General features: G+C 46.2%; 1 protein-coding gene across 1 annotated transcript; it reads right to left on the minus strand.

Annotated features, from left to right (window-relative positions):
• Positions 1-43,021: 43,021 nt before the first annotated feature.
• LOC146816636 (opsin-5-like) lies at positions 43,022-351,913 on the minus strand. The gene is made up of 4 exons (XM_085609148.1): positions 351,778-351,913; positions 170,234-170,527; positions 92,316-92,647; positions 43,022-45,064 (listed from the first exon to the last, which is right to left on the minus strand). Exons 1-4 carry the CDS (start codon positions 351,854-351,856, stop codon positions 44,705-44,707), a joined length of 1,065 nt encoding a protein of 354 aa, XP_085465274.1. The 5' UTR covers positions 351,857-351,913; the 3' UTR covers positions 43,022-44,704.
• Between the last annotated feature and the right edge of the window lie 224,803 nt (positions 351,914-576,716).

Raw genomic sequence — 576,716 nt, forward strand, 5'->3', positions numbered from 1 at the left:
TGTTTTCACGCTCATTGATGTTTTTTAGGTCTGGCTTCACAACGCAGGAGCCTTTTGTTACCAGTTTTTTAAAATACACATAGAGTGCCATTTGGCATCTCTCAGAACAATAGGTATTTCTCACTTCATGCTGTTAGCTAATAGGTATATCTTTCCGTGATCAAGAAACCGGGAGAACTGGTGTGTCACCTAGCTTGATTTCTATGCTGTTCCTCAAGACTGAAAATTTGGGCAGATTGTAATGCTTTCATATGGGTTTGGGTCAATGTCTGCCGGGGAAGCAATTTTCAATTCAAAAAGCTTTATTCAACAGTATGTCTTAAAAGCACATTGGTACATAAAATGCAACACAATAAATATCATAAAACTATTTACAAACTTTCAGAAATCCAATTAATTTCTGTCGAAAATGTGATAAAAACAATAAAATTAGCTAATATTTCACTGAACATAAAAGGAATCTAATCTCATAAAAGATACTAGTTGACAGCATATTGGATAAGCATTCGAGTGCGTATTATCCAGGACCAGCTTAGGAACTTTGCCACTGCCACCGCTATATAAGGTGAACAATCAGAGCTCAATATCCTTAGTGCCTCTTTACAATTTCGAGTTGCCAGCCTAAGACAAATGGATCTAAGCCACCTACGACGAGGGGCAGCATAGAGAGGGCATACAAAAAGGACATGGGCTACAGATTCACACAAATCTAAACAGTTATGGCATCTGTCATCTTTAGTTAGAGACCAGTTACTTGTAAATGCCTTAACTGGAAGGGAGCCAGCTCTAAATTGAAAATATAACTTCCGATCTAACGGCCTCTCAATGATGTCCCAATATAGTTCACATTTTGGGCGTGATTTATGATCCAGAAAACGACCAGTTAGATTCGTTGAGAAGTTTAATTCTATGAGACTCGGTCTGGATCATTTCCCAATATTTTTCTTCTATATGTTTTTTTGATGGGAAATTTGATACGTCCGGCTTGTTCCATAGGATACTCAGGTCTAACTTTAGCAATAGAGACCTAATTTCTTTTAACCACTGGATTTTGTGGAATTGGTCGGCCAGGATCACATCCTTAAGGCCCCGAGCATAATGTGTTAATTCTGGGGTCGTCCAAATGCGTCTCCAATACAGTAATGGACGCAGTCTGGCCAGGTCAGATATGTTCTTTCTACCCAAGTCCAACAAAAGCGGGACTGTTGGAGTACTTTGAGGCACGCCTACCAATTTACGCAGAAAATAATTCTCTGCTCTTACCAGGCTGTTCAAATTGGTAAAACCCCAAAGTTCCGATCCCTAGAGAGCTGTGTTGACAACTTTCATTTTATACACCTCAAGGGCGGGAGTGATTGGCCTAGTTAAGGAAGACCTATGTTCAAGGGATAGGGCTCCTGCAAGTTGATGAAATTTTAGTAAGGCCATATCCAAATGTCGATTCCATCCCATATTCGTTTGTAATAAAAGGCCAAGATAAACAAAGGAATCAACCCGCTCAAGAGGTAGACCATTGAGCAAGATTTTACCCTTAAAAGAGTTAGTCTGGTTCAATGACATGAACTTTGTCTTTGAGATGTTAATCTCCAGACCGCGCTGGTGGCAGAACTCCCCAAATGCATTAACGGCCTTCTGTAGGCCGCTCGAGGTCCGTGAAACAATTAAGGTGTCGTCCGCGAACATGAGAACAGGCACGCGGACTCCAGCCAATATAGGGGCGTCAGTGGGGGAGCTACCAAGATGTTCCACTATTCCATTTATGTATAAGGAAAACAGGGTGGGGGCCAGAACACACCCCTGGCGAACACCACGCTCAACCGGGAATGGTTCTGTGACCTCGCCCTGAGCCCCCCATCTGACTCTCGCGTAGTTGTTCTCATGCAGGCGGACAAGCAAAGTCAGAAGATCAGATGGCATCCCCTGGTTGGTAAGAACAGTCCAAAGTTTGCAGCGTGGGACTAAATCAAAGGCCGTTTTTAAATCGACAAACACTGCGTAAAGTGTCCACTTAGAAATCAGCACATTTCTCCAATATAACCAAATAAAGAAAAGAACTTGGTCAATTGAGCTAGTGCATGGACGAAATCCAGCCTGGAAAGGAGATAAAATAGCTTGATCATCAATCCACATTTGTATTTTACTCTGAATCAAACGACCAACCAGTTTTTGGGCTGAGTCTATGAGGCTAATAGGCCTATTATTATTTGGTAATTATTTGTCCCCCTTTTTGAAAACAGGGATGATCTCGGCTCCCTTCCATGAAGGTGGAATGGGGGCTCCCCTAGCCACTGAATTTGCTAGCAGTGCAAAATACTGGCACCATGAGGGCCTGTCACTCAGGAAGATGTCGGCTGGAATACCATCCATTCCTGGGGCTCTGCCTCTGGTGACAGTCTAATGCCCTGTCTACATCGTCAGCTGTAAACAAATTATGTTGAAAAAAGATAGTAGGTGGGGGATTGCGAACTAGTAACTGCTGATTTCGGGCATATTGTGGTCTGAAGAATTCCAACCATGAGTGCTGGGTGACATTATTTTGTGGGGGGTCCCCTTGTCCATCCCTATCTCATTTTATGATGTTCCAAAATTGTTTGGAATCCTTAAAAGCACATGCCGATTTCAGATCCTGCCATCTGTCCTCATCCCACTGCCTTTTTGCCGCCTTTTGGGCTGATCTATATAAACCCCTTGCCTCACGGACTCTCGTGGGGTTCTTAGCCTTAACTTCTTTACACAATAGTGACCTTGCATCCTTGCAGGCTTTATTGTACCATTTAGCTGTTATTGGTTTGAGATTTCTGTTTCCCCTGGGAAAGGCCTTCTGAAAGAATGTCTTTAGTCTAGAGAAAAGATTTTCATGGACCTTTAACATGAAGCTAGGGAAATCCTGTCTGTCAGTTTGGGCATTTATTTCCGTTAGTGCCTTATTGACTTCATTCTTAAGTGAGGCCAACTCGACAGGGTTCACTGCTATTTTATCCCATTTAACGTGGCGCAGGTTATTAGTAGCTACAATATTCAAAGTGGTAGTAACTCCGACTTTGGGCTCTACTTTTTCCCCAGTTGGGACATTAAAAAGTGAGCAAAGAGGGTTGTGGTCACTTTCTAACCGTGGTTTAATGACCATATCAACCAATCTATGCCAGAATCTAATGTCCACAAGTAAGTAGTCAATCCGACTGCTATTCCGCCCGTTATCAAAGGTACATGCACCCTGTTGATCAGAGGGGGTTCTCCCATTAGCTGCTCGAAGTCCTCTTTCAAGGCACATAGATTTTAACTGAATTGCTGCAGCTGACCATCTTTTGATGGGCGGGAGATCTAACTTAGGGATCGCCCATCTATTGTCCTGTTCGGCAGAGATGTCCTGATCTTCTTGGCAGAGTGGTTCATAGGTGGTGTTAAAGTCTCCACCCACTATCGGGACAAACTGTGCTGGGAGATCCTCTAATTGAATATCAAGAGCTGTAACCACCTCTGAGGCACGCCCTCCTTGTTGGCCTCTGGCATAAACATTAAAAACGGCCAATTTGGTGCCGTCAGGCCACTCGAGTCTAACAACCAAAATGTCATTTGTCAGGGCTCTGACCTTCTGTGCTTTACAACTGAGAGTCTGGCGAATCCAGATCACCAGGCCTCCCGAAGGTCGTCCTTTTAGGCTTTTTTCTGCAGGGATATAGAAATTAAGGTAGCCTACTCGATAAACCGCCTCTGTCGACCAGGATTCCTGGAAAAGGATAATGTCATATTGGTCAATGAATGCGCACCATTCTGGGGATAGGATCTTGTTGCCAATTCCAGCAAGATTCCATGAGATGAGGGATAATCCATCCTTACCAGGTTGGGGGATGTTCAATTTAATAGGATTATTTTTTGGGCCTTGCAAAACCGCATCTTGTCCCTCCATACAATGCTCTACCTCTAGTTCAGATAAGGGGTTAGGGATTTGGATTTCGCTATGGGTTACAGGGGAGCTTTCTGCGCTCCATGGATCCACGCCCCTGGTGGTCATTAAGTGATTATTATAGGAATACCCTATGTTCTTTTTTGGATTCTCCGGATTATGTGTGGGTAGGGTTAGGCCAGAGTGGTCACCCTCACTGGGTGGGGGGTGATTGTTCGGATGAGTGTCCCTTTGTGGGCTGCTAAGTACATTATAACCTGGGCTCAATAGTCAGTCACAGTCCTCCATGTCGGTCAGTGCCCCAAAGCGATTCCTCAAGTTAATTCCATCAAGGGGAGATGGTAAACCCCCTTCCATTAGTGGTCGAGGGTGGGTAGGCAATAGACGGGGCCTTAAACTACGCCCTTTACACCATGATCGATCATAGAAAAATTCTAGAGTCAGTGGAATTATGGCCGAACTCCTAAGTTGAGGGGGGAATAGATTCGCTAAAACTGTCGGCAATGTTTGGGGGTTAGAAAAATTTACAACTATACAGCCCCCCCCAAATCTCTTTTTACTCGTACCCAGCCATGGTACCCTTCTGGCCATTATAATATCCTTGGCTAGTTGTTGTTTTCCCCTGTCCGGGGTCCACATATTATTGGATAACCAATGAAGAACTTTATCAATTAGATTACTTGCATATTCATCTTTACCTGGGCTTAAACATGGAACATTTGCTAAAACGAGTACTAGGGGAGTGGCCTCGGGAATAAGTTGGAATGCTTCCCTAACTGAAGGGGCCAGAGAATGAACACACCTAGCATCCGAACTACTATTAGGGTTGGAAGGTGTAACCCCCTTACTTGATTTTGCTGGAGCCCTGGTATTCGAAGGACCTTTTAAAGCCTAGTGTTTTTTCCTTCAATGTGGAATCAGCATCCCCGATTAAAGTGTCAATCTGACTCAGGGGTTGAGGGTGGTGTATGACAGCGGTTCTTGAGGTAGATAACTGGGACAATGGGACATGGGGCGGTAATTCACAATGAACTAAGGGGGGGTTGGGTGGGCCATTCATTCCACAGCTCTTTTCTATACCGGACGTTTTTTCCTCAAGAGAGGATATCCTATCTCTAATCGGGGCCAAGATATGGTCTAATTTCTCTTTAAATACAGCCCAGAGGCGATCCATTTGGTCTTCCAAAGGGGTGTTCGGTTTGGCTTTTTTATGCCTGGGCTTTTGTAACCCTAGCCCCTTAGGGGGGGGCAGCCTTACTTGTTAACCCCACCCCTCCAGCCCTAGTACAGCGTCTTTTCTTTTGGGAGGGAGTGGGAGTAACGCTGGGAGTAGAGTCATCTGTCACATCTATTGTGGGGGGTCTGGGCGACTGATCGTAAGTAGACATAACATTTCCTATTAAATCCCTTGGGATATCAGGCACTGTGGGGTCCAACTGGGACTCTAGTCCCTCAGGTTCTGCATGAACTGACGCAATAGTAGTTGACCCTATATCCAGAGACAATCTTCTCTCAGTTCTTTCAATTTCATCATTCAGCATACTGGATACTTTCACCAGATAGGAGTCGAATGTAGCTACGCCGCCTCCTTTGCCATTGGCAGCTCTTGTTTTCCTTTTCACCATCCTCCCGACAACGATTCCAAATACAAATGTTACAGTACCTTTAGTTGATGGATCTTAGGGGGGTGGCCCAGCCCAGCCGCCTTCAGCCCCTGACGGCCACAGACGGCCCCGCCCTTGTCCCGAGCTTCTCCCGGCGCGTCCCGCGACGCGGAGGGAGCCTCTCCTTTTTGAATGCCTCCGTGCGCGCTGCAGCAGGATGATGACGTGGTGCCGCTAGGCTCCCTGGGAGGTGTAATCAGCCTCAACTGCGGCCGATAAGCACTGTTCGGCAGCAGGGCAAACAATCCTCAAACACGCCCCAGGTTCGACAGCACTGGCCACGCAGGTATGCTCACTCTTGACCAAATGAATAACAGCCCCCCGGGGAAGCATATCCATGAGGGCGTTAATAGTTGAATGAACTTCAGCAGTTGGCTTTGGAACAGAAAGGTGGTTGAGATTAGGTGAGCCCAGCACTTGATTTAGGGAGTAGCAGGAGTTAGTGGAGAGATGAGAATGCAGTACCGATTAGTGCACAGTTGAGCTCTTCAAAGAGTGACGTTTGCATTTTGCTAAACTGAAAGATTGGTAGTAGAAAGGAGAAATAGGTGTATACCTCCAGAGGTTGGAAATAGTGAAGTTAGCAAAGTTGACTATATTGTCAAGAGGGGAGGAGAATTGCCCAAGGATGACTAGGGGAGGTAACAGTAATTGAACTTTTTCATAAGACCAAGACTTTGCTGAGAAGAGCCACGCTTTCTGGGGCTGGATGGGAACTGAAAAACAGGCCCTGAGATAACGCTGGGCTGTCTTCCCTGGCACCTTGTCTGAAAGAACGGAGCACAGTGAGCGTTGTTTCATGCAGCTATAATACTCTCAGACACACTTGCATAGAAGAAGCCACAATATCTGTCATCAAATTGTACTTTTTTCAGTTGAAAGAAGACACAGGGTCAATACCAACACACCTTTATTCCTACCCCAGTGAAAGAGGCGTACTCAGCTGAAGTGTGTGTCGAAAATCCACTTCTGGTGTGGTGTCCACTGTGCTTGCATTTTGCAGGTTATAGTACAGCTCTGTGTCTGGCATTGAGCAAAGCAGTATGTTGTCAGACTATGAATTCTCCCTCTCTCCTCCAAACTCCAGAACTTCAAAATCTAAGCCAAAAAGTCCCTCAAATCTTTGGTATTTTCAGTAGGCACCCTCTACCCGCTCCTGATCTGGGAAGACCAGCTGGTTTAATTTTTAATATATTTAAGATCGGATCTGTGAATAGAGTTGGTACCAACACCAGCATCACATGCACCTCTGCCCATGCATTACCATGTGCCAGTCTCACTCATCTTTGAGAGACACTCTTCCTTCTGCAATTCCAAACTGTAAAACTCTGAAGCTTGTAATTTCCGGTGGCTGTGTTTCCCTTCAAAGCTTTCATACCATTCTACTTGAAACCTTAAATCAAAAAAGATCACTTAAGTAGTCCCTCTCTGGATGTCCTCCAAAGTCGTGTAACTGCCCCATCAGTCTTGGCTTGCTTCATCCTCACTCATACCTGTGATGCACCTCTGGACCACAGTTTCTCTTAACTGAATGCATTGTACTTAGCAAGTTATGTAATACAAATGGGTTTTATGTTGCTGTTTTAACTTAAAGCTCTTAGTCTGGCCTAACTGCAAATCACACATTGAAATTATATTGTTTTCTTTTTCATTTTTATATTTTGTATTTTATTCTTTTTTTCTCGTTTCTCATGTAACAGGATCCTCTATAAGTTAGTTCATTCTTCACAATGTTTTGCTCACACAATTTAAAACCACAAATAAATACATTGATCGAAAAGGAGTGATTCAAGGTTTGGCCCCTGGGCGCCCAGGACCTGCCAGCACTTAATCGGGAGCAAGCTTAAGTTTGGAATTATTTATTACAGTTTTCTAAACAGTGATTGACTCCAGCTTAATGTCCCCACGCTGTTCACTCTCATTGGATGTATGTTGAAATACACAAATTGATGAATAATCAGCATAGTGTTGAGACCTTATTTAACTTTGTTTTTCCTAACATGTTTGTTAATTAAGTGATCTCATGATTTGTGCTGTATCCAAGTACAACTCCAAATACAAACCATAAGCAGTTGTGCCTCCATTTATCTCTTCCCCCCCTTCCACGCACATCTCAAAGACACCACTCTTGTTCTGCTTTCATCCATCTTGTTCATGGACAGGAGTTTTAGTGTTCCTGTGGAAGTTTAGGTTCTGAAATATTTTGGAATCCAGTCTTTCTTATTGAGTCCAATAAATCTACACTCAAATGTCTCTTCAATGTCACCTCTTTGATCATGTAGATGATTGTTTTACTATGCTGTGTTTAGTAAAGTCCTACCTTGATGTGAGCTGCGACCAAACTCCTACAAAGCCGAAACTTCATTCCGTGACGAGCGCCTAGCTCAAGTAGTAAGGCTTTACTTAGTTAAACACATGTAGTACATATCCGGTACCTGCCCTAAACAGAATATAATGAATGGGACAGGTCTAAACTGAGTTAGTTGATAAGCGCTTTTTAAATGAAATGTCACAAAAAGAAATGAATGATGTATGTGATCATAATTAAAGCGACAACAATTTTTTAAAAAAAATCTAAATTTAAGATATGTGCCAGAAGTAGTTTTCAAAAAATGGACACAAGGGGGCAGCTGTGAATTTGTTTTTGGCACCGAAAGAAAGCAGTGCCCCAAAGGAATTTGTACTACGAAACATGTTTTTGTTTCAGGGTACCTACAGTTAGGACCACATATTCAGATCTGGTCTCAGACACTACTTTATACTCTCCGCTACTCCACTTTAGGCGCACGGCAAAAATGTCCAGTTCCAGCTGTTCCTCTGAATTTCACTACAATGGCTCCAACTCATTTGTGTTCCGGGGCCTGCTACATTCCCCAAGCACAAGAGAAATGTTCTTCAGGGAGCAGGCAGCACAAATGTCAAGTTTCCACTGATCTTGTTTTTTTTCCCCCAGGATAAGTCAGCTTCCATATCTCAGGAGCAAGAGTCACTTCACGCAACCTCCATGTCATTGAGGGTCTACAAGAGGCTGTATCACTTAGTCCTAGAGTAGTGTTCCAGAACTAGTTGTTCGAGACCTGGCTAGAAACACACTTAGCTCCACGTCCTCTACCCGGCAATAGGAGTGTTTCCAGCAGCATTAGAAAAGTCGTCCTTCTTTTGTAGTACCCAAAGAGTGACCTCAAAGAGTGTTTAAGCAAGGACTTTTAAAAGGCTAAACTAGTCTGTAATTGCAAGAGAAATCCTTAAGAAAGTAACCCTTGCAGTTAGACTGCCTCATATTTTCTGCTGTGTGATTAATTTCCTTTCCACAGCTGACCCAGTTTTTATGGTCTGGCTTGACAGCACAGATGTCGCCATACAATTATGTGAGAATCACCAGGAGAAGGGCTTTGGCTCCATCCACATGTTGGGAACCAGGAGTACATTTTTTTAATTGGGCATAAGTTGTGTGCTTCCACGAAAAAGTGTTTTCTCTCCACGCAGCTGCAAAGGGTTTGTTTATTTATCCAGCTTCCTGAGCTTGAATCTTCAGGGACACACACATGCTATTAAAGTGTCTTAGATGACTAGATCAGTTATGATGTTGTTCTCTGGCAGTAGCCCAGATGGGTGGAGGACAGACCTTAACCTACATGGATTTTTAGGTCTGGCTTGACAGGGCATTTGTCACGTGACCACTAAACCTACATCAATGGTATTCTAAAGTTCTTTGCTTCTGCATCCTTTCCCATGCTGTCTATTTGTAATAATTCACATTATCATACGTTACAATTACAAAATAATCCCTGACAGGGGAGATTCACACAGAAAACAATGAATATAGGCCTGAAATCAGTGCTATATTAAAGCTGTCCAGCCTGACAGAAAATGTAATAATGTATCAAATCACATAAAACACAAGAATAAAGTGGGACACAATCCTGCGTCCAACGCAACATATATAACAAAGACACAAATGAACAGAAATTCACAAATTCAGAAAAAGGCTCAGGCAGGACAAAAAATGCTTGTAACTTGTATAAAGAAATGCAACAAGCAAACAATACGTAGAGACACCATTACACATCAGTAATTAATTTAGTTGTGTTTACGGTGCATATAAGGTCGATGAAGTTTCAATCCCGTAGAAACAATATTGGGATCATCATCAGGACGTAAAAATTACATGCCTGAGGGAATTTTAGCCAAGTGTAATAGCAGGGGGCAAGCAATGAGGCAATTGCGATAATGCCAGGAAGAGATTACTGCGTTTGCACAGAGGTACATTAGATCACTCGAGCGTCTTGGCCCATAGCAAAGGAAGTATGGTGGGATTCGGGCAATTCCCAATTGAGGGTACTGGTATGGAGAGGCACGGTAACCTTAATTACATGAATAGCGCAACCAATCCAATTTGGAAATGTATGAAAGGTGCTGTAAGTCAAGCAACAATGATGCGAGTTCTCCTGAACCGATGCACTGACCTATGTATCCTTCAGTATTCCGGTGTGCTCGGGGAATGTTACCATACAACATTCATTTAAAGTCAGCCCTATTGGCATTGCAAAAACCATAACAAAACAAGAATTGACAAAAGGTTGGTTGCCAGTGCCAGACCTTTTGGCTTTACCAATATGTGTTTAACATGTAAAGTGTCACAGATGTTGCATCTTTTCTAATGTTTATTTGATATACATAACCTTTGACACATCCACGTGTCACTATTAATGTATTTATACTTGGCCAAAATTTCTGTTGAACTAGTTGAAGCAAACACTGGCTATTCAATCAAAGGACTAAATTGGAGCATTTTTATTGAATTGAATTCAATTTATCAAGGCTGTCATCAAAGCTGTGTCTATTAAAAACAACATTGGCAATCGCAATAGATCTCTTCTTTTGTTTTACTATGCTTTTTGTCTATGCTTTTTAGCTCTAGCAAAATAATGAATGGTTATTGAGTATGCTGAACACCATTGTGAACAAAAATATATATACCTACTGACTGCCTCCAGTAGTTAGTTATAGTTAGGACCATGTTTTTATTGGAAAATCGTTTTTTGAAATTTTCAGAGAAAGTGTGCCTGTTAGTCTTATTGTGCATGGAAGGTTTTGGCACGATACGTGAAGCAGGGGCAGAGAAAAAGGGGGGATGTCAAAAAAAGTGTTTCCCATGTTAATTCCAGTAGGGATTTTAAACACGACTAGAGCCCGAACCGCCTAACAGAATGAAACCAAATTTGGCAGAAAGCTAGCTCTTTGTTACTTGGTGTAAATCCATTCAGTAGTTTGAGTTATTAAAAGAAAACCAAATGTGTGTATATAGGAATGTGAACCCCCCCCCGATCTCCTGCAAACACTTTAGCCCCAGAGTGGGCCAGGTCCCGGATGCATGAGTGCATTTCACAAGAAAAGAGGAGGGCACGAGCCCCCCTTTTAGGGCTCTTTCTAGCCCTGGGACCACCATCTCCCCGTCTCTTTATTGAAATTTTGGAGGGGGGCCATACGGACCCCACTCGTTTGGGCTCTTAAATCCCCTGTGACCACCACCTCGCAAGGGCTTTATGTGGTGGGTGCCACGCATGCCCCTCTCCTGGCAGTTTAATATGCCCCGGGGACCACCACCTCGCTGGGGCTAAATTGATAAATATGCCGGAGGGGACAAGCAGACCCTCCCCGCGGGCCACCATCTCTCTGGTGCCAAATACCATTTTAAAAACTGGAGGGGGCCGCTGGCCATGTACGGTCCCGGGAAACCCCACCTCACGGGGACGGCCTGTGCATACTAATGAAGGAGCTGTTAATGGCCCTACAGACCGACGCCTCCTAAGAAGATAGCTGTTTGCTTTTGGTTTTCGTGAAATGAGAGAGCAAACACTTAACTCCGATTCCAGCAAGCTTGAGCTGTCAAACTCCTCCTGCTTGCTGGGAGCGGAGTTTTCATCTGTTACCCTGCCCACTGTCATGTGGGCAAGGAAACCAATGAAAGATTGCTCCTGCACGCAGGGAGCTGCATATTCAGCTGCCCCCTGTAGGCTGGAACAATGTTGGCTCCCCAGGGAGGCAGGAAGCTTGCTGGGACCTCTGGGGCATTGAGGCCGCGATTATACCAAAAGTAAAGAAATAGAAAAAAAATCTATTTCTTTACTTTTGATATAATCGCGGCACCCGCGCTTTACTTTTAATGTTAAAAGTAAAGCGCGGGTGCCGCGATTATAGCAAAAGTAAAGAAAACAAGAGGCACTGAAAGCAATCACGTCGCGATCGCTAGTGTCAACAACTAGTGGTGCGCGTGCACCACAGAAGAGGGGGGATGGAGCGTGGCAGCGACAGCAAGGCGAACACGCGCTGCTGCATGTGCTAGCCACGGTTGGGAATGGGCGTAGCAATGGCAGGACGTGCGCCCGCCTTTGCCCAATCGCGAGCCCTAAAAAGGCAAAACTCTGGTTACACGAGTGATGTACATTACTCCATAACATAACACACACCCAGTGAGACACTTATGCAGCAACTTCCAGACCCACTCACTCACCAATTGAGACACTTACGCACCCACTGAGGCAATCCTTCAGTCACTCACATGCTCACTCTCAAAGGTTACAGGTTACAGTAATTTCAAAAACCTTAGAAATCCACTAAAAACCAAGGGTTGCAGGGATGTTATAGTTAGGAAATAACATTAAAAACCTTAGAAATGTACACAAAAAAATCCATAGGTTACAGGGACGTTAGAGTTAGGCAATAGTATTAAAAAAACTCGAAGAAGTTCCCTGTAAAGACCAAAGGTTACAAGGACGTTATAGTTAGACTCAGATTTAACTCCTACATTTTGTACGCTTGAAATCTGAGTCTTTGTTTTTCTCCAGTGAGATGTGTGTGTGTGTGACTCGTGCTCTCAAGTAACAATAACTTGTGCACCCACCATGCACAGTGTAGTCATCAATGTCATTTCAGATGTTGCAGCCATGTTATCAGTAATGATATAGAACATGTCATGAGTGATGCAAAATGGGAGGTATTTCGCTGTGCATGTTGAGTTATAGTTACTATAGAGCACATGTTATAGTTACTTGATATAACTATAATTGGTGAATTTTAGTGGTTTTGTTTGTTTAAAATGGTATGTTTTTACTGACATTTTCACCTAACTATAGCGCCCCTTTAACCTTCGTTTTTTTTCAATGAATTTCTAAGGTTCTTTTTTATGTAAGGATATTATTACAATTCCTATCTGTAACATTACTTTAACCTTTATTTTTTTCAGTGAATTTCTGTGGTTGTTTTAAGTAATATGTCCATGTGTCCATCGCCATGCGCAGTGTGCCAAGTCCTGCACCCAACCCCTGGATTGTGCCCTACCCCTGCAGTGCGCAGCCTTCACCGTGGTGTCCATCACAATGCTGAGCATGTGGTTGGGTGCAGGGCTTGGCACAGGCGTGCCCTAACCCACGTACTTTAGCCGTGTGTGCCATTGGGCATAGCACAGAACGTGCTTTCAACCGCCTCGGGTGTGCACAAATGACTATGTGATGTTACAATATAAAGGTGTAATTTTGGGGAAGGCAGATCTACTGACTTAGTCAAAAGTTCAGAACACCAAAAAATAAAAAGTGGACCATTTGACTTTATCAAAGGGTCAGCAATAACCATAATCAAATGTATATTTTACAAATTCACACATTGCAATGTTTAAAATGTAATAATGTGTTTAAAAAGAAAACATCAACATGTCTTTGAATCTTTCTTTTAAAAACTTTCAGGCCACAAAGTGCAGCCATAGAACCAGCACAAGAGTTCCCCACACTCCAGTTGAAGAGCATACAACTTGGAGTGCTTATCTAGAGTAAGGATTCCTAGGACAATTAAATCAATGGCTCACGACAATTACTGTGTGCTTTTTTTTAATGACGCCCCCAGAAGCTACCTATGACATTAAAAACAAATGCTTTGTGTGGTTCCCCTTCTAGGGGCACCACCATGGTCCAAAAATATAAGCAGAACGCCCTCGCCGGGCATTATGGAGTGCTTATTGAATTAAGCAGTGAATACTAAATGAGTGACTCCTTCTGCTTATTTATTGTTCCATATATTGTTTTTGCTTTGTTGAGTGTCCCGATGCTCACCCTAATAACTATCACCTTTTTTTAATGTAAGGGGACCATGAGGAGCCTTCTCAGCTGTTACCCACATTTTAAATATTTTTAAAAGTGGGTGCCCCAGGAAAACTACATGTAGCAAGTTGTTGGGAATTGTGGGGGAGCTCCAGAGCCACCGCGACCCCTGCCAGCCTCCCAGTCAGTACCCAATGAGGTTCTGGCAGGAGCTGGCTCTCTAACTTTGCTCCCTCCTGGGCAGGAGCATTATTTTTCTCTGTGCCTTGCAAAGTCGTGTTTCCTGCCCGGTAGAGTGCCGCCAGGTTACATTTGGTGGCCTCAGTTGTGCAATTTGGTTTGCATCAAACTGTCTGCACTTTTTCTCTACAGGACTGCTCAGGTTGGATACCTCAAACCAAGGTAATCGCTCCTAGAAGACAGTTCAGTCAAGGTGAATCTGCATCATTTGTTTGGTAGGAGATAGGTGGTCCCTTCTTCCTGGTTCCTAGTTGGTGTGAGCCTAAATAATTAGTCTGGATTGTGTCACTTTCCTTTCTGAAGCCCAGGCTATCTTTACTATTTCCTATCTTTGCTAGGAGTGAATTCATAATTTTGAAGCTTGCATGCAGAAGGAGGTTCCTCCTGTGGGTTCTGGTAAACGTGCTAGGTTTGAGTGGAGTGTTCTGTGAAAATGTTTGGAATTCTGGATGCTCAAACTTTGACTGGTCCCGTGAGCAATGCAAACTGTCTTGAAAGCGGAGGCTCTGGCTATTGGAAGTCAGTGAAGAGAACCGGTGTTATGCGTTCCCTTAGGTAAATGTTCTGGATCTGCCAAATTGTGAATTCTTTGCATCTGTCAGAGAAGAGCACGAAGTGAAAGACCATTTGTGAAGTCTGAAGTGTGACAATGCCCTGCAACATGTAATTGCAGCATAAATTAGTTAAGTTGTTTCAAAAAGGTTGCATGGTTAAAAGGCACTTCATGTGATTTAGTTCACTTGAGGGATAATGGAAGGGCTGCAGTTCATGATGACTCCCAGATTTCTTACTTCATCTCCTGTCATTGGCAGGGGTTGAGTTCATAGCGCTAACAGATTTAGTGTGGTAGTTCTTCAGTTTGTTACAGGTTACGATCTCGCTTTTGGCAGAATTAATTCAAAGTTGTTACTGAGCTTCCAATGGCCCGGGGGCAGTGATCAAGTCCTGTTGAATCTAGCTTTTTCGGGCTTTAGAGTGTTTGAAATGATCTCTGTGTCATAATCATTGTTGTAGCAGATTACATTGCAAGACTTGAGGATGTCCAATAGCGGCTGATATAAAGGTTGAAAAGCAGTGTGAGATAATTGAGCATTCTGGTTTGCCAGCAGCAGTGGTGAAAGGAGCCAAGAGGAATAGGAGCATCAAGAAGGCGACTGACCCATAGCTAATATAGGGAGGGCACTCTTTCTAAGAAACTACCTGGAAATACACCGCTCACTGGTCTCAGTAGTAGGTTTTTGTTAGTGAACATACATCCTTTAGTAGTAGCACAGCCACTCCATTTCTGTTCACTGTCATTTTCAGAAAAGTCCCAGATGGACATCCAGGTGAATTCAGTATCACTGCCAGGACATAAGTTCATTTGATAGTCACATAGTAGGATGAAAGTTTCATGAAATCGGAGATGTTGCATCAAGGTTGGCCCTTTTAGTTGGGAATTTACCTTTTCACATCATTCCATGTGCATCAAATCATAATTATCACATGGTGGTGTGCATTCAACTCACTGACACATGTTCTTTGCATTTACTAAAAAAACAATTCTTTTAGAGATTAACCCACTTTAAAATTATTTTTTGATACAAACGTTACTTCTCTCAACACTAATTTTGGGTGAAATGCATATCCTTTTTTAGTCCTCATTATACGATCTTTATGATTATGGCAACCGGGTCGTCTCATAATCGTGCACGGAGTTGAACGCCCAGGGAGACCAGATAAAGCCATGTCATAAAAGAAAACCATCAAGTTCCATTGAGTATTGAAACGACAGTGTACCGTCATGAATAATAAGAACTCAGGAGCTTGCTTGATCATGTTGTTTTAAATCATTGGACTTCCCTCCCTACCCTACCACTACCGTTATTAGTTTTTTCCGTTAAAACGTCCCAGTGTTTGGGGCGTGGCTTGCGCGCCGCTGCGAGATGGCGCATCGCGCTTGAGCTCCGTAAAGAGCGGGGGCCGACGGAGACATTTCTGCCGCTGAGGAATGCCCTGTTCAGCGCAGAGGATGACCTCCTGCCTGGGAAACTGCCGTGTACGCCACGAGGGTCTTTTCTGGTGATGAAGAGTGCCCAGACTCCATATTTCGGCATTTTGAGGTGGCGCTTCATGTTTGCACGAGCGGCCGCCATTTTGTTTCTTCTGTGAGGGAGTTTGTACTATCACCTCTTCACGACGACGCTACTGGTCTGTCCTGTCAGGAATGGAGGCATACAGGAGCTGGTGACGTTTTTTCACTTTTCTTGAGTTTATTTTGTTTTTTTTTTTCTGCCGCCTATTGTAGAGCTGCCCACTGCGTGTTTTTTTTGTGGGTTCTGCTACTTTATTTTTCATCAGACGCACTGCCACTTCCCTATGTGAGACTTCTTTGCTCTTGGCCTGATTTTGGTTGTTTTCAGGTGTCGGTGTGTGCCTACTGGCGCCTGCAGCACGTGAGTTTTTTTTGTGTGGTGTTTTTTTTTCTGACGGGGATCGCCTGCCATAATCTCTGCTCGGCTCTTTTGATGCAAGTACATTATTCCTTCCTGTTCATTTTTCCTCTCGCACATTGAGTGTTTTACAGCCCCTGACATTTCTTGCTCTCGCTCTATCTGAGGAGGTGTATTTTGTTCCTGTGGAGGTGGTTTGCCCTATGGCTGAGAATATGGCCCCTTCACCGAATGCTAAAGACGTTAAGGACTCTAAAGCATCTCTTAAGAGGTCCAAACAGGTATCCCCAACTCCTGAGTCTGCTTCTAAAGACACTAATTCGACTCTTGAGTCCATCCTGACGCGCCTTAATGAGGTCTATGAAATTGCGCAGTCTACTAAGACAAATACAGATTTACTGCAGGTGGAGGTATTAGCCATCAGGAATGATTTCAAGGCCCTTTCCCTTCGTGTCTCAGGTACAGAAGCACGGATTAGTGGCGCAGAGGATACCATGCAAAAGCACTCTAGTTCTCTCACGCAGATAGAGCGTTCCATGGCAGCATTGAGGAAAGACCTCACTGAACAAGAGGATCGTAATCGTAGATCTAACCTGCGTATTTTTGGTCTTCCAGAGGAGGTTGAGAAAGATTCATCTTCCATGACTGAGTTTCTTTATCAATGGATTCCATCTACACTACAAATTTCTTTCCATAAAGATTTTGAACTGGAACGGGCACACCGTGTCCCCTCCTTTCGCCCCAAGTCTGCTACGCAACCAAGGGCGATAATTTTTAAACCGCTGCGTCATCAACATACAGAGCAGATTTTGGCTCATATGCGGAAGGTTAGAGCTGTCTCTTGGAATGGCCATCGTATCTCAATTTCTCAAGACTTTGCCAGGGACACGGTGATAAGGAGAAAGGGCTTTCTTAATCTCCGAAAACGTTTGTCTGAGATGAATATCCCCTTCTCTTTTGCTGGTCCCTCAAAATTCCGCATTACTTTCAAAGGTCGTGTCAGAATTTTTGACGAACCTGCGGATTTGGCCTCGTTTTTGGATAATCAGATGGAGTTGCAGATGGATCTTCAAACAGGGGCTTCACATGTTCCTGGTTCTTCTGGCACCTGATGTGGCTATATATATTGCGTTGTTTTTTGTCTTTGTCAGATCTATTAAGTCTAGCTGCTTTTAGATCTGCGCGGTGGTCTTTATGCCCATTGGGTTTGACGTATTTTTGTCGTCTCTTGGTGTTTCCCTATTATCGGTATGATGTGTTGGTCTTTAGTGTTGTTAGTTTTACTGTATAAACCTTTTAATTTTTTGTGGTAGCTTTTCTTGTTGGCTTGACTTCACTCCTGTTCGCGTGTCGTCTTGTTACTCCTTGCCTCCCCAGTTTGTCTCTCGACGTATTAGGTCATGGTCCTTTTCCTCTCCCGTTGCATGTCTTCGATAGGTGCGTCGATTTTTGTGGTAAAGTTGGTTTATCTTATCCCTTTGTGGTCGGTCTTTTTGCTTCATGTTTGTTTCCTGTTATTCCGTATTTTACGGAGTAGGTCATTGTGTTTTCCGTTGCGTTATCAACGTGTTGTTGTATGGTGTGTCTAGGTGTTTTAAGCATATATGTTTACTAGGTGTTTATTTATGGCTATATTTAGAGTCAATATGTGATGTTCATATAGTTGCTAGTTATACCTACTTTATTGATTTTTTCATTGAGTGTTTTGATTACATTGTGTTATTAATTGTCTTTTTCGAGTAGATTAGTTTTTTATAGATGCCTTGTACTTGATAGATTTATGCCTCTCTTATCTACATGTTCTCTTTCTTAGGCAAGCATACTTATTCTGCTAATTTGTGTGTATATGGCTTTATTTACTCATGGTCAGTTATTTATAAGATTGCATATAGATTTTACACATTTATATATAGTATTAGGTCTCTTATTTAACTGCCATAGGGATTCATTGACTGTAATATTGATAGAAGGTTATATACCGTTTTTTATTATGTTTCACTTATTTTTCTCATATTGTATCATATAGTATGCTTTAGATTGTATTTCTTCTTTTTTCTTCATTATGTTCCTTTTTCTCTTGATGAAGTCTGCTTTGGTATGGTTCTACCTATAATAATGTTATTTTTTAGTTCACTTTCCATCAGCTCTTATTGCCTGAAAGTGCTTTCTTTCTCTCTCTTTCCTGCTCTTACCGTTCTTTATGATTCATTTTAGTTGTTATTTATATATTAATTTGGTCAAACGTGTTGCCTTTATAGTCTCTCATTTCGCTTTGTTTTCTAAATAGCTATCATTAATTCCAGTTCTTAGCTTTTAGATAGTCTTCCCTTTTAATGTATAATCAGTTATGCACTGTTCTGGGGCTTTTTATGCCATTGTTGTTATTCCTCCTGTTGGCCCTCGCTCTTTTTCCCATGTCCCCCCTTGTATGAATTTGGTCTCTTCCAGACCTGCCGGATGGGCTCTTCTCTCTCTCTTTCTGTGTATTCTCTTGCTGTCCTTTTCCTCTTCTTTCCTTTTTTCTCTTCGGATTTCCTCTTTGGTCTCACCCTGTTGTGTGTTGGCTGTTGATGTCTGCTGGCTAGCTCTCCTGGTTGTTGCGCTTCATATGTCACATATGGAATATCTTTTTTTCCTAATATTGGTTCTATGTCTGGACTAAATATACTTTCCCTTAATGTTAAAGGGTTAAATCATCCAGTAAAAAGGTCAAAGATTTTGGACTACTGTAAGTCTCTTTCTTCGGATCTCGTCCTTTTTCAGGAGACAAAGCTCTCTGCCAAGGAGGCGTTGTTTCTGAAGAAAGAGTGGGTCTCTGATGTTGCTTGTTCGGATGCTTGTGGTAAAAGGAATGGGGTAATTACCTTAGTTTCTAAACACTCTGGGTTATCTATCGTTTCCTCTGAACAGGATACAGAGGGACGTTGGTTACTATCTAAGGTGTCCAATGGTAATGCTGACTTATTTGTCATGAATATTTATGCCCCCAACAAGGATGACCCGTCCTTTTGGAATGCTATCACCAAAAAGCTCGAGGATACCCCTCACTCTGGCAATCTTATTGTAGGTGGTGACTTTAACTTGCCAATGGACCCTATCTTGGATAGGAATTCTGCCTTTAACTTTCGTCCCCCTAAAGCACACAAACAAATGACTAATATGTGTTCTCTTACCCATCTTCAGGATGTTTGGCGTCTTCATAATCCCACTGGTAGTGACTTATCCTTTTTTTCTTCCCCTCATTCGTCCTTTTCACGCATTGACTATCTTTTGGTTCACTCTTCTTTGGTTCAATCTTCTTCTTCTCCGCTTATCCACCCTATTTTAGTTTCTGATCACGCCGCAGTGACATTTACTCTTACGTCCTTTGTCCCTAGGGCACGTGCTCGTTCGTGGAGACTCAACACAGAAATCTTACATGATGAGTCCTTGGTGCGAGAGTTTTCTAATGACATTGAGACTTTTTTTACTGAGAATGTTGGGTCGGTCAGTTCCCCTGTTGTTCTTTGGGACTCTTTCAAATGTACTTTCCGTGGTCAGGTCATTAAATGTATGTCAAGGAGAAACGCAGCCATTAAAAAGGAACTCACGGACTTAGCAGATGAGATCAAACGTCAGGAATCCCTTTTTCGACATTCTCAGGACAAGACCTGCCTCCAATCTATTAAGAATTTAAAGTATTCGTACAATACTATAGTCACTAAGAGAGCTCATATTGGCCTGCAGGCTCAGAAATCTAAGAGACTGTTGTTAAAAAATCGTGCGGGCAAGATTCTTGCAGCCACTTTAAAGTTTCAGGACTCTTCTTGTAATACTTTCCAAATTCCTTCTATTACTGACCAGCTTGGTAAGAAAAAATTTCAAACTGCAGAAATCCTTGATGTTTTCCGCGATTTTTATAATAACTTATATACCCCGTCGGCTCAAGCTTCTTTTGAACAATGTCAGGAGTTCTTGAAGTCGGTTCCTTTGAAAGTTGTTTCGGAGGCAGATAATCAATCATTAAATTGCCCGATTACTTCTGATGAAATCATTTCCGCGATCAAAGCTACTCGGTCTGGTAAAGCTCCTGGTCCTGATGGATATCCTATTGCGTTTTATAAAACCTTTATTCCCGTGCTTGTCCCGAAACTCCAATCCGTTTTTGATGCTTTTATTAAGGATGGTTCTGTGTCTGGTTCCGCGGCTGATGCTACTATTGTAGTTATCCCCAAAGAAGGGAAGGATCACGCAGATCCCAAAAATTTTCGTCCCATTTCCCTTCTTAACATGGAAGCCAAGATTTTTGCTAAAATTCTAGCTAAACGATTAGAGTCCTTTATTCCCCAATTGGTTCATCCTTCACAAACAGGTTTCGTAAAGGGGCGTCTTGCACGGGATAATATTCGTACTTTTTGTCATATTCTTGGTGCCGCTAAGCGATCTAATCTTCCGGCGGCAGCCTTGGCCCTTGACGCTGAAAAGGCCTTTGATAAGGTCTCTTGGCCTTTTTTAAGAGCTGTTCTATGTGCACATAATCTTGGTGAGTCCTTTATTCGTATGGTTATGTCTCTTTACTCCCGACCTAGGGCTAATATACGGGTGAATGGTGCTACGTCTTCCTTTTTTAACCTGTGTCAGGGCACTAGACAAGGGTGTCCTTTGTCCCCTCTCTTATTTTTGTTATCCATTGATCCTCTCCTCAGAATGATTGACTCGCATCCAGATATTAAGGGGTTCTCTTTTGGGTCTCATCAAATAAAAACAGCTGCATACGCAGATGATGTTCTCATTTTTTCTGATGATATTGCACTGGCCATTCCTGCTATTTCGGATACGATTGCTCTTTTTTCAAAAGTCTCAGGATACACTCTGAACAAAGATAAGACAGAGATGTTTCCTTTAAATGCTTATTGCTTCTCCTCTCATATGGGTTCGGCGGGCTTTAAATGGCAATCTAAACAGCTAAAATATCTGGGTATCCATTTCTGTTCCACCCTATATGCTACGGCTATTTACAATGAATCCCAAACTATTCTTAAGGTGAGACGTCTCTTAGAAAATTGGTCTCCGAAGCATATTTCTTGGTGGGGCCGTATGCAGACCCTTAAAATGATGATCACTCCTATTAATAATTTTGTTTCCTCTATGCTTCCAGTAAGGCTTTCTGATTCCTTCTTTCATGAACTTGATTTGCTTACTTCTAAATTTTTATGGAATGATAGAAGGGCTAGGATTGCTTATAAATTTTTACGGAAATCTTATGATATGGGCGGCTGTAATTTTCCTGATTGGGGGAAGTATCAAACTGCTTTTCTGGCGTCCCAGGGTGCCCTTTGGTTTTCTTCTACATCTATTCATGCTCCAGCATGGTTGACAATAGAACAGGAATTGGCCTCCCCACTGCCGACTGCATCCTTTTTAACCACAAACACCCTTTCTATTCCATTCTCTCGCTCTATTATTTTAGACACTATTGCTGCGGTTCGTAAGGTTGATAAGAGAGTAGCAATTCCATTACATAAAACTAGATGGTCGTCTATTTGGCGCAATTCTAAAATCAAAATTAATATTGACCCTGAGTTGATGTCTTACTGGGCTGGGAAGGGTGTTTCACTTGTTAAACATCTCTATGATTCCAATAACGATCCTTCCCCTTTCTCATCCCTTGCTCAACAATTCTCTTTATCTAATTTAGATTTTTATACTTTTCTTAAGATTAAGGTTGCACTTGCTAAATTACACCTTCATCCTTCTTCCCCTACGATTACGCTTTTTCAGCTTTGGATTAGGACTGGTCACGTTGCGTCTCGGATTTACAAATTTTTATCGTCCTCTACACTCCCCTCACAAACTGTCACACAGCAAAAATGGGTACATCATTTTGATCAGAGTGTTACTGCTCATATCTCTCCTGATACCTGGCAAAATATTGGTAAATTTTCTCTTCGTAACAAAATTGCCCCTTCCCTAACGCAGTCTAAGTTTTTCTCTATTAATCTTCTTCACTGGACTCCCATTCGTCTGCATTCACTTAATCTTAAAGAAGAAAATTTGTGCTGGAGCTGCGGGCTTTTACCAGGTGATTTTCAACATATGTTCCTTGATTGTTCCCTTCTCCAATCCTTTTGGGATTTAGTTCACAAACACCTCATGCTCATCTTTAACATCAAATTCCAGCTGTCTTTTCCATTAATTCTTTTGGGTCCGTTGGCGTCCCCAGTCCCTCTGCCTTTAGATCCCATGGAGTTACAGTTGTTGGACCTCTTGTTAACTATTGCAGTCAAAGTAATTCTCATGGAGTGGAAATCCTTTTCGTCGTCTCTTATCATACTTGGTGGGCTTGGGTTTCCTTTCTACGTAGTGCTCATACGTCAGTGGACCATGCTCATCTTTCTCCTTCTATTTCCTCTGGTGTTTGGAAAGCCTTAGATTCATACATGGAGTTGGCCTCTGAAGGGTTGGTGGCGCAATTTCCCTTTGATTTGTCTGGTTAGTGTTGTCTTGTGTTGTGTGATTCCTTTGGAAATCCTCTCCTCTTCCGTTTCTCCTCTCTGTCTCTCTTTTTCTTTCTTCTTCTCTTTCCTACTCTTTCCGCCTTTTCTTTCTTCCTTTCTTCTCTTCCCTCTTTTCCCTAATTTGCCATCTGTGGGTGATACTTTTGATATATTTCTTTGCCAGATATCATTTTGGGTCTTCCCTCCTTAAGTAATTTATTTATCTGATGTCTGCAGATTAATGAATGACATTGATTTGTTTCCCTATTAATTAGTTTTATCATAATGTATTTATTACCTTAGTGTCCGATATCAATTGTATCACTTTGGCCTGTATCTTATGTTTCATATTGCTCTTTTAAAATAATAAAATTCTTTTGAAATGAAAAAAAAAACTGATGTACAAACCTATTTTGTGGTCACAAAAGCTATGACTCACAAAATAGGTGTGCTTGTAACCACAAAATAGGTTTTTACTATGTACTAATCCAATTTTAGGAGTCAGTCCATTTTTTACCTAATATTAAAATGGGATTGCGAATGGATACCGATTCTAAATTTGGATGTGGAGTGTTGTAGGGTTCCCTTCTAAATTGCAAATTAGTATGAGATTTAGCAATGTATGAGATTTGTCAATGTTTTACAACTGTAATCCAGTCGCAAACATTGACCAATTACTGACTCCCGAGGTGGGGTGGTAGGCCATTCGCAAATGGAAAGCGATCCCTGAGGGACTCAGTCTTTTTTGTGTGGATTTCCAAAACAAAACCATTTGTTGGCGATGAGGCAGTGGCCCGGGTATCACTGCCAACTCTCAAACAGACATTTTATAAAGCGTAAACTTTTTTTTTATTCGCTCCTGTTTTTTTTTTAGGAAAATAGTCTTTAATAAAAAAATGTTTTAAAAAGCGGTTACTTTAGGTAAATGTGATGACAGAAATGGTGGTCTAATTATCCCTATGATGAGATCTAATTGGAGAGCATCACAATTTGCAACCAAACTCATTAATATTCATAAGATAGTCCAGACTGCGACACATTCCAAATGGGAATTTTGCAAACTGCTCTATTAGTACATAGATTGGTTCATAAAATTCCATGCTGGTCACAATTTGCAAGCAGTATTTTGTCACCAGTGTCTTGCAAATCAGGCATTATGTAATGTACTGTATCATTGTGAAGACTGAAAAAATATGTATATGCCATCAGCATTTTAAACTGGACAAAATGTGCATTATTATATTTCAGTATTGCATTGTATTTTGGTTGCATTTATACAGCGCTTTCTACCTCTGGCGAGCAGTTGGCATGCGCTTGCTGGTCTGTAGCACTCTACTCCATGGGAGTTCTATGACTGAAAAAGTGGGTTTCTGTGTTTTTAATGTTTCATTGTCGGGCCTGAGGACCAGTGTTCAGCTCTTATTTGTACTTTGCTACTGCACCTGTGTGTATCAGATACAACTGTGGGCTCAGGCCCCCAACTGTACATGAAATGTATGATTGGACAACCCAGTGCAGTACCCAGCTAAGCAAGCTGTAATCAAAAGAAATATCTAAAAGGGGCCTGCCAGCGTACTGAAAAAACATAAATGGGCTTCTGTGTCTCTCACAACTCATCCTCCACCAGATTGCTATGTTCTGCATCCCATAACTCGCTAACCACATCATGGTGGTCAGAACGCACAACATGAAAACACTTCCCATATCACAGAACAAATACAACACCATTCCAACCACACACCACCTCTTATGGCGTAGCTTGCTGCCCATGTATGTAAGCGCTTCTGTGCCACAGATGTTGGTAGTAAGTGCTATATAAGTGCTGCAATACAATACGGTACAAAACGATATTCATTGTTTGTGCATCCATAAGATTTGCTTTCATCCTTTTAAAATATTTGTTTCCACCACACTTCAGAAACAAAAACCAAAATCTGCTTCATTTGTGCTTTTATAACTGCTGATATATGTTGAAATATTTATACAGTTCATTTACAAATATTTACATGTGTTTGCAAATTAAAAACCAAATTAACATTAAAAAAAAAAACAAAAAAAAAAAACGTCCCAGTGTTTAAGATTTCCATTTTCGAGAAGGTCGCCCCATTTCTCTAATCCTGCTTTTTTCAGAGGGGCTGCTAGGGAGTCTTTCAGACATTCTGGTGTACCCGGCGAATTCCATATCGAAGGCAGAGGACTATAATACGGAAACTTCCATATTTTCCTTATCTCAAACCAGGTTTTATATGCTGATCTTAAAACCTTCAATCTGATCTTTTTGAAGTATTTAGGGTGGCCGAACTTGTAAAGACATTGGTCGCGGTCAGTTACAGCTTACCAGTAGGCGGGATAGAATTAATGGGCGCGAAAGAGAATACTAATATTTTTTAGTTGAAAGGCTTTGTAGTACATGGTTAAGTCAGGGCTAGCGATCCCCCCCCCCCCCTCCCCGGTTCTTCTTTTGGCAGAGCTTTCTCCAAGCTATTCTTACCCCTTTAGGTGCCCAAATAAAGGTATTGATTTTGCTTTGTATCTTTCTTATACACATTGAATTGAACTCTAGGGGAATAGCATTAATTATGAATGTGAATTTTGGTAAAATGGTCATTTTGATAACATTTGCTCTCCCCATGAAGCTAAGATGTAGGCAGCTCCATGATTTTAACAGTTTCCTCATTTCTTTAGTTTTAAGGTCGAGATTAACTTGGGCAGTTTTTTCGATATTTCTTGGGATTTCTATCCCCAAGTATTTTATTTTATTTTTAGATTCTATCAGAGGGGTTGTTATATTCCAATGCATGACTTCAGTTTTTTGATGGTTTATCTGATAGTCGGAAATCCTCCCAAATGTTGATAGTAAGCTGTTTATGCTAGCAAGAGATTCATTCGGGCTACTCGTGTAGATCATTAAATCGTCGGCATATAACGCCACTTTCAAGACCCAACCATTAAAACTAAAAGGTATAATATCTTTGGAAGACCTTATCATGTTGGCTAAGGGTTCTATGTATGGACTGAAAAGGTGTGGGGAGAGTGGGCAACCTTGCCTAGTGCCTCGTCTAATTTGAAAACCTTTTGAAACTCTACCATTTACAAGTATTTTCCCTATCGGGGCTGCTTATATATTCGCGATGACCCTTAAGAAATTTCTCCCTAGATCAAGATGATGAATAACCTTCTGCAGGTATGACCAGTTTACGCGGTCAAACGTTTTTGCCTCGTCGAATGTAAAGGCCGCAAGGGGGACTTTTTCTTGAGTTGCAATATCAATGGCTCCAATGAGTTGGTGCTTGTGTAAGTGTCTCCCTCTCATGAAACCCTTTTGATCTTGGTGAATTAGATTTTTAGAGAGAGACCCAAGCCTTTGTGCCAAAATCTGAGTGAATATTTTATAATCGTTGTTAAGGAGTGATTTGGGTCTGTAAGATTCGCGTTCTAAAGGGTCTTTCCCAGGTTTTAAAATCAGACTGATGGTTGCCTCATTCCACTTTTTAGGGATCGGAGATCCCTCTAGGTAAATAGAATTAAAAAGGTCTGCTAATTTAGGGGCCAGTGCTTCCTTCAAAACTATGTAGATCTCATTTGGAATTGCATCAGGCCCGGACGCTTTTCCCTTTTTCAGGCACTTAATTACTTGCAAGACCTCCTCCACTGCGATTGCAGCGTGTAATGATTCTTGAGAATCGAAGTCCAGCTGCGGAGGTTGTGACTTTTTTAGATATGAGTCTACCAGGGAAGGTGGAGGGGAGACATCTTCGTCATACAAAAGTTGAAAGAAGTCAACGAAAGCTTCTTCTATGTCAGCCCTATCTTCTACCTTTTCCTTCCCGTTAGCCTTGTATATTGCCGTAATGTTGTTTCTGTTGAACTCTGTTTTGAGCTTCCACGCTAAAAGCTTACCGCTATTTTCTCTAAATTCGTAATTCGATAGGGAACTTGCCTGCCATCTCTTCCATACCCTATCCTCCAGATAAGAAGCTAATTCTTGTTTCTTTTTTAATAGATCTTCCTTTATTTTATTCTGATCTTGCTCATTATGAGTGGCCTCCAACCTCCCTTGTTTCCCTAATATGTCAGCCTCTAGCTGTGCTAGTTTAAGTTTTTTTATCTTTGTTCTTAAATGCTACGAGGCTAATTAAGGCTCCTCTAAGAACGGTTTTAAATGCGTCCCAAATTACCGTCTTAGAGAGTTCCCCATCGATATTATCTATAAAATAATTTAGCGTGATGGCACTTAACTCATCTATTACTTGGTGGTCCAGTAATAATGTACGGTCCAAGGTCCATCTTTTCTCTCCCTGCGTGTGGTTTGTGACTAATTCAAGATATACTAGGGAGTGGTCTGAGAGATAAGCAGGCGTATGAGATACCTTTTTAACGTTATTACTTAAGGTCTTATCAATTAGAAAGAAGTCAATCCTCGATGCATGACCGTATTTGTAGTTTCTATAAGTAAAATTATTAATCATGTCTCCTTTAACTCTCCAGATGTCAGTTAACCCCAGGTCATCCTTGAGTCTATTCAGACATTCTCTCCTTTTAGGTAGGTTTAGGGCCCTACCAAGGGGATATCTATCCTTTTTGGGGTCTATTAAAATATTAAAATCTCCACCTAGTATAATTGGGTAAGACAAAGTTATCAAGCTACCATAGAGGGATTGAAGGGGCGCTGGGTCATCTATGTTAGGACCATAGTACCCAACCACCGATAGAGATGTCGGCCGACTTTATGTTGGCTATGGCCCACCTACCTTTTGAGTCTTCACTTTCCCCTAATAATGTTAAGTTTGCGGTCTTTTTTTAAATAATTGCTACTCCTTTGATGTTACATGTTTGGTTTGTACAAACACTCTCTCCAACCCATTTTTCTTGTTTTATAATTTCGAGCCACTCTTCTTTAGGGAGATGAGTTAATTGTAATATAATTATGTCGCAGTTTTTTAACTTTAGGTACTCAAAAATCTTTTGTCACCTAGCCTTTGTTCTTAGCCCATTTACATTCCATGTTACTAATTTGAGATTACTTATCTAGCTGAATGGTTTATCGCTCTGCCTTACACCTTGACCCTGGTTGCTAATAGTTTTGTATATCGGACTATTATTTTTTTTAATTTTTTTTCCCGAATGCTCCCCACCCAAAAAAGTGTTTAGAGTGCACAAGATAAAAAATGAAACCCCTAAAACCACCCCTTCCCCTACCCCTTCCCTGGGGAACCCTCCCTAACTTCATTGGGCAAGATTGGTTGCCCTATTTGGGATCCGCAGTTTGGGACTATTTTCCTTCAATTTATCCGTTTTGGCTCAATGATTTTTTTCCATTTTGTGACTTTTCACTATGTATTCTCATTTGCTCTAAGAGCGACTCTACTTCCATTGGTTCTCTGATGTTATAAGTTTTGTTGTTCCACATTATTCATAAGAGAACTGGAAATTTCAATTGGACAGTTGCACCTTCCGCCCTCAGGTCTTGCATGTATTTACCTAGGGCCCATTGTCTGTCGGCCGTGACTTTAGAAATATCCAAACGGATTTTATAGTTGGAATCATCTTTTGAAAGAGTTCCAGATTTCAGGGCCTTATTCAAGATTTGTTCTTTTAAGGAATAGGATTAAAAGTTAACAAGCACTCTTCAAGGGTTTTTCCTATCCTTATTAAGCCTAAAAGGGTCTCTATGTACCCTTTGTATATCTTCGTTCAGTGCTTTTTCGTCTAGGCCTGGGGTAAACTCCTTTAGCAAATTTACTATGAAGCACCTTGTATTCTGTTCTTGTTTTTCAGTGATGTTCAGAAGACGTAAATTATTTCTTCTGGAGTTATTTTCTAGGGATTCAACTTTGTCCCTAAGTTCTTTTTCAGCTTGCGAAAGCTTGTCCATGCCTATCTGACACAGTTTCACTTCTTCCCTGGTCTGTTCCAGAGCGGTTTCAACTGCCACGACACTATCGACTAGAGCGTTAACCTTGGATTCCAGGGCTTCGCAGGTGGCCTGAATTTTTTATTGGTTCTTTTCAGATTTAGCGAAACTGAGCTTCATTTCCTTAAACAATGACCATACCAGATCGCTGACTCCTGCCTGCGTGGATGCTTCTTGGTCTTACTTCTTCGTTTTAGTGGCCTGTAACTGGTATCCTACTCTCTCTGGCGTCTCTTCGACTTCGGTAACTCCAGTGTAGTTTTCCTCATTGGGTCCTGTATCTAAGTTCATGAGTACCTGGTATCTATTGGGGGATTCCATTATTGCTGGTGTTAGAAGGGATGTTCTCAATCTTTTGTCACCTAGCCTTTGTTCTTAGCCCATTTACATTTCATGTTACTAATTTGAGATTACTTATCTAGCTGAATGGTTTATCGCTCTGCCTTACACCTTGACCCTGGTTGCTAATAGTTTTGTATATCGGACTATTATTTTTTTTTATTTTTTTTCCCGAATGCTCCCCACCCAAAAAAGTGTTTAGAGTGCACAAGATAAAAAATGAAACCCCTAAAACCACCCCTTCCCCTACCCCTTCCCTGGGGAACCCTCCCTAACTTCATTGGGCAAGATTGGTTGCCCTATTTGGGATCCGCAGTTTGGGACTATTTTCCTTCAATTTATCCGTTTTGGCTCAATGATTTTTTTCCATTTTGTGACTTTTCACTATGTATTCTCATTTGCTCTAAGAGCGACTCTACTTCCATCGGTTCTCTGATGTTATAAGTTTTGTTGTTCCACATTATTCATAAGAGAACTGGAAATTTCAATTGGACAGTTGCACCTTCCGCCCTCAGGTCTTGCATGTATTTACCTAGGGCCCATTGTCTGTTGGCCGTGACTTTAGAAATATCCAAACGGATTTTATAGTTGGAATCATCTTTTGAAAGAGTTCCAGATTTCAGGGCCTTATTCAAGATTTGTTCTTTTAAGGAATAGGATTAAAAGTTAACAAGCACTCTTCAAGGGTTTTTCCTATCCTTATTAAGCCTAAAAGGGTCTCTATGTACCCTTTGTATATCTTCGTTCAGTGCTTTTTCGTCTAGGCCTGGGGTAAACTCCTTTAGCAAATTTACTATGAAGCACCTTGTATTCTGTTCTTGTTTTTCAGTGATGTTCAGAAGACGTAAATTATTTCTTCTGGAGTTATTTTCTAGGGATTCAACTTTGTCCCTAAGTTCTTTTTCAGCTTGCGAAAGCTTGTCCATGCCTATCTGACACAGTTTCACTTCTTCCCTGGTCTGTTCCAGAGCGGTTTCAACTGCCACGACACTTCGACTAGAGCGTTAACCTTGGATTCCAGGGCTTCGCAGGTGGCCTGAATTTTTTATTGGTTCTTTTCAGATTTAGCGAAACTGAGCTTCATTTCCTTAAACAATGACCATACCAGATCGCTGACTCCTGCCTGCGTGGATGCTTCTTGGTCTTGCTTCTTCGTTTTAGTGGCCTGTAACTGGTATCCTACTCTCTCTGGCGTCTCTTCGACTTCGGTAACTCCAGTGTAGTTTTCCTCATTGGGTCCTGTATCTAAGTTCATGAGTACCTGGTATCTATTGGGGGATTCCATTATTGCTGGTGTTAGAAGGGATGTTCTCAGTTGACTACTTACTGTCCCGCTCTCGTTCTCTATGACTCTCCCAGGTTCAGATGACCGTATCTCAGGGCTGGTTTCTCCTGCACTTTAAAAAAAGAGCGTAGTGAAGGAGTCACTTTCAGATAAGATCCTTTCTTTAGCTGTTCTTTTTCGGCCGTCTTGGGTGCTCTTTTTGAGACTACTGCTGTCTTTTTCCCTTTGATTTTCTGACCTCTCTGTCTCCTGTTCGTGGGTCTCCTGTTCGTGGGTCTATTCGTGGGTCTTTCTGTGCCACTGACCTGTGTCGGAATTTCCTTCCCATCCAACTCACTCAGCTCGCCCAGCTCCTGTTTTTTATGGGTATAGTTTCTGATGGGAGGTAAATGCAGGACGGGGGGGTCCCCGATCAGACGCATATTTCTTAAAGCGCTTACTGGTTCTTTGGGATCAATGGTACTATCCTCAATTATCTTAACGCCTGTACAGACGTGAGACAGTGGTGCCGATGGTACAAAGTCTTCTTGGCAGGGTACCCCTAAGGCTATACCTGAAGTAGAGGCTCTCCTACGCCTACCTCTGCTCTCTTTCCTTGTCGAATTCATATAGATGACATCAAAATCCGTTAATCCTGCGCAAACCTTACAGTTTATATCATTTCTAGCATGAGAACCACCTCCCAATGCTTGGCCCCCCCTTACTGGTCTTACTGATCTTCCTCTGCGAGTGTGAGTGTGTGTCTCCCTTAACTCTCCCGGATAGTTCCAATGTAGAGAGCAGTTCCAAAGAAGAGAGAGGGGAGTCACAGAGGGGGCCTCTAAAACTTACTTACAGGATGACTCCACACTGGTGTTGGAACTCTGCGGCGGCCTCCCAAAAGCCTCCTGTCCTCCTCTGTATCCTCCTCTGTGTCTCCAGCGCTGCGCGATCCTCCAGCCGCTGCCCCCAGTCCAAACACGAACACGCCAGACACAACGCCGCGCGTTGCAACCAGCAGCTTCGAACGCCGCCTCTCTCTCCGTCTGCGCCGACGCCGTCCCCGCGAGCGCTCAGCTGAGGGAAAGTCTCGGGCCTCCGGGGACCAGAACGGGCCAGAGACCGCTCCTCGTAAGTGCCTTTTTCACAAAAAGATTTGTTACCAGCGATTTAACTGGTGGAAGTAGCTGTTCATTGTTTTCCTCCGGTGAGCCGTTTCAGCGTTCCTTTTAAGGTCCCAACTGCGGAGCTCGCGACCTAGGCTGTCAACCGGCCGCCATGTTCCCTCTCCTTTTCTCCCATGAAAGGCATATTCTTATCATTGAATGTCGGGTCACCATTTCATTTAATCATCATTTTTGGTCTCCTATGGTAAATTAGTGTATTCATTTGACTTCAGTTTTTCAGAAATTCGGATAAATTACTCCCCTGATTAAGAACACATGTCCGAATTGCATTGGGTTTTATTGACATCATGGAATGTGAAATAAGGAATGATCAACATACATTTTACAAGCTTGCATTCTCAATTATAAAATGAAGTCGCTTTTATACAATATTAAACTTGTGACAACAAATGTTGTCCAAATGTTGTTAGACTTTGACAAAACTCCAATCTTGTCACTGACAGTGCACAAGGGGACTGCACTCTGATTAGGTGCAGCAAGTTAGTATTTGTTTTTCTAAGTATCGTTAGACAGAGGGCACACCCCAGTTGCACACTGCTAACAGATCTACATTTGGAGTAAAAGATTACTGCAGCTGAATTATACCAGTAGTCGATAAAACGGATCAAAGTTGCTAAAAAGTGTGGCTTGTGTTGCTGCGAGGTCGAGTGCCCTTTGCAAAGGATGACTGGTCACCTTTGTCACTGCTGCATTTGTATGTTACACTGGAACTGAGGCAAAATGTTTGCAGAGACTGTTAGCATGTGTAAAAATTTACAAAATAATAAAGTTTCAGAAATGTACCACATTACGCTGCAGTCTTTTCTTTGCCGCATAAATTAGTCAACACTGCAACATAAATTTGTCCTCCATTGCTGCACAATTCCAGTGGCCCAAATTCAGGCAGCACATCTTAAAAGTGCTTGTGCATGAAGCTGCGAGACCGTGAAATTTGCGGACTTAGTTTGGTGTGCGGGCAGATCCTGAATTGCTTATCCATGGTGAGTTGCACTACTTCTGCTGAAACAAGGCCAATGGAGGTACCAATGGGTAAGTGGACTGGCCTCAAGGGACCTGTGACCTCAGGGACCGTCACTGTTGCTCTACGTTGTGCTGCTTCTTATGCCTGCTTGCAAGATTAGAGGTGAACTTTAGTATAGCTTGTGGTGGACAGGTCTTCAAGATTAACCTACACTTGCCACCGCTAGGGCCCACCTGCTGGTGCTAAGACACCAGGGCTTCTGAGGTCTAGCGGGGCCTTCTAAGGTCTAGCATGGGAATGTGCTCCCTCAGGAGAGTGGTCTGGTGGACTGGTGAGCCTGATTTCCCTGTTCCAAATTTGACAGCTCTGGCCATAGTGCCACATCCTCTCCCTCACTGAACACCATACTGTCCCACTGAGAGAAACTCACACTGTCTTCAGTGCCCCGCTATAAACACCTGGATGCAACTCAATTCAAATTATGCACTAGACAAGAGTAATATACTGCCTAATTAAACAAGCATAGGCATAGCCAATAGGTCTCGCCTTTGGGACCTTATAAGTGTTTAGCCATGCAACAGTTGATGTTATTGCACCAAGGATATTGTGCTGCATGAGTAAATACTTAAAAGGTCCCAAAAGCGAGACCTAAAAATACGCCCCCACGGGGCAAGGGACCGTAGTTGCCTATGAATGTTTTTAGCACAAGGACGACTGAGCTGTCGGATACCAAACATGATGGCACCATTTGCTGTGCTCTGCTAAAGTACCGATTTTAGTGCTGGAGGAATATCTGGAGGTGAGTTACTGTGCGCACCCCCTCACTTGGAGAGCCTCGGTCCTGCTACTGTGGAGTGAACTGAGCATGACGCCTTCCAAGGAACATTGCTGATTCAAGCATCTCTGGGTGTCAGTGCTGGACACAAACTGATCTGTTCGAAAGGGAGGCAGAACCAGCCATCGCACCCCTTGGCACAGATCCTTTTCCTGCATTTATATGACCTTTGACCCCTCGTCTACTCTACAGCATATCTCCAAGATGCTGAATTTAGGCGTTTAGCAAATTCGAGGAGAAACAAATATATTTTATTTTCTGCAGCCTGAGGCAAGCAAGGATTCATTCCTTGGCGATCACGATCATAGGACGAACTCCCATGCTCTGAATTTCTGCTCCAGTTCTCCGCCTCCTCCTGCGATTTGAACATTAAACTTAAACGTCCAATCTTTGCTGATTCACAATTTGACGCTTGTAAGTGGTGCCTCGCTGCAGAGCACGGTTCTAGCAGAGGCCTGTCTGTCTGTCTGGGCGATGCTTAGAATCATTATACCTGATATACCAGATATAAATGAGTAATAAAGACATGCTTCATTAATGTACTCACCTTCAGACACAAAACTCAGCTTCGTATCTCGCCCTGATGTCTTCTCCAACAGTGAAGCCGGGGCCGTTTAAATACACAGACTCCCCCGTGAGACTTGCTCAGGCAGTGATAGGACCTGCCCTTTCATTAGAGAAACAGAGACCCAAATCAGCAATTACCAGCTAGGTGTTTTCATTGCATTAAAAAAACAAGCACAAGCGCGCGTGCCTCGCGCGGCAGCAGGGGGAGAGAGGAGGGGGCCTGCGGCATTCACTTGCGGGAGCAATCAGCTGGCGCCGCGATAATTGATAACATATGGCTCCAGCCGCTCGCTCCCACAAGTGAATCTCCAGACGTGCACACGTTGCCATTGGAAGCAATGCAACGCGTGCATGTTTTTGGCCGCAAAGCTGTGCCGATGACTAAAGGTCTCTCCTATGCAGCGCATGCACGCTGCATAGGCGAGACCTAAAAATGGCACGGGTGCCATTGTTAAACATGAATCAAAGCGTGATGCGCTGCTTTGCTCGGAGATAGTAAGAAAAAAAAAGTTGTGCACCCGCCATGAAGATTGAGCTTGGCGTGCTACACTGCATAAAAGAATATAAATTTTTTAAAAAGGATTTGGGCCAGCCGTGCTTTAAAAAAGTTGCATGCTATTATTCAAGCTCAAATGCAGTGTGCTTCAAAACGTTTGGCGAGCCGCGAATAAGAAAACAAAGATAAGTCGCGGCCGCCTTTGTTAAAGGTGAAGCACGGCATGGCCCGCTGCTTTGCTCGGATGAAGTAACTAGCAAAATAATGCTCACAAACAGTTAATAACAGATCCTGAGTAACAACACATGTAACAGGGGCAGTCCTTATGGAAGGGTACAAAAGGAGAAAAGGCGGTACTAATGAGGGACTAGAAAAGAGATTAACCAAAAAAACAAAAGCATTTGGAAAAGACAGTCAAAGGAGCCAATTAAAAACATGGGTGGAACATGGGCAGAGCTTAATGCCGATTATCCTGAATAGAGAATGTCTCGGAGAGACCGCGCAAATGCTGCCTAGGCGAGACCTAAAATGATGATGACTGGCCTAACATCATTGATCCATTCTCTCTGGGGGCAGGCCAGCTACATGAACCAGGGCCGTCATAAGTAGCACGTTTGTGCTATGAATGATTGACAGCCCTGATTTGAAACCATGGGCTTTGTAGGGCCTAAGGAGTCTGCATGAAATTGCAGAGCATATGCGAATGCCACCAATACTACAAATATTGGGTACACAAGTGCAAATGTCGCCCAAATTTACACAACCCACCACAGGTATTTTTTTCCTGCACAAATGGGTAACATGTTGCCTATTTGTGCAGGAAACAGCCCAATCTGGCAACCATGTGGCAACGTCTACTTCACATCAACGCAAGGATGCTGCTTAAGTAGGGAATTGGAGTATGGGGCTCGAGAGACTACAATGCCAACCGTGACAAAATGGCAGTCACAGTTGTCCCAGGGAATGTCAAGTTTGTTCCCTCCGCTCAAACGGCAAAGCTGGGGCAGACCGGGAAACAAATGAAAGTACAATGTACAATCAAATGATAATAACTGATACTCAGCATCAAGCGAGCAATACGGCACATGGATGAAAAGTGGAATGTGCAAAGCGCAATTTTAAATTGAGCTAAAATGATTCAAAGAATCTCTGCAATGCAGGGTTTAAGTTAAAAATACTTAAACTGCGTAAAGAGAGTAAACTGTAAAATAAGCTGCCCGTCCCCGCAAGGATGCTGCTTAAGTAGGGAATCGGAGTACAAGGCTCGAGAGACTAGACTGCCAACCGTGACAAAATGACTCCTTGTCAGGAGTTGGAGGTCCTCCTCCACCCACAGGCTCCCACCTGCACTTCATTCCTGGTGGTCTACTGGTAGAGCGTCACTGCTCTGCTGTTGGACAGCCCTTTGGTTTCTCTTTCTTTCAGCTTTTCTCTGCTTTTCTGCCCTTTTGCCTTTCTGCTGCTGCTGCCTTTTTGTCTGCCTTTAGCCTTTTTCCTTGTCCCTTTCTGGACTTTTTCTCATGCTTCGCCACCCTTGCCACTGTGTCCCCTGCGGCTCGCCTCATAGTGACTCTTTCCCGATCCCAACGTTTCCTACCTCTCAGCTGTCCAGCCCCCCTTGCACACTATTTAATGGTGGCTGCTGCGGGGTGAAGGTGCAGTCCACTGACCCTTCAAGTGGATTGCTACCTTCACTGCACAGCTCTGTCTGGTAACTTCTGCTGCCCCCGTTGTTGCTGCTGACCCCCTGGTCAGACGTTGGAGGCTCTCCTCCAACCACAGGCACCCACCTGCCCCTCAACGCTGGTGATCTAGTGGTAGATCGTCACTGCTCTGATTCTGGACTGCCCTTCTGTCTCTCTTTTGTGTGCTTTTTTCTGCCCTTTTGCCTTTCTTCTGCTGCTTGCTTTTTTTTTTATCTGCCATTAGTCTTGTCCCTTCCTGCACTTTTCCTCATGCTTTGCCGCCCTTGCTGCTGCGACCCCCCATGGCCCCATCCCCCTCCAATGACCCTTTCCCGCTCCCTCCGTTTCCTGCCTCTCGCCGTCCAGTTTTCCTCAACACACTACTTAATGGCGGCCGATGCGCCTGGACCGCTGCCATGGACCCTAGTTCTCAGACCTCTACTGATACAACACCAGCACCCTCCTCGCCCTCAATACAGGATGTCATACAGCTTGCCACCTCACCTGACCAAAGGACACCCAAGGACCCTTCTCCTGCCAGAAATGCAGCTACACCCTCACCCACACCAACACACCAGCTTCTCTCGCCCCCCCAGTCGACCCACCGTGCACCCGACTGGGACAACTGCATCCTCCTCAACACGCGTTTCCTCCACAAACATGCCACGGAAATCAGGGACTTCTTCAATGCCACCTTTCCAGACGTCGCCTTCTTCTCAGAAACCTGGACCAACCCCTGGTCTGGACAAAATTACCTGCAAGGACTGCGCCAACCGACCAGGGGATACTCCACTTCTGGCAGGAGAGCTAATGTGATGTAATGTAATGTAATGTAATGTGTAAGGAGAGCTGCATTCATGTTACCACAGGGTACAAATCAGTCACAGGGTTTATGTGGAACAAATAACTGTGTCTGAAAAGCTGCCATCAGGACCACAGTGGCATGTGGATCAGCAGTAAATGAATGAAAAAGGAAAATCAATATTAACAGAAATCAGGAAATTTTGACATTGAATAACTTAATTCACACACTAAAAGAATAGAAACATTTTTGCAATGGTTTTATTGACATTTTACCCTGTTTTATATTGATATGAAGGTCTTGCATCCATCCGATTCACATATGCTTCATGTTTAATATAGTCCATCAGTCTATAAAGACACATCATATCATTTTGTATCAAAACCGTCTTGCAGTGAAGGGCAAAAATAGTTTCCGATGACCTATACCTCAAATACCACTTAGCTTTTAACATAAATGTAGCCATCTAGTAACCTTAGAGTCTGGGAATTTCTTTAGTGTATATAAGGACTGGGCTAGGTACAGTCTTCATAGAGGATGGTCTGTGATGTTATTGGGCATTAAATGACACAAAGCTTAGTTCCTACAGTGGAAACAGCCATTTACAACTTTAGGCGAGCTTGGACTTGGAAACCTACTGTGTTTATGTGCGTAAGTTATAGGTCTACAGGGTGGGTGGGTGAGTGAGTATTTAAAACTGGTTAGGGGATACCTGAACGTTTTTTTAATATGTCGGCTCCCCCATCAGATTAAAAAACCTGTAGGTTATTATTACTAATACGGTAATGATGTACCCTAGTAACTATATGGACCGTAACCTACAGGTTTTTTAGTCTGACAGGGGAGCCAACATATTCAAAAACCTTTAAGGTATCCCCTAGCCAGTTTTAAATACTCACTCACTCACCCACCTTTCACAACCCCTCTATGAATAAATCTCACACCCTCACTCATCATACAGCGTCATAAAAAGATCTCTGCCAAAGAGACCCTCCAAGGGACCCGTAGGGCATTGCAGCGCCGGCTCTATGAGGAGCAATGACCAATGATGAAGCATGACATCCCTTGGGATGTTTGAGGGCAACAAGAGACAAAATATGCTGTCTCTATTTGTGTGAACAGAACCTAAACTCCCCACTTTATCTTTTCTCTCTGGACACTAGTCGTGTCCCCATAGGAACAGTAACCCATTTCATGGATTTATATGGCTACATGGAGCACGGGTACTGAACCTCAACTAGCTCCTAGTCTTCCCCTGTCTCCTTTTTGTTTGATAGACTGCCTATGTGATCCCTGGTCTAATAGGTGGCAAAAGTAGTTCCAGGAGCAGAAGGTAAATAGTCTACCAATGAACACTATTTACTTTCTGTTGCTCAAACTGATATCAACTTCTGTAAGATAAATTCAGTAGAGCAATGACCACTTTCCTGAATAAACAAAAAAGTAAAATAAAAACACATTATGTTAAACAATGTATCATGTGTTGTTTCTGTGAATACTTGAAAAATCTGCTTGAACAAAACTTTCACCTTTTTGCTTAGCAGGTCTGGCAGTGCCTTTCCACTGATCTTAAAGCAAAAGGTTTCAACAATGGTAAGGAATACAGAAAGCTAATAACAAAGTTCACAGTCAATACATGACCCATATGAATTAATAAAGGTTGATGTAACAATTATGTTTAAATCTTTTTAAAAGTGTTTCCGTGCGATGTACCAATACATTGTCAGCATTTTGTGTCGATCAGCAGATCTTATCCCATTGACATCTGTGGACCCCCACTGGAACATTTCTGTAATCTGAGGAGCCCCACTGGGTCATTATAGGAAGCCAGTAACCCCAACCTAAGCATTTTCTATTATTTACACAAAAATACAAAAAATGTATACACCAAAGAAACTCACAAATATTTGAATATTTTGGTTAATTTACAATCAAATAAAGAGAAAGTTTTCAAATGTTCAGTGTAGCTTCTCTATTTGTATATACTTCATTATTTTTAATTGATTAATTTTAATATTTATTTTAGTAAAACTGTCAGGGACCTTTGAGTAGCTGTTGCAGACCCCTCGCACCACAGGTTAAGAGCCGCTGGTGTAGACTAAGAGAATTGTTACATCATGACCGTGGTAGCCATCTTCACGGTCTCTCTTAAAACGCACAGACTTTCATGACAGTGACTCTGGTAAAATTGAGAGTCCTAGCAAACATAATGCAAAATAAATGTTTTATAAATGCAAACGTTGGGTGCCTTTCTGCAATAAACATGTTATTTTTTCCAGTCCCATTGGAGGCTCCCGCCAAGCATACAATTTCAGTCCGCTCCTTTTCCAGGTAAAAAACATGGGGTGTTTTCAAATGGCAGGGGTCGCATCCAGTCTAGTTCTCCTTTGCCTCTGTTAAGAGCAGCTGCAGTTTCTCCATAAGGGTGGGGAAGTGTCACACCCCCACCCCCTGTGAGCTGCATGTGAAAACATAAAATGCCAATGAAATTATTTTATTGCCATTTCATTTTTTAGCAATGTGAACGCCGCAGTGCCCCCGAGCCAAGAGACATGCGTGGCATTTCCTCTGCTACCGATTGGCAGAATGGAGGACTGAAGCTGTGACTGGACAGACTCTCCAAGGTGCGCATGTCAGTTTGGCCAGCTTTCTTGTGATGGCCAGCCTGACATGCATAATTTGAAACTCTCCATCCCAAGCTGTCTTAGACAGCGATGGTGGAGATCAAGCACAGACCTCCAGGGCTTGAAGAAGCTTCCGGCCAACCCGCTCCATCCAATTCTGGTGCTTCTCCCATGCTGGTTAATAGCATGAGAGCAGCGGCTAGATTGGTAAGGGGAGTTTTAAAGCAGACTGCAGTTTCAGAACACTGAGGAGGATATGCAGCAATGGCTAACTGCCATTTATTTTAATGTTAATTATTTTTAATGTGAGTGTAGTTTTATTTTGGACTTTGGGAGAGGGGTTGTTTTTTGTGTGCTTTTGGATGGAGGGGGTGTTTTATTTGGGGCTTGTAGGGGGAGGGGGTGTTTTGTTATGAGGTTTTGGAGGGAGTGGTGTTTTATTTTGTTTTTTGGGAAGTAGTTTTATTTATTTTATTTTATTTGAAAAGTTTTCTAAAGTGCAAACAAGACCCATACGAATATCAGAGTGCTGTACAGAATTGGCGAAAACAGGGGTAGCAAACACTATGGGACAGTAAGTGAAGTTACAACAAAGGCGGAAACAGATCTGGTCGTGAGTTGGGGTATCAGCGGTGCCCTAGAGCACGAGAACAATTTAACATAAAAGCATACAATTAAAAAGGCATCTGCACAGTTTCGGTCGTGAGTTGGGGTATCAGCAGTGCCCTAGAGCACGAAAACAATTTGACATAGAAGCATACAATAAAACGCACCAGTGTAGTACAATAAGAATCAGAATATTAACAAAGCAAGAGCATGAAAACAAGTTGAGGATGTTAAAGTTCGTTCAAGAGTAGCCGTTTGACAAGTTTGTTGAAAGATGCAGTGGAAGGATTGGATCTGATCTCGGGAGGCAGGGCGTTCCAGATTCTTGGAGCGTGACTGGTGAAAGCGTAATTGTAAGATCTTTCCTTTTTGAATTTTGGTGGTTTCAAAAGTAGAGTGGACGTACTTCTATGGTTCCAGCCAGAGCCAATACGTTCAAGCTTTTTTGCCAGGTAGATCGGGGTGTTGTAATGTATGGCTTTATCGGTAAGGCAAGCTATCCTGAATCGGGTTCGGGCTTCAATAGATATCCAGTTTAGTTGCAAAAGATCGGGGGAGATGTGGTCATGCTATCTAGAGCCCTTGATGAGTCTAGCCGATGCGTTCAGGGTAGCTCTGAGTGGAGCCAAGCTAGCTTTGGGAAGTCCAGCACGTGTCACCAGATCATATTCCAGTCTAGAGATAACCAAGGATTGAACCGCCTGCCTGATGTCTTCGGGGGGAGGAAAGGCTGGATTTTCTTAAGGGTGTTAAGTTGAGAGTTGGCTCCCCTGATAGCTGAACTGATGTGTGCTTGCATGTTCAAGTGTTTATCCAAGGTGATGTCTAAAGATTTGGCGGAGTCTACAACATGAGGGGTGCAGTTCAGAGCAGTGAGTTGTTTAAGCCAGTCCATGGTAGGAGCCAAGTGAGTGGGGGGGAATCAAAAGAAATTCAGTTTTGAGACTATTTAACAGCAAATGGTTCTGAGCTAACCATTGTTGTGTTTGTGCAAGTGCAGCATTTAGCGTTTTTATGTCCTCTTGAGAGGAGATCTTCAGGTACAATTGCGTGTCATCAGCATACATGTGATATGAATGTTAGCAAGGTTCAGATTGACAAAAAGTGGTTCCATAAAAAGTTTGAAGAGAGTGGGCGAGAACGCAGATCCTTGAGGCACCCCGGTCATGATAGGGGTACTGGAAGCAAGGGAATGGTTAACTTTGATCCTTTGTGTGCGGTTATGCAGGAAAGAGGCAAACCAATTTAGGACCGGGCATGTGAGACCCATCCTGTGTTTAAGAAGATCAATCAGGTTTTCATGTTTGCTGGTATCAAAGACTGAGGACAGGCCCAGAAGGATCAGGAGACAAGGGACATTTTGGTCAAGGGATCTCAAGCCGATATCTGGTGCACTTTGCTAACCCCACCACTTTCAAAGGTTACCAGACGTCCCTGGTTAAAAGCATCAATTGAAGCCATTGCAAACCGAAACTATTTTGTTGACCTCAGTCTCTCGGCCATTAGTGAAATTAATGATCATTCAGTTCACTATTCTTCAATTCCAGGACCACAGAGCTCAACAGCTCTCTTCTGAGCTCCACTGAGTCCATTACATGTGCAGGTACTATGACCTGCACTGCTTCACTTTGAAAAGGAGTGGGCCAACACTTCTCAGCAGAGGTGCAATACTTTTAAGGGATGAATACTGACACTTTTCCGTAATACACTGAAACTCTGGGATAGTATGTTCCTATTTCTATTTCAAGCACTGGATCTAGTCGTCATTTCTCTGTCTTTTTTTGCTCCCGCTGAGTCAGCTTTACCTTTCTTATGAGGCCGCTACCTTCTAAGTGACCCTACCTTTTCACTGCCCTCTAGGAAAAAACGCATCCTTTTTAAATACATGTGAGTAATCTCTGATTTTTTTTAAAGCATGTAATTAAACATTAATACATAAAATGTAAAATAGTTTGCTGTTTTCCTGTTTTCGTACTGGCTGTAAATTTCACTGATGTTCCCCCAGCTCATTTGTTGTAAGGAACCCAAACCCCATATACTTGGTGGGGGGTGAGGCAGGGAGGGTGTGTGTCATAGAACACAAAATTTAACTAAATGAATAATGCACTGCAGAAAGGTATACCATTTTTTTATTTTTATTTAGTGTGCCACATGGAAACTTTCCAACAATTCCCACAGAAAATTAGGGGCATATTCACAAGCCCCTATTGCTACCGGAATGTCCCTTTTCGGGATATTCCTGTGGGGATGTGGGCTTCGCCTCATTTACAAGGCAGCGTTAACGCCGCCTTGTGAATCTGGGCCCCTTTCATGCTATACTTAGCGTGAAAGGGGCGAGCAATGGGTGTTGTGGTTGGCTTTCGTTTGATGCTGCTCCATATTTACAAGGGTGGCGTAAATATGGGGCAGCGGCAAAATTAAGACCAGGGAAAACCTGGTATTACCATGGCGAACGAAGAGAAATGCTTTATTCCTCCTAGTTTTTGCTGTTTCTATGTGTGCTGCACTGTGCAGCACACATAGAAATAGCAAAACACCATTAATTGTTTATGTGCAGAAAGGAACACCTTCCTGCACATAAACAATCAATTTGCAACTTCTATGTGTATTGCACAAAGATAAACATAAAAGTTACAAAACACCATTTCAGATTGTTTATGTGCAGGAAGGAACACCTTCCCGCTCATAAACAATCCTTCACCTCAACATAGGCACCCTTGCACCGTGGTGCAAGAGTGCCTGTGTTGGACCTAGGCTGCTAAATTTAGCTCCAGCGCAGGGAGAAACGCAGGGCTGCACCGTATTCTTGTAAATACGGTGCAGCCCTGCGTTTCAGAAGTGGCAGAGCACGGCGTTAAGCCAACAAGGCTAACGCCGCGCTCGTTCACTTCTTTTGTAAATATGCCCCTGAGTTTCTTGTGGATTGGCTAAGGTTCACACAGAGCCAGCCTTTGCTAGGAAAGTGCCCTGGCCGGAGAGAAATTTTGCATCCTTGCTGATGCTAGTGAATAAATTGAGCCGCAGGGGTCCCCTTTTATGTTCGCCGGTCAGTCCATGGCTGAGCGGTGAATGACCACTGAACAGAACTTCTCAGGATCTCCCACAGCTCACGTAAATCACCCACAGCTTACCTAAATCACTCACAGCTTACCTATATCACCCACAGCTTACCTAAATCACCCGCAGCTTACCTAAATCACCCACAGCTTACCTAAATCACCCATAGTTTACTTAAATCACCCACAGCTTACCTAAATCACCCACAGCTTACCTAAATCACCCATAGTTTACTTAAATCACCCACAGCTTACCTAAATCACCCACAGCTTACCTAAATCACCCACAGCTTACCTAAATCACCCATAGTTTACTTAAATCACCCACAGCTTACCTAAATCACCCACAGCTTACCTAAATCACCCATAGTTTACTTAAATCACCCACAGCTTACCTAAATCACCCACAGCTTACCTAAATCACCCATAGTTTACTTAAATCACCCACAGCTTACCTAAATCACCCACAGCTTACCTATGTCACGCTGATGAGGGTGTTGTTGATTTGTGTCAGCAGGAGTGAGATGGAGGGGATAAAAGGGCTAAAGGGGTGTTAAAAACATCCTCTACTGCAGGACAATGAAGGAATAAAACCAGTTTAAACTGGCAAATCTGACAGAGAGAGGAGCACGTAGGGACAAGGCCGAAGCAAAGTGAGAGGGGTGCTGCTGTATACATACATAGCTTTAATGCACACAGCTCTTTGTGCCCCTCTGAAGATTGGCACCTGGGCACAGCGCACCCATGCCAAAAGTTGCCCTAGGTTCACAAAATGTGCAGAATTGACAGCCTTCTCTGATCTCGCCTTAGCCAAGACTTTTTATTTTTATTAAAATTGTATGTAATATATTTATTTAAGGAGCTGTCAACCAGGTCTCTGCAACCATAGGGCTGTTGTGTCATTCATATTTTGTGTTGTGCCCAGTACAGCATAGAGCAGCGGGTCAGCAACCTTCCACCATTAGCTAATTTTACTGTGAGTGATGGCATTCTGCTCTTTCCAAAGAGCATATCCATACAAAGTCGTTCCCCTCACTACCAGGGACTGCTATGACAGAGTTTCCTGAGGCCCAAAAATATTTTTGCTTTTAGCCAATGCATATTTTTATACTTGCGAGGACCTGGCAGCTCCTCAAAAATCAAGTTATGCAAAAATCTTGAGAAAACAAAACAAGCCAAAGGGATGTTGGGCAGGCCTATTGTTTTTGCCAATGCTTGCTTAATGTATGCATTAGGAGAATTTAATTATAATAGACGGCTCAGACTGGTGAGTAATGACGAAATTGCTCTCGAAAGATTTTATCATCATAATATGGGCATGCCGTATGGATATTTAGCTGTCATATACCTTTCTCGTTTGATGCTTTTATCCACGTATCCGTCGTTCTTTCTATTGGATAGGCCAGCAGGCAGTGCGGGTAGTAAAGAGAGATTTCTCTTCTCACGCATCTGTGAGGGTGCGTGTGATGTTACACTTACCCTAGTGAGTACACAAGTAAATACATATCACACATTCATTGGCGGTTAATTTCGTTCATTTGATTTAATGGGTCCCTTGCTCATTGCGAAGACGTCGCTGTGGCATTCCGAACGTTCGATTTCTCAGCAGACGAAATCTGTACGGTGTCCCTTCCGGACCATATCACGGAGGCAGGAGGATTCCCTGCCGTGTTCTCAGAGAGGGAAAAATGAATCCGCCACCCACAACAACATTGGAGCTGTTTAATTTCTTGCCGAAAAGCCTTGCTGAACATGTAGTAAATGAACGGGTTATACGCCGTTGACGACTTGGCGAACAAGCACGGCAGCAGCGCAACCACAGGGGGGATGTACTCGCTGGAATGAAATATCGACCACAAACTGACCACCGCATACGGCGTCCATGCGCTCAGGAATCCAAAACTGACAAATATGGCCATCTGAAAGACAGAGAAAACATCTTTATTAGGTTAATCTGGCCTGATATCAATTTCAAACTATAGTTCTCATCAATAATGGAAAATAATCAGGATGGTGGTAGCAGTGCTTAATTTGTAAAATATGAAGTGCAGGTGCTCACATTTTTTTAGGAGGCCACACCCACTTCCCCGGCTCCTCCAACAACCTCCAGTAGCTCCACCCACTTCCTTTATTGGCTCCAGACACATACACAAGCCTAAACACATTAGAGGTACCTCCTCACTTCTTGAGGTCCTCAAGAAGCTGAAGACCTGGTTCTTCACATAAGCACCTCGAGGACCTCACAACTACACGCCTGCCAAGGGCCTGGGTACCCTCTCGGGTGATTAGTGCGCTATACGAATCAATGTAACATAACATATTATAACATATGCGAAGCCTATGACAACAACTTAAAAGTGAAATTAAATGAGAGAATAGGTGTGAATCTCAAAATGCAGCTTTAGTAGGATCATTTGAGGACCTGAGGCAGCTTTACAAACTAAAGAGAATGTGCTTGTACTGTGCTGCTTAAAAGAAATGAAGGGAGGATGGAATACATTAAAGTAGACAGCAACTAATGCAGGCAGGAAGGTGAGTACTGGAGTGAGGAATTAAATGAGAAATGGATGAAAGGAGGAGGGAATAAGAAAAGAATGTGAAAGGAAGACATGAAGGGATAGAAGGAATGGGAGTGAACGATGTGTGATGGATGAATAGAAAGAAAAAAGGAAATGAGGAAGAAAAGCAGAAGGAAGGGTTGAGGATAAGAAAAGAAGAAGTTAAAGAGGGGATGAAGGAAGGAGCAGGAACAAAATTAAGTAGGGAAAAAAGGAGGAATATGGAAGAAATGTACAAAGGGAGGGAGGAAGGATGGGGAATGAATGAGGGTGTAAGGAAGCAAGAATGGAAAGAGGAAAGGAGGCATGGCTAGAGGTGCTGAGGAAGAGAACAAGGAAAGAAAAATATGGCGCAAAGGAAAGAAAGGAGGTCAGGGGAATGGATACATGTATGAAAGGTACTGAGTCAAGGAGGGACAGAGGGCTAGGCAATACTGCAAAGAAATAGAAAAAAGATTAAAATACATATCTGCGTCCTTAACACACCATTTATGCTAGTAAAGCACATATTAACCAGAGGCGGCCTTGACTCTGAATTAAAATTTTGTTATCCAGCTCAATGGCACTAATTTTATTGACCTCCGAAAGAAAAAAGACCAAGTGGCCACATCAAGATTTAAATTTATGACCCTGATACAAAACAAAGATTCCTGGAGTGGATATAAATATATGCTCAAGATGGAAAAGCATAAAAGAGTTAGTGAGGAAGGAGGAGAGGTCTGAAGGCAAGGATAGATACAGTAGACAAAGAATGTGAAGAGAAGCGGAAAACAGAGATGCAGAGATTGAGAGCGTAAGACTGAATTTGAAAACAATGAGAATGAAAAGTGGAAAGAGGAGAAAGGCAAAGGAAGGAGGGCAGACAGCGGGGAATATGTGAAAGGAAAGTGAAAGGGAAAGAGAGGAAGGTGAATTCGAGGAAAGATGGACAAAGGGCAGATAGTGAAGGAAGAATGGAGAGAAGGGAGTGAGTGAGGTGTGAAGAGGAGAAAGAAAAGCAGATACAGAGGGAGAGCATTACCTATAAAGTAATTCATTATGTAAAGTTGAGGGATGACCGGGCTGAATCATTCTTGGCCTGTCTCACCAATGCATAACTGTGCTGTCCAAGACACACAATAGCAATTCATTTACTGTGTTATGGTTCTATGCCATCAAAAGATGTTTTGTGGCATCACAATTGGTACTCCTGCTAAAAGATAAAAGTGTCAGTTAAAGGCCTGAGCGGTGAGTGGAGAGCCACTGCCCAGCCAGTGAGAGCTACGGTTCAGGGGAGAGCAGCACTGGCAGAGACCTGGGGATACACTGATGCTTTGGAATTAGCAAAATACCTGTGTGGGTTTATTATGCTGTGGCCGTTTGGTAAGAGCTGGAAGCAGGCATGAGGTGCCTCAGAAGAGCTGAGCTCGGCAAGGCCTACCAAAACATTTTCACCAGTGTTGTGTAGGTTCCTAAACTGAGCTGCAGCATTAGGGGCCACTGATGAGACCAGGAGTGCACATCCTGGGCACAGGCACCCTCCGAAATGTCATCACTTGGTGCAGGCCAGACTGGACCACTCTTACCTCTGGGCTCAAGTACATTGCACCAGCCGCACCAATAGTCACTATGCCCCTGCTATCATCCATGATGTCCACCGTGTCTTGCTTCTGTTCCTCACTGTTCTGCATGCTTGCTTCCAGTTCATAATGCTTATTTTGTGAAACGCATGCTCAGTCCTGTGTTTCCCACTCAAGAAAACTCATATTGTTGACCTCGAGGATGAAAGCCTGCATGGCCTTGCCAGGTTTCGAACTTATGACTATGAGGCCAAACACAGATCGATGCAATGAATTCATTACTCCACTGACTCACCAGACCCTGTATCAAGGCACTCTCTCCCTCATCATATAACTTGGAAATTGCTGACTTTCCTGTTATGTTCTCAACAGTGCCTAGAATTATTTTAGGCTAATGGAAATACCACCTCCCTTAGCCACCTATCTGAAGTGTTTAATCGTTTCTATAACTTCCCTGGGTTTTTGAAGTTCACCCTTCCAAAACTTAAAAGAATTGCAGCCTACACTATGTCTCAGTAGCTATGTCTCAAAGATTTTTAAAGTTTTGATTCTAATAGTAGCTCATACTCCTGCGTGGCATATGCCCTGCTTGGGCATCTTCCACTCTGGGCTGATGACAGCCCAGCAGCCATGTAAGACTGTGTGTAGACTGGCATGAAAACAAGGAAAAAAGACCATCTCTACGCGCAGCACACTGACATTAGCTGTTGTTGGACGGACGGTTCCATTGCCCATTTACCACCAAAAAATATCACCACATAAACAACACTATTGACACAGCCCGCCATTCAAAACGTATAGCGCTATGACAATTACATATTTGCCGGGACAGCTTCAAACTTGTGCACTGAAATTGACATCACACCTGGCATGAAATGGTACCCCGATTTGTATAGCTCTTAAGAAGCATGCTGTATAGTCTCAGAAGAACTCTGAGCATGTTTTGGAGGATGGGAGGGGGGTGGTGGAAATAACTCGCGCTCAAAACCTGCATCACGATTATTTCCCTGCAGATTTATTTAGCGCCTTCTCGACTGAAGGTATTGGAGCGCTTTACATGAGTGACCCTGGCTCGGCAAGAATGACCTCCGTGCAGAGGCGGATTCCAAGTGAGCAGCATTTAATGCCAGGTGCGAGTGAACAGTTGTGCTGAATGGTTTCAGTTTCTATTCTCTGCCGTTCTCTTCTCACTGCATGCACTGTCCATGCGCACATAAATAAAAGAATCTCAGACCTGCTGGAGTTTGGGATCTGTGTTGATGCTAAATAAGGTCAGGTGACTGCAAACTTTGGGTGAGTGGAGAGCAGAGCTTGGGAGGCAAGGCATGAACTCACAGCCCAGCCTGTGGGTAGAGCACCTGGCTCTGCGGTCGCACATGTATACATCTGCGAGGTGCATGGTTCTCGGGTGTCTGCTATTTCGCTCTTGTGCCACTTGTATGATTGTTGTTGGCCCTTTCAGTGCATGGCCTCAGCCACTTGGCTGGTCTAGATGTTAGTGCACTGCTCGCAAAGCATGGGTGCTGCCACTCCTCCTACCTCAGTGATCCAGTGTTTCTGTGTTTCTGTGTCCCTAGCTTGAATAAAAGTAAAAACAAGCGCAAGACTTGGCAGAAGAGCCGAAAACAAGACAGGCCCCACATAACGAGGAGACCGAGTTAGACTGGAAGCATTCAGCGTGCATCAAATTGGAATTCCCCTGCTGAATGTTTATGAATGTTTAATTCGGTCTACCCCTACGTAGACCCGGCCCTGAGAAATAAGTGCCGGTGCTCAGCACCGGAAAGCACCGGCACAAATTAAGCACTGGGTGGTAGGCATGAGGGTTTCTAGCAATCTTCACGGACTGAGAACTATTTGGAGCAAATGTACGATCATTGGTCCTGTTTTTACTTCTTTCCCAAAAAACACCTCCACAATCATAACACTGGCTTTGGATTAGGAAATTGAAGTGTTGATATTTAAAATCAAGTTCTCCTTTTGCAAGACAACATGCACTGGTCAATTTTCAGGTACTAAATCATGCTGTTCAGTGCACTGATTTTTTTATCCTCTTATATCCAGCATGCAATATTTAAGGTTTTGATGCAGCCGAAAAATACTTTTTGCTATGGTAGTAGCTAAGACTGTCAAAGGGGTGGCAGATTATTTTCCATTAAACTAGCCAATGAAAGAATCCGACCTAGCAGGTGCTCTTCAATGGCAAGAGATTCCAATAGATGCCAGACACCCATTTAATCAGATTCATACATTTTCCTCCTACTCAACAGTAAATGTGTGGGGTCCTGGTGGACACATCCTTGTTAATGATGATGGCATTGTCACATTATCAAATGTTGCTGAAATATACTTTCATCTCCTCTCCAGTCATCATAGGAAATGTCCTTCACATATCCTTTCTTGACCTATCAGTCACAAAATATACCATGGGGTGTGTGCATTACGTCCAGGTCTAGGGTTATCTCCAAGCCTAGGGTGAGTTTATTTTCATAAATGGCAGCACATACCAAAACCAGATGTAACCATTGCTTGCAGACAGGGACATAAATGACCCCTCATTTTCCAAGGGTAGTTGGGTTCTTTATTGAGTCTAGCCTTTCTTTCAAAGACCAGGTGACAAAGTGGTTGCAACCTGCCTGGTGCCAGCTGAGTGTCCTATGAAAATTAAAGCCATGTCAATCAATGACCAACTTTAATTCCGCAATCTAAGTCATACAATTCTTGCACATCGACAGTGATACCACTTTTTCACTAGTCTCTCTGATTCCACGCACTCTTCTCTAAATACCTCCTTCCATGACATCACTCATGTAATCACAGGAAGCGCGACTACATCAACCCAAACTTAGAGAACAGCAATAAGTTTCCCTTTATGCGTATAAACACGCAGTTCATCGGCTATTCCCCAAAGATATTTCCTCGTGATGGTAAACTCAGGTTGCAGAGGCCCTGGTGATGACCGGAGACTTCTGGTCTTCCCACCATCCTAATAAGCCACTTCACTTATGTTTAGGTCTCGCCTGACCCAGCGCATGTGCTGGTCTGGCAACACTTTTTGTGAGGGCTCAAAAAAATGCTACCATGGCCAGCCTAGAGCTACAGTGCATGTGTGGGGCGCGCAGAGGCTGGCAAACCGCGTCATGCTCATTAGGCGCCCGCTATCACTTTCACTTTCGCCCGCGATCACGTTTTCGCGGCGCCACTTTGATGTTCTCGTTCAAAGAACATTAAATAACATTTTGTGTTAATGCTTTGCTGTGCCCGTTTGACTTACAATGTGCTTTCTCTTTCCACAAACTCGATGTTTATGTTTTTTTATTTTGAGATGCTTTTAGTATTACTGTTTTGTGACTTAAAGAACATTAAGGAAATGTTACTGTGAAACTGGACAACGTTCACAGTGTTTATTTCTGATCGCAGCAGCTGCTTCATGTCCGTTGCACCATTCAGGGAGTCCTTTCGTTGGTGCTTTCATGAGGACATGATGAGGAAGCTGGAAACTTTTGGCACATTCTCTTTAAAAGCACAGCATGTTGGCGACTGGTTAATCGTTTAGACCTCTGTAGCGCTTTAGATCTCAAAGCGCTATGGTGGGTGCAGCAGTTACAACTCATGAAATATGGGGTGCAACTCACAAGGAGGGGGCAGGTTTGAGTGCACATTGGCTGCAATTGAACTTTTAAGATGATGGGCTGTGTGTATCCATTATCAGCACGCAGTGTTCGCTAAGTGATCTTGTTTGTTTTGTTGTTTTGTTAATGCTTTGCTGCACCCGTTTGACTTACAACGTGCTTTCTCTTTCCACAGACTCGATGTTTGTGTTCCTTTATTTTGAGATGCTTTTAGTATTACTGTCACACACACAACCACACACACAACCACAACCACACACAACCACAACCACATGCACAACCACACACACAACCACACAACCACACACACATACAACCACAACCACACACACAACCACACATACAACAACACACACACACACAACCACACACACAACCACACACATACGCACAACCACACACACACCCACAACCACACCCACAACCACACACACACAACCACACACACACAACCACACACAACACCACACACAACCACACACATAAGCACAACCACACACACACACAACCACACACACAACCATACACACAACCACACGTACAACCACACAACCACACCCAGAACCACACACACAACCACACACACACAACCACACACACACAACCACACACAACCACACCCACAACCACACACACAACCACACACACAACCACACACAACACACACACAACCACACACACAACCAAATGTTTAGAGAGATGGACGTTAGATTGAAGAGGCTGGGGTGTAAAGAAGAGACCTAATAAACCATTATACTAATGATACAGTTTCCTGACCATCATTACCGAAAATTCATCCTATGTTGTATTTATGTGTTGTCGTGTCCCTTCTCACCTCTATACCTTTGCCTTATAACCTGATGCCATGTACCCCTTTCTGCATGAATCTTAATAAAATATTAAAGGCTAGATGTTTTGTTTATCTTCTTGAACATTTTCAAATTATATTGAGTTAATGTCATTATTTCAAATGTGACAAGAAGAATATCCTGACAAGTATATTATATGTAAATATTTCTATTGACGATATGATTATATTTACATTTGGATTTATGAATGTCCCATTTGCAAATGTGTATTTTCAGAGAGTGACAAATAATTGTATGGGAAGGAACTGTGCATCGTGTACATAATTATTAATTCATTTATTATTGTTCCTGGGATCCTTTTGAAGACTACGCTTCACTAATTTGACAGAAGTGCGAAAGTCACACGTATTTATGAATATACGTTTGCTTTGCTTTTTTAAGTGGACTGTCATTGCATTGTCAGCTGTCAACATGTTTTCTTGCCCCTGGAGGTTTCTCGGCGTTTCAATTCCCTGTATTCTGCACATGAATTGTATGTTTTGTTTTCGATTTCACAGAAATATAATATAGGATGTCATTGAAGGTCTTGTCGAGAGGAATGCTTTCAAGGATGCTCAAAGCCTCCTTGCTGTGCTCCCATTAATGTATACAATAGATGAAATGCATTTATTCCCTGAAAATGAGCTTTTGTGACCAAAATGTATCTCATAGTTGAATAAAGCGTATTGGCATGCAGAAATGTCTATAGGATGGAACAAAAGTAGCATGTGCGTGGCCCTGTTTCACTGCAGGGCTTTAAGTGGGCTTGGTCTGTCCGGGTCTCAGATCCGGTAGTAATTTAAAATGGACATTGAAACAGGTCCCTATAGGGCCCTATATTCATGCCTTAAAGAAGCTGCAGCTACCCTGTCTCACAGCAATAAGAAACTCATGTGGCATCACCCCCCATGTCCTGGGGAGGGTTTAGCTAGCACTCAGGTGTCTATAGCGTTCACACCAGCTGGAAACCTCTTCTGTGCCAGGGTTTCCAGCTCACCATGTGATTGTGACTCTTCACCACGTGCCTGTGTGATGAGATATGAAATTGTGTCACACAGGCCTGCATAAGACACCTATTTATGGAAGACAGAAACAAGCGGTGGCAAAGCCAATTGACCTTGCTTACTTTATGTGTTTTCCTTGATATGAGCTCTGCCATGACAAATGCAGCAATTACTGATCCTAATCAGGAGATCCCAAAGTTTACCCTTGCATGAAGGTGCAAATACAGCATCCTGTCTCTGTTTTCCCTTTGCATTCTGGTACTTGTAGTCCTTTAATTGCCTTGCCAACAGCAATGCTAGAAGAACCATCAAAAAAAGACAATGGCACTTCCATTAATTTAGTTGTATTGTTAACAAAAAAGTCTTAAGTACTAGAATGCAAAGCAGAATGAATGGCTTATTGGGCCGTGCTCACATAATATGGGGTTGGTAAACTGAAGTGCTCATCAATACTCAGTTAGATACTGTTATGAGTCTTAGCCTGTTCTGTTGGAACCATGGACCTGCAGGTTGCAAGAATAGGCCTACAGAATAGACAATAACATAATGAGATCTTAACAGAGAGCCAGATAGGCACACAACAGTCTTGATGATTCCATTATGGGACATATGCAAACTCCATTTTATATATATGCTTGTCTTTATGTTTTTGCAGAAAATGACTTGTCCTGTTGGCACATTTGTAGAATATTTATGTAATAGTCAGCAACAACCAACTCACTGTGACCAGCAAATGAACTCATGCTTCAGCTCCAGCTTCCATATACTCAAGATGCTAAAGAAGATCTTCAAGTGGCTCCCCACCAACAGTCGGAGAACCATCACCCAAGCCCACATCACTTGCAAGCTGAACTACAGTAACACACTCCATGCCAAAATCAACACTCAACTGACCAGAAGACTGCACACCATACAAAAGTCAGCACCAGGATCACCCTGAACCTCCAACCCAGTACTCACATCACACCACAAAGAGTTCCACTGGCTGCCGGTCCACAAGCAAGCACTCTATAAACCCCTCATAACTAATGCAAAGCCTTACTCAACAGTGGACACACTTATACAACAACTGCATACTACAAAAACCTACCAGATACCTCTTCTCAGTAGTACTCCTACGCACCCGATGCTTACGCAGAACCACATACGGAGATTGTGACTTCTCCTACCTCACTCCTAAAGTCTGAAACGACCTGCCCCTGCACATCAGAGCTACCTCCTTAGTTCTTGAATTTCGCAAGAAACTGAAGATCAGGCTCTTCACTGACCCAGAGCCCTGGCTCGACCAAAGCAGTTTCTGCTTCAGTGCCATAACCCTCCTGTCATGCTAAATGCACCTAACATAAATTAGCAGATGTGGTGTAAAAGACAAATCGTACTTGTAAGTATGGCAGTCTGGACTTCACACAACATTGATTGATATGTATATAGAATTTGAAGGGAACCAAATCCAGGACTGTAACATTTCATAACAGGATGGAGTATCATTATACATGGGGGTATGGATGGTGCTTAATGCTAAATTTTACAGAATAACATGCAGTAAACGTGGTCCAACTTTCCAGTGATAGAAATTGCATGCCATTCCCAGGGGCAGTGCTGTTAAGGCCACAGACGAATACTGCCATTGCACATAACTGCTTGTAGTGACTGCATGGTAAATGTGAGCCTTTATTATGTAGTATGACATCACTTTGGCTCAAGCAGGCTGACTCCCATAAATCAGCATTACAGCTGCAAAGAAGAACAGGCCTCCTAAGTTGCTCACTTTGCTACTGGATTCAAACTAGCCTGGCTGATGAGGGGTGTTACCCCGAAACCGGTCCTAGGATGCTTGTTTCCAGTCCAGGGAAGACCTGGCTTGGCAGTTCGGGCTGGACTGTTCCCATGAGGCCCAGGGTCAAGACTGATTTGCATATGGCTGGGTTCAAACTGGAATGGCATGGTGAGCAAAGAAACGATGGATTTAGGCCCAGATCTCTGTACTGGGGTGAATGTATGACATTGCTCTGCATTCTGTCCATCAATTGTTCTTTTTGCATTTGTCACCCCGAGTGGGACGGGTATGCTCAGACGTGAGTACCGTGCTCTCCATGCCACTGGAATCAAGCTATCCTGGCTGAAGAGGGGTGTTACCCCGAAACCGGTCCCAGGATGCTTGTTTCCAGTCCAGGGAAGACCTGGCTTGGCAGTTCGGGCTGGACTGTTCCCATGAGTAACAGGGTGAAGATGGATTTGCATATGGCTGGATCCGAACTGGGATGGCGAAGTGAGCTAAAGAACGATGATGGATTCAACCTAGATCTGAGACTGGGGGTGAGTGTCTGCAAAGTTTCAGCGCTCTGTCCATCATCTCCTTGTGCCTCCTAAGTTGAACAACCATGTTTAAATTGTTTGTTTGAACATTGTCATGATGCTGAGAAAAAGGCAGGGAAGAATACAAAAAGTGATGGATAGAATACTTAAATTCCAGTCAATCCTTTTTTGCCCACCATGCCACCTCAGATTAGGCCCAGCCATAAGCAAATCATCCTCGGTCCTGCTCTAGTATAACAGTCCAGGCCCAGTTGCAAGGCCAAAGATTGATAAAATGTACTTTTTTAATTCCCCAAATCCCCACATGCAGTGCACTGGTTTAAATGGAGCAGTGGCAAGGTGCTGCGGCGATGAACAGCATGCTCTTCTGCTGTTTATTTCTGTAGTAGCTTAGTGAATAGAAGACACTAGCAGCTGGGAGGTGGTATTGAAATGTAGTTGAGACTGGTGTTAGGACAAGTCTTTCTAATATGCTTGTTTCCTGCACTGCAGGAGCATAGCTTTCAATGGTGCAGCAGGTGCTGCGGCACCAAGGTCTGAAGGGCTTAGGGGACAAATTAACCATGTTTATTGTTGTATTTTTCTAGCTGTCCGCAGTAAGAAAACAAATTTGCCTTTCTTATGCCCAGGCCCAGGGCACCCTTGCTACGCGCCTGTTTTATGAGGTGAAAGCTGAGCGGTGTCCTGCGGAAGCGCTGCGTGAGCAGAGGAGTCCTCAGATTGAGCTCAGTGCCATACTGCATGCAGCAGCAGCAAAGGGAGCAAAGTCTGCAGTGTGGTTGGCTTTTGAAGTGAAAGGCCCCTCACCCCCCAGAAGGCAGGGGTGTAGCTTGGTCAGTATGATTGGGGGGGTGTGAGCTTCTGAGTTCCCAACAATCACGCTGGGACATCTTGTTAAAACACATTATATTAGCAGCAGGACATGAGGGGTTAAGGGACAGTGGAACGAAAGAGGAGTGCACATTTTTAGGGGGACTTTAAACGCAAAATTTAAAAAACATATCAACATTTTTTTAAGGCCTTTAAAACATAGAGCAGAGAGTGTGTGTGTGTTTTTGTCTGTGTGGGCATGTAAAACTCCCAGGTGAAATTCAACAGATACTTCACTTTCCCCGCCTGACAGCACTTGTACCCAACAATTTACTACAGAATACATTTTTTTAGGGGGGTATAACACCCCAAATACCCCCCTTGAGCTATGCCCGTACCAAAAGGTCAGGGAGTGCAGCACTAGTAGCTGCACGACCATGCTTGCTGGGGTCCGAGTGTTGGGGTGGAAGTGCTCAGCGTCTCTGCAACACTCCCCACAAACAGCAGAGAGAAACAGACTGCAGGCTTGGGTAAAGGGGCTTTTGAGAGGAAATTCCAGCTCAGTGGGAGGATCTCACATGAGTGATGCTCCATCTAAGCAATGACTGGAAGGACCCGACACAAAACCCCTCTCTATATGTTATCTTATGCATTATTGGGTAATAAATATCCCCATAGATACAGAGTGGGTAAAACCCTATGATACATCAGGTCCAAAGAGTTTTAATTTTAAGTTTTGTCAAAACAGCTAAAACAGTATTTTATGCAGGTGTAAAACTGTAGAAAGAAACATAAAAGGGGATAGAAGGGGGTGTCCTTTAATAAACAAAAATCTTTGCTGTGTGTGAACCCAAAAAATGGTGCCTGACCGAACACAAATGGTGCCTGCTCACAAACGCCTCATCCTTCAGAAGAACTGCTGCACCAGCGGTTGCTCTGAGGACAACACGCTCCCTCCCAGGCAGGTGGGGCTATCACACTGAGGCAGGCAGTCCTTCATTGATGGGTGAGAGGCTCTGGCCTCCAGCCGTGGCCGCTGCGGGTGAGGGCGGTGGGGCCGGCTGGAGGGATTTCGAGAGACGACCGCAAGGGAAAATTAAACAATTATTTTTTCCTCGTGGACGTCTCTCGAAAACCGCCCCCAGACGGCTCCACCGCTCTTACCTGCAGCGGACGTAGCTGCTGGCCTCTGCTGACTTGACTGGCCGGCTGAAGGACGCCCGCCAGGGTCTTAATGAGACTCCGAGCAATTTTTATCTTTTGCTCCTGAACTGGAAGAATAGCTGGTTAGAGAGTAAATAAATTATTTACAACTGAGACACATTTCTTCACTATTTCTTTTTAAGTTAAATGTGTTTTTAAAATGTTTAATTTCATGTGAAAACGTCTGGGTCTGGAGGATGGCAAATAATTTACTTGACAATAATTTACATTACAGCCCATCTTAGATGTATTTATTTATGCAATTTATAAAGCGTGCAAATACCCATGGGTGTCTCGGCGCTGAGGACTGGACCCAGGGGGGTTAACACGACAGCTTATTGATTAAAGAGCCAGGTCTTTAGTTGCTTCCTGAAGGTGAGCAGGGAAGGGCTGGTCTTGATGTGGAGGGGGAGCCTGTTCCAGAGTTTGGTGCTGGCGAACAGAAAGGATCTGTCGCCCCAGGATGCTTTTTGTGTACGGGGGACGATGAGAAGATTAGCTGTGGAGTCACGTAGTCGTCTGGGGGGGTTGTATAGACAAAGGGATTTTTTGAGGTAGTCTTCCTTGTCAGTCAGGATTCATGACCAACCACAGCAATAATGACATTCACTAAAACTAGTTATCGAGGGCATGTATTGACTCGGGATTGCCTTTCCCTCATCTAGGCCTGGATGTCAATCAGCAATCTATCTTGAAATAGTGCTTAATTTAAGCCAGTGGTTTCCAGTGCTCAGCACCAGCACCTAATTGTCAGCACCAGTACTGATGACAATATGCCACACAGTGGTGTTAATTGTCTAATTTAGAGATGAGCACAGCAACAGCTGTGTATTAATTCAGTATATATTAAAAATGAATAATATCTGCCACTCAGGTCATTATTATAGCTTTGAGTGGCCTGGTAGAGTCTAAATTGTCACACTTGTAGCGATTGATGGTTAGTAATTGTGTTGGCACTGTGAAGCGGGGCAATGGTTGGTGCAAACTGCAGTGGACTCCTGATAAGAGCCCAGGCACTTATTTTTTTCTCCAAATTAACCATTGTCCTGAAAGTGGCCTTAATCTGCCCAAAAGGTGATTTGGCAAACAGTCTCCGATTTAATAGAGAATCCCACATTTGAAGCTGGTGGGATTCCAATCAGAACTTGATGCAGAGGCCTTTTCCTTTTAAATGGTGGAAAACCATGCAGAAGATGAGTGAATACCCACAAATTTAGGGATTTGTGTGTCCCTTGCATTGTGCGTGGTCTGTAATATTCACATTCTCTCCATAAACTCCAGACTAAGAATAGCAGTAAACCTTTCATAGTAGCAAATTTGAGTTTCCTTCGGCATCCAGAACCACAGATCTTTATTCTGTCAATTTATTCATTATTCATTCATTAGCTTTTTTCGGATCATAACAACAAACCATAAAAGCATGAACACAAAACATAAAATGCTTTAAAAAATAATGAAAACAAAGTAGATCATATTAATAAAACAATGCAATAGCAATATAACCCACCCGAGAAAGTGCAAGGTACAAGCTATAGAGCCAAAGCCACAACTGTGAATCAGTTTCTCAGAAACTACACCCGTTCATTACTTGTTTATGCACCTGAGCTGAACCTTGATGAAACAAGTCTATAAATAGGGCTAGTGTGATTTGCCATTGATAGCAGCACCTCCTTCAAACCACACATCACCAAGAAAACCAAGACAGTCTGGTACCTGATTTCATAATTAGACGAGATAAAATCCTGCCTATATGAACTGAGCGGTAGAAACTTAGTCCAACACAATGAAATAGACACTTAAAAGCACCAGTAATTCCCCAATCCTTATCTATATAGTGGCAACAGCTGACTCGCCTGAGCACTTGACTTCACACTAACTCACTCATGTGCATCTTTGAATTTTTTTTTGCAATTTTACATAGCGGGAACTCAACCTGAAGGTCTGAGAGTGTTTTACAGGAGTACCAGTTACATTACAGAAGGACACATTCAGGGACCTATTTATCAATATATGACGCAGCGCAGCAAGCCACCTTGCTGCACTGGGTGACAGGGAACGGGCAGGAATGCGCCGTGCTCAACATAATCCAGCACATTCCTGCCTTTTCCCAGCGTTGCTGCACAATGTGCTGCCTAGCGCCAACACGGGCACTCTTTATAATGGTGCAAGGGTGCCTGCGTGGTAAGCAGGATTGTTTTTGTGTGGGTAGGGACACCTTCCTGCACAAAAACAATCCACTGAGGCATTTTCCTCTTTCACACAGAAAGAGGAACAAACGAGAAGAAATAAACATGGTTTTCCTCATTATGCTGCATCTGGGGAGGCGGAGCAGTTTTCGCGCATTCCCAGGTCTACCACTTATTGTAATTCTGGGAATGCGTCAAAGTCTGTGGGTGTCACATGGGAACACCCACACACTACCCATGGTACACCTCCCTGAGGCACAGTAATGTAGCATCGTGATTTGCACTGTGTTGTGTTACTTTGACTTTAACAAGCCACTCAGGGCCACGCAAGTCAGCCTTGCAGGTTTTGATAAGTAGCAGTTAAGGGTTGCATCATGCATGCACCCCGTTGCATGGTGGAAAAGTGACTCAACCCTTTAATAAATATGGCCCCCATTTTTTTGTAGATGCAAAGAAATTAAGTGATTTGTCCAGACTCACAGAATTTTCAACCGACAACCAGACTCGAACTTTGTTCCCCAGCTCCTAAGTCGGCAGCTGTGCCTGTTAAGCATTATTAATTGGTGCACCTGCCTACCTACGCCAAACAGTAACTTCCTCAATGCTACATAAAAAAACCCAAAAAACTATGGGGCATATTAGCAAGGAAGTGGCGGAGAGAGGCGTTAACTTTCTTGGCTTAATGCCTCTCTCTGCCACTTCGGAAACACGAGGCTGCACCATATTATCAAGGATATGGTGCAGCCTCGCGTTTCCCCCTGCGATGGCGCTAAGTTTTACAGAGTGCAAGAGTGTCTGCGAGCAGGGAGGTTTGTTTGTGTACAGGAAGGTGCCCCTTCCTGCACATAAACAAACCTAACATGCCAGTTTGTAACTTACGTGTGTGCTGCTTCATGCAGCACACATGTAAGTTACAAAATGGAATTTAAAAAAAAGGTTTGTTTATGTACAGGAGGGGACACCTTCCTGTACATAAACAAACCATGGCATTTTGCTTTCTCCATGTGTGCTGCACACATGGAAAAAGCAAAAAAGAGGAGAAATAAAGCATTTCTCCTCTTTTCGCCATCTTAAGACCATGATTTTCCTGGTCTTAAGTCCGGCGCTGCCACCTATTATCGCCACCCTTGATAATAGGTGGCAGCATCTAATTCAATGGGTGTTGCGGCGGAACGCCCTCCGCAACACCCACTGCACGCCCCTTTCACGTTAAGTCTAGCGTGAAAGGGGCACTATTATCAAGGCAGCGTTAAGCCACTTAACGTGGCTTTAAGCCACGTTAAGTGGCTTAACGCTGCCTTGATAATAGGGAGCTGACCCTATCGCCATCACAACATCACAAAAAGTGACGTTGTGGTGGTGATAGGGGCTTGATAATATGCCCCTATGACAGCACCAGATTTGAAATAAAAATTCACGAAGGGAGGGTAAAAGTAAGTAGAATCGGAGTAGAAAGTATGTCGGGAAGTGAGAAAGGTGACGTGGAAAGGACAGAATGAAGGGAGGTTCGTTCCAACTTGAAAAGGTGCCTGCTTCCCAATGAAGTGGAATGGATTTTTGTTTTCTTTCAGGGTATTAAATCCAACTTTAGTGTGTGCATTCCTATTGTGCATGAGATGGTCCCTCGACTAGTGAGAACGGATGATGAAGTGTTATGCCCGTGTGAGTGTTTGTTTTGGGGGTCTGACGGGGATGTTATTACCCCCTTGCAACCTGCAACAGAGAGAGCTCTATTGGGCAGTGTTGTCCTTATGGTACTGCTGATAACTGCTGTAAGAGGACCAGCCCCGTGTCTATTGGCACACAGAGTTTCATGGAATTAGAAGGACTCCAAGGACGGCTAGGGTCCTGCTTAATGTGTCACAATGTGCCCTATTGTGGACATGGTTTTGTATTGAAGTAGTTCCACTTTTAACTGCATTTAAAGTGCGCAGTAAAATGGTTTAGATTTCTACAAAAGAGGATGTATCTTTTTGCAGATTCTGTAATATGTTATTGTGCGAATCTGTCTTTCTCAGCGCCTTCAGACCCTCACGGGTGAGTAGTCGTGCTCTATAAGAACCCTGATTGATTGATAGATTAATTGATTTTTTTTTAGGAAAATGCTTGTGATTTATACTGAAGGTGGAGATTTTATGCTTCAAAAATAAATGTTTCAAAGTCTACAATTTTTCTTTGATATTTGCATGATGATGACTATGATATTGAACATTTATGTACGATAGTTTGTGCAAACTCATGTGATAGGCAAACGCAAACAAACATCTAATGGCTCAGTGCCCTTTCCCTTAGAAGGAAAGCCCACAGTAGCTCTTGGGAAAAATGTGCCCGGTCTAGACAGTTGTAGACTGGAAACTGGTCCATGTTTATATAGTCAAAATCAAGAGGAATAATGAAGATATTGCTAACCCTAAAACCAGTCTCATTTAATTGGAGCCCAACATAACACCCTGGAGGTTTCAAAAGCATCGAGGGAAAATGATACTACATTGGACACAAAAGTTATGGATTAAGGCCTGACCTACTATAGTATCAAGCCTTGATTCAAGGGCTTGATAATGGTTGTATGACCCATATCCAACCCCCCAAACCAGAGCTCAGCCCAACTTACCTATCCACATTTGGAGCTTCCTGTGCCGATGATTTCTCTTTCTCTCAATGTCCACCCGGACACTAGACCACACTATCTGCCTTAAGCACACGTGGTGCTTAAGGCAGATGCGTGATTCAGGCAAGCGTGGTTGTGCTTGAGTTGGAAAGGCACAGGTGGCTCTGCCCGCGTTGTTCCGGCCGCTTCCCCTTAATAATATATAGTCAGTTAGTCCTTTATCAATAACTTGAGACTAGAGGTGGCAGTGGAAGGAAATATCCATGTGGTGCTTGTACTGCTGCCCTGAATGAGTGAAAGCACACTCACACTTGGGAAATGCACCAGAGAATATACCCCACAGTTTCCTCCATCACTTTCCCTCATAAAGAATTTCAAGCAGACGAAATACACCAGTCAGTTTAGGGTTCTCCAAAAATGTGTGTGCACTTACTTCTGGTTGGATGTGTATGATTTCCCTCTGGTTATTTTCAATCGGGTTTGATTAAACTATTGGTATTCACTGAATTAAGATCCGTTCTAATTTTACACAAGAACCTCGTTTCTTCCTGCTTCCCATAAATGTACCCAATGATGAACAACCATCTGGGCCCTCTGAAAGTGACCTCCTTTTTAGCTTTCCTCTTCAACATAACTTCCCTGGTTCTCTGCTACTGAGATGTCCACGTGGCCATGAGCCTTCCCTGATATACCACCTCCTGGCCCTTGCTTTAGATCAAGTCAATTCACTTGTTTCTTCAGAACAAAATTGATCCGCGATGGTGACATAATTTTTTTATATCTCTTCCACAAGGTTCTTCATGTTGTCTTGGTTGTACCACACAGCACTATGGGCATTGTTTATAGTTTGGGGGACGGGGTACCCCATCAAAATGTGATGGGTATCCCGTCCACTGTACTATGAGTAGCATGGACTATGAAGCACCTGTCATATGGTGTACTGGACATCCGCCATGTTTGTGACAGAGTATCACACCTGCTAAACTCGTAATAAGGCCCTTGAAGGTTGGCTTCCTTTACTATGTTCTAGGACACTATCCTGGACTCTGATGAACAGGTCGATGAGGCAGCGCACTCCGGAAATAGTACAAAGGCCTCTTTGGCTTGACCATTCTTCTGTGCCCCCGTCTCTACTGTTGCAAGCTCCCCTCCTAAAGAAGCTCTGGGATGAGCCACTCAGCCAGAGTGCCCAATATGATCAGGATATTTCCTTGCATTTCACAATTGAAATGCACGCACTTCACTTGCTGGAGCAGCACACTCAGGGGATAACTGTTCAAATGGTTTACATTTCATAAGTAAAATGCCTCACAGTTCCTGTTGCCTGCCTGAGTGAGGGGGGCCAAGGCATGGTCAAAACACAAGAGGACTGATTTAGCCAGACTTTGTGCCAGCGACAAGTCACTCAAAATGACACAAATCAGCGCAAGTTCTTGATAGGAGATTCATTTTTCAGCACAAAGGGTGTTTTTCAGAAAATGTGTCATTTTTGTAGTGCAGATAGCACTATGGACGGCTTAGTGCTACATTGTGTCCAAAGGGCGTTACCACCCATAGTTTGTGATGAAAGTCAAATCTACAGAGATTATCAGACATGATTTTTCGTAAAAACAAAAACACATCTTTGAGGGAGGTGTAAAACAGGAAAAAAAATTATTTGTCCTTATATTTCACACTTTGCATATCTTCTGCACTGTACAGCAAGCATCCAATATGTGGCATGCTGAAAAAATAGTCTAATAGCATAGCATTTGCTACTTGAAGGGAATCCAGTACAAAAACTATGTTAGACACTACACACGAGAGAGACATGAGAGAGGAGAGAGAAGAGAAGAGAAACGAGAAACGAGAAATGAGAGAGGAGAGAGGAAAGAGGGAAGACAGAGAGAGCCTGTGTGTGTTGCACTAGGCAGCCAGTGTGTGCAGCCCAGAGAGCAGCAGCAGGCCCGGGTTGTTAAATACAGCTGTGCACTGCTTTACCTCCCTAGTGTAATGCAGCACAGAGACTTTAGTTGTGCTGTGAGGGCCGGTGAATCGGTGGCAGATGCATACCTGCCAACTCACATGGTGCCACAGTGTGACACACGATGCCACAGTGTGACACACGATATCGGCTCTCATGCCATGATCTCCCGGTGAGGAGCCGATATCACACTGTGGCAGGGCAAACGAGCTGAAAACCACTGTAAATAGAGGTTTTCCCGCTCGTTTTCTAGAGGTTTTGAAGGGATCCATTAAGGGGTGAAAACACCCCAGGACATTGGCACCAGCCTCAGCAGGCTTTATTTTCTGGGGGGAGGAGGGGGCTTGGAGGCGAGGTGGGGTTCAAAAGTGCCTCCTAGGTACTTCTGGGCATTAGGCGCCGCCTCCCTCAAGGCCTCCCCTCCTCCCACTGAGATTGTTCTACAAGTTGGCAGGTATGCAGCAGCATTATCATATAATAATGGATTCACTCCATTTGAATCATTTGCAGATTTCATGAAAACATGTTTTATGGATGGAAATTCTGAAACTGAGAATGACAGCAAGAGAACCTTGCTGCATAATTTTGTCCTCGTCGACATAATCTTCGTAGCTCTGACAGCGATAAAGGAAATATTTTACATATTTTATGGTTTACTTTTGTGCGTGTGTCGTGTTGTGCGAGTGTTTGCAAATAATTTCTCAAGAAACTTTAGCCCCTCTGGCACCAAACCTGCCCACATAACTGGGCTCATGAGAGGTCTCACAGCAGTCCAGTGCCTGGAAATGGAATTACTTCAAAACATGCTGTGCAACCAAGACTCCTCTTATCCTCAGCTACTGGATTAGTACTAACTAGCAACGCACAACTAGGTGTAACGAGGTCAAGTGTAAAGTCATATATATAAAATGAATGTAGGATATAAAAAAGTCTCTATGGTGGTTATTTGTATGGCCCCAGAAAGACTTGGGGGCATATTATCAAGAAACGTTGTTAAAATTATTGCCGCTTTAGCGGCAGAAAACTGCCGCTAAAGCGGCGATCATGGGGTTGATAATATGCCCTTGAGAATTCCCATAGAAGCCCATGTTCTGGTGTGAACATGGGCTTCTATTGGAATTCTCTGCAGAATATTATCAAGCCCATTATCGCCACTTTAGCTGCAGTTTTCTGCCGCTAAAGCGGCAACAATTTTAACGCCGTGCTTGATAATATGCCTTTAACACTGTGCTTAATAATATGCCCCCAAGGGGCATATTATCAAGAAACGGTGTTAAAATTATCGCCGCATTAGCGGCATAAAACTGCTGCTAAAGCGGCGATCATGGGGTTGATAATATGCCCTTGAGAATTCCCATAGAAGCCCATGTTCTGGTGTGAACATGGGCTTCTATTGGAATTCTCTGCAGAATATTATCAAGCCCATTATCGCCACTTTAGCGGCAGTTTTCTGCCGCTAAAGCGGCAACAATTTTAACGCCGTGCTTGATAATATGCCTTTAACACCGTGCTTAATAATATGCCCCCAAGGGGCATATTATCAAGAAACGGTGTTAAAATTATCGCCGCATTAGCGGCATAAAACTGCTGCTAAAGCGGCGATCATGGGGTTGATAATATGCCCTTGAGAATTCCCATAGAAGCCCATGTTCTGGTGTGAACATGGGCTTCTATTGGAATTCTCTGCAGAATATTATCAAGCCCATTATCGCCACTTTAGCGGCAGTTTTCTGCCGCTAAAGCGGCAACAATTTTAACGCCGTGCTTGATAATATGCCTTTAACACCGTGCTTAATAATATGCCCCCAAGGGGCATATTATCAAGAAACGGTGTTAAAATTATCGCCGCATTAGCGGCATAAAACTGCTGCTAAAGCGGCGATCATGGGGTTGATAATATGCCCTTGAGAATTCCCATAGAAGCCCATGTTCTGGTGTGAACATGGGCTTCTATTGGAATTCTCTGCAGAATATTATCAAGCCCATTATCGCCACTTTAGCGGCAGTTTTCTGCAGCTAAAGCGGCAACAATTTTAACGCCGTGCTTGATAATATGCCTTTAACACCGTGCTTAATAATATGCCCCCAAGGGGCATATTATCAAGAAACGGTGTTAAAATTATCGCCGCTTTAGCGGCATAAAACTGCTGCTAAAGCGGCGATAATGGGCTTGATAATATGCCCTTGAGAATTCCCATAGAAGCCCATGTTCTGGTGTGAACATGGGCTTCTATTGGAATTCTCTGCTGCATAATTTTAACGCCGTGCTTGATAATATGCCCCAAAGTTTGAGAATGTCTGCAAGGAACCAAATATGTGACCTCTGAAGCAGGTGCATTAATCTACTCAACTGTGTATATATATATATATATATACATATACATATATAATTGCAAGTCTGGGAAATGTGTATTTTGTTTATTTGAGTTCCAGACTAGTACTCACAAATTGCCTCCCAAGTATTTTAAATAGCTAGATGGTGACAAGCATTGTCAAAGTCAATGGGTCTGGTGTTGACTGATTGCCTTGTGCTTTTACAAGGTTTTCAAGTTCTTTTTATTACAAAACATATTTCAAAAAATGGTTGCACATGTGTGCACATACAATCCATGCACAAGTAGCCATTTTTGAATAATGTGGTAGTAAAGTTTCAAGGTAACATTCTGAATGCACACTCAAGTTTGAACATGTATGTTGATTCAGAGTCTACGACTTTGAATATTTTTGCAATAGAGTCGCCATTTTAGGAATGGATTGGAAGACCATTCTTAAACAGATGCCGTTTTCAAGGCCAGGTAGCATGGTCTGGACGCTGCCGGGTCTTAACAAAGGAAAACAAGCACTGGCTAAAACAACGAGTTTTATAAAAGAAGGTCCGTGTTTCAGTATCACAAAGGCGGGTATTTGCAGACAGAAGTGAGAGGTAAGGGGAAGCTCCCAGAGATTGTTTCACCAGTGGTACTATAGTCATCATTTTAAAATTACACTTTTTTTTTCTAAAAAAATAAAAAATAAAATCACAGGGGCAGATTTACAAGCCCCTTGCACCTCCTTGCGTCACTTTTTTTGACGCAATGGCGGCACAAACAATGCAGCCTATTTACAACATGACGCATCTAGGGAGATGCGTCACGTTGTAAAGCCCTGCATCACATTATACCTGCGTCTGGTATAATGTATACAGGTGGGCGTTACCACGCAAGAAGGCCTCGTAAAAGTGAAACAGTGAAATCTACAAGATTTCACTGCGTTACTTTTAGGATGCCACTGCGTCAAAACCTTACGCCTGCTTAAAGCAGGCGTAAGAAGTAACGCAGTACAGTAAGTATAGGCCTCAAAATACATTGCTGAAGTTGCATCGTGCTTGCGACACAACTCCAGCAATGCGTGGCTTTTGGGCCAACAGATGCGTCAGAATTTCTGACGCATCTGTTAATCCTTACATCATGGAGCCCTGTATTGTAAATACAGCGCATCCATGGAGGCGCAAGGACATTTGATTGTGGCGCAAGGAAACTGACGCATTTATGCAGATGCCTCAGTTCCTTGTAAATTTTTAATTGACATTACTGTTTTAGTCATCCAGTGGCTTGAGTCCGTCTTGAATAAAGCCTTTGCTTTTCAGGTGCGCTCCAGTTGCATTCTTGTATTAGGAGTTCTTTCAACCGAAGGAAACACTACTTTTGATTCCAAATTAAAACCGAGTGCAGTGCTTACTCCCATTAAAAAAGAACTACAAATGCCACTTGTTGTCCCTTCCTGTCCTTCTGTTGAGTGAAGGAAACACCAGTGTTGATTGAAAATAGTGCCCAATTTCCCTCAGCACTCTGCAGATGCCTGGAAAGCACACGCATGCTATTTTCAGTTCACAATTGTGTCAATGTATACTTCCTCCCACACACAGAACAAGAGATGATTAATAGGTGCAAGGGGGTTTTACCATCTCTCTACCAACCCGAGAATGCACTTTGCCAAACAACACTTCTATGTGCATGCTCGGAGAGTCTTTAGTGGCCTGCAAGCTAATGAAAACATGTAATACAGTCAATGGTCAAAGTTCATAAAAATAAGGGAACTGCAGTGCTGCATGCAGTGGAGGTGGGGTGAGTGAGCGTGGGGGTGGGGCAAAATGTGTGGCTAAAGAAATAAAAAATGCTGTGCTCCTTTTGGTCTTTCATCGTCAGGTAGCTACATATAAATTTGTGCACAGTTTAAATGAAAAATACCTGTAAAAAGTCGTTACTGTTTGGGAAATGCACTATACTACATTATCAAACCTCTACCAGTTAATGCACTTCAGAGGTCTGTGTGTAACCAGACAACCACAGAATGAAATCTTGGTTGGTGCAGTGGAGAGTAGTGACGTTTATTTTTAGTGCTACAAGGTCACAGATTGTGAAAACACTGTGAATATCTAAGTCATTATTTTAAACGTTCATTAATCACAGTATAAGATACACTGCTACAAAATGCACAAAAAGGTGTAAGATAAAATGGTGCTTCCAAAACTTAGATTTTAGAAATAGCTAGAGTGCACATATGCAGTATATTTACATGAATGTCCCTTCAACACCTCCTGGGGTAGTATGCATTATATAATTACAATTACAAGCATGCACTTTACAGCCCAGTTGTTAACTCTTTGCACTACCACTCAAGTCAAGTCAAGGAAAACTGTATTCGATTGCTTTTTTAGACAATCATAAAAGCACATAAAACACACAATTAATTTACTCATAAATAGACAGGTATAAAAAAAAGAAAAATAGTTTGTTCACAATTATTTGTAAAAGTCAAAGTTGCTTAAAATATGACAATGCGCCCGTAGTCTCAGCACTTAAATTACAATGCATTTCCTTTGATATAATACTTTCTTCAAGAACATCCTCCATGCTATGTGTTCATTCTCCAAGAGCTGCAGAATCATCAGTGTCGGGCGACATTGTCTTATCGCAAGTGATTTTAAAATTGAAGCAATCCATAGCTTCCTTAACTCCCTATAAAATTTACAAAATAAAAAAAATGGATAGTAGATTGGGCTGACTGGTTGTCACATGGACACATTTGCAAGTCTCGGGCCCAGTCGTTCATGTTAAGAAAGGTTCCAAATCTATGAAAGGTCCCCAGCCTAAATCAAGTTAGTAGTAACCTATCGTACCCACCAGTTACAAATATTAAATGAGATTGTATGCTAAAAGTGGTTAAAATCAGCTGATTATGAAGGACACTGGGCATTAAAATCTCTACTGGTATTCTTAATGTATCCAATAGCACTGTCTGGATAGTACTTGGGTCGGTAATGTATTCTAAGTGACCTAAATCGCACATATAATTTGAAACGTACCTTACCCACGGTATCTTTAGTGTCCCTTCCAATTTCAGACTATCCGTTAAAATGTCCCTATTCAATTTTGTCTCTACTTTCGTCCAGATCCTATGCCCTAGGAGAATAGGTTCCAATTTATTACGATCAGAAATATATGGAAGCCCCAGCTCAGCATGGCAAACATACGAGGAAGTACTAGCCGGTACAGACAAATTATATCTTAACAAGGTGTTTTCCACCAGCTGATGTGGGTTAAGATCTGCAAATCCCCTCACCCCTGCCTCATACATAGCAGTGGCAATACATTTTGCTTTGTAAATTTTAATAAGCTCTACAGGAGGTCTCCTGCCTAGTTTTCTTGAAAAGTTTACAAGAGCTGTTGTTGTTCTTAGAAACGCCCGTTTTTTTACCAAACCAGCCTGGGTCCATGAGTCATTTTTATGAAATAACATTCCAAGATATAAGAAGCTCTTTGTTGGCTCTATCTTCTGTCCGTCCACAAAGATGTCCCTGGACCTCTGACCACAGCCACACCTCATTATATAGGACTTCAAAGTGTTCACACTAAGACCAAGATCATTCATAAAATTAGAAAAGCTGTCTAGGACCCTCTGTAGGCCTATTTGCATACGAGACATCAAAAACTGCGTCAACCGCATAAAGGAGCGCAAGTATTGGGCATCCGGTTATTTGAGGAAAATCTCGGCTGTCTTTAAGAAGGGCCTAACCCAGCCCATTTATATATAAATGAAAAATGAAGGGGGCCAAAACACACCCTTGCCTAACCCCCCTCCTAATTGGAAAAGGAGCCGTGCGTTCACCACTCATACCATAACACACTCGTGCCTTAGCTTCATTATAAAAACGCTTAAGAAAGTGGATAATTTGTACATCCACTCCCATGGTCTCGAGGATCTCCCATAGTTTACCGTGGTTCACAGAATCGAAGGCCGCAGTGAGATCCACGAAAGCTAAAAACAGTCTGCTCTTCTTCACCCGGGTATATTTCACAACAAGAATACCTAAATTTAGACTCTGTTCAGTGGTCCCTAAGCCCTCACGGAAACCATATTGTAAGTTAGATAGTACATGGTTGTCCTCAGCCCAGTCATGTAGGCATTCCAGGATTATTCGGCCAACTACTTTGGTCAAGGGATCCAATAATACCAGCCAGAGTCACGGCGGTCCCCCTTTTTAAAAAAATGGGACAATGATGGATTCCACCCAAGTAGTTAGAAAAGGAGTCCGGCAGCTCGCGGTAATTACCTGGGTAATAATTGGTCCCCAAAGGGTCATGTTTGTTTTAAACACATCTACAGGGACCTCGTCTGGCCTAGGTGCCTTGATACCAAGGCTTGCCACAATTGCCCTATTTACTTCCTCATGCGTCAACTGGAGGTCTGAATAGTGCGTTAAGGGATCCCCGTTAGTTTCCTGTTGGTTATTATGTGTTTGTACATTTAGGTTTCCCCGACCATTGTACACTGTAGAGAAATGCTTCATCCATTGGTCCTCCGAAATGGCAATTTCAACTGAAGGACCACCTCCAGGAGATAGAAAGGGTGATTTTACTGCTTTCCAGAATGATGAACTATCTTTCATTAGAGGGATTCCCAGGCTTCATCTCTCAAGACACCTTTTCTAACCTTAAGTGCCATCCTATATTCCATTCTTGCATGTCTCACACCATTTGAGTTCCTTGGTATCTTGTGTAGTTCATGCTTTAAATTGGTGTACATTTTGAGTCAAACCAACCATAAGTCTTTTCTTTATTTTGATTCTAAGCAAATAGTACCCCCTTTACCATTCTTGATATCGATTGAAAGGAGTATAAGATGCTATCTGGAGTAGCTGATTCACTCAGGCAGGTGTCAATGGCCAGTTTACACTTAGTTATTACTTGTTCAGTGACTATTATAGGGTCCACCATTGACCAGCGCAAAGTGTATCCGTTTGTTTTATCAAATGTTATGTTATCTAACACTTGATGAACTTTGCCATACTTGTCACATTTACTTACCGAAAGAGGGACAGAAATACACAAAGGGTAGTGGTCGCTCAAAGAGTCATCATCAACAGAGAAGGAGTGCAACCTACACGCATGACTGTTTGACAGTAAAATACAATCTATGGTAGTACATAAACCTCTGCCATTAAAAATGTGGCACATGGGAACTGGTGTAGGACCTAATTAATTTGCAAAACCCAGGTTAAAAGAGAAAACTATTTTGTTAAACAACTCCCCCAGGAAAGAGTGTCGAAGTGGGTGTTACTTATCTCTTCCTCACCAATGAGGCTGCATAATTTGCCATCATCATTGAAACATAAGGCACAATTAAAATCCCCAGCCAAAATCAACATCGTGTCTTTTACATTATCTCTACACAGAGAGTTCAAATCGTTACCCAATTTTTTCACCACAGACGCACATTTGTCCGGAGGAATGTTATTATGAAAATTTGCCAATGCGGTACAATGATTAGTATTTATATATATTTTAAACAATTGATAAAAAGTTCCCTCTAGGTGTGGCTCTTTCTCATCTTCACCCTACTTGATATATAGGTACTGAGCCCCCCCTTCGCCCTGCTGCTTTGCCCTCCAACTACTCGAGTGTGAAAGGTTTTGAAACCATTGATATGAATAGATTCCTTAGCCCACGTTTCTTGAAGGCATAATATGTCATGCTTTGCTATAAAGTCACAACAAATTGGATTTATCAATTTGGAGCGTAAACCTGACATATTCCACGAAACCAGATTGCAAAGGATTTTATCACTATTACCTATAGAGCTAGGATGTGCAGCCTAACTGGGCAAACATTCCCTGATAATAATAGGTGGCTGGGCTGGGCTTATGGGCACATGAGAGTTAGGGGAGACTGCCGGGGCCGAATTAGTAGTACCCTCGCTCGCCTCCTCCTGCTCACTTGAAGCTGGAAATGACAGTCTATTAGCCGTAGCTGTACAAGCTTGATTAAAAGTGGTTTTCTGCTTAAGAGCCTCATTACCTCGGTATCCATTTAAATTAAGCTTAGAATTTTGAGAATTGAGTCTCGAGTGAGTCAATCAGTCTATGTCTTCTAATGGACGCAGGATATCATAACGGTTACTAACTGGGACTACATATCTAGGCTGTCTAGTCCGTGTATATCTCTCCTCTTCAGAGGTTGGCCATGGGGTTCTAGGTGGTTGGTAAAAATACCCCAGAGGTAGAATATGAATACCCTGTGCCATTACGGTCCAGTTACCAGCCCTATCTAGGATTGACTGGACCAGACCTGGAGACCTAAATGTTAAAACTACGCAGTCACCAGTTAGTGTCTTAGTGGATTTACCTACCCACCCTATTCTTCGTGCCATTTTGAATTCAGAGAAAAGCCTATTAGTTATACCAGTCCATGCACTCAATAGGTGTAGCGACTTGTTCCTCAATGTAGACCAATGTTCTGTGAACTTGGATAACAGAGGGGGAACATTAGCCAACACAAATGTGTACGGGGTTACTTCTGGGGGAAGGTGCAGGTTCAAATTTGGGCTTGTGATATCTCCCTGGTCAAATCTCTGATAACTCTGTATACTTATGCATTTCTCCTCCACACCTTGTGTGGTACTCCTCATACCTGAAGATGCCCCATTTGGGGTTTACAATCTGAGCACGTGTAGAGTTCGAGCCATCTTTATGGTTGTGAGGCCCTAAATGATCTGGTGAAGATAGTGCTTCTATTGGATTTGAAGGCCCAGTCTGAGCTGTACTATTATTGGTTCTAGACTGATGCGCTTGTCCACTTACAGAATTGTTTCCAGGATGATTGACCACTATATCCATCCCTCTACTAGACAGCATGTTCTTATCTCTACATTGGGTACTATCCGGGGGGCTGGAGAAATAATAGTGCAAGCCATTCCAGCTTTATTAATCTCACTTCCATTTGAGGCAGTTTATGTATCAAGGGGTCCAGCAAAGCTGAAACAGTTGACTCTAGCCTCTTCCAAAAAACCTCCTCCTCCAAAAATGGAGGTATCCCAGTCATCACAGCGGTTTTTGGCGCTAAACTGGGCCCCTGGCTACAATCATCAGCTTAGTTTTACGCCCCGTTGTCTTTTGCAGATGATCATTTTGTTTCTGGGGTCCCCGGCCCTTCCTTTTCATTGATGACGGCTCATCGCTGCTGCCTTGACTTGTTTTTGCCTTTTGACCCCGAGTAGTTACGTTAGGCTTGGTGGATCTGTCTTCTGTCTCAGGCAGTTCAGTAAATGCAGGGTCTACTTCTGTAGGTTGCGACAAGTTAAGTTGGATAGAGGAATCTTCGGGGCTAGTTTGCGGAGAAAGTCCAGTGATTGCTGCCTGATTCTTTGGGAGCTGGGGTTCTAAAGACAATCTCCGCTCAGTAAGTTCAATCTCATGTATAAGTGGCGATTCCGCCCTCAGTAGAAAGGCATCCAGTGTCCCTACGACTCCCTGCCCAGTGCCAAGCTTGTGTTTACTCATTTTTATGATCCCTCTGTCCAAGCACAAGAGTAACAGTAGCACTTTTTGCACAGTATGTTTCAGAGCACAGATGACAATGTCCCGGGTTCCAACTTCTCAATAATGTGGTCTAGCCCGGCCTCCTCCGGGCTTTGATGGGCGCAGATGGGCCTGCCCTTGGCCCAGGCTTTACCCGTGCGTGGCCCTGGCACGCCCGCGAGCGTACGCACTGCGGGGTCCCAGGCCCCCTTTTATGCGCCTCCTGTTGCGAAACTGATGCATTGGCAACCTCCCTGGCGCATTGATCTATGGCAATAGTAGTCCCCCTGTCTGGAAATGCTGGCTGGCGGTGCGGGCAAGCAAAGAAGAAGAAACAAACATGGGCTCCCGCCAGCCCCCTTTTATGCGCCTCCTGGTGCGAAAAAATGATACGTTGGCGCCTCCCCTGCGTGTTGATCTATGGGGATTGTAGTCCCCCTGTATGGAAATGCGGGCTGGCGGTGCGAGCAGGCAAAGAAGAAGAAACAAACACGGACTCCCTCCTCAAGAAGGACACATCTTTGTCATCACAAAGTGATTAGATCCATTGAATCCCTACGACTCCCTGCCCAGTGCCAAGCTTGCGTTTACTCATTTTTATGATCCCTCTGTCCAATCACAAGAGTAACAGTAGCACTTTTTGCACAGTATGTTTCAGAGCACGGATGACAATGTCCCGGGTTCCAACTTCTCAATAATGTGGTCTAGCCCAGCCTCCTCCGGGCTTTGATGGGCGCAGATGGGCCTGCCCTTGGCCCAGGCTTTGCCCGTGCGTGGCCCTGGCACGCCCGCGAGCGTCCCGCACTGCGGGGTCCCCGGCTCCCTTTTATGCGCCTCCTGTTGCGAAACTGATGCATTGGCAACCTCCCTGGCGCATTGATCTATGGCAATAGTAGTCCCCCTGTCTGGAAATGCGGGCTGGCGGTGCGGGCAAGCAAAGAAGAAGAAACAAACATGGGCTCCCGCCAGCCCCCTTTTATGCGCCTCCTGGTGCGAAAAAATGATACGTTGGCGCCTCCCCCGCGTGTTGATCTATGGGGATTGTAGTCCCCCTGTATGGAAATGCGGGCTGGCGGTGCAGGCAGGCAGAGAAGAAGAAACAAACACAGGCTCTCGCACTGCGGGAGCCCCGGCCCCATTTTATTCACCTCCTGGCGCAAGAATGATGTGTTGGGGCCTCCCCGCTGCGTTGATCTATGGGGATTGTAGTCCCCTGTCTGGAAATACAGGCTGGCGGTGCAGGCAGGCAAAGAAGAAGAAACAAACACGGACTCCCTTTTATGCACCTCCTGGCACGAGAATGATGCGTTGGTGCCTCCCTGGGCGCGTTGATCTATGGGGATTGTAGTCCCCCTGTCTGGAAATGCGGGCTGGCGGTGCGGGCAGGCAAAGAAGAAGAAACAAACACAGACTCCCCACTCAAGAAGAACACATGTTTGTCATCACAAAGTGATTAGATCCATTGAATCCAGTACCGGCTCTAAAGCATCCCTTACATTTGCAGATTACCCTTTACACTTGCAGATTAACTCATAGCTCACATTTGCGTTTCTTTCAGGCAAGCAGGCACCCTGGCAGGAAGGCTTGTTTATTGTTTACCTATCTGCCCAGCTTCGATTTCAGAGCACAGGAGACTCACTGAACGACACTTCAGCTGAAGCATTTAAAATGTAGGAACTAACCATCCTGAGACAGTTGTCTTTTTACAAAAAAAGAGGGGATTGGTATTTCTTAAATCAAAAAAGTATGGGCACGTCGTGCCCCTCCTATCCCGCCCACTTTGACCAATGGTCGCAGTAGTGTTTTCTACTATGGACTTTCAATTGCATGAAGACCCTGAACCTTAAAATCCCAGCTCCTAGGCTAAGGCTAGAAAAGACCAACCTTTCCAGATGGATTAGTGAGGAGGTGCTTTGTGGCGCTGTCAGCAAAAAAAACCCACTCTGGAACGCTATTTAGATGGGCAAACACAAACTGGTGATTGCCACATTACCTACAAAAGGTTCGCCATGACACTATCAATAACAAGCATTTAAAATGCAATAGGTCTTGCCTTTTATTAAGTTAAAGCCATTTGCTTTGCTATACAATACCATTAGCAAAGCAAATGGCTTTAACTTAATCAAAGGCAAGACCTATTGCATTTTCAATGCTTGTTGCCATAGGCTCCAAATTCCAGAACAATTTGTCATTTGATGAAAAGCCAGGTATGCCTAAAGTTGCCATACATAACAAAAACTCACTTGACTGTGATGGGGAGACCATGTATGAGGGTGAGAAAGTGTGAGTGAATGTATGATAGAGCCAATACATAAAAGGGGACTACGTATGCGAGTGGGGGAGTATGTCTATGGGAGATAACGACTGCTTGTAAGCCTGATTTTGTAATGTATGAATGTGTGTTGCCTAAAATGGGTGCTGGTACATGTGTGCATTATGTTCGTGTGTTTATGGGTGACTGGATGTTTTTTTTGCACCTCTGTGAGCCTTGTGGGTGGAGTATTTGAGAAAATTAAGTCGTGCAAGAACGTATGTAGTGGTATGTGTGTGAATGTCAGTTTGTGGGAAAGATAAAAAAGAGCTTTATGATCGTGTATGCCATTTGAATGTGTCTGGTTTGAGAACAATGACGTGACAGTGTGCGTGTGATACATGTTTATGTGTGTGTAACTGTGTGCATGTGTGTGAGATTGCATGTGTGTGTCTGTTTGTGCGATTTGACAGAGATGTAACAGATATGTGCATTCCTTTTGCTGAAACCATGTGAGTATGTTTGTTTGAATGGAGTTGTCAGTTTACTTTGTACTGACTGTGGAATTACATGATTTAGTCAGTAACATGACTTCTGTATGGAATTGTGGTCCCAAATTATCTGGCACACTAGTCACAGGAGAAGCATGTCCATTGCCACAGAGTGACCTTTCCTCTCCACCTCAGGAGCGCGCGTGTTTAACTGTTTTGGTGCTGTCACTGTGATAAGAACGTGTACTCCTTGTGTTGTTGGATTAATGACTAGCGCTTGCGGTGATGTAGCACCCTTCACAGAGCCCGGTAACACACGTGTCCGCTGGAGCCGAGTACGCTCAGCTTCACCCAGCGCAACCCGTGAGCAGTCATATTTATTATATAATTGGACGACTTCTCCTCGACGAGACCGTGAAAGGAGTACAGATGTGCACCTTGTGACAAAGGCAGGAATCAGTTTTATTGAAAACTTGCGTGATGCTCACTCAGCTGAATAGAATGCAGCTGCAGCCTCCCGCGAGTGGTGCGCGCGGATGACAAGCGAAAGCCCATGCTTTGTTCTCATTTAAGGTAAACAAAGATGGCGTTGGGCTGTCCACATGCGCATGAATTTGCATCTGTAATTGATTCAACATGTTCACGTGTATGGAGGGACACAAAATGCACGCGCATGTGGGCAGCCCGACGCCATCTTTGTCCCTCTGTACGTGTGCACCTGTTGAATCATTACAAAAAGCTCTTGCATGGCGAGAGCAGCGCTGTGCGCTGCTAACGCCAGGCAAGACCTAAAAATGGAAGACCATTATTCTGCATGGCTGTCTTATTGCAACGTCATTACACGTTTGACAGATCAGGCAACATGATGAGAATAAAGTGATACTTGACAACTCTTTTAATGCAATCTGCATAGAGGACGGACTTCGGTGATTGAAATTAAATGGAGATAGGATTTCTCTCCTGCTTCAAGAGGGAGTGTGACAGACTGGGGCAGACTGTGTCAAAAAATAGACCTGGGCATCAAAATAAAAGTGGCCCCTATTAGTAAATTGGAAAGCTAAAAATGTAGCTCATGTTTGGAAGTTGGGGCCCTTTTGAACTTGTGAAAACTTGCTGTATAAGTGCTTTGTAATGTATGGAAGACTGCAGGGTCAGATTGGTAAGGCGGGCACTCGGGCCTTGGGCGAAGAGCCAGTATCTGAGTTGAAGCTGTGGGCTGCTTTATTGCCCAGCGTGGTGGCTGATTAGGGCTGTGTCTGTGTTGTTCAGATGCAGCCAGTGGCCCATTGGGGGCCTGAGCAGCCTTCCTGAGACAGATGTCCTCTATATCTCCCTTTTACCAATGGGGTGGAGGTGTCATTCCCAGTCTCTTTCTGGGCCAGCCCATTAATGAATGCAGATTTAGCCGGGGCAGGGGGCCTGAAAAAAAGAGGCCTCTCTTGTATTCAGGTCTGGTTCACCATTGTGAACTAATCCGTGCTCAATTAGTCCTGGCAACATTTGCTCTTTTTTTTATCTCAATGAAGGAAAGAAAACATGCCTCCTTTAGAGAACCCTTTCCCTTCTTAAAACATTGAAGCAGTGTTTTGCGAAAAGGTGAAATCCGTAAATGTGGGCCACTTTTTTAGGTCGGGCCTGGGCAGCACATGCGCTGCTCTGCGAGGCACGCTGTATCCAGGTTTGGACTTGAAGCTCTGCCTATTTCCCGCCCATCTTTTCAATTAGGCTCCTGTTACTGTCCTTTCTAAATTGTTGCTTTTGATTCATGAATAGGCTTAGTAATCGCTCCTTGGTATTGCCTTGTCAGGATTTGTATCCTCCCATAAGGACTGGACTTTCTACTTTTGTTGTTAGAGAGTCTGCTTTATCTAGTCTGTGAGCACTATTTTCTTTAATGATTTTCCACTATTCCACCCACGACGTGCTTCCTTACAATCCTTTTATTTTTTTATTAGTGATGGCGGCCGGTCTGCTTTAACTATTTTAATTTGCCAGCGGGGTCCACTTTAACTGGCAACACTTCTTTATTTAGTTTTTTTGTCACCGCGGTCTGCTTTAACTTTAACTGTAGTGGCCATGCTACGGAACCTTTGTTTTTTTGTTGTTTTTTTGGGGTGAAAGCGCCCTATACGTTGCTTTGATTTCAATGGTGGCTGCGCCCCTTTCTTTAGACGCTGCTCGCTGTATTCAGGTTACAGGGAGCCGTGTCTAAAGAAAGGGGTGCGGCCACCATTAAAGTGAAAGCACGGTATTGGGCTGTTTTACAAAAAAAAAATCTGTTTGTGAAGTTGACAAACACTTGTTTATCATTTGTAAAATCGTTTTCACAAACTTTTTTTTTTTTGTAAAACGGCCCCACGCCATTCTTTCAATTTCATGGTGGCCGCGTCCCCTTGTTTAGACATGGCTCGCTGTAACTATCCCCGCCTGCTGTGTGCGCAGCAGGCACACACATTAATAAAATGGTAAAAAGTACCATTTTAAGAATGTGTCCAAGGCTTGCGCTGTTACAGCGCGAGGGCAGGGGACGGGGCTGATTGATGCAATTGCACTATTGCTTACAACCAGCCAATCTCACATGCGCACTTCAGAGCCTGCAATTCCAAAGCTGAAAAAAAGCAGAGGGATTGCTGCCGCAGGCCCCCAGCCTCAAAATGAGCACTGGGTTAGCCTGCTCCTGGCTGGTTTCGTGCTGTACAAGAGAGGAAGTCATGCCCCTTCCTCTGTAGTCACCGCCGACAGAGGACAGCACCAGGAGGAGAGAGCGACGGCAGCTAGACCCTCCAGCATTTGGGGGCATATCAACAAGGGCTTTATCTCTGCTTTTTTGGCTTTAAAAGCCAAAAAAGGAGAGATAGAACTAGCGCCCTATCAACAACAGGGTGCTAACATGCAAATATGCATGTTAGCACCCTTTTACTCTACGCTTCCCCTTGCATCTCTAATGAGATGCAAAGGGGGCGTTCCAGAGTAAAATAATAGGAGAAATGTCGCTAAGCGACATTTCTCCTATTATCAAGAATGTCGCTAACCCTGTTAGAGACAAAAAAAGCAGCGCTAACCGCGGTTACCGCTGCTTTTTTACGTCTGGTATTTTTCTGACTTAGCCATGATATCCTATGGAAGGAGGATATCATGGCTAAGTTTGCCTATCCCTATCAACAAGGTAACGTTAAATTATCGCTGGGTTTCCAGCGATAATCTCACGTTAGCCTGTTAGCGTGAGGATTTTTATCGCTATTGAGATAAGCGTTGCTAATAGCACGCTATCTCAGCGATAAAAATTCACGCTAGCCGGTGATAATTATCCTAGCGCTAAGTGCGCTTAGAGATAATTATCGCCGGTTGTTGTTGATATGCCCCATGGTGAGTTTTTGGGGCTTCGAGCCCCGCCATATTTGAATGTTGCCGGGTGCTGCTGGCGCACAGACCTATCAATCTAGGCTGTCGGGTGCTGCTTGATTGTCATATATTCCAGTCCGACCCTGTTGCCATTAGATCGGGAATGGCAACTGAAATAGAAGAGGAACTTCCGTGAGTAGAGCATTCAATGAAAGGATTTTCTGCAGCTCTACTCTTTACTTTACTCGCAAGGTAAAAATGAGGCCTTGGAATGTGATTGGAAGTCGGACGTATTGTGGCATACCTCACGTGCAGGGACTTGATGTGTGCTACCCTCCAAAACCAAGGGCATTGCCATGACAACACACCTATAAACCTACACGTGGAATGGGTAAAGAGCAGACACTGGCGGAGGAGGGCCCTGAACTGAGATGCTGTATGAAAAGATGATTAATTGTGAATTGACATGTTTTAAATAAGCCATCCTTCACGATGGAGCGAGGGAGCCAGACAATGAGAAGCTAGAAGAAAGAGGCAGACTGCACAGAGAAGAACACAGGGACCTGAAACTACTAATGTAACCTTGTACGATTTTTTTAAAGCACTATGACGCACACGTTTTTGGCAGTGAAGAGGACTACTTTCTGTGTGCGTGACAACATTTTGGTTGGAGTTAATGGCCTTCACTCACAGAAAGGAACCAATGGCTGAAGAGGGCGAAGCCTCCTTCCCATGCTGTTTGCTGTTGCAGGTGAACGCAAAATGTGAACAGCACTAGAGCCAGACCTAAGAACCATGGGGCATATAAGCAAGGTGAGGCGATAGAATTATCGCCGCTTTTGCGACCGTTTACGACCGAAAAGCGGCAATAATTTTATCGCCTAATTAGCAAGCTCACGCTAACCCGTGAAACCTTGCCTCAGCGCAGGAATTCCTAACACCCAGCTTCGCATCTCTAATGAGATGCAAAGTAGGTGTTCCTGACCTGACATGACAGGAGAAATGTCGCTAAGCGACATTTCTCCTATCATCAAGCCCCACGCTATGAAGCATAGCGGCAAGAAAAGTAGCGATAACCCCTGTTATCGCTACTTTCCTTACGCCTGCTTCAGGACTGACTTAGCCATGATATCCTATGGAAGGTGGATATCATGGCTAAGTTTGTGGGGCCCTATCAACAAGCTAACGCCACATTACATGAGATTATCGCTGGGTTTCCAACGATAATCTCACGTTAGGCAGTTAGCGCGAAGATTTTTATCGCTTTTGAGATAAGCGTTGCTAATAGCACGCTATCTCACCAATAAAAATCCACGCTAGCCGGCGATAATTATCCTAGCGCTAAGTGCGCTTAGTGATAATTATCGCCGGTTGATGCTGATATGCCCCCAAGAACGCCTGGTCTTCGGCTCCTTTGAAATCATGCTGGCCTACTGTGTTTTGAAAGTAATTCAGAGCAGGGGTCTAGTTTCGGTCAAATGGGAAGCTGTAACATGTCTGCCTTTTCCCTAACAAATTTGTGAATGAAGACATGTGACACCTAAAAACGTCAGTTACAATACATAGGTTTTTGCACATTATCTCTAACACTAAGGTGCTAAGTACCTGCGGCCTGGTTTTGGACGCAATAATTATCTCACTCAATACAATCTGAAAGCCAGGGTGCAGAATTCATGGGGGTGTCATATATAGCCTATTTCGAGTTTGCATGCAAAAATGTGGCATAAAATGGAGACTTTGGTGCTTTCCGCAAGCTTTGGTATTTACCAGCCATTTTTCCCGCGAGTAAGTTTGGGAAGCTTCGATCTGTTGAAATATAGCTTTGGAAAATTGCAGAGGCGCAGTGGTTTGTCTGCAAAACCTGGAACTACGACTTGTGTGGTAACTGGAGTTACTGCACACAACATTGTGGAGGCCGAAGGAGTAATTTCCGGCTCATTCTTGACTCATCCTGGAAACTAGTTGTTAGAGTTGAATGTTACCTATAGTTGTCAATCGGCACCTTTATTACGCAGAATGTGCCTTTTTCAGATGTGTTTTTATAATCCAGTGACCAAAACTCAAAATGCTGCAACGCCATCCAGAAGAAACCACCGGTGTCCTGTCCTCTGAACTTTCCTCAGCATTTGTCTTAAAATAACAAGGTGCACATATATAAAGAGTGCGTGCTGTATGACTTGTGTACTGTACCCATACAGTAAAACTTATTCCGACACAAAACTTAAGTGGCAAAACATTACAATCTGGATACAAAGTTTGTGATCAACAAAGCAGTTTACTAGCCTTTTGTTTCAAAACATGTGTTGTTCAGTGAGCCTGGAATCAATTATTGTGACGTGTCTGTGTTGAGAAACAGCTCAACTGAACTGATCAATATTCATTTGTCTTGTACCTTGTCTGTCATATTTGGTTGCACCTTCGATAGCGAACCCACAAATCACATGTTGATTTGTGGGCGAGCATTTGACACCAGTTTCTTACAATGTTGTGTATCTTGCTCAAGATACCCAGCTTAAGAAATGATTTAATTTGTGCCTTAGTCTTCCCCTCCCTCAAGTACACTGGACATATAATTCATTTTGTGCATCATTCTTTGCTTCATCACTTTACTGCATTCATGTTTTTGGAGTTGTTGGCTAGCGCCTGAAGTAGTACCACAACCTGTGCTCCACTTTCATGAGCCCTAGGTATACTGAAAGGCTGCTATCTCTAGGGTTTTCTCCTAAAAGGACGAAAACCCTCACTCACTAAGGGAACATGCTCCATCATTGGGCCCCTCCTTTATCAAGAAATAGTGAATTTCTTTGATGACGGGTTCACCAAGAAGCTCTTTTTTAAGGAGGTTTATAAGTTAAAAAGTGTGTCTAGGAGTGAGTCAATCAATCTAAATATATTCACATTCCCTATCATACATTGCAAACAATAAAACATGTAGTATTACTGATCCCAAAATTGATTGTCTACATGTTTCTACCCATTTTTAAGATCTAATACAGATGCTGGGCATTCATCGGGGCAGTGACCTATTATATACAAAGTGGACCCTATCCATTAATATGTCTGTTCTTCTGTCGGATCATTCAGTTACCTCACTGGCATACTACTGACCGGGGTGACACCAACATGGTTTGCCCAAAGAACACAAGTCAGTTGACAACCATCTGGTCGTAGTGACCAGAAGTGGCCTCATTAGGTAACACAAATCAGAGACAGGTGTAGAATAAACATTTCTTTCTGATTTTCACAATTGAGGAACACTAGGACAGATATGTTTAAAGTGTGAGAATGAATTAAAACACAGTCTTTTGTCAGACAAAAAAACTACATTAGATCCCCTTTTTAGGTCTTGCCCAGAGACAGATTCAGAGGTCTTCCCAGCTTCATGTAACCAAAAAAGTTAGATAAAAAAATCCATGCAAATAAGCATAGATAGAGGGGCTTTCGGGTCAGCCCCTTTCAACCTTTGGTCTGTTCAATTATTCTCATTTTGTGCCCTCCCACCACTGTATGGGGGCAATGGACAGCTTGCTTTAGCCATTGACTCTCTTGCACTTTGAGTGACATCATTTTGCCTGAGAACACTGGCACATCAGCATAGAAGGAAATGCCCTTCAGTGGCACGGTTGGTAGGCCAATACTTTACATTGCCAGTTATTTTCTTCGCTCTTTATTTTTTATTCATCCATGTGTATTTGAACAGTGTCTTCATTTTATAGTAATCTAAAGCCAATAGTACCTTTACTTTTCGCCAGTAAGAATCACATTTTCCTGCACTGTGCATAAAATAACTGAATAGAGTTTCTATACCTGATCTAAGTGCACCTGTCCGCTTGAAAGCACCACTACTGTTCAATTAAAAGTCATGCAATAAATATTATTTTTTTTTTCTTCTTTTTAAATTTAACAGTATTAATGCAATCATATGCCTGGCACGTTTAGATGTCTCCATGTTTGCTTTTTGTTGTTGTCCTTTTTAGGTCGAGCCTGGGCAGCGCATGCGCTGCTCTGAGAGGCATGTATTGGAGTATGGACTTGAAGCTCTGCCCACTCATATTTTTAGGTCTCGCCTACGCAGTGCGCATGCACTGCATAGGAGACATTTAGCCGTCGTGCACTCTTTTTCCAAGCACATACTCGTGCTTGTGGCGGCATACGCCTTGCGGGAGTGCGCAGCGGTGCGCCACAAGCATGAGTATGTGCTTGGAAAAAGAGTAGACTGCTCTCTCCAGCGCGCGCGCACCACTCGCGGGTGCCGCACTTGTTGACATGGATGCTTCCACGGTGCCCAGCACTGTGCCAAGATGCTGTGATGCACGGAAGGAAGCCCCCGCTGTGTTCCAGCGTGCGCATGTGATGGGAGGCTTGGTTTCTGTCGTCATAGTTATCCCACTTGTTGGAACCCCACCCCTTATACCGTTTGCGTTTTTTGGGAGAGACATGGTTCCAGAATATTCTGTGCTTTTCCTCTTGCCTCATATCCATCTCTTGTCATGCAGTCACTGGGTCCAGCCTCTGACCTCCCTGCACTCTTTTTGTCTGTAAGATTTAAAAGGACACAGATCAGTTATCCAGCAGTCGCAGCTGATCATGTGATGCTAATGTTGCTATCTTTCCTCAACTCTTGTTATTTCTCCATAAAAAAAGGCAAATTTTTGTGTCACGGGCAGCACACTCTCTAATCTGCTGTCATCTCTCTGCCTCCGTCTCTCAGCGGCCTCATTCCCTTGTCTTCTCTTGCACTCTCCCCATTCAGAAGACATTTTAGGTCTCCCTTCTCTGGCTGTACCCACAATGTGCCTCTTAATTTCTTCCTGATCCGCCTTCTCCGTCTCATCATTCTTTTTATTGCACTCCCATTCCTTATCCCGGTATCTCTGGCCCCTCGTTCTTTCTCTCTTCGCCTCCCATCTTTCTCTTTCTCTCTCTCATCACCTCCCCACCTCCACCACCCCTCTCTCGCTTTCTGTCGCTTGCTCTCTCTCTCTCTCACACTTTAGCACTGGCTTGTCATATCGTGCACAATGCTAGAGTCAAGTGACAGATTATCTCCATTGGTGGACCACAGATACTTAAGCTTTCTTTGCACACTTGGTCTGACGTCACATGGTGTGACAAGCTTTACAAGCTCGATCAGCATCCAGCAGCTCAATTCGGCTCAGGCAAAGATGGAATGGCAACTTTTTTCAGCCTTTCTCATACATCAGCGTCGGACAACTTAGAGGAGTCCAAGCAGGGAGAATGTTTTTAACATGATGCCCCCACAGTGACTCAAAAAGGACGGTCTCTTGGCTTCCCCTGTAGAAGTCGCTACTAGATGTCACATTATTATGGGCAATATCAGACCACAGTTTCTATCGCAGTGAGCTATGCTGCACGGCCCCATCTGCACTGTTGCCTCCCAGAGCCCCAAGAGAGCTCCAGGAGGGATTCCCTGGAGCATGGCATACGTCCACCCGGTGATGCGTCCAATGTCCTTTTAACTGGGCGCTCTGGACTGGTGTCCTCGGGTGTCACCACCGTGTCGTTAGTAACTTGAAGAAGCGAACCGTCCGCATCGCTGTGGAAGGAATTCCTACTCAAACCTCTAGATGGCGATCTTCTCATGAGGCAGTATGAAATGCTTTTTTAGAGGTTTCCTCCATTGCCTCAAGAACTTGTCCTGGTGTGATGCGTGCAGTGAAAGCTCAGCACGGATGGGACCTGAGCTGTTCAAATGTGACGTCCTGCCGTGTGGTTAGCTGAGGCTGTTCATACCACGTGTTTTCCTTGATGTCGGTAACGACCCCCCCCCACACATCACCTTACTGCAAACAGCCCTGTGAGTGCCTTTTTATGTCTGAGTTTTACTATAATCTCTGTTGACATCTTTCAATATTGTGGCTGTCTGGACACTTGGTCTGCTCCTGGGGCTGCTCCATTGCTGGCACAGGTACTTTACGATTTGAAATGGTCTACAGCGTTGCAACGTGGCAGCTCCAGAGAAGGTTTGGATCCTCTGACAAGCATTAAAAATGAAATTAAATGACAGAAAATTGCATCATTGTGAATGAAACCACACAATATAAGTGTAAATGAATAGTGAATAAGGAATTGATAAAATGAAGGGTGTCATTTCCTTCAATGCTGTGGGACCACTGTGAAGACAGACACCCGCACCAAGCATTGGCATAGCCAATAGGTCTCGCCTTTGGGATCTTATAAGTATTTAGTTATGCACTCCTCCGCCTCTCTCTCCCGCTGCAGCGCGAGGTTTTTACACTAGAATTTTGTCCACTCCAGTGGCGACCTTGGCGAACACCTGGCTCTAAATTTGGACAGGCCGCCAAGGCAATCTAACTTAAGTGCCTTTCTTTTTCTGCTCTCACACTGTTCCCTTTTCTGTCCGCATTTGTCTTTTCTTCTTCCTTTCATCTCTCTTCCACCTTGATTTTCACTTTTTGTTTCACTCTCTGTCCCTTCTTCGCCTCTGACCCTTTTGTCCTTGCCTTTTTCTGGGGTCTCCCTCTGACCCATTTATCGATATTCTAACCGCTTATTTCTCTGTCTTTCCTTTCGTAACCCTTCCCTCTCGATCCACTTCTTTTTATTTTCTCTTGTGCTCTGCCCAACGTTCACATTTCTCTCTTCTCCTCTTTCTCCCACCCTCCCTCTCTTCCCTTCTCTGCACCTCCTTCACTCATTCCCCTACTCTTTATACTTTCTCACCTCTCTCGCGCACCTATTCTTACACTCTTTCTTTTCTAGCCCTCTCTTCCTCTCTCTCGTCAGAGTGGGCACCCCCCCCAACACTGCTCTCTCTGTCTTTTCCCCTTACTTCCGAAATGACTTATTTTCATGGATAACGGGCTTTCAATGGCAGCCGCAGCAATACGATTTCTCTTCATACTTCACACCAGTGAGGGTCTTGCTGTTTTTCTTCAGCGACATCCAGAGGTCCTAGAGTAGTATTCGTGTACTGAAAGCAAGATTTGTGGCCATATGCATAATAGCTTTAATGTTGACACTGATTAGTTAGTGGTTGGCGTTTGGGATAGGCATTAGGGAGCGCAATATAGGTATCAATTTGACACAGACCATTTGTAATACTAGCCTAAGTGACAGTGTTGCCTATCTGTAGGCCAGCGAAGCGCCTGCTCTGCTCTTCTGGGTGTCTTTTAACCCCTTCCCTGCTCATGACGGAACGACTCCGTCATGAGCCACGGTTGCGCTGTGCTCATGACGGAGTGGTTTCGTCATGCCGCGGCCGTTGGCTGTCGCTCTGCCCACGCGGCGCCTTTTCCCCGCCTGTGCGGGCGTCTAACGTAAGTGGGCGGCGCCGTGACGGAACCACTCCGTCATGAGCACAGCTCAACCGTGGCTCGTGACAGAGTGGTTCCGTCACGAGCACAGCGCCACCGCACCTGCCCCCAAACCCCCCCAGCGGAATTCCTGCCGCGGCGAAGGGGTTAAGGACTCTTTGTATAGCGTGCTTTTAGTACACAGAGATTGTTTTGCCGTTTCTTACACCCTCCTACCACAACATGCTTGAAAGAGTGGGGCTTGCAAAACTGGTGGATTACGGGTCTCTTCACATTTTTATAAAGCGCTGCATGCCGCAAGCATTTCCTCACAGCACTGTTTCTACTTGAACAAGGTCCTCGTAACAGTCCCTGCACAGCACTTATGGGTCTTTCTCCTTTTATTGCTAAGGTGACTGAATAAGCTGCACCCATCCCACTAACTGTGATTTAAAACCATGAAAGGCCCCACTCTGTCATGGCCTACCCTACACCAGATGGAGTCCAGATGTTCATACAATATTTGGAAGTAGGGTTTCCTCTAGGTGGTTATATTCTGCAACTACAGTGGTTATTGCTCAAAGTTTAGTTCTTGCTTGCCTCTCCTTTGTTTTCCATTGTTTATTTTAGCTTCTCCTCCTATTTTTGTTTCTAAGGGCAACATTTAGAGTACAATTTAGTTAAAGACAGCTTATATTTTTATACCCTATCAGTTTTCCGTTTATTTGGCTCCAACTAGTTGCTCTACAACATACATTAAACACATTGGCAAAGCCAATAGCTCTAGCCAAACACTTATAAGGTCCCAAAGGCGAGACCTATTGGCTATGCCAATGCTTGTTTTAATTGGCTTGTGTCATTGTCCTTTGTAAATGCTGGCTTCTGATTCGTTCATAGGCTTATTAGTCCCTCCTTAGTACCGCCTTGTCTTCATTTGTGACCTCCCATGAGGACAGGCCCTTTTACATATGTTGTTACACGGCATGTCTTATTTAGTCTGTAAGCACTGTTCTCTTTAATGAGTTTCTCTTACTGCAGGCATGACATGCTTTCCTGCAACATTCAGTGCGCCATGCGTGTTTGCACTGTCTGAGCTGCCCGTGATAATGGCGGCCGCTTCTTTGAAATGAAATAGGGCTCACATTTACAAGAGTTCGAGCTGGTGGCATTGTAAATGAAAATGCCTTGTATTGATGTGTTAATTATCAAAATAGATAAATAAAAGGCATCGTCATTTACAATGCAAATAGCTTAAACTCTCGCAAATGCAAGACCTATTGCATTGCAAATATTTGGTATTTTTGTGACAAATACTTGCTACTGAAATTTTTTTAAATAAATATCGAAGCCAGCTCACCAGGGGAAACATCCATTACAACGCAGTCATTATAATTACCTACCTTTACAACGCAACTGTTACAACGCCTACACTATCCAACACTTACCCTACTGTTGCACTCACTGGAGTGGGAATAGTAATTTTTACCCCTATACTATCTAACACTTAACCTACTGTTGTCCTAAAGTATTATGCATTGTAATGGTATGCGTTGTAATTGTATGTGTTGTAATGGAATGTGTTGTAATGGTAGTTTTTGAAAATGCGTTGTAATGGTGTGTGTTGTAAAATCATGCAATGTAATGGTAGTTGCCATGTAAAGACTGCGTTGTAAAAGTATGCGTTGCAATTGCATGCGTTGTAACATCATATATTTGCTCACCAGTGTGGGTGAAACTCTGCAACTCATCTTAAAATGATGATTACCCTGTCTGAGGCGAGTATACAGCCGTCTTCTTCATGCAATTCAGTATCTAGTGCAGGCTTTGTGCTGACCATGGGAATCTTTGAACTACCTCAAAGAGGAAGAACATTTAGCAGAGGAATGAGAGCAGACAGCAGCTGGGGTCAATGTGCCAACGCCCACAGTCTGCCATTGGCTCTGAAGTTATTATTCACCATTTATACGGTGAAACACTCAAAATAAGTTTTGCTTTTCCTCTTTTGCAATTAAAATGGACGTTGTAATCCCCCCATTCAATATTGTTAATTTCAATTCAGTGCTTGATTTGTAAAATAAATAAATAGTGGCAGGGCTCTTGTCAGAAGGCCTCTGCAGCTTGCACCACATATTTCCGCTGCCATGCTGCTAATGGCAGTGCCTACACAACTACTAAACATCACATTTCAGGCCCCTAACGCTATAAAAATGGTTTGGGTGGCAGGTCATAGTCATTTTTAATGTATATTGAAATAATAATTAACTGTTATTGTGGTCATCTCTAAATTCGTGAGACAGCGCCGCCTTGTGGCAGACTGTCACAAGCCCCGGTGTTGAGAAACCACCTGCTCAAATTAAGCACAGCAATTTTATCGACCTTAAGAGAGGCATTCTTCACCCCCCTGTGACTGATACATCACTGCACCCCCCTCAGGCTGTCTCGCCATCTGAAGTTAATCACGCCTACTCATTACCTCATTTTCTGTTACTGCTGGAAATATTTTTGGTGACCATTTTTTACTTGAAGCAATAACCTAAAGCCGTCACATGATGTGGCCATTTTAAATATTGCTGTCTCAAAGGAATATTGACATTTCCACATAAGGACACTATGTCAAACCATGTCTCTCTACCAGGTGGGGTTTCGAGTGTAATTCTGCGCTCCTGAACACCAGCTGTTTCTGGTGCAAGACTGGTACTAGTTCCCTTGGACAGCAAAGGGGGTGCTATTTTCTGGTAATAGCACGAGCTGCAAAGTGGGTCGTCTGCCGGCACCTCTGGGGGTTACTGATCTTGTGACAGTTGGTTCTGGTGGCGAACCTCCTTCACATCAGCGTGCGGCTCCACGCATGGCCCAGGGAGGGAGGCATGATGGGCAAATTAGACTCCATGCCCAGCCATTCTTTGGTCTCTCTGCTGATGGCGCTACTCATTTAGGATTGTTATGGTCCTTTTTTGCAAGGGTAGGATACTGACATGTATTAATTTGGAATGTAATATGTGTGTAGCGTGTCATGTCTCTAACAAGACAGTGAGACTAGAAACTTGCTGCACGCATGAGTGCGAGCAGATAGTAAATCAGGCATGGAAACTGGCAGCCTAGAATTGAAAAGAGGGTTTGATCCCAGAAATCGGAGCTACAAAGCCCCCATTAAAGTCATCACCAAGTGAAAAGAAAGTCCTCCTGTTTTCTCTTCCAAGGTCTACATTGCCACCAGTTCCTGTTCCACAGACATAACATTTATTGATGATTTTAGGATTTCTGAAAGAAGCACAACCACCTTTCACCAGCCCTCGCCACGGCCAGCATGGGAACACAGAGCAGCCCTGGCAAGTTTGTTGGACCAGCCCCCCGGGGTGGAGAGGGCAAGTGTGAAGCACTGCAGCTTTTGCTGCAAAACCGACCCCCAGTTACAAAACCGACCCCCACGGCTGCAAAACTGGCCCCCACCCATCCAGCCTCCCAGGGAAATGGCCGATGCCCGCTATGGCCAGTCCGGCCCTGGCCTTCGTAGGCAGCAGACTGGATATTTATGTGCACAATCCTGATAGCTACACAGTCCCTCTAGCAACAAACACAGGGAGGATGCTGGTGAGTGCAATAGGCTTCTGAAAACGTACCTCAATAGCTCCGGTCTGTGATGGGAGTACCCTGACGTATATAATGCATGCGTCTGATCCCTGGAGCTCATTAGCTGCATGTCTGAGAGGACTACTGTAAACAGTTACCACTGCAATGTGGAAATGTCCACATCTACGACATGCCCATGGTTGATCCAAAACACGAAAAGCAGCCCATTGTGCCACTGACTGAAGCAGGCTTGCCTAAACAAATCAACTAATCGAGAGGGCTGATCTACAGACCCTGTCTGTATGGTGAGTGTGCTGTGTCTCTTCCTTTTGTTGTTTGTTGTGTGGTAACATGAAGTCATGCCAACCACTAAAGCTACCTATGGCAAGACCTAATAAAGAGCAGTGTGCTCCATTAGTTCAATGAGGAAATTAAGTCTTACATGAAGGAGTTTGTGTGTGGGATTTGGGCGTAGGACAGTTCAGCAAGGCATCTTGCTGCGCTGCCCTACGCCAAAGTGAAAGGGCAGGAATACAACAAATACACCGTATTTAAGCAATACGGTGCATTCCTGTCCTTTCCCCTAGCACTGGCGCTGTTTTGGCAACCTAGCACCAATGTAGGCTCTCTTGCACCATGGTGCAAGGGTGCCTCCATTGCATGCAGGATTGTTTTTGTGCAGAAAGGGGCACATGAAAAGAGGAAAAAACATAGAGAAATAAACATATTTTTCCTAGTAACGTCTCACCTCAGGAGGCGTACGGATTAGGAGTGCCCCCAGGCTCACATCACATTGTAAATCTGGGGCAGTGACAAATTTCCATGGGTGTTGCATGAGAAAACCCACTGCAGAGCTCACAGGGTGCTTTGTGTGGCTCCATAAATCAAAATGAGAGCCCTGCGTCTTGCATGTACCACTTTACATGGAACCTCTGGCAGCTGGCATGTATTTAGAGTGGTGGGTGGGAAAACTACGGGTGACATTAAAATAATTTAAAAAAAATGCTACTTACCTTTCTGAGTCGCCTTACGACATCCTCCTCCCTGGGGTGTCTTCGCTCCTCGAAGCTTCGGACCCAGGAAACTGCACTATCCAATCCTGGCGCTGCTCTCATGATGTTAAACAGCATGAGAGAAGCGTCAGGATTGGAGGGAGCAACGTCTCTCAGCGCTCTTAAGAGCACTTGAGGCCTGTGATTTTTCTAATTCAGCTGTCTAAGACATCTAGGTTAGAGTAGTTTAAAACGCGCGTGTCTGGCTGGCTGTCCCAGATGGCCGGGAATTGGGGCATGCACACTTTGAACATAAGTGCACGGCTCCCTACTAGCGCTTAGCAGCAATTGCCCTGCCCCTTGATTCAGGATGGGTTGCTGAGAGACGATATGGTAATAAATAAACTTTATTTCCATTTTAGTTTTCGGCTTCTCTGGGGAATTTTTTTATCGGGGCAACTCTCCTTCGCTCTCACTCCTGCATGATGCAAAAGTGACTCAGGACACTCATAAATAAGGCCTTATTTCTTTCCCTGTGCAAGGTGCAGTTATACCTTTCACAAATATTCTACTTATGCACACCACATAAGAACCTAGTGAAAAGAGCACAGCCTCACAGTCTCAGATAAAAGTTTTTTTTCTGTAAAATGAACAAAATGAAGATAACATTTCAGTAAATTTTTACAATAATTGTCATGCACGACGTGGCGATAACCTGCACTCACCAGAGTAAGTTTGCGCTCCATCTTGGCTGAGTTTGTGATCCTCTCACAGTTCTGGATGCCCTGATAGACTTTATGCAGCTTCCAGGCTATGGCGGAGTAACACAGCACAATAGTCCCGGCGGGTAGGATGGTGCAGAGGACGAACAGGCAGCAGATGAATGACGAATCACTGACCGAGTTCTGCGATTCATCCCAAGCTACTGTACAAGAGGTGCCAAAGGGCTCGGGCCCGTAGTGGCCCCAGCCCAGTAGAGGCATGATCGCCCACGCCAATGAATAGAGCCAAATGAAAGTTATCGAAATACAGACGATGCTCTTTTTGATTTTACAATCTGAAAAAACACAAAACCAGAATTAGTAAATGGCATCCAGGAGCAAAACGTTAGCGACTCTAGCATATTAGGCGCAATTAAATAGATCATTTGAACGTATACGTTTAGGTTACATGAGGAAGACCCTCTAAATACACTTTTGCAATTCACAAAAAATGTATTTACACTTGTAATGGGATGCACTCAGACTGAATATTTCACCATTACGCATGAGGCTGTCTCCTACCCAACCAGTAGTAAGAGTTGGCCTCATCAGCGTAGTAGCGCAGAGTGAGGAGGACTGCCTGCGGGTAATATTATCAAGAGTGAGCACAGAGCACTCATAGTCAAAATATTACCTTGGTCGATGAGAATGTCAGCTTGGAAAATACTCACTCAGCCTCTCCCAGAGTGCAGCCTAATACCTGCTCTTCCGCTGCTGAGATGCCGGTTACGGGCAATGTGTGCTTCATCGGTATTTGTATCCGACCTTGCAAGCCGTCCGGAAGGGCCAGTGGTGTGGGAGAGTGTTGCGACGCGTTACTGTGTGTGTGCGTCTGCAACGTGGTGACCATCTTGGGTTTTGTGGGAAAACATTATAGTGCTGGATGGCCATGTATTGGAAGCGGACGAAAAATATGGTTAATGATGAGCGTTAGTCTTACATTTTGGATGGAATCTAGTGAAGGCGCTCCAATAAATGTCACGGTGTGAATGGACCTGCAGATGATTAATTAGGAGATGAGGCTCGACTATGTAGATAGTGTGCATGAGCTGTTATATAAATAATGCATCAGAGCGTGTCATGAAGGCTGTTTTTTGCGAAAACATGGACATAAAGGTATTGATTATAAGCAGAAGCCATGGTATAAGCCTCAAGAGTATCATTTTGAAAACATGGGCTAAACTTTATTGATGACCTGGGCTCAAAGTTGGCTGTTTGTAAGATGCCCCAATGTTTCTTAATCACCTTTTGTATCTTGTTAGAGCTGGGTGTAAATGTGGTGAGCCACGCGAGGGTGACTGTTGCTGTCTTAGCCCTGCTTTCCAAATGGCTCTCCCTGTGATTGTTCCTAGCCCTTTTGTGTGCTTGGCATATCACTTTTTTAGGGTAATGTCAGTCTGTAAGGTTGGCTGTCAAGATCATAACTTGGGTGTCAAACTCTGCCATGGTGTTACAATTCCTGCGGAGGCGGAGGAACTGTTCCACCAGGAGGTTGTCCCTAAGGGCCTTTGGGTGATGGCTATCATAAAGTAGAAGGCTGTTCCTGTTGATGCGTTTTCTATTGTTGGTCGTTAGTAAAACCCCGTTTCGAACAGAGATCAACAAATCATGGAAGGGAATGCTATCCTCTGACTTAGTGCTTCAGAATTGTGGCTGTTACCCCAGTCACAGAAGGCAGGGCATTGTTTAGCATCACCCATCCAAAATAACAGGATATCATTTATGTAGCCGCGCCACACTGATAATTTCTCCTGGTAGGAATTGTTCTTGTGTAGGATTAATTTATTTTCAAAGGCAGCCATGTAGAGGCAGGCCTGGCTGGGAGCAAAGGTGCTACCCATGCTGGTCCCCTGAACTTGATGGTAAAGTTGGGTATGAAATGCAAATAAATTCTCTTTCAGAGCTATAGAAGCACACTCCAAGATAAATGAGATTGGGGTCTTGTATGGCCAAGGCTCTATTTCATGTAGGGTGGTCTCTAGGACCTCAAGAGTGGTATCCTGGGGGATGTTGGTATATAATGCCTCTACATCCAAAGTGACTAGGAAGCTAATCCTATCAGGTTCTGGAACGTTCTCTATCAGGTTTAGGACTTCGGTGGCGTCTCTGAGATTGGTGGGTGTCTTCATCATGATTGGTCTCAGGTAGAAGTCGCAAAATGTGCTTAGAAGTTTGAGCCGGAATTCGATCCCCGAAACTATAGGTCATCCTGCTGGCTGGTTGACACCTTTGTGAATTTTCGGTAAGGCGTAAAAGTATGGGATCCTAGGTTGATCGTTGATAAGGAATGCTGCTTCATGTGAGGAAATCCAATCTTCTGTCAACTTCTGTAACCAAGCCCCTGATCTTCGTGGTGAGGCGTCCAGTAGGGTCTTCCTCAACGGGGAGGTAATACCTGGTGTTGGTGAGCTGGCGCTGACATTCTTCGTTGTATGTGCTAATATCCTGGATAACAATGGCACCGCCTTTATCAGCTGGTTTTATGATGATGGTGCTATCCTCTGTGAGTGCCTTAAGCTGGTCTCTTTCTTGTGTAGACAAGTTACTGGATGCCAGCCATTTGTAATGGCTGGGAAGTCTCTCAGGATCGCTTGTTCGAAAGTGAGGATCTCATGGGGTGTCATAGCCGCAGGCGGCATATACCGTGTCTTCTTTTGGAGACTGTACTTGTTTCTGGGGTCTCTGGTTTATTCTGAAAAAAGGCTTTTAGCCTAACCTTGGGGAAGAACTGGTGTAGTTCTTGGTGAAGACGAAAAGAGTCCTCACGAGGTGTCGGGACAAATCCCAAACCCTTCTCCAAGAGTTTGACTTCACCCTCGGCAAGTGGTCTGAAGGACAGATTAACTACTAACGTTTCTGGCCCGTGGTCTTGCTCCTCAATGTCATCGGTGTGTCTAGTTCCTGCCAGTGGACGTTCTTGTGCCCTCCTCTACTTCTGCCTCGAACTCTACCCCTCCCTTTGTTGAAAGAAGGGGGGTTTGGGAACTGCTGGTACTGTTGGACTTGCAGAGGGTGGCCAGGTGGTCATTGGTGGTGGTATTATCCATTGTCCTGGGAATATCTATGGTTGGTAGGGTTGTGTCGTGAAATTCTGAAAAATGGGCCATGGTTGGTTGTTCAGTGTGCCCCTCGGGTTGAGGTGTGTAGCTGCCGCCCTCATAACTAGAGTCACTAGTCATAGAGCCTGACCTTCCTGAAATTGCTGTTACTCTCATCTGAAGAGGTATCGTTGGTCTGATATTCGTAATCCTCTTTTATGTAGGGTTACATTTTTTCTTGGTCAAATCGCTTGACGTCCTTTTGTAATTTTGTGATCTTCTGTTTTGTTAGGTATTCTTTATGCTCATTCAGCTCTTCGTTGATCTCAGCTAGACGTGATTTGAAAGCTGTGATAGAGATGCCTGCTTTTAGTGCGTTTTCTGCCACAGTAATTTGTATCAGAGGGGTTACTAATAGGCCATTATGGGCTATATTGGCCCAGAGGTACTCTGTCATAATTGACCCGTGAAAGATGGTCTTAATTTGTACCACTCCCCCACGCCACCGGCCCTTCCAGACTGCTTGCCAGGTCGAGTACAAATACGGAAGAAGCACACATTGCCCGTAACCGGGATCCGAGCAGTGGAAGGGCAGGTATTAGGCTGCACTCTGGGAGAGGCTGAGTGAGTATTTTCCAAGCTGACATTCTCATCGACCAAGGTAACATTTTGACTATGAGTGCTCTGTGCTCACTCTCGATAATATTACCCGCACGGAGTCCTCCTCACTCCGCGCTACTACTTCCTGCATGTGACATGCTAGCGCTGTAACGCAATGTCACTAGAAGTCCCTTTTGTGAGACGGGGACCAAGTGACAGGTGGCTACAGTTGTTTACCTTTGGTGTTGCAGGGCTAAAGCATTATTTCATTCAAAGGAATTACTAATCTATTGCCACTTACTTTCAAATTTACCTGGTCAATATTTGTTTACATTTCTTTTGTCCCTGAACAAAGGTTATTTAATAACTGTTAAATAAAATATCTTGCGGATCTGGATTATGCTTTGTCCAATAAGACACTGTTAGAACCGGCGGTCTCTAGTTGGCAGAGGTATACACTTCTGACAAATAGGGACCAACCAACTCTAGTCAGGGCAAGGGGATTACACACTCAGATAACCCCTGCTACCCCCTTGGTAGCTTGGCAGAGCAGACAGGCTTATCTCAGAGGCAGTGTGTTAAGCATTTATGACCACATACAGTAATAAAGTGAATACACTACAGATGGACACGACACCGAAGTTATTATAAAAATAGGATCTTTATATAAGGTTTAGCACAAGACCAAATAACGACAAAAATATACCACAGTCTTAATAAATACTCTTTGGAAGGAAATATAATAGTTCAAGTAAGGTTTCTTCTTGGCAAATAGTTCTTTAGCAAAGTATTCTTCTGAGCACAGTTCTTTTGGCAACAATGTAACCCCCACAGGAGTCACACGACGTCGAGTCTACAAGATTCCCAAGGTTCGGCGTCGACCGCGAGGAGCGCTACGTCGAGCCTGGAGTCGCAACAGACCCCACAAGTACAGTACCTTGAGAAACGAAGAAAACGATGATCCACGGCGTCGAGATCGGCGTCGAGGTCGTGCCTCGGAGTCGGGTCAATCCGCAGCGGCGTCGAGGGATGTCGGGCCGGAGCAGCGCTCACGGCGTCGTGAAGGGCGTCGAGTCGATGCGATCAGCAGCGGCGTCGGGACGGGGTCGCTTGGAGGTAGAGCCGATACTCACTCCTCACTGGCGTCGATACCGGCGTCGAGACGGGGTCACTTGGAGCCGGGGCCGATACCCACTGCTCACTGGCGTTGCTGCTGGCGTCGATCGGGCCCGGCGGCGTCGAGACTGCAGATTTCCCTTGTGTACTGGAAACAACACTTTCCAGCAATTCAGCAATTCAGTAGATGGTGAAGTCCTTTGGCCCTGTGACTTCAACAGGAGACTGGCACTCTTCCAGTCCTTGGAGATTTTCTAGCAAGTGTTCAGAGAGTACACACCAAGTTCCTCTCTCCTTGTTCCTTGGCAAAAATAAAGAAGCAGCTTTCAGGTTCCTCCACAGCAAAACAGCACTCTGGCAGAAAGGGGAGGCAAGTCCTTAGATCAGCAGGCTTCTTGTCCTTGGTACAGGTTTCCTTGTCAGAAGTGATCTGAGTTCTTGGTTCAGGGGTCCTTCTCTTATACCCCTTTTTCCCTTTGTTCCCTTTGTCCAAGCAGGGCGATTCCCACCATCTCAGGTTTGTTGTGGGTGTTGCCAGGCAGAGGCACCTGGCCTATTCACTGGGCAGGGCAGAGTCCTCAGCCGCCCAGCAGGAGGCGGAGCCAGTATTGTCACTGGTAGGAGCAGGGCTATCAGTCGCCCAGCAGGAGGCGGGGCCAGTATTGTGTCAGGCAGGGCAGGCTACTCTTCCCTCACTCTACGTGTAAACGCCCCATTCACCCCACACTGACTCACTCAGACCTCTGGAGCCACTCAGCCCCTGACACACACACCAAACCAGCAGAGACCGGTAGATAGTTGGACAAGAAAATAGCCACTTTCTAAAAGTGCTATTTTCAAACATAGAATTTAAAAACCATCCATCCTAAAGGGTGTGTTATTAAATTCTGAGTTCAGGGATACTAAACTCGACTTGCTACCATGCTCCCTGAGTCAGATAGATTATAATGGAGTTAATAATCAGTCTGCCCAGTCTGGCCTATTGGAGGCAGGTAGCCCTTCAATAGTGAAAAACGAAAATGGCTGTAATTCACTATTAGGTCATGCCACACACATCAGGGCATGACCTACCTTTTACCAACAATGCACCCTGCCCTAGGGCCTACCATAGAGGTGTCTGAAATGTGGCAAAGGGAAGGTCTAGAGACTGGTAAGTAGGTTTCCTTACCAAGTCGACATGGCAGTCAGGGACTGCACGCAGGCGCCGCGGTGGCAGGCCTGAGACACATTTTGCACGCTGCTTCTGTGGGTGGCACAACCAGTGCTGCAAGCCCACCAGCAGCGGTTAACTTACACGCCCTTGGCACGCGCAGTGCACTAGACTAGGGTCTGAACAGTAAGTCAACCAAGCCAATCATGGTAACACCAATCAACGTAACAATTTAGCATAGGGAGCACTTGCACTGTGGCACTGATCAGCAGTGGCACAGTGCCCAAAGCAATAATCCAGCAAAAACATCGTAAACAGAGGAGGCAAACAGAAAAAAATGGAGGAGAGACTCATGCCAATGATGCCAGGTCTAACACGTGTCCCCTCCAGCTGAAATGTGGGGAGAACTACCCTTCACCCAGGGAGTCCTCATCACTAAGGCGGAAAAATCTGGACAGACCATCAGCATTGGCGTGATCTGTACCAGGGCGGTGTTCCACCGTAAAGTCCATCCCCTGTAGGGAAATGGACCACCTCAACAGCTTTGGGTTCTCACCCCTCATCTGCATTAACCATCTGAGGGGCCTGTGGTCCGTCTGAACCCGGAAGTGAGACCCAAACAAGTAGGGTCTTAGCTTCTTCAGCGCCCAGACCACAGCAAATGCCTCACGCTCTATCGCACTCCACCTTTGTTCCCTGGGAAGTAACCTCCGGCTGATGAAGGCTACAGGTAAGTCTCGGCCCTCCTCATTCATCTGTGCTAGAACAGCCCCCACACCATGCTCTGAAGCGTCTGTCTGGACAATGAATTCTTTTGAAAAGTCGGGTGCCTGGAGGACCGGTGCTGTACACATTGCAGTTTTCAGGGTGTCAAAGGCTTTCTGACAGGCGTCAGTCCAGATCACAAGTCTCGGCTGCTTCCGGGAAGTCAGCGAGGTCAAGGGGTGCACGATGTTGCCATACCCCTTGACAAACCTCCTGTAGTAACCCGTGAGACCCAAGAAGGCTCTCACCTGAGTCTGGGTTTTGGGCGGTTCCCAAGCCAGGATGGTATCTATCTTGGGTTGCAGGGGGGCCACCTTGCCGCTCCCTACTTGGTGCCCCAAGTACACCACTGAACCCTGCCCAATCTGGCACTTACTAGCCTTGATTGTGAGGCCTGCTCTGCGCAGGGCCAACAACACTTCCTGGAGGTGGCGCAAGTGTTCCTCCCAGCTGGCGCTGAACACTGCTATATCGTCCAGGTAGGCGGCGCTGAAATCTTCCAGCCCGGCCAATACCTGGTTAACCAACCTCTGGAATGTGGCAGGGGCATTCTTCATCCCAAAGGGCATCACACGGAACTGGTAGTGCCCATCTGGTGTGGAGAATGCAGACCTCTCTTTTGCCCCATCAGTCAAGGCGATCTGCCAGTACCCAGACGTTAGATCAAACGTACTAAGGTACCGGGCAGCCCCCAACCGATCGATGAGCTCATCAGCTCTGGGGATGGGGTGCGCGTCAGTCTTGGTGACCGAATTGAGTCCTCGGTAATCCACACAGAACCGAAGTTCTGGTGAAGCACCAGGCGCTGCAGCCTTTGGGACCAAGACCACTGGGCTGGCCCAAGGACTGCTAGAGGACTCAACCACCCCTAAGGCAAACATCTTGGAGACCTCCTCCTTGATGTATGCTCTGACCTTGTCAGTCACCCTGTAGGCCTTGTGCCTCACAGGAGTGCTGTCCCCAGTGTCCACATCATGGACACACCACTGAGTGACACCAGGGATCAAGGAGAACAGATCAGGGAATTGTACCAACAGATGGCGACAATCTTGCTGCTGCTCAGGGGTCAGTGTGTCAGAGAGGACAACACCATCCACTGACCCATCTTTTTCTTTTGCACACAGGAGGTCAGGAAGAGGCTCACTCTCCTCCTCCATCCCAGCATCTGTGGCAAGGAGCATGCCCACTTCGGACCTTTCTAAGTGGGGCTTTAACCGGTTGACATGCAGGACCCTTAAGGGGTTCCTGGGAGATTTCAAGTCCACCAAGTAGGTGACATCGCTCTTCTTCTCCACAACCTCAAACGGTCCAGTCCACCTGTCCTTGAGCGCACAAGGTTCCACAGGGGCCATGACCCAAACTTTCTGACCAGGTTGAAGCTCAACCAGAGTGGCATTCTGATCGTACCACCGCTTCATCTCTTCCTGGCTGGCCTCCAGATTTGCCTGAGCAAGATCCCTGAAGCGCCGAGTCTGGTTCCTAAAGGCCAGCATGTAACTATATACATCCTGGGGAGGTTTCCTGGGAGATTGCTCCCAGCCTTCTTTGACCAGACTCAAAGGTCCTCTTACCGGGTGACCATACAAAAGCTCAAAGGGGCTGAACCCTAGAGACTTCTGTGGCACCTCACGGTAAGCAAACAGCAGGCATGGCAAGAGGACGTCCCATTTACGCCTCATTGGTTCTTCAAGACCCATGATCATGCCTTTTAGGGTCCGGTTGAATCTCTCAACCAGCCCATTACCTTGAGGGTGGTAAGGAGTGGTAAACTTGTAGGTTACCCCACACTCCTTCCACAGAGACTTCATATAATTCGAAATGAAGTTGGTGCCTCGGTCTGACACCACCTCTCTGGGGAACCCCATGCGGGAGAAAACACCCATCAGTGCCCGTCCCACCACGGGGGCCGTCACTGTTCGGAGAGGGATGGCTTCCGGGTACCGGGTGGCATGGTCCACCAAGACCAGGATAAACCTGTTGCCCATGGCTGTCTTGGGGTCCAGTGGCCCCACAATGTCAATTCCCACTCGCTCAAAGGGGGTACTGACGACGGGAAAAGGTTGGAGGGGAGCCTTCTGCTTCCGCCCGCTTTTCCCACTTGCCTGGCAAGTTTGACAGGTCCTACAATGGATATCTGAATCCCTTCTCATCTGGGGCCAATAAAAATGGGTGACAAGCCTGTCATAGGTCTTGTCCTGCCCCAGATGTCCAGCTAACGGAACGTCATGAGCCAACCCCAGTAGGAAGGCTCTGAAGCGCTGGGGTACCACCAGCACACGGGCTGACCCAGGTTCAGCAGCCTTAGGCTCGCTATACAGGAGGTCGTTCTCCCAGTAGACCCAATGTGATCCTGACTGATCACCTGTCGTTTGGGCTGAGGCCTGCTGCCTCATACCCACAAGAGAAGGGCACACTTTCTGTTCAGCACAAAATTCCTCCCTGGAGGGACCACCATCCTGCTGCCAATGGGTCAGCTCGGGCAGGTCTCCCAGTTCGGCCACTTGTTCTCCTGTCGGTTCCAGGGCATCCCCCTCAGGGTCTGCTCCCTCCTGGACCGCGGGAACGATGGGGGACGGTTTCCCGCGCCCCCTGCCTCTTCTCTTCACGGTTGGGACCTGGGCCATACTTTCAGGCTCCGGGCCCCCATCAACACCCTTACTAACTGACATGGACCGGGTGGTCGCACACACCCACTCAGGCAGACCCAACATTCCCAGATGCGCTTTTCTCTCCACCTTAGCCCAAGGGGAGTCCTCCAAATCATTGCCCAGGAGACAATCAACAGGCATGGCGGGCCTCACAGCAACCTGAAGAGTACCTGAGACCCCCCCCCACTCAAAGGGAACTTGAGCTACCTCACACTGACTCTGTGAGTTGTCAGCAGCTACAACGGGGTAGAATGCATGAGGGACCACCTGCTCTCTGGACACCAAGTGACACTTGACAGCTGTCACACTCGCTCCGGTGTCTCTGAGAGCTTCCACCCTATGGCCATTAATGGTCACCCACTGCCTATATTTCTTAGTGTTACTAGGCAGAGGGGTTGGAGGGACCATTTCCACGTCTCCTAAAGAGACCAGGGACATTTCTGCGGGACCCCACCCACCGGGGGCACCCATCTCCTCCCCTCCCAGGGCTACACTCGCTACCTGACGAGGGGTTGCACGCGGCGGTGCATTTGAATCCTTCATGGGACACTGGGGATCATAATAACGGTGTCCCACCTGCTTACAGGCATAGCAGGTCATGGGGCCCCTGTGAACAGGTTTACCTGTCGGGGCCTCTGGCTTCTTTACAGGGGGAGGCTGGGAACCCTTCCCTTGGTTCCCTTGGGGACTACTTTGGGGCCCTTTCTGAAACTCCCTCTGTTTACCCCTGTCCCCCCCACTCTTCTGCTGGGGACCCTGCCCACCCTTGGCTGAGTCTCCCACTGGACCCTTGTGGACCCTGGTACTGACCCAGCGGTCCGCCTCCTCAGCAAGTTTTCTAGGGTTAGATAGCTTGCTGTCAACAAGGTGCTGGCGTAGCTCTGGAAAACAGTTATTAGACAAGTGCTCCCAAGCAAACAAATCATAAAGAGCATCATAACTATCAACCTTGCTACCCTTTATCCAACCATCCATGGTTCTGCAGAAAAAAGACACATATTCAACCCACGTAGTACCAGGCAACTTCTTACATTCTCTAAAGGTTTGTCTGTACTTTTCTGGAGTTAAGCCATATCTCAGCATTAAAGCATCTTTCATATGAGTATAAGACATCCTATCCTCAGCAGGAAGGCTCAACAAGGTATCTCTCCCCTCGTTTGTAAAGCGGCTCCACAACCCCGTTCCCCAATCCTTCTCAGGGACCCGGTGGGCCAATAATGCTAACTCATACGCTTTAAACCATTGGCTAATATCTTCATTCTTACTGTAATCTTTGATCACATCCTTAGGAAAATAAAACCTACTTTCTGCAGGCACGGATGGAGTGCTGCCACCAGAGGGATTCAACTCTAAACTCTTAGTTTTAAGCTCCATCTCCCTCACCATCTTCTCACGTTCAAACGCTAATTTCTCTCTCTCAAAATCTAATCTTTTGCTCTCCATTTCAGCTTCTCTCTTGCTTCTTGCATTCTCTAATTCCAACTGCCCTCCTAATTTAAGTTTTGCCATTTCTAACTTGTACCCCCTCTCCTTCTCCCTGTCTTCTAATTCTTCGGGGGAAAGGCTCCTAGAGGACGCACTACTGCCTGGAGATGACACTGGCCCACCTGTGGGCTCTTCCTCTTCCTCTTCCTCTTCCGGTACCACCACCGGATCAGAGGGATTTCTGGCCTCTAACCAGGCCTTCAGCGCTTTGAGGAAGCCCTCTTTCTTGGAGACACCTGTGGTAGGAACTTTAAACTGCTTGCAAAATCCTTTTAGATCTTTTAGCGTGTAGGAATCTATCTTCTCCTTATCGAATTCCCCCACAACATTCTCCACAGGTGTAGCAGCTCCGGCATTCTCCATGGTCAAAACTGGCAGTGTTTAAGAAAATAAGCTCCAGGAAAGCGGAGAACAAAAATAGGCAATCCTACCAAACAGACTGTGGCTGCGTTATGGTCTGCTTTCACTATGTAGCGTACACTAATCACTGCACATGAGTCATAAATGCAAAGTTCAAATCCTCACCGCTGACCACCAATGTTAGAACCGGCGGTCTCTAGTTGGCAGAGGTATACACTTCTGACAAATAGGGACCAACCAACTCTAGTCAGGGCAAGGGGATTACACACTCAGATAACCCCTGCTACCCCCTTGGTAGCTTGGCAGAGCAGACAGGCTTATCTCAGAGGCAGTGTGTTAAGCATTTATGACCACATACAGTAATAAAGTGAATACACTACAGATGGACACGACACCGAAGTTATTATAAAAATAGGATCTTTATATAAGGTTTAGCACAAGACCAAATAACGACAAAAATATACCACAGTCTTAATAAATACTCTTTGGAAGGAAATATAATAGTTCAAGTAAGGTTTCTTCTTGGCAAATAGTTCTTTAGCAAAGTATTCTTCTGAGCACAGTTCTTTTGGCAACAATGTAACCCCCACAGGAGTCACACGACGTCGAGTCTACAAGATTCCCAAGGTTCGGCGTCGACCGCGAGGAGCGCTACGTCGAGCCTGGAGTCGCAACAGACCCCACAAGTACAGTACCTTGAGAAACGAAGAAAACGATGATCCACGGCGTCGAGATCGGCGTCGAGGTCGTGCCTCGGAGTCGGGTCAATCCGCAGCGGCGTCGAGGGATGTCGGGCCGGAGCAGCGCTCACGGCGTCGTGAAGGGCGTCGAGTCGATGCGATCAGCAGCGGCGTCGGGACGGGGTCGCTTGGAGGTAGAGCCGATACTCACTCCTCACTGGCGTCGATACCGGCGTCGAGACGGGGTCACTTGGAGCCGGGGCCGATACCCACTGCTCACTGGCGTTGCTGCTGGCGTCGATCGGGCCCGGCGGCGTCGAGACTGCAGATTTCCCTTGTGTACTGGAAACAACACTTTCCAGCAATTCAGCAATTCAGTAGATGGTGAAGTCCTTTGGCCCTGTGACTTCAACAGGAGACTGGCACTCTTCCAGTCCTTGGAGATTTTCTAGCAAGTGTTCAGAGAGTACACACCAAGTTCCTCTCTCCTTGTTCCTTGGCAAAAATAAAGAAGCAGCTTTCAGGTTCCTCCACAGCAAAACAGCACTCTGGCAGAAAGGGGAGGCAAGTCCTTAGATCAGCAGGCTTCTTGTCCTTGGTACAGGTTTCCTTGTCAGAAGTGATCTGAGTTCTTGGTTCAGGGGTCCTTCTCTTATACCCCTTTTTCCCTTTGTTCCCTTTGTCCAAGCAGGGCGATTCCCACCATCTCAGGTTTGTTGTGGGTGTTGCCAGGCAGAGGCACCTGGCCTATTCACTGGGCAGGGCAGAGTCCTCAGCCGCCCAGCAGGAGGCGGAGCCAGTATTGTCACTGGTAGGAGCAGGGCTATCAGTCGCCCAGCAGGAGGCGGGGCCAGTATTGTGTCAGGCAGGGCAGGCTACTCTTCCCTCACTCTACGTGTAAACGCCCCATTCACCCCACACTGACTCACTCAGACCTCTGGAGCCACTCAGCCCCTGACACACACACCAAACCAGCAGAGACCGGTAGATAGTTGGACAAGAAAATAGCCACTTTCTAAAAGTGCTATTTTCAAACATAGAATTTAAAAACCATCCATCCTAAAGGGTGTGTTATTAAATTCTGAGTTCAGGGATACTAAACTCGACTTGCTACCATGCTCCCTGAGTCAGATAGATTATAATGGAGTTAATAATCAGTCTGCCCAGTCTGGCCTATTGGAGGCAGGTAGCCCTTCAATAGTGAAAAACGAAAATGGCTGTAATTCACTATTAGGTCATGCCACACACATCAGGGCATGACCTACCTTTTACCAACAATGCACCCTGCCCTAGGGCCTACCATAGAGGTGTCTGAAATGTGGCAAAGGGAAGGTCTAGAGACTGGTAAGTAGGTTTCCTTACCAAGTCGACATGGCAGTCAGGGACTGCACGCAGGCGCCGCGGTGGCAGGCCTGAGACACATTTTGCACGCTGCTTCTGTGGGTGGCACAACCAGTGCTGCAAGCCCACCAGCAGCGGTTAACTTACACGCCCTTGGCACGCGCAGTGCACTAGACTAGGGTCTGAACAGTAAGTCAACCAAGCCAATCATGGTAACACCAATCAACGTAACAATTTAGCATAGGGAGCACTTGCACTGTGGCACTGATCAGCAGTGGCACAGTGCCCAAAGCAATAATCCAGCAAAAACATCGTAAACAGAGGAGGCAAACAGAAAAAAATGGAGGAGAGACTCATGCCAATGATGCCAGGTCTAACAGACACCATTTATAAATTGGTCAAACACAGGATGCCATATCACAGGTATTAATGACCCAGGCCAGGCCTCACGTAAAGGCTTCTGAAGCCATTCCCCTGTTAGAACCCACCACCTTCTTCATCCTACTTAAAGCATTGACCGCCATGTCTCTCTCCTTTCACACATACCCTCTGTTTCTCGGAGTTGAGAGAAACGAAGGCATGGAAAGAGAGGAGGGACACATCAGGGGAAGTGAGTTAAGGAAGGAATTTTCAGATTTCATCTGACAGAATGATGGAAATCCTCCAAACAGTGTTTTGAGTTTCCCAGTTGCTGCAAGAATGGTAGATGTGAAGGGAAACACATTTGTGGTAAGGAACATCCAACAATTACAGCTACAATTTCAAGCGCTGCATGAATACATCTTTCTTTTTTAATATTACACACTTTTTGGCTAAGCATGTCATCTTTACTGAGGCTGTTCCAACATTTGGAGAGACACGCTGGGCCTGCACTGATGTTCCACATAAACTATTATTGTTGCAAAGCCAAGTATTCTCCATAATTGTTCAAGCTTTCTGTTGGTTCTGTTTGGCAGGTCATTGTCAAGCAGTTTGGGCTCCAGACTTCTTTTCCACGCCCTGTGTCTGATACTTTAACTCTAAGCTATAATTCAACATGGTACCAATAAGGTCTTGAATCAACTGAAAATTGCTAATAAATTCAATGTTATTACGATCAAGTGCCTTAAAATGTACCCATTGCCCAGGGCCTGAAAAATCCTTCGAATGGCACTGCTGGAAGGCTGAGAACCGCCCAGATTCGTGAGTTTGTGCTTTCATATACATTTGTCGAACCCCCAAATCCCATCCTGACAACAGACACAGGTGTACTCATGTGATAGACAGAAGTAAATCCATTTCAAGGGTGGAAATGAGCACAGAACACCCTAATACAGGTGAGGGACTGGGTTTCTACCTCTGGGACCCATACAGATCTGTAAGGTTACGCATAGTTTTACAATACTTAATACAATACATCAATAAATAAATAACTTAATAAGCACTGTGCTGAATCTTCACATGCCAGATGTAGGTTTAGCTTTTCTATTGTTCTATAAAAAGGAGCAAATCATTTGCCCTTAATAAAGAGCTGATGTACAGACGTTTATGTGGAGTAGGGTTATCAAACGTGCTTGTAATTTGTAGCAGTTCCAAGGCCATAATGCAGCACGAGGCCAAGGGCCTTCAGACAATCCTGAATCATCCCCAAGTGCAATAATAAATGTAAGCCATGTGTCATTAAACTGGGTAGGGTAATACAACTGGGTGGTGTGTAAAAAGCCTCACTCACCAGACACGGGATTCCTGTACTCAACAGGGCGTAGCGAATGGTAAAAGGACATGTGAGCTTGAAAGAGCAAACCTGTGGTTATCCTAGATTTCTGAAAATCAAATTCCTAATGCCCAAAAAGGAAATTGTTGCAATTGGCTTTTCAGGTCAAAATATATTATCTTTCTAACATGTATAATGTCAGCATAGGCTATTTACGTTACATCCCTGTTTGCATGGCATGTCAAAACATTTGGTCTAATAATCCCAGACCTTCCGTCATCACACGGAATGTGTTACATCCAATAACGACCAATAATCATTAATTATTTATACTTTTAATCCTAAAACCAGTGTTACAAGTTTCCAGAATGCATATGCGGCAGTGTTACAAGGGAAGAGATTGGTGGCCCTCCCTTTCTCTGCCTAGCCATCGATCCAGGGCACCAGGTGCCCTCTCCACCAAGGACATCATGATACCAGTGGGAAGTCCCACGCACAGCCAGAGATGTCTATATATTTTTGCTTATTTACGCACTCGGATGGGCATTTGTACCGTGGTTATTAAACCATAGACGTTATTATGTGTCCCACCCTCATATGATACCAGACGGGTGTTGTGCCATCATCACTTCTCTGGCGGCATTCATATTCTACATGGTTTCTGAATCCGTGAAATATTGGACGTCTCAGATATACCGAATTATGGACGTTTTTGAACATTAGCCCTGATGAAGTTCAATCAACTTATGAACGAAACGCGTTGGCTGGAGATGCTCCGTTTACATAATCTACATAAAGCTTGATGAATCAAATAGAGCTTTGACTGGACTTGTTATCAGGACACTACCGAATTTTTGTATTGTCTGTAGTGCACAATTTCATTGATTCTACAGCCAGAGATGTCAACTGATACCATGGCGCAAAGAACAAATTGTGGCTACATTAGCTACATAGTAAGCCTAACACTTAAAGGACAGCATCCAGCGCTTTACAAAACACCATGAACCTATCATTTCACACTCACCGGACCTTCCTAAAATTCTGAATGGCAGTTTTTTAGACAACACCCACAAAACTCCTGCTCACTTTAGGATGTGCGAGAGGTGTGGAAAGCCCTACATACAATACAGGACATACAATAACAGCTTGCACACATGCTTAGGGACAGAGCATTATTATTAAGAATAAATACTGAATAAGGTTTCACTAATTAGGAATTCACAGGATCTGTAAATACTGTGTGCCCAATTTGCATACAGTAAGAACATTGAAAACGTGTATATTTATAAAAAATCAGAGATTTCCAAAACGCTTCAGGGTTAAGCATGGGAATCTATCCAAATCCCATTTTTCCTTCTCCACTGCACAAACTCCTGCAGATTGGATGAAAGCTTGGCAATTCATAAGGTTAAATGCTGTGGTATGTGCATTTGCACATTAATAATTCTTCCTGTTTGTCCACAGTGTGAACTTGGAGTGGCTGGTGATCTTTTGTACCCAAAGTACAGACTTGTTATGTCATCTTACAAATCATTTGTAGAGCACACATGCACCAAAAGGGTCTCTGGGCGCCAAGAAGCAGAGAAAAGACAAGTCACGGTATTATGCCTAAGGGAGTATTAGTGAAACACCCAGGTCTTCAGTTGTTTTCAGACTGCAGGCAGATGGGAGATCCTTCTCAGCTCCAAGAGAAGCTATTTCCAGAGTGCTGGAGCAAGGATAAAGAAGGGCCATCCACCAGCTTCTCCAAGCTTTTTCAGAAGTGGTTTGTGCTGTAAATGGAATGGATATAATCAGTGAATATTATATATTCCATCTGCCCGACTCCAGGATGCTCACCTGTGGACACAGATGTTACTGGTCACATCTTTATACGTGGTACTAAATTAATCTGTTAAATTGACAAATATATCTTCGGACACTGATTTTAGTATTCAGAACCTGAATTACGTGTTCAAATCGCGTTTTGTGCACCTCTTTTGAACATAGACGAGCAAAACTTTTAATGGCCACATGTGATTATGCATGTCTGTCAATTGAGGAGTAGACATGTTGTTAGCAGGCAAGGCATTGTCTGGAATGCACACTGCAGCACCGAACAAGCAATATTTCACTATTTTGTACAAAAAAAGAAGCAGCTGAGCCTTGCCTTCTCACAGCATCTTTCACAGATATGCATATAGTGCATGCCTATTACTAATCAAGTAAAGATGGGCATGCTGGGCTCTTCCAGGTTGAGTCTCATATTATAAAGGAGAACAGTTAAAACATCATTTTTTGCTACACGCCCTATTTTCCTAGCAGCCAAGAAGGGTGTGACACCACATTTCTAGAGTTTTTCCCAGTGCAAACTTATTACCACTGAGGACATGTGTAGTGGCCTATAATTACCTGACTGCAGTATTATGCTGAAAAGCATGAATGTTTAACTTGCAGTAATCTTTTACCACCAACCACTTACAAACACCGTAAACTCAATTGCAGACCACTAGGGTGTGTTCACAAAAAAAGAAATCCAAATGGAAATTATCACACACCTAAACTTCAAATGAGTCACAATTGGTGACTCACGTGTCGTGTTTAGCTGGGACCCCCTTTAGTGACGACAGACACCGTTCTCTTAGGGAGGGTTCTTTATTACATCTCTCTTCCTCCGTGTCCCTGCTCTAACTGCCTTTCCCTTTCTCGCTCCTCCTCTTCCCCTGCTCCTCCCACGCTCCGCCCTTCCCGCTACTAGAACGCACATCAGTACATCTCCCCCTTTGTTAACAGAACAAACTTACAAAATATTTACATCTCCTCAATTAGCCGACGTGGCTGGCGAATTGTTTGTCGTGGTCTGAGAGACCTGCTTTCTGGTACTGCAGTGAGGTTGCCTCCACGTCCTCCCTCCGGGTCAGTGACGGTTTCGCATCGCTGCCCAGTCTGTTCAGTTCTCGGTGACTCTAGTCGCGACTCCAGCGCGTCCTGCAGAGCCGGGCTACATCTTTGAAAATGAGACACGTTTCGAGTGATGCGCCTACTGTCCGATTCTGCCGTCAGCATGGTTTCTTTCTGTTGGGTGACTGTCAGAGGCTCCGCTCGAAACCTACTGTCCGTTTTCCTGCATTGCTCCTGCTTAACCATCACACAGTCACCTTCTCGGAAGGAGAGCGACCTAGCTCGTCTCCGGCCATCAGCATACGTTTTCATGCCTTCTTTGCGAGCTCTATCAGTGATCACCATTTCTCGATGGATGCGATTTGGGGACACTGGTCGTAGGGCTCCTTCCCAGGTGGGTATCCGTGTCCGAACGGGGCGCCCCAGCATGAGCGTCGCCAGACATTTGCCTGTGGTGGCATGAGGCGTCGTGCGGTATGAGCGGAGCACGTCATTGAGGGCTGTCTGCATATCTCTTCTGTCAAGCACTGCCTGCTGGAATGTTTTCTTGAGAGTGGCCATGAATCTCTCGACAGTGCCATTGGCCTGTGGCCATAGCGGTGTTATCCGCCGATGTCGAATATCCATTAGCTTCATGAAGTCACTGAACTCCTGCCCATTGAACGGAGGACCATTGTCCGTCTTCACCACTTCGGGTACTCCCCAGGCTGCGAACACTTCGTCCAGGACGGCAAGCGTGGCTGCTGCTCCGGTGGAAGGGACGAATCTGGCAATGGGGAATCTCGAGTACTCATCAACGATCACCAGCACATACTTGCCCGACTGCATGGGGCCGTAGAAATCCATGGCCAGTTCCTGCCACACACCCGATGGGAGTGGTGTCATTTGAAGTGGGGCCGGGGGATCACCGCGTCCCACCACTTGGCACTGCGGACAGTCTTTAAGGGTCAGTTCCACCATTTTGTCAAGAAACGGGAACCAGACACGCTCGCGAAGGGCCCTCTTAGTCGCGACTACGCCCCGATGACTCTCATGAGCCAGATTGATGACTCCCTGGCGCAGATGTTGTGGGATAACGATCCGGTGATCTCTCAGGAGCAGGCCTTCCGCTGTGACGGATAGTTCCTCGCTCACGTTCTTGAACGCCTGCAGTTCTTGACGCTTCAACGGATCACTCTCTTCAGGTGTGTCATCCTGTCGCCACCGATGTGCTTGTACCCTGAGGATCACCTTCTGTAGCAGCTCATCCTGCGAGGTGGCTTGTTGGATGGCCTCTAAAGGAACAGCCGGTGGCCGCGCCTGGTCCACTACGAAGTGGATGTACTCCTCGGCAACAGACGGAGTGGGACGTCGGGGGGCTTCGGGGTGTCTTGACATATAGTCCGCTGGGTTGGCTGACTTCCCCGGTTTGTGGACAATAGTGAATGTGTATTCTTGCAGACGTAATCCCCAGCGTTCGATGCGGGGTGGCATTTTGGAACGCGGGTTCCCGAAAATGGTGATGAGCGCTTGGTGATCCGTCACCATGGTGAAGTGTTTTCCATATATGAACACGTGAAAGTGCTCGCAGGCCCGCACTACCGCAAGACTCTCCTTCTCGGGTTGGGAGTAGGCTTTCTCTGTGTCGGAGAGGCTTCGGCTGGCATGGGCTACTATGTGGCGCTGGTCAGTGTCCTTGTCGTATTGAGCCAGGATGGCACCGAGACCGACGGGGCTTGCGTCCACTGTGATTTCGGTCTTTCGGTCCGGGCTGAAATATGCCAAACTGTCAGCGTTTCCCACAGCCTGTTTAATGTCTTGAAAGGCTCGCTCACACTCTGGGGTCCACTCGAATGTCTGCCCTTGTTTGGTCAGCCTCTGGAGGGGGTGACTGAGAGTGGCGTAGTCCTCAATGTATCGTGAGCAATAGCTCGCCATACCCAGGAAAGACCGCACATCGCTGACATCTCGCGGGCTCTTGGTGTCGTTCAGCGAGCTCACTTTGTCAGGGTCAGGCTTTATCCCCGCACCCGAGAAGATATGCCCAAAAAACTTCAGTTTTGCTTGGTGGAATTCGCATTTCTCTTTGTTGAGTGTTAGATTAGTTTCTAAAAGGGCGTGGCAGACTCGGTCTAGGGCCGTGTCGTGAGCTTGAAGGTTTGCCCCGTACACCAAGATGTCATCGCTGTAATTAAGTGTGTTGGGGATATGATGGATGGTTTGCCGGATAGCTTCTTGGAATATCTCGGCAGCAGATGATATACCAAAGTTCAGTCTTTTATACCTGAATAGCCCCAGGTGCGTTGCAAACGTTGTAATATACCGAGAGCCTTCGTGGAGTTCCAGTTGATGGTACCCTTTGTTAAGGTCCAGCTTGGAGAACACTCGCGCACCATTTAGTGCGGCTATCATGTCACTCAGATGGGGTCCTGGGTGGCGCTCTCTCTCAATAGCTGTGTTGGGCATGCGCATGTCCACACATAGCCGGACTTTCCCTGGAGTTCCTTTCTTCGGGACAATCACCACTGGTGACACCCACGGCGTGGGGCCTTCGGTGCGCTCGATGATGTCGGCAGTCAGGAGGTCTTGCAGTTCATCCTCCACGGCCTGTTGGAGATGAAAAGGAACTTTCCGAGGATGTTGGGCAACAGGTCGGACCTGGTCATCGATGTGAAGGCGGATTTGACCTCTGTTCATTTTCCCCAGTCCTGTGAACAGTTTCGGGAACTTGTGGATGATGTCGCTGTCGTTGGTGACCCGGTAGAGGATTTCTACCAGTCGCAGTCGTTCAGCCGTTGGCAGGCTGAGGAGGCAGTCTGCCTCTGGCCCCTCTATGACATGAATTACTGCTGGGACTGATGTCGTTTGATGTCTCAGCGTGGTCGAAAACTTCCCAAGGCACGGAAGTGGTTCCTTAGACATCCAGGTGTACACGCGGACGTGTGCAGGGCTCAGTCGGGGGCGGGGGTTCATCTTCCTGTATTCTGTCACTGGGATGTAATTCAGCGACGCCCCACTGTCCATCACAAACTTCGTGTTGTGGTCACCGACACTGATGTCCAGCTGGGGATATTTTTTTAGTTGGTCTGGGTCGGCGATCATGTTCGCGTACTCCACCGAGTACTCACGTTCGTCCGACGTTGACCCCGAGTCACGAGACGGAGATCTCCTTGACCATCTTGATGACCGCGACTCCCTGCTGGAATGGGAGGATCTTGAGGATGACTTCTGGCGATCATGTACTGCTCTCACATGATGTCGGCGGGTGTCGCTTCGTGACGACTCCGATGTATGCTTGTCTTTTTCACGGCGATACTCCCCGCACATGGCTTCAAAGTGGTGGCTTCGGCCACATTTGCGGCACTGTTGTCCCATAGCCGGACACACTCCGCTATGTGGAAAGTCAAATCCACATCTGTAGCATTGTCGTGTAGTCGCCTTCTTCGCATGATCATGCCGCCTGTTTCTCCTCCCTGAGTCTGGCCGCCGATGTCCGTGGTGGCGGCGGGGCGATGGAGGTCGGGCGTGTCGCTCGCGCCCTTTCGACCCTCGGCGGGGGCGACTGGTGCGCACTTGACATGCGAGTTCCTTGCGCTCAACACATCCCGATTCCATGGACTTGGCCTGTTCCTCGGCCTGGTCATGCACCCTCGTGAGCTCTTCGATTTCGTCCAGGGTGTGGCTCTTCTTTAGTAATTTCCTTCGGAGGGTCTCCGATTGACAACCGTCAATGACGCGCAAGCGTATGGCGTCGTCCGTCGAAAACGCTTCAAAATTGCAATGGCGCGCCAACCGCCGTAGTCGCGTTATGTATGCTCCCATTATTTCATCTTTCTCCTGACGCGCCCGCTGGAACACATACCTCTCATAGTCCACATTCTTCTTGTGTATGAATTTTTTATCCAGGGCTTCTCGCACTTTGATGTACGTTCCTGCATCCGCAGCGGGGATTTCCTTGATCATTTTGCTGACATCCTTCCCCACGAGGTTGCGGAGCGCAATTAGTTGGTCCTCATCCCCGAGCACCTTGGAGCCTTTGATGTAGTCTTCAAAGTCCTCGATCCATTCTTCACAGCGGGGGCCCATGCTGCTACCGACTACCAGCGTCAGGGGTTCCGGAGGGCGTAGGTGTGATAAACCCATGACGACGGGTTTCGCTTCCTGACGTGTTGGTGATCCGTGGTTTGACATTGTGGGTACGTGCGGTCGGCTCAGCTCACGTGGTTTCACCTGTGCACGTCGCTGGACGTGTCGTGGAGTTGCTCGTGCTTGTTTGTTCCTTTATTCTGGCTTTGCTCGTGCTTGTTGCAGAATTGTCTTGACTTTGCTTGTGCTTGTTTATTCCTTGTTTGCCTTTGCCTGTGCTTGTTGCTACCTTGTCTTGAATTTGCTTGCGCTTGATTGTTTCACACTTGCATTTGCCTGTGCTTGTTGGGAGTTTGTCTTGTACTTGCTCGTGCTTGTTGCAGAATTGTCTTGATTTTGCTCGTGCTTGTTGCAGAATTATCTTGATTTTGCTCGTGCTTGTTTGTTTCTCCCTGGGCGCCTGACTCCAAGATGGCCGCCAACTCACTTTAATAGAGAGGGTCCCTCGGAGGCTGCCTGGTTTCAAGATGGCCGCCGGATTGACACACACCCACAGGGCTTCACACGAGGTTCAGCTGTCACTCACGTTCAGCTTGCTGCCGCGCTGCTATCAGAGCTTCACTCACCAGCTCCGTGAGGCTTCAGCCGGCGCCTGGCAGGTAAGGCTTCACTTTTACTGCTTCTGCTGCTTGGGCCCCACACGCGCGTCTCCCTCTTCATGCGCGGGGTGGGGGGGCTCTCCAGTCACGACGTCACTCCGATGGAGCACTGTTTTATATTTTTTTATTTTTTTTTCGGGGAGAAAGGCTCGAGCGGGGCTTACGTTTCTCCCGCTTCCTTACGCTCCTCTTCCTCCGCCTCCAGGCCTTGGTTTAGGCTCCGGGCACACCGCACACGTGTCGGATCTCCAGCCGTCGTCTTCAACCGTCCACACTTGGGCAGGCTCGATCGTTCGTGGGATTTCGGGAGAGTCTGACGCTCATCCCACCCTCGTCGCCAGCTGTCGTGTTTAGCTGGGACCCCCTTTAGTGACGACAGACACCGTTCTCTTAGGGAGGGTTCTTTATTACATCTCTCTTCCTCCGTGTCCCTGCTCTAACTGCCTTTCCCTTTCTCGCTCCTCCTCTTCCCCTGCTCCTCCCACGCTCCGCCCTTCCCGCTACTAGAACGCACATCAGTACATCACGCAACAGAGAAAAATGCACCTATCACTGTCCCTGTTAGACCTGGCATCTTTTGGCCTGGTCTCCCCTGACATTTTGGCTTCTGACCTCCTGTTTGGACCTTGTTTTGCTGGCTTGGGACTTTTAGTGCTTTGACACTGCCATTCAGTGCCAATGGGGTAGGGTCCTGGCCCTAATAAAGATATTGATCAAGCGTCCCAGGATGGCAGACAGGACTACATTTGGAGGGGGCCTGTGCATGTCAAAGGTGCAATTTTGAACTGATCTCATCTTCAAAGACCATTGTGCATATTAGTACTGCGCTTCTGTCCTCATGAGTTTAGAGACGCGTTTGGGATTGGGACCATTCTACGCTGGTTCGAGTCTGGGACATCAACAAAAAGCCATTGGGGCAGGGGGGACTGCAACAGGATCGTCCGCAGACATGTGTGGCCTGGGGCTTTTTGTGCTCCAGGAAGGGGACTATCACTTGGTGGATTATTGCCTGTATGTTAATGGCCTGCAGTCAATCAACTCCTGTCGTGGCCCTGGACCCTAAGCACTCTCCAGGGGTGGGGTTGGCTAACCTCCTGTCCACGAGATCCCATGGACAGAATGTATCGCCCCATTTTCATGAGATATTAAGGACCGCGCATGGTGGAAGTTATCATTGGTGGAACAAGGACCTTCCTAATGTATGCAGTAATCACACTGTGCAGAGGAGTGTGCTCTTTAAGATCAGAGGACCACCTGGGGTGGAGTTTGAAGAGTGCTGAGGAAGTTTGTCGAGTTCGAGGGATCTGAGCTTGCAACCCGAAACCTGGGCTAGCTCGCACTTTGTAGTGTTTGGTGTCCGAGGGGTGTTGGGGAACGTATGCAGAGTCTGCGGTACTTGAGCCCGAAGCCTGGACTGTCTCCAACCTCCAGATCAGGAGGATGACAGTGCCTGACATTGCGGCCTCAGTATGAGGTCGCCAGCTCCCCCCCCCAGACCCACGCCACAAGGTACTCTGTTGTTGGTAACATCGTCACTTGACCCGAGTGGCTCGTTGTGCCTTCTGTGCACCCACAGCTGGCCTCCTGGACCAACTGCGGATAGCTCCTCCACCTGGGCGGAAACATTTTTCCAATTTGAAGCGCACCAGCTTCCAGCATCACAATCTTTTGCCTACAGGGGAAGGTGGGGGGGATTAGTGATCACGCACTCGTGAAGGTACCGTGGGGTGCCTTGATGGCCTAATACAAGACTGATGAAGCAAAGTAACTGTTTCCTTACGCTTAGGTGGTCCTGACAATCTAATCAAAGTGTTGCCAGCAGGTACAAGTGTATCATTGGCTAGTGTAGTTTGAATGACTGCAGGGCTGGTGCATGAGGCGTAGGGTAGAACTTTGACTTCTTAACCATTACAAGCTGTGAGGGGTATGCGATATTGGGATATGTCATGTTTTATGCTAGTGTGGTAGCAGGAAAGTGGAATTCCTCTGACCAAGTTTATATGTTCTGTTGTTTTGATGTGGGAGGGATAGCTTGGATCGTGACTACCTCTGAAAAGTATACGCATGTGTTTATGTCGCTTTTGAGGCTGAGGTTTTAACGTGGCAAGTGAGTACCTATGACTGGTACATATATGTCCATTCCGTTCTGCTACTAATGGAGGAGATCAACACTTGCATACAACTGTAAAACTTATATAAGATGTGTATGTCGTTTTGATTTCAATGTGTTTGTAATACAAAGACCAGTGTTTTATACATACAGTATGGAGTCTTTTTGTTGTGTACTCTTTGTGTTACTATGGCAGTACTGTGCCAATACTTTACACTTTGACCCTTAGGATAAGCCTCACCGCTCTGTGCCAAGCTACCAAAGGGTGAGCACAGGTTATCTTATGAGTTTATCTTACTCATCCTACCTGGGACAGCAGATTCTGTCTGGCTTCAATGCATCCCAGCCAGCCAGAAACCACCAGGTCTAACAGTCCCCATAAAAACAAAAAGTAATCATACACAATGAAAGAGAGTGCACAAGCATGACAGACCAGTCACCATAGACTCCCCAACAATTTCGGATTTCCAGAACAAATAAAATATTACTCAGCACTCAAATCAATCAAAGAATTTCCAATAGTGCTGAGTAATATTGCATTACACAGCAAAACATCACTGATGCATCTGAAGCAGCGGGTCGTAACTCCCTATGTCCTACATGAGCACAAGAAGTAATGATTAGCTGTAGACCAGGGAGCAAACAGCAAGCCCAGTGTAGTGAAAAGAGAACAAACGGGGAAGACTCGAATTTTACACAAATCCTTCGTGCTACTACCGAGTGCGGTGGAGAGATAGCAGTTAAAAACAGCAACAAACATGTAACAAGTTTCGACGGCAATACAAACAAACTGCTTTTGGTTCCAGAGTATAAAACAAAAGGAAGACATGACATCCTAAATCTGGTTAACATTATCGAGTTACTTCAGATTAAATCGTTGGATCATTTAAGATCTACTGAGATAACATCAGTAGAGTTTCTTGCCCATCGGGAAATTAGCTAAGGGAGCCAACAGTTGCCACATGGTTGTCACCTCAGGTGGCAGAAGTAGTCCTCGCATAAAAGGGAGAATTTAAAAAATGGGGGAGAAACATTTTTTAATATCATATCAATGCTTCTCCATGTGTTTTAATTAAGCATTCCAATAAAGTTTCAAGTGTATACTATCACTAAGGCACATACAGAACCAGCCTATTCATTACTGCGTGCACTATTGGGAAAATAGTGACGGTGTTAAAAAGTGTGTCTGATCACACACAATCACTTTTGCAACTTCTCCAAAATTATCCGCCACAGACAAAATGCTGGAGTTGGCTGCGAGGATCATTGGTCAAACATGAATCCAATTGAATGGCCATAGACCACGGCAATACCACTACCAAACCGCGCCATAGGTTAAAACTATGCTCTGAACATAGGTGGCATAATGAACAAAACTCACAATCTAGAAATAAGGAAGAATATCAGATCCTAACCCTGCAAGAAACAAGGTTTCGATTATAAATACCCTTAATCAGATTCATATAGTTTAGCAAATCAGCCATCAAACTAAGGAAAAAAGGTTGACCTGGGGGAGGTTTAGAAACCTAGATCAGCTCCGATCACGATGTCGTATGTACTTGCCCCCGAAGTGAGGAGCTAAGACCCACAAGAAAGCGACTTTGAAAAGATCTCTGGTAAGCGAACAAACAGCACAAAGATAACTTATGGGCTAAACTCCTTCATGTAAGCATAGCAAAAAACTCAAATAAATTCTAGAAAAGAGCTAATGAAATTGAAAGAGTGCCTTAGACTGCAAACAGTGTGAACATTGTGAAATCAGTGTGGGCTGTGCACCAAAAAGCCCTATACAAGGCAAAGATGGGAGAGGCTGCAGGCATGGGACGCTGGCAGACTATCAGCACCACTAGTCACCAGCTAAGGCCGAAAAACCTTAGCCCTGCAGGCGACAGCAAGAGGCCAAGAAAAATAAAGAAGACTACACTTGCTGAACACCTGTTACACGAATTGTTGCAAACTGCTGACATCATCACACACAGACGCAAAAATGGTGCTCCTGGCCCGAATGGAGTCCCTCAAGCCCTGAATTCTGGGCAAAATAATTTGCTCTGCTGTGTAACTATGGACACACAAATGAGTTGATCCCAGCCTACTGGAGTGGTGCAATTGTTACCAAATCTATAAGACGACAAAGCAGTTCCAGCAAATCATTGACGAATTATACACTCCTGGATAATGACACTAAATATTTTGCAGCCCTCCTGCTAAAAGATCTGAACTAATGGACTCAGTCCCTTAAGCTTATCCTAATACATCACACAGGTTTTTAGCCAAGGTAGAGGCACCATCACTAACCTGCTTACATTATCATTGACTGACAAAACTGTGATGTCAAATTCCTCCTTATATCTGTGTTGCATGGACCTCAAATCCACATTTGATCGAATTCCCAGGGACAGGCTATGGGAGAAATTGGACAACTGGGATATTCTCGCAAGTCTACTTAGAGCTCCTGTTTCATTACACCTGGATGAGAGTGAAGGCCGGCAAGGGTCAGAGGGTTTCTCGTGAAATTCCAACATCCATTGGGTTAAAACAGTGCTGTGCTGGCTCTGCTATTCTTCAACCTATATATTGTCAACCTGTTTAGTGAACTGGAGTCAATCAACTCTCATTCCCCTAAGCTGGGTGGCAAACTAAATTCCCATGTGCTGTACTTTGACAATGCTGTCCTTATCAGTAAAACTCAAATGGGTCCTTAAAGACTCCTCAAGAAACTATACGTTTACACTTTTCCTAACAAATTAAAAGTCAGTCCAAACAAAACCAAAACAATGGAAATAGCCAAAGCAAATTAAAAGAAGGGGATGAGGTACTTAAACAACTCTCAGATCGAGTGGATAAGATAATACAAATGTTTAAGATTAATTATCAATTGTTGAGCATCTTTCTTCACTCACAAGCAGCAAATTCAAGCAAAGGCCAAACCCTCAAGGGCCCACTACTCAACCCAATGCTGAAAATAATTAATGCCAAATTGCTACCTGCTTTCACTTATACACACGAATCCTTGCGTGGGAGAGAATTACTTGTGCTGGATGAAATTGTTACAAGAATGTACAAACCCTTTACCAAAATCCTCATCCCCTGCTCAGGTGTGATTGAAGTTTGCCATTGTTAAACGCGTCATCGCAAGGCAAAGGGCTTTTTTAAAATGTTGCCACAAACTTAGGTCTACAAAGGATTATTCCTCAAACCCCCTCCTTTTTAGGCAGAAAAAGCTATGTCAAATTTCCTGCCAGATTGTACATGAAAAAGGCCCTTTCCAATCTCCAAGTAGGAGAACTGTGGAATGCACTGGTCACTTGACAAGTTTCAGAGACATCTTAACAAAAGCATGAGAATACTGCTGTGCAATCAGGATCAAAGTGCCTCAGCAAAACAATCTCACAATTGGATGGATATAAACAGTTATGCATCATTGTGCAGTGGAGCTTAAGTTTCAGCTGGATATTCAGTTTTCATTACATTAAATTTATGTTGTATCACCTAGGCCACTTGCCGGCCTTCGATCAAGCTTCGAGGCAGCCTGAGGAGAGGGACAATCTGTGCTAACTGTGCAATAAAACCAAATAATCGTTAATCCAGTTTGTCTACAGTTGCCCTCCGAATGGAAAGTCAGACTTTTCTAAGACAGCTGTTTAATATAAGGCGTACCAACATCCAGGCAGGCTAACATCTGCTCATTCAGAAAGCATCGTCAGCTGCCAAATCAGAGTCTCCAGTCGTCCGCCTAGTATCTCTGGGGCCTTGTCCTCTCAGCCTGTCCCTGCCATTTGCTCATTATTCAACTTGTCCATCAGCTTGGGGAACCTCCCCTTGGTTTAGAAAGCAACACAGGTCATTCCAACTAAAAACAAAGCAAACCTGTCACCTATGGACCTTTCTAACTATCAACCTATTTCTCTGCTTCCCTTACTGAGCAAGCTATTCGAAGGACAAATAAATATTCAACTCATAGAGTATCTTGAAACTAACAAGGTTTTTGATCCGTCACAATCGGGTTTTAGACCTATGCATGGTACCGAATCAACTCAAACTGCGGTTAATGACCATATTAGATGCTCTCTTGACATGAATACTCCATCAGTGCTTGTGCTGCTGGACCTATCGGCAGCATTCGACACTGTATACCATCCCAGAATGCTAGTGAGGCTGCAGGAGATAGGAATTCATGGCACAGCATTAAAATGGTTCAAGGATTTTTAAATCAATCGCACCCAGATTTTTAATATGGGCTCTTATAAATCATGAACCTTACACCTAGAAAAGGGGGTGCCACAGAGCTTGTGTCTGAGCCCTACACTTTTTAAAATATTCATAGCCCCCACCTTGCTAAAATTGCCAGAGCCTTTGGTTTTGAACCTTTCTCTTACGCAGACGATACACAGTGTATTGTTAGTCTAGGTAAAGACTTGAATAATGTAAAAGAGCACTCTTCTGTGGTTATGATAGCTATCGCGACCTGGATGACAGATGCTGATTATGCTCTTTGGCAAGGCCCAACAGCTTTGGGCACCTGACTGATGGCCCTCGGAATTAGGCACGGCACCCACTCCTAAATTGGTTGTAAAAAATGTGGGTGTTCATCTAGATCAGGCACTCACTGTGAAAGAGCAGGTTGAGACCACTGCAGGAACTTCTTTTCATATGCTGCGCCAATTACGGACGGTTTTTCCTCTTCTTCCTCATTCTAGGAGGAAGACCTTGATTCAAGCTCTAGTCATCAGCCGCCTAGATTATTGTAATGCCTTATTGGCTTCATCAACGAGACAGTGATTCATAAATTTGTAAGTGGTACAGACTACTACAACATGTCTCATAATCAACGTTCCACCCAGGATGTCTTCTTTGCCTCTTTTGCACTCTCATCATTGGTTGCCAATTCATAAAAGAATAATTTTTAAAATTTGTTGTCTGACACATAAATCCTTATATGGCAAAGGCCCCAGTTATCTACTGGCCAGGTGAATCCCTAAGATCTAGTGATAAAGCCCTGCTTACTGTTCCTCCAATAAGAAAGTCGAGTTCAGAAGGCGGGGCTTTTTCTTATATAGCCCCTTTGTGTTGGAATACGCTTCCGCTCTACTTACGTCATTGTACCGATCATTTTAAATTTAGAAAACTTAAATCTGTTTGTGGCCTAGTAGTTTTGATTCTGTTTATGATCTGGGCTACGCCGAGATACTACTTCCGGGGTGATTTGTGCGTGTTATAAATTAAATAACATAACATTACCCCGATTGTCCTTATATTAAACATGCGTTTTGTGACATTTCTGATAGTAGTGGAAAATATGTAGTTTTTAACTTGTCATGCTCTTTTAATTATATTTTAATGCTTCAGATTTTTCTAGTTTTAAGATATCTTATAACGCATGGTGTACAGTAATTTTTACCATTTTGTATTTGACCATGCAAATGTTTTAAGTAATTAAGCAAGAATAAAGGAAGATTAAACATTAGATACCAACAAAGGAGCAGGAAAAAGCAGATTAAGGCTTCTGCTCCTTCACTAGTGTGAGGGGTAAGGAAGGGAAACTCTACGTATGGATTTAAATTGTGAGTAAAGCCCATAATGTATGTCAGAAAAACATTGAGAGCCAATCACTGCAAGCAAACCATGCACTGGCACGGCCAACCTGTTTCGATTTTCAATAGTGCATGCATGCTGACATACTGCACACTCAATGACATACATCACAGATGTCTGCAGTACAGAAATGCAAAAACCCATGTACACATAGTGGTACACACAAACATTGATACAAATGGATCCCCAGACATTCAGTGATCCATGCACACTGGTTTACAGGGTCCCAGGCCCCCATTCCTGCTAATAACAGTGAGCCCTGACTGCAAGACGTACAGTCGTCTGTGCACTCATACAACAAAGAGGCTCAAACACAGAGAACACACATGCAAATACACATGGTAGTTAACACAAGTGGGCAGGATTACAGATGAACAGACAAGGGAGGCCAATGGACAGATGACTGGCATATGAATGTTGTCTGCATGTGCACTTGGTATTTACCTTCTCTGCTGCAAAATAAAACTCAAGGTGAAGTAGAGTGGAGCGCCAATGGTTAGTCAATGCTGGCCCCTCCTTGCACGGCAAAATACTTTTAAAGTGTAAAGCAGAAAAAAGGAACTGGCCTGTGAGTAGAAAATATCCCTGGCACATGGAAGAGGATAGTGATACCTCAGAGTTACTGTTCCTATCACCTGGATTAGATCTTCACACTCACCTGAGACCCTGGGGCAGATGTACAAATCTTTCACGCAAAGTTACTGCGCTGCATTGCGTGAATGAGGGCAGAATTGCGGGCAAGGTGCAAGTGTGCCGGCATCACGGCACGACTGTTTTGTGAAGGAAGGTGGAAAGGCTTGATAAATATGTGACTATGCTTTTCTGTTGGCTGGAAAATCTGAGAATGACCTCAAGGTTACTGAGTGAAAGGTGATAATTCCGAGCATGTCCCGAAATGACTAAGTATTGGGCAAATCTGGTGTAAAGCTTTTCAGGGGCCCTCTTGTGGCCATTATTGTTGGCTCTGAGACTGGCAAGAGGTGGCAAACAGAGCATTCCTTGAAGATGACTTTGTATGGGGTGGCAGATGTTAGGGACCGCTAATTATTGGGTGCAAATATGTACAGTGGCTGAGGCATGTGCCCATTTTGACACCAAAGCACACAGATCCTGAAACAACGCACACATTCATAGACGCCCACATCATCAGACCTTCTGACAACTATGACAAAGAAGACTTTTGAGCAGAAATTCTACAAGCCTGTCTCTTACCTAAGCTGAGAGCCCATACACCAAGCTTGAGGTCATGTTTCTAAAATGCAAGAAAGTGAACATGCATAGATAAAAGCTCTTTTGTGAAGACTAATAATATATGAGTATCGAAAAGACCTGACCTAACGAGAGCCAACATCAAAAGAGCCACAGAGAGTAGGAAACACAAAAAAAAGTGAATACTTTGTAGAACCAACTGCACTTGAAGACCCTCGCCTAGGAAAAGGATGGTGATGCTGCACATGTGGTAAGAGTTATCATTCAGCAAAAGTGTGATGCTCTAAATCCTATGCGCAAACTTGACAAATCAGCCCTTCTGAAGGTAGCAGGAGAAGCCTAAAAGGACAAACTTGGAGACCTAGATGCTGAGTTTAGTTAAGAAACAAACTTCATCTCCCTAACAACAAACAACAAAATGTAGGTAAAATGAAACAAAAATGAAAGATCAAGATCATAGGTCTTAAGGTGTCTGCCATTGTAGACACAGGTAATGCATTAGCCGCAGTCAATTACCTTCAGCAGTAGCCATGACCCAAGCTAGCACCGACTGACAAGAAAATTTACATATACACCAGCACTCAGACACTACCTCTAGGGGAACCTTTGAAAGTAACGTTTAGCATGGAGATTACAACATGGCTGCATACGTTTTTATCAGTGAAAATAATGTGGAAGCCCTTGCAGGGTTGCACAGCTCCAAATGATTCTGGGCAAATCACTTAATCTCCCAGTGCCTAAAAAAACACAAGCATTTGCATGAGATGATGAGAGTCTGTCATCGAGGCTGCCGGGAAGTGAAAAGGAAGCGTGACTGGGGTGGGGAGGGCGAGGAGGCTGTCGGCTTCAGGTAAGTTCTATTTTTTTTATTAATATTTTATTACTTACCCCACCACTGCGCGATGTGACCCCTCCTGCGTTCTCTCCACCCATCTCACCACCCTTTGCTTGTGTCAGCCGCTACTGCACCTATGTACTGTCACACTAGGGAAATATTCAGGAGCAAGGTTAACCCTATGTTAACCCCAGCAGGTCTTCAATCCAACAAGACACCACCAGGGACCACACTCCAGCTCCTCTAACCAGCCCAATCTAAATATACCCGCGAGCCACACCCCAGTCTGCAGTAATCATTTCCTTTGCCAGCAAAACATAGATGCACATTTGTGGCCCCATCCCAACAATATCATGATTCACTGCTCATCTTCAGCGTTTGTATGCAGGCCATCTAGAGCTATACTCGACGCCCCCTCTCCACTATCCTCCTGGTCTCTGCTCAATGTACCAACCGGTTGTACCAGTACTCTCGGCATGAGGTGCGCTCCCCAGGCATCCCTTCCTGGAGAACCACCATCTCGTCCAAATTGTAGCCTATTTAGTCACAATCCGCCATAGGCAGTCCTCCTTCAGACCCAGTGACCCGATCCAACAACTCAACCAAGTCCACACCTCTGCTGATTTCACCTTGGCAATCACTCGAAGTCTAGCAGGGTACATCAGCATGTATGCAAGGTTCATCGCTCGAAGGATTTTGCTTAACTCCATGAAGGTTTTTCTCTGAGTCTGTACATTTTGTGTATAGTCCGGGAAGATGGTAATCTTGTTGTTTTCAAATTGCAATTCACCCACCCCACAGACAGGTCTCAGGATGTTGTCTCGATCCTAAAAGTTAAAGACCCTTACAATTATTGCTCTAGTGGGCACCCCGGTGGAGGCCATGTTACGAGCACCCTATGGACCCTCTCAATTGTAACATAGGTGATAGGTCCGTTAGTTTCAGATTTGTCTTTAGCCATACCTTAAGTAAGCTTTCAGCTGTGGCTTGTTCCAGAAAACCCAGAAATTTGACTTTATTCCTTCAGGAACGGCCCTTTGCATCCTCCACCCTTTCTCCAGAGTCTCCGTTGTAGCCACCAGGTGGGACACCTGCACATTAAGCACCAGTATCTCCGTCTGAAGGTCTGTTATAGAGTGTTCATCAGTGGTGACTTTATCCGCCACTTTGCGGAGGTCCACACGAAGAAGACCCACATGGGCATCACTTCGATTTTCCCCGGCAGTGCAATATGTGAGCCCTCTACGGCCTCCAGCAGAGCAGTATGTGTTGGCTCCTCCTCTGGCACTCTTGTCCTTGTCCACAGCAGTCTAGTGGCCCTCATGGCAGGGCTCTGCGGCGTGGAGTACTGCACAATGGTGTCACCCTGGGGGGCCCTTGCTGCCTTATCCTTCCCCATTGCCCGAGGCACAGAAAAGGGGGAGACTGGCGACTCTCTATTCTCCACTCCAGTCTCACCATGTCCACCTCCCCATAGCAAGGGGCTCCTCTACAGACCAGCGCAGCTCAACGTCCAGCCTCTTCACACAGTCATGGACTACAGTTCCAAACTCCCGATCATCAGGCCCTGTCCTCGAGGTTCCACTCACCACAATATCACAACCCCAGCATCCCCTGTGGAACGGAAGACAACCACTTCTTCTTGCCCCGGACTATGCCTGCCTCCACTGTTGGGGAGAGAGGGGTCAAGTGCTCACAGTCCCACTGCAATATCACACACCCGGTTCCACCCCTTTTTGGGCTCTCACTGTGCAGTGTTCACTTTCCAAATGTTCCCCCCTCACCCTCACCTAGTTCCTCAGGTGAGGATAAACTGCCAGGAGCCCAGGCAGCACGATCCACACAGCCCCCAGGGGTACAGTTCCTCCATCACCGGGGCTGTCAGCCGTGCTTCTAGCCCCAGGCTGCCGTTAATCCAATGCGGTCCCACCGCCAAGGCAGATTAATGCGTCACACCGACTGTGGCGATCCTCCGCAACACAAAGTCAGGAGCATTGAAAACCTGTGTGCCCTCTGATCATGATTCTCTTGGCCCTTCTGCAAGAGTTTTAACTATTACAGTCCAAACATTCCTTGTTATTAGGTGAAATGTAGGGGGATACAATCACAATGCTGTTATGCACACAGTGCCTCCCTCGGGCAGAGTAATGGTTCTTTAATTTTAGAGCACTGTTTTGTGCAACATTAAGTACCTTGTGTTGATGCTGGACCCAACCAATATGTCAATTTGAATGAAGAGAGAGTGTAGACTCAAATTGATTGCAACAAAGTGACTTTGGTGTGCTCTCAGTGCTTGGTGCCTCTGTCCCTGCTCCCACCGACTCTGCGGTAATCAGCGCACCTCCAGCTCCTCCAGCAGGATACCCCCCATTGGCCTGGATCACAACCAGCCCAAGCCAAATGCAAGCAGTGCCTCAAGGAGTCATCTCCTTCACCGGGGCCACCCAGCAATGCATCATACTCCTCTTCGCCTGCATTATAGGTGACTCTCCGAGCCCTGTGGGCCACTAGCCCTAGGTCGCCTTCTGTCGGTCCAAAGCGGGCTCACTCACACCAGGCTCTGGAGGTTGCAGGATCACACAGCGCCAGCAAGTCGCAGGTAGGCTGCCCCAGAGCACCCAAACACCATTGATCAGGCCACGACTGAAACAGAACAAGACAGCAGGTCATTACAAGTCAGGATTTTCCTCGGGCATTGATCCCCACTCCAGCATTCACTAGGATTTTAGTCCGTGGCAGAGAAGCGCTTCAGCCTCGCATCCAATCAGCCATCTTGGCAGGCCAGGTTCCCTGATGCCCACTTTGAAGTGGGAGAAGCTTTTGGAGTTTCCCACTTCAGAGGTGTCTGGCATTCCCTGCCTTCCAGCCCTGCCCCTAGTCTATTTGTGGGAACAATAGGCTAGTGTGAAGTTTATTTTTGTGTGAGATGAACCAGTGCCTTTGAAGTGCAAGTGTAGTATGTGACAGCTCCGCCCCCCCCCATCCTGCCAATACACAGACAATCTATTGTGATGCTGTAGAGGAGGAATACATAAAGGCCAACTCCAACTGCACCAAGTTACGAGACCCATGAACAATCAGCAGCCACCAAATGGTTAGGACAAGACAATGCCTACTTTGTAAAAGAGTCATTTTTAGAATTGTGACTCAAAATTTGACTTTACCTCAAAAGTGTTTTGTAAATTATAATTTCCCAGACACCAAACATGACTTCATACCTGCTTTCAAGCAAACGTTATTACTTATTAAAGATAATAAGGTAACCCAATGATATCCTATGGGAGAGGTAGGCCTCACAGTAGTGAAAAACACATGTGTGAGTTCTTCACTACTAGGACATGTAAAACTTTACAGTACATGTTTTTAATTACAATGTATCTTGCTTAATGTGCTGTCTAGGGCCTACCCTAGGGGTGGCTTATAAGGAATAAAAGAAGGTTTAAAGATTGGATGGGGAGTTATTTTGCCAAGTCGATTGGCAGTTTAAACCAGCCAACAGGCTGCAATGGCAGACCTAGAACATGTTTTAAGGGCTACATAAGTAGGTGGCATAATAAGTGCTGCAGGTCTACTAGTACCATTTAATTTACCGTCCCTAGGTATATGTATACCACTTTACTAGGGACTTATGAGTAAATTAAATGTGCCAATCCGGTGTAAGCCAATTTAAACATTTTTTATGGAGTAAGCACAAGCACTTACGCACTGGTTAGATGTGATAACGTATAGAAAGATCTAACAAAAACAAATTCACAAAAATAGGAGGGGTGTAGGCACAAATGTTTGGGGGAAGACTACCTTGAGGCTGACAGGTCTAACAAGACCTATATGGAGCCTATTGGATCTCAAAAATTTACCTGAAATCTGTATTCAACCAGTTGGATCTCCATATCAATACATTATAACAATGACTGCACATGGGGTGATTTAAAGACATCGCCAGTTACCGGGCCGGACACACTCGCCGTCGAAACTAGAATACCCATGGGACCAACTTGACTGAAGGTCATTATTATCTCATCCATATTGTGGGATCGTCTACCAGTATTCTACACAGTTGGACCCCTTCGCATTATTCCTTCATTATTCTTGGGATCGTCGACTTTTTTTATACATTTGGATCCTTATTGCTGATCATAATTTGATCTATTTGGCCGGAATCCATTGATACTTAATCCTTATTGTGGGATCGTCTACACTACTCTTTATACAGTTGGATGCTTTTGCTGTAAATATTTTGCACTGAGGAATTTTCTTTAAAAGGAACGAAACGCGTTGGCTGTTGTCCTGTCATCTGTTATATAAAGGAAGGTTAAAAGATACTGAATAGAATGTGATCTCATTCCTGGTGCTCCCTCCGTTTTTCTTCAATCTTTGATTTAAAGACATTGTCTTCCCAAATGTTATATATCTCTGTAAGCAGAATTGTTCCAGAATACATAACTAGAATACCTCATCAGAGTGACATGCGTGCTCAATGTCATTAGTGTAATCTGAATCCATGACACCACCAAACAACAGCACAAAGTTCACATAATGGCAACACAGAAGCAGATCGAAAATTTGTGGTTCTACACTATTCTGCATAATTGTAGGAGCTCATAATAGTTCCTCACACTTTATTTTTTTGAGGGTATCTGTGTTCTGAAGGAAAGGAATGAACCCTGACTGAGACCATCCAAAAATAGATCAGACAGCCCTAGCTGAGGAGCAGGGGCGGCTGGTGGTTTTGGGCGAGTTGGGCGTTGCCCTGCCACCCTGGGGGGGTAACAAAAGGATGAGAAAGAACAACGAACAGCTAGCAATAAATTGTGCTTGCTGCACAGATGTGTGAATCTGTGTTTTATTTTGAGGAATGAGGATGATGGCCCTTGGCCCTGCTCATGCCTTGGCTGGGAGAGGTTTTCCTCGACCTGGATGCATAAATCAGAGCAGTGACGACACATTGGTGGGTGTGGTTAGCGTGATACTGCCAAGAATAGACTTTTCCTCTTCCAACGGGACCCAGCAACTCCTGTTGATTTTGTTATGATGGGTGGTCTGGAGGCTTGGGGAGGAGTCCATCAGCTTCCTTCCAGGTTCTTCTATAATGTGGGTTAATAGTTTGTGCCACGGCAGTCCAGTCAGCAGGCCAGAGGAGAATAAGAACGTAGGTGTGTGAGTTTTGTTTTGACATGCTGCAGTTTATCTAGCTTTCCCTCGCGTGAAGCCCTCTCATTCTCAGTCCTACAGTAGGCACACACATGGCATCTAGCATATGTTATTGTAAAACCTGGCACTCTGGCTCGGCCTCGGGCTCCTTCACCTACTGGCTTTGCCAATGCTTGTTATGTTTAGAAGCGGGGAGATTAAGTGATATATCCTTAATCACAGAAAATATGGAACTGAGGCCTAGGCTAGGGAGATGATATGTCATCCATTCGGGAGAGGATGTGGCGCAAGGGCCAGAGCTGCCAACTAAGGAGCTGGTACGAGTTTCTGTGTCGGCTTAACATCCTTGATTTTGGGAAAATCACTTGATCTCGCAGTGCCTTAAACAATTAATGTGTCCTTATGTAAAGTAACTGATGCTAATGTAAAGCACTCCAATACCTTCGGGTGGTGCTGGCACTATATAAAACTGTACCCCACAAAAATTGAAAAGCAGAGTCGGGCCGGTGGGGTGGGAGGCAGATCTGTACAACAGAGTTCAGCGGGGCGAGCAGCAATGGGAGGGAGGTGGACGGGCAACCAACAGAAAATGAGGGCTGCCACTGGGAGGTTAATTATTTGGCTGTAATCACAAAATGTGGAACTGAGGCCGAGACTAGGCAGATGATGTGGCATCCTCTTGGGAGAGGAGAGGCATAAGGGCCACAGCTGCCGACTGTGGAGCTCGGAAACCAGGTTAGAGCCTTCAGCGTCAGTTTAACATCCTTGATTCTGGCCAAATCTTTTCATCTCCCCTTGCCTTAAAAAAAAATGTGTCCTTATGTAAATGAACTGATGTTTATGTAAAGTACCTTTGGGTGGTGATTGCGCTACATAAAACTGCACACAAAAAACCCAGTAAGAATCACAGTGTTAGGCTGGTTTACGGTAGTGAACATGAGGAAATATGTTGCATCAGCAACCACATTTAAAGGTCTAATGTTGCCATAGGAACTGAGGGGCCTGCAGACTTTGATGACATCAAGACTCAACATAGCTCTTCTGAAGAGAATTCAAGTTAAGTAACAATGGCGCATGGAAACACTTCACCGGTGAATGCTGAAAAAATTAAGAAGGCGTTCTGATGTGAAAAATTTGAAGAAATAGAGTACCACCCTATGAAATGAGAAGCAACATGGTGAGACACGAACAGCTCCATCATTTCACACAGGAGAAACTTGGCTATGCAATTACAACAGAATAGAAGCTCTGACATGCCCTGTGATGAGGCATATCTGATTTACTTGAGGTCTGATTGATTTTCCAGCTATAAACACCTTTGCCAAATGACCACATATGGTGTAAACACATGCACACATACCTAGTACCCACATGTGTGGAAAACAAATAGAGAGCACACGTGTGCCAAGTGTTAGCAGCCGTGCACACATGCTCCAATCAGCACTCCAGCTATACACGAACAGGAAATTAAAAGGCGGAACACCACCCCTCACTAGAAAGAAACAGACTACAATGGGGGTTTAAAGCAGTGTCGGGGGAGGACCTATGTAATGTTCTATGTTTACATTTATGGTATATTATTTATCTTTCAATTTAAAAATGAAACTCGTTTTGTTAAATGTTTTTTTCTATATTGTAACTTTTGAAACACTTTATAAACAGTGTCAGTCACTTTAAGTACATCTGTGCTTTGCACCCAAAAGCTTGTCTGGTTTGTACATTTTGCACCTCTATTTGTTGTTATGTGGATCTTCTGTCTGTGTAAATTTAGAGTACATAAGTGTTATATTTTACAAACTAAACACACTTTGCTGAAATATTACTTCTATTTATTTGCTTAAAACGAAAAATTCAAGGATGAAGTGCAATGGGTGGATCTTTTTTTCGCCATCAAATTGTTAAAGTATTTGCCATGTACGGTGTCACCAAGCCTCTGGGCCTTGATGACTTGATCAACCAATACAGTGAAGAGGCAGAGATGTGTTACAGGTAAGTGCCTATTTCCGGTGGTTGGATATGCTAGGCTATGGGGTCATTTTGTAAGCAGACCAGTTTCAGGATTGGGAAACGATTAGACTTGTTGCTAATGCTTTCTTCACACTTTTGCTTTAAGATGCTATATTTGGATCTTCTATTTTCAGTAAATATGTGGTGAAAAATCCAACATTTGAATCCATTTTTTTCAACATTTTCTTGTGGGGGAGAACCTCCCTGCACTATCCATTTGTGCTTCAGGCTCACTCGCTCATTATACTCGGGTATAAAATTTCCTCCCACCCCTTTGAAAATCCACCAGCCGCCACTGCTGAAGAGAGCATCCAATGTCTGCAATTTTTTAGGAATAGTCTCGTACTGCTGTAGATTCATCCTTAACATGTCTCCCTCGCTGAACCATTTAAACAAAACACATCTTGGGAAGGGGTCCCTTTGTAAAATGAAGTTGACCAGCTATTAACCCATCCAGTGACACAGTTTATTTCCAACAATAAGACATGTTGTTTGCGTGACAGTGTCTATTTTGTGATCTATCTACAGTGCTTAAAACCTATGACACAGGTGTTCATCTCCTCACTACAAAGGTTTAAGTCCTTCCTCCAGAACTGATCTATATCTTTCTTCCATGTGGCATTCTGTGCCCCTCACTCTCTCGTTGTGCTACCTGCTGGGTGACCCTAATATGTGTGATCTCACCAATACTTTTTAAACTCTCTATAGAACACGTGAGGTCCGTGCCTTGTTTGTGCTGATGGTTGCAGATGGTGAGCAACAACACCATTTTGGGGTCCTTCTCTTATTTTTCATCCTTATATTCTCACCAAGTGTGAGCGGGACAAAGGAAAAGGAGTTCAAAGAAGAAAGACAACAATAGGTAAATAGTGACTTGGGGGAAAATCAGGGATCCAAAATAATTTGCAAAAGTGAGTGAGGAAGGAAGTGTAGGGTAGTGGAAAAATGGACCTGAGTTTGATTAAAGAGCTGGTAGCCTGGGTGTTTGACAACCTCGGCATTCGATAGCTCTTGAGGTGGGCTCCTAAGAGGAATTTTGACATTTCCCATCTTTTATTATTTATTATTTTTTTACTAATTAAATGGTGTCTGCGGACCAGCCTGTGACACTCATGAGGTGATTTCCAAATCAACATCCATTATATGCAAAAGTTCAACAATTTATTGATTTTAGCAAATGGTTTGAAACAAAACCCACAAATTCGTGTTCCACATAAAAAATCATAATAACCTTAATATATCACAATTAATACACCCACAATACAGTTAAAATACATTAGACACTGGAGGTTGCCAGTGAGCAGTTAGAGTTAGGTGACTGCTTGCACTGAAAACCCGTTTTTTGTACTTTGGCGACGTTTGATGAATATGTATGAAACTTCGAAAAGAAGTTCATTTAATTTGCCATGGCAGGTTTCATGCAGATCTATGATGAGAGCGTGGTTGACGTGAATACAAACGTGTCAATAAAGTGACTTTTCCCATTTGATTAACTACCATAGGAATATTTTTGCTCCGCTACAGAAATAACGCATGAACTGAATCACACCAAACTTGGCCATCAAGTAGAACTTTCCCAAAATAAATGCCTTTCCTTGGTATGGTGTAAATCAGTTTAGGAATTTTAGAAAAATTAGTGTTAGAAAAATGTGTTGGCTGGGCTTGAAAGAGATATCTATAACATCAGTTCACAAATGGTTCATATACCTGCGTCCGCTGATGATCTGTGGACCAACATTTATACAAGCCTTGGCAAGGCCAATAGGCCTGACTAGCATTTTGAGGTCTGCATAAGACATTGTAAAGCCTGATGCTCTGTAAAAACAAAGGAAAAATTATACTTGTCTTTATAGATTGCATCTATGAGATAAAGAATTTAACATGTAATGATTCAGTAATTTTAAGATGTAATGGTATACCAAACAGCCAGTAGCGTAAGGTGGGGGAGAAATACTCCTCTGGGCTGAGCCAAACCCCACTCCACATATATCTTAGAGAATTGGAAACAATAGGTCTTGCAAAAAAGCGCATGGTCAATCCGGGCCTAAAAATAAATGAATCTGATTGGATGAGGCAGCTTTTCCTCCCATCATGCATTTCAGGTGCATGGTCCCAATGCTGGATCCGTGGTCGCAACGCCTCTGGTTGGTTGACCTCAATTCCGAAAAATATGCAGCGTCACCATTATGTGATGTATGGCTCAGTCCCTGTGTCCTGGAAAAAAAACTGAAGGATGCATAACAGGATTGTGCGGGGATCACCAAGCCCCTTGCTCAAGTTGGAGAGGAGGGGGAGGGGGAAGGACAGGTCCTTAGGTCAAAATTAGAAAACTGGAAGTACTTTTTCACAGACTCTAAGTAGGGGTTCGGAGACCTGCAGCGAGGCTCTGAACTCTGTGAATCCGGCCCCAATGTCCGTGAATCACACTGCAAGGGGCTCCTCCACCCTTGGTGGGGCCTTGTAAGGTTTGCAGATCCAGGACTGGATTTGTGAATCCTGTGCAGGTCCAACATTTGCTTTCTAAGGGTTTGTGAAGCCTCATTTAAGTTTATAAACCCCTTCAAATAATAGATAAAAGTTGCTAAGTAAAGAAACTAAAAGCAAAGAAAAGCGACCAGCCTCTGCTGCCTTGAGGATGTACACAACAGGGCTTGGTTCTGCTGGTGGGTTGGGTGCAGGGTCTTGTGGTAGGCCCGTGGGAGACCCTTGCTGTGCTGCAGAGTAGCCAAAGTTTCAGAGAAGATGGATGTAGCATATCATGAAAAAACCCAGGAAATGTACTGAAAAACTACAGTTAAAGTGATGTTATGTTCAGAATTAGTTAGCGCAGAACTAACCACCTCTTTCTCCGGCTCCACTGGCCGGTGCCCTAATCTGCCTCTTATTCTTCCGTTGCTGTACCATCTGACCCTTAAATGATAGCCGGATTGACAGGGAGGTGAGAGGTGCTGACTGAGCGAAGAGTCCAGCCGCTCCGAAGCCACCATCAACCAAACGGCGTATCCTGATGTGCAACTGCCGCATCCCCAATATGGCGGCAACGGGGCTGCGGCCGAGGCTGTCGCACACCTGTGAGGCTCGTGTGATGGCAGCGGCCGCAAGGACTGAGCCATACAAATCAACCCCCTCCTGGTTGCTCGGGCTGAGTGGTAGCTCCGTTGGGGGCGCTCCCTTTCCCCTATAGTGAAGACCTCCACGGAGACACCGATCAGCAGCAGAGAGCCAGTGCCTGCACACCCCCTGACAAAGAGAACTCCCCGCGGTGAGAACTCACCCGCAATGGGGGTTTGGGGGGCAGCCGAGCACAGCAAGGGGGGGCGGGAGTGGCCAGCGAGCGGCCATTTTGTAGAACTTTGGGCTACTTTGGGGACTAGCCCAATTGTAGCCAAATTTTTGAAAGAGAGCCCAAGGGGTATATATGTGGTTTTCGCGCCTCCCCAGCCACCATTTTAGGTTTGGTGAGCTGGTGGCTGGGGGCGCTGTCATTAACTTAGGTTTTTGTCAGTTAGTTTACATTTACTTAGTTGTTTGGTAGGCTTGGTATTTGACATTTAGTCATGGATGGTGGCGATGTTCGTGTGCAGGAGGCGATGCGTTTACTTCGGGAGGCGGGCGGTGGGATCTTCTGATCCCCGCCGCTGCCGTGCCCCCACGCCCGGTGAGGCGCGCGTCTGCAGGGGTGGCGGCCGCCGTCGCGGCCTGCTCGCCCCCTAAGAAGGCTGAGAACATGAAGGTGAGCGGTGGTGGCTGTGCATTGGCTTGGAGCACGGCCCCGAATCTGAGGTCTGTGTTTGGTGGAGTCACGGGGGAGGGGAGTCAGGCCATGGGTGGGGCTGCCTCTGAAGTGCTTCGGACAGGGAGCGCGTCCTGCGTCTCCCCGCCGGGCCACTCGTATGTTAGAAGAGCGGCCCGGGGGGGGAATCAGGTGCAATGTGACGGGGCAGTGGGCCGCTCGGTTGGAGGAGCGACAGCGGGGCAGCGTGCGGAAGACGCGCGCTGCCCGGGGGATTTTGGAGAGGCGGGGCGGGGGGGAGAAAAGGTTCCGGATTGTTCACGGAGGCAAGGCTGGGAGATCAGAGGAGGAGTCCAGCACGTGGCTCCACTCCGCACACACGACAGGAGAGGGGCCTCTCACGTGTTGGGAGAGCAGCCCCGTTTAGTGAGATTAGCCCACAATTTTTAGAACCCACAGGAAGGGCAGAGGGCCAGGTTGGGGGGGAGAAGCAGGTGGAAGGGGAAGTGTTTTCGGCAGCAGGGGGAGAGAGTAGGGGGTTGGGTATTGGGGGACAGGCTCACTGGGAGGGCGTGGGGGGTAGAGGAGCAGTCAGGACTGGGGGAGGTGTGGGGGCTTCTGGGGGGTTGGATGGGGAGGCTGTAGGAGGGGTTTCCCCATTGCTTATCGACTCAGAAGGGAGCGAAAGTGACTGGGCGGGCTTAGGCATTTTTCCGTCCTGGGCAGAGGGAGTAGCTGGGGCTCATGAGAGGGGGTGGCAGGTCGGGTCTGGCTTGGGGGGACGCCCAGAGTTTGTAGGGGGGTTGGGGATTGTCCGGCGCAGTGGGTGGGGAGTGCATTGGAGGAGGGGGGTGCGGGGCTGAGTTTTCGGGGGGGGGTCTGGGGCAGGGGGGTTGGAGTGGAGTGAGGGGGAGGTGGGTGACACGGAGGAGGTGGTAGATTTGAGCGTGGTGGGGCGGGCTTGGGTTGCGTGCACATTGGGGCGGCAAGTAAGAGGGGTTGGGATGGGAAAGAGAAGAGAGGTAGGCCCAGCACACCAGACCAACCTTTTTTATTGCAGGCGGTGGAACAACGCCCTGATCGGCGCGGGGTGCCAGACTTGGTAGGGCTGGGAGCGGCCCCATGGCACCAAGGAGAAGGGAGGGTGGAGCCTCAGGCGGCATACCCAGTACCGGCAGGGTTTCCCGGCATGGCAGGCACAAGTAGGCCCGGAACGGGCTCGCCGGCCCCGACACCCACGGGGTTGCAGCATCCCGGGGGACAACACAGTCGACGGAGAAACACTGGCGAGGAGCTATGTTTGTCTCGAAGGGTTCATTCTGCGCCACCAGCGTGGAGCGCTGGGGGCGTGAGGCAGGAGGAGTTAGATTATGAGGAGGGATAGTATGGAGGAGGGAGAGGTGCGAGATGTTGACACGGAGGGAGAGGGGGGGCCGAGTAATGTTGTGTCTAGTATTTTCCAGGTGTCACGACGCCCGGCATTGCCCACGGGTCGGACTTCAAGATGGAAGGACAGATCGGACCCGCAGCCAGGACGCAGGGTGGAACGGAGGTCGGAGTCATTGGCGCTAGGTAAACGATCTTTGCTCGGGCGTCCAACGATGGTGTCCGTGGGAGTGGGTGGGGCTGAACGGGGGGAGAGGAGTCAGTTAAACAAAGGTGCTTACGTGGTGGACGTTGGGGTAGGAACTGAGGATTCAGGTAAGGGTGCGGCGGACGGGTCAGGTAAGACGGTCAAAGAGGTGGAGAGCATGACGGACAAGAAGGTGATGGGGATTCAGACAGGGGATGGGGAGACAAAGTTGGAGAGTAAGGAGGTGAAAATAAAATGGTTGCCATACATGGGGGTCACTAAACCTTTGGGCGCACATCTGATGTTCTTCCCCAAAGAAAAGATTTGGAAAGGGGAATATGTGGAGATGCTCAAACTCCTCCATAGGGAGGTGAGGGCAAAGGAGGGTTCCAAAGAGGAGGAATTCGAGTTGGCAAAAAGGCCAAAGGTACCGTTGACAATAGAAAATTGGACGGCGGCTTTTCTCATATATGCTAGCGTATATTGTGAAAAATTTCCGGACCGGTCGGTGGCCATGTTTAAGTACATGGACGTCATCAGGAAGGTGCAAATTACGGGTGGTGGATACGCCTGGCCGCAGTACGATGAGGAATTCCAGGCACGCATGGCATGGGACCCGGAGGCAAAATGGGGGAACTTGATTCTGATTTGTGGCAACATACGATGGGGCTAGCGGGGTCAGGTAAAACTATTTTTACGGCTAGCGGGCTCCCACTCGTGTATCGGCCCTTTCGAGGAGGCCCCACCCGTGGGGGGGTGGGGGGAGCAGGCAGAGGACAGTTGGGGGCAAAAGGGGCGAGCTGGGATTTCAACAAAGGTTTGTGCACCAGTGAGTATTGCCGTTTCCGACACGAGTGCTCAGGGTGTGGAGGAAGACATGCTTTGGTCAACTGTTGGGGTAGCCAGAGGCAGGCGCAGGGCTCACATCAGTGGCAGTCGGGAGGTTTTAAGGCAGGGGGTCAGCAGCAGCAGCAGATGGGAGGGGGGAGAGGGGCTAAGGGGCCTGGGTCCAAGGGCTCATACTCAAGTTAATGTGGAGAACTTGTTGGCAGCCTTGCAGGGGTATCCGAAGGGGGAGGCTGCGGAGCGGTTGTGTATGTGGTTTCAGGAGGGTTTCAGACTTGGGTACGAGGGACCTAGGGTGAGGAGGTGGTCGGACAATCAGAATCGGCAAAAGAGCACTCGCAGGTAGTGCAAGACAAACTTGATAAGGAAGTCCGTGAGGGTCGCATGGCGGGTCCCTTTCATGACTGGCCTTTACCTAATTTGATTGTGTCACCCATTGGTGTGGTGCCTAAAAAAGAGCAAGGTCAGTTTCGGCTCATTTAATACTTGTGGCCTGAAGGAGGGTCAGTGAACGATTTAATTGATGAGCGTGAGGCCGCTGTGTCGTATTCATCTGTTGACGTAGCCATGTCACTGGTGGTGACCGCGGGCTCAACAGTAATGATGGCAAAGTGCGACATAAAGTCGGCTTTCCGGCTGCTTCCAGTTCACCCGGATGATAGGGATCTGTTGGGTATCCAGTTTGGCGGTCACTGGTACGTGGACAAAGCATTGTCGATGGGCTGCTATATGTCATGCGTGCTTTTTGAGTGTTTTAGCACGTTCCTACAATGGTTGTTTACGGAACGCACAGGTCACCAAGGAGTTACGCACTACCTGGATGACTTCTTTTTTGTAGGCACCTCAGGCTCCACTGACTGCCAGACAGCTCTGGACAGTTTCAATGAGATCATGAGGGAACTAGGCGTGCCGTTAGCTCCCAAGAAGACGATGGGACCCAGCATGGCCCTTTCTTTTTTGGGAATTGAATTGGATTCAAGGTTGATGGAGGCACGCCTTCCGGTAGATAAAAAGCAGCAAATGTTGGGGCTGCTGGAAACCATGTTGGCAAAACAAAAGATCATGGTGAAAGACATACAAGTACAGTTGGGCCACCTCAATTTTGCCTGTAGGGTGGTCAGACTAGGGCGGACTTTTTGTAGACGACTGTGTAGGGCACTGGCGGAGCAGAGGCCTCCGCATCATCATGTACGATCGTCAGCAGGAGTGCGGGAGGACTTGAGGATATGGCAGTTTTTCTTGCGACATTTCAATGGCGTGCCTTTGATGAGGGAGGCTGACATTCTGTGGGATGTGCAAATTTTTTCGGATGCGGCAGGGAATACTGGATTTGGCTTGTACTGGCAAGGGAGGTGGTGTGCCGAGCACTGGCCTGAGGAGTGGTTGGAAGGGGGCAGGAACATTGCTTTCTTGGAATTTTTCCCTCTGGTGGTGGCAATCACACTTTGGGGGGAACTCTTGGCACACAAGAAAGTCACTTTCCAAATTGATAATATGGCAGTGGTGCACATTGTGAATCGCCAGTCTGCCCGAGATGAGCAGGTTCTGAAGTTGTTGAGGGTCTTCGTGCTGGGCTGTCTGAAGCATGATATTGCTTTTCGCGAGGTGCATGTGCCAGGAGTGGAAAATGACATTGCGGATGCTTTGTCTCTTTCACAGTGGGGGAGATTCCGTGGGCTCGCTAAGGACGCGGACAGGACCCCGACCAGAATGCCGCACCAGCTGTGGTACGTAGGCAACACAGGATGTTGCAACTGGTTTTAGGTTCCTTAGCCCACTCCACGTGAGCCGCGTATCGAGCAGCATGGGAGGATTTCTTACGTTCTGGGGCACGGCGGCGGGCCTCGTTTGTGGCTAGGCTGGAAGATGTCATTCAGTTTATCTTGGACTTGGTGGGGAAGGGCCTTACGAAAGTGACAATAGCGGGCAAGTTAGCGGGCATTGCTTTCGTCGGGAAGCTATTGTGGGGCTATGCCCCTTCCGCGGGGTAACTTGGGGCACGTATGTTGGAGGGTTGGGCTTGGGAATGTGGGCGCGCACCTCGGGCGCGGAACCCGTTGTCATGGGAGCTCTTGCAGGAGGTCATTGGGGTTTTGCTCGGTTTTTATTATGATGTGAGGGAGGTGCTACTGTTCTCCACACTTATGTCCTGGATGTTTTTCGGGGCTTTTCGGGTATCGGAGTTGTTGGGGGCCAAAGCGGAGCAGGGGTTGTCTTGGAAGGAGGTTTCATTTAGCGCAGACTGCGTACACGTATGGCTGAGGAAGGCTAAGACAGATCAGAGGGGCAGGGGAAATGGGTTCATTTGAAGAAGGGGCTGACTCCGCAGGTTTGTCCTTTTCAATGGGGTTTGAGATGGAGGTCTTTTTCGGGGGTGGTTGGGGGTTTGGTATTTCGACATGGGGATGGGCAAGGTGTCAAGGCGTCGCAGCTTTTAGCGGTATTGCGCAAAGCTTTGGGTAGACTGGGATCGACGGAAAGGATTTTGGGACGCACTCATTTCGGATTGGTGCAGCTTCAGAAGCTCACTCTAGAGGCTGGGAGTGGGAGGACATTATGAGGTAGGGTAGGTAGTCTTCGGGCTTTATCAACGTTATGTGCGCAGCTTACCTGGGGGGTTATAGCGCATTTGTTTTTTCTGTTTTTTCTTGCTGTTCACTCATGTTTCTCGTTGCAGGTTCGTTGATGGGTCCCCTTGCCAGGGAGATGTCCATTTGGATTGTTGGCCATTCGTTTGTGATACGGGCACAGTTCCAGGCCCGCTTAAGTTATTTTGGGGAAAATTTGGGGTTCAATAAAGATTTGTTTTCTGTGGGTTGGCGTGGCAGGGGTGGTATGCGGTGGAATGAGCTTTTGCAGGTGCTGAACGGAATTTTGGTGGCTGGTAGGTGCCCGATGTGCTGGTACTTCACTTAGGTGAAAACGACATGGTCAGGGAGACGGGCTTAGCACTCATGCGTTGCATGAAGAGGGACTTGGCTTTGATTAACGCTTGGTGGGCTGGTTGTTCTGTTGTCTGGACAGAGTTTGTTCCTCGTAGGGTTTGGAGAGGGGCTGTTAATCCAGGTTCGGTGGATAAAGCCAGGCGTAAATTGAACACAGAAATGGTGAGGTTTTGTCGGCAGGCGGGCATCTGCAGGATTGCGCATACAGATATTAGATACGACACACCGGAATTCTTCAGGGATGACAGGGTCCATTTAACCCGGATGGGGATGGATTTGTACTTATTGGAATTAAGAGAGGTATTGGCTAGGCTATTGTGTGTTTATAGGCGTTGAGAGGAGAGTTCAATGTTAGGGGGCAGAAAAAGGGGAAGGCGGCATCTCCGCCTACACTCCCGCCTTTTTCTGGGTGGCGGGGTGGTTGACAGTTGGCCGGGATTGGCTGTAGTTTTTTGTTATATGTTGGGAGTTTGTGAGCAGGAGCAGGGAAAGGGTAACCAGGTAGGATAAGTTTAGATTAGAGGTTGTTTAGTTACAGTAGCACAAAGGCAGGTACGGATTAGGGTCAGGGTTGTTTAGGATTTGGAAATGCTACATTGTGTAGGATTGGGTAAGAGTATGGTTATGGAATGTTATGTTGTATTTCGTGGGGTGGGGAGATCTGAGGTGGGGATTGTAGGGGCGGGGGGAGGAACAAGGGGTCAGGAAATTCTTGTATAGTGAGGTTCTTAGTTTTGGAAGGCAGTTGTCAAGGGTTGAAAGTTGTGATATGCACCTGTTTCAATAAAGCGTCCTTTTTCACACACAGAAAGTGGTCATGTGTCGGCTTGCCCCCCCCTTTATCTCCCAATACCTGCCGCGGAAGGCACCAGAACAGTGGTGCCCCTGAGACAGATAAGGGGAAGAAGCTGGCAAGCGGGAGAGCGGCTTGAACGGCGTGAGCAGTTGAGCCGGGCCACTGATGACCCTGGCTGCGGAGGTGCATCCCGGGACCGGAGGATCTGGGACCAGCCGGCAGCCCCGCCCGGAAGAACAACTTGTTTCACATGAGCACCAATATGCCCTAACATGCTGGTGCTTGGGACCCCGCCCACAATGACCCCCACAAGAGGTACAGCAAGAGAGGGCCTAGTGGTGGGCCAGCTGGGGCAGGGACGGCGAAGGGTGGAAGAAAGCCTTCACAGGGAGAGGCGAGGTGAGCGGCTGAACCGCTCACCTCGCCTCTCGACAAAGGAGCTTGACTTGGCTAAAGAGCCATGTCTTCAAGGTTTTCCTGAACTCACGCTCTGACTCAATCATACTTTTATGGGAGGGCAGAGAGTTCCACAGCCTGGCTGTCCTAACAGTGAAGGACCTGCCTCCCATTCGGGACTTAGCATAGCGAGGTTCACACAGCAAGTTCTGGGAGTTAGATCTCAATGTGCGACTTTGTTGATATAAGCCAAGCCTGTGCTTGAAATAACCCAGACCGCCGTTGTGTAATGCGCGGAAGGCCATGATCAGGGACTTAAACTCTATTGTTTTTGCTACAGGGAGCCAGTGGAGTTGTCTGATGTGGGGGGAGATATGATGAAGGAACGGGACCCGTCGTATTAATCTCGCTGCTGGATTCTGCACCATTTGTAGACTATTGATCAGGTAGGAGGGCAGCCCAAAGTACAGACTGTTGGCGTATTCCAGCTGAGATGTCACAGTAGCATAAACTATGATCCTGCGGCAGTCCTCCCAAAACCTGCGGAGGATATATGGTAGACTTGGGCCACAAAAGAGAGATCAGTATCCCATTTAATGCCTAAATTCCTAGCCGAGTTTACCAGTAATGGTGGTGATCACATTTCTGCTGGCCACCAAAGGCCTGCGGAAGGAGGGGACGTCTGCCTGTAGAACAAGACCTCTGTTTTGTCCGCGTTTAGTTTTAGGCTGTTATTATTCATCCAGCCTACAATGTCCTTCAGACACCACTTAAATCTGGCGAACGAATCAGCCAAGTGATCCTTGAATGAAAACACCAGCTGTGTGTCATCCGCATAGGAGATTGCCTTCACATCCCAAGATGCAATGAGAGTGTAAAGTGGTACCAGATAGATGCTGAAGAGCACAGTACTCAGGACAGAGCCCTGCGGTACTCTGCACCACAGAGGCTTAGGTTAAGATTGATGGGGTTGAAGAGAGACCCTTTGAGAGCGGTCTTTAAGATAGGACCGAAACCAGGAGAATGCTACCTCCGCAATCCCAACTGTTTGAGTCTGTCCGGTAGGATTGAGTGCGCAACCGTGTCGAACGCTGCAGCCAGGTCTAGAAGGATCAGCATTGTTGAGTCCTCTGCATCCATAGTCATCTCACGGATTCAGGTACCTCCACAAGAGCGGTCTCAGTGCTGTATCCCAACTGAAAACCAGACTGAGTATCATGCAAAATATCATGTGCCTCTTTGAAATCAGCAAGCAGGCGCTGCACCAGCTTTTCCAGCATTTTTGCAGGAGCAGGCAATAGTGAGACCGGGCGATAATTCCTAAGCTCTGTAGGGTCAGCGCTTGTTTTTTTTAATATAGGTAATAGAGAAGCATGTTTCCAGATATCAGGGAAAATGCTAGTGGATAGCGAGGTATTCCAAATATGATTCAATACTAGGTTAATCACGTGTGCCAATGACCTAAAGAGCTTTGGGGGGGGGGCAGGTATCCTCAGGGGAGCCAGACTTGCATCTTAGGATTTTGGCCAGAGATTCCTGCAAAGTTATAGGGAGAAATGCTGAGAAGGTTCCATTGGATTTTATGATTACAGATGGTAGAGGCTCCATTGTCCTGGCCCCAGCTGTAAATGAGGCATATACTTCCTGGATTTTTCCCTCAAAAAAGTCAGATAGATATGTGCACAGGGTGGGGGAAGACTGTACATTACCCTCCATCGCTGAAGGATTAATAAAGGATCTGACAATCCTGAAGATTTCCTTTCCAGAGTTCTCCCCACTCTCAATGTGCTTAGCAAAGTATTCCATTCTTGATGCCTTCATAAGTTTGTGGACCGACCTCAAGGCTTCCTTATAAGCTTGTTTGGCAAATGGGCTATGAACTTTTCTCCAGAGGCGCTCAAGCCTTTTACACCTACTCTTTTCCCCTCTGAGGGTTTCCGAGAACCAGGGGGCAGATGGGGATTCTCTCGGGGTCGTAACGGCTCTCATGAGTGCCACAGAATCTAAGGAGGTGGAGATATAAGTTAAGCGTGAACGAGTCGTCATTGGGATTGCTAGTTGACTGAGGCCTATTAGTTAGTAGCACCGGGTCTAGGTTGTCAGCTGCTGCCTTTTTCCAGTTCCTTTTTACCACAGTATGTTTGTTCTCCCTCGGCTCTGTTTTCTCCAGAAAGAATGAAAAGGGGACCGGGAAGTGGACCGTTCAAACCATGCATCGAGGAACCTCTGCTTTCACATGCTGTGTAAGGTTAGCTCCATTGAGTGAAATTATTAGTTGAGAGGCCTGGAGGCAGCTGGGATCATCTAAGTGGAAGTTAAAGATTCCCAGGGCTGAAAAGTTAGCGTATTGCATTGATCTCTGAGCAATGAGAATGCATAGTGCGGGGGTAAAACTGTGAGGACAGTCAGGCGGTCTATATATCCATAGTCCCGCAAAGGAGACATTTGGAGAGATCTTCATACAGAAATTTAAGCCCTCCATATTGCCCATGTTGATAAATTCCATAGTGGCAATCTCCCATGATGTATTCAAAATGATAGCAACTCCACCCCCTCTTTTTTCATTACTCCTGTTGGTACAGACTATTCGTAAACACGGAGGGATGGCCAGGGCAGGGCTGGCTTTAATTCCTCCTCTAACCAGGTTTCAGTCAATAACATTATATCCCAAGAGTTGTCCAACAAGGATAGCCAAATGTCATCTGCGTGTTTGGGAAGAGATCTGCAATTAATCAAACAAGCTCTTACCCTGCCAGTCGTCACCCTCTGACGACCGGGACACTTCTCATTTCCCTGGGTCACCAAGCCCGGTACCCCTAAGGTGAAATTGCATTCATTACAATGGTATGGGATGCATGTGTTCAGTTCTCCAGGATCGCACAATGGTTCCCCCTACATTGGTTATTCCTTAAAGCCAAAAGGGAATCTTGTGGCCAGGTGATGTACTTACCGCTACTCATTTGAGCAGCATGGCTGGCGCTGGCTGAGGTGAGGAGATGGACGGGTACAGACAGGCTTGCCTTTGGCATGCCTGCTGAGTACGTCTGCTGCGCGTCGGCGGTTCAGTGAGCATTAAATAGGCACCGGGCGCCAGTCAGCAGAAGCTAGACCACTCACCCTTCTAAGATGGTGCCTATGAATGTGCCGGCTGAGTGGGGGAAAGATGGCGCTCCGCTCGGTGTGCATAGTGAAAAGTGTGCAGACGTTAAAACAATTGAGGTGTTTAAAACTTTAATATGATACAGTAGATTAGTGTATAGGACATGTTACATAAAAAAGAGGACTACAAGGAACAGGTGTCACGTCATCCATTCTGGTAGACAGTATAGTTTAACAGTGCTTGGTCTGGAGAAGTACAAACTCTGAATTTAAAACTTAACTCCATGGTTGGGGGTTCATTCTAATAATCAGAATTGATTTCTATCCAAATAAACACGTTTTTTCAACATTAGGATAATGAAAGACTGGATAAAATCATAACGCTCTAATCTATGCCTTGCAGTTTTTATGCAGCTCTTTGGTGACAGTTACTAGCTCACTGTTTTATGCTAGGATTATAATTTATAAACTAAGTCACAAAAGGATCTCTCCGGAAAAAAAACACTGACCTATTTGTATTATAAGTGTTTTGTGATCTGAATGGTACATGTTCTTTGCAGCAGGCATATTAACCCTCTGCGCTACCTTACCACGAGTCAAAACTTCCAAAAGACAAACCTCTGCTCTCTCTCTAAGAAGCACATTAATCACTGGAGTTATCTTGACATTTTTATTTTTGCCTGTAAATTTCTGGAGGACAGGAATGCGGCAGCAGATGCTTTTAAAACCATACAATACTTCCAAATACAACACTCTACCCGAAGTCATCGCCCAGTGCGGTCGCACCGCCCTAGAGCCGACCCTCTGCACTGCTTAGATCCCACGCAGAACTGTGGACAGCAACACCACAATCCCAGTGGGCCAAGAAATGACTTGGGTACCTTCCAAATATCGTAGCTGGGGACAGGGGAGACATGGACGAGCGCTGGCTATGGGCGGCATGAGGGAGACAGGAGACCCTGGCTGAGTTTGCGGTACAAGGTAGCCCACCACCGTCACACACCACGGATGAGTGGGGCTGATACACAAGGTGACAAGGGATACTCTCTGATGACGTGGAATGTCAACGGGCTAGGAAGCAAGATCAAAAGGGGTCTGGTACTCTGGTGACAACATATTTTAGGAGATAGAAACCAGATGTGGTGCTATTGCAGGAGACCCACTTACAGGGCATACAGTGTAGGTTTCTGGGCAGGGGGGCATATAAGACATTAGCCCATGTGGGATTTACCATGGGCTCCCGTGTTGTGTTCTTTCTGAATAGGAGGACACCCCCCTTCAAAATAGAAAAATCATGGATCGACCCACAATGGAGCATATGGAGCTGTAAAGTGGATGTGAGGATGTAGGGCCATCACCCCGGTAAAGCATATGCTCCTCATTGACTCCTAAGAAAAACACTGGATAAGGTGGCGAAGATACTGCTGGAGGCTGGCTCCTCTCTGCATATCATTGGGGAGACTTTAATGATGTAGTTGACCCATGCCTAGACCGCACAAGCCAGACCCCGGGGCAACAGGTAGCCACGCAAGTGGCGGGACCTCGGGACTGATGGACCTATGGTGCCTTTAGCATCCGGACTACCGTAAATACTCATATTTCTCAGGTACCTAAAAAGTGTTCTCCGGGCTAGATTATATACTTGTCCCAGCAGGAGAAGTAGAGGAGATAGAGAGGGTAGACTACCTAACTAGGGGTCTGTCAGAACACTTGCTACTCTGGCTCACAGTGGGGGCACAATCTCATAGATCCAAGACGGCATGGAGACTGAATGCCTGTGAGCTAAGAGAAAAGATAGTTGCTCAGAGTTGACACAGAACTGTGCTTTACCAAAAGAAGGATTCAGTGTTGTCAGCTGTCACATTGTGGGAGGCATACACAACTATATTAAGAGACAAGGCACAAAACATTATAGCACACAAAAAGAAGAGAGGTTTGAGAGATAGAGGAATTAGAGAGAAAACTGATGAAGCTAGAAGGCTGACCTGGAAATAAAACAGACCTTTCTATCATGCACAAAATCTTGATAATCCGTAGGGAATATTAGGCATTGGCACGCCAAGAGGCGAAAGCTTTGATTCTATCCACACAACGCTGCCTATAGAATGCAGGCGATAAAGCGGGGTGACTACTGGCATGGCTGGGCAGAAAGGATGTACAGGCATGCTGGGTACATACTATACACACCGATAGTGCAGACACTTATACCTTGGTGTAAGGGATTGCCAATGAATTTTCACCTATACTATGCTGACTTCTATAAGGTCCGTCCACTTGTTGCCATTTGCCATTTACTTTCTAGATGGAGTGGCAATCCCCGTTCTGACGTCAGACGATCAACTAGCGCTGAAGGAAGAAATTACCATAGCGGAAGTAGTGGCTGCCATAGGTAAGCAAAAACCATTAAAACCCCTGAGTCCTAATGAAATACGAGTGGAGCTCTTTAACCATTTCAATGCGCATGACGGAGCGGTTCCGTCATGCGCATCGGTCGCGCTGTGCTGATGACGGAACCGCTCCGTCACGGCCTCGCCCGCGCAATGAACCTTCAGCACGGCGCGGTAATCCGCGCTGAAGGGGTAAAGAGCAATGCCTAACTCCTGGGCCCCTACCTACTCAAAATGTTTGCGGAGGCCAAAGTGGAGGGCGTTCTCCCACTGGATCTCCAAAGTGCCAGGAAAGTGGTGATTCTTAAGTCAGGGAAACCCGCTGCGGAATGCAGCGCCTACAGTTCAATTTCACTCTTGAACATTGAAACGAAAATCTTGGCCACAGTCCTAGCCACGCACCTGCTGGCCATGATAACTTCACTCATCCACAAAGATCAGTCAGGTTTTATGTCAAAGAGGTCAACAAGATTCACATTTCAGCAGGCTCTATAATTGGCTGGAATCAGTAAGATCTAAAAAGAACCCTTATATATTTCTGTCCCTGGGTGCCAAGAAGGCATTTGATGCCATCTATTGGCCCTTCCTACGTCAGGTCTTACTGAATTTCGGGTTTGGACCTAAGTTCTTGGCTTGGATAGAGTTGCTCCATAAGGACCCAATGGCTAGAGTACGGCTGAATGGTGCAATGTCCGTGGAATTCACCATCGAAAGGGGTTCGAGAAAGGGATGCCCCCTGTCCCCCATATTATTTGCTCTCACTCTGGATCCTTTGGCTTGTGTGGTTCGAACATACCCTGACATGGCAGATTTTTAGAGACAGGATGGGGACGAGAGAGGACGAACAGATCTCACTCTACTCCGACGACATCTTCCTGTATGTCATTCGCCTGAGTATGACTCTCTCGGGTGTGCTTCAAATATTTGAACAACATGGTGCATATGCATACTACAAGATTAACTGGGATAAATCGAGCTTGTACTCGGTGGGTGGACATCTAGACATGTGAGACCTCCCAAGACAACTGCGTATAGGCAGTGAGGGGTTCAAATTCTATTTGTGACGATGAATGTCAAGGACAGTCTCGATCATAATATCTGGAAAACACGAGCGAAACATAAAAAGATGGAGATCACTGCCCCTGACACTTTTAGGGCGGGCTGCCATTTCTAGCATGGCCACATTGCCAAAACTCCTTTATTTCCTCCAAAACACTTTCCATAAAATCCCAGAGGACGTCTTTTGCCACAGTAGAGGGAGAAGTCTGAATGCTCCTATGAAATAGGGTAGACCCAAGAGTGGCATTGCAGACACTTATGCGAATTCAATATAATGGGGGCATAACCCTTCCAGACATACGGGCGTCCTTCAGGGCGGCACAATTAATAGTGATCGATGACTGGGGGCACTTACCGGGATACCACCTAACTTAAGCTTCAAAGGGACGCCAATTTCAAACCTGCACATAATTACACTACCTGTATGGTGGCAAAGGGGCAACACAGTTATTACCGGCAACCCAGATGACTATAGAAGTCTGGAAAGGGGCAGAGAGACAGACGGGGTGGCAAAAATGGATCACCCGAAAAACCCCACCATGGGAAGGAACACGCCTGTCAGAGATTGGGAAGCTGTGGAGCTTTCAGACATGGGACACGATTGAGATTTCCAAATTAGGGGACCTCCTAGAGAGCAGAACACTGATCCCCTTCAGCTCCCTCCAGTGGGACTACCAATTCAGTGACGCTCAACAGTACAAATACATGCAACATAAACATGCATGATCGGCGGAGAAACTTGATACAGTTGATATTCCCGAGTATGCACCCCTAGAGGGAAGACTACTCCAGGCAAAAATAGCAGAAAAATCGTCTCTAGGACTTATAAGACACTAATTAACAACATGCCCGACTCATTGACGAGCTTAAGGGCCCGATGGGAAAACGCAGTGGGCGACATGGACGACACTGATTGGGAGGTGGCATTAATGCACCCGAGAGAGGTAGCTATCAAACCAAGATTATGGCTGATTCAATTTAAGATCCTCCATGGGATATATTATGACAAGGCCCACCTCAACAAATTCAGTAGGGTAGAGTCCCCCAATTGTTTGCATTATAGAATAGACAGGGGATCATTCATCCACACATTGTTGAAATGCCCTAATATACACTCATACTGGAGTACCATATTAGAGGAACTGAACAGGATACTAGGGGATAAAATACCGATGGACCTGTGTTGCTTTTCTTCAGAGCACCTGGGCAAGACTTCAAAATACCAAGACAAAACGTGAACACTCTTCAAAATAGGACTCTACTCACTTTAGAGTTCCAAAATACAACATGAACAAAGCTCAACACTTATTTGCCATGTAAAGGGGAATATTTCTTGCAGCAGGTTCCCATATATCAAATGACAATAATACACAAGAATAAAGGTATAGGAAAGTAACTGTAAATACACAAGAATGAGTAATTAGAACTTGAAATATGTCACCGGCTGTCTGTTTAGCATAATCCTTGCCAGCACGACTGGGGAACCTGTTGACAGTCTCAGGCAGGAGGTCTCAACCGGGCACAAAAGCCCTGGGCAGCACTTCCGCTCCTAGGAGAGATCCTGTCAAAGCGCCAGGAGGTCTATGTCTCTATGATCTTTACTAACATTGAGAGACATTTCTATAAGCTCCCCCTCCCTTCATCTGCACTGTAGGCGCTGGCTACACTCTTTGTGTTGAGGTCACTCAAAGGAGCTGGCCAGGGACCGATGAGAGCTGAGGCAGAATTCTTCACAATCCCATCCTTGAAAACTACACGCATCCCACACTGTCTGTTCTAGCACCTTATCTCTCTCGCTCAGTGAAGTGAGAAACATTAACAATCTGTGTGTGCAAGTAACATGGGAATGCCTGCATTTGCAGCTGAAAGGCAGGGTCAGAAAGACACAAGATGAGAGTAAAATGGAGTTAATGATCAAAACACAATCTCACAATGTAGAACTGCCTGTAACATTACAAGACCACAAGTTCATTATGTTAGGTATACTCTCCCTGGATATCCACTGAGCCAAACCCCTCTTTTGCAGCTTGGACCTCATAGTGGCTAAGAGGGATGTAGCCAAGTATTGGGGTACATCGGAACCCCCTTCCCTACGGGAATGGAAAACGGGATGGACCTCCACGTGGGTGCTGAAATAGTACATACAAGGCTAGAGTGTGCCCAAAGAAGTTTTATAAGGTTTGTGGTCCCTGGTTGAAAGACTATGGTATAGAAATGGAAGAAACAGCCCCAATTACCACAACCCCTGTGACGTGCGCAGGTGATTGGTGTAATGTACGGGTCTCATTTATCTACGACTGCGGTGACCTTATTACTGCTTTACTGTGCTATTGCTTATTTGACCAAATGTGCTTCCACTCCTGTGTATTTGTGGTCCTTGATGCGTTGTTGAGCATTGTGTATTGTTCACAGAAAATTCCAATAAAAAAATTAATTGGGTAGCACACCTTAATACCTGTTTAAGAAAAATCTGTGATATTTACTTAAAAACCCACAGGGAAAGTGAAGTTGTGGTTAAAAAACAAAACATGAAAACCATTGAAATGTGCCAGATATGGTTAGCTCTGTAATCCATAACTTGTGCAACAGCCATGCAAATCAGAACTCACTTATCAAATGCAGGGCTTATAGCCTCACAATATGTGTACCAATAAGTAACAATACCTAAAAGTACAGTGTCATAATGAAATAACATCTACTGAAATCAATAAATAATACTGTATTCTTTAATTGTCTAATTGATAGTGTTAGTGGTAATGTGATATATAATTAATATATTAAAAATATTAATAACATTTGGAATTGCATCTGTCTTATTGAGGGCAATGTACTAAGCACTGCACTAGGTGTGTGTGTTATGGTTTGCATGGCTGTTGTGCAAAGTAGTAATTACGCAGAGAACCATAATTTCAGTCGGTTGTAGGTTATGTTTAGCAACCATACTTGCTTCACTTTAACAGTATTTTTTAATTAAATCAAGTAAATTTATGGATCTCAGCTATATACTAAATTTGCTCATAGATAATTATTCTCTCGTATAAAACACTAGTAGGGGTGAGAAGATAGTCTGGAGGAGAGAACACAGAGAGTGGGGTAAAGCAGGGAAGCTGAGGAGAGGGAGGACTGGAGGGGAGTTGAGAGACTGGGACAGAGAGAGGAGAGACTAATGAGAATGTAGGGAAGGGGAACACATAATCTAGGGGCGAGCACGCAAATGGAAAAAGCATAGAGACTGGTGGGGAGAGTAGATGGAGTGAGGAAGAGTGGACCTCCAGAAGCAAAGAGGATGGGGAAAGAGTGGACAAGTAGAGGCAGGAGAAGGCACGCTGGGGAAGGAACTAAGGGTAAAACAGGCAGACTGAGGGGGGAGAGGACAGTCTGGGTGACCATTGAGAGATAGAGGAGTGTAGAGGCTGTCGGTCAGTGGGGAGCCTGGGAAATAGCCGCAATTGTAAGGGAGAGCAGACAGACAAGAAGAGAAAGTGGAAAGACTGGTGGAAGAGTGTGCATGCTGAGATGGGGGAAGGCAAGCTGAGGGAGAGGGGCCAGACCAGGAGAAAGAAAGAACAAACTGAGGAGGGAGAAGGAACTAGGAGTGGGGAAAGTAAAGGAACTGGAAGCCTGAGCAGATAGTCTAGGAGGAGAGATGTTTTGATGGGGAGCAGAGAGACCAGTTGGAGAGCAGCACTGCTTAATTTGAGCCGGTGCTTTTCATGAGCACCAGTTAAGGACACATTAATGTATCGTAGGCACAGGGAGAATAAGTGGTTTGCCCAGAATCACAGAATGTTGAGCTGACGCCAAGACTCGAATCTGGTTCCCCAGTTCCAACATCGGCAGCTCTGGCCATCAGCCACATCCTCTCCCCACTTTCATGGTTAGTAGTTGGTTCTATTTTAGGTGGTGCTAACAGGAGAAATGAACTGGTGCAAGCTGCCTCATGGTGAGAACCCCGGCACCTATTTTTTCTATAACTTAACTACTGGAGACCAGAGAGACTGGCGAGAACAGTGGATTGACAGGGAGAGTGCATAGTCGGGGTGATAGACAGACTGAAGGAAATGCTGAAAAGATGGGGATGAGCAGGAAAACTATGGGGGGGAGAGCAAAAAGGAGAAGATCAGGTGCACTGAGGGTGAAAACAGACAAAATGGAAGTGAGAGTGGAGAGGCTGTGGAGAGTCAAGAGACTGGGAAGGGCAGGAGACAGTGTGGGGCCCAACCAGAGAGGAGTGGAGAGAGGAGGAGGGAGAGGGAACAGACTGGGAGGGAGGAAAGAGAGATGAGGGATGCCAAGAGACTAGAGGACAGCTGACATTTTTTGGGAAGAGCGTGGAGACAGGGGCAGAACAGATAGAGTGGGAGAGTGAAGAGACAGTCTTGTGGGGGAGTGGAGAGAAACTTGGGGTGAGAGTAGAGTCTGAGTAGACAGGTCACACTAGAGAAGAGATCAGAGAGACAAGTGGGGAGAGTGGCAAGTTGAGGCAGAATAGGGCAATCTGGGGCAGGCCAGACAGAGTGGTAGGGAGAGCGGAGAGACTGGATTGGTGAGTGGACAGGCTGTGGAGGAGAGCGAAGAGATGGAGGGAGAGGAGAGACTGGTGTAAAAAGAAGGCTTTTGAGGGTGATAAGAGAGACAGTGAGAGCCGAGAGACTGAGAGAAGAGCGGAAAGTCCACGGGAAGAGCACGGACATTCGGGGAAGTGCAGAGCATAAGTCTAGGGAGTGGAGAGACACCGATTGGGTAGAGAATGGTGAGGCTGGTGAGCGTGGACATACCAGGAGGGAGAGGGGACAGGCTAGCAGAGAACGCAGACAATCAGGAAACAGGAAAGGAGAACAGGGAGGTTGGAGGCACTGGGAGCGAGAGTGCAAAGACTGGCCGCAGAGAGTGGAGAGACTGAGGAGAGTGTAGAGACTGAGGAGAATGGATAGACTGTCAAAAAGACTGGAGGGACTGGCAGGGAAGGAAAACGAACGGGGAGAAAGGACATTGTTTGGGGAATGGATATAGAAATGGGGAGAGTAGAGACACCTGCAAGGAGAGTGGACAGACTGGTGGAGGGTGGCCCAACTGGAAGAGAGAGCAGATGAGAGCTGGAAAGCTGAGGCGGGAGAGGGCAGAGAATCAGGAAATAGTGAGACTGGAAAAAAAGGGCAGACAACCAGGGGGAAAGTGGAGAGATAGGATGAGAGTAAAGCCTGAGGGAGAGAGGTCATTCTGGGGGAGAGTGGAGGCATTGGACAGATCAGAGAGCCTGGGTTGGAGAGCATTGAGACAGGCTGGCAGGGTAGAGAGACTGGAGAGAGGTGAATGGCTGACGGGTGAAGCAGACAGACTGGAACATGAACGGACAGGCTATGAAGGGGAGCAGGCAAAACTGAGAGGGAGAGAAGGGAGTCTGGGAGACTGACAAGGCGTGAAAAGAGAATGTACAATCCAGGCCAAAAGCAGAGAGACGAAGGGAGAGACTTGAAGGAAGAAGGGACAACCTTGAGGTGAACAAAGAGACTTGGGAGAACAGAGAAACTGGCGAGGGCAGTGGAGAGACTAAATGACTGTCAGCTCTTCTTTCAGTCTGTCTGCTCTCTCAGAGGAGAGTGAAGATAGTAGAGGAGAGTGAGGGGTGGCAGCAAGAGTAGAGAGACTGGTGAGGAGAGCAAACCACCTGATGGGGGAGAGTTGTAAGAGCGAATACTGGGGAAGGAAGAGAGGCTGAGGGAGAGTGCAGGGAGTGGGGAGAGTGCAGGGAGTGGGGAGAGTGCAGGGCATTCGGAGAGTGCAGGGCGTGGGGAGAGTGCAGGGTGTGGGGAGAGTGCAGGGCGTGGGGAGAGTGCAGGGCGTGGGGAGAGTGCAGGGTGTGGGGAGAGTGCAGGGCATGGGGAGAGTGCAGGGTGTGGGGAGAGTGCAGGGCGTGGGGAGAGTGCAGGGCATGGGGAGAGTGCAGGGCGTGGGGAGAGTGCAGGGCGTGGGGAGAGTGTAGGGCGTGGGGAGAGTGCAGGGCGTGGGGAGAGTGCAGGGCATGGGGAGAGTGCAGGGCGTGGGGAGAGTGCAGGGTGAGGGGAGAGTGCAGGGCGTGGGGAGAGTGCAGGGCGTGGGGAGAGTGCAGGGCATGGGGAGAGTGCAGGGCATGGGGAGAGTGTAGGGCGTGGGGAGAGTGCAGGGCGTGGGGAGAGTGCAGGGCGTGGGGAGAGTGCAGGGCGTGGGGAGAGTGCAGGGTGTGGGGAGAGTGCAAGGCGTGGGGGGAGTGCAGGGCGTGGGGAGAGTGCAGGGCGTGAGGAGAGTGCAGGGCGTGGGGAGAGTGCAGGGCGTGGGGAGAGTGCAGGGCGTGGGGAGAGTGCAGGGCATGGGGAGAGTGCAGGGCGTGGGGAGAGTGCAGGGCGTGGGGAGAGTGCAGGGCGTGGGGAGTGTGCAGGGCGTGGGGAGAGTGCAGGGTGTGGAAGGAGATCAGATTGTTCGTGGAGAGCAAATAGTCTAAGGGCCTGATTTAGATCTCGGCGGACGGGTTACTCCATCACAGCGGCGACGGATATCCCGTCCGTCGAAATATAAATCCCATTGGAAATAGTGGGATTTATATTTCGACGGACAGGATATCAGTCACCGTAGTGACGCAGTAACCCATTCGCCAAGATCTAAATCAGGCTCTATGTGGAAAGCAGAAAGTCTGGGTTTAAGAGGGGAGAGACATTAAAGGGAAGAAGAAAGATGGAGAGTGTGGAAGGCTGATGGCGGGAGTGGATAGACTGGGACGGGGAAAGGGACAGACTCGAAAGAGACAACTGAGAGACAGGGAGCGCCGCGAGGACGGTCTGAAGAGCAAGCTGTGGGGATTGGAGAGATGCAGGGAGCTATGACACAATGAGAGGGGACAGGCTAGGAAGACTGCAGACAATGGGGAGGAGAACAGAGAGGCTAGCAAAGAGAGAATATAGTCTGATGAGAAGCGGAGGTACTGGGAGAGAGCAGACCGAATAGACGATAATGAGGAGAGACGGGAGGGAGAGTTGGCAAGCTGGAGCCACAAAGAACATGCTGGGGGCGGGGGAGAAACTTGTGGTGAAAGCGGAAAGACTGAGAAGGGTGAATAGGTTGGGGGGGGGAAATGAACCTTCAAAGACAGAAGAAAGACCTGCTTAGAGAGTGGGAGTGGTGGAGACAGCAGATAGATGAGGAGAGTGAAGGACTGGTGGGAATATTGGGTAGAGAGGAGAGGGTGCAGACAGACTGGAGTGAGTTGGCAGACGAGGGTAGAGGGCACAGTCTGGGGAGACAGCAGAGAGACTGGAGAAGAGCAGATGGACTGAGGAAGAGCAGAGAATCTGGATTAAGTGATGAAACTGAAAAGAAGCGGGCAGGCTAGGCTTAGAGTAGAGAGATGAGGTGAAAACAGACAGGCTAGGAAGGAGCCGATAGCCTGTGGGAGAGTGGGCAAACATGCTAACTAAAAAGCAGATAGACTCAGGAGGAGAACAGGCAGACTGGGGAATGTGGGCAGACGTCAGAGTAAATTGGGGAAGACTGGGAGTGGGCAATGGGCAGTTCAAGGGGAAAATGGCCAGACCTGGGGTGAGGGGGTAAAACAAGCAAACTGAGTGGTAGGTAAGCAGACTGGAAGCAAGTGGGCTGCTAATAGGAAACTGGAGAGACTGGGGGAGAGGGGCAGAATTAGGGTAAAGGGGGCAGACTCTGGGAAGAAAGGGCATTCCCTATGAAAATCGGTGGACTTGGGGTTGAGATATCAAGCAGACTGACGGCAAAATGGGTGAGGGCGAATGTTTACAAACATGCAGGAAAGCAGGGAAAATCGGGAGACTGGGGGGAAACAGGTAGACTAAAAGGACCAGAGGACGAGTAACAAACAGGGAATACATTCTGGCTGAGGGAAAATCATGCAAATCGGTTGGAGAACATATAGACTTCGGTGAATGGGGCCCCACTCAGGGGAGAAGATGCAGCTTGGGGGAAAGTGGACAGGCTAAGAGGAACTGGGCAGACTTGAGAGGACAACAATTAAAATGGTGAAAGTGGGTATAGTGGAGAGAAACAAGAAGGCTGAAAGAAACCAGGAAGATTTGTCGGTGAAAATTGATGGACGTGGTGGCAGAAATGGCAGACTTGGGGGTAAGTAAGCACTTTAAGGGAGAGCAGACAGATGGGGAGAACAAGAAAACAGAGATAAAGCAGGTGGACCTGGGAAAACAGGCAGGATGAGAAGAGACCGGGCAGACTGCGGCTAAGCGAGCAAGTTCAGTGCAAAGCGGAATTGAAGAGAATTGAAGAGGAAAATGGGAAGGCTGTGGAGAAAGCTAGGGGACTTTAGGAGAACAGAAAACCTGACTGGAAAGTGGATAGGATAAAGGGAAAGTGAGAAACCTCAAAGGTAAATAATGAAGCTTGTTTGTTAATTGCACGGGCAACCAGCAAATCATGCGTCATCTCTGCTAGTTTTCCAGCGGCTAGGCTAATCTTGATGTTTCTTTGCTACTCGCATAGGCGCCATCCAAAAGTGCCTAGTGTTTGCTATTTATTATCCAGCAGCCGAGTAAATAGTGAAGTTTCTTTGAGCCTGCACTACCGCCGGCCACACAGCGCATAATCTCTACTATTTAACCATTGGAGAAGCAAATAGTGAAGATTCTTTGCTATTTGCACATCCACTGGACAAACAGTAAGTAATCTCTTTAATTTATGCGGTGGCTGGATAAACAGAAGAGAAAATGCACTATCTCTAATTCAATCAGCCACATCAAAAACTCCATCAATGTAAGTATCTGTTTCCCAAAATTCAAACTAGACTTAAAGGAAACACAATTCATGTTAAAAATACAATAATTTCTGTCTTGCAGTTGTAAAATTGACCCAACAATTGTCACACTGCCTATTCCTTCTTGCATTGAAAATATATTTTAGACGTACATATTTCAATCACTGGTTTGTGACAGCCAATGAACATAGCGATATCTTAAATGGCCAGTAGAGGGCATTAAATCTTAAACTATAAGCTTCATGCTACATCTAAAAGACTATCCTACAAATAATATTGCACTCATATTTCACTACTTATTGCATCACAGACAAAATTAATCATCAATATTCAATATTAGTAATATCTGTTCTTTAATACAGCACCCCTGCCTGTCTAAACAATAGACTGTATTTTGCAGTTTTCTTTAGCGCGAACCTGACCTGAGCGTATTGGAGCCTTTTACATGGGTAGCAGTTACATTACACAAGATTGTATTCCTTTATTTTTTTTAGGCACGGGGAGACCGTGCGGTCTATTTACTAAGATTTGACGCCATGATCGCGTCACAAAATTGATGCAGAACGACGTTTAATCTTTTATTACTAATTTACTTTCCAGTGCTAAACTTGCTCAGGGTTGGAAAACACTTGAAAGTGGCACAAAGGAGAGCAAAGCGCTGCTTTGCATTACTTAGCGCCAAGGGGGCGAACCACGAATGGCGCATGGGCGTTCCCACGCAACCACTCAAGGTTTTCGACGCTTAACCCTATTTACTTAAAAAATTAGTTAGGGGTTAGCATGAGAAAATAGCGCCCATTTCAAATAGCCGCTATGAAGCAGAAATGTTTTCTTTTCTCCTTTCTTTTCTGACTTTGTATGTGTGCTGCACTGTACAGCACACATACACAGTGGGAAAAGGGTTCCCTTCCAGTGCAAAACCTATGCTGGCCTCAGGAAGACACCCTTGCAATATAGTGCAAAGGTGTGTCTGTGGTGCGTGGCAGCATATTTCTGTGCCGGCGCTAGGGAGAGGAGAGAGCCATATTTCTGTAAATATAGTGCTTTCCTGCTCTTTCCTTCTCACGCAGTGCAGCATTTGCGGCTGCTGCACAGCGCTGAGTGAGAAACTTGTAAATCTGCCCCTAAGAGATTTGTCGAGAATCACAAGTTGTTGATGCCAAAACTCGAACCTGGGGGCATATCAGCAACAACCGGCGATAATTATTGCTAAGCGCACTTAGCACTAGGATAATTATCGCCGGCTAGCGTGGATTTTTATCGCTGAGATAGCGTGCTGTTAGCAACGCTTATCTCAAAAGCGATAAAAATCCTAGCGCTAACTGCCTAACGTGAGATTATCGCTGGAAACCCACGCAATGTGGTGTTAGCTTGATGATAGGGACTCACAAACTTAGCCATGATATCCACCTTCCATAGGATATCATGGCTAAGTTAGTCCTGAAGCAGGGTTAAGGAAAATAGCGATAACAGGGGTTATCGCTACTTTTCTTGCCGCTATGCTTCATAGCGTGGGGCTTGATGATAGGAGAAATGTCGCTTAGCGACTTTTTTCCTGTCATGTCAGGTCAGGAACGCCCACTTTGCATCTCATTAGAGATGCAAAGCTAGGCGTTAGGAATTCCTATGCTAACGCAAGTTTTCACGCGTCAGCGTGAGCTTGCTAATTAGGCGATAAAATTATTGCCGCTTTTTGTCCGAAAACGGCCGCAAAAGCGGCGATAATTTTATCGCCTTGCCTTGCCTTGCTGATATGCCCCCTAGTTCTCCAGCCCTAAAGTCAGCAGCTCTGATAGCACCGCCATATCTTCTCCTATTACTCAATATAGTGTAACTCAATTTACCATCCTGGTTTGTTTGAGTCGGCCATGTTGGGATTAACCTCTTCTATGCCCATGACGAGATAGTCTCGTCATGGAGCGCGGTTGCGCTGTACCCATGACGAGACTATCTCGTCATGGACCCCGCCCGCTAATACAATGCCCGGCACAGGAGGGGGAAAGGGCGGGGCACTCAAGGGGTTAAAAATTGTGACTTGCAGCTCGCTTTGCAGCGTAACAGTGAATATGTTAACATGTCAGGATACAACAGTACTAGCCACTGTTTTCACACAGTGTCTGCTTCTAGGTGATTAGGACCATGTTAGTGTAATGTGTCAAAAACAAAGTAAAATAATTTGAAACTTGGATGGCTCGTCCACGTTCACAATTAAAGATAAAACTATAACCACTTAGGGTGACCAACCGTCTGTAAATTTCAGAGACTGTCTGTCATTTGGACCTCCTGTCCATTGTCCGTGATAATCCCTTTCATGGACGGCTTTTGTACTTAATTCTGGACATTGCAGCAAGCTGAGCTATCCCCCTGCAAGAAGCCTCAGTGTTCTGTAACTCTCACTACAGGGGTCAGCTCACACTCCTGCTGTGAACTAAAGGGCCTGCAGCAGCCCGTCCCCGACCTGACACAGACTGCTATCAGCACACTGTCATTCTGATTGCCGGCGGATTATCACATACAGAATCCTGATGTGCCTCTCTGTGCAGTTACAGCATTTGCTGGGCCTCCTCCTGCCCCAGTCTGGGGCATGGAATTCTGCTTTAGGTCAGGGGCTGGTGTCACCTCACCACAGGCGGGCCTAGCTCTGGGGAAGCGGGGGGTGCATTTTGACACTTCTTACAGGCCTAAACACTCAGACTTCAGATCCTGTGTGTGCCAGTAATTTACAGGCTAAAAACATCATTTTAACACTGGTGATTAAATGTATCTGTTTGAGAGGCCTGAGTTTTGTCTCTCTGAGTTTTGACTCCTCATAACTTAGCGCAGAGGGATTGTGTGCCTCCAGGGAAGCACAATGTATAACATGCAGATGAAAGAATTGTTTTTTTTCATGGACACAGTGCTGTGGTTTACTGTTCTTGTCACAGGGACTCTTTTGGTAATTGCAGTTCGTAAAATACAATCCTAATATACTACAGTGAGCTATGAACCAGGATCAAATAGCAGCATAGAAACTGCAAGGCACGGGTTTACAGCCTTATTGTATTTCTGTAACCATTCATTATTCTAAGGTTGATAAATAGGATTCCTTTGGATAATAATAAATACGAGTAAACACGTCCCAAGCACTATGTTATGTTTTAAATCCGGAGTTTGTATTTCTGCTGCCAACCAGTATTGATGACATTTCACTCCTACACATTGTAGTCCTCATTGTCTTAAGGAGGGCAACTGGAATTGTGCGTCCGGGGCGCGCCAACTTATGTGGCAGAGTTGAGTGAATTATGCAGCAAGAAAAGGCAAAGGCAAATAATGTGGTGCTATGTCACACATTTTGTAATAGTATTACTTATTTTTTTCATTTTTAAACTTGTTAACACCTTCTGGGCATAGACTGTACCTCATTAGTACCAGCCTAACACCCAAATATAGCGATAAGCAACAGAAGGGTGACTGGTCACTCTTTGCAAAGGGCCTTCCACTGCGCGGAAACATGTTGCTGTGTTTTTGGTAAATTTTGAATCATATTAGCTAAAATCTGCAGCATATGCAGCAGATGATGGATTATGTAGCAAATGCAGTAAATACATAATTATACAAAAATCACAGTTGCTGGACAAGTGAAAATTCCAGTGGCCCTGGTCTCAAGAAACATTTCCTATACATTGGATTACACACTTATACAAGCCACTGTGTCTCTATAATATGTGTGTGACTCACTCCAACACCCTACTCTACTCCACATACTTGGAATGAGTAGCAATGTAAAATAAATTAACTACACATGAGAGCAGTCTATGTAGAGATGAGGTTCACCATTGGAGGATGGTACCGATTGAATCCTTGGGGAAGAAGGTCTGGGGGGGCACACAACAAATATTCTCACACCATCTGGCACCAGCACTAAAGTCAGCCCTGTCAGGGCCATAGCTAACATTCCTGTGGCCTGTGCAGTGCCCTAGGCCTTGATGTATATGCACTTCAGCAGCTGATTGTAGGACGGCTGATAGGAAGGCATAGTCTATGAATGGAGGTGTTGCAAAGTCCGTCTTGTGCCCTGGGCTCCCCATTTTCTGCAGACTGGTACTGGTGGTAACTGACTTTGACTGTGCCTGGAATCTGCTTAACCAGGCCCAGGGCCAGTGCTATGCTGAAAAGACCCTTAGAAAACAGTTAAAACTCTTACATACACCAGAGTACACTGTGGGTTAGGGTACCCCTATGATTGGCGTGACCTCCCCTATAAGGCCCTAGTACATAATAGGACAGGGGGATCAAAACTATCTTAAGTCCCTAGTATATACTAGGGCATGGCAGTTAAGAGGCCAGCAGCCCTTTCTGCACTGCTGAGGCCTGGGGTCATTTTAAAAGCAGCCCTGTGTTGCAGGACTGCTTTTAACTTGTAACTTGTGCCCAAACTCGATGTTGGACTTTGGGACACTTAAAAGTAAATAAACTACAATATTTTGGCATATTGGGTACCCCCAGGGTTTCCCCTAGGTGTTCTAGTGGTGGTGGTGGTGGGGGGGGGGGGTCAGGTACTTATAAGGAGGACCCTTATGAAATAGGTTTTATATGCCTTGAGTTTAGAGAGATTGCATATTTCACTTCCCACTTTGTAGTAAAGTGCTTCTCAAAATTGACGTTTGTGCTTGGAGCACTGTGGAGTGAGATCTGTAATATGTTTACATATTCAGAATTCTGAAAATCTTCCCTAGGTTTTCCAGGGGTGAGGGGTCCGGTAGATATGGGCACAGTCCTTATAAAAGATGTTTTATAAGCCCTAGTGTAGGAAAAAATACTCGTCATTTTCCCCTTTGCAAATCCCTAGCCACATAGGTTAACATGACAAGAAGTTATTCATTAATAATTCCCGCCAGGTAAATCAGTAAAATATAATTCAAGGACTTCCTAGAATGGTATTGATAAATCCAACAATATAGTATTGTTTAATTTATTGTTAAATGTACAGACAAGAAGTTATAAGACTTTGTCAGTAAGCCAGAATTCAACCATTTGATTGGTCAGAGTTAAGTGGATTATCCAGCTTGCCTTGATGAGGTGATAAATAGTCCCTGGGGTTAAAGAGCCATTTGGGGAGGAGAGGGTTCTGCTGAACAATAATGCCAGAGCCAGGGGGAAAGGTCATAGTAAACAATAATATTCAATAGAAGGAGGAGACAGGCAGGAGAGACCAGTTTCATTTACACCCCTACTCTTTGAATCCAGCCAGATGACAGGCTTAAGGAAGGAATGTGCAAATGCAATGGGGAGGGAGAATATGGAAATAAGCCATCCTGGAGGTCGGTTTAACCAACTCTTGCCCCTCTGCTGGAACTTCAGCCATATTGAATTTTGGAGAAATAGTAATTCTGGGAGACCATTGTGTCACACTTTGGTGGAAATGGTCTGGCTCCGGGGTGTTGTCCTGCACCTCATTGGACAGGGGTGCCCTCCTGTGTGAGCCAAGAGAAAACTGAATTTGTATCTGAGAGGGGCAGTCCCTCTTAGATCTGTTGTTTGAAACAAGAGGAAGAAGAAGGGCCCATGCTGAGAAGTTTGATTTGCACCAACCAGGCCCTGCACTCTGACTTACTGTGCCTGCTGCACAATCTGGAACTACAGCCCTGTGTACCTAACTTGCTTCAGAAGGACTAAAGAGGGGACTCCCTGCAAGGTACCAGTTAACAGAGATCACCTGGACCATCACTACCAAGAAGCCCCAGCCTGGAGTACTACCAGTAGATTTGTAAGGGTTTTGTCTAAGTGGAATGTGGGAATCGAAGTCTCAAACTATCAAGGATCATCTTGGAGCTTCCAGACCCTAGGAGGAATATTTGGACATTTTGAGACTCTCAACGGAACTCACAGAAGAAGTTGCAGAAGTTTGAAGAACTTTGGAAAAAAGCTCCATAAGTGGACCGACCCGACCTGGCCAATCAAGCAGGCGACCCTCAACTGCGAGTCGGCCTGCCGTCCAGGTTCGTCCTCTGAAAAGCTCCAGAGGTCAGACTTCCAAAGTTTGATCGGGAGTTGGTTGGAACCCAAGCCAGTGAACCCTCACCAAATCCGGCCTGGCGAGGAGCATTAAGGGACCCTGGGAGAAAAAGCTCAGTAGAAGTTTCTAAGTCCGAACGTAGAAAAGATGACTGGGACCAACCGTGAGAGCCAAGCTTCCCACCTTCAACTGTGAGTCGGCCTGGATCCTTGGGTCACCCCACTGGAAAGCTCAGGAGGTTTGACTTCCATAGGTTTGACCAGGAGCCCATCACAAGGCAAGCCGGCGAACCCTCACCAAATCCCTTTGAGGGACCCCCAAGAAGAAAAGCTCCAGAAAAGTTTCTAAGTTAGAAGGTAAATACTTTGAGACCTACTGCAAATGGCAGCTGCGCATGCTCCATCCTGGTCAGCCTGAAATTTTGACATTGTGCCAGTCTAGCGTGACTGGATATCCCAATAGGTGCTATAGGTTTCTATGTGCTATATAATGCAAAATCTTTAAAAAATCATATCTCTGATTCCCTACATTGGATTTCTTTTCATTTCGGTGCCATTTTAAAGATTAAAATATTTCCATTTTTTATAAATTGGTATTGGAAATGTATTGTGTGCTGTGTCTTAATTATTTACTGAATTGGTATTTTTCAATGCTTTACAGACCTGTCTTTGAAGTTAAGCCTGCCTGCTCGCAGCCAAGCTACCAAGGATTTCTGAGATCTATTCTGAGCCCTATATTGTGTTAGTAGCATTATTGCCAGTGGTAGATGCATATTCACCACTCCTAATAATCCACTTTCCAACAGGAGGGATTTAATTTTATTGTAACATGACCCATAAATGTAAAATCCATGTAAATGCCAGCATTTGTAAAGCGCACAGCTACCTCCGGAGAGGTGTCCCGGCACTGGGGGCCATCAGCAAGAATAAGCAAGCTATTGCCCAGAGTCACATGGTGCTGGGCTAACCTGCCGCCGGAGTCAGGGATCGAACCGTGGACCTTGTGGTCCGGAGTCAGACACCCTGGCTGCTGCGCCACACCTCTTCCATGTGCACTGATCCCAGAATCTTCCAGTGCTACATTGTAACCCGCCAGCCAAATGCTCCAGGCTGGCACCATGGATGGATACCTCTCTCGTTTGTTGAAAAATGTACTTTTCTTAAGTTATTTTCTGCCTTTATGTATGTATATGTCGTTTTAGTAGCGCAACCCTAGCCAAAAGGCAGCAGAGCACTGTACAAGGTTCTAGATCAAATTTAAGTCTGAACACCTGTGCCAAATCTTTGAGGGATCTATTTATTAACATTTCACACAACACAATAAGTGAAGGTGGTTTGCTGCTTTGCGTGCAAAGGGAAGAGTAGAATAGCACCCTATTTTCAAAGATGTGGTGCATTGGAATTGGGATTCAAAGGTCTGCCATGCAAGTTACAAATTGAACCCTCACATCATCTCTCTGTTCACTCACTATTCAACGTCTTCATCTCTCGGTTCGCTTTTCTCTGTCTTTTCCCTCCTCTCCCCTACATAGCCATTCGTCTCTGACTCTCTCCCCCACATGCTTTCTCTCGTTCCCCCACATCGCCTTTTATATGCCCTGCTACCTTTTTTTCCCTTTCTAATCTTCTCTCTCTCAACCTCTGCATCTTTCTGTATCTGTTTTTCACTCTTTTCTCTGCTTAATTTTCTCTGTTGACTTCTTTTCTCTTTTCACCATCTGTTCTTGCTCTCAACTTGCAGGCCCTCGCTTGCTTTCCCCTTCTCTCGAAGTTCACTCTCACTGTTCAAACCTTCTGTCTCGCCGTTTCAGCATATAGCCCTCTCTCCTTTCTCACCATCATTTCCCTTTCTTGTTCACACTCTCTAGGGTGCTACTCGCAGTGAACTCTAAGTCTATGTTCATCTACAGAGTGATGCTTCTAGAACTATCATTCATGTTACGGGTGTAGAATTGTGTAATCTGCCTCTTATGTCAGCTGTCAAATTCTGCTTGGAGTGTATATGTTTACTAGTTTTTTCACTTTTAATTCTGTCCAGCTATTTGGGAAAGTTTGCTCAACACTTCAATGTGTAATACAAACTAAAGAACATAAGCATATTTTGGCTTGTACTTCTGCAGCTGTCAATTTTATAACCGAGCAACATTCTCAGATGTGTCCCTAAAAATGACCTGTTGTCCTGATCTTTTGTCCTGAACTTTTACTGTCACTGTCCAGAATTTGCCTTCTTGCAGTTGGCCACTCTACAACCACTGCATTATCTAAACCCTCTCTATGAAACTCTCAAACCTATTGTTTACTTTGTCAGCATCTCACTCTCAAATGGCACAACCAGCCCCACACTGAATATCAAAAGATCTTGGCACAGATGACTGCTGAATACACCACTGTCTACTGTTACTGCAAAACATATGCGAGAGAGCCCACTGGCCAGCACAATCTACTTCAGGCCTACCAGTCTGGGTTCCAGTCAAATTGTAGAATAGATGTGGCTACCATTAGTACTTCATTACGAGGCCGATGGAGCAGAATTATGTCATGAAATTCAGCTTCATCGGAATAAACACTTTCTAGACCCTTCCCTCTTCTCTCCCTCCACTATCCTTTTCAATCCAACTAACAGACTCACATGCCCGTTGCTCAAATACATTTCATATTTCCCTATATTAGTTCACCACTAATACTTTTTGGGTTCTGAAGTAACGTGCTACTCGCCGAAAAGCACTTTGATGCCTTGGTCTGGTAGTAAGCGCTATATAAATTCATTTACAATTACAAATGTTTTTTTTAACCACACCTGGTTTGTTTTGGTGTGGGAAAACCAGACCAAGTTTAACTGGCTGGTAATTCAGCACAGCAAAAATTGCATGAGGGTTTGGCTTCCACCGTTTCCCTGAACTGGGGGGCACACAGTGTTCTCCCCCTCCCAGATAAAAATCTTTCCTGTTCCTCACCCCTCCCAACTCAGAGGACCGCACCTCCATGCAGGTGGTAAGTGCATGCTTTAAACCCCATTGACTTCGAAATTCCATGTGGTTTCATGACCAGAAAGATTCTGTTCCACAGAGTAATTCCCCGCTCTATGGATTTTTAACCTGTCATTTGTGTGGATTTACCTCTCTGCAACAGTAAGATCACATGCAGTCTCACTGCACCCCCAGTACTGTGCAACTGGAAAGAGGGCCTCAGGGTCTGATGAGGAAAGGAGACACCTGCCTGTGGCTCCCCTAACACTGGCCATCCAAAACCACCCACTACAGGAGAATGCTACACACATCAACATCATTTAACGTCCTAAGATGGTTCTCAGGCTTCCTGAAGGAGACATCCGGATTGTAGAAGTGGACAACCCAGCAAATTAAAAGGGAAAGCTGAGCAAAACGGCCTGTCTCAGCCTGAGAGACAGAGCATGAGCCAAGCCATCCAAATATTTAGCACATGAATCCTAAAACAAATGTCAGTTTTAACAAAAAAAAGTGTATGTGTTTAATATTTGGAATAAAATCACCTAAGCATATTGGATAATATCACGCATTGAGTAGCATTTAATAAAAGGGATACATTTTAAACATGAACTTGAAAACGTAGGTGAACGTCCCCCACACCACCTTCATGATGATGCCATTAGTGACCCCAAAAGCAAGTCAGTTGCCTTCTGCTTCCTGCATATACGGACTATATTGTGTATATAAATGGACTAACATTATAGTCTATTAAACCCTCTGTATACAACAACGTTTTTGTATAGCACACATCCTGAAAAGAATTATTTCAAGGTGCTCAAAAATCTGATAATTAAAGAAAAGGAGGCATAGCGATGTAAAGTAATGCCCTAAGATCACACAGTTTGGTCAAGCTTGGGAGCAGGGATTGAACTCATGTTTCCTATGGTGCAATTAAAAAAAATGAATGAGCATTCCTTTACTCTGTTCAACACCAATGGCCAGTGCTTTTATATTCCATTTTTTGGGGAGCTAAATCAGTAAATATGCTTAGGGGCTTATTCATTGAGGGTTTTGCATCACCCTTGCACCACGCAAGGAGGTGTAGGGTGACACAAAACCTATAATGAGATTTACCGAACCACGCAAGGCCATCGTGTGTGGCCCTGTGTGGCTTGGTAATGCTGAAGTAATGCTTGGAGCTGCTGTGCATTATTCTGCCCCAGGGAGGCGTTCCATGGGTGGCGCGTGGGTGTTCTCATGCAGCCACCCATGGATTCTGAAGCATTCCCTGATTTACCATAAGTGGTAGACCCGGGAATGCAGAAATATATTTATTTCTCCTTGTTTTTTCCTCTTTCTAGGTATGCTGCATTATGCAACACATGTAGAAAGAGGAAAAAGGCTGGCTCAGAGGATTGTTTTCCTGCAGAAAGGTGCACCTTCCTGCACAAAACAATCCTGCCTGTAACGCTGGCACCCTTGCACCATGATGCGAGGGTGCCTGCATGGGTGCCAGGCAGCAGTTTGTGCACTAACTGCAGGCAGAGAGCAGTAATGCTCATATCTTAGTAGATGTGGCACATTCCGGCCCTCCCCGTTTCATGCAGCGCAGCAGGGTTCTTGCTGCGTTGCGTTGCGTGAAAGAAGGATACATATGGCCCTTAGTTTCAAACATTGAATCAAGATAACTCAAGAAGACTTTCTAGAAAAAGAACAAAGTTAAGGGAGTACAGAACGCTGTTTTTTATGAGGATATCTCAATCTTCTCCTCACTTATGAAAGAGACACATAACAGGAGCCTCTCAACACCTCAGTAAAGGCAATTATTTGCATTAGCAAAAGAAAGGGGCCTCTGAGCTCCCACAGGGCTACAGGTCTTCACTCAGACAGAAGCGGAGAGCACGGTTTGTGTGCACACAGGCTTTACAAACGGCTCTCACACACGACTGCAGCTTTATTTCTTGCATTTTGATTACCCTGTGGGGCGAGAGTGCCTGGCAGTTCAGACGGGCTGATCCACAGCGTCTTCCCCTGTACCCCCTGCCGCCCCCCCCCCCCCCCCCCTCAAACAGGGATACTCGGAAATATAAGGAGGCGGCAGTGCAGCTCCGCCCAGCACCTCTTCTGTAGCTCCTTGGAGGTGTTGAGGGGAGGGTGTAGGGCTTGTATGAGATGTGACTGTGGGTGCAGCAGGCACTTGAAGCTCTACTCTGGTTGCGCAAGGGCCCTTGGGCTAAGCTTGAACCAGGATTCCGGTTCTAGCCCTCAGTGGCTCACCCACCCCAGCTGGAGTCTCACCAGCTCTACTGGCCAGCAGCAGCATCCATGCTTCCCCTGTCGCACCAATCATATTAATCTCTGTGTGTACCACTGGGGGCGCTGTTCACAACTCAGGAAATGACCATTTACCAGTTTCTAAGTAAATGATGCACAACGTCTTCTCAAAGTGCTGTTGGCTGAGAACAGCCAAGGTTTAAAACCATGCCATTCTTTTATTGAATCTTGGACATTGGCTGTCTGTATAAAACGGAAGGGCAACAGAACAAACTTTGTACTCAACAGTAGTGGACTTAGTGAAGTCATAACTAAAATGCTGGTGTTTGTAGTGACTTTTATGGTTTTGCTTTGAGTTACTTATGTAGTACTCCTGGCTTACTCCTGAATTGCAGGAATAATCCAGAACTATTCCAGGATTACTAAAAGAGTTTATTATACCTATTGATAGTGAAATCTGTCAGGCTGGGGCCCGCATACATAATGCACTCGCCTGTGAACTGTGCAAATGCTTTGCTTCTATGTTGACTGGCAGTTCACCCCCAGAGAGCCCTTTAGCAACAAGTCGAAAACCCTCTGCCATGGCTTTAGTCTTCTCCATCAGCCCCAACCTTACCTTGCAGGACCCAACCTCTGACTAATAGCCTAGGCTTCTGTCCCTTTCCATGTAGCGGGGGAAATATATTTTTTCCTAGAGTTTCCGCCACCCCATCAGTACTATCCGGATAAGACTGCACTGATGTAGATAGCATAAGATAACATAACATACCATAACATAACATAACATAACATAACATAACATAACATAACATAACATAAACAAACATAACATATGTATTTGTAGAGTGCACGTTCACTCCAGAGGAGCCTCTTGGGACTATTGACAGATAATCGATGTATATTGTTACTCAGCTCATGAAAGGTATCCATTTCAAGGTCTCCCAAGAAACTAGAGTGCTTCACCGTAAGACATTATGCCTCTCGACTCGACCTAAGCACACTGGAAAAAATCTTAGAAAGACTCGAAATTCCAACAAGCCACAAAGCTAGGGCACAAGAAAGCTTTTCATACTAAACAAATCAGTCTCTGGGACAAGCCATTTCCATTATTCCCATACCTACAAGAGCTTACTAGGGCAGTTTATTAGGGAGCCCACCCTTTTCCTTGAATTCCTGCCCCAAACCAACTGAGTTTCTTTTATATTCTCATCTTATCACTTAAAACTTGATTTGTGTTCACACCGTCTACACATCACCCGCGTGACCATGTCCATGCATACTGCTGCCCCTTGTTATGCTCAATTCGCTCCACTGCTATGTACAACACTATGCACAATGCTCTACCCTGCTGCATTCACTGCCTATTGATGAATTATTATTGATCACGCTGTGTGAAATGCTGCTGCCTCTTGCTGGGTCTGATTCACAAAGTGTGTCCTAGCATGGAAGTTTAGGAGGAAGTCACTCCAAAATCAAGAGTAAGACCCAAGAATTTCCAGAAAAAGCGTTGTACTGGTAGGTTCTGATCTCTGACAACCCTCTGGGTTATGACCATAACATAAATTAAAACTTACATTTTTTTTTTTAAATACTTTTGACCCTAATCCTATAAACTTGAGTGATATTAATGATACTTCCTATAAAGTGTTCCCAAGTTAGGGATATAATTGGATTTAATACTTACTATTAGATCTGGGTGAAGCTGTCACCTGATATCGGACAATCGCCATCACAGATAAAGTCATCATGCTGGCCACCCCAAAGAAGAATCCCATCAAGGCGTAGTACATGCAGGAGGCATCTCCACCAATCCAGGAGTGGCTCCATGCAGAAGCAATGGCCAGTGGATACATGCTCACTGCCATTCCCAGGTCCGTCACCGCTAAATTTATTGTCAGAAGTTCCGGCGACTTAAGGTGGGCCGACCGCTTTATTGCAGTAGCAAGCACTGCTAAATTCCCCACAACAGTCATGATTCCTGAAAGATAAAAGGGAAATTAAAACGAAGACATGATTGAAGAAATTCAATAATTATCAGTTAAAGGTGTTTGCTTATAATTGTGAGGTATGGACCTTATAGAAAATATTATTAGTTAGTTAAACAAAGAGGTGAAAATACATCCAGTTTGCAGCAAATATCCCAATTACATCCATAGCACTGACCAATTTAGAACCTAATTATGCCTTTGCTCTCCTCAACGGGTACCTGAATACCAACTGACTTGGAGATGCCAGGAAGATGCCAGAGACAGCTTCTTCTATTCAATTTCTGGTAGTCAAGGCTCTAATCACAATCAAGGACAGAACCAGAACCAGTTTCTCCCTCACAGATGGGATCAGAACTCATCTAACTAGGGGAGTGGCTATGGAGCGGAGAACAGGTTGCCTCTTGGCAGCTGGGTTCTGCCATCTTGAAACAAAAAGTTGTGAGTAAGTCATTTTTCCACCTCTGGAAGACTCGGACAAGGTCAATCAAATGGAAATAAACCCTGGGAAACCCTGGTGGGCATCTACTGTGAGGCCAATATTTGCATGTATCCCGTAAGTCCTTGTCCAGAAGAACTTGTTCAAGGTGGATAACATCTTAGACTCTACCCCAATCTCCACCACCAGACTTTTCAGGATTTTAATGCAGGTTTGATTTAGAGGGTGTTCTTTGCTTGCAAGGTCATCTTGCTGCTTGTTTCTGTGCTTAATTTGTTCTTTAATTGAGTGTTACGGGAGGCCTTTATAGATCACAATGTAGGGTCCCAGATAAGGGGTCTACAGAGTTCCATCTTTATGTTTAGAGGAGTGGTAGATCTTTGCAGCATAGGATGAACTAAGAAATGATTCCTTGTTACCACTGTACATGCCTGGGGAGAGTGTGTGAAGGGTAGTTCAGTGTTACCAACTGTGCACAGAATTGTGAGGATAAGTGGCAGAGTTCCGTTTGTACCAGGCAAGAGAGATCTTTTTGTGTTTTTGTACATGTGAATCAACCAGTGTGTGATGTAGGTTCAGCTACATTTATCCTCCCCAAACAGAGAGAGATCTGAGTGCCATCCGCATAATTGGAAAAATGTAGATGGCTCGGTGAAATGTATTCACCTGGGCATGAGGATGCATGTAATCAATGAATCATAGTGGCAATGCAGATTATCTTTGGTGTACACTTCAAGAGATCCTTTAGAGAACAGATCTTGCTATTACAATTTATGTTATTAAGAGATCTCCCTTACACCGATCCTCAGTCCTGCCCTGACTGCCCTCAGTCCTGCCCCGATTGTATACTGGTATACAATATGAAATAAAACTTTGCACAGTGTTACCATTAAAAACCAGTGCCCACACTCACTAACATTTGGCACAACGCAACACAAAAAAACAACGTGCTGCATTGCGTTGCATCTTTTGGAGAGAGCTGGAATGCACCATATTTACTCAAATATTGCCCATTCCTGCTCTCTCTTGTTGCTGACGCACTGTGTTAGGATGGCATAGCATTTTGATGCATTCCTAGGTTTACTATTCTTAGTAAATCTGAGATTGCACCACAATCCCTGGGTGGATGGGTGAGAATGCCCGCACTCCACCAATGGAACGTCTTCTCAATGCAGAGTAGCTCAAAGCAGTGACTTGTGCTGCCCTGCATTACACTAGGTTTTCTAAGACACGCTGAACCAAAGTGGCTTTGTGTGACGTAGTAAATCTGACTTAAGGGCTGCGTTGCCTTGTGTGATGCAAAGGCAATGCAAACCTTTAGTAAATCTGGGCCCAGATGTTTCCCACCTTAGGTTTCTGAGTGTGTCAAAGCAAATTCAAGCTGTGCTCTCATCGTCCATGACACAGTCGGAAAACCTGGATGGAAAACATCTTTGTTGACGTTGAGGTATCTTTTGTCCAATGTAAATATGTTAAAAAATAAACCTAGGAAGTACATGGCCGAGTTGTACATTTTCCCCAAAACATGAAAACTAGTACTTGTATAAATTTTCCCCAAATTAGAAAAGCTGCTACTCATGTATGTAGCCCCTAAAGAACAGACATTCTTCAAGGAAATTGAATACAAACATATTATGTATAACGATTTAACCGATAATCTTATTTATGCCAAATCCTAATTCTTTTCCTTGTACTTACAAAAACTAGATGCTTTGCACCATAATAAAGGTATGCTGCTCCCAGTTTACCATAAACAGCACATTAGTGGCATCATAGCATCGGAACAGGTTAATGAAGAAAATTACACATCACGGTTATGCAATACGTGTGCATTTATGGAACAGAGATGTGGCCAAAGAAACCTCCTAGTTCACCACAAAAGCTGTCAGCTACCCTCCTTCATCAAGCAAAGCACCATGAACTCATTATTTACACTGCTATATATTAGATTGGCCTATTTATTTCAAGACCTCGTCTCTGAGCAGGTCTGGGATCCATCTTGTCCCTGCACATACTGTTCACTTTCTATCCAGACCACTTCTTGCCATGGCTCTCGTGTCACTTGATGGGCCTCTTTCATGAGCCAGTTGTACTACAGGTGCCCGTCACTAGGATGTGAGACAAACCACCTCATCATAGTAGACTTAAAGTCAGGGGTGGCTCCTCCGCTATGACGGAGGATGGTAGCACCACTTGTTTTAAGCAGTGGGAAGCAGAAACCTAAAATGATAATAACTTTGCGTCATTATCATTTTAGTTCTGCTTCCTGCTGCTTTGTGGGCGGGTGAGTGGGTGCGGTTGCTCTGCTCTTCGAGCAGGGCAGGGCAGGGCAGGGCAGGGGCAGAGTAGATTGCCCACTCAAGTGTACAATGACTGTTTGGGCGGCCCTCTCGAGCCGGCCAAACCAGTCATGCGCACTTTCTCCTTCTCCATGCAGGCTGCGGAGAACAAGCTCAGGCCCCCATTCCCTGGTGGAGCGTCAAACCAGGATGCTCAAAACCATTCACAATTATGCTGCAGCTTTGTGATTGGTCAGGGGAGCCTGGGTGCTCACCAATCAACGCTGCACTGCAGCGTTGTCATTGGTTAATGGGGCCTGTTTCTTGTTCCTCAATGTGCTCGAGGAGAGCAGAAGACCTGGCGGCAAGGTAAGTTTATTTTAATTTTTTTATTTAGAATGTATCCCCCCCATTACTCCCTCCCTGCAAGATCCTCCCACGACCCCCCCCGCGTGTTTTGCCTGCCCCGCCACCCATGCGGGCAACCCCTGCTTAAAGTCCTGGGTTGATATCATTTCCTGCAAAGGTTTTATTAGCAGAAGAAAATTATTTGACAGGCCCTGTAAACAACGCCCCTCTACCTGCTACTGATAGAGGCTATGCCCCTGATGCCTTCATTTTCCTCTTGATCCATTTGACCAATGGAATTACGCTTAGTTCCCAGACCTGTTGTGAGATTTCCATACCAAGATACTTAGAAGGGTGCATGGCTAATTGCAGTCCGGCCAATGCTGGCACAAGCCCACAGTCTCCGGTCACAGGCATTTACAGTGACTGACAGAGAGTCCGGATACCTCCCTGCAAATTTGTAGCATCCGCCCCAGTCGAGGTACCGATGTTGCAGGATCTTCAGAAAAGCAGGAGATGTCATCATTGGCAGATAACGAGATCTAGTGTTCTACAAACGCAACTGAGCGTCTCTAAGGACCCGCCCCTTTGACGAGCACTGTACTGGATCTCATCAGATCTAGAAGTGAATTATCCGCAGATTCCAGTGCTGCCCCCAGGTAGGTCGGACAATAACATACCGTCGCAGAACTAAGAATGTTCACAATAAACTTGGATATGGACTGTTTAACAGCCACATCTCATCCATTGAGGATTATTCTATATATTGTCAGGGTATTCTTTCAGTGTCCAAAGCGCACACAAACTGTGGGAAAGAATCTTTCATTTCACATGTAATTCTTTGGCAATATTCAACAGCAGCACAAGTAAAATGATGAAAAACATATCTTTGTGCCCATGTTTCGCAAATCATATAATATAATTTAATATAAGATGTACTGTAATATAATATATAATATGATATAATATAGCTATGTGTAACCAGCTGCTTTTACAAAGAATCCTTCAATAAATGGGAATATTCTTTGACTTTGGAATGCTAATGCACAGTGTTCGTCTTTTAATAGACGAAAACCTGGTCACAACCTCCTCGTCAGTTGTAAACACCGACTGGCATCATCAGTAGTTCATTGATACAAATTTCACATCAATTATTGTAGCCAGTCATTTCAATGTTCTAGATATTTGCCAGCACAAATGCATATTAATAAGACCCACTAGCCAAAGTCTGTAGGTTGGAGTCAGGCCAACAAATCTGTTCAATCGCTTAAAATTACAAAAAATGTTTTGCGTCGGGCAGATGCTGGAAATGGAAGGAAAAAACCACTCCAGGACACCATAAGCTGGGCGTGACAACAAACCGGAGGAGGAATGTGACAATCAACGTATACATTTTCTGGCACATGCATCAAGCAAAAATCCAGTCGGTAAAATACCGAATCGGTAAAATCACCCGTTAGCGAGTGTCAAAAACCGAATCCCAATGCATCAACCCAAATCGTGAGAAAACAAAGAATCGCAAAAAAAAACTCGGAAAAATAACTAATCGCAAAAAACAAATCCGCAAAAATACCGAATCGCAAATTACCGAACTCGCAATCACCGAAATCACAAATTGCTCCCGGCAAGTGCCAATGGCTAATAACGAATCGCTACGCAATGCAACAAAACTCGCAAATACCGAAAATCCCAAAATTCGCTATTTAGCATGAGCAGATTAAGGGGAATCAGAACCTGGAGGTAAAGTAACAAAAAAAAAAAAAAAAATATTTCCACATGTGCAACAGATCGTACCAATCAGCAAACCCTTAAATGTGGCCCAGGAGACCCTGTTGGCTAGCACAAAATGGCAGCCCTCTACGTGCTTGCAAGGAGGATGCGAATCAATGCAGCAGGACAGCGCAGGAGAAGGGTTCAGGAGAGAGTATTCCGAGTGCGCATCACCTTGCTGGGACAGAATGAGGACGAGGTGTATGACAAGTATCGGCTGAATCGTGCCATGATCATGCACCTCATTGCGAACCTCGAACCACTCCTGCAGCACCAGACACATCGGACCAATGCAATCCCTGCGCACGTCCAGGTCCTATGCAGCCTGCACCTACTGGCCTCAGGAAGTTTCCAGGGGGTAATCGCCATAGCCGGAGGCGTATCGCAAAGCGCACTCTCACACTTCTTCCAGAAATTCATAGATGCCATGCTGACAATGATATACACCCACATCAGCTTCCCCACAACCCCACAGCAGTTGGACCGCAACAAACAGGCATTCTACCAAGTGGCCCATTTCCCCCATGTCATTGGATGCATCGACTGTACGCATATCCCCATCTGTCCTCCCTCTGCCAATAAGTACATATTCCGGAACCGCAAGTCCTACCACTCTATCAACATGCAGGTCGTGTGCGATGCCAAGCACATCATCACGGACCTAGTGGCACAATTTCTGGGGAGCACACACGACTCCTACATATTCCGACACAGTGGCATCCACAGGTGTCTACTCAGCGGAGAACTTGGAGAGGGACTCCTGCTTGGTACGTACACATACATCTTCCACACATGAGCACCACACATGTATGAACATCACGGTTGCTAAGTCTTTGCTTCTATCTTGTAGGTGACAGTGCATACGCCCTGCGGGAATATATACTCACCCCCTACCTCAATCCAGCAACACCACAGGAGCAACGATACAACTCGGCCCACATTAGCACAAGGAATGTCATCGAGAGGACCTTTGGGATTCTGAAGAGTCGCTTTAGAATCCTACATAAAACTGGCGGTGCCTTGCTACACAAACCTGATACCTGCTGCCGGATTGTAGCTGTATGTGCTATGCTGCACAACATTGTGACCAGAAGGGGGATACCCATAGAGGTGGACAGGAATCACGACTACCGGGATGACCAACCACCCGCCCAACACAGACAGGCGCACGTCCCTAACACAGCAGAGGGCCATAGGAGGCGGACATACATCATGCAACATCATTTCTGAACCAGGTAAGAATGAAAGATGACGAATTATTGGTGGTGCTACTGTTTAATGCACAGGAGCACTGAGGCATGTGCGACCAAACAAGCAGTAAAATAATATATCCCCAAATAACTGTTACAACAAAAGGCCGTTTTTGTCACGGCTGTGCAGCGTCAAATAGGGGAGGACCATGGTTGCCCCACCACGGTCAAGTATGACTGTCAGTTAGTCTAGTGGCGCTTGCCACGGACGCCAAGCCTCCTCTCAGGTGTCTCCTCCACCTCACCACGGCCTGTCCCTGTGGAGCAACGGGAACTGCGCCGCCTGGTGCTGGCCTCTGCTACCGAAACACTGCTCACACTTTAGGCAGCCTCACTGCCGTCCTCCCCTCCCAATGCGCTAGCACTGAATGTGCCGCTCTGCAGGTGTTCTACTGCAGCGGTGACCTGTCCTAGAGCCCTGGCTACATCCCCGCAAAAGTGTCCAAGGTCCACCTGCAGTGACACCGTGCGGCGTGCCAACACTGCGGTGCTGTTGCTCATCCTGGTGATGGCCTTTGTAGAGGCTGCGGACCTGACCGAGTTCTGCCGGTGCCTCCTCCTCTCGCTCTCATGACCTTCCCTCATGGCACGGGTGAGCTAATGTATGTCCTCCCTCAGGTACCCATTGCCCTCTGCCACCACAGTGGTCATGTCCCTCACTGCCGCTGTCATGGCACGCATATCTTTGGCAAGGCGCGCTATGTTAGAGCTGATTGTAGCCATGTGTCTCCCCTGCAGGCGCTGGACACGCAGCATCCTTTCCTTAATGCCACCATTTGGGGAGATTGCAACGTCGCCTGAGGATTGTGAACTGCGCAGAGACCTGTGGCGCTGTCGGGGTCTGACACGTGCTGGTGGTGCAGCAGGCGGTGGGATGCTTTGCAGACTTTGGCCCGATGGTGTAGCAGGTGTTTGGCATGTTTCCATCACCTGCATGGGTGGAACTTGTGACCTGCGCCTCCGCTCTTTAGTTGCAGTTGTTGCTGCAGCAGGTGTTGCTGGTGGTGGTGGTGGTGGTGTGGTTGCTGGTGGAGGTGGTGAATGCGTATCTTGCGCGGTATCCACATCCGAATCGGCGGGTGTCTCCGAAATGATCAGCCGCCCGCTGTCGTCGGAATCCCCAGGAGATGCATCTGTGTGTGAAACAGTGCATGGTTAGTGGGATAGTTACACCTACGTAGTATTGTTAACATACATGTCCCTCTGTGATCCACTAAATAAACAGTCTATATCCAGCTTCTACTGATGTGGTGATTTTTAAATCTCTGTTTTTTCCTGTGCATGCACACCGGGCTGACTTGACTACAACTCCCATGATGCACTAGTGTTATGAGTAAAGTTGTGTGGGGCAAAGCTGCATGCACACTCTGATCGTGCTGGGGGCTTGGTTTAACGCAATGCTGGGTATGGGCACAGTCATGCATCTTACCTTGGGCACTCGTGGCTGCGCCGGAGGTATCCATCTGGGTCACTCCCACGACGGCCTCAGGCTCAATGGTCTCTTCCACCAGCTCCTCCAAGGCGTTGTTAGCTTGCACTGTGGAAGGTCCGCCTCCCGTTCTGGATGCCTCCCGGAGCCTCTCCGCAATCCTCTCCTTCGCACGCTTCCTCAGGTCGTACCGCCGCTTTTTAAGATCGTCAATGCTGCGGGGCGTCACTCCAACTGCATTTACCCTTTCTCGGATGCGCAGCCATATGCGCCGCTTCTCAGACTCTGGCACCTTTAGGGACAGCTTACCAAACAGCCGATCGTGCTTGCTGCTCACCCCCTCGATCAGGTGCTCCAGCTCCCGGTCGGAAAACTTGCGTTTCCTCTTGCGTGCAGCTTCTGAGCTGGATGGTGCATCTTTCTCCATCCTGGTGAGGCTGGGGTCACAGTCCTGTTAGTGGTCAATCTTTGGGATCAGGCTTGCTCCTGTTGCTCCTCCTGTGTGCTCCTCTGGTGTGGGAATGAGGGTGGGGCAGCTGTACTTCCTGGTGGTGATGTCATCAGAACCTTCCAGAGCGACCCGTTTTATCCATAAATCGCTATTACCGATTTCGCTATTACCGATTTCGCTATTACCGATTTCGCTATTTCCGATTTCGGTATTTGCGAAATCGCTAATACCGATTTCGGTAATTGCTAATCGGTGTTTTCACTACTCGCAAATGTGTATTTGGTAAATGATAGCGATTTTTAAAGAATCGCTATTTTTTAGCGAATCTGTTGATGCATTCTGAAAAGCGATTCCTTAATCACGATTCCTTATTTATCGCTAATAAGGAATCGCTTTTCTGAATGTTGATGCATGTGCACCTTTGTTTTGAAACAGTAAACCTGTTTTGGTTTACTTAATTGGTCAAAAACCTGCTGCATTTGAAAATATTGTGGGCCAGATGTGCAACACATTTTACTAGTCGTAAATGGCCCTTTAGGCGGTTGACGACCAGTAAAGTGCATTTTCCTATGTACCACCCCTATTTTATGAGTTGTTAACCTATTACTGACTCGCAAAATAGGGTTTGCGAGTCGCTATTAGGTAGGGGTGTGTAAAGGACGTCCCTTCCTAATAGCTAGTCGCACTGATATGTATGAATGTTTTACAACCAGGAACGTGGTCGCAAAACATTTGCATATTACCACCAGTTTTAAATTAGTGGTAAGCCATTCGCAAATGGGAGTGGGTCTCCAAGGGTATGTTTGTATATAATGGTATGTCTTTATTTAACAGGGTTAGAGCATGTCATGCAAAGAACTATGTGTACAAGGCAATTTCGAGGGTACAACAATGGTAAGAGATATGTGTATGGTCCAGTGTTTAATTTGAACCGGTGGTTACCGGTGTACAGCACTGCCACTTATTTTGCAGGGCCCGGTCTACAGATTTTTTTCTTCAGTTAGTGGTGGTCCCGAATCCAAAATGAAATGAAAAATATATCTTGCAGGATGAACTGCTTGGTATATCTTCAGGCTGGCCCGCGTTGATCCAGGAACTAGGCAATGCGTGTGATCCCCCCTGTTCTCATCTTTCTATTGCCTCCTGCATTCGTCACTGCACCTGGTGAACCCTGCCCCTGCCTTTGTTGCAGCCTCCCATTGGATCATTATAGCCGGGGGCTGGGCTGGCTCCTGGCCGAGTTGGAGCGAGGCAGGTTTGGGAAGAGCAGGAGGAATTTGGCAGTTGAGGCTTGTGCAGTAATTCAAACAAGCGGAAATATGGACTTCAAACTTAATTCCAAACCAATCCAGCTGTAACCCACCCTCGACGTACTTGAGGTGGCCACATCCACTGTAACTTTCACTCTTCTCCGACTGATGAAGGGGCATACAACTAACCAACTGGTACAAAGATTCCCGCTTACTGGATGGTGCAAGAGTCGCATCGTCAGTTAATGGTTTATGTCAGTGAAGTGCTGTTTTTGCACTGGTGGTCGTGATCATGGTAAATTGCACTGCTTTTGCACGGTGTTGTCTGCTCCCTGAGGTTTACAATGCTGTTATTTATCAAACAACAGAGGCAAACACAATATGAAAACACACATTATTGCATTTCAAGGGAACTTTTGGAATCTAATTGGTGCTAACCCTTGTGGTGTGATTAGGGTGATCTTTTCTGAATGGGGGTCAAAGCTGCTGGCTTATTTGCGGCCTGTGGAATCAAAAGACGAATCTCGGCTTTCCCACTTCAGCAAAACTGTATGATCCTGAGCACACACGTCTCATTGTGCGTCAGTGCCCATAAGTCACAAGCTTGAGAATAGTCTTAACTGGCCTTAACCTTAATGTTTAAAAAGACACAGCGCTGGAGAGTATGGTGCTGGTAGAAAGAGGCATGAGGTGGAATCGAGACAAGGTAGCCTTGGTATTCTTGGAATTCTGGAACCCAGGCATTCAGAAGCACTGGGTGTGTGACAAAAGTTGGAGACCCGGAACCTTTTCTTCTACAAATTAAGCACTGGTAGGTGTGTTCACTGGTCTGACTCATCATAAAACAGACCAGAGTGTCTCGAAATGCATTGGGCATAATTCATTTATGTTAAAAATTCTTAATTGCAAAAATTGTTTCATTTGTATTTTGCATTGTGGTTTGTGAAGAAACGCAAACTTAATGAATGTGATGAGAATTGAAAGATACAAGTAAAAAAATTGTCTTTGTAAGAACGTGTACATTTTGAATATTTTGGTTACTATGATGTATATCAAATAGAGTTGTGCATGTTATGTTCAAGTTGCCTGTGGGACCTGATCACTTCATATTCATTGTCTTTTATGCTGGGCAGGCATATAATTAACATAGCACACTCATCGGTTAAACACACAAGTACTAGAGAATTGAACATTTAAAATTTTAGTGCACAATCCACGCCACTGTGTTTCCAGACTCCATACTGCCCGAGAATGGATTGTTAGCACCGTTTGGAAAATATGTTGTTCGAAACCATAGCAAATATCACAGACAACCAAGCAACAACAAAAGCATACACTCCAGAGGAAGAAAGTGAAATCTACAACTTAATATGGGAAACAAAATCATTTGATGTGAAAAGTGGTTCTACTTCAGAACAATTACAACAACTGGAGTACTTAACCAGAAGAGAACTTAACCAACGACTCCATGCTGCCAAGTTAATACAATATCACAAAGTCAAACGAATTCCGCGAGGGCTTAGGCTGGCAATAAAACCAATGCTTTTCAGACTTCAGCACAATCACCAATTTATGGAGAAGTGGTTCGACATTTTAAATAAATGTTCGCTTGATTTGATATTGCTTTTAATCAGGAATTATCTAAAACAATCCATGACCTTGAAGAGGAGATTTATACTATCAAAAATGACCTTTTGCAAAGGATGGAGAAAGAACCTTGGCATAAATTCCTAGAACTGAACACCAAGCTTGACAAATATGGTAAAGAACTTCAGGAGACAAATCTAAGGAAATTCAAAAGGGACACAATTGATTATAAGCTTAATGAGGCTTATACATGGGCTGAAGTTTACGCACAAAAAAAGTTTCACCAGAAGAAATACTAAAACATATTCTGAAGAAAGTGTCATCTCCGATAAGGATTTAGACTTAGCGAGAGTACCACTTAAGGCTTCATTAGTAGCCAGGGAAACAGCCAGCAGAACCGTTGAAGATGGAGCACAAAGTAGTACCTCTACGGTGTCTTTTTTAGGTCTCGTATAGGCAGCGCGCATGTGCTGTTTCTCCGAGACATAAAGTAATCTATATCATGAGTAGGCTGTCCAGAATTCGGTTAAAACCGACTCTGCCCGACAGTACCCTACCGGATGAAAATCAGCTGACCCGGTTTAAACCGAGTGTCACTGATTTTCATAGTTGTTGCGCCACTTGGCCACTTGAGGGAGCCAAAGCATTAGAAACCATTGGCCTGCCTGTGGTGGCCTGGCGCAGAGGTGTCAGGGGAAAACACTGCTTCTGCACATGGGGAGCCGAGGTGTTAATGGCCTGAGGGCCAGAGCAACACCAGCCCCCCTGCCTGGCTCACGTGGGGGGGAGAAGAGCTGTTGTGGTCTGCCACCTTCTGTCTTACAACTGCCGCACCCGAGTACTTCACAGGTCTTTAAAAAGACTATTTACTTAATGAGGCTACCTTTGAAATCGCTTGGAAGGCTAATTGCTGTAGGCGCTGCGTAGTGGTTAGATGGCCAGTCTTAGGTTTAGGGTAGCTGAATTCTAATCCTGGCTCCTCGACAACATGTGATCCTGGCCTGTGCCTCGTCCCTCATGCACTGAAACAATAGTCGCCTAAGAGCACGCATGCACTCAGCATCATGAGGCAGAGAAGCGCTGTACAAGGGATGTAAAACGTTATTAATTATAGGGCATACCTGTCTGCGGGTGATGTGGAATCTCCTTGCTGCCCCAGCAGAGAGGCCTCCTCCTGCCCCATACCGTCCGCCATGGTCTTGCCCATCAGTACAATCCTCAGTGAAGGGCGGCTTTAGGGAGCTTTGGACCCTCAGTGCACATTGGCAGCTCTGGGCATCTCTCGCTGCTCCCAGCACTGCCTTCTCTGCGCGCTTCTCTGCTCCTCCCCTCCCACCAGGGATTGCCCCCAAAACACGGCGAGCAGCTGCTCCAGTCTAGGGGTGTCCAATTGTCGAAGGAAGTCACCCCAGGAGTGAGCGTGGGCGGGAGATGTCAGCGAGCACACAGAGGCCGAGTCTGGGAGTCAAAGATGCATTCACCAGCGTGAGTGTAATTGTGAAAAGTGCATTAATCACTTTCTTGGCCATTTTCCATGAGGAGCCGCTGCATTAAACGTGGATCACGTGCGTCTTCCTAGATGTTGCAGTGTGGTGGGAAGGAAGGGAATCCCTTCAAAGGAAGCGGTTTCCAATGGCGTTCCCTTCCTCCTTTGCCTCTGCAGCTGTGAGAGCCCATGCCGCCCAAAAACATATATGCACGTATCTGGCTAAGCCCAGCGAGGGGCATAGAAGAGGATCGTCTTTGTCTCCTGCAGTACCGCAGCAGCCAGATCAGGACCCAGCCAGTGCTAGGAAGGCCATCACAAGGCAGCCTGCATCACATTTGCAGTGGGACCTTCCTTCCATTGAGCGCCAGAGAGGACGGAGACAGAAATACTGGACATCTGTTAACATTTCAAGATTCTGCAAAGTTCTGCTCATGATGTTTAAAAATAAGACTCTATATAAACTCGCCCGTATTCATTTTTAAAATGGCTTTTCTGTCTTTTTTCCGTCTTTACCAGTGAAGGATAGTCAAAACAGTTCGAGCACAAGTTTGAAAACGCTTTCTTTATTTGCTGTTTGAAGTATGTAATGGGAAGGGGGTAAAATACCGACTTAAAGTGATTTTCATAATTTTTGTATTGACTAGGTATTGGCAATGCCAGTGAAAAACCAACAGGTGGCAACCCTAATTTATGCGGCCTTGAACTTTCCATTGCACACAAAGATTCCTCCAAATCCGGTGTGGCAGGGCTTTAAGGGGCTTGAAATGAGTACAATAGCGAGCCCTATATATTCATGTTCACTGGAGTGGCTGCCACTCTGAAGGAGGGCAAGCCTTTTCTCAGATTGCAGGTGAGGAGTGGGGGATAAAGGGTAAATTAAGGGACACAGGGAAGTGAAAAAAAAGACTTATAGAAGGGTCAGGCGATAATAAGCAGAGTAGTGAGATGATAGATTGGCGTGCATCCTCCCGGTGTGATGAGATCAGGAGCATTTGGACTTGATAAAGAAAGTGTGAAAGTCTCATTGTGCCTGTCAGTGGGTCACAAAGGTGTTCAGACAATTTGCACATCCAATCCTTGGCCTCTCAGCAGCATCTACAGACCAATAGCTCCATATGTGCCAGGTTTAATTATGATTCTGTAGGTAAGTGTGTGAAGGAGGTATGCAGCAGATGAAATATTAACAGCAGGAAAAGAAAATGTTGCATATACAGGTGTGAAGAGAGAGTGAACACGTACGTGTTTGTGCATGGGAGAGGACAGGGTGAAGAAGAAATGAAGCAAGATTGTCATGAAGATGGAGATAAAGTGCGAGTTAAATAATTGCCACTAAGGTGGAGATAATGTGAGAGATGAAGGATATCAAAGAGGAGAAAAATGATGCAAGTGTCCCACAATAAAATGGTGTACAGTGGAAAATGGGATTAATTGGCAAACACTAAAAACCACCACCACCCCATCCAGATATTACAATGTCTGATTCACAAACTCATATTTTCAGAATTGAAACATTTTGAATTTGTCTGGATCTTATGAAATATTTTCCTCTATCTCTGCCTCCTAACCACACACTCTGGCCCCGCCCCCACACCAGCAGCCTAATTTGATGAGTACCTACACTTTTTTCCAAGCACTGCAGTAATGTACTCTCCCTCCACCCATCCAATCACGTGGACCACGTACAAGCACGTGGCTATGAGTTAGTGAATGAATGAATGAATGAATGAAGAATGAATGAATGAAGAACATGGCAGACCAACGCTACAAACATGGTCTTCCGCCCACATTAAAATAAGCGCGGCCCGCGGCACTCCGAAATCAAGCAGTCAAAAAACTACACCTATTGGCTATGCCAATGCTTGTTTTCAGTTTGCCATGCAGTGCTCTTCGGGGTTTGGAGTGCCATCCAGTGCATGCAGTGGATTCCCGATGCCAATAGTTTCTAAAAATCGTTTTCCAAGTAAGAAGACCCTTATTACAACTTTAACAGCCATGCTTTTTCCCAGACCCGATACTTAAGTAGCTATTTACTTCACAGATTAGTAGCCCATTTACTGTGGCATGGCTTTATCTGTTGTAGCTATTTGCATAGTGTAAAAGTCAATAGGTTATGATTTTAATATCAAAGGCAAACATGAAGGCATAATTACTAGCAACACGCAGATATCTTATTCTAATTACGTGTCTAGCGATTAAAAGCAAGGAAAGTGAAAAAGAGCCACATTGAAAATTATTAACCGGTCTTAATGCGGCGTGAGTTGTGCTATTAACAGCCCGCATAAAACAAATTGATCTTAAGCAGAGCCAAAGCTGTCAGTGAGAGAGTTGGTACAAATGTTAAAAATAGTGTCGCATTGGTAACCATCGCCAACGAGAGAGGGAGTTTCACAGGCTGTTATGTGCGAGATGAGGCAGACATTCTCATGTATTTGGTTGACTGTGATCACGGAGCTTGGAACTGTCCCAAAAGTTCAGAGCAATGAACGCTGTGTTACTGGGGTCCAGGCTGGCAGCAGCCCCGTCCTGAATAAAGAATCCAGGAGGCAGGTGTGCCTTACAACTAGTCCCTGCAGGCGAGCAGGCGGTAATCAGGTGCACGGTACATATAAGCTGTTTTCACCCATCCGTACATTGCCAGTGTTAGTCATGGGTAGAGGTGATGTACGACCTGACCCTTTCCCAATTCTTTTTCTGCCTTTTACGTGCTTTACACTAATTGTGGCCTCCAACTTCCCTATGGCCTCCACATTCTCTATGTGCACTATATGTGTTCCGTATAACGTGCACGCAGGGTGAACGCTTTGCCTGGGTTTAGAGACCGATTAGCTGGCCGGACAGTTGCCTTTAAGTAAGTTCCGTATTTACAAAGGGATGCACGCACCTCACGCTAAGTTTGGCTATACCAGTAAAGCCCAAAACAGCCCGTCCAGAAGGTGCCGGTGCCCAAGACAGCCAGGGGTCGTGCTATATCTGTACCCGCATGTGTTGCGTCATTCATTAGGTATACTGTTAGACCTGGCACCATTGGCGTGAGTCTCCCTTCCATTTTTTCGCGGTGTCTCCTGTTTTTGCTGGTAATAGATGCTCTGGGCGCTGTGCCACTGCCATTCAGTGCCACAGCGCGAATGCTTCCTGTGTAAAGATGACATGTGAATTGGTATATCCATGATTGGCTTATTTGGTTTACCTGTTAGTCCCTAGTAGCATGGCCTGTGTGTGCTCAGGGCTGGTAAACCAAATGCTGCCGGTGGGCCTGCAGCGCTGGTTTGCGCCACCCACAGAAGCAGCTTCTAAAGTGTGTCTCAGACCTGCCACTGAAGTGTCTGCGTGCAGTCCAGAACTGCCATCTTGACTGTGAAGTGCACCCACTTCCCAGCCCCTGAACCTTCCCTTGGCATCATGTAAGCCACCCCTATGGTAGGGTGCATTGTATGAGTAAGGTAGGACATGTTATGTTATGTTATGTTATAAGGGGTTTTGTTAAGCGCTCAGCTACTCAAGCAGAGTGTCCCGGCGCTGTCAGACCCGAAACCACAGAACTCTAACAGGGGGGGAGAAACTTATTGGCAAAATAGCCATGTTTTGAGCTCTTTTCTAAAGGACATCAAGCTCTCACTCTTTCTTAAAGATAATGGGAGGGCATTCCAAGCCCGGGGCGCGAGATATTTGAAGGAACGTCCACCTATACTGGCGCGCCTGATTGCTGGAACCGTGGTGAGAGATAGAGACGCGGAACGCAAGGCTCTGGCTGGCATATGGAGAGTGATCCTCTTCCTAAGATAGCGAGGGCCCGTGCCTTGAAGGGTCGTAAAAGCCAGTGTGAGCGTCTTGAATTCAATGCGCCTCTGGATAGGCAGCCAGTGAAGAGTTTGCAGCAGGCCGGTCGCATGGGCGCGATGACCAAGACCAAAGATCGCCCGAGCGGCCGAGTTCTGTACAATCTGCAGGCGCGAGAGGAGAAACTTCGGAAGGCCCAGATACAGGACATTGGCGTAATCTAGCCTGGATCCTATCAGGGCCTGCACTGTTGTTTTCCTATGGGCGATGGGGAGAAGGGGAAGACATTTTCTAAGCGATTTCAAAACCCCAAAACACTGACCAACCAGACTCATAATTTGTGGTTTAAAAGTGAGAAGGGTATCCATCTTGACCCCGAGATTTTTTGCCGCCAGTGCCGCATTAGAAGGGGGAGACATATCCGTCGGCCACCAGGATTTCCAACAAGTATCTGGGGGACAGCCAAAAAAGAGAACCTCGGATTTGTCCGAGTTGCATTTGAGTTGATTCTCTTGAAACCAGTTAAAAACTGCCTCCAAGCAGCCTTTAATGAGATCACCATCAAAGTCCATATCTTTCCCACAGGAGAAAAGGAGCTGGGTGTCATCAGCATATGAGACAATCTGGGCACCAAAAGACTCAGCAAGTGCCGCCAGCGGGGAGATATAGATATTAAAAAGAGTTGGGCTCAAGATTGACCCCTGAGGAACTCCCACATCCATGGGCGGCACTTCCGCGGAGTGCGGGGGTGCCCAGACTGTTTGTTGGCGGTTGGTCAGAAAAGATGAAAACCAATTGAACACCGTACCTCCAATACCGATCTCCTCAAGACGCGCCAGTAGGCGGCCATGAGGGACGGTGTCAAATCCCGCCGAGAGATCAAGCAATATCAGCATTGCCTTCCCCCCTGAGTCTAGAACTTCCTTAATGGCCTCAGTCAGGATGTATGTCGTTACAACGCACACTTTTACAACGCATGCACTTACAACGCATTTTTTACAACGCAAAATCCATTACAACGCATTGCATTACAACGCATGACACTACAACGCATTTCTAAAAACTACCTTTACAACGCATTCCATTACAATGCCTACTACCTTTACAACACATACCATTACAACGCAGAATATTAAATTGCATTTAAGGTAAGTATTAGATAGTATAGGGGTAAAAATTACTATTCTAACTCCAGGGGGTGCAACAGTAGGGTAAGTGTTGGATAGTATAGGGGTAAAAATTACTATTCTAACTCCAGGGGGTGCAACAGTAGGGTAAGTGTTGGATAGTATAAAGGTAAAACTTACTATTCTAACTCCAGGGGGTGCAACAGTAGGGTAAGTGTTGGATAGTATAGGGGTAAAAATTACTATTCTAACTCCAGGGGGTGCAACAGTAGGGTAAGTGTTGGATAGTATAGGGGTAAAAATTACTATTCTAACTCCAGGGGGTGCAACAGTAGGGTAAGTGTTGGATAGTATAGGGGTAAAAATTGCTATTCTAACTCCAGGGGGTGCAACAGTAGGGTAAGTGTTGGATAGTATAGGGGTAAAAATTACTATTCTAACTCCAGGGGGTGCAACAGTAGGGTAAGTGTTGGATAGTATAGGGGTAAAAATTACTATTCTAACTCCAGGGGGTGCAACAGTAGGGTAAGTGTTGGATAGTATAGGGGTAAAAATTACTATTCTAACTCCAGGGGGTGCAACAGTAGGGTAAGTGTTGGATAGTATAGGGGTAAAAATTACTATTCTAACTCCAGGGGGTGCAACAGTAGGGTAAGTGTTGGATAGTGTAGTGTAATATTATGCGTTGTAATGGTATGCGTTGTAAAGGTAGTATGCGTTGTAATGGAATGCGTTGTAAAGGTAGTTTTTAAAAATGCGTTGTAGTGTCATGCGTTGTAATGGAATGCGTTGTAATGGATTTTGCGTTGTAAAAAATGCGTTGTAAGTGTAGTGCGTTGTAAAATTTGCGTTGTAAAGGTTGTTCCCCCCTCAGTCACCTCCAACAGGGCCGTCTCCGTGCTCATATTGGTACGGAAGCCGGACTGAGTGTGGTGCAGAATACCATGGGACTCAACAAAGTGCGAGAGGACAGACTGAACGTGCTTTTCTGCCACTTTTGCCAAGGCTGGGAGCAAGGAGATGGGTCGATAGTTGGCATGAATAATGTGATCCAAGGAAGGCTTCTTCAGGAGTGGAATGACCATCGCCCGTTTCCAGATGGACGGTACTATCCCCGTTTCTAAGGAGCAATTTAAGATGGGGTTAACCATCGGGTTGATCACATGGGCCACTTTAGCCAGAAACTTAGCAGGGCAGGGGTCCAGAAGAGCGCCCGATCTCATTTTTAAGAGAATTTCCAGAGAGGCATGAAGTTGGATAGGAGGAAAGCTCGTCAGGCTGGGTTGACTCTGCTCGAGCACCTCAAACGGGATTTTAGCTCTGATGTGTGTAGCATGTCCTGGCAGTGAATTACACCCAATTTCGTTTTTCACTACTGTAAGGCTACCTGTTCTCCATAGGCCAGAATGGGAGGTTTGGCTAGTACATTCTATAGTCCTAACTGACCCACAGAACATGGTAGAAAAACGAATTTAGTATGCTTGAGCTCAGAATATTAAAATACATCTTTTAGTGAAGTTTATTTTTATATTCTGTGTTTGAAAATACCATTTTTAGAAAGCAGGTATTTTCTTGCCTAAGCCTTCCAGTGTGCTCTGCTGTTATGTGTATTGGCTGTCTGGTTTTGGAGGGACAGGGCAGGCTGAGTCAGACCTGGGTTGAATAGAGAGATCTGCATTGGAGTATGGGGAGGGGTAGCTCCTGGACCTGAATAGAGCTGTGCCTGGCAAGGTGAATGCTGGCTCCACCTCCCACTGTGCGTCTGATGGCAGAGCCCCTCTTTCTGAAAGGAAGGATGCAGCCTGGTAAACAAAGTGCTCCAGGGCTGGGCAGAACTGGTTCTGGCTGGGTTCAGTGACTTGTAGCTTCTGAGAACAAAGACTTTTGGGGTATAAATATCTGTGCCCAAACCCCTACAATTTGTATTGCTCCTGGACAACAAGAAGAACCTCTGTCCGTGTAACTGAAGGAATCTGCAGGAGAAGGACTGTCCTTGTGCTTGTGTGCTGTTTATTGGACTGGCCTGCAGTGGTTACTACTGGACTTGGAAGAAGAGGAAAAGGACTTTGAAGGAACTTTTAATTTTGCTACAGCAATCACCCAAGGGCTAGAAGAGAGCTAGCCTCCTGCAGGAGTGTCAGGCACATCAGACTCCACCACCAGCCTCCTGTTTACTCCCAGTGAGGATTTCTATCTGCAGGTGAGGCTCCTGTGAGTTCCAGGGCCTCTATTTCTACTGTGGAGAAGAGAGCGCTGAAAATCGCCCGTTAGCGAGCCGCTGCAGCTGAAGACCATAAGGAAAATCGTCGCTCTGCTGAACTCCTCTTTGCACACCTTGAACTATTATTGCAGCATTTTAAGAGTAACCCTATTTTCTAGTACTGTGGATTTTTACTGTTATTGGTCTTGTGTTAAGTCTATATATAAAGATACTTATTTTTTATAACTCCTTGTGTGGTGTCCCTTTGTAGTGTTCTTCACTGTGTTACTGCGTATGGTCATAAATGCTTCACACACTGCCTCTGAGATAAGCCTAGCTGCTCGTGCTACGTTACAACAGGGTTGAGCAGGGGTTATCAAAGGGTGTAGTCTGCTTACTCTGACTTAGGAAGAAGGGTCCCTACTTGGACAGTGACCCGCCATTGCCAACTAGAGACCCCCATTTCTAACATATACCCTGCGCGAAATTCTGTATTTTCCCTTTTCATCCCCAATTAGAAGTGAGGAAGTGAAACATGCATTTCAAAGTGAATTCTTTTAGGGATCCTCCTCTGACGGGCAACGTCAAGGAAGTGAAACATGCATTTCAAAGTGAATTCTTTTAGGGCTCCTCCTCTGAAGTGCAACGTCATGCCAAACAAAGATGGCGTTGGCCTGTCCACATGGGCCTTCCTAAAAGTGGACAAGGCTGTCACCAAGAAGCCCGATTTCCAATCACGCACCACCGTTTACCATAAACGATGACACGAGCCAATGGGAAACAGGGGCGGGGCTTCAAGTCCCTTCTGAATTCGTATTGATTACTAATCCCTTCAGAATCCCTGTTTAAAGCTAAAGTTAAAGTATGCACCCAGTTCCACGCATGTTGCAGAACTTGTCCCAGAGAATGTCAGCCTTCAGGTGCATCAGTATTGGCATGGAAAGCTACGTCAGTGGCCAGAGTTGGCAAATTGTGTACTGGCTGTTTTGCCGTTGCTAGTCTCAAGTGCCAATGTCGAGAGCGCCTTTTCACAAATAAAAGTTTACATGGGAAGGAAAGAGAGAGCACGAATGACCAAAGACTCACTGAAGAAATATTGTATGGTGTACTACAATAAGTTGCACTTGTAAAAATGTTTTTGGACCCCATATACACTGTACCTACACTGTCTATATACCATGCATCAATGAAGAGAGAAAGCAATAATAAAAGCAAAGCGTTCCATAAAGACCTGTAAAACACTGTTTCAGTTGTTTTTTATGGCGCTAAAATGAGTAACCACTGAAAATCACTGTTTTTTTGAGGTATTGAAATCACTGGAAAACACTGAAAAAACACCACCAGAATTTACCAAAAATAGAAACTGAAAACAGGAAAGCCTAATCATGAGTGAAACTCCGCCTATTGCCGGGTAATTTGTACTGCCACTTGGCATTAGTTAACTCAGCCATTTCTTTTGTTAGCGTGCTTATTATTGCCTGTGCTTCTGATGCGTCATTCCGTTTATTCCGGAAGCAGCATCACCTAAGTTCAGTGTCCTTACGCTTACACAGCGTAATTGTTTTTGAACCTTCCCCTTTCCAGCAGCGTTTGAGGCGGCCGTGGCGATTTCATTGCAGGAATTAAAACTGTTGGTGTATTGTGGGCAGTCTCTGTAGCAGGGTGAGACAAAAACACATGGATTGTGTTTCGATGCCACCCTGCATTTATTAGCGGTTCAATCCCATCCTTTTCTCCGTGCATTTTTGTGCCAAGGGAAATCACATTTTTTGGGGAATAGCGCTCAGTATTTTCACACTTGACTACCCCAGCCAGTCAGGCTTCTAACGCCTGTTCACGCCACTGCAGTCTGGCCTCCAGATAACAGCAATCAGGGGAGGGGGATGTGAGCACATTCCAGCCCTCGATATCTTTTGTTTGTTGGCCTTTGGGCTATCTTTGCACTTACAACTGGAAACGGGGTTATGTGACCCCAAGACATGCTAAATCCAAACAATAATAAACTCTTATAAAACAGCCTGGCGCGAGAGAGAAGTACACTATGGTGCATCATTGTCTTTTGTTTGTTGGCCTTTGGGCTATCTTTGCACTTACAACTGGAAACGTGGACAGCCACCAATCACCAAAGCTCTTAATACACCATAACAGCACTGCAGTGGTACGGGTTTCATTGACCATAGAAGATGGCGAGCTAGGTCGGCTACGCTGGTATTGTCAGTTGCGCCTGGGTGAGGTTATCTCTGCATCTGGTGCATTGAGCCAGCGACATAGCTTATCGGGCACTCTTTGTGTTTGGACGTGTTTTCTCGCCGCGAGCTTCGTTTCTGTGCTGTCTTTGCTTTCGAGTGTCGCCGCGGTCCCAGCAGACGTTTCGCACACCTCCCGCGATGCGCGTGTTTGGCAGCACTACTGAAGATGTTTACCTGCCTCCGGGCTACAGCAAGCCTTCTCCCCTTGGTGAATAATTGTCACATGGTTTATTTTGTGTCATTATGGTTTAGGTGGTGTTGTTTCCCGGCAAGCCAGGAGGTGCACATCTGGCTGAGCCCATTAGAGTAAAATTTGTACGATCAGCTACGGGTTCTGGTGCTTCGGTGGATGTGGACCCGAAACCCCTTCTCTTCATCCAGGTTTGAACCCGAAACTCGCCCCTCTCCGATCACAAGCCACACGTTTCTTTGCATGGGTGGCTGTGAATCACTGGTTTCTTTACATCACGGTGTCAGAACCCGCCCCTTTCTTCGTTTAATGACCTATGTTCCTGGTTCTTACCCCCCGCCCATTTTCTCCCTTTCAAGCCTAGACGTTCCTTTGCATCGATTGATGTGTACCCGTCCCGCCCACATTTAGCAATTCAATCCTTTGCTTTGGGGTATAACCAGATACCCCCCAATTACTCCCCCTTATAGGCCTTAGGTTCCTCTGCATTGGTGGATGTAGATCTGATACCAGCTCCTTCCTTAGCAACCACAGGCTGCTGTGCACACCGATCCCACCCCCACACAATCTTTCTCCCTTTAAAGGCCATACGTTCGCCTGCATTAGTGGCCCTGCACTCGAAACCCCTCGTTTCATCCTCCACAGACTACCTCTGCTCCTAACAAGAGTATATCCTGTAATTCAGGCAGCTGCTTTTGCAGCTGGGCACACGTTTGTTCCTTCCTCAGGCCTCAGAGTGCATGTGAGCTTGTCTGCACACTATTTACTATTTTGACTAAACCGCACAATAGAGGGTTATTAGTTGGGCCGAACTGCACTGCTTTCATCATTTTCGTAAATTTTCTATTTATTTATTTAGTTTTAAAAAATGTCGATGCAGAAATCAGCACATGCCAACGTGTTAGTGTGCCTAGTTGTGGCCGCAATCACAGGGCAGTGTGCGGCGGACCCTATAGGCCTCAGCAAGTGCTCCTTGAGATGTGATGTCTCCAGATGCCCAAGTCCCAGCTGCCCCAGCTGATAGGTGCCCAACCGCTGCAACTGCTGTCTCGTCTGTGCCGCAGGTGAAGGGGAGGCCTGTGGTCACAAAGAGGACCCACCGTGTGGGGATAGTCTTGAGTGCAAGCACCCGGCAGGGAAGCGCATGGCCAAGGGCGTGTGCCAGTGCAAGCTGACGTCCAAGGTGTGTGGCCGCGATGGAAGAACCTATGACCATATGTGCCAACTGAAGGTGGAGACATGCAAGCGCTGCAACAAGGGCTGCCCGCCATCCTCCAGACGCAGAAGGCAGCCTGTGACTCGGGTAAGAGAGTGAAAGCATCACCGGCTTATGTCACCACTGGGCCTTATCTGCAATCTGCTCTTAGTATTGTTGCCAAATGTAAATTCTTTTACCTGGGGACAAGTGGATCCTTTGCAATGCATTAGGTCTCGCATTTGCGAGAGTTTCAGCTATTGGCATTGTAAATGTCAATGCGTTTTATTTAAATGTTTGTTTTAAAACATAAATAAAAGGCATTGTCATTTACAATGCCAATAGCTCAAACTCGCGTAACTGCGAGACCTATTGCATTGCAAATGCTTGTGAGAGGATGTCAGCAATCAGGGAGATCCACCGGACCCATTACCGACAAAATTCAAGCGTTGTTGCACAAAAACTCGGAGAGGAAAAGGAAAAAGACAAAGGGAAGAAAGGATTAAGGAGTCAGATGAGAGCCTTATAATTAATATCTCCACAATTAACCTCACTAAAGCACAGGAATCTGTACTTAACAAGGGAACGTCATTTATTACAACTTACAATGGCACAGCATTGGAGACTGATGTTGCTCTGTTCAAATTCATGCGGATTCTCAGATTGAGAAACTTTTTTACCAACATAGTACCTATGGATTCATGAAAAGAAAATTTGGACACAACGCAGTTCAAGCCCAAGAGTACTTTTATGGCCCCGTGTCCCATAAAACCCTGGACACGTTTGAATTTCTAGTGAAGAAAGATTTGCAACGCATTAATTACAACAAACGGAAGAACATAAAAAACAACTTGAGTCGAGCAGAATACAGCATATTATCCAGCTTAGCTAATAAAACTGAGCTAGTATTTCAGAAGGCTGACAAAGGCGGTGGATTGGTCATGATGAACCGCAACTTTTATGAAAGGAAAGTTTCTGAAAACGTGAATGATGGCAACATTTGTGTTCACCTTGACAGCGATCCTACAATGGATATCACAGCCACCTTGAAATCATTACTTGAGAAAGCTGAGGAAGTACATTGGATTGACAGCAGTACCAGACAATACTTGATGAAACAATACCCCCGACGACCTAAACTGTACATGCTGCTGAAGGTGCATAAAAATCTCATGGATCCTCTTTTCAGACCGATAATTTCGGGATGCGGGTCAATTTTTGATGGTCCAGGAAAATACATCGATGTTCAGTTACAACCTCTAGTACAAAGTTGGACCACATACATACAAGGCACAACTGATTTTTTACACCAATTGACAACTATTTCTGTAGAAGAATCTGATAACTGGTTACTTTGTACAATAGACGTAGTAGTACTCAACATTTCCATTCCTCACATTAGTGGCCTCGAGGCTGCTGAGTGGGCTCTACTCAGACAGCAGAACGTTAACATCGTAGCACGTTTTATGATTGAACTGTTGGAATTTTGTCTAACAAATAGCTATTTTGAATGGAAAAATGAGTACTACATTCAACTCAGTGGAACATCAATGGGATTTTCTGGAGCGCCAGCATACGCGAATACGTTTATGGCCAAATTTGAGCATGACCACATTCTAACTAATCCCATTTGGCAAGACGGGCTGATATTTTTCAAAACATTTATAGATGACATCTTTTTATTTTGGAAAAACTCAGAGGAATCATTGATCGAATGTATACGATCATTGAACGCAAAGGACTCAAGGATACAATTCACACACACTATACAGAAGAACACAGTATCATTTTTAGACGTATGGATTGAACTTAAGTCTAATAAGATCACAACACGGTTGTTCAAAAAACTAACGGATAAAAACAACTCACTGTTGTTTGAGAGTTTTCATCCTCCAGCCCTCATAAGAAATTTACCGGTATCACAATTTCTTAGAACCAGAAGGATTTCCTCTGAGACTACAACATGTATGGAGACCCTTACCACACAAAAAATCAATTACATGGCCAGAGGATATCCTGAAGATTTATTAACACCTCAAGAGAAGAACTATTGTAAAAAAACACTAAAAAAACATCAAGCCGAACTGTATTTTTGTCTCAGTTTTCAACAGCTTCAAGAGAAATCAAAAAAAGTATATGCATACGTTGGGAACTAGTAGAATCAGAACCAGATTTTCATGGCTTATTGCTTACACAAGAGGACGTAATCTAAAGTAAATTCTATCAACCAAGAAAAGGACTAAGTTACCCTCAGGCAAAGCAGGTACTAAAAAATGCTGAAATTGCATACACTGCAACAATGTGACATCAGGAGATGTACTATCACACCCCAGAACAGGGGAACAAATTAGACTAACTAGAATCACAGATTGTAACTCTCAAAATGTGGAGTACTCCATTAAATGTCCCTGCGGGTTACTTTATATTGGGAAGACCGAAAGGAAAATGAAAGTGCGATTAACAGAGCACAAGAGTAAGATTCGACACAAAAATACCAATTCCAGATTAGCAGCAAACTGGGAACAGAGACGACACACCATAGTGCAATTGAAGTTCCAAATCATTGAAGAAGTGCCCACACAAGAAAATACAGACAACTCAAGAAAACTCTTACAGAGAGAGACTTACTGGGTAAAATGGCTCAACACTTAAATTCCTCATGGGCTCAATGACAGATGCGAGATGGCTTGTTTCCTTTAAGAATACCCGCTCAATTAATACATTTGTTATTCAATCAAATAGGTGACTAGTCAAGGAATACACTCACATACCGAAGGAGAATAGGTTGGGAGATTGCACATAGTAATAACCTAAATAAACACATTCTAAAGGACAATAGACTGGGACATCAGCTACAGTAATAATTGAATATAATATGGATGTTGTTGTGTTGTTTTATTTCACATATCATACAGTTGACCTTGCATTGTTCAACTACCTGTCAACTACCTGTCAACTACACATAATCACCAGTAATACCACACATTGGGTTGAGACTGTTTGGCGATTTGTTGTCAGCAATCATTTAGATATTGAACGCCAAACAATCCCTCCGCATAGACTAAGGATTACTACACTATATATGTTGAATGGGAAACACACATGAACATGAGATTTCTCACTACAGGTAACACCATTCCAAGATGGCATCCCTTGAACAGCCGGATAGGTAGTTTTAGCAGTTGGCATTGTATTGTTTCATCGTATTTGTGATTTTCACATTATTTATCATCTATGGAGTAACTTTGATACTTTCCTCGCTTTTTTAGCTCCTGCATCATTAATCAAGCATTTGCACATTCACATTGATAAATATAGCATCTATAGAAATGGCGCTTGAGTACGTGCTATAAGATTCAAGCGTTAGTGGTTGTAGTGCAGCTACAATCGCGTATTACTTCCGTAGGTTCATAAAGAAGCACTTCCGGGTCGGCAATTATTCGCACATTTTCACCATTCTTAAGATTGGGCAGAGTTTGGATACTTGAAAGCGGTGTGACGGAGAAAGGTTGTTTTCTTGACACGGAGGTAAGCGATGTGAAATATCTTTGGCGAAGGTCCTATTTCAGAAGAAGTTGAGCTTTTATGATCGTTGGGTAATTGGCATACGTTCATCGTTACAGGCAGAGGAGTGATTTTTCGACAAGTACGGTCAGTCTACTTCTTAGACTATTGCATGAGTTTGAGCTTTTAGACCCTCCTCCGGTTCCGAGTGCCATTGGATCGTAGAAATGTCTTGAAGAAGGTATGTTTAGTTCTTCTCCATTAGCTCGAGCACAAAGTTCTGTCAAATGATGATGTTAAGAGTGACCTTAACGGTAGCGCTGTTCATCCATTACAACACGGTGGAGTTGGTGCCAATTGGCGACGTTAATTGAAGAGCCAGTGGATTCACAAGGCTAATTCACAGGTAGTGAATGTGACATGAGTCTCAGTATTTGAATGGTTTTGAGTACTTTGCATCAGATTAGTTAATGGCGCATCATTTATGTAACACCAGGTCCTCAAAGGTTGATAGAGATTACACACATCAAATAGATATTTCCCTTATACTAACACACCAACTAATTTGTTTTCCGTTTTACCAACATGTTCGCCCCTGACCAAGAAACCAGAGTGTCTCGAAATGCATTGGGCATAATTAATTTATGTTAAAAATTGTTAATTGCAAAAATTGTTTTGTTTGTATTTTGCATTGTGGTTTGTGAAGAAATGCAAACTTAATGAATGTGATGATAATTGAAGGATACAAGTAAAAAAATTGTCTTTGTAAGATCGTGTACATTTTGAATATTTTGGTTACCATGATGTATATCAAATAGAGTTGTGCATGTTATGTCTAGGTTGCCATTGGGACCTGGCCACTTCATATTCATTGTCTTTTATGCTGGGCTGGCATATAATTAACATAGCACACTGATCGGTTAAACACACAAGTACTAGAGTATTGAACATTTAAATTTGAGTGCACAATCCACGCCACTGTGTTTCCATGATCCTGAACACACACATCTCATTGTGCGTCAGTGCCCATAAGTCACAGGCTTGAGAATTGTCTTAACCGACATTAACCTTAATGTTTAAAAAGATGCAGGGCTCGAGTTTATGGTGCTGGTAGAAAGAGGCATAAGGTGGAGTCGAGATAAGGTAGCCTTTGTATTCTGGAACCAAGGCATTCAGAAGCACCAGGTGTGTGACAATAGTTGGAGGCCCGGTACCTTTTCTTGTACAAATTAAGCACTGGCAGGTGTGTTCACTGGTCCGACTCATCATAAAACAGCATAGAGGCTTAATGTGCCTCCTGTAAAGCACAATGTGTAACATGCATGTCACTGATTTGCATTTAATGTAGATAGCTCAGTCGGTTGCTGGTTTTGTTGCTGAGATCATTATCTTCAGGTCATAAATTATAATACTTGTAATATATATTGTTTAGTGAGTTGTGAACCAGCATTAAGGAGGTACATGTAAAATGCAAGATATACATTTTGAACTTTGTTTTGTTTTATCATTCTTTCTTTATTTGAAGGTTGCTTAAAAGGGTTCTTACGGTCGAAAAAATACTTATTAGTACAGACAATCCCATCCACTGCATTCTGCATGCCACACACATTTTGGTCAACAACGTTCTGGGTCAACTAGGGCAAAAGCAGTACCGAGTTGCTTGTGTTCTGGTTCAGGGAGGGCCTAGTCTGGCATTTGGGCTGGACTTTTCACATTGGAGCATGGTTGATAGTGATTTGCATATGGCTGGGGGCAAACTGAGCTGGCATGATGTGCAAAATATCGATGGATTGAGATCTGCCCCCAGTAATTACTAGTGACTTAGATTAATCCAAGAACTCCGGCCATCACTTTTTTGTATACTTTAATGTGTTGCCCTAAGTGGGACAGGAATGCCCAGACGTGAGTCCCATGCACACATTGTCACTGTAACCAAGCTATACCTCACTGATGAGCCCTAAATAGGACAAAACCGGTCCTGAGTTGCTTGTGTTCCAGTTCAGGGAGGACTTGGTCTGGCAACTCGGACTGGACTGTTCCCATTGGAACAGCATCAAGATTGATTTGCATATGGCTGGGTCCAATCTGAGGTGGCATGGTGTGCAAAATAACGATGGGGCCCAAGCATTCCTTCCATCACTTTTTTGTATACTTTAATAGGCTTCTCTATTACAAAACTTTTACGGTAGGGGTGTCAGGAACACCAGAGATCAAGCTTGTGGTCATTCTTCTGGTTTTAAGCGAGTATTTAAAAAAATATATATATATTGATCCAGATATGGGGTCAGTGGGCTATTAGTCACAGAATACGACTTTACTCTTAGTTTAGGTCTTACCACAGTACAATCACGTCCAGCTTAATAGTATACCTCTACACCAAGAAAATAAGCCGTGGTAGAGAAATTGCATTTTTTCCAATTGGAAACGTGTAATTTTTTCTGAAACTGTGAGTTTTTACATGACATATGGTTCCACAGCAGTCTGCGTAACTTATATACAGTAGACATGTGATATACCTGCTCAGTGTATTTTCCTTGCAGTTTTTAAAGTGACGTGGGGAATGAATGCTTGGGCAGCACATGGTACTTAAGCACAAGTTTAGTTTTACTCCCCATATCCTGAATTGCTCCATTTAGCAATTTCAGCTGGAGAAAAGGAAAAATCCAACAAAGTACTGTATGGCTGTAGCTCATCTCTTGCCTCCATCTGTACCGAATAACGAAATCAAGATACCTTTGTTCTATAGTAAGTAGGCCCAGCTCATTGGTTCAATTTTTCAGCTCCGAGCTTAACATCATTAAATTGTGGATTCAACAGAATAATGCAGAAGGAATCTCTTGCACCATAATCAGGTTAGGCAAGGGGGTACTTTTTGAATAAACAGATGTGTGTCTTTTATGCAGAACCACTTTGCATTCTGGGACCTGGACCAATTTGTCACACACGTCACAGGGTTGCTTGGCAGCTGTGCAAGTAAGTGTCTGGGATTAAAACCCTTGTGCTTTAAATAGCCAGCATCACAAGTTACATGATGAGCACAATTTGCCTTGATTGGTCAGGCGTATAGTATGACTATCAGAATTTACTCATTTTATTGTATTATTATTTGTAATGTACAGATAAATACCAGGGGCTCAGCTAGTAGCCAAAGCAAGGAATAAAAAACAGATCATTCAATTAAAGACTGCAACAACCGATAATGAGATGTAGCTTAAAATTAAGTAAACAACAGGATATACAACAAGATTGAAATTCAAATTAAAAAGGATGCCAAACACAGCTATGTGCATAATTTAGATACAGCAAAGATGAAGGGACAGATCACAGGGAAACTCCCGCTAACGATGATGTATACACAGATGAAGTCATTGTTCTACTCAACCATGTAGCTTAAGTAGTGTAGTATCTTGTAAATAAAAGAACGCTGTAACTCTTTTGGTTCCCACTGTACACCGTAGGCCTGTGATACAAGTGTTGGAGAGATGAGTCAAAGGCATGCTTAGAATGATTAGTTCTGACTTGCACGCAGCAGAATAAAGAAGTGGACAAACTACTTTCTGTGTGTGGTGTGGTTATTGGCGACTACCTGGGCTAGCAGGACTCTGGCAACGAAATAGGGGATACAAACCATGTACACTGAAAACACTCTTCCAGAGAGTTTGCTGTGGTCCGGCAAACTGCTCGTGCATGCCTCGAAGTGAAGAATCGATGCTGGTAATGGTGGAGTCTCAGCACAACACCAGCCCATAAAAAGGTTTTAAGGAAAAGAAAGCAATATTGAAAGTCTACATGGCAGTGGCCAGGAACTGAAGGAAATGGCCGCAAATAAAAGGTACTGCGCCATTATGCAAATTAATGCCACGCACAACAGTAAGAACGCTAAAGGCGGATGCAATCAGGTTACGAAAGCAGCACACAGCCATAGTTCAGCACAAGTCAAACTGAAATTCATGTGCTGTGAAACAGAGTTTATCCAGGTGCTTGTGAAGAAACATCTAAGCACAAAGCAGACCTAATATCTTAATGTTATCTGCTTTCATGGACTAGTAGTGTATAAGGTTCATCTACTTACCAAAACCACTGACCATTCATCGCGCAACGACATGCTGCAAAGATGCCCCAGAAGGAAGGTTGGGGTTGTGTTTAACAGCTGCATGGTCACCACCAAAGCTGCTGCATAGTTGCACAGAACAACTCTGTAGACAGCTGTAAGATAAAGAGCTCCGATGTAGAGCTACGGTGAGATGCTAGCTCCAAAGTCATAAAGGCTGACCCCAAAGCCAGCACTTCACTATTAATTACTTTGGTACTCTTTAGAATGGACATAATCTTCTAGTTATTGTAGATCAATACACTTATTTTCCATTGGTAGCAGGCCTTTCATCCAATACACATGAAAATGTTGTTCAAAGATTAGATGGCATCTTTGCAACATGGGATGTACCTACAATCTTAAAATCTGACAATGACCCATCTTTTAACACCTTCAGCGAGGCGCGGATTACCGCGCTGTGCTGAAGGTTCCGTGCGCGGGCGGGGCCATGACGCGCATGATGGAACCGCTCCGTCATACGCATCGAAGGGGTTAATAGTCAAAAAGTCAAGGGCTTTCTAAATCACCTCAATATAAAGCCTCAAAAAACACTTCTCTTTGGTCCCAGGCCAATGGTGTGGTAGAACGGTTCATGAGTACTCTAAAGAAAGCTGGTCAGCATGGTTCATGGGAGAAGCTTCACCTAAAGTTGTTTTGAACGCTACTCCTTGAGCTTACCATTCGACCCCTCACTCAACGACAGGGGAAAGGCATGCCACTCTTAAGCCATGATGACCAAGCTGCCCCAATGGGCCAACCTCTGATCTAAGAATGAGGAAGATATTTATGCTACAGACTTTGGTATCAAACAGAAGATGAAAATATATACTGACAGACAACGTCATGTAAAACATGTTACCTTTACCAGAGGAGATTGAGTGCTTGTCAGACAAACACAAAAAATGGATGTCTGAAGCTCCTTTTGAGGCTGAACCCTTTACCATTACTAACACCAAAGGACAAATGGTGACAGCCCAGCATCCTCGGAATTCCCTTAGGGGAGATTCGGCTCACTTTCTACATGTGGCCCATCACTCAACAAACATCAATGTCAATGTAGAGACTGGATCCCGACAGATGGTTGATGCTTCTGTGACTGCTGATAATTCCACTGCACCTATGCAGATCACTGATACTTCGACTGCCAGTCCCCGGATTCCAGTGACACAATCAGGATGTGTGAGTCAGGTGACACTACGCTTAATTGAAGAAATGTAATAGCCTGCATTTCTTTGACTGTCCATGTATTTATTCATGTATTTATTTTGTGTATTTATTTATCTATTTTGAAAAGTTATAAATTTTAATTTCACAAAGTGGAAGATGTAGTGTCATGTAAATAAAAGAATGCTGGAACTCATTTGGTTCCCACTGTACACTGTAGGCCTGTGATGTAAGGTTTGGAGAGATGAGTCAAAAGCAGGCATAGAATGTTGAATTTTGACTTACATGCAGCAGAATAAAGACATGTACAAACTACTCTCCATGTGTGGTGTGGTTATTGGTGAGTAACTGGGCTGGCGGGTCGCTACAAGTAGATGTAGTTTTAGTTTACACTTACAGCTGGAGGAAATCTTTGTGGAGATTGTTCCAGTGTTCCACCCACAACTTTTCATGTCCTGCCTCACTATTTAGACAAGTGCAGTTTTGGGATGAATAGCCACTTTTGTGACCAGTTGGTGGGAATGGAGAAGATCTGACAGGTAATCTGGGGCTTTCCCATAGATCTCCTCCCAAGACAAGCATAGAGCTCAGAACCCGATATGCCATGGTCAACAGAAACATGCTTATTTTCCCTCAGACTATGAAAGATGTGGATGGCTCGGTTTGATGTCGTTTTTAGTTTCTAAATAGATTTGTAATCTAGATATCACTAAATTATTATTTTTGTTGTAAACAAAGAGCAGATTTCTCATAGCACTGCCCGACTAGTACGGAATACCCTATAGACTGGACCACCAAACCTGTCAGATATCTGGGCATACAAATACACTCTGACCCAGAGGTGGTTGCAAGGAAAAACTACGGAGCGGTACAACGACTCACAGGGGCCATCGACAAATGGGTCAAAATTCTCCAATCACTGCTAGGACGTGTCGCGATAATGAAAATGATAGTGCTCCCCAGGTTTCTTTTTCTATTTGCAAATGTCCTTATAGCACGACCCAAGTCTTTTTTCTGCAAACTCAAGTCTTAGTTGATCCGCCTCGCATGGCTGGGTAAACAATCCCATGTAAAATGGGAAACATTGAGAAAACCCTATGCAGAGGGCAGGATAAGCACGCCAGATATCGAGACATTATACAGGGCAGCAAAGCTGTTTCACACACATTGTTGGATACACGGTCCTGCCACTCTCCCATACCTCTATATCGAGAAAGTAGAAGCAGACCCCACCCCACTACCCATGCATTTATTGTGTAAACCGCAGCACAGATTCCATATGGTAGATCCCATTGGATGCGCTAGGTCTCAATTGAGGCAGATAGCGGATAATCAACACATACCTCTACTTTATTCCCCAAAACTCCCAATAGAGTGGTGCGCTTGGTTTCAATGAATCAAGGACAAAGCAGTCATCAAGATACTCAACGCCTCAGTCATAGAATGCATGGCACAAACACCCCAATTCAGCATGTTGGACAAATATCAATATCACTGTGTGAGACAATCAATACGGGCCATGTTGGGGGCGGGGCTTGGCGGAACTGCAAGAACTGGCCTCACTGACACACTTACTCTGGACTGCTTCGCCGCAACGCGAGATAACTGTTCTATGCGCACTCTCTAAACCACATCATAATCTGGCATTAAGCAAAATGCAGCAAGAATGGATACATGAGCTGGGCACAGAGATCACGGAGGCACAATGGACATACTGCTGTGCACGCACTAAGACCGTGTCACAAAACGGCAGGCACAGATTAATGCATAAAAAATATCTCCATTGAACCTTTTACACACCCGCCAGGATGCATAAATATGGGATGACAATAGATGTCCACAATATGGGCGGGTAATGCTAGTTTTGTGCATCTGGCATTAGAATGCCCGCGGTGCGGGCGTTTTGGGGGGAAGTGTTCGCCGCACTAAGCGATATATTGGGGGAGCAACTGCCCATCTCCTCAGTGGTCCCACTGCTGGGGTACGACAAAGAGGTGAAAAAGTAGGTCGAAAACTAGTGGCATTAGGCATCCTCCAGGTGAAACGTAGAATCGTTATGCGCTGGATGCAGGGCCCAGTACCTACTCTGCAAGACTGGCACACAGACTTGGCATACTGTTCCACACAAACCGATAACTATAATGCCTTAATAGCAGTACGCTGCAGGTCCAAAAATATCTGGGGACCCTACCAACAATATCTATTACAAAAAGCTGCAGAAGAAGAGGAGACTACAATGTTAGAGGCCACAGGTATAGGATAGGCTACACCCCAGGACAATACATTACACTGATATGGAATCATTGTGCTATGGAGCCAAAATGGCCTAATGTGATTAGGTAAGATTGAAGCATGCACATACGAGGAAGGTATGGGAGGCATAATAGTCGCTACACCTAGACCTGGACAAGTACGCATAATACTGTCTACCACACCTATGACAATGATATGAAAGCAACGGAGTCTCCACTGTGGACGAAGTATACAAAAATGTATAATTTACTGCACACAATGACTATTGTAAAGCCACTCATTTACTGTATGTTATGCTGTTGAAAAGATAAAGTTTTTTTAAAAAACAAAGAGCGGATTTGCAATAAAGAATATAGCTAGGCTTTGGATTTCCCTGTGTCTTCTATCTGTGGGTCCAATGATAGCTGAAAGTTAAAGGTAACCCCCAGATTCCCTGCCTGTGCCACAGGGGCAGGCGTTTGACCTCCGCGCGAGCATCAGCAAGCATCCAGTGGCATTACGGTCTTGGTCTAGTACAAAAATCATTATTTTAGTACTATTTATATATAGGTTATTCATGTTCATGTGAAATACATGCAGAGTTATGAGGAGGTGGCATCTTTTAGCATGTAATGTTAATGTGCCAACAGACTTCCGCCTGATCCTTGGGCAGGTGGCTGGGGAACTGGGGACCCCCCCTACCCAGCAGCCGATATCTGCAACTTAGAATTTTGAATAGACCGTAACTTCTTGCTAACCCCAAGTCAGCAAACATTTATCAGGTTGTTTTCACCGTCTCCAACTTCTTTGGATAAATTTCCTTTCTTACCTTTCACTTCCAGGAGATGAGTAGTCCAATCTTCATTTTTGTCTAGATTGGATTAAGTTAACTCTCTCTATCCGAGCCTATCCCTTAAGTTCCTCTGCTGACTGCAACAAATTGAGAAGATGGCTGGTCAGCTCATCTTCAATCTCACCCGCAGTTCCCCCGTTTCTCACTTCATTGCCCCTCTCCACTGGTTCTGATATTTAAGCGTATCATTTTCAAGACTCTATGTATGGCACGTTGTGTCTTTATAACTCAGGTCTACTGCACCTGCCTGATAAGTTGATTCCTTACAGGCCCACTAAGGCCCTCACACCGACATCTCACCATCATCCCCAGGTTCTTCCCATCTTGCTTCAAAGACTGGATGGACATTCTCTCTCATACCTGATGCCCATACATTGGAACTAACTTCCATCTAATCTTCAACAGATCTCTGACCATCTTGCTAGAGGCAATCAAAATCATTCTCTCTGCTTAATTGTAAGCCTCCTGTCTAGATGTCTTTCTCTCAGAAAACCTTTAGCGCCAAGTTACCTTTATTGCTTCCTCGTTTTAGGTCTAGCTACAGACTTCTTTAGCTGTTTGCTGCAAGAGCTAATGTTATCAACTCTTCAAAAGAAAGCACAAAAATAAGTATATAGAGAGAGTGAGCTTTGGACCAGCCCACTTCAGCCATTGTTAGTGGTTCCTTAAATGAGCTGTTATTGAAGCCCGTGACATTTCGAGAAGTGTACATTAGGCCATTGACCTTACAATGCTGACAATAAAGTCCTTTCTTGCGTTGACAGCAGCTTTTACATCACTTGAGCAGTGATCATGTTTTTTGCCCCGTGGTGTGTCCGCCTAACACTCATTCCTCCCCAAAGCTGGTAGTGGTGCATAGATGCTCACCTTCCGCCATGCTCTGCTCTCCAATGTCTCTCTCTGCACTGAATAGTCTGGCACCAGCATCACTTCAAGCATGTGTCTCAGGGCAGGGGCGGCCCATATTTGCCAACCTGCACTGAGTCCATGCAATAGCTCCTGTCAGTGCTCCCTGTGCTCATAGCAGCATGCTATAGATATAAAATAAGACACGAAAGTAAGCTCAAGATTCACTGAAGTACTCAGCATCTTGGAATGTTACATATATGCCATGCTCCTTCATGTTTACATGTTGTGCCTATATCAGGAGAAACGGCGGGAAAAAGAGTATCTGCTATCAACTTGCCTCAACTCCCGCCTTCACATTCCTTGCTTTACTTAGCCCATCTTGTTGCCACATTTCCCTTGTAATGAACTCATGGCTGCATGCTATTTTCAGGTGCACCACAGCCTGCCCCATCATGTCATTATAATAGCACATAAGCAGAACCTACACTCTGCTGAGTGCCCAGAACCCTGTCCCCATATTCACAGGGCCTTCAAGTTTGCTGTATCTTTGACAGACCTGCCTCATGCTACCTGACGTCACCAGAGCGTCTGAACTAATGGAGGCTGACACTATCTTTATGGCCCACGCTCGCCTGTGTCTTTTTTCAAGCTTGTGGCACAGGGACTATCCTTTTCTGGACCGCGTGGACTGCCATTTTTCCCGCTCTGGAGGATCGCCCTCACTGCCTCATGACAGCTACACGTCATCTAGCTTGGGAGGATGTCAGGAGAGTTAGATCCCACCCTGGCCCAGCCCAGCTTGGGGATGTTGGGAGGAGCCTGGAGATGCTTTCAGTTAAAGGAGAGATGTGAGAGTCGCACTTGCTGTTGCTAATACCACTGGTGCTGTAGCAGTTACTGGTTTAATCGAGGGAAACAGGGAATCAGGGTGGGGTAATTTAACACATGATATTAAACCAGATTGAGGTGGGAGACACCCGATATTGTAAGCCAAATATGAGTTTATTTTGGCTGTCTCACACCTGAAAATGCCTCTGTTTCACTCAGAGTCAATGGGGAAAATACATTCTCCCGATTATTTCTTAGGTCCCAGCCCACCAGACAGCACAGCAGTCTGGTTTGCTAAAGACATCTTGGGGACTTCAGAAAGTTGACCAAGGAATGCATTCCGCCCGATGATTACCATTGGCTTTATGGTTTGTAACTCACTTTTTAGCTTTCTATTTGCTTGCTTTATTTGCTTTAGACTCTCCAGGTTCAGTTTGTCCCTCCAGTTGCCTAAACCATGTTTACTGTATTCTTCTACGAACTCGCTTTCTGAAAGCAGGACTTTAAATCTTGTTCTTATATTGTCACACGTGTGATGCATTTAAAGACAGAAGTCAAATGTCAGGCTCTCTCTTCCAGGGAGCTTGGTGTTTATTTTTCTTTCTCTGTCTTAAAAGTGAGAGAAATTATGTGACAGTTCCCATGTAAGATGAGTAGGAACGTTATTTTTCTTATAGCATCCAACAACAAAAACAATGAACTGATTTGATTTTTCAGAATATATCAGAATTAGAACAAAGGAGGCACATTTTCTTTGGAATTTTGAAGTGTGGTGGAAAGAAGTATTTAAAAACACATCAATGTTATAGGTGATGACATTTGTACACATTATCATTTATGTGCAGTAAAACTGTATTTTGTTGCAAATGTAATGGCCATTTCAATTGAATTGTGTTTCTGTAATGGTAGTGATCTAGCACACCATGCATACTCCACACTAAACCACTCCACTCAATCTAACCCAATCAACCCCACCCCACTCCATTCTACCCCACTACATTACAATCTACGGAACTCCACTCTAATCTACTTCATCTGTGCTGCTATCTACCCCAGTTTACTCCACTCCACTACAATCCACTACAATCTACTACAGTCCAATCTACCCCAGTCCTCCTTACTCCTAGTACCTCAATCCTACCCACTCCACTTCTCTTCAGTCTACCCAAATACACTCCAATCTACCGCACTCCATTCTAGTTTACCGTACTCTATTCCAAACTCCAATGCAATCTATCCAACTCCTCTCCACACTATTCCGCCCCACTCCCTCTCAATCTACCCTACTCCAATCTACCACAATCCAATCTACCACAGTCTACTCCACTCCTATCTACCCCACTCCACTTCACTCCAATCTACTCACTCCAATCTACCACACTCCACTCAAATCTACCCACTCCACTCCAATCTAATACGCTCTACTCCAATCTACCCCACTCTAATCTACCCCACCTCACTCTACCCCATTCTACCCCTCCCCAATCAACATCACCCCAATCTATCCTCAGCTACTCCACTCCAATCTACTCTACTCCACACTACCCCACTTAAATCATCCCTCTTCAATCTACCCCACTCCGATCTACCCCACCCCAATCTATCCCACCCAAATCTACCCCAACCTGATCTACCCCACCTCGAATTACCCCACCCCAATCTACAACACCCCGATCTACAACACACCGATCTACTCCGCCATGATCTTCCCCACCCCGATCTTCCCCACCCTGATCTTCCCCACCCCGATCTTCCATACTCCATTCCAATTTACCCTACTGTAATCCACCCAATCTACCCCACTATACCCCACCCAAATCTACCCCACTACACTTCACTTCAGTCTACACCACCCAACTCCAGTTTATCCTTCTCCACTCTCTCCCAATCCATCACCCTCCACTCCACTCCAATCTATCAAGCTCCCTTCTGACACACTCCATTCCAATCTACCACAGCCCACTTCACCCCAATCTACCCCACTTCGCTTCACTCTAATCTACCACATGCAACTCAAATCTACCCCACTCCAGTCCAACCTATGCCACTCCACACCATTCTGCCCCACTCCAATCTACCCCACTCCACTCCATTCCAATCTGCCCCAATCTGCCCCACCCCACTCCAATATACATTACATTACTCCAAACGATCCCAGTCCTATCTATCTCACTCCAATCTACACCACTCTAGTCCACCCCACTTCACTTGGCTGTAACCCACCATAATTTGCACAATCTATCCCACTCCAATCTACCCCACTCCACCCTAATCAATCCCACTCTACTCCAACCTTCTCCTCTCCACTTCAATCTACCCCATTTTAATATACCCCACTCCAATCCAGTCCACTCCACTCAAATCTACCCCTCTCTAACCTACCCCACTCCAACCTACCCACCACCAACCATACCTCTTGAATCTACCCCGCGAATCAACCACATTCCAATCTACCCCACCCACTCTTCTTCAATCTATCTCACTCCTCTCCAATCTCGACTTCACTCCGATCTATCCAACTCCACTCCATCCCACTTCACTCCATTGTACCCCAAGCTACCCCACTCCATTCTACCCTACTCAAGCTACTCCACTCCACCATATTCCATACTACCACATGCCACTCAAATCTACCCCACTCCAGTCTACCTTCCCGCACTCCATCCCAAATTACCCTACTCCAATCTACCCCATCCAATACACCCCATTCCAATCCACCCAATCTACTCCACTCCATCTACTTCCCTCCACTACAGTCTACCCAACACTAACCCAATCTACCCCATTCCAGTCTACCTCACTCCAGTCTTCCCCACCCCATCCCAATCTACCCCACACCACTCTATCCAACTCCACTCCAACCTACTCACTCCAACCCACCCAGTCCACTTCAATCTACAGCAATCTATCCCACTCCTATCTATCTCACTCCAATATACTCCACTCCACTCTAATCTACCCCACTCCACTCTAATCTACCCCACTCCACTTTAATCTACCCCATTTTAATATACCCCACTCCAATCTACTCCACTTCAATCAATCCCACTCCACTGTAATCCACTCTTTCCCAATTTACCCAACTTCACTCTAATCTACCCTATTCTAATCTACCCACTCCAATCTGCCCCACTCCAATCTATTCCACTCCAATCAACCCCATTCCACTGCGCTCCACTCTTTCCCAATCTACCCCACTCCTCTCCAATCTACCTAAATGTATCCCAGTCCAATCTACCTCCACTACAACTCAATCTACCCCAATTCAATCTACCCCACTCTAATCTACCATGCTAATCTTCCCAACTCCGCACTCGGATCTACCCCAATCCACCGCACTCCATTATATGACACTCTACCCCACTCCACTCTACCTCCAATCTACCCTATTACACTCTACCCCAGTCTACCCGAATCTACCCCACCCCACCTCACTCCATGCCACTAGCTTTTAGTCACGCTGAACAGCAGCCACACTGGTGTACAACATGACTAAAACACAATCACATAGGCAAAATCTATTGGCTTTGCCAATGCTTGTTTAAAATTCCCCACTTTCCCCTTCTAAAATGTTGGCATGCATTAGCCACCAGTGCACTAACTATTATAAAAACAGGTGTGATAGCGATTTTACTTTTTTGAATTAATGCAGGTTTTCTTTCATTTCATTTTTTATGAATTATCTTTATTGTTTCTACCCTACCCCTCTTTCTTGAAAATCAAAGCCCAGGGCCGTGATGAATTAGAGCCGCCTGTGTATAATTGTATGTAATGTGGTACTCTTGGGTAGCCTGGAGACACCCTATCTCTTTGCAATTTTTGCCCTAACTAGACACTCTGCATTGCCATTTCTCTCTGATAGTCAATTAGAGGATCTCACTGTAAACCCTATCATATGTGTATGAAAGTTAAACGTGGTTAATAAGGAGAAATCTGAATTCAATTTTTCTTCTTTCTGATGTAGCAGAAGTACAGTTACGCCCCTTCCTAATAGCGGGAGTCGCAAATGCTATTTTGCGAGTCAGTGACTCGCAAAATAGCATTTGTACATGCTATTACCCTTTGTAGGTCTCGCCTGACCAGCGCTTTAGCGCTGGCTCTGGCGAGACTTATAGTAAGCGCGTTTTGGAAGTGCAAACAGTGGCTTTGCAGGCCTCCAACTACAGTGCATGTGACCCGTCCGGGCGCGCGCACCATTTGGAGTCCTGCAACCACTTGTTTACTTTCACTTTAGCCGTGATTCATCGCACCATTTGGCAGCCTGCGTGCCCGCCCCCACTCCCCCTCCCACTCCGTCAGCTTCAGTGCGCGCTTGTTTAATCCTGCGATGAATACTTGCAAATCACGCCTCGTTCTTTTCTTCAAGGAGTGTGCATTTTCTCTTTTATCAGGAGCTAAAAGATATTTAAACGTGTGGCGCGTTCTGGGTGAAGCGTGCAGCAGTTTGGGATTAACCCTTGCAGGAATGTGATTCTGTCCAGATGGCAGGGATTTGCATGTAACCTTTGACCTCTCCTCCGTACCCCACAGGTCGAGCAATTCACAAACGTTTTCGCAGACAGTGTGACTATCAAACGTGAGGGGTTGCTAAAACCCCTCTCGCCCCCACACACACACACACACACACACACACACACACACACACACACACACACACACACACACCCCGCCCCCCCCCCTCTAAGTGCAAGCAGGCGCTGTAAAGCCTCGCGCGGTAAGCAGCTGCGCCCCAAATTTCATCTTGTCTATGAATGACGGTTCGGCTTTTTTGAAAGACTGAATATGCAATAATTACTCAAGCTGTTCTGCACACAAGCAATGTATACAAAGTCAGTATACAAATATGCTTTTCGTTTCTCCCTGTTTACAAAGTTGGGCAACTTAGCTGATCGACTGTATTCTCCATAGTTTTTGCAACAAAAAAAATCTCTTACAAAAATCTCCTTGTTTTTTTTTATTGAAAAAAACACTGAATGTTTAAAGATTGGAAAGTAAAACAATCCCACTAAATTGTATTTTAATTCCTTCACAAATCCCATGTTTTCCCCGAGCTGCCTCAGCGCTTGTTGCTCATCACATGGGAGAGTGCGGTTTCTACTGCAAAGACTTCGAAGTGGCGCCTCGTTGTTTCTTCAACGTTTTCTCTTTTTCAAACTTTCGTTTTGATTTGTAGTTGTTACTTCAAAGTTGGTGCAACAAATCAGAAAGTGGGCTTCACTGTGCCAGCCATGCCCGGTTTGGCAGTCTCCAGCAGCCTGGGTTTTGTCATATCTGCCTACATTTATTTACCTCACCCCGTCTCCCTCCCCAGCCAGTGTTTGCTTACCCTGTGCCCTATTATTTGCATGTGTTTGACAGGTCTGGCCACACCTCTCAGTCTATAATTACATCGTGAGCTTGGTCGTTATTTGCATCGGTTTACGCATTTCTGCCTGCATTTATTTACATCTCACTCAAGCTGTGCTTGGTGATTATTTGCCAATGTTTGCACAGATATTGCGGAGTATCACTCACTTGTTCACCTTACAAGTACAACATTCTTACATATTGGGGCTCTCAGCGAGACCCTCACCGATTCATTTGACATATTTTGCCCTGGGAAACAAATGAACCGTTTTGTGTTTGTCCGTCACTGTAATCAACACGTGTTGCGATTAGCTCCTCAAATAAAGTATACAGAATGATGAAAGGCTGCCTGGACGTAAAACAGAACTTAAGGCCATCAGAGTGCACGCTGAGTTTGCAAGGTAATCCACCTTCAAGCTGTCTGGCAGAAAATATGTTGGTTTCCCTTTAAATTCTGGCCCACATAAAGCACCTCAGTCTGACGGGGAGATACGACACGCTTCGCTCGAAAAGGAATGTGAAAACAATACCTTTCTAAGGAGCCAGGTGTGCGCTGCATACATTATTAAGTGGCCATCTATGCAATTTAGTAACAGCCGACGGCCCCGGACCCTGCATCCCCCACCACCCACTGGAAAAGTTCCCGCCTTTCATCACAGGGCCTCTCTCGGAACCCCCGCATTTGACACGGTTTCTCCTCACAGGCACTGGAGGAGCATCAAGGGCGTGTGTTTTCCGCCCCAGGGGCTCTCAGAGGTGCATTGTGGGCTGTGGGCGCGCTAACTGGGTAACGCACTACACATGTCCCGCTGCTGCCCTGGGGCTTCCATTCATGAGGAAGCTTTCTCCTACCCCTGCTGTGCTTTTTAACCCTGATCTGCCATGGGTTTGTGGGTACCCCCCTACGATTTCGGTTTCTGAAGACCAGACACTGTTTTACCCGAGCCAGTGGTAGGAATAACTTCTCGCCATGCGCGGTTGGCAGTAAATAGGCCTGGGCACCAACATAAAAGCGGCCTGTGCCACAGCTGACTGAAGAGAGGGCATTCCCGTGCATCCACCTATGGATTTTTGTGAGTTCCCAGATTTACTAAAGCTAGGAAACCTGGAAATAAGTCAACAAGCTATGCCTATATCTTTCTCCTCATTATTTCCCTTTACCATGTGTGCCTTCGTTTGCAGATCGAGGCGGTTTTAACTTGCACAGACTCGCTGCTTAGGTTTGTACAGACTCGCTGTATAGGTTTTTTGCGAGCTGTGGACGGCTATGCATGTGTTCTTGCTGTAGGCAATGTGTGTGGTAATATCAGGGAAATCTACTGTGCAAGCAGACCGGGCCACATACAGACCCATCAGACTACCCCCAACCCTGTCACAATGGGCCGTCAACCAGGGCCTCTGGTGGCGCGGGCGGGGCCGGTTAACAAACATCGTTTTTCACTGGATGGACAGAAATGTGCCACCCTTCTACTGATCAACGAAACGATGCAGCAGGGGTCTTTCCATGGTCCCCAGACGGCATCCTCGATGATCTGCCTTTGAACACAAACATCACCCCCCTCCTCCCCCTTACCAGAATCACCGGCTGGTGCCAAGTTGTTTGTTGGAGTGGGGGCGTGGCAGCAGGGGGTGACCGGTATCTGTGAGGGCAAGGAAAGTGGTTCATAGGGTGTTAACAGCGTCTGCAACACGTTGTGAATGATTGGAGGCGCTTTCGACTGAATCACTGGAGCCAAGGCAGAGGAACTGCTGCTCGCAGGGCCCGACCTTTCTGCAGAGAGCTCCGTGAGGCCCCTGAAGTTTGGCACCCAGGGCCTGGGCCCAGCTCACCTACCAAAAGCCGACCCTGGTCGCATCTCACTTTCATGGAAACAGTGAGAATAGCACCGCCTCTACTACAAGTAAATATGAACAAGCATTTGCAATGCAGTAGGTCTCGCATTTACGCAAGCTTGTTTGCTCTAGCAAACGGGAGGATCTCTAGTTTGCGGCGGCAAAAAAAGGTCGTACATCTGGCCCTAAAAGAATATTGCGCATTGAAAACTGCCAGAGTATCTCCCTAAAAAGTATGGCGTTTTTGTTTTACGAGCTAAGTACAAACATGATTGCCACCTTGTTGCTAGGTTATGTTTTCCTGTTTTTAGATATAAGCAATTATTTCAAATGTATAGAGGCTCTATTGACTATCCAAAATGATCATTAAAGCAAACAGGCAGAAGAATGGTGTTAAAAAATAAAAAACTTTTCACAACTGCGCTTGAATTGCTTTTTCTTCAACTTGCACTACCTTATGAGAAGTGACAATCAATTTTCCAGATTCTACAGTTTATTTCTTAATATGAAAAATACAGGTAATGCTTGATAATTTGAATGTTATGCCTTTGGGGTACATTTGGTCTACTGCTGATCAACTTATTATAGGACAGCGCAGCAGCGACTACGACGTCATCCTTTTCCCACTTGTTTAGTGATTTCGACCCTTTATCCGATTTATTTTAGTTGGTCTTATTGCTATTTTGCAATAAAGACACCAGACTAATTTATAGGTGCTATAAATAGCAGCAGCGGCTGTGGCTCTTATACATTGACAGAAGCACTTTAATTCATGGCAGGCTTCAATTTCCCAGGGAGTACAGCTGCCAAGTTTTCATTTTGCTTACCTGAGACATTTACAGGTTTTCAGTTCATTTTTGAGTGACATTTCACTGTGACACTTTGAGTGAGACTTTATGGGGAGTTCAAGAAAGCAGTACTTGTGATGTAATGAGGTAAATATCTGGAAAGTGTCCATTTTGTGTAAAATGTGACAGCTTGAAGCTGCCTTAAAAGAGATGCAATATTCCTGAGGTTTTGAGGTTACTAACGATCTCTATCTGTACTTGAGGCGGGGCACCTGGCAACTTCAGCGGCAGCTCCTCTGCCAAGGCGGAGGCCCATCGCCCCACTGCTTTTCAGCCGGGCCAAAAAGGAAAAACAACATGATAATAACACGATGTACTGATTCCAGTTTTGGTGCAAGACGGGGCTTGGCTGTCGTCACAGCCAGCAGGGAGAGGAGTGGTTGGCGCAATTAAGTGCGCATGACGGTTTGGCATGCCATCTAAGCCAGCCAAACAGTCCTGTGCGCTTTGCATGTTCTCCACCTGACTGTATTGCACAGCCTGGGTGGAGAATATGCACAGGCTCCGGCTCCTTGTCTGAGCAACGAACCAGGCCACTCAGACCAATCACAACACTGCTGTCAGGCTGGTGACAGCAGCGTCATGATTGGCTAGGCTAGTCTGGGAGCCTGTGTGCTTCCGGTTGACAGAAGAGAACAGAGGAGAGGCGGCGGCCGGCCCGCAGGTAAGTGATATTTTCCTTTTTTGTTTTTACCCCTCCTCTCGCCTCCACACCACTACTGCCCCGAAGCAGCTGTCACTGCCTCTTTTACTCAAATGTACTTTACAGTGTGCTAATCTGGGCCTGTGCTGATGGAGGGCTGTAGTCCACGCTTGATGATTGGTGAAGCCTTGCACACGATAAACACATAAAGCAGCAATCAACATTTGTGGCAGAAACAATTCCTCTTATATTTGTATTGGCTCATTGTTTTTGTGCTGCAAGCGCCTTTGGTGCCTCATCCTTCCATAAGTGAGCTAGGGAAGCTAAGGGGCCTTTTTTGCCTTTGGCCGTGTTTAGACCTACGGCCTTAATTCTCCTCCAGACTCAGCACTTCGTCCAGGAAACAGAAGATGCTGCATCAGTACCCACCACTAAATCAGGTCTCTAGACTGCTGGACCACAAGGGAACTAAGATCCCTTCTCTTTTTATAACACGCCTCATCTCTTCTTACTGCTTAATGTTCCTAAAATCCACAAGTCCCGGTGGGGAAACCGCTCAATGGGCTACCTGGCCCCCAAACTATGGAACTCCCTACTGTTGGAGCTACTCCAACTGGACCAGGACCTGTCCTTCTGCAAGGCCTTGAAGACTCGGCTGCTCAGGATCTAGTTTCCCTTCTGTGCTGTCTAGCGAGTGACATGCAAAGTCTGTTCTAGTGCCGGGGGACCTCCTGGTAGCCGTGAGCTATATAAGAAGTTGAGAATAGAATTAAATACTTGTCTGTTTCACATTCATTCCTCTCTGTCACCTTTTGTTGTCGCCCTCCTCCCGACTTTCTCTCTCATACTTAACCCTTCACTATCGCTCTACCAATCTCTCATTCTCCACCACCTCCCCACTCAATCGGTCTTCTTCCTTCATCTTTTCCCTCTTCTGTCTTCCTCATTCTCTCTCTGTCTCCTTCCACTGACAATCCTTTGTCTAGTCTATCTTTTGTTTCATTCATCTCCTCTCTTCCCTCTCCTATTGTCTGTCCCTCTCTGTTCCTTTTACCATTCGTCTCCCTTTTCATTTTTCCATCTTCTTGCTTCTTTTATCTCTCTCCTCCCATAACATCCTTCTCAGTCCTCCTTGTGTCTCTTAGTCACCTTGCCTCTACCATGGTCCTTTTTGCACTTAGTGTTTCCATGCAGCATATATTTCTCTCCCTCGCAATCTCACACTTTTTTTCTGCTCTCCTCTCACATCCTCTTTTTATGTGTTTTATCTCCCTTCTTACTCCTCTACCTCTTCCATGTGTGTCTCTTTCCCCTTCCTCTCAAGGAAAAAAATGACTTGTATGGTTGCGCATCAACATAGAAACACAGACAAAAAGAAACTAAGGGGCAGATTTATAAGCCCCTTGCGAGACATTTACGCCGCCGTTGCGTCACTTCTGTGACGCAGCGGCGGCGTAAACCATGCGCCATGTTGCGCCTCATTTACAACGTGACGCATCTAAGGAGATGCGTCACGTTGTAAAGCCCTGCACTACATTAAACCTGCGTCAGGTTTAATGTATGCAGGGTAGGCGTTCCATCGGAAAAAGCCTCGGAAAAGTGACGCAGTGAAATCTACAAGATTTCACTGAGTCACTTTTCCGACGCTGCTGCGTCAAAACCCTGCGCATGCTTGAAGCAGGCGTAAGGCATGACGCAGCAGCCCCTAAACATTGCTGGAGTTGCGTCGTGCTTGCGACATGACTCCAGCAATGCGCTGCCCTTACGCAATCAAATGCGTCACGCATCTGTTTATCCTTGCGCCACGGGGTAAACTTGCGTGACGCATCTTTCCTGTCGCATCCCTGCTGATTTGCAGGGATGCGCCAGGAAACATAAATCTGCCCCAATGGAACTAAATAAAATCAACATTTAAATCCAGCCTCATGGGTGTTAATTTAATTGTGTTCTGATAAGAGCTGATAACTCGTCATGCCACATAAAACCCTACCTCCCCGCTTTCAGTCGATCCTCTCTAACACTACGGCACCGGAGCTAAAGTTGTCAAAGTCTGCCGAACGGCTAGTGAAAACCCAGGTTCTGTCCTGCCAAACCCTGGACCCTGCTCACACTAGAATGGCAGCTTGTGAGAGAGGGGTATGTGCTCGGGCGTTGCTCACCTGCAACTGCTTATTATTTGCAGACCAGGCCTCGACAGTCCAACCGGTGCTTTGAGCTGTGTGTCTGGGCTGCTCAAGGAGCTGCCGGTGCAGCACTTGGGTTCGGCTGCTATGGGACCCAGGTGCACAGAAAAATTAACTGAAGAGAATGTGACGTAACAGCCAGAGGGGCCGGCTTTGCAAGTGGGGTACCAGGTTCGAGTCTCAGCATCTGCCCAACATCTTGTGATTCTGGGCTCACTTAATCTCCCCCTGCCTACAAGAAATGAATGTGTCCTTGTGTTACTGGTGCTCATGAAAAATGAAAAGCGCTCCAACCTTTGTGTCGAGTTCACGCTACATAAAACTGCAACAACAACAACAACAAAAAAAATGGTGGAGACTGAAGAAGGAGCGAGTGAGGCCGGAGCTAAGATGCAGCTCCTCAGTGTTATTGTGACCAGAAATAGTAATTACAGCGTAAAAACCTTGCCGGCTCCGGTTGGTTTCCATAGCAACCAGTCACCCTTCCTTGACCTGGGCTCAGCTCATAATTCTGTCTGTACGGTACAGGAAGCGCAAATGATGCATGATGTTGGCATTTCAGTGCGGTGATGCAGACACCAAGCACTAAAATGTGTTACTCTAACCCCTGGCGTAGAGTAAGAACGAGAAGCCGCAAGCAGGACTCTTCCCAGCTCCTAGGGGACGGCGATGCTGAGGCTGAGGGCTCCTGCTCTGCAGCCTTATTTAAATTTAATAGCATCTATCACATGCAACGTCTCACAAAGAAAGTGCAAAGCATTGAGCTTAAACTTGAAAGGTTGTTCATTTGTTGTGTGAATAGGTCACCGCTTTCACTGATGGAATACCAAGACAAATGCGCGCTGTCCAAGGTTAGCTTTACTTCTATGCGCTACAGCATCCTTAAAAGATGATGCTACTGCAATGGAAGGTTCTAAGACTGTGAGGTAGGAGCAGTAAATTATACCATTAGAACAAAGTGGTGAGCTTGCTGATGTCCTGGCCAAACGTGACTTCCAAGTACATCTGCATTCATGTTGCTCAGAGAACATTGCTATATAAGGTTCGTGAGGTTAATTATCTTTTTGTCTAGTCAGCATGGACTTCATTTAGGGGTCACAGCCCCTAGCTTACTCCTTGCTACCCATGGCACTGCTCTTGCGAGCCCTGCCATCAATCACATTGCAAAGGGTGGGTATTTTTGTGAAAAAATAAAAACAACATTGGCACATTCCAACAGCATCAGTAGCTTTAGGCTGTGCTTCCTGGGGAAAGGTCACCCTTTAAACTTGCAACAGTCTCAGTCTGTCCCATCATCTAAGGAGTTGCCTACCAACTCACCCTTTACAGACCCCTCCGTCCTCAGGCTCCACTAAGCAGGAACAAATTTCACCTCCAGGCTGTGGGACCCCAGGCGTAGTGTACGTAGGGGGGCTCCTCGGAGGTCCACAGAGTTGTGAACAAACTCCGTGGAGCTACGCTACGCCACCCACTCCCCCTATATTAACAATTACTTCTACATGTTTTAAAATGAAATTAAAACCACTTACCTGGCATGAGGCATCCCTGGGCTGCCCTCCTCCTCTTCCTCGCCATCTTGCGAGAAATGCGCATTTGCGCACGCGTGGGCGCGCATGTAAGAAATGTGCATGCGCGGGCGTGCGCGCATGCTCAGTTTTCTCAAAGAATTACCGAGACGGCGAGGAAGAGGAGGAGGGCAGCCCGGGGATGCTGCATGCCAGGTAAGTGGTTTTAATTTCATTTTAAAACATGTACAATTAATTGTTAATATAGGGGGGGGGTGGACGCGGGGGCTGGCCAACTCCGCTCCGCTGTGAGTGTGCAGAGATTTGCCTTCTCCGCATTCTCCATTGAACGCGGAGGAGGCAAATCTCTGCACCCTCCGCGGGTGGAGCAGAGGTCTCTGCCCGGGGTTAGTTTTGGGGTGTGTTTCTGGACTGACTCCACTAAGAAGCAGTTGTGAGGACTCGTGGTCTGTACTAGCCTACTAATTCTGCTGCTCTCCAGCTGTACGTTTGGGCATGCAACCTGTGTTACCAATGGCCTTGGAGGCAGTCATAGTAAGGGTTTTCAGTTTTCTCATTTACATATTCACCTACATCCTTTTAACCAGTGTTTCCTAAACTTTTTAGAACCACATCCCACGTTTTAGAACAACACCTAGCTTTCTTTTCCTGCAGGATTATAACATAATTCTCTTTACTGTTTCTGAGATTACCAGTTCTCTTGTATGAAGAGAGCCACACAAGTAAAACATCAGTGATAGAAGTTTAATCCTTAGGAGAAATGTCCCAGCCATCCACCGGACTCCATCTCCACTGCTCTTCACTTCTGTCTAATGCCTCTTGCATCCCTGTCATGGTTTTTCCCCTACATTTCTGCCTCTTACCCTCCTGTTTGTCGACTTCGTTTTTGCTTGTTTTAGAAATCTGTACAATTTACCGCTGCTATCCAGTGCCAAAGTGCTTGTGGTCTCTCCTTAAAACACAGTAGAATTGGCTCACACCCAAGGCATATTTAATTTACTTGTAAGGCCCTAGTAAAGTGGCGCTACCTGTGCCCATTGCCTCTAGAGTAAACACCACTAGTGGGCCTGCAGCATTTATTGTGACACCCACTTAAGTAGCCCTATAAACATATCTCAGGCCTGCTGCTGCAGCCAGTGTGTGCAGTTTTAAGGTCCCATGTTGACCTGGAAAAGTAAACCTTTTGCCAGGCCCAAACATTCTTTTTTAATACATATAAGTCACTCATAGGGTAGGCCCTCGACAGTCCTGAGGGCAGGGTGCTGTGTATTTAAAAAGTAGGACATGATCTTTTAAACTTTACATGTCCTGGCAGTAAAAAACTCTTACATTCATTTTTTACAACTGCAACGCCTACCTCTCCCATAGGCTAACATTGGAGTTACCTTACCGCATCAAATAAGTTGTTATTTCCAAATGGGACGAGATGACCAGTTCATGTTTGGTGTCTTTGGAATTGTAATGAAAAATCCTAAATCATGGTGAAGTCGGTTTTAAATTATAATTTTGAAAATGCCACTTTTAGAAAGTTAATAAATAATAAAATAGGCACGTGGCTTACGCACCCATCAGTCGCACTGCATAGTGCAGGAGTTTTCCCTCACATTAGTGTAGTACTCCAAATTTGGTCCAAATAGTAAACCAATATTCTTGTCAAAAACTTACTTCAGAGATAATCCTTAAGTTCTCAATCACAACGGAGACAGCGTGATTCCACCATGGTTCTTTATATAACATTTTCAAATGCCTTCTGCATGCCCATCCGGGCTTTCAACAGCGACACGTAGGGGTTTTAGAAAGTTCGCATTTTCCTCCCTTAGCCATTTAGTGCCTGGAGCCTGTCTCTGGGTCTCACGAGTGGGTGTAGCTGACAGTTGGGGTTTGTGAATTCCTCGTAGACAGCCACGCGCAAGAACAAGCATAGGTGTGCCTGGATGGGCATAACCGGCAGGATGGGTGGGAGGAGCTGGGCACAGCTCTACTTACACTTGAATAGCTGTTGACTACTTCCACACAAAGGGTTGCATACGCCCTGTAGTTGGTCTGGAGACAAGACAGGGAAGGCAGAGTGCCTGAGGACTTCAAAATGATTTCTAGAAGCGTCCCTTTTCAGAGGAAGGACACCAGGAATAAATATTGGACCTCAGATCCCACCTCTTCAGTTCACTTCTGGACCTGTGGATACTCTGCCAGGAAGGACTGCTATGTTTCTATGAGGTTGTCACTCTGCTGGACTGCTGCTCTAAAGGACTGCTGCCCTACTGGACTTACCTGCTGCCCCCCTTGCCTGGGTGAGAGGGACTAGACCTGAACCTGCTGAATTCAGTACCCCAAAGTGACTCAAAGGGCTAATTGGCTGGTCTCCTGAGTAGAGTTTCAGTGATAGAAGGTTCCAGCAACCTTGAACCGAGCACCTGGACTCTGCCATCTGTAAGACTACCCTGCCAAGTGGTGCCACCCCAGTCCTGGACCCTTGGAAGTGGGTCTAAGGTGCTCTGCCAGCCTCTGTGGACCCGGTGGAACTGAACCATCTCCTCTGTTGTGTGGAGCAGTTTTGAGCAGAACAGATGCATCACTGCCACGTGGATCTCCAACGTCACAAAGACCTGTATAGCATCGCAGCCCACCGTGTCTTCAGAACAGCCACTGTGCAATGTTTCTTGGAACAAGCCCTCCCATTCTTCATCAACTGCAGCCTGGACTCCGCATCACGGCCTCGCAGCTCCTCGAAACCAATGCTTCAGCCCGATTGTGTGACACATTGTCGATGCTGGTCTTTGCACTGCAAGCCCTCATGGATAGGATCATCACACCTGCAAGGATGGAATTTGCACTGGCCAACATGGATGCTTGCACTGGGCCTAGCTCCGGGTTCTGCACAGAGAAGGGACCTATAGCTTAGAGCACCACTAGAAAGGGAATGCTCGAAAAGGTGGCTCTGCACCAAGTCCATAGGAAGGTTTTTGCGGAGAATCACCACAAGTGTGGGCAGGGTCCCCACCAGAAGAAGGAAGGGGAGGCAAACATAAAAACAGGGAGTTCTCTAAAGGTCCCGAACTAGCTCGAAGGGTCAGGACTACCAATCTCCGCCTAAACAGAAGAAGAAACGGATCCCTGACATTAAGTCCTCAGCAAAGGCACCCCTTAAGTGCTATGAGTGTCAACAGATTGGGCACTTCAAGGGGGTTGCCTAGAGTCCCAGGTGAGCACATCCCTCCACTGGTGGGCAGACACTGGGGTTGGTTAATGCAGCGCTTGGGGAGGAGATTGCCCCAGAAAGTGTGTGGGATAGCATAAACATTACCCTAGTGTACATATCTGACGGAGAGATAGTGGAGATAACTCACATGCCTAGTAACACTAAGAAATACATGCTGTGGTTCACCGTCAATGGGCAGAATGTGGAGGCTCTCAGAGACACTGGAGCCAGCATGACAACTGTCATCTGGTAACCTCAGAGCAGGCAGCCCATAATCCATTCCACCAGGTTATTGCAGCCAACAACAATGAGAGTAACATCCCAGTGGATCTGGTTCCTTTACAGTGGGCCAGGGGGTCTCAGGTTTCTAGACAGTAGCTGTGAGTCCATCCATGCTTGTGGATTGTCTGCTTGGCAATGACCTAGAGCACGCCATCTGGATGGAGGTGGAGCTCCGGTCACAGTTGTAGATGTTGGCGTTGCCTGAGTGGGGGTGCCTGACCAAACCATTCATGGCCTCCAAGAGGGTAGTTAGGAGCACTTGGAGCCTGGAAGAATGGCCCACGTACCTACAAAGAGGAGGAAGGGTACGAGACAAAGAAAGGTCACTCCTGAAACTCCCACGCCCAGTGAGGAAACTGTGCCTGAGGGTGACGCCCCAGAGCCTACAGGGAAGGTGTGAGATGTTAGCCTGGTATATGCTGTCCACTAATTAAAGTGGGCACCTTGCACCAGTCCAAACAACCCTTATGGTGTTTTAAGAGGTCAAAGATAACCTTAGAAAGCTATTCAAGTAGTAGCTGTGGAGAGCAGCCTTCAGGCTTAGTCTTGAGGGACTGTTAAGCAGCTTGTTTTACCAGAATGCAACCTTATAGTATTGGTTAGATGAAAGGGGAAACACAAAGTAGTTATAGAAAAATGTATTAATTAATATAACACTATGTAGTACGACACAGTATCTCCTACATGGAGATAATCACAAAGCACACAATACTTAATCACAGAAATGACAGTAAATAGCACTAACACACAGTGGGCTCCAGGGGAGGGCCAAACCATATACTAAGAAAGTGGTATAAGCACCACGACTCGAGTCAAGACAGAGTCGAGAGGACGTAGAATCGCTGGGACCACAAGGAACGCCCCAAGGTGAGTATGTAGGGACCCCATGGAGGAAGGGTGCAGTGTGGGTACACGCCTGCGTGCCCTGTACAATTCTATTGGAAAGTCGCGGTTGAAGTTTTAGAGTTTAAGGACCCTTCCCAGTGGACTTTGAAGAAACCCCGTGGAAGATAGGAGGTTGGAGAGCTACCCCACCCGTGGATACTGAGGTACCCAAGTTACCTATCCCAGGGAAGCCGGATGCATAGGTCTGAAATGGCGTCAGAAACCGCTGTCGAACCCAATGGGGGACTTCGAAGAAGAGCCGTTGCTGGAAGGAAGAAAAGTGTCAGTTGGAATCCAAAGGTGGATTCTTGTCGAAGAGTACCTGAAAGCAGAGGGGACAGATTCTGAATCACTCAGGAGTGACCAGGGGCTCAGTAGACGAATGCCCACCGATGTTGGGTGCTTCAGGTGCATTGATGGAGTTCTTGACTCTGCAGCTACGGGGACCAGGAGATGTCGAGGACAACCAGGAGCTGGATACAAGCTATCCCAAAAAGGATGTTGAGTGCTGAGGGGGCCAGTGCCTGGCAGGAGCAACAACAAGCCTTGGCAATAGCAACCCACGCAGAAGGTCAAGTATGTGTACGGTTTGGACCAGAAAGGTCCAGGAGACTCACCACAGCAAGGGGAGTCAGAGCAGGCCTGGAAAAGCAAAGCTGACCCTCATTTGGACTCGCGAGAGGACCTCGAGCGATTTCACCAAACGACAGCCCATGGAGTACTCAGTGTGAAGAGGCCAGAGTTCTTGGTAGGAAATGGTGCCAGTGGTTGGGGCTACACGGAGCCAAATGCATTTGTTCGGGAAATGCCAACAAGTATATGCACTTGCAAATTTACGTGGTGCACAGGGGTTTAGGTATATCAGCCCCCACGAGGAATTCTGACCTCAAACTTGGTGAGAGGGCAGCTCAGACCTCGAGGGACATAGAAACCCGCCTCCTGTGTTTCTAAAGACTTTGGAGTCCTTTGGAGCTCAGGGTCAGCAGACCGCACAGCAGTGTTGCGGTGCCTGCAAATGCAGGGGAGTGACTCCTTCACTCTAAGGGAGATTTATTCAGTTGCCCTTGATGCTCCACAGGTCCTGCACGGATCATGTATGGATGCTTCAGACTGAGAGGGAGACAAAGTCGGGCCCAAACGAAGTCCAGAGTGTCTAGACGGTCAAAGTTCAGTGGTTTCTGGTTCAGAATTTTGTTCTCGTCAATTCTAAAGTCCTACAGCCAGGTGAGCCCTTAAGTACCCACGGAAGAGGGTTGGCAAGATTCAGGGGACCCTCCCAAGGGAGGGTCTGGACAGTGGGGAGGTTACTCCCATGTCCTCTGTCTAGTTTCACTCCAGCCTGGGAGCTAAAGGTTCCCAGGACAGGTTTGAACTGGACTATGCACAGGGACACCAAATGTGCCCCTCATGCAGACTTTCAGTTGCTTACAAGCACACCCACACAGCCCTAATACACTAAATCCTGGTTGGGAGGTGGTCACACCTCCCTGTGACAGTATGCCTATTGTTCTGCCATCCCCTACTTGAGCTTGGCTCAGCAGCAGGAGGGCAGAACTGTGTCTCTGGTCAGCAGCAACCATTTTGTGCTGCCCGGGACTGGAAGGCTGGTACCGGGAACACCAGAGACCCCACAAAGCTCACTTCTGAGGGGTGGAATCATACCCTCACACCGGTTACCGGTGTGGGGGTATGATTCCAACATGTTTGACACCAAACACGATTGGGTTAGTTTCAGCCGTTTTAGAGTTGGTTGCATGAAGCCACTCTACAAGTCGTAAACGGCTGCCTCACTCACAACCTGGAAGGGGTGTTCTGCTCATGAAGTGGCAACCTCTCACTAAGAACCAAGCACCCTGCCCTCAGGATTGTAAAGGCCTGCTAGAGGGGTGACTTATAGGTTTTAAGTGCAGTGACCCTTAGATATAGTAAACCTATATCTTAAGTAAGTGGTGCATGCACCAACTTACACAGGCTGCAATGGCAGGCCTGTAGGTTCCATTTTGCATGGCCTCTCATGGGTGGCATAATACACGCTTCACCCCAAGGGAGGCCTCTGGTGTACCATATACTAGGGACTGACAAGGGTGCCCCAGCATCCAATCTGGTGTGTACCTAAGTACATAACATGATACTTTAGGGAGAAAGCAGATAGACTGGGGTCCTGATTAGCAGGATTCCAGTCAGACTAGTCAAAAACCAGCTTAGCACCATGCAAAAAGTGGGGGTACACATGCAGAAGGATCCTACCTTCCTACAGAAGGACATTGCCACCTTGGAGAACCTGCCTGAGCTGGCTGGTAGAAGGAAGTGGGTCCCACCAGGGAGAAGTTCTGCAAGGGTCATGTGGAGTGCCCTACTCTTGAGGGCTTGCAGTGGCATGCCGAGGTCCAGGCATCTGTTTAAACCTCTGGTGATCACCTGATTTACTGGGAGAACAGCCTCCTGTATAGTGAGCTTATGGTTCCTGAGCCTGGTGCAACCCATGTTTTGGTGGTCCCTCAGTTCTACAGGGCCTTCCTACTGGAGCTCGCTCATGCTGTACCCCTAGCAGGTCATCTAGGGCAAGACAAGACCTTTGAAAGGCTTGTGACCTACTTTTATTGGCCCCAGATAGGGAGGGCCTCATATGCGTTCTGCAGGTCCTGACCTATATGCCAGGCCAGTGGTAACTCAGGAGGGAAGAGCAAACTCCCCTGCAACCATTCCCTATTGTAGGCACTACCTTTGAATGGGTGGGCATCACCATTGTTGGACCTCTGGAGCCCAAGACAGCACTTAGCAACAGGTAGTCCTTGTCTTGTTGGACTATGCCACTCGGTACCCGGAGGCTATACCTCTGAGGACAGTGACAAGGGCATTGATGGGGATATTTAACTGTGTGGGGTTCCCCAAGGAGTTGGTATCTGACCTTGGTGCCAACTTCATGTTGGAGTACATGAAACCCATGTAGAAGGAGTGTGGGGTAACAGGTTTGCTGAGAGATTTATTAAGACCCTCACAGGTACGATTATCAGCATATCAGAGCCATTGACCGGAAGTGAGATATTCTCCTGTCATGACTTTTTTTCGTTTACATGGAGGTACCACAGAAGGGGGTTGGCTTCATCCCCTTTTTAATTCTGTACAGGCATCCTGTGAGAGGACCTCTCAGACCAGTGAAGAAGGGTTTGGAGCAAGCACCCAAGAAGGCTCCCAGGATGTTGTCAGTTACATGTTGGCACTCCGTGCTCAGATGGAGCACTTCTAGAAGGAAGTCAAAGAAAATTTAAATGCCAGGCAGGAGGTCATGAAACAGTGGTATGACCAGAAGGCCTCTCTGGTTGAGTTTCAGCCTAGCCATAAAGTTTGGGTTATGGAGCCTGTGGAATCCAATGACCGCTGGTCTGGGCTCTATTGGTTGAAAGAGTGCAGGAGTGAGGTCACCGACCTGGTGTACGTTAAGACTCTCAGGAACCCTTTAAGGGTCCTGCATGTCAATTGCCTCAAACCCCACTTCGAGAGGTCTGAGGTAACCATGCTCCTGGCTACGGATGATGGAGTGGAGGAGGAGAGTGAACAATCCCAGACCTCCTTTTGTCCATGTAACAGGATGGATCATTTGAGGGTTTCAGCCTCTCCCCTACCCTGACCCTAGAACAAAGAGACTGCTACCAGTTGTTGGGGCAGTTTGCCTCTCTCTTGACCCTTACCCCAGGACTCACTACTTGGTGCATCCATAATATTGATACTGGGGACAGCACACCTGTGAAGAGTAAGATCTACAGGCTGTCTGACAATGTAGGAACCAACATTAAGGAAGAAGTCTCCAAAATAATAGAGTTAGGGGTTATTGAGCCTTCCAACAGCCCTTGGTCTAGGCAAGTTGTGTTGGTCCTCAAGGCTTTTCCTCCAAGTGTCACCCTAGAACTCAGGTTTGGTGTGCGGTGACCGAGGTCCTGACTTTTGGTAGGCCTTCTCCTGAGTGGTCTTCGACCTGGTGGCCCAGCGAAATGGGCCCCCCTCCCACTCCAGTAACCAAGGTCAGGAATCTCGGTATTATGTTCGATAATAAACTGACTTTTAAGCATCACGTCAACACTGTGGCGACGTCCTCCTTCTATATGCTGAGAAAAATCAAGAAGTTGCTGCCATATCTTCCCTCAACTGCAGGAAAAACCTTAGTTACCACCCTTGTTTTTTCAAAAATGGACTATGGCAATGGCCTTTTCCTCAATGCTCAGGAGCAGGTGCTAGCCAAGCTGCAATCAGTACAAAACGCGGCAGCCAGATTACTGCTGGGCGTTCCATTTCGTCATCCTACTTCTGCAGCTATACACCATCTGCATTGGCTGAGAGTAAAGAGCCGGATAAAGTTCAAGGCTTTATGTATCGCCTATAAAGCCATTCATGATTCAGGACCTAAGTTCCTGAAGGACGCTTTCCGAATCTATGTTCCCAACAGAACTTTACGGTCAGCCTCTACGCACTTGCTCCCGGTGCCACGCACCAGAACTTCTACCTGGGGAGACAGACGCTTTTTGGTAGCAACCCCCAGGCTGTGGAATTCCCTCCCATTGGCTATAAAAACTGCCCCCACCCTCATGATGTTCCGCAAGCTCCTGAAGACCTGGTTATTCAATCAGTAAATGCCCCAGATGTCCTTTGTCATTGGGAAGTCCAATATGCGCCGAGACACCCTCGGGTATTCGTGCGCTATAAAAATCTCAAAAACATAAACATAAACATTACCGGAAACTCAGTGCAGTCACTAAGACTGATGCATACTCATCCCCAGAGCTGATGAGCTAATTTATGGCTTGACAGCTGCCAAGTTCCTGGCATGTTTTAATTAACATCTGGGTACTGGCAGATTGCCTTGACCGAGGTGACCAAAGAGAGGTCCGCATTCTCCACCCCAGAAGGGCACTTCCAGTTCTGGGTAATGCCCTTTGGGTTGAAGAACACCCCTGCCACCTTCCAGAGGTTGGTCAACCAGGTCCTGACTGGGTTAGAGAACTTCAGTTCCATTTATCTAGACGACATTGCAGTCTTCAGCTCCAGCTGGGAGGACCACTTGTGCCACTTCAGGGCAGTGCTTCAGGCTCTGCAGAGGACAGGCCTGACTATCAAGGCCAGTAAGTTCTATTTAGGGCAGCGTTCAGTGGTCTACTTGGGACACCAAGTAGGAGGAGGCAAGGTGAAGTTCCTCCAGGTCAAGATTGAGACCATTCTGGTTTGGGAGCCACAAAAGACCCAGACAGAGTTGAGAGCCTTCTTAAAAGTCACTGGCTGTTGCAGGAGATTTGTCAATGGGTATGGCCAATTGATGCATCCTTGAGAGAGAGCTGACTTCTAGGAAGCCACAAAGACAGGTGATCTGGAAGGAGGCATGCAAGAATGCTTTTGATTTTACTTTCCAGATGGACACCTAAGAGAATGGCATAGAGACTGTGCTCTCACAGCTGAACAAAGAGGGCTTCAATCAACCTGTAGCCTTCATCAGTCGGAAGGTACTTGCCTGGGAACAGAGGTGGGATGCAATAGAAAGGGAAGCCTTTGCAGTGGTCTGAGCAATCAAGAAGCTGAGATCATACCGGTTTGGTGGTAGCTTCCGGGTTCCAACAGACTCCAGAACCTTCAGATGGTTAATGCAGATGAGGGGTGAGAATCCCATACTGCTGACATGGTCCATCTCCCTGCAGGTCATGGACTTTAAGGTGGAACATTGTCGTGGAACAGACCACAGCATTGCTGATGGTCTCTGCAGGTTTTTCCGCCTTAGTGAAGAGAACTGACAAGTGGTGGTTAGTTCTCCCCATTTTCAGCTGGGAAGGTGGTACACATATTAAACTTGGTATCCTTGGCATGGTTTTTATCCTAACTTTTTGCCTTCAACCCATCTGTTTGCTGAATTTATTTCTGCTGGGTTTAGGAATCTGTGCACTTTACCACTGCTAACATGGCTAAAGTGCTTGTGCTCTCTCCTTAAAACATCACAATCTTGGCTTACACCCAATTGGTATATTTATTGTACTTTTAAGTCGCTAGTAAAGTGGCACTACCTGTGCCCAAGGCCTCAAAATTAAATGCTACTAGCAGGTCTTCAACACTGATGGTACCCCCCACTTAAGAAACCCTTTAAACATGTCTCAGGCCTGCCACTTCAGCCTGTGTGTGAAGTTTTAAACTGCTACATCGAACTGGCAACATAAACCTTTTTCCTTGCCCAAACCTTTTTTTTAATACATATAAGTCACCACTAGGGTAGACTCTGGACAGCCTTGAGAGCAGGGTACAGTGTATTTAAAACAAAGCACATGAACTGTTAAGTTTTACATGTCCTGGTAGTTAAACAACTTTTACATGAATTATTTACTACTGCAAGACCTACCTCTCCCATAGGATAACAGGGGAGTTACCTAATAACATTTATTAAGCTGTAATTTCCAAATGGGAACGAGTAACCAGTTAATGTTTGATGTCTTTGGAATTGTAATGAATGAACCCCTAACTTATGGTGAAGTCGGATTTTAAATTACGATTTTGAAAATACCACTTTTAGAAAGTTGGCATTTTCCTGTCTTAGCCATTTATTGCCTGGAACCTGTCTCTGGGTCACATGACTGGCTGTAGCTGACAGCTGGCCTTTGTGTATTCTTCGTAGTCAGCCACACACCAAAGAGAGCTTAGGTGTGCCTGGATGGGCCAACACTGGCAGGATGGGAGTGTGAAACTGGGTGTAGCCCTACGTAAACTTGAATAGGCTGTGTCCTGCCTCCACACAAAGGGTTGCATACACCCGGAGGACTTCAAAGTCGATTTCTGGAAGCTTCTCCCCATTCCAGAGTAAGGGCACCGGGTATAATATTTTGGATGTCAAACACTCTGCCAACATTAAGAACTGCTGTGCTGGTACAAGAAATGCCACTGTGCTGGACATCTGCTCTGAAGGATTGCTGCCATGCAGTGCTGACCTGCTGCTCTCTTGCTTCAGTGAGAAAGGCTGGACCTGCATCTGCTGAATCCAGGTCCCCAAAGGGACTCCAAGGGCTAGTTGGCTGGCCTTCTGACTAGAGCCTCAGGGACAAAAGCTTAAACCCTCAATCTGGACTGTGCCATCTGTGAATCTACCATGCCAAGTGGTGTCACCCTAGTCTTGGACCTTTGGAAGTGGGCCTAAGGTGGTCTCACAGACTCTGTGGACCCAGTAGAACTGGTGTATCTCCTCTGCTGCCCAGCGCAACCTCAAGCATATAATTAACACATCACCGCCTCTTGGATCTCCACAGTCGCAAAGACCCACATTGCATCGCAACCTGCTTCCTCTTCAGAAACCCTGCTGCACGATGCTTTTTGGCCTAGTCCATCATCGACATTAGCCCTGATGACAATGCTGTACTTTGCATCACAACTTCACAGCTCCAGGATCCTTGATGGTGCCCTTGCACCACAGCCTCGCCACATCTCAGAACCAAAGCATTGCTTAAGGTGCTACACATCTTCTACATGGACCCCCGCAATGCACCACAAACCCAAATTTAAGGTACTTTGTTCAGCGGGCCTAACTGGGACCCTGGGACCCTGTAGCTCACCTGCGCTCCATTGCGGTTGGCCTGAACTTCCGTTTTTGTCGCGGTCCGTGCAACCTGATATCCACAGCTGGCGCTTTGTGCTTCTTGGTGCTATTTTCACTAAACCTTTGAAATTGCATACCTCAATGCATGTGGATTTTTGTCATTTTGGGCTTGTACTATTTATTACAAAATAACTCTAACTTGTGTGGGATCCTTTTTGTGTGATGTTTTTTCACTTTGTTACTGTTTGAAGTATTGCTCAAATACTTTACACATTTAAGGTTTGCTTGTGCCTCACCCTCACAAGGATTTTAGGTGCAGCTGGACCATGGATACACCATCCCAGGATGCCACACATCATCCTCTCTAAATTAAATTAAATATCTTATCACTAACAATATGCCAAAATTAAACAACATATATACAATAATACCAGAGTTTATACAAAAGAAAGTCAAAGGAGTTTAACATTCAGCATAAAGATTACATTGAGTAGCTACTAACACAAAGTGAATACACATTATAATACATTGAACGTCACTACAAACCATAATGTGCTCCTCCCACACAAACTATAGTTCACTCACTGACGTCAATTAAATATGTAGGCATTCTTCTCCACCTTTCACTCCTCCTCAGAGTTGTTTTTGTTTGATCCTTACCCCTTTGTGACACTCATCATCACACTCACCTCTTTCTCTCTCCTCCTGTGTTTGACCACAACAATCCTATTGAGATTCCGAATCTGTGAATCTTCAGTCTTCACTGCATTGATGAACAGTCTGATCACTCTCATAGGCTCAGAGTACTTAGAGCCTTGCCTCATACATACTGGTTTTCTGACACAAACAAAATCCTCCACTTTGACCTCAGTTTCCTCACAGCAAACCACTCTTTCCTTTTTCTGTAATTTTACGAGCTCCCTTTTCCTCCAATCACTCCGAACTCCCCCCTTCCTGGGTTTTTTTCACCCAAGATGGAAAAACCACTGTATTGGGCAACATATCTCTAAATATTTCGAATGGTGAGATACCAGTGCAAGAATGTGACGTAAGCCTATATACATCAACCTTTTTCTTGACATATTCCATCCAATCGTTATCCTTACCTTTTGACATATGAATGGATTCTTTAATTACTCTATTGAATTGTTCTACCATCTCATTGGCTTTAGGATGTTTTGTGTTTTATTCCATGTTTTGCCAAAAATGTTTCATCCATCTCTTTGAAGATCAATTGCACATCACTATCTTTCAACAGTGTATCGGGTATGCCCTCCCTGCCAAAGACCAACTCCAAACAATCTCTTTCTTTGTTTCACTTCCACTCAGATGAAACCCTTCCAGTCACCAGAAAACATATCTATAAGAACTACCACATACGCTTGCCTTACTTTACTAATTATGGGTTCAATATTATCTATAGCTACATCTTCTTAGGGCCAGATCGGTAAATTCCTCACCACCATCGGTCGAGTTTTACCAACTTTGCCACTGAGAGCACACTGCATGCAATCTCTGACCCCCCTCAATGATTGAGATTGCTAAACCATTGGGCTGTGCATGTGTGGGTTCTTATCCCATCCTCCTTGCTAGTTTGAAACTAGCAGTTTTCTTGAATGAAGACAGCCACACGAGTATCAGCGATATGAGTTGAATCTTTAGGAGAAATGTCCCAGCTATGGAAATTACTCCCGCTTTACCGCTCTTCACTTCTTTCTAAAGCTCCTCCCCCACCCCCACCCCCCAACATTCCACTTTGAAAATGATAGTCCAGCACATGGGGCACCATCCTGGGATGCCACACATTTCTTTCTCTGACTGCAAAGTCAGAGGAGTTTGTAAACACCAATCGCCATCTTAAACAAACACGCAGCAACTTGTGAGATGACATTGTCTGAAATTTGACCTCTGTCTTTAAAGAGCAGGAAATGTGACAAAGTAAAATACAGATTTTTAAGGTATCTTTATTTATTCCTTGGACTTTTGCGAGCCACCAGTCCCGACTCCTGCTGTAAATAAAAAGAGGCAGGGTTTTTTGCTTTTTAACTATTAGCATGACTATTATACCAAAGGAAGTGGCATATTGCGACGCCGATCATACCATCAAACCAATCGAAATACCCTTTCTGTGAAAAACTCTCTAGTCAGAGTACTGTCCATCAACAATACCAGCCAAGGTACCCTCTCTGTGCAGCCCTGTGCTGCACACTGCAGTCAAAGTACTGACCATGAGCATCAAACAACAGGTTAGCCTTTTTGAATATCACATCCAGTTATGATGCCCTGTGTGCACAACACACACCATACCAGTCAAGGACACATACACCCAGGGGAAGATTTATAAAGAACTTGTTTAACCGCAAAGTCACCGAAAGTGTCACAAAGTGGCGCAAAGTCTTGATGGTATTTACTTTCTAGCGCTTAACTTTTTTTACTGCAGATAGCACTTTGCTTTGCACTACTTTGGCTCAAGGGGGCGGACCATGGGTGACACTTCGGTATGCCACATCCATCCCCCGTGGTTTTCTTGCAACACCTTATCGAATAACATTGTTAGACTGGCCTTTGCATCAAAAAAGAATGTCATCTTGAGGTAGGCACAACGTTGGAGAAATCTTCTTATTTTACCTACCATTTCACATATTGCATGTGTGCTGCACTGCACAGCACACATCTAGGGGCAGATTCCGATCCGGGTCAGAAAGCACCCCGACCGAGCCGGACCCCTACAGTCCGACCGAGCGAGTACGATGCGCACGTATGCTGTCGGACTCGGTTCGGTCGGACTCCCATAGAAGTCAATGGGAGCCGGTCGTACGACGCGTACATGGGCTCCCATTGACTGAATATGTACGTCTCGAACAAGTGTGCCCCCTACAGTGGGTACACGTCGGTGCCATCCACACCGTACATGCCTGTGTTGGGGAGACCCATAGGTCTCCCCCTGTGTCCGAGTCGTAGGGCTGCGGGTGTTAGGGGGTCCGACGCGGACCCCTGAAGTTCGACTCCGGGAGCTTTTGCGAGCCGGACACTCCGGCTCGCACAGGCTGTCCGACGCGTGCATCATACTGGCTCGGTTGTAAATCGCATCCATTGCACGCCACGGTTGGCTTCCGACCGACACGTACAGAGCGGTTTGGACCCGGAAACGACTCGGTCGGTGAATTTCATGTAGCTCGCATCGTAATTGCTCGCTCGTACAGCTGTACGAGTCGGACGGAAAAAACGCGTACGGCTTGTAGTTTTTCCGGCCGTATCGCATTCGGTGCCCTTCCGACCCGGATCGGAATCGGCCCCCTAATGTAAAAAATGGCCAAAGTTTGTTGAAGCATATGATTTTTTTACAGAAAGGGTAGAATTTAGTCCAAAATTCTTACTAAGCGTCACTCACGCAAGGCAAGTGTGTGGCCTTAAGCTGCCTACTTGTCCGCCAGTGCAATGGAAGATAGCAGCCGCAGGCCCTATGTACTAAATATGGCCCTGCGCTGCTCTCTACTCCTATCACACTTTGGTTGCTACACTACTTTGTGATACAATTTAGTAAATCTGCCCTTTAGTTTGCCTAAGCTGATAGCCAGAGCACAAGGAATGACGTTAAGTGATGCCACTCTCTATAATGACATCATAAATCAAAGGGCATGTTGTGTCACTTCCTTCGAGAGCTGGAAACATGCGCTGTACACTGGCCAAGAGGACGGACAAAACAAATTGTGAATTTTCTGCAGCATCTGTCTGCAGCCATTTACACAAAAACATGAAAAGCCATGTAGAAAAAAACATATTAGGCCTGATTCACCAAGGTAATTTACACTTTTGACTGTACTACTTTTCAATATTCACAAACTCCGAGCCTGAATTCTCATACAGAATTTGGTAATATGTTTTGTAGTTCTAGAAAATGTACTGCAGAGTGCAATTCACAAACTATGTGCAGAGTTTTAAGATTCCGCACTCCTTATACTTGAATGAATAAATGAATGAATTTACAATTATATAGCGCATGGCTACCAAAAGGCCTCCCAGCGCTAGAACAGAGTCATCAACCGAACTACAGCCGAGCATTCAAGGGAACAGAAGAGTTTTCAGGAGCTTGCGGAAGGAGAGATAGTTGGCTTCAAGCCGAATACAGTCTGGCAGCTGGTTCCAGCATTTCGCCGCAGTGAACGAAAACAGGCGTCCACCACTCCGAGCTCTGTTTATTCTAGGGACAGCTGCTAGATGTTTCTTCCAGGAGCGCAGGGATCTTTTAGGGAGGTAAGGAGGGATGATAGATCGAAGAATCAGTGGGGCCCTAGCCGAGAGCGACTTATGGGTAATGCACAGTGCCTTAAACTGAATTCTTTCGGCAACCGGCAGCCAGTGCAGGGAGATGATGTGTGGTTTAGCGGATTCACGATTATGGGCCTGCATGAGGAGTCGTACAGCACAATTTTGAACAGTTTGCAACCTTTTAATGGTAGAACAAGGGGAGCCTAAATAAAGCACATTGGCGTAATCAAGCCGAGAGAGAATCAAGGCTTGCACCAATAGTCTCCTAGCATTGAAAGGCAGCAGGGGGAGAATTTTCCTAATCATTTTCAGGATACTGTAACAAGTACCTGCCACCCAGCATGCCTGCTCCTTGAAATTCAGGTTGTGATCCAGACACACCTCAAGGCTTTTTATCAGCTCTTTGGGGGGGGAGCATAGCACCCAAACATCTAGGCCAGAGTACGTTGGCATCCAGGTTAGTAGTCTTACCCAAAAACATAATCTCTGTTATAGCTGCATTCAGTTTTAGGAAAGAGCCATCCATCCACGCGGAGACGCTTTCCAAGCAGTTGGCCAGATTAGTCTCAGTATTGTCCAATTGATTAAGAGACACAATCAGCTGAGTGTCATCAGCATAGGAGACAATCTGAATACCAAAAGGCTTGACCACCTCGGCCAATGGGCTCAAATAGACATTAAAAAGCGTGGGGCTCAGGGAGGAGCCCTGAGGTACCCCGCATCTCAAAGGCATCCTTTCAGAGATTAAGTTGTCCTCGAAGACCTGAAATGACCTGTCTGCCAGGAAGGACTCTAGCCATTTGAGTAAGGTTCCTGTAACTCCTACCTCTCTGAGTCTTAAGATCAGTAGTTGGTGATTAACCGTGTCGAAGGCTGCTCCAAGGTCGAGCAGGACAATAGCCGGACTTAAATGTGCTGAGGAATGCCCAGGTGCAGAGAACTCTGCACACATAAGTTTAGGAAGTGAGGAGTCATAAAACTCTGCATGTAGTTTGTGAACCCTGTTGGAGCAAAAACCGTACCCTAATATTTTCTGACACACCGAAATTTAGAAACCCAAATTTTACCTCATACGGTTCTACCACCAGAAATAAAGCGCAAAGAGGCACCCTACCCAACATCAGTATAGCAGAGTATCAAAATAAGTAACTGGGACAACTCAAAAATTGAGTTCTAGAGAAGAGGAACGGTTAAAAGGTTTTATTACATAAATCTCCAAATCAAACCAAGTGATGCAGAATAAATGCCATGAAGCCTCAATAGCAGAGTTATTACAGAAAAGTAATAAATGAGTAAACATGCCAAATCTCACATGAGCGACAAAACCAGAAAGAGTCAGACAGCATTACTAATAGAACATGAAAGCTTTCTAAAAAATCTCTAAAAATTTAGCTCACCCCCAGAATCACGGGGTTCTTAAACACAATTCTTGCATAACAAAGGAGTTAAAACGGTGATTCATCATAGCATGATCATAACTAGCAACTCTTTAGCAAATCAGAAGACAATGTCAATTCACTAACACATAAGCACTATCTCGATTCTAAGAAAACATCCAGTATCCTTCCTGCTACTGCCATCCGGAGATGTTCGAACCAAATATAAACATTTCAAATATCATTTCACACAAATTAATAGGAACCGTCGACCCAGCTGAACTAAGGCGGAAAGACCTTGGATGTTGCAACATGTCAAGAACACCAGAACATTCACTGAACGTCTTCTATTCATAACAGTAGTAATTATCCATTGCCTCATCTGCCTTTGCTCTGCAGAGCTTGTGAGGAGAGTAGATGTGCAGGGGGGACATGGTGGGAGGGGTTGAATATAGCAGTGAATGACAGAAACAGCATTTCTATTCAAGATGTTATTTTAATATAAACGTGGCACAACTAAAGATGGTTATTTAACACTCTTCTATATCTCATATTATTCAAGTTTCAACTGTAATCATATTATATTAAAAGTTAAACTGAAGAAAATATCCTAAAATTATTTTTCTGAAGTTTAACACACCTAAAGAAAAAAAAATATATTTATAATGTACATTAATAATTAATAAAAGTGGTGTAGATAATTAATTGAAAATAATTGAATTGTTGTTTAAAAAATGTATTGTTACAATGATTGTTTAAATCATATTTTTAATGTGAATCTATATTTATGTATACCTTAAACGCTTTTAGATATTTTAATGAAGTTTATAATGAATTCCTATGTGGCTTTATTTTATATGGAAGGATGTTGCAGAACCATTGGTTGTCCATTACTACTTCTTTTTTTTAGTAGAAACTTACACCCGGAGTTACCTTTGTGAATCAAGCCCATTTTATTACCTCTTCCTTCCTGACACCATTGGTAAGACCAATGCAAATAGGTATTGATGATTGCAGTAGCGGAGGAAAGATGCCATGGGCTCTGGTGCAAGCAAGGAAAATGGCCACTTTGACTGCTGTTACAATAAAAGGCAACAGCAATTATCAGGGGTCAATGGGCCCCTCAGGGGCTCTGGGCCCTGGCGACACTGCACCTACTGCACTAATGGTAGCTACGCCGCTGGATCACTGCATAATACACAAATGCATCACATCTGTAGGGAGGCTGGGGATGCATTTGGCACTCAATTATGGTATACTGATGATGAAGTCCTCTTTCTGAGAACAGGAGTGGCTTATACATCTATGAAAGTCCATCAATGTACTAACACGTCTAACAACCTGGACTGCATTGGAATTCATTAAAATGTAGATATGTTTTAAAAACTGCAAATATGAATACAATAGAGAGTAGCAGAAATTTAGAACGTCACAGCAAATTACGAGCAACTGGAGTCTGAAACTTGGCAAATTAGCTAAGCATTGGCAAGTCGAAGAGATCTGACTTTAGTGTGCTAACACATGCAAACAGTATTCAAACTTGCTTGTGTTGACATGCATTAGCACATTAAACAAATGCTGTTCTATTAACCGATTTAGGGATCGCAAACGGTCAGTCCCATGTTTTGCTAGTGTCTCATTAACACCAGCAGAGCTGGGGTGGAGCAAGTCATTTGGCACTGTTTCGTCAGACGCATATTAAATGGACCATATTATTATCTGGTATTAATTGACTGTTTGTATTTTGGTAGGATGTCTTCATGTCTAGATTTTGTGTGCACTTTGTGGTTCATGGTGATTTGCAGTATAGTTTGCTTTTGAGTTACTGGTACTGCATGATGTTCTTAGTAACATTTGAGCACACATTATGGTGCTAAATCTTGATGGTTTGGGGGTGTTCTTGGCAAAGTGGTTGCCTTCTCCTACATAATATTTGTGCTGGCATAACTGCTAATTTCTGATTTATCATAGAAACTCTTGGGAAATAATGGAACATGACATAACGCCTCAACTGCCATAATGTTGATAATTGTTTATATATATTGTGGGAATTCTTAAACAAGTGAGAGCAGTTGGCTTTGCAAATGCTTGCTTTCAAATTGGCATCTATAGTTTCTGAGCCACATTTTCCACACTCTGAACAGAACTAGGGCTTCTAGCCCTTCACTCTTCCAAAAGTTAATTATTAACGTTATTTGCACATTCCTATATGCTGACAAATCAACATACTTAGGGCCTCTTTATGACTTTGGCGCCGGGTCCACTGCCCTGCCGCATCGCCAAAGCCATGGTCCGGCCATCCACCAGATTAGGAGTTTCCACCTGTCTAGCAGGCTTTTTCTTGGCGTTCCCATGGAGGTGCTTCTAAAAATGGGCACCACAATGGGAACGCCTAAACCAGTTCCTGCACAGCATGGATTACAAAGTCCATACCGTGAAGGAACTAGGGGGCATGCAAACAGGGGTCACATGTTGTGGCCCCCTGCATGCACCCCAGAATGGAGAGGCACAAGAGGCCCCTGCACGGCCCCCTTTGTTTCCTCTACACCAGGGTTTTCATGGAGTAAGAACTGCCATGAAAACCATAATGGAGAGGAAACACCTAATAAGTTTGATGGGACTGCTGCGGTCCCACCAAGCATAATGATGCCTCCTGACCACCGCCAGAGAACAACAGTTCCCTGGTGACTGTGGCAGGGCAATGGCGGTCTGACCGACCTAATCGTAATAGGGCAGTCAGGAGACTGCCGCCGTGCCCTCATGTGTCAGGCGGTCCGTGAACCGCCAGACTCGTAATCGGCCACTTATAGTAGTCCTCAAAGGTTGTATAAGAGTTGGGCAATGAGTGTTTCTATCATCCCTCTTGTACTGATACTCAAACCAGGGGTGGAATTATTTAATCTATCTTTAGTGTGATTGGACATCAGCTTGCAATATCTGATGACTGTCTGAATAATATTCAGACTGGCTGTCTGAATATTGTGCAGTACACCCTTGTGGTGTGTTCCCACTGAAAGGTTGTGCATATGTTGACTGCTTTGAAAACTCAAAAACTAAGTGTATTCAGAAAATACGTCTTAGCAGAAGATGCCACCACTGATCCAACAAGATCTCACTATAGACCAAGCTCCATAGGAGTCTCATAGTGGTGCTGAGTAGTGTCCTCATGGCTTGAAATCCATTGGGGTTTCACAGGTTGCCTAAAGTCCTTTGGAAGAGTATGTTGTTTAGTTCAGGAACCAATACTCTTGGCCAATGCATTATGTAGGGCAGACTCACGGGTTTGCCCCCAATCTATTTTTACATTCTTTGCAAGTAGTATCTAAACACAAATACATATTGCTCAACCCTTTGGTCATTCTAAGCCTCCTGTATCCATTTTACAGGATTTTAGTGACAGTTTCTGTCTTTGTTGTCTTTTAGTACTTAGTTGAAAATTATTCTGATATTTGGTGTTCTGTCCTTTTACTTTTCTCTGTATTGTATTATCTTGATTTATACTTGAACCTTTCATGATCTTATGTGAGTCATCCTCTAGCTTCACCTGCTATCAAAGCATGAGGGACTTGGTTGCATTCTAACTTTTTGGGCTTTCTGAAGCTGTTTTGCTTGTGGGACCTTCCAGCCCTCAAAAGCTTGGCAGCTAAAAACAAGTCTACACACTAGCATTCTAGATGCATGGCACATGACAGTTCAACACCCCCACATTAGGAGGTCTTTCCTTGTTTAAGAGGCAGGCAGGTCATAGTGTGAGCCGCTGCTGGGCTATTGTAGAAGTATTTAAACTCATGTGCCTGTCTTATCGTAACTGCAACTTGCTACTGCCACATTTTCTTGCTGATGCTTCAGTCACAAACAGTGCTCATCTCTGAGTCTTATCTGTGCTTGTCCAAGTTGAAAACCAACGTGCTCAGCTGAAACAGTTTCCATATTTGTCATTTATGAAGGTCTTCTACCAGTTCTAATCAACTAAACTAGGCCCCTGCTTGCACTCTTGATGGGAATCTTGTCATATGATTGATACTAAAACTGAGTTTGTAGTAGGATATGCCTTGTACTGGGGAGCAGTGCTCCATAGAATATGAAAGGGGGCCCTCTTTTTAGTTACCTCTGTGATTAACCTGCTGCTATTATTTGTTTTTCATAAATTCCTTGAGTCTCCACCTATGGATTGGTGTTGGCATTAAGGTGGAGAGGATACAAGTGTTTGCAGTCTACTCATTGCAAATCTCTGACTTTGCTGTGTTCCCGAAACAACATTGCAGTTTTCCTGCTAGTATTTTTGGGATATGTTTGGGTTTACCCTTGAAAAGTGGGACAGAGGGTGTAGAGTGCCACCCGTCCTCTACGTGGAGCGAGTCCATGCTGCACGCACCCTGGAGGTTGAGTTCAGCCCCAGGGTATAAATAAAAGGGTGCTGCTCAAGACCACGCTTAATATCAGTAAACATGTGTGCTGTGTGGTTGTTACAGTGTTAGTTCAAGGCCCATTATCCGGGGCCCTTGCACTCTACAGTGGCGATGAGGGAGTCACACCCATCGATCATGCCTCATCGCTGGCATCAATTCACTGGTTGCTGCTGCCCCATTCCACCGGCCCCCCAGCTGCAGCACCTGCCTGCCTCCTGCACAGTGCAGCTCCGGCGCGCCCCCATAGCTCAAGAAGCAACCTTGCTGACTGCCCATTGACTTGCTGCATTACACCTCACCTGCCTGCTGTGCCCCAAAGCGATGGTGCTGTGGGGCAAAAAAACTGCAACGGTCTGACAACAGCCACACTTCCCTGCCCGAAGACTGTAAATAATGGAGTGAGACTGCCTGCAAGTATTTCATGGCTACCACTCACTTGGCAGCACCTACAGGTACCGCACGCCCAGCCTGGTTAGCAAGGCCTCCGCTCCACATGACCAAAAAGTGCCATCTGGTGGCACTCACTGCCTCTGCACCTGCTGCTTATGCTGTCCACGGCTCCATACATGGCCTAGCTAGCATCCATCTACTGCCATCCTCGCTCATCATACTGGCCTGTGACTTGAGACCCTTCCACTGGGCTTCCTCATGCCTGGTTTGCTACAGTCCACATTACTAGTCGCATATATTCCACAACTGGTCCTGGCAAGCACGCACCATGGAGGATGACCAACATGAGTGGCCGCGGCAGCCCCAGCCACAGAAGGACAGAGTTCACACACCTCCTTAATGGTTCTCCCGCCATTTAACATCCTGGTTGATTGTGCCACAGCAGCACCACGGTGGCACATGTAGACAGGATGACTCAACAACTACTTCCACGCAACACATGAAACTGATAGCACGGTGAAGAAGCCCCTCCTCCTGCACTTCGGCAGTAAAGAGATATACAAACTGTTTGAGACCCTACCAGGAACAGGCACAGATGACGATTACGATGTGGCCTTGCGAACTCTCAATGCATACTTCAACCCACAACTCAATCCAGACTTTGAGCAGTTCAAGCTACGGCAAGCCCAACAAAGAGAGGAAGAAATCAGTGACTCTTTTCATGCCCAACTTTGTCACCTGCTACACCTCATCAGCATGTGCATTGATGATGACCAGCCCATTGAGGTGCACGCACAACTGATTCAGGGCTGCAGATCCTCATACTGGTGTCTCCTCATTCTCACACAACCCGGCATCATCGGCGATGCCATGCTTTAGTTGACCCGCTCACACAAACTCTCCATCAGTCAGGCAGAGGAAATTGAAATAGCCCTCAACAGAACACTCAGAGCAGCAAGGGCGTCTCACTCCAGCTTCCCACGGATCAAGTGAGAGAGGGTCAGTGCAGTCTACTGACGTTCAGGGTGACCACAGACAACTGCATCGTCCAAGCCAAAGTCGTCCTGGTGAGGGAACTGAGGCAAGTAGTCACATTAGTTCACGGCCAAGGTAAAAAACTCCTCCAGATGCAGAAAAAGCAACCACTTTGCACGTCTTCACAGAAGCATGGAAGAAGGACAAAGACCCCAAGAACAGACACAATGGCCAGTCGCGCTACAACACTTCAGGCTGATCAAAGACACAGGCTTGGCCACGCGCTCAGTCAAGGGGATCTGTGATAGCGATGAAGACAAGGTCTTAAAAAAATTCTCAGCAAAAATTGGGGAGGATAGAAGAAGCTAGCCCCCATGTAAACGATCATGTTAGGCGATGTGTATGTGACAGCTCTAATAGCCACAGGGGCTACAGTGAACATTATAGATCTTGAACAGCTTGAGAAACTACAGTCCTGTCCAAGGTTGGAATGGACTAAAGCTAAAATCTTTGCATACGGAAGCAAGTCCCCACTTCAGCTGGCAGGCGCCATTGAGCTAGTAGTGACTAGAAGAACCCGAAGTATATGCACACAATTTCAGGTCACCAGAGAGGGCACGAGTGCTCCTCTAGGATGCCTCTTGGCGAAAGACCTGGGGCTGGTCTTCTTTGCCTGGCAAATCCACAACAAACATACAGCTCTCCTGAAGGACTTTTCAAGACTGTATCAGGGTCTGGGACATCTGAAGAACACACAAGTAAAACTCCACATTGACCAAAGCATTTGCCCGACATGCCATCAATGAGTACCCTTTCATTTGAGGCCCCAGATAGAAGAAGAGCTGAGAAGATAGGTGCAGCTGAACATAATCAGATAGGCCTCTGGACCCATCCCCTGGGTGTCCCCACTGCTTGTAGAGCCCAAGCAAAGACAACATGGAGTGATTCGCCTCTGTGTGGACATGCACCCCCCGAACTCATCAACACGCCGTGAGTGTCATATAACACCCACAGTTGATTAAATAATATTTGGCCAAGATGGGGCACAGGGAGGACCTGGCCTGGCAGTTCGGGCTGGACTGTTCCCATTGGGCACAGGGTCAAGACTGATTTGCATATGGCTGGGTCCAAACTGGAATGGCATGGTGAGCAAAAAAATCGATGGATTTAGGCCCAGATCTCTGTACTGGGGTGAAGGTATGACATTGTTCTGCATTCTGTCCATGAAGGAAAATATTGGGAGTTGGTGAGACATAACCATTTGGAAATCCTCGTAGCACAGGCCTCCTATTATGAAACCATGGGTGAGGATAATTCCCCTAGTGAAATGTTCAGAATTACGAAGTCACTATTAGAGCCCACTTTCAGTGGCCCCATTACCAACCCCTCGATGGCGAGGTGTAATGACCTTGCTCACCTTAAAAAAAAAAGTAAAATAGACGACATTTGCCTGACATTTCAAGACCCTGCCAGAGACCTAGAGCGGGAGACCTCCAGAGATGGGGAGGAAAATTGGGCATTGAGACTTACGGACTATCCATGTATCTCCCAAGGGGATTTTGTGCGACTCTTTATGAAAGTCAAATTTGGCTCCCCACTCGACCCTGCTACACCCCACATTCTACTAAAAGTACCTAATACCCTTTCCCAGTGTTTGAAGAGATGGCCAACCTCTCCCTTGAGAAGGGATTTGTATCAGTATCATGGAAACATGCTATGGTGAAAGTTATATTAAAAAAGTTCAACCATGAACCAAGCTGTCATGAGAATTTTCAATCTATCTCCCTTCTCCCAGGTTGAGTACGGTGCTGGCCAGCCCTAGCTGTTGGCTCTCAACATTAGACAATGAAGACGCATTAGGAAGTGCAGACAAACAAACACAAAGGCCAGCCAAGACTTTAGAGCCAGGCCTCCCACACTCCAAGTTGGAGATATGGTTCTCAAAGATCTCCATCCTAGGCACAAATTAAAGGGACCCATGGCAAATCACCTGGATCCAAGGGACCATAATCACTGTTTCATGTCAAGGAGAGACAACGACCAGGAATGTATCCACGGTGCCCAAATCTGGACATGGTTTACACGCTCCGACCCCCCAGGATGATGATAGTGTACTGGCAGGAAGATGGTCACCCAACCCAGGGATCCCGACCAGAAACAGCATGTAGTGTAATGTTAGCCCGCTCAGCAACCCTCCCCATTCGGCAGTCATACTTTCTAATGACCAACGCACCAAGAATCAAGAGGGCGCTCATGAGTGGAATTGGGAGTCAAAACTACCATGTCATTAGAGACCACACACGAGCGGAATCCTCAAAGACTATGTGTGAAATGAAACAGAGTCTGACAGGCCCCCTGGCCTGAAGAGGGTGCCCTGGCTGAGAGCTACTATGGAGAGGGATGTAGAGGGCCATTAGCGTAAGTCCATGCTGCATGCACCCCGGAGGCCGGACTTGGCACCCGGGTATGAATAAAAGGGTCTGTGTGCAGTATGATTCCTTATAGTGTTAATGCAAGGCCTGTGATCTGGGACCCTTGCACTCTACAGAGAGATGAGGCATGAGGGAGAATGAGAGGTGGTTAAAAAAAGCCTTCAGGTTTATGGGATTTTCTAAGTTGCTGAAGGCGGTTGCAAAACAGGTTTTGCATGTTATTGCAGTGTGCGTTACCTATTGGTTTATGGTTACAAATTATTGTTGTTATTGTACTTTTGACCGTTGAGCATTTATAGTATTTTGTTTTTAAGCAACTTCAGGCTAGTTTGTTCCACCATTTGTTACACTTTACCTGTAAAATAAATACAAAAAAATGACACAATTAATTGCGTGGCCGCAGATTCCGGGTGCACCTCATCTCTTCCTAAAACTTCCTCAAGGTACTAGATGTACGAAGCATTTTGCAGTCAATAATTGCCCGATTTATGGAATCGGGCCATTTCCGACCGCAAAAAAGCATTTTAGTTTGTATGAATCCCAAATTGTGATTCAGTAACATATTACGAAATCTCAGTTTCCAATTTCGAATACACACCGATTCAGTATTTGAAAAAGATGTGTTTAGGGCGTCCGTTCCAACTACCAAATCAGGATGAGATGTATGAATGTTTTGTGACCGAAATGTGGTCGCAAAAATTTCACACTTTAACCAATTCAAAGTTGGTGGTAATCCCCTCTCAAATAGGAAGAGGTCCCCTTGCGACCCTTTTAGAATGTTTACAGTTTTTTTTTTAAAGTAAGCAGTGGTGGGACCACTGCCTATTCTTACAAAATAAAAATACAACTTTTCATTTTTTATTTTTAAACCCATACTTTTTTCCTTTAAGGAAAACGGGCTGCATTTAAGAAACAAATATTGCTTTATAAATTTATATAAAAGTAATCACAGACAGAGGGGCATAGTCACAAGCCCCTATCACAACTATGACATCACTTTCAGTGACGTTGTGGTGGCAATAGGGGCCTCGCCTTATTCACAAGGCAGCGTTAGCCACCTAACGTGGCTTAACGCTGCCTTGTGAATAGGCCCCCTTTCACGCTGTGTTTAGTGTGAAAGGGGCGTGCAGTGGGTGTTGTGGTGGGCGTTCCACCGCAAAACCCATTGATATTTATGCTGCCCCCTATTCACAAGGGCAGCATAAATAGGAGCTAACGCCAAACTTCAGACCAGGAAAACCCTGGTCTTAAGTTGGTGATACGAGGAGAAATGCTTTATTTCTCCTCGTTTTTGCATTTTCCATGTGTGCTGCCTTGTGCAGCACACATGGAAAATGCAAAATGCCAGGGTTTGTTTATGTACAAATCTTTTTTTTTAAATGCAGTTTTGTAACTTACATGTGTGCTGCATGAAGCAGCACACATGTAAGTTACAAACTGGCATTTTAGGTTTGTTTATGTGCTGGAAGGGACACCTTCCTGTACATAAACAAACCTCAGTGCTTGCAGACACCCTTGCACTCTGGTGCAAGGGTGCCTGTGTTGGCGCTAGGTTATGGAAACTTAGGGCCCTCGCATGGGAAAAGCCAGGCTGCACCATGTCCTTGTGAATATGGTGCAGCCTTGCTTTTCCGAAGTGGCAGAGAGAGGCGTTAAGCCAAGAAGGCTAATGCCTCTCTCCGCCACTTTCTTGTGAATATCACCCATAGTGTTCTCCAGACCCCAGCATTCCACCGTCCCTGTGATGGCTGTGAATCTTAGTGGGTCACAAATTTTAACCTACCTCATTAATATTCATTAGATAGGTCTATTTGTAACCTATTATGAATCGCTAATGGGCCAGATATTACTTGTGTACATTGGTAATAGCGATTACCAAATAGCAATTGCAAAAAAATCACTATTTGGTAATCGCTATAACTAATCTTCGTATATCTGGCCCTCTCTCCTGTTTTTTTGCCCACCTTTGTCCAGGTGGTATCAGTTTGTGTCTTTGTTTGCATGTTTCCATTTGCACAAAGCACACAGGAGTAACTTCAGGGACCAGAACACTCCTAGAAATTATGATCTTGTATTCAATGTGCAAAAAACATTTGCCAAATATCTAAAAGTGTACAACATGTAACAGCAATACTTGTAAGACCCTTGTTTTTCTCTACATTTAAATGTGTATTGCAGGGTTGAAGGAGAACTCAAAACACCACATTGCGAACAAGAACCTAATTGCACTTTTCTGCGATTCGCAATTAGGAAATCGCTATTTCAAATGTATGAAACTCTTTTGAGTTTCATTTGCGATTCCCAGTGGGTCACCAATAGACCTACATCATGAATATTAATAAGGTAGGTGTCAGTTTGTGACCCATTGGGAATTGCTAAAATCACAGGGATCGTGGGCTGCTGGGGTCAGCGGACCACCATGTCTGTGATTGCTTTTAAATAAAGTAATCTTTTTTTTAAATAATGCAGTCCGTTTACCTTAAAGGAAAATGGGATGGGTTTCAAAAACAATAATGAAAAGTTTTCTTTTCATTTTTTAAGAGCAGGCAGTGGTTCTTGGGACCACTGTCTGCTCTTAAAAAATGCTTTTACAAACATGCTCCTTGGGGACCCCTTCCCATTTGCCGAATGGGTTACCACCAAATTGAATTTGGTGGTAAAATGTGAATGCTTTGCTACCTCATTTTGGTTACAAAACATTCATACATACTAGTGCGATTCAGTATTAGGAAGGGATGCCCTCAAAATGCCCCTTCCTACTACTGAATCGTAAACCGAAATTGCGATTCGGTAACAGGTTACCGATTTGCTATTTGGGTTTAGTAAATGTCAAACTGGCACATGCATCAAGCTAGGATTTTGTGAGTCCTTAATTGCGAATATTAAGGATTCGCAATTAAGGACTCACAAAATCCTATGCATGTAGGAATCGCTATAATAATAGCGATTCCTACACATTCCTTATTTTCGACTCGCAAATTGCAAGTCACAAATAAGGAATAGCTTCCCAATCATTCCTATGGGCCTACAGGCCCATAGGAATGAATGGGAAATTGCAAGCGCAATTTGCGAGTACCAATAGGTACTTGCAAATTGCGCATGCAATTTCAGGTTGCAAGGGTGTCAAAAGGACACCCTGTTGCACCCCTGGAATTGAAGTGCGCACATATGTTGCGCACACACATGCCCTAAGGGCATGTGTGTGCGCAATATGAAACTTTGAAAAATGCACAAAAGTGCTTTTTTCAAAGGTTTTGCAAATTACCATGAAGTTCAACTTCATGGTAATTTGCGCACCCTATTAGTGAAATCGCTAATTTTTTTACTTCAATGCATTGCATTTAAGGAATCTCAATTTGGGATTCCTTAAATGCAATTGCAATTTAAGTAATCTCAATTTTGGGATTACTTAAATAGCGATTTTTGCTTTGAGGATGATGCATGCCAAATGCAAAAATACCGGTCGCAAAGGGGCAGATTCTGAGAATCTGCCCGTTTGCGACCGGTTTTTGTTTTGATGCATGGGCCTGTAAATGCCTTTTTGGAGTCGCAAACTGATCTATTCTCTGTATCGGCTCTTTTACTACCTCAAAAAGGCTTCGTACATGTGGTCCTAGGTTTTTCATCCTTAAGGCGTGTTATTAATCTCTTGTCCAGCAAACCGCTCCGAAGATGGCGTTATTTTGAATTCTCACTCTAACCTACCACACACCACAGTCACTAATATGCAAAGCAAGACTCAAAGGTTAATGGAATGATGCTTGTGAATCTTGAACAATGTTTACACACTAAGTAAATGATCATGTGAATATGCATGTGACGAGTTGCAGTCAGTGCTCTCCTTCCTGCACATGAATGATATTGAATGAGTGCTTGCGTCACAACATACGTGCATTCATGCATCCGACTCTCTCTGCAGTCCTGGGTAACCATAAAACCCTGCAAGGAATGTGAGCATTTCTAAAAATAACCTCACCAGTATTAATACAACAACAACGTGATTCAGCCCTGTCTGCGAATTGCACAATAATTGAATCCAATTACCATTTCGTTTTCCATTAGTTCAAAAAAATCTGAGTTGCATCGGCAAATCGTTCTCTTATTTCCTAAAATCTTTATTTGATTGGGAGAAGCAATCTTTTTCCTCAATTTAAGTGTCACAATGGAGACTTTCAATCTCCAAAAAGGAAATGTAGTTCGAAATCCCTCATTTACATAATGGTATTACAAGGAAAATCCAAAAAGATGCTTATCCCGGAAAGGGTTATTTGTAGAAAAGATTATCTTTACGTGTTTTCGCGCTTTAATCTTGAAATTGCGTTGCGCGCACGGTGTGACTGTCACGCAGATTAGAACAGAAGAGGCACGAGGCCTTTATCATGTCTGTGGTGATGGTGAAAAGGTTCATGGGGCCCCTTTCTGTTACCTTACTATGTTAACAGCGCCTTGAACAGTGGCGGCTGCTGATTTTCGATAGGATGGCCGTGTGGGGGGAGGATGAAAATAAAAAACGTAAAAAATCACTTACCTGCAGGTCAGCTGCCGTCCCTCGGTCCTCTTTGGTCAACTCCAGAAGCAGGAAGCACACAGGCTTCCTGACTCCTCTAGCCAATCACGAGCTGCTGTCACCAGCATGACAGCACCGTTGTGATTGGTCTGAGCGCCAGGGTTTGGCGCTCAGACAGGGACTGGGAGCCTGTGAATGTTCTCAGTCCAGGCTGTGTGGAGAACATGCTAAATGAGCATGACTGTTTGGGCGGCCCAAGACTGCCGGCCAAGCTGTCATGCACACTTAAGAGAGTGCCGACGACTCCTCCCCCTGCTCCTGTGACAGCCCAGCCCGCACCTAAAACGTAAACCAGTGAAGCCAGGACGGAAAGAAAATGATAATAACATTGCTTTATTATCATATTATTTTTTTCTTTTTGAACTTCTCACAGAGCAGTGGGGCGACGCTCCTCCGCCTTACAGGAGGAGCTGCCGCTGGCCTTGAACGCTGCGGTCCTCCTCATCAAAGCACCATGACAACAAAATTAAGCATGCCGGTCAGTGAGAAGCCACTCATCACCCTGCCTCAGAGAATCAAGATTGACAAGCCAATAGCTAGAGCTCGTTTTTTGAGTCCTGAGTAGAACATGAAAAAACCTTATTATAATGAAAAACCAAAAAGAATTGGTTTCTGCGTATAGTTCATCTATGTATTAAAGAATTTGATGTGTGACGAGTCCGTCTGCTGTTTTGAGATGTAAAATAGCGCCTCAATCATTGCAATGCAAGCACCCCATGGGAAGCACAATGAAACCAGGCAGCCAATGGCATGAGGCGAGAGAGAAATGATCCTCTCGGTGTATATTTTAATGCACTGGTAACAACAGGTGATGTAGGCAGCTGGGCTGCCAAACCAAACTTAAAAAGTAACCATCTCAGGCACTCGCTGTGACTCCTGAAGCCACTATTTCAGCGGATTTGAAATGAAGTAAGGCCAAACACATACCTTAAAACAAGCCTTCCCAACATACGCACACGGGATCCGGACCAGCACCCCACCACACACCAGTCTTGACCCTTCACAAATGCACTTTTTAAATTACTTTCTTCCTTGTGGTTGTGTGAAGCTCATACAAGGCCCGAAAAGAGCCTGAGCACATTACAGCAAACAAGTACAAATGTAAAGTGCAGACGTAGTGAACTTACATCAGGCTTGAAACCATAATTAATTAATTGCAAAATTTAAATATAAAAGGCATGAACGTGTTTTACTAAAAGAGTAGAAAAATCATGACCACAAATTAAAATTATCAGCAGACTGAAATCCAGAAGGGAAACTAAGGTGAGCAAGGTAAAGGTTAAAGTAAACTCAGCGTATGAGAGGAAAGAGAAGGATATGTACATTGTGGCTGGCGTGAAGACAAGTTTATTTAGAGTGTTAGGGAAGATAAAAAGAGAAAATGAACTCATGGAGTGCTTTCAGAAAGCATGTGCCTCAAATGAAGCTCAAAGGGCATCTTTTGAGCGAGAACCTCTCCTGTACTGGTCAGGGGCCTCTCTGGACCTAAGGGGCGACTTCAACGGGTGGACCAAAGGACCCTTGTTAAGAGGGATTGAAATGCAGGAGTCTCAGGACAGGCCCTGGAATTGATCAGCTTGTTTCTAGGGGACAGATCTTTTCATGTCTTTGACAAAACTTGCTCCTCAGACATTTTCCCTTTGAGGGTCAGGGTTCCACAGGGGTCCTCCTTGAATCCCATGCTGTGGGTTTTTGGCACGAGGCTTCTCTTCCTATCCTCACTCGTGTGCACAATGCTGAATTCTTTCACACCCCTTCTCCACTGATGTTATGCACAGCGCCGCTTGGCCCCTAGGCTGATTGGCACTACATATGGACGAATGTCATTTGTACTCTCAAAACCACCTACTTAATAATTTTTTTTTATTTTTTTTTAAACCGTTTATTACAGGTCTTAAAAGTATACAAGTATGGGCCCACAACCATCCGGCCGGCCGCTAGCAATGGTAGGAACATACGACATACATTTATGGAACACGTGGTATTACGGATGAGCATTTCTCAGTAGGTAACAATGTCAAAGGCCACATCGTCCAGACCCCATTATGCGGTTTCATTTTAAATTAAGAACAACAAAAATTAAAACCACACCCACAAGGCAACCCACAATCGAAAATAGCAGCACGTGCTCCCCTAGAGGGGGGATCCCAACTATACACAGAAGTATAAAGAGGGGGAAGAGAACAGAGCGAGGACTGGGGGAACCCAATGCCCGGCAGCGGGGGAATGAGTCGGCTAAGGGGACGGGGCTGGCGAGGCATCAGGCAGCAGCGGTGGTGCACAGATACCCCCTCGGTAGGCGTTCCAGGGGCCCCATACTTTCACCCATGTCCCAGGCTTACCCCTCGCCACATACACCACCTTTTCTCGAAACATGCACCAGTCCATGTGTTCTTTCCAGGCCGAGACCGTCGGGGGCCTCTGGGACCCCCACAGTTGAGCAATATCACGCTTGGCTATCATGTATCCCAGAGTCACCCACCACGTCTGCGGCGCCGAGTAATCAGTCGGTTCCCACACATTCAACAGGCATCTTCTCGCTTCAGGCAACAGCGCCACATGCGTAACCAGTCGCAGCACCTCATGTACACCACGCCAGAACCCTTCCACCTCCGGGCACTCCCACAAAATATGCAGAAAGGTCCCCAAAGCACCACACCCACGCTTACACAACCCATCTCCAGCATAGCCCATACGCAGAAGCTTTGGCCCCGTCATGTAGACCCGGTGGAGTACCTTGAGCTGGACGAAGCGAAGGCGAGCTGGTATGGCCACCTCCTTCGGGGAGGCCACCGCGGAGGTCCAGTCCTCGTCGTCCAACTCCAGCCCGTCGGCAACCCAAGCCGCACGAAGGGCAGTCAGCAGGCCCGAGCGGTCGTTTATCAGCTTTTTGTAGATCAGTGAGATCGTGCTGTCCGGGACGTGTCCATCCAGCACTCTATCCTCCAGGGGGGAATATTCTGGGATGGAGGCAACGTCCGAGAAGACGGAGCCCAGCGCATGACAGACCTGCAAATACCGAAAGTATTCACTGCCCTGCAACTGAAATTCCGTCTGCAACATATCGAACGTTTTAAATCCTCCCCTCGTTCAGAGATCCCCCACTGTACTGATACCTATTATGTCCCAAGCCCTTAGAGGTCCACAGGGAGCCTAACCGCTCAGACGCGTATAGTGGTGACGCCCGGGTCAAGCGGTCCTTCCACCCCATACCTGCATTGGCCGCGTGCCAGACTTGCACCATGACACGCGTGGGGCCCGTCAGACGAGCATCGGGCGCGCCAGAGTAGAGCGCTCGATTGTAGTCGCCACCTGGCAGGAGCATCTTGTCCATTTCAAATGCCGGGTTTAAGGCGGGCCCGTATAGGCCATGGTTAATGGCAGCGAGCTGGGAGGCCCAATAGTACCGTTTAATATCCGGGAGGGCAATCCCCCCGTCAAACCATGGGAGCGTCAGCTTCGCCAGGGCAATGCGCGGCCTCCCGTCCCAGAACAGGCGGCGTTGCAGACTCTCCACCTCACGGAAGTAGCGCGCCGGGACTAAGTCCATAGTGTTCTGCAAAGCATACAGGAAACGCGGCAGAGACATCATCTTGAACAATGCCGCCCGGCCGAGCGGCGAAAGCGGCAGGCGCCGCCAGCGCGCGACATCTACCCGCAGACGCTGGAGGGGGGGAAGCAGATTACGTTCATACCGGGCCTCCGGGTCCAGAGTAATGAAGACACCCAGGTACCGAAATCCCTGCGGGGCGACCTGAATCGGACAGCCCCGCGGGAGAATAGGAGCCTCCCCAGAGAGAACATACACACACGATTTAGCCCAGTTGATGACGAGACCGGAGTTACGACCAAACGATTGTAAAACATCAACTAGCACTATAAGTGATTTACGTGGGGAGGCTAGGTACAGAAGGATGTCATCAGCGTATAGGGATACGCGGTCCTCATACTCGGGGGTCCAACGGAGACCACGGATGGAAGGCTCCCACCGCAGCCACTCCGCCAGGGGCTCCAAGGCAAGCGCAAAAAGAAGCGGCGACAAGGGACAGCCCTGTCGCGTGCCCCGGCCCAGCTCAAACGGGGCCGATACTCTTCCGTTCACGACCACCTGCGCCAAGGGGCTCGCATACAACAATTTGACCCAACTGATGAATCCTGGGCCAAATCCGAACTTCGCAAGCATCGCCCAGATGTATGGCCACTCAAGCGTGTCAAACGCCATGGTGGCGTCTAAGGACGCCAAAATGGCCGGTTCCCGTATAAATGGGACGCGCGCGAGCACCCCATGCAAACGCCGCAGGTTAAGGGCTGTGTTGCGATGGGGAATAAAGCCAGACTGGTCCTGATGAACCAGATCTCCCACCACACCGACCAGCCGATTGGCGAGTACCTTGGCGAGAATTTTGGGCTCCGCATTCAATAGTGAGATAGGCCGATAAGAAGTAACCCGATCCCGAGGTCTCCCCTCCTTGTGAATCACCACGATTGTAGCCAGACGCTGGTCAAGCGGGAGGGAGCCCAGCGAGTGGGCCGCGAGGAACATTGCGCGGAGGTGAGGCGCCAATGTATCCGGTCGCAGCTTATACAACTCGATAGGGATACCATTCGGGCCCATGGCCTTGCCAGAAGCGACCGAGCGTATGGCGAGGGCGATTTCGTCAGAGGTGGGAGCGGCGTCCATCGACACCCTGTCCTCCCCGGAAAGGGAAGGCAGCGCGATATCCCTAAGCAGGGCATGGGAATCCTCTTCCGAGCAAGAAGAGACCGGGGAATACACCTCGCGGAAATAATCCGCGAAACAGGAGACAATTTCTTCTGGCTCAGTTACACACACACCATTCGTTTTCTCAATCTGCGGGACCACACGATTCGCTCTCTCCTTTTTATCCAACCACGCTATCAGTTTACCAGCCTTATCACCCACATCATACAGTCGCCCCTGTTGCTCTCTACTAAGGCCCCTGACTGCCTCCGTAACGAGGGCCCTATAAGCCGCTTGTTTGAGCTGGAGGACATGTAGTGCAGCATCCGTCACCCCATCTTCTAGATTACCCTCCAGCTCAGCTATTTCAGCCTCCACCCGGGTCACCTCCTCCCGCTCGCGCCTCCGGGCGTGGGAAATAAGGGATAGGGCCTCCCCTCTAAGTACTGTTTTGAAGGCCTCCCACAGGGAGATAGCTGAAGGCACTGACCCCACATTCTCATCAAAATAGCGCTGGAGGGATTTAATCAAGTCAGCGCGAATGGTGGGGTCACGCAGGTACCAGGAATTGATTGGGACCACCCTGCTCTCACCCCTCGGAAAGACATCGAAATGCAGCAGAAGCGGGGAGTGGTCCGAGATACCCCGTGCCAAATGGCGCACCTCCCCCACCCTCCCGACATAGGCCGCCGGGACAAGGACATAATCAAGCCGTGAGAGACTACCATGGGCCCCCGAGTGGAAAGTGTATTGCAGCTGCGTGGGATGTTTTAAGCGCCAGCAGTCCACCAATCCCAGTGTGTCCAAGAGGCCGGATAGCCACGCCTGTGCCCGGGGGAGGTCCCTAGGGGGGTGACGATCCACAGTCCCAGAAACCACCGCGTTGAAATCCCCCCCACCACCAGAAGCCCCCCCGGAAGGCCAAGGAGGAGGCGCCCCAGGTCTGCAAAGGTGGTCGACTGCAACCCCGGTGGGACGTACACTGACACAAAAACAACCACTTTGCCCTCCATTCTCCCCACCAAGACAGTGTAACGTCCCCTGTCGTCGTGGAGCACCTCATCAATTTCTAACGGGAGCGAGTTCTTTACCATGATACCCACACCCCTCGAGCCTGACGTGAAGCCCGAGTGGGCCACGAGGCGGTAGCCACGCCGATTCATGGCGCAAAAGGAATTACCAATAAGGTGTGTCTCCTGCAGGAAAACTACATCGGGCGAGAGTCGCTTCAGATACTGTAGGACCACACCTCGTTTGATCCTGTCCCCCAGACCATTAACGTTCCAAGACAACAAAGTTAATTCCCTACCCCCCATCATACACAGAAACCATCATTCGTCCCCCTGAGAGCACAGTAGAACCAACACAAAAAAAGGGTTGCCTTGTGATAATAACGAACAACACCCCATCCCTGCCCACCCACCCCAACAGAACTCCCCCCTCCCTGCACCCCTGCATGAGCCCAGACAGCCCCCCCAACGTGCAGTGTGCCTGTCGCCCCATAGATAGTTAAACTAACTAAACCCCCAGAGGAGGAGGGAGAACCCCCAAGAGACCCCACACAACCTCCATAGGAGGGGAACTTAAGCAATCCGACGTATGGTCAAAAGTGGCATCATGTTTGTCCCGAGCGAGGCCTAATATTAGTCCCTCAGTCTTGATCCGGCGAGCCCTCTCCCCCGGCCGCTCCCCCCCCGCCACCCCGATCCCGATCCCGAGACAGAGTATCCAGCCAGTCCCCGGCCTCTTCGGGACGATCAAAAAAGTGCGTGCGACCATCCACCTCCACTCGCAGCTTAGCTGGGAAAAGCATGGCGTATTTGAGATTTAGGTCCCGAAGACGACGCTTGACACCAAGGAAGCTCAGTCTCTGCTTCTGGACCGCAGGGGTGAAATCAGGATAGAAATTAATGTCCATATTGTCAAGTCTAATCGTTCCCTGTAGTCTGGAGGATTGCAGGATAGCGTCTCTGTCCCGAAAATTAAAAATCCGGGCAATGAGAGGTCTCGGAGCGGCTCCGACCTTAGGCCTTCCCCCGGGAACCCTGTGGGCCCTCTCTACAGCAAAGAATTTACTCAGCCCCCGTGGCTGGAGATGGGTAACAATCAGGTCTTCCACGAAAAGGTCCGCCGCCGCCTCCTCACGTCCCTCAGGCACCCCTATGATACGGATGTTGTTCCTCCGGGCCCGACTCTCGGAGTCCTCCAGGCGGCGATCCATCAGCGCACTCGCCCGAGCAAGCCGGCGCACCTCCGTTTGTAGGGCCGCCACATCTGTCGTAAGGCCCGATGCGGTGTGGGCCAAAGAATCGACTCGGTCGTTGGTCTTGGAGAGATCGGCCCTTACCAGGCCAACATCCACGAGGACCGAGTCGATCTTCTGCGCCAGTGTATCAAAACGCTGGCCCACAGAGGCCTTCATCTCGGCGATGGCGCCCATGACATCCCGCAGAGTCAGGTCCGTGGGCAGATCGGGGGCATCAGTAGGGCCCTCAGGGGACCTGCGTGGCACCTCGGGAGATCCCTTCTGGAGGGTATAGCGATCCATGCTGTTGGACTGATGGGCTGCGCCACGCCGGGTCGATTTTACCTTTGCCCGATCACCATCTTGTTTCGTGGCCATGGTCCCAGTCTCCCGGTCGCACCAGCCACGTCGTGAAGGGCGGGCAAGCCGGTCCACGGGCTCCGGGGGGGTGCCACCCCAGATCTGCGGGGCGGATCACAGCCGGCGGGCAGGCAGGGTCCCCCGGCGAGGCCACACCAACACACAAAGCCCCGCGACCCAACCTCGCATAGACAGCAAGGAGGGTGCGAAAGCGAAAGTGAAAGTGCGGGTTACGCGAGCCACCAAGCCCTGCCTGCCGCTGTTGTTCACTTCGTCACTGGATCGCCCCACAACGCAAATCCGGGGTTCGGCTAGGAGAAGGCCGCAAACCTCAATCGGTGCTAAAGTCGGTGTCCGAGGTCCGATTTGGAAGCGGAAAACGGGCGCCACCTCAGCTCAGGCTCACCAACACAGTCCCCTCATCTGGGACAGGATATGCTCAGGATAGTCATAGGAGGTCGCGGAGGTCCTCGGGAGCCTCGCACCTACGCGGCCATCTTGGTTGCGCGCTAGGCTCCTCCGTGTCACCTACTTAATAATTACAGTTTGTGGTAGAAGGCCTCAATAGACTCCCAACAGTAGACCGACCACGAAATAAACTACCATTGTTGGAGGAAACAGCAAAAATAAAGAAGAGTTCTACTCTCACAGTCAATTTGAAAAACCAATGACCACCATGGGCATGAGTGTGGGCCTAGAGGGATAGTCGCACAGCGGGGTACGTATTAATAAAGAGAAAGGAGAACAGCAGCAGGGTAGAAGCTCTTTTTGGGGACTGTCTGCAGGTGAAGGTCCAGATGAAGCTGTCGGTGTCAGATAAGATACACCACTTCTATCCTAAGAGCATATTGGGACTAGGATTGAAACTGAAAGGGGTTACACACACAGGCCTACAAACATGGCTGCCAGCCTCAAGGTACACCAATGTCCACAAAGGGCTACACACAGAAAGGACCCACAGCTACACGCGGGGATGTCTCAAATCAGTTTGGTGCCCTAGGCAAAGTACACAGTGTTGTGCTCCCCTGTTCTGGATATTCAAGTAGGTACACTTCAGTTCAGTGGGTCTCTGGGATGTGGTGGCCTAACAGAAGACACCAAAGACAACTAGCAGTGAAACAGATCCCTAAAAAGGGCCCTTGCTACATATTCAAACTGCACAAGGATTTAAAATCATCCAAAATCAAGAATAGCAAGGGAACAAAAGCAGCCAGACTACAAAAACAACACGATGACGGGAATAGACACAAATCTTAATTCGTAAATTAGATGGAAATAAGATGAAAAATATAAAGAACTGTTGGGTAATTACAACTTGACCAGAAGGTCACATAAATGAATCTTAAAACTCACATTGCAAAGTTACCAAGGCTGATGTAAGTACATTGCATTCTTAGAAGAAACACAAAAGTGCATTCATGCAGTTTTGCCTTGAAATTTCAGAAAAAGTCTCTTAATTTTAAAGATATGTGACCTATTGATGGCAGAAAGGATGTAAAATGATACATGGAAGAACGCAAAATGATAAATGGATGATCAATAAAAGATAAAAGAAACAAAGAAAAAAATGATACATGAAACAGAAAGCTGATTTTATTGGAAATCACATGGCTGGACTTGGCCCTCTCTGTAGGCTCACCCCCAAACCTTTTGTCTTTACCCTCCAATGTTTCCTGAAATTCGTTTTTGTTGGCTCTAGGACTCTGTGCGCTTTACTACTGCTAACCAGTACAACAGCATTTGCAATCCCTCCTTCAAACATAGTAAAATTGGCGGACACCTTATTGTCATCTTTATTTACTTAAAAGTCCCTAGTAAAATGGTAAACCATCTACCCATGGCCTATAAATTAAATGCTGTTAGTGGGCCTGCAGCACTCAATGTACCTCCCACTTAAGTAGCTCCTTAAAACTCACCCCAGTCCTTCCATTACAGCCTGAATGCAGTTTTTAACTGCCAATTCCACTTGGCAATATAACCTCCTTGCCAAGCCTTAAAATCCCCCTTTATTCTGGTTTTATTCCATATAAGTCACCCCTAAGATAGGCCCTACATAGCCTATAGGACAGAGTGTGTTTTAATTTAAAAGTTGGACATGTACTTTTAAGGTTTACATATCCTGGTAGTTAAGAACTCCTAAATTCGTTTTTCTTTACTGTGAGGTCAATCTGTCCCATAGGATAACACTTGGTTGCCTTACGACATTTAATAAGTGCAATTTTTTTTTATCGGGGACAGATAAGCATTCCATGTTTGGAATCTATGAAATTGTATTAAAAAATCCTCTTCAATGGTAAAGTCGGGCTTTAAATTACTATTTTGAAAATGTCACTTTTAGAAAGTTCAGCAGACATAATCCTGGCGCACACCCATGTTTAATGCTTAAGGTTCCTTGTTACTTTTTATCAGGTTTAGTGTGATGGATTGCACTAGGGATTCACAGGTGGGTGGGTCACGTAGCTTTAAATAGAGCGGGTTTAAGCTGTTTGGCGAAATGGATGTTTGATACAGAAATGGAGGTCGCTATGCGGCAGGATTACATCGGGCACGAACGTAAGTTTGATAGGGTTAAACAACAATTAGGTTGGATATAAGAAGCCAGGGGGCTTGTAAAAATGTTGTTTGAAATTGTAAGAGGGGGTGACATGTGGAGGTAGTAAAGTTACGAGATCGGGTAGGTTATAGTGTGTGGGAGGTTTAGTATGATGCAGGTTCACGGTTCAAGGTGCATAAAAGATTTGTTTGATGACACAAGTTTATATGATGGATTTAATTATGTTATGATATTGGGGTATAATCAGCATAGGCATAGATTTCATGGGGGGACTGCAGATTATTTGTCACTTGGGTGTTTTTTTCTAATTAAAAGTTGGTTATTTATTTATCATGAATTTTGAATCATGTCTATCGCTAATTAATTAAAAAGTGATTGATACATGTATATTTTTACATCATAGATACCCCTGACGAAGGTTGTTACCGAAATGCATTGGGTGTGATGTTGTCATTGCATAATTTGGAGGACTCGAGATTCGGAAAATGCTCATGTTTAGGCCCGGATGGGCAATCATGAAGCAATTAAATGCATACGTTTAAAGGAATCTCGCATCTTTGGCGTAATAAAGAAACTTGGCCAAAATATTAATAAAATGGAAAAAAAATTGGAGTAATCTTGGTTAAAGTGTATTATTGGAATACTAAAGTTCATGCGGCTGTGCAACTCGATTGATGACCAAGATGGCCATCATTTTTCATGGACTTTTAGAAAGTTGGCATTCACCTGCCCTCCACTATTTGGGGCCTGTAGCTTGTCCTAGGTCACATGATCGAGTGTAGTTGGCCTTTGGACTTTTTTTGTTCCTCCCAGACAGTCACAGAACATAGGATTAGGTGTGTCTGAATATGTCATCTGCTGACAGGATGGAGGGGGGGCACAGCCCCACTTCAACTGAAGAGACTGTGTTCTATCTTCACACAAAGGACTTATAATGACTGCATTGTCCCTACAGCCATCTTTGAGCCAAGGCAGGGGAGTAAGGAAATTCCAGCACTTCAAAGGAACACGTCTAGAAACTTCTCCTTCTTCAAAGAAGGCACCAGGTATAAAAATAGGACTCTCAAACCCCTCTTCAGTTCACTTTCTGGACCTGCAGGAGGATCCTTAGAGGACTGCCTGCTGCTGTGGTCTGCTGTGTACTCCACAAGAGTTCTTTCCTGCACCTGGAAGGACTGATTTGACCTTGCCTAAACCTCAGAGGCCTGTCCTGCTGCTTGAGCCTTGCTGCATCACCTGAATAGGGGACTACTAGAGTGACTCTAAGGGCTGCTGAACTCATGCTCAGAGCCTCAGGGACAGAAAAGGCTCACATCATCTTGAACTTGCACCGGGACCCATCCCGAGTGAGTCCCAAGTGGTGCCTTTCCAGTCCTGGACCCTTGGTGGCTCTGCTAAAAGGGCTCAGGTAGCCAAAATTCAACACTTGGGACATAAAGCATTTCTGGCTAAAAACTGCTCTGAGAACCATGAGAAGACCGGGACCAATCTGCTTGTCCATCATTCCAAGGTGCATCGCTGGTAGGCCTGACCTCGCAGCAGCCCCTGCTATGTTCTTCTCCACAGCAGCAAATCCTGTTCAGCAGTCCTTCGCTCAAGGGGTATATGGAGTCCTGGAACTCTCATTGACTAGAGCCTCCTGCCTCATCCTGCTGGAGATTTTCAACTTACCCAAAAGTTACTTAGTCCGAACGAAGAAATATTCACCGCAACGTTGTCCAGCAGCTCCCCAACGATGACGCTTCCTCCTCGGACACCGCCTGCAACCTTGCCCTGCTGAATCTTGCCTTCTCAGAATATTTTCTTCAGATTTTCTCCTAAGTCCAAATGGAAGCGCCTAATCCACTTCTTGCATCCAGCCCATGCTCCATCGCAGTCGGCCATATTTTTCAATGTTGACATAGTCTTGCACAACAAGATATCTATGGTTAGCGCTTTGATCTTTTAGGCATTAGTTTTAACTTTACATTTTAAAAATGTATAACTCCAGTTCTACTGATTTCATTTTTGTCATTTTGGTGTCAAAAAACGTACTCTATTTTTCTAAGTTGGTGTGGGATGCTTTATAGTTTTGAGGGTCACAAAAAGGAGCACATAGGAAGGGTGGTCACAGATTTTATTCACAACATAATTTATTTTTGGTGAAGGTATACTCAATTTAGGATTTCCTGTGTGTTCTAAGGTGATTTTACCCTGTGAAGGATGCTGATCACTGCTAGGGTTAAATTAACCATGTATGATAAAAACCTATTTTGACTCATGACTTCCTAATAGAGGTTATAGATGGTACTCCAGAAGCAAAAATGAGATCACATTTTCTATATGTTCACACTATCTTCCTCAGCCATGTGAGAACAAAAACATGCACTTCCAACAGTAGCAGCAGCTGCCGGTTCCCCAATTTTCTACTGTATCTTAACCACAGTGTTCTAATGAATAACTAGAGCTAATAATCTGTTTTTATGACAGTGTGGCACACCTGAACACCATCTTGATGGAACCCCAGATGTAAAACTGAAATCATTTGCTAAACAAGCTACTGCAGTAAAGGTAATAATGTACAGGTTTCCCCAAGGACACTTGCATGGAACCACAGTAATATGGGGTGGAAGCTTGCATGGAGGTTACTGCAGCCGCACAAGGGTCACCCCAAAAAATTAAACAAAAAGAAATATAGGTTGGGCCTGGCCTGGATGAATGCAGCACACAAAGGGGGGTTGGTAGCTGCTCTAGGGTTGGACTGCCGTGGTGGGGTTTGCTGCCAAAGACAGTGCGCAGCAGGGTTTAGGAGTCCATGATGAGTTGGGCCCTGGGTCTGCCCTGAGGTCAAACTCTGCGACCAACCCCCTGCTACGCACGGTCAAAGATCCTGCACACCGAGGTAGGCTGCCCGTCATGGGGGTGGATGCAGGGTACAGCGGAAGGCAAGGCCCTGCGGTCAACCCCCCTCACCTTCCCTACTGTACAATGCCTAAGGCTTTGTACAGCAGCAAGTGTCCGGGCGTGGTTGTGCACTTTGTCATGGATGCTCAACCATGTGTCCAACTTTTGCTGTACGCGCTCGAAAACCATGCACAGCAGGGGTCTGAGCTCCCACGACAGGGCTGGGCACAAGGCTGCTCTCTACATGGATTAAGACCTTGTGCAGCAGGGAATTTGGCTGTAGATTGCCTAAGGGGGTTAGGTGTATGGTCAAATTTGAATATGGTAAAAAAAAGTGCAAGTCACGGAAAACAATAACGGTTAAAGTGACGTTATAGCTAGGTGTTGAAATGAGATATAAATTAAGTTTTAAAACATAAAACCTCTGACATTTTCCAGTCACACTCTACTGAGCTATTACTTGCGACCCCCTCATGTACCGCTTATGACCTCACCTGTTACATCACTCATGAAATGTTAAATTACATCAGTGATAACATCACTGATGACATTTCAAATGACATAATTGATGACATCGCTAATGACACCATCCAGTCATTGTGACAGTATCCTGTAGAATTTGCGGACTTGAAGTAATTCAACATCCTACACCTATGGCCCATTTTCGATTCACCTAAATGGGATTACCCTCCTAAAGACTTCACTTGACCTGCAATTTTAAGTCAACAGATTGACAGGTATGCATTTGCCCCTGAAACGACACCTTAAACCAGGCCCTATAGACAACCCTTCGTAGTTTGGTAATTGTATTATACACATATACACATTCCTAAGATGGGTACAATGGCATAAACCTTTGAGCCATGCTTATAACACAAGTGTGAGATAAATAACCTCTAAGTGAGAACACCTACATTCTACATCAATCAACAATTTGCAAAGCCTTAAAACTTTCAGTGAAGTTCTGGAAATAAACACCCACACCTTATAAATGTCCTCGCTATATGGGGTTTTTCTTTACCACTGTATTAGAACTATTTAACATAGGCACATTTCCAAATATCCACTGGTGGGTAATCTAGTGTTATCAGAAGCTTTGACATTTCTCAAAGATTTTTGGGAAAATGCTTTGGCTTTAAGCCACAAACTACTTTGAAACATACCTCTGCAACTCCCTTTATGTGAGCTCAGATGTTACCTTGTTTAACATGGAGTAATACTTGCAGCTCAAACATTAGTGATTTGTAAATGGTGCACCACATATATTGGCTCCAGGGCATATGCTATTTCCATGATATACACCCAAACATGTGTACTCAGTAACTCCATGCTGTATATCACTATGGTGTTGCTAGTGAGCTAAAAAATGATGTCACTTGAGATGTCATCAGTGAAGTCATCCATGATCTCATTTAACATATAATGAGAGGTCCAATATGTGAGGTCATGAGCAGTGCATGGTGTGACTCAAGGTATAGGTAGCTCAGTATACTATAACTAATGAATTCCATATTTTATTATTTAAACATTAGGTTGTTTAAATTAGATAAAAACTGACTATGACATCACTTTCACCTTTGTTTTTTTCAGTGGATTTCTGGGGCCTTTTTGAGCATAAAATATGATCTTATTACAATTTCCCTTCAACCTTTGTTTTTGTTTTTAACCCACCAAATGGCCCTCAGTGTCAGGGTGTGTCCACCTGGCTCCCTGATTGGCTTTTCACCAAAAGTTTTTAGGACTCAGGGACTGAGTCCCCAAGTCCTGTAATGCCAGCCACAGTCTTTTGTTTCTAGCCATGCCCAATCAATCAAATCAAGCCCCTTCTGTAGCACCTGCAGGACCACAATACTGGGCTCTCCATACCGCCCAAGGCAGAGGCACCAGAGACGAGAGCTGTGAGGATGGAATCACTGGGCTGCAGGTTCGCATGGTGGAATGGAGATGACAGAGCATGGTCTGGGAACCTTCAGCAGTTCCACACCAGCCTTCACATGTACCTCAAACCATCACCAGTACCTCCTTCCCACTGTCGCATCGGTCCTAGCCCTCCAACGTCAGGCACCAAGGCCAACTCAACACCTGTTCCCCACGCCACCAAGCCCCAACCAATGCCGAGCTCTTACCTTTCAGATCTCCCAACATCATCTACAGCAAAGGAACAAACACAGGCAACTACAGAAGAGAGTGTGAAAATGAAGCAATGAATGCTGCCTGTGTGCACCTCACAGGGTAACTAACAAAGATGACATTTGTTCAACTACACCAGTACAGAAAGAGCAGCAATGTGCCATACTGGAAAATCTCAGAAGTCAATTGTAGCAACGCTCTAACAAGAAGCCAGGCAAATTAAATGTTACTAGGAAACCAAATAAATAACAACTATGCACATCATCATATCCCTAGGAAATGTGGTTCCCATTAGTAAACTAAAAAGGTACACCGCACTCCATCAACTGCTATGGAAACACTTCCCAGGCGGAGGAATTCAACTAATGACCAATAATATGATGATCTGCCTCAAAGAGGCTGAATGACTACGGGGTCGATCCAAAGACCACTCTGTCTGATGTTATATTTTGCTCTTTTTGTTGGAATGACTTAAGCTCGGTTAAAAGTAAGCATAAGCAAAGCTAAACATACAAATGCCCCCATAATGGCAGCCAGTTTTAAAAAGGGAAACCCAGAGCTATCTAATGGGATGTGTCTTTCAGCTATTTGAGCACGTAATACAATACTTAAAACAAGAATTTGCAATGCAATAAGTCTCGCATTTGCGAGAGTTTGAGCTATTGGCATTGTAAATGACAATGCCTTTTATTTATGTGTTTTGAAAACCTGCAAGTGGTGCATAAACACGCACATTTTACTTATAGTCCTTGCTTATGAGAAGCAAGGCTGGCAGTACAAGAGGTGCAGTTACTGCCAGCCTTGCTACTCATAAGCGAGGACTATAAGTACCATCAGTATGAAAGCGCTGTCCAGCTTTCTGTTTTGTAGCCAGATTTGTGCTGTTTAAATACCCTTATTGCAAGCCTTTGTATAGAGTGTGGCTCTCGTTTGTATGATATACAAGTACTTTTCAAATATGGGTACTGTTTATTGTTTTAGGTATCTCTTTGACCATAGCTTATGCTGCCCAACTCCCACTGGATGTGTCACCCTCAGAGGTGCAATTAGAGGCAAATTTCGGGATGGGGCTACTAAAACTTTGGGGGGGCTGATTCTCCCATCAATATGCAGAGTGGAGATGCTTGGGCTCTAAGAAGGGGTAAAAAAACACAACAAAGCCTAGTTAGCAAATAAATGGTGTTTTAAAGACCTGGGAAGTACTCGGGTGCGGCTGTGTGTGTGCCCAGGAAGCTGTCTCAGCTAGGCTCACACACAATTAGAGGGGCTGAACCCCTTTGAGCCCAGTGGGCGTTGTGCGCTTGGTCACCCCAGCCTGGAAACCGCCCACAAGCAGCCCATTCATCAGGCCTGGTGAATGAACATTTTTAATATCCCCGGCTGGAAGGTCCCATGGGTGGTTGGGGATCCCTTTCAAACTCAGGGGGGTAGCAGTTCAGGGCATCGTGGAGGAATATGCGCTCACCCACACCCCAGACTCAGCCCATGAAAGGATGAGGGCAGCTGAGATGAAAGACGGGGTCCAAGGGGTTGCTGACAAACTGAGGACCCCTGGCAGAAGCTGTGCTGTGCAGTGGGGGTGGGGGAAAACATAGAGAAAACGAGGTGGGTGTAAAGGAAGGAGTAGTATAGAGAGGGGAAGAGGAAAGATAACTGATAGTAGTGAGGTAATGCACAAGGGGGAAGGGAAACAATGAAGAGGGTTCGGGGGAAAGGTGGCGAAAGGCAGGTACTGCAGAGGAGGAGAAGAAAAGACAAGGTGGGGATGGAGAGAGAAAGGAACAGATGTATGCGAGAGATAGAGAAGTGGATAATGGGGGTATAATAGTAGGGTAAACACAGAGGAGAGAAGACAAAGGGAGAAGAGTACTGTAAATAAATTGTGAAATGGGAGGGTAAGAAGTGAAGAGGATGCAAACAGGAAAACACAGAGAGCGAAAAGATAACTTGAGTGGAATAGAGAGAAGGTAATAGGACAGGAGAAAGACGAGAAAAGCTTGTTAAAAAGAGAGAAAAAAGATTGTGGTGGCGAAGAGGATGAGAAAGTGAGGGATGGAGAAAGACAAGCAGAGGAAGTCTTGGTGATATGCGAGGGAGAGGAGAGGGAGCATATGAAGAAATTGTGAGGAGCAGAGAGAGTTCAGAGGAGTTGTAAGGGTAGATGTTAGACTTGGCATCTTTTGGCGTGTTTCCTCTGGGTTTTTGCTTTCTGCCCTCTCGGTTTTTACTCTGTTTTTGCTGTCGTAGTGTTTCTGCGCACTTTCCTCACTGCTGATCATTGGTAAAGTGCACGTGCTCCTGTGGTAAATTGTGTTATGGATTGGTGATTCCATGATTAGATATTTGATTTACTTGTTAGTCCCTAGTAAAGTGCACTGCGTGTGCCAGGGCCTGTAAATCAAATGCTACTAGTGGGCCTGCAGCACTGATTGTGCCACCCACGTGAGTAGCCCTAAGAAGGCAACTCAGACCTGGCATTGCAGAGTCAGCACGCAGTTTGTAACTGCCATGTCAACTTGGCAAGTGCACCCACTTGCCAGGCCCTAAACCTTCTCTTTTCTACATGTTAGTCACACCTAAGGTAGGCCCAAGGTACCCCTGTGGGCAGGGTGCAGTGTATGTGAAAGGTGGGACATGCCCTGGTGTGTGTGGCATGTCCTGATAGTAAATTACAGCCCATTTCGTTTTTCACTATTGCAAGGCTACCTGTTCCCCATAGGACAGAATGGGAAGTTTGTTTATAACATTGTATAAACATAACTGGCCCTGGGAACTAGGTGGAAAAATAAAGTTTAGTATGCCTGAACTCAGAATCTAAAGATGCATCTTTTAGTGAAGGTGATTTTTACATTCTGTGTTTGAAAATCGCACTTTTAGAAGTAGGTATTTTGCTGCTGGGTTTTGGATGACAGAAGACTAAGGAGCAGGAGTGGCTCCAGATAGTTTAGGTAGGGTCAGGAAAGAGCTGAATAGACCTGGGCTGCAATGGGGGAAGCGGAGGAGATTTCTTTGCACTTCAAAGGGCCTGGTCTGCCTCTAACAATGCTGTCTCCACCTCCTGCCAGGAATCACACCAGAGAAGGCAGAACTGGTTCTGGCTGGGCACAGACACTCTCTGCCTAAGAGATCAAAGGATTTTGGGATATAAATATTGGGGCCCAGACCTCTTTTGGATCAAGAAGACTGCCAAGAAGAAGAGCTGGAGAAGCTGTGAGGCGGACTTACCACTTTGCTGTGTGCTTTGCTGTGTTTGCCTGCAGTGGCTGCTTCTGTCTTGGGCAGTGAAAGGACTGGACTGAACCTTCTGCAATCTGCTTTGTGAGTTTCTCCAAGGGATTGAGGTAGAGCTTGACTCCTGTTCAAGAAGCCTCAGGTACAACAAAGACTTCAAGCTCTTCTGCCCGCAGCACTGGGGACTGTGTGTTGTGTGCTGCAACAGAGGAAAAGCAACTCGATGACGTCTACGATGCCGCTGCTGACTCCGTGTCCTGACGGCACCGCTGCAATGCCGCACTGCGACCTTGGTCTCACCGACGACGCCTGCTGACTCCGCCACCGAGACGCTGCTCACACCGCGACCTGTGGGCACCGCACTCCGCACCACCTTGCTTCACGATGATGCCTTGGCATCGCAGTGGGCATGGCTTCAACGCCGCACCGCGACCCTGGTCTCACCGACAAAGCTTGTTGACGCTGCCACCGAGCCACTGCTCGAACCGCAACCTGTGGGCACCGCACTCCACACCACCCCACTTCACGATGACGCCTTGGTATCCCCGACGATGACGCTCCATGCCGAAATCAACGCCGCTGCTTGCACCTTGGTTCGAGGGCACCGCTTGTAAAGTTATACAATGCACTGCCCTCATCCCGCACCGCAGCCTTGGCCTATCGACACCGGCGCCATCGACTCCAGTCCATCGATTCAGCAAAGACAACACCGCTGCTTGCACTGTGACCTGCTAGCACGGTGACGAGCACGACCTTCATCTCGCACCGCGACCCTGGTCTCACCGACGACGCCATCTGACACCACCACCGAGCCGCTGCTCGCACCGCGACCTGAGGGCACTGCATGCCGTACCGCTGCCCTTCGTACTGCAGCACACGATGCCTGCCGATACCAGTGCTCCTGATCCCAACAGAGAGGAGATCGACCTGCAAGGTGTGTGACTTTGAGGGCCCCGACGACTCCTGCACCATCCTCCGGAACCGACGCCTGCGGGTGCCGTGTTTTCGGAAACTCAACTAAGAGGTCAACAGTGCACTGCATTTCTAAAAGGTACTGTTTGCCGGTCTTCCCGTCACCGTAGCTGGCCCACGACGCCACGGTCAGCCAGAACTGTTTGGATTTGTTTGCTCACGATGCCGTGATAGCCCTGGATGGAGCTATCGACATCAAAGAACTGTTTATAAAGCTTATTTTCACAACTGTAGATTTTTAGGTACTGTATTATGGATTTTTTTAATAATTTTTGGTCTTGTCTTAAAGTACACAAAAATATTGGCTATTTTTCTAAACTGGTGTGGTGTCCTTTTGTATTGCCTACACTGCATTACTGTGGGTAAGGTGCAAATGCTTTACACACTGCCTCTAAGATAAGCCTGACTGCTCGTGCCAAGCTACCAAGGGGGTGAGCAGGGGTTATTTTAGGAGTGTAACTCACTTATCCTGACTAGGAAGAAGGGTCCCTATTTGGACAAAGGTGCAAGCCCTTGCCAACTAGGGACCCCCATTTCTAACAGTAGAGAAGAGGACGCCAGACTGGATGAGTAGAGGGAAGAAATGAGAAATAGAAAGGATAAGGGAGAGTGTAGAAAGGGACGGCACAGCGAGAAAAGAAGGGAAGAAGTAGATACAAGCAGAGGGCAGGGTCTGTGTAGAGGAGAGAGATAAAGTGGACGGGCAAGGAATAATGTTCGTGGGTAAAAGCATCTGATGGTGAGTGATATGTAGAGAATTAGGGGGCGGAGGGGTAGAATAAGCCATCACATGGTGAAGAACAGGGGCATGGCGCCCAGGGATACTCCATCAATATCCTCTGCAAACCCTCATTTGGCATGCCTTGCCAATAAGGTACCCTTATACTGTGAGTTAGGATCTGAGCATCACCCTGAAGGGCATGGGGAGATCTGCTTAAGGACTCCATAGAGTGCTTAAAGGATTTGAGGGCCTATAGTGGGGGCTAGACAATATATCCTCATATTGGAGGGCAGGGTAGTCTTTTTTGAGGAGCCTAGCCTCTTGAGGGGAGGAAGCTGTGAGGCAGAGACCAGGGGAAAAGACGGGGAGAGCGTCTTCTGGGTAAGAAACAAATGAGACAGAGAGAAAGTCAAGACTGTAGTAAAAGATCATGCATTTGGAGGTGGCAGTAACAGGAAAGGGGGCGATGAAGATGATGGTCGGAGAGAGAGGTAGGACAAGGAAACAATAGATAGTCCACAAGACAGATAAAACAAGCAGAAAACCATAAAAATAAATAAAAGACGGACACGGAAGACACAAGCAGGGTGCTCACGTGTGCCAATCATCCCAGCTGCTGCTGTTATTTCAGGAATGCAGGTGGCCGCGCTGAGTGCAGGCAAGAACCAGCTATAAATAAACCAGACAAGATGGAGGGGGGAGAGGCCATCACACGCTGTACAGTGTGATGGTCAACAAAAACATTCTCTAAGTGAAATCCCCAGGGAGTGAACTCAGCTCATGAAGGAGGGACAGATCCACAAATGCACAAATAATAAGCCAGCATTTTTAAAAGCAATTGAGAGCTGTGCTTAAAGCACATAGAGAGATACAACAGGTCTTCTAGACAGCACAAGTGATAATGTATTTGATCAGGGTTTATGCTGGACAGCCATCTCTGCTGCTCCCCAGATAGTTTCCAACAAATATCATTACCTTAAAGCCCTTTTTTTTGGTTTCAGTGCATTCCCGAAATTCATATATACAGTTACTGCATTTTAGAAGAAATTCAGGACTACAGAACCATTTCTTTATGGTTTACTCGTGTTCTTCTTTTCTGGCCATCTGTCATTCAGACACATATTATAAGTAACCATGCAGCTTCCATGACACAAGGAGTTCAATGACATTAGAGCACTGCGAATGACCATGTCTGTTGCCTGGGATCAATGCAGCACAGGCAGCCTCTGGCTCTACATTCTTCTATATACCTACCAACTCTAAAGGGAGCCTGCCAGATGCAAATCCTCCCACCTCTTATTATCTGTGGAGCTCTCTGTCTTTAAAAACATATCAGTGGGTCTCTCACTCTCAGCAATGGGCTTAGACAAAGTCAACCAGAATTCATGACAATTCTAGTGGTAATATTCAGTTGTGAGCTCGGATAAGGAAACGACTAACATCTCCTTTATTAACATTTGTTTGGGTACTTTGCTAAACCTACATCGCAGATACAGACTTAACCATTTAGGGCCATGTGTACAAAACCGTTTTTGCGACCGCAAAAAAAGGTTTTACAAATGTACATAAGCCAAATTGCGATTCAGTAACCTGTTACCGAATTGTAAATTGGGTTTACCGATTTGGTATTTGGATGAGGCATGCTTAAGGCATTCCTTCCAAATACTGAATTGAAGTGGTGCATAAGAATGTTTTGTGACTGAATTGCAGTTGCAAAACACTCCGTTTTTTACCGACATCTAAGGGAGGTCGTAACCATTCTCATATGGGAAGGGATCCCCACGGGATCGCTTTCCCTTTGTGATTGTTGAAACAAATATTTTTTAACAGCAGACAGTGATCCAAAAAAGCAATCGGGGACATGATGGTCTCAGGACCCCAGCAGGCCACTATCCCTGTGATGGCAGCATCTCCTAATGGGTCGTAAATTGTGACCTCCCTCACTAATCATCATGAGGTAGACCTATTGCGACCCCATTAGGAATCACCATTACTAACTTGTGCATTTTTGTACATCAGGAATAGCGATTTCCTAGTTGCAATTTGCAAAGAATCTAGATTCTGTACATATGGCCTTGTGATCAGTTGCTTGAGAACTGAACATAATGACGTCAGGACATGATCTTTGTAAATGGGGATCTACATTCACCAATGTCTTGGTAATTGTAAATTATCAACATTAAATATTTATTTTGCTTTACCTATTATAACTGCAGTCTCTACTGCAGTATTACAGGAGTTTACAGTCTGTCCTGTTATCCTTATTACACACTCCTCCACAACTTTCTCTCAGTCACCTGGCAATATAATTATTTTATCTACGAAATTACAGGGATCACTCCTTTACCCCAATAATTCAGACTGTAGTGTATCCTGGCCGTTCACTCATAATACTAGTAACCTTGGGGCCCTGCACTCATTGCCATTTCATGAGCAAGAGAGATTTGCTCACTGAAGCACACCTTGTGATCTGGAACTAAGGGCCTCCCTCAAGACACCCAGAGAGAGAGGCTCTAGGTAACTATCACATTATAAGTAACATTAGGGGCTATCGTCACAAAGGTTTCTACCCAGGTTACCTGAAGCATCCGGTGTCTCTTGACCCCCCCCCTTCTGCTTACAGCTGAACTCCTGTGTCTTCTCCAACTCCAACCTTTATTGGTCACAGTCAAATATCACACAGCTTATTACCTACATCCTGAATGAACAGGCCGGTAGCGGCAATTCAGTACCATGAGCAATAAACATTATCTGACTAGGATCGACCATTTAACACAGCTCAAACGCCTACAACCCTTAAGGGTCGGCAGCGGAATAGGAACACAAGCTGCTCACGTGTGCAATGATGCGTAGTTACTTAGCAATGTAAAGTCAACAGGGAGTAGTTGAGGTTTCGTTTATCTGCATTAACCAACTTAAGAACCAAAAACATCAAACATCAATTCCCTCCCAGGATGTGTCCACCATACACAGTATGTGGCATAAAGGACTGATGAGTGCGGAGCTGCGGTACGGCGTATCTCACTGCAGAGTGAATCAGGAGCATGGAGCGGCGCAGCTCCGCCCCGGCTAGCCGATCTATTGCACTGGGAGGGTTTAGTATGAGCTAATCAGGGAACAAAACTTGGTGCTACTATCTAGGATGCCATGCTGTATGCGCTATCAGAGAGCTAGGGCCTCCCTACTCAGGATCCAGGGGAATCGTAGAACCACCGCCCACCCCTCCCGAGTATCCGGCGTGCGGTGTGTAAGTACATCAGAAAGCGTGCAGCAGATCAGGGCACGTCCAGAAACGCTGTGCGTGGCATGCGTTGGAAGGAAAAGGAGCAAGTGAGGCGAGGAGATGCATCAGCCATGGATGCCAGTGGGGGCAGGCGCAGGACAGTGCGTAGCAGGCGGACCATCTCCCTCCGAGTCCCCGTACAGTTCCCTCCTCACTTCAACCGAGCTCTGAGATCGCAGGAGGTATGCAGTGAGGGGTCCCAATAAGTCTTTGGGACGGGATCTGTGAGGCAAGAGGTCAGCATAACTGTGAAGTTGTTCCTGCCAGGTTGACATCGTAGCCAGCCAGGTCTTGAACTTGGGTGCTCGCCCTCGTCCCCATCTGCATGCCACATGGCGCTTAGCCAGCAAAAGTCCCAGCGCGAAATATTTCCGATGTGCCTTTAACGCGGGGCATAAGCGGCCCAGAAGGGCAATCATAGGGCAGGGCGGTATATCTACCTCGACCATTACGGAAAGGGCCGCGAACACCGCAATCCAGTACTCAGCCACCGCCCGGCATGACCATGCCAGGTGCATGAAGTCCACTCCTGACTTCCGGCATCGCAAACAGCGATCATTGTCCCGGAGTCCGAAGCGGTACAATTTGGCCGGGGTGAAGTAAAGGCGATGTAAGAATTTAAAGTGTACCAAGCGGAGGCGGGCATTACCCGTCACTGCAGCAGTGTGAGAACAACTTTCCTCCCACTGGTCATCTGACATTGGGGCACCCAGATCGCTGTCCCAGTCAGTCAGCGCTTTAAGAGAGGGGGGGGGAAGGAGCCGCCTGTGCATGTTTATATAACATCGAGACCACATGTGTCGGGGTGGTCGTCTGGAGCAGAGCATGTAAAGGCGCCATGGTTTCCGGCTCATCAGGGAAGTTAGGCGTGACAGCCCTAATATTTTGCCGAAGTCGAGTGTAAAGAAATGTATCCATTACAGAAGGGGCAGTATCCCCAAAGAAGTGAGCCGCCGTGCGAAAGCCCCCCTGGTGATATAGGTCGCCCCATGTGTGAATCGCCAGCCGCGCGAGCAACTTGCGTCCAAGCTCCTCGCGGGTAAACTTAGTCTGGGGTCATGCGCCAGAACCATACGAGGAGAATACAGGAATTTAACTTCCATATAATCTGCCATGCGTTTCCAGGCCTGCACAGTGCAATCAACCGTAGTGGGGTCACGAGTCCCCATTCGAGCCTCCGTGAACAGATACCCGGAGGGTTGCTCAGGTCTCATAAACCCATCTTCCACTGCCAGGTGAGCCATAAAGGGGGGGGTGGGTGGAACCAGTAAACCGCAAAGTGGCCCTGGGCGCAATCATAGTACCTCTGAAAATTTGGAACATCAAGCCCACCCTGATGATAGGGCAACATAAGTGTCCGCAGCCCAATCCTGGCCTGCTTCCCACCCCAGATAAGTCGGGACAGCTGGGAATTGAGGGTCCGGAAGAAGTATGCCCCTGGGCTATATGGTATATTGGTAAAGAGGTATAACAATTTGGGAAGCACCACCATCTTAATCAGGGAGATGCGTCCCGCCATAGACAGCGGGAGATGGATCCATTGTGTGATTTTATCAGAGAGTTTGTCTATGACAGTCCCGTAGTTAGCTCTAATTAGGGCTTCCCGGTTCCTGGTCACCCTAACCCCCAGGTATGTTATCTCGTCCGCCTCCCACACCAAGGGGTAATCTAACGGGAACTGCGCAGTATTGTCAGTCAAGGGGAACAAAGCAGACTTCGCCCAGTTTATTTGTACGCCCGCTATAGCGCCGAATTTAGTTACCTCCCGCAATAAGGGGTTAAGATTCTCTTGCGGTTTGTGGACGTATAGCGTCATGTCATCCGCATATAACGCAATGAGTAGTTGGCGCTCCGGATAAATAAGAGATCGGTGTTTGTGATGTTGCCGAAGCTTGGCCGCCAGCGGCTCTATAGCGAAGGCAAATAGGACTGGAGAGAGATGACATCCCTGACGGGTGCCTCTGTGGATAACGAAGGGAGCAGAGCGGGACCCATTGAGCAGGACCGCAGCTTGAGGTTGGCGGTACAACACCCAGATCCAGTCCAGGAAGTTGAAGGGTATTCCCATCCGTTCCAACAAGGCCAAAAGGAAGTTGAAGGGTATTCCCATCCGTTCCAACAAGGCCAAAAGGTAGTCCCACTCAAGTGAGTCGAACGCCTTAGTGCCGTCCAGGAAAACCGCCGCGGCCGCACATCTGGGATCGATGTCCTGGATCACCGCCTGCAGGGTGCGCAGATTGTGGGAAGTCGCCCGATTCGGGACGAACCCGGCCTGATCGGGAAGGACGAGACGCTCCATCAGAAGATTAAGGCGCGTAGCTAGTACCTTCGCCAATATCTTACTATCCGTGTTCAGCAAAGAGAGGGGCCTGTACGAGTCACAGTGCTCCGGGGATTTACCTGGCTTCAACAGAGATGTGATGAGGGCTTCGAGCATCGTCCCCGGCAAGATACCTTCCTCAAGGGCAGAATAATACACTTGCTTCAGTATAGGGGCAAGGACATGGATGAAGGCTTTGTAGAAGTCTATCGGTAAGCCGTCAGAGCCTGGCGTCTTGCCCGACTTCATGGACATTATCGCGTCCTTTATCTCATCCAGTTCCAGTTCGTGATGCAGAAATTTCTGCTGGGATGGGCCCAACCAGGCTATTGCGGTGTCATCAAGATACTCATGCAATGCAATCGGTGTCGTCCTGCGGGAGGTGTACAAACCGATGTAATGATCAGTAAGGACTCGGAGCTGAGCCGCAGTGTCCCTCTGCGGGACACCGTGTCCATCCAGTAGGGAGGACACGTAATTTCGGTACCTAGGGGGCCGGACCGCAAAGGCCAATGCTCTACCGGGTCTGTCACCTTCGCCATATATCCGCGCAACATAAGGCTTCCCTAGGAACTTGCATTCCTTAGCAGCTGCATCAGCATATTCATTCAATTTCTCTCTAAGACGCGCTGTGACCTCCCGATCATGCGTGTTCCGTGCCAGCTCGTGCTCTAGAAGCAGCAGTTCAGCCTCCCGCCTGTGCACGTCTCCGCGCAGGCACTTGAGGACCCCCCGCCTTTCGCTATGCACCACCCCCTCACGGTAACTTTGAAAGCTTCCCATACAGTAGTGAACTTGGAGACTGAATTAGTATTACGGTTAAAGAAGTCTGTTATGTCGTCCTCTAATTCCGCCATAAATACAGAGTCTGTGAGGTGCGCAGGGTTGAGGCGCCAGTTCAGGTATGGGGATACATCAAGGGGAATGCATAGCGACAGTAATACAGGGGAGTGATCAGAGAATGTTCGTGCCAGGTGACGCGCCTTGACCAGCCATGGGGCAAGGCCAGCTGACAGAAATATATAGTCGATGCGAGCCCAAGTAGAGTGTACAGCGGAGTGATGTGTGCCATGTCTGAGTCAGGGGTGGAGGTGTCTCCACGCATCAACCAGCTGATGCTCGTCCGTTATGTTAACCAAAGTGCGTTGGGTATGAGAGTAATGGGACGGCTGAGGGTGCGATCGGTCCATAACGGGCCTGAGCGCAGTATTGAAATCACCTCCCAGGATGACATGAGAAATGCCTAGTGTTTGTATCTTTCCCCACATGGTCAGAAGCGTCGCCGGTTCATCTACATTGGGGCCGTAGTAGCAAGCAAACAGTATTGTGTGAGAGTGCAGTTTCCCCCAGATCATGCAGTATCTGCCACAGGGCCCCACCTCAGTTCCCGCCGGTATAAACCCCCATCCCACGTCGCACCAATATGGTCACACCCCTAGCATATGTTGAGTAGGATGAAAACACCCTGCATGCAGCCCAGCGTGATGCGAAAGAGGGGTTCCCCCCGGCCGTAAGTGTGTCTCCTGAAGCATGGCAATAGACGCTCCTTGCCTATCTAGGTAACCCAGGACCTGTCGTCGCTTTCTCGGGTCATTTAACCCACGCACGTTCCAGGAGACCAGCTGAAACTGCTGCATAGGTCCCGTGTCCCTTACGTCCCCCATTGATCCAGACCCAATAAAGCTTGACATGTATTCATAGCATGAAACAACACATAGCAGTCAGTGTAGCAACCAAAAAGGACCCCCCAAGGAGCTATCCCAATTTCCCCTTTCCGCTCATTCATCACGCGTGATTCAGTGGTTCGAAAACGAAATCGGAGCTTATGCCCACCCACACCGGCAACCCCAACTGGCCGGGAATATTGACCCCACCCTTCCCTCCCCATCCCCGTCAATACCAACCCAACAGGTGAAAACTGTAGAACATCAACCCCTACCCGACTGGTGGGGGGGGGGTGCAGAGGAGCTCACCCATCGGGGGGACAATGTCTAGGGGCGCCCAACCTGCCACCCATCTCCCTACTTACACCCACAAGAACCCAGACGTCATGTCCGGCCTCTCAGTGTGGGACGGAGGTGGGTGACCGAGCACAGAATTAAACAGTGACCAGTTAGGGCATTGATAATAGTAGAGGGTTACCTCACTGGGATATGCAGTAGCTTGATCAGGTAAGTTCAGCAGCGGCATGTGCAAGTGGCCGTGTCACCACCGCAAGTGCGGTCAGTCCTGCTGTCCCATCGGTGAGGGCGATCTAGAGCGATGTTGCGCCGCCTTCTCTCGAGCCATGTCCTTCTTATGTTGCTTGAGGAAGTCTTCCACGTGTTGCGGCTGCTGAAAAAAGAGTTGTTTGCTTGGTGAGGTATTTTCAATTTCGCAGGGTAGAGCATAGCGTAAGGAATCTCCTGGGCTTGTAATTTCCTTTTGACCACTGCGAATTTGCGTCGGGACTCCTGCACAGATGCAGTGAAATCGGGGAAGAAGGATAGCGTCGCATTGCCGTATCGCACTGTACCAATCTCCCGTGCACGGCGCAGGACAGCATCTCTATCCCTGTAGTTAAGGAATCGCGCAATGATGGGCCTTGGAAGGGACCCAGGAGGGGGGCGGGCAGCTAAGGATCTGTGCGCTCTTTCTACGATAAGGTGTGGGGAGAAGGAGTCTTTCCCAAAGAGCTCAATCACAAGGTTCTCAACAAAGGCCTCCATTTTCCCAGTATTGGTGGACTCCGCAAGGCCTAAAATGCGAACGTTATTGCGGCGGGACCTGGCTTCTAGGTCCTCATTCTTGTCCGCAATTATTTTAAGGAGCCTGTCCATTTGAGTCATCTGTTTGCCCGCGGAAGTGGCGCCGTCTTCCAGGGAAGAGATCCGCTCCTCAGTCTCCTGAATTCGGATGTCGTGTTGATCCAGTTTAGCCACGACCCCGTCCAGTCGGGCATTCATGGTATCAATCTTGGAGTCGATGGTCGATAGGCTTTGCTTCATGGCCAGTAATAGGGATTTCCAGTCCTCATCCGGGGCTTCGGCGACCGGAGGCCCGCTCCCCGTGCCGGGCGTCGGCGGGGGGGGGGGGTTTCTTGGTCTCGAATGGTAGCCTGGACTGGCGAGTGTCGCTGCGGCCCATGGCGTGGCCAGGGGGCAACTCACCGCACCGCCCGCGATCCAATCCGGAGGGGCAAGACCGGCCGGGATGTGACGGGGTCCCGTCACCGACACCCCACGACAGTAGTCCAACTGGAGACAGATCCCGGCCCTCAATCAACTGGCGGGCGGCAGGAGGTCGAGTCCTACAGGACCAGGTAGGTTCTAGCCCAGGTCAGTATCAGCCACACAGGTGAGAGCGATTTAGAAAGGTGTCAGAAAGTGCGAGTGTCGCGGAGAGCATGTGGGGCAGGCGGGGTACTTACCAGCCTGCCGGCAAGATCAATGGCGGAGTCATCCCCCCGGCGCACCGGCTGTGCGGTCCGGAGTTGTGCAGCGGGCCCCTCAGCGACCTCCGTCCGCGAGGCGAGAGCCAGGCCCCAAGCGGCGCGGGTAATAAGGGCGGCGGGGGAGGAGGGCCGAGACCCACAGGCCTCAGCAGGGCCACAGCCCACAGTCCCAGGCAACCGAACCAGCCAGCAGCCCTGGCGTATCCGCTCCACGGCAGAGGCACTGTCGAGGGGGTGGCCACGCTCACTCAGGCCGCAGTGAAGGGTATTGCAATCGCCAGGCACCGGGAGGTCCCGCAGTGTCTCCGCACTGCAGTTTCTTCACTTTAGGAGCGAAACCAGGTTCGGGAGACGCCGTGGGAGCCCATGCAATTTGCCGTGATGGAGACCATAAAATGTCAGCCGGTCTTAAGGGTGGCGCCAACCGCCTCCCAAGGTGGAGGATTGCAGAGGGCTCCAAACGTTCAGCGGGACCCCCAGAGGGCAGTTAGAGCGCGGTATCCAGTCCCGGCCCAAAGCGCCTCCCAGCTCCGGTGCCCCGCGGTGCTGTCACTCCTCCCAGCCGGTATCAGGCCACAGCAGCTCGGTGGCCCTCTCCCCCAGAGCGCAGGGCAGACCGAAGCACAGAGGAGTCGCAGTGTCCGGCAGAGTCACAGCGATGCATGCGACGTCGCTCTTCGGCTCTCACAGCGCCCCCAGCACGGAGCGGTAGCTTCGAGCAGTCCCAGCCCAGGGCAACAGGCAGCGGCCGATCAGGGTCCTCGGAGCACACCCCCTCCTCGCTCCGCTTACCCCGGTATCCAGTAGGCGATAACCTGACGATGAGGCAGACGCGCTCTCTCCCGCGACGTGGAGCTCCCCGCAGACCGCTGCATCCACGGCTCAGAGCAGGCCTCAGAGCCTCGGGGTTTCGTAGCGTGCACACGCCGATGGGCCTCAGGTCCCCCACAGGCACCGCTCTCCGCCACACGGAACAGCAGCAGGTATCACGGCTCACCAATGTGCGAGCGCGCCGATCGTTACACCGCTGCAGTCAGCAGACTCTTGCAGGCAAAACGGTGAGGTTTTTATCCAGAATGTCATGGTCAGGATAGCATGCAGGATGATGAAAGCGCCCGGTCGGGCAGGAGCCTCACTACAGTGCGGCCATCTTGGTTTAGCGCCACCTAGCGCCCCCACCTTGGCAACAACATTCAAGTGATGAATCACCAGGGCGTAGCTGTCAATAGTGCAGCAGGTGTAGTGGCACTGGGGCCCAGAGGGCGGGGGTGGGGAGGCTCATTGCACAACAAATATACTTGCCTTTTTCACTGCTAAACCAGGAGTTGTGGGCCCATTTTAATTACTTGCATTAGGGCCCATGGCACCTAGGCTACAACACCGGAAATCACAGGACTTCAGCGCTGGCTGGCGCCAACGTTTTCTGCACAACAGCACTCACATAGATCTACTCTACAATCATACAGGTGAGCATTCAAAAGAAATGCAGGAAAGACCCTGAGATGGGTAACACCTGTTTGGCAAACATTCAAGTACCATACAAAGGCTGTGCAGACTGACGCACTCCGTAACCCAGAATTACCCCTGCTGAACCCGTTACTCTCCTTTGAGTAATAGAGCCCCTATTCACAAAGGGACATTTGGTTGTAAACACATGTTTATGACCGATACTATAGGTATTACATCTGACAGGAACTCACAAAAGGATTTCTGGCAGCAATAACATAATTTACACGATATAAAGGTGTGGAGTTCTCCACAACCCTAAATTCCTCTGAAGGGGTGAAAAAATGGGCGCTCGATTGCATGGATTGCATTGGATGCTTTTGAACACTGACAACCATGTATGGTGGTGGGGATTCACAAGTTATTCCCCTTTCCATCGTGGAAGCTGTAGGATTGTTACGCCTGCCAAGGACTGGTGTAAATGCATTTCCAGGGAAGAACATTGAATAAATCAACCCCAGATGTGGTGGGAGTGTAAGGTAGGAACAAGTTTGTGTTTGCACACAGGATCCTATTCCCTTGTTTAGGAATACGACCCCTTGTCCCTCGAAAGGGAACTTAAAACAGTGGAAATAATATCTTAATGGGAATGTCACATGACTTTCCCAGATGTACACTTGAAACCCGAGCCTGGTGTAATGGAGACAGGGCCGGACTGGGAACAAAAACCGGCCCTGGCAAAGTGCTCGGCGGCACCAGTGCTCGGCCGGCCCCCCGGGGCTTGGGGGTGCCGCGGAGCTCTTTGCCATGGCCGATTACAGGGCCGATTTTGCAGCTATGCTGCAAAAACGGCCCTGTAACAAAAACGGCCCCCAGAGGCCCAAAACCGGCTCCCACCGGTGCGGCGCACCGGGGAATTACCCGGTGCCCACTATGGCCAGTCCGGCCAAGAGATCTCCGCCTGTAATTGTCCCACTTTTGTGTGTGACTCAGGCTCTAAAATCCTCATCATCAGATAGGTTACTTTAGGGCTTCATTTGTTGATAGCATAAGTGAGCCAGCTCGGATCCTGCAGAGTTGTAGGGGTTATTTCAGTATCTCATCTTGTTCTGACCCAATAGGTTCTAAATGTCAGTACCGACAACCTGAAAAGTTATGCATTTGGATCAATATATACAAAGCATTTTTCGGTCACAAACGGGACGATTTGCTTTTTCAACTGTACAAAATGCAAAATATGATTTGGTCAAATGTCACCAAATCGCAATTTGTGATTCGATATTTGGAACGGTATTATTATGGTATATATTACTGTTTTGCGACTGAATTCCAGTCACGAAAGAGTACTACTTTACCACCATTTTAAAAGTGGTGGTAATCATTCGCAAATGGGAACAGGTCCCGTTGGGACCCCTTCCCCTTAGAGAAAGTTGAAAAAAAATTGAAGAGCAGGCAGTGGTCCCACAGACCACTGTCTACTCTTAAATAATGAAACTTCAAAGTTTCATCTTTTTCTTTTTAAATGCAGCCCGTTTACCTTCAAGGAAAACAGGCTGTATTTAAAAAGAATACATTTGCTTTATTAAAAAGGAATCACAGACATTGTGGTTGGCTGACCTCAGCAGGCTACCACTCTATGGCGGTTGCGATTCTAAATGGATTGCAAATATCAGCAGCCTGTGCAGGTAAGAGCAGTGAGGCGGTAGGGCCGGGTGGGGGGGGGGGCTTTCGACAGACAACAAATGATTAATTGTCCCTCTTTTTCGCAAATTGTGACCTACCTCCTTAATATTCAGGAGGTAGGTCGATTAGCAACCTACTAAAGATCACCAGATACAGATTTCCTAATTGCCATTCGGAGATAATTGCAATTAGGAAATTGGTATTCCTAATGTTAGTACATCTGGCCCCTGGAGTGGAGAAACTCTGTTTGTGGTACAGGGTGAGGGTGGTTCAGTGGGAGCTACTGGAGAATATTTATATTATCTTATTTAATGATTTGAAAGTTTCCAAACAGTGCAGGGTACCAGTGCAAATGCTCTGATGTCTACAGAAAATGTTCAACAAGGTAAAAGAAAGTATGCAATACATTTATAAACACTTCTAGTTTCATAGGTTTTCCAAATTACCCAGTGCTGTACAGGAGTGTGAAGGGTCTAGAGAGATGGATATAGACATTCATCAGTAAAGGTGGACATCTCTACTATGATCCCACTTTATCCTCCTCTTTCCTCTCTGCCTGACTGTGCAGTATGCCTGATCTGTCCTCTTTACCGAGATACACCGGTCCTGCTTGCTCCCTATACAATCTCACTATTGGACTTCACCGCGTGATCTGCTTAGGTGCTTAGGTGTCCTGCTTCCGTTCATTCTCCTTTATGCTACCATCACTGTGTGTTCTTTCATAAATCCACTATTGTATTCCTTATACCTAGGACTACCAGAATGGCCACATTAAAAACTGCAGAGAATATGTAGCTTTGCAGTTTGGAAGGTGGCATTGCCATGGAAGTATAACTGAGTGTCAGCAGCAGAGGGAGGCTTCCAATGGCTGGTGGTGACCCAGATGAGGCCTTTTAAAATTCTTTGTCTAATCCACAGATTCCATCATGCCCTCAACAAATCCAGTCACTCGTTACGTTCCAGACCTCTGCTTCCACTGCAGGTTCCATGCATTGAGGATACTCGTGCATGGGGGTCACTACTTTGGAATTTTAGGGCCTTCATTGTGGAATGATCTTCCAATTTAGATTCAAGATGTTCACAATCACCTCTGTTAAAACCTGATTATTCTGTTATTGGAAGCTTGGACTCTCTCTTAGAGCTTCAATGTCTCTAACCACATCAGTTATACTGCCTTGTAGTTGCTTACTATGCACCTATAAATGTGACTGGTTTAGTTTTTAGGTGTTTCATTTACCCACCTGGGTAAATGTTGCACTCTAATCAATCAACTATTAACTACCAGTGCTCTGAATTTAAGATTCAGAGTTCTGCAAGGCTAATCTTTGAGCCCGGTCTTGTTCAACATTTATATGAAACCTTTGATCACTCTTATCGAATCTCATCATTTAAGAGTGGTGAACTATGCTGATGACACTCAACTAATTCGGTCTTTTGACAGCAACCGAAAGGCGTCTGTCAATGCCTTCCATAACTGCATGATGGATGTCATCAGCGGGCACATTCTTAGCTCCCTTAAATTCAATGGGGTTAAAACCGAGCTCTTGTGCTGCACTGCAAGCAAAGTCCCAGCTGTAATTCCCTCTAACCTCTTGCCAGTGGCATCAGTTGTGGAGTTGTCACCTTCTGAATCAGTCTGTAACCTAGGGGTTACGTAGGGGGCGTAGCTTCAGAAGGGTATTTGGGACGTTACACTTTCCTAAAAAATGTATTTTCTGATAAATAGTTGTTTATAGGTGGTTTCAGTGGGGTATTGTGAGATGTAAGTCAGATTTGAGAAGGAATTTTTACATACAGACAAAAACACTCACACACTCTCTCACTCTCTGTTTTTAAAGTCCTCATAAATATTGGTTATTTTGGAAATAATGTGTTTTCTCTCTTACTACTCCTACCTATCTGCATTCCTCTCCCTGCCACTGCGCCATAGGCCCCTCTCATACACCCTGCTTGTCGTATAATATATGTAAACATTATATGCCAGTCTGATTGCTGGAAAATCTGAATCTCACCCCTTCAACCCCGCCAATCTTACTGACCAAGCTAGACCCCTGAGTTACGTTTGATAATAAACTGCCCTTACAAAGACGTTAATAAAGTTGCTGGCACTTGTTTCTCACTACTGCAGGATCTTTGAAAGATTCTTCGCTGGTGTGAAGGTTAAGAAGGTTGAATTATTGTCATGCCCTTTTGTTAGGAGCACTAGAGTTTCTTCTAAATAGGCTGCATAGAGTTCGGGTCTCTGCTGCCAAATTGGCCTTAAACAGACCCAGGAGGACGTCTGCTTCAAAGACTTTGAAAGATGTGCCCTGGTTTCCACTGCAACAGTGAGTAGACTTATATCTCTTCTTATTGTTTTTAAAGCTCTCCAGGGCGGTAGACCAGTGCCCCTACAAAACATACTAACAAGATACCCCAATGGGCTGTGTCTTCGCTATGCCACAGCCAACCTTGTGTGTATTCCAAAATTCTGTAAGACCAGACATGACAGGTCGACCTTCATGATTAGAGCAGCTCAAATCTGGAATCAGCTCCCTGTCCCCATCAGATCTTTGAAGGATCTTTTACAATTTAGAAGAGCCCTAAATACTTGGATCTATCCTATGTAATTCCTGTTGATATTTTAGCAAAGGTCACAACTGGTACCATTCTAAGTTGCAGCACCCCCGTTTCTCCCTTGACACCCTTAAATCCCATTTACAACATTTGTAGAGTGCACTGTGACCACAGCGGCCACAGTGCACTCTACAAATGTTGTAAATGAAATAAACAAAACTATTAACTATCACAACTCCAGGGACACACACCCACTCCTTCAAATATCACCAGATTACTGAGTGGTGTAAAAGTGGTTCTGCGAAGATCTCTACTGGTCTTTGTGCATAGACAGAAGCACGGATAAGTCAACATGTTTCTTTGCATTAGTGCTGTAACCCTCTCTTGCTGTGATGGGTCTTTCACCAATCAGATGACAAGATGGTGTAGTGCTATATGCACTCATATGTATTGGGACCACACAATGACCTTTGACTACCATTGTCTTGAATGTCCATCATCATTTTTGTGCACTTGCATTGGCTTGTGATTTCATTTTGTGTCTCCCTATAGCTTCAGAGTAGAAGTGTTTTAAAACAGCCTTGTCCAAAACAGAACATGTGGGATGTGCGTTTGAAAGCATGTGAGAGAGAAAAGTGTGGAATGTGCTTCTCTGTCTCGGAGTATAGGTCTGTAGGCAGTTGTGCGCAATTTTGCATTATGTTGTACATTGTGAAATTATGTTTTACCTGCATTTGCATTTTTGAATCTGTCTAGCTTGAGTTGTGCACACACAAGCAGGCCCACAGGTTACTTACGGTTATCTAGGTTATTCACGTTCAAGATTGTTTTCCTCTTTGAGGTGTGTTTTTTGTACTCTTTGAGATGTTTTCTACTTTCAAGTTTCACTAAGATAAGATGCTGGAACATGTAGTGTGGGAGCGCAAGGAGAATGCATGAGAAATCCTTTGCCTTGGAATGCTTGCAGGAGCTTGGCCAGGACAAGTAAGTTTACTTGCTGTAGATGGTGGCTTCTTGTGCATTGAGAATATTATAAAAAACGGAGTTTCTTGGCTCAGAAACCAGGTTCTCCCATAAGAGATGGACGTGTCTGCTCAGTGCTGCATTTCCCAACTTAAGGGGTCTCTTGAACCCAGGATTGTCATTTGGGATCTCTCAGTCTTGTGTGGGCTAAGATGAAGATATTGCAACCGGGGAGGTATTTTCTCTGATCATTGGTATTGAGAATTATATATAGATATAGAGTTATTTCAACATGTGTTTTTGTCTATGTGCTGAGTGACCAGCCTGTGAAGTATTTTTATTCATTCGTTCTTTCTCATTGGCATTATCTAATGCATTCTGTGTATATAGTTGATATGCTTCCATTCTGTGTATACATGCTCTGTATATTTAAGCCTTTCAGTTGATAGTGTTTATTTCATGCATTTGATTACTTGCATTTGACAGCGCTTGTTTCTTGAATTGTAAGCCTATTATTTTTATCTGCTTAGGTTTTGCTCCCTTGCATTTCACTTGTGAATGTTTCATTATTATCTAACTTGTGTTTATTGTCTGCGTGTGTTTTACCATAATTCTCTGCTTGTGTTTTAAAATAGTTGCTTGTACATATATATAGGGTTCACGACTGATAAGACAGCTTTTATCCCTTTCAAGCCCCGGTCTGTCTTCTACCCTAACCTTCCGCATGACAACATAGACACCTTTCATGAAGTGGTAACCAAGACCTTTCGATCAAGCAGAAAGATATCATCACGTCCTTGGCAAATGAGACAGAAATCGTGATACGTCCCGCAGACAGAGGCGGAAACATTGTGCTTGTCAGCAAAGAAATGTACATCGCTGAGGCACATGGAAAATTGGACAACAGTAGATTCTATTGTAGTTGTAATACCACTATCTACAACGAAAGCATCACGCACACTTGGGGTAAACTATCAGAATGGCAGCAACAAGGAATTATCACGTAGGCCGAATACCGGTTTCTCAAGAGGAACTTTCCTAAGCTTCCCATCAAGTACTTTCTCCCCAAGATTCATAAGAACTTAGCGGTCCCCCCTGGGAGGCCTACCGTATCATCTATAGGAAGCGTATTCGAAAACATCTCTAAATACGTGGACCATTTCCATCTCATGTCAAAGACACCAAAGACTTTTTGTGTGAAGTAGAGGGCATAGTATGGGAGGACACATACATGTTTATCACTTTTGATGTGAACTCCCTTTACGCTATAATTGACCACGACCAAGGCATTAGAGCATGCTCACATTACCTGAATGACAAACACATAAGCTACCTGGCATACTACCATGCTTATTGAAATGATGTACCTATGTCTACGTAATAACATCTTTATGTTTAATGGCGACCTCTATAAACAAGTACTGGGGACTGCTATGGGCACATGTTTTGCCCCTAGTTTTGCCAAGCTGTTCTTGGGCCTGTGGGAGGAGGGGATTGTAAAAGAGTCTTCCAGACACAATGAATATAATTTAGTAATATCTTTTAATGGAGCTTGTTAATCAGCTTCCACATCCATCTCAGCATGTCAATTGAATACCTCTTGAACATTCCTTAAGTCTTAGCATTCCTTTAACATTCTTTTGGAACTAATGACATCATAATGTCATTTACACATTACTACATTCTTCCCCCTCCCCCTTAAAATAAATAAAACAACAACAAAAAGACTCACAAAAAACCCAAATGTGAATAAAGTAAATAGATCAACATTGTTCAATTAATCTTTGTGGTCTTTTAGGAATTCTTTCTGATTTTCTCTGTGTCCACTCATCTTGTTGATAATTAGAGTGTGTAGCTCCTTGTTCAACATTTGATGTAATTTTTCTAAAGAAAGACTTGTTTCTTGTTATTGTTCTATTATCATTTCCTGCAGTCATTGCTGTACCTTGTATTCTTGTAATTTCTAAAGGGTAGGGTGAAATCTGGTTTGCGATTTTTTTATTTGTTGTTGTTGAACTAATACCAAGTCACCAATTTTGAGAGAGAAAGTCACTCAGCAGGTTGGTTTTGTACAGGTCCTGTGCAGTGCATGTGATTCTTGTAATTGCTTGTAGCACTCTGAAGTCTCCAAACTGTCAACAGTCAGCTGCAATCAGCTTAAACTCCCATAGTACGTTTCCTTTAGGAAGGAAGTCTTCACTCTTCATGTATGTCTTAATCCCATCCTCGTTGCCAATGTAAAAGAGTCTTCCAGACATAATGAATATCATTTATTAATATCTTTTAATGGAGCTTGTTAATCAGCTTCCACATCCATCTCAGCATGTCCATTGAATACCCCTTGAACATTCCTTAAGTCTTAGCATTCCTTTAGCATTCTTTTGGAACTAATGACATGATGTCATTTGCACATTACTACAGAGATACGGAAGGAAGTTACCTTCACCCCAGATTTCGAGAAGGTCGTAGTATGGCTACGCTATATTGACAACCTTTTCGTCATATGGAAAGGGAGCAAACAACAAGCCATCAAGTTAATTGATAAACTCAATGACAATTCCTACAACATAACACTCACGCACAACATAAGCAGTGACCACATTGACTTCCTAGACGTCAGGTTAAAGGCTCAGCAAGGCACCCTGGAAACAAGTCTGTTCCGCAAGGATACGGCAGGGAACAGCCTTCTTCATTCCCTCAGTGGCCACCCGGATGCTCTCAAATGGAGCATTCATACGGTGAGCTGCTGAGGGCAAGAAGAAACTGCAGCAGTGATGAGGCGTACTACAATGAGCAAAGAGTCATGGTCTCTGGATTTAAAGCATGGGGATATCCTGATTGGGTACTTAACCGTGCCCTATCTAAGATAAGAACCGTCAACAGACAAAATACTCTGGATACTAAAGATAAGACTAATGAAACTTCAGAGACCAGTGTCATTCTCATGTATAATAGAGATTCACATAGAATACAAAAAGTCTTAGCTGAGAATTGGGACATCCTTGTAAGAAAGTGGCTCTGTATATGCTGTACCAAAGTAAGGTTCAATGTGTACAGAGTCCCCAGTCCCCAGAGGTTTGGCAGAGGCTAAAGTTAGATATAACCTTACTCTCTAAAGTGGTAGCTTGGTCGAGCAGTAAGGCAGTATCAGAGGACAGGGTAAAACAATTGTTGTACACACTCAGTCAGCAAATGATCTCACACACTCAAGAATTGAACTCTAGGCAAATTGTGTTGTATATCAAAATATATTGTTTTATTTTAGAACCAACAATAGGTATCAAAATACTTTCTCAGAATGAAATGCTGTAGTTGTAATAAGTAATAGGCTTTTAAATGCAATAGTTACAGTTGTTGCAATAGGCAACACAATTCAAACACAATTATAACATAGAGCTCAATGGGAGTTTTTAAGTAAATGCAATTTCAGTTACTTTGCGTATGATTTTCATACTCAGGGTTGGATCCTGAATTCAGCCCTGATGCATTTCCTGTAAACAGTTCAAAGAAATTGTGTTTGTTACACAGGCGATTTTTAAGGAATATTTGTATGTTTCAAAAATAGACACAATAGAATTTCTGGTAAAAACCAGGGAATGTTATCCTATGGAGAAAAATCAAGTTATCGGTAAGTACAATTGTGATTACTTTTCAGGGTCAGTGCTCAATGTATTTCAATGGAGAAGCTACCAGATTAACAAAGGCTGCAAGCTCGGGGACGGAGATTCTTCAGGTGCGACCACCACTTCAAGAGGTAAGTTGGGAGGCTGTAGGTTAGGTAGGCACCTAGGAGTTGGGCACAGGGGGGCCGCAGGGCGCCGGGTGCAGGGGTGCCTTTTGGCTTCGGGAAATCTTGCCCTCTGCTGGTCGCGGTTGGAGGGGTCCCTGGTTCTGAGGCTGCAGGCGTCGTCAGGAGCGTCGAGGAGGGTCCTTGGGTGCAGGATTCTGGGTCACAGTCGCCGGGGGGCGTCCTCGTGGTCTTTGTCCCCTCTGGCACAGGCCGGGCTCAGCGGGTGCAAAGTGTGCAGGAGTCACGGTTCCTGGCTGGCACCAGGGGTTTGTTACTTGCTTTGAGCGGAACCACTGCTCGTGGGAGTCCCAGTCTTTAAGAGTCACAAGGCAGTCAGGTCCTCCGGGGTATTCGAGGTTGCTGACCACTGGAGATGCCGGGGTTTAGCAGGAGCAGGTTTGAGGGTCAACAGGCCTGTAGGGCTGGGGCCAAGTCAGTTGGTGTCGTCATCTTGTTAGCAGCTGCACAGCAGGTCTTCTTTCTTCTTGTTCTTCTTGCTTGTTTTGGATTCGGGATCAGAGGAAGGAAGGTTCAAGGTGCCCCTAAATACTAAATTTAGGGGCGTTACAGGTAGGTAGAGGTCAGGGACCAATGGGTCCCTTCCCTGGGGTGGGTACACGCCCTAGCCTGCCACTCTCCAGTGGGAGGGGGCAGGAGCCTAGTCCTAATTGGCTAGCACACCCCCTTTCCTCACTTAGGTTTTCCTGCCGATCTTCCCGCCAGAGTGGGGGTAAGAACCGGTGGGGGCCAGTTGCTGAGTACAGCAAGTGGCCTGGAGAAGCTCACAAAGGTGGCATGCCTTTGAAGCTTCCCCTGCCCATCCTGGGGGAGGAGACCTAGCACCTCGCACAGGATGTGCATTGTTGCAGACACATGAGAGTGGATGGCTCTCTACCCAGGGGTCCAGCAACATGTTTGCTCGGTGGCAGCCTAGGCAGGCTCTCAGGCAGGACGCTTGGTTGTTGGTTAGGTACAGGGGGCATTTCTAAGATGCCCTCTGTCATGCATCTTACATTAAATCCCACACTGGCATCAGTGTGGGTTTAATGTGCTGAGAAATTTGATACCAAACTTCGTAGTCTTCAGTGTAGCCATCATGGTGCTGTGGAGTTCGTGATGACGACCTCCTAGCACCATATACTCTTAATGGCAGCACTGCACTTACAATGCCCAGGAATGGCCCTGGGTACTGTAGGGATACAGGGCTCATGCACCTGTACCCACACCACTGGCATAGTGTACCCAGCTAGAGGGGTGACTGAGGTATGCCAGGGCAGTGTGTTTTTGTACATGGCATACATGGATGTGTGCCATTTCGACTCTTTGTTTAGTTCTGCACCAAGACACTCAGCCTGCAAAGGCAGTGTGTGGGTATCAGGGTACAGGGCCTCTAAGGGTGGCACAATAAGTGCTGCAGCCCTTAGGGGCCTTCTCTGGTCACAGTGCCCTGGGTACCTATGGTACCATTTACCAGGGGCTGACATGTGTCCAGAGATGCCAATTGGGTTTTGTTTTGGGGAAGGAACACAGGCCCTGGGGTCCTGATTGGCAGGACCCCAGAGCACATCAAGTCAAAGAGCATCAGTAGTCTGGCAACAAAAAAAGGGGGGGGGGTTTACTGCAACATAAACCCACTTTCTCACACAAGCCCCCCCAGCCCAAAGGCCAGGAGACTCAGCCAAAGCTGGGTGAGTCTTCCTAGTCTTTCAGGCGAGGAATAATAGGGGAAGTGGTTTGAAAGTTGCAGGGCCTACCCTGCCTTACATCCTTTCATGCAGGTCAGTCCCTTTTGGGAGATGGTCTACCTCAACAGTTTCAGGGCCTAATCCCCAATGCTCCTTTCCTAGTTCTTTAGTGTCCTCACCCCATCTTTTTAGTTTGGGTTCAGAGGTGCACACCTCTGCAAATTCTAACTTAGCTGGGGCAAGGCCCAGCTTACCCACAGAGGTTGCCCACAACTTGAGCAACCCCACCATGACCAATAGGGTCAGGGGGCTTTCTTTTAGCTCTCGCCTGATAGGTGAAGTAGTTAACTCACAGGCTTCCTTGGGTTGGGGAGGCCTGGCTGCTGTTTTATGGAGGGAGGTCACCACACTTGGTAGTGGACACCCTTCTTCCACCCTTTGTTCTGCCAGCTGAGGAGCCACCAACTCAGTCAGGACAGTTACCTGAGTAGTCAGGTCTTTTTGTTAGCTAGGGGGTACTTTACCAGTGCCAATTTTGGGGTTCTCCCTTACTGGGATAGAATCTCCCTGGCCTCCTGGAACTGTGGCTAACAGTTGCCCACCTTTCCTACACTGCTTCCTCTTTTTCTTGTGGGGCTTGGCTGCACTAACTGCAGGTTCAGCCCCCCAGGTTGCTTGGGTGAGGTCTGGCACTGGCCCAGTACCTCCCTTTGGTCCAGACCATCCCCTGGGTGGTCATTCCCAAGGACACAATCCAGGGGGAGGTCCCTACTGACTACCACCTTTCTCCATCTAAGGCACCCAGCTACTTCTAGGGGCACTACAGCCACAGGCATAACATTGACTCCCCCGGGACAGTCCTTACTCTTCTGGTTTCCCCTGGGATATACTGGTTTGAGAGAACTAACCTGGCATGCACCACAGTGTGACTGGCACAGGTGTCTCTCAGGGCAGTGGCTGGAATCCCATTCACCAGTAGGTGGTGGAAGTGTCTACTCCCCTCTGGAATTTCCAGCTTACCTTTTGGGCCCATACTCCAGTTGAAGGCTAGGAGGACCTCCTCATCTGAGGAACCTTCCGCCCATGCTACACTGGCAACCCCTGGAGTAACAGTAGTAACACCTGTGGCAGAACTAGGGGCCTTGTTTTTAGGACAGCTAGGGTCCTTAGTGTAATGTCCTGCCTTTTGGCAGTTGTGACACCAGACTCTGTTGGTGTCCCAATTCTTGCCTTGGTACCCTGGCTTAGGTTGTGAGGTGTCTTTGGGCTCACCCTCCTGGACAGGTCTTTGGGGAGTAACCTGGGACTCCTTACTCTTTTCTTTAAGGGGTTCACTATCTTTCATCTGGGGAGGCTTTGTGACCCCTTTCTTTTGGTCACCCCCAGTGGACGTCCTAGTTTCCCTTGTTTTGACCCAGTGGTCTGCCTTCTTTCCCAACTCTTGGGGAGAAAGTGGACCTAGGTCTACCAGATACTGATGCAACTTTTCATCAATGCAGTTACTTAGTATGTGTTCCTTCATAAACAGTTTGTAAATTCCATTAAAGTCATGCACATTATTTCCAGTTAACCAGCCACCCAGTGTCTTTACTGAGTAGTCTACAAAATCAATCCAGGACAGGTTCCGGGTTTTGTGAGCCCCCCTGAATCTAATTCTATACTCCTCAGTGGTGAGTCCAAATCCCCCAATCAGAGTTCTCTTCATGATGTCATAAGACCCAGCATCTGGCCCAGAGAGTGTCAGTAGTCTGTCTCTGCAGTTACCAGAGAATATTTCCCAAAGGAGTTCCCCCCAGAAAGTCTTCTTCACCCTCCTGGCTTCACAAGCCCTCTCAAAGGCTGAAAACCACTTGGTGATATCATCACCCTCCTCATATTTGGGAACAATCCCTTTGGGGATTTTAGGATCATAAGATTGCTCTGTATCCTTTTTATTTGTATTGCTGCCACCATTGATGGGTGCTAAACCCATCTCCTTTCTTTCTTTCTCTAGAGCCAGGAGCCTGGACTCTAGATCTAATCTTTTGGCCAGCTTTGCTAAAAAGCTGTCCTCTTCACTGGGGAGTATCCCAGTGTGTTCTCTGAGACCTGGTCCACCTATGTGGTCTCTAGGTCCCCAGAGGTTGATTCTTGGAGTTAAGGGTATGGGGGGCCTCTCCTTCCTAGGGATGATTGGAGAGGGGTGCCTATCCCCCTCATCCTCTTCCTTTTCCTCATCTGACTGGTCATCACCATGTTAAGATGGGTGGTCCTTTGCATACTCAGCCAGGAGCTCCTGGAGCCCTTGTTTGGTTGGATGCAGGCCCATTGGTATACTTTTTAGTTTGCATAAGGACCTCAATTCCTTGAAAGACAAGTGTAAGTAAGGTTTTAGGTCGAGCTCCTCCACCAGGTCCTGCATGGTATTACTTTCACTAATAGCTGGGTTTCTTTGAGACATTCTAACCTGATAGTTCTTACCCTCTACCCTTGACTACAGTGACTTTTATTTCTCTAAAATTCAAAGGGGACTTAAGCAAGGCCCTGACAAGACTTTTAGTATTAGGAAAGTCCAATTTAGGAAATCAGAATTCTAAAGACAATTTAAGAGTTCTGTCGTCTGAGCAGATGGTAACCAAGTAGTCCAACAAATTCAAGTTTGTATCTCACCGCTGCCACCAATGTAAGAAAGTGGCTCTGTATATACTGTACCAAAGGAAGGTTCAGTGTGTACAGAGTCCCCAGTCCCCAGAGGTTTGGCAGAGGCTAAAGTTAGATATAACCTTACTCTCTAAAGTGGTAGCTTGGTCTAGCAGTAAGGCAGTATCAGAGGACAGTGTAAAGCATTTGTTGTACACACTCAGTCAGCAAATGGTCTCACACACTCAAGAACTGAACTCTAGGCCAATTGTTTTGTATATAAAAATATATAGTTGTTTTATTTTAGAACCAACAATAGGTATCAAAATACTTTCTCAGAATGAAATGCTGTAGTTGCATACTTTCAATAAGTAATAGGCTTTTAAATGCAATTGTTACAGTTGTTGCAATAGGCAACACAATTCAAATACAATTATAACATTGAGTTCAATGGGAGTTTTTAAGTAAATTCAATTTTAGTTACTTTGCGTATGAGTTTCTTACTCAGGGTTGGATCCTGGATTCAGCCCTGGTGCATTTCCTGAAAACAGTTGAAAGAAATTGTTTTTGTTACACAGGCTATTTTTAAGGAATATTTGTATGTTTCAAAAAGCGACACAGAAGAATTTCTGGTAAAGAACAGGCAATGTTATCCTATGGAGGAAAATCAAGTTATCGGTAAGTACAGTTGTGATTACTTTTCAGGGTCAGTGCTGGGCACCAAGATCCAGCACTGGGATCTCTTCTGATAGCAGGTGAGTAATTTCGTTTTCGTTATTCGTCTGATTTTTAGTGAATATTTTAAAGTTTCAGAACTTGACACTTTGAAGAATTTCCAAGTGAAACCAGTCAATGTTACCCTATGGAGTAAATGTAGGTTATCGGCTTTCAGGTAAGCACTCGACTGGCAGAGTTAAGGTTCTGGGCATAGACTCAGGGGTCTCCCAGGGTCAGGTAGGTACAGTTGTTACACCCTCAGCGGCACAGGGGCAGCTGGGTGCAGAGAGAGTTAAGCCCAATGTTAGCCTATGGCGGGCAGGGGGTCCTTGGTTGGTGGCTGCTAGCAGGCAGACCACACGGCTGTGGGAGCTGGGTTCCTGGTCACTCACACAGGGGAAGTAGAATAGGATGTTGCACTTCCAGGGGCACACGGGCGGCTGGGTGCAGGGTGCTTTTGAGCCGTTGGGCGCTCAATGGATTTCAGTGGAGAAGCTACCAGATGAACAAAGGCTGCAAGCTCGGGGACGGAGATTCTTCAGGTGCGACCACCACTTCGAGAGGTAAGTTGGGAAGCTGTAGGTTAGGTAGGCACACAGGAGTTGGGGCCAGGGGGCCGCAGGGCGCTGGGTGCACGGGTGCCGTTTGGCATCAGGAAATCTTACCCTCTGCTGGCCGCGGTTGGAGGGGTCCCTGGTTCTAAGGCTGCAGGCGTCATCAGGAGCGTCGAGGAGGGTCCTTGGGTGCTGGATTCTGGGTCACAGTCGCCGGGGGGATGTCCTCGTGGTCTTTGTCCACTCAGGCATAGGCCGGGCTCGGCGGGTGCAGAGTGTGCAGGAGTCGCGGTTCCTGTCTCGCACCAGGGGTTTGTTACTTGCTTTGAGCAGAACCACTGCTCGTGGGAGTAACAGTCTTTAAGAGTCACAAGGCAGTCAGGTCCTCTGGGGTTTTCGAGGTTGCTGACCACTGGAGGAGCCGGGGAATAGCAGGAGCAGGTTCGATGGTCGACAGGCCTGCAGGGCTGGGGCCAAGTCTGTTGGTGTCGTCCTCTTGTTAGCAGCTGCACGGCAGGTCCTCTTTCTTCTTGTTCTTCTTGCTTGTTTTGGATTCAGGATCTGAGGAAGGAAGGTTCAGGGTTCCCCTAAATACTAAATTTAGGGGTGTTACAGGTAGGTAGAGGTTAGGGACTAATGGGTCCATTCCCTGGGGTGGGTACACCCCCTAGCCTGCCACTCTCCAGTGGGAGGGGGGAAGGAGCCTAGTCCTGATCGGGTAGGGCTCCCCATCCTCAAGATGGCGAAAGCCCGGAGGTGTGCTTCACCTCGCCTCCCCCAGCTGAGGGGTGGGGTTGGCAGAGGCTGGCACACCCCCTTTCCTCACTTAGGTTTTCCCGCCGATCTTCCTGCCAGAGTGAGGGTCAGAACAGTTGGGGGCCAGTTGCTGAGTACAGCAAGTGGCCTGGAGAAGCTCACAAAGGTGGCATGTCTTTGAAGCTTTCCCTGCCCATCTTGGGGGAGGAGACCTAGCACCTCGTCCAGGATGTGCATTGTTACAGACCCACGAGAGCGGATGGCTCTCTACCCAGCGGTCCAGCAACATGTCTGCTGGGTGGCAGCCTAGGCAGCCTCTCAGACAGGATGCTTGGTTGTTGGTTAGGTTCAGGGGGCATTTATAAGATGCCCTCTTTTGTGCATCTTACATTAAATCCCACATGGGCATCAGTGTGGGTTTAATGTGCTGAGAAGTTTGATACCAAACTTCTCAGTCTTCAGAGTAGCCATCATGGTGCTGTGGAGTTCGTGATGACGACCTCACAGCACCATATACTCTTAATAGCAGCACTGCACTTACAATGCCCAGGAATGGCCCTGGGTACTGTAGGGGTACAGGGTTCATGCACCTGTACCCACACCACTGGCGTAGTGCACCCAGCTAGAGGGGTGACTGAGGTATGCCCGGGCAGTGTGTTTGTGGGCATGGCACACAGGGATGTGTGCCATGTCGACTCTTTTCTTTTGTTCTACACCAAGACACTCAGCCTGCAAAGGCAGTGTGTGGGTGTCAGGGTACTGCGCCTCTAAGGTTGGCACAATAAGTGCTGCAGCCCTAAAGGGCCTTCTCTGGTCACAGTGCCCTGGGTACCTATGGTACCATTTACCAGGGGCTGACATGTGGCCAGAGATGCCAATTGGGTTTTGTTTTGGGGAAGGAACACAGGCACTGAGGTCCTGATTGGCAGGGCCCCAGAGCACATCAAGTCAAAGAGCATCAGTAGTGTGGCAACAAAAAAAAAGAAAGGGGGGGTTTACTGCAACAGAAACCCACTTTCTCACAATCCTCAAAAGTGACAGCACTGTGGGACAGACTATCAGTGACAGATGCAGAATAACTTATAGGAAAGGCCACAGTCTCAGGGACATGTTAGTATATGGGGACATAACAGAAACTTGCAACACTGGCACTCACAATCTAAAAGGTTTCTACCCATATGGACACTGCAAGGCGTGCCGTACCAGCTACATGGTGAAGGAGTTTAGCACACCTGACTCCAATAGAAACAGAACAATCAAACAATTCCTTACTTGCAGCTGCACATACGTGGTTTATATTATTGAATGTCCTTGTAAGAAAAGATATATAGGGAGCACTACCTTGATGGCCAGGAACAGAATATTAGAAAATCTTCGGGCCATCACTAACAAAGATCCACACTACCCTATAGCCAGGCATTTCCAGGACTATCATTTGTCCAACAGTTCACTTCTGCCATACTTCGCTATAGAACAGGTACTGGTTGGCCCTAGAGGTGGCAATAGAGAATTGAAACTACGCAAAAAGGAATCCGAGTGGATTCTTGATCTCGAGATCAGGTACCCCATGGGACACAACCTTGATAAGGATTTAGCAACACACTTACTTGAGGATTAATTGTATCTGAAACTGTTAATTTTGATATAGATATTTTTTGCTGTGTTGGCTTTCCTTCCGTCCACAGGTCCTCCTTCATGATGTATATTGATATACGTCTAATTTTAATGTGCACTTTTGTTTTCACTTGATGAAACCTTGAATTTCATACGAATATTCTCTCTTTCTCTTTTCTTTATACAGGAGGAAAGAAAGGGATCCACCGTACACCGACGGACATTTCACGGGTTCCCTACTCTTTTCTTTCCCGGCATCGGGTGTGCACAATCTGCTTAGATAAGAACTTTCACTTAATTTCCCTTTTTTAGGCACTTTTCAACATTACATTGGAGACAATAACAGCACTGTAGTTGCCACTTGGTGCATGCATAGCTGACTGTTACACCCAGCCCTACTGGGCCAGCCCTATTTTCCATACTGAGGCTCCATTAGCCACTATCACAGCTTTACACAGGCTAGGCCTGCACTTACAGGCGTTTGTTGCCTCTTAACCCGATTTTCTTAACTCGGGTTGCATTGGATTATACTGCACTCGCACCCTCCAAGATGGCCACCTCATGCCTGCTTGAAGGCTTTGTATATATGGGGGGGCCTCGGTCTACCCCTTGGCCCTTTCCCCATAACACCTACTTGAGGTCCGGGTATCACGTTTGGGGTGGAACTCTATAATAATTTTGCCGGTATCTCAGAGAGGAGCTTTCTCCCATTCCTTCCATGATTTATTGTGCACTATGCCGATTGACATGCAATCCACTGTTTCCTTATGCTGTGAAGTAACAATGCATATGGTTACTGTTTTGAGTGTTTAACAACATGAACTGTGTAATTTACCTTGTATATACATGTAATAGAAACAGCTCCAAGATGCTTTCTCTGTGTGAAACACTGGCCTCTACCATGAGTCCTATGTTTAGGTTGATGTCTACACTTTGCCTATGTAATGCATCTCTTCACAACACTTAGTGTGTGATCAAGACAGTCCATCTGTCGAAACGCGTTACAAACTGAGAAATAAACTCTACACTTAGTCCACAAACTCCGAGGGCCCGATTCACAGAACTAACTTAAGACAAAATCCTAAACTTACTACTTTTGGTATTCACAGAAGTTCGGATTTTGTCTTAAGTCTGTCTTAAGTCTGTTTTAAGTCTGTCTTTAGTCTGTCTTAAATCTGTCTTAAGTCAAACTTAAGACAATATCCTAACTTCTGTGAATACCAAAAGTAGTAAGTTTAGGATTTTGTCTTAAGTTAGTTCTGTGAATCGGCCCCTGAGTGCGCGCAACTTATTGAAATTGAGTGGGAATCTATGCTCCATCTCCGGCTCCACCGGCACACGCACGCCACCAGAATACTGGCGGGGATCCCAGGAGGAGCTTCCTGGTCTTTATATATATATATATATATATCGTTTCCAAAAAGTCGTTGCGAAATCCCCGCTCTCCTTCCTATCGACGCCGGTGCCAGCCACAGTCGCAACTCCGCTTTTTAAGTCTTAGTAAGGATGAAGTCTGAGAGTTCCCAGAAAATAATCCAGCGGCACACCCAGGACAAAACAATAATTTTTTTTATTGCTTTAACCCCTTCCATGCGGGGCGGATTCCCCCGCGGTGCTGACTGCTGCTTGCGCGGGCGGGCTCATGACGGAACGGTTCCGTCATGAGCACAGCTCAACCGACGCTCATGACGGAACCGTTCCGTCATGAGCGTCGAAGGGGTTAAACGAACAGAACTACGCGTTTCGGCGAAGCCTTTGTCAAGTTAGTGACCTGTGCCCCAATTCCCTTAGAAATACAGGTCATAGTTGATAAACAGTGAAGAAATACTATCGCCGTCAAACATTTCATTTGTTTAGGTTTTCGTGACATCAATAATAAAATTGCTTATAGAACAGTCAATAATATTAATGATCAAAACTTACAAATAATAATAATGATGATACGATTATTTATATAGACCAACAGAAGGGTGTGGAGGCCTGCATGTACTTTCTAAAACGAAGACACATATCATTATGGGAACACACCCAAAGGTTGAAAAAGATGATGCTCTTCTGTTTGGAGAAAAATATGTTCATTTTTGGTAAAACACTGTATCGCCAAAAGTCAGGTACAGCGATGGGAACATCTTTCGCGCCCAGCCTAGCGAATCTCTTCCTAGGGTGGTGGGAGGAATGTATTGTATGGGTAGACGAGAATGAGCAGTATGTACAACACATCCCAATCTGGATCAGGTATATTGATGACCTGTTCCTGATTTGGGATGGACCCCTAGATTTGGCAAAGGAATTCATAAATAAATTGGGGGACAATGACCTTAATTTGTCATTTACTCACTCCATCAGCACCTCACATTGTGAATTTCTGGATGTAGCCATCAACATAGAAAACAATCGGATAGTAACCACCCTTTTCCGTAAAGAAACCTCAGGGAACACCCTACTTCATGCGAATAGTAACCACCCTACACCACTCCGAAACAGCATTCCCTTTGGAGAGTTCCTTTGGGCTCGAAGGAACTGCAACACCGAAAGTGGTTTCTCCAAAGAAAAACGTACCATGGAAATGAGATTCGAACAAAGAGGCTATCTTCCTAAAGTGATCTCAACAGCAATCAAAAAAGTTGAGAATATTTCACACAATGAGGCACTGTTCTCTTTGCAAAAGAACAGGGAGAAAGAGAAAGGGACAGTTATACCTAGGCTGATTACCACCTATAACAGCATATCCAATACTCTTAGGTACCTTATGAAGAAACACTGGGGATTACTTGAATCTGACCCCGTTATTGGTACTGAGATAGGTCCCGCTCCACTAATAACATACAAAAAATCCAAGTCCCTTAAAGATCTACTTGTGCACAGCTATCAGAACATTCCGGATAACATCACATGGCTGGGAACTGCTAAGGGTTTCAAAAAATGCGGCTCGTGCAAGGCATGTGAGCACAGCAAAAATTGTGACAGCTATATCGTAGGAAAAAACAGAAAAATGATTAATAAATTCATAACCTGCACCAGTGACTATACCATCTATGTCCTGGAATGCCCCTGCGGTATGAACTATGTGGGCAGCACGAAATTACAGTTTAAGACCCGCATCTTACAACACATGAGAGCCGTGACAAATATCGACCTCAACTATCCTGTAGCGAGGCTTTACCAAGAGAAACATCAGAGCAATGCCAAATTGATTAAGTTCTATGGCATTGATAAGATCTTACCTCTCCCTAGAGGGGGAGATCGCGAGAAACTTCTAAGAATTACTGAGTCCAAGTACATTATCGAACTCAACACTAAAATCCCTAACGGGATGAACTATGGTGAAGAACTGGCCACCCATATAGGGGTTTAGATTTTTTCCTCTTCCTCCGACATGTTCTCCTTATGTTCATATTGCATTTTAACACCTTTTTTCTTTCTTTTTAAATACCGGAGTCAAGGGCAAAATTATAATAATGACCCGTGATGGGATTATGTCAATATAATTGCATAGATCTACTGTCTATCACTAGCTAGGCTTAGCAGAGTGATATGCTGCCCTAACCCTTCGGAGATATTCATTTTTCGTCATTTCTTATTTCTCACTGGGTGTATTCATTAGTATAGATAAATTTTTCACGGTTTTCACCACGAACAGCTGATGACCCCCGCCCCTTAATATCCCTCTCTTCTTGAAAATGATACATATAACACAGTGGTAGAAGAAATTTATCGCTGATATAAATTGTTGAACTGTTTATCTAATTTGCAATTAGAATATAATTTTTATCATGAAACAATGATTAGATGATGGCCGGTTATGAGATATATGAAACGAGTGCTCTGTGCTGCAGCATGAATAGAGTTTGGGTACATTACCTGGTGATGATTTGATTTAGTATAATGGTACTATCAATAGAGTGAAAACATGTTGCAATGTGGGTACATTACCCAAGCACTTTTAGGACTCCCCCTTTCTGTCATTTCATAAGGATATAAATAAGTAATCGACGTTATATCCAGGAGATATTGCACTTTAGTATCGATAAATTGAATTGTGACTTGTATTACTTTTCCTGTCCTTTTCTATTGGGGTATGTAAATCAGTGCATATTCTGGTGATCATTAATATTATTGGTTGACCACAAGCAATATTTACGATGTGACCGAATTTGAATAATTGGCACTTATATAATGGGAATGTCTATGGAGTGGAGCATTTACGTGTTGCAATGTGAGTACATTACCCTCTGCACTCTGGGTACCTTTTCTGATATTTAATATGAATTTGTCTTATTATTAATGAGATATTGCACTTGAGCATTTATAGGCAGTAATGTGATTGTCATTTCTTTTCCTTGATATCCAATCGGGTTGTGTAAATAATCGTATCATCATTATTATTATTTGTAAGTTTTGATCATTAATATTATTGACTGTTCTATAAGCAATTTTATTATTGATGTCATGAAAACCTAAACAAATGAAATGTTTGACGGCGATAGTATTTCTTCACTGTTTATCAACTATGACCTGTATTTCTAAGGGAATTGGGGCACAGGTCACTAACTTGACAAAGGCTTCGCCGAAACGCGTAGTTCTGTTCGTTTAAAGCAATTAAAAAAATTATTGTTTTGTCCTGGGTGTGCCGCTGGATTATTTTCTGGGAACTCTCAGACTTCATCCTTACTAAGACATATATATATATATATATATATATATATATATATATATATATATATATATATATATATATATATTATCTACTGGCGGTCGCCAGTAGATAGTTATAGTTACAACCTAGTTTCCATAGGAAATCTCAAAATTCTATTTTGACGAATCCTCGCGAAATTTTCAAAACTAATGGGGCGCTCCCTTCAGCTCCTACCCAGAAAGTCTCGGGGTGATTCGTCAAGCAGGGGCCGAGAAAAAAGGGGGGTCCCAAAACGCGTTTTCCCCATGCATTTTTCCATAGGACCTTTAGACACAGCTACAGCCCGAACGGCTGAACAGAATTACTTGAAATTTGGCAGAGAGGTAGCCATAAGGTCAAGGAAGTGCCTTTTGCAGGTCTGGTGTAAATCTGTTCAGTATTTCCTGAGAAAATAGCATTTAAAAGCATATATATATGTGGGCGGAGCCTAACCACACATCTCATCCTGAGATCTGATTGGCTGTCAGCACTTCATCCAAGAAGTGTTGGCAGCCATCTTGGGACCAATATACATGATAGCACCTCATTAAAAAGCATTGCAGTTAATAGAAGGTTTTAAGACTTTAGTTACATTATAAATCATTTGTTGATGGTACCATACTCATTTTAGGAATTGTGGTATGTTCTAAGGTGATTTCACCATGTGAAAAAGCCTTCTGCTGGGATATCATGATTGAGAGAAAAATATTTTCTCATGCTTTTACCACAGAGGTTTGGAAGGTGATCTATAAGCTAAACTGAGAGCTTATTTTCTGTAAATTCACATTATCTTTCTCAGTCATGTGAGAATGAAGTCTGACATTCTCAGTAAAACATGTACATCCAACAAGGGCAGAGACTGTCAGTTGATTCCTTTGTGTTCTACTGCAGCTTCCCAGAGTGTTCCAAAGAACTACTAGAGCGCTACCAGTCCTACTTATGATAAACGTATGGCACACCTGAAGCCATCTTGCTTGGATTAAAGTGGTAACTCTTAAAACATTTAATTAAAAAAGGAACAAAATGAGGGGGTTCATTTTTCCATAAAAAGTATGAATAGTGCAGCAGAAAGAAAAATCAGGGCACATTTTGAGTGACTTCTCAAATCCTCTTCTATTTCATTAAAAAATTCTGACATGCAGACTGAAACATGCACTTTCATTACCAGCAGCAGTTGTCCCTGGTGAGCAGTAGCTTTACTACAGTGATCTAATGAGCAAAAAGAGTGCTAACATTCTGAATTTATGGCAAATGTGGGACACATCTGAATGCCTTCTTGATGGAATCAAAGTAAAAAACTGAAAGTATTTCCTACTGAGGAGACTGCAGTAAATGAGGAAATTAGGAACCTTCATAACAAATAAGTCTCCCAAGATGGCCACCAGAGACAAAAGAGCCCAAATGTAGCCCAAATATCACCCAGATGTAGCCCAAGTATAGCCCAATGACAGAATGTCCCAGAATGTTCTTATAAACAACTAGAGCGCTTACTGTCTTCATTATGACAAAAGTATGGCACACCTGAAGCCATCTTGATTGGAATAAACTGGTAACACTTAAAACGTTTAATTTAAAAAGGAACACAATGAGGGGGTTCATTTTGCCATAGAAAATATGATTAATGCTGAAGAAAGAAAATGAGGGCACATTTTGAGTGACTTCTCAAATCCTCTTCTATTTCATTAAAAAATACTGACATGCAGACTGAAACATGCACTTTTAATACCAGGAGCAGACTTCCATGGTGAACAGTAGTTTTACTACAGTGGTCTAATGAGCAACTTGAGTGCTAACATTCAGAATTTATGGCAAATGTGTGACATATCTGATTACCTTCATGATGGAATCAAAGTAAAAAACTGAAAGCATTTCCTACTGAGGAGACTGCAGTACATGAGGAAATTAGGAAACTTCATAACAAATAAATCTCCCAAGATGGCCACCGGAGACAAAAGAGCCCAAATGTAGCCCAAAATCACCCAGATGTAGCCCAAATATAGCCCAATGACAGAAGTGTGCAAAACACTTATTATTTTGTGTTTTTGCAGTGTTATATAGTGCAGACTTGTCAGGTATTGGAGTGCTTTACATGAGCATTGGTTACATCACACAAGAACAAATTCATTTTGGTTGTAGACATGGGGAGACTAAGTCATTTGACCAGAATCACAGAATGTCGAGCTGAAGCAGAAACTTCAACCTGGTTCCCCAGTTGCAAAGTCTGCAGTTCTGGAAGTAACACCACATCCTCTCCCCTAAGTGCAACATTTAATCAAGTGGTCAACTGGATAAAAAAACATAAAGATAACAAATAATTTAAAAGTGCTTTGTCGCTATTTGAAAACTCAGAAAATATGTCCTTATTTTAGTCTTTTAGAGCACTAACCATACTTTTGATGCCAATAAGACCCTCTCATATATGTATTTTCTAAAGGAAATGCTCTAGGTATTACAGTTTTGATTACATCAAGATGATGTCAGGCGTTCCACACTTTTGTAATAAATATAGAATGTTAGCAATCTAGTTGTTCATTAGGATACTGTTGAGAGGCAGAGGCCAGGGGCACGGACTCTGAAAACTGAAGGCAGGTAGGAGGGTGCAAAGGCAACAATTTAACCACACTGAGCAGGCAGGAAGGGCCGTGGAAGCACAACAGACTATGGAGGGCAGTGGAAAGGGGGGCAGGGGCAACAAACCAACAATACAGGACTTGCAAGAGAGGCTGTGGCAATGTAATAGACCATTGTGGGCAGAAGGAAGAGGCAATGGTAGTATAACCATACATGCCAACAGACCCGATTCAGCCAGGAAACGTCCAATGTTTTTAAGCTCAAATGTGCTTTATTTGATCTGTCTCCTGTCTACAATCTCCTCTTTTTCAATGTAACTCAAAGGGGAAAGTCAATACCCCAGTTTTTTTTCAAAATCTCCCTCTTACCAAGTTCAAAATGTTCGCAAGTATGGTACATTGGATCATGGAAGGAAATGGGATAGGGACATGGACTTGGATAACAGAGGACAGGAGGGGCATGGAGAGGTGCACCAAACTGACCCTGTGGGGCAGGCATCAGGGTTTGCAGCAGCACAATACACCACACAGGGCATGCAGGACGGGAGTGCAGCACAACAATCCATAGAAAGCAAGAGGGAGGGGACAGGACCATGCACATGGACAACAGAGAACAGAGGGGCAAGAGGCAATGGTAGCTAGCTGACCATAATGGACAGACAGGAGAGAAAGCTGCAGCATAACAGACCATAAAGGGCAGGAGGGACGGATCAGGGGCATTACAATGGAACAGACAAGCCAGGAGGGAGGGAGTAGGGGTCTGCACATGTAAACAGAGGGCTGGGGGCAAGGGGGCAGGGCAGGAGCAGCAAGATAGCCATGGAGGTCAGGCAGGATGGGCACTAGAAGCAAGGCACACCATGAAGAGCAACAGTGAGACTGTGATGGCATACACACAGACAATGGAGGGAAGGTGGGAGGGGGTCAGGGGCAGCTAACTGACCACACAGGGAAGGTGGGAGGGGCCATGGCAGCACAGAAGACCATGCATGGCAAGTGGGAGGGTTAGTGGCAGCACAATGGCTATGATGGGCAAGAAGGAGGGTGCAGGGGCATGCACAAAGGACGATGGAGGATAGAAGGGAGGGTCAGGACCTGTGCACAGACAAGAAAGTTCAGGGGAAGGGGCCTCACAACAGACCACACGGGGCAGGCAGGAGGAGCAGTTGCAGCACAACAGACCAGGGAGGGCAGAAGGGTGTGGCAGTACAATGGACCATGTAGGACAGGAGGAAGAGGATAGGGGCATGGCATGTGGACAGGCAGGGTGGAGGTGGCAGGGACAGGTTACAGTCATCTGACAATGCTAGGCAGGTGGGAGGGGAGTGGCAGCTCAACAGAACACTGAGAGTAGATAGGAGTGGCAGGTCCATGGGACATGGTGGGCAAAAAGGATGGAGCAGGGGCATGCACAAAGACATCGGAGGGCAGGGGGAAGGAGAATAGGGGCAGCAAGCTAAGCACAGAGTTTAAGCAGGAGGTCAATGATGGGGCATAGAATTGGGCAATGGAGGGCAGGAGGAGTGGACTGGTACATCATACTAAATTGAGGGCAGTGGCAGCACATCAGACCATGCATGGCAGGAGGGAGGAGGCTAGTCCATGGATTCACACAACAGAGGATAGGGAGGAGGGGGATGGGGCAGCAAGCTAACTGTTCAGAGAAGGCGGGTATTAGGAACTTTATTGTTTTTAAAACATTGTGTCTGTGCGAACTACTTAAAATATGAACAAGTATGCAGCATAATCTCACTTTTATTCAGGAAGAAGAGGACGTTTGTGACTGTGACTCCGGGCTCACTTGGCAGAAACACCCCCTGACCCTCCACCCCCTATCGCAAAATGTAATGCCCGTGAAAAGGGTAGGTGAACACAGTGTTATATAGAACATAGTCCTGAGAGCACGATTGAAAATGAAAACTAGATATTGTGTATGGTATAAACTATGCACCAAAAAGTGTGATATAAGATGAACCGGGCATGAAATATAATATGCAATACATTGTGCGCAATGACAGATTCATTGGAGAGCGCGAGATAGCACAGGCACTAGCACGTGCTATGCGATATGCGCCTTGGAGTGTAATATGCACAGGGCAGTGTTGTGTAACCTAACTAGTCTCTAAAGTTGTAATATAAAATATGTGCTGGGGAGTGTAACGTTGCATATGCACTGTGACAAAGATATGGATCCCAGATTGTAATATGTATGGCATAGCACTGTGCGTTATAACATAGGCATCGAGGAAGGCACGTTAGATGGGGCAATATAACCCGTGCGAAGACAAGTGCGGCATGACATATTCACGAGGTGGTGTTACAGTGCACATGGGCTAGAGAGTGTCATAGCATATGCACTAGCTAGTGGAATACAACACAGAGGAGTGTGGCACTCGGCAGGCAATGGTGGGTGTAACACAGCATTGGGCTCTGTCAGGAGCGCGCTGTGACTCTCAAGTGATGTTCGTCCCCTTTCCAGAGAGTAAAATAAAAAGTATTACACATGGATGTGTGTTTTATTAACCGTGAGGGGGGTTTCTTGCATAGTTTTGGTCGAATTTTTGTCGAATCCCCTTTGAAAGGCTTGGTGTGCATGTGTATTAAATGTGCCCGTCAATAGCTACCCATGTTTGTATAAATAAACGACAAGGGTGTCTACCGGGATTAGGCACGGTAGGGCATCAGACATGTCAGAGCTTCACTAGTGATGTAAATACATTCCACGTGGATTCATTGCATGCATAGTCGCCTTTTAATGAATATCACGCAAATCGTCATGGTGATAGGTACGTACGGTTTGTCCAGCATGTCCTAGGTGTGTCTATAAATATATATTTTTTTAAAATAATAAAAAACAGTGGCCGGCCCTGGGGATTGGGGTCAAAAAAATATAATTAGGAGACAGGCCCTGGGGGATGGGGTCATCAGGGCCAATAAATTAGAATAAGAAGGGGAACCACACAGCCCCCCTTCTTAAAAAATTTAAATAAATAAAAGACTGGCATCGTGCCGGAGGCCATGCCCCCTCCATGCAGCACTCTGCAAACGCGCCCCCAACAGGCATCTCCAGTATGCGCCAGGAAGCTGCGCTGCAGACAGGTGTTCTGAGGCCAAGCCCCTTTTTACACCTCTCTGCAACGCAGCTCTGTGGCGCTTACTGGAGGTACCTAGTGGTCTAGTTTGACCCTAGGGACCCTTAGGATTCAAGGGGACTTAATCTCTCAACTTGGAACAGCCACAGGGCGCGTTTACACAGTGGTGAAGGGAGGGGACGGGGCCTGAGGTGACGTGTGCAAACACGCACTATGGCACGTTTTAAATTGGGGATATAATTTCCCTTCAATACTGAGGGCCCCTGGGGGCTAACTAGCCCACCAAGTGCTTCCAGTAAGCGCCACTGAGCTGCATTGCAGAGAGGTGGTCCAGGCCGTGCCACTTTTTACACCTCTCTGCAACGCAGCTCTGTGGCACTTACTGGAGGTACCTAATGGGCTAGTTGGACCATAGGGACCCTCAGGATTCAAATGAACTTAATCTCCCAACTAAAAACGGACACAGGGCGTGTTTACACAGTGGTGAAGGGAGGGGACGGGGCCTGAGTTAACGTGTGCAAAAACGCCCTGTGGCCTGTTTTAAGAGGTAGTTTTAATCCCCATGCCCTATTATATACTAGGGGCTTACAGAGGAGGTCATGCTAATCACAGGGGGACCCCAACGCATAATGTTCCCTAGTGTATGTAGGTGTTTTCACTGTATTCTAAGTGTCTTTTAACATAGCACTGGCTCTAGGACTGGTTAGTCAGACTCAGTTACCACCAGTATCCGTCTGAAAAAGTTGAGGGTACAGGATGATTTTGCAACAAGGCTTCTTTCTGCTCTTCTTTTTGTTCTTTCTGCACGTTATCCTTCTTCCTGCACTTATCTTCGTATTTGGGGACTTGTGTTGCTTCTTTCTGCACTTCTTTTGTTTCTTTCTGTGCATTTTTTCTTCTTTCTTCACATGTCCTATCTCTGTAGGCATAGTTAGAAATTAGCATTTAAAACACCTTAGAAATTCACAGAAAAAAACATAGGTTTCAGGCACGTTATAGTTAGGAATTAGCATTTAAAAAACCTCAGAAATTCACTGAAAAAACCATAGGTTTCAGGGGTGTTATAGTTAGCTGGACTTATCACTTGTACAAAACCATTGAAATTCCCCCGTTATAGTTAGTTCAGCTAACTATAACTCGCGCGCCCGCAATGCACTGCTGATGACGTCACATATTACATCACTCATGACATGGTCAGTGACATCACTCATGACATCACTATAGACATCTCAAATGACATCACTGATGACATCACTGATGACATCATCCTTGTGATAGAGTGGCAGACCTCCTCTCACCCTAATATAACCTTTGATACACACATTCAAAAATAGAGACTACAATTTTCAAAACAATGGACATACCAATACCAGTTACAACAACCTCTTCAGTAATTCTAAGATCCACATACACATCCACTCATTCACCAACAGTCCTATAGAGTCACTAATACATGTACTCACTCATCATATGTACTCGTACACCTATACATCCTGTTACACCATGCCACTCATCCATAGAGTTACTCACACACATAGTCACTCATGCTAATAAAGAATCAAACATACATTTACTTGCATATACAGTTATACACACACCACCACACTTACTTCTACGGAAACTTACACATACTTAGTCTTTTAAACAATCACTTATAGAAACACATACTTATTCATACAGGAACTCTTTCAATCTCTCACTCTCACATATACTCACATATATACACCAATAGTCACATATACTAGTTTAAAACATATGTAGTTACTCATAAAGACACTATTGAGACAGTCATTCACTCACTAACACACCCATACACACACTCATCCACCCATACAGTCCTGCACACATGCTGTGTTCAACACATACAAACAGTGAGTCACTCATTCATGCACCTATGCACTACGTAATACCCCCCACCGAACCATGCAGACACTCAGACTGATACTCAAAAAAACAACTAATAACCTATATAGACACCCATGTAGCTACTCACCAACCCATGCAGCCACTTATACACAAAGTGAGAGACTGATACAGATATTTACATATTTAAACATTACTCACTAAGCCATGTATTCACTATGATACACTTAATCAGTCAGTTACACAATCAATTTTTCAAAAACAAATCATCCATTTAGACACTTATATACCCATTTATTCTTCCATCGACCTTGAGATATACATATATAAAACATATTTAATTTTCAGAAAAACACACATTCACTGGATGATGTCATCAGTGATGTCATCAGTGATGTCATTTGAGATGTCATCAGTGATGTCATGAGTGATGTCACTGGCCATGTCATGAGTGATGTAATATGTGACGTCATCAGCAGTGCATTGCGGGCGCGCGACTTATAGTTAGCTGAACTAACTATAACGGGGGAATTTCAATGGTTTTGTACAAGTAAAAAGTCCAGCTAACTATAACACCCCTGAAACCTATGTTTTTTTCAGTGAATATATATATATATATATATATATATATATATATATATATATATATATACATATACATATATATGTATATATATTACCTACTGGCGGTCGCCAGTAGGTAGTTATAGTTAGGACCTATTATCCATAGGAAATCCGCAACATTCTATTTAGAATAACTTTTGCGCCGGTTGACGAATCTTCATGAAATTTTCAAAACTCGTGGCCCGCTCGGGTCCGCTCCTATCCTGAAAGTCTCGGGGTGATTCGTCAAGTGGGGGCCGAGAAATAAGGGGGGTCCCAAAACGTGTTTTCCCCATGCAATTTTCCATAGGGAACTTAGTCGCAGCTACAGCCCGAACTGCTGAACGGAATTACACAAAATTTGGCAGAAAGGTAGACCTTAGGTCAGAGTCGTGCCTTTTGCTTAAATGGTGTAAATCCGTTCAGTAGTTCCTGAGAAAATCAAAAGTTAAATCACATATATATCTGGGCGGAGCCTAACCACACATCTCATCGTGAGATCTGATTGGCTGTCAGCACTTCATCCAAGAAGTGTTGGCAGCCATCTTGGGACCAATATACATGATAGCACCTCATTAAAAAACATTGCAGTTAGTAGAAGGTTTTAAGACTTTAGTTACATGATAAATCATTTGCTGATGGTACCATAATCATTTTAGGAATTGTGGTATGTACCATACTCATTTTAGGAATTGTGGTATGTTCTAAGGTGATTTTACCATGTGTAAAAGCCTTCTGCTGGGATATCATGAATCATGTTTGAAAGAAAACTATTTTCTCATGCTTTTCCCACAGAGGTTTGGAAGGTGATCTATAAGCTAAACTGAGAGCATATTTTCTGTAAATTCACATTATCTTTCTCAGTCATGTGAGAATGAAGTCTGACATTCTCAGTACATGTACATCCAACAAGGGCAGAGACTGTCAGTTGATTCCTTTGTGTTCTACTGCAGCTTCCCAGAGTGTTCCAAAGAACAACTAGAGCGCTAACAGTCCTACCTATGATAAACGTATGGCACACCTGAAGCCATCTTGATTGGAATAAGGTGGTAACTCTTAAAACATTTAATTTAAAAAGGAACAAAATGAGGGGGTCCATTTTGCAATAGAAAGTATGATTAGTGCTGCAGAAAGAAAAATTAGGGCACATTTTGAGTGACTTCTCAAATCCTCTTCATTTCATTAAAAAATTCTGACATGCAGACTGAAACATGCACATTCAATACCAGCAGCAGACTTCCCTGGTGAGCAGTAGCTTTACTACAGTGATCTAATGAGCAACTAGAGTGCTAACATTCTGAATTTATGGCAAATGTGTGACACATCTGAATGCCTTCTTGATGGCATCAAAGTAAAAAACTGAAAGTATTCCTACTGAGGAGACTGTAGTAAATGAGGAAATTAGGAAACTTCATAACAAATATGTCTCCCAAGATGGCCACCAGAGACAAAAGATCCCAAATGTAGCACAAATATCACCCAGATGTAGCCCAAGTATAACCCAATGACAGAATGTCTCAGAGTGTTCTAAAGAACAACTAGAGCGCTAACAGTCTTACTTATGACAAAAGTATGGCACACCTGAAGCCATCTTGATTGGAATAAAGTGGTAACACTTAAAACATTCAATTTGCAAAGGAACAAAATGAGGGGGTTCATTTTGCCATAGAAATTTTGATAAGTGCTGCGGAAAGAAAAATTAGGGCATTTCATTAAAACATTTTGACATGCAGACTGAAACATGCACTTTGAATACCAGCAGCAGACTTCCCTGGTGAGCAGTAGCTTTACAGCAGGGATCTAATGAGCAACTAGAGTGCTACCATTCAGAATGTATGGCAAATGTGTGACACATCTGAATGCCTTCTTGATGGAACCAAAGTAAACAAGCATTAAAAATGCTATAGGTCTCGCCCTCGTTTAAGTTAAAGCAATTCTGTTTGTAATTAGGTGGCTTTTTAGCTTTGCTTTTTATTAGTGTTTTTCAAACTTTCATGTACATAACATGCATATGCATGCATATATGTATATGTATATGTATGCATGCATTTATATTTGTATTTATATAGATATGCAGATTATATATATGTATATATACACATACATATATATAAATGCATATGCATATATATGCATATGTGTGTATGTAGAGAGAGGTAGAGAGAGGTAGAGAGGTAGAGGTAGAGAGGTAGAGAGTAGTAGAGAGAGAGGTAGAGAGAGTTAGAGAGTAGAGGATGAGTAATAGAGAGTAGAGAGTAGAGAGTGAGTAGTAGAGAGTGAGTAGTAGAGAGTAGTAGAGAGTGGGTAATAGAGAGTGAGTAGTAGAGAGTAGTAGAGAGTAGTAGAGAGTGAGTAGTAGAGTGAGTAGTAGAGAGTAGTAGAGAGTGAGTAGTAGAGAGTAGTAGAGAGTGAGTAGTAGAGAGTGAGTAGTAGAGAGTGAGTAGTAGAGAGTAGTAGAGAGTGGGTAATAGAGAGTGAGTAGTAGAGAGTAGTAGAGAGTAGTAGAGAGTGAGTAGTAGAGTGAGTAGTAGAGAGTAGTAGAGAGTGAGTAGTAGAGAGTAGTAGAGAGTGAGTAGTAGAGAGTGAGTAGTAGAGAGTGAGTAGCAAAGAGAGAGTAGTAGAGAGTAGTAGAGTGAGTAGTCGAGTGAGTAGTAGAGAGTAGTAGAGAGAGAGTAGTAAAGAGTGAGTAGTAGAGAGTAGTAGAGTGTGAGTAGTAGAGAGTGAGTAGTAGAGAGTGAGTAGTAGAGAGTGAGTAGAAGAGAGTGAGTAGTAGAGAGAGAGTAGTAGGGAGCAGTAGAGTAGTAGAGAGTGAGTAGCAGAGAGTAGTAGAGTAGTAGAGAGTGAGTAGTAGAGTGAGTAGTAGGGAGTAGTAGAGAGTGAGTAGCAGAGTGAGTAGTAGAGAGTAGTAGAGAGCGAGTAGTAGAGAGCAAGTAGTAGAGAGTGTGTAGTAGAGAGTGAGTAGTAGAGAGTAGTAGAGAGTGAGTAGTTGAGAGAGTAGTAGAGAGTGAGTAGTAGAGAGTGAGTAGTGGAGAGTGAGTAGTATGGAGTGAGTAGTAGAGAGTAGTAGAGAGTGAGTAGTAGAGAGTAGTAGAGTGAGTAGTAGAGAGTGAGTAGTAGAGAGAGAGTAGTAGATAGTAGAGAGTGAGTAGTAGAATAGTAGAGAGTGAGTGGTAGAGAGTAGTAGAGTGAGTAGTAGAGAGTAGTAGAGAGTAGTAGAGAGAAAGTAGTAGAGAGTGAGTAGTAGAGAGTAGTAGACATTGAGTAGTAGAGAGTGAGTAGTAGAGTGAGTAGAAGAGTGAGTAGTAGAGAGTGAGTAGTAGAGAGTAGTAGAGAGGGAGTAGTAGAGAGTGAGTAGTAGAGAGTAGTAGAGAGTAGTAAGTAATAGTTTATTAGCATAGTTAATTAAAACCATTGCAATTCATCCTTTTTAAAAAAAAATATATATATAATAAAAAACACTAATGTGTACACAATACATTATTCATCACTTAATAAAATTACATTCACGTAGTAACTGTATTTTTAATTCCTTTTAAAAGTTCATAAGATTTTATATGTTGATAGAGTTAAAATAGTAAACGTATTGTTCTAAATGTCCTCTGTGTTTTATGGCAAGGGGACACATTCCAGTATTTACTCTTCTTCCACCTTCCATAATTGATACAATGTAAATAGGGATCTGCTTAATTTAAGAGCCTCTAAGAATATGACGGTAGGTCAATTTTCTGCATCTTTGTTTCTACCACCTTCAAAAACTTCACCAGGCTACAATTCAACTGCGGGTCACTAGGTGTAAAACAGGCAAGAACTGCCTGTCTTCGTGAGCGTATTCCACGGTGGTTTAAGAGGTATTTCAGTAACCGTTTCCTTTCCTCCAACAGCTTCTCGCAGGAGCACAACAAATGTTCCATGTCTTCAGACGCCTTGCCACATAGGCGACAGAGGGAACCCCCATTAACCCTCAGCCACTGCGGAAAGTGGCGTGTGCATGGTAACACGCCTAGTCTGTATTTGAGGAACTTCAGTTTTATATGACGTGAGTAGCCGAGGTCAAGGTAACTCTGGTGGCCTTGTTTGGAGTAGGAGTTTAGGATGATCCACCCATGTGACCTCTTTGCAACACACGCTTTATCTTCAATCCATGAAAGATGTTTTATTGTTCTCTTTACTATTCTTTTGACCATGCTGTGATTGGTAGGAGTATTCCACAGCTCCTGTAACCCTAGATTCACTAGGCTGCTTTTCAAGTATTTGGCAGCTGGCGATGCCGGATACCGTTCTAATTCTGACCATAAGTAGCTGTTTAGGGTTCCTTCATTTGCCTTACGGACTTTATCCCAAGTCATTATATATGCACCTTGTCTTGCCAAAGACTGCTTCTGTCCTCCAAATTCCAGCCTGAGTTGGGCCGGAGAGGTATGTATGGGCAAGCTGAATATGGTTCTGTATGCTGATGCCACAGTTCTATCTAGGGTCGCCGCATCCCTACCTCTCTGTACTTCGCTCCCATAAGTAATTGTGGGCAGCAGTTTAGCTCTTATAACTTGTGCCAGGGGCAAGAGAGAGGGACTGGTGAGCTTACCGTTTAATTTTTTTAACGAAATAGATATCGCAATGCCTTTTCCTCTAATGCTTGCTTTCTGAATGGTAAATTGGCCACCATTGTCAATTTTGACTCCCAGGTACTTGTACACTGTTGTGTCTTCAATACGGTTGTTGTTCCAGAACCAGCCATAGCTGGATTTCCCTTTTTTATTAATTGACATAGTTTGTGTCTTCTGTAGATTTATTGTCAGTTGGTTATCATCAGAATACAACCGAGTTGCATCTAGGAGGTTTTGTAGCCCTATTTTTGTTTGACTAATTAACACTATGTCATCCGCATATAGTAATGATGGTAATGTTTGGCCTCCTAGTTTCGGTGCATGGGAATTGCAGGTATTTAAAATCGGGGGTAAATCACCTAAGAACAGATTAAAAAGGGTTGGAGCCAAGACACGTCCCTGTTTTAAGCCCTTGTTAGTTGGGATGCGTTTGGACAGATGAGATCCATCACCCAACTTAACCTGTATCCAGGTGTCACTGTGCAGGTTGATAAGTAGATTTAGCAAGGGCCTCGGGATCCCCCACTTGTTCAGTTTAGACCACAGGAGATTTCGATTGATGTAATCAAACGCTGCCTTATAATCAATAAAGCACAGATGGATTGTAGAGAGTAGTAGATAGTTAGTAGTAGAGAGTGAGTAGTAGAGAGAGAGTAGTAGAGTAGTAGAGAGTGAGTAGTAGAGAGTAGTGGAGTAGTAGAGAGTGAGTAGTAGAGAGTAGTAGAGAGTGAGTAGTAGAGTGAGTAGTAGAGAGTGAGTAGTAGAGTGAGTACTAGAGAGTAGTAGAGATAGTAGAGAGTGAGTAGTAGAGAACAAGTAGTAGAGAGTGAGTAGTAGAGAGTGAGTAGTAGAGAGTGAATAGTAGAGAGTAGTAGAGAGTGAGTAGTAGAGTAGTAGAGAGTAGTCAGTCAGTGTCAGTCAGTGTCAGTCAGTCAGTATCAGTCAGTCAGTGTCAGTCAGTCAGCCAGTGTCAGTCAGTCAGTGTCAGTCATTGTCAGTCAGCCAGTTTCAGTCAATCAGTGTCAGTCAGTGTCAGTGTCAGTCAATCAGTGTCAGTCAGTGCCAATCAGTCAGTGTCAGTCAGTCAGTGTCAGCTAGAGCAGCTCTGCTGACCTGGTTCTCTGGCTCTAAAGCAGCTCTGCTGATCCGGTTCTCTCCCTCTAAAGCAGCTCTGCTGACCTGGTTTCTCTGGCTCTACAGCAAGTCTGCTGACCTGGTTCTCTGGCTCTAGAGCAGCTCTGCTGACCTAGTTCTTAGGTTACAGAGCAGCTCTGCTGATCTGGTTCTCTGGCTCTACAACAGCTCTGCTGACTTGGTTTTCTGGCTTTAAAGCATCTATGCTGACCCAGTTCTATGGCTCTAAAGCAGTTCTGCTGACATGGTTCTCTGGCTCTAGAGCAGCTCTGCTGACCTGGTTCTCTCCATCTAGAGCAGCTCTGCTGACCTGGTTCTCCCTCTCTAAAGCAGATCTACTGACCTGGTTTCTCTGGCTCTACAGCAGCTCTTCTGACCTGGTTCTCTGGCTCTAGAGCAGCTCTGCTGACCTGGTTCTTAGGCTCTGGAGCAGCTCTGCTGACCTGGTTCTCTGGCTCTAAAGCAGCTCTGCTGACCTGGTTCTCTGGCTCTAGTGCAGCTCTGCTGACATGGTTCTCTGGCTCTAAAGCAGCTCTGCTGACCTGGTTCTCTGGCTCTAAAGCAGCTCTGCTGACCTGGTTCTCTGGCTCTAAAGCAGCTCTGCTGGCCTGGTTCTCTGGCTCTAAAGCAGCTCTGCTGACCTGGTTCTCTCCCTCTACAGCAGCTCTGCTGACCTGGTTTCTCTGACTCTACAGCAGCTCTGCTGACCTAGTTCTTAGGCTCTAGAGCAGCTCTGCTGACCTGGTTCTCTGGCTCTACAACAGCTCTGCTGACCTGGTTCTCTGGCTCCAATGCAGTTCTGCTGACCCGGTTCTATGGCTCTAAAGCAGTTCTGCTGACCTGGTTCTCTGGCTCTAGAGCAGCTCTGCTGACCTGGTCCCTTGGCTCTAAAGCAGCTCTGCTGACCTGGTCCTCTCCCTCTAAAGCAGCTCTGCTGACCTGTTTCTCTCGCTCTAAAGCAGCACTGCTGACCTGGGTCTCTCGCTCTAAAGCAGCTCTGCTGACCTGGGTCTCTGGCTCTGGAGCAGCTCTGCTGACCTGGGTCTCTGGTTCTAGAGCAGCTCTGCTGACCTGCTTCTTAGGCTCTAGAGCAGCTCTGCAGACCTGGTTCTCTGGCTCTACAACGGCTCTGCTGACCTGGTTTCTCTGGCTCTACAGCAGCTCTGCTGACCTGGTTCTCTGCACTCACAATGCACGCACCCGACTTCGCGATAATATATTTAAAAATAATATAAGTTTATTATAAGTACAAATATATTATTTTTATGAATATCTTAGATAATCTCTTGCCCTAATATGTGTATTAAAGACACATACATATCATTTTGGAACATACATTTTTTTGGGAGAGTTGTGCACCCAGTGTGCCCCAGCAAGTATATGATGTCACCCGGGACCCGTAACCGCACAAGCATCTCGTACCGTAATGCGCATGTGTCACAAATGCGCAGGAGCAGGAGTCGCGGACTGGTCGCATACCATCGCGCACATGACGTAATATTAAATGTATATGATGTAACTGAAAAACACGCAGCTGTCGCACATTGTACGCTTATCCTTCACAACTTTTCTAAAATGGTGGCTAGAATGCGCGCACCCACCGTGATGTGTACGTTTTGAGTGCGCGAAAATAATATAAATATATTAAAATAAAAAATGAACAAGAAAATTAATCAATATTTCAGTTTGAATTTTTTTTTACATTTTTTTTGCAATTTTCAGAAAAATATATAATGTTCTTTAATGAATAAAATATTTATAAATAAACAGTTGAAAAACTGTAGAAAATCAGTACAAAAAATAGGTATAACTACTATGACACTTAAAAATTAGCATTTAAAAAACCTTTTTCAATTCACAGAAAAAACCATAGGTTTCAGGGGTGTTATAGTTAGCTGGCCATTTCACTCGTACAAAACCATGGAAATTCCTCCGTTATAGTTAGTTCTGCTAACTATAACTCGCGCGCCCGCAATGCACTGCTGATGATGTCACATTTTGCATCATTCAGGACATGGTCAGTGACATCACTGATGACATCACTGATGACATCTCAAATGACATCACTGATGAGATCATCCACGTGACAATCTGATACACCTCATCATACACTAGTATAACCTTTCATCACTCACTGTAAAATACAGAGTACCATATTTGAAACCATTGACACACCAATACCAGTTACTACATACCCACTCACTGATTCCTAAGTCTACACACACACAACTACCTATTCAACAACAGAATCATTTATACATGCAGTCACTAATTAATAGAACACTATCAAATGCACTTATACTCATATATAGACAGTGACACATCGGCAGTCATCTTAGTCGGTTAAGCAGTCATCCTACTCACTTATGAAAAAGATTAATCACACTTACATTTACTCACACACAATTATCCAACAACATCTCATTTATTCAAACACATAGTAACTCATAGTTAATATGTTAATAAATCACCATTACAATTATACACTCATTCATATAGTTAGTCTCACAATCACTGACTCTTACACATACTTATTTATATACACCAACTCTCACATACAATGCCTTTTATTTTTTACTTTGTTAAAGATGTACAACTAAAACATATATTCGCTCACCAACACACAAATAAATACACTCAGTCACCCAAACAACTGTTTCCACATGCACTCTTAAACCTATACACCTAGTCAATCAACCATTCACACATCTATGCATAGTTACACACACTCCATCCAACCACACACAAACTCAGTGTCCCATACAAATACTCACCCAACTAATCAATAACTAATATACACACTCATGTAGTTAGTGACCAACTGATGCAGCATGTTATACAACAACAGAGACAGTGCTGCACACATTCACATAGTTTAGTTACTAATCGATGTATTAAGTGAGACACTTTTAATTACTCACTTAAACAGACAGTCAGACAGCTACTAAATCCTCCATCCAGATATATCAACTCAATCTTCAATACAGATTGGTATATATAATACATATTTAAATTTCAACTAAACCACATTCACTGAATGATGTCATCAGTGATGTCATTTGAGATGTCATCAGTGATGTCACTGACCATGTTATGAATGATGCAATATGTGACATCATCAGCAGTGCATTGCGGGCGCGCGAGTTATAGTTAGCAGAACTAACTATAACGGAGGAATTTCTATGGTTTTGTATGAGTGAAATGGCCAGCTAACTATAACACCCCTGAAACCTATGTTTTTTTCTGTGAATATATATATATATATATAATATATATATATACACACACACACATATATATATATATATACACATATATATATATATTCACTGAAAAAACCATTGGTTTCAGGGATGTTATAGTTAGAAATTAGCATTTAAAAAACCTTTGAAATTTACTGAAAAACCATAGGTTTCATGGACGTTATAGTTAGAAATTAGCATTTAAAAAACCTTTGAAAGTCACTGAACAAACCATTGGTTTCAGGGATGTTATAGTTAGAAATTAGCATTTACCTACTAATTAATCTATTCAGACACTTATACTCCCACTCATTCTTCAATACACCATGGCATATATATATATATATATAAAACATATTTAAACTTTACAGAAACACATAGGCACTGGATGATGTCATCAGTGATGTCATCAGTGATGTCATTTGAGATGTCATCAGTGATGTCACTGACCATGTCATGAATGATGCAATATGTGACGTCATCAGCAGTGCATTGAGGGGCGTGAATTATAGTGAGCTCAACTAACTATAAAGGCCGAATTTCTCCAATGGTTTTTTCAGTGAATATATATATATATATGTGTATATTACCTACTGGCGGTCGCCAGTAGGTAGTTATAGTTAGGACCACGTTTCCATAGGAAATCCGCAACATTCTATTTTGAAGAACTTTGGCGCCGGTCGACGAATCCTCGCGAATTTTTCAAAATAGGTGGGGCGCTACGCTCCGCTCCTTCCCTGAAAGTCTCGGGGGGATTCGTCAAGCGGGGGCTGAGATAAAAGGGGGGTCCCAAAACGCGTTTTTCCCATGCATTTTTCCATAGGACCTTTAGACAGGGCTACAGCCCGAACGGCTGAACAGAATTACTAGAAATTTGGCAGAGAGGTAGTCCTCAGGTCAAGGAAGTGCCTTTTGTAGGTTTGGTGTAAATCTGTTCAGTAGATTCTGAGAAAATAGCCTTTAAATCAATATATATATCTGAGCCAGCTTACGGTGCGCTTACGGTACGCTTACCGTACGCGTACGGTGGCGTGCGCGAGCGCGATTCTGATTGGCTCTTAGATCTTAGTAAACATTCGAATCGGTCGAAACCAGGAAGCGGCGGCCGCCATTTCGTGTGTTTCACTCAGAAAAAAAGGAGTGATAACAAGAAAAGGGGGCAAGGAGGAGAGTTACAGACCCCCTAACATTTGTAAGGGGGTCAAAGAAGGACAGAAAAGTACAAAGAAAACATTTATTGATTTTAAAAAAAATCACGGGGTACGCGTACGGTAAGCGTACGGTAAAAAAAAAAAAAAAAAAGAAATGAAAATCAGATTTAAGTGTTTAGATATTAGGGGGCTCTAAAAAGAGCCGTTGTGTTTATGAAGTGATTTTTTAGTGGTACCTACAAGTAAGTACCGATGCAGAGTCTAAGGTTCAAGAGGAAGACTCTGTTCCCTTCATCATTGAAGTGTACACCATCTCCTCTATAAATGTCTTGCATGTCATAACGCAAGTTGTTGTGGTAAATGGAACCCATACCATAGTCACGGAGGAAAGCAGAAACAGATTTGTTGACGTGCTTTCTTGCTTTGTCAATCTGCGGACAGAAATGATTGGACCAGTTCCATTTTTGCCTTTGGCATATGTTAGAAAACACAAAGGCAGTTTTTGGGAAAAGTGAAAACAGTTGTGCAAAGGTGTCCTTCATAAGCATTTCCAGACCTACCCCAGTCAAAGTGCCTAGGTCATTGCCACCACAGTGCACTATTATGAGGTCAGGGTGTTGGATGTGCATGAAGGATTTCATCAATGGCATCAATTGGTGCCACTTTAACCCTCTCTGACCAATCCATTTAATGTCTACATTTGGCAAAGCAAGGTCTCTCACCATACCTGTTTTCTCTGCAAACTTTTCACTCCAGAAGACATAGCTGTGCCCTACAATCCACACTGTGAACATCTTCAAAGGAGAACTGGATGCACTCAGAAGGTGTAATTCAGTAGAATGGCAATATGAAAAGAAAGACAGTTTGGAAATGGAGGCATACATATTTTTTTCATTAAAAAAAGAACTGATTGGCTGTTTCATACCATTCTAGAATAAAAACTAGGCTGTATGTGTAAATTAATAGAAGCATGTTTTGTATTGGTACAGAAAAATGTGTTACCAAAGAACAGTACTATGGATTTGCTGTTAGGTTTGAAAAGTCAAGCACTCTTGCTCTGTGGAATTGAAACATTGTTTGGCGAACTTCTGACCTGACTCCACACAGCAGTGTTCCATGAGCTGTTGCTATGGTAGCAGGCAGAAGTCAAGTTGGGGGAAGGGTACTAGGCAGAAGTCAAGTTGGGGGAAGGGTACTTTTGGAAAAGGGTTGGTTTTCAACCAATAGAAATGTGTGATTACATTTGAAAAAAAGGGGCAAGCACTGAGATTTGAAACTAACATGTATATGTGTGGAAAAAGAGAGGGAAAGTTTGCCATTATCTGGTTCTGCTGAGAGGAGAGAGGTGTAAAGAACAGAGATCCTGGCTCTGATAATCTGCTGTTTGAGTGCCACATTTCTTTCACAACTAACTAATTTTAAAGGTGAGTTTAGAGTTTGAGAGGGGATGTATATGGTAAATTAAGAAATGAATAATAGAAATGCAATTCTTTTTGTTGAAGTTGTGTTTATTATTTTCTGTTTTGGGAGAAATTTAAATGTGAGGAACAAGTAAAATAATATGGACTATGTTTTCACAATAAATTAAGGTGTACTGGTATAATAAAAGAATAGTTTAAGAGTTTGAGGTTGGACTCAGTAATGCAAATACATTCAGCATCACTAAGGCTGGTTGCCCTTGCTGGAGTGTAGGCAGACACCCAGGTTACAAATGATGCTGGTCTGAAAAAGCAGTTTGGACATGTGCTTTTTAAAAAATCTGAAAATTGGATTCATAATGTGTCAGTCTGTAAAAGTGTTTATTACTTGCCAAAAAAAAGAGCAGTAAGTGTGCTTTCAAATTGGCAAAGAAATTTCGTTTTGTGACTAATGTGAAAACATGACTCTGTGTGCAAATAGGAATTACAGGCAGAGATTTATTGCGTATTGCTCTGGTGATTTCACAGTTGCATTAGATGGAAAGGGGGAGCCATTTTTTGGTGCAGAAGTAGACTCTTAGCACACAGGTAGCTGCTTACCATGTGGAATCATGCACAGTATTCACAAGCGAGTGGGGTTTGAGGTTTCAGTCAGTAATGCAAATACATTCAGCATCACTAAGGCTGGTTGCCCTTGCTGGAGTGTAGGCAGACACCCAGGTTACAAATGATGCTGGTCTGAAAAAGCAGTTTGGACATGTGCTTTTTAAAAAATCTGAAAAGTGGATTCATAATGTGTCAGTCTGTAAAAGTGTTTATTACTTGCCAAAAAAAAGAGCAGTAAGTGTGCTTTCAAATTGGCAAAGAAATTTCGTTTTGTGACTAATGTGAAAACATGACTCTGTGTGCAAATAGGAATTACAGGCAGAGATTTATTGCGTATTGCTCTGGTGATTTCACAGTTGCATTAGATGGAAAGGGGGAGCCATTTTTTGGTGCAGAAGCAGACTCTTAGCACACAGGTAGCTGCTTACCATGTGGAATCATGCACAGTATTCACAAGCGAGTGGGGTTTGAGGTTTCAGTCAGTAATGCAAATACATTCAGCATCACTAAGGCTGGTTGCCCTTGCTGGAGTGTAGGCAGACACCCAGGTTACAAATGATGCTGGTCTGAAAAAGCAGTTTGGACATGTGCTTTTTAAAAAATCTGAAAAGTGGATTCATAATGTGTCAGTCTGTAAAAGTGTTTATCACTTGCCAAAAAAAAGAGCAGTAAGTGTGCTTTCAAATTGGCAAAGAAATTTCGTTTTGTGTCTAATATGAAAACATGACTCTGTGTGTAAATAGGAATTACAGGCATAGATTTATTGCGTATTGCTCTGGTGATTTCACAGTTGGATTAGAAGGAAAGGGGGAGCCTTTTTTTGGTGCAGAAGCAGACTCTTAGCACACAGCCAGCTACTTACCATGTGGAATCATGCACAGTATTCACAAGCGAGTGGGGTTTGAGGTTTCAGTCAGTAATGCAAATACATTCAGCATCACTAAGGCTGGTTGCCCTTGCTGGAGTGTAGGCAGTCACCCAGGTTACAAATGGTGATGGTCTGAAAAAGCAGTTTGGACATGTGCTTTTTAAAAAATCTGAAAAGTGGATTCATAATGTGTCAGTCTGTAAAAGTGTTTATTACTTGCCAAAAAAAAGAGCAGTAAGTGTGCTTTCAAATTGGCAAAGAAATTTCGTTTTGTGACTAATGTGAAAACATGACTCTGTGTGCAAATAGGAATTACAGGCAGAGATTTATTGCGTATTGCTCTGGTGATTTCACAGTTGCATTAGATGGAAAGGGGGAGCCATTTTTTGGTGCAGAAGCAGACTCTTAGCACACAGGTAGCTGCTTACCATGTGGAATCATGCACAGTATTCACAAGCGAGTGGGGTTTGAGGTTTCAGTCAGTAATGTAAATACATTCAGCATCACTAAGGCTGGTTGCCCTTGCTGGAGTGTAGGCAGACACCCAGGTTACAAATGATGCTGGTCTGAAAAAGCAGTTTGGACATGTGCTTTTTAAAAAATGTGAAAAGTGGATTCATAATGTGTCAGTCTGTGAAAGTGTTTATCACTTGCCAAAAAAAAGAGCAGTAAGTGTGCTTTCAAATTGGCAAAGAAATTTCGTTTTGTGACTAATGTGAAAACATGACTCTGTGTGCAAATAGGAATTACAGGCAGAGATTTATTGCGTATTGCTCTGGTGATTTCACAGTTGCATTAGAAGGAAAGGGGGAGCCTTTTTTTGGTGCAGAAGCTGACTCTTAGCACACAGCCAGCTACTTACCATGTGGAATCATGCACAGTATTCACAAGCGAGTGGGGTTTGAGGTTTCAGTCAGTAATGCAAATACATTCAGCATCACTTAGGCTGGTTGCCCTTGCTGGAGTGTAGGCAGACACCCAGGTTACAAATGGTGCTGGTCTGTAAAAGCAGTTTGGACATGTGCTTTTTTAAAAATCTGAAAAGTGGATTCATAATGTGTCAGTCTGTAAAAGTGTTTATCACTTGCCAAAAAAAAGAGCAGTAAGTGTGCTTTCAAATTGGCAAAGAAATTTCGTTTTGTGACTAATGTGAAAACATGACTCTGTGTGCAAATAGGAATTACAGGCAGAGATTTATTGCGTATTGCTCTGGTGATTTCACAGTTGCATTAGATGGAAAGGGGGAGCCATTTTTTGGTGCAGAAGCAGACTCTTAGCACACAGCCAGCTACTTACCATGTGGAATCATGCACAGTATTCACAAGCGAGTGGGGTTTGAGGTTTCAGTCAGTAATGCAAACACATTCAGCATCACTAAGGCTGGTTGCCCTTGCTGGAGTGTAGGCAGACACCCAGGTTACAAATGGTGCTGGTCTGAAAAAGCAGTTTGGACATGTGCTTTTTAAAAAATCTGAAAAGTGGATTCATAATGTGTCAGTCTGTAAAAGTGTTTATCACTTGCCAAAAAAAGAGCAGTAAGTGTGCTTTCAAATTGGCAAAGAAATTTCGTTTTGTGACTAATGTGAAAACATGACTCTGTGTGCAAATAGGAATTACAGGCAGAGATTTATTGCGTATTGCTCTGGTGATTTCACAGTTGCATTAGAAGGAAAGGGGGAGCCTTTTTTTTGGTGCAGAAGCAGACTCTTAGCACACAGCCAGCTACTTACCATGTGGAATCATGCACAGTATTCACAAGCGAGTGGGGTTTGAGGTTTCAGTCAGTAATGCAAATACATTCAGCATCACTAAGGCTGGTTGCCCTTGCTGGAGTGTAGTCAGTCACCCAGGTTACACATGTTGCTGGTCTCAAAAAGCTGTTTGGACATGTGCTGTTTTCAGAATCTGAAAAGTGGATTCATAATGTGTCAGTCTGTAAAAGTATTTATCACTTGCCAAAAAAAAGAGTAGTAAGTGTGCTTTCAAATTGGCAAAGAAATTTAGTTTTTTAACTAATGTGAAAACATGACTCTGTGTGTAAATAGGAATTACAGGCATAGATTTATTGCGTATTGCTCTGGTGATTTCACAGTTGGATTAGAAGGAAAGGGGGAGCCTTTTTTTGGTGCAGAAGCAGACTCTTAGCACACAGCCAGCTACTTACCATGTGGAATCATGCACAGTATTCACAAGCGAGTGGGGTTTGAGGTTTCAGTCAGTAATGCAAATACATTCAGCATCACTAAGGCTGGTTGCCCTTGCTGGAGTGTAGGCAGTCACCCAGGTTACAAATGGTGATGGTCTGAAAAAGCAGTTTGGACATGTGCTTTTTAAAAAATCTGAAAAGTGGATTCATAATGTGTCAGTCTGTAAAAGTGTTTATCACTTGCCAAAAAAAAGAGCAGTAAGTGTGCTTTCAAATTGGCAAAGAAATTTCGTTTTGTGACTAATGTGAAAACAAATGTAGTAATATATTTAAATAAAATAAAGGAATTTTTTTTTAGTTTTTTTCAGGTATTGCTGAAGAGCAGTGAACAAAATTTAAGATGCCTACAAAATCCAGAGTTAAAAAAGAGCACAAAAAAAACCTATATTTGAAGATAACTGGAGGACCTAAGTTAGTTGAAGATGCTCATGTTGGGAAGAAGAAAAAATCTTCTGGTAAGCAAACAAAAGATTTTCTAAGGAACATATTCAAAAAAAGGAAAAATGTACAAAATGTCTGTACTGGAAAGAATGATTTCAATCGAAAAGGACAGGAAAAAATTGAGAATTTAGTTAATGCAAATATACCTTCTGCAACTAAAAAGATAAACTTAAACAGAAAAACAGCGTTTAAAGAGATACGTAGAAAAATGTTTCAGAGGAGAGTTATGTCCAATTTGATAAAGGATGTGAAGAAATATAAGCAAAAGGCAAAGTTTTATAAGAGAAAAAAAGAAATTGAAGCCATTGCAGCAAAGGCATTAGAATTAAAAAGGAAACTATTCATTTTAATTTTGAATAGGATGCGTACATTAGACAAAATGGTTAATGTACTGAAATCACATAGCAAAAGGAAAAGAGTAGTGAACAGAACAAACTTTTGTAAAGTGTTTTTAGGAAAATGGATGCATAGTTCAAGTAGTGAACCTTTTTTTAATGAAGAGAGTTATTTTCAAAGTAATAGTTTGCTGCATGCAGTTGACACCAGAGGTCGTGCTTATGAAGTGAAAAATGGTTGCATAATGGAGAAGGAGATAATGGTTCCAAGAGATGAGGTACAAGTGATGGCGGATGAGGCTATGGGGAGACGTCCTAAAGCCCCAGTGTACACTTGGAATTGTAGTAGTATTTGCACTGTGCGTCAGGAATCTATTGATAAATTTCGTGAGTTTCTAAGAGAATATAGCAAAAAAAGTGTGAAACAGAAGATTAAGGTGCTTCAAAGTCTAGATCCATGCAGAGTGAGAGAGAATACTGGTTTGCAGGGTCATTCTCTGGCTTGTCTATCTAGAAAAGTGTGTAATAGTGTTTTCCATCATTTTAGGATGCTGGCTGTTCATCATACTGAAATGAGAAAGTTTGTGAGACGGTTGTATTTTGCTAAAAGTCCAGCAATAAAGTTAGATGAATTGAATAGGGCTCTGTTCCGTGGAACGGTATCAGATGTAGAGAAGGTTGTTGATGAAATTCAGTTTTGTTACTTTGGTCCTGAACAAAACAGTGCAGAGAAGGACACAGTAAATGAGGAAGAAGTGGAAGAAAATGTAGAACCCTCTGTAAGTAAGACATTTAATGATCACATAACAAAATTTGCAATAATCTCTAATGAAAGACCAAATATTACTTGTATTTGTTGCCGCAGAACTCATTATAGAAAACAAACCAGGTATGTTGATCTCTACAGAAAGAGTGAAAATGAAGATAATTATAAGTGGAAGGATTTTGCCACCTATATATTTCTTGAAAATTGTTTTGAATTGGGTGAAGTTCAGCGTATTTGTAAATACTGTTACAACAAGTTAGAGGAAAATAGAATGCCGACCAGAGCTGTACATAATAATTTAGAATTGGATGCTATTCCTGCTGAACTTTCTGAATTAAATACATATGAGTCTATACTCATTCAATGTGTTCATCCGTTCCAGACCATAGTACGTATGGAGCCCAAAACTGGTAAATTACCTCCTTCAGATTTACTGAGAGGTTTAAAAGGTAGAGTGGTGTATTTGCCCTTGGATTTGAAAAAAAATATGGAAACTATTGATGCGGATACTTTGGAAACTGAACCATTAATTATTCTGGTTAATGGTGTACCTACAAAGAATAAGAAGATTTGGCAGGAGCTGGTAGATGTACGGAAAGTACAAAGAGCAAATTTGTATTTGAAAAGGAATAACAAATGGTATGAATCAATTTATATAGAAGAAGAAGAAGAAGATTTACAAGAAGACACAGAAACACCAACTGGACAAATTGAAAAAGTGGACAAGTCAAAGGAAGAAGAAATTTATGAACATTTTAGCATACATCCTCTTCATTCAAAAGAAGTTATGGGAGACAATATTGATCTATTTCAGATGAAGAAAGCAAAAGGAACTCCCGTGAGTGTATGGGAGGAGAGCTTGGAAGCTCGATGTTTTCCCCAGCTGTTTCCTAAAGGAAAAGGAGGACGATACGATGAACGTCCGGAACAGATTCCAACTTCTGAGAATCGGACTACAAGACTATATGCTGAAGATCCCAGATTTCGACAAAGTATTCCTTATTTGTTCCATCTTTTATTTGAAAGCGACTTGTCTGCACTGTCTTATGCAGTAAATCACATTTTAAAAAGTGGAGTACATTTACAAAATGTGTCTGCTAAGGATTTTATGGAGAAAGTGCAGCACCGAGATGATCATTTGGAAACACAACTGATCAATCTGATGGCTTGTCAGCGTGGGACAAATGAATATTGGTACCGACGCCATGGTGAATTAAAATGCATGTTACGGAATTTAGGAACTCCAACATGGTTCCTTACCCTAAGCTGTGCCGAGTACGCTTGGGATGATTTACTGGATTTTCTACGAGAGGCAAATTCAAACATTAAAAACATCGAATACAAGACAACAGGAGAACTGTGCTCATTGGATCCGGTTAATGTTTGCATATATTTCAATCATAGATTTGAGGCTATGATGTCCTTCATCTGCAATAAAAAAAATCCACCTCTAGGAGAAGTAGTGGATTTTTTGGGGAGAAAAGAGTACCAGGCAAGAGGTGCTCCTCATATTCATATGCTGTTGTGGATCAAGGATGCCCCAAAGTTTGGAACAGATACTGATGAAGCAGTGTTATCTTACATTGAAGAATATGCAACATGTGCTATACCAAAAAGCACAGAAGAGAAAAAGTTAAAGGAGCAAGTTTTACGTTTCCAAAGTCATCGGTGTGGAAAATACTGTCGACTGAAATACAAGAGCAAAGATAAATACTACACTAAATGTCGATTTGGATTTCCTAGACCTGTTCTTTCAAATGGAAGAGTTAACAGTTTTATGTCATCTGTGAGACATACTATCACAAGAAAATCACCTAAGAATACCTACAACCTTAAAAGAAAAGAAGAATCAAAAAATATAAATGACTACAACCCAGTGATTTTATCCATGTGGAACGCTAACATGGATATACAGTATGTAGCTGACAATTCCATTGCTGTTGCTCGATATGTAACGTCTTACATTACGAAATCAGAAAAAACAGAATTGAAGGAAATGTGGGAAGAGATTTCTCACGAGAAAACTGTCAGTAAGAAGCTGTACAGTTTCAGTTTGAAGATGTTATCGCATCGAGAAATTGGATCCTACGAATGTTCAGATAGGTTATCTTCTGCAAGTCTCTACTCGAAATCAGGAAAAGAATAATTTGGGCAAGTTTAGGCCTTGCAGCAATGAGAAATCGGGTACTGAAATCTGTTGGAGAAATTGAATATTTGGCCGAGAATGACCCAGAAAGTACAGATATTTTGAAATCAAACATGTTGGACACATATTATCCCAAGAGAAGTCATCATCTGGAGAACATGTGTCTCTATGAAGTGCTGCAGAACTACATTTATTCACGGAAAGCCGCAGAAGACATCAACAATGGAAAATATAAAGTCATTGGTGAGGAAGGATGTTTGGTGAAGCAAACAAAAGGAAGTTTGATAAATCACCGGAAGCTGAGTTGCGACACTACTGACAAAAAGGAATTTTACTACTTGGCTCTTTTACGGCTGTTTAAACCATGGCGTACAGAGGATGAACTACTGGGAGAATTTCAAAGCTATGAAGATTCTTTTAATGCTTGCAAAGACAGCATACAATGCAATACATTCACAACTTATCTGCAAATGTTAAATGAAGAAATTGAACAGGAAACTACAATTGCAGCAGAAATAGCTAGAGACAGTTCTCAGGACAGCCAAAGTTCAGGAACACTCAGTCAAGATCCCCTAGGACAACCAATCGTTGAAAATGAAGCATCAATAGCCATGAATGAAGTGGAAACGGCTATGAATCAAGCTCAAGGAGAATTTATAGACTTACAAAATTTGGAAAGACAACTGAACGAAGAGCAGCAACAAATTTATGAAGAGATCAGAAACAAAATTGATCACGGATTTCTACATGAAAAAAAAGAGTGCTCATGCACATCATTTCATCCAATCAGGATGTATGTAAGCGGACAAGCTGGAACTGGAAAAAGTTTCCTAATAAAAGTCATCAGAAGCTACCTACAGCAAAAAACGGATTCTACTTTGTCTTGTGTGGTTACTGCTCCAACTGGGTTAGCAGCATATAACATAAAAGGAATCACTATACATCGTTTGCTAATGTTACCAGTGGAGCATGAGAACAAAATACTACAATACAACAAGCTAACTGGAGAAGCATGCTTGGAAGTTTCAAGAGTATTGAAGAAGATGCAAGTTCTCATTATTGATGAGGTGAGCATGGTATCGAACTTAATGCTTGCCTTTGTGCATTTAAGAATGCAGCAAATTCTGAAGTCAGACTATGACGTGTTATTTGGAGGAAAACACGTCATAGTTTTTGGAGATCTTATGCAACTTACTCCAGTTAAAGGACAACCAGTGTTTAATACTGTGACATATGAAGACACGAAGAAGTCATTGGGAAGCATCGGTAATACAAATATTTGGTCCTTCTTTGAGTACAAGGAACTTACAACTAATATGAGGCAAGCAAACGATGAAGAATATGGAAGTATTCTGAAAGATATCAGGATTGGACTACTCACAGAAGCTGGCAAAAAAGCATTACAGACTCGGCTGCTACATAATTTATTTCCAAAGGAAGAAATAGTTGCAGAGAAGATATACAAGAACATTGCAGAAAACAAAAGTGTCATCTGCTTAATGCCAACTCTACGTGAATGCTCAATATTCAATGAGGAGCTTTTGAAATTGGAAAAGGAAGATATCAGGAAATTGGAAGCAGTGGACAAAATTGAGGATGGAAGAATTACTGTCACATTAACAGGCACACTGAAAAATAAATTGGATTCACTAGAGAAGAAGATTTCCAAAACAGCTGGATTAGAAAAAAATCTATATGTTTGCATGAACTGTAGAGTATTTTTAAGGAGAAATTTGGATGTTGAAAAAGGTTTAGTTAATGGAGCTATGGGAAGAGTTGTGGGTTTTATTAATTATCAGAAAAAAGATGGAATTGAATGTTTAAAAATAAAATTTGATCAGATAGAAGAAGTTAAAGACATTTGTCGTTGTACAGTTCGTTTCATGCTTGTGAAAGACTTATATGTACGTAGGAAGCAGTTTCCGTTTTCGCTAGCATATGCTGTAACTATTCACAAGTCTCAAGGATTGACTGTAGATTGTGCATTTGTGAACATTGGTTCAACTGTGTTCAAAGAAGGTATGGCATATGTTGCTTTGTCACGAGTGAAAACATTATCAGGTTTATTCATGATAGACTTTGATGATTCAAAAGTTAGTGCTGATACAAACTGTGTAAAGGAGTATAATAGATTAAGAAGAAGCTATGCTCCTCATTTAGGTCAGTATCCTGTGTTGGAGAAACGTGTAGTTTCTCGTAAAAGGAGAAATGAGAATATCTGTAATGAAGATGTAGAGAGGAGGAAAAAAAAGAGGAGTGATGTAATTGCAAGCAAAAAGAATAAGGAAAATGAAGAACAGGTTGTAGGATGTTATTTTGAAAATAGCTCTGGTGTCAACTGCTATGCTAATGTAGTGCTGAATGTTGCATTTTATCTGGAAAGTTTGCAAGAGCAGATAATAGTAAATCAGGGAAAAAGATTCTGTACTGTGCTGAGTCTCCTTTTTGAAAAGCTGAGTAATGATAAAACTCAAATAGAAAGTGCTACTGAAATTAGAAAAGTTTTAGATGTATGTTCAGGACGAACACAGTTTTCTCAAAATGTACAGCAAGACGCACAGGAATTCTTGATTTATTTTCTTCAGGTACTGGAAGAAGAAGGGGTTAACATTGAAAATTTATTTGGTCTCTCTTATAAATGGGAACATAGTTGTAAAAACTGTTATAATATATGTGGCTCTAATGTTGATTCTGAAAGGTTTATTTATTTAACATTGCCAGAGAGTAAAACAGTCACTTTTGCTAAATTAGTTAAAGATGCTAATCATAGCATGCAATGCGGTGAGTATAAATCTGACATGTTTTCAACATTAATTTTAAAGGAATACAGACAGTATGTAATTTTAATGATGCAACGATGTAGAGCTGATGGTTCAAAATTGGATACTTTAATAAAGAAGTTTACAGGACAGCAATTATCAATTTCAGGAAAAACTTTTGTAACAGTTGCAATAATTTTCCATGATGGACCTACTGTAACTTCTGGTCATTACACAGTTTATCTTAAATGTGAAAAAGGCTGGACACTGTGTAATGATTCCCAATTGATTTTTAAGCAACGTTTGCCTTTTGATTTAGCAAATTCCTATCTAATCTTCCTGAAACCTAAATTTTAGAGAGATTTGACAACATCTGGACAAAACAATTTAACCATTTTATTGGATTACCATTTGGAATTTACAAATAAAAAGATTTAACAAATTATCATTTGGCCTAATGGAAAGGTAACCAATTGTAATGTGGAATTTTTCCATTTTTTAAGGAAACTTTGGAAAACCAAAAATTTAGAAAAAATCGGTAACATCTGCACAATTTAAATTTTGGAATGTTATTGGATTGCCATTGGAAATTTTTTCAAAAAAGATTTTTAAAATTACTATTTGGCCATGCGGAAAAGTAAACAATTCTATTGTGGACTTATTTAATTATTAATTAATCTTTCGGAAACCAAAATGTTACAGAGAATCGGTGACATCTGTACAATTTAAACTTTTGTTTTTTATTGGATTACCATTGGAAATTAAACTAAAAAAGAATTTTAAAATTACTATTTGGCCTAAAGGAAATGGAACCAGATGTATTGTGGAGTTATTTGACATATATTATTGTGATTATACTTCTGAAACAAAAATATCAGACGGTATTTTAAAGAAATAAGTATTGATATTAGATTATATTTTTTAAGAATATTATGCATTTCTATAAAGTTATGTTTATGCAAAAAGAGATTGTGGGCTTTTTTAAAAACAATCTTTGAGATTGTTAATTTTTTTTTGCCTGCCGTTAAATGATGAATGCAATTGCTTTCACAATTTATAGTGAAATGCAATATTTTCTGAAAACAGCAAAAAAAAGGCAAAAATATTTTTTGAAAAATATGTAAATATGTGTACTGTATTATTAAATGTTTTATTAAATATTAATACTTTTTTCTTTTTTTTCAGATTGAGATAGAAAATTTTCGAAAACTAGAACCATTTTAAAAGCAATTAAAAAAAAATTAAATGAATAAATCTTTTTTTGATTGGGTATGGTAAGTCAATAATGTCATGGTCCCTTTTTTCCACTTCTCTACAATCACATTTGCAGTTTTTAATTGTAGTCTCTCAAGGACCTTGTAATGTGATAATTGATTTTTAGTGTTTTTAAAAAAAAATAAATAAATTACGCGTACCGTACGTGTACGGTAAAAAAAAAAAAAAAAAGTTTTTAAAAAAATATATAAAAAATAGATGAAAGGTAAGGTTGGCTCTTAAAAGAGCCGTTGTGTTCATGCAGGGACAGAGGAAAGAAAGATTGGGAATATTAGACGGTACGACAAGTGTGCTGATCTATTTTAATGTTCACTAGGGAAATACTGGTCTCCCTATAAGTAATTAGATTGTGACAATTGGCGCACCGTACTTCAACCCTTGCAAACCGAGGGTTAATTTCCAGAGGACCAGAAAAAGGAGATGCTCCCCCCACAGATGAAGGGCTCACCTGACCTGCAGAAGAAGGACTCGGCTCTGCAGATGATGGTCCAGGCTGAGCTGCTGTGGATGTGCTTGGTTGATTTACTGAAGGGTTACCTTCAGTAAGTCGAGCATGTGTCCTTCTGTGTACATTCTTAAGGTGTCTCATCATGGTGTGATTCCCAAAGGAATACTTCCTGTCAGGATTACCTCTTGAAAGTACACGCTTACACAGCTTGCAAGTCACTAAGGGTGCATTTACCTTTTGCTGGCCTTCTGGAAAAGTAAAATACTCCCATACGTAAGAGGTCTTTTGTTTCCTCGCTCTCTGCCTCAAGGTAGTGCTGCTAGCCTCACTCTCAGAAGAGCTCTGCTGTTCTGCCATCGTATCACAAAGACAACCCAGCTCCTTCTCCTAAGGGATCACAAGCAGAAATGAGGGGAATGGGTGTGGTGTAGGAGAGTTCTAGAACTGAAAGTAGTTTCAACCAATCAAAAGTTGTGTTTCATGATCACATGACCTACCGTACGCTTACGGTACGCTTACGGAAAAAGTACGCATGCGCGTAAAAAAGACACGCGCTCGCGCGCATGCGCATAACAGTCACTCCCCGACACTTCCGCGTAACGTGCGCGTGTAGCGTACACGCGTACACGCCCCACGCGGAGTACGCGCGGCTACGCAAATTGCGTAACTATACGCAAACAGCGTAGATAAATTACGGACATTGCGTAAACCGTACGCTTACCGTAAGCTTACGGTACGCGTACTAAAAAAAAATTAAAAAAAAGGAAAAAATGTATTGCTAATAAATTTTACCTGTTTATTTTATAAAATATGTTAAAAAAAACATATTGTAGAATTTTAAAAATTTAACCATAGTCTTTAAAAAAGGATAGAAAATTAAAATAAAAATATGTAAAAAAAAAAAGAAGAAAAAAAAAAAATAGCATTTAAAAAACCTTGCAAATTCACTGAAAAAACCATGGGTTTCACACACGTTATAGTTAGGAATTAGCATTTAAAAAACCTTTGAAATTCACTGAAAAAACCATGGGTTTCACACATGTTATAGTTAGGAATTAGCATTTAAAAAACCTTAGAAATTCAATGAAAAAACCAAAGGTTTCACACATGTTATAGAAATACTAATGCAGGGTTTTAGGTTTTACGGAATGCGATGGCGCCCACAATAATTACGTAAATGTTCGAAACTGAAAAGTAAGAAAGACGGTGCAAAAAGGACGAGGGGAAAACAAACCCTAAACCCCTCCAGTAGACCGAAGTCTAGAACAGGAAACAACAAAGAATGTCCATGCTCACGTTATGAGTAAGTACTGTGTCAATACAGAAAATAATGACAAGAACAGTAGTGTAGACCAAATTACAGTAATCCAAAAACGATTCTTTTTCTTTGTTTAATGTGATTCCGTTGCCCAGCCAACACGTGTTTCGTCCGGGTGTAAGACCCACGACTTCTTCAGGGCATAAGGCGCAACGTGAGTATTAAGTGAATCTCTCCGCCGGTTATAATTCCGTCCCGGCTGACCGGGAAAAGAAACCAATAAAGGTCACTAATAGGACTAGTAACACAAGGGTGAGTAGCCCGAGTGAGTCAGGACCTGCAAGACGAGTGCGTCAGGAAGTGTCAGTGGAGTCAAGTTCGTGAACCTGACTCCACTGACACTTCCTGACGAACTGACCATGTCATGAGTGATGTAATATGTGACGTCATCAGTAGTGCATTGCGGGCGCGCGAGTTATAGTTAGCTGAACTAACTATAACGGGGGAATTTCATTGGTTTTTTACGAGTGAAATGTCCAGCTAACTATAACATGTGTGAAACCTTTGGTTTTTTCATTGAATATATATATATATATTTCTCTGGTTTTGGACGAGAGAAATGTCCAACTAACTATAAAGTCCCTGAAACCTGTGGTCTTTGCAGTGAATTTCTAAGGTTTTTAAATGCTAATTTCTAACTATAACATCCCTGAAACCTATGTTTTTTTCAGTGACTTTCAAAGGTTTTTTAAATGCTAATTTCTAACTATAACGTCCATGAAACCTATGGTTTTTTCAGTAAATTTCAAAGGTTTTTTAATGCTAATTTCTAATTATAATGTCCCTGACACCTATGTTTTTTTCAGTGAATATCTAAGGTTTTTTAAAAACTAATTTCTAACTATGCCTACAGAGGTGGGACATGTGCAGAAAGAGGAAGAAAGGTGCAGAAAGACGCAAGAGAAATGCACAAAGGGTCAACAGAAGTCCAGAAAGAACAGTGCAAAAAGAAGCAAGAGATATGCAACAGAGGTGGAAAAAGAGGCCTTGTTGCAAAATCATCCTGTGCCCCCAACTTTTTCTGACTGGTACTGGTGGTAACTGACTCTGACTAACCAGGCCCGGAGCCAGTGCTATGCTAAAAGACACTTAGAATACAGCAAAAACACCTACATACACTAGGGTACGCTATGGGTTGGGGTACCCCTGTGATTGGCATGACCTCCCCTCAAAGGTTCTAGTACATAATAGGGCAGCGGGATTCAAACTACCTCTAAGTCAGAGGTGCAGAAAGAGGAAAGAGAAGTACAGAAAGAAGCAACGGAGGTGCTGAAAGAGGCAAGAGAGGTGCAGAAAGAAGCAAGTGAAGTGCAGAAAGTGGCAAGTGAGGTGCAGAAAGGGGCAAGAGATCTGCAGAAAAAAGGAACAGAGGTACTGAAAGAGGCAACTGAGGTACAGAAAGGGGCAAGTGATCTACAGAATAAAGCAAGAGAGGTGCTGAAAGAGGCAAGTGAGGTACAGAAAGATGCAAGAGAGGTGCAGAAAGAGGCTATAGAAGTGCAAAAAGAGGCAAGTGGGGTGCAGAAAGAGAAAAAAGGGGTGTAAAAAGAGGCAAGAGGGATGTAGAAAGAAGCAAGCAAGTGAGGTGCAGAAAGAGATAACAGAGGTGCAGAAAGATGCAAGAGAGGTACAGAAAAAAGCAAGAGAAGTGTAGAAAGAGGCAAGAGAATTGCTGAAAGAAGCAATAGAGGTGTGGGAAGAAGCTAGAGAAGTGCAGAAAGAGGCAAGTGAGGTGCAGAAAGAGGCAAGAGAAGTGCAGAAAATGGCAAGAAAACAGCAGAAAGAGACAAGAGGAAGTGAAGTGAAGAAGGGTGCAGAAAGAAGCAAGAAAGGTGCATAAAGAAGCAAGAGAAGTACACAAAGAAGCAAGAGAGGTTCAGAAAGAGGGAAGATGAGGGTTGAAAGAGACAACAGGGGTGCAGACAGAGACAAAAGGGGTGCACAAAGGAGCAGGAGAGGTGCAGAAACAGGCAAAAGGGGTGCAGAGAGAGAGAACAGGTATGCTGACAGAGCTGCAGAAAGAGGGAAGAGGGGTACAGAAAGAGGCAAGAGGGATGCAGAAATTTGCAAAAGAGGTGCATAAAGAAGCAAGATCAGTGCAGAAATAACCAACAGAGGTGTAAAAAGTGGCAAGAGAGGTGCAGAAATAAGTAGAAGAGGTGCATGAAGAGGCAAGACAAGTACAGAAAGAGGCAGGAGGGGTGCAGAAAGAAGGAAGAGAAGTGCAGAAAGAAGCAACAGAGGTGCTGAAAGAGGCACAAAGGGTGCAGAAAGAGCAAGAGAAGTACAGAAAGAAGCAACAGAGATACAGAAAAAGGCAAGAGAGGTGCAGTAAGGGGCAAGAGAGGTGCAGAAACAGGTAGGAAAGGTGCAGAAAGGGAACAAAGGTGCACAAAGAGGCTAGTGAGGTGCAAAAGAGGCAAGAGAACTGCAGAAAGAAGCAAGAGATATGCAACAGATGTGCAAAAAGAGGCCTTGCTGCAAAGTCATCCTGTGCCCCCAACTTTTTGCTGACTTATACTGGTGGTAACTGACTCAGACTAACCAGACCTGGAGCCATTGCTATGTTGAAAGACACTTAGAATACAGTGAAAACACCTACATACACTAGGGTACACTATGGGTTGGGGTACCCCTGTGATTGGCGTAACCTCCCTTGAAAGGCCCTAATGCATGATAGGGCAGCGGGATTCAAACTACCTCTGAGTCAGAGGTGCAGAAAGAGGAAAGAGAAATACAGAAAGAAGCAACAGAGGTGCTGAAAGAGGCAAAAGAGGTGCAGAAAGGGGCAAGAGATCTGCAGAAAAAAGGAACAGAGGTACTGAAAGAGGCAACTGAGGTGCAGAAAGGGGCAAGCAATCTGCAGAAAAAAGCAACAGAGGTGCTGAAAGAGGCGTGAAGGGTGCAGAAAGAGCAAGAGAAGTACAGAAAGAAGCAACAGAGGTACAGAAAGAGGCAAGAGAGGTGCAGAAACAGGTAGGAAAGTTGCAGAAAGGGAACAAAGGTGCACAAAGAGGCTAGTGAGGTGCAGAAGAGGCAAGAAAACTGCAGAAAGAAGCAAGCGATATGCAACAGAGGTGCAAAAAGAGGCCTTGTTGCAAAGTCATCCTGTGCCCCAAAATTTTTGCTGACTGATACTTGTGGTAACTGACTCAGACTAACCAGGCCCGGAGCCATTGCTATGTTGAAAGACACTTAGAATATAGTGGAAACACCTACCTACACTAGGGTACACTATGGGATGGGGAACCCCTGTGATTGGCATGACCTCCCTTGAAAGGCCCTAGTACATAATAGGGCAGCAGGATTCAACCTACCTCTAAGTCAGAGGTGCAGAAAGAGGAAAGAGAAGTACAGAAAGAAGCAACAGAGGTGCTGAAAGAGGCAAGAGAGGTGCAGAAAGAAGCAAGTGAAGTGCTGAAAGAGGCACGTGGGGTGCAGAAAGAGGCAATAGAAGTGCAAAAAGAGGCAAGTGAGGTGCAGAAAGAGGCAACAGAGGTGCAGAAAGACACAAGAGAATTGCTGAAAGAAGCAATAGAGGTGTGGAAAGAAGCAAGAGAAGTGCAGAAAGAGGCAAGTGAGGTGCAGAAAGAGGCAAGAGGTATGTAAAAAAGGGAAGAAGGGTGCAGAAAGAAGCAAGCGAGGTACAGAAAGAAGCAAGAGAAGTACACAAAGAAGCAAGGGAGGTGCAGAAAGAGGGAAGACGAGTGCAAAAAGAGACAACAGGGGTGCATAAAGGAGCAGGAGAGGTGCAGCAATAGGCAAAAGAAGTGCAGAAAGAGGCAAGTGAGGTGCAGAAGGAGGCAAGAGAACTGCAGAAAGAGGAAAGAGAGTTACAGAAACAGGCAAAGGGGATGCAGAAAGAGGGAACAGATGTGCTGACAGTGGCAAGAGAGGTGCAGAAAGAGGGAAGAGGGGTACCGAAAGAGGCAAGAGGGATGCAGAAAGAGGGAAGAAGGGTGCAGAAAGAGACAAGAGGGGTACAGAAAGAAGCAAATGAGGTGCAGAAAGAGGCAACAGAGAAGCAGAAACAGGTAGGAAAGGTGCAGAAAGGGAACACGTGCAAAAAGAGGCTAGTGAGGTGCAGAAGGAGGCAAGAGAACTGCAGAAAGGGGCAAGAAAGTTGCAGAAACGGGCAAAAGGGGTACAGAAAGAGGGGACATGTATGCAAACAGAGGCAAGAGAGGTGCAGAAAGAGGGAACAGGGGTGCAGAAAGACACAAGAGAGGTACAGAAACAGGCAGGAAAGGTGCAGAAAGAGGGAACAGGGGTGCAGAAAGACGCAAGAGAGTTGCAGAAAGGGAAAAAAGGGGTGCAAAAATAGCCAAGAGGGGAGCAGAAAGAAGCAAGTGAGGTGCAGAAAGAGGCAACAGAGGTGCAGAAAGATGCAAGAGAACTGCAGAAACATGCAAGAAAAGTGCAGAAAATGGTAAGAGAACAGCAGAAAGAGGCAAGTGAGATGCAAAAATGGGAAGAAGGTGCAGAAAGGAGCAAGAGAGTGGCAGAAAGAAGCAAGAGAAGTACAGAAAGAAGCAAGAGAAGTGCAGAAAGAGAGAAGACGAGTGCAGAAAGAGACAACAGGGGTGCAGAAAGAGACAACAGGGGTGCATAAAGACGCAAGAGAGGTGCAGAAATAGGCAATAGAAATGCAGAAAGACGCAAGTGAGGTGCAGAACGAGGCAAGAGAACTTCAGAAAGAGGCAAGAGAGTTGCAGAAACAGGGAAAAAAAGGGTGCAGAAAGAGGGAACTGTTGTGCAGACAGAGGCAAGAGAGGCACAGAAAGAGGGAAGAGGGGTACAGAAATAAATGGGAGAGGTGCACAAAGAGGCAAGACAAGTACAGAAAGAGGCAGGAGGGGTGCAGAAAGAAGGAAGAGAAATGCAGAAAGAAGCAACAGAGGTGCTGAAAGAGGCGTGAAGGGTGCAGAAAGAGCAACAGAAGTGAAGAAAGAAGCATCAGAGGTACAGAAAGAGGTAGGAAAGGTGCAGAAATGGAACATGTGTGCAAAAAGAGGCAAGAGAGGTACAGAAAGAGGCACGAGGGGTACAGAAAGAGGCATGAAGGGTGCAGAAAGAAGCATGTGAGCTGCAGAAGCAGGCAAGATAACTTCAGAAAGAGGCAAGAGAGTGTCAGAAACAGGCAAAAGGGGTGCAGTAAGAGGGAATAGGTGTGCACACAGAGGCAAGAGAGGTGCAGAAAGAGGGAAGAGGGATACAGAAAGATTAAAGAGGGATGCAGAAAGAGGGAAGAGGGGTACAGAAAGAAGCAAATGAGGTGCAGAAAGGGGCAAGAGAGGTATAGAAAGAGGCAACAGAGGTGCAGAAAAGGTAGGAAAGGTGCAGAAAGGGAACAAAGGTGCAAAAAAGAGACTAGTGAGGTGCAGAAGGAGGCAAGAGAACTGCAGAAAGAGGCAAGAGAGTTGCAGAAACAGGCAAAAGAGGTGCAGAAAGAGGGAACAGGTGTGTAGCCAGAGGCAAGAGAGGTGCAGAAGGGGGATTATTTCAATCCCCTCAGGCTCCGTGAGGCCCTTCTTTTATAAATTAGAACATTCTGCCCTCTAGTGGAGGAATGTTTTAATAGCCTTAGACTCCTCCGTAGCGAACTCTACCGGCCATTAAAGGCCCGCTCCCTTCTTAAAGGCCCTCGCCTTCATCTCACGCTTTTAACACTGGAGTGGGCCTTTAATGGCCGGTGGAGCCTACTAAGCAGGCTCTAAGGCTATAATGAGTTTCTGCACCAGTTTGGTCCTCAACCTTTTGGCAAATTCTAAAGTGGCATCTGCTTATCTTGCAGAAACATTCCTCTTTACCTTCCTTTGGGGGGCCACAAGCAGGTCTCATCATAAAGGACCCCCAAGTAGGTAAAAATGGGTACCCTGTCAGTTCTACACCCCACCAAAGCATAGAATGTCCTACGGCCTGCTTAGAAGAATTTAAATCAGTTTCTGAACACGTCTGAATGGAGAGGGGGTGCAGCTGAAAGTCTCATGACCCCCTCACCCCAACTCACCACACGTGAATGTTATTCCCACTTAAGGGTGATTTGCAGCCAGCTTTCTGTATAATGCCCAAGAGATTGGAGCATAGCAGGGGTTCATCCATGTATGTATTACAACAGGGCAAAGGTCAATTTCAATTTTATTACCTTATCGCAAGCTAAATGTTGGAATTACTGTTTACTGCGTCCCAGATTTCATTTTACAACCAGTTTACAGAGCGAAGGACCCTGGCTTATTTTCATAAGGCCTCCTTCGTGAGAGTTTAACTTGTTGCACATTATTTTGTTGATAAATTGTAGGGTTTATGCATAAACCCTACAAGCAGATCATGGAGAGACATATGGTAATTTACCACTGGCACTACGCTTCACCCCTGGATTTACTTCTGGCGAGTCGCGTCCCACTCTCTCCCCACGCTCAAATATACTAAAATATAGTCATTTTAAGGCAATAAGCCCTAAAAGTTTTTTTGTGCTAGTAGCTGTGTATTACTCCTTATTGGTCGAGACTCAGACACAGGGTACTGACATAACAGACATTGGCAAAGCTAAGAGGTCTTGCCAATGGGGTTTATTGGCTTTGCCAATGCCTGTTGGAGATTGTGTGCGGTGTGGCCAAAAGTAAAGAAAACAAATACGACACAACTAAGTGGCGGCTGTAGCTGCATCATTTTGTAGGCCTGTGCGTGCGTGATGATGTGTGCGCACATGTGCCATTATACATGCGTGCCTACTAAATGACATGTCTGAAAGTGCTTTTTTTAGGGCAGAGGGGCTGGCAGGAATCGCTGCCTGGTCTGCCCCCAAAAAATACTAAAATAGAAATAAATATTTTAAAAAACAAAAGACAGTGGGCATTGATAGCAAAGGAGAAACAGGTGAGGAAAGCCCCTGCGCATTCCAGGTAACTCCATAAGCATTTTTTCCCCTTCCCAGGCAGCTTGCACAGTCTGTTTGGCTCGACCTAAAAAAAGGGTTTATAAACTCATCCCAGCACCGGTGATCCTTCACAGAAGCGGTGCTCGCACTCCAGGTATGTGCTGAGCTGAGTTCAGTAGAAAGAGAGCAAGTACTGAGGTGGGGGAAGTTTGGGGGGCCCAGGTGAGAGGATCAATGAACTAGCTATGACCCGGCTCTGATGAACCTGTGAATAAAAAATATAGTGGCACTCAGGGCTTTAAGTGGGATGAAAAAACTGGGGGGTCTCTCAAAGGGGCGTGGTCAATGTAATTAAGAGCGAGGCTTAAAAAACACGTAAGCTAAAAATCTGTGCTTAGCATAGTGTGCCGCTCGTCTGGTATTTTGCTGTTTCTATCATTGCATCCAGATATATGATACAACAAGTAACAGTACACCAACAACAAGCCAGGACTATTGGCTTTGTCAATAGTTGTCAGTTGCATAAAATAATTAAGCAACAACTATGGCTTCGTTGTATATAACATTGAAAATGCTTCAGTTCCGAGATGAGACTAAAAGAACTAAAACAAGTCTCTTTGATGTTACATCAAAGGCATTGAAGGGTGGTCCTGCTGCAGAGTTATGATTTTTTTTCACCCCGAGGGTGAGGGTAAAAATGGACAGCACGATAGGGACCCGTCTCAGTACCGACTTTTAAAAACTGTGGGTGCTGAGCACCGGCAGGACCCGGCCCACTTAAAGCCCTGGCGATACTATGTATTCCAAATGCTTCTCTCAGCTTCCTCCACACAGCATTGCGATGTGCAACAGGCCTGGAAACCCCAAAGCGAATAGAGGTCTGAGATCAAACTGCTTTCTGCTTGTGGCCACATCCACGTGGAGGGAAATGTGCATTTTACTGCAGGGCTTGACATAAACGCGTGTGGGAGACATACAAACACCTCCCATATGTTTCCTTGAGTTAAACGGCAGAATTAGTACTTTGTGGGTATATAATTCAGGGCCCTATTTATCACCGAAGCGGCGAGTTTTGCTCTGAAAGTGAAGGCCTTCTGAGGAGGGCACGATGAGTCAGGGAGAGCGCTGGGATCGTGACCTGCCAAGCAGATCCTGCCCCCGCCTAACCCCTTAAAGAGCCATTCCAGCCATTCAAAGAAGAGCCAGTTATCTGCTGTGCTCCTGCATCCTTATTCCACCTCCGCTTCTGACGTAGTAAAACGGAACTACTCGGGAAAATAATCAGAACTCATTTTGGCCTTCGAGAAAATAGTAAATCCTGTTCACTTTACTCAAAGCCTATCAATTTTAGATGTTATATTTTCCCTTGTACTCGGCTGCAGTACATTTATTTTTCACATAGTGCCAAGAAACCTCTAGGAAATTATTCGCCTGCCTCTTTTGTCGGACGAACGCTCACAGCTGACATTATTTACCCCAGACCTCTCATGACTTTCGGGGGAAACGCTTCCCCGCTAACCCCGCCTGGCACCTCTAAACACAATCTGACTGGCTAACCTGCACCAAGAAAATCCACATTTGACAAAGCAAAATATTTGCATCCATGTTCTGTGGCAAAACTGGAGTAGGGAATAATAAGATGCCCCCCACCCAAACTGCACATTCGTCAAATGTATGCATGTATGGTTGTGTACTTGGTGTGAAGCAAACGCCACAGCTTTATCGAGTGCTCCATTTACTATGAATATAGTGCTTTACATGCGCATGTGCTCCTTGCAGGATAAAGCGCGTCATGCGTGCTCTGGCGCACTGCTACAGTGCACGTGTTAGTGTGTATACACGGTTCACTTGATACGGCCAGTGCAGACCACCCTGTGCTCTTGGTGTTGTGCAAAGAACCATCACGTGCCATACAGCATTTTATGTGCTTGCGGATGCACAGTGCATCAGATTTTTGTACTCTACATTTTATTTGTATAAGTGACGCAGTACCATCGTTATCTGCAGTGCGTCGTACAACTGACAACTTTAACGTCACCTTTAATGTCTAAGGGGAGCCCGTGCACTCGCGCTGAGCCAGTGGAGCGCGCATCTCACAGAGCGCCCAACATGCGGTCGGCGCTAAGGTTCACTATGACACGCCCCAGATTCAGTCTTTTATACTTACATCCCTTATCAATAAATCTACGCATCTGTGGCTCGTGAGTCGCTGTTAGTAAACGGCCAGCCATATAGTGCCGCAGGAGCTCTAAAAGTGCAATATGGATGTGCACACAAGCTGTACAATCAATTTAATGTTTTCTTTTGACTCGGTCACAAGATGGCTGCCAACACTTCCTGGTTTGGAGTGTTGGCAGCCAATCAGATCTCGCAATAAGATGTGTGGTTAGGCTCCGCCCAGATATCGAAAACATTTTTTTAAAAAATTTCTTAGAAACTACTGAATGGATTTACACCATTTAAAAAAAAGGGCAGTTTCTGAACCAAGAGCTACCTTTTTGCCACATTTGTTGTAATTCCGTTCAGCAGTTCAGGCTGTAGCCTGTTCCAAAATTTCCTACGGAAATTAACGTGGAGAAAACGCGCTTTGGGACCCCCTTTTTTCTCGGGCCCCGCTTCATGAATCACCCGGAAACTTTCAACAGAGAAACTGGGAGGACTGACACATTAGTTTTGAAAATTTTGTAAAGATTCATCAAACAGCGCCAAAGATTTTGGCAAATCAAAAAAATGCTTTTTCTAGGGAAACTAGGTTCTAACTATAACTACCTACTGGCGACTATATATATATAAAGGCAGCGGATCCTGTCGATACGCGTATCAACAGCACAGCATTTTAAATAAATAAACTTGGAGAAGTAACCTGAGTCAGCAGTGTTGGTGTCCGGTTTCTTCAAAGCACCCAGTGGTGGTTTGTGTATATATATATATATATATATTTACTACATTTGTGTGCTGTTTTCATCTGACATCTGGGAAAGCCTTTCTGTTAGAGAGTGTTGCATTAATAAAACCCTACGCTTCATTCTGAAAACTGTCTACTGATGTGCCTCATTTAGTGAGGGCGGATCCCCTGTCCAGGTGTTTTCTTGCTTTACTGAAGGCCTCTGCTGTGGAGTGCTGAATTTCTTTAATTTGGGAGCTTAAAGTGAGACAGATGGTCTATCATTGGAGAGAAACTTCAATGTGGTACCCATGGCTCTCAACACCACTCCCACCAAGCTGGGCTGCTCTGTTGCTTCATAACCCATCCACTTGTAAAAAAGTAAGTATTCGGGCATAGATCGGGATTCACAGCAGGTGGGCCCTTACCTCTATGTCATTCAACTGTCTGGTGACCTCCAAGCCCAATACACAAACGATTACCATCCATTTTATTCTGAAGGTAGAAACGATTATGGTCGAGAGAATTACTTCTTTTGCTTCAACTGATAAGCAGGATATGTACATATGTGTGCATGAACTGGTACTTGTTTAGACAAACATAGATGGTAAGCAATGAAGTGCTTAACATGGGCAGGAGTCCAAGGAGTGAAACGGTTGTATATGTAATGCATGCAGCAGGTAAATCCAGTGGGTTGGAGGTAATATCCCATTATTTTTAAAATATAAATATTTTTACAAACTTTTTCCAAGTTTAATAAGCTTTTTCACTTTTCCCTATAGTTTACCATGCTGATATTTCACAACAGGGTGGAGCTCTTTGTATGGTAAAGTATAAGGAAAGTTTCCCTATATTTTACCTCATGGCGATCTCTGCCCCGACTGTGGAGATCTCCTATTGTAAAGTAGAGAGAACTTTTCATTATACTTTACCATACAGAGATCTCTGTGCCAACTATGGAGTCTCCCTATGAGAAAGTATAATTTGGAAAACGTTTGTAAATACATTTTTATGGTAAATAGTAATGTAAATTAATGTTACATATATATATTTTAAATTTAAAGTTGTAGAAAAATTATATATGAATTATATATTTATATATTTACATAATGCAAATATATTAAAATACATTCCAATTATTTTTGTGAAGTTTAAATTAAAAAATATATTCCCACCTAGAGTAAAAACAATATTAGTCATTACTAATTATTAAAAGGGTTGTATAGAATTGAATAAAAGTAATTGAATCACATTTACTAAAAAAAAATGTTACATTATTTTTAGAATGCAAACAAAAATGATTAAAATATTGTAAACTTACATAAAAATGTGCTGTATTTATATATTTTTGCATCATATTATAATTATTTATATTTTTAGCTATTTAAATTAATTTACTTTCTTTCCTATTTTGTTTTATTTGAAACCTCTAACTCCATTGATTTCTATAGGAGGTTGTTGCAGTACCAGTGGTTGACCATGACTGGTGCTGGACTTAGTGCAGCTCTGAGCTGGAGCAATTTACTACTATTTTGGTCTCTTTTTGGCTGTAGTAACTTTAGAAGTGCAGATGGTGAATAGCAATAGCCTCACTTAATTGTGAGTTGTTACTTTTCCCTTCCTAAACCCCTCCCTGAAGCTCCCCTAACCCCTCTTTACTCCTCCCCATTCCCCTTTCTTCTAATAGTAAGTATATCCAATGTTTCAGCCACGCCCCACTGTCACACCAACATTTCTTACTTAAATGTATATTTACATGTGTGTAGACACCACACTTGGGGTCGAGATCTCCATACAGAAAAAGTTAGGAGAGGCTGAGGCTTAAACTCTGCACCTAGGTTTGAATAGCATTTTGTAATCAGGTTTGTAGCACCACAAGGCTTACTGTAAAATGCAGTTTATAAATAGGCCCCATAGTGGAAAAAATGTACTTTAAAGTGTTCTGCTGTAACATTACATCTCTGCCCCTTGCCCATCACATCGTAGTTTATGTATCCTAATATCCACAGCACGCCTACACCGTTCTATGTACTGTGCTTCATGTTTGAGGTGCTTTTTCTGCAAAAACAATTTATTTGTAATGCCCCTTGCTGCTTCTTTACCCCTGGTTGGTGCTATGTCAAATAAAGAAAAACTGTTCAGCATTTGGGCACAATAGACTTCAATCATAGTTTGTTATTTCTAAATTGAATACTTGTCATTGTTAATAGTCGTACATAAACATTGTAGTGCTTAGAAGCCAAATAATAGCTGAAAGCTCCATAAGCACTGATTACTAATATAATTTTCCCCATTCAACAATAATCTAGTTCCTTCAGAGTCCTTAATTACGGGCCATCATTTTCAACTCTTATTGTTTGAAAGAGGGGGGTCTGCTAGGGATATTGGGAAGGAAATTTGCCAATAATGAGTACACTGTACTACTGGATCATGGTTGTGTAGTGGAAGCCCAGCACTAAGCACAATCTGCTGTTCTCCTAGACCCCCCGCCCCTGTCCTGTAGATATAGGCTTATTAATCATTTGTTTTAGCTGACGTTGCATTTCTGTGTGCTATGAATAACAGGTGTCACTACTACCCAGTTTCAGCCGCGGCCGCTGCAGGTAGGAGCAATGTGGCTGGCCGGAGGGATTTCGAGAGATGACCACGAGGGAAAATTATTTATTTATTTAATTTTCCCTTGAGATCGTCTCTCGAAATCCACCCCCAACCGGCACCACCGCTCTTACCTGCAGCGGCCGCGGCTGCCTAGTTTATTGGTACTCAGGTGTACTGATCAACCCCACGAGACTGCACCTCGCTTGCTCTGCTTATCTGGTCTCAGGTGAATGTATTGAGGTGTGGCATGAAACACTACTGTGCACCTACATGCAATAGGGGACTCCTCTTCAGGCCTTGCTTTCTCACAATGCAAATAGATAAGAGCAAATGCGAAAATATTGCTCTAGAAGTCACAGAGGAAATCAAACAGAAACTCCACCCAAAAAAATCAATCTCTCTGAGGCGCTCAGCAAGGATCACTTGCTGTCTATTCCTTGGACTCATGACTGACCCTCAGACCACACTATGCTGCCCAGGAAGACCTGAACTGCAGGGGTATAGCTTCAGAGAGGTGTTTGGGGTGGTATACCCCCTAATAAATGTATTTTTGGGTATATAGTTGGGTACAAATGCTTTCAGTCGGGTATGATGAAGTGTCTGTCGGATTTCACCACACACACTCTCCCTCTCTCTGTTTGCAAAGTCTTCTAAAATGTTTTTTTTTACAAACTATTGTGTTTCCTATTACTTTAGTACCCCTACCAAACCGCATTACTCTCCCTTTCTGCTGCCCCTTAAGCCCCTCTCATGTGTCCTCCTTGTTGTATAATGTATTTTAATATTCAATGCCTGTGTGATTGTTGGAAAATCTAAAGCTCGCCCTCCCCTCCTCCCAAATGTAACTTCTAGATCTCTGCTGAACTGATGCAGACTGAAGCCTTTTCTCTACTGCTCCTCTTTTATTTTTAATCAGACAAAATCTGAATATTAATCAGTCCAGTCAGTCCTTAGTCATTTCAAGGCTGCAGAACGGATGTTCTACCCTCTCAGGGCTTCCCAAAATCTCAACCGCCCCTCTAAAAGCCTGTCTCAACGCCGCAGCAAGACTCATAACAGGATCTAGGAAATTTAACCACATGTCGCCACACCTAAAGGCACTCAACTGGCTACCCTATGAAGCTCGCATTCATTTAAAGATGGCTTGCATCACTCACAAGGCATAACTCCACAACACTCCCCAGTACCTAGCCCAGAAACTTACCTTATCTGGAGGAAACAGACATTCTAGGAGTGCAGACCCTCGCGGTTCAACAAGACTAAAACCTCCAACACAGCATTTTCGGGAGCCGCGCCAAGAATTTGAAATTCGCTTCCACCATCCATCAGAAAAATCGTACCGAGACCTCTCTTCAAAAAGGAAGCAAAATTATTTCTTGATGAGCAAATTCCTCCCTTAAATCCGCACAATCACTACACCAGCTCACAACCTCAAACTTGACTATACTCTCCGTCTACTGATATTTTGAAGCTAAGACTCGCACAATCTTGAATTGACTCTTATCGCTCAGAACTACTCTCTTTTCTGCTTTTATCCCCTGAACTATGTTATGTTTTGTGGTTACTTTATATGCTATTTTTTTTTTTTGGGTTGCCACGTATTTACTATATGTGCTATCCAATATCTTGCTCACTATGTAAAATGCTCCGATACCCTACCTTGGGTCTGGTTCGCACTATATAAAACTCTAAAAATAAATAAATAAATAAAATAATCATACGGTCTTCCAGTCGGCCATCCGCTGCCCAACCTCTGCCTTAAATCTCATGTCACTACGGATAGCGATAAGAAAGAAAGACACTCAGGGCCAGATTCACAAAGGTAAACTGAGACGAAAATCTAACTTTACTACTTGTAAATGCCCTTCGTGAATACCAAAAGTCGTAAACTTAAACGTTCGTCTCAGTTTGCCTTTGTGAATCCAGCTCAATGTTTGGATGTTCGGACTGCAGCAGGTGCTGCTGCCAGCCCCTCAACAAACAGTAGAGACTAGGATAGAACAGCATACAGGCAGCGTATTACCACTAAGTATTCATTATCAGTATGAGCCTCAGAACTAACATTACCAGTGGCACCCTTAGATACCAGCCAGGGGGTAACCCTTGGTGGGGAGCTGAGGGTGCCCTTTTCACTTCTGAAAGGTTAGTGCAAAAACATATTCACAATTGCCTAGGAAGGGCGGTATAATGAGTTAGTTGTAAGCTGTGGAACCTTGAGACAAGGATTTCAATCCTGGCATCCACATTTGACCAAATGTTCTGGGGCAATCAGTCTTTAAAAGCATATTACTGCTTCCTTTTTGGCAAGTTTGTGAGTATTAAGAATCAGTCTAACAGCTGCTACTAAGTGTGTGGTTACAAAATAAACCTGATCTTCATATTGCCTGGGGAGGGGAGGCAGTGCCCAGTCTCATGGTCCACTGTGGTGGTAAAGATGTAACCCTGGGAGCAAGTACCACTGTGTTTGCTTCTTTAACCAACGGCATGACCGTTGGAAAACTACACCATCCCTTCTCCCTCTGACCTTTAACCTAACAATGTGCAAGATAGATGAGACAGTGGAGAGATTCAGGAGATGTGGAAGTGGTAAGATGCAGGGCTGTAGAAAGATGAGTCATTGAGTGGAGAGATATTAGGACTGTGGGTGGGTGGGCCGGCGGATGGACGCGGGGGCTATGGAGAGATGGCAGAGTGAAGAGATGCAGAGGCGGTCGAGGTGTGACAGAGATCAGATGCAGGGGCTGTCGAGAACCTTTGGGGACTTGGGGTGATGCTGGGCTCCGAAAAGAAGGGCTGTAGAGAGATGGGGCAGTGAAAGGTTGTAGAGTATGTAGCAAGATGTGACCGTAAAGCGATGCTGCGGGTTCTTGTAAATGAAGATCTGCTACTTTGTAATGTTTTATGTTTGATTTCAAGCATTCAAGATCTACAGTGTGACTTCCCTCCAGCCAAAAACGTCATTGCTTCCATTAAAGAGCGCCAGGGAACTCCATGTCCAATCCACAGCTTTCCTCTTCCAAACACTTGTGGTCTGGTGGGACAGTCTCGTGGTGAACCTTTGTGGGAATCAAGGCTAAAGCAACCACAATGCTTTGTGTTGTGAAATAAATTGTCAGGACTAGGCCACAGTGCCTTGGTGGCATGGAGGTATCCTGTCCCCTTAACAACGAGACACGTGCCCATGGTGGTTGGTTAACTAAAAATCTTGTACGTGTTAGGTTGGTACACACCTGTGAAACAGTGTGACCTGAGACACCACAGCATTCACTTTTGCTCAGATGTAGAAAACGATCAATACATGGCTGCCAAGAGGGGCCGGGTCACCACATTCACAAAATCCAAGTCTGGTGTCTGCATGCTCTGACTTGCAATGTGGCCAATGAAACTACACACCCCAGCATGCAGTGTGCCGTTGATGTATATTGTATTGTACTCTATAGTAATTGCATTTGTATAGAACGTAATACCCCTGACGAGGCACTGGAGTGCTTTGCAGTGGGTAGCACGGTGCTCCAGAACCCAAGGTTAGTGGTTTTATATACCACACAGGTAGGTGTGTGTGCGGGCGCGGGTGTGTATACAGCCGCATACACTGGTGACAATTTCTCGTTGAAGGTGGCTCTATCCCTATAATCTGTAGCCACTTGTATGCCCTCAGCCCGAGGGAACATGTCGTGTTTCCTTCGTAAGGTTGGGGTGTGGCATATTACCCCTACTGCAGCGCAGGAGGCATCACACCTTTGCAGGTGGAGAGGGTACATTGGCACTAAATAGAGGAAAGTTTACCTTAACTATTTCACACCTAGAACAGGAATTATGAGTTCCAGTTTTATGTAGAGGGCTGTATACCTCAGTCTATTCATTAACCGCCATAAAGAACGGGTGCTTTTATCGTCCAATTTAAGACAACACAGTCATTTAAGGAAAGCTGCGTTGACCTCGTTAGGGTTCCAACGAGTGACCGAACAGGAGGTAACAGCGCGTGTCAGCGGCGAGCGTTTAACTGACGAGCATTAGGCAGCTCAGCGTGTTAATCAGTGGACGGAGGAGCGCACCAGAGAGCGGTGCCAAGGAGGAGAGGAGCGGAGCCTACGCATTTATACAGCAGCTGCTGTCGGAAACCTTAACAGCTCAACCTTGGCTAACAGAGCCCGAAATTTAGAATTACATTTGCATTCGTTATGTCGCGACAAGCATCTATTCTACATGAAAATGACTGCGAAATCGAATAGCTCTTGTGCCTGTTGCATTTTCACCTTGTACATAAAACAAACTACATGCTCCCTCAGTTATCGGCACATTTTTTTCACCATTGTATGTCGCCCTTATTTTGATGTTCATTGTAAGGTGCTGGGTACGCGTGTATCGTTTCACCCCAACTATGCGGAGCGTGACTCACGAACCAATTCAACCGTTCAGAGATTTGACCCCGGCAGTGCACTTAGCCTTTCATCCTTCTTCGGTCGATTTAACAAATTCCGTTAGGTAACGCTCATCAGTTTAGAAATGCTAGATGACGCTGGGGTAGAAATGGGCTCTATAAAATCCACGATAATAATTCGTAACTAGCTGCATTGTGCCTTAGCATACGTATTTTCAGTCTCACCCCCAATTGACCGTGTAGCACTGTTTCGGTTTGTGCCCGTGGGACTTAAGTGAGCCCGGAGACTCGCGTAAGAATCATGGCTCCTCTACGTGCACGAATTGTGTGACTTTGTGCAGGTCACTATCTCTGTTGGCTTCACAGATCCCTTACATGCCAAAATGTCTGCGCACCAATCGGCGTCTCGGTAACGTGCAGCGCTGCGCGTCTTCTGTTCGCTAGAGAAGGTGCGCGCAACACTTTAAAGTTTCTGCTCCGCCGATCCAAACTCACCTATCACAAGCAAGAACGCTCCTGCTGCGTAATCCACTGCCGGGTGCAGCTTGGACACGAACCTTGCGTCCACTTCCATGCTGGTCCTCCTCTTAAAACGGCGTTAAGTTTGGAAAAGATGATGTTCTGCTCCGCATCTTCTCCTCGCGTCCAGGCTGTGTGCGGGTACCGGTAGCTATCTGTGGAGCCAGGGGCTGCAGGAAGCAACAGGTCACTGAAGGCGGGAAGGAGGAGAGAAGGGCAGATAAATAGGGGAGTGGGAAGCAGCGTCCAAGGTAGCCAGTAGGAGGGTACCTGTCATCCCAGATGCCGGGGGTGGGGTGCAGAGGGGGGTGGGAGTGGTTTGGAGAAGAGATGCGCTACTGAAGCTTAATGCAAGGATCCTACCCCGTGGGGGTTGCCCCTCTCCGCCACGCACCGGGTCTTTCGCAAGAGCGGGTCACCCACCTTTCACCTTCGCCCTGAAAGTCTGACTGGGAGTGGGGGCTCCAAGATGATGTGGTCTAACGGCTAGAGCGGTCGTCCTCAAAGCTGTGGAACCGGGTTCGAGCTTCGGCAACGACGGACAGCATCCTGTGATTTTGGCAAATCACTTAACGGCCCGTGCCTAAAATGAATGTGTCCATCTGTAATGCAACTGGTCCTCATGTAAAGCGCTCTGATACCTGCCTGAGATGTTCGGGTCGAGTTCGAGCTATATATCACTAAAAAATAAAATAGAAAGTACTTTGGGGTGAGGGAGGGGCAGAGGGTAACGCTCAGACAGTATTTAGGAATCCGGTGTCTAGGAATCTGGAGTCTTGTAGATGTACCTTCAGGAACATGCCGGGATTGGCAGACGTAAGTCACCGGCAAAAAATGTGGTGGGGGAGGAGGAAGCGCTATAGAGGTGTGGAGCCAAGGGGGGGGCGGAGGGGTCATACAACATGGGAGAGGTCCCTTCCCGCCTGGGCGGGCTGGGCGGACGGAGGGAGGCGGTGACTGGAGACTGATCACCAAAACCTGATTCTTCTTTCAAGGAGTCTGGTCTTCGTCTCCGCACCCACCTCCCCTCCATCAAGCCCCCCCCCCCCGGCTCGCCCCCCCCCCCCACCCATCGCAGGCACATTCACACTGTCTAATAGGAGGAAGCAGCCAGCCGCCACATTACGACTTTCTGATTACATTTGTGGTGAGGTGATGTTAGAGTAGGTGACTAATGGAAGGCAGTGACGGTGCAGCCCGTACGTGCGAGGGGGTGGAGGGGTTGTTATTCCGGGAGTGCGTTTCTAAATGATTACCGTGACCTGCGCGTGTTTTCAGTTGTTTCTCTTCTGCGCCGCGCACGTGCGTCTTTCGCTCAGGTGAGCGGCGACACGTCAGGCACCGCTGCCCTGTCTGTCTCCTGTCACGCGCGTCAGACCCACCTGCTTGCTGCCTCTGATTTTAATCGTGTCTTTCTTATCTCACGCGCTCAGGGCAGGTTTTGCTGGAGGGGACTGGGAGATAATCTTGTTATCGATTCTGAAAACTACTTAGGGGCATATTATCAAGGGCTTTATCTCTGCTTTTCTGGCCTTAAAAGCCAGAAAAGCGGAGATAAAACCAACGCCCTATCAGCATGAGGATGCTAACATGCATGTTAGCACCCTTTTACACTACGCCTACCTTTGTATCTCTAATGAGATGCAAAGTGGGTGTTCCTGACATACACTACATTTCAGGAGAGCAATAACGCGTCTTTGCGCTATCAGCAAGGATGCCCTTGCATTTTAGCAGACGTTAGTTTTTGGAGAAAACTGTGGTTTCCCCAAAAACTAACGTCTGCTAAACTCCTGACTAAGCCACCCCTAACATTGGGGGTGGATTATGCTGATACGACCACAGGGTCGTATCAGCAAGGTTATCGCCCTTATGCAGGAAACATCGCTGGAAAACCAGCGATGTTCCCTGCAAAACGGCGATAACATCGCTATCTCTGGAATTTTTATCACCCTGGAGCAGTGCGTTGATGATAACGCGCTACCAGGGCGATAAAAAGCAGAGATAGCCAGCAATAAGAAAATTATCGCTAAGCACGAGATATGGCCCTTATTGTCTTATTAGACATTTGTAGTTACTTAACCTAAGATACCATAGACACCTTTTTTCAGCGTAAATGCAAGGGTAGCAAAAAAAGAAGAAAGGGCAACCCCTCCAAAGAGCGCATCTTCAGGTTTAAACCGGAATTTGGGGGATTGGACTCAGTGGTGTGAGTGAGATTCTGACTGCAGCAGGGAAGGGAAGCAATTACATGGCATAAAGAGAGGCTGGATGCTCAGTAATGAGTTACTGTGCGGATTACTGACTGGTAATCTGCATTACACCTATTTTACCTTCCTCATCTTAAATGGTACCCTATGAGTGTTGCACAGCCCAGCAGACTGGCACCCAGTTTTAACATTAAAAGGAGGACTGGTGAAATGCCGCCGAGTCCTGGCTCCAAATTACTGCGAAATGGACGAAAACATATTTTTTAAGTGTCGAGATAGGACTCCAGGAGGAACATTTCTATTTTTGGTGGAGAATTGAAAAACCTTGACCCATTCCAGAATGAAATAAACACACACTGAAACCCTCTTATATTTGCCTGTTCTCACTGGAGTATTGAAGAAAACCGGTAAGTAATAACCACGCACTAGGGCCAAAGGACCGATTGTTGACGTATTTCTTCTGTGTCTATCAATTCCTATATATGAACCTTCCTCCCCTACTGAATGGTTACCATCATCCCAGTTCTTGATTGTTGGGGATATACACAAGGAGTCTTTTCTGTTTCGACAACTCATTCCAAACACAGCATACTACTGTATATCAAATGATAGTGAGACACATTCAATAAATGTAACCCCCCCACGAGGCTCCTAATCTAGAACACTGGCGCTTCAAATATTGCTTCTCAATTCCTCTTACACCAGAAGCCAAAATTGAACACAGAAAACCATCCCACTTAATCCAACCAACACAACACTTCAAACTTTAGCCCTCATCACAGTACTCAAGAAATTCTGTAATCTAGAAACACTAATGCAGAAACTCAACAAGAATTGGCTGTTTAATCAGGCCTGGCATATATCTGAGAGTAGCAAACACAAGGAGATAATGGACGGAGCGCTGAAACATTTCAGACACACACCCCTAGTTACAGATCTGGGTTCAATCCATCATCGTTCTTTGGCTCAATTCGCCACCCCAGTTCAGACCCAGCCATATGCAAATCAGTCTTGACCCTGGGCGTCATGGGAACAGCCCAGACCGAACTGCCAAGCCAGGTCATCCCTGGACTGGAAACAAGCATCCTGGGACCGGATTTAGGGTAACACCTCTCATCAGCCAGGCTAGCTTGTATCAAGTGGCAATGTGAGCAAGGGACCCACGATTGGGCATACCCTGCCGACATAGGGCGAACAAAGCAAACACAAGGAGATGATGGACGGAGCGCTGAAACCAGTCACAGATCTGGGTTGAGTCCAGCATCGTTCTTTAGCTCACTTCGCCACCCTAGTTCAGACTCAGCCATATGCAAATCAGTCTTGACCCTGTGCCTCATTGGAACAGTCCAGACCGAACTGCTAAGCCAGGTCGTCCCGGACCGGTAACAAGCATCTTGGGACCTGTTTTCTGGTAACACCCCTCATCAGCCAGGCTAGCCTGAATTCAGTGGCAAAGTGAGTGAGGGACCCACGTCTGGGCATACCCTGCCAATTTAGGGCAAACAAAGCAAACACAAGGAGTGGTTGGGTCTGAACTGGGTAGGCGAAGTGAGGTAAAGAACGATGATGGATTCAACCTAGAATTGTGACTGGGGGTGAGTGCCTGAAAAGTTTCAGCACTCCGTCCATCAGCTCCTTGTGATTGCTTTGTTCGCCATAAGTTGGCAGGGTATGCCCAGACTTGGGTCGTTTGCTCACTTTTCCACTGGATTCAAGCTAGCCTGTCTGATGAGGGGCGTTACCCTAAATCCGGTCCCAGGATGCTTGTTCCCGGTCAAGTGAAGACCTGGCTTTGCAGTTCGGACTGGACTGTTCCCACGAGGCACAGGGTCAAGACTGATTTGCATATGGCTGGGTCTGAACTGGGGTGGCGAAGTGAGCTAAAGAACAATGATGGATTCAACCCAGATCTGTGACTGGGGTTGAGTGTCTGAAAAGTTTCAGCACTCGGTCCATCATCTCCTTGTGTTTGCCATATATCTGAAAGTGCCTCTTCAGTTGCTTCTGAGTTTAGTCACACAATGGCACTTCATGCATACATACACTATGTCATTAATCCTTGCACTCATGCATCCAGTCATCCATCCACTGAAGTATTCTTGCATTCACTTCGCTCAACCATCCACAACAAATCAAACACACATACTTAAAAAGCACATGCAATATAAATTAAAACAATAAAAGTAGAAAAAAATAAAAACATATTCTGATGCCTTAGCATGGTAGGCACGTAGTTGCAATAAAACATACCTAAAAAGAACTAAGCAATGAAGCGGACGTCCATCTTGGAATGGTATTTTGCATAGTGCATCTTCAATTTAAAGTTCCAAAATGGCTGTAATATTTAGAGCAATTTTTCACAATTTGTACTGATATAACAATTACACACTATGCACAATATAATTCCAATATGGCCACTCAGTAAACATCACACTGGGTGGTCATCTTGGAACTGTATTTTGCATAATGTATCATTGTAGGACCAATCCAAAATGGCCAACGTGTTGCTCCTAAACATGGTAGCTATATACAGTGGTAAACAATGGTGCAGTATGGACAATACCATTTTAAGATGGCCACACACAATGCAGCTGACTATAAATGAAATGAGTGGCAATGAGTGGCAACTGCCCAGTGTTCTAAAAATAGAAATAAAGAAATAAACGGGATCATATAAAAGGAGAAAATGCAAAACTAAATCACTAGCCCTCCAGCCTTGGCACCAATGCACACTTATTTTAGGGAGATGGTACATGTGATCAGGCAAAATTCTGTCGCTGAACAGGGCAATAGAGCCAATGACTTGAGTAAGCGGCCTAAAAGTCGGTGCATGTGTAAATTCTTATTTGACTTGGGTTTCCGGACATTAAAAGGAAGATTCCCTGCCGATCAACCTGCTCGGCCCACGCTCACATTGCATCATGCCAAGAGTATAATTGATTATACACTAGTACATTTCACTATTTTTTTTTCAATTTGTAAGAGTTATGAAATTATTCCTAGATGAGAAAGTGATCGTGACCCACAAATAATTACATTACAATTTGTTTATAGAACCTGCGTTACAGATAAGTTCATATATAAAAAAAATCTTTGGTGTCTATTAACCAGTGAACTAGGCACTCAATGTTAAGCTAAAGGGACTCTCTAGAGGTGATTAAATCAAATTCTAAGGGTACAAACTTCCTCATTTCGGGAATTGCATATAAAATAGGTAAAAAAGGTTATATGAAGAAAGTCCATGAATTCTGTTATGCTTAACAGGATGCTGCTTGGGCGTTTTTACCTCTCACAATTAAATCAAATATTTCAAAGTGTTTCTGGTCTCTGACTGTCCATGAGCTTTGGTCTTATTGCCCGAAAATCATCATTTCATCCCATTTGATAAATGGTAGCTGTTCATCAATGACACAAATTTATTTAAAAAACATGGTGAAATACCCTATGGCTGGATATTGTAAGCTGGACTTGACCATTTTTATTAAGGAAATAACAGGGCTAATAAAGTAGTCGCGTTCATCTAAGGCAGCAGGGCCCAGCGGAATTCTCATTGATGTATTAAAAGCCAATCCTAATTTCTGGGCAGAAATTTTATATAGATTGTTTTCATTTATTTTAAAGTCAGGTCAAATGTCGTTATCCTGGAAAGCCGCATTCATCCCTCCAATTTATAAAAAAAGGTCAGATGGAGGACATAAAGAACTATTGTCTTAACAACCTCCTGGACTTGGAAGGGAAGCTTTTTGCAAACCTTTTATTATTCTACTTGCATAACTAAGCATTTAAGAACAAACTCATTCCTATTAATCAAATGGGCTTTAGATCAGCTTGCTCTATTAGTGATAACACCACAGCTTTTAAATTGTTAGTGAACAAAACACTAAAAAGACGCATGTCATTATATGTATGTTATAATAATTAATCACATGCTTTCCATAAAGTTAATAGGGGCAAATTGTGGGGGAAATTAGCTAACTGGGGAATAATCAAGCTCTGTTATATTTTTTTTAATGTTTACCAAGGAAAGCTGCTCCTAGTGAGGTGTGACCCTACTACAGTTATAAAACCATTGTGAGTGGGGACATCTCACAAAAAGTAACGGACTGGTCTCACACACCACCTGGTGTCATGCTTCATCATCGGCCAGTCCTCGCCCTCTAAAACCTTCGTTTGATAGAGGGCGGGCATACACCTGGAGACAGGGATGCACTTCTAAACTAAGGAGTGGGGGCCCGTGAAATGGAAAGTGAAGTTAAAAATCATTATAGTTACCAGAAAGTAAGTTTTAATGTGGCCAATAACTATATGATACTAAAAACAAAGGACGGTGAGTGGGGTGTTTAGTGTCCCCTAACCGTCTCGTGAATGGTCAACATGTTTCGGCCATGTAGACCCTAGCGGGTCCAGGGCATTCATCAGGACCTAAGTCTAAACTGGGGGCTCCGTTCTTACCAACAAGTAGCAAGAAAGTACCACTGTGCGGGTGTGGCAAAGGCCGCACTCCGCTTCCTAAATGGCTTCCAAACGTCAAGCCTAAAGGGAGATATAAAAGTGAACAAACATATATATATACCTGTAGAACTGGGTCAGAAAAACATTAAATGCGAGACACAATAAAAAGGAACAGCGCATGCGTAAGTTCCTTAAGGTGAGTGACTATTCACGTGACTTGTGCCACTCTATGTGTGTACACAAACAGATCGAGAGTAATGAGAGCGTGATAGCTCTCATGGGTCTTACCCTAGTTGAAACAACTACTTGCCACATGGGGGAAGGGGAGGGGAAACTCCTGTTCATTCTGGAGGGAGAGAAGGTAAACCAAAGTTTCCATCAAACAGTGTGTGGGAGATGAGTTTCCACATACGTGTGTAGAACACGCTCATTCACACAGTAACGAACCAAAAGGGTCCAGTTACAGCATTCACTGCATTCATACTCTTACTGTCTCAGGAAAAGAATCCCACGTTCGTCCTATGTTGCTGCTCCCGGTCCTCCTGAATGTTAGAATGAGGCCGCGGGGTCGGTGTTTTTATAGTGCGCTCGTGGCTTAATTAGAAACAGCGCTGAGTAATTGAGCCTGAAGAGTGGCTCCTGGTGTGTGGTTTCCGGTGTCCCGAGCGGACGCGGGAAGGATGCGTGCGGCGGGGTGCCTGGTTTAGTAATGGCTGAAGCGCGGGACCAATGGTGTTCCTCAGAGGGCGGTGCATGCCCAAAAAAGGTAAAGGAGGGCTTGACACTCCCATGAGGGTGATGTCACGTGTGAGCGGGGTGAAGTTTCAGGGAGAGAGTGCGTCTGAGGTCGCCCCGGTAACGCGGGGGTGCCGCGGTGAGAGGGTTCTGATTCGCTCACAGGGAACCAGTGTGGAGTGATCGCCTTATGTTGGTATGGGCGCGGTAAACCATGCGAGGAGGTGCGTGCTTCAAAATCAAAAGTACGCGGGTGTTAATCCAAATGCGGAGGGGGTCCGGGCACAAGTAGCGGTCACCCTTGTTGGTATGGGCGTGGTAAAGCAAGCGGGCAGTCTTTCAGTGCCATGGAGGCGCGGATGTCGCCAAGATGCAGAGGGGGTCCTGGCTCAAGTAGCCGGCGCGGAAATGTAAAAGGAGTGTAAAGAAATGATTAGTGGTGCGGGGGAAGAAGGGTATCCCGGGGCACAAAAATGAACGAGTTCAAGCCATAGTACTAAGGTGGCGCGTTGGCGTCACAAGAGGGGGGGGGGGCACGTACACGGGAAGAGGGTGACTGTGATGTTTACCAGTCGTGCTTGCTGTCACATCAAGCGCAAAAAAGAAAGAGACAGAGAGAAGGTGAGCCTGAAGGTGCGGCAGTGGGAAGGGTGGATCGCTAGTTTAGTATTCATCTACCCAATTGGAGCCAAGGGATGTCGTCGTTGAGGCCCTTCTCATGGGACCGCAGATGGTAGACCCACCGTTGTTCCCTTACGTGTAATGCTTTTGAGAGGTCAAATTTACTTTTATTCATCACTTCAAGGACGGTCCATCGAAGGTCAGTGTCCTTGTGATGTTTTTCCAGAAAGTGGCGTGTCAGTTTGGTTTTTGTTCTCTTACACCTGATGGTGCTACAGTGTTCGTTAATGCGTATCCTGATTTTTCTGGTTGTCGTGCCAACATATTGGAGACCGCATGGGCATGTTATTAGGTAAACAACATTCTCAGTATTGCAATTGCTGAATGTTCGTAGTTGCCATGGTTTTCCTGTGCCTATGTTGACTTCTTTCATGTTAACGGTTAGATTGCAAGATGTACATCCACCACATGAAAAATGTCCCATCACACGTGGTTGGTCCCAAAGCCTCTGTTGTTCAGTGCCATCTGCAGTTGGCATACTAGTTGATCTCGCAGGTTTTTGTTGCGTTTAAATGCAAACAGTGGGGGTTCCCACTGTATTCCAGCGCTGTTCAAGATATTCCATCTTTTTCTAATGATCTTCTGTACTGTGTTGGAGAGAGGAGTGAATGTGGTGACACACACTGTTCTTTCGGTGTTCTCCTTTTCCACATCCTCTAAAAGTGCTTCCCTTGGGTTGTTTCTTGCTTGCTTCTTCGCCCTGGAGTAACCAACATAGTCAACATCAGCAAACACAAACTTACGCATGATGAGACGACCGTCCTCTCCAAGGGTTTGGGTTTTGTTCCCACACCCAAGAATGACCCCTTTGTCCTTAATACGGAACTGGCCCAATTCTTCCGAAAAATCAAACTTCGCGATTTCTTTGGAGATACTAAAGAAGGCACAGAAGAAAAGAAGTCAACTGGACTTAGAAAAAAATCTACTTTCCAACCACCTAATCATAACATCTCATGCCATATACTTGCCATATACTTGCATTTGAACAGGCTGTGCTAAAGGACATTGAGGATATCAACTTCCAGGACACGCGAGGGTTTGACAACCTTACTGGGAAAGAACGCACGGCCTTAAAAAACCTAAGTAATAACAACGACCTAATCATACCAGCGGACAAAGGGGGAGCTATAGTCATTATGGATAGTGACATGTACCGAGAGGAGTGCTTGAGATTACTCACCGACTCCAGCAGCTATACCATACACAGAACCGACCCCACAGGACCACTCATGGCCAGGATCAAAGGCATGGTAGAAGAAGCACTCAGCAACGACTGGATCACTAAACAAGAGGCCGGCTTCCTCATAAGTGAGGCACCCAGGATGCCCAAATTCTACATACTCCTGAAGATTCATAAAAACCGAATGCCCCCACCAGGCAGACCAATCGTGTCTGGAATAGGGTCAGCCTTGGAGCCACTGTCACAATTTTGTGACTGGTTCCTTCGGCCTATTGTTAAGGAATCACTCTCTTACCTCAGGGATACGAAGGATGTCCTTTGTCTCCTAAGAGATCTCACGTGGATACAACCAATGACTGGTTTATAACCATGGACATAGAAGGTCTTTACACGAGCATACCACAAAGGCGTACTTTGGAAGTTGTGGAAAACATCATCCTCAACAGAGAGTGGGACTTTTTAACCCCACAACATTTCGTGATGGAATGTGCGGAACTAGCGCTTACTGATATTTCTTCGAATTCGAGAAAGTCATCTATCACCAGATCACTGGTACTTCAATGGGCAGCACCTTTGCCTCCAGTATGGCCTGCCTGTACGTTCAGCAATTTGAGGACGACTTCATCCATAATCCACACAATCCATTCCTACAACACATCAGGATTTGGAAACGTTATATAGACGACGTGCTAATAGTGTGGAATGGAACTGAAGAAGAAGCAACAAGATTTGTCCAGTGGGTCAACACCAAAGACATTGACGCATACAATCAACAAAAACCATGCAGTCTTCCTTGACTTAGACATCACAATGACCAACGAAGGGATAACTACCAAAGTGCACAACAAGCCCACCGATAGGAATAGCCTTCTCTTATATGAGAGTTATCATCCCAAGGCCCTAAGACAAAACCTACCGGTGGGACAATCCCTTCGCGTTAGGAGAAACTGCTCGGATATTGATACCTTCGAAGAACAGGCATCCCAACTAGAAAAGAAACTCGTCGATCGCCACTACCCAAAAAAGATGGTACGTAGGGCGAAGAAGCGAGCAAGAAACAACCCAAGGGAAGCACTTTTAGAGGATGTGGAAAAGGAGAACACCGAAAGAACAGTGTGTGTCACCACATTCACTTCTCTCTCCAACACAGTACAGAAGATCATTAGAAAAAGATGGAATTTCTTGAACAGCGCTGGAATACAGTGGGAACCCCCACTGTTTGCATTTAAATGCAACAAAAACCTGCAAGATCAACTAGTACGCGCCAGTATGCCAACTGCAGATGGCACTGAACAACAGAGGCTTTGGGACCAACCACGTGTGATGGGACATTTTTCATGTGGTGGATGTACATCTTGCAATCTAACCGTTAACATGAAAGAAGTCAACATAGGCACAGGAAAACCATGGCAACTACGAACATTCAGCAATTGCAATACTGAGAATGTTGTTTACCTAATAACATGTCCATGCGGTCTCCAATATGTTGGCATGACAACCAGAAAAATCAGGATACGCATTAACGAACACTGTAGCACCATCAGGTGTAAGAGAACAAATACCAAACTGACACGTCACTTTCTGGAAAAACATCACAAGGACACTGACCTTCGATGGACCGTCCTTGAAGTGATGAATAAAAGTAAATTTGACCTCTCAAAAGCATTACACGTAAGGGAACAATGGTGGGTCTACCGTCTGCGGTACCATGAGAAGGGCCTCAACGACGACATCCCTTGGCTCCAATTGGGTAGATGAATACTAAACTAGCGATCCACCCTTCCCACTGCCGCACCTTCAGGCTCACCTTCTCTCTGTCTCTTTTTTTTTTTGACCCCCTATATGTTGCGCTTGATGTGACAGCAAGCACGACAGGTAAACATCACAGTCACCCTCTTCCCATGTACATGGGCCCCCCCTCTTGTGATGCCAATGCGCCACCTTAGTACTATGGCTTGAACTCGTTCATTTTTGCGCCCCGGGACACCCTTCTCCCCCTGCACCACTAATCATTTCTTTACACTCCTTTTACACTTCCGCGCTGGCTACTTGAGCCAGGACCCCCTCTGCATCTTGGCGACATCCGCGCCTCCATGGCACTGACAGACTGCCCGCTTGCTTTACCACGCCCATACCAACAAGGGTGACCGCTACTTGTGCCCGGACCCCCTCCGCATTTGGGATAACACCCGCGTACTTTTGATTTTGAAGCACGCACCTCCTCGCTTGGTTTACCGCGCCCATACCAACATAAGGCGATCACTCCACACTGGTTCCCTGTGAACGAATCAGAACCCTCTCACCGCGGCACCCCCGCGTTACCAGGGCGACCTCAGATGCGCTCTCTCCCTGAAACTTCACCCCGCTCACACGTGACATCACCCTCATGGGAGTGTCAAGCCCTCCTTTACCTTTTGTGGGCATGCACCGCCCTCTGAGGAACACCATTGGTCCCGCACTTCAGCCATTACTAAACCAGGCACCCCGCCGCACGCATCCTTCCCGCGTCCGCTCGGGACACCGGAAACCACACACCAGGAGCCACTCTTCAGGATCAATTACTCAGCGCTGTTTCTAATTAATCCACGAGCGCACTATAAAAACACTGACCCCGCGGCCTCATTCTAACATTCGGGAGGACCGGGAGCAGCAACATAGGACGAACGTGGGATTCTTTTCCTGAGACAGTAAGAGTATGAATGCAGTGAATGCTGTAACTGGACCCTTTTGGTTCGTTACTGTCTGAATAAGCGTGTTCAACACACGTAGGTGGAAACTCATCTCCCACACACTGTTTGATGGAAACTTTGGTTTACCTTCTCTCCCTCCAGAATGAACAGAAGCTTCCCCTCCCCTCCCCCCATGTGGCAAGTAGTTGTTTCAACTAGGGTAAGACCCATGAGAGCTATCACGCTCTCATTACTCTCGATCTGTTTGTGTACACACTGTGGGCCCGATTCACAGAACAAACTTAAGACAAAATCCTAAACTTAGTACCATTTTGGTATTCACAGAATGCACTTACTACTTCTGGTATTCCCAGAATGAACTTACTACTTTTGCGATTCACAGAATAAACTTACTACTTTTGCTATTCACAGAACGGATTTACGACTACTAACTTTACGTCCGCACTCGGGCCGGAAATTCCGGCCCGGAGGCGGGGCTTCCGGGCTGGAGGCGGAGCTTCTGGCCCAGAGGTGGAGATTTTGGCCATGGCTAAATCTCCGCCACTGGCCGGAATCCCCACCTCCGGGCCGGAAGCTCCGCCTCCGGGCCGGAATTTCCGGCCCGAGTGCGGACGTAAAGTTACTAGTCGTAAATCCATTCTGTGAATAGCAAAAGTAGTAAGTTTATTCTGTGAATCGCAAAAGTAGTAAGTTCATTCTGTGAATACCAGAAGTAGTAAGTGCATTCTGTGAATACCAAAATGGTACTAAGTTTAGGATTTTGTCTTAAGTTTGTTCTGTGAATCGGGCCCATAGAGTGGCACAAGTCACGTGAATAGTCACTCACCTTAAGGAACTTACGCATGCGCTGTTCCTTTTTATTGTGTCTCGCATTTAATGTTTTTCTGACCCAGTTCTACAGGTATATATATATGTTTGTTCACTTTTATATCTCCCTTTAGGCTTGACGTTTGGAAGCCATTTAGGAAGCGGAGTGCGGCCTTTGGAACAGCCGCACAGTGGTACTTTCTTGCTACTTGTTGGTAAGAACAGAGCCCCCAGTTTAGACTTAGGTCCTGATGAATGCCCTGGACCCGCTCGGGCCTACATGGCAGAAACATGTTGACCATTCACGAGACGGTTAGGGGACACTAAACACCCCACTCACCGTCCTTTGTTTTTAGTATCATATAGTTATTGGCCACATTAAAACTTACTTTCTGGTAACTATAATGATTTTTAACTTCACTTTCCATTTCACGGGCCCCCACTCCTTAGTTTAGAAGTGCATCCCTGTCTCCAGGTGTATGCCCGCCCTCTATCAAACGAAGGTTTTAGAGGGCGAGGACTGGCCGATGATGAAGCATGACACCAGGTGGTGTGTGAGACCAGTCCGTTACTTTTTGTGAGATGTCCCCACTCACAATGGTTTTATAACTGTAGTAGGGTCACACCTCACTAGGAGCAGCTTTCTGTGGTAAACATTTAGCAATGGAGGCCGCTAGCTCCTAGAACCCCACGCCTCCTGTTCCCTCCTCCACACATTGTGGAGCCCTCTTGTGATTACATATTTTTTTAATGGCATCGCATGCTAATACCTGGATGCAAATAAAGCTTGCATGGGGAATCTTGTCTCTGAGACTACGAACCGCGAACAGTCTAAAACAGGTGTCTTTTAGCACCCCTATTTTTCTCTTCATATATGGCAGACCTGTCCCTATCTCTGGATCATTGGAATGACCTTACCCTCAAGTTAAGCAGTAATCTTGCTTATGCAGATCATATTGTCCTCTTTTAGACCAGAATCTCACTGGGGCAAACCACCAAGATTGCAAGCAGAAAATAGCTCAGCTAATAACCTGATCACTGAAAAAATTATTTTCAAACGTACTGCAGCCAGCATTTTTCTCCGTCAATTATAGCACTTAATAGTAAACTTATTCTGACTCTTCTGCATGCCTCTATAATTTTTAATGATAAAAAATAGTTGCGTTGGACAAACTTTATATCAATAAAATTAAGGGCCTGATTAGGATGGCTGTGAGACCGCCACCGACATCCTATCGGTGGCGGTCTCACCACCATCCTAAGCAATATCCCCGCCCACCACATTAGGATGGCGGGCAGTGTGTTGGCGGTCAGAAAGACTGACCGCCACGTATCCGACGGGCTCTTTGACCCACCGGTGCACTGGAGGGAATTGTATTCCCTACAAAGATGGTGGTGCCTTCCAGGCACCGCCCTAGGGATTACAATGTTCCTTTCCTCCCGCCTTATCAAGGCGGGTAACCCTTCTAATAGCTATTACTTACTTTTTTAAGTATAGGCAGTCAATATTTTTGTATTCTATATTTTTTCCTCGATATTTCTTTCATCTAAATTATTTTCCTCGATATTCTGTCAGTTCATAGGATCTTGACTAGTTTACTAGTTGAAAAGCGCGAACTGAAAGCTCTTTTATGTATGTATGCATATATGCATTTTCAAGCAATTTTTCATTTATTTGCAAGAGGCTGACAGGCTAGAATGAAAAAGTACTTTAATACACACACACAGTAAATCCTACTCATACAATTACTAATGTTTACAAAATTACAGTTCAGACAACAATATACACACATTCCTACGAGGTTTTCTAGCAATGGTTATCAATGGGCAAATCTCCTATACTCCGGGTTTGTCAGAATCAGTAACCAATAGCAAATCCCTTACCTAAAATGGTAATCTGTCAGATTCTATGTCACAAAATATCTGTTTACAGGCTATAACACAATGTAATAAAAATGTACCCATAAAGTCTTATTGGCTGTAACATACTCTTTCCACTACAAATATGCCAAGCCTTCTTCCTTTGTCATAATGTTTCATAATAAACATCAGCTCTATGCCATCTGACATAACTTTTCATAAGGAATCAACCAGGCCTAAAGCCTTGATCATTTGCTTGTCACCAGAACCAATTCAGGGATACTGTGTGGAGCATAAGCTTTCCCACAAAGCAAAGAGTGCAATGCAATTCCTCTTTTTCAGGGGAAGCACATCATATTCTGCTCAGTTATATTATCACTAATGCATTATATCCTTCTGAGGGCCTGATTACGATGTTGGTCTGAAAGGCTCCGAACCGCATTCAGATTTTCCTAAATCGTGTCGTAACCTATGTTTCCAAACGAGGGCCCGATTACGATGCGGTTCAGAATCGGGAGAGTCCGACCGACCGATTACAATGCATCCGAATGCTTTCAGATATCATTCGGTTGGACTCCCATTGACTTCAATGGGAGCCTATGTTTCGACCGAATGCATAGGCTCCCAATGAAGAAAGGGGTGGCTGGGGAAAATTGGGCACCCTGTGGCGGGCACCCCCTGGTGCCTGCCACACTGTGCATGGCTGGTAAGGGAGGACTCATGGTTACCCCCACGGGCCCGATTGGGAAGGCTCCGGGTGCGGGGGGCCTGGTACAGGCCCCCAAAGTCTGATTCTGACTGCCGATTTGAGTTGGACGGCACGATTCGGAAAGGCTGTCCGATTCCAAAATCGTAATTGGTCCTTCGGAAACGCAGCCCGTAGAGACTTACAAGTCTGCTCCGTATGGCTCGGTCTTTCTGAATGCCGTCGGCTTCAGATTAGGATAGGCCTAACGCCTAACTCACATCGTAATCAGTCTGTCGGAAACCTTTACAATTCAGTCAGAAAGACACGTTCCCGATCCAATGCAGATGGAGCAAATGCCATTAGGAGGCCTTCCAAACCACATCGGAATCGGCCCGAGTTGTAAACATTTCTGACTGACCGATTACGGTGGAAAGGTAACCGTTCGGTCCTTCCTAGTCTGTTCTGACAGATATTTGGAAACTCCGAGTTGGTCAAAGCATAATTGTACAGCTCTACGGACCGTGTTTCCGATCGACGTATTACGATGTCAGATTCGGAAAGCCTTTCTGACTCAGACCGTTCGACACCAAAAGGCTTTCGAAAACTGACTTTTGGAGGCCCTAGCAGGCCCCCCTTATCCTGAGGCCTCCGGTTGGGGGCCCTGGAGGTACCCAAGGGACCCCCCTGTAGATCTATGCACAGTGTGACAGGGTGCAAGGATTTCCAAAACCACCTCTTTTTTCAATGGGAGCTTGTGTTGTCGGTCGGAACACAGGCTCCCATTGAAGTCAATGAGAGATTTCCCGAACGGTGTTCGGAAGCATCATAATCGGTCGGTCGGAACCTCCGACCGCGAGTCGGTCGGAACCGATTCCGATAAGGAGTCGGGAGGTTTAGTTTCAAACCGAAATCGTAATCAGGCCCTAAACTGTATAATTGACAGAATTTTTGCCTGCTAGGCCCTTGGAATGGTTTCTGTCACATTTCTCCTCTCTATTGTTTAGTCTTTGGTACATTGTATGTATACTTTCTAATTACCTGCGTTTTTTAAGTAGTTTTTTGTATAATTCAAACTGTGTGTGTAATTTATTATATTACCACTCAAAGGTACAATCAGTATGTTAATTTCCTTTTTCCTTTTAGGTTGCTTCATTTTTAGCTTCAAACTTATTTGATGTATAATCCATAGTTTACAATATTTTATTTTTTGTAATTCATAATAAGTCCAGCACCTAGAGTACGTTGACAACAATCTTCCACTGAGGATACCCCACTCCAGACTAGAAACAAGTCTTCAGTGTGGACTCCACTCCTGCATATCCATATGACAAGGAGCTGCCTGGTCCATCTGGTCTGCCTAGGCAGACCGCTCCAGTGAGTCTCACTCTTCCTACACCTACACCTCCCACCCCAGCTGTTACCACACCTCAGCCTATGGATACTTCCACTTCCTTAGCCCAAACCAACATCACCCCAATCTTGTGCCCCCCGTCCTGACAGCTGTTGATCCACCACCACCACGACCTCCATATCACCCAGGACACAGTGTGATGGGGCACACTGGGTCAAGGGCACAGAGTAGAGGGGGTAGGAGCTGTGGGATGGAGTCTGTGGGCTAGCAAAATGATGCCACTGGGTTCAAGGTCTCCCAGGCCACCATGGACCAATTCTTGGGATCCCTCCATCAGCCCGAGACATGATGGGCCAGGTCCTGACAGATCTCTTGGACATGAAGCAGTTGTGAGGGAGCACAATATACAGATGGAGAAGCTGAACTCCAATTTTGGCTCCCTGACCGGGGTGCTGCCTGATATGTTTACCCATATGTGCAGGGTTTTTGCCAGCAACATGTGTAGTAATGATGACACGCTGGTAAGTTGTAATCCAAGTAGGTATATTCAGGTAAGTAGACAGGTCATCATTAACAGGTATATAAGTCCTGTAAAGTATCTTGTATGCTCATATCAACAGCCCCACCAGGAGCAGCCTGCTAGCTGCTCAGCCCCTCTCACCAACTGTCACTTCTCATCCAGTAACCCAGGCCTTCCATTCACCAACATTCCATACAGAAGACACACACACAGGCTGAGCAGCTAGGACAGAGAAACATAGGGAATAAAACATAATGCACGAATACTACATATCTCTTCCCTATTGAACAGAAGAATGAACAAAACCAATTCATTAAACTATAAACATAAAAATACAGCAATAGTAAATAGTCCAGAACCAAAGGTGAGGGAAACACCACCCACAACATATGAACTAGTACAATAAGAGTCAAAAGCCCAGACCCAGGGATGACGGGAACACCACATCACGAGAGGGTAAGGAACTAAAGACAAGAAGGAAAGATGGATACAGAATACAATACCCACCCCCCTCCTCTAATAATGAAAATAAACGTGAAAATGTAAGTTCTCCATGTGAGGAGACTAGTCATGTGGACCAAGGGGTCTAAACCCCAATATCCTGCCCCCAACTAAACAAGGGACAACAATGTTACGTATGTGCTCTCCATGTAGAGAGACAAGTCGTATGGACTAAAGTGACTAAAACCCAATGTCCAGCCCCCACCATTAATAAGGGACAATCTGTAAAAATTAATATGCTCTCCGTGTAAGAAGCTCTCCGTGTGAGGAGACACCCATGGGCAAAACCCTGCAACAAAATAAATGTGCGGCACAGAGTGTCTTATGCACACAGGGAACCCACCCCTGTAACAAACAAATAACGTGCGGCACAAGGTGTCTTATGCACACAGGGAACCCAACCCTGCATAAAAATTGATTGTGCGGCACAAGGTGTCTTACGCACGCAAGGAAAGTGTCTCCTTGCAACATGTTAAGCATAAATGGGACCATGACAGGTGACATAATGTAGTGGGACAAGACCCATACAAACTAACCATGCATAAGGTATAAACGTAATGTAAATGTGGAAAAAAAACCAAAAATGCAATGTAAAAAGAAGCGAAAGTACTGTGACTCCAAGCCAACCCTCATGTAAATAACTGAGTTAATACAGTTCACAGAACAATGTGATTAAAAGATGAAAAGAAGTTACAAGAACTATGAGGTGAGTTACTTCTTTTATTAATGCAGCAGGGCATAGGGACAGACAATGTGCCAGCTCTCTCCTTATCTCTCTCCCCAACTGTCACCTTCCTGGCTTCTAGAACTTACACTAGAACCTCCACATGGAGGTTCCACGCAGAACGCTACAACTAGAACCTAACACATCTTTCCCCTATACAGCTACAAACAAGTTAAATACATCAATGTTTCCATAAAACAAAATTAATAATCAAGATTCTAACATATTAAATTGTTCATTAATACAGTTCATAATCACGAAATTTGCTAGGCAATTTTGTTGACCTGGACGAACGCTCACGAATGTGGGGATTGAGGCATGTACTGGTTTGGCTAGAGTTAGTAGTAGGCCAATTGATACAAGATGAATTGTGGTGGTTAGAAACAGAAATCTTGCCCTTATTCCACCACCTTCCATCTTCTAATTGTACCGCACTTTTGTTGGTCCTCACTACAAGTTGAGGATGAGAAAACTTAGATGATCCTTTAGGCAAAATTCTGGAACATTTAACACGCACCCAATCTCCCACTTTCACATTGAGCTGTCTTGTACTAGATTGAACGTACTTCTTTTGAGCTTCAACTCTTTTCTTGTCAACCTCTTGTAATTTTGTTATTGGTACACTGAACACCCCCATCCATCCTCTCAACATTTTAGAAGAGGGAATCCGACCTCTGAGTAAAACAAAAGGAGAAACTCCTGTGTCCGAGTTAGGAGTGGTGCGTACAGCCCATAACAAATTCTTAAGTTCTTTTTTACAATCAAGATCGCTAGCCTTAGAGAGTTGTATGTTGTCCTTAATCACCCTATTAAACCTTTCCACCAGGCCATTACTCCTAGCGTGATAAAGAGAAGTTTTGGTATGCTTTATATCTATGAATTTTAAAAACTACCCAAATTCCGAAGAGGTGATTTGGCAGCCATTATCAGAAACAATTTCGTCAGGAACACCGTCTTTTGCAAACAGAAATTCTAAGAATTCTATGATACAAGAAGTTGTGGGAACCTTCACAAACTTTAATTCTGGCCAACGGCTGTAATAATCCATGACAACGATACCATACTCCGACACACCATGATTCGACAACTTTAAGGGACCTATGATATCAATAGCCAACTTGGACCACGGTTTTGGAGGGACTTCTACAGCTTGAACAGGGCTGGGGATGGTAATCTGAGTTTTGTCGCTGACAGCACACTGCATACATTCCCTCACAAAATGTTCAACATGTTTGTCAAGACCCGGCCACCAGAATTGCTCCCTAATCCTTCTCTTCATAGCACGTATCCCTATATGTCCTTTATGAGCAAGGGTAAGAACTTTATTCCTCATAGCTGTTGGAACTACAAGAGAAGTAGAACGGAATAAAAAACCATTAATTATTGATAACTCATCAAAGATATGTTTGAATTTACCAATAGAATCACCAAGAGATGATTCATTATTCCATCCTGTGTGAATCGTGTCCATTACCTCCTTGATGTCCACATCACCAGAGTAAGCCTCTCTCCATTCATTTTCTGAAATAGCACTACATGGATTAAAAATGGCAAAGCAAAATACATCTCCTTCCTCCACCTCTTCTATTTCTTTTATGTCTTCAATACTTGGCAACCTAGACAGGCAATCCGCCACTATGTTCCTCTTTCCTGGAACGTACTCTACTTCAAAATTATGTTCTAACAGTCTATATTGCCATTTCGCAATATGGGGTGTTGCCCTCTCCCCTCCTTTTGTAGTGAAGAGTTGTAATAAAGGTTTGTGATCAACCCTCACAGTAAATTTAGAGCCCCATAGGTAGTGCTTAAAATGAACAATTCCCCACCAACAAGCTAAGGCTTCGCGCTCTATTACTGAGTATGTTCCCTCTGCACCCTTAAGACCTCTTGAAGCGAAGGCTACAACATCCTCCTTCCGTTCCTGCGCTGCATTAATACTGCGCCAAGACCTTTCTGACTAGCATCTGTCATTATTATGGTCCTGTCATTGATGTCGAAAGGTTTCAGAGGAATAGCATGAGCAACCTCATATTTAATCTTTTGAAATTCCTTGTTGCATTCCTCACACCATTTGAAAATGACACTTTTCGTAAGGAGATTCCTCATGTGAAAAGTTTTAGATGAGCAATTGGGAACGAACCTAACATAAAACTCAATGAGTCCCATGAAAGATCTCAATTGATCTTTGTCCATTGGAGTACTGAAATTTTCTATGGCTCTAATTAGGCTATCTTTTGGTTCGATCCCTTTTTCAGATAATCTATACCCCAAATAATCCACAGAGGCTACGTCCATTTTACATTTATCCACAGTTAAGGTAACACCTTTTTCTTTTAAAATATTGAGTACTTTAGACAACGTTTCATCATGTTGATTTTGATCCGAACCTTAAACCAAAACGTCATCCTGAAACGCCATCACCCCAGGAATGTTCTTAAACATGCTTTCAACAATTCTTTGGAAAACTGCCGAGGCAGATGCAAGGCCAAATGGCATGCGTTTAAATTGGAATAATCCTTCTGGGGTGATGAAAGCAGTGTAATGCCGCAAATCAGGATGCAACTCAACTTGGTGATAGGCTGAGTTCATGTCTAACAAACTGAACTTTTTTCCATTCTTGAGGGTGCTAGTCATCTCGGTAATGTTTGGTAAGGGGTGCTGATCTATCCAAATGTTCCGATTTAACTCTCGAAGGTCAACACACATGCGAAGAGAACCATTGGCCTTATGCGCTAAAACTATGGGGGAAACCCAATCTGAAGATTCTATGCGCTCGATGACATCACTCGCGCAGAGTTTATCTAGTTCTTTTTTAAGTGCCCCACGCAGGGCCAATGGTACTCTCCGAACTTTATGCACCACAGATTTGCTTCCCTCAATTATCTTAATTTCATGTTTGAAGCCTTTAATTAACCCTAGCTTATCAATCTCAGGATGAGTCTTAACCCATGTTTCATCCGTAAGTGCATGTACTAAGACCAAGTCCTTCTTTAATATCACTTGTTCAGGGTCATTAGGATCTAAAATAATTCCTAGATTACCCTGGTCTTTCCAACTCAAAAGACATGTGTCATCCTTAGCAACATAAACAATTGCATTAGCGTTATTACCCTTAAAACATAAATTAGCATCAAATTCACCTATAACATTTATGTTCTTTCCACCATAAGCTATAGGTTTTACTAAAGAATGTCTTAAAACATGGCCTTTAGCTTCGAACAATTCTTCCCATATTTTGTCTGAAATTAAAGTAAATGGAGATCCAGAATCAGCCAGTACTTTGATGTTAACACCATTTACAGTTAGTGTACATATAGGTCGTTTAGTCTCTGACTCAATTATAGCAATGACATCAGCATTTTGAGCGTCAGACAATGTACAAATCTGTTCTTCTTCACTAGAGGATGATATGCCCTAGGATTGCTCAATGTTCATAACTTTTTTTGTGGACGACGTGTTTGGTTTGCTCAAAGACGCCTTGCTATTGGATCTGCAAGCACTTGCAAAATGTCCCTTCTTTTGACATTTACTGCAAGTTTTATTGAGAGCAGGGCAAAACCTGGCATTGCCCAGGTGGGAACTAATTCCGCAACGGTAACACTCCCAACGTTTATTAGCTCTGGAATATTTATCAGTGTTAAGTTGTCCATCTTTTTTCTCTTTGCGTTTGTCTTTTGAGAAGGAATTTGGCTTGGTTTTCAGAGAAGAGACCGCCTGTGCTTGACTATCTGAACTAGAGATGGACATTTGTTCCAAATGAGAAGAAGTACTTTCGATCCTGGTAGCTATTTCGAGCGATTTCTGGAGGGACAAATTAGGCTTGTTTAAAAGAGCTTCTTGAACCTTTTTGCTATTAGTTTTTTCTACCAACTGGTCCCTTATCATTTCTTCTTCAACATTTTTATAATCACACGATTCTGCCAAAATACGCACTGCGCCAACATAGGTAGTAGTAGATTCACCAGAAAGCTGTGCTCTTTTTCTAAATTTGTGTCTTTCTAGTGTTATGTTCTTGCATGCTTTGAATCTATTAGCTAGAGATTTGATAGCTGTAGAATACTGATCTTCCACACCATACCTTCATCTCCGCTTAAAAAAACTACAACTTTTGTGGTATGTTTAAGAATGGTGCGACCTTCAGATCCAAGACAGTGTCTTAGAATCGAAAATTTCCTTTTTTGTGTGAAGGAATCGCCATCAAGAGCGTCGAGATATGCCTCAAAACTTTCTTTCCATTTCTCCCAGTCCAACTCTGGAGAGGATGAGCTTGGAGAAAATGCTGGAGGAGCAGATAGAGATTGTTGCATGTTGTCAGCGGTTAATTCTTATTTGCAGAGTGCAATTGGTAACGAGTAAAATAAAAATGGCTGGGTGTGTTGAATGCTAAAAGTGTTTTGTTATAAGAATGGGTAAAATGTCAATATAGTTATAGCACAACACGATTACAAATGGATGAACATCAACTCGTTATAGTTGTTAAGAATTGCTGGCAACTTTAATAGAATCTTCTATCTTTTGTAATTATTTCCATTTCTTGAAATGTTGGCTGATATGTTGCTGTGATAAAACGCAAAATTCTTAAGGGTGAAGGGTGTACGCGATCTATGTACACAATCTTCTTAATTATATTAGCGTGCGCATCGCTGTGTCAGAAATGCGCTATTGCTTGAAGTTGAATTCGTGCGCGCATTGCTAAGCAACGAGCAGACGCGCTACGAGTTCGGTCACCTACCTCGAAATTGTAGAGATACACACCGCGAAATTGTGGCATCAATGCTGTCCGGATACTTCAGCACGTCATACGGCACTCGGAAGCTGCTTATCTTGAAACGATCTCCAGGGCTCCGTCGTCTGCCTACTGAAGGCTGCACGCGTGGATGTCCTGCTGGCCAATCGTCGCCAGTGAAAAGAAGTTACAGGAACTATGAGGTGAGTTACTTCTTTTATTAATGCAGCAGGACATAGGGACAGACAATGTGCCAGCTCTCTCCTTATCTCTCTCCCCACTGTCACCTTCCTGGCTTCTAGAACTTACACTAGAACCTCCACATGGAGGTTCCACGCAGAACGCTACAACTAGAACCTAACAAAAGACCAATCTACATGTATGTAAAAGTTACTCGATACTGTAAACTACATACTGTAAAAACCCTGAAACAATCTTTAAAACAAGTTACACAATGTCAAAGTCAATTACACAAACCCCCTACATAAGGCTTGTGACAACACTCCCACCATGTGACATCCGGGGTAAGGATAAAATTACTGTCATTTACCAAACGAAGTGTTATACAGTGTCCACAAGCTGCTTCCCTTCAGGAAGAAATTTCAAACAAAGCTTTTCATAGCAGGTTTACCAATGAATGAATGAATGGTCAAATAATGTAAAGTACCTGCATGATAATTGCTTCCTGGAAAAGACTGCAGGCAAAACAAACAAAAAAACGTGTAACCAAACCTTTCAACGCAGCAACTAGTGATGCTTCAACGTTCTGGCAGAATGAAGACTGTCCGCCTGTAGGTCCAATAACTTGCATTCTTGAGTGAGACAACGTCATGTAGAACATCCTTCGACGACTGAACACCGTTCTCAGTCATTGACCGCCAAAATGATGTAGAGAAAGAACCTGTAACATCGAAGTGCAGACAAAACCATCCGCAGCCGAACTTCACAACGCGACGTCCTGAATGAAATTCCACTTTGAATAGACTTTATTTACCAAAAACGTGGTTGGCAGAAAGCAATCCAAATGCTAGATGACACAACAAGACTCAGATGTATGAAGGGTGCCGCCAAACCCAAGATGTAGGCATGCTGAATCACGCCGCGCCGGGTGGCTCCAGGCACATAGCTGCACCTAACCGTCGTGTAAGCCAGAAGCCTCAACGAAATGCACTCGTCACAATAGATCCAAAGAGGCATCGCTGGACAGCCGAAGAGCAGGACCAGTAGAACTGCACGCTCTGTGAGATACGCTCAGGGTGCACGCGCTTAGGCACAGCTCGTGACTCGTTTGAAGAGAAAAGTGGCCGTTTAACTGCTGTCAATTGTGAACAAGTCTCAAAAAATGTTGAATCCATAATGGACCAAGACTGTCTCACCATTTTCTGACCCCACACACAGCCAAAACTAACTGTTTCTGCAGCAATAACTCCACAGGAAGCCAATACAAACTGCTTCTTACACAATAGAAATGGCACCGGTGCTCCTCCTCAGACTCCGCTGTGGCAATAGCCAAATAGACTGAAGTACAAAGTCAACAAGCAGGCATCACATGTCACATGTAAAAACGGCAGTCTCACTTCTCCTTTCTCTTTTTAACGTAAGGCTGATACTGCACTGATCACACCGGCTGCTGGCACACCCTCTTTATCGCTCCAGAAAGATGCTTGTCAGCTGGTATGCAGGAAAATCCTCTTTAAAACTGTGTAGAGCCACACCGTTCCAATATAGTCCACAGTATGCGCCCACATTAGTTCAGCTTTCAGCACAATGGTGCAGCAAAACACTCCCATCAGATATCCTTGCACAAGGCGCAATGCATGTTTATGTGTGCCAGATAAACAAAGTTCAACACGTTTGAGTTTGCGCAGCATAACACACCAAACAAATGTCATTGCGCAACGTTCATTTGAGCCAAGTGAGCCACCTACAAGTAAAAAGATGATGCTTACTTATCTTGAATGCGCATATTCTGTCCATATGTGCCAGGTGAACACAACACAGACTGGGCTGTCCGATGTAAATGGACACTGGTGGGGCTGCTTGACATGCTGTTTGTGTTCCCTTTGTGGCTCCTTCAGTTTCTGTGTTGCTTCTTGTGACTCATGCTTGTTGTGTCTTGTTTCTGTTGTCTGCGCCTGACTTCTTCTCCCTGTTGTAGCTTCTTCCCAACATGTTGTAGAAGGCATCTTTAAATTTCTTCAGGCTACTTGTACCACTTGTAGTGTGTGGGGAGGTCTCCAACTCGTCGCCAAATATTTATGTAGTAATGATGACACTCTGGTCAGTTGTAATCCATATAGGTTTATTCAGGTAAGTAGACAGGTCATTATTAACAGGTACATAAGTCCTGTATGGTAGCTTGTATGCTCATATCAACAACCCCACCAGGAGCAGCCTGCTAGCTACTCAGCCCCTCTCACCAACTGTCACTCCTCATCCAGTCACCCAAGCATTCTACTCAAGGTCCATTCACCAACATTCCATACAGAAGACACACACACAGGCTGAGCAGCTAGGACAGAGAAACATAGGGAATATAACATCATGCAAGAATACTACAATATGTTTCCCTGTTTGTGGCCCAAAAACATCTGAGCCAACTACATCTGCCTCAGCCACAAAAAGGGAGGCCTTGCCACAAGAGGAAACAGTGGCACACACCACCAGCAGAGGATGGTAAGACCTCCACCACCACCAGCAAGAGACACAGAACTTAGGGCCGCATTAGGATGGGGGTTGGACTACAAGTCGATGGTCCCGCAGTTCGAGTCAGGATGCAACCGCCTCTACGGTGGTAGCAATGTCTATTTTATGTATTGTGGTGGGTGCTGCGGGAATAAAATATGCCTGAAACATATCCCTGCACTACGTGGCAGGCACCATGTAGTGCCTGCCACATGATGCAGGGATATGTAGGGAGGTACCAAAGGTGCCTCCAAAACCCAAAACTGAGGCCCAGGGGGATAAGGGGGGGCCCACTATGGGCCCCAAATGTTCCTTTCTGCCTGACTATTCATGGTGAGTTCACTGCCATGTAAGGGCCGGCGGAAAGGAACATCTTAATGCCTACGGAGGTGCCTGGCATGCACCGCCACCATTGAAGGCATTTCTCCGCCTCCGACGGACTGTGGTCTGTGGTAGTCAGTCTTTCCGATCACCACACATCCGCCCACCAGTGCAATATGGCTGGCAATCTGGCTGGCGGAAAACATGGTTATGATGGAGGTGGGTCTGCCACTGACAGGCTTTCGGTGGCGGTCCCACCAGCATTGTAATCGGGCCTCTATTTCCTCTAGTGTGTGGTACCATTCACTCTGTGGGTTACTTTCTGGGCACATTTAACTTTCTGGTGCCAGTCATATTTTATAGATTGAATTTCATATAATTTTGGCTTTTCAACAATAGTTTCATCATCATGGTTGTTTTTTGAAAATCTTTGCTTGCTGTTTCTTTTCATTCTGTTTTCTCAATGTGTTAACGTTTCTTTCTTCTATCTCACATATTAAAAAGTTAATCTGAGGCCCAGGGGAGTAAGGGGGCCCACTATGGGCCCCCAATGTCCCTTTCTGCCTCACTATTCATGGTGGGTTCACTGCCATGTAAGGGCCGGTGGAAAGGAACATCTTAATGCCTACGGCGGTGCCTGGCATGCACCGCCACCATTGAAGGCATTACTCTGCCTCCGACGGACTGACGGTCTCCTTGAGCCCGTCAGGTCTGTGGTAGTCAGTCTTTCCGATCACCACACATCCGCCCACCAGTGCAATATGGCTGGCAGAAAACATGGTTACGATGGAGGTGGGACTGCCACTGACAGGCTTTCGGTGGCGGTCTCACCATCATTGTAATCGGGCCCCTATTTCCTCTAGTGTGTGGTACCATTCACTCTGTGGATTATTTTCTGGACACATTTAACTTTCTGGTGCCAGTTATATTTTATAGATTGATTTCAAATAATTTTGGCTTTTCAACAATAGTTTCATCATCATGGTTGTTTTTGAAAATTTTTGCTTGCTGTTTCTTTTCATCCTGTTTTCTCAATGTATTAACGTTTCTTTCTTCTATCTCACATATTAAAAAGTTAAATTACATTTTTATTGTATTCATAAATAAATTCCATGTAGGTAATGGTTTTCGCTTGTTTTAAAAGATAACAAAAAAATAACACAAACCATAAATCAAAAACGAAGATATAATTTAATTGGACTAAAGAAACGTTTCATATATTTTCTGAATACATTATAACCTATGTATATTCCAAAATAATCATGCCATATTTTATTTTACAGTTCCAAGCTTTGCCACCATGGAAGAACAGGAGATAATTAAAAAACAAGATCAAATATGCAAATTGATGGATGTCATCAGCTGGAGCCAGATCTTTGGCCTCACAATAGGAACCCCACTTCAATAAGAAAATTAGTGAAAATAATGGCAGTACTCCCTTTTATGGCCACAGGATCATTCCTGTACATGGTAGCAGTATCTGGTGGAATGTTTACAACCAACTTTAAGTGATTTGCTGCAAAAAGCTCTTCCTTCAGTGATGAGACACATCAACAGCTACAAACAGTTAGCTCAAAATGTGGATTTAGCCTATGTGAAAGGAGGAGATTTGTTTGCTTTGGGGGGCCTACTACATGTGGTTAGAACAATGTAAGCAGCACATATTGCCTTGGCTGCAACAATCAACAGGAAACAAGTCTAATGCAATCTTAACAAATACAATTCAATTACTGTGCAAGTTGTCTCTGTACAAGGTCTGTACATCCAAAGTGTGTGTGTCTTCCACAGGATCAACTCATGTTCCCTTTGTACTTCGCAACAGCAGCATATCACTTCAAATCTCGCAATGTTGAAATGTCAAAATGAAGATGACATAGTGAAGGAATCTAAAACAGATTAAATCCAAAAATAATTATTTGTATGACGTTACAAAATAGACACATTACAAATTACAAATTTTGAGGACAGATTTAAAGTAGTCAATATGTTAAAATTTAGATCAACAAACATGTTTCCCCTTTATTGACCTTAAATTGACCTTTCACAAAAATATCTATCACACACTTTGATTCTCATTGGATTAAAAGTTGGTTTAAAATGTAATGTAATAATATGTTATGTTATATGTTATAAGGTTTTATAGAGCGCAACAGGTGCCCCAGAAAAGGGGCGTACCAGCGCTAAGCAATAGAAAGGGAAACTAATGACAGAAGGAAGGCCTACGAAGGAGGGAAGATGTGGGTCTTGATGGCCTTACAAAAAGCCTAGTAATTATTGAAGCTGTGGACGTATAAAGGCAGTGAATTCCAGAGTTTAGCTGCCAGTATGTGGAAGGAACGCCCACCAGCCCACACCCTTTTTACCCAGGGAACAACCGCCAGATTATGACCCATCGAGCTTAGCTGGGGCGAATATATGATGACAACAGATTGGCCAAAATAGCAGGAGAAGAGAGATTCAGAATTTTAAAATTGATGCAGAGGGCCTTGAACTCTACACATCTGGCCACCGGCAACCAATGTAGTTCTAGGAAGGCCAAGCAAAGTTCTGGTTGCTGTTTTCTTGACCCTCTGCAATCTCAGAATCTCAGACTTGTTTGTTCCCAGGTAAAGCGAGCTGGCGTAATCCTGTCTCGATAGAACGGAGGCCTGAACTATGACCTGCCTGATGGGCGGATCGAAAAAGCCTAACAGCGGTTTGAGCCACCCAGTATGCCAAACCAAGTCCCTGCCACTTTGTTGGTTTGGACCTGGAAGCTGAGAGCCGAGTCCACCCAGACACCAAGGTTTTGCACCACCTGTTTAGGGGCAGGCGCACAGCCAAGGGTAGCAGGCCACCAGTGCTCACTCCACAGCTCAGGATCTTTCCCTACCAGCAAAACCTCAGACTTGCTGGCATTGAGCTGGAGGCAGTTGGCAGACATCCACTCAGCGACGGCAGCAAGACCGCATTGAATCTTTTGAGCGTCCCGCACAGAGTCATCGAAGAGTGCCACTACCAACTGTGTATCATCTGCATATGATACTACTGTAAGCCCTCTGCTTCTGGCCACCGCTGCCAATGGTTGAACATACAGGTTGAAGAGTGTAGGGCGGAGACCTGAGCCCTGTGGCACATCTCGATTAATAGGATGGACTATAGAGGTGAAAGGTGTGCCATTACCTGGAAGGTCCTATCAGAAAGGAAAGAGGTGACCCAATCCAGTGCAGGACACACAATTCCTGCTTCCTCCAGCCTTTGCAGCAGGATCTGGTGAGAGACAGTGTCAAATGTGGCACTGAGATCCAGAAGGATCAGTCCCGAAGTGTGTCCCGCATCCAGTGTTACCCTCAGATGTTCTGTCACAGCTAAAAGAGCAGACTCTGTGCTGTGGCCAGGACGGAAGCCGTTCTGAGAGTGGTGCAATATGTTATTCCCTTCTAAAAAACCTGTCAGGATGGAATTTATGTGAATATATACTAACTCTCATGTGAAGAAGTTGTCAATAACATCTTGACATAAGTCAGTTCCTTCCTCTTTACCACTATCATCTTCATTTGGCATTTCAACATCCTCACCAGTTGCGTCATCATGGTCTCTTTCATCTGCAAGGTACAGGATGTTCAGTCGTAGGGCTGTGTTGTGTAACATGCTGCATGCCATGGTGATTTTGTATACCATAATGGGTGAACAGAGGAGCACTCTACCAGTCTTGTCCAGACATCGATCCTGTCCCTCAATTCAAAAGCCCGCTCTACTGGCCTCCGTGTTCTTCCATGGGCCTCCCCTGGCATTGTTGGATTCCTCAGTGGTGGTAACAACCATAGTCGGTTAGGATAAGCTGAGTCTCCTATATGAAATGAAAAAAAATGTACATACTATTTTTGATGATTACACTTGAAATTAACCAAGAAAATATATAGTCAGAATGTACTTAAAGCCAGGCCTTCTCAGGCCAACATTGTGTCATTTTCGAGGGGACGGCGCCTTGCGTCGGACAAGATGGCTGCATAGAAGGAGAGCTCCTGTGGGGCCGAGGTGAAAAGCCCACAATATCCTAAATTTCTCCGGAGTTGCGGTGTGGCGGTGGTCCGCAGCAGCGGTGTAAACCAGCCGGAGCAGATTGAGCCCGAAATACGGGGCTGTGCCATGCAGCGGCTGAATCCCCTACACAGCAGGCCGCAAGGCAGAGAGCGCGCACAGGCCTCTGGAAGTGAGGGGCGGTGCTCGAGTGGCACCTGGCGGGTGCAACCCAGACGGAGCAGCGGTGGAGCCATGGAGCACAACAAACGGCGGCATAACTGTGGTTGGGGGCCCACAAACTGCACTCGCGACTGGGGAAACCGAGCGCCAACGGACGCCTGGAGCGCTGCTGCACAGTTGGAGGAGGTGACGGCTCATGGCAAGCATCCGAGGCGACCAGGACAGGGTGAACCCCCCCCATGTAACATCGAGCGGCCTGCGGGTGGGGCTCCACCGATTACCGTAGAGCAGCTCAGCATCGAGCAAGAGGCGGCGGGCTTCGGCGCCGCCGGGACATTGTTCCGCAACATCAAGCAGCAGGAGCCGGACAGGCCGCATCTGGACCCGCCGGCCATGGGGGGAGAGCAAGGCTGCGGCGGATTGCGGAGAAGGTGGGTTACCGCATAGGAGCCTGCACGGGGAGGTAAGAGACTCAGATGCCTAAACTGCGGTGGCCCACACCACAGACCTGTCCAGGATCACCTTTCCCCACGCATGATATCGCACCACACCCATAACCTGAGCATCGGGGGAGCGGGGGCACGAGAGGAGATCCCAGCTCTGGGCCTCGCCCCACTGCAGGGCTTGGACTCCGGGTGCGGGAACGAGGGGACAGTGCTGCCGAGGCGCCACCGCCTTCAATGACTTGCTTTCTCCTCTCCGGTAGCAAATTACAAGCACCCATCCGTCGCTTTGGCCTGTTCGCTGCCCTTGACCAGCACCATCTACAGATTACTCGCCGGGAGTGCTTGGGGGACTCACTTCAACAGCAGACAGGATGGACTAGAGGCACAAAACCCTGAGTAATCCTCCATGTAGGGGGACAAATCTTACTTAACAGAATCCCCTGCCACCGCTATACTACCATAGTGTGATCGCCCTCGGCACCAACCTACCTGAGTGGCCCAGCTGGTAGTGGCGACAGTATCCGCACCCCAGCGACCCTCCCTGAGGATGTGACTCTTCCGGACCGTACTGAAGGGGTGAAACATCACAAACTCACAACCAGGCTCCGAGGGCAGGATGACCAGGCCAGGTTGGTATACTCTGCTACCAATAACCCCAAGACGCATCACAGGCAGATGGGGAGTAACTCCTTGGATAACTGACCGACCCGGAGGTCTCATCCAATTACCACGGATTTTAGGAGTGAACTGCAATAAAGTTAGGAAGACCCTGTCATCGGCAGGTATTTTTTGCAGTGGCCGGAGCCGACTGGAAGGAGTAGAAGAGGCTGGGTGACTGCTGGGAGCCACTCCCAAAAACCTCTAATATACCGCCATGAAGCTGAAAGGGACCCAACTGGTGCAGTCAAACAAACTAGACAAATACACATGCCTGAAACAGACATCGCAGGATGACGGGGCCTCGGGTGGACAGGCAGACACCCCTGAGCCATCTCTCGGCTCAATCATGGTGGCCATCCAAGTATTGGGAACAACGTTGGAAACAAAAATCGACAAGGTCTGGATCGAAATGAACCTTCTCAGGGCGGATATGAATAAGACTTCAGAAAGGGTCACAACGGTAGAAACTAACATCACAGAACTGCAAACTGCCGCACGTAAAATAGAGGAAAAGGTACAACACTTAGTCCACCAGCATCATCCGGTGGACCTGAGACTTGAAGACCAGAAAGGTCAGGCTCGCCGAAACAACATCAGAGTGGTGGGGGTACCGGAAGGACTTGAAGGGCCCAGTATGGACCTCTTTCTTGAAGACTTAATTCTTAACTATCTTAAACCCAAACGACTCTCCGCCTTCTTCACGGTAGAAAGGGCACATAGAGCCCCGGTCCCTCCGCCCAAATCTGGAGCCTCCCCGTGAACCATCATTGCCAGGATCCTTAATTACAGGGACCGAGATGCCATCTTGCAAGCTGCACAACTTCTTGGGTACCTATCCCTTGAAAATGCTACTGTGAGGTTTTTCACAAACTTTACCCTCAAGGTGCAGCAGGAGCGACGCTCCTTTGATGGAGTAAAGCAAGCCCACCTGGAAAGAGGCATAAAGTACATGATGTTCTTCCCAGCAAAACTCAAGATCATATCTAATGGAAAGTCTTCGTTCTTCACTGCCCCAGCTGAGGCGCAAGCCTGGCTGGATGAAAGGTGCCCGCAGGCGACAGATCTCAGTGCTACGGAGACGTGGAGGGACAACTGCAAGCTAACCGGGCTCATCAAACGGGCGAGAGGGACTAGACAACCGGAACCACCGCTCCTGGAGAACTCGATTAATGAGTCCTGTGACCCCAGAGACTCATGAACACTGATACTGCCGTTAAGAACACTGGGACGCTGGAACATACTGTGCCTCTCGGGGATCATATTGTTGGAAATTGCGAGTAGGGGTTTCTTTTTATTGTTGGCCGTGACTGTGGATCTGCTGCTGCACTATGATAAACACTCTTCAAACTGGGCTTACGCAGGCCTCGGGGAGTCTCAATGAGGCGACACCCGGCGACCCCCACTCTAGTTGATTACTTGTTGGGGTGACAGGCGCTCTGCTAGTTGGGGATGTGGGTAGTTTTAAACTTACGTAGCAGGGTAGCATGGAGGGGGAGAAATGAATATGGGAGTTTCCGTTTGATTAATTTGTTGCAAATGTTTTGGTTGCTAGTGTACATAGACACTATTCTGAGTCTTGGACCATGCTCTATTACACTGCGGCACAAGGGTATGGGTGGCCCAGCACTGGGAGGTTGGGGGGCGGATTTTAGACTGTTACAAAGAGTATTGGGATACAGGGTGGAGGGTTGTTGGGGGAGATAGATGGTCACGCGTTACAAGACTGCGACTGCTAGGAGTGGGGTACAGACGACAAGCTACAGACTTACATCACCTTAACCTAAATGAGTACAAACTGGGACCAGAGCCTTAGGCTCCTGAGTTGGAACGTCAACGGACTTGGGGACAAGGTGAAACGAAGTATAGTGCTCCAATATATAAAACAAGTAGTAGTTACAAAATAGGGGGTGCACTCCTAAATGAGTCAAATTATTCAGACGTGTTGTGGTGCTGCAGCAAGCATGAGTTGTCAACTGATGCTGTAAATGATTCGGTAAATTACAAGTTTGGAAACTTGTGTATGCTGCGCACTGTTCACCTGGTGTAAATACACCGTTAATTAAACATGAGTTCAAAAAATGTATTTTACTTTGTTCACAGTAATGCTTTTTTAATTCATATAATACTTATGTTCCTGTGCGGTTTCACAGAACATTTTTCACAGAAACATTGTTGCTTTCACAAAGAAACTTTTTACATCATGCATCTATTGCTCATGGATGCTAATTACAAAAGATACTTTACATGTACAATAATATACACAATAGTTTGATAAAGCCCAATGCATTTCGGAACCACACGGTTCCTTCCTCAGGGGCAGTTCTGAAAAAAATGAAACAATGCGTTGTCATTTATTTTGCAAGTGGAGGCTCAAAAACACAATATACTGTAGTGTATGCTGTATCATGATTAAACTGAATATGTCAGCGGCAACGTGAATTTACCCAAATGTAATGTTGTAAAGAATTCGTATGTGGAAAATTCGTACCTTCAATTAGAAGTCATAATAGTCAATGCCTAACCGTCCTAGGGGCATATTATCAAGCCAGGCGATAAAATTATCGCCACTTTAGCGGCAGAAAACTGCTGCTAAAACGGCGATAATGGGCTTGATAATATGCTCTATGGAATTCTAATTGAAGCCCATGTTAAATGTGAAGGACGTCTAACATGGACTTCAATTGGAATTCCATAGAGCATATTATCAAGCCCATTATCGCCGTTTTAGCGGCAGTTTTCTGCCGCTAAAGCGGCGATAATTTTATCGCCTGGCTTGATAATATGCCCCTTAATGAGTAAAGACCAAAACAAATCAATTGTCATTTTAAGTGAAAAACCGGGTGGTAAAAGTCTGGCTAGGGCGTGCAGACCAATGTTCTGTTAGGATTCATTTATTTGAATCCTAACAGAACATGCATGCCTTAGCCAGAATTTTACCACCTGGTTTTTCACTTAAAATGACTCTTGATTTGTTTTGGTCTTTACTCATTAGGACGGTTAGGCATTGACTACTATGACTTCTAATTGAAGGTACGAATTTTCCACATACGAATTCTTTACAACATTACATTTGGGTAAATTCACGTTGCCGCTGACATATTCAGTTTAATCATGATACAGCATACACTACAGCATATTGTGTTTTTGAGCCTCCACTTGCAAAATAAATGACAACGCATTGTTTCATTTTTTTCAGAACTGCCCCTGAGGAAGGAACCGTGTGGTTCCGAAATGCATTGGGCTTTATCAAACTATTGTGTATATTATTGTATATGTAAAGTATCTTTTGTAGTTAGCATCCATGAGCAATAGATGCATAATGTAAAAAGTTTCTTTGTGAAAGCAACAATGTTTCTGTGAAAAATGTTCTGTGAAACCGCACAGGAATATAAGTATTATTTGAATTAAAAAAGCATTACTGTGAACAAAGTAAAATAAATTTTTTTGAACTCATGTTTAAGTAATGGTGTATTTACACCAGGTGAACAGTGCGCAGCATACACAAGTTTCCAAACTTGTAATTTACCGAATCAATATATAAAACAACACTCCCCAGACGTAGTGTTACTCCAAGAGACACACCGAGTTGGAAACACCTGTAAGGCCTTAAATAGATGGGGGTATAAGCTTGTGGCCCATTCTGGTTTTACTTCAGGATCAAGAGGGGTTGGCATTCTTTTCAAACATTCCTTCCCACTGTGCATACAACACACTTGGTCCGACGTACTGGGTCACTACTCCGCTATCTCGGGACAATGGGAGGGGCGCACACTTACAATACTGGCAGTATACGTACCACCGGGACTGCAAAGCCAGACCTTCAAAGACCTAGGCACTCTCATGCTCTCACTCCCGGACGGCCACATGGTTGTGGGAGGAGACTTCAATTCAGTGGTCTCGGGACATCTTGATTGATATCTGTCCAGAGACATTGGCACTGCGAGCAACTGGCTCACAAACTTCCTCGAAGCGCTAGGCCTCACAGATCTCTGGAGGGCATACCAGCCAGAGAACAAACAGTACACCTTCTCCAGAATTGACTACCTACTAATTCCTGCATCCCAAATAACAACAGTTCGTGAAATATGACACATGACGAGAGGGATCTCTGATCACTCTCCAGTGTGGACGCACCTGGCCCTGAGTGAAAAGAGAGTGGGAAGTGTAGCACCTATCAACCCGTGGTACCTCCGCAACCCCGTTGTAAAAATTGCACTTATGAAAGCTCTGGACCAATATTTCCAAGAACAGGAAGGGTCGGTTGGGTCTTCCCTAACTCTCTGGGAGGCATTTAAAACAGTAATCAGGGGGGCAAGCATTGTCGGCTATTGCCGGAACGTGAAAAAAGAAGCACAAACACTTGGTCCGCCTAGAAAATGATCTACTAAGCCGTCAGAAAGAAATGGGTGAGGGAGACCAGCAGGAGGAGCTCCACACCTTACAACTAAAAAGAGATGAGTATAAAGCCATTGTTACAGATATGGCCAAAACCCTAGCGAGAGACAAGGACGGCAGACTATATGATCAGGCAGACAAAGCAGGGAAATTGATTGCCTGGTTAGATCGAAAGGAGAGAGCAAGTAGACTAGTTCCAGAACTCAAAAGTCACTCCAGTGACATAATATTAGATCCCTAGGCCATAGTTACCGAATTCGCAGAACACTACAGAGGGGTATATCAAAGCGGCTCGGCCTTACCAGAGGAAGACTCCACAGCACTCTTTGCGGATATCGCTCTACCTACTCTGTCTGCCAAGGAACGACACACACTAGACAGTGCCCTTTCAGTTGATGAAATAGCGCAGGCAATAAGGAACCTCCAGCCAGGTAAATCCCCGGATCCTAATGGCCTACCAATCGAGCTGTACAAATTAAAACCAGATAAATTAGCCCCCTGTCTTAAAAACATGTTCAAAGAGAGTAGAGAACGGGGTCAACTCCCACGCGATCAGAGGGTGGCAACGTTGGTTACTATACACAAGGAAGGAAAACCAAGAGACGAATGCTCATCCGATAGACCTATCTCCTTTTTAAATGCTGAACCCAAAATCCTAGCTAACCTACTCGCAAACTGGCTGATGCAGGTTATATGTAAATTGGTGCACCCAGACCAATCCAGCTTTGTACCCCATCGGAACACAGCCTTAAACCTACGTAAGTTACACGGCGTGCTGGGACGACTGGACACGATCCAGGAAGATGCAATTGTGGTCTCACTGGATGCCACTATGGCGTTTGACACTATTGAATGGCCATACTTATTTGCAGACCTTAAAAAGTTGGGCTTTGGCCCTGGCTTTATCGGGTGGGTACAGCTACTCTACTCTGGCACAAGTAGTAGTTAATAACAAGAAGTTGGACATATTCGCTCTGGGTCGGGGGACTCAGTAGGGCTGTCCGCTCTCACCCTTGCTCTCTCCTTGGAACAGTTGGTGGCATGGATACGCAGAGATCCATTTATCAGGGGACTTAAGTGGACAGAGGTGTGGGAGGACCGTATCTCTCTGTACGCTGATGACATTCTACTATACCTTGCTTCTCCAAAAACATCAATGCATGCAGTTCTTGACATTTTCACGAACTTTGGGAAAAACTCTGAGTATACCATCAACTGGAGCAAATCTCTGCTTTATATTCTATATGGCCACCCTCCCGCCCCTCCTAGAAACTGTCCTATTCAAGTGGCATGAGAGGGCTTTAAATATCTTGGAATCTTCATCACCTCTGATGCTAAACTGCACTACGAGCGCAACCTCCTCCCTCCGCTGCAAAGGCTGATGCGCGATGCGGCGAGCTGGAAGACGCTGCCGATATCATTACTGGGGAGAGCTGCACTCTTTAAAATGATGTCCCTGCCACGCTTACTTTATGTCCTGCAGAACTCCCCGGACTTTGTGCCGGCTAAATACTTCAAGGACATAGAGAACATACAGAGGCAACTGCTGTTGGATGGTAGACCCCGAATAGCTTTGTATAAACTCACATGTGGCTGGTATGATGGAGGTATAGGGATTCCAGATATTAGAAAGTATTACTGGGCGGCCCACCTGGCATCCGTCAACCACTGCACTTATCGCCTCAGGGACGATCCGGGGTACAAAATTGACAGATGGATACTCCCCGGAGGCAACTTCATAAAGCGCTCTACTCCAAACCCCGCAGATACTGTTTAATAGGCCCAATAAAGCACTCAGTCCAAGTCTGGCACGCAGTGAACCATAGCCTGGGGTGGGACCAAAAACTCACACTGGCCACCCCGCTATGGGACTTGGAACAACTTGGCACTCTCGGAAGGTCACAGGGATTTGATAAGTGGGACCTCATTGGGTTATCACAGATCGGCGACTTATGGGAGGCAGGCATGGTGGTAGCCCTTGCATCACTCCAGTGCACACACCAGTTGGCAGACACCGAATATTTTAGATACCGACACTCCCTCCAATCGAACCTTACAGAAGGAACATCCCCCCCAGAATCCTCTCTATTGGAGGATAGATTGCTTGACGGTTACCTGCCAGATAAAATAATCTCCCTTACATATAAAAAACTTATAAATAACACTACAGACCCCCTAGGGCCTTTACGGGAGCGATGGGAGAGGGACGGGTTGGAGCTGGATGATGAGGAGTGGCAGTAGGCAACAGCCTGACCACGGGAAGAGGCGATTTTGTCTAGATTGCACCTTGTCCTACTAAAAAGTTTGCACTGATTCTACGTCTTGGGACCCAGATTAGCACAAATGGGTAGGGCGCCGGATGGACAGTGTAAGAGACTCTGTGGTCAAGAGGGCTCATTTATGCACATTATAGGGGAGTGTGGGTGCATCTAGAAATATTGGAAGAGGGTACATGACTGTATGAGCGAAGTATTGGAAATCGTGATCAGGCCTGAAGTGAAGAGGTGTCTCTTAAATGTGTGGTAACCCACAGATCTTAACAGTAAAGATAAATTATGGGCAACCCTGGGTCAAATATCGCAAGACTATGGGGAGCTGCAACATAACCGAAGCTCAATGCCTGGAAAGCAGATATGGACTGGTGCATGGTCAGGGAAAAAAATGTCTACGTTGCACGCGGCTGCCCTAAAAAGTGGACTATGATCTGGGGCAAATAGAATGCCTATCGAGGGCATATATGTGAGCCTCCTGTTCTCCCTAACTTATCATGTCTCACTGCAAAGGTGTTTTGTAAAATGTAATTGTAACCGCCATCTCTCCAAAAGTCTGCATCCTGATGTATGTAGTTATGTGAAGCTGTGACCATCTAACCTTTAATAAAAAAGAACTGAAATAAAAAAACATTGTGACATTTTCAGTGGTATTGTGCTTTTTGGCAGTACAAAAGGATCATGGGTTGATCCAGGAAAAAGCAGACACACGCTTGATGTACAAACCTGGTAAGCAGACAACTTGCACATTGAGTGAATGGAAGTTCTTCCGATTGTGGTAGACTTGTTCTCTGTCATGTGGTGGCACTTTGGCAATATGTGTGCCATTAATTGCTCCAACCATGTGTAGTAAGCAACCAATGCATAAAAATCTCCCTTCACATTGGGAAAATCCTGATTTCATGTAAATCTTATGAAGCTATTGATGTGTCTCATCATTGAAGAAAGAACTTCGTGTAGCATATCACTGAAAGTTGGTTGTGACATTCCAAAACATACTGTCACAGTGTATTGGAATGATCCTGTGGCAAGAAAATAAAGCACTGCCATGATTTTGACTATTGGTGTTATTGCTGTGAAATTCCTTTTTTGAGGCAGAAGATCTGGCTCCAGCTGATGGCATAAATCAAGAATTGTTTACCCATTCAACCTCAATTTCTGATGGTATCCCGTTATTCTATGTCGGCAAGGTCTGGAAATGGTCTGGAAACTTGAGGCTATCGTCTACTCACTCACCCTGGGTGAATATGTCCGCATTTAAAATAATAAAAATGTTGTAAAGTTTTTGCAAACATATGTTTAAATCAAAACACACATTTAATCTAGTTTTATATATTAGGATTTTTTAACATAATTATACACAACATTAAAATATATTTTTTAAATGACATTTTTTATGTGTGTATTTTTTTAAATGTGTAAATAATACATTTTCAATGTATTATTTTCAATGTATTATAAACACATTCATATTTTGTTTTTGTCATTGAAAATTCCATCAACTGAAGTATAAACAAAACCATGCAAATATTGCATTTAACCACATTAACACACTATAAAACACTTTTTTGTGGAAACAAATAAACATCAGCATTATGTATATGCAAACAAAGTAGCTACCATTTGGAATGGTAGTGACACACTTAACATTCACAAACACACTATTTCACAATCTAAAATGTGGGCACCTGCCCTTGCCGTCAGGAAATTTGCTATCAGTGGAAGTTGACAGGGTAGTGGGTGGGAAATTCTGTGACTGACACTTCCATAGCCTATCATTCAACATACAAAAGCCAAAGCGATGTACCCGTCTCCATTGATGATCATACACATCTGCGAGATGTACGAGGTATTCGGAAAAAAGCTCACTTGTCTCCTAACACTGTAGCCAACAACACCTCCTCAATGTTTGCTGCTGTTTCTGACCTCTAGGAGCCAGGATACCAGGAAAAGCAGGCAACAGGACCCCAAACTTCTCACCAATGGAGCTGGAGTTTTGGCTACGGCGGCCCTGTCCCAGTACATTCAGCTGTATGGCTCACCAGAGGAACAGGTACATGTTTAAAATGAAAATGTAATTCTAACTAACTTGTTTTTTTATTTTAAACACAGGCTAGAATTTCCCTTTTTGTTCCTGAGTGAAGTGTAGTGACTGATGTGAAGTTTCAGTTTTTTTTTATTTACATTGGAAAATTATGGTGTGTATTTTTAAACACATTAGAATTAGACAACACTACAACATTAGCATATGTTTTGTGTTTGATGCCCTATTTTTTATTTGGTGTGTATTTATATACACATATGTGTATAGTTAATAATTTTATGTGAAATCTACAAAATTAATATTATGTTGATTTTGAAACTATATTTTATTTTCTATACAAATTACATATATATATATTTTTTGCATGCAAAAAAGAAGCAAAAAACTTCCCAAGTTTAGGTGGGATCAGCTTCTCTATGGCAAACCCTATAACACCAGTAGCACTCTAAATTTGATCACCTCAAATGTCTGCTTTTCTATCAAAGTTCCTAAACATAGGACTAGCACAGTGCCATCCATGCTGAGCTGTAAAATGAAAAGGACTTTTACCACTTTAGATTGGTAAAATAACATTCAGCCAAACTGGAGTGAATTAAAGCATCCACTAATGCGTGTTTTGCTATCATTATAGCTCTTCAGTTCTATCTAATAAAAAAGATTTTTGCTATTTGTATTATCCCACAAATCCCTCAGCCTAGATCAGGTGTCTCCAACCAGTCGATGCTGAGCTACCGGTAGCTCCCAGACACCTTCGTGTAGCTCACAGCCTTGAGTTCGTTTTTAAATAAGCACAAGGTTATATTTTCCTTATAAAGTTAAGGGAAGGCTGTGTTCATTTTACATTATTATAATCAGGCTGCAGATTGCAGGGCCTGACCATGAGTAGTGCTCAGAGAGATTTATGACTCAGGCTGGGTGGACAGAGGTTAACAACTGAAGCACTGAGGTATTTAACTCTTAAATAAAAGTCCTTTTCAACTCAATATTGGAGCAAAGAACAAAATTATGTTTCAAAATGCTCTTAAATGGAAGAAATTGAAAATGGAAAGTTACCTTAATAAGTATTGTATTGCATTGTAATTGCATTTATACAGCGCTTACTAGCCCTGACGAGGTGTCAAAACGCTTTTTCAGTGAGTAGCATGCTACTCTGGAACACATAAAGGATTATTGGTGAATTAGTATAGTGAAATATGAAAGTAATTTGAGTGGTGTGTATGTTAGTCAGTTATTTGGATTGAGAAGGATAGTGAATGGATAGAAGAGGGAAAAGGTTTGCATTTATATAGCGCTTTCTAACCCAGATGTGGTTTTGAAGCGCTTTTTCGGCAAGTAGAATGCTGCTCCGGAACCCATAAAGGATTCGTGGTGAATTAGTACAGGGAAATATGAAAGTAATTTGAGTGATGGATATGTCAGATCTTTGGATTGAGAAGGATAGTGGAGGGATAGAAGAGCAAAAAAGGTTTGCATTTATATAGCGCTTATTACTCCTGATGGGGTGTTGAATTGCTTTTTCGGCAAGTTGCATGCTACTCCGGAACCCATAAAGAGTAGTGGTGAATTAGTATAGTAAAATATGAAAATAATTTGATTGGTGGACATATTAGTCAGTTATTTGAATTGAAAAGGATAGAAGAGGGAAGGATTTAGAACTTTGTTTTGTTTTGGAGCTCGTAGCAGTAGGAGGAGGCTTGATATGCTGCTTGCTGGGTTAGCAAACTATTGTAAACTATAAGCAGGATATGCTGCTGGCTGTTAACAAACCATTGTATACTATAAGAATAATCTGCTGCTGGCTCTATTATCAAACCGTTGTATACTATAACCAGAAGCTGCTGTCAGATCTGTTATCAAACCACACACTAGACACAGAAGTAGGTGCTTGCACTGATATCAAACTATTGCATACTATAAGCATACTATAAGCAGAAGCTGCTGCTGGCTCTGTTATCAAACCATTGTATGCTATGTACAGAAGATGCTGCTGGGTCTGTTCTCAAACCATACTGTGCTGTAAACAGAAGGTGGTGTTCTTGCACTTACTCCCAGTGGCCAGTGGATGCTGCCATAATTATAACAGAAAAATCCAGCCATTATTTTAAATGAGAGACATTTAAAGTGCAGAAAAATGTTCCACAATATGAACTTTTTGGCAGACTATTTTTCTGCACTTTAAATGTATCCCATTGAAAAAAAAATTGTATGTTTGTGTTATTCATATAACGGTGCCACATAGGGAAAAGGATGTCCTGTGCCTCAGGTACATATGACACAGACTCTCAATTACCCATACAAATATGTCCCATTCATAAGCACACATATTCATACATCCCCTGATGACTGCGCTCTGACTGACACACATGCTAGCCTTTCATAGTGCCCTTAGTCATAGTATGTTGTTCAAACCATAGTGTATGGTTGTATGTACATTAGGCTTGAAGTCAATCAGGCTGGGCGTGGGGATGTCTCATAGCAATGCGCAATTTGTTAAGCCTTCTGTAGTTCACAATAATTTTCACTGACCAGAAGTAGCTCTCACTACAGAAAATGTTGGTGACCCCTAGCCTAGATGGCATAACTTACCTATTTTAGAAAAATAAGGAAATGGCAAAGGATAAGGGTACTCAACAGGTTACTACACATTTTTATTTTAAACTTTTTACAAATGCTTGTGATCAATTTCTCAAAATCGTGTTACATCAATAGAAACAAACAAAAAGTCACCAAACATTTTTTGTCTATCTTTTTTTTGTATCCATACAGATCAACGCTCATTAAAAAAAGTCCATCCGAAAGACCATTGTAAAGAAAATGCGGACCATGGGGGTCTACTTGCAGTGCAGCATATATTGCAGGGAGAGGTGAAAGGACCCACGACGCTGGACCAAAAAGTCATGTGAAGTCCAGCTCGACCAGTCCCCCCAACATGGGAAGCATGTGGGCCACGCCCTGACCCCACTAATGTACCACAAATGTGCTGTGGCCTATCTCCAGCTTGATGGGCAGTCGGTAGCCTAAAAGCAGCATCAAGGGGGTAAGTTCATTTTGGAGTTTTTCAAGTTAAATACCTATTTTTTGTTTCATCAGCAAATTATGGCATCAACTTAAAGGTTGACACACGTCCAACGCACAGAAGAGTTCTTGGCAGTGTAAGTTTTGTACAAGGTGTATGATGATGTGTTTTGTATATTTGTGGAAAATGATGCCACTATATGTATGATCACTACCAAAGGACTGTTTTAAGTGGATATATGCCTGCCTAAACAACAAATATACATGAGTTTGTTTAATGTTATAAAGGACAGTAGCGCCAAACATGCCACAAGTTATAATTGTGTCAGGTGTGATGCTCCGTTACAATTGTAAAGGATGTTACATTAGCCCTATTATAGGTAACATAGCATAAAATGCACTTATGATACAGTGGATGTTCCAAACCTTATATTGGAGAGACGGTATTATAAACAACCAATAGTGAGCACGTGAGCCAAAATGACTAGAAATATAAGATTAAATGGCTACATTTGTTATTAAAAACATATCACAGATATGTTTAAATAAAAAATGCTATTTAATTTATGTTAAAAGTGACAGATTTGCATGATGTCTTACCCCTGCACAAATGTGCATCTAAGCCAGTCTTACTTGAAAGAAAAGAATTTAATAGGCATATGTTTTTTGAAAAAACACAAAAGAATGTGTACACATTGGTGGCAGAGTAACACATACTCTAAAATATTTTTAAAATGCCCTTTGTTATGTCCAGATAATACATTAATGATGAACAAAAATAGGATACTTAAAGGGACTTTTGTAGATGGAATGTTCTGTCACATATATATTGGAGTATACCATCTGGAAAACTCAAATGAGGCACAACTCATGACTCATCAGGAAATTGTAAAAATGCATCAAGGTTTAAGATGTTGCATATTTTGATTTGCATTTAAATATTTTAATTGAAAAATATATATGAATCAGTGTATGAAATATTTGCTGTGATGTTGTACCAATATTTGCCTAAGGTGAAAGCCAGCATGTTTTTAAAAATGTTTCACAATAGTAAAATAAACTGGAAATAACTTAAGATGTTTCGGAGTCAAATGTAAAATTATTTTGCTCAAAAAGTGGATTAGAAATGTGTCAAGCCCTATGTATTTACTTATGCTGTGAAAGTCATTTGTAAATCCCCCAAAAATTATTTCTTAATGTCTTCAACAGTATAAGCAAATACATTGGGCATGATACATTAATAAGCAACTTCAGTACTGTATCCACATAATATTTTTAACATTTGAATAATACTTAAGTTACTTGAAGTATGTGTTAACATTGTAAAGAAGCATTCAGTTCATACAAAGTTTGGTACAAAATTGCAGTAATTGTTAACATACACTGATTCATATTTGTTTCATAAATACATATAATTCAGCTTTTTTGCCTGTACAAAGTTATTTCTGCTTTATATTATTTATTGTGACATAAGTTCAATATTCAAACACCAATCAGAACCATTGAGAGGTGTTAAACAGTTCCAGGAGATAATTTAAAATGGTTAAGGGAAAAGATTGGTTAATGATATAGGAGCAATATTGGAAAATGACAAAACCGTGACCAAATGGTTTCTGAAGATATTCCCTACATGCATGAGATAATGATAAAAATGAACCGAAGTTTGAAAGCCTTGAAGTAGGATGAAATCTGAAAATTTGGAAAATATTTTGAGGTAAAAACGTTATGATCAGTTCTATTTACACAGATACAATAAAAGTATTGTATATGTATTTTCAGCATCTTCAGGAGCAGGTGAACGGGACATTGGCCACGAAGGCGGGGAAACAGTTGACCACTGTGTTTCAGGTGGTGAGACCACGGACACCCATCGACACAGTAGCACGAATGAGGAGGGGAAAAGGAGGGGCTCTGGAACCGAGGCCACCAGCTTGTCAACATGTTCGGAAGCCTCCACAAGTGACCAGTCCCTAGTGATGGTAGACCCTACATGAACTATACCAACTGCATCCTTGTCTGCCACCCAGAGACCCATCTCCACCCCCCCTCTAGCTCCCCCCAGTAGGCCAAAACTGACCCCCTAAAAGAGCTGGGCTCTTTTTCTCCACAGACAACTAACCCCTACCCCCTCAGCTGCGGTGAGTAAACAGGCCATTGACCTCTTATGCAGCATTTTTGTAGGCTAGACTGTGATCATGAATGGCATCCAGGGCCTTAGTTGCCAAATGAAACAAATGGTTTCATTTCTGGGTGCCATTTGCAGTTCAATTTCTGGCAGGCACAGATCATTTGCTAAAATAGTCTTCTCTCTGACAGCAGACTCCCAACCAGCACAACCTTGTGCCCCAACTCGGGACCCTTCCTCATTCCAAATCCCAAGTCCTATCCCTATCTCAAGAACACTTACTTCTTCGCAGGCACCCACTCCAACAGATACAAGCAGCACAATCATACACACACATAAAGGCAAACACACAAAGAAACACAAACATCCAAACAACATACACACATTATTGACACCAACAACCTCTACCACACCCACAACCACCAGAATCACCACCACCACACCCACAAGCACCACAACCACCAGCACACCCACACCCACCACCACAACCACCAGCACACCCACAAGCACCACAAGCACCACAACCACACTCACAACCACCAGCACACCCACAAGCACCACAAGCACCAGAACACCCACAAGCACCACATCCACACCAACCACCTCAACAGCACACTCATCCAAACCAACACCTACATGTAAAACAACACCAACCATACACAAACGCACACAAACACCCGAATACAAAACATCTGCCAAACCACACATATCCAAACATACACCAGACACACATGCAACTGCAAAACATACACCCACACCCACATGTACCACAACCACACCAACCACCTTAACAGCACAGTCATCCAAATAGCACCCTCACAAACAAGCACACCTACATGCAAAACAACAACCACCAAACACAATAGCACACACTCGCCCAAACAACATACATCTGCCAAAAACCAAACACCCAAACATCCACAACATACACCAGACCCACATATAACTGCAAAACATACAGGCACATGCACATCACCCACCCCAGCTCCCTCTACCACTAAGACTCAATCCTCTCCTCAAGAGGAATTTACAGCCTACCTGTCATCCCCAAACCCACCCCTCCCAAAAAGATCCCTGAGGTGCCTGCTCTGTGCTCACTAGATGACCCTTCCTGAGGAGATTTCCTTTTGGCAGTCTGTTTAGGATGCATGTTTGGGATAACAGTCCAACAGCCTGTAGTGCTGAGCAAGACCTGTTTTTACTATTATATGTTTGGAAATAAAAGATAGATTTATATGCGAGCCGTATCTCATATGTTACTAAAGAATCTATTTTCTTTTCACCAAGTTTGTCCCCACATTATTTCTCATTTATAAATGTTTGATTCCTAGAACTGGTAATGATAAATATGTGTATTACATATTTTTAATTTCAATTATGAAAGGAAATACTACAGTTTTTTTAATGTCTTAATTTGTAAAGTCCATACACTAGTAAATGAAGACTGTGGTGGACATTTAAATTTTGGCACTAGCATTAATTATAATAATGGACACGTACACCAACAAAGGGATTTCTGTTTTTTAAGTGTTAATATAGGTGTGTTTATTGGAACTTGCTAAGTGATACAAATAAACACATATGCACTACACCTTTAAAAAATTAGACACAAATAACATTTCACAAAATACAGGGAATGCACTAGACAAGGGTAAATGTCACATTAAATAAATATATTCAATGATTCAAGTGTGGAACAAACATTGATTTTACAGTGAATTATAAAAAAATAATCACCCTGTGTAGTACAATTTCTACATTATATCAAACTTCACTTATCCCAATAATATGTGATGCAGATGTTTATAATTTATGAAAATGTATTAAACACACCTGTATAGCCACTTTTAGTTTTTTTATGGATGTCAATTTTTGTGTAAGTGTCCATTGTCATTAAGGCAACTTTCACCAAATTTGTAAATGAAATAAAATTATACAGGTGTGTTTCTGTAAATGTCTCAGATGACAACATTACACATCAGTATGTTTTTGCCTATGGTGCGGTTGACGTGGGAAGAAAAATCTGACAGAGACGGCAGCACTAAAACAGTCTTTCATCCATTGACCGGCCAGCATCTACACAGACTGCCTAGTAGGCAGGTGGACAATCCAACAGGAAAGCTATGCCAGGACCAAATCCGCCAGGATTTAACATTTTTGGAACTTTTTGTCTAGACTTCGGGCGGGTCTCCTCAGCAGGCCGGGTTTGGGTTTGACGGCGGTGGCTTGGTCCACCGGAAAGCCTCGTTGAACTCCTGATAGTCTCGTCAGCTACAAAAAACTCCAGAGCTCAAGGGGGACAAACCTGGATTTCAGGCAGGATCACGGTTCGACATCGCTGGCTTGACTCTTGATGAAGAGTCGGTCAACTGATGGAACTTTATAACAAAAATTCTCCAAATGAATTCAAATGTATGGATCTTCTTCCAGAACGTCCTTTTGGAGATCCAAAGTGTCCACAATGCCAATCCAAGGTTCTAGAATCTCTGAGTTGATCCTTGGAAGGTTGGAACTACAGTTCCCACAATGCACCTGGCCAAATACTTAAATGTCCAGTTGAAGGTGGGCAGCTGGATTATTCATGGAGGATATTATGCAGGTGGAGCTCCTTTTTGGGCTGAAAACCAAAGTGTGCAGCAGATAGAGTCCTTATGAGTGCAGTCCTCTCTTGTGTAGTTCAAAGGTTCAGCAGGGTGGTCCTTCTTCTTCTTGTAGTTTCAAGGCAGGGATCTGAGTTGCTGGGCAGCTGTCCCATATTTATCCAGATTTCTGGTGTGGCAAGCGGGGGACAACCCTGACCAATGGGGTGCCACCCTCAATGACAAATGGCAAATTCTTGTCCCAGAAAGCCCTGTTCCTTAATATCCAAAATGGAGAAAATCTCTCTTGGAGGTTAAGGTCTGGCTAAACCAACCTACAGGTGTGGCTAACATTTCCTTAGCACTTCTTTTCCAGCCCCTCTGCTAATTCAATTAGTGAGGTTACCATCTTGCTGGGGTGTAGGAAGTGGGGGTGTGCCTGGGTCCTGTCCTAAGTTTATTTCCCTCTTTGAAGACCAGTTTAGCTACTCAGCCCCTTACAGCCATTTGCTCTGAAGTTTGCAGGTCTCCTCTCACCAGATGTCTCTTTGTTTTGTTACAGGCCACTTCACACCTCATCAGAGAAGCTTGGCTCGGCCTGTCAAGGGCTGGCCAATCAGGAAGGCTACTTGAAAGCTGGATTTAGACACATCAGAAATGCATGTTCTATAACTCCGTATCTGTCACAGTTATAACAAATCTGATCTTGGCAAGTTGTTGGATTTATTCTAACTATTATTTAGACACACTGTAGTCTCATTTCATCTTGATGTAGTGTATCTTATTGAATGCCCCTGCAGACTCCGTTACATTGGCATAACAACACGGAAGGTGATGACCAGCACTATCCGATGTAAAAAGAACACCAGCATACTAATGGACCACTATATACAGAAATGCCATACCCCTAACGACATGTCATGGACAGTGATAGAACATATAGCGTATCACAATACCAACAATGACAAAGTCCTCCTCGCCGAAGAACAACGTTGGATATACCACCTCTCTACCCATATCCAATGATTGAATGATAATATCCTCTGGAATAGCCTAAACAAGTGAGATTTAATTTATGTGGGCGATAAGTCCAATTCTGGTTTTTCTGAACCACCTCTAAAAATCATAATGCTAAAGCAGAGCTGGGTTCAGAAACAATCACACATCGGGATACACACCACAGGCTTAACCCAGATATGGCCTCACCTGGGCACAAATGAGGGCCACACCGCCTATGCCAGCTCTGCGGTCCCTTACCCCAAGCGGCACGTAAGTAAGCCAACCTGTGTCTCAATTTCCTTATTGAAACCTCAATTGGCACCTTTATCAGCCTTCCAAATACCTTTGAGAAAACAACACTACATCCTCATTGACACCGTTTTTTATGTCTTTTACGTCAATACAATCAAGCGCTTTCAAACAAATCTCACCAGTTAACTATAATTTCTGGGAACTACAAGTATGTAGTCTCTCTTCCCTTTCTCATAAACCCCAGGTAGCGCATTACACAGTCACTTACTTAGGATAGTTCCTTTTTAGTGAACCTGGCAGCCTCTATTACAAAATGTGGCTCCGGAAGTTGCCCCAAGTCAGATCATGCTGGTAGAATAATTAACTTTTTGAAATGTCTCCCGTTCTTAGATTTTGCAGGCACACGCCAACACAACCTTGGAACCTAGTATGACGCTACATACACCTAGCGCTGTGTCTGTTGTTTGTGTCTACTTCTCCTCAGATGCGGGTCGCTCATGGCAGAAAATTGCTTCCAACTGTGGGACAAGGAGGATATTTAAACCCCTCCGGAACTCAGGGCCGTTATCGACGGAGTCCCGATGCAGGCCAAGTAGGTTTGAGTTGCGGGCCTTGAGCTTTGACGAAGTAAGTGGGGTAGTCGGGCGGATATTGCGGTCCAGTCCCTGATCACGGGGACTATTTCCATAACTACAGTAACAGTCATGCCTTGTATGTCCTCTTTTTAATACCACCAGTGTGTGAAAAAAAGCCGGAACCTCTCCCGGGACTCATGAAGTTTCTCTCTAACAGTACCAGAGTAAGAATTAGAACGTTTTCATGTCTCCCTCTGCACAATTGCCACTGTATTTTTCCGCTATTTAACTTATGGCACAATACTGCATATTATCTACACGATAATTATGAATCACGCTCTGATACTTACCACATTACACCTCCGCTTGAATTCCGATTATAGCACAGGCACGACGGTATGATGTCACACAATTTGAACGTGTCTTATTTGAAGCTAATCTCCATATGTGTGTTTGTCTGTTTGTCTTTGTGTTTTTTCCCCCTAACAGGTACGAGACTATAGGAAACCATTCTCTTTCATATATCGCACCTTAGCGAGTGTGCCACTTAGCAGGTTAAACATATTTTGTAAACCACCTTTTAATTCACACTTCACATAAGGTCCTGATGAAAGCCAGATTTAATGAAAGGCCTGGCTAAAACATGTTGACCACACTGGATGTGGGAGCTCATAGTTACCTCAACACTCATCTGCTGCCTTGCTTTTAACAATGCCAATGGCCCATTATTAAAATTACCCTTGTGGACACTGGGACCCTTAGGACAGTTTTTAAACCTGCACCCTTAACACCATCACCACACACTCACTTAACAAAATCCACTCTGCTGTAAACAGACGTCGCAGCACACACGAGGCACACTCGGTGGCCTGGGTGGGGCCTGATGATGAAGCATGCCACCAACTAGGTTGGTGGGTGAGGGCCTTCATAAAAAACAAAATGTTTTTTCCTTACTTCTAACAAACATACTTTGAGTTTCTAACCAAAAGCTATTCCTTTTATTTCTACATATAGTTACAAGGAACCCTACCCCTGGGGCACCTAGGGGAGAACGTAGGAGTGACTTATGTGTAAAAATAAGGTAGTTTAAGACTTTGGAAGTATCTGTAATTCCAAAGTCGAATTTGCATATAATCTCACTTTAAAAGCAGCTTGCAAAGCAGGACTGATTTTTAAAATGACATCAGGCAACACAGTAGGGCACACTTAAGTGTATTAAATCTACTGGACCTCTAAACCTACATGCCCTAACATATACTAGGGACTTACAGGTAGGTTGTCAGTACCAATTGTAATTATACCTAATTACCATGTAAGTTTTACATAGAGCACAGGCCCTGAGCCTGGTTAGCAGAGTCCAGGGCACAATCAGAGTCAGAGAACCAGCATCTAGTAGTCCCAATGGGGCAAAAAGTGGGGGACACTCCAAAAAGCCCTGGTTTTTCACATCTACCAAGAAATCTGCATAAAGGGACCTAGGAAACTTCAGCCTCAGTTTATCGAACCTTTGAAAATCACAAGAAGTTAAATGAAGTAGCCATGAAATTGGAATTACCAAGAACTCTACCACTACACACAGTGTTTCACATATCCCTACTGAAGTTGTTCCTCAAGGAATGCACACCTCTTCCAAACCCCTGCCTCTTTTGATAGACAACAATCCAGATTATGAATTTAAAGCTATACTGGATTCCAGGAGAGTACACAACAAACTATTTTACCTGGTAGATTGAAAGGGGGTTGGTCCTGAATATTGCACATGGGAACCTGACAGGCTAATTTTCTGAACATTTCCAGTCCATATTGCACCAATGAAAGGATAAAGAAAAAGGTTATCCTTTACTGTCGATTTCATATTTTGTGTTCTGGGAGTTTGCATGATTTGTATATAAGAAGTTCCATAGGAGTGTGGTATGAGTGATATATATATAGATACAAATCATACAAACTCCCAGAACACAAAATATGAAATTGACAGTTCTGAGCCGATTGCCATTCAGAACACTCACCTGAAGGGTTTATTCCTCACGGGAACTCGTTCCTTGTTTCCAGACATGGTGAATACAGGAAAATAAGCAGAAAGAAAAGATGACAAGATTTACAGAATGCACATTTATAAGGCAGTCATGCGCTGGCCACGCTTATGCGCTGCACTCAAATTCTGACTAACACTAACCTTGGAATCTGAATCCGTGCCACATGCTTTCCTAGAGCAATCTGCACTAAGCAAAAGACTATGTTAAGGGTATTGGAGAGGGTTGGCAATTTCAAGTGAAATTTATTAATTTAAAAGAAACTGATGTATACGAACATGTTAATTAGCATTGTGATAAATAGATGGGGCAGTATCTCTCTGTCTCATCCCATTCCACTTTCCCCCGCTGGGTTTGAGCTTCCTCAAGAATCCATGTATGTTCCAGGAAGTTTAAGCACAGTTGTGGAGTTGGGATCTAGCAGCTTGGATTCAGCTAATTCCCGCTGGAACACTCTGGTTGACACACTGTGGGATTGTTTGCAGTAGGGCAAATATTAACTGCTGCAAAAGTGGGTAGGGTTACCCCAGGGAAATATTATGCCATTGGTAAGGAGAGCCCAGGAGTCACCCTCACCCACCAGCGACTGCCAAGCATAAAAGTGGCATTCCAAGTCATTCTCTTCAGAACACCTGCTGGACCTGCGGAAGAACAGAAGAGGACTAGACCTCCTGTCCGTGACCTTAGAGGAGCTCTAAAGGGCTGGACCTGCTCCTTCTTCTACCTAGAGAAATAAATGGACTTCAAAGGTCAATTGGCTGACCTAATGTGTGGCTACAGGGCTACCAAAACCTCCAAGACACTTTTCCCTCAAGTTCTCAGCTGACCAGTGCCAACTGGATCTGACCTGGACCCTGCTGGTGGCCTATGCTAGAGTGAATATTGCCTTCCAAGTGCTGTTGCTGATGTCCTGGGACCGTTGGCTATGCCTAACTGTGTCTAATCAAATTTCTCCTACCACTACTGAAAACCTGGGACTCTGAAGGAGCTTCTGGATAGCAGCAAAAAATATTCAGCCAACCCTTGGTAAACAGGTATCTGGCATCATGGAACTCAGTGCTGGATCGAGCCACAGGCCTGCCTCACAGAAGGAATCGGTGCTCCAAAACATAGATTCATTCTGAAGGCAAAAGTCTTCACTGAGTGAATGAGCAAAAAGTATCTAACCTGTCAAAAAACCTCTTTGGGTGCCAAATTATATTTTCTCCCCCTCTGACCTGCCAATGCCAACAGATTCACTGGTACCTCACCCAGTGCTTTTCCATCTTCATGAAGATATCCTCAGATGCAACCTGCTACCTTGCCCTGCTGAAGGATTTGAACTTCCAGATTTCGGCCTGAAATCGCGCCTGGTTCCCGGTCTGCTGCGACCATTGACTTCCATTGGTTCTTTGTACTTTTTGGAACAGTTTTTCCTCACAGTTTTACAAATTCATGGATGGGGGTGCTAGAGGGCGCCAAGCAAGATGGCCGCACTTGCGTGAGGATCTTGCAGCTTGGGGCACAACCCTGCTGGTATCCTGTTTATCGGCTGCCCTAGATTGCCAGAAATACAGCTATTGGGAGACTGGAACTTGCTGGATGCCAAAGACACCAATCTAAGCAATTTTAATGCTCTAAACACCACCCGATTCATCTCTGCGCCGGAGACCCTAAAATGGCGGCGCCATAGCTGCCCGGGTCTACTGACTCCGACATGGGTCCGGGAGCTCCTGCAACTCCTGCCTTGCTACCGCACCACAGTCCACGCCTGTGGCCTGCCTGCACAAGCCACACACCAGAGCCTGAACACTGGTGCGGCTGTCCCGGCAGTGGCGTGCCCCACAGACGACTGCTGCGGTAATGTGGGCCCGCTTTACACCCTGCTGCCGCACACCACAGATCGCGGCTCCCACCCTACGGCCTACGGATCTATGCTCTTTATGCCGGTGAGTGCAGCATTCCCGCGTCCCCACTCCGCTCTGCGGGGAGCTCACCCTCCGGCCACCACTGCTAAACCCTACCAGCCCATGCCATGTGGCCCACCGGACCTAAGCTACACCATCCTCACTCCACCGAGAGGCCGGCACAGCCGATGCTCTGATTGCACCTGATACCGGCGCATTCCCTGCTTCCTCGCACCCGCCTGCCTTCCAGCCACTCACCGTGCTGGGTGACTGTCGGACCCAGAGCTTCTCCTGACGCGTGGGGGCCTGTCGACCTGCTCCCTCTGGGTCGACGCTGTCGCCTGGCTTCTCCACTCACGTCGGGTGGGGATAACGCTCCTCCAGCCTGCTACCGGCACTTCCCTGCGGCATGGGGTGCCGCACCCTGCTGACCCCTCGTGGGACCCGCCGCTTTGCTCCTCTGCACTCTCCGGATCCCGGTGACATCAGCACATCCTCCATCAGCTCCACCACGGCTGTCTGGCCCCCCCTGCACGGCTTGCCCTCTGGACACCCACACAGCTCTGCTGGCCTGCTGTGAACCCTGCGGGGCAGAAGCCGCCACTCAGCGCTGCCTTGCTGCTCCATCAAGCCCTTCTCCGGGGGCGGCCTGGACACGCAGCGTGCTCAACTCAAAGCACACCCCCACATGGCTTGCTGATCTCGAGGCCCTGCCGAGCTGGGACTTGTAGGATGGATTAAGTCACGCCCTATTTACAACACTAATTTAGCATAACCGAGATAATTGTTAGCAAGCCAGCTTGTCGTTTCTGCTGCGCTGCACACGACACTGTTGTTATGTGTTATTCATTTTAGAAATGCTGACTCGACTTTGCCTTACAGGATAACAAACTGTTGTTTCACATTCTTAACAGTGAAATGTGCCCTTGGTCTGTACATCATGTAAGGAACGAGTCTGGGTCACTAGAAGGTACAGAGTGTTGTGATTAGATTGATCGTACCACTTTTTAGACATATCATACATGCAGCTGCCAATATCTGAAGGACAAGCGTCTTTAATATTGCAGAACAGTTTGGGTTTGCACACATTCGAACAGAGGAGCTGATGCATGAGAGAGCTAGCTGATCCTTTGATGTGATTCTACTAAGCTGATCTATACGGTATGGGGTCCTCCCTGTTAACCTAAGAGACCTTCTAATAGTCTAATAATAATGTTTTAGATTCTAGAGAAAGGAGTGTGGCTGTATACCACTGTCATTATTAGTATGATTGCTCCTTTCATTTTGTATGGTATTGTAACAATGCTTATGGTTCTGATCTGTACCGTTAGTCTGCTAGTGTTAGCCAAAGTACTGCATCTTAGGACGCGAGGTTTATAAAATAAACTCTTTAAACTTTACCGTGTCTGTATTATTCTGTTGTGGACTAACAAATAGATACAAACAGGTATTTCGGATTCCCACCACTCCTGAGAAATATCTAAGTCGCTTGTTCTGGTTTGTCTATACATTGGGACCGCCTAGCTAGATCTAGGCTAACGAATGGGATACTAAGCTAGTCGGATAAGGGGTTCTTGGTTCTGAGGGGAGTTTCTGGTACACCACAATTCTCTGAGGTCCTGGTCTCCTGCGCATAGTTCTGTGCATAAGCAGAATCCCTGCAACATGGCGCACCTAACGTTTGGTCTTATGATCTGAGACCCTTTAGAAGTACTTGTGTTAGTTCACAAACACCCTCACTCTCGTTTCCGGATAACGGGAGTGACGGTTTAACCTACCTAGGTTTTGACTAAAGGTTCATTCAAGCTTGATAATTAAAAAGGTTACAACTTTTGAGCCCACGTGCTACTGTAGATATCGTTGTTACTCTTTAGTGTGTCCTTATGGCGGTTAATATTCCCGCTCATAGTAGGGTTCCTCTGTGCACTCATTTGAGGGCTTATGGGGTACCTGATGACGGGATGGCCGTGGTATTTGTGGTCAGTGCTGATGCCACCTACCCTTATGAGTTATTTTACTCTTGGGTGACCTTTGAGGAGGTGGATACGGACGATAATTTGTTCCACGAATATACAGCCACACCTGTGCCTGCGGTTTATGCCCCATATAGGACGCTAGAAATACCTATTTCTGCTTGGCAGCATACAATTTGGTTTAATGGCGCCCTCCCCCATGAGGTCGTACCGGCGAGAATGGGCCCGTTGTCCATTGCAGGGGCCACTTGGCCGGTACTGGCCGGATATACACCACACCCACGCTACCTGACGGTGGGAGTGGGTGATTTACGAACGCTACACACAGCCCTGATTACGGTCCATAGGGCTTTAGTGCAGTATGTGTCACGCACAGTACAGATGGGAGCACCTGCGCTTGCTGGGCACGGGGCTGATCACCATCACGCGGTGGTGATAAGCCCTGTTATGGTTAATGCGGTTGTCGGCAAGCGCCCCATCAGTAAGGATGAATTTCCTTACTGGCTTGCAGAAAAATTTGATCAATTGGAAGCCGTGTTTCCAAACACTTCACCTGTGGATAAACACAGGATACTCACCATTACTTTGCCGAAGGACCTGGTCCCTGATATTGTTGATTGTGACAATTGGGGTAAAGGCTTTGCTGCAACATATTCGAAGTGCTACGGCACTCCGTCTATGTCTGTACTACCCTCCGTCATCAAGAAAGTCCAAGACAATTATGGTGCGGAGGCGGCTATTGAGTTAGGATTGAGGCTTGTCGACAGTTTCGATGTGGTTTGTTCCATGGTAATGGGCAACCTCAAAGGAGATGCCATGCAGTTCCAAGTTGGTAATATGCTGGAACTTGTGGATGTAGCCGATAGACCCAAGGAGTTTGCAAAAATTATTGCAAAAGCCTATAGGATGGTTGGACGTAGTGCCTTAGGCGTGAAACCCACCATCAAAAGTCCTGATGTAGTACAGCAAAATAAGGTGAGTTCGTCTACAAAAGACGAAAAGCCCAACTTTCCTAAACAAAGTTGGCGAGCCAAAAAACAAGAAAAACAGCAACAGAAACAGGTTTCTCGTTCTGCCTCACCCGTACAGTCGTATAGTGAACGCACTTATGATTTGCGCGATCGTACTCGTATTAAGTCACCTGATAGGTTTCAGGTTTCTGAACAACGCTCTCCTCGTTCTTCACAGGAAACATCGGCTTCTCATACAGGTGGTGGAGTGCATGGGAGAGGACGGGGAACTCAAGGTCGAGACCAGCCCCACCAGACTGACGGTAAAGGCAAGCAGGAAGACACTGCCAGACAACGTCCACCGTTTCAGAAAAAGAAAGTTGCTGCAATCTCAGCGAGATATGCCTCAGATGGTACGGACACAGCTTCGGAACCTGACATGGGCACTAACGCTGCTAGACAGCGCGGCGGAAGTTACAGTAGTGCGGCAAGCATTGCGTCCATTTCTGGAGGCGACAGCAACTGACATTTATGTGACAGTTGAAACTGCTGATACTCGCGTAGCTCCCCCAGAAAGATTATTTGAAATAGTCCTTAATATTGAGGGTGACATACAACGCAAAATTAAAGGGTTTTTTTGGGACAATCTTACGACCACCTATGATATTCTTTTGGCGGAGAAAGATTGGCCTCCGGCTTTCATTTTGGACGCTCCAAGGAGAGAGGAAGTCATTCTTCCTTCCTTTGGGCACGCAGTGCCCACGGATGAGTCTAATAGGTTGGCCGGGGAGTGGGCACAGGTGCTGGCACCTGCGTTATATCGTAATCAGGTTGGCTGGGATAAATGTTCTCCCAATCATGAGATTCCATTGCGGTCCGATCCCCAGCCTCAACCCCAATACCACATGCGTCACGAGGCAAGATCTCACGTCGCATCCATCCTTGAACAATTGGAATATCAAGGAGTGATTGAGACATGTGTGTCACCCATGAATAATCCTTTATTCACTGTGATGAAGCCTGACGGGTCGTACCGCCTAGTTTTGGATTACCGGCATTTAAACTCGCATTGCCGGACGTGTGCGGTACAAAATACTCATAGTTCGGCTCTCGTCGATAGTCTTGTGAGAAAACGTTTCAAAAATACGCTTGACTTGTCAAATGGCTTTTATTGCCATAACCTGGCCCCTCATAGATATGAGTGGACGGCATTTACCTCGGGTGGAAAACAAAAATTGTTCAAGAGGCTCCCGATGGGCTATAAAAACAGCCCTGGAGTTTTTTCCGCTCGAGTGGTCTCTCTCTTGGAGATGGTAGACCCGGAGGCATACTCGTATGTTGATGACATCTATCTGACTGACGACGAGTTGCTTCCAAACCTTGCTCGTGTGGATAACATAGTGACTATGTTTGCAGACTTCGGTTACAAGTTTAACTTTAAGAACTCCCACATTGCTGAGTTCACAGTGTTATTCTTGGGGTACGAACTCAATAATGAGGGTCGAGGCTTGACACCGCACTTCCTTGAGAAATGCACCCGCCTTCGTATCCCTACGACACTGAAGAAACTACAATCCTTGCTGGGCTTTCTGAATTTCGGTCGTTCCTACATTCCTGATTATGCCCAGCGTATCAAGACGCTTTACGCTTTGGTACAACCAACTTTTACCAAATCTTGCTGGATGCCTGAGCATTCATCTGCATTGTATTCTTTGCAGGCTGATCTTCTTACTGCTAAATATTTAAAAACTCGTGATAACCGCACCAACCTGGTCCTTAGAATTGTTCCAGGCGCGGAGGGTTTCACCTACTTAACGTTCAATGAGGGCGACACAGTCCCCATTGCATACAAATCTCATCTGTACACTTCGGCTGAGCTGCGATTTTCCACAGTTGAAAAAGTCTTGACTGCAGTTTAGATGGCGATCCTGAAAGAACGAGCGCTATCACAAGGAAAGCGCATGCTGGTGGTAACACCGTTTCCTGCTCTCGAAGCAGTCACTAAAGCTAGTGTACCGAATTCAAAGGCTTTGCATCCAAGGTGGATACAATGGGCGACCTCCTTAGCTTCGCCTGACGTCGAATACATCTTTGACACAGCGTTGCAGACTCAGGAGAGTTTAGAGTATGAATTCGTTCATCCTGCTCCTCTGTCATTGCGCCCTATAGAGGAATACCATTGTGTCATATACACTGACGGGTCGGCGCAACCCGCAACTGGATCAAGGCACGCTTATTCAGCAGCTTGCGCAATTGTAGTCGGTACTTTCGTAAATGAAGAGTTCCAATCTGATGCAGTGCATACACAGTCATTGGGTGATTGTACCGCGCAGTTGGCGGAGCTTCATGCTCTAGTGCTTGCACTTGAGTTTGCTGATCACAGGGTCACTACTCTTATAGTGAGTGATTCTTACTATTGTGTTCAATCTTACAACGACAATTAGCTTTTTTGGATTATGAATGGTTTTCGTGATTCCAAAGGTGGCACAGTGAAGCATAAAACGCTTTGGGCTCGGGTGGCAGAACTTAAAGGGAGTCTGCCACTTGTGAATGTAATTCACACTCTTGGTCACCAACGAGTTGGTGTCCATGCTGTCGGTAACAGTTTGGCTGACGAGGCAGCTAAAACCGCAGTGGCGACATATTTAGTAGCAGCAGTTACAAGATCAAAATCTAAGATTGATGCTGACATCTTGGCAGCTATTGCTGCTTCTGAGACAGGGACAAACTTCCCTAGAGGTTTCCCTTCTCGATACCATTATCACTTAAGTCCTGATAACGTTCCGTTAGTGAGGATTAACGGCGTTGGTGATAGATTGATTCCCAACGCGGATTGCAGACCAAATTTGATAACGGCTGCCCACGAAGGTGTTGCGTCTGCGCATGCTGGAGTGTCAGCAACTGTGTCTCTTTTGCAGCAACGTTACTGGTGGTACGGTTTGTATAAACAAGCGCGGGCTTATGTACGTCGTTGTGACATTTGCCAGCAGATTAAACCTTCTTCTGTTGCGCGTCCACCTCCAACGCAGCTGCATATATCTAATCAACCACTTGCGTGTGTTTATTTAGATCACTGCGGTCCTTTTACCTCTGATACTGCGTACAAGTACATCTTGGTTGCAGTGGATTCGTGCACACGTTTTCTATGGGTGTGGCCACAAAGGAGTGCTGATGCCAGGACTGTCATCAAAGTATTGCGTGTCTTTATAGGGAGTTTTGCATGTGGTACCCTTCACTCTGATCAGGGCCCGGCGTTCGCCTCTAAGGCGTACAAAGAAGCAATGAGAAGTCTGGGGGTCCAAGTCAAATTTTCGTCTCCATATCGGCCTGAGGGCAATAGTGTTGTGGAACGAATGAACCGTGACCTAAAGCAATCGTTGACAGCCAAGGTATTAGGTACAGGCCGGAACTGGCTTGCCCACTTGTATGACGTCCAACGTGCACTTAATAACCTCCCTAGAAGGTCTATGGGTGGGAGGACCCCTTACATGATGCTCTTTGGAGTGAGAATGTTTGTTCCGGACCTTGACGGTCTAGACATGGCGGCGGCTGCCGCGCCTTTTGACCTAGATGACCACTGTGCTGTATTGCAGAATCTACAAGAAGCAAGAGACACTCTAGCAAAGGAACACGTGCCCTCTACATCCGAAGAAGCGCTCCAGATTCCGGTAGTCGGCTGGCTACCTCGAGTTGGTGACCTGGTCCGTGAGAAGGTGGAGAACAAGAAGGAGTTTGGCCCCTCTTATCGTGGACCAGTCCCGGTGCTTGGAGTATTGGGTACACGTACAGTTGTTTTACCCCCACTTCCTGGTCGCAAGGGTAAAAGGTACATTTCAATTGAGAATGTCAAGCTACACAGGGTGGCCGATTCTCCATAGTATGACACCTTCGGTTTCCTGCCCTTCGATGCTGAGAAACTCTGTTGTGATGCCACCCTCTATCATCGTGCCTGAGGTTTCCATTGAGATGCTTACAGTTGCTGATCCGCCTGTGCCACCTACTGCTGGTGGTTTGCCTGATGATCCTGAGTATGCTTATCCTGCAGAAGTCCCTTTGCCCCTATTACATACAACAACACTTACCCAGTCCCATTCTTCCTTTGAAACTGAATCATTGACTTCCACTGCCCCTTCCAAAATTTCTTTTTTTTTTGCCTGGTTCAAGAGACATTTTTTGGTTGCACCTTGGACTTACATCTGGCTGGTGCTGATTTGTATTTTTTTATTCATGACAATTGGTTTTGTGGTAGTGTTTTTTAGACTTATCAATGGACACTACCTGAATGAGCGTTCTACAATTCAATTAATTGATGGAACTTTGGCCCCCCATTCCTCATCACACATCATGAAAAGAGACCAGACGTTTGTGAACATCACCGCCTGGCCTGTACGTGATGGGATTGCTTGGGATGCAGTGAACTTTCAAATTCATGGTCCCACCGAAGTTATTAATGTGCCAACTGTTTTTTGTGTTTCTATGGGTGATGTAGTTAAACAAAACATCCGCTCAGATGATTGGGATGTACAAGCAATAGAAGCACTGTTTTCTGATTTAAAATATTATGCTGCATTTGATACTGAAGACCTGTATTTAAATACTGCAAACTACGATGAGCAATTTTGTTTTCAACATTATGGCACACATTTCCTACACAGAGCAAATACTTTTCGAAATTTTGTTAATTTCACTCAATGGGAACATTGTCCTGTCCCTATGCCTGGCAGCTCTGCCACTTTATTGAAAAAATTCACATACTTTTCGGATTTTAGTGTGTCAAACCCTGATTCTTTTTATTTTAAGGTGGCGGTAGAACCCACTTCTAAGGTCAGATTGACACACACAAAATTATTATATTCCAAATCCTTTATGGATGAGTTGGCTATTGGAGGTTATGACGTATGGAAAGCTACTATCGATCTTAAATCGGTTTGGGGAACTAAACCGTGGCAGGTACAAGGAACAGAAGCTTTGCATCGTGCCTGTCTTATCCCAAACCATATATTATTTTTGAATTCGTCTATTTTTCAGACCACCTGTTTTGGATTGGCTATATCTAAAAAATTAATTTCCCCCTCGATACCGGATCTGGGTGCTTACCCTGGTTGGGAGAATCACTCAGATCTGTCCCTTACTATGTTGCAGTCCCTTGTTTCCAATGGCACATTCAATATTTCAACATTGAATCCTGAGGGTTGGTTGGTTTGGCAAACAAGCTCAGATTCCTGTCAATGTCGGTTTCTGGATTTGGCTCCAGGGTATACACAACTTAGGGTTGACCCTCATTTTACATCTTCACACACTGTGACTACCTACTCTGTAGGTAAGTTATGTCAGTCGTGGCTGCAACATTCCACGTTAACTTCAGTCAAGCTACATTTATCACGATTAAATGACAAAATAGATTTGAATGATTTTATTAAGGGTCCTGCAAATGGCAGGTCCAAACGATGGGTTTATGCTATTTACAATGAAATTTCGAAATTGTCGCAAATTGAAGCTGCTTCTAGATTACGTGCTATTGACCAGGCCAATATGGAAAACGTATTGGCTGTGATAGATAATAGTATTAATACTTTGTCTTCTAGAATTTATACACTAGATAATATTGTTTCTTCTGTCGTAGACATTGTGCAAGATGATGTATCTGTGTTGTATTATGGCCAAAATCAGTTGCGTTCAATTATGCAGTTTGCATGGACATTGCAAACGTTAAAGGCTGGGAAAGTCCCTTGGGATTACATGAATATTTCATCGTTGTTCCTTCCTTTTAATTTGACAGCAAAACAGCAGTTCATGTCCATGAAAGATGCAACTTACGCATTGCTTCACATTGAAAAATTAGAACCTTTACCTTTTTCTGTTGCTGAGTTGAATTCAGCCGTGTGGCTTATACACGGATTGATCACTTTACCTTTTAGTCTGTGTAAATTTAGTTCGTGCATGAAGCATTATGCCATTGGTAGATATGAACAACTTGGTGATGCGTTCCTGCACGAAGTTTGGTCACTTCCGTTCACTTACAGATGCGTAAGGGATGGCAAGGAGGTTTACTTAAAAGGTGAAGAATGCACATCGGCTCCTGATCATTCTGTGGTTTGTAGACATATACAATTACATGGTGCTTGCAATATACACGCTCCTAATTTGGCTTGTGTCCTAAAGGGGATTCCAATGCCAGTTATAACGTCTTCTTTTAAGCTGCTTGCCAATGGTAGTTATTTGCTTTTAAATAGTGAAGCTTGCTGTTGGATGCTAGTGGGTATTCCTTACATAGTCACTGTTTCGCAAAAGGTGGTTTGCTGTAATAACGTCCTTTTCCCACCCCCGCAAGGCCGACTCGATATATCCATCTGGCCGGCGATTCCAACCTTGAACGCAGAGTTCAATAGGATGAGCAGAATAAGGGCTCTTTTGTCTAAGAAGGAAGTTGCGTTGACTTCGTCCCGTGAAACATTTCTTCTTAATGTGGCGAACACACGCACTGAGGTACAAGCTCTTTTAAATACTGACCTCCCCCTCCATTTTGGAAACTTGATTCAAACTATCTTTAATGCCTCGTCTACGACTGGCCTTGTTCATGTTTTTAAAATTGTGGGCTCGGGCCTCGTGACATCTTTCCAGACTGTTTTTGGTGTGATCCCCGCGTTTTAACATTCTGTTTTTTCGAGTGTCTTTGGAGGGTTCCCATTGCTCCTCGCTTTGGTGGCTGGGATCCTCTTGTTGATTTGCGCACTTCGATATGGCTGCACACCAGGAGTTGCAAGACAGCATGCTCCGCCTGCTCCATCTTCGTAGCCGGATGCTTGATTATTACGGCACTTTCCCACTGGCAGTCTTAAGCGTCAAGCATGGCAAGTTACAACAGATTGTCTTTCCGGTTTCCCTTTTTTACTTGTGTGCAACCTGTCTTTCATTGCCTAGATTGTCCCTTCCAGTGGGCTCTGGACTTGTGCCTGTCAAACTTGGCGTCACCTGACCCGGATTTTGATGAACTAATGTGCCACTTAGTGGCTCATGATTTTGATTGTTCTGGTGTTGGGTTTATGGCATTGGGTGCTGCACAAGGAGTCCTTGGTGACTGGGATATCGGAGAGGCGACTATTGAATTCCTTGAAAGGAGTTATATCGAGGATGCTGACAGTTGTCCTATTGTGGTGCTGGATGCTCCGATCATTGATGAACACGTGTGTTCCTTTCCCTTGCTAAATTGGATGGCAGATACTTTTGCGGACCGCTCCAATGATTTCCTCTTGGAAGCTGTTGCAACTTACGGTGCATATACCTTTATGGATTGACTGATTGACATTGTCGCTCCAGGGTGCATCCAGGGCTGTACATTTTTCATCGAAATTTTTTTTAACTATTTTTTTAATTAATTCTCAGACTTTACACTTACCTTATATGGACTTATAGTTCATGCCCTTGGTTCCGTTCTATATCACTTGAACTCTGCGTTCTTGATAAGTGTATCCCTATTGGTTCGTGCTCCGATCATGGGGGGGTGTAGGATGGATTAAGCCACGCCCTATTTACAACACTAAGTTAGCATAACCGAGATAATTGTTAGAAAGCCAGCTTGTCGTTTCTGCTGCGCTGCACACGACACTGTTGTTATGTGTTATTCATTTTAGAAATGCTGACTCGACTTTGCCTTACAGGATAACAAACTGTTGTTTCACATTCTTAACAGTGAAATGTGCCCTTGGTCTGTACATCATGTAAGGAACGAGTCTGGGTCAATAGAAGGTACAGAGTGTTGTGATTAGATTGATCGTACCACTTTTTAGACATATCATACATGCAGCTGCCAATATCTGAAGGACAAGCGTCTTTAATATTGCAGAACAGTTTGGGTTTGCACACATTCGAACAGAGGAGCTGATGCATGAGAGAGCTAGCTGATCCTTTGATGTGATTCTACTAAGCTGATCTATACGGTATGGGGTCCTCCCTGTTAACCTAAGAGACCTTCTAATAGTCTAATAATAATGTATTAGATTCTAGAGAAAGGAGTGTGGCTGTATACCACTGTCATTATTAGTATGATTGCTCCTTTCATTTTGTATGGTATTGTAACAATGCTTATGGTTCTGATCTGTACCGTTAGTCTGCTAGTGTTAGCCAAAGTACTGCATCTTAGGACGCGAGGTTTATAAAATAAACTCTTTAAACTTTACCGTGTCTGTATTATTCTGTTGTGGACTAACAAATAGATACGAACAGGTATTTCGGATTCCCACCACTCCTGAGAAATATCTAAGTCGCTTGTTCTGGTTTGTCTATACATTGGGACTGCCTAGCTAGATCTAGGCTAACGAATGGGATACTAAGCTAGTCGGATAAGGGGTTCTTGTTTCTGAGGGGAGTTTATGGTACACCACAATTCTCTGAGGTCCTGGTCTCCTGCGCATAGTTCTGTGCATAAGCAGAATCCCTGCAACAGACTGGCCTGGACGGAGCCTGCAGAACACCACCAGGTATAGTAGGCCCAGCTTGGTATTGCTACCTGCTGCGCTGTAACCTCTCTCGGCCTCCACATGCCCTACGCTTTCCGCTTTATTGACACTGCGGTGGTGCCTGCGACAACCGGGTGCGACCGGGGGGCCTCTCAGGCCCGAAGCCCACGCTGCCCGGCACTGCCCCTTGCAGCTTCAGATTGGCCCTACCACTGAACCCTAGCCTTCTCATATCGGGCTTCTCCTCATTCCACTGCAGTTGAACTTTGGCTCGCATCATTGGCCCCCAGTGATCAGACACGGCTACCCGGCCTGCACCACCTGTATGATGGAGCGGTGGGGCACCGCCCACCACGCTGCACATCCCACTACACCAACAACGCCCTCTCTTCATGTTTGCACCTGTGGCAGACATCTCCCCCTACACAACAGTGACCCCATGCTCCCCCACAGCCACCCGGAGAGCAGCCACCATGGGCAAGCCAGATGGAAGACAGCTGAAAATCACCTTTGAAGGCCGCAAGTCCGTGAAAACGCAGGCCGAAACAGATGAGGAGCACGCTGGCACCCCCATGCCTGGCGCTACCACCTCCACAGAAGACCTAAAAGAGCTCCTCCTAACGGTGCAGTCCAGCTTAACATCCATTGTGGCCAAAATGGACACTATGAACATGCGGATGGACAAACTAACACATAAAATTGACCGGCATGAGATAATAATCAAGGAAACTGAATGCCGCATCTCGGATATCGAAGATGCCTCTACCACGACAACTGACAAAACACTCAACATGGAGCAAGTCCTCAAGGTAATTGCTGCAAAGAACGAGGACTTAGAAACTTGCTCAAGGAGGAACAACCTGCGGATCCTGGGAGTGCCGAAATCAACAGTCACTGGCAAAATGGAGGAATACGTGGAGTGCCTACTCACCACACCATTTGGGAAAGAAGCTTTCTCGGCAGTATTCATTGTCGAGAGGGCACACCGCTCCCTGGTCTCCTCCCCTGTACCTGGCGCTCCTCCTTGGCCCATGATAGCGAGACTACTTAATTACAGGGACCGTGATTTCGCCCTTCGGCTTGCAAGGGAGCAAAAGCCACTACTCTTCGAAGGCACTTCACTATGGTCATCCAGGAAGCCCGTCGGAATTTCTTCCAGCCAAGAAAAATCCCCAGTAAGCACTGATTACCTACGCCATGTTGTTCCCGGAACATCTCAGAGTCACGCACCAAGGAAAGCAGCATTTCTTCAATATTCCTCAGCACATCTATGATTTTCTATAAACTTCACCTAGAGGACATTCAGATCTGGCCTCCCCTTCTCACCAAACTGCCGGTACCGCTGAACTCTCAGACGTGGAATGATGACAGTACCATTTCGTGCTGTTCTACCCCTCCTGATTACTCTATAACTGCTGGAGACACTTCAGCTGTAGAGTAACGACTGTAACTAGCTCTGCACCCCTTGCAGTGGCCGTCATTGGATATTCGCTCCCGGACTTGCCCTCCTTCGCTCCCACCAGCGATTCGAAGCCCAGTCTCACAACCCACTGCATGTTCTGAACTATCCACGGATCGTGCTTCCCCCTCCTCTTCCTCCACCGAGGCTGGTGGCATACCAGAGGTAGAATGTTGGTCATATCTCTCCTTAAAATATCGAACATGGCTTTTATTGGGTATCTTTCATTGCCGCTGATCCCATCAGGTCACTGCCTGAACTGCAACACCCTTATTGTGCTCAGCTGCAAGGCCACACTGGGTCTCTTCTGCGGATGACATAGCCACTTTCCTACCCGATAGCACCACGTCAGAACTCTGGCCTCTGGCCGTTACCCACATAGGGAACCACTATCATGCTTTGGTTTACTAGGTTCACAGCCCTGCATCCACCCTCCCCCACTGGGAGCATGGAGCACGAGGCATTGGGAAAGGGAGGGAAGGGATCAAGACACAGCATGATTGGGCTGCTGATGTGGATGGGGGAGTGGGGTGGTTTTGTTTACTGCCACTTACAGTTGACTTGACATGCATAGGTAAATCCTGCGCAACTGACCCGCTTAACACGAACACAACGTTCACTACAACATACCGACATGTAACCATGAAGAACCGACCTAGCCCACCCAAATACAACCTCTTGTCTTGGAATGTGAGAGGTCTGGGAGACCCCTGCAAACGCAGACACATCCTTTCTTATCTGGAACGACACAACATACATTGTGCTATGCTCCAGGAGACGCACCTTAGCCCCACCACCCCACCCTCATTTGCATCCCGTTGGGCAACCTGCTGATGTTTTTCTTCGTACTCCACCTACGCACATGGCACAGTCATTTTGATTAAGCGTACACTCCCCTTCACCCTCATCGGGTCCTACGCTGACCCGCAGGGACGGTACAGTATCCTGTGAAGTAGACTGGCTGCTCAATCCATAACGCTCATCTCCTGTTATGGCCCGAATACCTATGACCCCAAATTCTTCCGAGTCCTCTGGGGCAAGATCCTGGACACTGGCTCAATCCACGTCATGTGGGGAGGAGACTTTAATGTCACCCTCGAACCATCACTAGATCGGTCACATCCACTACCCCATCACTACTCCAATGCGCATCATACCCTTAACTACAACATCACTGACCACGGCCTCGTTGATGCGTGGGTCACCCTTCACCCACAAGATAGAGAGGGTTCCTGCATTTCCACTGCCCACTCCTCCTGGTCCCGGATTGATGGCTGGCTAATCTCTAGAGAGTTAACCCCATGGCTGTGCCGCTCTTTCCATTCACCTTACACCTACTCTGACCAGTCACCGGTCCTCCTCACGCTCACACCCCCTCATGAAGACTCTCCATACTTGTCCTTGCGCTTACCCACGCATGCCTTGTTGGACCCTGTATTTGAAGCTGAACTTGAGCAAGAAATTGTCGAATTCTTTCCTTGAAATGAACACTCAGCCACACAATACTCCACTGTATGGGAGGCTTTCAAAGTTACCATGCGCGGAATCTGCATCGCCAAAAGCGGGGGGATTCTAAGGGACATTCGTTCCATACTCCATAGGACAGAGAAAGAACTTAAGCACACTGAAGCTCAGATGCAAGTCACACCCACCCCAGAGCTCCAAATGCGCCTGCGGGAACTACTCTCTGACTATCAAGAGATGATAGGGAGTGCAGGTTCAGAGGGAAATATCACCAGGCCCGTTGCTATGGGGAGGGTGAGATACGAGGTAAAGCGCTCGCTGCCCTGATTCGCCCACCTAGATTTTCCAATACTATCCTAGAAATCATTGATGAGGACAGCCACACACACAGGGGTACTTCGGAAATAGCTGCCACCTTTAAACACTTTTACAGAACCCTGTACACATCACACAGGACACAGCCTGTCGATTTTACCTCTTTCTTTGACAACACTGCGATTGCCTGGCTTGAGGACACCCAAAGAGAAGTCCTCCTTGCACATCATGATGACGAAGAGATCATCACTACTATAATGCAGCTACAGTCTGGCAGGGCCCCTGACCCTGATGGCCTCCCCGCTGCATTTTACACAACCTTCCATGCTATACTTATCCCCATTCTCCGACAGGTCATCGAGGAGGCTCGGGAAATGGGCATACTCCCCCTGACAATGCGAGAGGCGCTCAAAATATCCTTACCGAAGCCAGGGAAACCGGCTACGCAATGTGATTCATATAGGCCCCTCTCACTCATAAACGTAGATGCTAAAATCTTAGCCAAACTGATCACGATTCGTATTAGCCCCCTCATGATCGCCCTCGTCCTTCCCGATCAGTCAGGGTTTGTGCCAAGCAGAGGTACATCCCACAACCTTCGCACCCTGTTTCCTTGACGCCACCAAGGCATTTGATTCCCTAGAATGGGATTATCTAGCGTTTGTTCTCCAGTGCATGGGGTTCCCCGCTCCATTCTTGGAATGGACTAACTTGATATACACTGGACTGCAGGCTAGCATATTGGTCAATGACACCAGGTCCTCCTCCTTCACAATAGCCGGAGGCACTAGACAAGGATGCCCTCTGTCTCACCTCCTCTTTGCTCTAGCAATTGAACCCCTGGCTGCCAAAATATGTCAGCACCTCCGTGACCACGCTCTCATATACCCGGAAAGGCAGGTACTGATCTCTATCTGCACAATCCGGAAGATAGTCTCAACCCATTTTAAGGCTGCTAACCCTCCTGACACTTCTCGGGGTCAACATAAACTGGGAGAAATCCCAGATTTTTCCCCTTAGTGAAGCTACTCCGCGGTCCACGCCAGACTACCCCCTTGCATGGTGCAAAGACACAATCACATATTTGGGAATAGTAATCACTCGAAGTCGGAACGACTTGATGGCGGCCAACTACGGGTGCGTATTAGACCTCCTTACTGATTAAATCACCAGGTGGCTTGCCATGTCAATTTCACTGGCTGGAAGAGCCTAACCTACTAAGATGGTTATCCTGCACAAACTGCTCTACCTTTTCATTAACATTTCCTACGCCCCCAGAAGACACTTCGTTAAAGCTCTAAAAACTCAACTCATCCGTCTAACCGACGGAGGGAAACAAGCAAGATTGCACTGCTGGGGGATTTGAGATTCCCGACCTGGAACTATATTTCAGCTGTGCTCAAGCCCATTTTGCGGTGTATTGGATGGACCCCCCTCCTTATATTCCTCACCTAGCAATCGAGGACGGGTATATGACCATGATCTCTTGTTCCACTTATTTAAGCCCACCAGCCATCCCGAGGGGTCTTGCCTCCACCACAGTATACTGTACCATCAGCGCTTGGCGTGATCTGGCCCGTCGCCTCCAGATAAACACACTTTACTCCCCCTTGTTGCCCCTTCAGGGCAGGCTTGACCTCCCATTTTCACAGGAAGGAGGCTGCCGCCAACTCCTCCGCAAGCTTTCCATTCAGACCTGGGGTAAGCTATATGTTAACGGTGAATTTTGCACCAGTGAAGAATTCTTCGGTGCTACCACACCTACCCCCCAGAACGCTTTTTCTATATCAGACTGAGATAGGACGTTAAGGCCCTCACCTCTTGCTTCCCACAGGAGTCCCTTACTATTACCCCGCTGCACAATCTCATGCAGAAAACTCATGCAGAAAACTACCCCTACACATGTCATTTCACTGCTGTACTGCACCACCCAAAAAGACTGCACCCACGACCCCCCTTCGGCTAGGTCTCGCTGGGACGAAGAACTCAACTCCCCCCTCTTTGATGAGCAGTGGCCCTTATGCTGCCAAAAGACTGTGAAAGTATTTGCCAGCATCAGGCTGCGCTTCATTCACTACAAATACTTACACCATCTCTATTATACCTCCAAGTGCCTGATGCGCCTTCACCTCCGCGACACTGACCGCTGTGACCGATGTGGGAGTGAGGGAGCGGATTTCAGACACCTAGCTTGGGATTGCCCTCCCATTCGACGCTACTGGTCGCAGGTGTTGGTGGCGCTTGATCAAATGACTGGACTGCACGTTCCTGACGACCCCCTTGTAATGCTCCTAGGATACACTGAGGCACTGACTGCTTCAGTGTGGAGATACATCTCCCTGGCACTCTTGCTAGCTAAGAGACGAGTTGCCTGCAGATGGGGCAGAGGTAGGGTGCCCAAATTCAAAGACTGGCTGAATGACCTTATTTATTGCCAAGAACAATTGCACACTTATGCCGAGCTCTTACCGCCCTCCTCCCACCCACGTGACATATGGTCTCCCCTCCAGTCATACCTCCTGGAGCAAGCTGCCACTGATGATGCAGATGTAGAGCCTCGACCAGATGATTGACGGGATTTATGCATGGTCTGAGTCCTGACTCATTAGGTACCTAATAGTGTCCTGAAGGTAAACACTTAAGATGGTCGCATATGTGGGACTTTGGTTGGTTCATATACATTGCTCAGAACACTTTGAAGCTCCATGTATGGTCAATCTTCATCATCGACATTGTCAAGTGGTAATGGGTATCTCCTACGTATTGTTTCTTATGCTTAAAACTCAATAAAGAAATTTAAAATTAAATTAAAAAATTTCACAAATTCATATATGTTCGGTTCCTCTTATTGATTTTTTGCCTTTGATGTCATTTTATTGACTGAATTTTTCTCAGTTTTTATAAATTGGAGTGGGATTTTTATCATCTTGTGTTTTTAACTTTTCATTTGTTTTGCTCTGAACATTCTCCACATTTTCTACACACCTGTCTGCTCTGTGCCAGAGGATGAGCTCAAGCTTAAATTTCTGAAACCTTTAACTGAAGATAACAAGAGAGTGCGGTTATTACTTGTGGTGGACCCCAACTACTAAACGATGTTCTCATGTGATTCCAGTAAGGCATGCACTTTCCCTAATAATAATTGGAATGGAATTATAATAATTACACTAACCCTTAGCAAATATTTTTAGTTTTCCAAATGTTTGCGGGATTGAAGTTTGAATGGTTAACCTGACCCCTCCTACAATTATACACATTGGTGCCGATTACGATCCGGTAAAAACTGTGTACGAACCGTCGGTCGGAGCGAATTCCCCGTCCGACTCGTACCCGGTCGTAAAACTTTACAAACATGGAATTACGATTCGCACGGAAACACCATTTCCGTACGAATCGTAAAAAACACCGACCGACGAAAATATACATACGAATGTGATCCGGGAATGCTGCGACGTGACGTCGGGACGCTTTCAGGCAGCGTTTCACAACCCAGGAATTACGATTCGAACCGACAGCAGTCCGGACGGCAATATTTTCACGGCACCCAAAAAGTGCCGCAAAAGCGAAGTACGGCGCGAATCGACCAGAGTAGGTGGCCCGGTACGCACCGTACCCCCCCCCAGCCCCCGTAGGTACGCGCCGACCCCCCCCAGCCCCCGTAGGTACGCGCCGATCCCCCCCAGCCCCCGTAGGTACGCACCGACCCCCCCTGTGTGTACACCCGTGTACGTGTCGAACCCCCCGTGTACGTTCGAGTCGAACCCCCCCCCGTGTACGTTTGAGTCGTACCCCCACCCGTGTATGTACGGTGCGTACCCCCCCGTGTACGTTCGAGTCGAACCCCCCCGTGTACGTTCGAGTCGAACCCCTCCGTGTACGTTTGAGTCGTACCCCCACCCGTGTATGTACGGTGCGTACCCCCCCGTGTACGTTCGAGTCGAACCCCCCGTGTACATTCGAGTCGAACCCCCCCGTGTACGTTCGAGTCGAACCCCCCCGTGTACGTTCGAGTCGAACCCCCCCGTGTACGTTCGAGTCGAACCCCCCGTGTACATTCGAGTCGAACCCCCCGTGTACGTTTGAGTCGTACCCCCACCCGTGTATGTACGGTGCGTACCCCCCCGTGTACGTTCGAGTCGAACCCCCCGTGTACGTTCGAGTCGAACCCCCCCCGTGTACGTTCGAGTCGAACCCCCCCGTGTACGTTCGAGTCGAACCCCCCCGTGTACGTTCGAGTCGAACCCCCCCGTGTACGTTTGAGTCGTACCCCCACCCGTGTATGTACGGTGCGTACCCCCAGCGCATACACGGGTGGGGGTACGACTCAAACGTACACGGGGGTGTTCGACTCGAACGTACACGGGGGGGTACGCACCGTACATACACGGGTGGGGGTACGACTCAAACGTACACGGGGGGGTTCGACTCGAACGTACACGGGGGGGTTCGACTCGAACGTACACGAGGGGGTACGCACCGTACATACACGGGGGGGTACGCACCGTACATACACGGGTGGGGGTACGACTCAAACGTACACGGGGGGTTCGACTCGAACGTACACGGGGGGGTTCGACACGTACACGGGTGTACACACAGGGGGGGTCGGCGCGTACCTACGGGGGCTGGGGGGGGTCGGCGCGTACCTACGGGGGCTGGGGGGGGGTCGGCGCGTACCTACGGGGGCTGGGGGGGGTCGGCGCGTACCTACGGGGGCTGGGGGGGGGGTCGGTGCGTACCTACGGGGGCTGGGGGGGGTACGGCACGTACCGGGCACCTGTTTGGACGTCTCCATGGTTGTTATGGGAGTTCGGTGCGGACGGTCTTTTCAGCATACGGTTGTACATTCGGACGCCCGGGATGGATCATGATTCCTCGGTCGGACTTCACCTTTCACGTTTGTACGGTGAATCGTACGAGGACGTGTCGGACACATTTTCCGACCCGAGGACGTGTGGGGAATGATTCCCAATGCGGTTCGTATGGACTTTTTACCATGCGAATCGTGATTGCCAGTTCGTACGGCACTTGTACGATTCGTACGGTAAAAAGACCGGATACGAGTCGCACGGGGATATTTTTTACCAGATCGTGATCGGCACCCAAGCCTCCAACATTTGTTAGATTGGTGTTAGATAAGTAGATCTCATCTCCCCAAAATATGCACTTTCCCAAATATAAGTTGGAGATAGAATGGCAAATAAGACTCCCAACAAGTATTTGCAATTTCCCCAACAATTGTGGAATTGGAGTTAGAATGGTAAATTTATATTTAACAATGTATAATTTTGCTAACACATTAATTACAAATGTTGTTATCCAAAATATTAGAAATGCATCAAATATTAATGAACAGGTATTTCTTTCCTTAAAAACAAAGAGACCTTTTAGAACATACATTTATTGTTTAATGAAGCATACAAGAACTACTGTTAAGTCATTTAGAAAATTATCTACAAACAAATATCATTTTATTTAATAAAATAATGTTTTGATCACTTTTCCTTAATAGAGCTAAATGACATTTTTATTAAATAAGATGCAAATATTAAACTATTTTAATTAAAGGAAAACATATAGATTTATATTTCATATTTAATAATGCATTTTGTATTAAAAACATTCAATATGTCCATAATATTTTTTTATATTTTATTAAACATGTAAATTTAATGTATTTTTAAATGATGATTTTATAAATTAAACTTTAATAACATAGATATTTTGTGAAAGATGAACATTTATATAGTACTGAATTATGGTAATAAATAATTTTAATTTTTTAAAAACATTTTACCAGGAATAAACCATGGGCCCGATTCCGATGTGGTTAGGAATGGCTCTGACCCTCGTTTGGAGTAATCCTAACCACATCGGACCTGCCCATTCGGATTCCTTTCCAACCGAGCCATTCCGATGGGCTTGGTCGGAAAGAAATCCAACTCGGTTTTCCAGATGGCTTCCGATGGACTCGGAAACCCTTCAGTACTTCCATGGCCGGCTCTTTCTGGCCGAGGGAGTGCGATGGCAGTTTCCTACTGCCTGTCTGTGCCGGCCTTTCCGAGAAGGAAAGGCAGTGGAAAAAACTGTCTTTGAGGGGCCCCCAGCAGGGCCCCCATGGGTGTGTGGCCGCCGAATGGCAGCCTAGGGGGCACCAATGGTGCCCCCCCTGTTGATCCCTGCACTCGGTCCCAGAGGGAGCAGGGATGAACTGCACCTCTGCACTTAACAATGCGAGCATGCATTTCATTCGTTATGCATGCTCCCATTGTTAAGTATAGGATTGCGACCGATTCTACTTGCAGGTCTGGAATCGACAACAAGAGGTCGTTCGATTCCAGTTCCTGAGCGATGCCGGACAGACTCCGGTCCGTCTGAAATCGGAATCGCCCCCCAAGATTATGTTAATAACATTTATTACAATATTTTTAGATTTTAAAACACAACTTATGTTTCTATTCAGGAGAGTCTATTTTCTGTATTTTTTACATCAATTTCTCTGTTTGTAAGTTATAATATGTATAGTGTTGTGTGTTTGTAAGGATATTTGTGCCTGCTTTTTAATTATATTGTTAGGTTGTCATTGAAGGCCATTTTTCTGGAGGGGAAAGGTTGGAGAGGAACTACATCCCCATTATATTTCTGGGAAATTTGTTTTCAAGAGATATGTGTTTATATTTTTGGGTGTATTTTTTGTGGAGTAATTCTTTTAGAAGAGGATTTCGTAAGATAAGTTTCAGCTTTGGAAAAGTGAGTACACATTTTTTAAATTTATATTTGGGAAGGTATGTTTGGGATTATCAGTGGTGAATTTCCACTGTTAAAATGTGTTTATATAATGTGTTGAAAGTAAACCGTTTCCTTCAATCTTATTTTAATGTCACTTTAAAAATGTTTTCATTGATGATTTTATTTGCACTTATATAGATTTGTATTTTTATTTTTGACTGTGTTATTTAGTGGATTAATTGTTATAATTTATTTTTAGTTGTGTGTGGGAAATATTGTTTGGATTTAGGATTTCTTGTAGGCGTTAAATGTTGTGTTTTGGTGGTAGATTTTCAGAGCAGTTATTATTGTATTAAAATAAACCAGTACTATTTTTGTAAGATAGGACCTATTCACAAAACATTTATAAGTACAGGAAGTAGTACTACAGAAGTGCTATATTGTGTACTCTTACATGCCTTTGTCAATTAGCACAACATCGTCAAACTCCTTGTTAACAAAAAGTGTGAGAATATATCAAGTACTTTAGGAGCATTGTACTTATTCCACAATATCTTTATGAATAGACCCTATTGAGTTGAATTGTTTTTTGATTTCAAGGCTAGGACGCAGTAGGCTTTGGATTCAATAGAATCCATGTTTTGGAAAAGTTGGATTTGTTTGGTTAACATTTCTTTCATTCTTAAAACATAACTGTTCTTTATTCAGGATTTCTATATCCTATTGGGTGGTGCCTTACAATTGTCCCTTGAAAGGAGGTGTGATACCCCTCACTAGGCTTAGTGGTCTTCGCTTCTTGATTAAGGTGCCGATTACGATCCTGTAAAAAAATTCCCCGTACGACTCGTATACGGTCTTTTTACAGTACGAATCGTACAAGTGCCGTACAAACTGCCAATTACGATTCGCATGGGAAAAAGTCCATACGAATCGCATTGGGAATTATTCCCCACACGTCCTCGGGTCAGAGAATGTGTCCGACACGTCCCCGGACGATTTACCGTACAAATGTGAAAAGTGAAGTCCGACCGCGGAATTACGATCCATCCCGTGCGTCCGATGTTACAACCGTATGGAAAAAACACCGTCCGCACCGAACTCCCATAGCAACCATGGAGACATGTGCCCGCATACGCGCCCAACACTCCCCCCAGCCCTCCTATGTACGAGTCGAATCCCCACCCGTGTAGGTACACCCGTGTATGCACGAGACGTACCCCCACCCATGAATGTATGGAGCGTACCCCCACCCCAACCGTGAATGTACGACCCGTACCCTCACCCGCGTATGCATGGAGCGTACCCCCACCCCAACCGTGTATGTATGACCCGAACCCTCACCCGCGTACGTATGGAGCGTACCCCCACCCCCAACCGTGTATGTACGGACCGTACCCCCACCCCAACCGTGTATGTACGACCCGTACCCTCACCCGCGTATGCATGGAGCGAACCCCCACCCGCGTATGCATGGAGCGTACCCCCACCCCAACAGTGTATGTACGGACCGTACCCCCACCCCAACCGTGTATGTATGACACGTACCCTCACCCGCGTACGTATGGAGCGTACCCCCACCCCAACAGTGTATGTACGGACTGTACTTACACCCCAACCGTGTATGTATGACCCGTACCCTCACCCGCGTATGTATGGAGCGTACCCCCACCCCAACAGTGTATGTACGACCCGTACCCTCACCCACGTATGCATGGAGCGTACCCCCACCCCAACCGTGTATGTACGGACCGTACCCCCACCCCAACCGTGTATGTACGACACGTACCCTCACCCGCGTATGCATGGAGCGTACCCCCACCCCAACCGTGTATGTACGGACCGTACCCCCACCCCAACCGTGTATGTACGACACGTACCCTCACCCGCATATGCATGGAGCGTACCCCCACCCCAACCGTGTATGTACGACACGTACCCTCACCCGCGTACGTATGGAGCGTACCCCCACCCCAACAGTGTATGTACAGACCGTACCCCTACCCCAACCGTGTATGTACGACCCGTACCCTCACCCGCGTATGTATGGAGCGTACCTCCACCCCAACAGTGTATGTACGACCCGTACCCTCACCCGCGTATGCATGGAGCGTACCCCCACCCCAACCGTGTATGTACGGACCGTACCCCCACCCCAACCGTGTATGTACGACCCGTACCCTCACCCGCGTATGCATGGAGCGTACCCCCACCCCAACCGTGTATGTACGGACCGTACCCCCACCCCAACTGTGTATGTACAACACGTACCCTCACCTGCGTATGCATGGAGCGTACCCCCACCCCAACCGTGTATGTACGACACGTACCCTCACCCGCGTACGTATGGAGCGTACCCCCACCCCAACAGTGTATGTACGGACCGTACCCCCACCCCAACCGTGTATGTATGACCCGTACCCTCACCCGCGTACGTATGGAGCGTACCCCCACCCCAACAGTGTATGTACGACCCGTACCCTCACCCGCGTATGCATGGAGCGTACCCCCACCCCAACCGTGTATGTACGGACCGTACCCCCACCCCAACCGTGTATGTACGACACGTACCCTCACCCGCGTATGCATGGAGCGTACCCCCACCCCAACCGTGTATGTACGGACCGTACCCCCACCCCAACCGTGTATGTATGACACGTACCCTCACCCGCGTATGCATGGAGCGTACCCCCACCCCAACCGTGTATGTACGACACGTACCCTCACCCGTGTACGTATGGAGCGTACCCCCACCCCAACAGTGTATGTACAGACCGTACCCCCACCCCAACCGTGTATGTACGACCCGTACCCTCACCCGCGTACGTATGGAGCGTACCCCCACCCCAACAGTATATGTACGACCCGTACCCTCACCCGTGTATGCATGGAGCGTACCCCCACCCCAACCGTGTATGTACGGACTGTACCCCCACCCCAACAGTGTATGTACGACACGTACCCTCACCCGCGTATGCATGGAGCGTACCCCCACCCCAACCATGTATGTACGGACCGTACCCCCACCCCAACCGTGTATGTACGACACGTACCCTCACCCGCGTATGCATGGAGCGTACCCCCACCCCAACCGTGTATGTACGACACGTACCCTCACCCGCGTACGTATGGAGCGTACCCCCACCCCAACAGTGTATGTACAGACCGTACCCCCACCCCAACCGTGTATGTACGACCCGTACCCTCACCCGCGTATGTATGGAGCGTACCCCCACCCCAACCGTGTATGTACGGCCCGTACCCCCACCCGCGTATGTATTGAGCGTACCCCGACCCCAACAGTCTAAGTACAGAGCGCACCCCAGGTCCCAACACCAGCACCTTCACCCAACATCGCACATGTACGAGTCGTACCAAGCCAGAGACAAGGACAGCACTGTACAACAAAATGGCCGATGTACACACCGTACACATGCTAAAAACACACGTACACAACCAGGACAAAGCAAAACAACACAAGAATACTCTATTCGAATCGCACAAAGCCACAAAACATGTCCAACAAGCACAAATACAACACATTCACTGACCTGCAACTGCCAAACTCCCAAACAGAGGCCCAAAACACAACCACTCCTTATAACACACCCACCCAAAGTTCAAACACAGCCACACCCACCAATGGACCAATAAAAAGGGCCCACAGACACAAACCATGAGCCTTTGCAACAGACTCACTGCTGCCAGACCCCACAGACAACCCACAGCACCATACTTGAACCCCCACTACACCTTACACTTGCACACCTTCACACACCCACCTTCACAAACACCCCCTCATCACATTCACACACACACCTCCACAACCACACCCACACACCCACAACCATCCACACCCACACCCCCCACAACCATCCACACCCACACCCCTCACTATGCCCACTAACAAGAATCCAAAGTTCACTAGCCAAGAGTTGGAGGTCCTTGTCGACGAAATCCTCAGAGTCGAGCCACACCTCTTTGGAACATTGGTCAGACAGACCAGCATTTCCGAAAAAACAGCCATGTGGCAGACGATTGTCGATGCTGTGAATGCTGTTGCGTCCACCAGAAGGACCAGGCATGAATGCCAAGCCAGGTGGTACGATCTGCGGAGGAGGGTCCGAGCCAAAATGACCGATGACCACAACCAGGCCAACATCACTGGAGGAGGGCCGCCCCGCAGACGTGTACAATACCATCCCTGGGAGGAGAGGGTGATGGCCATACTGCCGGTGGTGGCAGTGGACGGAGTAGAAGGACTCCGAGAGCCGGGTGAGTACACAAACAACTCACCTCACATGGGGGGAACGTCATCCACAACCAAACTCACAATCATGCACGCAACCACCCCAAGCTATCGCATGACTCAACCACACTCCATGAACACGCACATGCCACTAGCGCCACCATGCCCCATGCACCCAGCTGGACAATGCCAAGTCACAGGCCACAGAAAACACCAACACAAGACACGGTAAGCCGGATGGCGGGAGTGTGGGCCACATAAAATCACATAGTGCAACTCAGAAGCAGACAACCATGCCCCCTGCCCATATGGCCTAGGTCACAGCTAGACAAACAGTGTGTCCCCACACAGGAAAGACTTGCCAGCAAATGGCGGACGCCTTGCATTAACACATGGGGGTGACGGCACGTTTTTGCACATGACAGCAGCTAATGAACAGCCAACACTGTGAAAGAGTGGCAGCACACACCACCACAGCAGCAGCGCAGACACAGACACTACACCCAATGGGTGCCTGGAGATCAGAAACAAACTCACATCAACAAGCCAAGGGCCATTCAAAGATCTGCAAAAAGTGTGTGCCTAGGAAGCTGGGCTGAGGTGACAGAGGGTGACACACAGAGGGAGGGAGAGGGGGAGAGAGAGGGAGGGAGACACAGGGAGACGGACAGAGGGAGGAGGCTGACACACAGAGGGAGGGAGAGGGGGACAGAGAGGGAGTGAGAAAGGGACACACAGGGAGACCAATTCAGCCTTGGGGGGTCTGGGAATGTCTGCTCGTCAGCAGGTGGACTGCGTGCATGTAGACAAGGGTGGCCAGTGCCTGAATCCCCCCTCTTCTCCATGGCAAAACACTGGGCCATGTCTCAACCTGTGCACGAGCACAACGCCAGCTACCTGCATTATCTAAGTGTGTGGAACAACTCCATGTGCCCACGTACAGTGCAACACGGAAGGCGCCAATGCATGGCTCGCCACACCTGCTCACTCCACTGCTGACTGCAGTCACAATTGACGCAGCAAGTAAGACTGTGCCACACATAGGTAAAGTCTCAAAAGCTGTGGCCAAGGGACATACCCATGCACAAGTGCACTGTGAGTGGAATGCAAGACATATCCAAATTCCCAGAGGAAATGTGCCAACTTAGAAACGAATGAAACATGGATGTTGCATGGAACAAAATGAACATTGTCTCTCTCACACACAGGTCAATGTCGTGGATCACCCCCCAACACTGGGGGGAAGACTCACAGGACCCGGCTCGGCGGGATGACTGACAAACCGGCAGCGATGACTCTCACCACTCTGTGGACGAACCTGACCCCGACCAACCTGGCCCCTCTGGTGTCCAACCACCTGCAGCACCTGCATCAGGTACAACTGGGCCAACCACCACCCCCACTCCTGCCACATCCCAGGAGACACCCAGGATCCCTGCCCCACCACCACAATGCAGCCAGGCTGGCCAGGAGGGACACGGTGTACCGGGCACCCAGGAGGAGGCAGGCGACAACGCCAATGCCACCCCTCAGGGGTCCCGGAGACCCGATGTGCCCACAAGGGCAGGCCAGGTGCAAGTGGGCAGGGGTGGTGTGAGTGAAGGACGGCAGAGGCGCGAGCCTGACCGGTTGGCTGCGGAACCGGTATATTCCCATGTCCGAAACATCCTGGACACATACCGGCAGGACACAACGGGCATGGCCCAGGTTGTGTCCATCCTCGAGGAGATCAAGACCCAGCAGGCCCAGCAACATGCGGAGCAACATGCCTGTCTACTGCGACACCAAGGGCGGATGGAGGACAGACAGGCTGAGCTCGTGACGGTGTTCACGGGAATTCACAGTACACTCCGTCGGATAGCCGACAACATGGGCAACCCTCCCTGTGCCACCAGGTGTAGAACATCACCACCCACAGGGAGGGATGAGGAGGAGGAGGAGACATCCGACGGAGCATCCCAAACATCGTCACGGCCTGCTTCTGAGGGTCCCCGCAGGAGGGCGGGTCGTCCACGGAAAAGACCGTGAGGGTCAGCGCAACAGCACCATCTCCCAGGACACCTGGCCTGGCACCTGGCCCACTGGACCAACAGCAGCACAGCAGCAAAAGACATTCTCTGCCACATGGACTTGCTGGTCAATGTCTGACCAATGTTGACAAAGACTGTGGCATGGACTCTGAGGATTTCAAATGGCAAGGACACCAACTCCCCTAGTGAACTTTGGATTTCACACACCCGGAAAGCCCCTCATGTCATACCCCCCCCCCCACGTACCCCAACCAAAATAAAAAGTTACACCATAAAGAGAAGATGCCTACATTTTGCATTATTACCTTACATGTGTCTTGTAAAGTCTAACCATGCCTGAGTTCTCATTTGACTTCAACCATCCACACCCTGGGGCCTGAGTCTGGCACAGGACACACATGGGTCACATTGTATTAGGCAAGACAGACATAGAGCACCATACACACCCGTGATGGGCCAACCAGCTGAGGGGGTGGCCGCACAACTGTGCCGACAGACATATTTAGTACAGCGACAGCCATGCGCAGAGGTCAGGGATCATGTGGAGTGTCCTGTGGGGCACCCAGGTATGTGTGGACAGGTGGCAGAACCATGTTCTGCAAGCTTGAGTCAGGTGGATGCAGAGAATGGTGGCCTGGCCAACGTTGGATGCATGGGGATGGCACATGTCACAATACCCACACAGTCATGGACATCATGCACAATACACAGTCTAATCCCACACAAACAGCTTGCATCTTGCTACTCTACACATAGACACATAGCCACTATAACGGAAAACCATGCCAGACATGCCGGATGCACCGTGGCAACACACCAGCATTGACTGAGAAGAGGCACCTTTGAGGCATAGGGACACCTTCATTAGTCATGTATTCGGGATTGCAGAGGCAACTCGGAGTACACATGAACGGGTCATGTGGAGTAACATGTGGGTCCAACACTGGAACCCCCCTTCTGCAGCACAAATGCGTGATAGCCATGGAACTGGCACACAAGTGTCGGCTAACAGCTAAACACCCCCTGCTGCTCACAGAGAGGCTGCCATACACCATTGATCCGCTGATGTGGAAGTCCCACACCATGTCAAGCCAATGCAAACCGTATGTGTCCGAGGGCAGTGTAACACACATTGATGCCATCATCACAATCCACAATCCCATCACAGATGACTGTCTACAAGTCTGACCATCTATTCAGGTGTACCTAGCTGCATGTCATGTGTCCCATGGAGATGCGACATGTCTGCAGAGGAGCCAAACATCGACAGGGGCAGTGTGCACATATCGTAAACAACTGCCACACCCAATACACCCCTGATGCATCCCTTACCCTAAGGAGACTTCCAAACTTGTCCGTGCATGTAACGCTGAGTCAGCACACGATGACGTGTCCATGAGGAATAGCAGTGCCACAACAATGCAACCAGCAGACGGCATGCGCAAGTACCTGGGGATGAGAGACACACAAGAAGTCAGCCACAAAAAGCACAGCCACTTGCATGTGCATGTACTCGACACATGTAAGGATGACAACATGCTAGGTCACAATTATGACTGTGGAAATACACTCATCACTGGCACCATCACTCCAGTGACACATCCACACACACCTCTGACTCACGTGCCATACATGCAGATGGACACACACATCGCAACACATGCCACACGGGGACCAATGCGTGCACACACAGACACTGGTACTCACCACTAAGCAAAGAAGTCGCGTATGAGCCGACTCCGGATGTCCTCTTGCGGAACCACATCCTCCACATCACTAGCCCCATTGCCAAGACCTTGGTCCTCCACGGGTGGATGGTCCTGATCATCTTGATCCAGGATGAGTGGCACAGCTTTCTCAACTGCCATGTTGTGCAGCATGCAGCACACCATGAAGATTTTGCAGACCTTCGCCGGGGCATATGGGAGGGCGCCGCCGGTCTTGTGGAGGCATCTGAATCGGCTCTTCAGGAGGCCAAATGTCCTCTCTATCACTCGCCTTGTCCGGCCATGGGCGGTGTTGTAGCGGAGCTGGGCCGGCGTGATGGGGTTGCGGAGAGGTGTGATCAGCCATGGCATGTTGGGATAGCCAGCTTCCCCTACATGGAAAGCACATGGACATAAGTAGGACAGGAGAAGCGGTTGTGCTGGAAGTCTACGCAAAATACAGGACAGACAGAGTGTACCCACCAACAACACATGCTCGTTCGTTGCGCAGCTGCGTCATCATTTCAGGCACCCTGCTACGCCTCATGATGTAGGCATCGTGTGCTGATCCTGGAAAACGAGCACAGACATGTGAAATCACCATGTTGGACAGACACACCACAAGGGCATTGATGGAGTGGTAGTGCTTGCGATTCCTGTACGCTACCTCCTGTGCCTGTGGTGGTACCAAAGCCACATGTGTCCCATCTATGGACCCAATGACATGGGGCATCCCTCCCAGGGCATAGAATCCACGCTTGACAACAGTCAACATTTCAGGGGTTGGGAAATGGATGAACTCATCCAGGTGAAGCAACATGGCCTCTAAGAAATCATGCAGCACACGGCTGAACATGCTCTGGGACATGCCACCAACATGAGCTATGGTATTTTGAAGGTACCCGTGGCAAGAAAATGTAGGGCTGCCATTACCTTCAGCTTGGGTGTCAGTGCCGTAGGATACCTGTGCAGCGGTTGCAGGTGTGGTGCCAGCCTCGCCGTCAACTCCTCAATCAACGGTTGGGGGAAGCGGTAGCACCGGATACAGTCATTCTCCCGCATGTCAGCCAAGTCCGGAATTGCTCGGGGAAGAGGCGGCGCTCTGCAGTAATTTGGAAGTGACAAGGAAGAGTGAGTGCACTACAACAACAATTTTTTGGTGCTGAGCACATGTTAATCTGTCAATACACATATGCGACATACGGAGTCAGGTATGTGCCACATGCCCTGGACACGTATGGCTGCCAGGTGACACTCCTACCAAGACCCAGCTACACACGGAGATTGTGAACCTCCACATGCCATGGCATGGGATTAGCTGTGTCCCAGTGTAAGTGAACAGCCAGACGCAACACAGGAGTGACATACATCAACACATCAGCAGAAGTAGGATGTCGATTTCAGAGACTGGAAGCGGAACAGAGCGGTAGAGCCACAGGTCACATGACATTACACTAGGACAGCCCACACACCTTGCCAATAAGGTGTACATGTAATGACTCACCACACATTCATTGAGAGGATGCAGACATGTCCTTGTTACGATACTCCGTGTCCCATGCATACATACGCACCTCACATCCGATACCACATGTGGCCTGGTGTGTGTAACAGTGTGCCATGTCCATCTACACACAGACACATGTTGGTTGCTGCAACAGCTGATGCTTTTGAGGGAGCGCCAACATCAAGCTAATGGGAACACCCCACACATACATGACAATGACAGATCGTGCACCGTGGGTAGTCACATGTCTGGTGTGGTAACCCCTGTAGCGGGCATCAGGGGACACTTGCGTGTGTTGTTGACTGTGCCATGCCAGTGACGCTCATCCCAAGTGTGCAGTACGACATGCACACATGTCAAAGGAGTTAAGGGCATGCCTGGCACACATTGCACCGTCACACATAACATCTGTACACATCTCATCATACATCTGGTGCCTTCTCGACTCAGGAGTGTGGTGCCACATCACAGCCTTTCACACCTGTGCCCCACACATGTAGTACTGCCCAGACAAAGCCTTGATGTCCATCCATGGACAAGTATGTCTGCCCTAGTCCTTCCTGTGTGCTGCCTGTCACCACTGTGATGTGTGAAAGGCACCGTACATTCGCTCAGAGGGCCTGTGTACGTTCCCTATCACTATGGGAGTGCTGCCGTATGTCTACCCATAGTGATAGTGAGCGTACGCACGCGTGTACGGTCCGTATCACTATGGGTACGCATACGCGAGAACACCCATAGTGATGGTGAGCGTACGCACTCGTGTACGGTCCGTACCACTATGGGTACGCATACGCGAGAACACCCATAGTGATAGTGAGCGTACAGGCGTGTGTACGGTCCGTATCACTATGGGTACGCATACGCGAGAACACCCATAGTGATAGTGAGTGTACAGGCGTGTGTACGGTCCGTATCACTCTGGGTATGCATACGCGAGAACACCCATAGTGGTATGGACCGTACACACGCCTGTACGCTCACTATCACTATGGGTGTTCTCGCGTATGTTTACCCATAGTGGTACGGACCGTACACGCGTGCGTACGCTCACCATCACTATGGGTGTTCTCGCGTATGCGTACCCATAGTGGTACGGACCGTACACGCGTGCGTACGCTCACTATCACTATGGGTGTTCTCGCGTATGCGTACCCATAGTGATACGGACCGTACACATGCCTGTACGGGCCGTTGCTATGCATTTGTGGTGCCCTAGGGCCCCGGTACGCACCGTACCTGTGTGTTAAACTCCAAATTACATAGGGGACACATGAGGGACAAGTATAAAGGCCTACATGCATGCTGGTTGTCATGGAGACCAAGTTTAAAGTTTGAATTTTTTTCAGCAAGTGCACAGCAGTAGTCAGTTTGAATGTGTTGCAATGTGGTTCTGGAGTTGACATCATGCTCAAGAAAAAAACACAATAAGAACCCACTGACTGTGCTAGGTTTGAAGGGATTGGAGAAAACATAGGATGCAAATGTGAGTGACCAATCACTCTGTACTCCTGTGCATGAAACAGGCCAGCAAGGCAGATATAAGGCAGCCAGGTCCCATGAGGGAGCACTTGCCTGCACATCTTTGGATTCGACGACCCAGCTGCTGCTACTGATTCCCTGGAACCATGTCAAGGTCTGTGGAGAGGGCACAGCCTTTCACCCTGGAGGAGAACCTGGCTTTGCTGGATGTGATCCTCCCACAGTACCCCCTGCTGTATGGGCGACCAGGGTATCAGGTGAGTGCAGAGTCTACTAGCACAGACTGTGTCCCTTGTTTGTGACTGTGACTTCTGGCATTGTGTCCAGGTGTGACACACATGCTATGTACTGTAGGGTGGGGCCCAGGGGGGGAATGCCTGATGTCTCCCAGCCAGTGCATGCTGTGGTGCATGTCTGCCGTCCTCACTTGCATTGTGTTTACTGTGACAATCACTGCATGGTGCATGCCACATTCTGCCTGTCTTGTCCTCCTGGGAATGTAGCCTCTACAGTCCTCATTTGATTATGTGGTCAGCCCAGTGTGACAGGTGACTGTACCCACAGATGTGTGTTAGTTCTGTGTACCTGTGCTGAGAGTGTCCACATGATGTGTTCGTACCCTGGACATCGGTGTGTGTGTAAGTCCCCTGTCATGTGGGTGGGTGCATATGTGGAGTGTGGCACCCGGGCTACATGAGGGATGGATATACCCAGCCCATGTGATGTGAGCAGGGAGCAGTGCTGTGTGTCTGACGTGCAGAGCCAGCCCCACACCTGTGAGAACCCCCCGTCTAGTGGCACATGTGCAGAGTGAGGTTTGTCGCTGCATTTGGCAATGGCAGGTGAATGTCCTGTGCCTGTGTGTGTCTGGGTACTCTGCTGCGGTAGCGTCAGTGGCCTGTGGCATGTGACTGCTTAGAGGTGCTGCACATTATCCTGGTGTAGCCTGTGATGCACAGTGTGAGCCTGGATCATTGATTGTGTTGTTGCCCTCATTCCACCTGTGTACTTTCAATGGCACGTACTGCTTTTGCCCTTCCCCAGAGGATCATGTCCCTATGACAAAGGTGCAATGCGTTGGATGCATATTATGCCTTGTTGTAAACCGCAAATTTGTTCTAATATGTGTCTCTGTGACATGTGCCAGGTGTATTGATGTAGTGTCACTTGTTCATCCTCACAGGTAGGCGCCTCTGCAAAGAAGCAGATATGGATGAACGCCGTCAGTGCCGTGAGGAGGACGAAGGGTCGCAAGCGGCGCCTGGCCCAGGTGAGGAAACGCTGGCAGGATATCCGGTGCTGGACGCGGAGGATCGCACGGGTCCTGCTGGGGGATTCACCTGAGACCCATAAGAACCGCGGGCGCCGCCGTCTGACCCACATCCACAAGCGTGTGCTGGCGGTGGTATTTCCAGACTTGGACAGGCGCTTACAGGAGAAGCAGCAGCAGGAAGGGGGTAGGTACATGTGTGTTTGTTGTGTGTCACCAGCATTTGTAAGTGCACAGTTGCATGGATACACTTTCAGGGTTTAAAGGTGCTGTGCAGATCCAGTTACCCACAGTATAGCGGTGCTCTCCTGCCTCCCTTCCCCTCCTTGCAATGTGTTCCCTGGTCTGTTTGTAGTCACTCCTTCACAAGGTTATGTAGGCTGGGACTTTCTCCACGTGAACTATGCCTGTAGCATCATGTGTGGGGGTGGTGTGTAACAGGTTTTGGGACCTTGCCTGTGCCCTGTCCAGTTCAGTACTTGTGGGTTCCATGTCAGTTGGCACTGATGCTGAGTCCAGACATGGGAGTTAGTCTCTCAAGTGTCATGCCTTACAGCACGCATGTCCTATGTTGTGGCCTGTGACATGATGTGCATGAGTGTGCGATACGCATAGTGCCGGGATGGTGGCGTGTGTTGCAGTCATTCCCATTCAGGACCATGGAGTTGTGTGGCCACTACTGTCCCCTGGGGCATATTTTCCTAGGTGTCATGTGTGTCATCACAAAACGTGGACACTCTCAGTGTCTACAGCATAGGTTGTGCTCTGTGCCATTGTCCCCTGGCACCATGTATATTGACATAAAATGTAGTACAAGTGTCCACTGTACAGCCTGACCTGATTTTCCTTGTTCATACTCACGGTGGCCAGTGCCTGTGTGTCTTGTTACATTCATCTGATGGTGACCATTTGTACATGATTATTTGGACAGGCGCACCTTGGGTATTTTGTGTCCAATCTTGCATTTATCCAGCCCATGTGTATTTCACCCAGACTAAGAGATGTAAGTGCTTCCTGTGTCTCAACAAATTGTCTCATGTAGGGGGTGGTTGGTGCGGGCAAAGCCTACATGTCAAAACCTGACATCTCCTTGCTAGGTCTGGCCAGTGTGTGATGTTTGTCTGCACATACACTCAAGGTGCAGTGAGCCAGTCATGGTGGGCATGTTTTCAGTATTACCTATGCAGCATGTGCCTCAAGTTCATGGATATGGTCCCTGCTCATCCCTATTTTCTGCGACGCTGTGTGGTGCAGATGCAGTGCTGGATTGTCCCCAGGGCCTGGCTCCTCTGTCAAACTCGATTTCATATCATTTGCTATTGTGTCATGCTCTCCATAGTTTTTCTGTGGCATGGTGGGTCAACCAACTGTGTGTTGCATGCCCTACATCTGTAACTTGTTTTGTAGATGTTACTGATCTTTCTTTTCAGAATATGCACTGTAACCTATGTAGATTGGACTCATGTGACATATGTATATAGGTGTATGATTAATTCCTGTCTGTTCACCTTGCCCACAGCATCGTCGGGGGACACGGAGGGAGACATAAGCACAGACGGAGCGGAGAGACCGAGCACCAGTGCCAGCGGTGACATCGTGCCTGGCACATCAAGTGGAACTGAGGCGGAGGAGAGTGAGGCCGAGGACCTGTCCACTGGCAAAACAGAATATGAAGCTGACGGGTCCGAGGATGATCTCTCCGAGTGGGCGGAGGCTGCACCAGCAGCTGACAGCGGGACAACATCTCTCCCCGCCCCCTCCATTGCCATCAGCCGCCTCCCACTTGCTCGTGTCCCTTCCCAGCGTGCCCGGTCACCACATGTCTCCTTCCTGCCAGGCACCCCACCCCCTGCCCCTGTTTCCACTGCTGCCGCCAATGCCGAGTCTGTGGACATCCAGCGGCAGTTGCAGGTTGGTCAGGCTGCGATGCTTAATGTCCTCCATGGCCACAGCCAAGTGCTGAACAACATGGAGGCATACTTGGAGGGCATTTTATCATCGCAGGCTGACCAACGCAACTTGCTGAGGTCCATTGACTCGACACTGGCTGCAGCAGTGGGTCTCCTGCAGCGCTACGTCCAACCCCCTACCCCTGACCCATCCACACTTCCCACTCCCATGCCTGTCCCACGTACACCCAGACGTCAGCATGCACCCACCACAACAGACACAGGCACCACACCAGCAGGGAAGGTCAAACGCACACCTCCTGGCACGCACACACATGGTGAAGTAGGCACACCCACTGGGTCGGGGGGCAAACGTAAGCCACTCAGCCAGAGTGGGAGTCCGCATTCCACCAAATCCACTCCCTCCAAATCCCCTCCCCTCAGCTCTCCTGGACACATATCCGGCAAAGACTCCTTCATGGCTGCTCTGTCCCTGAGCCCCACAGTGACACCACCCCGCAAGCGGTCAAGGGAGTCCCCGGTCAGGGTGGTTGAGTCCCCCCCCTGTCCACACCCTCCCCCAGTGGCGCTGCGACCCATCCCTCCGCCCCCCCCCCCTCCTTGGGGCCTGTGGTTCCTTCGGGTGCAGGGGAGTCGCTGGAGGACCTTGCTAAGGTGTGCAGCGCCATCCTGGCCTCCGCCTTTAGCCCTGCCCCACCCCCTGTGGTGGAGTCCTCCATCCCTACACCCACGACGCCTACCCTTCGCCCTCATGTCCCTGCGGTGCCTGGTCCTTCCCTCCCACATGATGCCCTCCCCGCTCTGGAAGACGATGGAGTCTGACTGTGCAGGCAAGCTAGGGGACACGCGTCCCACTGTGTCCCCCACCTGGATTTGAACTTTGGATTGCCCTATGGGCATTGTACTTTTTGAACTTTCAAGGGACAAACATATTTTTGGATGCTGATTAAAGCAATTTATTTTTCCTTTGTACACTACTGTCTGTCTGGTATTGCTGTTGGTCGACCTGCCCCATTATTTTGGGTGGTGATTATGTGTTGGGTGTGTGGGAATTGTCGTCTTGTGCTGGTCATAGGGTGGATCCTGGTATCTGTGTGCCATCACAAGCTGTTTGCTACATAACTTTGTTCATGAAAGAAGTTACTGCATGGTGACATCGTCCCAAGGTGTGTTCCTTCCTCTGTGTAACCTGACTTCTTCCCTGCAGGGTCTTTCCAGTATGTGGTGCTGAGCTGTGTCTACATTGGCTGGGTGTGTGACGGACTCGTTAGACTTGGCCCATGCATGCTGAGCGATGTCTCCACCTGCATCATTCGTGGCGTCCTTGGTGGTCACTGTACTTGTGTATGTAGACTGTTGCCATGGCTTCATGTGTACATGTATTCTTTTTGGCGCTATGCATGTGTATACTCCCAGCCTCGCACACATGTGGTACATGTACTGCAGGATCTTTGTGCACCTGACTGACATTTGTGGGCATTGGATCTGTGGGTACTCCACCCTTTTCTTTGCAGGGGCCCTGCTGTGAGTGTTAGGCACCCACCCCTCCTGTCTCTGGGCACTGCTGGGAGGACTCTGCACCCACCCCTCCTGTCTCTGGGCACTGCTGGGAGGACTCTGCACCCACCCCTCCTGTGTTTGGGCACTGCTGGGAGGACTCTACACCCACCCCTCCTGTCTCTGGGCACTGCTGGGAGTGATAGGCACACACCCCTCCTGTGTCTGGGCACTGCTGGGAGGACTCTGCACACACCACTCTTGTGACTGGGCACTGCTGGGAGGACTCTGCACACACCCCTCCTGCGTCTGGGCACTGCTGGGAGGACTCTGCACACACCACTCTTGTGACTGGGCACTGCTGGGGGGACTCTGCACCCACCCCTCCTGTGTCTGGGCACTGCTGGGAGGACTCTACACCCACCCCTCCTGTCTCTGGGCACTGCTGGGAGGACTCTGCACACACCCCTCCTGTCTCTGGGCACTGCTGGGAGGACTCTGCACCCACCCCTCCTGCGTCTGGGCACTGCTGGGAGGACTCTGCACACACCCCTCCTGCGTCTGGGCACTGCTGGGAGGACTCTGCACACACCACTCTTGTGACTGGGCACTGCTGGGGGGGACTCTGCACCCACCCCTCCTGCGTCTGGGCACTGCTGGGAGGACTCTGCACCCACCCCTCCTGTCTCAGGGCACTGCTGGGAGGACTCTGCACACACCCCTCCTGTGTCTGGGCATTGCTGGGAGTGATAGGCACACACCCCTCCTGTGTCTGGGCACTGCTGGGAGGACTCTACACCCACCCCTCCTGTCTCTGGGCACTGCTGGGAGTGATAGGCACACACCCCTCCTGCGTCTGGGCACTGCTGGGAGGACTCTGCACCCACCCCTCCTGTGTCTGGGCACTGCTGGGAGGACTCTGCACACACCCCTCCTGTCTCTGGGCACTGCTGGGAGTGATAGGCACCCACCCCTCCTGTGTCTGGGCACTGCTGGGAGGACTCTACACCCACCCCTCCTGTCTCTGGGCACTGCTGGGAGTGATAGGCACCCACCCCTCCTGTGTCTGGGCACTGCTGGGAGGACTCTGCACCCACCCTCTCCTGTGTCTGGGCACTGCTGGGAGGACTCTGCACTCACCCCTCCTGCATCTGGGCACTGCTGGGAGGACTCTGCACCCACCCCTCCTGTCTCTGGGCACTGCTGGGAGGACTCTGCACCCATCCCTCCTGTGTCTGGGCACAGCTGGGAGGACTCTGCACACACCCCTCCTGCGTCTGGGCACTGCTGGGAGGACTCTGCACCCACCCCTCCTGTCTCTGGGCACTGTTGGGAGGACTCTGCACCCACCCCTCCTGTGTCTGGGCACTGCTGGGAGGACTCTACACCCACACCTCCTGTCTCTGGGCACTGCTGGGAGTGATAGGCACACACCCCTCCTGTGTCTGGGCACTGCTGGGAGGACTCTGCACACACCACTCTTGTGACAGGGCACTGCTGGGAGGACTCTGCACACACCCCTCCTGCGTCTGGGCACTGCTGGGAGTGATAGGCACCCACCCCTCCTGTGTCTGGGCACTGCTGGGAGGACCTCGACACCCACCCCTCCTGTCTCTGGGCACTGCTGGGAGTGATAGGCACCCACCCCTCCTGTGTCTGGGCACTGCTGGGAGGACTCTACACCCACCCCTCCTGTCTCTGGGCACTGCTGGGAGTGATAGGCACACACCCCTCCTGCGTCTGGGCACTGCTGGGAGGACTCTGCACCCACCCCTCCTGTGTCTGGGCACTGCTGGGAGGACTCTGCACACACCCCTCCTGTCTCTGGGCACTGCTGGGAGTGATAGGCACCCACCCCTCCTGTGTCTGGGCACTGCTGGGAGGACTCTACACCCACCCCTCCTGTCTCTGGGCACTGCTGGGAGGACTCTGCACACACCCCTCCTGTCTCTGGGCACTGCTGGGAGGACTCTGCACCCACCCCTCCTGCGTCTGGACACTGCTGGGAAGACTCTGCACACACCCCTCCTGCGTCTGGGCACTGCTGGGAGGACTCTGCACACACCACTCTTGTGACTGGTCACTGCTGGGGGGACTCTGCACCCACCCCTCCTGCGTCTGGGCACTGCTTGGAGGACTCTGCACACACCCCTCCTGTGTCTGGGCACTGCTGGGAGTGATAGGCACACACCCCTCCTGTGTCTGGGCACTGCTGGGAGGACTCTGCACACACCCCTCCTGTGTCTGGGCACTGCTGGGAGTGATAGGCACACACCCCTCCTGTGTCTGGGCACTGCTGGGAGGACTCTGCACACACCCCTCCTGCATCTGGGCACTGCTGGGAGGACTCTGCACACACCCCTCCTGTGTCTGGGCACTGCTGGGAGGACTCTGCACCCACCCCTCCTGTCTCTGGGCACTGCTGGGAGGACTCTACACCCACCCCTCCTGTCTCTGGGCACTGCTGGGAGTGATAGGCACACACCCCTCCTGTGTCTGGGCACTGCTGGGAGGACTCTGCACACACCACTCTTGTGACTGGGCACTGCTGGGAGGGCTCTGCACACACCCCTCCTGCGTCTGGGCACTGCTGGGAGGACTCTGCACACACCACTCTTGTGACTGGGCACTGCTGGGGGGACTCTGCACCCACCCCTCCTGTGTCTGGGCACTGCTGGGAGGACTCTACACCCACCCCTCCTGCGTCTCTGGGCACTGCTGGGAGGGATAGGCACACACCCCTCCTGTGTCTGGGCACTGCTGGAAGGACTCTGCACACACCCCTCCTGTCTCTGGGCACTGCTGGGAGGACTCTGCACCCACCCCTCCTGTGTCTGGGCACTGCTGGGAGGACTCTACACCCACCCCTCCTGTCTCTGGGCACTGCTGGGAGTGATAGGCACACACCCCTCCTGTGTTTGGGCACTGCTGGGAGGACTCTGCACACACCCCTCCTGTCTCTGGGCACTGCTGGGAGGACTCTGCACCCACCCCTCCTGCGTCTGGGCACTGCTGGGGGGACTCTGCACCCACCCCTCCTAAGTCTGGGCACTGCTGGGAGGACTCTGCACCCACCCCTCCTGTCTCTGGGCACTGCTGGGAGGACTCTGCACACACCCCTCCTGTGTCTGGGCACTGCTGGGAGTGATAGGCACACACCCCTCCTGTGTCTGGGCACTGCTGGGAGGACTCTACACCCACCCCTCCTGTCTCTGGGCACTGCTGGGAGTGATAGGCAAACACCCCTCCTGCGTCTGGGCACTGCTGGGAGGACTCTGCACCCACCCCTCCTGTGTCTGGGCACTGCTGGGAGGACTCTGCACACACCCTCCTGTCTCTGGGCACTGCTGGGAGTGATAGGCACCCACCCCTCCTGTGTCTGGGCACTGCTGGGAGGACTCTACACCCACCCCTCCTGTCTCTGGGCACTGCTGGGAGTGATAGGCACCCACCCCTCCTGTGTCTGGGCACTGCTGGGAGGACTCTACACCCACCCCTCCTGTCTCTGGGCACTGCTGGGAGTGATAGGCACCCACCCCTCCTGTGTCTGGGCACTGCTGGGAGGACACTGCACACACCCCTCCTGCGTCTGGGCACTGCTGGGAGGACTCTGCACCCACCCCTCCTGTCTCTGAGCACTGCTGGGAGGTCTCTGCACCCACCCCTCCTGTGTCTGGGCACTGCTGGGAGGACTCTGCACACACCCCTCCTGCGTCTGGGCACTGCTGGAAGGACTCTGCACCCACCCCTCCTGTCGCTGGGCACTGCTGGGAGGACTCTGCACCCACCCCTCCTGTGTCTGGGCACTGCTGGGAGGACTCTACACCCACCCCTCCTGTCTCTGGGCACTGCTGGGAGTGATAGGCACACACCCCTCCTGTGTCTGGGCACTGCTGGAAGGACTCTGCACACACCACTCTTGTGACTGGGCACTGCTGGGAGGACTCTGCACACACCCCTCCTGCGTCTGGGCACTGCTGGGAGTGATAGGCACCCACCCCTCCTGTGTCTGGGCACTGCTGGGAGGACTCTACACCCACCCCTCCTGTCTCTGGGCACTGCTGGGAGTGATAGGCACCCACCCCTCCCGTGTCTGGGCACTGCTGGGAGGACTCTACACCCACCCCTCCTGTCTCTGGGCACTGCTGGGAGTGATAGGCACACACCCCTCCTGCGTCTGGGCACTGCTGGGAGGACTCTGCACCCACCCCTCCTGTGTCTGGGCACTGCTGGGAGGACTCTGCACACACCCCTCCTGTCTCTGGTCACTGCTGGGAGTGATAGGCACCCACCCCTCCTGTGTCTGGGCACTGCTGGGAGGACTCTACACCCACCCCTCCTGTCTCTAGACACTGCTGGGAGGACTCTGCACACACCCCTCCTGTCTCTGGGCACTGCTGGGAGGACTCTGCACCCACCCCTCCTGCGTCTGGGCACTGCTGGGAGGACTCTGCACACACCCCTCCTGCGTCTGGGCACTGCTTGGAGGACTCTGCACACACCACTCTTGTGACTGGGCACTGCTGGGGGGACTCTGCACCCACCCCTCCTGCGTCTGGGCACTGCTGGGAGGACTCTGCACCCACCCCTTCTGTCTCTGGGCACTGCTGGGAGGACTCTGCACACACCCCTCCTGTGTCTGGGCACTGCTGGGAGTGATAGGCACACACCCCTCCTGTGTCTGGGCACTGCTGGGAGGACTCTACACCCACCCCTCCTGTCTCTGGGCACTGCTGGGAGTGATAGGCACACACCCCTCCTGCGTCTGGGCACTGCTGGGAGGACTCTGCACCCACCCCTCCTGTGTCTGGGCACTGCTGGGAGGACTCTGCACACACCCCTCCTGTCTCTGGGCACTGCTGAGAGTGATAGGCACCCACCCCTCCTGTGTCTGGGCACTGCTGGGAGGACTCTATACCCACCCCTCCTGTCTCTGGGCACTGCTGGGAGTGATAGGCACACACCCCTCCTATCTCTGGGCACTGCTGGGAGGACTCTGCACACACCCCTCCTGTCTCTGGGCACTGCTGGGAGGACTCTGCACACACCCCTCCTATTTCAGGATGTGTACGCTTAGAACATACACAGGTGTGGGTTCGCTCCATGCATACGAGGTGGGGGTACGGTCCGTACATACACCGTTGGGGTGGGGGTACGCTCCATACATACGCAGGTGAGGGTACTGGTCGTACTTACACTGTTGGGGTGGGGGGTACGCTCCATACGTATGCGGGTGAGGGTACGGGTCATACTTACACTGTTGGGGTGGGGGGTACGCTCCATACGTACGCGGCTGAGGGTACGGGTCGTACTTACACTGTTGGGGTTGGGGGTACGCTCCATACGTACGCGTGTGAGAGTACGGGTCGTACTTACACTGTTGGGGTGGGGGGTACGCTCCATACGTACGCGGGTGAGGGTACGGGTCGTACTTACACTGTTGGGGTGGGGGGTACGCTCCATACGTACGTGGGTGAGGGTACGGGTCATACTTACACTGTTGGGGTGGAGGTACGCTCCATACATACGCGGGTGAGGGTACGGGTCGTACTTACACTGTTGGGGTGGGGGGTACGCTCCATACGTACGCAGGTGAGGGTACGGGTCGTACTTACACTGTTGGGGTGGGGGTACGCTCCATACATATGCGGGTGAGGGTACGGGTCGTACTTACACCGTTGGGGTGGGGGTACGCTCCATACGTACGCGGGTGAGGGTACGGGTCATACTTACACTGTTGGGGTGGGGGGTACGCTCCATACGTACGCGGGTGAGGGTACGGGTCATACTTACACTGTTGGGGTGGGGGGTACGCTCCATACGTACACGGGTGAGGGTACGGGTCGTACTTACACTATTGGGGTGGAGGGTACGCTCCATACGTACGCGGGTGAGGGTACGGGTCGTACTTACACTGTTGGGGTGGGGGGTACGCTCCATACGTACGCGGGTGAGGGTACGGGCCGTACTTACACAGTTGGGGTGGGGGGTACGCTCCATACGTACGCGGGTGAGGGTACGGGTCATACTTACACTGTTGCGGTGGGGGTACGCTCCATACGTACGCGGGTGAAGGTATGGGTCATACATACACTGTTGGGGTGGGGGTACGCTCCATGCATACGGGGGTGGAGGTACGGTCCGTACATATCCGTCCCCACGCTATGTGATGCTTGTGCAGGCCGTACCCAGCCCTTTGCCACGTGGGTACAGCCGTCCCGCCATTGTTGGGGTGACGTAGGTGTGGGCGTGGTACGACTCGTACCCACGCTCTTAAGGCATGGGTACGGGATGTACCTGTATTGTTGTGTTGCCGGTTCGCGTCGTCAGGTACTTCCGTTGTGGCGGACGCTGGCTTTGCTGGACACGCCCCCACCCCCTCGTAGTGACCAGGGCCTGGGGTCAGGTATGTCCAGGGCATGTGTGCTGTGTGACTTTGGTGGGGGTTTTGTGGCCTGCCCCTGGTCCTGCCCCCCGCCTTCCCCCCTCCCTTTGTTGTTCTGACCTTCTGCGGCGTCTGCGTCGTAACCTGTAGAGGAGGTCGACTGCTATGAGGGCCGGGATGACACGTAGGTTCGGGTCCATGTCTGTCCGTCGCGTGCAGGTACTCCTTGTTCGCGTCGTCCTGATTTCCCGGAAGTTTTTGGCTGCTGGAAAATATTCACCGTGTGGGATGACGTCGGTGCGAATCGTAATTCCTGGTTCGTGAATGGCAGGCTGCGTGCGTCCCGACGTCACGTCGGCGCTTTCCCGGATCGCATTTGTATGTTTATTTTCGTCGGTCGGGGTTTTGTACGATTCGTACGGAAATGGTATTTCTGTGCGAATCGTAATTCCATGTTTGTATATTTTTTTGACCGGGTACGCGTCGGACGGAGAATATGCTCCGTCCGACGGTCCGTACCTGTTAGACCCAGCCTCGTAGCATAGCCATCCCTGTCCCCGCACCACATAACCTGACCCATGCACCTCATGCAGCCCCCGAGCCCACGGCCTAGCCGATCCTTCCCACCAGAACCCACACACACCCGACCCGGACTGCCCCGTCCGTGGCCTTCCTCCTTTCGGCCACACCGGGCCCGCGTGCCCACTTCATGCACCATGATGGCCGCCCGGCCCCAGCGCGACCCTGGCCTAGAGGCGCCACTCCGGCTGGGGGACATCGCGCTCCCATTGGGATGAGAGAGGGAGGAGCAGTTTCCATCGCACCTCTGAGCTCCCCTGGGAAGGTGGGTTTCGATCGGCCTGCCGGCCTCCCCGAGGGCTGGCTCCATGCCTGCTGGGTGTCTGGGACTCCTCCCGACCCGGCCCTGAAAGGATCAAAAGACAATGGCAGGAAACCCCGACAAGCGACCCCCAGGTGACAAGACCCCTGCCTGCACAGACTCCGGACATCAAAGAGGAGTCGTCCTATAACAAGGGGTGCTCTGGGACTATCCGGCAGATTCGCCTTTGGAAACACCTGAGCCCTGCTGAGTGACTCGCGGCTCCCTGAAGATCGTAAGACCTCCGAACCTGTGCTTGAGCCCTGCTGAGTGACTCGCGGCTCCCCGAAAAGATCGTAAGACCTCCGACTTGTTCTTGAGCACTGCTGAGTGACTCGCGGCTCCCACAGACTCTCTTGGTCCCGCCGGACCCCGACGACGACAAGCGTATCCTCCAGCTCAAGGATTGTGAGCTGTGCGCCCGGTATGCCCCTGCATTTGATCCATATCCCCAAAAGACTGTCCCGCTACCTCCTACCCCCTCCGAGACTCTGTGAGCTCGCGCTCCACTTGTATATATTTGCCTTGCTGATCATAAAGATCCTACAACTCTGATAAAGATTTGTTCTTAAGAACTCCCGGTGTAGTGTCTCTTTGTCGTGTGGTGCCGAGTGTACGATCCTAGATACGAGATTCCTCCCCTGAGGAGTCTCCCGCCAGTGCCCGGCTACGATACCTCGAGGGTTGGTCTCAGGATAGTCAGGGCCCCCTCCGGGCTCCTCTGAGGTCGCCTTCTAACATTGGTGGCAAGCGACGGGATTCGGGCCCATAATCTAGAGATCGTACCGTGAATGGCTGACGCACTACCGACAAAGATGGCAGAAGGAAACGCCGTGGTTCTCACAGAAAACGACACCAGTACCGTGTTCCAGGCGGAACAACTGGAGGAGTACACACACAGAGAACTGAAGCAATTCTGCAAGGAACTCAAAATCGCTACCACTGGTCTCAACACCAAAGAAGATCTGCAGAAGGCACTGAAAGCTTGGGTGGATTCTGGAGCCCCCCGCCCAGAAGGAGCGGTGGAGCCCCACGACGAAGCTGGACCCTCCCAAGGAGAACGCAGCAGCAACCAGGTGCGAAGCTTCGTACCAGACGGGGGCCTATCCCCGGAGGAACTCTCAGACAGAGAAAGAAGTCGCCATCACAAACTCGAATTAGCCAAACTCAAAATCGAGGGCGAGTTGAAATTAGCCGAGAAAAAGCTAGCAGTGGAACAGATGCGGGTGCAAGGAGAACTAGAAGAGAAGAAACTCCAACGGGAACACGAAGGAAGGAGACTTCAACTGGAGCACGAACGCAGCTTGAAGGAAATGGAGCTAAAAGCAAAAAGCGAAGAAGCGCGGCCCCCGGGGAACCGAGAGGCGGCCTCCCTGGCGGAGCAGAAGGTCCACATCCCCAGGGATGTAGTCAAAGAGTATTACAAAAACGATGACATTCAACAGTGGTTCAGGGCATACGAGGTCGCCATGACCTCCCATCGGGTCCCGCAGAAGGATTGGGGGGCCGGGTTGTGGGGACGATTCCTGAGCGAGGGGAGAGACACCCTGCTCGACCTACCAACCTCCATGCAGACCTCGTACAACCACATGACAGAGGCCCTCCTCACAAGGTACGGCCTCACCCCGGAGATGTACCGCCAGCGGTTCCGGGACTGCAGGAAGATCCCGGGCACCACCTGGGTGGAGTATGTAAACTTCTTCAGCCGCGCATTTGATGGGTGGATCAAGGGCAGCAAGGTAACCACCCTAGAGGAACTAACCGACCTTATGTTGTGGGAACACCTGGCTGCGAACTGCTTTGTGGAACTGCACCAGCATCTGCTCGACAGCAAGCTCACGGATCCGAGAAAGCTGGCTGTCGACGTGGATCGCTGGACCAACACCCGGGTCTCCCGGGGACCCTGTAGGAGAGTACCCCCGAGCCAGTCAGGGACCACCCCGCCAGAGAGGGGGGGAACCAGGGAGGGCAGATAGAGTCCCAGTCCAGTCCCCCGAAAACCCAACCTCTGCCTTTCCCGGCACCCCCAACAGCTGTATCCGGCCCCCCCCTGAGACGGGGGCACCGGGTGACCATCACTTGTTTCCGTTGTCAGAAGCCCGGGCATTACGCCAATGACCCTGAATGCCCCATGGCCCCACACATCACCCGCTAGACAGATAGCCAATGTAGCACTGGGGGAGGAGGTTGAGGAGACCGTAGAGTGGGAACCCGAAGCCATGGCCCTAGTATCCCTAGGAGATAGAGAAATGGTCCCTGGAAGCCTCCTGCCCTCCAACACGAAGAAATATGGGCAGCTCGTAACGATCAATGGCCACCAAGTAGAAGCCCTTCGTGACACCGGGGCCAGCATCACCGGTTTCCTCAGTCATTTGGTCAACGAAGACCAGGTCCTCCCCAACGTCTTTTGCCCGGTCATTTCCGCTGACAATACGGAAAGTCTGTGTAAGGTAGCCCTGGTGCCTTTTGAATGGGGAGGGGTGGTCGGTAAACTGAAAGTCGCAGTGAGAACCTCCCAGCCAGTCGACTGTCTCCTGGGGAACGACCTGGAAAGTTCCCCCTGGAAACAAGTCGAGCGCAAGACCCACCTAGGGATGATGGGTCTCCCTGAGTGGGTGTGCACCACCACCCGATCCTTGGCAGCCCGACTGACCCCCCTTGGGGAAGTCGACGATGCCCCAACCACTGAAGACAGGATGGTCGCCGCCGAGGGTCCCCACATCCCCCCACAAGGAGGGTCGGTCACCAGTGACGAACCCCCACCTTCCGACTCCGCACAGGTCACCGAGTTAGGCGATCTGCCCGAGTTGGCCCAGTGGCGCCACGAGGGGGGCCCCTCCCGAGAGGAGTTCTGCCGAGAGCAGGCTACCTGTCCTTCCCTGGTCGGGCCCCAGCAACAGGCAGAGGCCCAGGCCATGGGCGACCAAACTGGAACGCACCGGGTGTATTGGGAGAATGACCTTTTGTACAGCGAGCAGAAGTCGGTGGAGCTAGGATCCGCCCGGGTACTGGTGGTACCCCTACGCTTCCGAGACCTCCTCCTGGGCTTGGCCCACGACGTCCCCCTCGCAGGCCACTTGGGCCAGGACAAAACCTACAGTCGCCTCGTGACTCACTTCTACTGGCCCAGAATGAAAGCAGATGTAGAAGCCCACTGCAAGTCCTGTCCCATGTGCCAGGCCAGTGGGAAGAGCGGAGGAAAGCGCAAGGCTCCCCTCCAACCCTTCCCTGTCGTCAGTACCCCTTTTGAACGGGTCGGGATCGACATCGTGGGGCCTCTGGACCCCCCAACCTCCCAAGGGCACCGCTTTATCCTCGTCCTGGTGGATCATGCCACCCGATACCCTGAAGCCATACCCCTGCGCACCGTCACAGCCCCCGTGGTGGGCCGGGCGTTGATGGGAATCTTTTCCCGTATGGGTTTTCCCTGCGAGGTCGTGAGCGATCGCGGTACGAACTTCATCTCCAGATACATGACGTCCTTGTGGCAACAATGCGGAGTGTCCTATAAATTCACCACCCCGTACCACCCCCAAGGAAACGGCCTGGTAGAGCGGTTTAACCGGACTCTGAAAGGGATGATCGCGGGCCTGGAAGAGCCCCTCCGGCGTAAGTGGGACATTCTGCTCCCCTGCCTCCTATTCGCCTACCGAGAAGTTCCCCAGAAATCCTTGGGGTTCAGCCCCTTTGAGTTACTCTACGGGCACCCCGTCCGGGGGCCCCTCAGCCTGGTCAAGGAAGGGTGGGAGGCGGCGCACCGAGGCCACCCCCGAGATGTGTTCCGATAGGTCCTGACCCTCCGAAACCAGACTAGGAAGTTCCGAGAGATGGCCGAGGCCATCCTGGAGGCGAGCCAGGAAGAGATGAAGCGCTGGTACGACCAGAATGCCACTCTGGTCGAGTTCCAGCCGGGCCAGCAGGTATGGGTCATGGCCCCCGTGAAACCCTGCGCCCTCCAGGATAAATGGACCGGGCCCTTCAAAGTGATTGAGCGGAAGAGCCAGGTCACGTACTTGGTGGACGTCCAGTCACCATGGGACCCCCTCCGGGTCCTCCACGTGAACCGCCTCAAGCCCCAATTTGTGCGGACGGAGCTGAGCCTCATGCTGGCCACCGATGACGGGGCCGAGGAGGAGTCGGATCCCCTCCCTGATCTCCTGTGCACCAAAGAGAAGGATGGCTCCGTAGAGGGAGTGAACCTCTCCCCATCCCTCACTTCCCAGCAACGTGAGGATTGCCGCCAGCTCCTAGGGCAGTTTTCCGACCTCTTCTCCCTGGTCCCCCAAGTCACCGACTGGTGTGTCCATGACGTGGACACCGGAGACAGCCCGCCGGTGAAACACCGAGCCTACCGAGTCCCTGATCGGGTCCGGTCCTGCATTCAAGCCGAGGTCTCGAAGATGTTGACCTTAGGAGTGATCGAACCCTCAGACAGTCCCTGGGCCAGCCCCGTAGTCCTGGTCCCGAAAGCAGCTGCCTCCGGTGTCGCCCCAGAACTCCTCTTCTGCGTGGACTACCGGGGACTCAATGAAGTCACCCGAGCCGATGCCCACCCCATTCCCCGAGCCGACGAGCTCATTGACCGACTCGGGCTGCTCGGTTCCTCAGCACCTTTGATCTCACCTGCGGCTACTGGCAAATTGTCCTCACAGAAGGAGCCAAGGAGCGGTCCGCCTTCTCCACCCCGGATGGGCACTATCGCTTTCGCGTGATGCCCATTGGGATGAAAAATGCCCCGGCCACCTTCCAGCGACTGGTAAATAGAGTCCTGGCTGGGCTGGAAAAATTCAGCGCTGCCTATCTAGACGATATCGCAGTTTTCAGTTCCGAATGGAGTGAGCACCTCCAGCACCTCCGGAGGGTGCTAACCGCCCTGCGGCAGGCAGGCCTCACCGTGAAAGCCAGCAAGTGCCAGATTGGGCAAGGTTCGGTAGCCTACCTGGGGCACCAGGTCGGAAGCGGCCAGGTCGCCCCTCTACAGCCCAAAATCGACGCCATCCTAGCCTGGGAACCCCCCACTACCCAAACGGAGGTCCGAGCCTTTCTGGGCCTCACGGGCTACTACCGGAGATTCAACCGGGGGTACGGCAGCCTAGTCGGTCCCCTCACGGGACTCACGTACAAGAAACAGCCCAAGAAAGTGCAGTGGACCCCTGCCTGCCAAGAGGCGTTCGATGCCCTAAAAACGGCCATGTGCACAGCCCCCGTCCTTCAGGCTCCCGACTACTCCAAGGAGTTTGTGATACAAACGGACGCCTCCGAGCATGGAATTGGGGCCGTCCTGTCCCAGGTGAATGACCAATGAGCAGCCAAAATATCGAAACTAAAATATCTACCTACACAAATATCGAGTTTTAAATATCGAAGGGACAGAATATCGATGTCAATAATATCTATGGACAGAATATCGATCCTAAGGTAAGTATTTTAATATCGATGTTAGTAATATCGAAGTTAGTAATATCGACATCAAATATATCGATTTTACTAATATTGATGTTACTAATATCGATATTTATATTATTGTTATGTATTTTATTATGTATTTAATATGTATGTGTTATATGTTTTTAGTTAAGTGTTCTACTGGTTTTAACATATATGTATACAATTTTTATATGTTAACAATGGTTTTTTAAGTCAATTTTGTGTTTTAGTACCGTAGCGGGTTGTGGGTTTATAGGGGAATAGGGTGGGAAGTAATTTAATTATATGGAATTAATTATACATTTTTAGGAATTATAAATTAATTTTAATTATTTTTTGCGTTTAAGTTCTGTAGCGGGTTGTGGGTTTATAGGGGAATAGGGTGGGAAGTAATTTAATTATATGGAATTAATTATACATTTTTAGGAATTATAAATTGATATTAATAAATTTTTGCGTTTAAGTTCTGTAGCGGGTTGTGGGTTTATAGGGGAATAGGGTGGGAAGTAATTTAATTGTAATTAATTAATCATTTATTTTCATTTATTGGTATTGATAATTATATTATTGTTAATTAAGTATTAATTGGTAATTAATTTTTATTAATTAGCAATTAATTTTAATTAGTTGATTATTTGATAAATATGTTAAGTGTATTATTTTATTAGTGGAGTGTGTCGTGCGTTTATAGGGGAATAGTGTTGGAAGTAATTGAAATCTAATTAAGTAATTATTAAATTAGTTGTTGGGTATTGATAATTAATTAATTGGACAATAATTATTAATTGGTAAATATTTTAAATTATAATATTTTGGTTATGAAAAATAATTAATTGTTGATTAATGATTAATTGTGAATTAAATATAATTAAATATTATGCATTGATATTTCTAATTAATATATTAATAAGTAATTATTAATTGGTAATTAATGTGTAATATTTATTATTTTGGCGTATGAAAAAATATTTAATAGTTCAATATTTTTTAATTGGTAATTAATGTTTCATAATTATTATTTTGCGGTATATAGTTTTTTAAATGGTTAAATATATTTTAATTGGTATTTTATTTTAATAATTCATATGTTTTTGGTTATGAAAAATATTTTATCGTTTAATATTTATTATTTGGTAATTAATATTTATTAATTATTATTTATTGGTATTTATTATTAATGTATTGTTAATTAATTATTCTTTGGTAGTTATGTTTGTAATAATTATTTATTGGTATTTGTAAATAATTTTGAGTTATTTAATAATTAAATCACTAATTATTTTAAATAATTATTTTATTTATAACTATGTTATTTTTAACTTCTACGCTATCCAACACTTTCCCTACTGTTGCACCCTCTGGAGTTGGAATAGTAAATTTTATCCCTACGCTATCCAACACTTTCCGTACTGTTGCATTCTCTGGAGTTGGAATAGTAATTTTTACCCCTACGCTATCCAACACTTTCCCTACTGTTGCACTCTCTGGAGTGGGAATAGTAATTTTTACCCCTACGCTATCCAACACTTTCCCTTCTGTTGCACTCTTTGGAGTTGGAATAGTAATTTTTACCCCGTCGCTATCCAACACTTTCCCTACTGTTGCACTCTGTGGAGTTGGAATAGTAATTTTTACCCCTACACTATCCAACACTTTCCCTACTGTTGCACTCTCTGGAGTGGGAATAGTAATTTTTACCCCTACGCTATCCAACACTTTCCCTACTGTTGCACTCTCTGGAGTTGGAATAGTAATTTTTACCCTTACGCTATCCAACACTTTCCCTACTGTTGCACTCTCTGGAGTTGGAATAGTAATTTGTACCCCTACGCTATCCAACACTTTCCCTACTGTTGCACTCTCTGGAGTTGGAATAGTAATTTGTACCCCTACGCTATCCAACACTTTCCCTACTGTTGCACTCTCTGGAGTGGGAATAGTAATTTTTCCCCTTCGCTATCCAACATTTTCCCTACTGTTGCACTCTCTGGAGTTGGAATAGTAATTTTTACCCCTACACTATCCAACACTTTCCCTACTGTTGCACACTCTGGAGTGGGAATAGTAATTTTTACCCCTACGCTATCCAACACTTTCCCTACTGTTGCACTCAGTGGAGTTGGAATAGTAATTTTTACCCCTACGCTATCCAACACTTTCCCTACTGTTGCACTCTCTGGAGTGGGAATAGTAATTTTTACCCCTACGCTATCCAACACTTTCCCTACTGTTGCACTCTCTGGAGTGGGAATAGTAATTTTTACCCCTACGCTATCCAACACTTTCCCTACTGTTGCACTCTGTGGAGTTGGAATAGTAATTTTTACCCCTACGCTATCCAACACTTTCCCTACTGTTGCACTCTCTGGAGTTGGAATAGTAATTTTTACCCCTCCGCTATCCAACACTTTCCCTACTGTTGCACTCTCTGGAGTGGGAATAGTAATTTTTACCCCTACGCTATCCAACACTTTCCCTATTGTTACACTCCCTGGAGTGGAAATAGTAATTTTTAGCTCTACGCGATCCAACATTTTCTTTACTGTTTTTTTTTTGGAGCTGGAGTAGTAGTTTTATTGTCGGTGCTATTTAATATATTTTGTATTATTTTAGCTAATGTAATATATAATTAATTTTAACAATATTCAAATTAAATGTAATTTTTTAAATGTGTTATATATAAATATTAAATTTTTATTCATGTTATTGTTTATGTGTATGATGTATTTGTAATTTATAATAATTTTTAACAAGTTATAAGTTATTAAAACAATTATTAAAATGTATTATTAAGTAAGTATATATATTATATATTATATGTATATGTTTAATTAATGTTTTATTACATTATATATATTAATTATTAATTTGAAACATTATAACATATATTTAATTATGTTTATTTTATTTATAAGTATTATTTGGTTTATTTTACATATTTTTTTTAACTAAAAAATACTTTATATTTTTAATAACGATATTTTTGACATTCTATATTTTATTTTCGATATTTTTGTACTTACCATGTTGTAGATAGGATCTCGATATTCTTGTCATCGATATTTTTGTGTCGATATTTTTGTAGGTCGATTTTCTGTCCGTCGATATTCTGTCAGACATTCGTTGCCCAGAGAACAGAGATGGAGCACCATCGAGCGCGAGGCGTTTGCCGTAGTCTGGGCCCTCAAGAAGTTACGCCCCTATCTGTTCGGCGCCCATTTCAAGGTCCAAACCGACCATCGCCCCTTGCGATGGCTCATGCAGATGCGGGGAGAAAACCCCAAGCTACTGCGGTGGTCAATCTCCCTCCAGGGGATGGATTTCACCGTGGAACATCGCCCTGGTACTGACCACGCCAACGCCGATGGCCTCTCCCGGTTCTTCTGCCTCAGCGAAGAGAACCCCAAGAGGATGGGTAGTTCTCTCCGGCTTTCAGCTGGGGGGGACGCGTGTTAGACCCGGCCTCGTAGCATAGCCATCCCTGTCCCTGCACCACATAACCTGACCCATGCACCTCACGCAGCCCCCGAGCCCACGGCCTAGCCGATCCTTCCCACCAGAACCCACACACACCCGACCCGGACTGCCCCATCCGTGGCCTTCCTCCTTTCGGCCACACCGGGCCCGCGTGCCCACTTCATGCACCATGATGGCCGCCCGGCCCCAGCGCGACCCTGGCCTAGAGGCGCCACTCCGGCTGGGGGACATTGCGCTCCCATTGGGATGAGAGAGGGAGGAGCAGTTTCCATCGCACCGCTGAGCTCCCCTGGGAAGGTGGGTTTCGATCGGCCCGCCGGCCTCCACGAGGGCTGGCTCCATGCCTGCTAGGTGTCTGGGACTCCACCCGACCCGGCCCTGAAAGGATCAAAAGACAATGGCAGGAAACCCCGACAAGCGACCCCCAGGTGACAAGACCCCTGCCTGCACAGACTCCGGACATCAAAGAGGAGTCGTCCTATAACAAGGGGTGCGCTGGGACTATCCGGCAGATTCGCCGTTGGAAACACCTGAGCCCTGCTGAGTGACTCGCGGCTCCCTGAAGATCGTAAGACCTCGAACTTGTGCTTGAGCCCTGCTGTGTGACTCGCGGCTCCCTGAAGATCGTAAGACCTCCGAACCTGTGCTTGAGCCCTGCTGAGTGACTCGCGGCTCCCCGAAAAGATCGTAAGACCTCCGACTTGTGCTTGAGCCCTGCTGAGTGACTCGCAGCTCCCACAGACTCTCTTGGTCCTGCCGGACCCCGACGACGACAAGCGTATCCCCCAGCTCGAGGATTGTGAGCTGTGCGCCGGGTACGCCCCTGCATTTGATCCATATCCCCAAAGACTGTCCCGCTACCTCCTACCCCCTCAGAGACTCTGTGAGCCCACGCTCCACTTGTATATATCTGCCTTGCTGATCATAAAGATCCTACAACTCCGATCTGATAAAGATTTGTTCTTAAGAACTCCTGGTGTGGTGTCTCTTTGTCGTGTGGTGCCGAGTGTACGATCCTAGATACGAGATTCCTCCCCTGAGGAGTCTCCCGCCAGTGCCCGGCTACGATACCTCGAGGGTTGGTCTCAGGATAGTCAGGGCCCCCTCCGGGCTCCTCTGAGGTTGCCTTCTAACAGTACCCGGTTTTTACCGGATGGTGATCGGCACCTAAGTGTGCTTTAATACAGATTCCACCCTTGATTGTGGAATCTGGCTTAGTGTCGCTGCATTAATCTAGAGTCGAGTAATAGATCATAACATTTAATGGCTTCTGTGGAAAAGACAAAGGCTAATACTAATTATTTTATTAATTTGATATACAAATTCACCGTTGCATATGCAGTGCTAAAAATAGAGCTTTTAAAGGGAAAATAGCACCCTTGAATGTGGGTGTATTAAGTATTTTGGGGATTTTATGGATCGTGACATGCTCGAAGCCCATCGCGATAGTTGACAGGAGTAATTGTTTACTTTTTTGTGAAATATTGTTAAAACATGTTGTAGGTACTGCTTTACTTGTTGGAGAGAAGTGCTGAAATGAAAGGATATATCTTTTTATTTTGGTACGTTGGGAGCTATCAATCTGTATCTATGAGGAGATCTCCACATGAAAGGAATTCATCATTTCCATGGGGAGATCTCTGCCTAGGTTTAGACTTACAAGTCTCCACCCCTCTAGAGAGAAGATGGAGACGGCTACAACCGATTTATGGATTTACATCTGTTTGTTGAGACCTCCGCCACCAGGGTAGGGATCTCCCTAAAGAAATAATATGGCCAATTATAAAACGTAATTAAAATTGTAAAAAAATCAACATCCCTTATCACACTCCTCTTCACATATGACTGTTGCACTAACCAGTCACAACACAGCAGCTCAGAAACTTAAAATACTGTTTAAGTATAATTTGAATTAATGTTATGTATTATATAGTTTTTGGTGCCGATCACGATCCGGTAAAAACCGGGTACGAACCGTCGGACGGAGCATATTCTCCGTCCGACGCGTACCCGGTCGTCAATTTCTACAAACAAGGAATTACGATTCGCACGGGTACACCATGACCGTACGATTCGTAAAAAAGTCCGACCGAACAAAAAAACACCTACCAATGCGATCCGGGAAAGTGCCGACCTGACGTCGGGACGCTCGCAGCCAGCCATTCACGACCCAGGAATCACGATTCGCACCGACGTCACCCCGCACGGTGAATATTTTGCGGCAGCCAAAAACTGCCGGGAAATCAGGACGACGCGAACAAGGACCACCAGTACGCGACGGACAGACGACGACGCGAACAAGGAGGACCAGTACGTGACGGACACACAGGACGACGCCACCAAGGAGGACCCGTACGCGACAGGACGACGCGATTGGAGTACCAGTACGCGACGGACAGACATGGACCCGAACCTACGAGTCATCCCTGCCCTCATAGCAGTCCACCTGCTCTACAGGCACCGACGCAGACGCCGCAGAAGGTCAGAATAACTAAGGGAGGGGGGAAAGTGGGGTGGGGTGGGGGTGGCACGACCAGGGCAGACCACAAAACAACCACATAAGTCACACATGGCCTGGACATACCTGACTCCCATGCCCTGGTCACCACGAGGGGGTGGGGGTGTGTCCTGATAAGCCAGCGACCGCCACAACGGAAGTCCGTCACCACGCGAACCGGCAACACAACCAGACAGGTACGTCCCGTACCCACGCCTCAAGAGCGTGGGTACGAGTCGTACCACGCCCACACACACGTCACCCCAACAATGGCGGGACGGATCGTACCCACGTGGCAAAGGCCTGGGTACGGCCCGCACAAGCATCACATAGCGTGGGGACGGATATGTACGGACCCTACCCCCACCCGCGTATGCATGGAGCGTACCCCCACCCCAACAGTGTAAGTACGACTCGAACCCTCACCCGCGGACGTATGGACCGTACCCCCCATGCCAACAGTGGAAGTACGACCCGTACCCCCACCCGCGTATGCATGGAGCGTACCCCCCATGCCAACAGTGTAAGTACGACCCGTACCCCCACCCGCGTATGCATGGAGCGTACCCCCCATGCCAACAGTGTAAGTACGACCCGTACCCTCACCCGCGTATGCATGGAGCGTAACCCCCATGCCAACAGTGTAAGTACGACCCGTACCCCCACCCGCGTATGCATGGAGCGTGCCCCCCACCCCAACAGTGTAAGTACGACTCGAACCCTCACCCGCGGACGTACGGACCATACCCCCACCCCCACCAGTGTAAGTACGAGCCGTACCCCCACCCGCGTATGCAAGGAGCGTACCCCCCACCCCAACAGTGTAAGTACGACTCGAACCCTCACCCGCGGACGTACGGACCGTACCCCCACCCGTGTAAGTACGACCCGTACCCCCACCCGCGTATGCATGGAGCGTACCCCCCATGCCAACAGTGTAAGTACGACACGAACCCTCACCCGCGTATGCATGGAGCGTACCCCCCACCCCAACAGTGTAAGTACGACCCGTACCCTCACCTCGAATGCATGGAGCGCACCCACACCGTGTATGTCCCAAGCGTACATATCCAGAAATTGGAGGTGTGTGTGCAGAGTCCTCCCAGCAGTGCCCAGAGACAGGAGGGGTGGGTGCAGAGTCCTCCCAGCAGTGCCCAGACGCAGGAGGGGTGTGTGCCTATCACTCCCAGCAGTGCCCAGAGACAGGAGGGGTGGGTGTAGAGTCCTCCCAGCAGTGCCCAGACACAGGAGGGGTGGGTGCCTATCACTCCCAGCAGTGCCCTGAGACAGGAGGGGTGGGTGCAGAGTCCTCCCAGCAGTGCCCTGAGACAGGAGGGGTGGGTGCCTATCACTCCCAGCAGTGCCCTGAGACAGGAGGGGTGGGTGCAGAGTCCTCCCAACAGTGCCCAGAGACAGGAGGGGTGGGTGCAGAGTCCTCCCAGCAGTGCCCAGACGCAGGAGGGGTGTGTGCAGAGTCCTCCCAGCTGTGCCCAGACACAGGAGGGGTGGGTGCAGAGTCCTCCCAGCAGTGCCCTGAGACAGGAGGGGTGTGTGCAGAGTCCTCCCAGCAGTGCCCTGAGACAGGAGGGGTGTGTGCAGAGTCCTCCCAGCAGTGCCCTGAGACAGGAGAGGTGGGTGCCTATCACTCCCAGCAGTGCCCTGAGACAGGAGGGGTGTGTGCAGAGTCCTCCCAGCAGTGCCCTGAGACAGGAGGGGTGTGTGCAGAGTCCTCCCAGCAGTGCCCTGAGACAGGAGGGGTGGGTGCAGAGTCCTCCCAGCAGTGCCCTGAGACAGGAGGGGTGGGTGCAGAGTCCTCCCAGCAGTGCCCTGAGACAGGAGGGGTGGGTGCCTATCACTCCCAGCAGTGCCCTGAGACAGGAGGGGTGGGTGCAGAGTCCTCCCAGCAGTGCCCTGAGACAGGAGGGGTGGGTGCAGAGTCCTCCCAGCAGTGCCCTGAGACAGGAGGGGTGGGTGCAGAGTCCTCCCAGCAGTGCCCTGAGACAGGAGGGGTGGGTGCCTATCACTCCCAGCAGTGCCCTGAGACAGGAGGGGTGGGTGCAGAGTCCTCCCAGCAGTCCCCTGAGACAGGAGGGTGTGTGCAGAGTCCTCCCAGCAGTCCCCTGAGACAGGAGGGTGTGTGCAGAGTCCTCCCAGCAGTGCCCTGAGACAGGAGGGGTGGGTGCAGAGTCCCCCCAGCAGTGTCCAGACCCAGGAGGGGTGTGTGCAGAGTCCTCCCAGCAGTGCCCAGAGACAGGAGGGGTGGGTGTGGAGTCCTCCCAGCAGTGCCCTGAGACAGGAGGGGTGGGTGCAGAGTCCTCCCAGCAGTGCCCTGAGACAGGAGGGGTGGGTGTGGAGTCCTCCCAGCAGTGCCCTGAGACAGGAGGGGTGGGTGCAGAGTCCTCCCAGCAGTGCCCTGAGACAGGAGGGGTGGGTGTGGAGTCCTCCCAGCAGTGCCCTGAGACAGGAGGGGTGGGTGTGGAGTCCTCCCAGCAGTGCCCTGAGACAGGAGGGGTGGGTGTGGAGTCCTCCCAGCAGTGCCCTGAGACAGGAGGGGTGGGTGCAGAGTCCTCCCAGCAGTGCCCTGAGACAGGAGGGGTGGGTGTGGAGTCCTCCCAGCAGTGCCCTGAGACAGGAGGGGTGGGTGCCCATCACTCCCAGCAGTGCCCTGATACAGGAGGGGTGTAACACATGTGTGTGAGGCCAGAATTATCCACATGCATACTGGCTACAAGGGAACATGTCCCCATGAACTCATGTCAACAGACTCCACACACAAGTACAGTGATCACCAAGGATGCCACGATTGTCGCAGGTGGAGACATGGCCCTGCATGCATGGCCAAAGTAGAAGGGCTCCGTCACACACACAGCTCATGTAGACACAGCTCTGCGCTAAACATTGGGAACACCCTGCAGGGAAGAAAGCTGGGTACACAGAGGAAGGAATACACCCTGGGACAAGTGCACCATGCAGTAACTGCTTACATGAACAAAGAAAGTTAGCCAACACCTTGTGATGGCACACAGATCACAGGGTCCCACCAATGAGCAGTACACTACTACACATCCCACACACCCAAACCCTTACACACCACCCAAAACCATGTAGCAGCCCCACCAACACCAATACCAGCATAGCAGTAGTGTGATAATGAAAACAAAATTAAGCTTTATTCAGCATGAGCACAATGTCCGTGGATCGCAGGCAGTTCAATCTTTACAAAGCCCATAGGGCAGTCAATGATTCTCAGCTGGATGGGGGACACAGTGGGATGCGTGTCCCCTACATTGCCTGCACAGTCAAATGGCATCGTCTTCCACACTGGTGAGGGCATCAGGGGGGGGGGAAGCAACAGGCACCGCAGGGACATCAGGGCAAAGGGGAGGCGTTGTGGGTGCAGGGATGGAGGACTCCACCACAGGGGGTGGGTCAGTGCCAAAGGCGGAGGCCAGGATGGCACTACACACCTTTGCAAGGTCCTCCAGGGAGTCCCCTGCACCCGAAGGGACCTCAGGCCCCAAGGAGGGGGGGAATCAGAGGGATGGGTCGCAGCGCCACCGGGGGAGGGTGGAGACAGGGGGGGAGACTCAACCACCCTGACCGGGGACCTCCTTGACCGCTTGCGTGGTGGTGTAACTGTGGGGCTCAGGGACAGAGCGGCCATGAAGGTGTCCTTGGGGGAGATGTGGCCAGGAGAGCTGAGGGGAGGGGATTTGGAGGGAGTGGACTGGGTGGAATGCGGACTCCCACTATGGCTGCGTGTCACACGTTTGCCCCCCGACCCAGTGGGTGTGCCTACCTCACCCTGTGTGTGCGTGTCAGGAGGAGTGCGGTGGACCTTCCCTGCTGGTGTGGTGCCCGTGTCTGTTGATGTGGGTGCATGCCGACGTCTGGGTGTACGTGTGACAGGCATGGGAGTGGGAAGTGTGGATGGGGCAGGGGTAGGTGGGGGGAGGTCGCGCTGCAGGAGACCCACTGCTGCAGTCAGTGTGGAGTCGATGGACCTCAGCAAGTTGCGTTGGTCAGCCTGCGATGAATGAATGCCCTCCAAGAAAGCCTCGATGTTGGTGAGGGTTTTGCCGTGGGCATGGAGGACATTAAGGATCGCAGCCTGACCAACCTGCAGTTGCCGCTGGATGTCCACAGACTCTGCATTGGCGGCAGCAGTGGAGACAGGGGCAGGGGGTGCGGTGCCTGGCAGGAAGGAGACATGCTGTGACCGGGCACGCTGGGAAGGGACACGAGCAAGTGGGAGGCGGCTGGTGGAAACTGAGGGGGCGGTGCGAGGTGTTGTTCCGCTGTCAGCTGCTGGTGCAGCCTCCGCCCACTCGGAGACATCGTCCCCGGACCTGTCAGCTTCGTAGTCTGATGTGCCAGTCGACAGGTCCTCGGCCACACTCTCCTCCGCCTCTGTACCACTCGATGTGCCAGACCCGATGTCACGGCTGGCACTGGTGCTCGGTCCCTCCGCCTGGTCTGTGTCCATGTCTCCCTCTGTGTTCCCCGACGATGCTGTGGGCAGGGTGGAGAGACAGAAATAATCAGACATCTGTACACATCTGTCACATGAGTCCAATCCACATAGGTAACATTGCATGGCCTGAAAAGGAAGATCCCTAACATCTACTGAACAGGGTACCGATGTAGGGCATGAAACACACAGTTGGTTGAGCCACCATGCCACTGAAATACCATGGAGAGCATGAGACAATAGCTAAACACAGGAAAAGGAGTCTGACATAGCACCCAGGCCCTGGGGACAATCCAGCACTGCATCTGCACCACACAGCGTTGGCGAAAATACCGATGACCAGGGACCATATCCATGAACTTGAGACACATGCTGCATAGGTAATGCTGAAAACATGCACAACATGACTCTGTCACTGCACATTGCGTGTGTGTCCAGACACATCACACACTGCCCAGACCCAGCAAGTGGTAATCAGGATTTAACACATAGGCATTGCCCGCCCCAACAAGACCCTACACGAGGCAAATTGTTGAGACACAGGTGGCACCAACATCTCATAGTCTGGGTGATACACACAGGGGCAGGCAAAAAGCGAGATTGAACGCCAAACAGCCAAGGTGCGCCTGTACAAATAATGTGGTACCAGTGCCCATCCTCAGATGAGTATAGCAAGACACACAGGCACTGGCAACTGTGAGTATGAAGAAGGACAATCAGGTCAGGCTGCACAGTGGACACCTGTACAAAATAGCACGTCTATATACATGGTGACAGGGGACAATGGCAGAGAGCACAACTTACGCTGTAGACACTGACAGTGGCCACGTGTATGATGACACATACACCACTGAGGAAAAGGTGCCCCAGGGGACAGTAGTGGGCACGCAACTACATGCTACTGAATGGTAATGACTGCAACACACGTCACCATCCCTGCACTATGTGTATCGCACACTCATGCACATCATGTCACAGGCCACTACATGGGACATGCGCGCTGTAAGGCATGACACATGAGAGACCAACTCCCATGTCTGGAGTCAGCATCAGTGCCAACTGATATGGAACCCACATGCAGTGAACTTGACAGTGCACAGGCAATGTCCCACAACCTGTTACACACCACCCCCACACATGATGCTACAGACATTGTTCCCGTGGACAAAGCGCCAGCCTACATTACCCTGTGGAGGAGTGACTACACACAGACCAGGGAACACATTGCAAGGAGGGGAAGGGTGGCAGGGGCACAGCGCTATACTGGGGCAAACAGGATCTGCACAGCACCTTTAAACCCTGCCAGTGAATTCATGCTACTGTGCCCTTACAAATGCCGGTGACACACAACAAACACACATGTACCTACCCCCTTCCGGCTGCTGCATCGCCTGTAAGCGCCTCTCCAGGTCTGGAAAGACCACCGGCAGCACACGCCTGTGGAGGTGGCTCAGACGGCGGCGGTTGCGGTTCTTGTGGCTCTCAGGTGAGTCCCCCAGCAGGAGCCGTGCAATCCTCCGCGTCCAGCACCAGATATCCTGCCAGCGTTTCCTCACCTGGGGCAGGCTCCGCCTCCGACCATCCACACGCCTCACGGCACTGACGGCGGTCAGCCAGATCTGCTCCTTGGCAGTGGCGCCCACCTGTGAGGTAGAACAAGTGACACCACATCAATACACCAGCCACATGTCACAGAGAGACATATGGGTACAAATTAGCTGGTTACAACAAGGCATGTCATGCAGCCAACGCATTGCACCTTTGTCATAGGGACATCATCCCCTGTTGAGGGGAAAAAGCACTACGTGCCACAGTGGGTACACAGGTGGAATGATGGCAATGTCACAATCAATGATCAAGGCTCACACTGTGCATCACACCCACCCCTCCTGTCTCAGGGCACTGCTGTTAGTGATAGGCACACACCCCTCCTGTCTCAGGGCACTGCTGGGAGCACACTGTACCCACCCCTCCTGTCTCAGGGCACTGCTGGGAGCACACTGTACCCACCCCTCCTGTCTCAGGGCACTGCTGTGAGTGATAGGCCCCCACCCCTCCTGTCTCAGGGCACTGCTGTGAGTGATAGGCCCCCACCCCTCCTGTCTCAGGGCACTGCTGGGAGACATCAGGCACCCCCCCCCTGGGACCCCCCCAACAGTACATGGCATGTGTGTTACACCTGGACGCAATGGCCGAAGTCACAGTCACAACATAGGGACAGTCTGTGGCAGTGGCCTATGCACTCACCTGATACCCTGGTCGCCCATACAGCATGGGGTACTGTGGGAGGATCACATCCAGCAGAGCCATGTTCTCCTCCAGGGTGAATGGCTGTGTCCTCTCCACAGCCCTTGACATGGTTCCAGGGAATCAGTAGCAGCAGCTGGGTCGACGAATGCAAAGATGTGCAGGCAAGTGCTCCCTCATGGGACCTGGCTGCCTTATATGTGCCCTTCTGCCCAGTCTCATGCACAGGAGTACAGAGAGATTGGTCACTCACATTTGCATCCTATGTTTCCACCAATCCCTACAAACCTAGCAGTCTGTGTGTTCTCTATCGGTTTCATTCTCCTGCATGATGTCAGCCCCACAAACACATTGCAACAAAGTAGACAAATTCCAACTGACTTCTGCTGTGCACCTTCCAGAACAATTTCGAATTTTGAACTTGGTCTCCATGACAACCAGCATGCATGTAGGCCTTAATACTTGTCCCCTATGTAATTTGGAGCATCACACACAGGTACGGTGCGTGTGGGGGCCCTAGGGCACCCCAAATGCATGGCAACGGCCCGTACATGCATGCCTACCCTCTCCATCACTATGGGTCTGCACGCGTATGCGTACCCGTAGTGGTACGGACCGTACTCTCGCATCTACGCTCTCTATCACTATGGGTCTGCACGCGTATGCGTACCCGTAGTGGTACGGACCGTACACTCACATTTACGCTCTCCATCACTATGGGTCTGCACGCGTATGCGTACCCGTAGTGGTACGGACCGTACACTCGCATCTACGCTCTCCATCAATATGGGTCTGCACGCGTATGCGTACTCGTAGTGACAGTGAACGTAGATGCGAGTGTACGGTCCGTACCACTACGGGTACGCATACGCGTGCAGACCCATAGTGATAGTGAGCGTAGATGCGAGTGTACGGTCCGTACCACTACGGGTACGCATACGCGTGCAGACCCATAGTGATAGTGAGCGTAGATGCGAGTGTACGGTCCGTACCACTACGGGTACGCATACGCGTGCAGACCCATAGTGATAGTGAGCGTAGATGCGAGTGTACGGTCCGTACCACTACGGGTACGCATACGCGTGCAGACCCATAGTGATAGTGAGCGTAGATGCGAGTGTACGGTCCGTACCACTACGGGTACGCATACGCGTGCAGACCCATAGTGATAGGGCCGTACACTCGCATCTACGCTCTCTATCACTATGGGTCTGCACGCGTATGCGTACCCGTAGTGGTACGGACCGTACACTCACATTTACGCTCTCCATCACTATGGGTCTGCACGCGTATGCGTACCCGTAGTGACACGGACCGTACACTCGCATCTACGCTCGCCATCACGATGGGTACACATACGGCAGCACTCCCACAGTGATTTGGGAACATGCACAGGCCCTCTCAGCAGCAGTACGGCGGATTTTACACATCACTGTGGTGATAGGCGACACACATGTAGGAATAGGGCGGACATACTTGTCCATGGATGGACATACTTGTCCAGGAATGGACATCAAGGCATCGTCTGTGCATTACCACATGTGTGGGGCACAGGTGTCACAGGCTGTGATGTGGAACATGCCTCCTGAGTGGAGAAGGCACCAGATGTATGATGAGATGTGTACATGTGTACTGTGTGAGGGTGCAATGTGTGCCAGGCATGCCCTTGACTCCTTTGACATGTGTGCATGTGGGACTGCGCACTTGGTGTGAGCGTCACTGGCATGGCACCGACACCAACACACGGAAGTGTCCCATGATGCCAGGTACAGGGGTCATGACACATGACTTATCACTACCCACAGTGCACAATGTGACTATGCCATATATGTGTCCGGGATTTACATCAGGTTGATGTTGTAGCACCCTCAAAAGCTGCAGCCGTTGCGGCAACCAACATGTGGCTGTGTGTAGATTGTCATTGCACACTGTTCCCAACACCATGCCACATGTGTTCTCGGATGTGAGGTGCACATGTATGCAAGGGACACGGAGTAGCGTGACAAGGCCATGTCAGCAAACTCACAAGGAATGTGTGGTGAGTCATGACATGTGCACCTTCATGGCAAGGTGTGTGGGCTGGACTAGTGTAATGTCATGTGACCTGTGGCTCAAGTGTTCCGCTGCCAGTCTCTGCAATCGGCATCACACTTCTGCTGATGTGTGGGTGTATGTCACTCCTGTCTTGCGTCGGGCAGTGCACTTGCACTGGGACACAGCTATTTCCATGGCGTGGCATGGGGAGGTTCTCAATCACCGTGTGTAGCTGGGTCTTGGAAGGAGTGTCACCTTGCATCCATACGTGTCCTGGGCATGTAGCACATGCCTGACTCCCTATGTGGCATGTGTGTATTGCCAGATTTACATGTGCTCAGTAGACATGAGTTGTTCTCGTAGTGCACTCACTCTTCCTTGTCACTTCCAAATTACTGCAGAGCGCCTCCTGTTGCCCGAAGAATTCCAGACTTGGCCACCATGCAGGAGAATGACAGGATCCGGCTCTACCGCTTCACCCAACCGTTGATTCTGGAGCTGACGGCGAGACTGGCACCACACCTGCAACCGCAGCACAGGTATCCTACGGCACTGACACCCCAGCTGAAGGTAATGGCTGCCCTACATTTCCTTGCCACGGGTACCTTCCAAAATACCATAGCTCATGTTGGTGGCATGTCCCAGAGCATGTTCAGCGGTGTGCTGCATGATTTCTTGGAGGCCATGTTGATTCACCTGGATGACTTCATCAAGTTCCCAACCCCTGAACAGATGACTGAGGTCAAGCGTGGTTTCTATGCCCTGGGAGGGATGCCCCATGTCATTGGGTCCATAGATGGGACACATGTAGGTTTGGTACCACCACACGCACGGGAGGTGGCGTACCGCAATCGGAAGCACTACCACTCCATCAATGCCCTTGTGGTGTGTCTGTCCAACATGGTGATTTCACATGTCTGTGCTCGTTTCCCAGGATCAGCACACGATGCCTACATCATGAGGCGTAGCGGGATGCCTGATATGATGATGCAGCTGCGCAACGAACGAGCATGTGTTGTTGGTGGGTACAGTCTGTCTGTCCTGTATTCTGTTTGGCCGAGCAGCACTACCGCTTCGCCAGTTCTAACGATATCCATGTGCTTTCCATTTAGGGGACGCTGGCTATCCCAACATGCCTTGGCTGCTGACACCTCTCCGCAACCCCATCACGCCGGCCCAGCTCCGCTACAACACCGCCCATGGCCGGACAAGGCGAGTGATAGAGAGGACGTTTGGCATGCTGAAGAGCCGATTCCGGTGCCTCCACAAGACCGGCGGCGCACTCCCATATGCCCCGGCAAAGGTTTGCAAGATCTTCATGGTCTGCTGCATGCTGCACAACATGGCAGTTGAAAGAGCTGTGCCACTCATCCTGAATCAACATGACGAGGACCATCCACCCGTGGAGGACGAAGGGCTTGGCAATGGGGCTAGTGATGTGGAGGATGTGGAGCCGCAAGAGGACATCCGGACTCGGCTCATACGCGACTTCTTTGCTTAGTGGTGAGTACCAGTGTCTGAGTGTGCACGCCTTGGTCCCCGTGTGGCATGTGTTGTGATGTGTGTGTCCACCTGCATGTATGGCACGTGAGTCAGAGGTGTGTGTGGGTGTGTCACTGGAGTGATGGTGGCAGTGATGGTAGTATTTCCCCAGTCATAATTGTGACCTAGCATGTTGTCATCCATACATGTGTCGAGTCAATGCACATGCAAGTGGCTGTGCTTTTTGTGGCTGACTTCTTGTGTGTCTCTCTTCCCCAGGTACCTGCGCATGCCATCTGCTGGTTGCATTGTTGTGGCACTGCTATTCCTCATGGACATGGCATCGTGGGCTGACTCAGCGTTACAGGCAGGGACACGTTTGGAAGTCTCCATGGGGTAAGGGATGCATCTGGGGTGTATTGGGTGTGGCAGTTGTTCACGATGTGTGCACACTGCCCAGGTCGGGGTTTGGTTCCTCTGCAGTCATGTGGCATCCCCATGGGACACGACATGCAGCTGGGTACACCAGAATAGATGGGCTGCCTGGTTGTCAGTCATCAGTGATGGGATGGTGGATTGTGATGATGGCATCAATGTGTGTGACACTGCCCTCGGACACATACGGTTGACATTGGCTTGACATGGCGTGGGACTTCCACATCAGCGGATCTATGGTGTATGGCAGGCTCTCCGTGTGCAGCTGTGGGTATTTAGCTGTTAGCCGACGCTTGTGTGCCAGTACCATGGCTATCACGCATTTGTGCTGCAGAAGGGGGGTGCCAGTGTTTGAGCCACATGTTACTCCACATGATGTGTTCATGTGTACTTCAAGTTGCCTCTGCAATCCCAAAAACATGACTATTAAAGGTGTCCCTATGCCTCCAAGGTGCCTCTGCTCAGTCAATGCTGGTGTGTTGGCACGGTGCATCCTGCATGTCTGGCATGGTATTCCCAGATTGTGGCTATGTGTCAATGTGTCGAGTGGCAAGATGCAAGCTGTGTGTGTGTGCTGAGACTGTGTATTGGGCATGATGTCCATGACTGTGTGGGTAGTGTGACATGTGCCATCCCCATGCATCCAACGTTGTCCAGGCCCCCATTCTCTGCATCCACCGGACTCAAGCTTGCAGGACATGGTTCTGCCACCTGTCTACACGTACCTGGGTGCCCCCCAGGACACGGGCCAGGTTCCCTGACCTCTGCGCATGACTGTTGCTGTACTCAATGTGTCTGTCAGCACGGTTGTTCGGCCACCCCCTCAGCTGGTTCTGCACATCACGGGTGTGTATGGTGCTCCATGTCTGTCTTGCCTAATAAACTGTGACCCATGTGTCCTGTGCCAGACTCAGGCCCCAGGGTGTGGATGGTTGAAGTGAACAGATGACTCAGGCATGTTTAGACTGTACAAGACACATGTTAGGTAATAATGCTACCAGCAGGCATCTACTCTTAATAGTGTGATTTATTAGGGGGGGGGGGGACAAAGTGGGGGGCTTTCCGGGATTAGGGAATCCAAAGTTCAGTAGGGGAGTTGGTGTCCTTGCCATTGGAAATCCTCAGAGTCCATGCCACAGTCTTTGTCAACATTGGTCAGCCAGTGACCAGCAGGGCCATGTGGCAGAGAATGTCTCTTGATGCTGTGATGCTGTTGCTCCAGTGGGCCAGGTGCCAGGCCAGGTGTCCTGGGCGATGGTGATGTAGCAGCCACCCTCACGGTCCTTTCCGTGGACGACCCGGCTTCCTGCGGGGAACCTCAGCAGCAGGCCGTGACGACGTCTGGGATGCTCCGTCGGATGTTTCCTCCTCCTCCTCATGATCCCTCCCTGTGGGTGGTGATGTTCTCCGCCTTCTGGCACAGGGAGGGTCGGCCATGGTGTCGGCCATCCGACGGAGTTCAGCGTGAATCCCCTGGGACGCCGTCACTTGCTCAGCCTGTCTGTCCTCCATCCTCCGTTGGTGTAGCTGTAGACAGGCTATTAGCTCCGCATGTTGCTGGGCCTGCTGGACCTTGATCCCCTCGAGGACGGACACAACCTGGGCCATGCCCGTGGTGTCCTGCCGGTATGAGTCCAGGATGTTACGGACATGTGAAAATACCGGATCCCCAGCCAACTGGTCAGGCTCGCGCCTCCGCCGTCCTCCACTCCCACCACCCCTGCCCACTTGCGTCTGGCCTGCACTTGTGGGCACATCGGGTCTCCGGGACCCCTGAGGGGTGGCATTGGCATTGTCGCCTGCCTCCTCCTGGGTGCCCGGGACACCGTGTCCCTCCTGGCGAGCCTGGCTGCATTGTGGTGTTGGGGCAGGGATCCTGGGTGTCTCCTGGGAAGTGGCAGGAGTGGGGGTGGTGGTTGGCACGGTTGTACCTGACGCAGGTGCTGCAGGTGGTTGGACACCAGAGGGGCCAGGTCGCTCGGGGTCGTCCGCAGAGTGGTGAGAGTGGTCGCTGCCGGTGGGATCGGTCTCCTGCAGATCCGGGTCCTGTGAGTGTTCCCCCCCAGTGTTGGGGGGTGCAGCACGACGTTGACCTGTGTGTGAGAGAGAAAATGTTAATTTTGATCCATGCAACATCCATGTTTCATCCGTTACAAAGTTGGCACATTTCCTCTTGGAATTAGGATCTGTCTTGCATACCACTCACAGTGCACTTGTGCATGTGTGTGTCCCTTGGGCACCAATTTGGCCCCTTTAACTATGTGTGGCACAGTCTTACTTGCTGCGTCAAGTGTGACTGCAGTCAGCAGTGGAGTGTGCATGTGTGCCGAGCTATGCATTTGCGCCTTCCTTGTAGCACTGTACATGTGCACATGGAGTGGATCCACACACTCATATGATGCAGGTGGCTGTCCTTGTGCTCGTGTACAGGTTGTGACATGGCCCTGCGTTTTGCCATGATGAAGAGGGGGGGTTCTGGCACTGGCCACCCTTGTCTACATGCACGCAGTCCACCTGCTGACGAGCAGACATTCCCACACACCACAGGACTGATTTGCTCTCCCTGTGTCTCCCTCCTTCTCTGTCCCCCTCTCCCTCCCTCTCTGTCCCCCTCTCCCTCCCTCTGTGTCCCCCTCTCCCTCCCTCTGTGTCCCCCTCTCCCTCCCTCTGTGTCCCCCTCTCCCTCCCTCTGTGTCCCCCTCTCCCTCCCTCTGTGTGTCAGCCTCCTCCCTCTGTCCATCTTCCTGTGTCTCCCTCCCTCTGTGTCCCCCTCTCCCTCCCTCTGTGTGTCAGCCTCCTCCCTCTGTCCATCTTCCTGTGTCTCCCTCCCTCTCTGTCCCCCTCTCCCTCCCTCTCTGTCCCCCTCTCCCTCCCTCTGTGTGTCAGCCTCCTCCCTATGTCCGTCTCCCTCCCTCTCAGTCCCCCTCTCCCTCCCTCTGTGTCCCCCTCTCCCTCCCTCTCTGTCCCCCTCTCCCTCCCTCTGTGTGTCAGCCTCCTCCCTCTGTCCGTCTCCCTCCCTCTCAGTCCCCCTCTCCCTCCCTCTGTGTCCCCCTCTCCCTCCCTCCGTGTGTCACCCTCTGTCACCTTGGCCCAGCTTCCTGGGCACACACTGTTAGCAGATCTTTGAGTGGCCCTTGGCCTGTTGATGTGAGTTTGTTTCTGATCTCCAGGCACCCATTTTGTCTGCTGTGTGTCTGTGCGCTGCTGCTGTGGTGGTGTGTGCTGCCACTCTTTCACACTGTTGGCTGTTCATTAGCTGCTGGCATGTGCAAAACAGTGCCTTCACCCCCATGTGTTGATGCAAGGCATCCGCCATTTGCTGGCAAGTCATTCCTGTGTTGGGACACAGTGTTTGTCTGGCTGTGACCTAGGCCATATGGGCAGAGGGCATTGTTGTCTGCTTTGGAGTCGCACTATGTGATTTTTGGTGCCCAGCCTCCCGCCATCCGGGTTACCGTGTCATGTGTTGTTGTCTTCTGTGGCCTGTGACTTGACATTGTCCAGCTGGGTGCATGGGGCATGGTGGCAGCAGTGGCATGTGCCTGCTCATGGAGTGTGGTTGAGTAATGCGATGGCTTGTGGTGGTTGCGTGCCTGTTATTAATTTTGGTTGTGGTTGCAGTTCCCCCCATGTGAGGTGCGTTGTTTGTGTACTCACCCGGGTCTCGGAGTCCTTCTACTCCTTCAACTGCCTCCACCGGCAGTATGGCCATCACCCTTTCCTCCCAGGGATGGTACTGTACGGGTCTGCGGGAGGGCCCTCCTCCGGTGGCGTTGGCCTGGTCGTGTTCCTCCTGTCTCTTGGCTCTGACCCTCCTCCGCAGATCGTACCACCTGTTCTGGCAATCCTGCTTGGTCCTCCTGGTGTCCGCAACAGCATTCACAGCATCGACGATGGTCTGCCACATGGCTGTTTTGGCTGCCTGGCTGGTGCTTCTGACCAATGTTCCAAAGATCTGTGGCTCGACTCTGAGGATTTGATCAACAAGGACCTCCAACTCTCGGTGACTGAACTTTGGATTCTTGGTAGTGGGCATGGTGAGGGGTGTGGGTGGGGATGGTGTGGGTGTGGGGGGTGTGTGGATGTTGGGGGGGGTGTGGATGGTTGTGTGTGTGTGTGAATGTGATGAGAGGGTGTTTGTGAGGGTGGTCGTGTGAAGGTGTGCAAGTGTAAGATGTGGTGTCGCTTGTAGTCTGGTTCTGTGGTGTCTGGCAGCAGTGGGTCTGTTGCAAAGGCTCATGGTTTGTGTGTGTGGGCCCTTTTTATTGGTCCATGGGTGGGTGTGGCAGTGTTTGAATTTTGGGTGGGTGTGTTATAAGGAGTGGTGGTGTATTGGGCCTCTGTTTGTTTTTGACAGTTGCAGGTCAGTGATTGTGTTATTTTAGTGGTTGTTGGCCATGTTTAGTGGCTGTGTGCCTTTCGAATGGTGTATTGTTGAGTTGTTTTGTTTTGTCCTTGTTGTGTACGTGCGTTTTGTGCGTGTGTACGGTGTGTACATGGGCCATTTGGTTGTACGATTTGGTCCTTGTGTGTGGCTTTGCACGACTCGTACATGCGGTTGTGATGTTGGGGCATGGGGTGCGCTCCGTACTTAGGAGGTTGTGTTGGGGGTGCGCCAGGAACGTACTGGGGTGGGGGTACGACTGGAACGTACTGGGGTGTACATAGACGGTGGTACGACACGTACAGGGGTGGGGGGGTGTACATTGACGGTGGTACGACACGTACTGGGGTGGGGGTACGACTGGAACGTACTGGGGTGTACATAGACGGTGGTACGACACGTACAGGGGTGGGGGGGTGTACATTGACGGTGGTACGACACGTACTGGGGTGGGGGTACGACTGGAACGTACTGGGGTGTACATAGACGGTGGTACGACACGTACAGGGGTGGGGGGGTGTACATGGACGGTGTTACGACACGTACAGGGGTGGGGGGGTGTACATAGACGGTGGTACGACACGTACAGGGGTGGGGGGGTGTACATAGACGGTGGTACGACACGTACAGGGGTGGGGGGGTGTACATAGACGGTGGTACGACACGTACTGGGGTGGGGGTACGACTGGAACGTACTGGGGTGTACATAGACGGTGGTACGACACGTACAGGGGTGGGGGGGTGTACATAGACGGTGGTACGACACGTACAGGGGTGGGGGGGTGTACATAGACGGTGTTACGACACGTACAGGGGTGGGGGGGTGTACATAGACGGTGGTACGACACGTACTGGGGTGGGGGTACGACTGGAACGTACTGGGGTGTACATAGACGGTGGTACGACACGTACAGGGGTGGGGGGTGTACATAGACGGTGGTACGACACGTACAGGGGTGGGGGGGTGTACATAGACGGTGGTACGACACGTACTGGGGTGGGGGTACGACTGGAACGTACTGGGGTGTACATAGACGGTGGTACGACACGTACAGGGGTGGGGGGGTGTACATAGACGGTGGTACGACACGTACAGGGGTGGGGGGGTGTACATAGACGGTGTTACGACACGTACAGGGGTGGGGGGGTGTACATAGACGGTGGTACGACACGTACAGGGGTGGGGGGGTGTACATAGACGGTGGTACGACACGTACAGGGGTGGGGGGGTGTACATTGACGGTGGTACGACACGTACTGGGGTGGGGGTACGACTGGAACGTACTGGGGTGTACATAGACGGTGGTACGACACGTACAGGGGTGGGGGGGTGTACATGGACGGTGTTACGACACGTACAGGGGTGGGGGGGAGTACATAGACGGTGGTACGACACGTACAGGGGTGGGGGGGTGTACATAGACGGTGGTACGACACGTACAGGGGTGGGGGGGTGTACATTGACGGTGGTACGACACGTACTGGGGTGGGGGTACGACTGGAACGTACTGGGGTGTACATAGACGGTGGTACGACACGTACAGGGGTGGGGGGGTGTACATGGACGGTGTTACGACACGTACAGGGGTGGGGGGGTGTACATAGACGGTGGTACGACACGTACAGGGGTGGGGGGGTGTACATAGACGGTGGTACGACACGTACAGGGGTGGGGGGGTGTACATTGACGGTGGTACGACACGTACAGGGGTGGGGGGGTGTACATTGACGGTGGAACGTACTGGGGTGTACATAGACGGTGGTACGACACGTACAGGGGTGGGGGGGTGTACATAGACGGTGTTACGACACGTACAGGGGTGGGGGGGTATACATAGACGGTGGTACGACACGTACAGGGGTGGGGGTACACGGGGGTACGACACGTACAGGGGGGGGTGTACATTGACGGTGGTACGACACGTACAGGGGTGGGGGGGTGTACATTGACGGTGGTACGACACGTACTGGGGTGGGGGTACGACTGGAACGTACTGGGGTGTAGGTAGACGGGGCTATGACACGTACTGGGGTGGGGGTGTGGCTCGAACGTACTGGGGTGTAGGTACACGGGGGGTACGACACGTACTGGGGTGGGGGTATGACTGGAACGTACTGGGGTGTAGGTAGACGGGGCTGTGACACGTACTGGGGTGGGGGTGTGGCTCGAACGTACTGGGGTGTAGGTACACGGGGGGTACGACACGTACTGGGGTGGGGGTGCGACTGGAACGTACTGGGGTGTACATAGACGGTGGTACGACACGTACAGGGGTGGGGGGGTGTACATTGACGGTGGTACGACACGTACTGGGGTGGGGGTGCGACTGGAACGTACTGGGGTGTACATAGACGGGTGGGGGTATACATATACGGGGGTACGTGTCGGACGTACGGGGGCTGGGGGGAGTGTTGGGCGCGTATGCGGGCACATGTCTCCATGGTTGCTATTGGTGTTCGGTGCGGACGGTGTTTTTTCCATACGGTTGTAGGCTCGGACGCACGGGATGGATCGTGATTCGTCGGTCGGACTTGGATTTTTACGTTTGTAAGGTAAATCGTCCGAGGACGTGTCGGACACATTTTCCGACCCGAGGACGTGTGGGGAATGATTCCCGGTGCGGTTCGTATGGACTTTTTACCATGCGAATCGTGATTGCCAGTTCGTACGGCACTTGTACGATTCGTACGGTAAAAAGACCCGATACGAGTCGCACGGGGGAATTTTTTACCGGATCGTGATAGGCACCTTTGTGTACTAATTTGAATTAATTACTGTTTTAATTCCCCCTTATGGTATGTGTGTATTTCGAACCTGCTTGCAAGTTATGTTTTAAATTAATATACTTTTTTAATTAATTGGATTTAAGTTACTATTTCCACTAAACTAAATTGTAATTTAATTGTTAAAAATAAACAATGTAATTATATTATTATTTTAATTAAAAATATTCTCGCATTTAAAATATCATAAAATGATTATAACAGATATTTTAATTTCTTTTATATTTATTTCTACATGTTGTTAGTGTTATTCCTGCCTTCATTGTTTTCTACGGGATTGTGTGACAGTACCAGTGTCTGGCATTGCGTGGTCCCTAAGGCTTGATTGAAGTACATTTAAGCAAATTTTATGACCAGTACTCTGGATCGACGCAAATGTGTATTCTGTGACTGGAGATTGTCTTTCTCATTTGTAGGTATCTTTTTTGTTTTGGTATTTCCATCTCTAAATCCCTTCCATTATTTCCCTAAGCCCCACACATTTGTAGTAATCATTCCCCACTTTCCTACTCCATCCTCTTGTCCCTCTCACATTTAATAATAACACCTATTCCTCCATGTGTAGAGATCTCAGTCACCGAACCAGAGATATCAGTATGGAAAAAAAGGTGAGGGAGAGCTCTCCAGGCAGAGATTTGCAAATTGCATTCTAAAGTACGTAGAGTAGAGCATGTTCATGAATTCTAGAATTGCTTTTGTCAATAGGACACTAAATACTAAGGGGCATATTCTCAAGGAGCTATCGCCGAGTTATCGGCACTTTATTGCCTCCAAAGTCGCAATAAATTTATCGCTGCATTAAAAAGCTGGTGCAAACAGCCTATATCACCAGTTTTCAGGCAATCGCATCCTCAAAAAATATCACCACAGATGACCCCGGCAACTATCGCTATTGAGATGCAGAGTAGGCATTCCCGAGCAAAAAGCCACGACAACACCACTCCACAACATTCTCAACGACCAGCCAGATCGGCGATAAGATCACAAAACAGGCGATAAGGCGCCATAGCAGCAGGAACCTAACACCTGCTCTCACCTGGTGTAAAGTCGGGCGGCAGCCGTCACCACAAAAGGGAGCCCAGCCCACAGCCACACCTGAAGAACAGCAGATGCCATGGAGCTACTCATCATGCAGCTCGAAGCCCCAACAGGCCCACAACACCCACTGCCACCACACCCATGACTGCCACCACCCCCCCGGACACCCCCCGCACCACCCCCCTGGCCCACCACCGAGGCAGCGCAGACACAGACCGCGGACCTTCAGAAAACACACCAGCCTCACAGACTTAACACCAGAGAATGTCATTGCCCACTACAGGCTCAAAAGGACAACCATCCTCCGCATCCTGAACATCATTGCCCACAGTCTGACGGTACCAGCACAGCGGATAACCAACATCCCACCTCAGACAAAGCTGCTGGCTGTGCTGCACCTGTTGGCCTCTGGGACCTTCCAACCAACAACCGCCAGAGTCGGAGGGGTCTCACAGTCATCCCTCTCAAAGTTCCTTAAACCTGTCCTGGATGCCATCATCAGCCTGGTACCCCAGTACCTATACTTTCCCCACACTGCACAGGAACAGATGGCGACCAAGCAAGGCTTCTACGCCATAGCTGCATTTCCGCACATGTTGGGGGCAATAGACTGCACACATGTCCTACTTGTGCCCCCTGCTGACACTGCATACAATTACCGCAACAGAAAGCAAACGCATTCCATCAATGTGCAGGTACTAGTGGACCACCGGGGCATTACTCATCCATCTTCCGACAGTCCATCATCAACCGGCGCTTCCAGGATGGCACCTACAGAAATGCTCTGCTCATTGGTAAGTACCAAATGAACACACCACACACCTCAAATCCACAATCATGACTCTGGGAATGCACACGTTACAAACTCACATACAACATGCCAAACAACATGCCCACCTACCAGATACAACAGCAAAACTTACTGTGGGAGCCTGGGCTAGCCATGTACATGATCCATCAATGGCATGGCACCTCAGCCACACAATAGCAGATTGTGGGGAGAGGTGGGAACCAGGCATGTGCGAAGGAGGCGAGTGACCCATGAATGAGAAGGTACACAATGTCAAGTGTGGCGGAGATGTGCAGGGCAGACTGCAGTATGCAGACCACACACATATCCATGTCGACACACATCGCTGGTGTATGGAGTGTAGTGGACAGTGGACGCAACCATGTCACCCCAGCCAGTGGGGAAGATTGCGGAAATGTAGCTTGTTATGTCCCCCCTTTAAGCGTGTGTGCAGTGGGCTGGCCCGGCGTGCGCCAGGCCAGCGTAGGGGTGTGGTTCCTCCACACGTTGATGTGGTTCATTCTTTTATCATTGCTTAGGTTGTCATATACAATTAGTTCCTCCTTGGTGTGGTTGAGGGAGGAATTTCAATATCTATATATGGTTTTGGGGCTGGTGTCCCCTGCTTCTGTACTCTCCTTTTGAAATACATTGTGCTTTTAGGGTTAGGAATTGGAAGTAGGTGGACATTTTCTTGGGTTAGTATTCTGTGTATGTAGTCTTTTAACATGATTCGACTGGGAGGTGAAGAGCAGATAGAGACATCTTTATGGTCTTGAAGACAATTATGTACTTCAATCTCTGCAATGAAGGGTGGGTGATTGTGTTCTATAATATTTTCATTTTCATTGTTCACTGTTGTGGCCATCTCATAATGTACTTCTAGTGAGTGCGCTTGTTTGTGTTTTTGTTTTTACTGTAAGTTTATCCTAAATATTTTTCAAAAGCTTTCCCTTTCTGGGCGGTGGTACAGCTGGGCTCAGAAGACATTTTGAGACCTGTATGTGATGAACTTAAAATGGAAATATGTTTATTATTATGCGTTTTTAAAATCAATTGGAGTTCTACATTTTTGCAATGTTTACTTTCAGTTACAATTTTAAACATAAACATTGCTCATTTTCAATAGCTTTATGTGTTGACATTTTCGGTTGTTACTGCAATGTTCCTTCTTTTGATGTAGAGGTTGCTTGTTGACTTTTTCTATAGAATTTCTACAGCGCTACTATTAAAAAGAAATAGATACTTTTTCCAGTATTAAGTGTGTTTTACTTTACTTGTGGTTTACATTTAAGTAATTATATTTTGTTGATTAAACACATTCACTTACTTTAACCCCTTCAGTGCCCATGACGAGCTGGACTCGTCATGAGCTGCGGTGGCGCTGTGCCCATGACGAGTCCAGCTCGTCATGAACTCCGCCCGCTAATGCAAGGCGCGGCACTGGGCGGGGAAAGGGGCGGGCATGCAAGGGGTTAACTTTTAGTAGCTTGGCAGTTCTTATTGGTTCAATCGTAGCTGTGCAGTCACATGATTGCTTGGCATCTCCTCTATTTATTTTTCTTAAAAATGGATAGTGCTTACATATATTGTTAACTGTTGAAATTAAAAAATATATATATTTAGTAGTTAAGTTTTAGAATTTATTTTGGGTTATCCCTTATTAGATAGAACACTAATTTATGAAAAGAGGATTACTGTATATTAATATGTTATATTTTAACCTCGTTAATATTTGTATAATTATTTTTGGTGGTATTTATATGATTCATATTTTTGCATGATATCATTATAATTTGTTTAAGTTGATAGTTTTGATGTTATATTTTTGTAATCTATATTATGTTATTATCAATATTTTGAATGCCACTATTTTTGTTGTTGATGTTAATGTATTTTATATAGAGTGCATCCAGAACTTAAAAACTGCAAATGTGAGGTATGAAGTGCTACATATCAAAACATTCTTTGTTTTTCAAGATCATCTAATTAAGTAGGTATACTCACACTCATAGATGCACAATAGGAATATGTGTACATTTTGGGAATGATTATTTAACACAGCTATGGAGAAAAGCATTAATAAAGTTTTCAGCTGTCATCATCTCAACTGGCATGCTGATAGCCCTTGAGAGACAATAACCCAGCGTAAGGGTCTTTGGTACATTTTCTAAATGTGACCCAAGAGTCAAAAGCATTGCAATAAATTAAGAGAAATACCAATTCTTTTTGTAGCTGGGATTTAGCTTTTAGGTGGAAAAGCAGATATCGTATGGGGATTTGCTTTAACATTTCTTACAGAGACGTCTAAAAAGGAATAGGTTTAATGATAAAGTCCTCCATGAGAGTTTGTGCAGGGTCCTTCACCCTGGTGTTAGACGTGTGTATGGGGTAAATGTGCCCACTGCTGCCTCAGGACACCTGTTAAGCTAAAACAATGACATCTGCAGTAGTGGAAATAAAGCAAACCTATGGGTGGACATCTCAAGATCTGTCTCAACTATATTTTGCATGCAGACATCTCTGCCCAGGTGGTCGAGATCTCTGCACCTCTAAGTATATAGTATAAAATGTGGGAGGGACTAGGGGGAGGGGTGGGAAACTGCTGAATAATTAGTACAAAATGAGACAGGGAATTTGTAGGGGCATACTCATCCAACACAAACAGCCATTGTAATTCACAAAATACACCTCTTATTATTTTTGAGGGGTCAGATTAAACACACAAATTTAATAGTTCAAAACTGAGATTGACCTCTGGTAACTATGGCACACAGCATACATTCCTAACTTAGAATAAGTATGCTTAGTATTTAGCTGTACCAAAACAATAAAATAGTCAAATCACAACAGAGTACAAATCTAACAACCCATTTCTATTAACAAAAAAATTAATAAGAAAAATTACACAAACATGTGTACAAAATAATATGGGGATTCAAATGTACACCTTTTTTATGTATTAAGGTTAAAAAGCACCCAAAAATAGCATAGTGTCCATGAGTGCAGTAGACAAGGACCTAGGCAGAAGTTGAGGTCTACCCGATGCACCCTAAAGTCGGCTAAGCCTAATACAAGGATCTGGTCAAAGAAATTACCTTCCTTTTTTGTGTGGTTGAAATCCCCCAGTGAGGCAAGACTGAAGGCTGTATCTGATGACGTATTCTCAAAGTTGGATAGTCGATGGATGAGGTCCCACTGAAGTCGTTTCGAAAGCTCAGAGTAGGAAAACTCTCACAGACCTCCTCTCGTCAGCTTGATACTTTTTTCACCTTCGCCCGGTTAAGATTTCTACCTCCAGACATAGTGGCTTATGATGGGCGGAATCGCTTATGTCCGACACCGACTCGGTCCTGGGACTGACCGACACCTGGTCGGCAGTCCCGACCGACTTATTTCAATGCGACCGAACACTCTTCTGTCGCATGCTCCCATTTCTAAATGGGAGCTTGTGTTACGGCTGGAACACAAGCTCCCATTAAGGAAAGGGAGGTGCAGTTCATCCCTGCACCTCGTGGCAGGCTCCACAAGGTGCCTGCCACAAGGTGCAGGGGTTAACAGAGGGGCACCATAGATGTCTCCTTGGCCTCCAACTGGAGGCCGTGCACCAAAGGGGGCCCAGCTGCGGTCCCCCAAACATGCTTTCCGACATGGTTTCCATGTTGGACAGGCTGACATGGAAACTATTTTGGAATACGTGCATCACAATCTCAAGGGCGGAAAGATTACTAGCCGGCTTCCGACTGGTGGATGGGCTCTCTGAGCCCGTCAGAAGCCAGACGGAATGACCGGCTGGTTTACTTTCTGGCCACCTCGATCATAATAAGGTGGGTGGAAAGTAGACAGAGAGGCCCATTACACCGCTGGTCAGAGCCTTTACAGGCCGCATCGTATTCGCCCACTTAGTCTCTTGGAACTCAGAATCCTCCAACCGGACAAGGTTGATGACTGTGTCTGGGGAGGTCATGCAAAAAAGTGGATTCCTTTGTCAGGACTTACTGCCAAAAAGCTTTCGAGATCTGGAAGTCAAATAAAGAGTCCCACTACGTCCAACTATTTGGAGTTGCTGCTCTTGTACAGTTCTAAGGCTTTAGGAACTCGGGGAAAGCACTTAGAGGCCTGGTCGCCTTTGAGCAGAAGCCACAAACAGGGTCTTGTCAAGGTCCACTTGTAACTGGTCAACTGTCCACTTCAGGAAAACTTCCTCTTGTAGCTTTTGATGATCCTGTAGCCACAAAGGAGATCAGTTAACTAACCTTGATGTCCACCTCTTAGATCTGAATGCAAGTGGAATTAGGTACAGTCATTCATGTCTCCCCACAGGTCATAGACAGCAGGTTTCTTCTTCTTATTTTCCTCAGGTAAAGATGTGATCTTAGGAGCTGAATGTGACAATTCACTAGCCAGTGGGTGAGAGTCACTTCTGGACATTCCCTAACCAAATGTTGCAAAGTTCCTAGGGGCAACCCCCTCCCTTTTTCACAGCACAAACTGATTGCCTTACTGTAATCTATCCCCCAGTGCACCATTCCTAGTGAAATCCAATATGGCAGAACTATTTGTTCCTGGAGGAGGCTGGTGGCCTGCCCAGAGACCTTAAACCCAGGTCTTCCTGCAAAAGGTTCCAGGTTATTGTCTCTGCCCTGGAATCAGTTTTTACTCCTCTTCATGGGGAAAGCACTGACAGGAAGGGAGTTATAGGCAGGCTATTGATAATTTTCCTATCGTAATTTCAGGCTGGAAACTTATAACACTCTGACTTACTTTTCATGTATATTTATAAAAAATACAACTGCACATTTGAGCTGGATTTTGAATGGAGTTTATAGCTTATTCTAAACCAAAGTTACAAAAATAGCCTTTTAATTGTACTTTTATTTTTCGCACTAAAATAGCTGCAGGCTTATACAGTGAATACAGATTTTGGAGGCCAGTTATTGTAGGAACATATCAATCTTAAATTCATTGATGTTCTTCTCTTAAATACTAGGCACCCTACCTCGTGGGATAGAAGGCCCACTTAGGAGTGACATGTAATATTTCAAAGTAGGGTTCCTCTTGTCAAAAAGCGTTATTTTGATTGAATGGAGAGTTAAAACCTGCAACAATCAGGCAACACATATTGACCAGGGTCCACATGCATCAAAGGAAAAGCCGGTTGCAAAAGGGGCAGATTCTCATAATCTACCCCTTTGCGACCGGTATTTTTGCATTTGGGATGCATCATCCCAAATGCAAAAATCGCAATTTAAGTAATCACAAAATTGCGATTACTTTAATTGCGATTGCATTTCCGGAATCGCAATTTGGGATTCCTTAAATGAAATGCAATAAAGTATTATGGGGGTGGGTCGGGTTGTTTTGTGGGCTTGGGGGCGTGCCTGGAATGTTTTATTGGCTGGTGAGTGAGTCGGGTTGTTTTGTTGGCTGGGAGTAGATCAGGATGCTTTGTGGGCTGGGTGGTGGGCTGGGGGCTGTATTGGACGGAAGCAGGAAGCAGTGAGAGATTCACGGTGAGGTAAGTGGGGCTGGGGGGGTCGGGGTACTTTTGTGGGCTGGGGGTTGGGGTAGTTTTGTAGGCAAGGGGGTGGGTCAGGAATGTTTTGTGGGCTGGGGTGTGGGTCAGGGTAGTTTTGTGGGTTGAGGTGGGTCGGGGTAGTTATGTAGCCTGGGAGGTTGGAGTAGTTTTCTGGGCTGGGGGTGGGTCGGGGTAGTTTTCTGGGTTGGGTGGTGGGTCAGGGGTTGTTCTCTGGGCTGGGGGTTCGGGCTAGTCTTCAGGGCTGGGGGTTGGAGGCAGTTTTCAGGGCTGGGGGTATGTGGCTAGTTTTCATGAGGGCTGGGGCTAGTTTTCAGGGCTTGGGGTCAGGGGTAGTTTTCAGGGCTGGGGGTTGGAGTCGTTTTTATGGCTGGAGAAGTGTTGAGATAGTTATTTTAATTAGGGGTTAGGGTATTAGGCCTCAGGGCACGGTAGGGGAATGGGTAGTCAGGGTAGTTTTTAGGGAGGGTGGGGCAGTATTTAGGGCTGGGCGGGTTCAGGTTAAGGGACAGGGTTTTAGGCATCAGGGCATGGGGAGGGCATTGCGTGGGGGTTGGGAGGGGTAGGGGTATTTGCACATCAGGGCGGGTGAGGGGGGAGTTTGTACCTTAGGGTATTGGGGAGGGGGGTTGCAACCTTAGCCACACATGCCCCTTTACCATACATGCCTTTACCACGAAAATTTGTGGTAAAGTCATGAGTGGTAGAGGAATGCGTTGTTAAGATGCAGTCGTTATTCAGACCGTGCTGTTTAGGCATGTGGGGTTGGGAATTCGTAGTTAAATCATCTAACCCATCCTTTATACTTCTGGAATGATGACACAACATAGGCCTGTAGCGGAGCAACAGAGGAACACACCCTCCGGGTCTATAATCCTAATTTGTTAAGTAGTAACTCTGTCTGATGTTCTTCATTTTCAACCCTGTTCTGTGTGGAATTCACTTGAAGGCATGTCTGAAACGCTAAGCTTTTATGAGTTTCCTGAACCTCATGTAGCTGAGTTCAGCTCCGAACTTGGGGCTGAAGGCATTGCAAAGTCTCAGCTCTTTTGCATCAAGTGATTGCTGTTGTGTTTCACTCACTTGAAGGATTGATGATTAATTAGATGAGCTGGTATTAAGCAAAGGCCTCTTCTTGGTATGTAGTTAGGTGTCAGTTTCTGCAGCAAATCGGAACCATTGCCTTAGGTATGTGTATCCTCTTCCCAAAGAGAATGCCAGCAATGAAAATCTGTCCCGGAGCTTAGAAAATGCTGGAAAATGCTGTTTGAGGTAGCACACTTTGCTTGGGTTAAGAGTTCTGGGAGATTGTAGTGAAATTGTGGCACATCTTACAATTCCATTTTTTTAGGGCAGTGGACCCACAATCCACCTCCCCCCCATATCCCGTAATACTCCAAATAGTCCTGATAAGTCACACCTTTTTCGTTCCCTGTAAATGTATCCCCAATACATTTGTGATTATGGTTTTCATTGTAAATTTATCAAGGAAAGGGTTTTGTTAATTATGAAACCAAGGTTTTCAAATAATGCCTGGTAGAGGAGGCAGAAGCTCAGGCCCAGGAAAGCTAAGGTAGGCAGAATGTAAGGTATGCCATGTGTCCCACAGAAGCTACCTATCAAACACACACCCAGTCACTTTGCAGAATGGGAACACCTCTAACTAGTGCACAAGTCCCATCAATGAATTGGCTATTTGCCTGCTAGCCCTCAACTGTCCCAAATACGATCGACCGTTAATTGTTTATTGCCTTGCCATCATATTGGCATGTCTTGACTACTAACTGGGGTTTAGATAGAAGTCGACCTGTAATTATATTTTTTCATTCTGATCGTTTTTGCTTTTGGTAAAAAAATTTTTTTTTTTTAAATGGGTGCCCTTTCATTTAATGGGCATACGTTACCCCACCCATCTATTTGTTGCAGATTCTCAACCTGCTCCCTACCAAACCAGCCTAGATCACCCACCATTTTTCCTTTTATAAAGATGCCCCACCATTTCCAATTCCCATTTTCTTTTGGGTGAATCAGGTGGGGCTAAAGTCCCCATACTCCACACGCTCACACTCATTTATTGATAAAATGGTTTATACACTTACACTATGCGCTCCCCTCCATGGCCATCCTGTCCTCCCCTAACCATACTACCTTCTATTCTCCTGTTTTAATCTGGTGTTTTACCATCAGTTCATGTTTTTTCACCCTATAAAGGTTGGCCATCAATGTAATCTTAATTTGTTTACCTGATTAAAAAAAAACCCAGTTGTATTATTATTTAATGTACCCTTTTTCAGTAGACTTTTTAAGTTACGTTTTTCCAACTTTTTTGGCCAGAACAGCCGAGGCTACGTTCACAAAGATTTTTCTGTAAGTATCGTGAATAAGCCAGGAGCACTCCAAGAGCAAGTCCACCTACTAATACACCAATCTAAGTGAAACTGGGCTGAATGTTTATGCAAGGAACCTGAAAAATTGGAGAAGAAATAGACACCGGGGAGCTGTATTAACTGCACCAGTCAAAAATGCAACTCTAAAAATGTAGAGCCCCTTGCACCACTTTTGCGTCATTCTTAACATGAGAAAAGTGAAGTAGGGGTGGCGTAAAGGGCTTGTAAATAAGCCCCGTAGATTTTTGTAAACTTAGCGAGCTGAGAACTGTAGTGTGGCATAGTGCCACTCCCCAATGCCGCAGTGTACACCCACACGGCAGGGGAGCCCTCTAGCCAGTGATCATCACAACAATCAGCGTCGCCGCCCAGGTGCTCGCCCTTCCACTGTGAGTACTTTCTCCCTGCCACCGTGCCAGGATCATGCTCTCCAGGCTGGCACACTTCACTTGCTTCCTGGCGCCATCTTCACCATGCGCCACCCCTCACCAGTGTGGATCAGCAAGAGAACATGCAAGCCGCACTACCTCATCAGGGTCCACCCCTCCCTATCACTGGCACCACCACCGCAATGCCTCAAACCAGCCCATGATGTTGGGGTATGTCCAAAATACTACCCCCTTCAGTAAGCTTAGTGAACCACCACCACTGTTACCCGCTGGCACACGTAAGTGGCTCACCTCAGCAGCTATTTCTAGGCCACAAGGGAAATGGACAGTGAGAGGAAACGCTCTCTCCTGCTACACTACGTGGGGGAGGGGATCTTCAAACTCTTCTGCAATCTCCCCAACATTGGCATTGACGACAACTATGAGGCAGCCATCATAGGCCAAAATCTTCGATGACTTCATTGAAGTCTACTTCATCACTCAGTTGCTGTTCTATAGACAGTTTTGCAAGATTTCTTAATCGCAAGGCACTTGTAGATCTTAGGTAATTCTTAATCAATTTTAATTTAGAAAAACTCCTCTCACCACCAGTAACACTTACAGCAATTGTGAGGAAAATTCCCCGTAGTATTACAATATTTGGAACTGAGTTCTCGAGACTGTATTTTAGAAAAAAATGCAAAAGTTCAGGGGGGAATGTCCATCCACGTCTCTGTTTCATGTTGTATAGCAGCAACAGAAATAAAACTCTGAAGTCTTTTCTCTCAACGAGGAACTCTTTCTTATTAATGTTGTCATAATCGTGATTTAGTTGACATTCGTATCTATCATTCAAAAGATTCAATGGAGTAAGGAAGGCATATTTTTCAGCAAGAACATGAAGTTGTTGAAATCTCATGGTCATTTCTTGGATCACTCTGTCCAGTGAAAAAAACATTTCTCTACTCAACTCAGTTTCGTATGACAATTCAGCATCTCGTGATTCTTCGCCTGCCATTAGTTTCTTCTTTATACACCGACGATCCATGACTATCCCCAGATCATCACAAATTTCTTTGGCGTAAGCTACTGAATTGTTAACTAATTTGCACCTATTTTCAGTTAAAAATGCTCTTAAAGCATTGAATTTTATGTTACATTATTGTATATCCAGTCCTTTGGTTTGGAGGTAGAACTGTGTGTCATTAATTTCTAGAAGGATGGATTCCCACCAGCCAAGAAAGCACAGGAAGGAAAAAGATTGTATGGCAACAAGCAGCACACCAGCATCTGACCTGGTAACTATTTTTTTTCTTCACCAGTTAAATTTTCTACAGCAGTTAAGATTTTTGAGTAATTATTTTTTACATCACTCACAGCATTTCCCCGTGCACTCCACCGAGTTTCTACTACATGCTTGACACTTTGACCAGTGACTGCATTCAGAACATCCCAGCAATGGGTTGAGGAAGAAAAAAATGTGAACAACGCTCCACAGTTCCAACAGAAGCTGCATGCACACCAGACAAATTAAGCGAGTGATTTGTACATGCGACAAATTCTGCTTTTCCATGAATTTTCTTGATGCGTCTCTGAACGCCAATGTTGACCAGCCATCACAGCAGCATTATCATATGCTTATCCCCTACATTTTTGGATATCAATTCCATTGTTTTCTAAATTCTGCAAAATCATAGTTGAAATATTATCAGTGGTTTTACCTTTTGTTTCAATGAAATCGACAGATGATTCCACAACCATCACTTTATTTCCATAGATCATTATATAGCGTAAAACTTGGCATATTTGATGCTTATGAGAAATATCAGGGGTGCTGTTGAATATCATAGAAAAATACTTTGCTTCTTTCACTTGCTCCATAATTTTGCGTCTTACTTTTTCTCCCAAAATTTCTAGAAACTCATTCTGAATAGTAGGTGATATATAGGATTTAGAAAACTTTTTTCCCAGTTTAATTCTTACAATATGCTCACGTAGCACTGGATCGTATTTTGCCAACAAATAAATAAATTCTAAAACATGTCCTCTATTTCCTGTTGATTCAGGTTCTTGATCAGTCTCGTAATGAATTCCTTCTCAGTGACCCCGTATAGCTACATTTTGTTTAGCTAGTAATTTAATGATATTCAACAATCTTGAAAGTATCTCCCTCCACTTCTGTACTTCATTTTCACCTTGTTATTTTTCTTTTTTATCAATTGTTGAATTCTAATTTCCATCTCCTTCCATTGTGTGAAACATTGAATGTGGGCCATACTAGATTCATGGTGAAATATTTTAGGATTAAGTTTCCACCACATATTGAATCCCTCTGCAGAATCAAAAATTGAATGACTTCTGTCTGCAAGTAGTCTGCAGTAAAGAGATTTCTTGGAAGGAGTGTACACCAACCCCGACATCACCATTTTTTCATTATTTGGTAGAGCTTGAAAAAAGACACTAGAGGGGAAGTTTTCTGTTTCATCCTTTGATTGAAGCACCCTCACAAATCACTTCACCAAAATCAGAATCTAGATGTTGAACCACAGACGCTCCTTGTTGTTCCAATAAGATACGGGTGTCATCCTTAATTTTACTTGGCCACAGACCAACTTCTTTTCAGTCAACAGCTGGAATTGTTTGTTTGTTACACTCATTATCAGTTGAAGAATCACTTGACTTTGACGATGGTTTGAATTCGGAATTGGAAATTGCTTCAGTAACAGCAGTAGTTTTGCGACTGAGGTATTTCAGTAGTGCACCTTCATACTTTTTAAATTCTTCCTCTCTTGCCTTTTTCTTTTTTCTAAAGGCTGCACCACTTTCTTTTATTCGATTCATCTCAACTAAGACTGAAAAAAAAATAAGAAAAAGAAAGATATTCATAATAAAAAGAACAGGGATAAACAAATCCCTTTTAAAGTAATAGCTTTATAGTCTGCATGCCTAAAAACTGTGATACTCTAACTCACCTGTCACCTCAGAAAAACAAAGAAGAATGATGATGTAAAATCCCAAAGATGTTACACGCACTTAGGCAGAGGCTTAGTCACACCAGAGACAAGGCTGACTACTAGAGGCAGGTGTCACTCAATCAGGGAATTGTAAAGCGTGCTACTCACCCGTGAGGGTCTCAAGGTGCTGGGGGGGGGGTGGTAAGCAGCTCTGGTCAGTTGAATAGCCAGTACTTCAAGGTCTTCCTGAAGATGTGCAGTGAGGGAGCGCATCTGATGTTGATCGGGAGCTCGTTCCAGGTCTTGGCCGCGATGTAGGAGAAGGTCCTTCCACACACTCTGGCTCTGCAGATGCGCTGGGTTTTTTGCCAGGGCGAGGTCAGCTGATCGGAGGTTTCTCTTGGGTACGTGGAAGGAGATTCTCTCATTGAGGGATTGGGGTCTGGTGTTGTGAAGGCATTTGTAGGCATGGATGAGTGTCTCTCTTCCCGATGGGGAGCCAGTGGAGGTCTCTGTTTGGTGATGTGTTCTTGTCAAGGGATGCAGAGAACAAGTCTGGCTGCGGTGTTCTGTATGGTCTGGAGTTTGTGGAGCAAAGACTTGTTGATTCCGAAGTAGAGAGCATTTCGGTAGTCCATTCTGCTGGTTATGAGTGCTTGGGCGACGGTCTTTCTTGATTCACGGGGGTCCATTTGAAGGTCTTGCGAAGGATGCCTAGGGTATTGAAGCAGGTGGAGGTGATAGCATTGACCTGTCGGTCATGGAGAAGTAGGAGTCGAGTACGATGCCGAGGTTCCGGGCATGGTCCGTGGGGGTGGATGGGCTACCGAGGGTGGTTGGCCACCAGGTGTTGCCTCATGATGTGGGGGCGGGTCCGAGGACGAGGACCTCTGTCTTCTCCAAGTTGAGCCTCAGGCTGCTGCTGCTCATCCAGGATGCAACATCCTTCATTCCTTTCTGGAAGCCAAGTCTGGTGGTGACAGGATCCTTGGTGAGGGACAGGATAAGCAGGATGTCGTCGGCTTAGCAGACTATGTTGAGTCCATACTGTCTGAGGATGGAGGCGAGGGGGGCCATGTAGATGTTAAAGAGAGTAGGGCTGAGTGATGATGCTTGAGGTACTCTGCAGTTAATCTCTGTGGGTTCAGAGAGGAAGGGTGGCAGTCTGATTCTTTGGTTTCTTCCGGTGAGGAAGAAGTGGAGCCATTTGAGGGCAGTTCCCTGTATTCCGGCGTCGTGGAGTCTGGCGGTGAGTGTGCTGTGGAAGACGGTGTCGAAGGCTGCGGAGAGCTTGAGTAGGATCAGGGACGTGGTGTGGCCTTGGTCGAGGAGGTTGAGGATGTTGCCTGTGGTGGCGAGTAGAGCGGTCTCGGTGCTGTGGTTGCTGCGGAATCTGGATTGGGAGGGGTCGAGGATGGAGTTCACTTCGATGAGTTTTGTTAGTTGGGTGTTGCCGTCTTCTCCATGACTTTGGCTTCAAAGGGGAGGAGGGAGATGGGACGGTAGTTTTTGAGGTCCGAAGGATCTGCCTTGGGCTTCTTGAGCAGGGGCTTGACTTCTGCGCATTTCCAGTCTTCGGGAAAAATGCCGGTTTTGGAGGTGGTTTTGATGGTGTGTCATAGTTCCGGTGCGATGATGGCAGCAGCTCTGTGGAAGATGTGCGATAGGCAGGGGTCCATGGGTGCTCCTGAGTGAATGCCTTTCATGGCTGATTTGGTGTCTTCAGTGGTGGCTGGGTCCAGGCGGCGATGGTGGGTTGGCTGGCGTTGTTGGAGGAGTGAGAGGTTTCGGAGTCCTGTGTCCATTCGTTGAAGTTGCCATATAGGGACTTGACTTTCAGATGGAAGTAGGAGCTGAGCTTATTGCAGAAGTCCTGGGAGGGGGTGATGTCCGTGGCCTCGCTGGGGGGTTTGCTGAATTCTTGAATGATACTGAAGAGTTCCTTCGAGTTGCTGGAGTTGGCGGTGATCTTGTTCTAGATGAAGGTCCTTTTGGTTGATCTGATGAGATGGTGGTATTATGTCATGGCGTTCGTGTATGTGGTGCGGTCTTCTGAAGTTTTGCTGGGGTGCTGTCTGTCGGGGTTGCGAAGGGGTGCTAGTTCATCTGCGCAGTTGGTTATCCATCTTGTGTAGTTCTTTGGCTGCGAGGTTGGCATTGGTCAAGGTGGAGGGGGCATCGCTGTTGAGGGTTAAGTTGAGGTACTCCAGGGTGACCTTGCTCCAGTTTCTTTTTGGTGGGCGGGGTGCAGGTTTGGGGGTGGTGGGTTTGTCGATGTGGAAGTGTACGCAATGGTTGCACTTCCAAAGGGGTTGCGTGGTGTGGTTGAAGTGGATATTGTTCCCTCCTGTGAAGATGGGGTCGAGGGTGTGTCCTGCCATGTGGGTGGGTGGTGATGATGATGAGCTGTTTCAGTCCGAGGTTGGTGAGGTTGTCCGGGAGGGTGGAGGAGTTGGGGTCGTTGAGGTTGTTGAGATGGAAGTTGAGGTCTCCGATGAGTATGTAGTCCATGGAGATGATGGCGTGGGGTGCGAAAAGGCTACGCTAATGATGAATGCTATCTGACATTCCTGCACATCAGAGAAATTAACAGGGCCGAGAGACCAGGTGCATGTGTCAGACCGGCATGCACATGTGTACACTAAAGTAAGTAGTCAGGTGCCCATATTCTATATATGAATGGCCTGCTGGACTCACCACACTTGAATCTCAATCTCGCTCCTCGGCCAGCAGGGGTGTGGGCTGTGTTGACGTAGTGGTGTGAGCTCTGAGGCTGTGCTGATGCTATCACCTGCAGTGGGAGGGGCAAGATTGTATGGGGGGAAATGAGTAGATGGGACAGCAGTCCCTAGAACATTGATAGTCAAAGTACACCCCAGGGGCTGCATGCAGCCCTCCTGACCTATACATGTGCTTTACATGTGCTGTGGCCCCCTGGCCCACTAAAGCACTGGACTGCTGTGTACTCAACGCCACACCAAACCTTAAGAAAATGTTAAATACTGAGGAAAGTATTTATTTAAATGTTATTTGATGTTAAAGAAACAAGTAACTAGGGAGTCCTGCACCTCTTAACTTTAGCAACACCTTTAAGACATCTTGCAGCAAAAGGGTAAAAATATGACAGTCTATTCCAGTAAAATTGTATTTCATTAACATGCAGAACCATTTCACTTTATTACATCAGATTATAACAGTGCAGTGAGATTTTCTCTTTAAGTGGTACTTTTCAAACATAAACTTTAAAACATTCATTCCCCACCCTGACAGCAGTGCCAATAGTGTAATAAGAGGCAAGTCAGTTTTTATGTGCACTCGTTGGAGGGCCTGGGTTATTACTATACATGAACAACATTATATTTTATTTAATCAAACACACGCAGGAAAAGGTTTTGTACAGCACACATCCTTAAGTCATGTATTTTGAGGTGCTCTTACGTATGATCACAAAGAAAAAGGAGGGAAAGTTAAATAAAACAATTGCCTTGGGTCACACAGTTTGGTAAAGTGGGGAAGACGGGATTAATCCCAGGTTTTACGGTTTCTCATTGTGCAGTTCAACCACTAAATGTATATGCTTCACTTCCCCTACACTCACCTTACCTCCAAATTACCCCCCGACCACCTTTGCAATCAGTGCGGCTCTCAGTCACAACACAGACCAAAACCTTTGGCCCCGGGGAAAATGTTTGCGAATGCCCATGCCATAGAACTAGTTCTCCTACATGTATAAAGTGGGTGCTCCCAGGACTCACCTCCTCTGAATCTGGAACTTTTCTCTCCCCTCCATTGAGGCTGGATCCTTCCCTCAGGTGATCTCTTCTTCTTGCAACTTGCAAGTGTCCAGGAAAAGGTCCGATCCTATGCAGGAAGAGAAGTAGATGATCCAGTCCAGATCCGACAGCAGAAAGGAATGTTTATGTGCAGACCACACACAATTTCATGAGGTATACTCAATCCTCATCTGCGCATGGCAACACTAATGTTGTCTGCTCCTGCCTCTATGTGCTGCACTGTGTATGCCCAGAAATTGAATATTGACCTGCTGTACTGAAGAACGCACATGCTGGGCTCACGATTTAAAGCTGCTGTTGCTGCTCCTGAGACACAGACCAGCCAGCTGACACTGTGTGTCACACGGGGACAGTCTGCTTCCTCCAGGCCCGCCGCACCGCCCTGCCTCCTCCAACTGGTTGCAGCCAGGGCCACTAGGCCTAATCCCGATTTGTTGCTCTGCCGTGCGGCGCGGCCTCCGAGTCCCTACCCACTGACTGACACCGGTTCTCCCCAGTGACTGTCCCCAACTCCCCAAAACAATCCCACCCATGATGCGCATCCGCCACCCCCAAAATAGTGCCGTCTGGGGCGGCCCGCCCCCTCCACCCTCCCCCCCTAGTTACGCCACTGCGGACAGCCACCCACTATGCAAATGTTTTGAACTCTTAGCAGTTCCTAGCATTGTGACAAATGCCATTTATCCATATCTGTAGTGACTGGGAATGCACAATATAGGTTCAGTACAAAATCGCACAAGGCATTTCTGCGAAGACTAAGAGTTCCATCTGGTGAAACCATAATGATAGCAGCGATAACAAACTCTTTCCTCGTCTTCGGGCTCTTTTCTTCTATGCCAACACAGACAAAACAGAGAGACAGACAAGAGAAGGGGAATGAAAAGGATTTAAAAGCAGAGGGAGGAAAGGAGGATGGAATAATTTAAAAGTCAACACAGCAAGCAAAATGAGAACTTTCTGAACATATTTGCCAGAGCAGCACCGTAACAATTTATGTGTTAAATGAAAAAAGGCAGAATATAAAAGAAGACCAATGACTGTAAATGACTTAACACTGACCAACATTTTTCTTCATTTTTGGAATGTGTGCTTAGCTCGGATCCAGTCATATATTGTAATTTTCAGTGAAACAACATTAAAGGCCACATGTATGAAACCATTTTGCATTCACAAATCGGCAGTTTGCAAATGCGAAATAGCCTTTTATGATGTATAAAGGGCTTTGTAGTCGCAACTTTGCGTAACCACAATTTTTTGAGATTACCTAAAATTGCGGATGCAATTTGCGATTCAGTAAGTACATGTAAGAAGCAGATGCAAATTGTGCAATTAGGAAAATGCAATTTCCATCTACTCAATGGTAACCATGTGCAAACTTAGAAAAATTCACAAACTGCATTTTTCAAAGTGCAATGTAGCACACACTTTACATGTGCATATTCATTTTTTTGGGGTGCTTCAGGGGGCCTTAGGCAATCGCAAACTAGCTAATGAAAAACCATTGACACCTATTTGGCCTACTGGAACAAATGGAGTAATATTACCTAATAGTGATTTTCTATTTATCAAATGACTATTAGGTAATTTTAAGGAATCGCTAAATCTTTGGGGATTCCATACAAGCATATCATTTTGCAATTAGCAAATAGTGATTCGGTAAAGATCAGGTGTTCGCAAAATATTATTTTGATACATGTGGCCGTAAATTTTTGTAGAGCACTTAGCACTCGACTTAAAATTCTAGCTGGCTTTATATATTTTCCTTTATCTGAATGTATGCTATGTTTTTATGGCTAGGGCCGAGACGAAGAACCATCTACTGACCCGGAAAATGAGGCTGTAGAATCACTGCTGCTTGACTATGGGCTGGGAAGTGCACAGTCCAACAAAGGGATCTCAGACTATTTCCATATTTTGTCAATTTTAATGTACAATATGAGTCTTATATACTTAGAGGAGTTATCCCTCACAGGCCTAAACACTGCATTGAACCATTGGATAGTAGACTGTGTATATACCAAATAATCAGTCTCAGGAGCTAGCTATCCCCAGGTATGCATGGACCTGACATCCAACATGATGGACCCCCTTTTGTCCAGTCTTGAGGATTTTGGAGGGTTCATGTTGTTTTGAGTTAATTTCGAGTTTGGAGGACATTATAGAATGCACGCAAGGTCACTCATTGGTTATGTGAACATGCAGTTATAACGGTGGCTACGTTTATGTACTGTATGCATTTATTGAATTTACACTTTTATGGTCATTTGAGCGAAATAAAGTATTTTGATGATGATTATGAAAATTCTTGCGGAGTGGATTTTGATACACCAGGTCTGATTGTTATGTGTGCACATATTAATGAAAATGCTTTCATGTTTGGATGTATATTGTGGGCCCGATTCACAGAACTAACTTAAGACAAAATCCTAAACTTACTACTTTTGGTATTCACAGAAGTTAGGATTTTGTCTTAAGTTTGTCTTAAGACAAACTTAAGACAGACTTAAGACAGTATTAAGACAGACTTAAGACAGTCTTAAGACAGACTTAAGACAGTCTAAAGACAGACTTAAGACAAACTTAAGACAGACTTAAGACAGATTTAAGACAGACTTAAGTTAGGATTTTGTCTTAAGTTAGTTCTGTGAATCGGCCCCTTAAAGTTTATATGTATTACTTTGTTAGTAATGCAGTGGACATGAGAGCAGGTAATTGAATAAAACTGAATTGATGACTTACTAGCCAGTGTCCATGCTGTGATCAGTGGCGTAACAAAAGATGAGAGGGCACTCATGCAAGATATACTGAAGGGGCTCTCACACTCACATCAGTAGGGGCCCCCTCCAGTATGGGTAATCCTGGGGCCCCCTTGTGGGGACCTTGGTCATGCCCCTGATTGTGATTCGGTGTGGGAGTGGCATTGTGCTTGTTGCAGGGAGACCACACAGACTAGAAGAGTAGATGCTGTCTGCAGGCTACACCCACCTACATCATACAACACATACCAGCCCACAGCAAAGGCATATCGATAGAGCTCCATATATGTTTGTGTGAATCCATTTAAAAAGGCTGCAAATGTCAAGTAGCTGCAACCCTAATAAATAATTCGGTGTGTACACTGTTATTACACATTAGCTGAGGATGGACAAAGCAGAGAAGAACACAACTGTCTCTGTTTTGTGTAACCACCAGACCTGACAGTTTGGCTTTTTTCACATGCAAAACTGTACAACACACTAACTAAACCCACCAACACATTGCTGAGAAAGATGTTCACGCTGCCCATGATAGTGAACACCAAGTTGGTTGACTGTCTGCATCTCAGATCAAACATACATGCAGATGTATTAAGGGCGAGATAAGGATGGAACATACAGCGGGATATGGTTTGGGTGCTCCATGAATTGTGCCAAAATGTTACATTCTGAATAGTAAAACTTGGGAATCCCCCTCTAATAAAACAATAGCTTCCTGTTCTGCTTTTGTTTCCTGTTACCAGATATAAAAACACTAGCAAGGTAAATCCCATGGTAAATTACACATAATTCTTAAACGTGAATTTATAGAAGCAATGATTATACTACTTTTGTTAAATGGCCTCTCAAAAGTAAAACATAAGTCGTCACAGAGAATACATGCTTAAATAAAACAAATACATCCTCAACACAAGCCAGACATTTGTGCTGACTGAGTATGGCATCGTGTAATAATGAAGGATGTCTCGTAGACAGGCCGCTTAGAGGCCGCTTAGGTTTATTTAACAGGTAACAAAGTTCATATAAAGATCAACTGTAAAGCCTCAGATCTCCAGTGGAGCCCCACCAGGAGCAGCCTCCCTGCTGCTCAGCCCCATCTCCTCCAACTGCCAACTCCTCCAGTCCCTCACACCCAACATTCTAAATGACATCACACACATGGCTGAGCAGCAAGGGACAGAGTAGCAATGAGGAAGATGCACATAACACAACAGGTTATAACACATCGGCACATGTTGTTTCAGCACCAGTTCTTTTTTAGGTCGAGGCCTACCAGACAGCGCAGCAGGTTTGCTAAATACATCTTGGGGACATTCAGAAAGCTTCCCTGGGAATGCATTGCTTCACCTGTTGCTTCCCATTGGCTTTGTGGTTTGTAACTCACATTTTCTCGCTTTCTATTTGCTGGCTTTATTTTAAGCTGTCCTGGGCAAGTTTGACCCCGCAAGAAGCAAAGTGTTAGACTTGGGGGTCTCTAGTTGGCACAGGTATGCACTTGTGACAAATGGGGACCCTCGCCTCTAGTCTAAAATAACCCCTGCTCACCCCCTCGGTAGCTTGGCATGAGCAGACAGGCTTATCTCAGAGGTAGTGTGTAAAGCATTTGTGAACACATACAGTAATCAAGTGACAACACTACAGATGGACACCACACAGGTTTTATATCAAAATAAGTATTCTTTATAGATTTACCACTAGACCATTAAACGACAAAAATCCACAATACTGTTACTTTAAGATGGTAGAATTTAGCTTAGCTCTCTTTAGTTCTTAAATGCGACACTTTAAGTCAATGTACCTTTAGAATCGACACGCAGGGCAACGAAAGTGTTGCAACGATGTTGATGCGATGAAGATTTTGGTGCAAAGAAATAAAGACGTGAAGATCTTCCAGATGCGGCACGCTTCTCCGATGTTGCGAGAAGACTCGATTCGATGCGTCAGCTGCTGCGGTGACACCACTCTACGCGATGCGACGACAGCGTCTTTGGCGGCGACACTCTTCTCTGACGTTGCGAGACGCTTCCGCTCGATGCGATAGCTTGCAGCGGCGACACACTTTACGCGATGCGACGGCAACAGCTCCGATGGCGGCACGCTTTTCCGTGGATGCGAGGCGCTTTTCTTGATGCGGTGCAATGCGTCAGCTACAATGGCTGCGATGGCGACACGCTTCTTCGGCGTTGCGAGACACTTCTTTGATGATGCGAGACGCTTCCGCTCGATGCGACAGCTGCATCGGCGACACACTTTACGCGATGCGACGACAACAGCTCCGAAGGCGGCACACTTCTCCTTCTTGAGTCGCGCTTCCAGCTCCTTGCGAAGGCCCAAAAACAGCAGCAGGCACTTCCAAAGAACTCTGGGGAGCTGGGGGGTGAAGTCTGTTGTTCCTGAGACTTCAGCAGGAGGCAAGCTCTTTTCCAAGCCCTTGGAGATCCTTCACAAGTTGAGCAAAAGTACACACAAAGTTCCTTTCTCCTCTCTTTGGCAGTAGGCAACCCCTGCAGGCCAATCCCCCCGTTTCAGGGATAGTCTCTCCTCAGTCTTTTCTTGGTTCCTCTCCTCGGCAGAGGTTTCTTCTTGTTTTCCCAAAGTGATCTAAATTCTTGGGATCAGGGTCCCAATACTTATACCCTAAAATCCTTTGCCCTCTAAAGGCAGAGGGGCCTTTGCCTTGTTCAAATCGGTTCTGGTCAGTCCTGGAGCACTTTGTTTACCTGACTCCTTCTTTCCTTTCAGTTTGCAGGGCAGAGACATCAGACACATCACAGGAGGTGGAGCCAGCATTGTGGAGGGAAGGCACAGTCGTATTCAGGTCCCAGGTGCTACTCCTCCCACCCATCTAGATGCAGATCTCTCTATTCACCACCGGGCCACCTCTCCCTGTCTCCTGGAATTCCCCAGCCCTATCACTCAAACTCCAGACAGGGAATACCCCAGCCTAGCAGAGGCAGGTTTGAATGGTTAGACAAGAAAATACCTACTTTCTAAAAGTGGTATTTTCAAACACAGAATGTTAAAACCAACTTCACTAAAAGATGTATTTTATCATTCTGAGTTCAGGCATACTAAATTCGAATTTCTACCATGCTCCCTGAGTCAGTTAGGATTATAAGATGTAATATCCAAACTGCCCATTCTGGCCTATGGAGAACAGGTAGCCTTGCAATAGTGAAAAACAAAAATGGCTGTAATTCACTATTAGAACATGCCATACACACCAGGGCATGTCCTACCTTATCCTTACAATGCACCCTGCCCTTGGGCCTACCATAGGGGTGATATGAAGAAAAGGGAAGGTTTAGGGACTGGCAAGTGGGTGCACTTGCCCAGTCAGCATGACAGTACAAGACTGCACGCAAGCTCTGCAATGGCAGACCTTTGGCACACTTTTACAGGCTGCTTCTGTGGGTGGCACAACCAGTGCTGTAAGCCCACCAGCAGCATTTGTATTTACAAGCCCTGGGCACTCCGGGAGCACTGTACTAGGGTCTGACAGGTAAATCAAACTAACCAATCATGGAATCACAAATTCATACATTAATTTACAATAGGGAGCACTTGCACTGTGGCACTGGACAGCAGTGGCACAGTGCCCTGAGCACCTAACACCAGCAAAAACACATGAGACACAGCAAAAAAATGGAAGGGAGACCCACACCAAGGTCCCAGGTCTAACACAAAGCCTTTCACACTATGGGCCCGATTCACAGAACTAATCTGAGACAAAATCCTAAAATTACTACTTTTGGTTAAACTTACTACTTTTGGTTAAACTTACTACTTTTGGTATTCACAGAAGGCATTTAGTAGTAGTAAACTAAGTTTACTACTACTAAATGCCTTCTGTGACTTACTACTTTTGGTATTCACAGAATGCACTTACTACTTTTGGTTAAATTTACTACTGTTGGTTAAACTTACTACTTTTGGTATTCACAGAAGGCATTTAGTAATAATAAACTTAGTTTACTACTACTAAATGCCTTCTGTGAATACCAAAAGTAGTAAGTGTAACCAAAAGTAGTAAGGTTAGCCAAAAGTAGTAAGTGCATTCTGTGAATACCAAAAGTAGTAAGTTTAGGATTTTGTCTCAGATTAGTTCTGTGAATCGGGCCCTACCTCTCCTTGTATTCTTCTATGTGTGCTACTTTATGTAAACAGGCCTTTAAATCTTATTCTTATCTTGTCACATTTGCTGTACATTCAAAGATCGAGACCAAATGTCAGGCTCTGTCTTCTGAGGGATCTTGGTGTTTACTTTTCTTTCTTTGAGTTCAAAGTGAGAGGATTTATGTGACAATCAGTCTTGCTGGATACTGGGAGGTGGGAAAGTGTTTTTTTCTATCTCACTACATTTTAATGAACTGTGCAAGTATTTTGGAATATATCAGAATTATGCACACAAATGAAGCACACTTTTTTTGCTAATGCTGGAGTGTGTTGGAAACAAATACTTTATTATGCTCAAAACAAATCATTACACTTGGTGATGCCATTTCCACACACATTATCGTTTGTTCACTGTTACGTTTTATTAGTAAAACTGTAAGTCTGTGCTAATATAATGGTAATTTCAACTGAAAATGTGTTGTCTGTAGTGGCAGAGTGCTACCACACCATGCATACTCCACTCTACTCGGCACCACTCCACAGCACTGCACTCCACACTCCACGCTACTGCACTCTGCACCAATGCACTTTTTGCAACAGCAATCTATTCTACACCATGCCACAGCACTGTACTCTGCACCACTTCACTCTATGCCACTGCACTCTGTGGCACTTCACTGTGTATCTCTCTCCTCAGATGTATGACATTACAATGAAATCTTTTACCGCGCATCCTTTACCATGCAATGCCTTTACCACACCAGCTATTGCTTAAAAAAAGAATGTTTTGAAAGCCACATGAAAAATGTTGTCATAAAAGCAATAGCATATAAGGGTCATAGTATTGAAACAATTGAGTATTTTGAAACTGATTTTCAGTTCCAAGAACGATCCATATTTACAAACAATCATGAAGCCATAGATGGTGGAAACATATTCATTTGGGTATATCAGGGCAGATGAGGCATATACTTAATACCAGCCAAATTGACTAATTTGTATTACTAAATGATTGTAAAGATAACATTGAACATTTGTTGAATGAATATTGTGTTATTATTTTATGATGAAATGGGTAAAGTCAAAGGGCATGAACATAACATAATCTTTGAAAAAAAACTGTTCCTATAGTACATAAAGTCAGAAGTGTACCTTTAAGTATCAGGGATAAGTTGAAGTCAGACCTAGAGATGTTATGTAAGGAGGGCATAATTTCTCCAGCTGATGCTGCAAAATGGATTTCTGCAATTGTTATCACAAGAAAAACAAGCATCGGCATAGCCAATAGGCCTCGCCTTTGGGATCTTATAAGTGTTTAGCCAGAGCTATTGGCTTTGCCAATGTCTTTAAGCTATGTTGTAGAGCAGTGTAGCTGCTGTGCAGCATGTTGAAAAGTTATAATGAAAAAGTATTCTAAGTAATTTTGTTACCTTATAATAACCAAGAAGACAGAATGTAAAACTGAACGACCCTTTTAAAAAAGCATATCAAATATCTTCTAGGTTTTTTGTCCTTGCAATGCAGGCAATGTCTTCCTGCCTGTTCTAATGCCGGTGTGTTGTAATTTTTTTATGGGTGGGGGACATAAACAACGGGAGGGAGGAGGTTGGGAAATAGTACCTAAATTACAACACTGGCAGCGGACGGACGCTAGGGGAGAATCAACAGATGCCAGATTCTGAAATTGGACTGAGGTGGTGCAGAGTGATGCTGAGGTGGTGGTGTGGTGGTGCGGAGGTGATGCTCAGTTGGTGCTGAATAATTCTCAGATGGTGCTGAGTGATGCTGGGGTGGTGTTGGTGGCAGTTTGCTGGTGCAGAGGTGCTCCTGAGTTATAATTTGGTGCTAAGTCAAGTGGAGGTGGTGCCCAGATGGTGCAGAGCTGGTGTTCAAGAGGTGCAGAATGATGCTGGGGTGGTGCTGCAATGATGAAGTAGTGCACATTGGTGGTGACCTGCTGCTGAGGTAGGGCTGCGCTTGTGCTGAGTTGAGGCTGTGCTGGTGATGGTGCACTAATGCAGAGGGGTTGCTGTGCTGATGCCGAGATGGTGCTGTACTCATGTTGAGGTGGTGCTGAGGGGGTGCTGCACAAGTGCTGAGGGAGTGCTGAACTAGTGCTGAGGGGGTGCTGCACTGGTGCTGAGGTGGTGCTGCACTGGAGGGGTGCATTGATGAGGAGGTGAAGCTCTGCTGATGGTGAGGTCATGCTGTGCTGAGGTGGTTCTGTGCTGATGGTGAGATGGTGCTGTGCTGTTGTTGAGGTGGTGCTATGCTGGTGCTGCGGTGGTGTTGATTTCTGCTGAGGTTGTGGCACTGTGCTGAGGTGAAGCTGAAGTGGTGCTGCATTGTGCTGAGCTGCAAATGAGGTGGAGCCGCACTGGTGCTGAGGTGGGGCTGTACTGGTGGTGATGCACTGATGCAGAGGTGGTGCTTTGCTGATGCTGAGAGGGTGCTGTGCTGGTGTTGAGGTGGTGCTATGCTGGTGCTGAGGTGGTGCTGCACTAGTGCTAAATCAGTGCACTGAGGAGGACGTGGTGCTGTGCTAATGCTGAGATCCAGCTTTGCTTATGCTGAGATGGTGCTGTGGTGGTACTGTGCTGATGCTGAGGTGGTGCTGAGCGATGCTGAGTTGTTGCTGTGCTGAGGTGATGCTGCGCTGATGCTGAGATAGTGCTGCCTGGTGTGCTAATGCGGAGGTGGTGCTATGCTGATGTCGGGGTGGTTCTGTGCTGATGTTGAGGGTTGTGCCGTGCTGGTGGTGACGTGGTGCTGCACTGGTGGTGGTGCACTGATCAGGGGATGGTGCTGTGTGTTGATGCTGAGGTGGTGCTGAGTGATGCTGTGGTGGTGAAAAGTCATGCTGTTGTGCTGAGCTAGTGCACAGGTGGTGCTGAGCGATGCTGAGCTGGGGCTGTGCTCATGCCGCGCTGATGGAGCGGATGTGCAGCACTCAAGCTGAAGTGGTGCTGCATTGATACTGAGTTGCTACTGAGGTGGGCCTGCTTTTGCGCTGCTGAGGTGGTTATGTGCTGGGGCTGAGATGGTGGTGAGTTGTTGCTGCACTGGTCATTGTCCACTGAAGAGGTGGTGCTGTGCTGATGATGAGATGGTGATGTGCTGATGCTTAGGTGATGTTGTGGTGGTGCTCAGGTGGTGCTGTGCTGATGCTGAGTGCACTAAAAGATCTAAAGTGCTTTGATAATTATACCTTTACAAGTGTATCCACATTTGGATGTATTTACAAACAAGTGAAAGTAAGTGGGGAACAGCTATACTTGTCTTACTAGCTGTAAAATGTGTATTTGCACTTGCAAACTCTTTTTTTACTTTTTCCAAGGGAAAAAAGAAATCCATTCTCCGGCACCTCTAGTAATTTTGACAGTGTTCCCACCCCATTTTCACCTTAAAATCAAATTTGCTCCTGAGAAAGATAAGGCTAAATGTTAGGTCATATCCATGGTGGAAATGCACCTTGCAAAGTTTGCGATTGCCACAAACTCACTTGCTTGTTGATGTTCACCAGCCTTCTAAGGTCAGCAGTGCATGGAAAGGCCACTCCAAGTTCTGGGAATGGATTTCTTGACATGTGATATTGCACTATTGAACACTGGTGAACACTACGTGGAATGAGCACCAGTGGGCAGCATAAGCTGCTGGCACTGATGCATAAGGATAATAGACCTCAGTGACATTTTTGTTCAGTTTTATAATAGTGCAAACGTGGCCCAAATGCATCAGAATGCTTTATAGAGAGCCAGCTCACATTCAAATTGACAACTGTAGCAAACATGTAATTGAAAGAAATTTTGTAATCAAAGGGGCATACATGTTTAAGGGACTTCAGAGTACATCAATTTTTACAAAAACAGATTTTCATTCTTGCCTTTTATTTTTTCATCTCTTCATATCCAGCTACTAACTAGTCCCTTGCAATGTGACACCTCCAGCCAGTCCTGACTTTTTAGCCACAACCACTTTGCATACTGGTTTTTTTTTTCAATGTTAAATATGAAACCACAAGCCTCAAAATGCAATGCTTTTTTGGCAAAGGGAACACAAAATATTCAGAACCAGTTGAAGATGTTTTAAAAGCAATGGGACCACATGGACTCTCTGCACATATTTTAAAAATAGAACTTTGCAGGTATGCTCAGTTATCTCTTTTGAAAGTTTAGTAAAATACATGACTGCAAGCAGTTACTAATAGACCAGTCACACTAAAAGTGTCTAAAGTATACCTTATCAGAAATGACAGGGTGCGATTTTGGGTGTTATTTGGAGATGTACCTTTAATACCTACTCACAGCTAGGACAAGGCTGAAAAAAGGGTTTGAGATGGTATATTAGAGTCGCAAACCTCCACTTAGTCACTAAACTCACAATGCTGATTTTCAGTATGATGTTTGAGTTCTTAGGGTCATACTCAATGCTCCTTGTGGCCATAGCTTCTCTTTAGCACCCCCAGGCATCAAATGAATATATAGGAATCATTAACCACAGTGTTCCTGCCTCAGTCCATCTACACTACTCGATGTGGCATGTTGTCCAGGTAACAGTCCTAAGGACTGCTCAATTTTTCACCAGAAAATATAGAACGAGATTAATTTCCCCAAAAATGCTGAACCAGGTAAAGAGAAGAAATAAAAGAGTGACGCATCTTATCGAGATGTTTCCAACTTCAACCTGGTCCTCAAGAGATAAGAAGTGAGTTAATTGCATTAAAGAAGCCACAAACACCTTAAAAAACAAACTCATGTGAGAGCTCTGCAAGTTGAAGATGGAACGCGCTGTGACCTGCAGGACAAGTTTCTAACCTGTCAAGGCCAACTCAGCCCCCTCTCCTTTCAAAGTTAATATGCTAGATGCCCAAAATTATTAGAGCTAGCCCCAATAGGCCAAAATATCTAGCAGAGGTATCAATCAAACAAGGAAACAACTTTTTACTGCTAGTCTACCAGCCAGCTGCGCGCAAGAACCGAATGTGTGTGATGCTGCTCGTACCCGCAGCAATACTCCAGGGGAGTCAACTTTAAAAAAAAGGTGGGATATGCACCAACCATTAGCCATTTGGAAGCTACGATTTTTAAATGGCACAGGAAATGGCCAATCCAAAGCGTGGGAGGAGTCGGAACCCACAAAGTACAGACAACAGATCGCCTAACAGCGCTGTATAGGTTCGACCTAAAAAGGATGACAATTTAAATTATGTGCCGATCATAGATCACTAAATAAGACTATTGCGGTGGAATGTTTTCCCTTGCCATGCATTAATGAAATATTGACAATTTTAGGCACCACAATAGATTTAAAGGCAGTTTACCACCAGGTACCATTAAGTAAAGAGTCACAAAAATCCACTATATTTATCTCTTTGAAGCTTAAAAATATTTAAGTGTGCCTTTTTGTTTGCCTTCAGTCTCCAGACGTTGTTATTTAAAAATGTCAAAGGAGACTTGGCATTCCAAAATGACACTCACATTTATGCTGAGGATATTGAATCACATAACACATTATTGCACACAGTCTCGAAAACCTTGAGAAATAAAGGCAGGAAATGTAAAAAATATTAATTATGACACAGTTATGAAACCTGGGAACTGTATTTTGAGAAAGAAAATGTGAAGTTTGTGTGAAGTGAATGTGCGGAATGGGTGCTCAAAATAGTTAAAGAACTAACTTTTATTGTCCCCATGTTAAACTCTTTCATTAAATGCCACAAATGCACGGTAATGTTTGATGCACGCAATATAGGATTTGTAGCTGTATTAAGTCAGAATGCGGCTAGAAGAGAACCAACTGTAGATTTTCCATTAAAAGCATTACGCAATGTTGAGGAAAAATAAAGCACAATTGAAAAATAAGCTATAGCTTGTTGTTGGGAAGTTGAAAATGTTTTAACATATTTGTGTGGAAATGGGTTTTCAGTTTTAAAAACTGAACACAAGTCACTCATATATGATGGGAGAACATGGGTCAGGTAGAGCTTCAGCTCGTCATCGTACACTTATTTCTAATTTGTAAGAGTATAATTACAGTGTTTAACATATTGCAGGAAAGTCAAATGTTCATGCAGATTTCTTATCAAGGTCACCATTATCAGAAGACTGTGCAGAGAGATACCATAATGATGATTATGAGTGCATTAAACATCGATTGATATTTTACAATTGTTTAGAGGAATGAAATATGAGTATAGAGAATGACATAGTTGTTAGATCGCTGAGCCTTACAATGTAATCTCTAAGTCAAGTCCTTAAAGGTTTTTCACCATTGGCCGTATAGACCTTTGTTAGCTGACATGAAGCACTGAAAGGGAGAAAACATCAACAATACATTTCTAACTTGTGAAGCCAATGTGTCTTCACAATAAAGACCATGACTCATTGAATAGGTTAAAAGGGTTTATTTGGATTACCAATCAATCCATTATTTATACAAACCCAAAAAATAATGAGATACATAATTGTGATATCCACCACAATACAGAAACAAATTGAGGCAAACAGATGTTCCATAAAGAAACGTCCCTTCTTGCTTCTAAACATAAGTCAAAAACAGGGTCATCTGTTAAGGGTGTCTAAATTCCGGAGCATAGGAGGTGTCCGGCATGATCAGACTTCAGCAGAATTCTAAAGAAAAAGGAAATAAGTGTTATTAGCATAAATCTTCACACATTCAAAAATAGGGAATTCAGAGAGGTCTGTACCTCTCAAAGTCTACAGGGAATCTGCTGCGACTCTTAATTTTTTAACACCAGCTTAAAAGTAACAGTAGATACATATACTTCCTTATCTCCTTTCACACCGCCAGAGATCAATCAAAACATTACTTGGTGCAACTGCAACATAAGTCCATTTGTCCAAGGCATTGAACTGAGATTGCAGTTCTCAACCGTGAACATCTTGCCATCCTAGTACATGATGAACAGAAGGCCTCTTTCGACCATTGTTTCTCCATGCTCACTGCCAAGTTTCCCTCCAGGCCTCTCTATCAGCAGTCTAATACAGACAATAAGCCTTTCTCTAATTAACAATATAATAAACCTGTATTACTAAGAATCATGCTGGCAAAGCAAAATGCATTTCAACTGAGGCCTGTAGTCAGGCTAATTTTAATTAAGCATTTAATGTACATTTAAAATACATGGTTATACATGCACACCTGCAACTTGAGAAATAAATGTGAGTAAAAGAGTACTTGTGTACAAGTGCATATATATCTTGAAGTGTAAGCGTAAAACATGAATAAAGAATACACAATTCAATTTTCTAACTAAACATTGGTACACGTGTATAAATCTCTAGTCTCCACAGTGAATACATTTGAGTAATGTGTTTAAATGCTTCACACACATTAATGAAGTTATGGCACACGGTGAATATCATATAAAATGCACAGATATAATTGTATTTCTGTGACGTGCAAGGGTAGAGTCTAAATTGCGCTGCTCCATAGTCATGAAGAACGTGTGTGACTATATGCAGCTGGGTGTCCTGCTTCGCACTCCCAAATAAAAGCAATACATCACTCCCACATGGAGGCACACACATGACGAAGCAAGAAAACACCTGAAAAGGGGTGTCAAAAGATAGTCTTCAGAATAAAGCATGGGGTTTTATTAGTGCAACACTCTCTAACAGAAAGGCTTTCCCAGATGTCAAATGAAGCAATATACAACTGTGTGTATATATATATATATATTCACTTAAAAACCATAGGTTTCACACATGTTATAGTTAGCTGGACATTTCACTCGTAAAAAACCATTGAAATTCCCCCGTTATAGTTAGTTCAGATAACTATAACTCGCGCGCCCGCAATCCACTGCTCATGACGTCACATATTACATCACTCATGACATGGTCAGTGGCATCACTCATGACATCACTGATGACATCATCCTTGTGATAGAGTGGTGGTCGCGCGAGTTATTGTTATCTGAACTAACTGTAACGGGGGAATGTTAATGGTTTTTTACGAGTGAAATGTCCAGCTAACTATAACATGTGTGAAACCTATGGTTTTTTAAGTGAATTTGCAAGGTTTTTTAAATGCTAATTCCTAACTATAACGTGTGTGAAACCTATGGTTTTTTAAGTGAATTTGTAAGGTTTTTTAAATGCTAAGTTATGTATGTTTTATTATATTTTTTATATATTTATTTTACAATAAGCTACCTATGTATATAGTTATAGATTGACTGTATCCTGTAATATGGCTTGGCTCGTTTAAAATGTTTTTTTTTTTTTTAAGGTTTTTCACCGTGCGCGCACCGCGATTTAAAAAAAAATAATGTTTTTTTCACCCTTCGGGGTCCTTCAGGGACCCCCTGACAAAGGCTAGGGGGTCAGGAACTCTCTACCCTGCCCCAAAGTTATTCAAAATAGAATTTTCAGATTTCCTATGGAAACTCGGTCCTAACTATAACTATCCACTGGCGACCACCAGTAGATAATATATATATATGGCAGTCGCCAGTAGGTAGTTATAGTTAGGACCTAGTTACCATAGGAAAATCGCACCATTCTATTCCCAATAACTTTGGCGCGATTGACGAATATTCGAGAAATTTTCAAAACTCGTGGGACGCTCCGGTCCGCTCCTATCTTGAAAGTTTCGGGGTGATTCGGCAAGCGGGGGCTGAGAAAAAAGGGGGTCCCAAAACCTGTTTTCCCCATGCAATTTTCCATAGGAACCTTTAGTCGCAGCTACAGCCCGAACTGCTGAACGGAATTACACCAAATTTGGCAAAAAGGTAGCCCTTGGTTCAGAGTCATGCCTTTTAGTTAAATGGTGTAAATCCGTTCGGTAGTTTTTAAAATATTAATGGAAAAAGAAATATATATATCTGGGCGGAGCCTAACCACACATCTCATCGTGAGATCTGATTGGCTGTCAGCACTTCATCCAAGAAGTGTTGGCAGCCATCTTTGGACAATTATACATGATAGCACCTCACTAAAAAGCATTGCAGTTAATAGAAGGTTTTAAGACTTTAGTTACATTATAAATCATTTGTTGATGGCACCATACTCATTTTAGGAATTGTGGTGTGTTCTGAGGTGATTTTACCATGTGAAAAAGCCTTCTGCTGGGATATCATGAATCATCTTTGAGAGAAAACTATTGTCTCATGCTTTTCCCACAGAGGGTGATCTATAAGCTAAACTGAGAGTATATTTTCTGTAAATTCACATTATCTTTCTCAGTCATGTGAGAATGAAGTCTGACATTCTCAGTAAAACATGTACATCCAACATGGGCAGAGACTGTCAGTTGATTCCTTTGTGTTCTACTACAGCTTCCCAGAGTGTTCTAAAGAACAACTACAGCGCTAACAGTCCTACTTATGACAAAGGTATGGCACACCTGAAGCCATCTTGATTGGACTAAAGTGGTAGCTATTAAAACATTTAATTTAAAAAGGAACAAAATGAGAGGGTTCATATTGCCATAGAAAGTATGATTAGTGCTGCAGAAAGAAAGACTAGGGCACATTTTGAGTGACTTCTCAAATCCTCTTCAATTTCATTAAAAAATCTGACATGCAGACTGAAACATGCACTTTCAATACAAGCAGCAGACTTCCGTGGTGAACAGTAGCTTTACTACAGTGATCTAATGAGCAACTAGAGTGCTAACATTCAGAATTTATGGCAAATGTGTGACACATCTGAATACCTTCTTGATGGAATCAAAGTAAACAACTGAAAGCATTTCCTACTGAGGAGACTGCATTAAATGAGCAAATTAGGAAACTTCATAACAAATAAATCTCCCAAGATGGCAACCAGAGGCAAAAGAGCCCAAATGTAGCACAAATATCACCCAGATGCAGCCCAAGTATAGCCCAATGACAGAATGTCCCAGAGTGCTCTAAAGAACAACTAGAGCGTTAACAGTCTTACTTATGACAAAAGTATGGCACACCTGAATCCATCTTGATTGGAATAAAGTGGTAACACTTAAAACATTTAATTTGCAAAGGTACAAAATGAGGGGGTTCATTTTGCCATAGAAATTATGATTAGTGTTGCAGAAAGAAAAATTAGGGCACATTTTGACTTCTCAAATCCGCTTCTATTTCATAAAAAAATTCTGACATGCAGACTGAAATATGCACTTTAAATACCAGCAGCAGACTTCCGTGGTGAGCAGTAGCTATACTACAGTGATCTAATGAGCAACTAGAGTGCTAACATTCAGAATTTATGGCAAATGTGTGACATATCTGAATACCTTCTTGATGGAATCAAAGTAAAAAACTGAAAGCATTTCCTACTGAGGAGACTGCAGTAAATGAGGAAATTAGGAAACTTCATAACAAATAAATCTCCCAAGATGGCCACCAGAGACAAAAGAGCCCAAATGTAGCACAAATATCACCCAGATCTAGCCCACATGTAGCTCAATGACAGAAGTGTGCAAAACACTTTTTATTTTTTGTGGTTTTGCAGTTTTATATAGTGCAGACTTGTCAGGTATTGGAGTGCTTTACATGAGCATTGGTTACATCACAAAAGAACAAATTCATTTTGGTTGTAGACATGGGGAGATTAAGTCATTTGACAAGAATCACAGAATGTCGAGCTGAAGCAAAAACTCCAACCTGGTTCCCCAGATGCAAAGTCTGCAGCTCTGGAAGTAACACCACATCCTCTCCCCTAAGTGCAACATTTAATCAAGTGGTCAACTGAATTAAAAAACATAAAGATAACAAATATTTTAAAAGTGCTTTGTCGCTATTTGAAAACTCAGAAATGATGTCCTCATTTTAGTTTTTTAGAGCACTAACCTTATTTTGATGCAAATAAGACCCTCTCATATATGTAATTTCTAAAGGAAATGCTCTAGGTATTACAGTTTTGATTACATCAAGATGACGTTAGGCGTTCCACACTTTTGTAATAAATATAGAATGTTAGCAATCTAGTTGTTCATTAGGATACTGTTGAGAGGCAGAGGCCAGGGGCATTGACTCTGAAAATTGAAGGCAGGTAGGAGGGTGCAGAGGCAACAATTTGACCACACTGGGCAGGCAGGAAGGGCAGTGCCAGCACAACAGACTATGGAGGGCAGTGGAAAGGGGGGCAGGGGCAACAAACCAACAATACAGGACTGGCAAGAGAGGCTGTGGCAATATAATAGACCATTGTGGGCAGAAGGAAGAGGCAGTGGTAGTACAACCATACATGCCAACAGACCCGATTCAGCCAGGAAACGTACAATGTTTTTAAGCCCAAGTGGGCTTTATTTGATCTGTCTCCTGTCTACAATCTCCTCTTTTTCAATCTAAGTCAAAGGGGAAAATCAATACCTCAGTTTTTTTCAAAATCTCCCTTTTACCAAGTTCAAAATGTTAGCAAGTATGGTACATTGGATTATGGAAGGCAGGAGGAATTGGGGTAGGGACATGGACTCGGATAACAGAGGACAGGAGGGACATGGAGAGGTGCACCAAACTGACCCTACAGGGCAGGCATCAGGGTTTGCAGCAGCACAATACACCACACAGGGCATGCGGGACGGGAGTGCGACACAACAATCCATAGAAAGCAATAGGGAGGGGACAGGACCATGCACATGGACAACAGAGAACAGAGGGGAAAGAGGCAATGGTAGCTAGCTGACCATAATGGACAGACAGGAGAGAAAGCTGCAGCATAACAGACCATAAAGGGCAGGAGGGATGGATCAGGGGTATTACAATGGAACATACAAGCCAGGAGGGAGGGAATAGGGGTCTGCACATGGAAACAGAGGGCTGCGGGCAAGGGGCCAGGGCAGGAGCAGCAAGATGACCATGGAGGTCAGGCAGGATGGGCACTAGAAGCAAGACACACCATGGAGAGCAACAGTGAGACTATGATGGCATACACACAGACCATGGAGGGAAGGTGGGAGGGTGTCAGGGGAAGCTAGCTGACTACACAGGGAAGGTGGGAGGGGCCGTGACAGCACAGAAGATCATGCGTGGCAAGCGTGAGGGTTAGTGGCAGCACAATAGCTATGATGGGCAAGAAGGAGGGTGCAGGGGCATGCACAAAGGATCATGGAGGATAGAAGGGAGGGTCAGGACCTGGGCACAGACAAGAGAGTTCAGGGGAAGGGGCCTCACAACAGACCACGTGGGAAAGCAGGAGAAGCAGTTGCAGCCCAACAGACCAGGGAGGGCAGAAGGGTGTGGCAGTAAAATGGACCATGGAAGACAGGAGGAAGGGGATAGGGGCATGGAATGTGGACAGGCATGGTGGAGGTGGCAGGGACAGGTTACAGTCATCTGACAATGCTAGGCAGGTGGGAGGGGAGTGGCATCTCAACAGAACACTCAGAGTAGATAGGAGTGGCAGGTCCATGGAACATGGTGGGCAAAAAGGATGGAGCAGGGGCATGCACAACGACATCGGAGGGCAGGGGGAAGGAGAATAAGGGCAGCAATCTAAGCACAGAGGCTAAGCAGGAGGTCAATGATGGGGCATAGAATTGAACAATGGAGGGCAGGAGGAGTGGACTGGTACATCATGCTAAATGGAGGGCAGTGGCAGCCCATCAGCCCATGCATGGCAGGAGGGAGGAGGCTAGTCCATGGATTCAGACAACAGAGGATAGGGAGGAGATGGATGGGGCAGCAAGCTAACTGTTCAGAGAAGGCGGGAAGGCCAGTGGCAGAACAACAGCCACACAGGGCTGTAATAAGGGAGCAGGGACATGGACTTGGACAATGGATGTCTAGGAGGAGGGAAGGCAAGAGCAGCAAGCTTGGGTGGGGGCGGCACAATGCCCCTCCATCCATTGTGATATGCACCTTACTTAACGTAAAAAAAAAACTAGAAATTTGCTGAAAAAAACAAAGATTACAGTGACGGTATAGTTAGACTCAGATTTCACTCATACACAACCAGTGAAATTCAGCAGTTATAGTGTCCTGAGCTAAATTACGCCCCCGCAATGTACTGCTAACGACCTCAGACATTACATCATTCATGACATGGTCAGTTACATCACTCATGACATCACTCATGACATCTCAAATGAGCTGTGAATGGAATGGAACTATAATTGCTAGAACTTTATTTAGGGATAGGATAAAAATGGACAGTGGTATTTTATTTAGGTAAACAAGGTGCCACATATAATAGTTGCACAAATTCTTTTGCAAGATCCTAAATATTGACGGTGCTAAAAGGTGAGGAGAACCACCCTACTCCTCAAAACAGGCCTCAGCCATCTAGAACAAATTATACTCCTTAGCACACGTGTTAGAATAACATAAGTATGTACTGCGTTTCCACAAATTCAAACATAAATAATACACAAGAGATTATTCTTCCTTCTTCTTTGTTGTTCAGTTTAATGTGTGCAAGTCTTCCCAGATAATTCTCTACAGCCAACACGTGTTTCATCGCAACCGGGAGGTCGTCCCGCGACTTTCTCAAGGCTGTGTGTTTTAGAAAAAAGAACACAAAAAGACCAGTATATGTATTGGGAAAACAATCCCATTGTTAACAACAGCCCTTACTTAATCAGTATCAGGACCAAACACCAACCAAGTGTATCTCATGCTTGTGGTGGGGAAAAGTCAACATAAATATTAAACATCGTAACACAGAATGTACCTCTGTGAAAACAGTAGGTCTATGACCCTAATAAGGATGGAGAGACCAAGTAAGTGCAATTAAGGTTGTTGGTGACAGCTAAAAAGTTTTCATTATTTAAAGAAACTATGATACATCAATTGTTAGAGTGATCGTGAGAAGTGTGAGTCATAAAAGGGGGTTAAGGGTCATATTAGAAGAAATATTTAAAGTGTGCACTGAGTTGATAAGTGGTACCGGTGATGTGAATAGATAAAATTAGGATACTGAGAGAAAATCTCAGTAGGTAATGCATAAATACCTATGCTAAGGAGTATCATTTATTTAGGGATAGTGTGTGTATATTAACACCCCTTTTTTTCCTTTTCTTTCGTGTAAGAACCATTATAATACGCAACGTGCCCAGATTAATATGGCCGATAGCCTTTCACTTTAAAGTAATGTGTAGTCCATTGTTTATATTGATGTTTGCAATTCTAAGTATGTTTATTATGATTAAGTCACGTATGGCGGTCACGGGGCAAGATATGCTGAAACGACATTGTGTGCATATTAACACTTGTTTTCTTTTCTTTATTGTGTCAATTCCTGAATTTTCACATCGTAACCAGGCCAATATGGCCGCCAGCTTTTTGGATTAAAGTAATATGTAGTCCTTTGTTAATGTTGGCAACTGGAGGCATTTGTACATTTAAATAAGGATGCTACAATGACGTCTTGTATCGTTATCAAGGTTCGGACGAGCCGAAACGCGTGGATCACGTCCTTTGCAGATTAAATACTTCCAAACTACAACCTGAGTGCTGATTACTTCCTTGTAAGAGTGAGAGGAGATTAAATACATATATATAAAAATTCACTGAAAAAAACACAAGTTTCAGGGACATTATAGTTAGAAATTAGCATTTAAAAAACCTCAGAAATTCACTGAAAAAAACACAGGTTTCATGGACGTATTAGTTAGTTGGACATTTCACTTGTACAAAACAAGAGAAATTCGGCCGTTATAGTTAGTTGTGCTAACTATAACTCGCGCCCCCGCAATGCACTGCTGATGACGTCACATATTACATCACTCATGACATGGTCAGTGACATCACTCATGACATCACTGATGACATCTCAAATGACATCACTCATGACATCATCTACGTGATCATCTGATGCACCTCCTCACACCCAAAAATACAGACTACCATTCTCAAAACCATAGACACACCAATACTAGTACAGCTACAATATTCTGTGCTCTATGCATGCAGACCTCTAATCAGCTATATAGCATTGATACAGTCTTTTAAATACTCAGTTAGTACCTATGCAGTCTAGGAATCCTTCAGTCTGTCCCATGCACTTGTCCATTCACCCATCCAGCACTATGTACGTATCCTATCACTCTGCCAATACCTAAGCACTTATAAATTTAGCATGCACTCTCTTTGCAGCACTGAAATTACTCCAGTTATTAGTCATATACTTAAGGAATGGCCTAACCACTAACCCAAGTACAGGTACAATATTTTGTACACTATGCATGCAGATCTCTAACAAGCTACATACTAATAATACGCTCTTCTAAAAACCCAGTTAATACCTATGGAGTGTTGGAATCCTTCTGTCTGTGCCATGTATTTCTCCAATCACCCATCCAGCACTATCTACGTATCCTATCACTCCGCCAATATCTAAGCACTTATAAATTCAACATGTACTCTCTTTGCAGCACTGAAATTATTCTAGTTACTAGTCATGTACCTAAGGAATGGCCTAGCCAGAAAAACTAGTACAGCTACAATATTCTGTGCACTATGCATGCAGACCTCTAATCCGCTACATAGCATTGATACAGTCTTTTAAATACTCAGTTAGTAGCCATACAGTCTAGGAATCTTTCTGTCTGTCCCATGCAGATCTCCATTCATCCATCCAGCACTATCTACGTATTCTATAACTTCACCAATACCTAAGCACTAATACATTGAGCATGCACTCTCTTTGCAGCACTGAACTTAATCCAGTTATTAGTCATATACTTAAAGAATGGCCTAGCCACTAATAAAAGTGCAGGTACAATATTTTGTACACTATGCATGCAGACCTTTAACCAGCTACATACTATTGATACGCTCTTCTAAATATACAGTTAGTACCTCTGCAGTGTAGGAATCCTCCTGTCTGTCCCATGCATTTCTCCAATCACCCATCCAGCACTAGCTACTTATCCTATTACTCCACCAATACATAAGCACTTATAATAACTGAAATAAATGTTTAGCATTTTTTGATATGTACTACTGTCAAGGTAAGATTAAGTAATCCAAACACTATCAATACACAACTACATTCAGCTGTGCATTATATATATAAACCTCTAACCAGCTACTTAGTAAAGTACTACCCATGCAACCTAGGAATCCTCCTGTCTGTCCCATGCACTTCTCCAATCACCCATCCAGCACTATCTACGTATCCTATCACTCCGCAATACCTAAGCACTTATAAATTCAACATGTACTCTCTTTGCAGCACTGAAATTATTATTGTTACTAGTCATGTACCTAAGGAATGGCCTAGCCAGTAAAACTAGTACAGCTACAATATTCTGTGCACTAAGCATGCAGACCTCTAATCAGCTACATAGCTTTGATACAGTCTTTTAAGTACTCAGTTAGTACCTATGCAGTCTAGGAATCCTTCTGTCTGTCCCATGCACTTCTCCATTCAACCATCCAGCACTATCTACGTATCTTATCACTCTGCCAATACCTAAGCACTAATAAATTTAGCATGCACTCTCTTTGCAGCACTGAAATTACTCCAGTTATTAGCCATATAGTTAAGGAATGGCCTAGCCACTAACACAAGTGCAGGTACAATATTTTGTACACTATGAGTGCACACCTCTAACCAGCTACAAACTATTGATACGCTCTTCTAAATACCCAGGTAGTACCTAGGCAGTGCAGGAATCCTCCTGCCTGTGCCATGCATTTCTCCAATCACCCATCCAGCACTATCTACTTGTCCTATTACTCCACCAATACCTAAGCACTTATAAATTCACTATACACTCTGTTTGTAATACTGTAATTATTCTAGTTACTAGTCATGATCTTATGGAATGGCCTAGTTACTAACACAAGTGCATCTATAGTATTTTGTGCACTATCCAAGCAGACATCTAACTAGCTACATACTATTGATACATTCTTCTAAGTACCTAGTTAGTACTCATGCAGTGTAGGAATTGTCCGGTCTGTCCCATGCACTTCTTTAATCACTTATCTACCACTATCTACTTATCCTATCACTCCTCCAATACGTAAGCACTTATAAACTAAGTGTTCACTCTGTTTGCAGCACTGTTATCATTCCAGTTATTAGTGGTATTCTTATAAAATGACCTAGGCACCAACACAAGTACATCTCTAAGCAGATAAATACTATTGGTCCACTCCATTAAATACTGAAGCAGTACCCATGCAGCGTAGGATACCTCCTGTCAGTCTCATGCAATTATTCAATCACCCATCCAGCACTATGTTCTTATTGTATCAGTATGCCAATGCCTAAGCACTTATGGGGCAGATTTACAAGCACCCTGCGCCACCAGTGCGTCACTTTTTGTAACGTAGTGATGGCGCAAGGCACTCCTTCATATTTACAAGGAGAGGAAAAGCCACCCTGCTTGGTTTTTCCTCTCCTTGTAAATACGACCCCTTCATACACAGAACTTTGCGTTGAAGGGGTGTCCCATAGGTGTTGCTGTGGGTGTTCCCATGCAACACCCATAGAACAAGACACATCTCCAGATTTATGAGAAATCGTAAATCTGGAGATGTGTGTGAACGCTGCACCATCCTAGAGTTGGTGTAGCAAGGCGCAACGAGGAGAATTGTTTTAATTTCTTCTCATTTTTTCCTCTTTCAATGCATGCTGCATTCCACAGCATACATTGAAAGAGGAAAATGCCTTTACTGATTGTTTTTGTGCAGGAAGGTGTCCCTTCCTGCACAAAACAATCTCCACACGTCACAGACATCCTTGCACCATGGTGCAGGGGTGCCTGTGTCACCGCATGACTGCAGTTTGTACAGCAGTGCAGAGGGAAGCACAGAGTTGCAACATATTCATGTACATATGTCACATCCCTGTGCTTCGGAAGTGCCACAGTGCAGTGCAGCTAAAGAGCTTGCAGGTTCATGCTGCAGTACTTCCTCATAAATCTTCACCTATAAAGTCACCATACACTACTAATGCATTCTTTCAGTCAATCATGCTGTATACATATATTCAGCCAAACTTTCACACATGAACTTGCAATTATAGTTCTTTCTTTAACCAGATAAGGCAGTTCTTCTTTTTTCTTTTGTATTTTTTTTAACAATTTTGAATTTTTTGGGTGTTTTTTCAAAAAATGAACAAAAAAGAACGAATAAAACAGGAAACATTTGGAATTACTGATCATTCCAAAAACAAAAAAAATAAAACAATTAACAATGATGGTTGCGTTGCGCAGCACAAACTGCATCCACCGACTGCTCACCGAAGCATATAAGTTTCTTACACTTCACGCAGTGTTGCTTGAGAAAGGCGAATTCTGGCCTAATGTCCATTGCAGGTGTTCCTGAGGACGCTCCAGATATACTTGCCACAGCAGGTGAGCAGTGCAGAGGGAAGCACAGAGTTGCAACATATTCATGTACATATGTCACATCCCTGTGCTTCGGAAGTGCCACAGTGCAGTGCAGCTAAAGAGCTTGCAGTGTCATGCTGCAGTACTTCCTCATAAATCTTCACCTATAAAGTCACCATACACTACTAATGCATTCTTTCAGTCAATCATGCTGTATACATATATTCAGCCAAACTTTCACACATGAACTTGCAATTATAGTTCTTTCTTTAACCAGATAAGGCAGTTCTTTTTTCTTTTGTATTTTTTTTAACAATTTTGAATTTTTTGGGTGTTTTTTCAAAAAATGAACAAAAAAGAACGAATAAAACAGGAAACATTTGGAATTACTGATCATTCCAAAAACAAAAAAAATAAAACAATTAACAATGATGGTTGCGTTGCGCAGCACAAACTACATCCACCGACTGCTCACCGAAGCATATAAGTTTCTTACACTTCACGCAGTGTTGCTTGAGAAAGGCAAATTCTGGCCTAATGTCCATTGCAGGTGTTCCTGAGGACGCTTCAGATATACTTGCCACAGCAGGTGAGGGGTTCAAAGCTGGTCGCCTCATTTCCTCCCGAGCAAGATTGAGAGGATGTATGGTCCGGAGATGCTTGTACATAGAAGCAGTGCCATAACAGTATTTTTTTTCACTGCCTCTTGACAGGACTCGGTCACAAATTTTGCACGTCACCTTTCTCGCATTTAATTTCTTCTCTCCAGGTGGAAAAGGGAAGAATTTCCACACAACAGATTCCGGCCTCTGTGGACGTGGTGCCTCCTGCAAGAATTCTTCTGCAGAAGATACTTCCTCCTGCTGCTGCTGCTGTCCAGATGGCATTTTGTTTGAAATTTTTTGAAAAACACCAAAACAAACAAGCAAAAAGGGTTCTTGAGGAAAAGAGATGTCTCTCTAATGATGCTCCAACAAGAATGATTAAAATGGGTGTGGTCTTTCAATAGTTACAGTGGGAAATATTATGAACCAATGAAATCTTTTTTTTTTTTAGGTCATATGGGATCCGCGCACTCTGCGCTCACGAAGCACGCACCCGACGCGACTTGGCGTAAATATATTTAAAAATAATATAAGTATCTTATAAGTACAAATATATTATTTTTATGAATATCTTAGATAGTCGCTTGCCCTAATATGTATATTAAACACACATACATATAATTTTAGAACAGAAAAATATATCGCGGGAGTCACGCACCCAGCGTGCCCCAGCACGTATATGACGTCACGCGGGACCCGCCACCGCACAAGCGTCGCGTACCGTAATGCGCATGTGTCGCGAATGCGCGGGAGCAGGAATCGCAGACTGGTCGCATACCAATCGCGTACATCACGTAATATTAAATGTATATGATGTAACTGAAAAACACGCAGCCGTCGCACACCGTACGTGGATCCTTCACGACGTTTCTAAAATGGCGGCTAGAATCCGTGCACCCACCGTGATGTGTACGCTTTGAGTGCGTGACTCCGAAATTTTGTGGGGAAAAAAAACTGTAAAAAAGAAAATAATATAAATATATTAACATGAAAAAATAAAACAAAAAAATTAAGCTATATTTCAGTTTTAACTTTTAAATTTTTTTTTTGCAATTTTCAGAAAAATATATAATGTTATTTAATGAATCAAATATTTATAAATAAACAGTTAAAAAACTGTAGAAAAGCAGTACGAAAAAAATAGGTATAGCTACTATTACACTTAAAAATTAGCATTTAAAAAAGCTTTGAAATTCACAGAAAAAAACATATGTTTCAGAGACTTTATAGTTAGAAATTAGCATTTAAAAAACCTTAGAAATTCACAGAAAAAACCATAGGTTTCAGGGGTGTTATAGTTAGCTGGACATTTCACTCGTACAAAACCATAGAAATTCCACTGTTATAGTTAGTTCTGCTAACTATAACTCGCGCGCCCGCAATGCACTGCTGATGATGTCACATATTACATCATTCATGACATGGTCAGTGACATCACTGATGACATCAATGGTGACATCTCAAATGACATCACTGATGACATCACTGATGACATCAGCCACGTGACAATCTAAGACACCTCATCATACACTAGTATAACCTTTCATCACTCACTGTAAAATACAGAGTACCATATTTGAAACCATTGACACACCAATACCAGTTACTACATACCCACTCACTGATTACTAAGTCTACACACACAACTACCCATTCAACAACAGAATCACTTATACATGCAGTCACTAATTAATAGAACACTATCAAATACACTTATACACATATAAACATTGACACATCAGCAGTCATCTTAGCCGGTTATGCAGTCATCCTACTCACTCATGAAAAAAATTAATCACACTTACATTTACTCACTTACACAATTATACACACAACACCTCATTTATTCAAACACATAGTAACTCATAGTTAATATGTTAAAAAATCACCATTATAATTATACACTCATTCATAGTTACATTCATATAGTTACTCTCACAATCACTGACTCTTATATATACTTATTTATATACACCAACTCTCACATACAATGCCTTTTATTTTTTTACTTGTTGAAGATGTACAACTAAAACATATATTCGCTCACCAACACACAAATAAATACACTCAGTCACCCAAACAACTGTTTCCACATGCACTCTTAAACCTATAAACCTAGTCAATCAACCATTCACACATCTATGCATAGAGTTACACACACCCCATCCAACCACACACAAACTCAGTGTCCCATACAAATACTCACCCAAACAATCAATAACTAATATACACACTCATGTGGTTAGTGACCAACTGATGCAGCAGGTTATACAACAAAAGAGACAGTGATGCACACATTCACATAGTTTAGTTACCATGTATTAAGTGAGACACATTGAATTACTCACTTAAACAGACAGTCAGACAGCTACTAAATCCTCCATCCAGACAGTTATATATCCACTCAATCTTCAATACAGATTGGTATATAAATAATACATATTTAAATTTCAAACTAAACCACATTCACTGGATGATGTCATCAGTGATGTCATCAGTGATGTCATTTGAGATGTTATCAGTGATGTCATCAGTAACGTCACTGCCCATGTCATGAATTATGTAATATGTGACATCATCAGCAGTGCATTGTGGGCATGCGAGTTATAAGTAGCAGAACTAACTATAACGCTGAACCCACTTTGCCATTTTCATATTGCACACCCACCAATGGGAAGCTTGAATGAGACTGTGCATTGTGGGAAATGTGGTCCGGATAGCACACAAATCTTGTCCTGTATGGACCCTGCAAGTGGACTCGTCCTCAATCCTGTTTGCCACTGCTGGCCCACATTGCCGACATGATAGTTACCATGTCGGGTGGCACCCATAACATTACGGGGTGGTGCACACTCCGCGGCAGGACGGCCGCGTATTACATTCTGCTCCAAAGGTTGTCCACCAGGTGAGTAGCACTCGATCAGATGCTTTATTTATGATAGGCAGGGACGAGGATCCGCTTGTAGAAGCCGCTCCGTATTGGAATTGCCTGACGCGTTTCGAAGCTCCATATGCTTCTCTTCAGAGGCTTGAACGGAGACGGTGTGTGCAAACGCTGAACCCACTTCGCCATTTTCATATTGCACACCCACCAATGGGAAGCTCAAATGAGACTGTGTATTGTGGGAAATGTGGTCCGGATAGCACATAAATCTTGTCCTGTATGGATCCTGCAAGTGGACTCCTCCTCAATTATGTTTGCCACTGCTGGCCCACATTGCCGACATGATAGTTACCATGTCGGGTGGCCCCCATAACATTACGGGGTGGTGCACACTCCACGGCAGGATGGCCGTGTATTACATTCTGCTCCAAAGGTTGACCACCAGGTGAGTAGCACTCGATCAGCAGCTTTATTTATGGTAGGCAGGGATGAGGATCCGCTTGTAGAAGCCGCTCCGTAATGGAATTGCCTGACGCGTTTCGAAGCTGTAATGTAATGTTATGGGGGCCACCTGACATGGTAACTATCATGTTAGCAATGCGGGCCCCCAGGAGACTGATCTTCCCTATCTTGGCCTCTTCTTGCTTCTGGTGGCGCTCCCCAGCTACTGGGAGCACTTTCCTTCGCCTTCTTGATCTCCAGGAGGTTGAATGCAGCAGGGAGCGGTCTTCACTGGCTCCCTGCACCAGCCTGTTGCCTGGCTCTCTCCCTGGGCCTCTCTTCTCCGTGTGCTGAGGCCCAGGCTTCTGGTCACTTCTCCTGGTCTCCCCTTGTGGCGCAAGTCAGGGTCCTGGGCCAGTCTGGAGGTTCTTCCTTCCAGCTGCCCATGGAGCCAGGCTCCAGCACTAGTCGTCCTCAGCAGACCACACCCCAGAGAGAGCTCCTCCTTCTGTGCAAACTCTTTTTAAAAAACGGGGAGGGGGCTGGCAGGAAGTCTTTGTTTGTCCTATCAGACAGCGACACATCACTTCTCTGCCCCTGCTCCCTCCTTCCTGCCCAGGCCTCTGGGTTTGTTCAAAATGGTGTCTTCCAGGGGTCTCATGCCACATGGTCTCTGAGAGACCCTTTTTTTTTTCACGAACTTTTATATAGCGCGAACTTGACCCGAAGGTATTGGGTATCAGAGCACTTTACATATCACCAGTTGCGTTACATGAGGACACATTCATTTTTGTTAGACACGGGGAGATTAAGTCATTTTCCCAGAATCACAGGCTGTTCAGCGACATTGCTGAGACTCGAACCCGGTTCCCCAGAGTCAAGGTCGACCGCCCTAAAAATTAGGCCAACTCCTCCCTTCCCCCCTCTCTGCCTTCTCTCCAGAGCAGCTTGGTGCCTGGCACCAGGTGTCAGCTGCTGATGGATGAACCTATAGCTCCAACCATCTTCTCTTCTTGGAGTGGAGACCTTTGCCTTTGGAATGCTTGTCCTGCAGGGCTAGCCCTCTGATGCTACAACTTGGGGCAGGAAGGTCATTAATTCAGCCTGGCAGGGTCAGCCCCCTGGCTTTGGTTCTGAGCGGACTCAGAGAAATATGACAGTTCTGGATGACCCAAAAGCAATACAAATATGACTTTGGACTCTGCAGAATACTTCTTCTCACATAAGTTACAGTGGACTTTAGTGCGTGTCCGGAATTTGTAGGCCCTAGGAAAGTAAAACTAGCCCATGTGCTCCCCATCCTCATAGGAGAATAATGGAATAAAAACAGTAAAGCACACTGACTTTCCCTCAAATGTTTCTTCCCATTGTAGAAAGCCTATTCCATGTCACCACCCAGCTCTGCATAAGTCCTGCCACACTATTCAATTTGTAGCTGCTCCTGAGCTGCTCACGCCAGGAATTTCCCCTGTGCAGCCCTTACACAACTGCCTTTCTCAATCTTAAATCTGCCATATTGAAGCTCCATTTAAACTTAAAAAAACAATAAACAATATACTATACTTTTTAGCAGCAACTTTTAAAAAGAACATGTATGATAGCATACAACATCTAAATATGAGTGCAACACATTACTATAGCTTCTCAGAATTTTAAACATAAAACTCTTAAATGAGTCTTTTAAAATATTGTGTGGTCAATACTACTGAGTGCTATTCATGTGATCAGTAAAAACCACTCCTTTTACAGTGTTCCACCACACATAACAAATGTACACTCAAAACCTGTACTGGAATGTACTACCAGTCCTGTGCTACTTTTTAAATTGAGAATTTAAAAATACTCTTTAAAACCAGCAGAGGATTGTTTATTCCCTTGAAGTTACAATTAATTAATCTTATGTCTCTGAATATATGAAGGGCAGCATAGCTGGTTTGAAAGAGTCCTTTTGAATGCTCAATCTGTTTTATTCTGTTTCAGACCCACTTATTTCTTCCAATCATGATTGTGGTGCCATTGTTTTTTCAACAACATGCTTTTGTTTAAAATATCAACATGTCTTGCAAATGTAAAAATTCTACCTTCCGAATAATTCCTTTCATGTTGTAGGAATTTGCTCTGCCTGCGTTGTTTAATCTCTTCTCAGTATTTTTCTAATCCTATTTCCATTTCTTTCTTAATTGATTCTTAAATTTCTGTTGACTTTCCTCTAATTCCCTCATATCATTCATGATTCTTTCCAAATTCAGCCGGGGCCCCCTTACTTGCAGGGTCTCTGCCATGAAAAGGGTGATGGAGATGCAGGTCGTAATATGCTTGGCAGTGCCGGCATTGGCACCATCAGCATATTCAGGCCATTTGCAGACCACTGCCATGATCACAGTAGAGGAGACAGGCTTGTGGTGGTCTCACCACCACACTCATCATACCGCGGTCAGGCCGCCACAGTGAGTACGGCGGTCCCAGGACCGCCGACTCATAATACGGCCCTAAGTGTCTCTTAGGAATACTACTATGCATAGGGATTGTAGGACATGTTTTTTCCAGGGGTAAAGTGACCAATACACACAATGTACGTCCCTCCAATTGATTTTTCATCATAACCATCATCGTTACCTCTAAGTGAGAGTGCAAGAATCAGCCCTCCAAAGTTTACTAGGTCCATGCCTGATGTACTACTCCAGTCTGTTTTTTTTTTTAATTCTTGGATTTTTAGTCTTGTTTATTGCATTATAGAACAGTACTACAAGTCCCACAAATCAAAGAAATAAACCTGAACTGGAGCAATACATGACGCATACACCTGATAAATTTGGCAGCTATAAATAATGTAATTAAAATCTTTTTTTGGCACATGTAACTTCTAATCACCTATATTACTCTCTAAAAGAGTCATAGCAGATCAATGTTTTATACTAGCCAAATTATTTTGTCATTTCTTCTCCACACTCTGAATACCATTTGCAACATGACCAAGTGAGAAGCCTATAATTATCCCACTTAGAAATTCTTTTGTATAGATCTCATATTTCATCTTACACTCACTCCATTTATATAGCAAAGAGTAGTATCAAATGGAGCTCAATATAATCTACATAGAAGTTGAATCATAAAACTGTCCACCATTTCCTTTATAATTCTAATACAGGTAGGGTCTTAGTTGTCATAGAAACCTAATCATGTTTATGAACATTCAATCAGTCAGGGGGTTTGTAGAGCACGCTACTCGTAAGGTTCTCAAGGCGCTGGGGAGGGGGGGGAGCAGCTCCGGATCAGTTGAAGAGCCAGGTCTTGAGGTCCTTCCTGAACGTGTGCAGGGTCGGGGAGCGTCTGATGTTCACAGGGAGCTTGTTCCAGGTCTTGGCTCCGATATAGGATAAAGCTCTCCCGCCTGCTCTCTTTCTGTGGATGCTCGGGACCTCTGCCAGGGCAAGGTCGGCAGAGCCGAGGTTCCTCTTGGGTACGTGGAAGGAGACTCTCTCGTTGAGGTATTTGGGTCCGATGTTGTTGAGGGATTTGTAGGCGTGGGTGAGGAGTTTGAAGGTGACATTCTTTTCGACGGGGAGCCAGTGGAGGTCTCACAGATGTTGGGTCATGTGTTTGTGGCGGGGTGTCCCAAATACGAGTCTCGCTGAGGCGTTCTGGATGGTTTGCAGCTTGTGTAGAAAAGTTCTGTTGATTCCGGCGTAGAGGGCGTTGCCGTAGTCCAGTCTGCTGGTTATGAGCGCGGGGGTAATGGTCCTTCTGCAGTCGGGGGGGATCCATTTGAAGGTCTTACGGAGGATGCACAGGCAGTTGAAATTGGTGGAGGTGACGGCGTTGATCTGGCGGTTCATGGAGAGGGAGGAGTCAAGGATGATACCGAGGTTTCGAGCGTGGTCTGTAGGGGTGGGTGGGTGCCAGAGGGAGAAGGGCCACCAGGTGTTGTCCCAGGCGGAGGTGCAGGGTCCAAGGATGAGGACCTTGGTCTTCTCTAAGTTGAGCTTTAGACAGCTGTCTTTCATCCAGGCTGTGATGTTCTTCATTCCTTCATGGAAGCAGAGTCTTGTGTCTTTGGAATTCTTCATGAGTGAGAGGATGAGCTGGGTGTCGTCAGAGTAGTATACTATGCTGAGCCCATGCTGTCTGGCGATGGCAACGAGGGGGGCCATGAAGATGTTGAAGAGTGTGGGGCTGAGCGATGAACCTTGGGGCACTCTGCAGTTGTTGTCAGTGGGTTCGGAGGGGAAAGGAGGGAGTCTGATCCTCTGGGTTCGCCTGGAGAGAAAGGATTGAATCCAGTTGAGGGTGGTTCCCTGTATCCCTGCGTCGTGTAGTCTGGCTGTGAGCTTGCGATGTGAAACAGTGTCGAAGGCTGCGGTGAGGTCTGGCAGGATGAGGGCCGCAGTGTGTCCCTGGTTGAGTACCATGCGGATGTCGTCAGTGGCTGCGAGGAGGGCGGTCTCGGTGCTGTAGTTGCTGCGGAATCCAGACTGGGAGGTGTCTAGGATGGAGTTCTCTTCGATGAAGGCGGTCAGCTGGGTGTTTGCGAGTCTCTCGGTGACTTTGGCTGCAAAGGGGAACAGAGAGATGGGCTGGTAATTTTTCAGGTCCGTAGGGTCAGCCGTAGGTTTCTTGAGGAGGGGTTTAACCGCCGCCCGCTTCAGTCATCTGGGAAGATGCCGGATCTGAAGGAGGCGTTGAGGGTCCATCCTAGTTCGGGTGCAATGGCGGCGGCAGCCCTGTCGAATATGTGCAGTGGGCAGGGTTCTGTTGGGGCTCCTGAGTGGGTTTTCATCATGGTAGAGGTGATGAGTTCGACGGAGGCGCAATTCCAGGTCCTGATGGTTGGCTTGTTGGTGGCGGTGTCGAGGGGGTGGTGTCTGGTGTCTGTTCGCTGAAGTTGTCGTAGAGGGCCTTGATCTTAAGATGGAAGTAGGAGCTGAGCTTGTCGCAGAGTTCCTGGGAAGGTGTGATGTCCGTGGCCTCCCTGGGGGGTTTGGCAAACTGCTGTATTATGACGTTGAAGAGTGCCTTGCCGTTGGTCGCATTGGTCTGGACTTTGTCTCTTATGAAGGTCCATTTGGTGTCTCTTATGCGCTGGTGGTATTCCTTCAGGGTGCTATTGTGGTTGTTCCGCGCTTCCATGGTTTTCTGGTTTCGCCAGGTTTTCTCTAGGTGTCTGCAGGAGCGTCTTGCTTCTTGTAGTTCTGTGGTGAACGAGGCGGTCTTCAGAGGGCGTTGTTTGGGGGGGTGGCGGTGGGGTGCGAGCTTGTCAGTGCAGCAGGAGATCCAGCTGTGAAATTCTTTAGGTGCGGAGTTGGTGTCGGTCATGGCACTGGGGGGGTCTTGGAGGAGGGTGGTGTTGAGGTGTTCCTCTGTGACCTTGCTCCAGTTGCTTCTTGGCGGGTACGGGGCAGGCTTGGGTGTGGTGGTGGTGTTGAAAGTGAAATGGACGCAGTGGTGGTCCGTCAAGAGGGGATGGTTGGTGTGGCTGAAGCGGATGTTAGTCCCTCCTGCGAAGATGGGGTCGAGGGTGTGTCCAGCTCTGTGCATGGGCATGTTGACCAGCTGCTTCAGTCCGAGGTTGTCGAGGTTGTCGAGGAGAGTGGTGGAGTTGGGGTCGTTGCACTTGTCGAGGTGGAAGTTCAGGACCCCGAGTAGGTGATGGCGTTTGTGTGGCAAGCTCGCCGATGGTAGTTGCTGATTGGTTGCGAGGTCCTGGCGGTCTGTCGATGAGGGTGCCGCGATGCTTGGTCCTTGGGCAGGTCTGGATCTGGAAGTGGAGGTGTTTGGTGTTGGAGTGGGGGTCATTCGTGCTGGATGTGGAGAGTCGGAGGGATGTTTTGTGTGCGATGTCGAGTCCTCCTCCTGGGCGGTGGGGGCTGTCTTTCCTCTGGATCTTGTAGCCGTCGGGGATGGCTGTAGCGATGTCGGGGCCAGAGGATGCAATGGTCCAGGTTTCAGTGAAGAAGGCGACGTCGGGTGGAGAGGGTGTCGATCATGTCCCAGATCTCTACGGCATGTCGGTGCAGGGAGCGCACATTGAGGAGGATGCATGTCAGGGTTCCGGCAATGCGAGCATCAGGCGGGCCTTCTGCGGTAGTGGGAGCTTTGTCGATGGTGAAGGATCTGCGGCAGTGTCTGCACAAGAACTGTCCATGGGTGGCGTTCGGAGAGGATATTTCGCAGTCGGCGTGTCTTCCTGTATTGAGTGCATGGAGGGTTTTCGAATCATAGTGGTGTGGTCTTGGAGGACCAGGGTTCCTGGCGCTGACCGCGATCAGGTCGCGGATGGGCGCAGATGAGCTTGCCTTAGGCGCGCCAAAATGTAAATGTAAATTGATACTTGTATAGCGCACTACTCACCCGCAAGGGTCTCAAGGCGCTTGTACGAATACCGCGGTGGAACCCATCCTGGCTTTCCCTGTGAGGTGTCCACTCCTGGGCACCCCCAAGGTGGAGGCCAGGCATCCTTAGCGTTGTGGGGGCCGTTGTGGAGATTAAGCAAGCTATTGCCCAGAGTTGCAGAGTGGGACTCCATGATTGGAATAGGCACCGAGGCGAGAATTGTCAGGTCCGTGGAATTTTGAGCCCAAGATCCGCCGAGGCGGGGAATTGAACCCTGGTCCCGGGCCAGACCTCTGCATCAGGGTCTGCCGCCAAAGGCGCGCCAGCGTCGTGCCCGCTGCGCGTGACTGCAGCGCAACCACGCAGCGGCCACAATTAAGTAGGGGGAGGTGGGAGGGGCGTGCAGCTGATGGGAGGCGGGAGCGGGGGCGGAATGTCGGGAAAAAAGATCAAGGGAAAACGGAGGGCATCAGAGTGAACGGGGCACAAGAGACAAAATTAAAGTTAATAATTCAGGCAGCAAGATTAAAGAAATACAGGCAAAAGTACAAAAACGCAGAGGCAACAAGCAGTTAGAAGACCAACTCTGAAACATTCATATTATTTTATTCCCATTCTTCTAGCATTTCATGACTTGTATCCAGATGACTTGGTATTGTAAATATTCTCAATCCTTGAGAAATTCTATCCATTTTGATATATTATTCCAAAGTAATCACCTCTCAGCTCTTGTTGATTTCATTTTCAGACAGTCGTTCCAGCATTACAAACATTTGTCTAAGATTCATTTTATCTTTCTCCTTTTCTTTCGCCTCATCTGGTCTTCCTTGTGTGTCAGTTCCATTGGCCCTTGAGAACAATCTTTTTGCTTCCTTTGAGGGTTTAGCTGCTCTTGCCTCCATATTCCTTTGAGCTCTTGTAACCTGCTCAAGCTCGAACTGCAATGAATTACAAACTTCCGTTCCTTTAAAGCATTCCATCTGCTTTCTGATTAAAGAGTTCACCCCAAATCGGATAGTGTCATATGTTCTATGTGATTTTTTTGGCATTTTAGTCGCTATAGCCAATGCGGGTCGAAAAGGTTTGTGATCTCATACACTTGTCATGTATATGCAAGCAACGACAACATTTCAATTTTTTCTCATATGGGCAGATTCCCCTTCAGGCAGAATCCTTCAATGTCATCTCACGGCGCTCGGCCCCGATGTCCCCCTTTGCTTAGATGTGTTGCCGATCCAACATCTTTCCACGTAAAGTTCACAGCGGGGCCGCCGTTTTTTCCACCAAATTGTTTTTTCAACAATTTGGTCAGTTTCAGTGTGAAGTGCTGCCTAGGGGTCAGACCTCACACTTTCAACTATTTCTGTGCAAAAAGTTGTGGCACTCAAAGGAATGTTCTTAAAATATATATTTGTTTAGACCATAAAGATAATGGTTCAAAAGCTGTCAAAGCTGCCGATGCGTTTCGACCTCACGGTCTTGGTCACGGTCAACAAGTGTGTTTTCACTTACTGCTTACATAGTTTTGCATCAGTCAGATAAGTGGGTATCCTGGGACTTGTAGTACAGTTTAAAGTGACAAGTGCAGACAATAACAAAGTGACCTATGTGCAAGAAAAAGTGCTTTATTTTAAAATAATCAAGCAAAGAGCAGTGCTAATTTTACAATTCATATTAAGTCAGATATTTTCTTATCTTTGGAATGCTACCTGTAATACAGCCAGCAGTCTAGTAGCTGGGGAGGGCGGAGACAGGGGGTCGAGGGAAGAGGAAGAGTCACGAGGGGATATGGCAGTTAGGACAGGGACAGCGTGAGAGTTAGATGTAAGAATAAAGCTCTCATTGTTTAACGATAAATACACAACGTGTCTGTGGTTCTTGTGTAGCGCGATGCTACAACTGGCGACGAAGGTGGGATGACTAAGCCCCACTGAACACAGAACGGCAGAAATCGTGCAGAGCCGATCGCGTTGAAGCGCGATTCACGTGTGGCTGGGAGGACGCTGGTGAGTGCAGAGGTCGGGAGCCCACCCTGACCCTGTCTTGTGCCCAAGAGTAGAACGAGGAGTGCCCCAGCACTGGAGACGCTGTCCCCGAGGGTCTGCTGGCGAGTGCCGTTGAGCGCGCTGAAGTGTGAGCTGGAAAGCTCTCTAGATGCCGGCAAACCTCACGCTTGATGCGTGAGTTTCGGCACGCCATCGCGAGGAAGATCGCGGGAAGCTGCAGAAGAAAGCGGGAGCCCACCCCGACCTCACCTGAGCAGTCGCTGTGAGGGAGAAGCAGGATTTGAGGTGTGCCACCTGTCAAAGATGCCCGCTGGTGAGTCCGGAATGACAAGGGCTGAATGAGCCACGAGAGAAAGCCTCGTGTGTATGCAGTGACGGCGGCCATCTTGGAGTCAGGCAGGCCTTCGAGACAGACCTCTTGATTTTCGGGGAGCGGCCATTTTGAAGTCAGGCACACAGTAGCCTAAGCAAGCACTGGCAAAAACAAATAAACAAGCATTGGCGGAAAGAGACACAAACAAGCATTGGCGTGAGCAAGCATTGGCAAGTGCAAACAAACAAGCATTGGCAAGATGAAATAAACAAGCATTGGCAAGTGAAAATAAACAAGCACGGACGAGAGCAAGCAAGCATTAGCAAGTGCAAACAAACAAGCATTGATAAGAAGAAATAAACAAGCAGTGGCAAGAATAAATAAGCAAGCATTGGCAAATACAAACAAATAAGCATTGATATAAAAGACCTAAACAAGCATTGGCGAGAACTCATCAAGAAACAGGACCCATAGAGGGAGTGGAAAGAGGACGACGACGCAAGCAATGGCAACCTCACCACAACGGAAGCCCCTGGTTGCGGGAGGATCACACCTGCGAGCTCCGGAATGTCTGACCGTGACCACCGGAGGGAGCATGGGCCCCAAGTGGCAGGAATGGTTAGAGGACTTCGAAGACTATGTTGAGTGATCCAAGGTGACGGAAGACAAAGAGAAGTTAATTGCCCTCCGCAACCTCGCAGGCCGAGAAATAAGCAAAATAATAAAGGATCTTCCGCCTGCTGAAACAGGGACGTATGACAAAGTGCGTGAGGCACTGAACAAAAAATTCCTTCACAAAAGAAACGTCGATTATGAGCGCCATACATTCCATCAAGCACGCCAAGGAAAGGAGGAGGCAATGGGTGCATTCATCACCAGGCTGCGACGACTGTCGAGATACTGCGAGTTCGAAACGTTCTCGCCTGACGCTGCCATCAAATCGCAAATTATAACAGGTTGCCACTCAGAGACACTTAGGCGACGGTTATTGAGGAAACCCCATGAATTAGAAGAGATTGAAGAAATGACCCGCATTTATGATCAAGCGGAGGAACACGCTGCCACCATTGAAACAGGTCACAACACCAGCCATGAGCAAGCGCACCGTGTTCAAGAACGCCCGAGTGGCAGAAGGAAATATTCGCCGGAAAACAACTGGAGGCATAGCACGTCGTCTCACCAACGGCGTCCGGAGTATAGGAGAAGGGAGCTCAGGCGAAGAGATCGGAAGACAGAAAGGACTAAGCGATGCTACCGGTGTGGACGTGACTATCCCCATGTGGACACCTGTCCGGCCATGGGCCAACGGTGCAGGAAATGTGGGCGGTCCAATCACTTCGAAGCAATGTGTGGGGACTACCACCGAAACAAGCGGAGTGAACCGACGAGGTCGTCCCGCTCAGACACTCGGAAACATCACATACGAGCTGTTCAAGGAGAACTTGTGCGGTCCCCAGGCTCCTCACATTCTAGCCGGGAATCATGCAGGTCATGTTGGGAACGCCGATCCCCATCCCGGGACTCGAGCTCATCATCCTCCCGAGACTCCACCTACACAGTGGAATACCTAAACATGATTGCAGACCCCGATCAGCTAAAAAAATATCCGCGACTAGACATTAAAGTGGGGAATCACAACACTAAATTTGTAATGGATAGCGGTGCTTCGCTGAACTACATTCCAGTTACAGAGCATGACAAAATGGTCCCAAAGCCTCCACTGACGTTTGCACCGGTCCGCGTTTTCACGTGGATGTCCAACAAACCACTCCCCTGTCTGGGCAAGTTTCACACAACGCTCACGCATGGCACCATCACCATACAGGCGGTCATTCACGTCATCAAAGGGCCTGAGGCCGACTGCCTTCTCAGCCTCTCCACCGCGGAGCGGCTTCGCCTGGTGGAGATTCTTTTCAAAATCAACAACACACAGGACTACGTCACTAAGTTTCCCGAACTCTTTCAGGGTCTGGGCAAGCTGAGAGGTTGCCAAGTTCGGCTGCACATCAATGAACAGGTCAAGCCTGTTGCGCAGCACCCACGACGGGTTCCCTATCATCTTCAGAGTGCGGTTGAAGAGGAACTTCAAGAACTGCTGTCAGCGGACATCATCGAGCGCACGGATGGCCCGACGCCGTGGGTATCGCCGGTGGTCATTGTACCGAAAAAAGGGACTCCCAACAAAGTGAGATTGTGCGTCGACATGCGTTTGCCTAATACCGCAATTGAAAGAGAGCGGCACCCTGGCCCACACCTGAGCGATATGATCGCTGCTCTGAATGGCGCAAGGGTGTTTTCAAAGTTGGACCTGAATAAAGGTTATCACCAGTTAGAACTAAATGTCAAGTCTCGCTACATCACCACGTTCGCTACCCACCTAGGACTGTTCCGGTACAAACGGCTGAGCTTTGGTGTCTCGTCCGCCGCGGAGATTTTCCAAGAAGCTATCCGCCAGATCATCCAACACATTCCGAACACGCTGAATTACAGCGACGACATCCTGGTCTATGGATCTGATGTGAATGAGCATGACATCGCTCTTGATCGCGTTTGCCATGCCCTGCTGGAGGCCAATCTGACGCTGAACAAAGAAAAATGTGAATTTCACAAGGCCACTCTGAAGTTCTTCGGTCATATCTTCTCCGACGAGGGCATGAAGCCTGACCCGGATAAGATTGCGACATTGAACAACACCACCAGCCCGCAGGACGTTAATGATTTGAGATCTTTCCTAGGGATGGCCAGTTATTGTGCCCGCTACATCCGGGACTACGCGACTATCAGTCACCCTCTTCGGATCCTGACCAAGCTCGGTCAGCCGTTTGACTGGACGCCTGAGTGTGAGAGGGCGTTCACGGAGATAAAGCGTGCAGTGGAGTCGGCCGACAGCCTTTCCTATTTCAATCCACGACGGAAGACAGAGATCACTGTTGATGCCAGCCCTGTTGGACTAGGGGCCATCCTGGCCCAATATGATAATGACTCTGACCAGAGGCGGATCGTTGCATATGCTAGCCGCAGCCTGTCGGATCCTGAGAAGAAGTACTCACAGCCGGAGAAGGAAAGTCTTGCTGTAGTGTGGGCGTGCGAACATTTTCACGTGTTCATATATGGCAAGCACTTCACCCTGATCACGGATCATCAGGCGCTACTCACCATCTATGGCAATCCCAAATCCAAAATGCCTCCGAGAATTGAGAGGTGGGGTCTCCGACTTCAGGAGTACACGTTCACAATTATTCATAAACCGGGGAAGGCGGAGAACCCGGCTGACTACATGTCCCGTCATCCTCAACCATCTTCAGAATCGAGCCCCTCGATTGCCGAGGAATATATTCACTTCGTGACTACCCGAGCACTGCCACCGGCCATTCCCATGGATGTCATTCGGGAAGTCACCGCCCAGGACACCATCCTGCAAATAGTGGTACACCGGATCCGCACGAATAAATGGAGACATACAACACAAGAAGAAGACACAGATGCGACGACTCGGAAAGAGATTCAGGCATTCCAGCACGTCTGTGAAGAACTATCGGTCACCACGGATGGAGTCATCTTAAGAGGCCAACGACTCGTCATCCCCAGTCAACTACGGCAGGGAGTCATCGACTTGGCCCATGAAGGCCATAGAGGAGTGGTGTCCACAAAGAGAGCCCTACGAGAACGTGTCTGGTTCCCTTTCCTGGATCAGATGGTGGAGTCCACGCTGAGGGACTGTCACCTCTGTCAGCTGACCAGCCAAAGTAATCCACCGGCACCGCTACAGATGACCACCTTACCCAGTGGAGTATGGCAAGAAATCGCCATGGACTTTTATGGGCCACTGCAGTCTGGCAAATATGTAGTTGCCATAATTGATGAATACTCGCAATTTCCCATAGCTCAAATCATATCATCTACTAGCGCCTCTTGTACTCTCAAGGTGCTGGATGAAGTATTTGCAACATGGGGTGTCCCCAGAGAAGTCAAAACAGATAATGGGCCCCCGTTCAATGGACAGGAATTCAGTGCCTTTGCGAAGCACATGGACTTCAAACACCGCAAAGTCACGCCACTCTGGCCTCAAGCAAATGGCACCATTGAGAGGTTTATGGCCACGATTAAAAAGACATTTCAGCAGGCGTCCGCCGAGAAGAAAGAACTACAGGCAGCTCTGACGGAAGTCCTCAGAGCGTACCGGACAACACCACACTCTACTACCGGACAATGCCCTGCCACCCTCATGCTAGGGCGACCAATGAGGAATCGCATCCCAACCTGGGAGGGCGCCTTGCAAGCTGTATCACCAAGTCTCCTCCATCAGGACATGGTAGTGACGGACAAGCACCACAAGGACAAAATGAAATCGTATGCTGACGCAAAGAGAAGAGCGAGGTCTCCTTGCATGAAGGTGACCATGTTCTCGTCAAACAGGAGCAGCGGAAAAAGACTGATTCCCGTTTCCGTGATGAGCCATTGGTAGTCACCCACCAGAAGGGCACCATGCTGACCGCGGAATCTGAGCAGCGCAGAATAACTAGAAATGTCTCTCACTTCAAGAGGTGTCCGCGAGACCCGAATGGACCAGGGATAGACATGACTCTCCTACCAGCAAGTGAAGAACCTGACCCTATCGACGCTGGGGACCGAGGGCAGCAAAGTGAGCCAGTGGCGAGTGCGCCCATCGGGAACATGTCACTGCGGCCACGGCGTGAGATCCGGCCACCCAAGAGACTCATTGAGGAGATAGACTAGAGCACTGTTGCTCTGTTATTTTATGAAGAAAAGGGGAGATGTAATACAGCCAGCAGTCTAGTAGGTGGGGAGGGCGGAGACAGGGGGTCGAGGGAAGAGGAGGAGTCACGAGGGGATATGGCAGTTAGGACAGGGACAGCGTGAGAGTTAGATGTAAGAATAAAGCTCTCATTGTTTAATGATAAATACACGACGTGTCTGTAGTTCTTGTGTAGCGCGATGCTACACTACCATGCATAGGCATTGTGGGACTTGTGTTATCCAAGGATAAAGCGACAAGTGCGCATAATGTAAGACCCTACAATTGATTTGTAATCAGAACCATCATTGTTAGGCGATCCAACGTTACATGTGCCAAAACTGTTTGGTAATTCCATTATTGCACTCTCACTTAAAGCTAACAATTATGGTTATGAATGATGGCTTTTTTTCTGAAGTTCCTTAAGTGTTTACCAGAGTCTGTGTGTGTGAGCTCTGTCCTGGGTGTCTTTAACTTCATTTGCTAAACTCTTCTCAGTGTTCTTAGTGTTCACGGAGATTTTAGGCCCAAGAGCAAACAGTCAAGATGCATTGCCTTGCAGTCCAAATCCACCGGGATCTTTGGGAGTTCCTTTCTTCGCCTCACCCACAGCCACCCTTACACTATTGTTGTGTTTGTTAGCAGTAAAGATAGGGACATGGGGAAGAGGACAAGAGAGCGAAACAGAGAAGTTGGATATCATCACACTGCCTGGTTGAAGAGCTGAACCTAATCTGTACTGCATGTGCTCTGACAACAGGAGGAGAGATTAAGCATGGCTATAACTTTAACATTGGAAGTCAACTTTCGAGATTATATTTTATATTCCTGTTGACACTCTCCGTATTTTCCACTCTTTATTCTGAAATGAAAAGTGAACGTTCTTCTGGGTGATAATGTAATTAGAATTGGAATCATAACTGCAAACAATACACTGACTTGGTATATGCTGGTAATCTTATACGTGCTTTTATCTTCACATCACACTGGTCTCAACTGTAATTCTATGCCAACATGATTTTATCAACTTCTTCTATGAACAAATTGTAGAACATTTGAGTTCTTAATGCAAATGGATGACTCGATGTAGAAATATTATAGTGTATGGTAGAGTTCATAATCCTAACTCCTGGTGAATTAACAAGTATTGTAGAGGTAGTAATCCTAACATATAACTCTTGTTGAAAAGCAAAGTGCAAAAAAGAGATTTTAACCTGGCTAAAATAACAAAAGTGCATGTTGATATCCTTTGCAAGTGTGGCAAGACAGTACTTCTCTGATAGCAGTGATGTCTTTCAACCATTTTCCAGGATAATGGGTCACAAGCCTGCAGCAACTAAGCATCACTATTGCCCAGCAAGGATATTAAGAACCACAAGAAACTTATACTCTAAGGTGGCTGACGAGCTTTGGATATGCTTCGTAGAATCTTGTGGCTGCATGTAACATGCAGTCACTCTTGGTTTTCATCAGGTGTCGAAGATGGGGTCTCTCTGAGATGTGAGCTTCTGTCCAGACAGCACCCATACTCTATGCAGCCCTCCGTCCTCTTCAGCTTCTGAAGACATGCCAGTGCAGGAATTTCAGAGAGAGCTTTCACACGAGATCGTCAAACAAATGCATGTGTGACCCTGCTGCAGCTTGATACCACATGCAGTGTTGCAAGCCAAAGATCCCAATGTGCCTTGAAGCAGAGCCCTTGCAATCAGGCTGAAATTGTTTTATGTAGATCTAATTATAAAGATGAATTTAGAAATTGGAAAATGTCTTCGAGTAAAAAGGCATAGGAGGATTTAAATAGTAAAAATGTCAACAAAGACCTAGCTACTCCCTGGAAAGTCATCCAGGAAGTACCATTACCGGTCTTTGATGCAATCATTTATTTCAGCTAACACATAGTCATTTGTTCTCCTTTTATATTTTGAGGGTTTTGGAGATACATTTCATCGCTTTGCCTGAGGTGATGGAAGCCTTAAAAAGCAGTACATGTAGTAACGCATCATGCCCAGACGGTGTCCCCGCGCCACTTTTAAAGCATAATTTCGATCGGTGGATCCCCATTCTCACTAATGTTTTGAACACTGCAGTAGACCTTACCATTCCTGTATCCCCGCAGTTGATTATAGTGTCTATTTTTATAAGGATGATAAAGGGGATCTTAAAAGTTGGTGCCTTATTTATTTAATTGATTCTATGGTGAGGTTGCTGGAAGAATGCTGTTAATCATAATCTAAAAATTGTTTCGAACAGAAGATGCTTTTAGTGAAAGCAAAACTCAGTGCAGTTTCAGAGGTGACTTAAGGACACCAGAGAAATGCTTACACTTACATCTGCTTATCTGCAAAAAGACACTAGTCCTTGGTGATTTTTAAGGATCTCAACCAAGCATATTGTACCAAACGTTGGTTTATACTGGAAGGTACGGGCGCAGGGCATTCAAGAGTCATTTTCTACAACTGAGCTAGAATCTCACAGCCAGGATAAGATTAGGACCAGAGGCGGGAAGGGTATTTTGGCTTGGAAAGAGATGTTCAACAAGGTTGCGTCTTCGCTTATTGTACACCTTGTACACAAATATCTTATAGGTCTCTCTGAAAGATGACATGCCAGGCAGCCCTATATTAATTAAGAAGGTAGATTAACCCAGTGCTTCTTTATGCAGATGACACCATTTTAATGACAAGGACAGCAAACCATTTAGATACCTTATTGATGCTTTTGTCCGTGTTATATGCAACCATGACTTAGACACTAGGGTTCATATTTATAAATATTTCACTGAGTGAAAAGGAGAGGAAAGGAATGTTTTGTACTTAACATTATACAGTGCATCCCTGCTCTCTGCTTGAGCTGGCGCACAAAATGCTGCCTAGCCCCAATGCTGGCATCATGGTGCAAGGGTGCCCGTGTTGTAGGCAGAATTTTTTTTGTGCAGGAAGGAACACCTTCCTGCACAAAAACAATCGTCAGAGGCATTCCCCTCTTTCAATATGTGCTGCACAGTGCAGTACACTTAGGAAGAGGAAACACATTTGGAGAAATAAAGGTATTTCTCCCCGTTACACCTATTGTGGGGAGGCGTACTATTCTGATGCATTCCCAGGTCTATCAGTGTTGGTAAATCTGAGAATGTGTCAGAATGCATGGGTGGATGCGTAGGAACACCCATGCTCCACCCATGGCACACCTCCCTGCTGCAGAGTAATGCAAGGGAATGATTTGTGAGTCTTGTGTTACTCTAAATTTTATCAAGCTATGCAAGGTGGCCTTGTGTGGCTTGGTAATCTCATTTAGGTTTCGTGTCATCCTTGCGACCCTTAGAGTGGTGCAAGGATGACGTGAAACCTTGATAATATTGGCCTAATTCACCAAAAATATTTATCCTCATTATGCGGCTAAGGAATTATGAAACCAAAAAACATTCTCAAGGGTATTTTGGAGAGAGTTTTGTCGGTCTCCTACTTTCGATTTTACCGTTGATAATTCCAGCAAGTGGTTGCAGCTGTTACAGCAAACGGGGCAGCATTTTATTGAGCCTCTTTAATTTGACCTCCTCTCTAGGCAGAAAACCTGTAAAAGATATGCTTGCTGTTTATAGTAATACATGTATTTTAACGACCTGGGATCCAAAACAACCCTACTAGAGTGGAAATCTACTACAGAAATTCCCTTCAAGAAATGGTGGGTCACCCCGTGCGCCACGAGGAACGCGGGCAACATAATGTACAAAAAAACACATAACTCATCACACACTCGCGGCCTATGAAATGCACTTGACTTGTACCTACAAACAGTGGACCCGCCGTAGCCTCATCCCTTCACCCGACCACACAAACCCACAACCCTCTGAGACAGAAAGAAATCCCCAACACACAACTAGCAGACCAGTCCTCACTGCAACTCTTCTGACTCAGTTAACTCTTCTCCACACTTTCCTTTTCTACTCTTTCTTTTCTTCATTCTCTCTTTACTTGTACTTTTATTTTCTGATCACATATAATTGAATGTACCTTGCATGGTGTGCATCCTGGATATCGACCTCAGAATATCAATGGGACACAATATCAAGGAAAAGATATTGAAAAATAAATATTGACACTATATGTAGTTATGCGGTGCATAGATCTTCACGTTACATAGATGTGGATATAGGAACATTAAATCTATACTACTCTATATGTACCTATCTTGTAATATATTGTCCCTCAATATTCTGTCCTCGATATACTTGCGCCACGATATCCTGGAGGTTGATATTAAGTAGTACAATCCCTTACATTATAACCTCAGTTCATTTGTGATGTGCATTGCAGATAAGGTGTGATGTGCATTTCTTTACTTTCACCTTCAGATACTGCATGTTTGCAGAGTGATGAGTGCAACTTTTATATGAAGCCCATTAAAGCATGACACAGTTATGGTTCAAAGGTGTTATGTGTTCTGCATCTCACTAAAATTGTATCTATTTTTATACCAGTACACTGCACGCCTTCTATGCCATGTATTCCCTGTGAACTGCTTCTATGCATCCATGATTATCATGGTGCGATGATGCATGGGTTGTAGGTCAGACTATCAATGACAAAAATATTGTTTTCAAAGAATATCGTAGCACAAATATTGGCAACTAAAATAGTGTTGGTGTAAATATAGATAGGTATAGTAAGTATATATTTATTATTCATAACTGCCCTTCTATATAGTTTGAATATATATGTATTCTCAAATTACAGAGATCTGGAATTAAGTATGGTAAACCTACACTTAGCTACATATTTCTACCTTGTTGAAACTTTGGTAATTGATTTTTGCTTATCGCATGAGGGGGCGAGGAGACTGACGGTCTAGAATACACTCCTCTCATATAAATTGTAATTAAATCACAGTATACTGTTCTAGAAGTCCAGTCTCAGAGACATTATCTCTAACTGAAAGCAGGTACACTAGGAAGCATGTGCTCTTAAGAACAGTTGCACTCACTCACCAACGGTGACATGCTTCATCATTGGGCTACGCTCCTCATCAGGCCAGTGTTGCAATGCCTGTAGGGCCCTGTTGGACTTGGCCGTTTTTGACAGGTTCACCCCTGAACTTTTTCCCTTAAGCTCTGACCTGGTGGTAGTGGTTTTAGGCCTCTGGGCACTTTAGCACTGTGGTCCAGTGTAAAGTGCGTGCGCTCTCTGTGCATGTGTGGTGAGATGGGCCTGCCCTCCGATAGAAATGCATGGGGGATAAGTGTGTCCATGGTAATTCCTGGTATGAGAGGAGTGCAGGGTCGAGTTTAGTATGTATGAACTGCTGAGGATAAATGCTGCGCAATGGTGTGCGCAGATTTATGGTGACTGGTGGAGAAATGCCACTTTTAGAAGTTGGCATTTCTGTGTGCTATGTGTCTGCCTGCCGGATGTGAATTGCATGTCTGGCTTGTGAGTGACAGGAGCTGAGAGGTGTGGGTGGCTCCAGGAGGGGCAGGGTGAGTCAGCACTGGGCTGAATGGGACACCTGGAGTAAGAGTGGTGGGAGGGGTAATTCCCTGACTCTAAATAGAATGGTTCTTACCCTAGTGAATGTTGGCTCCGCCCCCCTGTGGTGTGTCTGATGGCGAGCCCCGACCTGACAAAGGGGAAGAGAAGCTTCCAAACCAAAGGGCTCCATATCCCCCCTGAACTAGTTGCATCTGGTTCCCCCATGCCCTGCACTACAGACAAAGGAGAAAGGGTGTATAAAAGTAGGGTCTGTGACCCCATGATGATGTTCAGTTCCTATTCTGGTGTGCTGTTCCTGATGGGGAGGGCGTGCGGCTGCTGGGGCCCAGGAGGAACCGCCATGGGGGCTTGCCTCCCTGCTGGAGGGCCCTGTGTTCTGGCCTCCCTGGGGCCTAGCTATGCCCCCTAAAACCTTAAGGACTTATTTTGCCTGCTGGATTCCTTGAGGGACATCAAGCGCCTCGTGAGCGCTATATTTAAATTAACCGTGGCTGTAGTGCTCCGCTCCGCCCGCGTAGTGGAGTTGCCCGCCACCCCCTTCCTCCCACCCTCTTTTAAATGCCCTTACAATCTTTAAAAGCATGTTAAAAGTAATTAAAATTACTTGCCTGAGCTGCGGCATCCCGTGGCTCCCTCTTCCTGCTCTATCGCCGACTTCTTCCTCACAAATGCGCATGTGCGGATGCCAGCGCATGCGCATTTCTTGCGCGCCCCACTACGCCCACTACGCCCAGGGTTAATACAATTTTTTTAATTACATGCAGGGAGAAGAAGAGCATCCTTGCATTGACCTTGCAGTTTGTTGGGAGGGAATCCCGATGTGGGGCTTTCCCCCCCATCGAAGCCAAGAGAGCGGGTGCCCACCCCGCTTTATACCGGATTTCGCGGGTGCCCACCACGCGTTATGTGCTTTTACAAGTGGGTGCCCACCCCGCAGTTACTTTCATTGCAGGCGGAAGCCCAACCCCGCACTGCTGCTGCTATTGGGAGCGGGTGCCCACCCCGCTATTGCCTGTGTTCCACGCAGGAGCCTACCCCGCATTGCTGCATTGTGGTGGTCTCTTGATAGCGGGTGCCCACCCCGCATTGCACCGCAAAAGGAGAAAAAGAAACAGCCGCCGCAATCGCGTGACGACCAGGAAGTCAGGCGGCCTTGCCTGATGTTGGCGGGGCCTCGTCCAAAGGAGCCAGAAGTGAGGCGCGGTGTTGCTGCCCCGAGCGGGGCTCCCCTGAGTGAGCTGGTGGGAGCCCCGGTGTGCAAAGAGGAAGCAGACGGGAGCCTACCCCGTGCCCCCATGACCCAGATAAGAGGAGTGGGGCCGGAAGAGAAGCGGCTGGAGCAGGCAGCGCCTGTACAATATCCCCTATGGGGCTCCTATGGTGAAGAGGGAACCCAGCGTGCCGCAACTGGGTGGCCAGATTCCCGGCGGGGCTCTCATAAGTGGAGAGAGCCCCCGCGTTGTCCTAGCCGGTGCCAGAGGAGAGCAGAGTTTCCCCGCAGCAAGAGGAGCCTGCCGACAGCAGCCCGGTGAGTGGGGCTGAGGAGGGTTGTTGGACAGGCCACCCGAAGGGCTTGCTCCCTCCCCGCATGGCAGGGCCCAAGCCCCGGCCCGCCAGGCGTGACCCACAAGAATCACCCGCACCCCGTCTCCCGACGGAACTCCTGCCCCCGGACCTCCATGTATCACGGGACCGAGCCACCACCGGCTCCCCCGGCCGGATCAAGCCGCCATCTTGGGCCCTGCGCCACGAGGCCGCGTGGCCTCCACCCGACCCTAACCCTGGGCCTGGCCGGCCCCGACATCCCGGCACCACCATCCACCCAGGAGGTGAGCGGACCACTTGGCAGGTCAATGGGAGAACGAAGCGTCAAGGGCTCTCCCCCGCCAGGTGCCGATCGCCGCCAGCTCCCCCAGGCGCTGGCTCCACCCCCTGCTGGGTGTCTGGACACCTTCATCCCGGACCCTCCGACCTCCAAGTGCGAGGGTCCGGACATCAAAGGGCGCCAGACCTATAACTAGGGCAGCTCCGGAGCAGGACGGGAGTTGTATCCTGGAGTCGAGTGACACCGAGAGAACTCAGCCTTGACGGACTACTGGCGCTGCCGTAGCCCTACCTTGTGAACTATCGTCCTGCCTGCTGGCGCTGCCGCGGCCTTCTGCAACATCCATCCTCGTCGGGACCTGCTGGCGCTGCCGCGGTCCGTTGTAACGACCATCTTCACCGGGACCTGCTGGCGCTGCCGCGGACCGTGTATCGACCATCTCACCGGGACCTGCTGGCGCTGCCGCGGACCGTGTATCGACCATCTTCACCGGGACCTGCTGGCGCTGCCGCGGCCCGTCCCAGCTAGAACACCAAGCTCGAGGATTGTGAGCTATCCACCATACCACCTCAACTACCAGACTGGTAACCAGACTGTCCCGCTACCCCCTTTTCCCCATCTTGAGAGACTTGAATCGAGGGGACCCCTGAGTCCAGACCTCCTTGTACCATTTCATCGTACCTTAAGAAATTGCCTATAAAGAACGCTGAATCTTCTCCTTGTGTGGTGTCTGTCTGTGGGGGGGAAGTTATTTGTCTGTACGATCGCTGGAGACGGCTCTCCCCGGAGACCTCTACCCTTGTCCTCGGCCGACCCTCCCGGTCCGTCTAACATTGGTGGCAGCGGTGGGATCCGAATCAACGCGTAATCGTACAGAGAGTAGCTCACCCCACGACAAAACCACGATGTCAGCCAAAGATAGCGGTTCCACGGAAAAGTTCCAAATGGATAAGTTGGAAGAATATAGCCACCGCGAACTTAAACAATTCTGCATGGAACTAGGCATTGCTACCACCGGCCTGAGTACCAAAGACGATTTGAAGCACGCCCTTGAGTCGTGGGCAGAAACTGGGGTCACCGGATCCTCCGACCAAAACAGTGTCGCACCAGAGGGGAACGCCACGGCTCCCGAGGAGCGGAGAACGAGCCTCTCGCAGGAGGAGATCCAAGAAAGAGAAAGAACCAGATTACATGAGTTAGAAATGGCACGACTCAAGATGGACGGTGAACTAAAGTTAGCCGAGCAGAAACTAAATCTAGAACATCTGCGGCTCCGAGAAGAGCGAGAAGAAAAACAGAGACAAAGAGAGCTCGAGGAAAAAAGAATAACACTTGAACACGAGCGCAAACTGGCGGAAATAGAACTTCGGAAACAGAATAAAGAACCGGGGGTGCCTGAGCGACCGCACACCCCGGGAGCAACCGAGAAAAAAGTGCACATCCCCAAGGATGTTGTCCGAGAGTATGTCCGAGAAGACGACATACAACAGTGGTTCAAAGCCTACGAGATCGCCATGACCTCCCACCGGATCGACCGGAGTGATTGGGGAGCCGGACTATGGGGGAGGTTCGTCAACGAAGGCCGCAATGCCCTATTGCAGCTCCCAGATCACCAGATGTCGTCCTACGACCACATGAAGGCTGCCCTCCTCACCCGCTACGGCCTCACACCCGAGATGTACCGCCAGAGGTTCAGAGACTGCACCCGGATCCCGGGTACAACTTGGGTGGAGTACGTCAACTATTTCAGCCGAGCCTTCGAGGGTTGGATCAAGGGGAGCCATGTAACGACCTACGAGCAACTCTTTAACCTTATGGTGTGGGAGCACCTGTCGAACAACTGTTTCGTCGAGCTCAGGCAGCACCTCCTCGACAGTAAATTGACTGACCCCCGGCAACTCGCCGCCGAAGCTGACCGATGGGAAAGCACCCGAGTGGGCCGGAGAGGACCACACGAGCAAAACCGAAACAACCAAGGCCAGCACCGTCCCCGGGGAGGAGGAGGAGGCCAGGGGCGGGGGAGAGACACCATCCCGGCAACCCCCGTGGCCAGCACCCCGCCCCCGGCCGGCCGGGGCAACCCCCCGATGCGCCCGGGGTTCTGAGCCAACGTCACGTGCCACCGATGCCAGCGAGTCGGCCACTACGCCAATGACCCGAGCTGCCCGCAGAACCAAACACCAAAGCCCCGCCAGGTAGCTGCCGCCGCCCTGGGGGAAGAACGACTATCAGAGGAACAGGAAGAATATGAGCCGGCCCAGCAAGAGTGGGAACCGGCCGCCATGGTTCTAGCGTGCCTAGGGGGAAAAGACATGGTCCCGCGGGCTCCCCTACCCGCCAACACCCGGAAATACGGCCAGTGGGTGACCATTAATGGGCGTCGGGCCGAGGCCTTACGTGACACAGGCGCCAGTGTGACGGCCGTCCGCTGTCACCTGGTGAAGCCCGAGCAGATCCTGCCGAACATTCTCTGCCCCGTCCGCTCAGCCGACAATTCCGAAAGTCTGTGTCAAATGGCCTGCGTCCCCTTCGAATGGGGAGGGGTCTCCGGCCTGTTGAAAGTGACGGTCTGGGATGATGCCCCCGTGGACTGCCTCCTGGGGAATGACCTTGAGAGTTCCCCGTGGGCCACCGTCGAAAGAAGAGAGCACCTGGGGATGCTGGGCCTCCCGGACTGGGCCTGCGTAACCACCCGGTCCATGGCCGCCCGTGCCGTCCCCCGATCAGAAGAACCAGAATGGCCAGCACCTCCACCCCCGGTCGCCCCAGTAGAGGACAACGACGAGGCCAACCCCCCAGAACCAACGGCCGAAGGGGTCGCGCAACCCCAGGACCTTCCCGGCCTGGCTCAGTGGCGTCAAGAAGGGGGGCCCACCCAAGAACAGTTCCGCCAGGAGCAAAAGACCTGCCCCTCCCTCGAGGGACTCCGCCAGCAAGCCAGCGCCCAGAGCGCAGGGGACTCCACCGGAACTCATTGGGTCTATTGGGATAACGACCTGCTATACAGCGAACAAAGAATCGCAGAGCTAGGGGCCAGTCGAGTGCTGGTGGTACCTCTCCGCTTCAGAGACTTCCTACTAACTCTGGCCCACGATGTCCCCTTGGCTGGACACCTGGGCCAGGATAAAACCTACAGTCGCCTAGTGACTCACTTTTTTTGGCCGAAGATGCGGAACGACGTCCTTAACCACTGCCGGTCCTGCCCCACGTGCCAGGCCAGTGGGAAGAGCGGCCGTAAGCTGAAAGCCCCTCTGCAACCCTTCCCAGTGGTCACCACCCCGTTCGAGAGGGTAGGAATAGACATTGTGGGGCCCCTGGACCCCCGCACGGCACAAGGACATAGGTTCATCCTGGTACTGGTGGACCACGCCACCCGCTACCCCGAGGCGGTACCCCTACGAACTGTAACAGCTCCGGTGGTTGGCCGGGCCCTAATGGGGATCTTCTCCCGGGTGGGCTTCCCCCGGGAAGTCGTCAGCGACCGAGGCACGAACTTTATCTCAAAATATATGAAGTCCCTCTGGCAACAGTGCGGGGTCACCTACCGATTCACGACCCCCTATCACCCCCAGGGGAACGGACTAGTGGAGCGATTCAACCGCACCCTCAAGGGGATGATTGGGGGATTAGAAGAACCCCTCCGTCGCCAGTGGGATGTACTACTCCCGTGCCTCCTCTTCGCCTATCGAGAAGTTCCCCAGAAGTCCCTCGGCTTTAGCCCTTTCGAACTCCTGTACGGGCACCCTGTGCGAGGGCCCCTCAGCCTCGTCAAAGAAGGTTGGGAGATGGCCCCCCTAAAGACCCCTCCAGACATCTTCAAGTACCTCCTGGCCCTACGCAATCAGACCCAGCGCTTCAGGGAGATGGCCAAGGCGAACCTCGAGGCCAGTCAGGAGGACATGAAAAAATGGTACGATCACAATGCCTCCTCCGTCGAGTTCGAACCTGGTCAACAAGTGTGGGTGATGTCCCCCACCGAACCATGTGCCTTGCAAGATAAGTGGACGGGGCCCTTCAAAGTGGTCGAGCGCAAAAGCCCCGTCACTTACCTCATCGACATGGGGACCCCCCGGAACCCCCTTCGGGTCCTCCACACCAACAGACTCAAACCACACTTTGTGCGCTCAGAACTCAGCCTCCTGATGGCTACGGACAGTGGGGCGGAGGAGGACTCCGAACCCCTCCCGGATCTCCTGAAGACTCAGGAGAACGACGGTTCCGTGGACGGGGTCCGGCTCTCCGATGCCCTCACCCCAGAGCAACGCCGGGGCTGCCGGGACCTCCTGCTGCGGTTCGCTACACTGTTCTCCCTCACCCCCGGGATCACCCCTTGGTGCTTGCACGACGTGGACACCGGGGACAGTCCCCCTATCCGACACCGGGCCTACCGCGTGCCAGATCGGGTACGGGCCTGCATCCAGGAGGAAGTGGCCAAAATGCTCACGATCGGGGTCATCGAGCCCTCGGACAGCCCCTGGGCCAGCCCGGTTGTACTGGTCCCCAAAGCCGCTGCCCCCGGCACCACACCTGAACTGAGATTCTGCGTCGACTACCGGGGCTTGAACGCTGTCACCCGGACCGACGCTCATCCTATCCCCCGAGCGGATGAATTGATCGACCGGCTGGGGGCCGCCCGCTACCTCAGCATCTTCGACCTAACAGCGGGCTACTGGCAGATCGGTCTCACACCCCGGGCTCAGGAACGGTCCGCCTTCTCTACCCCCGATGGCCACTACCACTTCAAGGTCATGCCCTTCGGCATGAAGAATGCCCCCGCTACTTTTCAACGTCTAGTGAACCAGGTCTTGGCGGGGCTCGAAGAGTTCAGCGCCGCCTACCTGGACGATATCGCTGTGTACAGCCGCCACTGGTCCGACCACCTCCTCCACCTCCAAGAGGTCCTGCAGGCCCTCCAGCGGGCCGGCCTCACGATTAAGGCCGGCAAATGCCAAATTGGTCAAGGGTCCGTGACCTACCTCGGGCACCAGGTGGGAAGCGGGCTGGTGGCCCCGCTGCAACTTAAAATTGCTGCCATCCAGTCCTGGCAGCCCCCCGTCACCCAGACCGAGGTCCGAGCCTTCTTGGGGCTCACCGGCTACTACCGGCGGTTCGTGAGGGACTACGGCAGCATTGTGGGGCCCCTCACGGGTCTCACGTCCAAAAACCAGCCGAAGCGGATCAACTGGACCCCCGACTGTCAAGCGGCCTTCGAAAAGCTGAAGGCCGCCCTGTGCACCGCCCCTGTGCTCCAGGCCCCCGATTACAGTCGGGAATTCATTGTACAGACGGACGCCTCCGATCACGGCATCGGAACGGTTCTTTCCCAACTGAACCCCGAGGGTCATGACCAGCCGGTGACCTTCATCAGCAGACGTCTCCTGGCCCGAGAACAGCGCTGGAGCACAATCGAGAGGGAGGCCTTCGCAGTGGTGTGGGCCCTCAAAAAGCTCCGGCCCTATCTCTTCGGTACCCACTTCCGGGTACAAACCGACCATCGACCCCTGCAGTGGCTGATGCAGATGCGGGGGGAGAACCCAAAACTATTGCGCTGGTCCATCTCCCTGCAGGGAATGGACTTCACCGTGGAACATCGACCGGGCCAAGACCACGCTAACGCAGATGGCCTGTCACGCTTTTTCCGCCTCGACGAGGAGAGTCCCCAGGAAGATGGGTGACTCTCCCCGCCTTCAGCTGGGGGGGACGCATGTTGGACAGGCCACCCGAAGGGCTTGCTCCCTCCCCGCATGGCAGGGCCCAAGCCCCGGCCCGCCAGGTGTGACCCATAAGAATCACCCGCACCCCGTCTCCCGACGGAACTCCTGCCCCCGGACCTCCATGTATCACGGGACCGAGCCACCACCGGCTCCCCCGGCCGGATCAAGCCGCCATCTTGGGCCCTGCGCCACGAGGCCGCGTGGCCTCCACCCGACCCTAACCCTGGGCCTGGCCGGCCCCGACATCCCGGCACCACCATCCACCCAGGAGGTGAGCGGACCACTTGGCAGGTCAATGGGAGAACGAAGCGTCAAGGGCTCTCCCCCGCCAGGTGCCGATCGCCGCCAGCTCCCCCAGGCGCTGGCTCCACCCCCTGCTGGGTGTCTGGACACCTTCATCCCGGACCCTCCGACCTCCAAGTGCGAGGGTCCGGACATCAAAGGGCGCCAGACCTATAACTAGGGCAGCTCCGGAGCAGGACGGGAGTTGTATCCTGGAGTCGAGAGACACCGAGAGAACTCAGCCTTGACGGACTACTGGCGCTGCCGTAGCCCTACCTTGTGAACTATCGTCCTGCCTGCTGGCGCTGCCGCGGCCTTCTGCAACATCCATCCTCGTCGGGACCTGCTGGCGCTGCCGCGGTCCGTTGTAACGACCATCTTCACCGGGACCTGCTGGCGCTGCCGCGGACCGTGTATCGACCATCTCACCGGGACCTGCTGGCGCTGCCGCGGACCGTGTATCGACCATCTTCACCGGGACCTGCTGGCGCTGCCGCGGCCCGTCCCAGCTAGAACACCAAGCTCGAGGATTGTGAGCTATCCACCATACCACCTCAACTACCAGACTGGTAACCAGACTGTCCCGCTACCCCCTTTTCCCCATCTTGAGAGACTTGAATCGAGGGGACCCCTGAGTCCAGACCTCCTTGTACCATTTCATCGTACCTTAAGAAATTGCCTATAAAGAACGCTGAATCTTCTCCTTGTGTGGTGTCTGTCTGTGGGGGGGAAGTTATTTGTCTGTACGATCGCTGGAGACGGCTCTCCCCGGAGACCTCTCCCCTTGTCCTCGGCCGACCCTCCCGGTCCGTCTAACAAGGGTCTTCTTGGTGTTGGTGCCACAAAGCACCTGGTCAGTCCTGCTTGGCTGGGCGGACCCGTGAGAGAGAGCGGGCCACCCCATGATCGGTGTCCAGTGTGGGTGCCTTAGCCTGAGCGGTCCTGCCATTGCGGGCCGCTCCAACGATGGGGCAATGCTGGTAGAGTCCCTAATGAGAGAGGCGAGTCAGGGCACATTGTTGGTGCCCGTGTTCCAACATGGCCAGTTAGTCTAAAAAGTCCCAGAGTGGGGCTTGGGGAGCATTTCGTGGCACAGTTTGTTAGTGCCATCGATGCCTAAAGGGGGCATACTGTTGCTTGAAGGCCCAGAGGGGCCCGTGTTCACCCCAGTCTGGCCATTTCACAGCTGTCCCACTTTCTAGAGGGCAGCTGCAACGTGTTGGTCATATGGGTGTTTTAGAGCCCCATTAGTTCAAAGGGGACAGTGAGTGCCAGGGCCTTTATTTGTTCATCACAGCTGCACGGCAATTAGCGTCAGCTGCAACGTTTTGGCCACAGTTCTATGGGGGCATTGTTAGAGATAGAAGTGAGGTACACTCCTGCCCCAGCGCTATGACGCGCTTTTGGATATTGCTGCATTGGCAGCGCGTACTGACATTTTGGACGCTGGGCATTTGTGCCCCTTTGAAAAGGCCAGTTGGCCATGGCGACTATTAGGTTTGTAGGGCACCAGGCCCTAATGTGATTTATGTGGTGCTAAGAAATGGGATTAATATAGTATGATTTACGCACTCTGTTTCATGTCTCTAATGTGGTTTTATGTTTATGAGGTTTTGCATACTGTGATATGTTTGAGTTATTCTCTACTGTGGTTTAGGTACGAGGTTATTTGCCTACTATGGTTTATGCTATTGAAAATATTTCCTAATGTGAGTTATGCTTAGGAGGTTATGGTCTAATGCATTTAGACTTATGAGAAGATTACATAATGTGTTTATGCTTATGAGGTTGGCGCAGAATATATTTCACGCCTAATGTGATACTGTGCATAATATGGTTTGTGTTACAGGATGATGCTGAGTACAGTGTTTGCCAGTAATTACTGGTTGTGTTCTATGTTTATGCTATGTTCTACATTTACTATTTTTACTAACTGATGATTCTGACAGTGGTCCAAGTGGCCCAGTCATGTGTATATAATCCCCTGTAAATATTGCCCAGTGCCAGTTGGCACAGTGTATATGGTGTGATTACTATTCTAATGTGTTTTATGATAATACAAAGGATATTTTTGATATGACCGTGTGTGGAGTTCCTTTCGTGGTGTGCCTAGTATGTTGTTGCTGTGCTCGCGCTCGCTAATTGAACAGCATCTCAGTATGGCCCCACTTAATATTTGCTGTCATATTTTTTAGTACAATATTCAAAACTCGATATTCCAGTTCAACACTCCAGTGATGAGGTTTCTTTGGCCTTGAGTGTACACACCTCTCTATCCTTAGCAGGGTGCCCAGTTGTGAGTCTGCGAAAGTGACCTCTGGCTGCTTTAGCCCCTGTGCAGGCTTGGCGGCCTATAGGTGCCACAGGCATGGTAGTGGGCAGACTGCCTGCTGCTTAATCCAGTGTCTGGCTGGCTTTTGTTTTGTTTCCACTTGGGTCGATTACTCCTGTCGGAAATAGCAACCTTCCACCCTCCACCCTTTTGCTAGACAGGGTTCTAATTTCAGTGACTCAAGGCAATCACCGGAAATCAACTGAACTGCTGCTGATTCAATTCTGTATAAAAGCCTGGCTCGTGATTGCGCACCAGGAAGGAACAATAGAAGCTTTTTAAAAAGGCAAGACCATCAGGATCACAGAGCATCTTGATTAGTCATTCATCTACCAATTACAGTCTAATGGTGAGTGGCGCATCTGTCTGATGAGCTGAGTACCAAGCAGCCGGGTGTGCAGGCCAAGAGAAACAAAGAGAGAGTGAATGAGAAAGAGCGGCGCCTCCTTCACTTCCGGAAGCAGGAGCTCGGTCTACAATGTTTTGCATCCCCTGTACTTAAGGTATTATGACTGTTCTAACGTTACTGACCTCCACTGTCGTTTGAGTGGATCATAGCCCTGGCGATTACAGGTGCAGCACACAGGCTGTGGTAATAAAGAGTGCACATGCCCAGGGCCTGTGCAAAAACATTCACTTTCTACTGCTAACTCTCCTGCGAGTTGAGAAAGCTTGCCCTATGGCTGATCATGTTGTGTGAAGGAAGCTTGCAAGACTACTGTTCGTTATGTGCATGGGGGCAGTTTTTACCAATGCTAAAGATGTTACATACGAAGGAACCTTGCCCTAACTGTGGTATTTGTGAACCACATGCACAGACAAAAGACATGCAGCAATTGTCATCTGACTTTCTGACTTTAACATCGATTACTTTTGACATGTTTTAAAAAAAAGAAAAATGCATCATGGGTATTGTAGTTGTTGAATTCACTGTTTGGGGGTTGGGTGACTTATAAGTTCACAAATGAGGGGGCGCAGCAAGAGTAGTTTAAAGCGAGATGTAATGGAAGGCCCGCCATATGGGAGATGAAAATCGCCTGTGATACAGACCGAGCGGTTAGGACATTATGGAATAAGTAGGTACGCGCGCAGTTTGGTGCGCAGATCATAGTGGTAGGAACTTTATGGAAATAATGTAAGATTAACCCCTTCAGCGCTGCGCGGATTTCCGCGCAGTGCTGAAGGGTCTGAGCGCGGGCGGGGCCATGACGGAACGGTTCCGTCATAAGCACAGCCCAACCGACGTGCATGACGGAACCGTTCCGTCATAAGCGTCGAAGGGGTTAAAAAAGTTTTTAGAAACGTACCACACTTGCGAGTAGAGAAATATAGATCAGGTTACAGCGCGTAAGAATAAAATAAGATCAAATTAAGAAAGTGTTAGGACATCCATAAGAGCAATGTTTAAACGGGTAGCTTAATTAGAGGTGCGAGGAGATTGTGATCCAACCATTGCGAATAGGAAGGTGCTAGAAGGTACGTTGCTAGAGGTAACGCTTGAAAGTCTGATATCAGAAGAATCATGGGACGATATATGTTACATTACATTGTATTTTTGATTGTTATGTTCACTTGAAGGGGGGAAAATTAATATTTTATAAACTACCTTTTTAGTCGTGGGGATTAAGCACTTGGTTTTGGTACTTTGTTGCATTTTTCATATTAAAGTGAAATTAACTTTTTCACTGAATGATTTAACATCATATGTTGCATTGCGCAAGATGAAAATTCAGAGACATATTATTAGATTTGATAAAGAATAATTTTGTAATTATGTGTTTTCTAAAATTGTTGATTCACAGTTACCCCTGACGAAGGGCTGGGAATAAACCCGAAATGCATTGGGTTCCCAATAAAGAAATGCTACTCTGAACTACTTTTTGTGTTTGGATCGTATTCTTCAAGAAGTCCTGATGGGCACGTGTGAATACGCGAAGTTTCCAAAATACATAATGTTATATATGTGGTGATGAATTATGGGACGAAGAAAGTGATTGATTCATGGACTAAACAGGATTAATTTTGAATATGGTTAAACGGATTATCATTGGTCGGATCTGTGATCCACTTTACGCTGTGCGTCTGGGAGTGGAACGTTTACTCGACGCTCCCCGCGTGATTGCAATGTATTTAAAACATGGGACAAGCACTTTTAAGTTTTATATGTCCTGGTAGAAAAAAGCTCTTCTATTGTTTTTTTACTACTGCAAGACCTATCTCTCCCAAAGGATAACCTTGGTGCTGCCTTATCACATTTTATAAATGTAATTTCTAAATGGGAACAGGTAACTCCTACATGTTTGGTGTCTTTGGAATTGTAATTTCAAATCCTAATTTACAGTAAAGTCAGATTTTAATTTACAAATCTGAAAATGCTGCCTTTAGAAAGCTGGTATTTTCTTACATTAGCCATTTGGTACCTGCAGACTGTCTCAGATTCTGACTGGGTGTGGGGGACAGTTGGGCTTTGTGTATTCCTCCTAGATAGCCGCACACAATGGGGAGCTTAAGTGTGACTGAATGGGTCATCACTGGCAGGATGGGAGGGAGGAGCTGGACCCAGATCCACTTACTCTGGAATAGGCTGTGTCCAGTCTCCTCACAAAGGGCTGCCTGCCCCTGGTAGATAGTCTGGAACCATGAGCCAGGAAGGCAGGGCACTTCAAAGGAATGCCTCTAGAGCTTCTCCCCACTTCAAAGGCACAACTGCTTATAAATAATAGACCTCAGATACGAGTACTTCAATACATCTCTGGACCTGTGGATACTCTGCCAGGAAGAAGGACTGCTATGCTGCTGAATGGATTGCTACTCTGTTGCACTGCTGTTCTGAATTAACTGCTGCCCTGCTGTGCAGACCTGCTGCCTTCTTACCTGGGTGAGGACTGGACCTGCATCTCTTGAACCCAGAGTGACTTGAAGGGATAGTTGGCTGGCTTCCTGATCTGAAGCCTCAGGGACTTAACAGGCTTCCAACGACATTGCACCTGCACCTAGACTCTGCCAGTCTACCCTGCCAAGTGGTGCCATCCCAGTCCTGGAGCCTTGGAAGTGGGTCCAAGGTGCTTGTCAGCCTCTGTGGATCCAGTAGAACTGAAGCATCTCCTCAGCTGCGCAGCACAACACCTAGCAGAACGGATGCATCTCTACTGCTGCATGGATTGCACCCATCTGAAAGACCCGCATCGCCTTGCAGCGCCTTCAGAACCGCCACTACACGAGAGATCCTTAGCGCAGCCCCGTCATCCCTCATCGATGGCAACCTTGACGACGATGCCGGGCTCTGTATCGGAGCCTCGCAGCTCTTCGGAACTGACGCATTGCCCCAACTGCCCACCACATTCTCAATGCCAGAATTCACATCGCAAGCCCCATCAATGGGATCCTCGATGATTCAGGCCTCTTGGAAATGATGCATTGCTTTGCCTATATTAGAAATGGCATCCTTGGTGTCGTTTCCCTTGTCTTTTTGCCTTTGCCTCCTTTGTTTTTGACTGTATGTTGGATTTAGTTTTTGCTGGTTTTGAACTCTGGGCTCTTTACCATTGCTGATCAGTGCTAATGCGCAAGTGCCTCCTGTGTAAATGTTAATGATGGTTGGTTTTCCATGACTGGCATATTTGAATTACTAGTAAGTTCCTAGTAAAGTGCACTGTGTGTGCCCATGGCCTGTAATTCAAATACTACGAGTGGGCCTGCAGCACTGATTGTGCCCCCAACATTAGTAGCCCTGCAAACATGTCTCAGGCCTGCCACTGCAGTGTTTGTGAGTGCAGTTTTAAAGTGCCATGTCGACCTGGCCAGTGTAACCACTGGCCAGGCCCAAACCTTCTCTTTAACTGCATGTAGGTCACTCCTTCCCAAGATTGCCCCATGGGCAGGGTGCAGTGTATGCGAAAGGTAGGACATGTGCTGGTGTGTTTTACATGTCCTATTAGTGAAATACTCCCAACTTCGTTTTTAACTATTGCAAGGGCTATCTCTCTCATAGGTTATAATTGTAGCTGCCTGGTAACATCTTACAAGTGTAACTTTCAATTGGGAAAAGATAGATTTGGAGTTTGGGTTCCTGAACATAAAAATACATCTTTTAGTGAAGCTGGTTTTTAAATTATGTGTTTGAAAATGCCTCTTTTAGAAAGTGGGCATGTTCTTGCTTTACCATCCTGTGTCTCTGCGTGCCTGTTAAATCAATGTCTGGGTTACACTGACAGGGGCTGTTTGTGCTTTCAGTCTAGACATTCACACCAAGGGAGCTGAGGTGGGCACTGCATATCCTGGTGGCCCATCAATAGGCTGATGGGCCTTCCTGAGCTAAAGTGGTGGGAGGAGTTGTCACTGATACTTAAATAGGCCTCACACAAAGTTGTCTCCACCCTCCTGCAGTGTGTCTGAAGCCAGGTCAAGGAAAGGCACTTTGTGTACTACAACAACTAGCCTTTGAAGTTTGCCCACTTCAAAGGCAAACACTGGTATAAGTACTGGAGTTGTGGCACCACATTTTTGGAACACTTCTGGACTAAGAGGAGATTCTGCCAAGAAGAAGAGCTGTAGAAGATGTAAGAGGGAAACTGCCACTCTGCTTGTTGCTGTGTTGGGCTGGCCTGCTGCTTGCTGCTTGCTGCTTCGGTCTTGGAGATTGAAAGGACTGGACCTTTGTTTTCTGTATCCTGCTTACCAAGGTTCTCCAAGAGTTTGTGTGTTCCTGCCTCCTATGAAGAAGTCTGAGGGCCATCAAAGTCTTCACCTACAGCCCCCGAGCTCCACTGCTGGGATTTCAGACCTGCCAAGTGGTGCCAGTTCCAGTTCGGGCCCTTGGAGGTGTCTTCTGCTGCAAAAGAAGAAGAAGATCCATGCACTGGTCTTCAGTGCCTGTTTTTCCAACCACAAGCTTTCTGTGCGGTTGAAAAACCAACGCATCGCCGCAGCATGGCCACAGTATCCAAAGTATCGATGCAGCGCCTGCCTTGTGGCCTGAAAATTGCCACAGCCCGAGTCCTGAGCACTGTGTCTCCGATGTCTGAGATACCCACTCCGACTCTGACTCAGGACCTGTGGTGCAGCTGAAGTTTCGATGCATTACCTATATCGCTGCTGGAAAATCGACACAGCGCCTGTTGCGCCGCAACTGCATCAACCCAGCATGATCATATTTTTCACACATCACACCTGTGCACCAAGTCTGCCTCAACGCTGTTCTTCAGTAAGGAAGCGAGGCCACTTGTCCAGAGAATCCACGCATCACCTCCCCTCCCAGTAAGAAACTGACGCATCACCTCCCCTGCCTAGCATTAAGGAACCGATGCATCACCTTCCCTGCAAGTAAGGAACTGATGCATCACCTTGCCTGTGAGTAAGAAATCGATGCATTGCTGTGCTTTCTGGCGCCTCCCCTGTGCTTGTTTTCGTCTTTGACTTTGACGCATCCCTTTGTGCTAAAAAGTGACACATCATTTGTTTTCCTTGAACTGAACTGTTTAGACCCTTCTAAAGGAATATCTTGATTTATGGATGTTGGGTTTTTGGTGTTTTGGTCTTATTATATTAGATCAACATTGGCTATTTAAACTAGTGTGTAGTCCAGCACTCAAGGGGGAATGCGTATCCCCCTTCCCTGGGCTGATTCCAGCCCCGTGGACCCCTCTACCGGGGCCAGGCATACTAAGAATGGGCAGAGGGGCTGTGTGGCCTCCCTCTCTGGCCAGGTCTTTCTTTCTTTTCTCTTTTAAAGATAAATAAATTAAGGGAGGGGCCATGTGGCCACACTCTTGAGGCCAATTTTGGCCCCAGGGACCTTATACCTTGGGGTCAGGCCTTTTTATATTGTTTTAAAAAGGGGAGGGGGCTACGCGGCCCCCCCAACATGGGTGAGTTTGGGCCCCCGGGACACGATCCCCCGGGGCACCGTGTTGAGCACCGTGGGGGGAGCCTGAGGGCCCCCATGGTCCCTGCCAGCTCTCCGCCCCCTGCAGGAGCTACCATTGCTTTGAGAACCAAGGAGCTGCTAGCATGCAGCTCCCTGGATCTCCAAGCAATGTGTATGTTTCCCTGCTCACTTGAAACAGACATGCTCCGCTTTCAGAAAGCGAGAGCATTTCCTGCTCGTGCTTGCTGAAAGCAGAGCACTGTGTGCTATGGCATGGCGGACCATAGCAAACTTCCATGTCCTGGGGGTGGGCACCCCAGGACACTGCTAGAGCCGGCCCTGGGCCATTTAGGGCTCCACGAGGGGGGCTGCGCCACCCTTCTCCAATGTAATTCAGCCCAAGGGAGGTGGTGGTCTCTAGGGGCCACGCAGCCCCCATATCTAATTTTAGAGAGTTGCACCTGGGTGGTGGCGGTACCCATGGCTGCGTGGAGGGACTGGCGCCCCCATGCATTATTATTTAATTTAGTCTCAATGAGGTTGAGGTCCCTGGGGCTGCAGCGAGGCCATAAAGGCCTCCCCTGTATTCATTTAATCTAATAGCCCCAGGGAGGTGGGGGTCCCCGGGGCTATGGGGTCCGTGCAGGCTCCCTGCATCAGTTTGAATATATTTGCCTTGGGGAGGTAGCCAAAGGAAATGTGCAGTCCCTTGGTCTGCGGGGAGACCATAATGACCTCCCCTGCATTCATTTAATTCAATAGCCCAAGGGAGGTGGTGGGGCCATGCAGACCATCTGTATCAGTTTGAATATCTGTGCCCTAGGGAGGTGGTGGTCCCTAGGGCATGAGGGCGCCACATGGGAACCCCCTGTATTACTATTGCCCTTGGGACCTGACACACCCAAAGCCTATATTCAACGAAGTACGGCAGCCCGCGTTTCATTTTGTATAAAAAATTGGTAGGAGCTGCAGATCCAGCGTGACTACTGCTGAATGTTTTTAAAAAAACCTGGGGTCCCTGTCAGACCCCCCCCCCCACCCCCCAGAGGCCTCTTGGGACATCTTGCTCGTTCTTGTTGGGGATTTAAGCGGAGGAGTCAGCATCACCAACTGCCGGCTCACCTGTTGCTTACTTGGCGCCCAACCACCACTCGGCGCACCCGCTTCGCGGGTGCCCCTTCGCCCGTCTCGAGGAGAGGACCATAATCCACGCTTGGGAGCAGTCCGGAGGAGGTAAACCGGCATCAGGCGTGTGGCTGCAGCGGGGCTGCGAGCGTGCGGGGACTTCATTTCCCAGAAGTCCCTGCTAGACCGACGACGAGCTTCCGGTCCGCTCTCCCTGCTGCCCCGCCCCCCGCCCTCCTGAGGCTTAAAAACACCTGTTTACCGTGAAATAAGCGGGACATCTTGCTCGTTCTTGTTGGGGATTTAAGCGGAGGAGTCAGCATCACCAACTGCCGGCTCACCTGTTGCTTACTTGGCGCCCAACCACCACTCGGCGCACCCGCTTCGCGGGTGCCCCTTCGCCCGTCTCGAGGAGAGGACCATAATCCACGCTTGGGAGCAGTCCGGAGGAGGTAAACCGGCATCAGGCGTGTGGCTGCAGCGGGGCTGCGAGCGTGCGGGGACTTCATTTCCCAGAAGTCCCTGCTAGACCGACGACGAGCTTCCGGTCCGCTCTCCCTGCTGCCCCGCCCCCCGCCCTCCTGAGGCTTTAAAACACCTGTTTACCGTGAAATAAGCGGGACATCTTGCTCGTTCTTGTTGGGGATTTAAGCGGAGGAGTCAGCATCACCAACTGCCGGCTCACCTGTTGCTTACTTGGCGCCCAGCCACCACTCGGCGCACCCGCTTCGCGGGTGCCCCTTCGCCCGTCTCGAGGAGAGGACCATAATCCACGCTTGGGAGCAGTCCGGAGGAGGTAAACCGGCATCAGGCGTGTGGCTGCAGCGGGGCTGCGAGCGTGCGGGGACTTCATTTCCCAGAAGTCCCTGCTAGACCGACGACGAGCTTCCGGTCCGCTCTCCCTGCTGCCCCGCCCCCCGCCCTCCTGAGGCTTTAAAACAACATCCTACTCCCGCAGCGCGGGACGCAGCCCGGGCTAAGACTGGGCAAAGACAGGGCCGTTTGAGGCCGTTCGAGACTGGAGACACTGGGCTGGGCCATCCCCCTTATATCTTAGTAAGTGTACGAGACTGAGTCCTCCTTATCCATTTTGGCGGGAACAATGTCCAAAAATAAAAATGCCGCCGCTAGCACATCCATGGCAGGGACCCTGGACAATTTTATTGTTAGAGCTGCAAACATCTTAGAACGAGAGATAGACCTTACTGAGCGTCGCTTATCGCTTGACCCCTTTACAACTAAACGTTCATCCTTAGGGAAAATCGCCTCATCTGCTACACCAGGGGTAACCACTACTAACCCCATACCAACTGAATGTCTGTCTAGTGAGAATGATAGTGCAGACCTCAGTATGGAATTAACTATTGGCAGTAACAGTAATAGGCGCAGAGATTCTATTAGGACAACTACACCTATAACTACTACGGCAGTCGCCGCTAATAATCTAACTGAAGGTGTTTCTACTCGCGCACAACTGCATGCAATAACCGAGGCTACCTCACTTTCCTCCTCCTCTCCCTTAAATTTAGGAGCAAAACCGAAAACCAAGGCTGCTCCGCAAATAAAAGGGGGGAGACAACCAAGAGGGTCAAAAAATAAAAATAAAACATCTGTATCTAACATTACCCCGGGCGCTGCTGAACATCCTCTGAACAAAGTTACCTCGGACCTGACCAGGCAATTAGATGTCGGGTTTCAGGCTAAAATAATAGAAGTGTTTGAAAATTCTACCCGTTTAATCCTGGATAGACTTTCCAAGATTGAGGAGCGTCTACAGAAATTAGAAAAGACTGCCTCTGCTAATTTAGAAAATAATCAATTTTTGAGGACAGACCTACTTAGGGAGCTCCATGAACACCCTCTTCTCGCCAAAATTGCCAGTAACCCAAAAGAGAAAACTCCTCCCCCTATGGCTTTGCCGTTAAACGACAAACATCTGGGTCTTACAGGGGACAATCGTGCAAACACAGCCTGCATTGAAAAAACCACGACTAGTAGTGGCCTTCAAAACTCTCTTGCAGGAGTAAAGCCCCAGCAGAACCCATCGGAAGTTAACAAAAAAACCAATAATCTTACTCCACAAGATAGTCATGAGGTAGCAAATAGACCTGCTCCCGTCCAAGATGCTGTTCTCAAATTACCTACCTTAGACCTTCCCCCAGAATCATCACCTTACGTCATTATACTGGCGGGAGTACCTGCCCTGCAGGGAAAAACCAACGAGTCTTATCTGGAACTGAGGAACAAAACTATCTATTGGCTTAATTTCAACCGACCCCTCCCTCCTAACATTCACACTAAAATCTTATTTGTACGGAGAGTTAGCTAGGTGGGTAGAAGGAGTAAAGACATACTGGGAGACTGCATAATTGTTAATTTTAGGGACACTCAAGCTGTAAAATACATCCAGCACGCACAATCTTTTGACCCTAATACAAACATCATCCCACTACCTCTCGATTACTTTTATCCTCATCATTCAGCAAATAATCAGTGGGAATTTGTAGGGAGGGCAAAAATACATACAAACCAGGCAAGAGGTATGCTGCCTACACCCAGACAAGGCTGGTTGGAGACCTTTCCACTGTCAAACAGGTATAGCTGTCTGGACATGGTCGATTGACTACCCCTAAATTTTAATGCCATCGATCCTGCGGGGGAAGCCACAGTGGGTGATAAGTCAACCTCACCGACAAACCGATGGCCTGTAAAATCGCCAACTTCCTCAAAGAACAACTTAGGATCTATCCCTATTAACTTTGAGGACAATGAGAAAACTGACCATCTTACATTGCCGAGCAGCGAATCCACCAAATCTGGTGCTCCTGGCGTAACTCCCATAGTGATCTCATTTTCAGAGGGCGACACATGCCATTCAGTTAGATTTCTATCCTGGAATATTGCAGGGCTGTCCTCCAGGTTAGCCGACATAAATTGTGCTTCCTTTATTAAACGGTTTTCGATTGTCTGCCTCCAGGAATGCTGGACGGTTGAGCCCATTCATATGAATGGCTACCGTACTTACCATACACCAGCGGTACACACTTTGAGAGGGAGAAATAAAGGAGGCCTTTGTATTTATGTCTCAAACTGCTTAAAGGAAACTAAGATTTCCTTTTTCTCCAACTCTACCTTCTACCAGATTTTGCATATTACACTGGGAGGCAATGAACATATTAACTTGATTAATTTCTATAATAACATTCCGAAAGATGCTTGGACCCCGACCTACAAAGAACTACTTGAGAGCCTTAAAAATATAGATGAAAAAGAAGGCATTGATAGCTGTGTGATTTGGATGGGCGATTTTAATTGCTTCTTATGCCCATTGAGCGACCATAACCTATGTGGACTGGGAGAGATGGATGGTGTCACTGTGACACATTTCTCACATACATCCTTGGGAAAACACCTTAATGAGATTCTTTTTTCCCTGGACCTGGGCTTTGTGAATGAACTATGCTCCCCACCAGTCTCTTTTAACCCCACATTCATTGGACGGGGTTGCAAATCAATAATTGACTTTATGTTAATATCCAAACGCTATTCTCACTATATTCTTGCGTTTGAAACATGTGAGATAGCAATGAGCGACCACTTACCGCTTAGCATGTCCCTTGATACAATGTCGGGTAAACAGAACATGGTTACTAAGACCCAGACCCTGTATGACTTCAATCTTGAACTTGTAAAGAAGAACGGTTATACCCTTAAATGGGACAAAGTGGAACCAGTGGCCTTCCTAGGTAAATTAATTCGCTCAAAGGAAGAGGAATTTAATATCTGTCTTACAGAGCTCATTGAGCCTCTCAAAGTCAATGATGCTTTCCTTAGCATCTCGGAGGAAATTAAAAAGCTACTCACGAGACCACTGCACTCTGGGGTAAACAAAATCAAGAGATGGTTTGATAGAGAGTGTAGCAAGACCCACGCTCATTTAATGGAACAATTAAAAAGGGAGCCTAGGGTAATGGCTGAGGTTAGATCAGCCAGATCTGCGTACCAACAGGCAGTCAAAAAAAGGAAAAAACAAATTAAACAGGAAGCCTGGAGCACTCTTCGGGAAACCTGTATCTCCAAAAATAATACTGCATTTTGGAAAGCGGTGAATGCTCCGTTTTTTTCCAAAGATTCTACAGACTCTATTGTAATAGCAATCTCGGAAGAAGGCTGGTTGTCCTTCTTCCGTGAACTTTACACAAAGGACTCTCAGGTCGAGATAGAAGGGGATTTTAATTCAGGCAATAAGGATACAGTATCCTATCCAATAAACATCGATTTTACTATGGAGGAAGTTATGACAGCCATCAATAAGAGCCCAGCGGGTAAGGCCCCGGGTCCGGATGGTGTTCCCGTAGATGTTTTTAAGGCTAACAGTAAGTTATGGGCCCCCCTGCTAACCAACGTTCTTAACAGTTTCACTAAAACGGGGTTCCCAAAGACCTGGCAGGAAGCCATTGTAGTACCTATTTTCAAGAAAGGAGATCGTAGTTCACCTAAATGCTACAGACCGATCTCTTTACTTGATTCACTCATGAAGATCGCGGGGAGAGTCATACTCGACAAACTACAAGTATGGGTGAATGACAAAGGTACTCTCTCCCAATTTCAATACGGCTTTAGGGAAGGTCTAGGCACAATTGAGCAAGGTCTGAATTTAGCACTCCTAGTAGCCAAGTACGTCGAAGCAAAAAAAGAGAACTTATTTCTTACATTTGTGGATTTAAGTTCGGCCTTTGACTGTATCAATCATAATAAACTTTGGCTAACTATGCAGGAAATGGGAGTGGACCCAAACCTCCTCATATTCATCAGAGAACTATATCGGGAGGCGGGCGCAAGGGTACGTTATGGAGAAAAGGGGGATTGTACCTCCAAATTTTCTATAGAAAAGGGTGTGAGACAAGGCTGTATTTTAGCACCTTTTTTATTTAACTTATATATTAACTCGGTCGCGTCTCACCTCCTGGAAGACAAGCAGGATTACCCTAAAATTGGCAACTGCTTTATCCCCATTCTCCTATACGCAGACGATGCCGTAATCATGGCCCGTACCCAAATCGGTCTCCAGAGATCGATTACTAGTTTCTCCGAATATATGGGCAGTAGAGGCCTAAAGATCAACATAAGTAAAACATTTAATATGTGTTGTACAAAAAAGAATAATCTTAGTTGTAATTCATTTTTATCTAACACGAAAATCATGACTGTTAATACTTTTTCGTATTTAGGTATCACCTTTGATAGTAAGGGAACTTGGACAGCGGCAGGGGATTCCCGAAAGCTAGCTTTCTCACGAGCAATTGGGGCGGTTAAACATTTTTCAAATAAGGTTGGAGGTCGCCCGGTACCAGTCTTGCTCGATATCTATAGAGCTAAGTGTGTATCAACTGCAATATATGGTGCAGGAATTTGGGGGACTGTGAACACCTCAAGTACTCAAATTCAGATCTGTCAGAATACCTTCCTGCGGTATTTATTGGCTGTGCCGGGGTCAACTTCTTCTTATGCCTGTCATCAAGAGTTGGGTGTGCCCTACATTGCTGACCTTATTAAATTGGAGCCCATCTTGCTGTGGCATAAAGTCTGGTCTGGAACTGAGACAGCCCTAAATAGGGAAATAATAAAGGATTGCCTAGGTTTACATGGAGCACTGAAAATTCCCTGGCTTAATTATGTAAAGAAATTTTTTACCGAGCTAGGCCATCCGGAGTTCTTTAACTCTCCAGCTAGCATGACGAATTTCTCTAGAAGGAAACTTAAGCAAATTTGTCTGCATTCCCTTTCAGAGGCACGCTGGATGTTAGAGAAACGCAAGAGCTCTGTTATGGCCAATCAGCTACTTATCACTAACCAGGGCATACAACCATACCTGAAACTAGTCCCCAGCTGCTACACCCGTATGCTGCTATCTCGTTTTAGGGCTGACATCTTTCATAGAATGGTCACATTCCCTGAGAAGAATTGCTGGCTTAAGGAACTTACTCCATGTCCCTGCGACCACATTTCTGTCCAATCTTCCCTTCATTGTATCCTTTTTTGTAAATTTTATTCTGAACCTAGAAAAAGTATTCTACGACCAGTTTTAAAAAAGCTAGGGCTGAGACAATGTAGAGCGGCTCTGGTCAGATTACAAATGTTAGATGATGAATTTCTTATCTTTTCGGTCTCTACGTTCCTAAAAACTGTTATCAGATTCAGGATCTCTATGAATTAGATCATTTTTTACTATGCTGTTATTTTTTAACTTTGAAAGTCTGTTTTAATGAATGAAATGTGATGTATATCTGCTTTTATGGTTTTGTATCTTAAAAATCGAATAAAGCTGTTTCTGATTCTGATTCTGATTCTGACTTGGTTGAACCGAGTCACAAGATGCCTGACAACAATTCCTGGTTTGAAGTGTTAGCAGCCAATCAGATCTCAGCATGAGACTGGGAGGGGTCACGGATCCACTGCGTCGCTATGTATACAACTGGAAATTTCTTTACATTGCTCATCAACTACTGAATGGATTTGCACCAAATCACAAAAAGGCAGTTCCTTAAACCAACAACTACCTTCCTGCTAAATTTGGTGTAATTCCGTTCAGCAGTTTGGGCTGAAGCTGTGTCAAAAAAGGTCCTATGGTAATTAACATAGGTAAAAATCGCTTTTAAGTACACCCTGGTTCTCGGCCCCCACTTGACAGATCACTTCGAAACTTTCAAGATAGCAGCTGAAGTGAGTGTTGTATTAATTTTTTGAATTTTGTGAAGATTCATCAAACGGTGCCTAAGTTATTCGCAAAACAAAAAATTATTTTCCTAACTATAACTACCTACTGACACCCATCAGTTATTTATATATATATATATATATTTATATATATATATATTTATATATATATGTGTGTGTGTATGTATATTTTAATATACTTTAATATTATATATATATAGATTAATTTACATATAGCAGTATATGTAATTTATTCAGCAAATGAAAGTTTAAAATAGTAATATAATTACAAAATAATAGTTCTAATTATTGATGTAAAATAAAATATAACATAAATACATACTTTCAAAAAATATATAGACGTTAATATAAAACCAACAAAAATAAAAAATAAAATACTTAATTACAAACGATTTCGTTTTTTTACAAATAATTTGAAAAGAAATTTAGAAAAAATATATACATTACCAATTCAAACCAAAAAAGAAAAAGTTGGACTTATAAGGAGTCAAATTTACCACTCTAACTCCAATGTAAGCAACAGTAGAGAAAGTGCTGTACTTTGAAGTCACGTTTACTAATGCCACTACAACTTAAGCAAAGCAGGGAAACTATTGGCACTGAAAGAGTTAGATTTACTATTCCTACTCCAATGTAAGTAGAAGCAGGGAATGTGTTAGACAATGGAGGGCTTTGAGGCCTTGGTGCCAGGTGTTTGCTTGGCTTTCTTCTTTTTCTGTTCCCTTGAGGGTTCCAGATCAGGAATTGCCTGGTGGTGTTTGATACAGGCTTGTAGAGGGTGTGATCTATCCAGCGCCAGTGTCTTTTCATGATTCATGATGAGCATGGGAGAAGTGTGGTGCAGCAGCCAGAGCAGCTGACTCCGGGGTACTGGGCTCACGGTTCGATCGCCAGCAGCAGCACAGCTCAGCATCATGCGACTCTGGGCAATAGCTCACTTGATCTTCCTGACAACTCCAAGCACTTGATACCCTTCGGGGTGATATGTTGGCCCTTTATAAATGTGGAATTATTATTCCTTCAGGAACAGGAAGTTGGAAGGTCTCCTGTCATATGTCATTGATGATTTTGATGTTTGGCCAGTTGATTTTCCTCAGACTGGTGTTAATGAATATCTGGACTTTGTTGGTAATGGTAACTGTTATAATCCAAATTTCTGCTATATACAGAATGGCTGATTTTACATTGATGTTAAGAAGCATGATCTTGGTTTTCAGGTCCAAGTCTTCTTTAGCTGAATAAAGGTAGTCTTTGCTTTGCTAATTCTTGCCTTTTCCCCGGCGTCTGTGCTGTCCTGCTTGTCTATGACACTGTCCAGGTAGGTGAAGGCCTAAACTTCTTCCAGTACATTGCCTGCAAGAGTGCCTGCAGTTGTGCTGGCCATGTTAGCCTTCAGAATCTTGGTTTTTCCCCTGTAGATATTGAGGCAACGTTGTGCTGATGTGGCTACCACATTGTGGTCTTCTCTTGCGCCTACAGATGGGCATGGGAGAGTAGGGCCAGGTCATCTGAAAGGTCCATGTCATTGAGCTGCATCCAAGGTGTCCAGTGAATCCCATTTCTTCTCCTTGCTGTGGATGTCTTCATAATACAGTTAATGGCCAGCAAGAAGAGAAAAAGCGGGAGGAAACAACACCGGCAGACTATGGTCCTTACTTGGAAGGCTTCTTTGAGTTGTCCTCCATGGACTATTTTGCCGGTTAAGAGTTCTTGATGATTCTTACAAGTTTATCTGGCACACTGTAGTGATGGGGCAGTTTCCAAAGGGGCTCTCTGGCCATGCTGTTGAAAGCCTGTCATCGTCAATGAATTTGACATAGAGGGGGGAGTTCCATTCCATCAGTCCCTCAAAGATGATGTGCAATGTTGCAATCTGGTCTGTGCAGGATCTACCTTTGTGGATGCTTGCTGTTCTCGTAACCGAACATCGACTTATTTCTTCATTCTGTTCAGGGTGACTCTGTTGAACACTTTGCCTGGGGTTGATAGAAGAGTTATCCCTATGTAGTTTGATTAAATATCCCTCCTTCCAGCCTAATGGCACATTTTCATATTCCCAGATCCTGCCAAACATGGGGTAAAGCATGTATACTGATCTTTCAATGTCTGCCTTCAGTGTCTCTATGGGAATGTTGTTGGATCCTGCTGCCTTCCCATTTCTCAGATGTTTGAAGGCTTGCCGTATTTCTTCCTTGGTTGGTCTGCTGCAGTCGATTGGCATCTTCTTGTCAGCTGTTTGAATGTTTGGTGGAGATTGCTGCATGGGCTGGTTCAACAGTTCTTTAAAGTGCTCCACCCATCTTCGTTGTTTACCTTCATTAAGCTTTGTTCTTTAAAAGGTCTTTCTGGCTTCATGTATCTTCCAGAGAGCTTCCTTGTTATGTTGTAGAGTTCTATAAAATTTCCAAGGCTTGCTGCTTCCTGGGTTTTTGTGAATCCCAATGAATCATCACATGTCTGCTCTTGAGCTTCTCTTTGCTTCCTTGTTGTTTTTGGTGTATTTTCCTTGATCTTTTTCCACACAAAGAAAAAGAGGATCGTCATGAAGTTATCCAGTGCTATGCACCTACAAATGACAGCAAAGAAGAGGCAAAAGAAAAGTTTTAAAACAGACTCCATTCCATCCTGGAGAAATGCAATGAGAGAGACATGGAGGGGGAGAGAGCTGAAGAGAAGGGGGTGGAAGATAAGGGTGAATTATATGGGGTGCACTGAGTCTTTCGCAGAATGTTCTTTATTGTGTGTGTTTAAGTTTCAAAATATTTTTAAGGCAATCACAGGTTTTAGGGGAGGTGGGGGCAGATAGTAATAGTCGTTAAATTTGATTTTACTTTCGTTTGGCACACCGATGATATTATGCATTTGTATAGTTGATGTTGGGTCTTTACATAATTTATCATGTCTATAATGATCTGAGGCTAAGCTGTTTATTGTATTTGTTTTAGCTATCCCTGATGAAGAGCCAAATGGGCTCGAAATGCATTGGATTTTTGCACAAGGTGTTTACTTCATACCATGAGTGATCTGTTCGTACCATTGTTAAAAGCCTGGAGTGTGAGGTTCCGTGCGAGATGGAACGACACTTTTTGAGTGTTGTCGAATGTGGATGAGTTTGGTGTCTACGAACCGCAAATGACGAGTTTAGTGGGTGTACGCGTTTTCGCTACGCAACCATGTATGGTTCGTCTCATTTTTGGGTTTGTCCGTCCGAACCCTCGGGTTCCATTTTAGATGCGGCATCCATCTTGTCTCTTGCCCTCAAGTAGCCAGCGAACGGACTTTGTCCGCTCTGTGAACCTGGGATTCCCAAGCTTACACGAAGGACACGAGTTTCCTTGAGGGTGACTTTTATGATAGGGAAATGACACGGCAAAGGCAGATGGCCCCGCTCGAGGCTCATCTTACCGTGCTGGTCTATTGTTTCAGTCGTGCATGCATTGGGCACGAGGTCTTTGATCCTGTAATTAAGTTCCCGTTATTACTCCCAACACTCTTTTTCAATCTGTCGTGCATCCTTGTTTTTCTCTTTGCATCTGTTTCTGTCCCTTCTCTTAATGTGTTTACAGTCAGAATGGAATGTGTTTAACTGTGGGGATGATATGTTTTTACAGTTGGGAACCGGCAATGCTGCTGTAATTATGTTCCGGCCTTCTGAAACATGAACGCGACTCTTTTGAAGTTTATTGTGGGAACTGAGTTGTAACCTTTGTTTGCCGTGTTGTGCAATGGCAAAAACGTGTATAAAAGGAGCGATCCACTTTTGCAATTTGAAGCAGTCTCCGAGAACCTACACGTTGTGTACTTCTTGCGATTTCTGTATCCCTGCAGTAAATAAACGCTGATCTTTGACGTCGCTGGAAGTGTCCCGTGTCTCTGTGTTTTGTACGCCAGAACAGGTAACCCACGAAGGTTTCAGGTGTTGTCCCCTGGCACCGCTGGGTCTTAGAATAACCCAGTCCTTCAGTTGGCGCCCAACGTGGGGCGACATCAGCGGTACCGGTCCAAAGCCCGACGATCATGAGGAACTTCGTGTGAAATCTCCGAGGGAAGGTGCACCCCGCTTCATCGATCCAGTTGTCGAAATAAGTGGCCCGAAATCTTTTCCCGCGAAGATTCCCGCTTCCAGACGGCTGCGACGGACTGATGCCCTGACTGTTGACCTGTTTTGGCGCCTGGCGTAGTCCTTTGTACGGCGAGACGATAGACGGGCCTTCCTGGTGACGCCATTGCTCTTTCAGTTAAGTATTTGTGGGTCGCTCCCAGAGTTACTTTGTTGTTTGCATGGTTCCCTTGCATTTGTGGTTCTTAGCCGTTGGTTCTTAGTTGTTGGGTTTTATTTGACGATTGCAATTGCCAAAAACCGAGGGTCTTGCATTTTTGTGCAAGAACATCATAATTCGATAGCCCTCGAAGTTTGTAAACTCGGTTAGTGTGCACGATGCCTGGCCGTAGTACTTTGTTTGGTTTCCTTAAATGTTGCAGCACGGATTCCCGGCTGGAGGATTCATGTCCGATACCTCCGGTTGGAACTCCAATTTATGAGCTCTATAGTCGCCATGGTGTAGGTCCTATCGTATATAATGAATATTGGGTTTGTTACACTAAAAATGATGGTGTTCTTAGTTGGCCATCACATGGTAGTTTCGAAACTGCCGTCTTAGATAATCTTGAAGCTAAATTGTTTAAAAGGAAGGCTAGGCCGGCCATGTTTGATTCCTTCCGGTTATGGCGCAAAGAGGCCAAGCAGAAAGAAATCAAACAGATTAAGAAAAATAAGAGAGAAGGTGTTATTACGGTGATGCGAAATGCAGAACAATATCAGCGAGACACAGATGAGAAGGAGCAGGAAGTCAGTGCTCGACTTCATCACATGGACTTCTGTTCGTAGTCGTCTCTTTAACGCTGTTGCTACTCTCTATTCTCCGTTTTTTGGGCCAATACTCGGATCGACTCTTTCTGATGTTGCTCAGAGGCGCAGTCAGATTCCTGATGGTAGGGAACGTGAGTCGTTGGTAAAAACGGCGCGTAGATGGATTCGCCATCCCGCGAAGTACACTTCGCGTATAGTGTTCGAGACATTTTCTCAGTTTAATGCGCCCACGCAAAGACTCGTGTTCGAGGAAATGTGTAAAGCTTTGAGAGAAGAGTGGGATAATGATGCGGTTGATAATGTACCGCCCGAGGTCTCTGAGCTCCAGAATCAATTTTCGACTGGTGTGATTGTAGGTGATAATGTTCGATGTGCTCTGGAGCGTCTGTTATCTTTTCGATGTACAGTGCAACCTCGAGCATTGTTTAAGGACGAGACTGAAGAGTGGATGGCAAAACCTGGTCAGTATCCTATGCGGGAAGTTCCCCCAGTATGGATGCCAGATGATCCTAATGCTAATCCCGCTATTCCAGCACGTTTTCAGAGAGTTTGGATACACCTTCCTTGGAAGCGATCGGAAGTTTTGATGGTAAAGCAAACCTTGCCCGATCCCCGTAAAAATCCTGCAGGTTATTATAAGGAGTTGTCCCAACTAGTGGATGCTACCGTTATGAACCTTGCCGATATTGACATGTTGTTTGGCAATGTAGTGCCTCAGCCGATTTGGGCGAAAATCCGTCATGAGAATCACGCGGCCGAGTTAGGCGGTGATTGGGCTGCTCTTCCGGCGGCAGACGCCCAGCAAGTTGGTGGGGCTAAACCTGAACAGCTTATTGCGGATTTGCCCCAGAGGATAGTTACCCTTATGAAGACACTTATGCCAGCAATACGCGTTAATTGGGACAAGTTGTCTGCGTGCAAACAAAAGAGGGATGAGAGTGTCTCCGATTTCTTTACGAGATTTGAGGAGGCATTTATTGATCATAGTGGTCAGGACATGAGCTCTGAGGGTGGTCAACGGTTGTTCGTTGATAAATTCGTATCGAATTTGTTGCCTGAACTCAGCAACAAGCTGAAGAATTCTGAAAGTTCGTGGGCTGTTTCAACCACTGCTCAGATATTAGCTACGGCCCAGTACTATGAAAACAGAGAGAAGGAAGAAAGCGAACGCGCAGACAAGAAAACGAAGGATCTTAAAACTAAGGTCTTATTGCAGCAAGCGTATCCTCCGCGCTCAAATTACAATGACTCGCAACAGCCAAATCGATCGCAATCGCAGTTTTCTAGATCACAGTTGCGTAATGACTCTTCTGCACCTCGCTTTGTGTTGGGGTATAATCAATGTGCGTATTGTCGGGGTGAGGGCCATTTGAAGTTTAGTTGTCCAGTTTTACGTGACAGAAACAATGGTGTTTCGGTTCGATGAGGTCGTAGTGGTCCTCAGCAAGCTTCACGTGGTAGAGGTCGCGGTGTTACTCAGAATCAGACCGAGCGTCTTGCCACTTCCTCAGACTCGCAAAATTGTTTCGATCGACACGATCTCTCGTCTGGTAGATCTGCCCAGTATCATGTGGATGACTATTATGTTGAACATGATGTTGACGTGGATGGTATCTACTAGGACAGCCGTAGACAGAGGAAGGGAGAAGTATCAGTTCCGGTTAATCAGAGAGGGCCTTATGTCGCAGTTGCCACATTGGGCGTAGTTGAGCCTTTTCTGTTGGACACTGGTGCAGCGAAAAGTTCCATCATGCATTCGAAACTCCCTGGCGCGCCTTTGTCTGGCTTAACGAATGTTTCTGTTGGATTCTCTGGCGCCCCCGTTAGCAATCCAGTTTCTAGCCCTTTGCCCCTTACAATTGGGTCTTCTGAGTTAGAAGCTCCGTTGATTTTGACTACTGGTTGTGGTGAGAATCTTTTGGGCTTGTATCTGTTGAAACGGTTACATGCGACTTTGTATTGCTCTCCCGCGGGAGTGGAGCTTACATTGGGGCAGAGAGTGATCTCCCCTATGTATTTGTCGATTGATAAGCTCCCACCGGAATTGAGTTCTCTTCCGGCTTCTTTGTGGGCGACAGGTCCTAATGATGTGGGCCTGCTGGATATACCCCCTTATGTTGTTCAATTGAAATTCAACGCGCGATTGCCGCGCATACCCCAGTATCGTATCTCCCTTGATGGTGAACGAGCACTATTAGCGATCATTTACGATTTGATCTTATCTTATCTTATCTTAAGTGAGACTTGTAAAGCGCGCTGACACCAAAGGCTTCCTGGCGCTGTTAAGACAGAGAGAGTGAGGGACGAAAAAAGGCGAGAGTCGCATAGGTTAGACTCAAAGAGGGAAGAGGTGAGTTTTTAATAACTTCCTAAAGTTCAAGAGGGAGGGAGTGGATTTGATGAGGAGAGGAAGAGGGTTCCAAAGACTGGGAGCCAAGTGAGAGAAGCGGCGACCACCGAATTTCTTTGTTTTAGTTTTGGGGGTGACAAGTAGGTGGCGATAAGCAGATCGAAGGTTGCGTATTGGGTGATGAGGGATGATTAAGGATTTGAGGAACGCGGGGCCGGGGCAGTGGAGAGCTTTAAATGTGAGGCAGGCCACCTTAAAGGCTGCTCTCTGGTCTATTGGTAGCCAGTGTAATTTATGAAGTAAAGGTTTGGCCGATTGCCATCTGGGGGTTTTGTGAATGAGTCGGGCCGCTTGATTCTGAACTATCTGAAGGCGATATAACAGAGATTGTGGGAGGCCATAATAGAGGGAGTTCGAGAAGTCCAGCCGGGAAAGCACAAGTGAAATGACGACTTGGGTGAGTGCGGCAGGTGGAAGTAGATGACGAACTTTACGAATCTTCCGAAGCTGATACATGCATGATGAAATGACCGCACCCACTTGATTTTTAAGGGATAATTCGGAGTCAATAATCACTCCCAGGCTCTTCACTGATTTGACCGGGGCTGGAGGGAGACCAAGCTCCGAGGGCCAGAACTGTGGGCCCCAGTGGATGTGACTGAGTCCAGGGAGGAGAAGCTCAGTTTTTCCGGGATTTAGCTTCAATTGATTCTGGTTCATCCAGGATTGAATATGAATCATCACGGAATGAAATGTTTTGATGTCGTGAGGGGAATTAAGGGAGAAGATGATCTGAAGATCATCGGCGTAGTTGTAGACAACTGCGTCCCATTTCTGGAGGGATTGAATCAGGGGCCTGAGGTATAAATTAAACAAGAGCGGTGAGAGGGAGGAGCCCTGAGGGACTCCGCAGACCACAGGCGTTTTGGTTGCAGTGTAAGGGCCTAAGCGGACGGCCTGAGTTCTGCCAGTCAGAAAGGACTCAACCCACTTAAGTGCGGAGCCCTGGATGCCCGCTTGCCTGACACGGTGGAGAAGGATGTCATGGTCCACCGTGTCGAATGCGGCGGACAAATCCAGAAGTACAAGGGCTTGAGAGACTCCGGCATCTGCGTTCCTCCTAAGTGTCTCCAAGACTGCCAAGATGACAGCCTCGGTAGAGTGGGCAGGCCTGAAGCCGGCCTGGTTAGGCTCAAGATAACCAGAAGATTCAATAAAGTTGGAGAGGCAGCAAGTAACATGAGCCTCCAAAAGTTTTGAGAAATAGGGGAGAAGGGAAATGGGACGATAGTTCGACGGGTGTGCAGAATCAGCACCGTGTTTCTTAAGGAGGGGCAAGAGGGTAGCCTCCTTAAAAGGGCTGGGGACAATGCCTCTGTTGAGCGAGCCATTTAGCAGGGGTAAAACACAGTCAGGTAAGCTGAGACAGATACTCCGCAATACAGAGGGTGGACAGCTGTCGTTAGGAGAGCCAGATTTCACACGGATGGCGAGTTCCGCCAATGAGAGTGCGTCCAAGGTAGGGAAGGTAGAAAACGTGAGGGAGTTGTCAGAGGGAAACTTCGGTGTGAGTGACTGGGGTAGGGAAGGTATAGAGTTTTTAATTTTTTCAATCTTTTCCAAAAAATAGAGATTAAGGGTGTCACAAGCTTCTTGCGTGGGGGTTTGGGCTGGGAGAATTCTGTCGTCGGTAGTGAGTTCGTTCATTACTTTGAACACCTCTTTTGATTTATTTGCTGCGGACGAAATCCTGATAGAGAAGTGTTCTGTTTTTGCTGCAATGATGGCCGATTTATATTCCCTACGTGCAGTCATGTAGGACTGCCTGGCTACGTTGGAATAATCACGTCTCCAGATACGTTCCAGCTGGCGGGTTTTTGTTTTCTGTTGCTTGAGGTCAACAGAAAACCACCTGTGGGAATTGTGATGTCTAGTG

Source organism: Triturus cristatus, chromosome 6 (genome assembly GCF_964204655.1).
Source record: "Triturus cristatus chromosome 6, aTriCri1.1, whole genome shotgun sequence".
NCBI lineage: Eukaryota > Metazoa > Chordata > Amphibia > Caudata > Salamandridae > Triturus > Triturus cristatus.

What these genes read in the sequence shown, in the direction of transcription:
- LOC146816636 (XM_085609148.1), bottom strand. Translation starts at nt 351,856, where the DNA reads ATGGAAGTGGACGCAAGGTTCGTGTCCAAGCTGCACCCGGCAGTGGAT. An exon ending in AGCTTCACCCAGATCTAATA is followed by an intron (nt 92,648 to 170,233) that starts GTAAGTATTAAA and finishes GTGTTTTTTCAG; the next exon opens with ATTGTAAAATCAAAAAGAGC. An exon ending in TGGAGCGCAAACTTACTCTG is followed by an intron (nt 45,065 to 92,315) that starts GTGAGTGCAGGT and finishes TCTGTCTTTCAG; the next exon opens with ATGGCCATATTTGTCAGTTT.